The sequence below is a fragment of the Pristis pectinata genome, chromosome 7 (genome assembly GCF_009764475.1).
Source record: "Pristis pectinata isolate sPriPec2 chromosome 7, sPriPec2.1.pri, whole genome shotgun sequence".
Taxonomy (NCBI): domain Eukaryota; kingdom Metazoa; phylum Chordata; class Chondrichthyes; order Rhinopristiformes; family Pristidae; genus Pristis; species Pristis pectinata.
The window spans coordinates 20,409,287-20,925,294 of record NC_067411.1 but is presented as its reverse complement, the minus strand read 5'-3'; the positions used below and the strand labels follow the sequence as shown (position 1 = coordinate 20,925,294).

Below are 516,008 nucleotides of genomic sequence, written 5' to 3'. Positions count from 1 at the left end.
TGTTATCTGCCCGCTGTGTATTTCCAGCGTTTTCTGCAATAAAGCAGCGTCGCTTGACATGCAAATCGTTTTGTTTTCGTTGTAAACAGTATCAAGCTATGGGAATATTATGTTTTCCATTAGAATGTGAAATATTAATTAAGCATTTAAAGCTTTACAAAAATATCAAGAAATTTATTTCAAACAACGTTATGTTAGTTTCTTCCGCTCTCACTTCCGATTATCAGAACCTGTCTTCTCGACAGAAAGATTGGTACAACCCTTCCTTCCTGAATACTTTCCTGCCTGCAAACTACACAGACGCACGGACATTTGTCGCAGACCTACAAACAACTCTGCATGGTCTTAAATCTGTTACTGTTATTGTGGCGGTGGCGACGGAATTCTGACTCATACATCATGTAAATCAAAACTTAGAAGAAGAGATTGCATGAAGACACTGCATTTGTTAGACTTCGTTCTTTGTTATGTGGCTTCATGCTGCAAAACTGAATTCATTGTTGGAACTCTTGTAGATGTTTAAATCATTAAGCCGTGCATTCGACGTGAAGTTAATTTATTCCATGGGTGCGGTACATCAACATCCTGTCATCAACTTCTCAATGACATTTAAGAGAAGCTCTGTTCAAAATAGTTATCATTTGGCTTTTCAAAGGCCAAATGTTACCTGCTATTTGTTGGCCTAAGGGAGATTTTTTTCATTCCCCAGACACCGTCTTCCTGCCTCCCTGGCAACTGCCTGCAGCTGAACCAGACGGTTCACGACTTTAAACCACAAGGGGTGCCACATACACCTATCCTCGGCACCAATTCCACATCTGTAGCAGCAATCAGTTACACCCTGATGTGGGATTGGTGTAGACAAGTACCTGATGGGCAGCACAGAGATGGGAAGCTGAGGGGCCTGATTCCATGCTGTATTACTCTGTGATTCTCTGACTCCTTCTAACCCTCTGCTGCTGAAACATCCATCCTACTCCTTTGTTTACTCCAGACATGATCATTCCTACTGCCGACTTGGTTGCTTTTGCCCTAACTCTTACACCTAGTCCTGGCAGGCCTCAGCCCTGTGCATCTTGGTCAACATTGGCTCTGGTTGATCAGTACTTCAATGTTAAACTTTTCATTATTGTTTTCAAATGCTTCTGTGCTCATGCTCCTCTTTATCTGGAATTTATTCCTGAAGAATGCAAGGAGGTGTATTTTGGGAGGATTAATAAGGCTGGGATAAACACAATGAATGGTAGGACCCAAGGAAGTACTGAAGAACAAAGGGACCTCAGTGTACATATTCAAGTGGCTGCAGATAAGGTGTTTCAGAATGTGTATGGATACTTACCTTCATTAGCTGTGGTGAAGCATATAAGAGCAGAGAGGTTGCAGTACATCTATACAAGGTATTGGTTAGGCCACTGCTGGAGTAATCTGAGTAGTTCTGGTTGCCACTCCAGAGGAGGAATGAGATTCACCAGAGTGTTTCAACTATGAGGACAAACTAGATAGGTTGGTTATTTTCTTTGGAATGGAGAAGGCTGAGGGGTGACCTGACTCTACAAAATTATGAGAGATTTAGATAGTGAGGAACATTTGCCCTTTGCAGAAGTATCATGGGAGGGCATAGGTTTCAGATAAGGGATAGGAGATTTGAAAGATTTCAGGAAGAACTCTTTCACCCAGAGAATGATTGGAATCTGGAATGCTCTCCCTCGGGGGGTGGTGGAAGCAGGTACTCTCGTGACCTTTAATAAGTATTTAGATGAGAACTTGAAATGCCATGGCATGGAAGGCTATAGGCCAAGTACCAGAAAACACAATTAGTACAATATAGATGGCTGGCATAGGCACGGTAAGCCAAAGGGTCTGATTCCATGCTGTATGACTCTGTGACTCTCATGCTCTATCTAACCATCTGAAGTGTCTCTTCTTGCCTGATTCTGGCTTCTCTATCATCCCTGAATTTACTTGCACAAAACCCCAAAACTCTGAAACTCCCTTCCTAAACCTCTTCTCCTCTGTCCATCTCTTTCTGCTTTTATGATTCTCCTTAAAACCTAGCTTTTTGATCAAGCTTTTGGTCACCTGAACTGACATCTTCCTGTGAGGCTTATTTGATAACTTTCCTGTGATGTGTCATGGGATATGTTGCCATATTACAGATGCTATATAAATGTGGGTACTTCTCAGAGGAAGTCTGCTATGATTTTCTGACACTGCATTGATTGGTCTTTGATCACCAAACTATTCTCCTATGTGACAAGTATGATTCTGGCTCAAGAAGGTACTTCCTTCTACCCCCATTGATCTGTTTGCTGAGATGCACTGCATTTTACGAGGAGTAACTCAGCTGGTAGCACTCTATCCTCTGTGCCGAAATGTTGTGGATTCAAATGCCACAGCAGAGACCTGAACAGAAAAATTAACACTCGAACTCTAGAATAATATTGAGGAAGTACTGTATTGTCAAGTACAAGTGTGGACTCCTTCGTGCCTTCATTTGTTATTGAAAGAATGTGAGATATTGGACTTTGTATTAAATAAGACAGTTCTAAATTCACACAATCCATTTCCAGCAGATATACCAAACTTTAAGATGACCTATTTCTATACTAATATCAGGATGTGTGGGCTGTTCAGTTAAATGTAATGCAGAGTCAGTGAAAAAAGGTATGGGCTGAAAATGAGCGTAGAAATCTCACAGTAGGCAGTGTGACACAAGGTGAGTTTTAATTGAGCACTACAAGGCAACAGAATAACCGTAATAGTGCAATCAGCAGTAGAGAGCCAATACTTCTGAATAAGTGGAGTTTGGTTGCAGCTTATTTTACAACTATAGTGGTTGATACAACCACACTGCACTGCACTCTTCTCCCATAATGTGCATAGAAGGTTGGAGTGCAGTTGTGTAATGGCATCCTTCAAATATTGCTAGTTGGTGAATTGCTCCCGCCTGGAATGAATTTTAATTTTTTCATTTGATTACATACAACATCATGCTATTTGGCCCTTTTGATGATAATGCAGAATCCAATATCTCATTTTCTCCCATTCATATCTGATAATGTAAACGATTCCATATAGAATCTCCTGGCACCTTCATTTAACCCTAAAAACATATCTTTATGATCCTTACTCCTTCTTGTGTTCAGGTAGGTGGTGTCAATCCAGAACTCTTGACAATAAGGAACTGCTAAAACTCAGCCAAATGAAAACTTCATAATTAAGATTGATAGAAATTTGTTGGTCAAAGGTATTATTGGTAACATAACTAGTGTGGTAGGTCAAGTTAAGATGATTATTTAGCCAAATGGTAGTACCAACTGGAAGGGCAGAATTGCCTCCTGCTGCTTCTCTTAATGCATCCTTGCTATTAACTTCTACTTCTCTGTTAGTGATACATTCCTCCAGTACTAATTCAGATGAACTATTAAATATACCAACTGTGAAAATAATGTATTGGGTGAGAAAGAATTTGCATTTAAAAGTACTTTTCATGACCTAAGGATGTTCACACCTTCTTCACGATCAACGGATTATTCTGATTTCTCTACACTGAGACCCACAAACTGAAAATAAATCCTGTTAATTTTAGAATTATTAGTTGAGATATAAATATTTGCCTGGCCATCAGGATAATTCCTTTCTCCTTCTTCAGTGATGTCATAGGATTTAAATTATTTAACCTCCTGGTGCACAACATGTGGTTCAAGGTCACATCCAGACCATAAGATGTTTTGCATTTCCCCAGAGCTTCTGAGAAGTCTGTGAGGGCCAGGTAATTGCATGTGCTATGTAGGTATGTATGTTTCATTGTTTAACTCAAGGGAGTAAACCATTTCAGGCCTGGCTTCAATTACATTGGGAACACTCAGCAGGCTAGACAGTGTCTGCGGAAAGAGAAACAGTTAACATTTCAGGTCAAAGACCCTTCATCAGATGTTGCCTATATTTCCAGCATTTTCTGGGTTTTTTTCATATTTCCAGCATCTGCAGTCTTTTATTTTCCATTCCCTTGGGCTTTTTGCCACTCATGGCCAAATCTCCCTAGCTACCATCGTTGGCACTGGATGAGCCTTATGCTTTTCTATGTATCTTATTTAGACTTCCCACCACTGTTCATCTTATGCATATCAGGGTCAGTTGATACATGTACTTACTTAGAGCAGGAAGATTAATAAGAAGTAGTAAAGCATATAATGGTTTGGGAGTGCATCATGATTGAACCATTGCCAGTGGTTATGGTTATTGGTAGCATGGCGTTTTGAGTGTTTCATTGGTGCTGGACGATGGGAGAAGGCTTGACTAAAACCTTCACCTGAAACAGGGGAGTTCTTGGATATTGGTCATAGTATTGGAGTCAAGACAGAAATCAATAGACTTCAGATTTTTAGAGAATCAATCATATGGGGTCAGTGCAAGGAAGAGGCACTGAGCTAAAATATCAGCCATGGTTTATTGAATAGCAGAGCAGGCATGAGGGACTGAATAATCTACTCCTGCTTCCATTTCTAATATTCCTGGGAGAGAATGATACTAATTGCAATACAATTGCAATTTCTACTGTAATATGCAATTTTACAATAAAAATTGCATTGTTTAAATAATTAAAATGTAATAGAATTTTTGTGGTGAATATATTAAAATCTAATTGTTTCCAAAACCTAAACTGTTATTAACTCTCCACAACTGATGAGAGCTGTTAAACTATTTCAAGTAAATTTGAAAGCACATAATTTCCTGCATTTTGAATAAGGAAATTATTACTGGCTTGTTGTTTAATTACAATCTGAACAAAAACTAGACTGTTAATAAACCCAAGTATTTATGTCTTCTTTTATGTGACTAAAAATATCAGTATCAGGTGATGAGTCAGATGAATGTTTCAGATTTGGATCATCAGTCCAGCCCTCCATGCAAAAAAATTGTGCACCACTGATCTGGCCCATGAATAATGTCATGTGTTTTATTATGTTCGTCTGAACAAACTCATGAGGCCCTTGCTTAATATCAAATGATGACACCTTCAACAAAGCAATGATCCTTCTGAACTGCAACAGACGTAAGCCTACATAAAGTGCCACTGGACTAGAGCCTGAATCTGTAACCTTCCGAGCTGGAGTTAAGTGCGCTACAACTTACCACAAAATCACGTAAGATTAATTATTGAAGCCTGGAAAGGTAGCCTCCTGTTTTGATTGCCCTGAATCCAGTGCAAAACAACTTGCACTATTTCCCTACACTATTAATGTACTCACAGCAGGAATATAGTTATCAAAAGACAGTTGTGAAAATTGCACAATTATGTATGTCATCACATATAAGACGATAACTATAAGCCTTTTTACACAGTGAGTCACACTTCGGGGCATGTAGAAGTTTTGCACATTCTCTACAGTAACTACCTACGCTTATTCTCCTGGGTTTCCACAAGTTGTTCACTGAAGCTATCACTGTCAATTAAATGAAGTCTTTGAATATTCAGCACAAGGATCTTATGCAATATATATTCCCAATTCAACAGGTTTTAAGCAAAAGAGATGAAATAATTACTTTCAAAGCCACAATGATGGAAAGAGCTGCATTGCACGTTCATGAGTAATGTGACACACTATCTGCTTTACAAGGATTGAAGCAATGATCAACCTGATTTCTATATAGATCAAGAGTCTATAGGTGGCACTACAGGTAATAAATTTGGCTTTAACATTTTTCCATCATCTTATAAGTATTAGAGATGATCTATGCACATCTAAGATTGTACTTGGGGTGTAAAATGTTTACTAGTCAGGAATAAATCTGATTGAAAATGTGACACGAACACTTCTTTACCTTCAGCAAGGTGATTCTTGATCAACCCTATTCACAAACATAGATATACTGTTGGCATTTAAATACTTGTGATTCAGAGCTCACTACTTGTGGACAGATAATCTATCATTACCCCAGGCTTGCTGATCTTCATTAGCTTCCAGTTAAGATTGCCTCAGTTTTAAAATTATGATTGTCATTTTCATATACTTCCATAGTCTTGCTTATTTCTGTCTTTGTAATCTTCTCAAGCTCCACAATACAGCTTCCAAGATATCAGATAGTCCTTCATTCAGGGATTGATCAACATGAATATGGAATATAAACTAGAATATAAATATTCCACCACTGGCGGTTGTGCTTTCAGGTCCTAATCATTAGAATTCCCCCCTTAACCCTCTCTACACATCTACCTCTCTTTCTTTAAAACATTCCTTGAAACATGCTTCTTTAACCTGGCTTTAATATATTTGCCCTAATATTCCCTCATGAAGTTTATAATCTTGTTTGATATGATTCTGCTTCAGAACATTTTGCATGTTGAAGGCACCATATAAATACTTGTGGATGACCAAACCAAAGACTGTTGGGAAGGAAACAGTGGATTATTTCTGTTTACAGAAGGTGTTACAGCTGCTTTACAAAATCCTTCTGTTATTGATGTACCTCTAAGCCCAAGGTTGGACAAAAATTACAGTTTTCAAAGGAAAGCACTGTGCAAGCTTTATCTAGAACTCAAACATCATACAATGGGTTGCTCTCAATCTATAGAATTCTAGGAGGATATTCTTGATGAGGTCTAGATTATGCAAATGCTAGAAAGACATGAGAGTTGAGTGGGAGTGAAGTTCAACTTTAGCATGGTTCAAAAGGGACAGTAATTGTGCATTACACCCAATTCTCCACATCAAGAAAAATCATCCAGGATGCAGCTAAGATATATTCAGGAGACCATTTCATTCTGAGATGAAGTATTTCTGTTCCCAAAGAGTTGTGAGTTTTTGGAATTTCTTGCTCCAGAAACCTGTGAAGGCTGAATCCTTGAATACATTCAAAACTGATTTTTAATTAGGAAGGGAATCAAGGGTTGTGGGAAGAGGGCAGGGAGTGGTCCTGAGAAAAACTGAATCACCCATGATCTTACAATGTCAGAACAGACTCCTGTTGCTGAATTGCCTACTCCTGCACCTATTCTTTTACTGTATTATGTTTGTTTTGCATGCTTCCAACCTTACCTCTGGGTGACAAAATCTGTGATTGCACATAAATGTTTATGCATTACCAGATTGCTAAATTGGAAAAAATGTTTTTCTGGAGTTTGTTGAATTGCTGTTGCAGTTGACAAAGCAATATTCCTTGGAGCCTCTTATACTTGTGGAATCTCACATACTTTCCTGTACCATGGAAAGCAGGGCCTTCAGCTCCCCAGGCTGAAAGATCTGAAGTTATAGAGTTATAGAAACACAGAAACAGGCCCTCAGGTTCAACTCGTCCATGTCGACCAAGGTGCCTTCCTGTGCTATTCCTGCATTTGGCCCATATCCCTCTGAACCTTTCCTATTTATGTACTTGTCCAAATGTTTTTTAAACATTGTAATTGTACCCACCTCCACCACTTCCTCTGGCAGCTCATTCCATACACCCACCATCCTCTGTGTAACAAGCTTTCTCCTCAGATCACCTTCACCTTATGCCCTCTACTCCTCCACCTGGGAAAAAGACTACAACCCTATCTGTGTCCTATGAAGGATGGGTACCACCATTTCCTCTTTTAAAATGCTCCTTAAAGCTTATAACTTTGATCATGCATTTGCTCACATGTACCTCATTGTTTTGAAGTCAATTTTTATCACTTACTCTCCCGTGAGGGTTTGAGAATGTTTTTGTTACTATGCTGAAGGTGTAATGTAAATATGGGTTGTTGTTCTTGGCCTAGCCAACCTCTAACATTGTCATATTTGTGAACGTATGGTGTAATTGCCACGGCTTCTTGTCTCCACCAACTCCTCACTGTAGATGTGGGGATTAAGAGATGTGGGGATTGTGTGTGCTGCCACACTACCTGCCTGGTCCTCCGATTGTTCCTCCATGAATCAAAGCAGGCATTTCCATAATTGTGGACTTTGGAAACAAATGGCATCAAGATTTGTGATGGGTGAAAATTAAGCAAATTATTCCTACTAATCTTCACATGAAGCTCTTTAAATTTACTCTGAGAACACATGAAACTCATTCAAAATAAATGATTCAAAGCATCAGCACAATATGAATGCTGATAATGGGACACTGCATGCACAACATTGTCATTATGGTCACATTTCCTCACATCTGCTGGCCAACTGACTGTCTAGAGCTTTCTGGGATACTGGAAAATCCTATCCTGAAATTGGTTGTGGTGACACATGTGGAGGATACCTACTCCTTTTCCCAATTAGTTACACCCACTTTTATCTCTGATAACTGATTCCAGCAGCTGAGCTTCCGTACCTCAGTGCCATGCCACATGGTTGATTGGGTGAATGAGCCATTGGGGAGACTTTGTTCTTTTAAACATGGCTTTGAAAATCATCCTCAGCCTAAGGATAAGAAGTACACTGAAACAAAAATCATGCAGCCTTTATCAACAGAGACAGTGATATTGAAGCCAGATACTGTCTTTTGTGTGTTAATATTCAGAGACAAATCCCAGCAATTTGAAATTTTGTCTCACAAATGACAGCTGTTGCTGCAGATTGGCAAAGAGTAACATCTGCAAGTTAATCCAAAACATAGGAAAACAGAAGCTGTTTTATTTCCTTTCCCTTTGTTAAAAGCAGTCTTGTGTTTCTGGACACTATGCAAAGTAAGTTTGACATTATACTCTCTGGTTTATACCTGGTTTATACTCTCTTTGCCTTGATGTATAATATAAATAAACTGCCTTCAATGATTCATCATAAGGCACTTCAAATAGGGTTTCTTTTATAGTTTGATTTGTGTAAAAAAATTCAACAAAAACTATTAAAAATTGGATAAAATATCACCATTCCAGTAGGAAAGGAAAAATTCTGGAACTACAATTCATCACGGCTAAACTTATACTGGTAGCCTCCAGATAATAGTAAAATATTTAAATAGATGTTTGTCCAAATTGTATACATTCTTGAAAATGTCTTCAAAAAGGCAATTCCCCCCCAGAGCCTGGATATCCAGTTCTCTGCCTACCTGAAAATCAATGCAATTGTCTTGATCATAGATGGAAAGGAATTCCCCTGGGGATTTTGAAAACTTGGATTACCTATGAGCACACCATTATAGGTAGTGTCACTTGATATGGAGGAGAAGCAGCTGGATCAGGGTAGGAAATGAATGAATCAATGAAGATAAAGAAAGTAACGAATTATCCAAAAAGTATTGAGCACAGATTGGAAGCTCTATCCTGTAGCTACTTGAAGAGCAGGCTGAGTAGGCTCCATTATCATACAGGTATCCAATATTAGATTCTATCCTAAGTCTGTACTCTCAGAAGATCATGATTCTGTGGCGATACAGGTCGATCATTTTAGTTCAGTACAGTTGTCCTATTTGTATCTCACTCTTATATTGACGTGTCAAGCAGGAAATGAATATCTTGTTTATTAACCTGGACAATTCAGTGAGATGGCTTCAGACTTGAGAATGAGAGGCTTCCCCAGAGTTCCAGAGGCAGTGCACTGCAGCCATATTGGCTTCAGAGCATTTGTTTACAGGAATTAGGAGCATGAATAGACCATGAGTTCATAGCTGAGCTGATGTGAACTTCACATTCCTGTCTACACCTAGTCACCTTTCACCCCTTACTTATCAAGTATCTACCTCTGCCTAGAAATATTCAATGATTTTGCTTCCACTGTTTTTCCAGGAAGGGAATCCCAAACACTCACCAGCTTGAGAGAAAAAATTCACCTCATCTCTGCTTAAATGGGCAACCCGTTATCGGTACACAGTAACCTCTGGTTCCAGATTGTCCCGCAAGAAGAATCAATCTTTGCACATCTACCAGATTAAGACCTCTCAGAATCTTTTATCTTGCAATCAAGTCTTCTAAACTCTACTGGACTCTTCTAAACTCTACTGGATAAAAGCCTGACCTGTCCAGCCTTTTATCATAAGACAATCTTCATGTGAGATAATTACATGCATTTACACTGTTCTCTGCAAGTGGCTAGTATGCAGGACTGGTTTCAAATTTTATTCATTTAGCAAATCTGTGCTCAGTGACCTATTACTGGCTGCTGCTCCAATATCACCTCAATTTTAAAATCCTTATATTTGGTTTCAAGTCTCTTCATGATCTAAACTCTTCACTTTCAGCCCTATAATCCTTCAATCTCTTTGTTCCTCTGATTCTAGCCGATTGCACTCTACTATTTGTTGGCAGTTGTCTTGGTCCTAAGCTCTAGTATTCTTTTTCTCAATCCCTTCTGCTTCTTTTTAAAGATAACCCTTAACACGTGATTTGATCATCAATCATGATCTAGCTCTTTCTTTGGCTCAGTTTTAAATCTTTGTTTCATAATACTCCTACTAAGTGCCTTGGGATATTTTGTTATGTTGGAGATGCTGCATAAATGTGTGTTGTTGTTCACCAATTTCTACAAAATGTAGATCATGTCATTCAAAATAGTGTAAAGCTAATGCCATAAATTGATGAAGGCATCCTAAGTTTTTCTATCAGAAGTCCTCAGGAGAATACGTCTCTTGTGAAACCTTTTCTGGAGTCTTTTTACCTGGGTCGTCCTGATCTTCATTCCTCTTTCCTTGATCTTCTCACTTCTCCCTTGGTTATTCTTCTTCCTTGTCACCATTTACCTGAAGACGAATTCCTCCTTTTTAAGGAAAGTTGTGAAGAATGCAAGACTATTATTGTTCTGGATGTGTGAGCTGGAGTATATGAAAGGAGCACCTCCAGTTTGTCCAGGAACCTGAATCTGGATTTGCCCATTCGGAGAAAGTGTTTAACAATGACCCCATTGGATGTTTGGGACTCTTTGTACCTCAGTGGGAGTTGAAATAATCCTTATTACAGAAGTCATGAACCAGGTTTGTAAAGAGTATTCTTTTCCTCTGAGAAGTGCTGGAAATGAAGTTAGCACTTTCAAGGATAATCTGCACTATGTCACTCGAACAGTTTACAGTACCTCGTTATTGTCTCACTGCTCCTTGTGGACTGCTTACATAGTGTGCTAATTGACAGTTATGTTTTCTAGATTACAACAGTGTCTACAGTTCAAAAATATTTCATTGTTTCTAAAATGCTTTGGGACATCTTGCAGTTGTGAAGGGTTAAATATAAACCCAAGTTCTTCATGGGGTCTTTAATAAACCTTTACTGGACATCTATTGACCCAAGTCAATAAAACCTCTTTATTGACATGAATCTGATTTAAATTTCTCGTGATTTATTTTTTCCTTATTCTCCCCTAATGACCTTGTAATTTGTATTTCCAGTTTCCCACATTTTTAGCAAGCTTTTCATCTTTTGTGTGATTGCAATGTAAACATGCGGCAAAGTGAGAGAACAAGCATCATAATATTGGATGCTCATTTTATGTTTGTATCTCTGAAATAATGAATCTAAACTGTGTACATAGGTGCTGTCACAGAAACCACTTCTATGTATACAATAGTAACAAAGGTGAGACAATAGCCAATTTTGTAATTTTTGTAAATACCCATTTCTATTTTAAGAATCTTATATGCAAGGGTCAGCAAATTCAATTGATAGCCAAATGAAATCAGCTTTGTTTCAGTTCTCTGAGTTTGCTTATATTCTCTGTCATTATTTTCTTCCCACAGTTTTCTCACATTGCATCTGCTGGAATCAGAAACTGAAAGAATCACAGAATGGTTACAATGTGGAAGGAAGCCATTTAGTCCATTCAGTCCATACTGCCTCTAGGTGAGGAATCCAGCTGATTCCACTCGCCTATCATCTTCCCATCGTCCTGCAAATTCTTTCCTTCCAGATACTTAACCAGCTCCTTTCTGAGCAGTATAATTGAATCTGGCAGTGTATTCCAGACTCTAACTACTGCCTTGTGTAAACATATTTTTACTGTTGGACAACCCAGAGGAGTCTACAACTTTAAGAGCAGCTGCAGTACAATTTTTACAAATCTATCAGGCTAATAGGGAAATAAAGCAGCAGCTTAGTGAAATACTCATGGACATGGAAAAATACAGCTGGGAGGTTTCAAAAGACTGGGAAAGACTTGTCTAGTTTCCATTTCAAGATGGCTGACAACTACATTAACCAAGTGCAGGCCATTAATATGACTTCAGCAATAAAAATACCAAAAAATCACGAATCAGAACAAAACTGAAAGAGAATCTACAAAATACACAACTCACTCAAGATAATGTTGGAGGTTAATGAGGTCATTAAGAAGCACTGGAGTTTATTTCTGGTGCAATAGAATTGAAAAGCAGGAAGGTAATGTTAATCATCTATTGAAACTTGATTAGACCATGCTTGGATAAAGTACAATGTTCTCATCAGAATTAACCTTGAACAGAGAAGATAGTACATATGCTGAAAGTAATATGTCAATGAGACATAAGTGACACAGATAGTGAAAAATAATTTTAATATTGCATTAGGTCCTCATAAAGTCTAAGCCATTGAATTCATTCAGAAAGAGCCAGATGCTGTAACTCTGTTTGGGATTAAGTAGGGATTTCCTTTACACCCGAACCTACATCTTACAGAAAGAAACCGACCCAAGTTGCAGACCAGAAAGCAGGAGACAACTGTGTACAAAACTGTGTTCCCCTTTCTAGACTGACAATAGAATACCATTCTATAGGCAAGTTATCATCTCCACTGGTTGATGTAAAATGTAACGATGGCTGTTTGTCTGCACTGCTTTCAAAACATGATTGGTACTAAACTTGCAAGTACATCATAAGAAAAACATTCATGTCCCTATCTAGGATCCATGATACATAATTTTATTAAACATAAAAAAAGGATTTTAAGTAACAAAATTATTTCCTAGGTGTTGAGAGAAGGGAAGTGACCATGCAGGAAATCATTAATCTAAAAGCTGGATCTGGAAAACAGAAAATGCTATTAATTCTGAGCAAGTCCAGCATCATTTGTAGAGAAAGAGAGATACAGGGTTAATATTATAGTTTGATGAAATGAATATGAAAAGTCATTGGCCTATAAAATTAACTGTTTTTCTCTGCACAAATGCCATCTGATCTGCTCAATATGAAATTCCCATTTAACTTATGAAAAATGAATGCCCATCAGGCTGAAACATGAACTCTGTTTCTTTCTCCACAGACACTGCCTGGCCTGCAGAGTATTTCCAGCATTTTTTTGTTTTTATGCACGGAAGAACAGTTAGTACAAGATGTGTGTGAATCACTTGTTTAGTTTATTTTTTTTCTAATCACTTCTTATCCCAATCAGCAGCTCACCCATTGATCTCTCAAGTATGGAACTGCAGAAGTGAACCAGTTTGCTGTCGCTTCACAGTTCAGCAGAATATCGTTGTGTAGCATCAATATCCCAACAAATTGTTTCAGTTGATTCTGTATAGATTGCCTTTAACTGGAGCTGAAAATGAATTGTTAATTTCACTGATATGTGAACAGTTACTTATCTACATAAATCTCCCTAGGCAAGTTTAGACATGAAATGAAAACCAACTTAGTTTTCAATATGTTTTGGCCAGGTTGGCCAGCTAAAATAAATGCACCACTATCAGATGACTCGCATAGAGAAGTTAATAGTTAACCTAAAAAACATCTCCCTCAAGTGGATCAAGGTAGAATGGTATTGTCTACTTCAAAGAATACTTTCATCACTTGATCTAGGTCACAACTGGCATTCACACCATGGCTCTGGGAGTTTTTGGTTGCCAATCTTGTTATAATCATTCACTGAGGAACTTAGTACCATTGTATTTGCCAAAGGAAGTATCCATGATTTTGGTGGATGAATGAAGCTGCTCAGGTGCAGGAAGTATCTCTGGAAGTGTATTTATTGTGGTAGTGATTCAGATTAGTTTATTGTCATACACACCAAGGTGCAATGAAATTCCTTGCTTGAGTGAAGCTCACAGAGTAAACAGAGTACATGGTAATAATAAGACACTTGAATAGAACTCTAATAAGATATACATGAACTCTTGATCTCTCAACCTACCTCATCATGGCCTTTGCACTTTATTTGTCACCTGTACAACACTTTCTCTGTAACTGTAACACTATATTCTGCATTCTGTTGTTGCATTTTCTTTTGTACTACTTCAACGTACTTATGTTCAGAATGATCTGTCTAGATGGCATGCAAAACAAAGCTTTTTGCTGAATCTCAGTACATGTGACAATAATAAACCGATTACAAATTAAATACAACAATAAATACAGTGACGAGCCCAAAACAACAGAATAGTGCAAAGATAGTAGTGCAGTCTCAAGTAGTGCAATCTGAAGTAGTGCAAAAAGAAATGCTAAATTGACAATAATGGAATGACTAAGAGAGATAGAATTAAGAGTCTGAGAATGTGGCAGCACCACTGGGAAGAGGATAGCTATGGAAAAGAACAAGGATAAAAAAGAGTAAAGGTTTCAAACTGGTGTTAGGCTTACTCAGCTGAGAAATGATTGGCTAAAGTGGGCTGGAAACAGCTACATTGTAAATTAGTGTCAGAGCAGTTAGAGATATTGGTATTGGTATTGGTTTATTATTGTCACTTGTACCGAGGTACAGTGAAAAACTTGTCTTGCATACCGTTCGTACAGATCAACTCATTACACAGTGCATTGAGGTAGTACAGGGTAAAAACAATAACAGAATACAGAGTAAAGTGTCAAAGCTACAGGGAAGTGCATTGCAGGTAGACAGTAAGGTGCAAGGTCATAACAAGGTAGAGTGTGAGGTCAAGAGTCCATCTCATTGTATAAGGGAACCTTTCAATAGTCTTATCACAGTGGGATAGAAGCTGTCCTTGAGCATGGTGATATGTGCCCTCAGGCTCCTGTATCTTCTGCCTGATGAGAGAGGGGAGACGAGAGAATGACCCAGGTGGGTGGGGTCTTTGATTATGCTGGCTGCTTCACCAAGGAAACAAGAGGTATAGACGGAGTCTATGTTGGGGAGACTGGTTTCCGTGATGCGCTGGGCTGTGTCTTGCATTCCTAGGCAGAGCAGTTGCCATGATGCATCCAGATAGGATGCTTTCTATGGTGCATCGATAAAAGTTGGTGAGCGCCAAAGGGGACATGCCAAATTTCTTTAGCCTCCTGAGGAAGTAGAGGCGCTGGTGAGCTTTCTTGGCCATGGTGTCCACGTGGTTGGACCAGGACAGGCTATTGGTGATGATCACTCCTAGGAACTTGAAGCTCTCAACCCTCTCGACCTCAGCACCAATGATATAGACAGGTGCATGTACACCACCCCCTTTCCTGAAGTCAATGACCAGCTCTTTTGTTTTGCTGACATTGAGGGAAAGGTTGTTGTCATGACACCATGTCACTAAGCTCTCTTTCTCCATTCTGTACTCTGACTCATCTTTATTTGAGATATGGTGGTATCATCTGCAAACTTGTAGATGGAGTTCGAGCAGAATCTGGCTATGCAGTCATGAGTATATAGGGAGTAGAGCAGAGGGCTTGTGGGGCACCAGTGCTGAGAATAATCATGCTGGATATGTTGCTGCCTATCCTCACTGATTGCGGTCTGTTGGTCAGAAAATCAAGAATCCAGTTGTAGAGGGAGGTCCTGGGAGTCCTGGTCTCATAGTTAGGCTTAAATCAGACACCATGAGCTCAATTTTGAAGAATTTGTGTAAGTGTCAGGATGGGATTAAAAGGGAAATTAGGAAAACAAGGAAAGTGTATGAAGAAATACTGGCAAGTAACATTGAATAAAATCCAAATATGTTTTATGATTACATGAAGAGCAAGAGGATAACAAAGGACCTGTTAGGGGCCCAAAAGGTAATTGTTACATGAAGATGAAAGATGTGGGAAAGTTTTTACTGAATACTTAGCCGCCATCTTCACTGAAAAGGAGTTGAAGATGATGTTGCAATTAAGGAGGAAGTGTATGAAATGTTGGGTGGGAAAAACATAGTAAAACAGGAAACATCAAGGGATTTTTTTTGAAAAACAAATCAGCAAGTCCAGATGAAATATTTCCCAGACTGTTAAAAGAGGCAGGGGACGAAATCACAGAAGCTCTGATCATCATTTTCCAATCTTTTGTGGTTACAGGCGCAGAATAATCAAGGGCAATCATGATGAAATTGTTAAGGGAAGGTTATATCTGAGTAATTTGACTGAGTTTAAAGAAGTCCCAATGAGAGTTGATGAGGAAAGTCCATTTGATGTTGTTACATGGATAACACTAAGGCATAAGAAATAAAAGCAGGAATAGGTCCATTGGTTCCTCACTCCTGATCCAACATTCCACAAGATCATGGCTGATCTTTTAGCACCATTTTCTTGCACTAACCCCATATCCCACATGGCTGGCTGGTCGAAATGGGAAAATCTCATGGGATCTATGGCAAATCGGATCCAAAATTGGTTGAGTGACAGGAATCACAGTGTAATAGTTGACCAGTGTTTTTGCAACCCAAAGGATACTAATTGAGGTCCAAAAGGTCTGTTCCTTTGATGTTTCTAGTTTATATTAATGATTTTGACTTGTGCAGGGGCCAAGATAAAAAAAATGCATTGATGATACAAAGTTGGTCGTGTGGTTGACAGAAAAGCCTTCAACTTCAAAAGGATATAGATAGTCTGATCAATTGGGAAGTGGTAAATGGAATTTATTCCAGAGAAATTTAAGGTACTGCCTTTGGGGAGACAGAACATGGCATGAATATATGCAATTAATCGAAGGATATTGAGAAGTAAGGATGAATGGGGGAACCCCATGTCTACAGATTGTTAAAGGTAGCAGGACAGGTCAATACAGTTATTAAGGCATGGGAGATACTTTATTAGTCAAAAAAAAGATTATAAAATCAGGGAGATCATGCTAAAACTATATGCAATTCCAGTTCGACCGCAACTTCTTTACTGCATTACTGGAAAAATACTGATTGCACTGGAGATGAAGCTGAGGAAAATTGTGAGGATGTTGCCAGGACTGGAAAATCATAGTCAGGAGGAAAGATTTGAGAGCCTGAGGTTGCTTTTGTTGGAACAGAGGATCCTAAAGGGTAATTTATTTAAGGTGTATAAAATTGCAAAGTATCTGTATAAATTAAGAAGGAAGGGCCTACTTGCCAACAGAGGGGTCACATATCAAGGGGTAGAGTGTTAAAGTAATTAGCAGAAAGATTAGAACATAGAACATTGCAGCACAGTACAGGCCCTTCAGCCAACGATGTTGTGCCGACCTTTTAACCTACTCTAAGATCAATCTAACCCTTCCCTCCCACATTGCCTTCCATTCTCATATTATCCATGTGCCTATCTAAGAGTCTCTTAAATGTCCCTAATGTATCTGCCTCTACCAGCACCCCTGGCAGTGCATCCCACTCACCCACCACTCTCTGTGTAAAAATCTTACCTCTGATATCCCCCCTGTACTTTCCTCCAATCACCTTAAAATTATGCCCCCTCATGTTAGCCATTTCCACCCTGGGAAAAAGTCTCTGGCTGTCCACTCGATCTTTGTCTCTTATTATCTCGTACACCTCTATCAGGTCACCACTCATCCTTCTTTGCTCCAAAGAGAAAAGCCCTAGCTCACTCAACCTATCCTCATAAGACATGCTCTCCAATCCAGGAAGCATCCTGGTAAATCTCCTCTGCACCCTTTCTAAAGCTTCCAGATCCTTCCTATAGTGCGGTGACCAGAACTGAACACAATATTCTAAGTGTGGTCAAACCAGGGTTTTATAGAGCTGCAACATTACCTCATGGCTCTCGAACTCAATCTCCCAACTAATGAAGGCCAATACGCCTTCTTAACAACCCCATCAACTTGCGCGGCAACTTTGAGGGATCTATGATTAGGGAGGAAATGAGGCAGGAATTTTTCACCCAGACAGTGGGAGGGATCTTGAATTCACTGTTGGGTAAAGACAGAAATTTATATTGCACTTAATAAGTACTTGAATGTGTACTTTAAGAGCTGTGGCCTTTTGCACCACAGACCAAATCTGGAAGGTTGGATTCATCAGGATAGCTTTTCTTGGCTGTCACAGATACAATGAACTGAATGGCCTCTTGCGTTGTCTTAAATTTTCTGTGATACCTTGCCTCTAACAAGAATAAAGTTGGCAGAGGATTGAGAAGGACCTCTTCTTTAGGTTGCAAATGTATGTATTTTGAGATAGATGGTGAATGTACTTATGGGATAGATGGACAGAATGGGAAAATCTCCAAGGGGAATTAAGCATTTTGAATCCATTCTTCGGCCAGAAAGAATTGCAATGCTGTTAAAGTTTTATTCATATTTTCAAATACATTTGTTCAATTTTTCCTGCAGAAAATAAAAGGTAATGATCATCTATGAGCGAGAATCCCGGATGGTATGTTCCCTCCCAGGTGCCAGGGTCCAGGATGTCTCCCATCAGGTCCACAGCATTCTTGTGCGGGAGGGAAAGCAGCCAGAAGTTGTGGTACATGTTGGTACCAACAACATAGGTAGAAAGAGGGATGAGGTCCTGAAAAGTGAGTTTAGGGAGCTAGGCAGAAGGCTGAAGAACAGGACCTCAAGGGTAACAATCTCAGGATTGCTGCCAGTGCCACGTGATAGTGAAGGTAAGAATGGAAGGAGATGGCAGATGAATGTGTGGCTGAGGAGTTGGTGCAGGGGGCAAGGTTTTAGATTTTTGGATCATTGGGATCTCTTCTGAGGAAGGTGGGACCTGTACAGATTGGATGGGTTACACCTGAACTCGAGGGGGACCAATATCCTTGCAGGCAGGTTTGCTAGTGTGATTTGGGAGGGTTTAAACTAGTTTGCAAGGGGGATAGGAACCGGAGGGATAGGTCAGTGGAAGAAGTGCATGAAGTAAAGTCAGATCTAACATATAGAGAGGATTTGAGGAAGGAGAAGCAGAGTATAGGGTATAAAAGTAGTAAGGTGGATGGGCTAAAGTGCATTTACTTAAATGCAAGAAGTATCAGGAATAAGGGTGATGAACTGAGAGCTTGGATAAGTACATGAAACTATGATATCGTGGCTCTTGCAGAGACTTGGCTGTCACCAGGGCAGGAATGGATACTGAATATTCCCAGATTTCAGTGTTTTAAAAGGGATAGGGAGGGGGGGAGAAGAGGAGGAGGGGTAGCATTACTGGTCAGGGATACTATTACAGCTGCAGAAAGGGTGGATAATGTCGCAGGATCCTCTCTAGAGTCAGTACGGGTGGAAGTTAGGAACAAGAAAGGAGCAGTTACTCTATTGGGAGTTCTCTATAGGCCACCTGGTAGCAGCAAGGATACTGAAGAGCAGATCGGGAGGCAGATTTTGGAAAGGTGCAAAAATAACAGGGTTGTTATCATGGGAGACTTCAACTGCCCAAATATTGATTGGCACCTGCTTAGTACCAAAGGTTTAGATGGGGCAGAGTTTGTTAAATGTGTCCAGGACGGATTCCTGTCACAGTATGTTGACAGGCCAACTGGAGGGAATGCCATATTAGATCTAGTATTAGGTAATGAACCTGGTCAGGTGACAGATCTCTCAGTGGGTGAGCATTTGGGGGACAGTGACCACCACTCCCTAACATTTAACATTGTCATGGACAAAGTTAGGAGCAAAGAGGACAGGAAAATATTTAATTGGGGAAGGGCAAATTATGAGGCTATAAGGCTAGAACTTGAGGGTGTGAATTGGAATAACATTTTTGAAGGGAAATGTACAATGGAGATGTGGTCATTGTTCAGGGATCTCTTGAAGGATGTTAGGGATAAATTTGTCCTGGTGAGGCAGAGAAAGAATGGCAGAGTGAAGGAACCATGGTTGACAAGAGAGGTGGAACATCTAGTTAGGAGGAAGAAGGCAGCATACCTAAGGTTTAGGCAGCAAGGATCAGATAGGTCTCTTGAGGAATATAGGGTGGCAAGGAAGGAACTTAAGAAGGGGCTGAGGAGAGCAAGAAGGGGACATGAAAAGGCCTTGGCGAGTAGGGTTAAGAAACACCCCAAGGTATTTTTCACTTATGTGAAGAGCAGAAGGATGATGGGAGTAAATGTAGGACCAATTAGGGATAAAGGTGGGAAGATGTGCCTGGAAGCTGTGGAAGTGGGTGAGGTCCTCAATGAATACTTCTCTTCAGTATTCACTAAGGAGAGGGGCCTTGATGACGCTGAGGACGGTGTTGGTAAGGTTAATGTTCTAGAGTATGTAGATATCAAGAGAGAGGATGTGTTGGAGCTGTTAGAAAATATTAGGACAGATAAGTCCCCGGGGCCTGACAGAATATTCCCCAGGCTGCTCCGTGAGGCAAGGGAGGAGACTGCTGAGCCTTTGGCATTCAGATTGGAGGGCTGTGACTAGTGGTGTCCCACAAGGATCAGTTCTGGGACCTCTGCTTTTCGTGACTTTTATTAATGACTTGGATGAGGGGGTAGAGGGGTGAGTTAGCAAGTTTGCAGACAACACAAAGGTCGGTGGTATTGTGGATAGTGTAGAGGAATGTCGAAGATTGCAGAGGGACATTGATAGGATGCAGAGCTGGACTGAGAAGTGGCAGATGGAGTTCAATCCGGAGAAGTGTGAGGTGGTACACTTTGGAAGGACGAACTCCAAGGCAGAGTACAAAGTTAATGGCAGGATTCTTGGTAGTGTGGAGGAGCAGAGTGATCTGGGGATCCATATCCACAGATCCTGAAAGTTGCCTCACAGGTGGATAGGGTAGTTAAGAAAGCTTATGGGATGTTAGCTTTCATAAGTCAAGGGATCGAGTTTACGAGCTGCGAGGTAATGATGCAGCTCTATAATACTCTGGTTAGACCACACTTAGAGTACTATGTCTAGTTCTGGTCGCCTCATTATAGGAAGGATGTGGAAGTGTTTGAAAGGGTGCAGAGGAGATTTACCAGGATGCTGCCTGGTTTAGAGAGTATGCATTATGAGGAAAGACTAAGGGAGCTAGGGCTTTACTCTTTGGAGAGGAGGAGGATGAGAGGAGACATGATAGAGATATACAAAATATTAAGAGGAATATATATGGTGGACAGCCAGCACCTCTTTCCCAGGGCACCAATGCTCAATACAAGAGGGCATGGCTTTAAAGTAATGGGTAGGAAGTTCAAGGGAGATATCAGAGGAAGGTTTTATACCCAGAGAGTGGTTGGGGCATGGACTGCGCTGCCTGGGGTGGTGGTGGAGGCAGGTACTTTGGTCAAATTCAAGAGATTACTAGATAAGTATGTGGAGGAATTTAAGATAGAGGGATATGTGGGAGGAAGGGGTTAGATAGTCTTAGGCGAGGTTTAAAGTTCGGCACAACATTATGGGCCAAAGGGCCTGTATTGTGCTGTATTGTTCTATGTTTGTTTGTTCTATCTAATTGGAATTGCAATTCTACATGTTTATAGAAAAAGGGTTTGTTTTTTTAAGTGATGTGTCAAAAGTAATATTGCAGTAAGAAAATATTCTAACCTTAGAAATAAATTGAACCTCAACTATAGGAAGTGACATTTAATGGATTTTGATTTTAGATGTTAAATATTTTACCCACTCAGAATAATAGGATAACACAATTAAGCTTATCCAATTGAACTTAAAAAGATTAAGTTAACTTGCAATGTAATTTAGACATGTTCGTGATCGTCTATAGGAAGGGTATTGATAATAAATCCCCAAACCAGAATTCACTTTTAGGCTTTATCAAATTTTAATTAAGAACCACAATGAAAAAAAGTTACTATTTTGTCTCTATTATGCCACTAATGGACTGTTCCACTGTCTGAGGATTGAATTAATAATATTTTCACCATACACAATTCAACTTATCTCCTTTAGAAAACTACAGTTTGCACTTTTGCTGCACGTTTGTTATTTGGCAAAATTACTATTATTAAATGTCATAACTAGCTCAGCGATGAATAAAACAAATTCCAGTTACTACTCGAAAAGCATTTTCATTTCCCTTCTACCAAGCAGAACAAAGCACAGTCTTCCTATATTTTCTGGAACAGGAGTGTGTTTATCTAATTTTTGGAAAGTGCTTTGAAGGTACTTTTAAAGTTATATTTAACAGATACTTTCAATTTTTGTCATTGATTTCTCTTCCTTGCTAGATACTGAATGCCAGTTTACAGCCAAGTTGATATCTTCCTCCACAATTAAAATACATGAGGTCTATTTGTAACTTACTAGTTTAGGAATTTGTCTCATTCTCTTTTTGTAATGAAATTTTTATACTCCCAGCTCCTGAAGGCAGCAATTTCTGGTGGCCACATGCACCAGCATATCTTTGGTTCCTTGCCAAAGCACCCATTCATGCATGAGAATTGACACTGAGAGATGGCAGGTTATTCAATCATAAGTACCATGATAGGACAACCACACCCAATTCTTTCTGCTGCTGTATTAACACACAGTTTTTAGTAGAATTTGTCCAACCTCTCTTGCCCAGGAACAGGCTCGTACAATGGGACCTTGCTGAAAACAACTCATTACACAGCTCTTCTTAAAACTGACAAAACATCAACACTTGGATTTATGATCAGTGGACTTACTTCCTTTGAAATCATTGCCTAACAATGTAACATTGACCATAAACATTTACTGAAATAGCCATAGACACTATGTGGCTACAAGAGTAATTCAGAGGCTAGGAATCCTGTGGTGAGTAACTCACCTCCTAACCCCCCAAAGCCTGTCCACCATCTACAAGGCTCAAGTCAGGACTGTAATGGAACACTCTCCACTTGCCTGGATGAGTGCAGCGTCAACAACACTCAAGAAGCTTGACACCAGGCAGGACATAGCAGCCTGCTTAATAGGCACCCCTTCCATGACCATTTACTCACTCCACCACTGATGCACAGTAGAAGCAGCTTGTGCCATCTACAGGATGCACTGCAACAACTCACCAAGACTCCTCAGACAGAACCCTCCAAACCCACAATCTCTACCAGCTAGAAGGACAGCAAAAGCATGGGAACACCACCATCTGGAAGTTTCCTTCCAAGCCATACACCATCCTGACTTGGAAATGCATCACCGTTCCATCACCGTCGCTGAGTCAAAATCCTGGAATGCTCGGACTAAAAGCAAGTGGATATATCTACACCTCAAGGACTGCAATGGTCCAAGAAGGCATCTCACCACCACCTTCTCAAGGGCAACTTAGGATGGACAATTATATGCTGGCTCAGCCTGCAAAGCTCAACTCCTTTGAATGAATATATTAAAAAAGTACTTTATGTACTTAGTATTACAGCACAATATAATAGGAAACTTCCTGCCCATCTAACCAATGCTGGCTTTTTGGTTGAGCTTTCTTACTCCCCTCTCCCTACAATGGGCCTGTAAATCTTTTCAGGTATTTAATCATGCCCCCATCATTTAAGGTCACACACTCCTGATCACAGTAATCTACTGTATAGCCCATCTCAACAGTCTATCACAGTGTAATATTTGTTCTATCCATTCTCCCCCACCCTCCATGGAACTTAAAACTAACTTGTTTTTTCACTTTCCCAGTTCTGATGAAGGTTCTTCAACCAGAAATATTAACTCTGTTTCTCTTTCTATAGATGCTGCCTGGCCTGCTGAATGTTTCCAGCACTTTCTGTTTTTATTAAGATTTCTAACATCTGCAGTAAGTTGATTTTCACACTGTAATATTTACCCAAACTCACCCTTTTAAAAATTATATTTCCTCCTAAAGTGTGAAAACTTGTCAGTATCTTCAAAGTTAAACGATGTGTTGCTGCTATCAACTTACCCTAGAAATCAGCAACTTACTACAGGTAGAATGATTACAAATTAAATGATAGACACCAGAGGGTGCTTATCTTCCCAGGTGCTACCTCTTTAATGTGAACAGTCTGCTGATGAGCTCATCAATAGTTCCTGAGAAGACAAATATATATACCAACCATTTTATTGTAATTGCCATAATTAATAACTACCCATTTTATAGGCAGCACAGTGATGCAGCTTGTAGAGCTGCTGCCTCACAGCTCCAGCGAACAGGGTTCAATCCTCACCTTCGCTGCTGTCTGTACAGTGTCTGCATGTTCTCCCTGTCATCCTCTGGTTTCCTCCCACATTCCAAAGATGGGCATGTTGGTAGGTTAATTGGTTACTGTAAACTGTCCCTGGTGGGTAGGTGAATTGCTGCTGGGGAAGCAAACAATGAGGTAGATGTAAATGGGTGCTTGATAGCCAGCATGGACTTGGTGATGAGAAAAGCCTGTTTCTGTGCTTATGATTCAATATTTTCTCTACAACTACATTTCATCTAAGGATTTAAAATTTCACAGATTCAGAAGTTTCATGTTTAACTCTTCCAAACTACCGAGCCTTTTGATGATCTGGGAATTTTGATTCACAGTAGTTGAAGACCCAAATGACTCTACTGTTTTCTAGTCTTTTGTTATATCTATTATGTCCAACTTGCTAAAACAATCTTATTCTACCTTCAGTTTTTCAAAATTAGCTTTCTTCAGTTAAGCCTCTGTTTGATTAATGTTCAAAGTGTTCATTATTTAAAGGAAAACTTACATATTCTTTGATCCATTTAAATCGCAATGCAAATATTATATTAAGAAAACTAGTTTTATTTTAAAGATGAAAACGGTTGTGAGACATATGTAGAAAGGCTCATATTTTTCTCGTCCCTGCTGAAACCACTCAGTGATTGGAAAGCAGACGGCCTCTGTTTCCCTTAAATTATTTCCTTTAAATTATTCGGGAACCTAGGGCCACAGGACTACATATTTGTGCACTCTCACTTCCCAGCTCTCTCACCAAATCCAACTTTGTTGGGTGCCAACTAAAACAAATCATGCACAGAAGTTGTGTTGAACTATTTCTCATTTTGATACAACAAATAACGTCCTCAGTTGATCACTGATTGTGGAGAGATAAATTAAGATGAGTTGAGAATGATTTCCCCTCCGATTTTCATTTGATCATAGATCCAATAATATTTTGATCACTCTGAACCTGTGCTGTCCAAGCCCACTCAAAGTAATTACTAAAGTGTTTCCAACAGAATACAATACCCAGATTAGTCCTTTTGATTATTTCTATTCAATACTCTTTATGGTGAGCCATGTTCCTAATGGGAAGCCATACTGTCATATTTATGTTAACCAGCATCTGCACCAATGACTACTGTTGCCTGTATTAGGCCTCAACTTATCTGAGAGTCCTAACCTATCCTAAGTAAACTGTCTGCCAAATATTGCATTATCTTTGGCTTGGTGAACATTGGAGAGATCAAGTGTAGACTTGGCAATCATTTTGCTGACCACTGTGCTCTGTCTACAACGGCCATCTCGAGCTTCCGGCTGCATGTCATTTTAACTCTCCTTCCCAGTCCCACACCAACCTATCTGCCCTCAGCCTTCTCCATTGCTACGGAGAGGCCAAATACAAATTGAAAGAACAACTTCTCCTATTGGTAATTTACAACCCTATTGTATGAACATTGAATTTTCACTTTCAGGTAACCCACACCTCCACTGCTCTTCTCCCACACATACTCTCTTGTCCACCCTGTTTTTTCTCCCTTTGTTCACATTTCTCACCCTCACCTGGTTCTATCTGTCCACCATTCTCTCCCTATCTGATTCCACCTATCACCTACCAGTTTCTGTCCCACATTTACCCCCAATCCCCACCCCTCCACAATCTTTCCTGTTCCTTCTCAGTCCCGATGCAGGGTCTCAACATGAACACCCACAGATGCTGCTTGACTCACTGAGTTCTTCCAGCGTTCTGTTTTTTTGTTCCAGATTCTAGCATCTGCCATCTCTTTTGTCTTTATTTACGACTAGTTTTATTTACCAAACATTATCCAAGTGGGAAGAACAATTCTTCACTTGTATGTGGAAGTTGTTCTGATCATTATAAACTGGTGATCATAATGATCTTATTACCAAATTTTGGTTTGTGTTTGTAAGCATTTTCTTAATCCAGTTAATGTGATGTGAAAATTATTTTACAGACTCCTAAAGTCATGATCTGGAGACCTGAGTTCAAATAACACCATGTAAGTAAGTAAACCTAAATTCAATTAATTGAAGAATTTTGCAATAAAAAGCTGCATCAGTAACAGTGGCCATGAAACCACAGGATTGATGTCAACCACATCTGCTTCACCTTTAGGAAAGGACTTCTTTAACTCTTCTGACCAATATGAGGGACTCATAACTGCCCTCTGTAATAGCCACACAAAACTATACTGTATAGCGCAATAAGAACAAACATTGACAGACCCCTCCTGCCACCACTGATGTAGGCACCAGATCTGACAAAGACCCAGCCAGCCCATTCATAGAATCATAGTGTCCATGCTAGACCTTTGTCAGAGGTCTCCAATTAATCCCACTTCCTTGCTCCCTCCCTATAGCTTTGCAAATATTTCATTTAAATGCATTATCATTATCAAGTTCCTCACCATCAACATCTTGGGTGGGTTGGGGGGTGGGGAGGGAGTGCAGAGTTCTCTATTGACCAGAAATACAACAGGACCAGCCACATAAATACTGCGGTAGCAAGGATAGGTCAGACATTGGGGTATTCTGTGGCAAGTGACTCACCTCTTGATATAGAAACCTTTCTGTAGTCTGCATCGCACAAGTGAGAAGTCTGTGGGAAAACTCTCCACTTGCTTGGATGAGTGCAACACTCCAGAATCTTGACTCCATCCATGAGAAAGCAGCTCCCTTGTTTGGAAGCCCAGCGTATCCCAGTTCCTTCACCGGAGACACTGCACACGTCCAAAGTGGCTCATAATTACTTTTGCAAGAGCAATCAGGAATGGACAATAAAGTCTGGTATTGCCAGCAATGCTCAGATCATAAAATATGAATAATCAAAACAAAATGTACTGCATCAACTCACCAAGACAACTTAAACAGCAGCATCTCAACCTCAGGTTTGAATGACAGCTTAAGGCAATTAGGGATGAGTGATAAATGCTGGCACAGTTAGAGCAAAATCTAAGCTTCCCTTTCTCCTACCTATTTTATCTACATTACAAAATATAAAATCAATGTATTTATTTTGCCATTGTGGACCTGTGTGCCTTGTCATGACTTTGAATACATTCTCCATTGATTATGTCCTCTGTATTATGTAACCATAAAAACACTGTGGTTTTTAATACAATTTTTCAAATCTTAACTGAACAAAGCTCCAAGGAAAGAGTCCAAGATTTTGTGCAGATTGGCCTTCAGGCTGTGGGTTAAAATGAAGAACTTGAACAAAATAATTAGAGTTACCTTTAATCTTTTTGCGTAAATCGTTTTGGAAAGATCACAACTGCTGTATCTGCGCGTTTTTCTCTACTAATTAAATTGTCATTACAATTTCACTTTGTATGAAACATAAAAGCCAGCTGTGGAAGATGGATTATGAAACGTATCTAGCTTTTAAGATTAAAAAAAGGTTCAGTATTTTCTTTTGCTGGCTGAACATCAGTTACCTATTTTCTTTAACTTGCTCAACCATGACAGACAGGTGATTGGATCTCAGCCCTCAGCTTATTCCATTGGTCAAGTATGGGCTAACACAATATCCTACTTTCTTCTCTCAGAATTTATAATGATGTGGCTGTAGCACTGATTAATTAACATTCACAGCATTAGTACACTAACATGATTTGCCACTTGGCCATCTTCAAGCCAGATAATGTAATTTCTCATTATGATACTGTGCTGTAAAGCCTTTAGATATTCTTTCAGATATTTAGATCAGAAGGTCCTTGGGAGAACGAAAGCTTCTATTGCTTGTGTTTAGATTACCTGTATTGCATATATTCAAGTATTACATCACAAAAGAACAGATTTTTTTTAACGAAAATGTTCTGAAAAAAATGATCAATGTTGCTGCTTTTGTTCATGGATCCTGTGTTTATTTAAATTGGTGAAGTCTGCACTGCTTTAGACCGCAGTAAATTGTTTTCCCACATTTGGCAATCAGAATGATTCTTGGCTGCTATTTTTCAATATGACACTTATAGAAACATTGGTTAAACATGTAATATATTCATGACTTGTGGCCAAAAATCTCAGAGTTTAAAAAGTAGCATGTTTAATTTTGAAAACACTTCAAGTTCAACATTGTAAAAATACTGCAGATGCTGAAAATCTGAAAATATAACAGAAAAAGTTGGAAATACTCAGCAGGTAAGACAGGATCTATGGAGAGAGAAACAGCATTAATGTTGCAGGTTGATGATCATTCATCAGTCAACATTTTCCCCAGCAAAGCCATTACTTTCATATTGCCATTTTCATTTTTTAAAATTATGTAGAATGTGATTGCCATTCTATAGATATATTAAAAGGGTGGCTAGGGAGAGAGTAGGTGCCCTTAAAGATCATCATGACCTTTGTGGTGATGATGTGGAACCAAAGGAAATGGATTCATAATTGGCTCAGTGGTAGGAAGCAGAGGGTGATGGTCGAGGGTTATTTCTCAGACTGGAGGCCTGTGTCTACTGGTGTGCCACAGGGGTCGATGCTGGGACCTTTGTTCTCTGTAATTTATATAAACGATTTGGATATGAATATACAAGGCATAGTTAGTAAGTTTGTGGATGACACTAAAGTAGCTGGTGTTGCAGACAGTGAAAAGATTATGAAATTTACAGGGGTATCTTGATCAGCTACATATGTGGGCTGAGGATTGGTAAAATGGCTTTCAATCCAGATAAATGTGAGGTATTGCATTTTGAGAGATCAAACCGGGGTAGGACTTATACAGTGATTGGTCAGGCCTTGGGGAGTGTTATGGAACAGAGGGACCTAAGAGTGTAAGTGCATAGTTCACTGAAATCAGCATCACAGGTAGATGGGGTGGTGAAGAAGGTGTTTGGCATGCTGGCCTTCATCAGTCAGGGCACTGAGTATAGCAGTTGGGAAGTTATGTTGCAATTATACAAGACGTTGGTGAGGGCTCACTTGGAGTATTATGTACAGTTTTGGTCACCCTGTTATAGGAAAGATGTTATTAAATGAGAAAGAGTGCAGAAAAGACGTACCAGGATGTTGCCTGGTCTTGGGGGACTAAGTTACAAGGAGAGGTTACATAGACTAGGACTTTATTTCCTGGAACATAGGAGATTGAGTGGTGACCTGATAAAGGTATGTAAGATCATGAGACATATCGGCAGGGTGAAGGCACATAGTCTTTTTCTCGGGGAGGAGGTGCTAAAAGCAGAGGGGATAGGTTTGAGATCAGAGGCAAGAGATTTAAAAGGAACATCGGGGCAGATTCTTCATGCAAAGGGTGGTGCGTATTTGGAATAAGCTGCCAGAAATAGTGGTTGAGGCGGGCACATTAGCAACATTTAAAAGCCATCTAGATAAGTACATGGATAGGAGAGATTTAGAGGGCTATGGGCCAAATGCAGGCAGATGGGACTAGCTCACTGGGAAACACAGTCAGCATGGACAAGTTGGGCCAAAGGGCCGGTTTCCACACTGTAAGACTCTATGATACTGGGAAGGCCAACATTTATTGCTGTTCCCTAACTACCCTTCAGAAGGTGATGGTGAGCTGGTTTCCTGAACCACTGTTCTTATGATGAAGGTATTTCTGAAGTATTGATGGGAAGGAAGTGCCAGGATTTGCACCCAAAAATATTCTTATTTGGGTTTATTTTTTTAGATGTAATAATCTTAAGGATTGATTGATGAAATGGATTTGGTGCAGCCTTTATATCATGATGACCTGAACCAGGCAATGCAGAATGAAGGTGATAGCCAAGGAGCCAAATGTGACAGGAGGAAAGAGTTTGTTATGCAGCCAGTAATTCAAGTCTGGAATGCGATATCAGGGGTAGTAGTGGAAGCAGATGTAATTGTTGTGTTCAAGAAGAAACTGGATAAGTATCTGAAAGAATTAGCAGAGCTATGATCAGAAGGCAACCAAGAGCCACTGGAGACATGATGGGATAAATGGATTAGTGAGCGAGGACGCATTTGGAGTATTGTGTTCGGTTCTGGTCACCCTGCTATAGGAAAGATGCCATTAAATGGAAGGAGTGCTGAGGAGATTTACGAGAATGCTGCCAGGACTCGAGGGACTGAGTTATGGAGGGAGGTTGAGCAGGTTGGGACTTCTTCATTGGAGCATAGGAGAATGAGGGGTGACCTTACAGAGGTGTATAAAATCATGAGGGGCATAGATAGGGTGAATGCGCAGTCTGTTTCCCAGGGTTGGGGAATCAACTAGAAGGCATAGGTTTAAGGTGAGAGGGGAAAGATTTAATAAGAACCTGAGGGGCAACTTTTTCCACCTAGAGGGTGGTCAGTACATGGACTAAGCTGCCAGAGGAAGTGGTTGAAGCAGGTACATTAACAACATTTAAAAAGCTACTTGGTCAGGTATGTGGATAGGAAAGGTTTAGAGGGATATGGGCCAAATCTCATTATCACCTTGGGTGATAATGAAATCACAGTTACTGATTACGTTTGACCAAGTATGATGATACAAGATGATGAGAGGCATAATTGAGTGGACAGTCAGAGACTTTTTCCCAGGGCGGCAAAGGCTAACGTGAGGGGACATAATTTTAAGGTGATTGGAGGAAGGTACAAAGGGGATGTCAGGGGTAAGTTTTTTTTTTACATAGATAGTGGTGGGTGCATGGAACGCACTGCCGGCAGAGGTTGTGGGGCCAGATACATTAGGGACACTTAAGAGACTCTTAGACACATGAATGATAGAGAATTTGGGGGGGCTATGTGGGAGGGAAGGGTTAGATAGATCTTAGAGCAAGATAAAATGCCAGCACAACATAGTGGGCCGAAGGGCCTGTACTGTGCTGTAGTGTTCTATGTTCAAATGCGGGTAAATGGGACTAGCTTAGATGGGAATCTTGGTCAGCCTGGACCAATTGGACCGAAGGGCCTGTTTTCATGCTGTGTGACTCGATGACTGCTTCCAAGTTGTAGTAATTGAGAGATTCTCTGTAATAAGCAATTGCACAAGAGACGAAAGCTGACAGATCAAAAAAAAGTTACTAAAGACCAATAAAGAAATAGGGATCCTACAAACTAAAAACTTTGAATATATTTTCATATTTCTACTGAGATCAGGAAAATCAAATTTAATCCTTCATTGGTTCAACAGCAAACATTTCATAATGTATGGTGATTTGCATTATTCAAAACTATGTCTCAGTTTGCAAAGTTTTGCTTCTTTATAGCAGTCTTTTTCCTTTGTCTTCATTTTAGCATGCATAAATTTGTATAAATATATAAACATGAATTTTGTTGACTTGATTCTTGTCAAACCTGCAATACAGTCTTGCACTGCTTACTTTCTTCAATACTTTAAATCATAACAAAATAAAGCAATGGGGAAAATATACAGGATCAGAACCTGTTACCAGTGGCAAGCCACCCAGAATTACTGACAGCCCCTATACGAAGTACAAACTTATCGTTTGGGATTTTACTCAGTGACCTAAATGGAGTGAAGCTGCACAACTTCGTACAACATAATTCCTGACATTTAGAAACATTCAGAAATTTAACAAATTAAAAATACCTTGGAAAAACAAACATTTAAAAACAATAAAAAATATTTACTGGAACTTTATTAATTCATACCCATTCAAGTTGACCCAACAATTACTTAGGTCCATTGAAGTCATTTAAGTGCATACACTCACTGTTCCTGTGTGTGGGTTCAGTGTGATTATTCCCCAATATAAGTAGAGGGAAGTGTCACAGGTGTGCCTTGTTACGCCAGTCTCCACCAGGTGTCCAATGTCAAACAGTAATTAGGAAATCACCAGCTTGCAGCACTAAGTAAGTTCAGGACTTACATGTTTTTAAGGAATTACCAATATTTCCCAGAAATCCCTGGCTAATAAATGGTGAGTCTCCACAGTTTTATTCTAAATTTTACAACTAAATTTAACAATGTCTGTAAAGACACTTCAAAACACTGAACTGTATACCTTCACGTAATAATCACCCTAATGCCGCTCATAATTATTTGAATATATACTACATTGAGTCATTAATGAATACCATGAAACATTTTATTATTATTACTAGTTTGAGAAATGCTTTAAAAATGTATGGGAGAATTTGCGTAAAGTCGGATTTTCAGAAGTCAGGTCATTTGTTACTTGGGAAGCCTCTGTATTGTAAAGTAGAGCAAATATGAACAATGTTCCAGTACAGCTCTTCTCTAATGGAATTCAATAAATCATTCACAATTGCCAGCCAATTATTTCACATGACGATACCAATTTGAATTACATTAATTACCCACGAGTACAAAACCAGTAAAGCACTCAATATTCAACACATCAATATGAACAATGCTAAGCATTCACCTGAAAGTAACTGTAAAATAATCTGGAAAAGTCCTTTTATGGCCATTTCAATATAGTATATCGATGTTTAAAGTGAGCGTAATTCTGAATTAAGGAAACAGAAAGCATTGCTTTTTCTTGTAAAAATGGCACACCGTGAAGGCAGGTTTCTCAGCTCACCACGTGTGTGATTTAAAACTATCAGTTATTAATAGTAGAAAATTTCCTTGCCAAGTACAACTGTTGTCACAGCTAACACAAATCATACTTTGCACATATTACCTGAAATTAAACATTCACGACTAAACATTGTCATTTACTAAAGTGCATTATTCTGAACCTTGAAGGATTTGTGCCTTTTATTCTTCTTGTGATCTAATAATTTGTACAATAAGGAGACATATTTGTGTGAGATTGTTTTACTTTCTTCCTGATATGGAGACCTTTGAGAGTATTGGGAAACATTATTTGGGGAAGAATTGCTGCATATCCCAGATTAGCTTAAGTGCACTTGCAGTAAGAGACTACTTTCAACGCAAACTCACCTGATGAGTTTTTTTTAAATTCATTTTTGGGATCTGAGTGGTGCTGGCTAGCATTTATTGCCCAGTGCTAATTGCCCTTGAGCAGGCAGTGTTGAGACACCTTCTTGATCCACTGCAGTCCTCCTGGTGGAAGTGCTCTGAGTTGGGCAGGGAGTTCCAGGATATGGACCCAGTGATGATGAAGGCCCAATGATGTATTTCCAAGTCAGGATAGTGTGCAGATAGGGTGGGGCACTGCAAATGGTGATGTTCCATGCATCTGCTGCCCTTGTGACTCAACCACCAAGAAAGACACGTTTGGGTGGTGCTGTTGGAGGTGCCTGGGCGAGTGAATTTTGATCATGGCACACACTTCAGCCAGTGACGTTGGTAGTGAAGGGAATGAATGTTTCAGATCGTGGCTAATTTGTTCTGGATGATATTAAGCATCTTGCACCGTTGAATCTGCATTGATGCAGACGAGTGGAGAGTATTCTATCACATTCCTGTCTTGTAGATGATGGAAAGGCTGGGGTATGACGAGATGAGTCACTTGCCGAAGGATACCCAGCCTCTGACCTGCTTATATAGCTGGTTCAATTTAATTTCTGGTCAACAGTGACTCCCAGGATATTGATGACAGGGGATTCAGTGATGATACTGCAACTGAATGAAAAGGCGGGAGGTTCGACTCTATCTCTGTGGTGCATATGTCTGAATGTGGGTAAGTATGGGCCGTTTTATTTATCTATAAATTATGAATGGAAGGCTTCAGCAAGGAATTCTAGAATAACTATTAAATAAATTCTTATGTATTTCAGATTATAGTTGCCTATTTCTTATCTCAAAGGTATGCAAAAAGATGTCAAAACTTGATAACCCAGAAAAGAACATTTCTAAGCAATTAGCATCACTGCCCTGGGTATCCCAAATAATATGTTTCCTCTCATGAGCCACATTTCATACGCCTGCTGAGAAGATAGAGGATCAAAGTCCATCACTGCCTTGTCCAAGCAATATGTGAATAAGACTTACGAAAGCTTTGAAGCCATAAACCTTGCACACACAAGAATATTGTCAGATTTATATTTATCATATTCATATTTCTGCTAATGTAGGAATATTTGTAAAGATAGCCTCTTTTTGAAGTTTGTCTTTCTGAATATCACTGTCATAAAATAAAATATTTATCCATTGTGGATTTGTGAAATACTTGTAGAATATATTAACTAGACTTGTAATCAATTATTAATTGCATAATAAATGTACAGCCATGGAGGCCACAATTATAAACTTGTCCATGTGGAATTTCTCATAATAGATTTCTAAAAAAAATATATATACCTCAGGGCACTTGTTTCAGGTCAAAGAAAGACAGGATAAAGCACTAACATTATTAACATTCAGTTAACATTCTATGGGATTAATTACATGGCTTTAACAAAAGATTTTTTTCAGGTGAAAATTCTAAGCAATTTCCCTTTTGTGATCTCTTGATCCCAATTCCAATGCTTGTTTCTTACTTTATTTTTCCTCCCAATGTGAACAGATATTCCTAGAGTCTTACAACATGGAAACATGTTCTACATTAATTCCATTTTTTAAAAAGTTCTCCCCACGTTGTCATCAACTCCCACCAGCTTCTACCACACAGCTATGTGCTAGGAGCAATTTACAGAGACCAATTAACTTTCCAATCTGCACATCTTTGGGATGTGGGAGGAAACCAGAGTGCCCAGAGGAAAACCATGTAGTCAGAGGTAGCATGTACAAAATTCATGCAACAGCACCCAAGGTCAGGACGGTAGATGCCAAGTTTGGTTCCTGTAAAATCATTGTAAGGTGCATTTTAGAAAACCAGACAAGAACTCAGGAGTTTAAACAAGGTGTAACAGTTTATTCCATACCTTCTTTCAACTTCAAACTGCAGTCAATACAAGTCACTTGACAATGTCATTAAAGATACCATGAACATAATTTCATACACTGCAGTGAAAAATTACATTTAAAGGTAAATTCACACACAAACTAATAGTATCAGTACATTGTGACTCCATTGGTCTGTATGTTTACCTTCATCTTGGTTCAAAAATTTAGTCTTGAACAGGAAAATTCTCTTACTCCTTGACGACCAGTCCTTTGCTCAGAAGGAAAGCCTTTTGGTTGGGTTCACGTCCAAGGAAATTTTTGAGCATGTCCATGCCATCTAGAGTTCCACCTGGTTTGAGAATACAGTTTCTGTACTTTGTACCGACCTATTGAAGGGAAATGGAAAGCCTTATTAATACTCCAGTGTCCTTTTCAAAATGTACTAACAATTAGGAATTATTTAATATTGTCAAGCATACCTTGGGCTACTCTCATTAACTCTTTTGAACAAAGAGGCAGAGTTATGTGGGAACGTCATTCAAAATAAATGCACCCAGAATTATATGATATACCCTCATTTAATAGTACAACACCTGCAGATAGTTTCTGTTAGCAAAAGGATATCTGGTTTTAGTAAGCCAGGAAGTTGCAAAGAAATGTCTGCTGTATTATCACGGTTGAGGGGGATGGTTCTCTTCCTATCCACTGATGACTATTGATTAATTCAACTAGTCATCAAGATATTAGACTCGTGTTGCTAAAGGGTAGGTTACTAGCTAAATATTGCAATCGATGTATCAGAGCCGTAATTCTTTTACATCTGCTTAGATGAATTGTTATTTTTGAATCAAATATTATGGTGCTACCCTGACAGAGATGATTGTAGAAGAACATCATTCATTATAAATGACAAAGTAAAAAAGCTTCAAATGAAATGTAATTCATTAACTCTCCTTACAGACATGGATGAATTGCATCATCATTTTTCAAGAAGTAGATATTCCTTGGTGGAGCTCTGAGTCAGAGAATAAGTTGTTTTGGAAGAAGGGCTATATGTTATGTGAAATGAAATTCAGCAGCTTAGAGTGAAATTATGTGCAACATAATTCTAAATCCAAACTATTGGTGTACCTTTATGTCAATTAAAGAGCGATCGTTTCCCTGTAGCTTAACCATTGCTATTTTTTGTCTCCTCTGCTTCTTGCTTTCCCTCTATTTTTTTTATATATTTTCTTGTGGCTAATTTTACAAGACGTTGACCTGAAATGTCAGACATGAATAAATTGCAAGGATCTCCAATTTTTGCTTTGAGCTAATTCCCAATTGCCCCAAGTCTAATGAATTCACAGGAGGTCATGAAAGAATCACTCAGTGATAATAGTCACCTGAGAATAAAAATGTTTAAGGGCAATCTATTATGACTTTTATCTCAATTGACAGCTTGTGGTCATCAAAGTATTGTATTTGGAAGATCATCAATGATAATAAATTGTTCCTAAATGATAAACCATTTTTGTAGATGAAGCTAACCAAATATGTGTTTCTGGAGAACACCAACACTCAAAGAAACCTTTCAAAGATTTACCACAGGATCCATTATATGATTATTTTTGAAGAGACTGTAGAACATATCCATGGAGAAAACTTCGCTGAAGAGGTATCCATAGTATTGACCATCATAGCCATCGGTCAGATGCTCAAAAATTGCAGGCATATTTGATCCTGGAAAACAAATCAAATAAATGAAGAAAGTTTCTGCTCCTTGTCAAAAGAAGTTTGTAAATATAAATGCTTTGTTGTGTCCTCCTGTTTCTTTAACAATCCAATAGTTATTCTGGGTTAAAACATTAAGGTGAGAAATGGTGTATTGGATCATCATGATTAGTTTTCATTACTACAGCTGTGGACAAAGATATTGGTTGGAAATTCTTTTCAGACTCTATCCTTTAAATTAAACCCAGGCTTAGCCAGGTTAACCATTAGAAAAGTCATTGAGAACTGACCTCTGACATTATTGCATTGAAATGACAGGCAAGGTGAATGCAGTCAGTTGGAACTGAAAAGCAAAAATACAGCAGATAATGGTAATGTGAAAACAAGAAGTGCTGGGTATGCTTAGCAGGTCAGGGGGCCTCTGTGAGGATGGAAACAGTTAAGATTAAAGGTTGTGAAAGGTTCGTCACAACTGGGAAAAGTTAACATTTAAACAAGGACAGGGGGCAGAGAGAACAAAGAGAATGTCTGTGTTAGGAAGACCAAGAGACACTGAATCACACAAGTGGTGGTGGTGCTGGCTGAGGGAGGATATTGAAGGCCAGATAACTGCAGCGGATCTGTCTAGAGGAGATACAGATGGAAGGAGATGAATGCAAATGCAGGGGAAAGCAAAAACCTACTAGAACTGTGAAACACAGAACAGTGCAAAACCCTGAAACCTGAAATAAAACGGAAGATGATGGAAATACTTAGATCAGACAGCATCTGTGGTGAATGTAAGGTTGATAACATTTCATCAACATTGAGTTCTGCTACAAACAGGGAAGTCTGATTATCTTATTTTTTAAAATAAAAAGCATTTAGTTCTTTCAGATTTGGATGTCGCTGGCAAGACCAGTATTTCTTTCTCATCAGTAATTGGCCTTGAGAAGGTACTGGTGAGTCACCTTCTCGAACAGTTGTTGAAGATACTCCACCGTCCTGTTGGGTAGGGATCTCCAGGGCTTAGACCTGTGACCGTGAAGGAACAGCAATACATTTCCAGGTCAGGATGGTGGAGAGGAACATAGAGCTGGTGGTGCTCCCATGCATCTGCTGCCTTTGTCTTTCAGCATGGTGGTGATATTATGGTGAAAAAGGCAAAAGGTCACTCAATTATTTGACTTCTTCCCTGTTTGCAAAAAAGGATTTGTACATGGAATGACCGTGTATGGACCTGGTTTCATTCTTATTCCAGGATATATAAACATCATGAAAAACATATGTATTTTCTGTCTGCACACTGTCTTGTACCTGGTGATGCAGGTATTCCGAGAATGTCTTCACATAGTTGGGCATACTCTTCAGCCGTGTTAGCAGATGACTTTGTATGGAATGACTGGTCAAGCTTACTTAAAACAATCTGACGCAAGTTTATAAGACCTGTTTGGGAGGGGGAAATAGTCTTCTTTAGATGAAAAAGCAATTGTGGAGAAAATGATACAAATGATGTGCTTTATTTAATTGTCAGAATGTCATTTTGATAAATATTCAGAGCAAAATTTTAATTTACACACAAGAAAATAGGAGGAAGAGTAGGCCATCAGACCCCTTCAAGCCTGCCCCAACGTTGAATATGATCTATGCCAGCCTCAACTCCTCTTCTATGCCATTTCTCCATAACCCAATAATCCAACTTCTACCACCCACCAGAGCAGAGAATTCCAGATTCACCAGCCTCCTAGAGAAGAAATTTCTGCATACCTCAGTTTTAAACGACCAGCCTGTTATCTCATAGCTATATCCCACCAGTGAAAACATCCAAATATCAACCTGTCAAGCCCCCTGAGGATCTTATATGTTTTAATGAAGGTCACCACTCATTCTTCTAAACTGCAAGAAATACAGGCCCAAACTGTCTGACCTCTCTATGTAGGACAACCCTGTCATTCCAAGAATTAGCCTGGTGAATCCCATTTGAAATGCCTTTTTTGTTAAGGCAAGGGGACCAAAACTGTACATAACATTCCAGGTGAGGCCTTACCAACACCCTCTACAATTGCAACAAAACCTCTCTATTTTATAAATTCCAACCCCTTCGCAATCAAGGCCTAAGTGCCATTTCCTTAATATACTTGCTGGACCTGCCTGCTAGCTTTTAGTGATTCATGCACTAGAACACCTAGGTCCCGCTGTACTTCACTCACCGATAGTCTCTCTTCATTTAGGTAATAATCTGCCTTTTGATTTCTCTTACCGAAGAGAATGACCTCATACTTCCCCACATTAAACTCCAGTTGCCATTCTTTTGCCCACTCACTCACTCATTCAATCTATTTCTCAGTGTGGAATCACTGTATCCTTATCACAATGTGCCCTTCTATCTATTTTCGTATCAGTGACATATTTGGAAACTTTACACACTATTCCTTCCTCCAGGTCATTAATATATATAGTGGACAATTGCGGGCCAAGAACTATGGTACACCGACTAGTCACCTCCTCCCAGACTGAAAGGGACTCACTTATTCCAACTCTATGAGGCAGCCAGTTTTCAATCCATTCCAGCACACTTTCTCCAATACCATGGACTTTCAACATATGCACCAGCCTCCTACGTGGCACCTTATCAAATGCCTTTTGGAAATCTAAGTAGACTACATCAGCAGTATCCCCTCTATCAGCTCTCCCTGTCACATCCTTAAGGAATTCAAACAAATTTATCAAACATGATTTACCTTTCATAAAACCATGTTGACTAGATTTACTTATGTTCAGCTTCCCTAAATGATTAGTCATTTCCTCTTTGATTTGATTAGTTGACTCCAACACCTTGCCAATAATAACTGTTAAACTAATTAGCCTGTAGGTCCCCACCTTCTACCTTTTTCCTTTTTTGAAGAAGGGAGTCACTTTGGCTGTTTTCCAATCTTCTGGTACCCTCCCAGAGTTTAGCAAATTATGAAAAATTTCAACCAATGTTATCTCTGCAGCCACTCCCTTTAAAACCCTACCAGGTAGTTCATAGGGTCCTGGCGACCTGCTTACCTTTAGTCCAGAGTTTCTCCAATACAAAATTCCCAATTACAAGGGATAAAGTAAGTTCCACCATGTTGCTTGCAATTAGGCTGTCTGAGATCTCAGGGACACTAGAAACATCTTCCACAGTGAAGACTAATGCACAAAAATTATTCAACTTACCTACCATTTCTTTGCTGTTATTTATTCACTTGTCTTCTAGAAGCCCCACCTTTACCTTAGCTACCCTCTTTCTACTTATATATCCATAGAAGCTTTTACTGTTTGTTTTTATACTACATGCAAGTTTTCTCCCAAAATTCATTTTCTCTCTTCTTATGAACTTTTTAGTCTTCCGCTGCTGGATCCCGAAAACTTACCAGTCCTCTGGTCTACCACTAGCCCTTGCCACTTTGTATATGCTAGATTTCAATTTAACATTATCCTTTAGCTCCTTTGCTAACCACGGATTGTGCCTCATTCTCATGGAATCCCTCTTTTTAATTGGGATAAACTCTTACTGAGCATTATAGACCAGTTGTTTGAATATCTGCCAATGTTCCTCTATTGACCCATCTCTTACGTTGTTTACCCAGTCGACCTTAGACAATTCCGCCCTCATACCATTATAATTGCCCTTATTTAAATTGAAAATACGGCCCTATGATGTTTATCCTCAAACTGCAGTTGGAATTGTAACATATTGTGGTCACTAACCACTCCCCCACTCCCCCCCCCCACCCCCAACCAAAGGGAATCTTTAACCACAATATTCTTTTTTAGTCCTTCCTCACTGCATAAGAGCAGATCTAAAATAGCCCATTCCCAGGTAAGTTCTGCAATGTACTTCTCTAAAAAGCATTCCCTGATGCATTCCACAAAGTCTTCTTTCATGATACCCTTACCAGTTTAGTTCATCCAATCAATATGTAAGTTAAAATCTCCCAAGACAATTGCAGTTCCCTTCAAACATGTCCTAGATATTTCCCCATTTATACTCTGACCTATTGAGAAGTCACATTTAGGGGGTCAATAGACTAATCCCTCCCATGTCCTCCTTCCCCTGCTGTTCATGATTTCAACCCAAACCAATTCCACATCACGATCAACTGCCTTTATATCATGACTCAGCGCTGCTCTAGTACCTTCCTTGACTATGATATTCAGGAATAACTTGGGGAGATAAAGTCCTGCTTCTCAGGTAACTGGGGCACCTATCCAGCCAAAACTTTACCAGGCTATTACCTAAGTGGGATTTGCAATGTTGTAGGTTGCAAAGGCAGAAGAAAAGCATTGGACGTAAATTAGACAGTGCACTAAATGCAGAAAGAGAAAAAGATAAGTTAAGGGGAAAGACTAAACAAGGGGAGATGAAACCAAAATGGTAGTTGTTGTATCCCTCACTTTTCAGAAACTTTACTTAGCTTTGAAAAAACAAAAGTTTTTAGGTGTGACCACAGCATGAAAATATGTGATAAGCCTGAATCAAGAGCGATTGTGTAAATTTTATCAATGATAAAAATTAGCCTGAGCAACATTTTAGCCAGGCAAAAGCTGCTCCTGTCAGTTAACCCATCCCCAAATGAAAAATCCCAAGAATAATTATCTTTGTTTTGATCTCATGGGTTTTATTTCCCTCCAGTTCCTAAATTATGGGGAAAAATGCAATTAAAGCTCAGAATCACCCAGACAACCTGCAGTGTCCTAGAGGATTCCCACTGCCCTACTTTCTTCACATAACACTGTATCGTTTTTTTTCCCATTTATTCTTTATCTATTTATACTTCCCTTAAAGGATAATTTCTGCCTCAGCTTATTGCTATGATAAAAATATTCCATGCTACAACATCTCTTTGCAGAAATACATTGCTTCTGTGCTCTTTTTAATTATCAGACTTAAACGTACATTCTCTCAATGCTCTCCAACCCAAGTAAATCTACTTTTCCTTTTTATCCTTCATAATTTTAAGCCCTCTGCTGAATCACATGTAATGTTTATCCTATTATGCACTTATGCCACTTACTATTGCTGAGATTAACACAAGGCAAACAACATGGAATCTCATCCCCCATCTCAGCCTCTCCAAAACTGCGAACCACACAGCTCAACTTAATAGGGATGAACTTTGAGATTCTTCATCAGAACTATTATCTTTATTACTATCAATGAAATTTTCACTAAGCAGTGCATGACTTTTCATCTTGAGCAATATCTTAGCCATTTATGTTTATAGGAAAGAAACTGAGGTCATTGTATCCTCTTTAGCCACAGGTGAGGTTCCAGATTGAGAACAGCCAATGTTGTTTTTTTGTTTAAGGGTAACAGGGACAAATCAGATTATAATAGGCCTGTGAACCTTACATCAGTGGCAGGGAAATTATTGAAATTTTTTAGGGACAGGATTCACTCACATTTATTAGGGAAAGTCAGCATGGCTTTGTGCAGGGGAGATCCTGCCTCACAAATTTGATGGAGTTATTTGAGGATGTGACAAAGATGAATGTTGAGGTAGGGCAGTGAATGTTGTCTACATGAACTTAAGTAAAATATTTGACAAGGTGGGTTGGTCCAGAAGTTTAAGTCACACGGGATCCACAGTGAGTTGGTAAATTAGATACAAAATTGGTTTGGGTCATAGAAGACAGGGGGTAGTGGTTGAGGAATGTTTCTCTGACTGGAGGCCTGTGACTAGTGGGGCTCTGCATGCATCAGCGCTGGGATCTTTGTTGTTTCTGATATATATCTATAAATAATATGGATGAAAATGTAGGTGGTCTGATTAGTAAGTTTGCAGACAACATGAAAATTGGTGAAGTTGTGGATGGTGAAGAAGTTTGTCAAAGGATATAGTAGGATATAGATCAGTTGTAAATTTGGGCGGAGAAATGACCGATGGATTTTAATCTGGATAAATGCGAGGTGCTGCATTTTGGGAAGTCAAATATAAGACTAAAGTAAATGGCAGGTGCCTTAGCAGCATTGATGTACAGAGGGATTTTGGGATGCAAATCCATTGCTCCCTGAAAGTAGCAACACAAGTAGTCAGGGCGGTAAAGGCAGCGTACAGAATGCTAGCCCTCATCGGTTGGGGCATTGAGAATAAAAGTCGGGAATACTGCAGCTGTATAAATCTATAGTTAGGCCACATTTGGAGTATTGTGTGCAGTTGTAGTCGCCGCATTACAGGAAGGATGTGGAGGCTTTGGAGAGGGTGCAGAAGAGGTTCACCAGGATGTTGCTTGGATTAGCGGGTATGTGTTATAAGTAGAGGTTGGACAAACTTGGACTGTTTTCTCTTGAGTATTGGAGGCTGAGGGGTAATCTGATAAAAGTATATAAAATTATGAGAGCCGTGTAAAGAGTAGAGTTTTTCTCACAGAATAGATTTAAGGTAAGAGAGGGAAAGTTTAAAGGAGATTAGTGAGGTAAATTTTTGACACAGCGTCGTAGGTGCATTTAACATGCTGCCAGGGAAGGTGACAGAAATGGATAGAAGTGCATCTTAAACGTTACTAAAGAGGCATTTAGACAGATAGATGAACAGGCAGGGAATAGAGGGATACAGACCATATACAGGCAGATGGAATTAACTAGATAGGCATCATAGTCAGCACAGGGCGTGTTCCTGTGCCGTACTGATCTATTTTCTTAAGGAGATGTCTGTTTAGTCTATTAGGTCAGTGTCTCCTCCTAAGCAGCACAAAACTACCATTGTTGACCTTGTACTGGTCTCTTAAAACACAGAACATAGAACAGTGCAGCACAGGAACAGGCCCTTTGGCCCACGATGTTGTGCCGAACTAATTAAACTAGTAATTAAATACCTAACTAAACTGATTCCTTCTGCCCACACAATGTCAATATCCCTCTATTCTCTGCACATTCATGTGCCTATCTTAGAGCCTCTTAAAACACCTCTATTGTATTTGTCTCCACCACCGCCCCTGGCAATGAATTCTAGGCACCCACTGCTCTCTGTGTGAAAAAAAAACTTGCCTTGCACATCTCCTGTGAACTTAACCCCTCTCACCTTAAACACATACCTTCTAGTATACGACATTTCGACACTGAGGAAAAAGATACCAGCTGTCGACTCTATCTATACCTCTCATAATCTTATAAACTTTTATCAGGTCTTTCCTCAGCCTCCGCCGCTCCAGAGAAAACAACCCAAGTTTGTCCAACCTCTCCTTATAACACATACCCTCTAATCCAGGCAGCATCCTGGTAAACCTCTTCTGCACCCTCTCCAAAGCCTCCACATCCTTCCTGTAATGGGGCGACCAGAATTGAATGCAATACTCCAGATACAGCCTAACCAGCGTTTTATGATATTTTATCACCATCAAGAATCAAATTCAAATTTCTGCCACAGTAGGAATAGTTCTAATATTTTAAATTGCAAACTTTATGTTTTATTTCAACTACTCTTTTGGCAAAAATATCCCAGGTATTGGTAAAAATAGTACAAAGGACCTCTTCATGGAAAAATTTATTTTTGACTAGGCGATTCATTACTTTTCTGTAATGAACTGTAGTCTTTATACTTTAAGAACTATATTTCACATGTTAAAATCTAATAGCCTGAATATAATTTGTAAAACTGCATAACTATTACAACCACTCATACAAAACTGTTGTTTAATGAGTTCATTATTCAACTGTAATAACTCATACTGAAAATATCAAAGGCACCCTGCTGTATGCCTGCACTGAAATTAAAATGCGCAACATTCAGCTCAACCAGACAATCAATATAGAAAGATGCATTCAGTATGCAAGCAATTTAGATCCCACTGCTTCAAAGACTCGATATTTCTAAAGCAATTTTGCTGGAATCTCTGAATTAACTCTGAAAAACAGAACGCCAGGATTTAGATGCTTGTCAATGAAAAGGCTTGTGGCAAGTAAAAGGTACAATTTGAAAAATAATTATTGACTTTATAAATCTAAACACGAGATAGAATCTATGTCTAGTGATTCTTCCTTTCTGCAGGAAAAGCAGCACCTCTGTTCATCCTCCTCGACCTTGCTGAATTAGAACATGGGAACAGGAGTAGTACCTTTTGTCCCTTGAATCCATTCCAACATTCAATAATATCACTGCTGAACTGAGACCTAACACCATAGACTCACCTATTCCCCATATCCCTTAATATCTTATGCCCGCAAAATTTTCAAGTTTAAAGTTAACAACTGAAGTGGAGAGCAGAACAGAACAGAATTTAACCTTTCTACAGCACAAAAAGATAAGTTATGAACAATCACCTTTTTCACAATACAGTCTGAGACACTGAAGCAGTGCTTAACAAGACCAGAGGTGGCAGTGCACAATGGTGGTAGAATATGGCCACATCTCTGTGAGCTGTAATGAATTATATTTAGTATAATCACAAAAATAAATGAAACAGGAAATTAGAATAATAGTCTTTACAGGGAATGTAGGATCCCCTCTCTCAGTGCTGATGAGGCAGATAGTTAATTGAAAATGAGTAACATTGAAGGGTGAGGATAAGAGTGGGATGGAACCAAATGAGACTTCGGCTAAATCAAAATGGACTGAGTGACCTGGAACATTCAATGATTCTGTTCTATGTGATCCAAAGGAAAAGCAAAAGGAACAAAAAAAAAGGCCCAGTTGGTTCAACTCAAGTTAATTATTAAACAGCCTTTTCCATAGTGGTTAAATAAACAACAAACTGGTAGAGGTACATAAAATTTCTCTCCAACTAAAAAAAATGGCAGGACAATCTCTACTTTCAGATAGGTGAAAGGAGAACATCAAGACATAATCTCAAAATAATACTGGTTGGAAGACATCTTCTAAAACTACAGCACACAATGTAGCACTAATTTATAGTTTGCCATATAAAATTATTAATATGAAACTCTTTAGTGAAATGCCATGAATGCATTATTTAGTTCTACCAGTCAATGTGACATACAATTATGTTAACTTAAATAAAATCATTCTCTATAACTTTAAAAATAATGATGACTATTTTTAATCACAGAGATTCAACCTAGCTCTCTTTGCTGGCAACTGGAATTTAACGCACAGCCATTGATATTTCTCCATTTGAAAGTGATTTGTTGAGGATACTGCCGTAGCTCCAATTGAGTTCCTTTCCTCAATCTGTGCATCGATCACAATGCTCAACTGCCTCCCGACAGATGGAAGGGTGCAAGAAGGATGGAGGATGATTAAAGAGAGAAGATCTGATATTCAGTTTATTGTTTAATTTACTGGGTCTTCCCTATAAAATGTCATAAGCACTTGCTTAAATGCACACTCCTCCAAAAGGTGCCAGTTTCAGTTGCCATTTTAGAACATAGAACATTACAGCACAGTATAGACCCTTTGGCCCACAACGTTGTGCTGACATTTTATCCTGCTCTAATATCTATCTAACCCTTCCCTCCCACATAGCCCTCCGTTTTAGGGGATGGTTCTGAATTTCAACAAATTGCTAACAGTTCTTGTGGACATACATATGGTAACAAACTAACCATCTAAGTCAAAGATTGTTAACGATTGTATTTTTCGTGATTTTCTTCCCTGTTCCAATCCTAGGAACAAAGCATGTCTTTCTGGGAAGGTTAGAATTTTGGGGCATATTGTCTACTGACCTGACATCAACCAAGTCAACATACACTTAGAATGGTACCTGGATCAGGCTCAGTCACACCTCATCTCTTCAACAACTTTCACATCACACTGCTTTTTAGATTATATTGTCTGACTATACATTTCCTTATCTACATTTTTAATTTACAGAGAACTTATATAAACCATCTGGCATTGTTGTACACTGCTCTGAAATTGTTAATGCATGTGGGAGCAGAGTATAAGTTGGGTATACACTATACTCTCTTGCACATGGCTCAGATTTACAGTCAATCTTAAATGTTGAAGCTTAACTCAAAAAATAGGCTGGCTGATTGTGGTGGTTGACAGGGAGGTTTTGAACTTCAATGCATCCGTGGCCGAACAACCTTAGAATCTACCTGTAGGTCAGATACTGGTGCATTTCAGTGAGTCCCTGAAGAGGAGATCTGGATACATCCAAATCCAGCTTTGCACTGGAGACAACTGTCATATGAATGATGATCCCATACATTTGAAGCCTCTGGCCTTGTACATAAAGGTAAATGGCAAGTAAGTGCTTCAGTTATTTTTACTTTATGTTTTTAATTTGAGTATTTAATGCCTTTTAATTAAATTTATTTTACTATAAATTTCAAAATTAGTTCTTACTTTTCAAATTATTTAAATCTATTATTTTGTTAAAAAGGTCATTAAATAAAAAGGACATAAAAAAAAACTGTTCAAAATCCTTCGACAGTAATGAACTATGAAGGGACGTTCCAGGGAACGGTCTTTACTATGCCTTGTATGACAACCATCGGGAGTGGAAGGTTAGCTTGCTTGGCTCTTTATCTCCAGCAAAAGTGGGCAGGGACCATAGGCAACAAGCTCTTTGTTGCCTCCACCTATCACCTCCAGCCTCTGTTGCTATTTTCACTCTTCCCTTCTTCATGTGCCTATTACCCCTCCTTACCTGGATCCACCTATCGCTTGCCAACGCTTGCTCCACCCCTTCCCTTCACCTCTTTATACTGCTACATCCTCTCTTTCTTTCAGTATAGATGATGGGTCTCAACCTGAAACGTTAACTGTCCATTTCCCTCCACAGGTGCTGCTTGAGCCACTGAGTTCCTCCAGCAGTTTGTTTCTTGCACCAAGTTTCAAGCCAGGTCCAGTTAGAGAAAAGTGAATTGAGACTCCTGCTCTTTATGTCTTCACCACTGTTCTGGGCTTGCTCCCATCTGCCTCCACCTCAACTAGGCCAGAAAGTAAGATGAGGAAATAAGATCTATCAAAGCTTATCGGAACTGACTTCAGCTTATATTTTCAAGGAAGTGAATAGCCCAGATGACATTAAGTTTTAAAATATCTAGCAGAATTTCCCAAGACCAGAGTAATCTCAAGGGTGAGACTTCAATAATTATGGGGAAGGATGTTCTTGCAAAATCTGGGGAAGAACACTATTGTTCTTTTCATTTATTTTCAGTTTTCACAAAGGGTCACATACTGGCTAATTGATATATTTGTGGCACTCTCTTCCAAATTGACACGTCATGAGAGGAAAGGTTTTCAAAATTCCTTACTGAAGGGTGAATCATGATTTTTTTCCAGTTAAACAACTGTTGCACAATGTTTACGAAAGGTTGACATCAGAACAACTTAGTTATTCCCAATGGCTGTGCATTCCTTAAAGTTACTTAATGGAGCTCTTTATGGATTTATTCAAATCGGTTTCATAATGCTTTACGACTTTGGGAATTATAGACAATTAAACCTGTACCTCAAAAAGAAATTATTTTTAAGAAGTCAAAGTATTGTAACTTTCAGTTAAGTAATAGCTTAATAATACCACCTTTATTTTAAGGTTTGCAGAGGGTTTGGTAATCAGCATTTGGTTCAGGTTTTCTGCAGAGATCTACTTTATTGGGTATTCTTGCTATGAACAGAGGTATTTACAGTATTATCCAGCATTTTTCCAATGTTGGTGCCTATGCCTTGGAGCTGGATGGTGTGGATTCAGCCTGTATTATCAAGGATTGAGTATATAACTTTAATCAATGTCGGTGAAGAAACAGAGGTGAAGTGAACTAATGTGCTTAAATTTAATATTTCACCCAAATATACTACCTTTGTTATTACTTGAAAAACTTTCCCCCTCAAAAAAACTGACAAAAACTGATTAATCATTCATCGCATAATTACTTGTGGGTATTGCTGGTGCAGAGTACCTGATACATTTGCAGTTTTATTGTCATTGCATTTTGTAAACTACATACAAACTAATTTGTCACTATGTGAATAAAATACATTACAACGTTTTGAACTTCCAAATTAATTGCTAAACACTTGCTATCCAGAGGATAGCCTGAATGCAAGAGCCATTTCTCACCTGTTTTTCTTGCCAATTATCTTTCCTACCACCCTTTCCTGATTGGAGTGACTCCTCACTGCAGACATTGATTACTTCCTCCCCCAGCCAGTAATCTGTCTTGATCCTGCTCTGACACTAACCGGTGTTTCCCCAGAAGTTGACATCCAACAGCAAACAACATGGCAGGCATTATAATGTGATGAACAGTAGTGGCAAATTCATTTGTTACGTCATTTCTACTGCATTCTATATATCAACCGACTCAACGCTGATTCAAGATCAAATACTAGACTTTCCTTATTTGTAGCACTCAATAAATAACCTCCTGGGCCTATCAGGATTTGATAATGGAACACAGAACAGAAAAGCACAGGAACATCCCCTTCAGCCCACGATGTCTGTGCTAACCGTGATGCCAATTTAAACTGCACATTTGCATGCACGTGGTCTATATCCCTCAATTCCCTGCCTGTTCATGTGCCTGTCTAAATGCCTCTTAGGTGTTGCTATTGTATCTCCTTCTACCACCTCCCACGGTAGTGCCTTTTAAGAACCTACCACTCTCCGTATAAAAAAATTGCCATGGAAATCTCCTTTAAACTTTCTCCCTCTCACCTTAAAGCTATTCCCATTCTGGGAAAAAGATTCTGACTATCTACCCCATCTATGCCTCTCAGAATTTTATAATAGATAAACAAAAATTCAGAGCTTGTGTTGTTTTCTCATAACCACTTCTCCACAGAGAGAAGAAATTGGTTATTTCAATATTTTACTTCCCTCCCCACCCCTCAGTTGCTAGTTTCCTGTTCTCATGAAGTCATAAATGCCTAATCTCATCCACCTAAGCAGAGGACAATGCAAATCCAACCTTGCCGCCAATCAACATACACAAATTTGTACCTTTCCATCAAAAGGTTGCTTGAAACAATCCTGGTTAGTTTTATCACCCCAGCCCAACTGACCTTTCCCAGTGCTACAATTACCTAACTCACTTCAGCTGAAGTTTGAACTGAGATTCCAAGCTCTGCAAAGCTTGGAACCGTAACACCAGGTGCAAGAACCCATTGAGACAAAAATGTTCTTAGAGAGTGAAATTCATCCATCTTAAAATCCCAAGGTAAAGGCCTGACCAGCTATTTGAGGACATCATTTGCCACAGTACAATTTCACAGATACTTAACCAGTTAATCTTATGCTGTTGTAACACATTACCTAGAGTATAGGAACATTAACCCAGATTATAATTTACAAACCATGAAAAACATTGGTGAAAACTATAAAATAGCCTGTAAAAGCTGTTGGATTTCACAAGTTTCACAAATGCCTCTCATTAATACTTTTCATCCACTCCCATTGGCTGCCTGGCCACTTTGTTTCAGATGTCCAAAGATGTAGATCAGTCCTTGAGTGCAACCTATCATGGAAAATAAATGTACTCTTTTCCATATCCTGAGAAATGATTTTTTAAAAGCTGTCCTTTATCACATTGGAATCAAGTACAGTAACTGCTCTGAAAAGCATTTTAACACTGTTGAGAAATACATTTGAACTTCGTGTGATTTACTTCTTACCAGTATTGGCTAGTCTCGATTGAATAAGTTTTTCAAGTAAATCATCTGGAATAGAACTCCCATTTTTATAATGGTGTGACATTCTCTTCAGTGGTTCCTTTTCCCAAACCCAGTTTTCCAACATCTGGGAAGGAGCCTCCACAAAATCTGTCTCCACATTACTTCCACTGAACATGGCAAAATCAGCCTGCAAAATAAAATGACTCATCACTCTACAAAAATATGTTACCTGCATATACAATATACAATTTATAGAACACCACTTAAATCTGAAGTGATACAAACATAAAAGTTGGCAAATATTCAGCAGGTGAGGCAGCATCTATGGATAGAAAGGTTATCGGCCCAAAATATTAACTCCATTTCTCTCTCTCCACAAATCCCACCAGAACTGCTGAATATCCCCAGCATTTGCTGTTTTATTTCAGATTTTTAGCATCAGTATTTTTTTGCTTCTTGATTCATCTAAAAGGACACTTTTTTAAAAAAACAAACAAAGCCACCAAGCAAGCTTTGGAACAATGAAACCAGAAACCCAACAGATAATCATGCAGTTTATACTTGGGCTGAACTTCTCCATTACACAATGATGATTTTATTGTTCAGTTTATTTTATTGTGGTAGGTAAAATTATAGTTTTGCACTCTCTGCTAATCTACTCAGAGTTCTTCATTTTATATTCTGTTCCCATTTTGAAGGGATATTATTCCTACAGGTTGAAATACTGAAGAGATATTGTTTTAAAACATGTCTTCAATCACAGGATGTGAGCCAGGGTTGGCCGGGTCAGCAGTTACTTCCCATTCCTCATTGCTATTTCAGAGGTTGGTTATGAGTTGACCACATTAGTGAGTCTGGAGTCACATGCAGGACAGGCTGGATAAAAGGTGTAAAGTGTGTACCTGGGCACAGATCTGATGCATTACATGACCAAATTCATGGAAGTAGGTCTCAACTTCCTCATGTCGGAGGAGTGAGGGAGCATCATTGGTTGGTTTGGTAAAATTTGCTACCATTGCTGAAACTGCCATCTGTCTGGTTCCATCAGACAGTAGACATCCGGGCTGGAGATCAATACAAGCCGCATGTCCATACTTCCCATCCCTGCAGTGGAAGGTCAAAACAGCAAATGACTTCTTAATTCTAATCATACAACAACAACAACAAGATCAAATCAGAACAGAGGTAACCGGTTAGCACAAAATGACTAATGTGCACTTCTACATCATTACTGTGAAATAAATATCTAAAAACAACTTGCTACTTAACATTATACAGTGCCTTTTATTATATATACTATCTATGACATTTTACGGAAGTGTAATTGTCTTCATTGTACACAACAATCATATTTAATGTAGAATAAATGATATTGCAATCAAGAGTCATGTCTGGCAAAACTCTTTTGCATTTTTAACTGCAGTAGACACATTGATTATTGGATTTACTATTACAAACTTTCATAAATCACGTAATTAGCATTTTCCTAATTTTACCCCTCTGATTACATCAAGCAGCATTAATCCTAAATGTGATAACAAACATCATTTAACTGAAATCAAAATATTGAACTGATTAACTCTGGAGCAAAGGAAGCATTTTTATAATTTCTACATTGAGCATATAAGATCATTTTGATCATGCTGGTATTGTTGATGTCAATTATTTGAATTTGAAATCTTATTTTAAATTTATAATGAAAGAGAGCAGGCCATTTGGCCCATGAGATCAATGCCAGCTCTTGGGGAGAAATCCCATTAATCCCATCCCCCCTCTCCTATTTCCCTGTAGCCCGTAACTTATTCTCCCTCATATGCAACATTAATTCCCCTTTATTCTTTTTGCCAATTAATCTACCAGTGCAACTTTGGGATGTGGGAGGAAACCCAGATGGTTAAAGAGAGAATGTGCAAACTTCACAGACAGCACCCAAGGTCAGGATCAAAACTGGGTCTCTGGAGTGACAAGGCAGCAGCAGTAACTGCTGTACCACTGTGCTGCCCAATCCAAGTGACATGAGACTCCCAATGTACTGCAGCACAGAAGAGTAATGAGATTCTTAGTCTGTGATGTCCTGCCATAGCCATTCTGAGAGGAAGAGCTACAAGGATAATCCTACGTGCCACCCACAACGAAGCTGCCTCAAATTCTCATGTCAATTCCCACTGTTTGCTTTCTGGCATTGCAACAGGTCCTAAAAATATCTTCCAGATATCTATTTTCAAGAGCAAAATTATCACAGAAAATTTATGACACAGGAGGAGACCATTCTGCCCATCAGGTCCATGTCAATCAAAAGAGCTCTCCTACTTAACCCCATGTTCCACCTCTTGGTCCACAGATGGTAGAAAATTGGAGCAGGAGTGGGCCATTCAGCCCCTCTGACCTGCTCCACCATTCAACATGGTCATAGCTGATAAGCCCATCCACTTGGCCTATCCCTTGATCCATTTTGCATTAAGAAATGCACCTTGAATATATTTAATGACTTGGCCTCCACTGACTTCTGTGGCAGAGAATTCCATAGGTTCACCATCCTCTGGGTGAAGAAATTTCTCCTGATCTTGGTTTGAAATGCTTTGACCCATATCCTAAAGCAGTGACCCCTGGTTCTAGACTCTCTAGGCTTCAGGAACAGCTTCCCTGCATCTAGTCTGTTTGGTTCTTAGAATTTCAAATGCTTCAATGAGATCCCCTCTCATTATTTTATAATGTACCCCAATTGAAACAATCTCATCCTTCATCTTTGCCACAATTTCCCAGTCCCGAAAACATATTTATAGAAAAGATGTTATTAAACTAGAAGGAATGCAGAAAAGATTTACCAGGATGCTGCCTGGACTTGCGACCTGAGTTACAAGGAGCGGTTGCATAGACTAGGACTTTATTCCCTGGAACATAGGAGATTGAGGGGCAACCTGATAGAGGTATATAAGATCACGAGGCGCACAGACAGGGTGAAAGCACATAGTCTTTTTCCTGGGTGGGGGGGGGGGTGCTAAAGACAAGAGGCATAGGTTTAAGATCAGAGGCAAGAGATTTAAAAGGGACATCAGGGCAGCTTCTTTACACAAAGGGTGGTGTGTATTTAGAATGAGCTGCCAGAAAGTGATTGAGGTGGGCATAAGTACATGGATCAGAGGGGTTTAGATGTCTATGGGCCATACATGGGCAAATGGGACTAGCTCACTGGGCAACAGTCAGCATGGACGAGTTGGGCTGAAGGGCCTGTTTCCATGCTGTATGACTCTATGACTCAATATTTATAAATCTCCTCTGCACACTCACACCTTTTGTGTAGTGTTGTGATGAGAACTATATGCTATATTTGATCTGTGGCCTATCTTTTTTTGTATCCAGTTCTAGCCTAAGCTCCAAGCTCTTACATTCTCTGCCTTGGCTAATAAAGGACGGCAGCCAGTATGTACGTTTAACCAACACATTGACCTGTGCTGTTACATTTGAGGATCTGCAGACATACAATCCAAGAATCCTTTGATACTCCACACTATTCATGTATCCTCTCACTTACTGTATAATCCTTGCCTTGATGCACCTCCCCATATGCAATTTTATATACTTTAGTGGACTAACTTCCACTTGCTGATTGCTGAAGCTCCTCTGCAAACTCACCAGTATAATCACATTATTCCCATAGTGTGGTGACCACAAATGCACACAATATTCCAGCTGCGGCCCAGTCAATGTTTTGCAGAGTTGTACCATAACCTCCCTGTTCTTATATTCTTAATGGTCAACATGGACAGAGTGGGCTACAGGACCTACTTCTGTGCTGCATCACATTTGAGGTCCTGTTTCTTAATTTCTTTCCTCACGTGGCAGATGATAAGATTTCAATATGTCAAAAGACTGTTGATTGGCATACCTTGGATAGAGGTCGAGGTAAAACTGCCCCAGGACATTCCCTGTCGCACTATCCTGGACAGAGTACACAGTTACATCATCATGCCAGGTATGAGTGCACTTCAACTGGTTGAAAGACAGTCCCAGCAACTCCTGATAGATATTCATTAATGTTGTGGTCACCACTTCCATAGGGAAGAACTCCTTCAAGTAATTGTGATTAACAGAATATTTGATTTTCTCAATCTGTGTCATATAATAATGCATATCCCATGCATTTATTGTGTTATCGTACGTGAATCCTCGCTCTGCACATTCTTTCTTCTTTAAATCTAAAATGAAACTTCTTTCCTCTTCACCTAAAGGTTTCAATTTCCGGTATAATTGATCTGAAGAGTAAAAGGAAGGTAATGAAATAGAAGTTTGATCTCAGTCCACAATTTATGTTGCACTTTAACCATTTTTCACCAAGAATAAATTTCACAGTTTGACATCATGAGACAGAAGCATTGCATAATGGGAGTATTTATCAGAAATTCTGCGAAGATCAGCGGGCTAAGTTCATGATTGATGCCATTTCCTCCCCTACTAAAATCAATGGATAGAAGTCGTGCACACTGCAAAACAGATGTGTGGATTGCTGTATCTGATTTGCCAGTACATGTTCCTGTTTTGTAAAAATTCTTCAGGGCAAGACAAATGCTGCACATTCCTGTGCCTGAAACACACAGGAATGTACAAAAATAGCCCACTGCAGTCTCAGTGTCTAGGAAATATTATATTCTGCAAAACCTCTTGCACTGCTCAAACTCCCCCCAGCCCCCTCAGGTGCTCACCGAGCTCCTACATTCAGGAACACAATCAGTTTTCAATAAATTCACAGACCACATAGTTAAATCTCACCTTTCTTTTCACACACTTCTCTGAATCTGACAATATGTCCATGCTATGTCAAATTTTGAGCTATGGTGTGCAATACTGACAGTTCACTGAATGCCTCAAATTTCAATCATGCTTAGATCCCTTCACAGTCTCATCCATCCTGGCTGTGCTTTCAGGTTCTCTCCCTTTCAGACTTTTACTGGCATTTATACACATGTTGCTCCACCAGTGCTGCCTGTGCCTTCGGATACCCACGCCCTTTGTGAGAATCTTCCATAAAGCTGTCTGACCCTTGTGCCTTCTTATTCTCCTTGTGCAGTACCCTAGTTAAAATATACCTTGTGACCAAGATTTTGGTGACATTTCCTCTTTTGCTGTGACTATGCCTTTTCAATGTATCATGGGACATTTTCCCACAGTAATGCACTTCAGGAATTTTTCATACAATCACTAAATGTAGTTATTGTTGCTAAAGCATTTATTACCAGTGAGGAAATGCAAGTTATTGGTGCTTAACACTCTTTTCCTGGAGGGTTGTAGAGCCTAGATCGGTTAAAACTCATATAATCCAACATCCGCGGGACATAGGTGGTGCTGGACTGGCAGACAATTGCATCTCACTCCTATTAAAACCCCAGCACACTTTTGATTGACATTTTAGTAGGTGTTATAAAGTAGTAAAGGGAGAGTGGGATTTGGGATCCATCGAGTTTAAAGGGAGCATAGATATTAGCACCCAGTGAGTTTAAAGGGAGCGCGGGAATTGGGACCCAGGGAGTTTAAAGGGAGCAGGGGAATTGGAGCCCCATTGAGTTTATATGGAGTGTGGGAACCAAGACCCAGTGAATTTACAGGGAATGTGGGAACCAGGACCCAGTGTGACCGAAGGGAGCATGGGAATTGCGACCCAGTGAGTTTAATGGGAGGATGGGAATTGGGATCCAGTGATTATAAAGGGATCGTGGAAACCGGGACCCATTGAGTAAAGAAAGAGTGGGAATGTTGCCCCCTTGTGATTAAAGGGAACATGGAAACTGGGGATACAAGAGACAGCAGATGCTGGAATCTGGAGCAACACACAAAAAGCTGGAGGAACTCAACAGGTCAGGCAGCTTCTGTGAAGGGAAATCGACAGTCAACATTTTGGGTCAAGACCCTTCCTCTGGACTGAAAGATAGAGAGGAGATAACCAGTAATAAAAAAGGTGAAGGGCTGGGGCAAGAGCTTGCAGGTGATAGGTGATCCAGATTGGGCGGTGGGGGGAGCTGGGATGATAGGGGATTGGAGAGTGGAAATAGCGCCAGAAGCTGATAGGTAGAAGTGACAAAGGGCTAAAGATGATGGAATCTGATTGGAGAGGAATAGGGAGGGAGTTGGGGAAGACAGAGGGAAGTAGTGGGGAAGGAGAACTAGTGGGAGTAATGTAGGTGACGGGCAGATGGAGCGGGGGGAAGAGAGGGAAGAGCCGGTGCCTGGGGCCGGGTAGATCAGGAGGAGAGAGAAAGGAGACAGAGGGGAAGCAGTTTATCGGAAGTTGGAGAATTCAATTTTCATGCCACTGGGTCGTAGACAACCCAGGTGGAATATAAGGTGCTGTTCCTCTAGTTTGTGTTTAGCCTCACCCTGGCAGTTGAGGCAGCCGAGGACAGACATGCCAGTGTGTGAATGGGGTGGAGAATTAAAATGGCTGGCACCCGGGAGATCCAAATGGCTCTGGCGGACAGAGCGGAGGTGCACGGCAAAGCAGTTGCCCAGTTTGCATCTGGTCTCACTGATGTAGAGGAGGCCACAATGGGAGCATTGGATGCAACAAATAATGCACCTGAAAGACCATCTCACCTGGAAGGGCTGTTTAGGGCTCTGGAAAGTCGTGAGGGAGGAGGTGTAGGGACAGGTGTTACACCTCTTGTGGTGACAAGGGAGAGTGCCTGGGGAGGGAGGGGGTGGATGGGGAGAGATGAATGGACCAGGAAGTCATGGAGAGGGTGATCCCTGTGGAAAGCAGTAAGAGGAGGGGAGGGGAAGATGTGGTTGGTGGTGGGATCACGTTGTGGCTGGCGGAAGTTGCGAAGAATAATGTGCTAGATGCGTAGGCTGGTAGGGCGATAGGTGAGGACCAGGGGAACTCTATCCCTGTTCTGTCTGGGGGGGGGGGGGGGGGGGGGGGTGGTCAAGCACCTAAGGGGTAAGAGTGCACGTGCAGGAAATAGAGGAGATGCAGATACACTGAAAACAGTGGGGAGGAAGCCCTGTTTTCTGCAGGAGGAGGATAACATTTCTGGAAACTGGTTCCTGGTAAGCCAATGGGATAGTGGATTTTCAGAGTTTTGCTGCATTTGAAGAGGAAGTACATACATTTTTGTTCGATCATGGAATTGAGGGCTATGAGGAACTGGTACAGGAGATGAGGCCTGGGACAGATCAACCATGATCACACTACAAGCCAGGACAGAGTTGAGGGGCCGAGTGGCCTCCTCCTGCTCCTATTTTCTTATGTTCTAACTTGCACACATTTTTTGGGAACATTTCAAAATAACCTCTGAGACTTTTCACCAACTTCCGTTACTTCCTGGAAAGACTTGGGTGGTTAATCCCAGCTATTTAGTTAGTTGCCCTTAACCACATCCTTTCTAGTGCCTGGGAGTGTTTATGATAACATTGTAGACAATAATCCAGATGATGCCAGATGAGCACCTGGACATTCTCAGAATCACATCTCGAGAACAGTTCTCTAATATTCTGGCTCTGCAGGCAGCAATCCTATTTGCTTTTTTATCCACTCTTGCTTATTGCCAACCATCAGATCTGAACCTTGGAGCAAACACTGTCACACCAGCGTACACAATGATGGGAAAGGGAAGAACTGTGGTTGTCAAACACATTATTGGCAAGATCATGGGCAGCAGCAATAGTTCAAATTCCACCCAACTGTTTACAAGAGCAGCTCATCACCAATCTTTTACATTTCAATACTCTGTAAAAGTTTAAATGAAAGAACAAACCTAAAAATTTTACAACATTTTCCCCTTTTTTGGCCATGTTCATCTCAAGTACAAAGTCAGCATGTGAGCTAAAGCCCAGTAGTTCTGCTGCTTTTGCTCGAAGTGGGATTAGCTTTTCAAGAATTCTTGTGTTTGCCTGCCAGTAAAAGCAATTAAAATAGAGAATTAATCCATTGACCTAATTTCACACCGTTTAAAACGCAAGTGTAAGTTTTAATATACAGAACAGGAAATAAGGTCTGCTGATGCTTTTATGATTTTTTTTAAGGAATGATTTCTTGGTCCTTTAAAACAATGAAACTTGACTTTATAGTGTCTTTAACCTAGTAAAACCATGGAGCATCAACAAACCAAATCTGGTATTGAGCCACATAAGGGGAGGACAGAAAAGTTTAAGACCAGTCAAAAAATTCGTTTTTAAGGAGGAGAGAGGGGTAAAGGAGGGATTCAGACTGGGAATTCCAGATGTTTGGCAACTGCACTTCAAGCTGCCTTGACTCAAAAAGCAGCAAGTGAAATTGGGAATACTCAGGAGATCAGGATAGGAGAAGTGTGAGGATCTGAGCGGTGTGGAGAAGGTTAATAAGGTAGGAAGTTGGGGAGAGAGAGAGAGAGAGAATTGAGAGAGAGAGAGAGAGAGAGAGAGAGAGAGAGAGAGAGAGAGAGAGAGAGAGAGAGAGAGAGAGAGAGAAACATACGGCATTATCAACTCCATTAAGGCAGAGAATAAATGAGCTTTCAACAGTTGAGTAAATGGCAGGTGTTTGCAACCCTATTCTAGGTTTAAGGCTCAGCTACAGCTGTGCGGTTCATCCAGTGCTCCAGCTGACCTGTCCCAGGGACTTATAATAATTAATAAATAGCCTTTTATTTTAAGAATTGTAAATTTCCCCTACAGACCATTGGGTCAAGTAAAATTACCACACATTAAATTGATCTTACTTACCAGCTGCTAAGCTGGTAACAGTCATAAATAGATTCCGGCTACGTATGAAATCTGTCAGATAAAATTTCATGCTATGATCTGGAAGACTTGTGACATTTGCATGGTATACAGATAGACTGTTAAGGAAAATATTATTAGTTCTATTGGTTATAAACAGCACCAACTTACACCCCTCTGCAAATTTTAAACTTTCAAAAGGGCCTTCAATTTCTGGGGTGAAGAAAATCCTGAATCCTTTACCAATTTAGGTCACCTTCAAGCATTCTACAACCAAAATTATCCTCTTTAAGCATGTGAAGTGTCTGTAAAATAGATGTTTTTGTTTATTTTAAATCCTCATGGGTTGGTGGGGGTGTGATCTGCCAAGAATAAAATAAATACGTTTCTGCAAATTAGTTTCCCGGTGTAATGTTTGTAATATTGTAACCCCTTCTTACCTCTTTACATCTGGAATGAAAAGCTGCTTCCATTTTTTTTCTGGTTTCTGGAATATAACATTCTTTCACTGTTGGCAGGTAATGGGGGTACTTCAATGTTAACTTGTATTTGTTATCATCTGTCTTCTCCAGATCACCAACGAAGTCCTCAGGGAGGCCACCTGAAGTAGGATTTGAGGTAATTTTACTATCGTATGTAATAACTAATAAACATGAGAAATAAACATAATAATGGCACTGAATAAGTAGTTAAATTTAGAACATAACAATGGACTTTTGATATTTAATATGACACCTTAGGTCAAGGGATACCATACTGGCACAGCTAGTAGAGCTGCTAGCTCACAGCTCCAGTGAATAGGGTTCAATCCTGACCTCAGGTGCTGTCAGTGTGGAATTTGCATGTTCTCCCTGTGACTGGAAAGGCTTCCTCTGGGTGTTCCAGTTTCCTTCCACATACCACTGACATGCAGGTTGGCAGATTAATAGGCCACTAAAATTGCCCCTGATCTGTCAGGGTAATAGTATCTGGAGAGGGGAGGGGGAGTTGATGTCTCTTGGGAAGAATAAAAATGATATCAGTTTAGGGTTTGTGCAAACGGTTGCTTGATGGTCAGAATAGACTGGATGGGTTGATGGAACTTTCATGCTCTATGACTCAACAAGATTTAGATTTACATACTTTAAATACATACCAACTTTTAATAACATATATAGATCACAAAAATGACAAAGGCATGCATGCTATGTTCTCCCACCTCCTTGTTGGGTCACCATGAGGCCATTTACTATGTCACACCTCTCCGAAGCAACCACTATGTATAAGCTGTAATGAGTGACAGCAGACTATTCAATCACGAGACAGGTTCCATCAATGATCCTATCCATCCTTGATATCTGTTGTATGTACACCTTGTGTTGGTTTCAAATGCATTTGCAGGAACCTAAATTTGTTGTCTCTTGTGAGGGTGTTTGCACACTTCCCCAACATTGGGCAGGCATGGCAGTGTAGCGATTAGTGTAACGCTATTACAGCGCCAGCGACCCGGGTTCAATTCTGGCTGCTGTCTGTGAAGAGTTTGTATGTTCTCCCCGTGACTGCGTGGGTTTCCTCCGGGTGCTCTGGTTTCCTCCCACATTCCAAAGATGTATGGGTTAGGAAGTTATGGGCATGCTATGTTGGCGCTGGAAGTGTGGCGACACTTGCAGGCTGCCCCCAGCACATTCTACTGCATGTTTCGATGTACACTTGACTAATAAAGATATCTTATCTTACTTTATAGGTAGTGAACAAATTTACACATTCTTTTCATTTGATAATGGGAAGACCCATGGCCCTCTTGCTCCTCCTTGCACTTGCCCTGACTGGGGTCACTTGCCATTCAGAAATGGCAATTTTCTCCTCTCCATAAGCAGGGCACTTAAATGTTCAACCGTTTGTTTAACTGGTTCATCATTTAAAAAAAGTGAAATTCCTTCACATAGTCTCAGCAAAATTAAATTTCTATACTGTATATTACTAAATCTTCCACCATGAAGTATACTGGACAACTTTTTCCCCCACTTTCAACTGTAATTATCTTTTTCTCTGTTTAACATCTATTTACCTCTGCAGTTTTCTCCAAGAAAAGGCTAGCATGAATTATTTGAACAGTAAACTTTATGCAGCAGTTTTAGACTTACTTTTCTTCCTTAAATATTAACTTAAGTTTAAATCCTAAATTGAAGCTTTAAATCTCAGCATACATATACAGTCACACTGCATTAGGTAGGTTAGGTTTGCTGCATCAAATCTAATAAGATTTCCCATCACACAAAATATACATGCACAAAAATTACCCAACCATGACTCATACCCAGCTCATCCCTGGTGAACAGAAGAATGGTAGTGTCCTCATTGAGATTTTTGTTGAATTCAATACAGAGTTCACTGATTTGCTTTTTGATATCTTTGAGTACCTTCACAATAAAAACATATGTTAATCGTATTTTCAAATTTTGAACTTGGTAAAACAACATGGATGCTGAATTAAACTGATATCACACGTCTTCCGAATTTTGAAGCTGCCCATCAATATAAATCTGTACCACGTGACCCGATGAATCTGCTGATCCAATGTTATTTAAATAATTGTAATTCTTCTTGTCTGTAAGCAATGAAGTGGAAGATGATCATCATCTGCACTATTAAACTTACTGATTGGATTTCATTTGGCAAGTGCAATCCATTTCTTTGTCCTAGTTTCAGCAGTCTCTCCATATATCGCTTAGCCTCTGGTTTCAAGGCCTCAGGGCTGATTTTATCCTGCAATTATGTCAGAACCAGGAATTAATTTCCACTTTTGAAAGCAGGGCTAATTCAAATAGAAGTAATGAAAGAACAGCCTGATATGAAGCAACTTGCACTTGCTAAGAAGGCAGTCGGTTCTTTAAATTTCAAAAGAAGCCCAGCAAGGGGCAAAGCTCCCTCAGCACCTCAAACTAGAGGCTGGAGACAAGTGGTGCATGTCAGAGGTGTAACTCTGCACCACTTACTTTGTGGAATTAGAGCCAAACAGAACAGGTGCATTGTAAGTACAAAGAAGATTTGCCTTTGTATTGGACAGTTCACAACCTCAGGCCATCCCAAAGTGTCTTAAAGCCAATGAAGTGCTTTTGGTGTGAACTCATGGTTGCGATGTGAGAAATATAGCAACCAAAGTTTCTCATTCAACAAGAATAATGTTGACTGAGAGGTAAATATTGAGCAGGACATTGGAAAGAACTTCCTTCCTCTGCTTTAAATTGTATCAGATCTTTATTGTCCATCCAATAGAGCAGATAGGGGCTCTGTTTCACACCTCATCCTAAAGACAGCAACTGACTGAAGTGTCAAACTAGGTTTTTGGGCTCAGGATTCTGGATAAGAATTGTACTTCTGAGTTGGAGACAAGAGTACCACCAGTTGAGCCCCAGTGGACAACTAATATGTCACCTGTTGAGGTTACAGAAAGGGATTTTTTTCCTTAATTAATTGTATTAAAAAATTTTTCTTAGTCACAGACATTGTTACTCTGAAGCATTCTAATGCTTGGATGAGTGCAGTTCCAAAAATGCTCAAGCTCAACACCATCCAACCAGCGGGATTTGCCTCCCACGCCCAACTTAACATAAGGTTGTCCTGAAAAGACTGGCTCCAAAAAGTTAGATGTGTGTTCTTTGAAGAATGATGGGTGGTCTCACTGAAACACATAAAATTACAAGTGGGCATGATAAGTGGATGTTGAGAAGTTACCACTCGTGGGAAAGTCTCAAACGAAGGAACATACCTGCAAATTAAGGGGGAGGACATTTAAAACTGAGGTGTGCAGGAATTTCTTATCACAGAATCTCTGTGGCTCACCCTTACCTTCTTGTTTTCCCTCCACCACCAGCACATTGTGCCTTTTGAGTACACATCTATAAACCACAGTAGCATTACTTGGGCTTCTGCAACAGGACCCCACCATCTCGAACAAATTCAATGCTGGGTCAAAATCCTGGAACTCACCACTAACAGCACTGTGGGAACAGACTGATCTGAAGAACAGTTGTTTCAAAAAGGGATCAATTATCTTCTGAAGAATGACTGGAGATGGATAACAAATACTGGCTTTGCTGGGAACATCCACATCATCTCAGTAAAATAAAATTCTGTACATCAATGCAAAAAAAAATCTTTCTGAACTTATTCGACAACACTTTAATAAATAGCACTTCCCACGAAGATTAAAAATTGAATGAATATACTCATATTTAGTTATAAGAGGCATAGATAGGGTAGGCAGTCAGAATCTTTTCCTCAGGGTAGAAATGTCAAACCCCAGAGGTCATGCTTTTAAGGAGTGTGGGGTGGGGGGGGGGGGGGGGGGGGGGGGGGGAGGAATTTAAAGGTGACGTGAAGGGCAGGTTTATTTTATGCAGAGAGTGGTTGGTGCCTCGAATGGGTTACCAGAGGTAGTAGTGGAAGGAGGCAGACTGGTAGAGTTTAAGAGGCTTTTAGATAGACACATGCATATTAAGGGGATGGAGGGATATGGATGATACACAGGAAGAGGACATTTAGTATAAATTGGCATCAAGGTTGGCACATCATGGGCTGAATGGCCTGTCCAGTGCTTTACTGTTCTATGTTCCATATTTATTCTCACTCTCTCGAGATAATTAACTCTTTCCTTATACATGCAATTTGAACATATTTAAGTCATGGTAGATAGATAAAGACTGATCATTGATTCCAGAACTGAGCATGATGTCGATTTCCAATTGGTTATTTCAAGCCTCTGCCTCCAGGCCATAATAGGTCACAGTGTCCTCCACCATGCACATAATTTTTGTTTTACTTTGAGTAACAAACTTAAACCATATCCCCCTTGCTAATAGGAGAATAATTCCCGAAGTCCAGTTAATAATTGTAATGCCGCACCTTTTGGGGGCGGCACAGTAGCATAGCGGTTAGCGCGACGCTATTACGGCACCAGCGATCGGAGTTCAATTCCCGTCACTGTCTGTAAGGAGTTTGTATGTTCTCCCGTGTCTGCGTGGGTTTCCTCCGGGTGCTCCGGTTTCCCCCCCACATTCCAAAGACGTACAGGTAGGTTAATATGGGTTTAAAATGGGCAGCGTGGACTCGTTGGGCCGGAAGGGTCTGTTACCATGTTGTAAATTTTAAAAAAAATTTCACCAAAGTCAAGGTAGAGCCACCTAAACATTAGTGAAAGCATTCACCTGGAGAGCCACAATCCGTTGAAACACATCACCTCTCATGGACAAGTCCACATCAAACTCTGAAAGCTTCTTATCTGCCTCAGTGCTGGCAGCACGCACATCTTTGTGTTGAGAGACATGCCTTAGAAAAGTCAAATTTCTTTGTTCCACTTGAAGACAAAAGAAAGATACAAATGCTTAAAAATAGATTTGAATGTATATTAATAATACAGCAAAAGAAAATAGTTATTAACAAAAATATTTTGTTCCAAACTGGGATTGGAGAATTAGGTGCAGACAAAAGAAAGATTTGCATGTCTAAACTTCCTCACAACCTCACAAAATTGTTTCAAAGCACTTCACACAATACTTTGATGTGTAATGATTGCGTAATGAGCTAGAAAAGGTATCACTTTACCAAGCTTAAAATCAGTCATGTTTATTTCATAGATTAAGTGAAAACGGATACTTGACAACCTTTCTTTTTTTAAGTCAATTCATCAACAGGAAAGATAGTTAGAGCTCAGATTAAGCAATATTAACTCAGATGCATGAAACAAACAAAAAGTATGAGAAGGAAATAAGATGTTTTGAGTTTTAACTTGTAATTCTGTGAACTAAATAATCTTCCATTGCAGCTTTAATAAATGTGCAATTGTTTTTTCTTCCACATTATTCAAATAAAAATTCTTCAAAAGGAACTGTATTTTGCCTCCTGTCGTCATCCCAACTAGCCACAGGAGGTACCATAATTGCAATGACTTTGATGAACAAACAGTTTACAAAGTTACCAGTGGAAACATCAGACAAAAAATCAAGAACTTCCTGGAGAGGTGCAATTTTAAACATGCACTTAGGTTATGGAACCTATAGTTTAACAAAGAATGAAGGAGGAAACTAAGTCCAGGAATCTTCAGAAAGCATGGACAATTGCATAAGTAGGCAGTCTTGAAAAGGAAACTGTTGACAATATTACACAGGGATGGTTTGTTGCTATTATAAGCAATTCATATAATTCTTAGCTGTGGTAAAATGTTGTAATATTTGTTTTACAAGGATTGATAGGGACAATTGTTCTTAAATGTTGGGAGAAGGATATGCATAATCCTGGATAGATTAATCAATTGCTCAATTTATCCAAATTTCATCCAAGGGAACAATAACTTCTGGGAATCAGGTTGTGCTTGAGACAAATTCCATCTCTAAAAATGTGCACAAAGGATAGTCAAAACCCATAAATGGCACCTCATACAAAACAGTGTGGTCACTCGAAAGGCATTCCTCCAAACTTTAATGCTGGAACCAAAGGGTTCCAAGGTCCAAATAGTTGGAAAATTAGTTTTAAAAAGGAACAATACAGAAGGTTATCCTTGAAGATCCTGGAGAAGGATAAAAAATGACAAGTGATTATTTAGGCCATTTATAGGTCAGTTAGACTGACAACAGTAGTAGGGTAAAAGCTGGAAATTATTAATTGGATATTTGGAAAAAGGCACTTAAAAGATCATATAATAATTGGGCAGAATAAATATAGATTCAGAGAAAACATGAAAAAAACCCAGAAAATGTTGGAGTTTCATAAATTTTGCCACTAATTTTCACCCAGCAATTCACTTGGGCTATCTCTGACACCTCTCTCTCCTTCCATGATCCATCCCTCTCCATCTCAGGAGATTCCTTATCCACTGACATCCTCTACAAACCCACTGATGCCCACAGCTACCTCAGTTACAGCTCTTCCCACGTCTCTTGCAAGGACGTGGTGGTGGAGAGAGCTCGCACCTGTACCTCTGCGATTTCCTGCACCTCCACTCTCACCCCCACCCCTCCCAGACCCAACAGGGATAGGGTCTCCCTTGTCCTCACATTTCATCCCACCAGCCTACGTATCCAACAGATCATTCTCCGCGACTTCTGCCATTTCCAATGGGACCCCACCACCAAGCATATCTTCCCCTCCCCACCCCTTTCTGCCTTTCGCAGGGACTGCTCTCTCCGCGACTCCCTTGTTCACTCCTCCAAACCACCCCCCCCCCCCCACCCAGCTCCCACCCCGGGAACTTTCCACTGCCCCCGCCATAGGTGCAACACCTGCCCCTACACCACCTCCATCCAGGGACCCAAAGAGTCCTTTCAGGTGAGACAGAGATTCACCTGCACCTCCCTTGATATCATCTACTGCATTCAGTGCTCCAAGTGTGGCCTCCTCTACATCGGTGAGACCAAACGCAGACTAAGTGACCGTTTCGCAAAACACCTGCATTCTGTCCTTAACTGCGACCTGCATCTTCCCGTTGCCAGTTACTTCAACTCCCCCTCTCACACTATCACTGATATGACAGTCCTCGGCCTCCTCCACTGCCAGGAGAATTCCAAGGGCAAACTGGAAGAACAGCACCTCATTTTCCATCTTGGAACCTTGCAGCCTAACAACGTGAATATTGAATTCTCCCACTTTAGGTAATCCCCACCCCCCTTCCCCACAACCCATCACCATGCTTCTCTTCTTCCCTTTCCTAGCTGTTTTTTTCCTCTCTTACCTTTGACCCATCCCCCAGTGGATCTGCTCTCCCCTCCTCCCTTGCACCTGCCTATCACTATCTCTTACCAGCATCTATCACCACCCTGTGCCCACCCCGCCTCCTCTCTTTTGTCCACCTATCCCTGCTCTGCTTTTCCCTCCTATATATTGGGCTTCCCCTTTTCCTATCTTCAGTCCTGAAGAAGGGTCCTGACCCAAAACATTGACCACCTGCTTTCCTCCACGGATGCTGCCTGGGCTGCTGAGTTCCTCCAGCATCATCGTGTTTTTCATCTAGATTCAGGCATCTGCAGTCCTTTGTTTCTCTATGTTGGAGATACTTATTGAACTCAATGTTGATTTTTCTTTCCTCTCTCCAGTAGCTGCCCCAATGCAGCAAAGACCCATTAGACTGACTTCCAGGGTGAGTGGGAATTGTTCTACAAAGACCATTTTGTGCTTCAAACTCAGATGGATAAGTTCATTAAAAATAAAATTCTTGGCTGCTGGAAGGATATTACCCCACACTAGGGAATCTGGAGTTAGGAGACACAGAATGTGAGATCAGCTCATCAGACCTCAAATGAGGAGACATTTCTTCACTCAGAGGGTTGAGAGCTTTTGGAATTCTCTTCCTTGGAGTGTTATGAATGCTGAGTTGAGTATATTTGAGATAGAGGCTGATGGATTTTTAGGCATGGAGGCAATGAAGGTGAAGTTGAAGATCAGTCATGAGCTTATTGAATAATGGAGCAGGCTCAAAGGGCCAAATGGCTTATTCTTACTCACTTTATACCCTGGCGATGTTTTCTGCTTGCCACAACAAACGACCAAAGTGGTTCTTTTCACCAAATCTCACCTTGGTTTCTCTTTTACATCTCTGATAGCAACTCCTCCTCAAAGCAGTCACCCTGTTCCATGCCTCTAACCTCTCTTTCAAAAATCCTCATTTAGTGTTGCTTCCAATAACACCCACCCTGAGGAGCAGGACATTGGTAGTGTGCCCCACCCCATCTGCTTTTCAGTTAATCTGCAGTGGACCAAGTGAAAGATACTCAGAGCTATGCCCACTTGGAGATAGAATGCACAAGTTGTCCAACCTTATGATGGCATTACACCAGTAAGTTATATATGCTATCTTGAATACAGTAGCTGAGCACACACAGCCTTCTTCATTAATGTGTGCCACAGACTCACAACTCCTTAAGCAAAGAAACTCAAATCAACACTCTGATTTCATTTTCTGGCTGACAACTTACCAACATATTCACTCTCCACGTCTGCTAAGACCTTTAATGTGTTTTCATATGTGACTTCTCCGATTTCTAATGTTCCAACACTGTCATACACTTGCAGGGTTCTATGAATGAGAGCGTCTGTCCGAGTCTTGACTTGATCTGCTGTCAAATCCCATCGCAACTTATTGATGTCCATTAATTTTTTTTGAAATTGTTTCAGAGTCAAGAACAACTTCTGCCCCTGAAGTTAACGTAGAGAAGAACTGCAAATAGACACTTTAAATAAATCAATAAACTTTTCACATTGACAAAGATTTTGTAATAATAATTCACACATTGTGCCATAAAGATTTGAATTGATAGCATAAAATTGTCCATAAAGAACATTATGGACACAGAACATTAATCATAGTGGACTCCTGTTACTTTTTAATTTTAACCTGAGGAGATAGCTTCATATAAAGCAATGCTCTTCAGTGGATAAGTGTACTCCACAATGAGGTCGATTCCTTCAATCTTCAAGGCTAAAATAAAGTTTGGTGCCAATTTCGACAATCATACCAAATTAGCAGCCATTACAATTGGCCATTGTTATCAAACTGCTCAAAAGCAACATCAATTCGAGCAGTTACTCCAGACTGCAGTGTAGTGGCTGCACAGGAGACCAAGTGACCAGATCAATTGTGACAGGTCATGTGATTGTCTTAACTCCTGAACTTAGAGACAGCAAAATAAGTTAAAAGAAACACTAACCTGCTCAGAGAATTCAGCCTAAAGTAGAAAAAGTACTCACAGTCCTCATGCAGGGTTTCAACCCGAAACGTCGACAATTCCCTTCCTTCCACAGATGCTGCTCAACCCGCAGAGTTCCTCCTACAGATTGTTTGTTGCTCACTGTATCTTCCTGATTGTGAGTGCCAGTGCCTGAGGTCACAGGAAAGCAAGTCGAAGATAGGTGCATTTTTTCTTTTATTTTTTTCTGTCTATTCTAATTGGTCAAGTTTTTTAAACTGGGGTACATATGTGTGGACAAGGTTTGGGCATTTAAAGTAGTGAAATCTAACACAAACTAATTAAACTAATAAATACATCTAATTAATTCGAACAGAAGTGATGTGTTGCAGTTGCAATATGTGGGAATTGATGGACTCATTGTGATGAGCAGCGACCATATTTACAGCAAGTGTTGACTGCTCAAGGACCTTTGGTTCAGCACTGATAAACTGGAGTCTGATCTTCAAAAACTGTGACATCAGAGATGGGGACGATTACCTGGACATGGTAATCCAAGAGGCTGTCACGCCCCTTAAATTAACTACCTCTAAATTGATGAATAGTCAGGGACAGAACGGTGTGACTGATAAGGATAGTTCAATGAGCTTCAGCCCTCACCTTGTCCAACATCCTCCCTGTGTGGGGAAGTGAGGGGAAGAAAAGAGAAGTGCTGTAGTCACAGGAGTAGCATAGCTAGTGGGACACTGTTCTCTGCAGCCAAGACAGAAAGGTTTAGAGAGATATGGGCCAAATGCAGGCAAATGGGACGAGCTCAGTTAGGCAGACTGGTCAGCATCGATGAGTTGGGTCAAAGGGCCTGGTTCCATGCTGTATAGCTCTATGACTTGACAGTAGTCAGTCTGGTGCTAGCGTTAAGGACATCTCTTCTGGGCTGGAGAAGAATTTGGAACAGCAGGGGAGGATCCCTTTGTCATGGTCCATGTAGGCAATAACGATATAGGTAGGACAAGGAAGGAGCTCCTGCTTGGGGATTATGAGGAGCTCAGGGCAAAATTAAAAAGCAGAAACATAAAGCTGATAATCTCTGGGTTATTTACTGAGCCACATGCAAATTAGCAAAGGATAAACAGGACTAGAGGAAATATGTGACTCAAAGCTTGGTGTGATAAAAATGGGTTCCAATTCATCTGACACTGACACCAGTATCAAGAAGGAAGAGAGCTGTTCCATCGGGACGGGCTTCACTTAAACCATGTTGGGAGCAGTGTCCTGGTGAATTGTAAAAATAGGGAAGTAGATAAGATTTTATACTAAAGGGAAGAATGGGGGGGGAGAATGGGGGAAGGTGAGGAGAGGAGGGTTGAGGAGGGAGTGGGTGTGATGAGGGAGCGGGGGTGAGGGGGGGGTGAGGGGCTCCAAGAACGGGATGTTTGATGAATCAAGAGGAAATGGGAGCGCAGTGGCACAGGACAATGGGATTGAAATTGACAAGCAAAGTGTGACAGGCTGGGGCAGAAAATGTAAACCAAAGTATGCAGCACAGAGCAAGTCCAGAGTTGGTAAAACTGTAAAAATAAAATCAAAGTTTAATGGTCTTCATTTGAATGCAAGTAGCATTTGTTGATGGCACAGACAGCAACACAGGAGTATGATCTAATAGCTATTACAGAGACGTGGCTGCAGGGTGATCAGGACTAGATGCTTAATATTCCAGGTTATGCAATGTTCCAAAATGGAAAAGAAGCCAGAGTAGCATTGTTAATCGAGGAAGGTATCAGAACAGTGCTGAGTCATGATTTAAAGGCAATGTGGTTTGGGTTGAAATCACGAATAGCAGGGGAAAGAAGACATGGGTGGCCCCCAAAATGTAACCTCTCAACAGGGTGTTGTATAAATGGGGAAATATCTCGGGTATGTTTAAAGGAAACTGCAATTATCAAGGGAGACTTTAACCTACATCAATGATTGGTTGAACAAAACTAGCAAGTGTATCGCAGAAGAAGGATTTATGGAATGCGTCAGGGGTTGCTTCTTACAGCAGCATGTTATGGAACCTGGCCTGGAACAGGCTATTTTAGATTTGGTCATATTCAATGAGGGAAGATTAATAAGAGGTCTTATGATTAAAGATCCCCAAGGAGTTAGTGACCGCAAAATGATAGAATTCCAGATGCAATTTGAGGGGGAACATCACAGGGCCACAACCACAGTTTTCAACTTAAATAAGGGCAATTATAATGGTATGAAGGTGGAGTTCTCCAAGGTGGACCACGAAATAAGCTAAGAGACAGGTCAGTAGATGAACAGTGGCAGATAATCAAATGGTTGATCCATGACACTCAATAGGAATTTATCTCAATTAGAAAGAAGGAATCTATGAGAAAGATTGACAATCTGTGGTTTACAAAGGAAGTGAAGGATAGTGATTTGTAGACCAGAAGCCTGGGAAGATTTTTTTTAGATTCCAGCTTTGAAAGCCTAACAAGAAGGGTGAAAATTGATTTTGAGAGAATGGAATATCAAAATAAATGGTAAAAGTTTCTAAGGATGTATAACAGGAAGGGGCAGCTAAGATACAGGTGGGCCCTCTAGAAAATGAAACTGGAAATTAATAACAGGAAACAAAAATGGTGGATATCATTTTTTTGTATTAGTCTTCACAGTGGAAGACATTACAAATATCCCTGAGATAACAGATGGGCTAATTTTAAATAACAGGGAGGAAACTAGATATCCCAGTCACAAGGGATAAAGCATTAGAGAAACTCACAGGGCTGAAGGAAGACAAGTCACCCGAACCCAATGGCTTGTACACAAGGGTTTATATGAAGCAGTTGCAGGGATAGTGGACTCATTGGTTTCAAAACTCATTAAATTGCGGGAGGGTACCAGAAGACTGGAAAACAGCCAATGTGAGTACCTTGTTTAAAAAGGGAAGACAGAAGGCAGGGAACTGTAGGCCAGTTAGTTTAACGTCTATTTTTGGCAAGATGCTAGAGTCAATAATCAAAGGGGAAATAAGTGCATATAATCAAACTCAGTCAACTTGGTTTTTAAGAAAGATAAATGTTTGACAAATTTACTTGAACTCTTTGAGGATGTGACAGGGTGAGTTAATAGGGCAGGCACGGTAGTGTAGCAGTTAGCGTAACGCTTTACAGCGCCAGCGACCCGGGTTCAAATCTGGCCACTGTCTGTAAGGAGTTTGTACATTCTCCCCGTGTCCGCGGGGGTTTCCTCTAGGTGCTCTGATTTCCTCCCACATTCCAAAGACGTATGCGTTAGGAAGTTGTGAGCATGCTATGTTGGCGCCAGAAGCGTGGCGACACTTGCAGGCTGCCCCTCAAATCACTACGCAAAAGGTTTCTTTCACTGTGTGTTTCGATGTACATGTGACTAATAAAGGTATCTTATCTTATCTTAGAAGGGAACCTGTAGATGTATGGTACCTAGATTTCCAAAAGACATTTGCAAGCCTTGTATGACAATACATAAGAGGCTGGAGGATAAATGAAGAGCCTGAGCTATTGGAGGAAGTGCATTGGTATCGATTGAATACTGGCTATCACACAGAAATAATCATGTAGAAGAAATCAAGCTATAATAAATTAGTCATTTTTCGGCAGGGGTGACACAACTAGTGGAGAACCCCAGGGATTGGTTTTTGGCCCTCAATTATTTACAATTTACATTAATGACCTGGGGAGGGAACGGAATGCAAGGTTTCTAAGTTTGCCAATGACACAAAAATAAGTGGAAGGGCATGTTTGTTAATATTGTGATTCTGTGATGGGATAGAAGTAGATTAAGTGATTGGCAGATGATGTTTAATATGGGGAAGTGTGAGATCATTCAGATCCTTAAGACGTATCAAAAGGAAGATTATTATGGAAATAGAGAGAGACTGCAAATGAGCAGAGACGGATCTTGGGGTTCTATTGCATGAATCACAAAATGTTAGCAAGCAGTCCAACAAGTAGCTAAGAATCCAAATGGAATTTTGACCTTTATTGTGAAGGGGATAGAGTTTTAAAATAGGGGGATTTTGTTCAAATTGAACAGCATATTGGTGAGGTCCTACCTGGAACAGTAAACACAGTTTTAGTCCCCCTACCTAAAGAAGGATATAATAGCATTGGAGGCAGCTCAAAGGAGATTCACCAGGCTAATTCTTAGAATGAGAGGGTTGTCCAATCAAGACAGTCAAAACAGTTTAGGTCTGCAGTCCTTGGAGTTGAGAAGAATGAAGGTGACCTCATTCAAACATACAAGATCCTATGGGGACTTGATAAGAGTAGATGATGTGGTTCTGCCACAAGTAGAAATATCTCAACAAGGCGACATAATTACAAGACAAGGGGCCAGTCATTTAAGACTGAGGTGCATAGAATTTTTTTCTCTCAGAGGATAGAGATTGTCCGGAATTTTCCATCCCAGTGGGTGCTGGAGGCTAAATCATGAGAAGTATTTGAGGTGGAGATACATAAATACTTGGAAAATTAAGGAACTGAGGGCTATGGGGAATTGGCGCAGAAGAGGAATTGAGGCCAGCATAGATTAGCCGTGAATATATTGAATAGTGGGGCAGGCTTGAGGGGCAGGGTGCTCTATTCCTTTTCCTATTTTCTTGTGACCTTATGAATCTCAGGTTTGGGTTTCAAAAAGGTGAGAAAAACTTGTACGAATCACAAACTTTAACAGAGAAAGCTTTTTGAAAGTTATCCCATATTTTTGGCTACAAAAATGAATCTGGAGTGATCCAAGAGAAGTTTGCTAGATGAAAAGCAACAAAGTTGCCAAACCTAAACCTCTGCTCATTACAACAATGCTATTCAATGTACTTTTATGAAACAAATACTCCTTTACACAAAATCAGTTTGGAAACTGTGAATTGGAAATAATGATAATGTTTCGGTGCTTCTGAACACTGTCAAGGGAAATCTTCAAAGAAGGTAGCAACTTCTGCTGATTAAAGGACATGTAAGTAAGTTTTCTGAGAATTCAGAGTTCAGGAGCAAATGTTTAGTTGAAAGAGGCCTTCACAGAGTTAACCAGCAAATGAGGAGCGAGGTATAATTCTTTTCATGTTCTCTCCATTCCAATCATTTATGAAGATGCAAAGCATTCTCAGAGTTTAATCAGTGCTTTGGATAAATGCAGAGGGTTCTAGGAATTTTATATTTAGCAAGCCAGGATACTGAGAGACTCAAAACTGCAGGCACTGGGGTGCACATCTGCCTGCTGCCTTTTGTCCTTCAAGCCAATAGAGGTTGTGGGTTCAGCAGCTGCTGTTGAAGAAAGCTTGGCAAGTTGTTGCAGTACATTTTGCTGATGATGCACACTAAAGGCACCAGTAAACAGGAATGGTTGATGGGGTGCTAGCCAAACTGACTGCCTTGTGGATTATGTTGAGTTATTTGTGGTTGTGACTGTATTCATTCAACCAAGTTGGGAGTTTTCCATCACATTCTTGACAATGGTGGAATGGTTTGGAGCGCAAGAGAGGAGGGGGACATGAATTACTTGTACAGAATACAGAGTCTCTGGTCTGCTCTTACAGCTCTCTTTATGTGGCTGCTCCATTTAGGTTTCTTGTCACTGGTAACCCCAGCATGTTGATGCAGAGTGATTTAATGATAGCACACTACAGGCACCAGTGGTTGGAGTTGATGGATTGGGTGCCAGCCAAACTTACTTCTTTATCTCAAGTTGTGTTGTTTGTGGTTGCATCTGTATTCGTTCACCAATAGAGTGTTTTCCATCATGTGTGTTCTTCATCTAGATTCCAGCATCTGCAATCCTTTGTTTCTCTCGTGTTTTCCATCATGTTTCTCACTTGTGCATTGTAAATGGTGGAAAGGTTTGGGACAGGAAGGGGTCATGAATCACTCGCTACAAAAAACATGGTCTCTGACCTGCTTTCACAGCCATATTTATGTGACTGCTCCATTTCGGTTTCCAGTCAATGGTGACCCCCAGGATGTTGAATGCTGAGTGATTTAATGACAGTACAGTGTGTCTGACAATGGTCTTTAACCTGAAAATTTAACTTTGCTTCTCTTTCATCAGATGTGGTTTGACCTGATGAGTGTTTCCAGCATTTTCTATTGTAGATGGTCACAACTTGGCATTTATAAGCCCATGTTACATGTGGGAATGTTCCACCATCTTATTATTTAAAGATCAATGAATGGAACTGAATTCTGTCCTTAGATCTAAGGATCTTAGGAGTTTGTATGTTCTCTCTGTGACTGCGTGGGTTTCCTCTGGGTGCTCCAGTTTCCTCCCACATTTCAAAGATGTACTGGTTAGGAAGTTGTGGGCGTGCTACGTCGGCACCGAAAGTGTGGCTACACTTGCGGGCTGCCCTCAGAACACTTTACGTAAAAGATGCATTTCACTGTGTGTTTCGATGTAGATGTGACTATTAAAGATATCTTAGATCTTAGAGGGAAAGTCATTAATAAAACAAAAGTAGATGGGGAATTGCCCCATGGATCTCCTGCAGTGATGCTTTGGGACCTTTTTCAACCATGACTTTCTTCTTTCAGTCTTGGTATGACTGCAGTCAATGCTGTGGGAATCCAGGGAAAACAATGACTTCAATTTGACCAGGGCTGCTTGAGACCACGGTTGTTTAAATGATGCCAGTGGCAACCTTTCCCTCCTTCACTCTGGAATTAAACTCCTTTATTCATATTTGGACTAAGATTGCAATGGCATGTTCTGATTCATCTTTTTTTAAATTCTCTCATTGGATGTCTCAACGATAAACAAAATCATGAGGATTTGCAAAATGAAGCACACAGTAAATACCTACTCAAATGACTGGTGAATCACAATGAACTGACCCTTGCCTAGCAGTTATAATGGAAATGGTCCTCTTGCTCATCTTGGTCCATCTGGTATTCTTGCCTCGAGTTACAGAAGCTCCATTGTCTGAAATTGTCTTCCTAACTAGAACCATTCCATTTTGACTCTTCTTCAAGACCCTTAAGACCTCACTCCCTTTCAGATCATTCTCCTTGAGTTTTTTCCGTCATAGATAGATTTTTCCTGGAAACTTGCCTGAATTTGAGGAGTTGGGTACATTTTGTTTACACTGGTTACTTTCAAACAAATTCTAAATTCCTCCCCGTAGATAACAGTCAGAATCTCTATGGCCAAGAAAACAACACTGAATCATTCAGCACCTTTCATGATCTGAGGTCATTGAAATAATTCCGAAGTGTGGTCACTGTTGTCGCACAGGAATACTAACTTTTAATCATTGCTTCGTAAGCCACAAAAAGATAGTAGTTCCTGCTTCTGTGCGGCTGTTCTGGGCTCTGCACCGTAACGTGCACCTTTTAGCAATGGTCACCAATCAATGACAACGTGACACAGGGCAAAAGTTTCAGACCGTTTTGCATTAAGACACTTCCTTCTCCCGAGTCATTAAAACGCTCATGTTATGCAGAAACGTCATGGGCATGCTTACCCCCACCAACAGCCCGGCAATGAAATGAATGCTGCAGCACAAGTTAACGTCCGAGCAGCTACACCGTACTCACCCCCTGGTTCAGAGCAGCGGCTCCCTCCTCCAGCGGGCGGCGGCAGTGTGCTGACGCCACGCAACGGTGACGTCCCCCAAGCTCGAACTATCGCGAGTCGGCAGCCAGCAGCAAGGAAGCACCAACCTCAAGCGGAGAGAGCCACCTGCTGAGCAAAGGGATTCTCGGCAGGCAGCGCTGGGCTTCCTTCTTCAGTCATGGTGCAGGCGGAGGAATGCACTGAGTTGTTTACTGTGCTCAGATAGAAACATTGGAGCCGCAGGGCAATAGCCATATATAATGGTCAATCAAGACACAAGGGGACTGCAGATGCTGGAAGCTGGAGCTACAAACAAGACGCTGGAGGAAAACCCAGCGGCAATAGCCATATATAATGGTCAATCAAGACACAAGGGGACTGCAGATGCTGGAAGCTGGAGCTACAAACAAGACGCTGGAGGAAAACCCAGCGGCAATAGCCATATATAATGGTCAATCAAGACACAAGGGGACTGCAGATGCTGGAAGCTGGAGCAACAAACAAGACGCTGGAGGAAAACCCAGCGGGTCAGGCAGCATCTATGGAGGGAAATGGACAGTCGACGCAGTCCAGATGAAGGGTCTCGACCCGAAACGTCGACTGTCTATTACCCTCCACGGATGCTGCCTGACCTGCTGAGTTTTCATCCAGCATCTTATTTGTTGCCAATGGTTTATCAATACCGACCATGCTCAGAGCAGCGGCAGTAGATGAATATCAATCACTAAGAGTACTGGGAGGCACGAAATGCTGCCTCGGGGGTGGGGTCACTTGAGCATGGACTGTCTGTTGATGAAGGATAGACAGCCCGTGTTATTCCATCTCATCTACGTTATTTACTCTGGGCCTTCAATTGCAACTTTGGCGAGCCTTCTCGCTTTTTAAAGTATTCATGCTCACTCATTTGCCTGATAACTCTCACTCCTCTGACCATTGTCATAGTTCCACCTAGTATTACTCCCTCTTCTAAAACCAGGCAACATATATAGCGAAAAATTGTCCAAATTCTGTCCTCCTAACAGTTGCAATAACCAATGAATGCCAATTAACCTCACCGTTCTTAACACTTATTATGATGCTTGTTTACTTACAGTGGCGTGCAAAAGTTTGGGCACTCCTGGTCAAAATTTCTGTTACTGTGAATAGCTAAGCAAGTAAAAGATGACCTGATTTCCAAAAGGCATAAAGTTAAAGATGACACATTTCTTTAATATTTTAAGCAAGATTACTTTTTTATTTCCATCTTTTACAGTTTCAAAATAACAAAAAAGAAAAAAGGCCTGAAACAAAAGTTTGGACACCCTGCATGGTCAGTACTTAGTAACACCCCCTTTGGCAAGTATCACAGCTTGTAAATGCTTACTGTAGCCAGCTAAGAGTCTTTCAATTCTTGTTTGGGGGATTTTCACCCATTCTTCCTTGCAAAAGGCTTCTAGTCCTGTAAGATTCTTGGGCCGTTTTGCATGCACTGCTCTTTTGAGGTCTATCCACAGGTTTTCGATGATGTTTAGGTCAGGGGACTGAGGGCCATGGAAAAACCTTCAGCTTGTGCCTCTTGAGGTAGTCCATTGTGGATTGAGGTATGTTTAGAATAGTTATCCTGTTGTAGAAGCCAACCTCTTTTCACCTTCAGCTTTTTGACAGATGATGTGATGTTTGCTTCCAGAATTTGCTGGTATTTAATTGAATTCATTCTTCCCTCTACCAGTGAAATGTTCCCTGTGCCACTGGCTGCAACACAAGCCCAAAGCATGATCGATCCATCCCCGTGCTTAACAGTTGGAGAGGTATTCTTTTCATGAAATTCTGCATCCTTTTTTCTCCAAACATACCTTTGCTCATTGTGGCCAAAAAGTTCTATTTTAACTTCATCAGTCCACAGGACTTGTTTCCAAAATACTTCAGGCTTGTTTAGATGTTCCTTTGCAAACTTATGATGCTGAATTTTGGTGAGGATGCAGGAAAAGTTTTCTTCTGATGACTCTTCCATGAAGTTCATACTTGTGCAGGTGTCACTGCACAGTAGAACGGTGCACCACCACTCCAGGGTCTGCTAAATCTTCCTGAAGGTCTTTTGCGGTCAAACGGGGGTTTTGATTTGCCTTTCTAGCAATCCTACGCGCAGTTCTCTCGGAAAGTTTTCCTGGTCTTCCAGACCTCAACTTGACCTCCACCTTTCTTGTTAACTGCCATTTCTTAATTACATTACAAACTGAGGAAACAGCTACCTGAAACCACTTTGCTATCTTCTTATAGCCTTCTCCTGCTTTGTGGGCATCATTTATTTTAATTTTCAGAGTGCTAGGCAGCTGCTTAGAGGAGCCCATGGCTGCTGATTGTTGGGACAAGGTTTGAGGAGTCAGGGTATTTATAAAGCTTTGAAATTTGCATCACCTGGCCTTTCCTAACGATGACTGTGAACAAGCCATAGCCCTAACAAGCTAATGAAGGTCTGAGACCTTGGTAAAAGTTATCTGAGAGCTCAAATCTCTTGGGGTGCCCAAACTTTTGCATGGTGCTCCTTTCCTTTTTTCACTCTAAAATTGTACAAAACAAAAATAATGCACTAATCTTGCTTAAAATGTTGAAAAGAATGTTCCATCTTTAACTTTATGACTTTTGGAGATCATTTCATCTTCTACTCACTTACCTATTCACAGTAACAGAAATTTTGACCAGTGGTGCCCAAACTTTTGCATGCCACTGTAGCTACTAACTACCACACAGAACAAGGCCACTCTGCTCATCCCGTCCATGCTGACCCCCAGCAGGACAATCCCATCAATCGTGTTTTCCTCTTATTTCTCTTAGCCTTGAATGTATTTTCTCTTACATGCCAATCAACTACCCTTTTGCCACTTCTCTTCACTCAGGTAATTTACAAAAGCCAATTAGCTACCAGTGTGCCTTTGGAATGTGGTAGGAAACTGGTGCACCCGGTGGAAACCCATGTGGAGGACATGCAAATTCCCTGAAGACCGCACCACACACACTTCCTGAAGCCATGAAGCAGTGGCACTAACTGCTGTATCACCATGCCTCCCACAGCTTCCATGATTTCCTCTAACCTCCCTTTCTCTAATTCAAAACAATGTCTGCTCAGCAAAAGTGCACCCTTAACTGCTGAACACCCTCATCTCAACAAATTCAAAGCTCCAGATGTTGGAAAGCTCCTATGCCAACCACATCTGCCTCCCTTCCTTCCTTTCAGTTCCCACCACTTTCCCAGTTTCCAACTTTTTTACTTCTTCTGAAACATCTCTCTTTGCTCAGTTGTATCAAGATCCCACATGACCACACTGCTCAGTTGAAAGAGACTTACCTTAGGGCAGATGATCAATAGCTTCATCAAAGAAGTAAACTTCAAGAAATTTCAAAAGAGATGAGAGGAAGAGATGTAGAAAAAATTAGGGTGGGAATTTCAGAGCTTAGGTCTCTAAAGAGACAGCACAGGTGGCTGTCTCTTTAGAGGCCTAAGCTCTGAAATTCCCACCCTAAGTTTTTCTACATCTCTACGTCTCATCTCTTTTGAAATCCCTTGAAGTTTACTTCTTTGATGAAGGAGGTCATGAATATACAAGAGGTCAGAAATGGGGGAACTGTAATGTTCTCAGATGGTTTCAGGTCTAGAGGAAGTTACAGGTGTAGAGAGGGGCAGAATCATGGATGACTTAAACACGAGGGTAAGAATTTTAATTCTGAAGCATTGATAGACTGGGATAAAATGTTAGCAAAATCATTGCTGATGAATGGTTGGACTTGGTGCAAACTGGACCATAGAAATTTGGATGTGTTTATATTTATGGAGGGTGAAAAATGGAAGCTCTATTGAGAACAAAATTACATAATTGGTAGCATGAGTGACATAATGGAGGCATACAGTAATCCTGATGATGGAAATATTGGGACAGAATTTCACCTTGAGGTCAAATAGTTCTCTTAAGGTGTGAGCGGTCTGGTTTAGCAAAAGACAGTAGCATAAAGTAGAATAAAAATGTTGATTCTGGATGGGCTTAAAGCAATGGCTTTGGTGTTGCCCACATTGAATTGGAGGAAATTTTAGCTTGTTCAGAATGGGATGTCAAACAAACATTCACCCGACATAGAGGCTGTGAAGGAATGCAGACAGTGGTGAGTTGGAGTCTGGTATCACTTTCAGAAAAAATCTCCAAGGAGTAGCGTAGAACTGTCACAGTACATTTGGCCTACCTAGTCCATGCTAGGCGAGGTGTAAATGTCGAACGGGAGCAGGGGGAATAAAGATCTTTAGTGACTACAGAGTAACAGTACTTGAGCAGAATAGGTAGCCCTTGCTGGAAATTCTCTGACTTTGCCTGAGTTAATAGGAATAGAGCCAAGCAAGGCCAGTCCTGGTCAGTTGAGTCATGGATAAGAGCATTGGAGGAGGGTCATGTGTTCAAATATCTCAGTGAAACCAGACTCAGAAGTGTATGGATTCAATTTTGTTCATGTAGCTTCAGTTTTCAACATTGATGGCGCTTCTGTCTTCTAAACGCCAATTCAAAATTTGCTGTAAAAGCAGTGGTCTTTTGTATTTTGTGTTGTTTCAGATTTTTAGCAATTTATTTTATATTTACAGAAAGCCAACAGTCAGCACCATCTCAACAGCTGGCCATGGGATCTTTGAATGTAAACATAGCATGTCTCTTTTTGGGAAAAAAGATATCTAATGTCTAAAAAAAATCAAGGCCGCCAAAGTTTCTTTGTCACTGTGTAATCAGTGGACACCATGTATAGCAAATAGCATTTCACATTTGAAACATGATGTTATTTGGAGCCCAAAATGAGCTTTGGATCATATATCCATGTTGACACCAAGATCACTACTTCTGCCTCTGTAATTTAATCTGACTGCTTTGCCTCAGCTCAGCTGCTCTTGAAATCTTCATCAATGCTTTTGTTACTCTGATCTTGTGTATTCCAATACACACCTGACCTGTGCATTCTGGTTTCTACTCTTCATTAATCTGAGTTCTTCCAAAATCTCACCAAGGTCCTAACTTGTTCCAAAACCCATTCACCCTTGTATTCCTGAATGACGATAGATTCCTCTTAAGTAACACTTTGATTTTAAAATTCTCAGACAATTTTGAACCTCTTCAACATGGATATATGATCCAAAGCTCATTTTGGGCTCAAAATAATATCATGTTTCAAATCTGAAATGTTATTAGCTATACATAGTGTCCACTGATTACACAGTGACAAAGAAATTTTGGCAGCCTTGATTTTTTTTTTAGACATTAGATATCTTTTTCCAAGAAGAGACATGCTATGTTTACATCCAAATCCTATCTCTGTAATCTGCTTCGACCTTGCAATCTTCTTGGTTACCAATGGTCTTCCAGTTCTGACCTTGATCATTTCTGCATTTACACTTAGTCTTTGTCCTCTACAGATCAGCTAATTAGCTAATTACCAGCAGCTAATAAAAAGCTAAGGTCAAGCAGAGTGGCCATTTTGGAGTGGCCATTTTGGAGCGGCCATTTTGAGAGTGAATACTAACCTGTGAATACCAGGCTTCAGTGAGGAGGGCGAGCAACACTAAGGTAAGGTGAGGATAAGTTCTTATTCACTTTTTCAGTCTCTTTATTTTCCCTCAAAGCTTTTTAGTCATGCCAGGTGAGCTCAGACCCATGTCATGCTCCTCCTTTGCAATGTGGGAACTCAGGGAGGCTGCCAATGTCCCTGATGACTACGTGTGCAGGAAGTGTGTCCAGCTGCAGCTCCTGACAGACTGCATAATGGCACTGGAGCTGTGCATGGATTCACTTTGGAGCATCCGTGATGCTGAGAGTGTTGTGGATAGTATGTTTAGTGAGTTGGTCACACCGCAGTTTAAAGGCCTAGGGAAAGATAGAGAATGGGTGACTAACAGGCAGAGCAGTAGCAGGAAGGTAGTGCAGGAGTCTTCTGCGGTCATCTCCCTCCAAAACAGATATATCACTTTGGATATTGTTGGGGGAGATGGCTCATCAGGGGAAGGCAGCAGTAGCCAGGTTCACAGCACCATGAGTGGCTCTGCTGCACAGGAGGGCAGGAAAAAGAGCGGCAGAGCTGTAGTGGTAGGGGAGCCCATGGTAAGGGGAACAGACAGGAGCTTCTGTGGCCACAAACGGGACTCCCGGTTGGTGTGTTGCTTCCCAGGTGTAAGGGTCAGGGATGTCTTGGAGTGGCTGTAAGGCATTCTGGAAGGGGAGTGTGAACAGCCAGTTGTCGTGGTTCATGTAGGTACCAACGATATAGGAAAAAACCAGGATGAGGTCCTACATGCCGAATTTAGGGAGCTCGTAGATAGATTAAGGAGTAGAACCTCAAAGGTAATAACCTCAGGATTACTACCTGTGCCGTGTGCTAGTCAGAGTAACAATAGCAGCACAGTTAGGATGAATATGTGGCTTGAGCAGTGGTGCAGCAGGGAGGGTTTCGGATTCCTGGGACATTGGAACCAATTCTGGGGGAGCTGGGACTAGTACAAACTGGATGGTCTATGCCTGGGCAGGACTGGGATCAATGTCCTAGGGGGATTATTTGCTAGTGCTGTTGGGGAGGGTTTAAACTAATATGGCAGGGGGATGGGAATCCATGCAGAAAGACAGAGGGAAGCAAAGCAGAGACCAGAGCAAAAGTTAGAAAAGAGAAAAGTAAGAGTGGAGTACAGAAAAGTCAAATGCAAAGAACACAAAGGTTACCGGATTTTAAAAGGACATTGAATGTAAGGACACTTTATCTGAATGCCTGTAGTATTCGAAACAAGGTCAGTGAACTTGTGGCACAAATCAGTACAAAGGGGTATGATTTAGTGGCCATTATAGAAATGTGCTTGCAGGGTGGAAATGAGTGGGAATTAAATATCCAAGGGTATCAGGTAATGCAGAAGGGTAGGCAGGAAGGTAAGGGAGGTGGGATAGCGCTTTTAATTAAGAATGAGATCAGGGCGATAACGAGAGACAATGTAAGATCTAAGGAGCAGAATGTTGAGTCCATCTGGGTAGAGATTAGGAATAGTAAAGGAAAAAAATCACTGGTGGGACGTCTATAGGCCACCGAATAATAACATTACAGTGGCACAGGCAATAAACCAAAGAATATTTGATTCATGTAAGAATGGAAAGGCAGTTGTCATGGGGGACTTTAACTTCCACATAGACTGGGCGAATCAAGTTGGTTGATGCAGTCTTGAGGAGGACTTCATAGAATGCATCCGTGATAGCTTTCTTGGACAGCATGTTAGTGAACCTACTGGGAAAATGCTATCTTAGATCTGGTCCTGTGCAATGAGACAGGTAAAATTAACAATCTTGTAGTTAGGTATCCGCTTGGAAAGAGTGATCATAGTATGATTGAATTTCTCACACAAATGGAGGGTGCAATAGTTTGATCTAAAACCAGTGTATTATGCCTAAACAAGGGAGACTGCAACAGGATGAGGAAAGACTTGGCTAGCATAGACTGGAAACACAGGTTATATGGTGGGACAGTTGAGGAACAGTGGAAGACTTGCAAAGAGATTTTTCACAGTGCTCAACAAAAGTTTATTACAGTTAAAAGCAAGAACAGCAAGGGTGGGGTAACTTGGATAACTAAGGAAATAAAAGAAGTTATCAAGCTAAAGGCTCATGCATACAAAGTTGCCAAGAGTAATGGGAAACTGGAAGATTGGGAAAACTTTAAAAAGCGAAAAAGAACCACTAAGCAAATAATAAGGAAAAGGAAGATAGATTATGATAGTAAACTAGCACAAAATATAAAAACATATAGTAAAAGTTTTTATAATTAGACAAGTAAAGGTAGACACGTCCCCTGGTCCTGATGGGATGCATCCCAGGGTAATGAAAGAACTGGCAGAGGTTATAGTAGAGGTGTTTGTGATAACTTACCAAAATTCCCTGGACTCTGGGTAGGTCCTGGCGGATTAGAAGACCGTGAATGTCACACCACTGTTTAAAAAAAGATGTAGGTGAAAGGCAGGTAACTGTAGGCCAGTTAGCTTAACGTCTGTAGTAGGGAAAATGCTTGAAGCTCATGCATACAGAGGAATATTTGTAGAATATTAAGGAAGAAATGGCGAGACATCTGGATAGAAGTGGTTCCATCAGGCAGACACAGCATGGATTCAGGAAGGGCAGGTCCTGTTCGACAAACTTACTGGAGTTCTTTGAGGATCTAATGAATGCAGTGGAAAGAGATGAACAGGTGGATGTTGTATACTTTTATTTCCAGAAGGCGTTCGAAAAGGTGCCACATACAAGACTTATCCATAAGATAAGGATGCATGGAGTCGGGGGTAAGGTGTTAGCGTGGATAGAGGATTGGTTAACAAATAGATGGTAGAGAGTTGAGATAAATGGGTGTTTCTCTGGTTGGCAATCAGTGGTGAGCAAGAGGTCCGTGGTGGGCCCGCAATTGTTCATGATATACATTAACGATTTGGAAGAGGGGACCGAGTGTAGAGTATCTAAGTTTGCTGATGACACTAAATTGAGTGGAAAAGCAAATTGTGCAGAGGATGCAGAGAGCCTGCAGAGAGATGTAGATAGGTTAAGTGAGTGGGCAAAGGTCTGGCAGATGGAGTACAATGTTGGTAAATGCGAGGTCATCTACTTTGGAAGGAAAAATAGAAGATCAGATTATTATTTAAATTGTGAAAGATTGCAGCATGCTGTTGTGCAGAGGGACTTGGAAGTGCTTGTGCATGAATCGCAAAAGGTTGGTTTGCAGGTGCAACAGGTTATCAAGAAGGCAAATGGAAGGTTGATCTTCATTGCTAGAAGGATTGAATTTAAGAGCAGGGAGGTCATGCTGCAACTGTACAGGGTACTGGTGAGACAGCACCTGGAGTACTGCGTGCAGTTCTGGTCTGCTTACTTGAGGCAGAATATACTGGTTTTGGAGGCGGTGCACAGGAGGTTCACCAGTTTGATTCCAGAGATGAGGGGGTTAGCTCATGAGGAGAGATTGAGTCGCCTGGGACTATACTTGCTAGAATTCAGAAAAATGAGAGGGGATCTTATAGAAACATATAAAATTATGAAAGGGATAGGTAAGATAGAGGTAGGAAGGTTGTTTCCACTGGTAAGTAAGACTAGACCGTTAATTTTGGAGGCAAAGCAAACCTTGCATTCTTGTGCAAATGTCCCTGACTTCCTCACTGGGAGACCACAATCAGTACAGATTGGGAATGTCACCTCCTCCTCACTGACCATCAACACAGGTGCACTTCAGGGTTATGTGCTTAGCCCCCTGCTCTATTCTCTCTATACATACGACTGCATAGCTAAGCACAGCTCCAATGCCATCTACAAATTTGCTGATTACATCACTGTTCTTGGCTGAATCATGGATGGTGAGGAAGAGGCATACAGGAGTGAGATAGTTCGGCTGGTTAGTGGTGTCATAACAACAACCTTGCACTCAATGTCAGCAAAACCAAGGAACTGATTTTTGGCTTTAGGAAGGGGTAGTCAGGCAAACAAGCATCATCCTCATTGAAGGGTCTGTGGTAGAAAGGGTGAGAAGCTTCAAGTTCCTGGGTGCCAATATCTGAGGATCTATCCTGGGTCCAGCATATAGAGGCAACCATGAAGAAGGCGTGCCAGCATCTCTACTTTCTTAGAAGTTTAAGGAGATTCGGCATGTCACCAAAGACGCTGACGAACTTCTTCAGACGTACAGTGGAAAGCATTCTGACTGGTTGCATTATGGCCTGGTATGGGAACTCCAATGCACAGGAACACGAGGGACTACAGAAAATGGTGGACTTAGCCAGTTCCATCATGGGTACAGCTCTCCCCACCACTGAGGACATCTACAAGAGGCAATATCTAGGAAAGTGACATCCATCATTAAGGACCCCCACCATCCAGGCCGTGTCCTCTTCCCATTGCCGCCATCAGACAGGAGCTATAGGATCCTGAAGACCCACACTTCAAGGTTCAACAACTTCTTCCCCACTGACATCAGGTTCTTGACCCAACTTGAAAAACCCTAATTCTACCCTGGACTGTATTTCCCTCAACCTGCATTAATGCCATTATGTTCATTTTTGTTTATTCTGTTATGTAAGTTATGTATAATTTAAGTTTATGTAATTATGTCATGTTTGTAATGTACTGTGCTACTGCTGCAAAAAACTAATTTTCATGGCATTTATACCCTGGGTATGTATGCCCATGACAATAAACTTGAAACTTGACCAAAATACATTTCCATTGAAGAAAACTGAGTCTTTAGGATAATATCAATTGGATTAGGAGAGTATTCAAGCCCTTTGAGTCTGTCCCACTGTTCCCTTAGATAATGCCTGAACTCAGTTCCGTTTATCTGCTTTTCCTCCACATCCTTTAATAGATTGGGGAAACAATAAATCTATTTGTCAATTAAATCTTTAAAAATTTATATATCCTTAGATGCAAAAAATGCAAGTGATTTTTTTTGAATAAATTAATTAGCAATTATGTGACGTAACGCTTTACAGCACCAGCGACCTGGGTTCAAATCTGGCCACTGTCTGTAAGGAGTTTGTACATTCTCCCTGTGTCTGCGTGGATTTCCCCTGGGTGCTCTGGTTTCCTCCCACATTCCAAAGACGTACAGGTTAGGAAGTTGTGGACATACTATTTTGGCGCTGGAAGCATGGCGACACTTGTGGGCTGCCCCCAGAACACTACGCAAAAAGATGTATTTCACTGTGTGTCTTGATGCACATGTGACTAATAAAGATATCTAATCTAATCTTATTCAAAGAAATGCAACAAATAATTTGTAGGCAGTGACTGAATGGTTAAATGTGTTTATTTAAGTAATGCAGATAAAGCTGGCAAATATATAAAAAAAATCACAGTGCAATTTAAAAAGTTTGCAATGTTTGTTTAAACGATGTTGATAAACCCTGATATCCAAGAAAAAAAGGGTAGTTACTTTTTCTATTGATCATATGAAATTATAGATGCAAATATATGGATCAGTGAAGAGAGACAAAGAGAGTTACATTACAGATTAAGTATCTTTTATCAGAACTAGTCAGTTCTAATACAAACTGGAAATGCTGGTTATCTGAAGCTATTGAATTCATTGTTGTGATTTGTGGGCTGTAACCTGCCTAGTTAGAAGTTGAGATGCCATTGTGGCTCGCTTTGGGTTCTTTGGAACAATGTAAGAGGCCAAAGATAGAGTGGGAGTGGAATGAAGAATTAAAGTGACAGACAGCTGAACGCTCAGGATCACCCGTGTGGACTGCATGGAGGTGTTCTGCGAAGTGGTCACCTAAATTATATTTGGTTTCTCCAATGTAGAGGACACCACATTGTGAATACTGAATGCAGTACTCTGAATTGGAAGGATGGCAGGAAGGGATGAGGTTAAAAAAATGCAGGTCTTGCATCTTCAATAGTTGTATTTGAAATTGCTGAGAGTAGGGAAGTGTGTGTTGTTAGAGAGGGAAGAATAAAACAGTGAGCTGCAGAAATGGGAGAGGAGGGGAGCAGAGGGTATGTCTCTGGTGACATCGCATTGATGGTGGTGGAAATGACCATCACATTAGTCTGATCTTGGCAGTATCCTGTTTATGGTAGTACTCAGACTAGTAAACTTGCAATTGAGAAAATCAACTACACATATTTTAGGGCACAAAACAATGGGATGTCTCTGTGGTTCATGGAGATTGTTTCAAAATCTGTTAAGTACAATTGAAATAAAAATGGAGCACTTTTTATAACAGCTGTCGCTAGTATGACAGATGGGCAATCTACCTTGTTATATTTGCTTCTTCTACAATTATTATGGATTTGGGGGAATTTAATACTTCAAACGTAAGTTCAAAACAGAAATACTAGAACACTAATTATTAGCACACCCTTAATTACAAAGGATATTTTAACAGATATTTATGTAAAGTAAAATGTACCAATGTTTTAGCCAGAACACAACATAGTACAGATGCTTTTAACCCTTTTTAACAGGAACTCTCTCTGACAAGATCACCTCCACATGACATTAAATGGCATTATTATCATCAAATCCCCAGCCATCAACATTTTGGAGATTATCGTCAACTGGAAACTTAACTGGAACAGCCACTGAAATACTGTGTATCCTACAATGAATGATTCCCCCAACTCCGCAAAGCCATTTCCCCCATTTTGAAGGCACAAGTTCAGGATTGTAAATGAAAACTCTCCATTTGGCTAGATGGATGCAACTTCACTTACATTAAAGCAGCTTGACACAATGCAAGATGCTGAAGCTGACTTTATCACCACTGACCCATATTTCACCTTAATCAGTCACTTTCTCCACCACCTATGCACCTCAGCTACATTGTTTGCCATCCACAAAATGCACCGCAGCAACTTGCCAAGGTTCTTTTGAGAGCCTTTCTTGAAACAGCAATTTTTCAATCCAGGTGGCCATGGGGCATTTATGGGAATACCACTGGTCTGTCGGCTCCCTTCCACAACACATACATGGAACTATATCACCGTCCCTTCTTCACCACTGGTCAATGTCCTAGAATTTCCTACCAAACCGCACTGTGAGAGGACCTTCACTGTAGCAGTTCAACAGACATCTTACTCTCGGTTTCTTCGAGGCAATTAGACATGGGCAATAAATCCTGGCCTTGCCTCTTCCTACTTGCCAGAGAAAGAATAAATTAAAATCCCAGAAGTGACTCTTCTTTCTTGGTTTCAGAAGATTCAATCTTGCTGCTTTCATCATATAATGAAAGTTTGACAATTTCTCTTCTCCTCCACATCATTCTAAAAGTCATTCTAAAAGCCATTCTTATGAATCAGATTTGTATGCAATGTCACTGGTAGAAACTAATCATCTGATGGAGATTTCCATGTGTTGAGATGACCAAAGAATATTTTGGTGATTAGCCCCCTGAGTTAATCTCCAATGCATTTGTGCAGCAAAACAAATTTTTGTTCACTGCCACTTTGACAACTGTTTCAGCAGGTTTAATGTAACTGGAAATGAAATTTGATCACTGAAGTTGTAAAGCAAATTTGGAAAAGATTCCCATTTCTTCTGACTTCTGGTATGAACCTTCCCCCAAAACAGGCCATTTAAGTTTTTAACCCACGTTAGACCCATCATTACTTGTTTTATACATTTTTAAAATTACTGTACTCGATTGCTTGAGCCAAGTGCAACCTTAAACTTCTGGTAGAAGGCTGATATTCGGTCATTCTGAGCAGGCCAGTTAAGAATGCAGTGTGATTTAAACATTCCTCTTCGGAGGTAAAGCATCTGGTTCAATTTATAATCAGGGATGTCTTCCAAAAAGATCAAAACAATGGCATCTCTGCTTTGCTGAATCACTTGCTGCATCGCGTGATGGACCTTGAACCTGCAGTTAGTAAAGAGAATCAATTAGATAGAAAGAAACTACATAAAAGTGGTATTTATAAATCTTATTGTATAAGGCTATTTTTCCTATCTGAGCAAAATATGAACACAAATTGATTGATTTTCACATTCAAATTTATGATCAGGGAGCTAATGTTGGTAATTAACACATACTAGGCAATGGCACAACTAACCTTATAGTAAACACTCCCTTGACTCTGTTTCTGTAATGTGCCTTGGCACTAACAGATTTGGATTTATGATTTGTATTGCTCAGACCAACACTCCTATGACTTCACTGAGTGCTACTTCCCACTTTACCCATTAAAGGAGTAAAGGAGTTTTTGGGGTTGGAATGAAGCTCATAGTAAAGTGAGATTATCCAAGTGCATTTCACCCCCGAGTCAATAGTGTGAGAAAAATGTTATTCCATTTATATGGGCTTCATCTATACAAAGCAGTGAAGTGAGTATGCATTACACAGAACATAGAACAGTACAGCAGTGGACAGGCCACTTAGCCCAGGATCTTGATGCCAATTTATACTAAATGTCCTCTTTCTGTGTATCATCCATATCCCTCCATTCCCTTCATATTCATGTGTTAATCTAAAAGCCTCTTAAACTCCACCAAACCGCCTGCTTCCACTACTGCCCCTGGCAACCCATTCCAGACACCTCCCACTCTGCGTAAAATAAACCTGCTTTTCATGTCGCCTTTAAACACAGTGCTTTGTGCATTTCCTAGTATGATCTTATTTTAATAAGGATAAAGAAGCACAGGAGAAAGTCCAACAGACTTACTAGTATTGAATCAGACCCGATAGGTTATGTTCTTGACACTTAGCATATTGGGACTCTCCTCCAGAAAAGGGCAAGACTAATTGATTACCTGATAAATGTCTTCAACATTTTCAAAATGTTTGATAAGGTCAACCTAGAGAAAATCTTTGCGCTAGATCCCACAAATATAAGAGACGGAGTAATAAAATCAACAGGGAATTCCAGTGAAATTTCACTACCCACAGAGTGGTTAGAATGTGGAATACACGACTTGAGGAAGTAGTTGAAGAGGATAACATGGGGGAGAAGACATGATATTGAGGGTGTTAAATGAAGAAGCTTGTATAGACTATGGACCAGTTGGGCTGAATGGCCTGCTTCTGTGCTGTAAAGACTTCATAACATTCTGTAAATTTGTAATTGAAATGAGCATACCTTCTGCACCATGGATCCTTTAAAAGCTCCCCAGTCATGACAAAGATGATTTTCCTACTCCGGCTTATGTTGTCCACAATGGATTGCAGTTCAGAAATTCCAACTTCGGAATCCCTTTCTTCCAAGCAAAATCGGAATTCAAATTGCTCGCATTTCTCCAAAGGCATCAGGTTATCATTGACCCACTCAGTGTCATTTCTGGCATGGATAATGTAAGCATCATACACAAATTGGGTTTCTGAATGATCTATCTCCTTGAATCCAAACATTTGATTGACAGAAACATTCCAATAGAATTCTAGCCTCCAGCCTTGAAAGTGAACCATTAGCACAGTGAATACGAATATAAATATAACACTGCTGCTAATTATGAAAGCACTCTTAAATGGGACAACATCTTTGCAGGGAGATGTATCAAAGGATGCAACACTATTGTTGTGGTAACTCAGGGGAGTGTTGCAAATATATTCACTATTCAAACCAGGGATGCTGCTATTAGTCTTATTGAGCCAAGTAACAAACCAGGAAATACTTTCGCAAGTACAATCAAAAGGATTAAATCCCATGTAGAGAGCTATTAAATTTCTAAACACTTGGCTGAAAACATCTTTTGCAACAGAGGTAATAAGATTTTTCTGCAAATGTAGGAACTTGAGAGACTCTAAATCATCAAACACATGATCTGGAAGATAATTTATGTTGTTCAAACTTAAATCTAGCATATCTAGTTTAAGCAACCCCTGGAAAGCTTCCTCTGGAATCTCATCCAATCCACAGGATTGTAAATCAAGTATCTGAAGCTCCTTCAAACCACAAAGGTAAAGAACTGGACCACCAGGATTAGTACTCTTCCAGAGACGTGCCAAGTTGTTGTGTTGTAACTTTAAAACCTGAAGCTGCAGGAGCTCACTAAAAACATCTTTATCCAAATTAGCTAAATTATTGTTGCTAAGATCAAGGACTGTGAGATTCCGAAGAGGGTGGAATGGTGAAGGTTGAAAGTTCAGTGTCGAAATCTTTGACTTGCTAAGCATTAAGACTTTCATAGAAGGAACATGAACAAAGGACAATGATGTTAAAGTCAGTTTGAGGTTAAATGATAGGTATATCTCCTCTACTGCACTCAGCCCCAGGAATTCCTCTCCAGTGAGGGTCTGAGAAATAGAATTGAGACCTAGGTCCAGTTTCTTCAGCTTATTGAAGCTGGAAAAGGCACCAGCCTGCAGTCGTGAAATCTTTGTTTTTGTCAGGTTTAAATTAATGAGGGGAGAGTTGGCAAGCGACACAAAAGTTTCATTATCTATTGTCTTAAAATCTGTCAAACAGTTATACATGCTAAGATATTTCAAACTTGTTAAACCAGAGAAGGTATGGTCCTTTATACCTAGAGTATTGTCTTCTAAATTGAGATAGATTAAGTTTCTTAATCCTTGAAAGGAATAGTCATCAATGCTGGATTGTACTTCGTCTGAGATGTCCTGTCCTTTGAGGCTTTTCCTAAGGTTCAAACTCTTTAAGTTACCTAATCCGGTAAAAGTTTCATTGGTAATACGTCTGATGTTGTTGTCCTCAAGACAAAGGTTTTCCAAGTGAGGCAACCATTGAAACAAATTACCCTGTAGTGTGGTTAACTTGTTGTTGGACAGGTCAAGAGTTATCAACTTTGTTTTTGCTAATCCAGCGAAAGTATTCTGCTCTAATTTCAGGTATGTGTTCCTCAGAGAAAGTGTGGCAATGTCTGTTCCTGACAATTCTTCACACAGTTGCTTAGTGATATCCTGCTGCAGAGCAACGTTGTTTAAAACCAGACTGCGTAAACTTCCAATTGTGCTGAAACATTTATGTTCAAACTGATAAAGAGAAAAATAAGGTTGTTTAATTCTATCTGTTCTCAGTAATGACAACTCTGATATTTGCATTTACTTGCCACCTCCTCATATTAATAATCTCAGATATGGTTTTCCCTTTGTTGTACAAAGTTCTACATTTCTAAGATAAAATCTCAGCGTAAATATATGCTCTATGTGTAGATATATAATCCTATGAAGTGTCATTATACTGTAATATAAAATGCAAAACACTGAAAAGAAGTTGCTCCATCTCTTTGACACGCACACACACAGACATAGGCACTTAGTTACACGTAATGGCATACAATCCATGGGAAGTGAGCTTGGATGCTATTTCTGTTGAATTCCATCACGCAGCGCCTATTGACGGTATTAGGCACTTAAGAAGCAGCTTGTATTTAAAACAAATATGTGGCCTTCCTACCTGATTAGGTCTGAGGCTAGATCAGTGTCTTGAACTGCTTACAAGCTGGTCCTCTTTTAGTTATGAACTAAGTCCATGCTGCAGATCTCCCTTGGGCCTCCCCAACACCATATTCCAGCCCAATCATGATCCCAAAGTTCCCACCATCAGATGCCCATCACAACCCCAACCCACCTCTCAAATGATTGTTACCCCAACTCCCATCCCCACTCCCAACATCCAATTTGTGATCCATCACTAATCTCCTGACCCCACCACCAAAGTTGGAACCACCCCACCTCTCTTTCTCTCTCCACCACTATTTCCCACAACCCTAATGTGAAAGAGAACAGGAAAACACACAAGTCTAGGCCTGACATGTACAGCTGGCTTCTCAAGCTTTTCCTGGTGCTGGAGGGTTGGGTTTCTACAACACTGGAACGCAAGAAACAGAAGCAGGAGCTGACTATCCAGCTCCTCATGCTTGCTCCGCCATCAACAAGATCATGGCTGATCCATCACCTCAGCCCACTTTCCTGTACTAACCTCATATCCCTTGAATCACTCACTATTAAAAAAAAATCCATTAATCTCTGTCTTGAAATACTCAGTGACCGGCTCTCCACAGTTCCCTTGGGTTGAGAATTTCAAAGGTTCACTATCACTTGAGGGGAGACATTTCCTCACATCTCAGTCCTGTAATGACCCTTGTATTGAGACTGTGATCCATGGTTCTAGACTCTCCAGCCAGAGATGACATCATCTCTGGATCTATCCTGTCAAGCCTTGAAGAATTTTGCATGTTTCAATGCGATCTCTTTCACTGTTCTAGACTCAACAGAGTATAGGCCCAGCCCACTTAACCTCTCCTCACAGGGCAAATAACCTATGCCAGCAAATTATATGATGAATCTTTATTGCATTCGCTCTGTCACAAATATATTGCTCCTCAGCTGGGAGGCCAGAAGTGTGCATAATATTCCAGATGTAATGTCTTAAGAACATATATAACTGGAGTCCTCTTGTACTCAATTTCTCACAGCAAAGGCCCAATACAGCTTGCCTTCTTAGATCACAATGTTTTCTCCCTTCTTAACACGTTTCTGAATCTAAAACACTATATTTTCCTTGCACCATAGCTGACACATCTTATTAAATTTATAAGGTGGATAATGTGGCAATAAATCAATTGCAAGCACAAAATACTCTACCTGAGTTAGCTTGTTGAAGGACAGGTCCAACTGGTATAATGTGGTATTGCTAAGGATGGTAAAATCGTTTGGTTTCAACTGCACAATTTTATTTGCAGACAGCACCAGTCTTTGCAGCTTTGGTAATTGCTGGTGAACTCCTAGACTGGCAGAAACCAGTCCATTGTGAGACAAATCCAGGATTCTCAATTCCTGACAGAGAAACAAAGTTTGGTTAGAAGAACATAAATTTCACTACATTATATTTCAAGCTCTTTTGTACACCAATTACATTCACTTAATAGCCTGGACAAGGATCCTTCTGAGCTTTGCCTGTAGGGAACTGGGCCAGATCCCTCCAAACTTCAGGAAGACAACACAGTGAGCTGAGTTGCTGGCCCTTCTACATTGCTCCAGGGTCCTTAGCTCTTCCCCCGTGGATGGAATCTGGGCTGCATTTGGTGCAGGTCGTCAGAAATTATACCAATGAGCTGGGATAGAGCATCACAAACCTCCACCTCATGTGCTGCTCAGCAACCTCTCAGCCTCAGGGATATTTAGATATACATAGAACCTCCTGTGGACTGATGGTACAGGCTCCATATTTGTCTTCCCTTTTCCCAAACTTTGGAATTGGCCTAATGTTTGTTTTACTTTTGTTCCAAGGGAGCTTGCTATTTTACCAGAGTCCATTGCTTCGGTTTTTGAGCTGATTTGCCTCTCCTTTGTGTTTGTTCTAGAAATGCTATTTACATTCCAGAATGTCCTTATCTTTAATATTTTTCTCTTTTCTTCTCGCGGAACAGCACTCTTCCTTCAGAAGACTGTGCCCTCAAGCCCCTCTCCAGAGACCTGAAGAGGAATACATAAATTGACACTCCAGTAGGTAGTAAGGAAGTGCTGCTCTGTCAGAGATTCTTTCAGATATGATATTAAACTGAAGCCTACCTAGTCTCTCAGACTAACACAAAAGCTCCACTAGAACTATTTTGAGAAAAAAAACATAGGAGAAGTTAGGTATGTTAAACTGTCCTATATTAATCTGTCACATAACGTTGGGTGTTATATATTGTTAGTTGTGAGAGTGTACTCATGCAACTTAACAGTTGCATTTCCTACATTACAGCAGTGGTTACTAGTAGGAACTTGCCAGAAAGCTGTGGCAATAACCATGGGGGATTTCAATTTACATGCAGACAGGAAAAATCAGATGGGCAAAGGTAGCCTAGATGCAGAGTTCACAGAGTGTTTTTGGGATCATTTCTCAGAACAGCACATTCTCGAGCCAACCAAAGAGCAGGCTATGTTAGACCTGGTACTCTGCAATGGGAAGGAATTGATCGATGACCTCATCATGAAGGCACCCATGAGGTAGCAGCAATTATAATGATTGAATTTTACATTACTCCACCAGGCCAAAGACTATTATTTAAAACGTAAATAATTATAATTAAGAAGGCAGAGTAAGCTTAAAAATGATCTGGCAAATTAGGTTAAGGGATCAGTCAACTGTGTTGCAGTGGCAGACATTTAAGGTGTTCTTTAAGAATACACAGAATAGATAAATTTCTAGGAGAAAGAAAAATTTCAGTTGGAGGATGCAGTATCAATGGTTAACTACAAAAGTTAAAGATCAGATCAAACTTAAAGACAAAGCATATAATTGTGCAAAAATGGGTGACAATTCAGAAGATAGAACAAAATATATTAAAAAAAATTAACATGGAAAGAAAGATCAGAGTATGGGATAAAGTTAGTCAGAAATGTAAAAACAGATAGTAAGAGCTTCTACAGATATTTAAAAAAACTGAGTTAATAAACTGACCACTAGTCTAACAGAAAGTGAGTCTGGGGAATTAATAATGTTAAAAAAATGGTAGTTGAATTAAACATGTACTTTGCATCCGTCTTCACTACCGAGGATACAAGTAACAATCCAGAACTGACTCTAAATCAGGAATTAGAAGGGAGGAATTTAGGAACATGATAATCACAGGGAAGTGGTACGGAGAAGACTGTTGGAGCTGGGAGTTGACAAGACTCCAGGTCTGATGGACTTCATCTCAGAGTCGTAGAAGAAGTTGCTGGTGTCAAAATTGACGGGCTGTTTTTAATTTTCCAAAACCCCTGGATTCAGGGAAGATTCCTCTAGATTGGAAAACAGCAAATGTAATTCCTTTATTCAAAAATAGAGGGAGACAGAAAACAGGAAACTCCAGGCCAGTTGGCTGAACATCTGTCCTACAGAAAATGTAGAAGCTTTTGTTATAGATGGCAGGGTACTTAGAAAACTTTTAAGGTCATCAAGCAAAGTCAACAAGGTTTTGTGAAAGGGAAATTGTGTTTGACCAATTAGGTTACGTGAGTGGACAAAGACCTGGGAAATGGAGTATAATTTGGGAAAATGTGAAACTGTCTATTTCAGTCAGAAAAATAATGAAGTACATTATTTAAATGGTAAGAGACTGCAGACCTCTTCAAAGCTGAGAGGTCTGGGTATTCTAGTGTATGATCCTCAATGACTAGAAAATAGGTACAGCAAGCAATTAGGAAACCCAACAGAATGTTGTCACTTAAAAAATATGAGAAGTTAGGCTTCATTTATATAAGGCATTACTGAGACTAGATCTGGAGTACTGTGTGGGGAATGGGTCTCCTTAATTAGGGACGGATGTTAATGCATTCAGAGAAGGTTTATTAGACTAATAGCTGGAATGGGCAGGTTATCTCATGAGGAAAGCTTGGACAGGCCAGGCTTGTATCAGCTGGAGTTTAGAAGAGAGGGACTTGATTGAAACTTCCAAGATCCCAGTAGGTGTTGACAGAGTGGATGTGGAGGGGATGTTTCCTCTCTTGGGACAATCTAGAACTAGAGGTCACTGTTTAAAAAGAATGGGCTGTCCATTTAAGACAGATGAGGCAGAAGTTTTTCTCTTAGACAGTTGAGTCTTTGGAACTTCCTTCCTCAGTGGTGGTGTACGTAGAGTCTTTCAATATTCTTGAGGCAGAGATTGATTGATTCTTGTTAAGCAAGAGAGTGAAAGTTTACCAGAGATAGACAGGAGTGTGGAATTGAGATTACAATCAAATCAGCCATGATATTTATAAATGAAGAAGCAGGCTCGAGATACCAAGTGCTCTCAATTTGCATGTTCTTATTTGCACATGTGACTCTACCTTCAGTACTGTAAATGCTTTGAGAAGTCTTGATAGGTATGTGAAAGATATGATATAAATGCAGGTCTTTCTTTGCTAAGGTTATCGATCAATCCACTGATACTTTCATGCATGTTCATTTCCTCCACCACTCCTTTATTATTGTCCTTGCTTTTTTATTTACAACTCTGGCAGTGACATTAACTGGTTTGCTTTCTTTACTGATCCATAAAATATCTTCCATGGTTTTAGTTCAGATTTCCAGTCTTTCTAGTTTAATTCTCCAATTCTTAATTCATTCTATTATTGATAGATGGTGTTAATATTATTTAAATATAACTGGATTTGTTTTGAATAGGAAACAAATCACATACAGTGAAACCCTGACAACCTGGCACACTCAGGAATTTGGTGGTGCCAAATTGGCACATTTTCCAGACTACTACATATTATTTTATTACCCCAACAACATTTTAATTCACTTTTTTTTAAGATGCTACACCTATTGTAATGATTTTCCCATGGAACTAAAGGGACCCGAAGTCAGTTGAAAGGGAACATTGGAAACAGAGCCTTGGTGCAATGAATGGGAGCATGGGAACCCAGACTCCAGCAAGTTGGGAAGGAGGGCAGGGACCAGGGTCTCAACAAGTCAGATGGGAATGGAGGAACCGGGGTCCCGATGAGTCAGACGGGAGCATGGGAAGCTGGGCCCCGGTGAGTTGGAAGGGAACCTGGTGAGCCAGGTTTCCAACCATCAGCATTTCTGAATGGTCAGATAATGGATTACATCTCCATCTGGTGGCAGCAGCCAGCAACTGCAATAACCTCTCTGCAACTCCCGACTGCAGCCACAAGATGGAACAACTTAAAACAGCATTGGAAAGATGCTCTGACAAACAAAAAAAGGCTGAAATTTCACTTCGCCCATGGTTTCAAAGAAAACCACCATTATTCAGTTTTTTGGACTGCAAACAAAAGTATGGTGTGAAGTACCACTGCACTTTGGGGTTGGTAGGTTAATTGGCTGCTGTAAATTGCACCTAGTGTATAGGTGAGTGGGGGAGAGGGGAGTTGATGGAGATTCAGTTAGAATGAGTTATAGGGAAAATGAGTGGGGGTATAGGATTGTTCTGTGAGCTGGAATGGATTGATGGGCCTAAATGGCCTCCTCCTATATTGTAAGACAATGTGGAAAAATATAACAGCTTAAGTATGGCCTCTTACCTGAAGGCTTCCAAAAACATCGTCTGCGATCTGCTTGACTCTATTGAACTGTAAATACAATTCGGTCAGGTTTCTGCAGTACGAGAAGTAATGTACAGAAAGTGCAGATAACTGATTGTGCTCCAGCGCTAACACATTCAGGAATGGCAGAACTTTGCAGAGGTTGCCATCGATTTTTGGAATGACATTGTATCCAGCATGCAAAATCTGAAGCTGATTGTACCTGGATAGTGCAGAGCTTGGCAAATGCTTCAGCTGGTTATGGGAGAGATTGAGTTCTGTGATATTGACGGGTAGATCTGGAGGGATCTCAAAGAGCTTCATGTGACTGCAATCAGCAACCAGATCCTTTATCTTACATTGTTTTTCAGAGAATGTGGTACCAAAATGTGATAAAGTGACCCCTAACCACAAGGCAAAGGCCTGGAAATCCATTTTCACCTGCAGGACTGGATATCTTCAGCCTACAAAATTGAAATGGACAATTAGTATTCTGTATCTATTCAGATTCAGCGGATGGCTAATAATCTTTATTTGTCTACCTGCACTGCAGCTTCTCTGTAACACTATATTCTGCATTTTTTTTTCCTTTTGTGGTATCTCGATGTACTTATGTGTGGAATGATCTGTCTAGATGGCACACAAACAAAAGCTTTTCACTGTATTTCGGTACATGTGTCAATAATAAACCAATTACCAATTTCAATGTTGCACCACAACGTTTTCTGAAAGAAAACATCTTCAGCCAATGTATGACCTCAGAAATAACACAACCTGGCAGCACGATAGTGTAGCTGGTAGAGCTGCTGCCTCACAGCTCCAGCAACCCAGGTCTGATCTTGACCTTAGGGTCTGTGTGGATTTTGATGGTTCTCCCTGTCATGACATGGGTTTCTTCTGGATGCTCCAGTTTCCCCCCACATAGATGGACGGATTGGTAGGTTAAGGGGCCTCTGTAAAGTACCCTGTGTGTAGGTGAGTGCAGAGTCTGGCACAGGTTGATGAAAATGCAGGGAGAATAAAATAAGTGATTAGTGTTGGTCTGGGGTAAATGGGTGTTTGATGGTGGGCATGTACTCAGTGGGCCAAAGGGCCTGTTGCCATGCTGTATGACTGTACGAAAACTCACATTTATAACACTGGATTTCAAACGAGAAAATGTATTGCCTCTTTTTGCCCAATTAAAAAGTCACTAACAGTAATACAACCAGGACAGAAGCAATGGTGTGAGCATTTTGGATATTAAATAAACAGATAAGTGATATTGGTAAATTGGTTTATTATTGTCACATGTACAGTGAAAAACGTGTCTTGCATACTGTTTATACAGATCAATTCATTACAACAGTGCATTGAGGTAGTACAAGGTAAAACAATAACAGAATGCAGAGAAAGTGTAGGTAGACAATAAGGCACAATGTCATAATGAGGTAGATTGTGAGGTCAAGAGACCATCTTATCGTACTAGGGAACCATTCAATCGTCTTATAACAGCAGGATAGAAGCTGTCCTTGAGACTGGTGGTACGTGCTTTCAGGCTTTTGTATCTTCTGCCCGATGGGACGGTGGGGGGGGAAAGAAGAGAGAATATCGTGGGTGGGTGGGGTCTTTGATTATCCTGGCTGCTTTACCAAGGCAGCAAGACGTATAGACAGAGTCCGTGGAGGGGAGGCTGGTTTCTGTGATGTGCTGAGCTGTGTCCACAACTCTGCAGTTTCTTGCAGTCACGGGCAGAGCAGTAGCCATACCAAGCCGTGATGCATCCGGATAGGATGCTTCCTATGGTGCATTGATAAAAATTGGTGGGGGTCAAGGGGGACATACCAAATTTCTTTAGCCTTCTGAGGAAGTAGAGGCGCTGGTGAGCTTTCTTGGCTGTGGTGTCAACATGGTTGGACCAGGACAGGCTATTAGTGATATTCACTCCTAGGAACTTGAAGCTCTCAACCCTCTCAACCTCAGCACCGTTGATGTAAACAGGAGCATATTCACCGACCCCTTCCTGAAGTCAATGACCAGCTCTTTTGTTTTGCTGACATTGAGGGAAAGGTTGTTGTCATGACACCATGTCATTGGGCTCTCTATTTCCTTTCTGTACTCTGACTCATCGTTATTTGAGATTTGGCCCACTACGGCAGTATCATCTGCAAACTTGTAGATGAAGTTAGAACAAGATCTGGCCATGCAGTCACGAGTGTATAGGGAGTAGAGTACGGGGCCGAGGACGCAGCCTTGTGGGGCACCAGTGTTGAGGATAATCGTGGTGGAGGTGTTGTGCCTATCCTCACTGATTGCAGTCTGTTGGTCAGGAAGTCAAGGATCCAGTTGCAAAGGGAGGTGTTGAGTCCCAGGTTTCGGAGTTTGGTGATATGCTTGCTTTGAATTATTGTTTTGAAGTCAGAGTTGTAGTGAATAAACAATAGTCTTTACTGTCCAGATGCTCCAGAGATGAGTGTAGGGCCAAGGAAATGGTGTCTACCATAAGACCAGTTTCGGCAGTAGAATTGCAGTGGGTCGAGGATTTGTATCTGCACTGGGAAGACTGGAGCTCTGATGCAGGCTTGGTTGCTGGTCCTGCCAAATGACTAAAGCCCGGTTGCAGTCTCGTGCCACTTGCTGCAGAGCAAATCAGCAGCAAATCAGCAGCAGCAGCAAATCAGCAGCAAATCAGCAGCAGCAGCAAATCAGCAGCAAATCAGCAGCAGCAGCAAATCAGCAGCAAATCAGCAGCAGCAGCAAATCAGCAGCAAATCAGAGCAAATCAGCAGCAGCTGCAGCAAATCAGAGCAAATCAGCAGCAGCTGTGCCCGCTGTCAGCAGTGACAAGACTTAAAAAGATTAGCAACAGTTTATCATAATGGATTAGCAAAACAAGACAGCAAGCACTATGCTGGGCACAGCAGAGCAAGATTAAAATAGGAATCACCCAAGCTAATTTCAGTTTTTGAGGATGTGAGACCAGCAGCTATGTGCGGCAGGAAGCAATCCGTGGACCCATCGTTCTCTTGCTCCCCCAGACTTGTGCCAACCCTCACCCTCCTCACCAGTGCCAGCCCCTAACAAATCTGGGGCAGTTCATCGTGGAATTAGTGGAGCCAGTCCACTTGTTTAAATCTATACTATGGCACAAGATTCACCTGAATTTAGCTTTATGTTAACCACAAAAATATGAGCAACTCTTTCCATTTTCCTTTTTTTTGATAAACAGATACATACAAATCAAACGTTTAAATGTAGTGTAGATGCTGAGACACTAAACATAACTTTGTGGACAAGACTCAGCACTTCCAAGTCCTATTTCTGGAATGGGTCCTCAACAGACATCAGGTCCCTCATTTCATATTCAAGAAGACCCTAGATATTTTGAGACATCTGCATGAAACCCCAGGGCTGTATCATCTCACTTCAACTGATACTGAACTTCATCCTCTATCTCTCTGCCTTTTCCCCATTTTATTACTATCTACCTCCAGCTTCCTTTCATTCTCATATCATTTGCTGTGCCTCACAATTTAATATCTTCTGCAAAGTTGTCTCCTGGTCTTTCGAATCATGTGCTGACATAACTTCAGAAGTTGAGGTACAATGGATTGAAGCAGCAGCAGAACACAGTTGCAACCACTCCAACACTCTGAACTTGATGCATTTCCAACTACTTCTAAACTGACCTTAATTTCCACTCCTGGCCTCCTTCCTTTTCACCATTTTTAAATCCAGTTTCTTTTCTTTCCCTCAATTCTTCATCTAACAGTCTTATCCAATAATCCTCTGTGTGCATACGAGAGAATGGGTCTAACTCCAAACATCCATAAGACAACATCAATCCCTGCCGATAAGGATCCATGATGAGGACCCTGGAAAATGTGGATCCCTTCCCATATCCTAGCAGCCACTTCTCAATAAAGGCAGATGACAATATCTACCACCTCCTCTAATGCACCAGCACAGCCTTTGGCTGTTTGAGGAAAACAGTGCTTGAAGATCAAGACCTCAGACTCAGAAGCAGGCTCATGATCTAACAGGCAGCAGTGATCCACACCTGCCTTTATGAGATATGGATGACCTGCAGGCTGACACCTCTGAGTACTGGTGTGGTACCACCAATGGTACCTTGCAAAATCCTCCAAATAATTGAACCAACTCAGGATCCATTCCCTTGCCAACATTCCCAGTACTGAGGCTCTGATCATGCTTGGCCAGCTCCTGTGGTTGGGCCACACTGTGTACAAGCCTTACACCAGACTCCAAACAGGTAATGTACTCTGGGTTCTGTCTTGGTAAGTGATTTCCATGAAGACAGAGAAAACACGATGGATATTCTCAAGGCCTCCTTGAAAAATGATGGAATATCCTATGGGCCAAGTGCTGGAAGATGAGATTAATATGGATGGCAGCCCATTGGTCAGTGTGGATATGATGGGCTGAATGGCCTGTTTCCATGCTGTATGACTTGACAACTCTATGACCTTCACTGACCCATGACAACCTTTGGGCTGTACCCACTGAAAGCGAACAAGGAGCATCCAGGAAGGAACTGAGTACCTTGAGTTTCTTCAATGGGAGAAAGTGGAGGTTATTCAAAAATGGCCTCCACCTCCTCCCAAAACTACTCAGGGACTTCCTTCCCCACCTGTGGCAGAGATTGAGACCATTTCTGCCACCTCAGAATCCACAGAACTGTAGTGGAAGAGGGTCACCCTTGATCCTGAAACCTGGCTGAGGCTGAATAAAATAGACAGAAATAAATATGCTCTCACCTAGATATCCTGCCTCGCAATTGGAAAACATGGACATTTGGAATTAATGTAGGATTAGTAATAATAGGTGTTCGATGTTCAGCTTGGATTTGGTGGGCCAGAGGGAAGGTTATCGAGATGCATGACTCCAAGTGGAAATATAATTGTTTGGACAAGCGATATTCAGATCAGCGATTACACACAAATGTACAGGACATACTCACATGACTAGCGACAGTCAAAAACAGAAAACATTCAGAAGAACACAAGAAAATTGGAACACGAGTAGATCTGCCCCACTATTCATCCAGTCGTAGTCATACAGCATGGAAACAGGTCCTTCACCCCAACTTGTCCATGCTGAACAAGTTGCCTACCTGATTCCATTTGCATGCGTTTGGCCCATATCCCTCTAACCTTTCCTATCCATGTACCTCTCTAAATATCTTTTAAGCATTATAATTGCACCTGCCTCTACCACTTCCTCTGGCAGCTTGTTCCATATATCCACCACCCTCAGGTCCCCTTTAAATCTTGCCTCTCTCACCTACGCTATGTTCTCTAGTTTTAGACTCCCCTACACTGGGGGGGAAAAAAACTGTGACCATTCACCTTATCTATGCCCCTCATGATTTTATAAAGCTCTATAAACTCATCTCTTAGGTTCCGATGCTCCAGGGAAAAAAAATTCCCCAGCCTATCCAGTCTCTTCTTATAACTCAAGGTCCCCAGTCCCAGTAATCTTTTCTGCACCCTTTCCAGCTTATCTTCCTATAGCTAGGCTACCGGATCTACACACAATACTCTGTGCAGTCTCACCTTCGTCTTGTACAGCTGGGAAATGATGTCCCAACTCTTGCAGTCTGTGCCCTGACCAATGAAGGCAAGCATGCCAAATGCTTTCTTCACCACCCTGTCTACCTGTGCGGCCACTTTCAAGGAACTATGTATTTGTACCCCTAGATCTCTGTTCTACGACAGAGCCTCTTGGTTACCTCTTCAAAAAACCCAATCAAATTCGTGAGGCATGATTTCCAATGCTCAAAGCCATACTGATTATCCCTCATCTGTCCTTACCTTTCCAAATGCAGGTAGATCCTATCTCTTAGAATCCCCTCCAGTAACTTTCCCATCACTGATGTTAGACTCACTTGCTTGTAGCCTGTAGTTCCCTGGCTTCTTAAATAAAGGCAACAACATTAGCCACCCTCTAGTATTCTGGTACCTCACCCATGGCTAACAATGGTTCAAATATCTCTGCCAGGGCCCCAGCAATTTCTTCCCTTGCTTCCTATAATGTCCTAGCACACACTTGGTCAGGCCCTGGGAATTTATTCACCATTGTGCACTTGAAGACGACCAGCATTTCCTCTTTTGTAATGTGGATATGTTTCAAGACATCATGTTCTCTTCCCCAAGTTCCAGAGATTACACGAGCTTCTCCACGGTTAATACAGATGAGAAATATTCATTTAAGACCTTGCCCATCTCCTGTGGCTCCATATAGACAACCACATTGATCCTTAAGGAGTGCTATTCTCTCTCTAGTTACCCTTTTGATCTTAATATACTTAGCGAATCTCTTAAGATTCACCTTTATCTACCAAAGGTATCTCATCTCCTCTTTTTGCCCTCCTGATTTCCCTCTTAAGTATACTCCCTTACACTCCTGAAGGGATTCACTTGATCCCAGCTGCCTACCCTGATAATGTGCCTCCTGCTTTTTCCTGACCAGAGCCACATCATCCCTTGTCAGCCAGAGTTCTCTAATCCTGCCAGCCTTGCCCTTCACTCTAACAGGAACTTACTGGTCCTGAACTCTCCTTATCTCACTTTTAAAAGCTTCCCACTTGCCAAATGTCCCTTTGCCGGAAACAGCCTCTCCCAATCAATCCTTGCAAGTTCCTGTCTGATGCCATCAATATTAGCCTTGCCCCAGTTTAGGACTTTAACTTGTGGACCAGTTCTATCTTTTTCCCTCATCAAAAATGCACCCCCCTCCTTCCCTCTTACCTCCACTTCTATCATGCCTGTAGCATCTGTACACTGGAACTTGGAGCTTCCGGTCCTACCAATCCCTCAACCATGTTTCTGTAATAGCTAAGAAATTACCGTCCCATGTACCCATCGATGCCCTGTGGTCATCTGTCTTACCTGTCAGGCTTCTTGCATTAAAATAAATGCAGCCTAGTATGTCAAACCTTCCTCGTTCTCTATCCTGTCCCTGCCTGTCCTGCCTACTTGCCTGTTTTAACTGCTACATTTGCCTCAACTTTCTCACCTGCCACACCACTACTTTGGGAAACAACCCCCCACCCCCTGCCTAAACCTTCACAAGTAACTCTAGCAAATCTCCCCACTAGGATATTCAATATGATCATGACTGAGCTCTGCTGGCCTCAACTTCTCTTTTCTACCAATTCCCCATAGCCATTAATTTCCCAATCTTTCAAATACTTATTTATCTCCACCCTGAATATATCCTCCACCACCCTCTAGGGCAGAGAATTCCAGAGATTCGCTACCCTCTGAGAGAAGGAATTTCTACGCATCTCAGTTTTAAATGACCGGCCCCTTATTTTGTAGCTATGTCCCCTTGTTCGCGATACTTGCATTAGTTAAAACATCACAACCAATCTACTGTGGCGAGCCCCCTTAGCATCTGATATGTTTGAATAAGGTCACCCTTATTCTTCTCAAGTCCGAAGAATACAGACCCTCACTTGATGGGACATCACGGGAATTAGCCCGGTGAATCTCCTTAGGACTGCTTCCAATGCTACTATATCCTATTTTTTAGGTAAGGGGACTAGACTGTGCACAGTATTCCAGGTAAGGCCTCGACAACACCCTATACAACTGTGACGAAACCTCCCTATTCTTAATCTCCAAACCCTTTGTAATAAAGGTCAAAGTGCAATTTTCCTTCTTAATTGGACCTGCCTGCAAACCTTTTGCAATTCATGACCTAGAATCCCGAGATCCCTCTGTAGTACACCCATTTTCTGTCTCTCTCCATATAGATAATAATCCTCCTTCCGACTCCTTTCACTGAAGTACATGACCTCACATCTCCCATCAACTACAGACGCTGCAGATCCACAAGAAATAAAGCAGTACAGATGCTGGAAAACTGAAGCTAAACCAGACAGAAAAAAAAGCTGGAAGCACTCATCAGGTTAGGCGACATCTGGGGAGAGACAGGAGACAAAATCTTTTGTATTTCATTTAGAGGCAGTTATATAAGCTTAACATCGAGGTTCGTGCCACAATGCAAAATGAGTCTTCTGAGTTCTACTAATTAACCTAAAGAAATGAATGAATCATTAATTAATAACCTTGTAACTTTCTCTGCTAATTGCAGTTCCAATCCCCGGCGGTCGAAAGTATCAGCCTGGTTGTTTTGGAAGTCGTGCAACAGTTGGCCAGACCCGTTGCTATTGTGGTCCCGGGGCGCCGGAGTCGTTCAGCTTTCAGCCCGCCTCATCGCATAGTGCGGGATGCCCGGAAAAGGAGCAGCTGAGATGAGAGAGACATTTACTTCCAGGACACTTGGGAGTTGGGTCACGTCGACCCAGTCTAACACCTTTGGGTGTCAAGTAGGCGGGTTCCCTCCTGGAACTTCCACTTCCGAGCAGGCTGGCTCTTGGGAACTTTTCACCCTCTGCCTTGTTGGAGGAGCAGCTCCTGCTGTGCAACGTCTAATGCAGTGAGGGAAAATAGGGGGCGCCGTCAGCCAGAGTCCTCGGCCGGAATAGTAATAATAAACGGCACAAGTTCCTTGGCACTGGCAATTTTATTGGGAAGAGGTCTCCTGGAGAGCTGAAGATATCTACAAGTGTGCCTTGTATGTTTATATGTATGTGTGTGTATGTATGTATGTGTGTGTGTATATATATATATATATATACACACACACACACACACATGTTTGAGTGGATGTGAAACCTTTCTCGGTGCCTTCACAAACAAGTGGTTTATCATGATGTAAAATTCCTCTTGCTAAAACAAGAGAGGTTGAAAGTTCCCGTGAAAGTTATCAACCTGAAACGTTAACTGTTGCTCTTCTCACAGATGTGACTTGACCTGCTGAGTATGTCCAGCATTTTCTGGTTCTGTTTTATATTTCCAGCATACGCATTTTTTAAATTAATTTTTCACTTGCAGGTTAAAAGATGTGACCAAATGTTGGAAATTATGAAGGATTTTGGTGTTGCAGAGGAGAATGGAGTTAGCCATGATTAAACATTTACATCAACTCCTCTTTCCTGCCCTTCACTCCTTTATTCCATCGCCATGAGAACTGTTTGCTTTAATTACTCAGCAGGCTGAGGCGAACACCAGGGGATACAAGAGACTGCAGATGTTCAGCTGAAGGACCTCAACCCGAAACGTCAACTGACAATTTCCCTTTGCAGGTGCTGCCTGATCCGCTCAGTTCCTCCAGAATTTTGTTTTCTTTTTGCGATATTCCTACAATGGGCATTCTTTTTTCATGCTGATAGTTGTTTAAAAACTGGAGTTTTCTACCAGAGAGAATGTTGGCACAGAATCTGTGATTTTTTAAAAAAAGGGAAGTGGATAAATATTTGGAGAAGGAAGACTCAAGAGTTTTAGGAAATGGGACTTGGATGGCTCAAACGGATGAACGATTGGCTACCTCTGCTGTAAATTCAGTGGTTCTTTGAGCATGTGATGTTTGCCACCTCCACATCACTCCAACATCCCCAAGGATTTTTGTTTAAACCTTTTGATGAAGAAGTTTTACTATTATGAGAGAAAGCTGTACTATGTCCTAGGTCAATGTAGTTAATGATGTAAATGTGATTTCAGATTCGGGGGCTTGCATTATGAAAATATAATGGGACTGGCAGAAAAACCAAAGAATTTATTTATATCCTTTCAAAACCACAGAATGTTCTGAAGTTCTTTACACTTCAAAATGAACATTGAGTGTGATCAATATTGTAAGATATCTTTATTAGTCACATGTACATCGAAACCCACAGTGAAATGTATCTTTGCGTAGAGTGTTCTGGGGGCAGCCTGCAAGTGTTGCCACGCTTCTGGCGCCAACGTAGCATGCCCACAACTTCCTAACCCATACGTCTTTGGAATGTGGGAGGAAACCAGAGCATCCAGAGGAAACCCATGCAGACATGGGGAGAAGTACAAACTCCTTACAGACAGCAGCTGGATTTGAATCCGGGTTGCTGGCACTGTAATAACGTTATGCTAACTGCTACGCTACTGTGCCTGCTGGAAAATGAATCGGCTAAGTTATGCACAGCAAGGTCCCAGAGACAATGGTGTGATCATATCTGATAATACATTGTGGTGAAGTCCCTTGAGGGAGGAGGGTCACTCAGTACATAGCTTCACAAATTTTTCCTAGCTATACATTTATCCACTTCCTTCTCGAAGGCCACAATGGAACTTGCCTCCACCACATCAACAGGCAATGCATTCCAAATTCCAACCACACATTGCACAATAAAATGCTTTGTTTCTTCATGTTACTCGTAATTTTACTCCCCTTCATTTTATTACCTGTGACCTCTAGTTCTTGATTTCCCCAACCATAGTGAAAAGCTTCCCGTTATACACTCTGTCCAGCCATTCATGATTTCATATACTTCCCTTGGTCTTGTGTATATATAAAAAAGAAACAGTGCCAGCCTCTTTAATCTATTCTTGTCTCAGAAATCATTCTTGTAAACCTTTTCAGCACCCTCTTGAATGATCTTCCTATAATATGGCGACCAGAATGCTGAACTTAATATAATTAATATATTGCTGTAGAAATTTTAAAAATCATGATTTAAGATATCTAAAAAAATAATAATAGAACAGCTTTGGTTTTACACTTGCCTGATCATTACTTTTTCATCTTTAACTTTTATTGTTTTTGTTTTTTATTTTCTTCATCATCTTAAGGAGAATTTATATATTTGATATTTATATCCAGTATCATTTGTGATATTTCTCTTTATCTTTTCTCATTATATGTCTCCCAACTCTTTTGTTATTAGCCAGTGTTCCATGTTATTGTGGTTCATCTAAGTATCAGTGGAGGGAGGAGGCAGTGTTTTGGACTGATTCTGATTTCTGTGAATGGTTTCTTTTCTTGGATTATTTTATTGAGGCCAGCTCTGTCATACCCCAGCCACTTTCAAATGGTCCACTCTCCCAAATTTGTCATGCTGCTTGTCTGGAATGAGCAGACATTTCTATCAATTAAATATTGGGAAGACCAAGCCCATTGTCTTTGGAAAACAATTTGCACTCCACCACAAGTTCTGTTTCTTAGTCAGTCACCCAATCCCTTTAGCTAATCACTGCTTGAGATGAGCTTCCAACCATGTATAGACTCATTCATCCCTGCTGTTTCCAGCTCTGCAATATCCCCCATCACTAGTGTGGAAAGCCTTGTGAACACCTTTATAACTTTCTGACTGACCAATGCGCAAATGGAAATGAAAAAACTGCAGATGCTGGAAATCTGAAACAAAGTTGTGAAGTGCCAGAAGCATTCAATGGATTCAGCATCATCTGTGGACGGAGAAACTAATTAATCTTTCCAGTCAGTGATTTCCCCCATCCAGTGCTCTGTTGGCAATCCTCCCATCCTGTCAGTGGGGAGAAGAGTGAGTGGAGGATGGTGGATGAGAGGCCAACACAGTCGTGCAGCTAATAGAGTTGTTGACTTGCAGCTGCAGTGACTGGGGTTCAGTCCTTACCTCTGGGAGGAGTTTGCACATTCTGCCTGACAACAGATGGATTTTCTCTGCGTGCTCTGGTTTTTCCCACATCCCAAAAATGTGCTGTTTGTGGGGTGAGAGTCAGAGAGAGTAATGGGGAAGGAGGGGAGAGAGTGTGGTCATGTGGAATTACACCAAGATTGACAGGGAAATGAGGTAGCAAGGGCTGGACTACTGTGAGAGGCATCTTGCGTATTTCACTGAGTGGGGAGAGTCGTGGGGTCGCACAGCACAGAAACATGTCCTATTGCCCACCATGTGATGCAAACCAATGATGTCATGTCAGCTCACTTGGTCTGTAGCCTTTTATACCTACAAGTACTTGTCTATATACTTCAGTGCTCTGTGAGGACTTGCATCCACCACTCCTTTGGGCAGTGCATTTCAGATTCCTACCACCCTCTGGTGAAGAAGTATTTCTTTAGATCTTTGCTAAGCCGTACCCAGAACCTATGCCCTCTAGCATTAGAGATCTCTAGAATGGGAGAAAGTTTCCTACCATCTACCATGAAAGAGTATTTATTTATTTATTATTGATTAATTCTTATCATTTCAAATACTGATATTGATGTGTTTTTATGTGCTTAGGTGTTTTTGACTGAAATTCTAGTGCTCTGGAATGCAACCAAAGTTTTTGCATTGGAACAAATGGGAAACACTTTGATGTACACATTTTCACTTAATGCAAAGTTTTCTCAGAATGTAACTGCTTCACAAATCAAAACCTTTCCCCCTTCCTTTCTGTTTTCCTTCCCACTCCATTTTCTGTCATCTCGTGGCAGGCAATAGAGACGGGAGAGTAATTGAGTCATTTCCTTATGGGCAGCATGTGAATGAATTGGCAGCTGCTTGCTGAGCTTACAGCTGTTGTCTGTGGACACGCAAGTTGGGTTCTACCCCACGCAGACAGGAGAAGAACACAATAGTGATTCCTTAAAGTGAAGTCATATAAATTTTGTGACTCTTTTTGATGAACATTCTATTTGCAGCACTGTTCAATGCACCAAAAATGGGTGATATTTGATTACTTAGCTTGTGTGTTTTAGCCCAGTGCCAGCTTTTATAAAATGACAGACATCTTCCATCCTTCTACTGTGATGCAATGTTTCATCATTGAATGAATTGTGAATATTAATGCAGTTTGCACCTTTTCTTGCATTAACTAAATATTAATTAACCAATAAAAACAGTGATGAAATATGGATTTGTATCAAGTAAAGAGTAATGATGACAATGTGTTAATAAGCCAATGAGATAAATATACATTTCTAACCTGAAAAATGTAATCATAAGCATATTTGGTCTGTTCTCATTTGTGAATTATTAATATTTGGTACTTCTATGTTCTTTGTTCAGCATGAAAATATATATTTCAAGCAACCACAATATACAAAGAAAATTTCATTTTACCAATCATCCTCAAAATCAGAATCAAATCTATTATCACTGACATATGATGTGAAATTTGTTGTTTTGTGGCAGCAGTACAGTGCAAAGACATGAAAATCTGTAAATTACACAAATAAATAGGGCAAAAAAAAAAGGAACGATGAAGTAGTGTTCATGGGTTCATGGATTGTTCAGAAACCTGATGGTGGAGGGGAAGAAGCTGTTCCTGAATCACTGAGTTTCAGTCTTCAGGCTCCTGTACCTCCTCCCTTATGGTAGTAACAAGAAGAGGGTATGTCCCTAAACATAAAAGGACATTTTATTTATATTATGCTTCATTATGTCTCTTAGTAGCAAAGATCATATTGTTGTATTTACATGCTTATTGCAACACCAGTTTTGCACATAACATTATGTTGCAGTTGTATAAGATGTTGGTGAGGCTGCAACTGGAATATTATGTACAGTTTTGGTTGCTCTGTTAGAGAAAGTATGTCATTAAGCTGGAAAGAGTCCAAAGAAGATTTACAAGAATGTTGCCAGGGCTTGAGAGCCTGAGTTTACAGGGAGAGGTTGGGCAGGGTAGGATTTTATTCACTGGAGTGTGGGAGACTGAAGGTGATCTTAGAGGTGTACAAAATCATGAGGGGCATAGATAACGTGAATGCACGATGTCTTTTTCGCAGGGGAAGGGAATCAAAAAAACTAGAGGGTATAGGTTTAAGCTGAGAGGGGAAAGATTAAAAGGGAGCTGAGGGGCAACTTCTTCACACAGAGGGTGGTGCAAATATGGAACGAGCTGCCAGAGGAAGAGGCAGGTACAATAACAACATTTAAAAGACATTTGGACAGGTACATGGACAGAAAAGGTTTTGAGGGATATGGGCCAAATGCGAGCAAACGTGACTAGCTCAAGACACCTTGGTTGGTGTGGACGATTTGGGCCGAAGCGCCTGTTTCCATGCTGTATGACTCTGACTCTAACAGGCTTCCACAAACACCCAAGAAATGAATGCTGACTTTTTGTGTTTTTGGTGTTAGCTGATGGATGAATACTGTAATGGAGCTGTGATACCATTCACAGCTCTAATGTAATGGCATCTTAAACATTCAACTAAATGACTAAGACACATAGTCAGAGCTTCAGGGCAGAATCTGAGGCTCTGCTAACTTCCAGCTGCTACATTCTCATCCTTTGCCATAAGATCATATGTGGCACCATTTGCTTATGATTGCATTGTGTTTAGCTCCAATTGCAATTGTTCTGAGAATGAAGCAGCCCATGATAACCTGCAGCAACTGAACATCTGTCTCTCTTTCACCTGTTTCCCTCTTGTATTTGTCTTCCTTTCTATTTCCCATTCACTTTTGTTTTGTTTTCACTTTAAAAATTTTTTTTTGTTTTTCTTTTTTTCTTTTACAATATTTTTTATTAATTCCACATAGAAAATACAAAGTACATGAATCAAAAGAAAAGACAAAATGTTACAAAATACATTGTATTGAATCATACTTGATCACAATACCTCATATTGATAAACAGAAATGATAACTAATTCATATCTAAACCCACTACCAAGACCGAAGCTGTTTGGTTTTAAAAAAAAAGACAAAAAAAGCCCTGAAGACATAATAGTATTAGCCAATATCTGTACTTTAAGCACCAAATCAATGATTTTCACTTTTTTTGATAGGACTGCTGGAAATTACCTCCCATAATTGTTGGGAGTTTGGACCCTCATGTAAACACAGAAGTCCCGAACACCTGGATCAACTGATATTTCCTGACTGCAGTCCAATGGTAAACTCCTTGTGAGTCCAGTGGTGAGTTCCCCAGCACTTGCATTGGGAAATCTGCCCACTGAACCCTTGCCAGGTTATGTCAGGTGTTGGATACAACATTATCAATATGTTAAAAGTTACATGGATTAGTTGGTAGGAATTCAGTCAGTGTCTGCATTAACCCACTAGACTTGATACAAAATACCAAATTGCTTCAAACAACAAATTCTGGATAGGATGACTGGCCTTAAACAAGTCTTGCCAGGCACATGATCTGGGGATTTAGCCAATGGATGTCTTGACTGATGGGAAAGCAGGAGAAGCAGGGAATGCCTTGTGGGAAGCTATGGGAAGGCCCTAGATCTGTGTTCCCATTGCACCCTGTGTGTTTTATCCTCTTCAGTTTAATGTTCTTGTTGCCTGGCTGTGTTTTCTACAGATGAACCATAGAAAGCATCCTATCTGCATGCATCACAGATGGTATGGCAACTGCTCTGCCCAAGACTGCAATAAAATACAGAGAGTTGTGAAAGCAGTCCAGTCCATCATGCAAGCCAACCTCCCCTCCATTGACTCCATCTACACTTTCCACTGCCTTGGGAAAGCAGTCAACATAAATAAGGACCCCTTCTACCCCAGTCATTCTCTCTTCTTCGCGCCCCTCCCCCAAGTTGGACAGAAGGTACAAAACCTTGAGAACACATACCACAGGTTCAAGGACTGCTTCTATCCCTCTGTTATCAGACTCTTGAATGGACCTCTCATAGGTTAAAAGATGAACTCTTGATCTTCCAATCTACTTCATCATGGCCCTTGCACCTTATTTGTCTACCTGCACTGCACTTTCTCTCTAACTGTAACACCATAGCCTTCATTCTGTTTTCCTTTTGTACTACTGCAATGTTTTGTGTATAGAATGATCTGTCTGGATGGGACACAAAAGCTTTTCACTGTCTCTCAGTACATTTGACAATAATAAATCAATTCCAATTCCAATTCTTATGGCTTGTGCTCTTCCCCTGCCGATGCCCCTCCACCCCTACCCACCCACTAAGTTTTCCTGTCACTTCTTCATTTTCTAATCTGTCTCCTTCTCCCTTGTTTCCTTCATGGTTCCTTCCTTTCTCTTTCAGCTTTTGTCCCTGGGTGTTTCCATACTCTGCTGGGAGTGCAGGACATGAACCCTCAAGCCTGTCCCAAACGTTGCTTTAAAAACAAAAAGCTGTTTTTTGCTTTTATTTCCAATTTCCAGCATCTGCTGTTTTTTTTTGATTTCCAAATTCTGACGGCTCCCCTTTATTCTTGCATCTCGCACTAATAACCTTTCACTTCTCTCTTTTTCTCTGTTGGCTGTGAATGGAAAGATTCCAGGGTGGGATGAAGTAAAGTTCCTGGCCAAATTCCAAACTGTTAAGCTTAGTGATTTCATTCTGAAAGGAGACTTCCCCATAGAGTTGCTATATTTTTGTAAAATAACTGCAAGTGCTCTGATGCCATTGATTATCAGGTTATTTCACTGATTTCCTGGTTGTTTACATTGTTACATTAGGCATTGAGCTAAAATACGCAATCCTGGCATCCCTCCATGGTTGCTAGGAGATCTGTAAGTAACACTCCCTTATCTATCCTCTGATTTACTTGCAAGTGCGGCCTCGGATGGTGGCATGACTGGTGTGATTTTTGAGACATGACCTCACATCCTATTGAGTCATACAAGAGCTTTTGGGCACCAACACTCTCCGCTGCCTCACCTCAGCATTTCCAACCGCAGGAGGAACTGAGTGGATTGGGTTGATAAAGTGCTGCATGTGAGACTTTCAAAGCAAATTTCTGAAATTTGGAGTAAGCCAGGTTTGTGATCCAGTCAGCTGAGAATGAAGAGCAGGATTGGTCAGTGGAGAAGATGCTGTCTGATGGTCAATCTGAAGCTTCCATCCTCAGTCATCATCAATTACAGAAGGGTTACAGCACAAGAGGTCTAGTACTGCCTTGTCTATATTTATTTCTACATATTGCATCAAAAAACTCTCTTGAATGCACTCAACATTAGAGGGCTATGGGTAAGCCTAGTAATTTCTAAGGTAGGGACATGTTCGGCACAGCTTTGTGGGCCGAAGGGCCTGGATTGTGCTGTAGGTTTTCTATGTTTCTATGTTAACAAGTTTCATCCCATCTCATCCCCTTGCATAAAGCAATCCCAGTCAATGTTAGGAAAGTTAAAATCCCCCTCTGCTATAATGCTGACTATTGGGAGGCCTATAACATAGCCCCAGCAAAGTCATTGCCCCTCTCTTATTCCCTCTCTTATTCCTTCAAGCAGATGGTAGTGAATCTGTGGAATGTTCAACCCAAGAGGGCTGTGGAGGCTCTGTCAGTAAGGATGTTCAAGGCAGTGATTGATAACTTCATGTGATTGAGAGTATTAAGGAAAATGTGATTAATGCAGGAAAAAGCACTGAAGTAAATTATCAGCCAAGATCTTATTGATTGGCAGAGGACGCACAAGCAACTGGCCTATTCTTACTTCTACTTCGTATGTTCTTATAGTTTTTATGTGTAGAGCAGGTCAAAACCAGGAGGTGGATAAACAAAAAGAAAATCATTGGCTTAAGAAAAGCTGGGGGCAGATTTTAAAACCAGAAGGGGCTACAATTATAATAGAACCCCGTGATGCCCGGTCCAGTCTTCTTATAATGTGGTGCTCCTCTCTTTCTTTTAGTAGAGAGCAATTGAGTTAAATCTCAACATCACTGGTGTCCACGACCTGAACAGAACATAAATGAGACACAGAAATTGATGCAGAACTGAGGGACTTAATTTCTTCTCATTTCCATTTAAAGAAAAAAATGAGCATGAAGGAAATTGACTAAATCTTGACTAAAGCAAAGAAGAAATTATCACTTCATTTAACGGGGGGAAAAATGGTGCAGGCAGGTGCTTGGAATTTGAAACAAAGCAGCTTCCCTTTACAAATGTAAATGGTAAAACTTACCAAAGTTCTTTAGATCACAGAGATTACTTCTAAATTACTTTTTTACATTTGGCTCTCGTTCCAAGTAACCTTAAGGATACAGACCATTCTTGGGTTATGAATGCCTGACTTATGGACACCTGTACGTGTGAATGAGCTCCCATAATATTATTAAATTCAAAAGTCTAATGGAAGTACATATGCTTATTCCTACAAACAGTGGAACTAGTTTCCTATATCTCTTCAGTTTTAGTAATTGTTCGTTCTTATCTTTTATGCTTCTGATGCCATTCATTACAGCACTGTGGAGGTACGTTTACCATATCAAGTGATTTTTTATGTATTATCTGATTTGCAGACAAAATCGACTTATGGACATCTGCAAAAATGGAACCTGTTTGTTACCCGGGAATGGCCTGTATTTTAGGTTTCTTATTCTAATTGCATATTTTCCAGCTTCTATTTCCTGGTTACATCTGATTCTCTGAAGTGTAGGCAATTTCAGGTGAGGTGGACTCAATGCCTCTCCATCAGTATAAACTCACTTGACATCTCATTGAAAATAAATTGCTTCACTATAGAAATATTATTTCATTCTTTTAGATTAAAATGTGACCTGAAAAGCAGCATCTCATCAGGTGCCTCAGGATACTTTAAAATGGAAACATGCCCTCCCTCCCCACTCATTGTGTGTTTCCCTCTGTTGCATTTTCTATGCAATATTTCTGCATATTTTCATACCAGGCAATATGATATCAGAACTGTGTTGTTGATTTTCCTGTGTTGTACAGGTCATAATAATGATGCACCTGCAGCAAGCTTCGTTATTCCAGAGCAGACAGTCCAGGAAGAAATGTTATTAGTGACTCATTTCTTTCCCTACATTGCGTCAAGGTAATTTGCCTCTGCTCTGCCATTGCACACAGAAGTATCACTAACTTTCAAAATGAACAAAGCAATATTTTAATATGCTTTCATTAATTTACTTGAGGAACATAACTTGTGCATTGTTTTTAAACTGGTTGCATGAGATGAAGTTGCAACGATCTGAGTCCACATGGCATAATAGCACAGTCATAACTGGTCCAGTGCACAGTCATTTATCACTATCAGTTGACAGGATCTGTATGATATTCACACGATGGACAACACTGAGCTGAACTTTAGGAAGTACAATCATGCTGTGTAATTCAGTGATAGTCATAGCTGTCTGTCTTGCTTCTTTTGTTTTAAATACCATTTTACAGTTTATGTGCATACCTTGATCTAAAATTCTTTCCTTCACAAAGATTGCCAATGTAGTGATGAAGTGAGAGGTGGGGAATTTGATTTGGTCACAGTTTTGCATAAAATCCACAAAGAAGGTTAGACTATTGCTCAGACTCAGCAATAAAATTCAGAGAAAATATCGAGGAGTGCTTAGCCACTCAAATATATTAGTGGAGATTAAAGGCTAAACTTCTGTTTATAACTGAAGATAAACTGTTTAACCTCTGTTCAGTGCAGACATTTGCTCAAGAATGATCTGGTATTGTATAACATGGGACATGCACTTAATACTTTGCATATGTTGACAGATCAGCTCTGAGAAGGGCTCAGGTTGCAGGGTTTAGTTCCATCACTGAATAAACCTTTGCGTACCAGGGCTAAATTTTGGTGCTAGACAATAAACGCTATTGCTGGTTAGGTGAGGGAAACCACTTATATCAACCCTGGGTGAACAAGGTATTCACTCCACCTCCTTAACTAAGGTCTGGGATTGCTTTTAGTTTCAACACCATGCCTTAGCAGGATATGAATTGCTTTTGTCTGATTACACCTCTGTGAAACAGTGTTGGGTGCCTTTCTGCATTAAAGCCATCTTATATTTGTTATTCATCTTTCCAGAGGATTGAATTCTGATAGAAGCTATCTTTGCCCAATCTTCTTCCCCCCTGCACTGATTACATTCGAGGTGAAGATGGGCCCAGAAGTTCAGACCCGAGACCTTGTCGCTGTTGGAATCATTTTTACTTGTTATTTAGAGCAGGTAATACCTTTCCTCAACTGGAGAGGGAGCACAAGACTTGTGTGATGAAAGATGGGAAGCTATGCTCATTTATAAGTGACTAAAATGCCACTTGTCCCTCAAAAATGTTGAACATGAATCATACAGATTGGTGTGACCAAAGCATTTAATTAAAATAGCATTTCAAATGTCAGTTGACTGCTGTGGTTCAGCTGGAATTTGACTTTTACTCCATTCTGTATCAGTAACTTCTGCTTCAGGCAATGGAAAACATTGCCACAATAAATAAAATTGCATTCAAAGAAAGCTTCCTTCATTACTTTTATTTCAAGTGATCCATCCAAAAGAAACACTAATTAAATTTGTAAAATAATCAAAAATCCCACGTAAGATGTAGAAGTATGGCTGCTGCTGTTCAATAAAATCATGGCAGATCTTTTACCTTCACACCATGATCCTGCACTAACCCCAAATCACCTGATTGCCTTAATATATAAAAATCTATCAATCTCTGATTTGAACATATTCAGTAACTAAAATTCCAGCTCTCCTGTATATTAAATTCTAAATATTCACTACCCACTAGGTATTTCTGTTTAAATTGATTTCACAGTGTTGTGTGTAAAGGATGTTACCTTCCATGTTTACTATTTCAAATACTAATATGTGAATAAAATGAAACAAAATGCCATGGTTCTCAAATTTTGCAATGTTTTTAATAGTTTCAATATTTATAATATTTGGAGATCAGCTCTGTTTTGTTCCATTGCATTGAGAAGTTTCTTTTTAAGGTTTAACTTCTGATTGGCTGTTTTGTAAATGGAGTACTGAGCACAGCTTTGGCCTTCTTATTAAGGAGGGATATACTTCCATTGGAGACAGTTCAGAGGAGGTTCATTAGGTTGATGAGATGAAGGGGTTGCCTTATGAGAACTGATTGAGCAGATTCAGTCTGTCCCCATTTGAGTTCAGAAGAATGAGAGGATACCTTATTGAAAAATGTATGAATCTGAAGGGACTTGACAGAGTGGTTGTGGAGAGGGAGTTTTTCCACATGGGAAATCTGGACTAGGCGAGCAAGGTTTCAGAATCAGGAGCACAAGAGACTGCAGATGCTGGAATCTTCCTCCTGCAGGTGGTTTGTTGCGTAAGATTCGGGGGCATGCATCTAAGACAGAACGGAGGAGGAGGAGTGAATATTTGGAATTCTGTATCCAGAGAGCATTATGGCTGGAAAAAAATGGGGGAATTGAGGAGTGCAGCTGGAAAAATAGGCTTGAGTCTATGAACCATGTTCTTTTTGAAAGGTGGAGCAGGCTTGAAGGGCTGTTTGGTTGACTCTTGCTCCTATTTTTTAATGTTTATGAAACTAGTATCTTGTTTAAGTTTCCTTTTTGACCAAGCCACATTGTTATAGAACAGTACAGCACAATACAGGCCCTTCAGCCCACAATGTTGTGCTGACCTTTAAACCTCGCCGAAGACTACCTACCCTCTACTTCCCCCATATCCCTCTATTTTAAATTCCTCCATATGCCTATCTAGCAATCTCTTGAATTTGACCAATGTACCTGCCTCCACCAGCACCCCAGGCAGCGCATTCCATGCCCCAACTACTCTCTGGGTAAAAAACCTCTCTCTGATATCTCCCTTGAACTTCCCACCCATTACTTTAAAGCCATGCCCTCTTGTATTGAGCATTGGTGCCCTGGGAAAGAAGTGCTGGCTGTCTACTCTATCTATTCCTCTAAATATTTTGTACACCTCTATCATGTCTCCCCTCATCCTCCTTTTTGAAGAGTAAAGCCCTAGCTCCCTTAGTCTCTCCTCATAATCCATACTCTCCAATCCAGGCAGCATCCTGGTAAATCTGCCCTGCACCCTCTCCAACGCCTCCACATCCTTCCTATAACGAGGCGACCAGAACTGGACACAATACTCTAAGTGTGGTCTATCCAGAGTTTTGTAGAGCTGCTTCATTACCTCGCGGCTCCTAAACTCGATCCCACGACTTATGAAAGCTAACATCCCATATGCTTTCTTAACTACCCTATCCACCTGTGAGGCAACTTTCAGGGATCTGTGGATATGAACCCCCAGATCCCTCTGCTCCTCCACACTACCCAGAATCCTGCCATTAACTTTGTACTCTGCCTTGGAGTTTGTCCTTCCAAAGTGTACCACCTCACACTTCTCCAGATTGAACTCCATCTGCCACTTCTCAGCCCAGCTATTGCATCCTATCAATGTCCCTCTGCAATCTCCTACAGTCCTCCACACTATCCACAACACCACCAACCTTTGTGTCATCTGCAAACTTGCCAACCCACCCTTCTACCCCCTCATCCAAGTTATTAATAAAAATCACGAAAAGCAGAGGTCCCAAAACCGATCCTTGTGGGACACTGCTAGTCACAGCCCTCCAATCTGAGTGCACTCCCTCCACCACAACCCTCTGCTTTCTACAGGCAATCCAATTCTGAATCCACACGGCCAAGCCTCCCTGGATCCCATGCCCTCTGACTTTCTGAAGAAGCCTACCACGTTGAACCTTGTCAAACGCCTTACTAAAATCCATGTAGACCTCATTGACTGCACTACCCTCATCAATCTGCCTGGTCACCTCCTCAAAGAACCCTATCAGGCTTGTGAGACATGATCTGCCCTTCACAAAGCCATGCTGGCTGTCCCGAATCAGTCCATGATTCTCTAAATGCCCATAGATCCTATCTCTAAGAATCCTTTCCAACAGCTTGCCCACCACAGACGTAAGGCTCACTGGTCTATAATTCCCTAGACTATCCCTACTACCTTTTTTGAATAAGGGGATAACATTTGCCACCCTCCAATCCTCCAGTAACCATTCCCGTGGACAACGAGGACTCAAAGATCCTAGCCAACTGTTCAGCAATCTCCTCCCTCGCCTCACGGAGCAGCCTGGGGAATATTCTGTCAGGCCCTGGGGACTTATCTGTCCTAATATTTTCTAACAGCTCCAACACATCCTCTCTCTTGATATCTACATACTCTAGAACATTAACCTTACCAACACTGTCCTCAGCGTCATCAAGGCCCCTCTCCTTGGTGAACACTGAAGAGAAGTATTCATTGAGGACCTCACCCATTTCCACAGCTTACAGGCACATCTTCCCATCTTTTGTCTCTGATCGGTCCTACCTTTACTCTCATCTTCCTTCTGCTCTAAACATAAGTGAAAAATGCCTTGGACTTTTCCTTAACCCTACTCGCCAAGGCCTTTTCATGTCCCTTTCTTGCTCTCCTCAGCCCCTTCTTAAGTTCCTTCTTTGCTACCCTATGTTCCTCATGAGCCCTATCTGATCCTTGCTGCCTACACCTTAGGTATGCTGCCTTCTTCCTCCTAACTAGATGTTCCACCTCTCTTGTCACCCATGGTTCCTTCACCCTGCCATTCCTTCTCTGCCTCACCGGGACAAATTTATCTCTAACATCCTGCAAGGGATCCCTGAACAACGACCACATCTTCATAGCACATTTACCTTCAAAATTGTCATCCCAATTTACACTCAAAAGTTCTAGCCTTATAGCCTCATAATTTGCCCTTCCCCAATTAAATATCTTCCTGTCCTCTTTACTCCTATCCTTGTCCATGACAATGCTAAAGGTTATGGAGCGGTGGTCACTGTTCCCAAAATGCTCACCCACTGATAGATCTGTCACCTGACCCAGTTCATTACCTAATACTAGGTCTAATATAACATTCCCTCTAGTCAGCCTGTCAACATACTGTGACAGAATTCCATCCTGGACACACTTAACAAACTCTGCCCCATCTAAACCTTTGGTACTAAGCAGGTGCCAATCAATATTTCGGAAGTTGAAGTCTCCCATGATAACAACCCTTTTATTTTTGCACCTTTCCAAAATCTGCCTCCCAATCTGTTCCTCAGTATCCTTGCTGCTCCCAATAGAGTAACTGCTCCTTTCCTGTTCCTAATATAGTTTTATGCTCATGTAGTTATGCTACATGAGCATAAAGCTATATTAGAAACTAGCAATCAGAACCAAACAGGATAGTTGCCCATCTTAGCTCATCCTTGTTCTCCTATGCATAATCTTAAAATTCTGGTTCTTCTGGTGGCTGTGTAAACCAGGCAGGAGACACATGATTTTATGTAGATTGGGGTTCTGTTTAGCCAGTTGGTCCCTGATCCTGTTCTAACCTGAGCCAGCTGTTGATAAGGATGAACTGTACTGAAGGTGTGAAATCTTTCCTTTTTGTTTAGCCACATGGGACAGAGGTGCTCCTCTGTATCATGACTTCTTCTGCTCAATTACCTCCTTCCCAGGACTAACTCGTTGACAGTGAGCTGACCTTTGACGCCTCCAGCCACCAAAGCATGCTCCCCATTTGCCCAGTGCCACCTGTTTCAGCTGTGGATGAGGTGCGAGAGTTAATAATCCGCTGGCTCAAAGAACTAAGTGCACCCCCAACTCACCCTCTTAAATCAGGATAAAATGGACTTGCATGTTATTAGGCTTAAAGGCTTAAGTTACACTAGGCGCCAGGCACATCACAAAGGTCAGTGAAGTGGGGAAGTGAAAGTACTTTCCATGCTCAAGAATCATTAAAGTGTCACGTTTTACTTAAACAGGGAAGGTGGAGTCCTGAGTATGACTGCCCCTTTGTATAATATTTGGCTGGGAAATAAAGCAGCTCAATAAATTGTTTGTGAGCTTGTTTTTCAAATAGTTTCTCAGTCTACATTCAAGGAAATGGAAGAAGCACACACGGGGAGGGAGAAGTACCTGATTCAGAGTGTCGGGGATACAAAAGTTCCTGAATTACTCCTTTTTTTCAATATTGAGCTGTGCCTACTACACTTTTACACCACCAGTACTTGTGTTTAAATTAGATGCAGCAAATTCACCTTCTGACCCCGAATACATATCAAACCTTCTGCTTACAGTTGCATTAATCAGGTCAGTGACTGATTCATCTTCTGACCCACACAACCTTTCCACCATCTATAAGTCAGAGATGTGATGGAATACTCTTCTCTTGCTTGGCTGAGTGTAGTCCCAACAGCAATAAAGAAGTCAGCACCAACCAGAGCATAGCTGCCTGCCTAATTGGTTCTACCATTAATCACCCTGTTTCCTGTGTCTTCCACCAATGTTGTGTGTATCTCCTGCAAAATGCATGGATTCTTTGACATTCTCTGCAGAATTTAAAATCTTTGCAACCTGGTGTAGAGGTGCGCGTTACACCATCATCTGAAAGTTCACTGTAATTCATGCATCATCCAGAAATGTAGCTGTTCACTTCCCTTCTTGCTAGATTCAAATCCATAATGCCCTAACTAACAGTACTACAAGAGTACTTGCCTCACAAGCACTGACAGCAGGTCAAGATAATAGTTCTGCTCAGCCGCCTTAAGGGCAATAATGCATGACCATTGAATGCTTGCCTTTCTGCACTGCCCTTGACAATAGAACACAGAACAGTACAGCACTGGAACAGGCCCTTCAGCCCATGATGTTTGTGCTAACTCTGATGCCAATTTAAACTGATCCCATCTGTCTGCACATAGTAAATATCCTTCAAGTGTCTGTCTAAATCCCTCTTAAACGTTGCTATTGTATCAGGTTCCACCACTTCCCCTGGCAGCACGTTCTAGGCATCTACCTCCCCCAGTGTAAAAAAACTTGCCTTATAAATCTCCTTTAAACTTTCCCACTCTCACCTTAAAGTTATGCCCTCTAGTATTTGACATTTCCACCCTGGGAAAAAGACTGATTATCTGCCCTATCTATGCCTCTCAGAATTTTATACACTTCTATCATGTTGCCCCTTAGCTTCTGATGCTCTAGAGAAATCAATCCAAGTTTGTCCAACCCTTCTTTATAGATAATACTCTAAACCAGGCAACATCCTGGTGAACATCTTCTGCACCCTCTCCAAACCTTCCACATCTTTCTTGTAACGTGGCCACAGAACTGCACACAACACTCCATGTGCCCTAATGAAGGTTTTATACAGCTGCAACATGACTTCCTGACTTTTACACAACACCTTGATCAATGAAGGCAAATATGTGGTACACCTTCTTTACCACACCATCTACTTGTGTTGCCGCTTTCAGAGAGCTATGGACTTGCAGCCCAAGATCCCTCTGTACGTCAATGATGTGAAGGGTTCTGCCATTTACTGTATACTTTCCTCTTACGTTTGACCTCCCAAAGTGCAACACCTCACACTTGTCCGGATTAAAAGCCATCTACAGTTTCTCTGCCCATATTTCCAACTGCTCTATATTATGTTGAATCCTTTGACAATCTTCCTCACTATTCACAAATCTGCCAATTTTTGTGTCATCTGCAAATTTACTAATTAGCCCAACTACATTTTCATCCTATTCATTTATATATATCACAACAACAGAGGCCCCAGCACTGATCTTTGCAGAACACCACTGGTCACAGACATTGAGACAGGATAACACCCCTCCACCACTACTCTCTCTCTTCTATGGCCAAGCCAATTTTGAATTCAATCTACCAAGTCTCTATGGATCCCATTTGTCTTATTCTTCTGGATCAGCCTAATATTAGGGATCTTGTCAAAAACTTTAATAAAGTCCATGTAGACAACATCCACTGCCCTGTCCTCATCAATCATTTTCGTCACTTCCTCAAAAAACTCAATCTGTTTGACATGACCTCCCCTATACAAACCCATGCTGACTATCCCTTATAGGTCTCTGCTTTTCCAGATGCGAGTAGATCCTATCCCTAAGAACCTTCTCAAATAATTTTCCTAACTCTGATGTAACACTCACTGACCTATAATTACCTGGATTGTCTCTACTGCCCTTCTTAAACAGAGGGACGACACTGGCTATTCTCCAGTCCTCTGGGACCTTGCCTGTGGCTAAAGAAGATACAAGGATCTCCATCAAGGCCCCAGCAAACCCTCTGTTGTCTCTCTTAATAACCTTGGATAAATCCCATCAGGCCCTGGGGACATCCACCTTAATGTTCTTCAAGAGACCCATCACCTCCTCGTTCTTGATATCAACATACCCTAAAATATCAGCATTAGAACCAGAATCAGGTTTATTATCATCGCCATATGTCGTGATATTTGTTGTTTTGTGGCAGCAGTACAGTGCAAGACATAAAGACATAAAAATTGCTATAAGTTACAAAATAAATAAATTGTGCAAAAGAAGAATAATGAGGTAGTGTTCATGGGTTCATGGACCATTCAGAAGTCTGATAATGGAGGGGAAGAGGCTGTTCCTGAAACATTGAGTGTGGGTCTTTAGGCTCCTGTACCTCCTGCCCAATGGTAGTAATGTGAAGATGGCATGTCCCACGTGCTGAGAGTCCTTAATGATGGATGCCACCTTCTTGAGGCACCGCCTCTTGAAGATGTCCTTGATGGTGGGAAGGGTTGTGCCTGTGATGGAGCTGGCTGAGTCTACAACCCTCTGCAGCCTCTTTCGATCTTGCACATTGGAGTCTCCATACCAGACAGCGCTGCAACCAGTCAGAATGCTCTCCATTCAGCAGAAATTTGCAAGTCTTTGATGACATAACAAATCTCCTCAAACTCCTAATGAAGTAGAGCCGCTGGTGTGCCTTCTTCGTGATTGCATCAATATATTGGGCTCAAGGTAGATCCCTGAGATGCTGCTGCCCAGGAACTTTTCCACTGCTGATCCCTCAATGAGGACTTGTGTGTGTTCTCCCGACCCCTTCCTGAAGTGCACAATCAATTCCTTGGTCTTGCTGCCATTGAGTGTGAGGTCGTTGTTGCGACACCACTCAACCAGCCGGTCCATCTCACTCCTGTACACCTCCTCATCGCCATCTGAGATTCTGCGAACAACAGTGGTGTCATTGGTGAATTTATAGATGGTGTTGGAGCGGTGCCTAGCCACACAGTCATAAGTGTAGAGAGAGTAGAGAGTAGACCAGTGGGCTAAGAGGTGCGCCTGTGTTGATTGTCAATGAGGAGGAGATGTTACTACTGATCTGCACTGACTGCGGTCTCCCGATAAGTCAAGGATCCAGTTGCAGAGAGAGGTACAGAGGCTCAGGTTTTGAAGCTTTTTGGTTAATACTGAGGGGATGAGCATACCCTCCCTGATCTTGCTGTCCTCCGTGTCCTTCTCTTTGGTGAATGCTGATATGAAATAGTCATTTAGTATCTTGCCCACCTTCTCTTGCTCCAGGCATAAATTCCCTCTTTTGTCTTTGAGTGGTCCAAGCCTCTCCCCAGTTATTCTGTTGTTTTTAATGTACATATACAATGCCTTGGGATTCTCTTTAATCTTACACACCAAGGACAGTTCATGACCCCTCATAGCCCTCCTGATTCCCTGTTTAAAATTTTTCCTGCTTCCTTTATAGTCTTCAATTTCAGCTTTTTCTGCTTCCTAAACCTTATATATGCATCCCTGTCCTTTTTGACTAAATTTGTAACACCTCTCATAATCTAATGTTCCCAAACCTTGCTGTTTTGGTCTTCCTTCCTCATGGAAACATGTTGGTCCTGAATTTTGACCAGCTGGCCTTTAAATGACTCCCACATATCAGATGAGAATTGCCCAGAAACAACCACTCCCAATCTACTCTCCCCAGCTCCTGCCCAATACTGTTGTAATTAGCCTTTCCCCAGTTTAGCATTTTCTCCCGAGGGCTGGTCTTATCCTTATCCATAACTATCTGAAAACTTACAGAGTTATGATCACTGTTCTCAAAATGCTCTCCCATTGAAATTCCAATCACCTGGCCAGGTTCATTTCCAATACAAGGTCCAGTATGTCACCTTCCCTGGTTGTCAATACCTTGTCAAAAAGCCCTCTGGATGTACCTAACAAATTTTGCCCCATCTAAACCTTCCAGGATGTCCTCTAAGGGCTGCTGTGACATTCTCCTTGATCAATAGTGCAACTCCTCCACCTCTTTTACATCCCTCTCTATTGCATCTGAAACATCTGAATCCTGGAATGTTGATCTGCCAGCCAGGCCTTTCTCTGAACCAAGTTTCTGTAATGGCTACACCATTGTAGTTCCACGTGCTAATCTTGACCCAAATTCATCTGCCTTATTTGTAAAACTCCTTGCATTGAAATAAATATACTTCCGCCCCACCACGTTCATTAACCTGACCCTGCCTGTCCTTCCTTTCAGACTCATTTGACCCAACCTCTATCTTCCTCTCTACTTGCTGACCGACTGCTCTGGTTCCCACCCCCTTGCCACACCAGTTTGAACCCTCCCGAGTAGCACTTGTTACATTCCAGCAACAATCACGTACAACAGTCACGTACAAGTGTTAAAATCTATTTTATTAATAACTACTTGTACTAATAAGAAAAGTAAAAACATTATATATCAAACATAACCCCCAAAACTAAATTCAGAGTGTGTGTGAGGCAAATTCCCAAACCCCAAGTCTAGGAATAATTCTCAAAGTTCAGTTCAGCAAGTCATCAGGTGAAACGTGAGCAAAGGCTTTTGCAAAACCACCGTTGACTGAAGACAAAATGTAGAGAGTGTGGCGACTCACCGTCTAGTCGGGCGAACCGGCTCGGCAGTCGGGTCGCGTGGCGTCGGAGCGACGAGGCCCAAGATGGCGGCGGGCCTCGTCTTTCCGAGCGACGGGGAGAACCCGCGCGCGGGAAAGTCCTGATGACGTAGGACTTACGTCATTGCCGTTTTTTTTGGGCGGGAGTTTTTCTCCCTTAATGGGCCCGCACAAGGCGGGAAAATAAACCAGTTCTGTTTGGCAATCCTCCGAGTAGAGTCTTGTTTTATTCCGCGGTAGCAACCGCTACATTAAATTATGAAATCCACATGTTCCACGATGGAACCCATATGACACCTCAGTCACTGATGAATCCATTGCTTTGTTCCAAAGTATCTGTCACCCCGAAAGGCATTCAAGATGTGGCTGTCCACAGAAATACCTGTTTCTCTCTACAGGTCAACGACAAAGTGCACCCCACTTGTTTGGTCCAAACATCCATACAGGAGTTGTATGTGACAGACACAGCTATTGTTCTCCATCCATTGTTACGGAGACCAGCAGTCAGTCTCAGTCTCAGTGTCTCTCTCGTTATCTCTCGCTCTCACCTCCCGACTTCCTTCGACTCACTCAGCAAAACAGCCAGCATGTGGTTTTTACCTTGCTGTCTTAATGACACCACACACACTACTACTCTACTGTTCAGGTGCCTTAAAGGGACATTCACCAAATATCAACCTGACCCATAACACACTAATTAACTTCCCTGTGAGGACATTGGAGCCCCTCCACTTCAGGTGCAAGCTGTCCTTCTTGCCCTGGAAGAGAGCCCAATGATCCATGTACCTGAAGCCCTCTCTCCTGCATCAGCTCCTTAGCCACGCATTGAACTGTACTATCTTCTACTTCTTGCCTCACCGGGACGTGGCACAGGGAATAATCCTGAGATTACAACTAGAAGTCCTGTTTTTTTAAACTTTCTCCCTAGCCCCTTAAATTGTCTGTGCAGGATGTCATCTCTCTTTCTGCGTATGTCTTTAGTACCAATATGGACCATGACCATATGCTCTCCCTCCCCTTTCAGAATGTCCTGTGCCTGCTCAGAGACATCCTTGGCCCAGGCACCAAGGAGGCAACGCAGCATCCTGGAGACTTGCTCGCAGTCACAGAAATGCCTGTTTGTGCCCCTGACTAAATATTCCCCTATCACTATTGTTTGCCAGTGATTGATGAACTTTACGAATGGTATGAAAGACAGGTTCTTCCACTGTATCTCAGTACAAGTGACAATAATAAACCAATACCAACTTTACTTAGCACTGCTTCAGTCCTGGCATTGACTTCATTAATAATCTCCACCCTCATATGCTCCAGCATGGACTTGCGCAGCTTCCTGGGACCTGCCCTATTCTAACAAGAATTTTCTAAAGCTTTGCTTCCAAACACTAATAAGAACATAAGAAATAGGAGCAGGAGTAGGCCATCTGGCCCGTCGAGCCTGTTCCACCATTCAAGAAGACCATGGCTGATCTGGCCATGGACTCAGCTCCACCTATCTGCCTTTTCCCCATAACCCTTAATTCCCCATAACCCTTAATTCCCCTACTATGCAAAACTCCATCTAAAACTGTCTTAAGTATATTTAGTGAAGTAGCCTCTACTGCTGCCCTGAATTCCACAGATTCACTACTCTCTGGGAAAGCAGTTTCTCCTTATCTCTATCCTAAATCTATTCCCACAAATCTTGAGGCTATGTCCCCTAGTTCTAATCTCACCTACCAGTGGAAACAACCTTCCTGCCTCTATCTTATCTATCCCTTTCATAATTTTATATGTTTCTATAAAATCCCCTCTCATTCTTCTGAATGATCATTCCAATGTGTATCTTTACTTTAAGAGGTGCTGGTTGGGATACAATAAGCACCAGCTGGTTTCAACTGGTTTCAGTTCGTGGAATTGCAGCCTGTAAGTAAGTGTTAACATGTTAACCTGAATAGTTGATGTTGGCTCTAAATTGGGACAGTGATAATGAGGTGTGAGCGCAGATTTCATAGGTGACCATCACCAAGTTACTCTGATTCAGACTAATCGGGTATCACATTTTCCAACAAACTCTTTCCAAAGCTATCTCAGTTTCTTCCCAAAATGTTTAAATTGGATTTGCAGTTTGTCCTGTAGAAATCCAAGTGTAAAAGCATGGCAAATTAGGAATGGAGTTCTGAAAATGATAGTGACTGTTAGCAGCAGTAGGCTATTGGCAATATCAGCAAGATCATTGGCATTCAGAATAGTATTTAAAAGAGGCAAGCAGCTGAGGTTAAGGAGGTGATTCACTAGCTAATCATTACTGCTGACATGTGAGGGAATCATAAACTACAAGGAAGAGCAGATACCTCATTCAGAATTGGCCCCAGTGCTTCTGTTGATGCCTGAAATAAATAAATAAAACAAATGGCAAAGGGCTGACATATCATTCCTGAAACTCAATTGAGTGAAAATAGCTGGTGAAAGGAAGACTTAATTTGGCAAATGCCATGAAACAGATCAGGTAGCTGAGGAGCAACTGAAAGTTTCAAGTTACCTCTGGAGGGCATAAAGATGAATTATCAGGTTATTCAGAGCTCTGTGGAATTAGTGCTGTATTGGGGGCTCAGGTTTCATTGTGTACATGTTCTTACGAGGTGCAAATTGGGTCACATGATGAAGCAGGCAGGGCCTCATTTGAATCATAAAATGACATGGCACAGAAGGGAGCCAATCAGCTCATGGGATCTGTAAAGAATAAGCTTAATATTGAAGTTCAGGCCGCAAGAGTTTTCTGCATGGACTTAAGTGATTCAAGTGAGGCTCAGAATGTTCATGATAACTGACATCAGAAGAGACCTTAGATCGTACCTTCTGAATGTGGCCTTTGAAAGGATGATAGGGTTTTTTAAAGAGCTTTTCATCATGGTTTCATATTCCCCTCCCTACATTACTTGTTTTTCTGGGTGGTCCTTTATCATTACAATTTTAATTACTCCTCATAATTATTTTCCCACATTATTCTTAATTGTTGGCTTTAATGTTGCACTGTAAATGCCTTGTTGATGTGACCTTTGAGACTCTCAGGTCATGTGCATCATTGCTCCTGGACAATCAGCTGGACTAGTCCAATCTCAAAACGATACACATCCTACTCTGTAGAGTTTGATAACCTGCATGATCTATCATTGACAGCTCTTGCTGTGGAAGTGACAGTGATTGAACACTGGGGAACCATGGATGTGGACTTGGATAAAATTCACTCAGTAGTCATTAAGCTTGCTGATACTTTCCAAATTCAAGCAACAACAGTGAGCAATTATGGGAGAGGAGAGAGGAGGAACAGTTGAGAACATAAAATATAGTTAATTCAGTTTTATAGGAAAACATTTCTCACCATTGAGAATTGTATCATCATCTATTTTTTTACAAACCAACAGACAGTATCTGGGGAGCATACTGTAAGAACAGAAACCATTGCAGAAAATCTGTACTAATGTACCAGCAAACAAGTTACCTATTTATCATAGTCTTAACATGTAACTGCTCAGAAGTGATTATGACTTCCAAATTTTAACTTATAAATATTTTTAATGAATTCAAGTGATTTTAATTGTGTTCAGTTAAATAAACTTTATACAACCCCTTAATCAGGTGATTTTCCTTTGAGCATCTTCTAAGTTTAGTGTTCCTTACTAGTTTTATGCTAGCCTTGAATGTTTCAGTTCCTTTCTAGAGGTCTGTAGTAATAGACCAACTGTAGGTCAAGATTCATTGAGACAAGCAATGGAAACTGGGATTTTTCTTTGGTAGTGCATTCCTCAGATGGAGGCATGGTGAAGGCTGTTCTTTGGGCATTGCATGTATTTTGGTACTGTTCCACCTGGAAGAGAGCAAGTTAGGAGGTGACCTAATGCAGGTTTTCAAGATAATGACAGGTTTTGATGAAGAACTATTATTCCCTTTGGCAAATGGTCCAAGCACTGACAAAGGGGAGATGAAGAGAGATTGGAGGGTTGTTGGGATCTGTAACTCTCTAACTGTAAAGGGGAAAGAGCTGATTTCTTCAACAATCTTATGGGCTGACTTTACTGCGAGGGTATCTGCATTCTGTAGCTGTAAATTTTAACAATTATTCTATGGTACTTAAGTATTTTAGTTTACATGTATATGTTTGTGTTCAGTGTATTATTACGCTTTCAGAGATTTGAAAGGAAATACTCAGACAGATGATAGTGTGAGGAAAGGGAAGGGAAATCTAGGATCAGAGGAAGCCAAGTGTTGAGGTTGTTTAACAAGTAGAATACATAAGTGCAATAAAAATGTTGCTCTACAGGATAAGACACATAAATTGAGAGGTTTCAAAGAAGGAATAATAATAGAATTACAGTTAACCTGTTGAAACGTTTAAGGAACAACTGTGCGGTGAGGTAATTTGTTCTAATTGATAAAAAAAATGAAAGGATGTCAGAATGTTAATCCAAGCAAAGTGGAACAATTTGCTCAAACATTGTTCCATTATTCAAGAAGGGAAACAGGGATAATCCTGGTAACTATAGGCCAGTGAGTCTCATGTCAGCGGTCGGGAAGTTAATGGAGAGGATACTTCGGGAAGGATTTATGAGCATTTGGAAAACCATAGCCTAATTAGGGACAGTTAGCATGGCTTTGTGCAGGGCAAGTCATGTCTTAGTAACTTTGAGTTTTTTGAGGAGGTGATGAGGGTGATTGATGAAGGTAGAGCTGTGGATGTTGTCTACATGGATTTTAGTGAGGCGTTTGACAAGGTCCCTTAGTGAGGCTCATGCAGAATATTAAGATGCATGGGATCCAAGGTGAATTGGCCGTTTAGACTCAGAACTGTGTTGCCCATAGAAAACAAGAGGGTAGAGGTCGATGCGACTTATTCTAGCTGGAGGTCTGTGACTAGCGACATTCCTCAAGGATCCATACTGAGGCCTCTGCTGTTTGTGATGTATATAAATGACCTGGATGAAAATGTACATGGGTGGGTTGTAAATTTGCAGATGATACAAAGCTTAGTGGTGTTGTGGATAGCGTAGAAGACTGGCAAAAGATACAGTGGGATATAGATCAGTTGCAGATATGGGTGGAGAAATGGCAGATGGAGTTCAACCTGGCCAAGTGTGAAGTGTTGCACCTTGGAGATCAAATGTAAAGAGACAGTACACTGTTATGAGCAGAGGGATCTTGGGGTTCAAGTTCATAGCTCCCTGAAAGTGGCTGCACAGGTTGACAGGGTCGTAAAGAAGGCATATGGCATGCTTGCCTTCATTAGTCGAGGCATCGAGCTCAAGAGTCAGGAAGTTATGCTGCAGCTTTATAAAACTTTAGGTTGGCCGCATCTGGAGTATTGCATTCAGTCCTGGTTGCCCCATTTTTGGAAGGATGTGGAGGCTTTGAAGAGGGTGCAGAAGAGATTTACCAAGATGCTGCCTTGGGTTGTTCTCTCTGGAGCGGCAGAGGCTGATGGGAGATCTGATGGAGGTTGATGAGATTATGAGAGGCTTAGACAGAGTAGATGGCCAGTATCTTTTCCCCAGGGTTGAAATGTCTAATACCAGAGGGCATGCATTTAAGGTGAAAGGGGGCAAGTTCAAAGGAGATGTGCAGGGTAAGTTTTTTACACAGAAAGTGGTGGGTGCCTGGAATGCATTGCCAGGGGTGGTGGTGGAGGCAAATACGATAGGGACGTTCAAGAAGCTCTTAGATAGGCACATGAATGTGAGGGAAATGGTAGGATATGGATATTGTGTAGGGATTAGTTTAGTTGGGCATTTTATTACCAATGTAATTGGTTCGGCACAACATTATGGGCCGAAGGGCCTGTTCCTGTGCTGTACTGTTCCATGTTATATGTTCTATGACACTATTTCATTTTGTAATAATGTTTTCATAAAGCTTAGGGACAAAGACATGTTCCAGTTGACACTAGATGCTGACGAGCATGTAACAGTGATAAAGAAGAATCTGGACTTCTACATAACCTGTCACGATCTCAAAACATCTCTAAGTGCTTTGCAGCCAGTTATCCAGGGAACAAATCTGCCACTTGTGTATTGGAAAAGTTCCAGAAAGATCAATAAGAAAAATTACCAGTTGGTCTACTTCAGTGATGCTATTTGAGTGATAAATGTCAGATAGAGAATGAGACAGACCTCTTATACACTTCTTCAAAATCGTGCAGTGGATCTCTTAAATCCTCCTGAAGGGAAGTTGATTAACCTCTCATCCAAAAGACCACATAATCTACTGATTTACACTGACAACCTGAGTAACACTGTTTTGCTTTTCTGTTCCTATATTCATGTTCTCTGTATCTAACCTCCCTCGATAACCTACCAATCAGATAACTTCATCAATTTATCCCCGTGGCAACCCTGGCCTCACCTTATCAGAAATATTCCCTTTGTCCCATTCACTCTTCCCCCACTGTCACTGCAATTTAAATTGAACTTGTTTACTCTCTTTCCCAGTCCAGATGAAGGGTCTTTGTCCTGAATTGTTAACTCTGTTCCTTTATTCACAGATGCTGCCTGACTTGTTGAGTGTTTCCAACATTGTTATGGTCTACCTTAGTAACAGGCTGCTTTGCTCTTTCATTAAGTCCAGCAAATAGAGGAAATGCAGGCAGTGAGGATCACATAGCATTACTAACAAAAGCAGAAAGTACTGGGCAAACTTGGTAGGTCAGGCATCATTTGTAGAGAGTGAAACAGAGCTATTGTTTCAAATCAATGACCTATCTTAATGCCATTAAGATAGCTTACTCAGTTTATGGGTAGATAAAATTCGATGGGAGGATTAAATATGCCCAATGGGGAGATCCGATTTGAAGAGTGCAGGACTTGAAAAAACAAATTATTAGGGGTGTGTGTCATTAAGTCTGGCATCATCAGTGCAGATAAGGGCTAGTCATGTAACCTCCTGCTTACATTTTAAGGCCAGCATGGCATGGCACTGACTGAACTCCATCAAGTGTTCAGCAGAGACTCTAAGAGTTCACCGAGCACTGCACATTGAAACTGTTGCTCTCAGATAGGATGCTGTCAAACAACAAACTGGACATTCCAGTCCATTGTAAAGATTGCAATTTAATCCTGCTCTCCCACCTGGAATACTGTACAATATAATTATAAACAATGTTGTAATGGTAAACAATGAGTACACAAAGCTGCACAAAGAATGAGAACCATGGACAAAGTAGGCTGATGGAGACCATGATATTGAACACTTCCTGAACATCACTCTTAGAGGAAAACGTGACAGAAGAAAATTTAGCACCCAGACTAGGGTGTGAAGTGGGATTACATCGAGTTAGGTTAGTGATCAGTCATGAATTAAACTGGGAAATGTCTGTTCATATATTCCTCTGCAAGAATGTTGCAAATGGATGTATTTAGATTGAACCCACATAGGATGACGTGTTCTGTGAACTGATGGAGTTGCTCAGTTGGATTAATGAACTGATTCAGATTTTGTTCAGATACAGTATTGCCCAGGTGCAGAGAAGAGAATAAACAGTTTCATTTCTCACAGTGCAAAGATCTCCTGGTAAACTGTTAAGTGTGAGTCAGTGTTGACATCTATGGACTTGCAAATGGGGGAGATAATAAGGAGCCATGCTTCAGTGATTATTTAAATCGACTTTGATTTGACAAGCTGTCATTGTGTCCTGTACTCGATAATTTGCTTCTGCGTTGTTCTTTTTGAGGAGAGATTTCACTTCCAGCTGCACAGAAGACCATTGAAACTGGAAGTTACTCTACCTCTCCTTCCCCCAACTTTCTCGATTTATTATGAAACCACGATGAATATTTATTCAGTGATTTAGCAAAAGATCCCAAAGCTCTTCACTGGATGGTAACCAAACCAACTTTAGCACTAAGCCAAATAGGCAAATATTCAGCTAGATGATCAAAGAGAAAACATTTAAGGAGTGATTTTTTAAGAGGGGAGATAAAAAAGCAGAAACGCTTACAGAGAAGATTCCAGAGCTAAGGGTTATAGTAGACCAAGGCATATTAACTAGTGATAGAGAGATTAAAATAGGATGCTGAGGTCCAGAATTACAAGACTACAGGTAGATTTAGTACTTTGATGGGAAAGCAGGAGATATGGTTAGTAAATTTGCAGATGACATGAAATTGATGGCGTAATTGATAGTGAGTTGGAGAGGGCAAGGGCAAGAGCAGATGGAATGGTAATGCTGATAGGTGTGAGGTGATTCATTTTGGGGGAGTCCAATGAGGGTAAGGCATATACCAGGAATGGTAGAAGTATTGTGGAGCAAAGGGACCATAGTGTACAAAGTGCAAAGATCCTTGAAGGTGGAAGCACAGGTAGGTAGGATAGTGAAGAAGGCATACACAATTTTTTTCATATTACTCACAATGTAAATAACATACTAAATAGAAAGAAAGAGAGAGAACTAAAGGACACATATAAGCAATGGAATGCAGGTCAGAACTGTTGCTGAGATCTAAAACCTGAAGTAGAACTTGGCAGGGTTTGGGGAGAGAGTGAAAATGAGTTAATATTCCAGATGCAATACACAAGAAGTGCTGGAGGACTCAGCAGGTCAGGCGGCATCTACGGAGGGAAACAAAGAGTCAATGTTTCAGGCCGAGACCCTTCATCAGTCTCCACAAAGAGACAGTCATGGCTCGGGTTTAACTTGAGGTCCCTTAGCTACACCTTTAATCTGCAGGAAGTGAGTAGATTTGAAGGAGAAGTTGTTCAATGGGAGTTCAACCAGGTGAATGAGTGTGTTAGGGAGGTAACTGGTTGGGCCCCTGTCCAATGAAGATGCGGAGGGCCATCAGACAATCCTGCTGTGGAATGAGGGTGGAGAGGGATTATATGTCCATGCTGGTAGTGAGCAGGTTGAGACTGGGAACTAGAACTTGTCAAAGTGGACGGAAGATCTCCTGAGGAAATACGGTCGGCGAGTGTCTGGGAGACAATGGCCTAATGTTCGGTGGTAGGGTCGTGGTTCAGTGGAGTTGTGAGGACATGTCTGAGAGCTGATGTTTGGGATTAGAGATTCATTCACCAGACCACAACAGCACCAACCTTGTCAGCAGGTTTGATGATGATATTGGGACTGGTCCTCAGTGAGTGGAGCGCTGCAAGTTCTGGGGAGGATTGGTTCGAGTGAGTGAGGAGAATGGAGAAATTGAGATGGTTGATCGCTTGTTGGCAGGTAGTGATGAATGGAACGAGGAAGGGTAAGAGGTCAGAAAGAAGGACCAAGATGGATCGGGAATTCTGAAGACAGAAGAAAGTGTCTGCATCAAAAAACAATCTGCTGGAGGAACTCAGCAGGTCAAGCAGCATCTGTGGGAGGAAAGGAATTGTCGACGTTTCAGTCGAAACCCTGCTGAAACGTCGACAACCCCTTTCCTCCTGCAGATGCTGCTCGACCCACTGAGTTCCTCCAGCAGATTGTTTCTTGGTCCAGATTCCAGCATCTGCAGTCTCTTTTGTCTCAAAAGCATCTGCATTCCTGGCTGAAGATCCATGGCCAACAAAATGGGCATGAAGGCAGAGGCAGCAGAAAAAGAGCTCAAAGTCCTGCTGGGCTCAGACTTCATTAGGATGAGGAAATAGGGGGTTGAAGCTGAGATTCTACCTAAGACTAATCATTTGGGATTAGATAGATATTAGATATTTATTTATTAGTCACATGTACATCGAAACACACAGTGAAATGCATCTTTTTGTGTTACTGAGAATGTGCTGGGGGCAGCCCACAAGTGTCGCCACTCTTCCGGCGCCAACATAGCATGCCCACAGCTCTTAACCCGTACGTCTTTGGAATGTGAGAGGAAACCGGAGCACCCGGAGGAAACCCACGCAGACACGGGGGAGAACATACAAACTCCTTACAGACTGTGGTTGGAATTGAACCCAGGTCGCTGCCACTGTAATAGCGTTACACTGACTGCTACACTACCAGGCAAGATCCAAAGGGAAAGTGAAAAACTGGCAAAGGGTGTGGCTGGGGGGAGAGATGAGGTCGGAGGACAGGTAAGGGGAAGAAGGATTTGGAGGAGTTTTCATATTCAAAGTCTGTTGAAATCTTTGACATCTGAAAGGAATGAATGTAAAATGTATTTTCTGAAGGAAATAGTTTTAAATTCTTGTGGACTGATTCAAACTTTGCTGTTTAACTGACATCCTATGGTGATTTTCACATGCTGGAAATGTCAGGAGGTCACAGGGGTCAATTTATGTAAATGCTGTATATAGGATTATTGTCATTCTGTGGGGTGCTGCTCCCATTATCAGATTGAAAATTTGGTACGCACAAGGCACAGTTTTCTCTATAAATTGTATATTTAGGTGTAAATATAGATTTTTAAAACTTAGGATGTGTCCCAACACAATCATTTTTTTTCCATTTTTACTTCAGATTTCCAGCACTTTGGTAATGTGAAACAATGATGCAGCTTCTCCTATTCATATCCCCTCCAGTCTAATCTTCCATTTCTTTAACTTTCCCACTCACACTCTCTTTTACACCATGTTGCCATTGCTCTGTCACTTAATGTCTCCTGCCATCCATCCCGACTTTTGAAGTCTCCCTTCTCTCCAAAAAACTTGTGCTTTCTCTGCCTTCTAAAACTTGTTTTTCTCTAACTTTACCCAGTTCTGAGAGCTCATAGACCTGAAACATTAATTCCATTTCACTCTATGACCTACTGAGTATTTCAGCGCTTTCTGATTTCATCATCCACAGTGTTTTGTTTTTATAGTTTTCTTTATTATTGACATTATCAATTCCAAAAATCCAATTTCCCTGCATTATCAGTTGACAAGAACATTTGTATGCTGACATATTATTAATTCCTGGCCAACAATTTCATGTAAGTGAATATGTTCTCCATTTTTACCAGAGTTGAAATAAGTACAACTAAATAAGTTCTGTGAAATATTTTAAAGCATTAATAAATAAAATAGACTCCAAAATATTCAATCTTCATGTGATCACTAAATCTGGAGTGGGAGCTCCTAATGATTTAGCTGATTTGTACTCACTTTGAAAATATTACAACTATAGTCCATATTTTGATGCCTGATGTAATGTTTTCAATTGTAAGTTATTGCTTAGCTACAATATTCTGCATAGTGCAATGCAGATTGTTAGATTACATTCAGAGCTATAAAACTATGCATTTAGAATGATGCATTTTCTGACTTCTTTGAAATTTCTCTTGATCCTCCAAATAATTAAATGGAAAATAAATTCTTTCTTCAGCTGATCCCCCATTAGATTATAAATGGTGGTGAATTATAATAAGACAGGCAATAAGGTTTTATTTATTTTGTATGATTATTTTTTGTAACTTTATCACAAGTGATAAATTAGGTTCAAACAGAATCAAAAAAAGCACTAAGAGTACTCCATTATATTTAATCAGCCATGCGTGCTCCACAGAAACTCATCAACATAACTTCTACATCAGCACATTTCAGTCATGTGCCAGCGCAAAGTTTGTCAGTGGTGGTCAGATGTTGCAGCAACTGGAATTTTTTTAAGTACTTACCATAGAACCATAGAACCATAGAACAATATAGCACATACAGGCCTTTTGGCCCACCATGTTGTGCCGACCTTTAAACCACGCCTAAGACTATCTAACCCCTTCCTCCTACATATCCCCCTATTTTAAATTCCTCCATATGCTTATCTAACAATCTCTTGAACTTGATCAACGTATCTGCCTCCACCACTACCACAGGCAGTCCATTCCATGCACGAACCACTCTCTGGGTGAAAAACCTCCCTCTGATATCTCCCTTCAAACTTCCCACCCATTACTTTAAAGCCATGCCCTCTTGTATTGAGTATTGGTGCCCTGGGAAAGAGGCACTGGCTGTCTACTCTATCTATTCCTCTTAATATTTTGTATACCTCTATCATGTCTCCCCTCATCTTCCTTCTCTCCAATGAGTAAAGCCCTAGCTCCCTTAATCTCTCCTCATAATCCACATTCTCCAATCCAGGCAGCATCCTGGTAAATCTCCTCTGCACCCTTTCCAACGCTTCCACATCCTTCCTATAATGAGGCGACCAGAACTGGACACAGTACTCCAAGTGCGGTCTAACCAGAGTTTTGTAGAGCTGCATCATTACCTCGCGGCTCTTAAACTCGATCCCACGACTTATGAAAGCTAACATCCCATAAGCTTTCTTAACTACCCTATCCACCTGTGAGGCAACTTTCAGGGATCTGTGGATATGATCCACCAGATCTCTCTGCTCCTCCACACTACCCAGAATCCTGCCATTAACCTTGTACTCCGCCTTGGAGTTTGTCCTTCCAAAGTGTACCACCTCACACTTCTCCGGATTGAACTCCATCCGCCACTTCTCAGCCCAGCTCTGCATCCTATCAATATCCCTCTGCAATCTTCAACAGTCCTCCACACTATCCACAACACCTCCGACCTTTGTCATCTGCAAACTTGCCAACCCACCCTTCTACCCCCTCATCCAAGTCATTAATAAATATCACGAAAAGTAGAGGTCCCAGAACTGATCCTTGTGGGACACCACTAGTCACAGCCCTCCAATCTGAATGCACTCCCTCCACCACAACCCTCTGCTTTCTACAGGCAAGCCAATTCTGAATCCACACAGCCTTACTTTCTTTCATTAATGAAGACTAATTTCAGAAATAGAGTCAACTGGCTTTTCAATGGATTCTCTCTATTTTCCTGCAGGAATATGAAAGCTGGTGACCTAAGTGGACCAGAATAACAACAGCTGATTTCATTTTGAATGTAACCTATTAGGATAGCAACAATTACATGCTTTTCTTTCACACTTTCAGGATTGGAAAATTCTTAAAGGCCTTCATGGTGGGTGAAAAGAAATAGATGTCAGAAATGTTAGAAGGGACCAACTTCTTGGAAGGCCAAAGACTAAGGAAATAACAAAACACTTAAAGGCTGCAGAAATAAGTTTATGAAAAGGTTGAATTTTGAATTCAAGTAGAACTCCATTCTCAAGAGATGCATGTTACAAGTTGTTGCCAAGCTATGTACAAGATAGTCCATTTCATCTGGCAAAATGATTGATATCCTTGGGACATTGTAGTGACACTCAAGTCTGAAACATAAAGTAAGCCACTGAAGGAAAAACACGTGTTATCTCAACATAATCTTGGTTAATTTGGAATAGACTGATTTAAAAAGAAGTCACGTGAAGAGATAAATCCACTTCTGTTTCAATCTCCTTGATATACAATTTTATGGTGAAAATTGTCCATTCCATCATGATGAGCTTCAACAGGATTTTCCACTTACCTGGGATGTGGGTCTGTCATATGAGGTAAGGTAGGTTTGGCTCCATTCTCTGGACTTCAGAATAATGAGAGGTAAGTTCATTGAGACATAAAAATACTTAGAAGGCTTGATTGGATAGATGGGAGGGAGATGGCTTCTCCTGCTAAGGATTCAAGAGGAAACATGCTCTCCATCTCAACCCTGTCAAGACCCCTTAGGATGCTAAAGATTTCAATCATGTTCCCTTTCACTCTCCTAAACTCCAGAGGATACAAGCCTAGACTATCCAACATTTCTTCAAAAGACAACCTGCCCATTGTAAGTATTAACCAAGTGTACCTTTTCTGAGCTGCTTCCATTGCATTAATATCATTCCTTAAATAAGAAACTAATATTGTACACAGTACTCCAGATGTACTGGGACACCTACATCCTCACCTCAGATCAATGCAATGTCTCACCATATGTTTCTTTATTTTTCCTGCCTTTCAAGTGTTCTCACATTATACTCCATTTGCCAGATCTTTGTCTGCTCACAACCTATCTTTGAGGCTTCTTTATATCCTCTTCACAAATTATTTTTCTATCTTTGTGTTATCAGTAAATTTAGCAACCATACCTTCAATCCCTGGAGAGCTGGATTGGAGGGCTTGAGTTATAAGGAGAGATTGGATAGGATGGGTCTATTTTCCCTAAAGCAAAAGAGGCTGAGAGGTGACATGTTAGAGGTACATAAAATTATCGGAGGCTTAGATGGTGCAGGTAGCCAGGGTCTCTTTCCCATGGTAGGGGTATCTAAAACTCGAAGGCCTTGGAGTAGGTGGGAGGGAAGAGGTTTAAAGGGGATCTGAGGGTTAGATTTTTCATACAAAGAGTAGTGGGTGTCTCGAATGAGCTGCCAGAGGAGTTGGTGGAGGCAGGAACAGTCACAACATTCAAGAGGCATGTGGTCAGGTATTTGAATGAGAATTATAGCAGGCAGGTGAGATCAGAATGATGGTCAATAGAGACACTGAGGGCCAAAAAGCCTGTTTCTGTGCTGTACAACTCTACAATTCTATGACTTTAATCCCTTCATCCATCATTTATATACATTGCAAAAATTGGGGCCTCAGCACTAGTAGTTATGGCACATCACTCATTACATCCGGCCAGCCAGAAAGAGACCCAATTTGCCTGCTGTCTTTCCCGTTAACCTCTCAATCTTCTATCTATGTCAATATGTTACCTCCTTCATCACGATCTTTAACTTTTGAAGCAGCACCTTATCAAATACCTTCTTGAAATAGTACAATTTATCTGCTGGTTTCCTTTAATCCACGGCACATATTAGTTCTTCAACAAACTTCAATAAATTGGTCAAACATGATTTCCCCTTCACAAAGCCATGTTGATTTTGCCTGATGGCTTTGGACTTTTCTAAGTGCCCTGCTATAACATCTTCGATAATAGCTTCTAACATTTTCCTTATGCATGAGAGATGCTAAGCTAACTGGCCAGTATTTTCCTGTTCTTGTCTCCCTTCCTTCTTCAATAAAGAAATTACATTTGCTATTTTCTGATATGATGGAATTTTCCCCAAATGTAGTGAGTATTGGAAAATTAACACCGAAGCGTCAACCATTTCTTTTAAGATCCTAGAAGTCCATCAGGACCTGAAGACCTGTCAATCCACAGCTCCAGTGGTCTGCTCTGTACCACTTCCCTGGTGATTGTAATATTCTTGAGTTCCACCCTCCCTTCCAATTCCCAAGTTTAGCTAGGTAGGGGATGTTACTTGTCTCCTCTAAGAGTGGAGAGTAATGCAAAATACCTACTTAATTCATCTGCCATCTCTTTGTTTTCCATTATTAATTCCCCAGCCTCACTTTGTTTATTCTTTTCTAATTATCTGCAGAAACTCTAAATATCTGTTTGCATATTTCCAGCTAGCCTTATCTTGTACGCTAATTGTTCCTTCCTTATTAACATTTTAGTCATTCTTTGTTTCTTTTTATGTTTTGCCCTACCTTCTGAATTGTCACCATACAATCATATGCTTTTTCTTTAAGTTTGAAATTAACTTTTTTAGTTAAACATAATTTTTCTTTCTCATTGGAAAGTATTTGTTCTGTGCCTTCTGAAAATTCCCTTAAATGTCTGGCAGTGCCTGTTTACTGACAGATCCCTAAAATTAATTTGTTGGTTCACCCTAGCAAGCTTTGTTTTCATGTCTTCATATTTGCCCCTCTTAAAGTTTAAAATATGAGTCTTGGACCCATCCTTCTCTCTCTCAAATGAATAGAGGATGTAATCACTTTTTGACCACTGCTGCTTGGGCATGCCTTCACAATGAGGTCATTAATTACCTCTTATTGCACAGTACTAGCTCTAGTACAACCTAGTCTCTGGTTGGCTCTGGAACATGTTGCTCTAAGAAACAATCCCAAAAGCACTCAATGAACTCTCATCTAGGTTATCTTGCCCATCTGATTTTTTTCAATCTATATGTGGATTAAGATCCCCCATGATTATTGACATATTGTTCTGACAAACTCCCATTATTTCTGCCTTGTTCCGTCCTTTCATGTGGGTAACGTTAGGGAGCATAGACACCATTCCTACAGGTGATTTATCTTTATTATGTCATATCTCCACCCAAAGCATTTTTATATTCTGGTTTTCTGAACTTAGACCATCCCTCCCTATTTTGCTAAGACCATCCTCCACCTTTTTCTTGCCTCCAGTCCTTCTTAAATGTCATGTACCCTTCAATATTCAGGCCCTAATCGATGTCATCTTCCATCCATATCTCTGTAACAAGCTATCAGATAATACGTACTTTTTCTATTTGTGCTCTCAGTTTATCAGTTTTGCATTGAATGCTACGCACATTCAGCTACAGAGCTTTTAGTTTTGTTAATTTATTGCTTCTTTTGTAACCACTAGCTTTTCATTTGCTTTTAGATTTGTATTCTATCTCTTGCCATCACAATGGGCAGCCTCTCTCTACTTCCCCACCGAAACTCATCATGATCTTGTGCACCTCTATCAAATCTCCTCTGAAACTTCTTTGCTCCAAGGAGAACAAGCCCAGATTCTTCAGTGTAACCTTAATCCTCATGCTTGAAACTAGTCTATTAAATCTCTTCTTCACCCTCTGTAGGATCTTCACATCCTCACAGGAGTGCACAATACTGTTGCAGACTAACCAGTACTTTATAGAGCATCGACATCTAGGGGAACAGCAGTTCATATTCTGCCTGAGTAGTCTACAACTCAATGGCATGAACATTGATTTCTCAAATTTCAGGTAAACTGCTTTCCCTCTGTCCCTTTTCTCTCTCCCCCGATCTACGCAGTTCCTCCTGCACCACCCATGTCCCCTATCACCCTGTTTCTTTCTCCTTTTTACCCCTCCTCCATACTCCTCCACCCACTCCATCAGCCCATCACCCACACCCTCCTCCCAATGGGTTCCCTCCCCTTACTGTTCCCATCTGCCCATCCCACCGCACTCATTTGATTCCATTCTCCACCTTTCTTTCTTATCAGATTCCTTCAATTGCAGCCTCTTGTTGCCTCCACCTATCACTTACCAGCCTCTGTTATTATTTCCACTCTCCACTTCTCCATCTGCCTATCGCTCCACCTCACTGGGATCCACCTATCGCTTCAGTCTAGATGAGGTGTCTCGACCTGGAAAGTCGACTGTCCGTTTCCCTCCATAGATGCTGCCTGACCTGCTGAGTTCCTGCAGCGTTTTTTGTGCTGCTCCACCTATCGCTTGCCAGCTCTTGCTCCACTCACCTCTTTCCCCTCACCTCTTTATCCTGGCTATCTTCCCTCTATCTTTCAGTCCAGGTGAAGGGTCCAGAACTGAAACTTCAACTGTCCATTTCCCTCTGCAGATGCTGCTTGACCCGCTGAGTTCCTCCAGCAGTTGTTTGTTGCTCCAGTCTCCTGTGTCTCTCCCTGCCTTTGTACTCTTTGCATCTATTAGGAAGTCAGTGGACCCACTCTATCACTATCTGTTTACCTGATTAGAACCCATCATCACCATGAAGAACTTCATTAGATGAGCACTAACAATATGAGTTCTCAGAGTCTTTGTGTATTTTCCTTCCCCAGTGAATCTCTGGGCATTCTTGCACAAAATTGATACTCATTCATCTCTACATTATTATCCATAGAGAATGAATACAAACTAAAATAATAAAATAAATAATAATTAATTGCAATTATAGATTATATATGCAATATTTATCTATTATCAACATATTAATATATTTACAATTGTGGTGAATGTAATATTAAAATTATGACATTGAAATATAAAATAATCTGCAGTATTAACAGCATAATATTAGTAGAAGGTAGAATGAATTAATTACAAGAAATGTTTTAGTTATATTCAAAAGAAAGAAGGTTGAGGACATTATTGAGTAGAATCTAATGCCGACTGAACATCAAGATGGAAATACATTTCTCATTCTGGAAATATGAGCAATTGCCATTACATTCCTCAATCCCACCTCAAGTCCCAAGGATGGAGTTAATTAAATACTGGACATGGACCTCTACACTGGCTTTAGATCTGTTTGACTGCTTGACTCATGAACTAAATGGGACGTTGAAGCAGCTGCTTCTTGTTCCATGGCCATGTACTAAAAGTAGAGAGTCATCTGCAGGTATCTGATGCTTTTCCCTCTGTGGTTGGCCTATCCGGAAATGATTGCTCGTGAATGTAGTCAGAGGGCCATGTGCACGATGTGCCTCTTCCCACTGATTATAAAGATGACATAACTTGTGGGACATCCTTGTGAAACTTCAGTGGGCATTTCATAGTTGGAAGCTTGGTGAAGCCAAACAGAACTTGCAGGGTTAAATGAGGGCACAAGAGGAAAATACAAAATTTACCTGATTTCCTGAAGCTGGACTGAATAGCCAGAAAAGGAAAGTGTTTTTTTTAACTGGTCATGTGGGGCTTAAGTAGTTTTGCTGGATTAACTGAACTTGTTGTTTAGTTGGTTTGAAGCAACACAGAAAAAGTGCTGGAGGAACTCAGCAGATCAGGCAGCATCTATGGAGGGAAACGAACAGTCAACATTTCAGGCTAAGACCCTTGATCAGAACTGGAAAGAAAGAGGGCAGAAGCCAGAATAAAAGGGCGGGGGAAGGAGCACAAGCTGGCGGGTGACAGGTTTAGTTGCTTTGACTGGGATCATGAAGGCTAGTTGCTGTTTACTGGGAAATGTAGAGGCATGGCAATTTTAACATGGCAAAAGCCCATTCTCTAAAATAGGCTGCTCAGCACAACTTATTATAAATCTCTACTATTCATTGTAACATTCACAAGCATGTTACTGGGAGAAAGAGATTATTATTTTTATGAACGAAAGCTTGAACAAAAACATGACTTATGAGACAAGGGAGGTGAAATGGGAGTGGGAGGGACGGTGGAGGGGAGGAGGTTGGAATCCAGGAGTGATTTTAAAGTAATTAAAGTCATTGAGTGGATAAATAGTGAAGGATCGTTCCACTATTAATAAATGTGGGTACAAACTCACCCGAGTGGAAGGATGTTGAACCTTATCTTCTTTGTTTCTTTATGTTTAATCATTTACAGATATGGGCATTGCTTGTTAGGCCAGCAGTTACTGGCCACCTGTTGGTCTTGAGAAGACCGACTTCTCAAGACCAACTGATGGACTTGGTGACCTGGCTTCTTGAAATGCTGCATTCTGGTGTCAAAAATCACAAATTCCCACCTTCCACCAATGTAAGTATAAGAAACATAGAAACATAAAACAGTACAGCACAGGAACAGGCCCTTCAGCACACAATGTCAGCACTGACCATGATGCCAAATTAAATGAATCCCCTTTGTCTGCACATGGTCCATATCCCTCCATTCCCTGCCTGGTTTATGTGCCTGTCTAAATGCCTCATTACTATCTGATCTGCTTGCACCACCTCCCCTTGCAGCGTGTTCCAGGCATTTACATCCTCTGTGTAAAAAAAAACTTGCCTTGCACACCTCCTAAACTTTCCCCCTCTCACCTTAAACTTATGCCCTCTAGTATTTGACATTTCTACCCCGGGAAAAAGATTTTGACTGTCTCTCTATGCCTCTCATTATTTCTTATACTTCTATCAGTATTGATGGTGTAACATGTAAATTTGTTTCATGTATCCAATATGACCCACTCTGCGGTGCTGTGCCAACACACTGGTTTTTGAGCAGTTTGTTCAAACATCTACTGACATTAATAATATATTCTGGGGCACAACGACATCCAAGAATTGCACCTGTCATTTGTTATATTGTGCTATTGATTTATATATTTCAACATATCCTGTCATGAAAATACTTTTGAAATGGTCTTACAAATAAAGAAATAGTTCAATTTGTCTTTATTCTTACCATCTCAAAATGTCTTTTCATGACATCGGTACATTTGTAGCCTTGAACTTTGTACACGCACTTCAACCCACAAATTACTACATCTTTACTTATCTCTTTTCTTGACCTACCATTTGTATACACATTATGAAATGTTGCTTTGTGATGAATGGGATCCTTGTGAATGTATTTAATGTTTAACAGATCATGGCTGTAGCCAGAGTGGTTAGAGCAAAATGTTGCCGAAAAATGATTGTTTCCCAGGCATTTGAATTTTCCTACAATAACCAGCCTTGATGGGTATTGTGCTTACATCGTATTAAAGTGAAGCTCATTCTGAATATTGGCACTACCTGCAGCTTATCATGCCATGAGAGCAAATAAATGTGTTTACCTCTGATTTGAAAACTCAATGAAAATTTCTTCTGGGACTTGATATATTATTTGACCCCTCCTGGCACATGGCCAAATGAGGTGACAAAGATCTTTTCAACTGGAGATTAGATATAAGGTGACATTTTGCTTCTCTTGCTGATTATCAGACCATTGCCATGGAAACAACATTCCCGAAGGTTGACAATATCTGTTCAGGTATTTCTTTTCATACTGTGGGAATTATTTGGGTGAGCGATAGCAGTACTGATTTGGAAAATATTATCCTTCCCCTGGTACAAAAGCTTAATACTTCTCAATCACTCCCTCAACATTTCCACAATTCGCCTTCATATTCTCTCCATTATTAGCCTTGATTACCGCCTGAGCTGTCCAAAGTTGTTAAGCCTCAGCCGCATATGCACCTTCCCCTTTCTGAGCTTTAGCTGGTTCAATAGTTTGTAATGATTTCAGACATATTGCAGGGGCCCAAGTTCTCCAATACTTCAAATATTTGGACAAAGTGAGGACAGCATGGGACTATATACATTAAAATGCTTTGTCTGCATAGGCATCATTTACCTTCATTTACTTGAAGCAGAAAAGACAAATTCAGAGAAGCAGGAGCCTCAGCTCTTCAAGCAAAGGAAACAGAGTAACTAAAAAAAACTCTGCAATACTAAAACAAAAGGAAACCTAATTAACACAATACCTGCACTGTTGAAGGCTGGTTTCCTTGGAAGGTATGCAAAGGTAAATACTATTCAGGTTTATCTGATTGTTTATTCTGTTACATGACTATGAACCAACCAACAGGGCAACTACAGTCCAAAGATGTTGTTGAGATACTTTGCTGGCTATAGCCGCAAGAGTGGGTTGCCTTCACAAATAAGAATAACAATCAAAAATGACTGCAATAACCTTTGCTATATAAATGGTTCTGTACCTATACTTATAAAAATCCAGAGCATTGCATTCATTGCCAGTCTAGACAATGGTGGTAAATTGTTTTCAATTGCAGCAATCAAAGCCTGGTTTGGGGGCTCATCAGGATGAAAGTAACTTAACTTTCTCATTGGTGTCTAGTCATATCACTGACATTGCTGATTCAATCTGTTTGTACTGATTGTGTTGACCACTTCTTACAGGTACGCATCACTGACTCGTACTGACTTACTTTTACCTCTGGGACTAATATAAAGACCTTGCCCTACATTTAATTTAGAGTTTGTACTCTTCACTATTGTCCAGAAGCAAATTCATCTCTGCAATTAACTACTATTTAGTTTGGTAAATACACTGATATTTAATATCCAGATATATGCTGATTATTGTTGGCGAATTTCTCATATTTTGATCTATCTGAGGATACAGTATGTTCCAATAAGCTTCCAAATTAAAACTGAAGACAAAAGAGACTGCAGGTGCTGGAATCTGGAACAAAAACCAGAATGCTAGAAGAACTCAGCAGGTGAAGCAGCATCTGTGGAGGCAAAAGGTCAGATGCAGGTCTCGACCTGAAACGTCGACTTGCAACTTTTTCCTCCACAGATGCTGATTGACCCATTGAGTTCTTCTGGTGTTCAGGTTTTTGTTCTAAATTAAAATTTCAATATACACAGAACTGAGCTAAATAAAAGGAGCTCAGCAGCCAAATCCATAGCTGTTCATGTACTGGGGCTTGCATAAAGATTAATTGGAAGTCAAAGAACTAATTTAGAAGATGGAAGATACAATGAACATCCCATTAATACTCTAAAAATATGGGGAAGGAATTAAATGCCATCACCATCACTAGGGAATCAGTGTAAAGCAAACTAATGGGTCTAAAAGCTGATAAGTCATCAGTACCTGAGAGTTTGCATCCCAGAACTTTACAAGAAGTAGCTACAGAGATAATGGATGCAGTGTGTGCTGCCTTCCAAAAATCTTTCAATTCTGGAGAAGTACCAAAGGGGTGAAAACTGCTGATGTGATACCCTTACTCAAAAAGTGGGTAAACAGAGGCTAGTTACCCAACATATAGAATTGGGAAAATATTAGAATCAATTAGTTAGGAGGTAATATTGGAACATTTGAAAATTCCTAAACTGAGTCAGTATGGTTGTGTGAGGAGACATTTATTAGAGTTCATTGAGGAAGTATTAGCCAGTGGATAGAGGGGAACCAGCAGATGTAATGAATTTGGCTTTCAAAAGGCATTCAACAAATTTTATGCTCTGCAAGGTAAGAGTTTGTGATATTGGAGGTAATATCTTAGCATGGATTAGCTGAATCAGAAAAAGCAGTGAGTAGGGATCAGGGGGTAGAGTGACGATTGTACTTTTCTGTAACAAGTGGGATGTCACAAAGATCAGCGCTGGGATGCACCTCTTTACTATATATAAATATTTAAGAGGAAAGAAGCTGATGTACTGGGGGCGAAAACATGGCAAGTGGAGTATAATGAGGGAAAATGTAAAGTTTCCACTTTGGAAGGAAGAATAATAAGCAGATAATTATTTAAATGGAATAACACCAGAAAGATGCAGTCTGAAGGTGCTTTAGGAAACCTCATACTTGAAATGAATAATGCCAGCATACAGTTGCAGGAAGGCTAAGAGAATTGCTGGGAGATTGGAGTATAAAGTAGGGAATTCATACAACAATTGAAAAAGGTACCATTAAAAGCACATCTAGAGTACCTGTACAGTTTTGGTCCCCATATTTAAGGAAAGATAAATTATGTCTGGAGGCAGTTCTGAGCAGGTTCGATAAAATGATTCTGGATATTGAGGGATTATCTTATGAGGAAAGATTGAACAGGTTGGACTCATACTTAATGGAGTTTAGAAGAATGAGAGGCAATCTGATTGAAACATAATATTCTTAGGAGGCTTAACAGGGTAATTCCTGGGAAGATGTTTACCCTCTTGGGAGACTCTAGTACTAGAGAGCATAATCTCAAGATAAGGGGGTGCCCATTTAAGATTGATATGGGGAAGAATTTCTTCTCTAAAAAGGTTGTGAGTCATTGGAATTTCTTGCCCCAGGAAGCTGTGGTGGCTGAATCCTTGAATATATTCATAGCTGAGACTGATAGATTTTTAATCACTAAGGGAATCATGGGTTATGGGGAAAGTGAACATGAGGAAACTTGGATTACCCATGATTTTATTGAATGGCAGAGAAGGCTCAAGGGGCTGAAAGACCAAATCCTGTTCCTATTTCTTATGGTCTTATATACAGGGTAAGTTTTTCCCTGTGCTTTCCTTTAGACAGAAAACCTAACCACTTCACATGCACAGTGATCAGCTGACTCTTCAGCTTCATCTTCTGATCCCTGACCCCTTCCCAACATCTTAACAGCCTCTTATTTCCCTGTCCCAACCTCTATCCTCACCAATTCCTTAATCCTTAATTCCCCTGCAATCTCCTACCCGGTCTGAAGTGTCCTATTTCCTCTGCAGTCATTGTCCCATAACCAGTGAAATTATTCCATTCCCAGATATGGTTGTCACCAAGTTAATGTTTCCCTACTTCCTGTGAGCAGTCAGATCCTCTAGCAAATAGGAGGTAAGTTTTTCTTCTGCTGTAGCTTTTCCATTTGTTACATTAACTCAGATTTTCTCTCTCCACTGACACTGCCTTATTTGCTGGGTGTTTCCTACAGCTCAGACCTGGATTGCACAACTTTTACATGTCCCTTTGTTTGTTTTCTCACCCTGCATCACTGTCCTCATGAATCTATCAACCAGATGTCTTCATCAACAGCAGAATCACCTTGGCAACCCTGGCTTCACCCTTTCAAACCTATTCCCTTTGGCCTCTCCATTCCTCCCCCAACCACTCTGCAGCTTCTCCCTCCCACTTCTGAAGAAATGTCTTCAGACTGACGGTGTTAACTCTGTTTTTCTTTCCACAGACGCTGCCTGACCTGCTGAGTGTTTCCAGCATTTTCTGTTTCTGTTTTGGGTTTCTAGCATTGCATTTTTTTTGATTATCATTAATGTTCGTTCCTATCTGAGCCTGAGAATGGCATTGCTTGCACAGAATTTCTCATTCATAGGTATGACGTAACTTCAGCAAAATGTGCTACTTAACAGTGAGTGATCTCATGGATAGACAATAGACAATAGGAGCAGAAGTAGACCATTCGGCCCTTCGAGTCTGCACCGCCATTTTGAGATCATGGCTGATCCTCAACAATCAATATCCTGTTCCTGCCTTGTCCCCATATCCCTTGATTCCCCTATCTATAAGAAACCTATCTAGCTCCTTCTTGAAAGTGCCCAGAGAATTGGCCTCCACTGCCCTCTGAGGCAGTGCATTTCAGAATTGCAATAATTTTCTTTTTTCTGGTGAAAAGAAATGCTTCAACCTGGAAGAAAAAACATTGATTTAGCAAGCAGTAGGAACATCAGTATCAAATTGTGGGTCCATGTTTAAAAAGGTAGTGGATCATTACAATCCAAGTACTAAACAAAAATCAACAAACAAAAGAAAATATGAAATTGGTAGAATCTGAAACTGAAATGGGAAATACAGAGACCATTCAGCAAGTCTGTCTGTCCCTTGCAGTGAACAGGTCAGTTAGTATTTCAGGTATAGATATAGAACATAGTACAGTGCAGCACAGGAACAGGCCCTTCGGCCCACAATTTTGTGCTGAAGTAATTAAGCTAATTATACCTAATTAAACTATTCCCTCCTGCCCGGACATGATCCATATCCCTCCATTCTCTGCATATTCATGTATCTATCTAAGAGCCTCTTAAACTCCTCTATTGTATCTGCCTCTTCTCCTGGTGGTGCATTTCAGGCACCCACCACTCTTTGTGTAAAAATAACTTGCCCCGTACATCTCCTCTGAATTTCCCCCCTCTCACCTTAAATCAATGCCCTCTTGTATTAGACATTTTGACCCTGGGAAAATAAAACAGCTGTCTACTCTATCTATAAAACTATCAAGTCTCCTCTCAGTCTCCACCGTTGCAGAGAAAACAGGAGCAAATGCAGATGAAATTTTAGCGCTTTAAAGGGAATCAAAGCCAAGGAAAACTGGTGAATGCATGCACTGGAGAGAAGAAATCAAAGGCCCTATAAAGTGCACAAATCGAAAACCAGCAGTGGTTAAGTGGTTGAAGGATATTAAAAAGAGACAATTAAAAGTATAATGAGAGAAGTAAAGACATTTAATGTGCAAATAGATGAGAGAGAGGGAAAAGGAAATTGGCAAAGTAAGAACAGGCATCAATAGCATGGGAGAAGTAAGAAGCAGTTTGATAGCATGGGTAGAGTACTCACAATATTTACACAGAAGGTCTCTGGAGCTCAAGAGGTCTCAATGCACAAGTAATTGACTGGTAAATTAAATCTAGCTCTAACTTTGCAGAGAGAGAGAGGGGGTGGGGGGGGGAGAGAGAGAGAGAAAGAGAGAGAGAGAGAGAACGCAGCAGAAGATATACCAATTATCGATTCATATTGGCTGAGCAACTACGCAGAACCAAAGCAATTGAAATGTAATGCTGCTAGCTGCAGCCTAACAATATTGGGTGGGAAATATTGCACCATAATTCTGCAAAGGCAGAATTAGTAGGTGACCTGGGAGTGCTGACACAGTCATCACTTTCAGTGTCTGGGCAGTTAAAATAGTAAATAGAATTTGGGATAAGGAGTCTAAGCAGTACATTATGGGCAGAGTTTTCCACTGCTATACTGTACTGCCTGAAATTGGCTGGGAGAGTGTTGGAAAATAAAAAAAAGCCATGCAGCTTTTACTGCCCATGCCCACCTATATTTCCTGTCCTGTGCCTGTATCACAACTGATACGTTCTTTCCTATCCACCAATCATTAGTGTTCGGAGTGAGTGGGCTGGGACGTGTGGACTTCCCCGCTCTTTGCCTGTTGTATTACTAGGGGTGCCATTTTGAAAGAAGGTGGCACCAATGGCAATGAGATATCCCCATGGACGGAGGGGGCTTAGAGCAGGACTCTTTCCATCCTTAGCACTTGCATAAAGAGAACATGAATGTCGATGATTCAGGCATTTCTGCTCCCTCATGAATAAGTTGTTGGTTGGGGTTGGGACAAATTTACAAGGGCTTTAATAGTATTGCCAGAACTCTGCTTTTGAAAGTGTAGACAATTGGCCTAAAAATCTTATGAGGCAAAGTGCTTATAATAATAAAGCTGTAAAGCAGGGTTTAATTGTAAAATAAGGTTAAATTCTGGATTGTCCGCTTGCAACAGATGTTTTATCCTTTTAACAGCAGGTTCAATATTTTGCTTCTTTCCAGTTTTGTGGTGTTAAATCAGTACCCAGGAGGTCCTTTGGAACAGCAACCAAAATGCTCCCATCTCCAAGTGGTCCTTCACAAATATATCATTAGGCCCATTTAACACCCTTAAATTTATTATATGCTTACATTAAGTTCCTTTCAAATTTCTTTCCTCTTTGAATGAGGACTAAGAACAACAGATTACTTAGAGTTGACTATCATGACTATTGATATCAATTTGAAACATTTCCGACAGAGGAAAGTGAAGCTTCATGTTCTGTGTAATGCAGATTGAGAGTGCTTTATTAACACAGCATAATTATTTTCCACTGAATGCTTTATTAGGGTCAAGTGGCTAATTTCCTGCCTGTAAAGTTGTTAAACTGTGATCACTGTGAATGTACAATAATCAGAAACAGGTCATTTCAACTTATTACTAGAGTTGGTCTTGGCTGATTCCTATTGAAAGCTGCACTGCTTCCACATAGGTGATGAGCATAAGTGACTACCACAGGTCTTAATGACTGAAAATCACAAACTTATCATCATTTATCAATTTTTAAATATAATTAGTGCATTCACCTGTTCAAATTGACAAGCTATTCAAAAACATTTGCAGGAATTAGATTCCTTGATGTCTGTTCCCCCTCTAACAAAGTGGTTGTTAATCAATCAATTCTGCACATGTAACTCAATGATTTGGATTGTTATGAGAGATCATTCTGCCAACCACAGAAACTGTTAAACAGAAGAGATCCTTTGCTAAACCAATAATCAGAATCTGAACACCTGATTCCCCGCAACAATGAATATCTGAATCTTTCTCGAAATTTCTCTTTAATTTCAAATTTATATATATTCAACATTTGGCTAAACATTTTCAAAATTGTTATTGACCTCAGAACATTTCCATTCAAAGTTTAGTATGAGTTTTGTTTTTATTTGTTCTTGCAGACTACTCCATTCGAATCACTGGACTGTATCTCATATGCGAAAGACTGAAGTTACATTTGTTTAATTTTCTATTTGATCTAATGCTCTCAGTGATGATGACCATGGAGCAGGATTCATCCTTATACTGCCTGATCTCTCTTTGACATATGTGATCGTACCTCAGGACTTCCTCAGTGGAGAAGTTATTTCCTATATGAGCATAGCCGGTTTATTTCCAGGAAAGGTTTCACCTTCCAATCTCACATAGACACTTGAGGAATTCAACCTTGGCTGATGTCTTCTTCCTTATCTGCAGGCTAGGCTTTACTGATATCATCTGTGGCCACAGGATCAGCTGCCACATGTAGAAGGGCAAAACCCAGCTTTATCTCCACCACCTTCCATAGGCTGACTCTGCATCATCTGAGCATGTGTGGAACGTCCAGGCTTGAACAAGCTGCCAATCCCTCCAGATAAACACTGACCTAGAAATTTAGGTTTGCAGCAATAATGCAAAGACACCACAATTTTGTCAGTCCTGCCTATCTCCAGAAGGCAGCACATTAAAATGAATGGGGAGCCTGTGTAAACAGGCATGATGTGCCACATGTGGTTCCCAACTTTCTACATGAGGTTCTCCTGGTTTTACAGTGAGTGAAAAATGCTGTTGTAGGTCTCAACGTTTTTATTTAATTTCTGTTGATAAAACAGATGTCCACTCCGTGCACGTTGATGACGTTAAGTTTGAAAAACATAGCAGGGAAATAACAACTGCACTAGGTTGAATCGTGACAGGAAATGCCCAGTCCAATTTCTCGATGGACAGGACTTCAACAGAAAAAGGGAACAAACAACTCAAAGCATGCTCAAAACATTTTTCTTTGGTGTGTGATTTACACATAAAAAAACAAACACAAATAATCCATGTTCTGAAATCCCCAAAGTTTCTATCAGTCTCCTTGGTGTGCTGGTGGTGAATGCTGATTATTCCACTGTTCCACTCGGAGAATCTGAACCCTGTTACTATTGTAACCATTGACTCATTGTTAGCAATGCAAAAGATCAGCTAATACTTTCGCAAATAAATTGAGTTCACTTGAAATAGAAAAGATAAATCTGTTACTTTGAAGAGAGTTCCATGAATATTTTCATTATGATTGCTGAGGTCTGGGGAATATAAGAAACATTGTTTCTAAATTCAAATTGGCATGAATGTGCCTGTCAAAAATAAATTGAAATACTGCAATAGTGTGATTTTCATGTGGCCAGCTGCAGAAAGTACCTAAACCCCATTGTTTGTCTCTTTTAATTGACACATATGGGAAGGATATGTGCACATTTGTATTCACTACTTTCTCATCCAGTTACCATTGGATGACAATTAAGATTAAATCAATTAGAAACGTGCATGTTATAGATCTGCAATCCTCTCAACTCTTTCAAACATTAGTTTTGGATTTTAACAGATTATTTGGATGAAAGTCCCTTTAAAGAAACTTCAATGGAATTTTAAGTCTTTCTGTTATTCCAGGCAAGAATTGTTAAGTGCTGTTGTAGGCAGCTGCTGGAAACGGTTAAAAGGTTCAGCTGTCTGGTGATACAATTAAGTTAAGATGGTTACATACTGCATCACAATATTTTGCAATTTAATCTTTGAACTTAATGTGTTCCGGATTTTAATAATATTCTTAAGCCAATGCATTGCAGTTGCCTTGAGCATGAACTTAGACTGACTGATCTGCTAATTCAACAGTGTGCTGCTTGCAAAACACCAAATGGCAGCTTTAAAATTCGATTTGAAGAATCGATTCATGAAATGGGAATAGAAAATGATGGGAACAAACGGTAAATTTGTCAGCAACTAATAGATGGTTCATGAGGACATTGGGAGCAGAAAACCAACACGATCACTTGGATTTTGCAGTTAGGGACCTTGCTGTTGACTTCAAAAAAAGCTACCCCAGAAAATCTTATTGTGTGCTCTTGCACATTTTCAGTGTTGGTTGCTGACAGGTGTTGGTTTTGGGGACCATCTAGCACCTTGCAGCAGTGATATCATCAAGCATTCACACAGAAGAATTCTTACACATGGCAATTCATTAAGAAAAAGGTACAGCTTCAAGCTAATTGCCTCATCTGCCTGTGCCCCATCTTACCTCGCAAGACAAGTGTGTGAGTGAGTGTTGTGCGATCTGCTTGAACAATGTAGCTGTGTAACTGGTGGTGTGTTCAAGTGTGAGATGCAGGTGTGGTGTATTATATGAATATTAGGTAAAGTCCTGATTGACACAGATTGTTGGTGGGTGAGCGATGATGGTCGGTAAATTCAAAGGATTACAGAAATTTATGGCACAGCAGGCCATAAATCTATCATGTCCACTCCAGACGATAAAGAAATATTCCGCCCAATCGTACTACCAAATTCCTTCTCTGTAATCTTTCTGGTTATGGCACTACAAGTGCATATCTCGGTACTTTTTAAATGTGATGGGAATTTCTGCCGCTACTACCCTATGAGACAGCAATTAAAGAGCCTCACTGTCCACTGGGTGAATAGGTGGGTGGGCTTTTCTGACCCAATGTCAACACTATTGTCAGCAGCTACCTATGTGTTTTTTACAGCGACTCCAGTGTCCAGCAGTGGTATGACCCTGAGCTGGTGGTGGTATCGTCTGCCCTGCCAGGTGCCTCTACGTGGCTCTGGGAGACTCCTCAAGGTGAAGTGGAAACATCCAGAGGTGCCCAGCCCACAGTCTGGAAGACAGCCTATTCAACTTGTGCTGGGTTAAACCTGCCACCAGTATATTAGTCCCCTTCAAATGAGTGAGAGAAATTGGCTACTGGGGGAAAGTAAATGGAACCTTCTTTAAAATTAAATAAATTAATTTAATTCTTTTCAAATGTGTGTGGTTTAAGTACTAAATTTAAAAATTCTTTGCATAATTTTTTTGACAGGTCTCAAGTGCTGTTGAGTATTTTTGAATTCAAAGGCACTTATTAACATTCAGCATCAATGACAGATCTGCATCTAGTGAGGTAGGGGAGGGAGGTGGTGGTTGGACTTCACTGCTTGTCCAAGCTGCTCTGGGAGTGCAGCTGTCTGCACTGAAACAGCCCCAATCCTTTTCTCTGCCAGACCAATGTTCTGGGAGCTGGGCTCTTGTGGAAGACTGCACTTGGAGTCACACTCGAAGGAACAGGGCCAAGCAGACAGCAATCTTAATTCCCCTTTAGTCTCTCTACTGATTGATTTCCATGACCCTCACTTATTGAGTTTACCTGCTGAGGGAATTAGATGTTCCCACTCACCAGTCCATTGATATCTTCCCTCAGGTTACAGTCTTCTTCCTCATTATCAACTGCAGACCAATTTTTGTTCCTCTTTTGAAATCATGTCCTTACACCTAAGTCCACAAAATTCCACAGAAAGCAAGGGACCTTATACCAAACTTTGTCGATCCCACAGCACACAACCTCCCATCACTTAACTTCCTGCAGACCATTACCTGCAACTGCGCCAATTCAGGATCCAAAGTCAGCACTATTGCCAGGAGCTACCTATGTTTCTTTACAGTGACTCCAGTGTCCAACTGACCAGTTTGCCATGTGGCTGTCACAAGCCTTGCTAAAATCAATATGGACTAAATGAACTGTGCTACTCATTAACCTTCCTTGCTACCTCACAAAAAAATACAATCAGATTAGTTCTACCCTCTCCTCCTCCCCTCACACACAGAGAAAGCCAGTCAGAGAGTCGATTAGATTGGGAGTCAATCAGCTTTAGAACCTTTGCTGCAGTGACAAAACATGGCATTTGAAAATACATTCATTGACCTTGACTACTACTGTCAGTTCATTGAAATTTTTGTGCGCTCCATCGAGATCCTCCTGCCACTGATCTTGACAGCTCTCTGTGCTCATTGCAGAGTATGTATGGAAAGTTCCCCAGGCACCCTAGAATGCAGGGCATATCCCTTACTTCCAAATTTCTCCAGAGCCTCTGGTGCACCATCTTGGAGGCCACTCTCTTCCATGTGGTTCTCCACTGACCCATTTCCTACAGGACAAGAATACCCACTCCAGTTGCTAGTCAGTGGACTTTTATTTTGTGCAGGAAAGCTTTAACTGGATAAAGCCACTCAGAATACCAAGCCAATCCAGCCAATCAGCAACAATGGTTAGCGCTGACTGAAATAACACTAGCTGGCAAATTCAAGTTTGTGCTATTTGTATTGCAATTGGTGGGTGAGGTTTAGAACATAGAACAGTACAGCATAGGGACAGGTCCTTTGGCCCATGATGTTGTGCTGAACTAATTAAACTAGTAATTAAACACCTAACGAAATTAATCCCTTCTGCCTACACAATGTCCATATCCCTCCATTCTTTTCACATTCATGTGCCAATCTTAGAGCCTCTTAAACATCTCTATTATATTTGTCTCCACTACCACCCCTGGGTGCGCATTCCAGGCACCCACCACTCTCTATGTAAAAAAAAACTTGCCCCACACATCCCCTTTGAACTTACTCCCTCCCACCTTAAATGCATGCCCTCTAGTATTAGACATTTTGATCCTGGGAAAAAGATGCCAGCTGCCTTGTCTCTCTATGCCACTCATAATCTTATAAACTTCTATCAGGTCTCCCCTCAGCCTCCACTGTTCCAGAGACAACAACCCAAGTTTGTCCAACCTCTCCTTATAGCACATGCCCTCTAATCCAGGCAGCATCCTGGTAAACCTCTTCTGCACCCTCTCCAAAGCCTCCACATCCTTCCTGTAATGGGGTGACCAGAATTGAATGCAATACTCCAGATGTGGCCTATCCTGAGTTTTATCAAGCTGCAATATAATTTCCCAATTCTTGAACTCAGTGCTTCGACTAATGAAGGTAAGCATGCCATACGCCTTCTTTACCACCCCATCAACCTGTGCAGCCACTTTCAGAGAGCTATGGATTTGGACCCCAAGATCCCTCTGTACATTAATCATTGTGATACCTCGATCCATTTTCACGGGCCATTGAATTTAGCCCCATTTGCCTATCACATATTTAAAGCTTGTTTAAGAGATTTTATATGTGAATAGAATAAATATATTCATAGTTTCTTTGTGTGTTAATAATTGAATAGAACATTCATACTTGGCCTTCAAGTTACTACGGCCTAAAATCCTGGAAATTCTTGTTTAAACCTTACCACCTTATAACTTCCCTCTCCTCCCATGGCATTATTGGGGGTAGTGTTCAGTAACCCAGTTATCAGTGACCAGCTTCATGCTGCCCAGCATTTTAGTGGCGGTTGTCATGTCACCTTGATGGGGATGGTTGTTGAGTTTTATTTTATTACGATGATGTAATTCGTAATAATTCGTAAATTGTTATATCCCAAGGTGGAATTGTGGAGTATGTCATTTTCATATTTTGAGTGCATATACTCAACTATTTGATTTTTTTTATTGTAGATGCCTTGCAGGAAAGTACAACTGTTATCTCTTGTGAAGAATATTCTGCCCTACATTTGTGAATGAGCTAACATCTATGACATGCTCATCTCGAGTGCAAAATTAAGAAACCTGTTTGTCATCCAGTCATTTTGAGACATTAGCCTTTTCTGGACCATCTTTGCACAATTTGTCCTTGTATGAAACATTAAACAGTAAGAGAATTAACAATTAGTGGTTTCTACTTGGTCACTTGGCCTCTAACTTGCCCTATGTCTGTGAACAATGGTTAAATATCTATAGGTAAATAAATTCCGAATTAGATATTGGACTGTCAAATCTTGAATAAAATGTCAAATCATAACTTTAATTACAAAGTCCACCCACTGTGAATTAGAGGAATAATAAACTCTATTTAGTTGTAAACCTGCATTTTCTTAGATTAATTGTTGCACTGAGTGCATTGAAGAAAATAACTGTAAAGCTGGTTTAAGAGTGGGCATCTCCAAGAGAACTGGCTTGAATTATGATTGTTATTTAATGTCCTCTGTCACTTCTTAGTTCCAGTACTTCAGAGCCATTGAATCCACATATCTGCAAATAGGCTTAACAGCTGAATGTTGGAATAGATCTTGTTTCCTCAGAGGGTTGTTCAGATGTCAGTTCAATTTAAATCCACAGGATTACAATTACTACTCATGTTTATATGTTCCTTTGTTTTATGTCAGGGAATCAATAAATGTGACATCTAAATCTCAGTGTTGTGTCTGTTCCTGAAGTGGGCCTTTTTAGGTCATATTGGGATGCACTGGTGCAGCTCGAGGTCTTCTGGAATCCTTTGTCAAATTTGTGCTCCTTTGATTTGGTCCTTCTGAGATCTGGATGTACATGATTGTTAACCTGCAGGTTATGGGCAGAAGACAAAAGAGACTGCAGATGCTGGAATCTGGAACAAAAATCAAAATGCTGGAAGAACTAAACACATCAAGCAGCATCCATGGAGGCAAAACCAATAAAATGCTTCTCTGCAAGAGACTCATTTTTTTTTGTACAGGTACAAAATGAACTCAAACTCAGAGATTTTTCTCAGTAACATGAGCATGGCCCAGTTTGATTTATCATTCCTATTATCACCTTCTTTCACATTACACTATCAGCCCAAAACAATTGAAAAAACAGGAGTCAACAGAATGTCGGCAAACTAGCAAGGAACATAGAAACAGACTGAAAGAGTCTCTATAGGTTTGTAAAGAGGAAGAGAGTAAAACATTAGTTCTTCAGAAGCAAGACGTGGAGAATGAGGAAGTGGATGATATGTTAAAAAAATATTTTGCACCTTTCTTCACAGTGGAAGACACTAAAAATAGTAAGAAATAAATTGGACAGAAAAAAGGAAGAGCTCATAGCATTTATCACTGCTAAAGCAGCAGGTAAACTAATGGGATTAAATAATGAAAAATCCCCTTGGATCTGATAGTTTGCATCCCAGGACTCTGAATGCAATTAATGGGTGCATTAACTGTGATCTTTCAGAATTCTCTGGACTTTGGAAGGGTCCCAGTAGATTGGAATATAAATATCATATAAATATAAATAAATATAACACCCCTATTCAAGAAAGAGTGGATACAGAAAACAGGAAGCCATAGAACATTTAGCCCAACATTATGAAGGACATTTCGAAAATTCACAATATGAGTAGTCAGAGTTAAAATGATTTTAAGAAAGGGAAATTGTCGTGAGTAGGTTAGATAAACAGTGTTTGGATTTCCAAAAGGCATTTGATAATATGTCACACAAAAGATCACTGCACATCATCGGGAGTCACGGTACTGAGGGTATTACCATGGATGGAGGATTGGTTAGCAGACAGAAAGTGGAGATGTGACAAACAGGTCATGTTATGTTGGCAAGCTGTAACTAGTTGGTTGCTATAGGTTTCAATGGTGGGGATTCAGCTGTTTACAATTCTTATTAATGATTTAGAGGTACTCTACATTGACCTCGGACTCTACATATACTTCTTTTACTTGGACTCTACATTTAAGTCAGTAATATAAAGATAGGTGGAAAAGATTATATCTACTGAATGGCCTTCTGTGGTTAGTTCTAATGTTCTCATGTTTTGTTTATCAGTTAATCTCACCTATCTTCCCTCTATCATGGGCTGACCATAATATTCTTTCCTTCCCCTTCCTCTTCTCTACATCTTAAAATTCATTCATAACTTATATCGATTCTGATGAAGAGCCACTAACCCGCGAGATTAATCCTATTTCTTTTTCTGCATACATTCCTAAGCTTCTAGCATTTTGAGGCAAGTAGGGTCTCTTAAGAATGAGAACCAAAGGCGTAGCAAATAAAATTCTAGCATTTTCAGTTTGTAAATTACCATGATTTGATTTTCATTCTTACAAGACCCCGCAGATTCAGTGATAGTTTGTGCTAATTGGTACAGATAATAGCTTGCAATTTAGTGTTAGATTTGTGGTTGGGAGTCATATTCTTTCCAAACAAATGGTCTTAATGATGGATAACAGTTATTTTATTGTTATCCATCACATGCACTGCTTTCCAGGGCACATGAAGATTTTCCACAGATACCATCAACAGCATATAGTCATCCAGGATGGATGTAGTCACTTTGGTACATCATGTCTTTGCTGACCATCAAGCACTCATCTACAGTAATCCCTTTTTACCTCTCATATCCCATCACTAACCCCTCCCCCAAATCTCCAGCCACACACCCACACTAGGAGCATTTTACCATAGCCCATTAATTAACATGTCTTGGCATAATTGAGCCTCATAAAATAATTGAAAGAAAGAAGTGCGAAGGTCCGTTCCTACACTCCTTCTCCCTAGGCTCAAGGACAGCTTCTATCCCACTGTTATAAGACTATTGAATGGTTTCCTGGTACAATAACATGTTGACCTCACAATCTACCTTGTTATGGCCTTGCACCTTACTGTCTACCTACACTGTACTTTCTCTGTAACTGCAATGCTTTGTTCTCATTCTGTTATTGTTTTAACTTGTACTACCTCAAGGCACTGTTGTAATGTATTGATCTGTATGGACAGTATGTAAGACAAGTTTTTCACTGTACCTTGGTACAAGTGACAATAATAAACCAATTTACCAATTTCCAATCTGGTCCCTCTCATCCTGCACCCTCAGTGACCTACTTCATCCCCCACCCCAGACTCTCTCTCTCTCTACTGCTGGTCATCCTTTCCCTGTGCTTGTAGCTGCACTGTCTGAGCCCTGCCAACATATGGTGACACCATCAAGGCCTCCTCCAAACGTCCTTTCTAGGACTGCAGCTGAGTATTTTGAAGAGGTAACCAAAAAGGTAGATGAGGATAGGGCAATGGATGTTGTCTTTTGGGCTTTAGCAAGGCCTTCAACAAGGTCCCGCATGTTAGGCTGATCTGAAAGGTTAGGTCCCACTGGAATCCAGGGAGAGCTAATTAGATGGATTCAAAATTGGCTCAGAGGTAGGAAGCAGGGGGTGGTGGTTGAAGGTTGTTTCTCAGAATGGAGGCCAGGGACTAGTGGTGTGCTGCAGGGGTTGGTGTTGGGACCCTTGTTATTCGTTATTTATATAAATGATTTGGATGCGAATGCACAAGGCTTGATCAGTACGCGAAATTAGGGTGTGTTGTTGATAGTGAAGAAGGTTATCGTGGATTACAGGGGGATCTTGATCAGTTAGGGAAGTGGGCCGAGGAGTGGTAAATGGATTTCAATCCAGGTAAGTGTGAGGTGATGCATTTTGGAAATTCAAACCAGCATAGGACTTATACTATGAATGGTAGGGGACTAATGAGTGTAATGGAAAAGAGGGACTTAGGAGTACAAGTGCAGAGTTTGTTGAAAGTGGCATCACAGGTAGATGGGGTGTGAAAAAGGTGTTTGGCACGCTGGCCTTCATCAGTCAGGGCACTGAGTATAGGAGTTGGGACATTATGTTGCAATTATATAAGTCATTGGTGAGGCTGCAACTGGATTACTGTGTACAGTTTTGGTCACCCTGTTATAGGAAAGGCATGGTTAAATTGGAAAGAGTGCAGAAAAGATTTACAAGGATGTTGCCAGGACAAGAGGACCTGAGTTTTAAGGAGAGGTTGGCCAGGCTAGGTCTTTTTTACATGGAACGTAGGAGAATGAGGGGTGACCATATTTATAATTATGAGAGGCACAGATAAGGTGGATGGTAACAGTCTTTTCCCCAGGGTAGGGGAGTCCAAAACTAGGGGGCATAGATTTAGGGTGAGAGAGAAAAGATTTAAAAGAGACCTGAGGAGCAACTTCTTCACACAGAGGGTGGTGAGTATATGGAACAAGCTGCCAGAGGAAGTGGTTGAGGCAGGTACAATAGTATCATTTAAGAAACACTTGAATACTTGAATAGGTACATGGTGGGGCGGGGCTTAGAGGGATAGGGGCCGGAATGCAGGATATTAGGACTAGCTGCGTGGGCACCGTGGTCGGCATTGACCCGTTGGGCCGAACGGCCTGTATCTGTGCTGCAGTGCTCTATGACTCTTTGATGGGAGCACACAGAGGCCTTGGAAAACAGCAGAAGGGGCACACCCACAGCATTCCCCCTCCTGACACAAACCACACCTACCTGCACCTTCCTGCCCTGCCAGTGAAAGAGCCTGAAGATCCTACGTTGGTCTCATCCGCGGCGTCAGAACCCACAGAACTGCCGGGGAAGCAAGTTATCCTCACCTCAAGGGAGAACCTTCAGTAAAGAAACATAGTGATAAGCATTCAAAACAAGGACATCAAGAGAGGCTGAGCAGGCTAGGACTTTCTTCACTGGAGCACAGGAGAATGAGGGGTGACGTTATAGAGGTATATAAAATCATGAGAGGCATAGATAGGGTGAATGCACACAGTCTTTTCCCCAGGGTTGGGCAATCAAGAAGGCGTAGAGGGCGTAGGTTTAAAAGTGGGAGGGGAGAGATTTCAAAGGAAACTGAGAGGCAACTTTTTCACCCAGAGAGTGGTCTGTAGATATAATGAGCTGCCAGAGAAAGTGGCTGAGGCAGGTACATTAGCAATATTTGAAAGGTACTTGGACAGGAACATGGATAGGAAAGGTTTAGTGGACATGGGCCAAACACAGGCAAATGGGACTAGCTTGGACGGGCATCTTGGTTGGCATGGACTGGTTGGGCCGAAGGGCCTATTTCTGTGCTGTATGACTCTGTGACATTTAGATTGATGTCCAACATTCAACTAGTTAGTCCTACCTGATGCTGCTTCTTTTGTGAGTTAACAGTAGCTGAGCTAATGAGGCCTCTGGTGACAATGTCTTCTGTGATAGAGTTGACATTTCTCATACAACAAAAAAATGAATTAGTTAACAATGTAGTTGCATTGCCCAGGACAGTAAATCACTTCCTTAATGCATTATGTCATTCCCATCTGCTTTGTTTTAATGCTGATTACCATGGAATTGGGGCAGCAAGAGAGCAAACCTCATTGGTTAATCACCAGACTAAGCTTATGCTTTTAATAGCATTCTATACTCAGGCCTGAAACAAAGCCTGCTACTGTTTATTTTCCAGGTCTGGACATCTTTAGAATCTTGTTTGGCGGCATGTGCGTAAGAATTGTTCATTAGGGGGATGTGAATTTGCGTCTTTGAATCGTCCAGGCGAGCTAAACCTACGAGTATTTAGTTAAGCGGTAATTTCCTCTTTCCCTCGGGAAAGGAGCTGAAGGTTAAGGGCAGAAAAAATCCATGCATTCGCACTGAGCCATAGGACCAACCAATCAGGAGGTCTGGCAGCCTGTCATGTTTCCAGACACAATGTGGAGGGAGACGAGCACATTACGAAGGCTCAACGCACATGAACACCGCATACAAGCTGTAAATGCTGCGGGCACTCTTGGTATTGCCGTGTCATAGGGAATAGCTGATAGGCCAGCGTTTTTGTCAGTGAGCACCCACACATCGCTCATTACTTCACACAACATCCACTTGCTCATCCGCGGTGTTCAATGCAGAACATCCTCATTTGAAGGTAAATTATTCTGTCACTTTTAATTATGCATGAATTTCTCTGTGCTGAGATGTGTATTCATCAAGAAATTTTGTTCGGTATTGTAGATTTAATTGCTTTATACAGTTGAACAAAAGAACTTTACTGGGGCCATAATGCTGGAACAATGTTGTTAAGGATACATGTTAATATTTAACAGGATAATTTCCTTTTTATAATCAACCTTATTAAAAGCGGCACACTTTGGTCAACTGAAATAATCATAGACTCTTAACAATGGTTAATACGCCTCCGGCAATTGTCCTTTGAAAGTGACTGGTGCTTTTATGTTGGAGAACAAAATTTCGTTGTTTTCATTTGCTGCATAAATTTATCTTTCTGTTGGCCAGTGCTGCCTCGACCAGCAGTTATTTTGTTCGGACCAAGTCACTGGCACATGCGTTGCCATTGCTATGATCTGATAATGATAAAATGCGGTGGTAGTGGAAGTGAAAACAAGTTGAATTAAATGGATTGCGAAGCGGCTCTTTGTGTTCAGTGCAGCGTGTGCCTTTTGGGGCTGGCATCAACACATCCTGCATTTGTTTAAGTGGCATGTACCAGCAGGTGATCGGAAAAAGTCTGACAGCAGCTCGCACTATTGCCAGCTGTTTCTATAGTAACCGCAGCGATGTGACAAACGCGGGAGTTGTCACCTTCAAGACTGCAGAAACCCTGGTGCTCAGAGTAGATAGGTTCGTCCAAGAAGGCAGGAGCCTTGGTCCGTTTTATTATTACCAATTCTCGGTTGCTTTTAATGGGATTGGAATGCTGTCCGCTATTATCGATCTACACAAATCCTGACAGGGTTTTGACAAAGCAACGAATGGTTAAACCAAAGAGAACTTGGAATTCAGAGAAAAAGGATAACATAAATCTGATAAATGTGATTTTTTTTTTGTAACATTACCAGGGGAATTATTTTAATGTCTTGGGAAATGATTATGTTTAATAGAATGACTGCAGTTCGAGTTTTTTGTCTTTAAACTATTTAATCCCTCTTTACTCAGAAACAATATGATGGCAATTCTAAAATATGATGCATATCACGTTTAATGTGGCACTTAACATTTGTATATCTCTTTAACTTGTCCCACTGGCTGAGGTGGGGGAGGGGATGATTAAGTTGATCAACTTTAAGCCTAGTTTTATCCAATGGTCTTTGCTGAGGAATGACTAAACAGTGGACCCCACTTAGCTTGATGCTACAAACTTTCTATAGTAGTCTTATTTTCACTCTATAACTGGTTTTCAGTGAGCTCGGTGTTTTTACGTCTTGTGGTTTCTTTAGTATCAGTAAGCAAGAGACCTTGGCCATCACATTCATCACAATTTGTTACTTTTCAAAGATGGAAGAAGTTGTTTGCTTGATAATCAGGGGAAATAGCAAATTTAAATCCTATTGTATAGTTGTAAGACAGATATATTTATCTACCAGAAGGTCAGAGCTGTGTTCTTATCTTTGATATCAGCTAACAAAGTTTAGGATGATTTGAATGCATTCCTGAGTGCTGTAGTTGCAACAAATGTGTTGGAATATCAGGTTCTACATGTTTGTTGATGATGCTTAGTTCTTCCTTCACTGCCTTTGGTTTGTTATATCGCATGTCCAATCTTCTGTACTGCATGACCTGAAACTTTGTGCAATGAAATTTTGGGAAGACTAATACCATACAAGTATCAATTCATCTTACTTCTGTGCTAAACACATGATGTGTGCATTCAACTTTAGTTTTATTAGCTTTAAGAAGTGAGTTTTACATGGATATTTTACTACATCATGGATAGTATTTGGTATATTCCATGATAAACCTTGCACATGGATAGTAATATATCCATGTGAAAGCACATTGCAACTGCAAAGGAATTTGCACTTTATGGTCTTTGATCCCTGCTACAGTCTCAGTTGGTTTACTTATAACTTTCTTACTTGCTATCTTCTGTGTGAGGCTTACACAGGCTACTCAAACTTGCCATCCTATTTGACTCTGAGCTTAACTTCTGACCCCATATCTCTCCTTCACTAAGACTGTCTACTTCTGCATCTGTAATGTTCCCCACACCTGCTGAAACCATTGCTCATGCTTTTCTTGCCTCCAGTTGATTATTTTTCAATGTTCTTCTGGCCAACTTCACCCCCACTCCACCACTTTTGCATCCTCCATATACATGAGTGCAGCCAAAACTCTACTTTGTATTCTAACTTGCAACCAGCATTGTTAACCTGTCACAACCGCATTCACAGAACTATAGCACCTGGTTACTTGTGTTGGTATATTACCATTTGGCTTGAAATCTATCATTATAGAAGTACTTCAATGGCCTGCTGTTTGAAGGGCTGGATTTAAATGTTTGAATTTGAGGGTTTTTCCAGGTATTTGGGGCATATTCCAAAAATGACAGGATATCTGGAAGTTGCTTTCTTTCTGAGCAACCATTGAGTTTTTGATTTGCTTTTCACTTCTCGTTGGTGCCTCTCAAATAACTGTCAAGACAGACCTTGTCTATACACAGTTTTTAATATTGGGATCTGTCACATTTGGATTCTGGTTTAACTTGCTTCCTCCTGCTATATCAACTGTCAAATGCTGATAGGGTTCAAGGGCATGAAACTTTTTTGATCTTTGGTTGCTAATGCTAAATTTGTGCTGGAGTATTAAATTCTATTGAAGGAGGTGACCATTGGGTGAGGGTGGGTATTGTTTGGGGGAAGTGCAGAATGCTCTTGCATCCACTTAATACTAGAGACTAAAAATGAATTTCTGCTCAAAGATTTTCATCCTTGTCAAAATGCTTATGTTTAGGGCACCTCATAAGCCCAAACTGACTGCTTTTATTTAACCTTTAAGCTAGAGAGCCAAATAAGGAATTGAAAATTATTATTTTTTCTGTTTTTTATATCTAGTTCTTTTGAGTTTTTTGGCTATCAGCATAGTTTGGCAAATTTTTTCTTTTGAGTATTTGTAGAACTTTACACATGCATTAATTTTTGGTTTTTTGAGAAAGAACAACAATAAAACCTACACATGCAAAGGTGACTATTGCTAGCTACATTTTCGATGGTACCAGGCTTCTATCCTCCCACTGCCCAATTACCACAGCCACATCACTGACCAGCATATTGCAATGCAAGTGCACAAACAAAGGTGATTGGTTAGTAGCTTACACAATTTCTGTATTTTGGAAGTTGCATTCTTTGTGCCTAATTCACGGTTGACATTATGCTATGTATTGCTAACTGAGTTTTTATTTTTTTTAAATTAGTATATCTGTGGATTTTAAAATTTGGTTTAAACCTAAAATTGTGCAAGATATGATTTAAAATGTTTTCAGCTTGAGTACAATGAGAATAAAGAATTGGCCTTTTTAAATAACTATTTGTCTTAGAAAACTAGTTTTATTTAATAGACAATGGAAACTACAAAACATATGGCCAAGAAATAATATTTCAGTAATGACGAAAGAGAAATTAGCAGATGCAAATTATATGATGTGTCACATGGGTGCAATTTTCACCAGGCCATATTATCAGGGTATAATATGGTCCAGAGTTGAATGTCAGCATTTCATTAATGCAGGAGCCTTGTGGTGATTTCCTTTTATCATTTAAATTTAAATGTATGGTAATTGGGGGTTGGGAGGGATTGTAATTGTGGCACTTTGAATATAAGATGTGAGTACTGCATAGTAATGGCTTCATTTCTGCAATTTTCAGAGCAAACTACTGAAATCTGACAACTCTGAAAATGCCTGGCAGATAGTTTATGAAAGAGAAATGTGGGACCTTTGTTTTACTGGCCTAAGCGGCTAGTCAGTTTGAGTAGATGACGAGACAGCCCTCAGATAATTGTAAATAACTAAATGCCATGGTGGGTTGACTTTTAAAAAAATTAAGGAAACAAAACAGGTTATTAAAGAAAGCAGTCATGGTGTAAGGATGCCTTGATGCCAATTGCTAGTAGGGAACTTATTTTACACATTTCCCAGTAATTAGGTCAGAGGTGGCATAAACTAAAATTTGGAAGCAAGCATCCATGTTTCCTTGGATAGAAAATACTGTAAGGTTTGCAGGAATTCAAAGCTAAAGCTGCAAAGAAAATATTTTCTAAAATGCATATAGACCTATATGTAACAAGTTAATACCTTGAGCTCCCACAGTAGAAGTAATAGTTTATTGGTCTCGAACTAAATAAGGCAATGTAGATAGTCATAAAGCACAGGAAAGGGGCCTTTGGCCCATCTTGTCGACCATCAAGAATTCATTTACATAAATCCTATACCAATCCCATTTTATTCTCTCCACACTCCCTAGATTAATTCCTGGGATGAGGACGTTATAATGTGAGATGTAAGACTGGCCCCATGTGATTCTGAGAGGAGTTGACAAGGTAGAAACTGAGATTAATTCTTCCAATTGGAGAGTCGAGACCTGGGTGGCATTGTCAACCACTTCACTCATAGATGAGTGGTGGCAAGAGGTTAAATTAGAGGTTTATAAACCTCTAAGCAGACTATAAGGCAGGGAGGTGATGTTGAACCTTCACAAAATACTTCAGCCACAATTGGACAATTATCTAACTCTGCTAGTTAAAGAAATAGAGAAGGGTGTAAAGATTTTGAAGAGTGCCAAAAAGATTTCTTTGAATATCTTCAGAATGGGGTTATGTTCCTATGAGCATAGAAGATTCAGAGTTGATTTGTTCACAAGGTTGTGACGTGTTTAAATAAGGTAAATCAAGGGAAGCTGTTCCCAGAAGCAGATGGCTGAGAACCAGGGGACCAGGATACAACTGTGCTAAAGACACTGAGGAAAAATGTTAGACAGAATATGGTTATCATCTGGAGCTCCCCGCATGCAAGGGTGGTAGAAGCATTTGCAGTCTTTATATAATCTCCGTCACTAAGGATGTAGTGATGAGAAAACTAATGGGCCTAAAGATAGACAAGCCCCCTAGTCCTGATTGTCTGCATCCCAGAGTAATGAAAGAAATGGCGGAAGTTATAGTAGAGGCATTTGTGGTCATTTATTGAAATTCTCTGGACTCTGGGTAGGTTGCGGTAGATTGGAGGACAACAAATATCATGCCACTGTTTCTTTTCTTTTTTAGAAAAGGATGTAGGCAAGAGACAACTTACTGGAGTTCTTTGAGGATATAATGAGTGCAGTGGAAGGAAGAGAACAGGTGTTTGCTAAGGTGCCAAATAAAAGACTAGTCAATAAGATAAGGATGCATGGAGTTAAGGGTAAGGTATTAGCATAGAGGATTGGTTAACCCACAGATAGCAGAGTTGAGACAAATGGGTGTTTCTCTGGTTGGCAATCAGTGGTGAGCAGGGTGCTGCAGGGGTTGGTCCTGGGCCTGCAACTTTTCACAATATACATTAACAGTTTGGAAGAGGGGACTGAGTGTAGCATTGCTAAGTTTGCTGATGACACTAAATTGAGTCTAAAATCAAATTGTGCAGAGAGATGTAGATAGGTTAAGTGAGTGAGCAAGGGTCTGGCAGCTGGAGTACAATGTTAGTAAATGTGAGGTTATCTGCTTTGGAAGGAAAAATAGATCAGATTATTTAAATTGTGAAAGATCACGGCATGCTGTTATGCAGAGGGACTTGGGAGTGCTTGTGCATGAATCACAAATTGGTTTGCAGGTGCAACAGGTTATCAAGAAGGCAAATGGAATGTTGATCTTTGCTAGAAGAATTGAATTTAAGAGCAGGGAGGTTATGCTGCAGCTGTACAGGGTACTGGAGTACTGTGTGCAGTTCTAGTCTCCATTTTTGAAAAAGGATATACTGGCTTTGGAGGTGGTGCAGAGGAGGTTCACCAGGTTGATTCCGGAGATGGTGGGGGGGAGCCTTCTCCCATGAGGAGAGAACCATAGAACAATACAGCACAGAAAACAGGCCATTTGGCCCTTCTAGTCTGTGCCAAAATGGCATTCTGCTAGTCCCATTGACCTGCACCCAGTCCATAACCCTCCAGACCTCTCCTGTCCATGTATCTATCCAATTTATTCTTAAAACTCAAGAGTGAGCCTGCATTTACATCAGATGGCAGCCCGTTCCATATTCCCACCACCCTTTGGGTGAAGAAGTTCCCCCTGAACTTTCCTCTTTTACTCTAAAGCAATGTCCTCTTGTACTGATCTCTCCTAATCTAGGTGGAAAGAGCCTACTCGCATAAACTCTGTCTATACCCCTCATCATTTTGTAAACCTCTATCAAATCTCCCCTCATTCTTCTGCACTCCAAGGAATAAAGTCCTAACTTGTTCAGTCTTTCCCTGTAACTCAACTCCTGAAGACTGGCAATATTCTAGTAAACCTCCTCTGCACTTTCAATCTTAGAAATATCCTATCTATAGTTAGGTGACCAGAACGGCGCACACAATACTCCAAATTTGGCCTCACCAATGTCTTATACAACCTCACCATAACATCCCAACTCCTATACTCAATACTTTGATTTATGAATGCTAGGATACCAAAAGCTGCCTTTACAACCCTGTCTACCTGCAATGCCACTTTCAGGAAATTGTATCTGAATTCCCAGATCTTTGTTTCTCTGTACTCCTCAGTGCCCTACCATTTACTGTGTATGTCCTACCTTGATTTATCCTGCCAAAATGCAACACCTCACGCTTATCTGCATTAAATTCCATCTGCCATTTACTGGCCCATTCTTCCAGTTGGTTCAGATTCCTCTGCAAGCTTTGAAAGCCTTCCTCACTGTCCACTATGCCTCCAATCTTAGTATCATCAGCATACTTACTGATCCAATTTACCACGTTATCATCTAGATCATTGATATAGACAACAAACAACAACAGCCCCAGCACAGTTCCCTGAGAACCACCACTAGTCACAGGCCTCCAGTCTGAGAAACAATCATCCACTACCACTCTGTCTTCTCCCACACAGCCAATTTCGAATCTAGTTTACAACCTTTCCATGGATACCTAGTGTCTGAACCTTCTGAACTAACCTCCCATGTGGGACCTTGTCAAAGGCCTTACTGAAGTCCATGTAGACAACATCCACAGCCTTTCCTTCATCTACTTTCTTGGTAACCTTCTCAAAACTCCAAGATTCGTTAAACACAATCTACCACGCACAAAGCCATGTTGACTATCCTTAATCAGCCCTTGGCTGTCCAAATACTCGTATATCTGATCTCTCAGAACACCTTCCAATAATTTACCCACTACTGATGTCAGGCTCACTGGCCTGTAATTACCTGGTTTACTTTTAGATCCTTTTTTAAACAATGGAACAACATGAGCTACCCTCCAGTCCTCTGGCACTGCACCCGTGGCTAAGGACATCTTAAATATATCTGCCAGGCCCCCTGCAATTTCTACACTAGTCTCTCTCAATGTCCAAGGAAATATCTTATCAGGCCCGGGGGAATTTATCTACCTTAATTTGCTGTAAAGCAGCAAGCACCTCCTCCTCTTTAATCTATATATGCTCCATGACACTATTGCCTGTTTCCCTTCCTCCCACATCCACTATGCCAGTTTCCTGACTAAATACTGATGCAAAAAAATTTAAAATCTCCCCCATCTCCTGAGGCTCCACACATAGACGATCACTCTGATCTTCTAGGGGACCAATTTTGTCCCTTACTATCCTTTTACTCTTAATATACTAGTAGAAACCCTTTGGGTTTACCTTCACATTATCTGCCAAAGCAACCTCATGTCTTTTTGCCTTCCTGATTTCCTCTTTTAGTATTTTCTTACTTTTTCTATATTCTTCAAGTACCTCATTTGTTCCTAGTTGCCTACACCTGCTATACACCTCTTTCTTAACCAGATTGCCAATATCCCTTAAAAACCAAGGTTCCCTATGCTTGTTAACTTTGCCTTTAATCCTGGCAGGAACGTGTAAACTCTGGACTCTCAAAATTTCACCTTTGAAGGCTTTCCACTTACTGAGCACATTCCTTGCCAGGAGACAACATCTGAATCCACTCTTCCTAGGTCCTTTCTCATTTCCACAAAGTTGGCCTTTCTCCAATTTAGAACCTCAACTCGAGGACCAGACCTGTCCTTATCCATAATTAACTTGAAACTAATGATATTATGGTCACTGGACCCAAGATGCTCCCCTACACATACTTCTGTCACCTGACCTGTCTGGTTCCCTAATAGGAGATCAAGTATTGCATTCTCTCTCGTTGGTACCTCTATATATTGATTTAGAAAACTTTCCTGAACACATTTGACAAATTCCAAGCCATCCAGCCCCTTCACAGTGTGGGAGTCCCAGTCAATATGTGGAAAGTTAAAATCCCCTATTACAACTTTCTGTTTCTTACATCAGTCTGCTATCTCACTACAGATTTGTTCCTCCAATTCTCCGACTATTGGGTGGTCTATAATAAACCCTATTAGTGTGGCCACACCTTTCCTGTTCCTCAGCTCCACCCATATGGCCTCAATAGAGGAGCCCTCTGTGCTGTCCTGTATATACACAGCTGTGATATTTTCCCTGACTAGTAATGCCACTCCTTCTCTTCCCCCCCCCCCTCATCCCTCCCCCTCTATCACGTCTGAAACAATGGAACCCTGGAACATTAAGCTGCCAGTCCTGCCCTTCTTGCATCCAAGTCTCACTAATAGTAATAATGTCATATCCCACGTGCCAATCCACACCCTAAGCTCATCTGCTTTACCTACAATACTTCTTGCATTGAAATAGGTGCACCTGAGAATATTTCTATCACATACAAACCTTTGATTTCTGTCGATACCTGCAGTCCTCACATGACCTTTTTCCTCCTCCACATCACTATCTGCTCTAACACTCTGGTTCCCCTCCCCCTGCAAATCTAGTTTTAAACACCCAGGAGCAGCACTAGCAAACCTACCCACAAGAATGTTAGTCCCCCTCCAGTTCAGGTGCAAACCATCCTGTCGGACCAGGTCCCACCTTCCCTGGAACAACACCCAATTGTCTAGAAACATGAAGCCCTCCCTCATGCACCAATTTCTTAGCCACGTATTTAGCTGCATGATCCTCCTACTTCTAGCCTCACTAGCTCATTGGCACAGGTAGCAATCCTGAGATTGCAACCTTGGAGGTCCTGTCCTTCAACTTTGCACCTAACTCTCTAAACTCTCTTTGCAGGACCACCTCCTCTTTCCTATCCACATCATTGGTCCCTACGTGCTGTCCCTATAGTCCCGATTGAGTCATCTGGGACTATACTTGCTGGAATTCAGAAGACTGAGAGGGGATCTTGTGGAAATGCATAAAATTATAAAGGAATATGTAAGATAGAGGCAGGAAAGTTGTTTCCACTGGTAGGTGAGACTAGAACGAGGGGGCATAGCCTCAAGATTCAGGAGAATAGATTTAGGACAAATGAGGAGAAAATGCTTTTCCCAGAGAGCAGTGAATCTGTGGAATTCTCTGCCCAGGGAAGCAGTAGAGGCTACATCATTAAATATATTTAAGACAGATTTTTGTACAGTAGGGGAATTAAGGGTCATGGGGGGGGGGGGGGGGGGGGTGGGTGGTGGGAAAAGGCAGGTAGGTGGATCTGAGTCCACGGCCAGATCAGCCATGATCTTATTGAATGGCAGAGCAGGCTTGATGGGCCAGATGGCCTACTCCTGCTCCTATTTCTTATTTCTAAGCAATGATACAAAGCTTGCAAAAAGGAATGGATGGATACTTTGCAGGTCTAAGGAAGGAAATGAGACAACAAAGCAGGGATGGGCTAAATGGCCTCCTTTGGTGTTGTAATGTTTCATTAATTCTATTGCCTGGACACTGTAGCACACTGTAAACAGTGCTCTAGAGTGGTGTTCATGTGGGGAAGCAGCAACCAATTTGGTTGTTCTCTTACTGCATGGAAAGTCTGTTTTGAAACAGCCAACTCTTTGGCCATAAGAGTGAGCGTCGCACATTTGCATTCAAAAATGTGCTACCATTTCCTCTCTCAAATCTTGGGAGGGATGGAGATGGACTGATGGGGTTGGGGTAGGACTATTTTAATCAGGAAGCTATTATCATGCTGTAGGAATACTTTGGTAGTAATTTTATGCGTGTGAGGGGAAAAAAAACTTCTAGGTAACTGGCCCTATTTTGAACGTGGGCACCAGCAATATTTGGTGGGTGGGGAATTGAAGGCCAGGAGTTTGGCTGAGTTAGGGGAGAGTTACAGATCCTGAGGTGAGGGGCATGTGGGTCTTCTGGAGATGCATTTAATGGCAAAGGCAGGAGTTGGGTAAGTATTCCACTGGCTTCATGCTCAAATTGAAACTAGACTTTGCAGTTGTTTTAAGAATGCCCAACAATGGGTTTCCCCAGGGCAATGCGACCCACGCTATCCAAAGGAAGGTTTCATAGGGAATTATGCACCCTGACGTGACTCAGAGTACCTGGACAAATTTTCCACATGACATTCCAGAAATGATCCTTGCTGTACTTCACACATGGGGAAAATTAATATTCAGTTGTATCAGTTTTGTATTCAAACTTGAATGGTAAGATTATAAGAAATTTCTGTAGACAAAGGTTACAAATATTTTCAACTTTCTTCCCCAGTGGTCTGTGGGTGGTTGGTAAATAAATGCAAGGGTTTGGAACCTTTAAACTAATCAAAGGATACAGGGACCCTGATAGAAAATATAGGATAAACTATGATCATATTTGAACAGTAGATTAGGCTCAAGGGGAAGTATAGCCTACTCCTGCTCCCACTTGTGTAAGTGTAAATTGGTTTACTACTGTCACATGTACTGGGGTGCAGTGGAAAACTTTGTTTTGAATGCCATCCATATAGATCATTTCATCACTTCAGTGCATTGAGGTAGTACAAGGGAAAACAATAACAATGCAGAATAAGGTGTTACAGTTACAAAGTACAGTGCAGGCAGATAATAAGGTGCAAGGTCATAATGAGGTAGATTGAGATCAGGAGTCCATTTTATCATACAACAGGACTGTTCAATAGTATACATGCAGTATTGCAGAAGGTTGGTATTTAGAACCATTATTTTCATTGTCACTTTTAATGAGGTGCTTAGTCATAAGTTAAAAGCTAGCTTTGTATCATCTCAGAAATTGCACCATTATTGAACTCCTGAACCTCCCTGCACTGATACATTCTGATTAATTGGCTTTGGTCTGAATTGATGAGAGGTTACATGAAGCAGTTTAAATGTTGAGTCTTAGTAAATCATGAGTGTTACAGCCAAGAAGTCAATCAGATTCTGAGTTCTCATGGTATGTCAGATAGAATTTTGGCTTGCACTTCACTGCAGAGCAATGTGATCTCATGATCTTGTAACTATTCTCCTCACTTGAGCGGCAACATGTTTATTGCCTGTGATTAAGTGCATTGCTTAACAAACTGCTTGTATATTAAATTTCATTGTGAATATTCATTGTCGCTCCTTTCAAATCCATTAATTAAATAGTGTTGTTGGAACTAAAAAGGTGGGGACAATACTTGACCTGATTTGAGTAATATAGATGCAATAAATGAGCAAAAATTGTTTAGCACATTGTTTTATTTTGGGGTGGGTGGGGGAAGAGGGAGAAGGGAGAGGTAAGTGACCACAATAGCTGAGGGAGACTGAGGTAATCACTTCAAAAAAAAACTGGAAAATGGATCTGAAGAAAGAAATTGTTAATAGCGAAGTGGCACACCTACAAGTTGAAGGCCAACACATGTAATATTATACTGACAATCTCTAGCATGCTGGTGGATGAACTACTGAAAAGCTAGAACATAACATGATTAATATGATAAAAAGAAAAATTAAGCAAGTGAATAAGCTGAAGGAATAAAAAGCACAATGCCCTGAAAATATATACACAAGGTTCTAAACAGGAAGTAGGGCTACAATGAGTGAGCATTTGTCAGAAATCTGACAAGTTAGTATTGTAGCTTTATTTTTCAAAAATATAGGGATATCTGAGCTAATCTTGATGGAGGCCAGTTATCTTGGTGTGTATGATCTGGAAAATTTTAATGTTCTAGAATGAAATCTTGAAAATGTAACCAACTCTCAAAGTATCACAAATGTTTTAAATAAAGTGGTGGAAATAATCAGCAGGTCAAGCAGCAACCACAGAAGAACAGTTAACATTTCAAGTCAATTACTTTGTTAGAACTTGGGATTGAGCCCTGAAGTGACCAGTAATAATGGACTAGTTAGATGGGCATAAGTGGCAAATTGAACTCAATCTGGAGAAGTCCAAGGTAATGCATTTGAGAAGCACAAACAAGGCAAGGGAACACACAATAAACAGCAGGATAACTAAGTGTGGAGCAACAGATCACAGAGTGCATGTCCAAAGCAGAATAGGTGGTTAACGAAGTGTATGGAATACTTGCCTCTATTGCTGGGGGCACAAAAGAGCAGGAAGCTCATGATAGACTTGTATTAAACATTAGGCAACACTGTATAGGAGTACAGTGTGCAGTTCAGGTTACCCCAGTACACTAACATCTCCAGAGGTATCACATACTTAATGAGGATATTTGAAGTCTAGGTGAATATGTTGCAGGTCTGTCCCTAAGCAATCACTTACCAGGTGGCTCCGCTGCAGGACTGACGAGTCGCAGCCACTTACCTCACAAGCACGGTGAGAGGGCTGGGCTGCAGCTGAGGCTGAAACAGTGTGGATACAAGACTCCCCTTCCCAGCATACTACTAGCTAACATCAGGCCATTTGAGAACAAAGTTGATGAACTAAGGGCAGGACTGACTTATCAAAGAGAACTGAGGGACTGCTGTGTGCTATGTCCCAAGGAAACGTGGTTTACACCTGCTTCACCTGACTATGCTATTCAACCTGAGGGCTTCTCAATCCACTGAGTGGACTGTACCGTGTCCTCAGGCAAAGTTAGAGGTGGAGGGGTCTGCTTAATCAATAACTTGTGGTGCTCAGACGTGACAGTCCTAGTGAGCTCCTGTTCACCCAGCCTGGAGTATCTAACGGTGAAGTGTCGACCATACTACCTGCCATGGGAGTTCACTTCAGCCATCCTGATGGTAGTCTACACCCCAGATGGACCTGAAGCCTGAACTCAATGTACTATACTCTGGTCAACAACCTTGAGACAGGATACCCTGAGGCCCTCTTCATCATTGCAGATGACTTCAACCAGACCAACCTCAAGTGTGTTACCAAAGTACTACCAGCACGTGTCCTGTCCCACCAGGGGCCTTAACACCCTAGACTATTGCTATACAACCATCAAAGATGCCTTCCGAGCCACCCCTCACCCTCACTTTGGTAAATCTGACCACCAGGCTGTTCTCCTCCTCCCTGCATACAAACAGGAACTGAAATGGGAGGATCTAGTACAGAGTCATGCAGTGCTGGTCTGAGGAAATAGATGAGCTTCTATGTGACTGCTTTGAGTCAGTGGACTGGTCCATGTTCAAAGACTCAGATGCCAGCCTTGAGTATGTCACCACCATCACAGACTTTATCAGCAAGTGTGAGGACTATGTACTAAAGAGGACAATACGGGTGTTTCCAAACAGGAAACCATGGATGAACTGGGAGATCCACTCCCTACTGAAGTTGAGGACTGCTGCATTCCAATCAGGTGACCCTGACCTTTACAAGAAATCAAGATACGACCTCCAGAAAGCTATCAGGAATCCCAAGACTCAATAGCAATCCAAAATAGAGTCCTGGACCAGCTGTCAGTTGTGGCAGGGCTTGCATGCTATAATAGGCTACAAAACTAAGTTGGGCAGCATAGTTAACAACAGTGCATCCCTTCCTGATGAGCTTAACACATTCTATGTGTGTTTTGAACAGGAGTGGATTGTCACCACCCACCCTGACAGCCTCCAATGCAACTGAACCCGTGGTCACCATCGAGGACATAAGATCAGTCTTCTGGAGAGTGAACCTGAGGAAAGCATCTGGCCTGGATGGTGTCCCTGGCTGAGTGCTCAGATTTTGTGCTGATCAGCCAGTGGGGGTATTTGCAGACATATTTAACCTGTCCTTGCTTCAATCTGAGGTTCCCACCTGTTTTAAGAACACCACTATCATCCCAGTACCTCAGGAAAAAAACAAGGTAACATGCCTTAATGACTACTGTTACGGACTCAGTGAATGTCCCTTTAAGATAGTTAGTTGTGTGTGTGTGTGGCATGCTTACGTCAATAGAAGATAAAGGACGTAATGACGTTGTTGAAGAGGTCAGAAGAAGGGGGAGAGAGAGGAAGGGGAGAGAGACACACTAGCCTGCTAGTTTCTCTATCGATGGATGAGAAACAATAACTGTGTCTACCATTGAAATCCATGCATGGAAATTGGAAGTAATCCAGTGGAGTTCACTTTGTTGCTGACCTGTAGAAGGAAACAGGTATTTGTGTGTGGACGACCACGATTCGGATGCTTTTCGGGGTGAGCAAGTCACTACCGAGTAAACACTGAAGTGTCGTTGGGTTCCATCGTGGAACATTTGGATTTCATAATTACTCTCCCTATGTTCTCTACATCTATGTCTTATCTTCAGTCGACAGTGGCTGTTGAAGTCTTTGCTCATGTTTCACCTTATGGCTTGCAGAACTGAACTTTAAGAACCACTCCTGGACTTGGAGTTTGGGACTTTGCCACACACACATGAAGAGTTTAGTTTTTGGGGTTAACATTCAAGGTTTAACATTTTTGAATTCTAACATTTTTACTTCTATTTTTCACATTATAAGTAGTGATTAATAAAATAGTTTTTAACACTGAATCATGACTCAGTGTGTTTCTTTTGTTGCTGGTTCATAACACTACCGACCTGTGGCTCTGACATCCACCATCATGAACTGCTTTGAGAGGCTGGTCATGGCACACATCAACTCCAGCCTCCCAGACAACCTCAACCCACTGCAATTTGCCTACTGCCAAAACAGGTCTACAGTGGATGCCAGCTCCCTGGTCCTAAACTTATCTCTGGAGCAGCTGGACAGTAAAGACACCTACATTAGACTATTGTTTACTGACTACAGCTCTGCCTTCAATAGTATAATTCCAAGCAAACTCATTACCAAACTCAAAGACCTGGGATTCAACACCTCCCTCTGCAACTGGATCCTTGACTTTCTGACCAACAGACCGCAATCAGTGAGGATGGACAGCAACACCTCCAGCACGATTCTCAATACTGGTGCCCCACAAGGCTGCATCCTCAGCCCTCTACTCTGCTCCCTATATACACATGACTGCGTGGCCAGACTGCTCTAACTTCATCTACAAGTTTGTAGATGATAGTAGGTGGTATCTCAAATAATGAGTCAGAGTACAGGAGGGAGAGAGCTTAGTGACGTGGTGTTATGACAACAATCTTTCCCTCAATGTCAGCAAAACAGAAGAGCTGGTCATTCCTTTCAGGAAAGGGGGTGATGTACATGCACCTGTCTGCATCAATGGTGCTGAGGTTGAGAGCTTCAAGTTCCTCAGAGTGAATATCACCAATAGCCTGTCCTGGTCCAACCACATATACTCTATGGCCAAGAAAACTCACCAGTGCCTCTACTTCCTCAGGAGGCTGAAGAAATTCAGTATGTCCCCTTTGACACTCACCAATTTTTATCGATGCGCCATAGAAAGCATCCTGTCTGGATGCATCACTGCTTGGTATGACAACTACTCTTCCCAGGACTGCAAGAAACTGCAGAGAGTTGTGGACACAGCCCAGTGCATCACAGAAATCAGCCTCCCATCTGTGGACTTTGTCTATACCTCTTGCTGCCTTGGTGAAGCGGCCAGCATAATCAAAGACCCCACCCACCTGGGTCATCCTCTCCTCCCCTCTCTCATCAGGCAGAAGATACAGAAGCTGAGGGCACATAGCACCAGGCTCAAGGACAGCTTCTATCCCACAGTGATAAGACTATTGAACGATTCCCTTATACAATGAGATGGACACTTGACCTCACAATCTACCTTGTACCTTATTGTCCACCTGCAATGCATTTCCCTGTAGGTGTGACACTTTACTCTGTATTCTGTTATTGTTTTTACCCTGTACTACCTCAATGCACTGTGTAATGAATTGATCTGTACGAATGGTATGCAAGACAAGTTTTTCACTCTACCTCAGTACAAGTGACAATAACATACCAAGTTGCCAGGTCTGATGAGACTCTCCTTAGGCTGGGGAACAAAGGACAGATTTGGTTGAGGTGTATAAAAGTAATTTAGATCTATTCTCTTTACAAGTATCACCAATTAATTTAATTACTGAGATTAGAGGAAAGTTGCTAAATGAAACAATTTTTTTTTCCCAAACAATTCCCTACCCGACTGGATGTTAAAGACAAAGTCGCCACATTGTTGGGAGAAAAAGTTGCCTGAATGAGTACTTGAGTCATAGTTCAATGGACTGGACCTACTGTATAACTGGAATGTGGGATTAACCTGGTCCATTTTATTGTTGGTTTGCATTGGACAAGATCTGCTTAATGGCTGCCTCCTGTGGTGTGTCTTTCCATGTTTCTATTTCTGAATAGAAGTTTGTTCAGTTATGAGAAATAATAGAAGTTAAGGATTTGTAGGTTAATGGTCAATATCTGATATCAAGGTTACCAAAACAGGAAGTGGAATCTGTTTTATCGCTAGTGGTAGAAAATGTAAAAATCACAAGGTAATAGTGAGCCTACATAAAATAAGAACTGACCTTGACTATTGTTCGAGGTCCATGTTAAGTAACCATTGGAACATAAAATGATACAGCACAAAGAAGACCATCCAACTCGGCACCTCTGCTGCCTCTTGGAAGTTATCAAACTAATCTGACTTATGTGTTTTTTTTTCTTTCTCCCCTCCCCCTCCCCCCCCCCCCCCCCCCCCTCCCCCCCCCCCCCCCCCAATAGCTCTAATTATTTTCCCTTCAGGTTCTCATCTACTTCACTTGAATCTACCTGCATCACTCTCTCAGGTGGCAAATTCCAGATCAACGCAACTTGTTCATGTGGCCTCTGGTCCTTTCTCCACTCACTAAAATCTGAGTCTTCAACTAGTTGCCTTTCTGCCAGTAGCAACAGTTTCTCTTCATTTCCTCCTAACCATTAATAATCCTGAGCACCTCTGTCAAATCTCCTCAAACTTTTCCACTCTACTCCTCCACCCTCCACAAATAAACAATTCCCTCCTTGCCAGTACTATTCTTGTGAATCTCTCCTGCACCTTCCAAGGCCTTGACATTCTCAGAGTAAACCCAGAATCAGATTTACTATCACTGACTTGTATGACATGAAATTTGTTGTTTTGCAGCAGCAGTACAGTGCGAAGACATACAAATTGCTATAAAGTGCAAAAAAAAAAGGAATAACAAGATAGAGTTCATGGACCATTCAGAAATCTGACTGTGGAGGGGAAGAAGCCATTTCTGAATATTTGAGTGTTGGTCTTCAGGCTTCTGTACTTCCTCCCTGAAGGTAGTAATGAGAAGTAGTCACGTCCTGGATGGTGAGGGTCTTTAGTGATGGATGCCACCTTCTTGAGGCACAGCTTCTTCAAGAATATAGAGTGATATTCCAGGTGAGATGTAGCTAATGTCACATGAGGGTTTGCCACAACTTCTTGTCTTGCAATGTATTCTAATGTTAATAAAGGTGAGACTTTGAATTTTGTTTTTACACAGCTTTCTTGGGATTCTATTGTCTTTAGAGAAGAGTGTATGTGGACTTCTGGTCCCTCTGTTCTTGATGCCCTTCTATAATTGTACCATTTCATTTATATTTGTTTTTTCCACTGTGCATCTTCTCTCTGCCATAGGTTTCATGTCTGTCGGAGTAATACAGCACAGAAATGGGCCCTTTGGCTCAACATGTCTGTGCTGACCATGGCATTCACCAAACTAGCCCCAAACTGACCACCTGAAGTCTGTCTCCTAGTTGGCTTCACTGTTTGCTACATTTCTACATAGCGCCATCTGCAGATTTGGAGACTATGCTGCTTTGATCCATTTCCAGGTCCTGGGCATGCACCAAAAGCTGAAGTGATCTAAAAGCCACATTACATTTCTCTCCACCTTGAAACATAATCATTCACTTTACTTTGTGCTTTTCTGTCCCTTGGCTAATCTCGCACCCATGCTGTTTGTTTTCCAATAACCAAGTGGCTTTATTTCTCAACAAATGCTTAACTGAATCCTCGTTTTCTTTTTGTTTTAACTTTTGATATAGTCATATGTGAATTGAAGCATGGAAACTACTCATTGTTAAGACAGGATATTGTTTAGATTTTGTTTGTTGACAAGATTAAGATTTTTTTTCTTGGACAAGAAGATTAATTTGGGCTCTTGAGTACTGAGTCTGGAGACTCATCAGGTACATAGAGCTATTTACTGGAAATGCTGTGACTATCCCATTTTCCAACTACTTTAAAGGTGATCAGGCAAGTGAGTAGCCACTCAGCAAGCAGTCCCTAACTTGGTGGATTTAGAATTGGTTTATTATTGTCAAATGTACTGAGGTAGAGTAACAGCTTGTCTTGCATACCTTTTTTCATACAGGTCAATTCATTACAACAATGTAAAACAATAACAGAATGCAGAATAAAGTGTAACAGCTAAAAGTACAGGTAGATAATAAAGTGCAAGGTCATAACGTGGTAGATTGAGGTCAACAGTCCATTTTATCGTACCAAGAAACTATTTAATAGTCTTAGAACAGTGGGATAGAAGCTGTCATTGAGCCTGTGGTATGTGCTTTCAGGCTTTTGTACCTTCTGTCCCATGGAAGGGTGGAGAAGAGAGGATGTCTGGCATCTTTGGTTATGCCAACTACTTTACTGAGGCAGGGAGAAGTGTAGACAGTCCATGGGGGTTAGGTTTCCATGATGTGAACACAGCTCAGCACAACTCTCTGCAGTTTCTTGCAGTCGTGGGCAGAGTGGCTGCCATATCACTGTGATGCATCCAGACAGGATGTTTTCTATAGTGCATTGATTTTAAAAATTGGTGAGGATCAACAGCAACATCCCAACTTTCTTTAACCTCCCAAGGAAGTAGAGGCACTGGTGAGCTTTCTTGCCTCTGGTGTCTACATGGTTGGACCATGATAGGCTATTGGTGATATTCACTCCTAGAAACTTGAAGCTCTCAACCTCAGCAATGCTGATGTAGACAGGAGCATGTACACTGCCCCCTTCCTGAAGTCAATGACCAGCTTTTTTGTTTTGGATTCAGCTGGACAAACTTCCTAACAATGATCTTCCTTTCAACTTGTTAACTATTCCCACATCTGGTTCTATACCAAGGTAGAGCTGGAAAATGGCATTCAAAAGTACTAACCCTCAACTGCCCTGTGTACTGTTGCCTGGAAACGCATGTTGTAGATTGGCAATAGAATCTGAGGTGAGCACAGGGCCCATTTAAACTCTGTTACACTTTGCCATGCCAATGTAAGACAATAGACAGGTCTATTAATCTTCAGACTGGGTTTTCAGTTAAGTTTCATGGCAAGCTTCACATCAGAATTACAATCTGTCATGGAATGAAATTTGCTGTGTAAGTTGAGCTCCTGTGAGAAAAGCAACCTGATGATAGTAAAAGATTTTAATGTAGAAAGGCAAAAGATTTTTAAACTAAGCATTTTGAAATAATTGAAAGGTTATCGGACATGTTGAAAGATGTATTGGCAGTAAATGCTGAGATGATATCAGTAGAAAAGTTAAAGATCTTGGGTCATTCCAAATATTGGCCTTGAGATAAAGTACAGACATGAAGCAAATGGATAGTATTGCTAATTGGGTCTTTAATTAGACTGCAGAAATATCAACTTATTTGCAAAAAGCAAAACACTGCAAGTACTGGAGATCCAAAATAAAAACAGTAAATGTTGTTCTTTGAAGGAATCCTCAATTATTTGCAGGTTTGTGATAGTTGACTGGCATCTGCAAACAACACCCTTTCAGACAATGTGCAACGGGCTGAAGGAGGATTAGGAATGAACACAATACCATAATGTCTCTACCTCACTGCTAGCACAGACTGTGGCAGCCACTCCAGTATCAGTTACCACTCCCTCCTTTAAGGAGATTTGCTGGACCTGAGACCTTGCTGTCTGGTGTTCCTCACCAGTTATGCTCGATCTTCTTGTATAAGAGAGAGGGAGTGTTAGTTTCTTGAAATGGTAAAGTCCTGTGCCTGAATAGCTGCCGCGCAGCCTGAGAGATGTGGCTCTGAGTCTTGGAGGAATATGAATTGTACAAGCATGAGATGGAGCACAATCTTGAGTAGGGGTCACGATTATGCATTAAGTGTGGGGAAAATTGAATGGAGCAGTGTGAGATACTTTCTGAAGATTTTGGGAGATGAGGTTCAATGTGTTCACTCATTTAGTGTGAAGTCACTGAACTGTTGGGTACCACATCCATGTCCTTGTGTATCATTTCTGGCATTGATTTCACTTGCTGCCCCATCCCACAGCCACTTCCCTTTTATTCCTGAAGGACTTCCTGGTCCCCTGTGGAATGAGCCCTTCCATTCCTTCTGTCCATCTGGGACTAAAGCCTCCAGTGTATTGTCTGAATATGTGTGCATGCTCTTGCCTGTGATCAGGCATCCATGAGGCTCTGGAATATTGACAGTAGCAGAAATGTTGACCATTACAATCTGTGGTCTTATGGGCTGGCATAGCCCTCCTACCATTACTATCAAGCCAGAGGATCAACCCCAGGTCAATGAGGAGTGCAGAAGCACATGTTGGGAACCACACCAAATCTACTTAAAACTGAAGCTCCAGTTGGTGAAGCTGCAGCTCAGGACTGCGTACACTCTAAGCACCAAAGCACTTCGCAATAGACCAAGCCTGAGTGATTGCACAACCAATACATCTGATCAAAGTTCTTCAGTCCTGCTGCATCTTGTCATGAATGGTGGTGGGTAATTGAACAGCTAATGGGAGGAGGCAGATACAAGGCCAACCGCATTCTCGACAGTGGCACGACCCAGACGAAGCTGCAGCATTCACAACTATTATACCTTTCTACCATCCATGAGGCACAAGTCAGGGAGGTGTCGAATAATCTTCATTTTGCCTGGATAAGTGACTCCAGAAGCTCAATGCCACCCAAAACACAATGGTTACAGCACAGTGGTTGCAGCGTGCACCATCTACTAAGTGCTAATTACTTGTCGGCCACTTGTGCAGCACCTCGAGCTCACCAAGTTTACCACCAAGAAGGACAAGGTTCACAGGAGGATGGAGACCACCTGCAGGTTCCCCCTTGAGTTGTGGTTTATCATCATTGGGTCTAAATTCTGGAACTTCCCCTCTAAAAATACCACAGAAGCAACGCTCAGAACTGCAGCAGTGCAAGGAAGTGCCTCACCTTAATTTTCAAGGACAAATGGGGATGGACAATAAATGCTGAAATCCCCAGCATGCCTCATATCTATGGAATGACCTGGCATTGATTGCAAGGTGGCACAGTGGGACATCAGCTACTGCTGCTGCCTTAGTTCCAGTAACTTGCACTTGATCCTGACTTTGGGTGCCATCTTTGTGGAGTTTGCATGTTGTCCCTGTGACTTCACAGGTTTTTGCAGATGTTCTAGTTTCTCCCACATCTCATAGATATGTTGGTAGGTTAATTGGCTACTGTAAATTCCTCCAATTATAGGAGGGTGGCAGAAATGGGGGTGGGGAGAGTCAATAGTATAGGGGAATAGGAATGAGATGGGAATGGTCTGAAAGCCAGCATAGACTCAATGGCCTGAATGTTGTAAGATGTAAAATTAAGATGTCTGCCATCAACTGGTGCCAGACTCCCTGGTCTCATGGGTGTTGGCCAACTTAATTTTTAAAAAAATCTTGTGGTCAGGATGTGAACTTTGTCTGCATTAGTTTGAATGGGTGTGCTTTAATTTCACATGACATTGAGTGCACGCTTTACAACTCTAATCTAAGTTAGCTCCCAAAAGATCTTAAATTGACGTCTTATCTACTTAAAATCCAGTGCCCTGTTTTGAAGAAGTGAATCTTCCCAGTCTTATTGACAATATTCCTTACACAGCAGATGCAGTACTTTTGGAGTCTGACAATGATTCAGGAAAAGGTCGGATCTATGCCACATAAGCAGATTGAAAGTACTCAAGAACAACAATGGCACCAGGGAGCCAATTGCTTGTTCATGATATTTGATCTCCACAAGTTCTCATGGAGTGAAGGGATGTTGGACATTCACAGCTGGCTGTTCTCTAAGGATAGATGCCCCTCAGCTTCTACCCTAGTACAGAGTTGGTGCATGAACTCTCCTTTCCCTACCATTAAAAATGCCATCCAACCACCCCCGCAAAAGGCCATTTAATTACGACCACCTTCATGTGCAGAATTCTGCTCTAATGAATGGAGTAAATCCAGCAGAGGTCAGACACAAAAAGTTCAACATGTCAGCCTGGTCAGCTCCAATCTAGAGGTTGAAATTAAGGAGTGGTTTGGGTGCTGGCTGATCAGTGTGCCATTGTGCAACTTAACGAGTGTGGAATGAGTACAAGTCATACCATAGCTGCCAAATAATGCAAGTGATGAATGAGTCTAACATTCGATGTGATTTTTTTTTGATTTCTGTCTTGAATTCTTCTCTGTATGCTCTTCAAAAGCTCCCTCAAGGAGCCTCTACTATGAGAGGCTGAAGAATGTGATCAAGATTGCTTGGAGGTGAGAAACATCTTTTAATGTGTAGAATTGAAAGCTACATGAACAGTTGAGAGTGATGTTAGTGAGAAACTATTCCTTGAGCAAGACAAATGCCTCATCTCACTGGTGTGAACAGAATGCAAATTGGTCTTCTGAGACTTCATCAGTTCTTTCCCATTTGTGGATTTTCAAATGTTCAATGGCTTAAACCGAACTTTCACTCGTATGATTTCCACAGTGAATTTCTCATGACTGAGTATGGACTTGAAATATTGGCCCTCCAATGCTGCACTGTAGTCTGAGAGGCAATCTGTTTAATGTATTGAGCTGTTACTCATGGCTGCACTGACTGTAATTTCTTGATGATATCACAATTGCAGAGTGAAACTTCCTTGAGGGAAGGTGCATTTTTGTGCAGAGTGCCATTCTTCAGGAAATACTGATTTATAACTAAGTCTTGTCACAGCATGAACAAGGACCATTTCTTTGTTTTATAAGTGAAGCAGACAGCACTGAAAAGCAGCACACAAGGGAATGTTGGATGCCATCTGTTCTTTTGATTGTTTATTGGTGCACCCTAGTGGTGGTAATGGAATGTGGAAAGGATCTCATTTTTAACCTCCCTGCTCCAATCTGCTTTAAGAAGACCACTATCACCCCAGTACCTAAGGAAAAACAAGGTAACATGCCTTAATGACTACCAACTGGTGGCTCTGACATCCACCTTCATGAAGTGCTTCAAGAAGCTGGTCATGGCACACATTAACTCCAGCCTCCCAGACAACCTCGACCAACTGCAATTCTCCTACTGCCAAAATGGGTCTATGTCGGATGCCATCTCCCTGGTCCTATACTTGTCTTTGGAACATCTGGACAGTAAAGACACCTACATTAGACTATTGTTTGACTACAGCTCTACCTTCAGTACTATAATTTCATAATTATTCTCAACACTGGTGCCCCACAAGGCTGTGTCCTCAGCCCTCTAATATACTCCCTATATATGCGTGACTGCATGGCCAGGTTCTGCTCTAACTCCATCTACAAGTTTGCAGATGATACCACCATTGTAGGCTGTATCTCAAACAGTGAGTCGGAGTACAGGAAGGGGAGAGAGCTTAGTGACATGGTGTCATGACAATAACCTTTCCCTCAATGTCAGCAAAACAATAGAGCTGGTCAATGACTTCAGGAAGGGGGTGGGGGGGGGGGGCCGGGGTTGGTGGAAATGCATGTGTGTCTGTCTACATCAACAGTGCTAGGGTTGAGAGCTTCAAGTTCCTGGGAGTGAACGTCACCAACAGCCTGTCGTAGTCCAACCACATAGACACCATGACCAAGAATGCTCACCAGCACCTCTACTTCCTCAGGAGGCTAAAGAAATTTGGCATGTCCCCTTTGACACTCTCCAACTTTTATTGATGCACCATAGAAAGCATCCTATCCCAATGCATCACAGCTTGGTATGGCAACTGCTCTGCCCAGGACCACAAACTGCAGAGAGTTGTGGACATAACTCAGCACATCATGGAAATCAGCCCCTCCTGCATGGACTGTCTGTACTTGCTGCCTCAGTAAAGCAGCCAGCATAATCAAAGACCCCACCCACCTGGGACAATCTATCTTCTCCCCTTTCCCATCAGGCAGAAGATACAGGAGTCTGAGGGCACATACCACCAGGCTTAAGGACAGCTTCTATCCCACTGTTATAAGACTATTGAACAGTTCCCTAGTATGATAAGACAGACTCCTGACCTCACAATCTACCTTGTTATGACCTTTCATCTTATTGTCTACCTGCCCTGTGCTTTCTCTATAGTTGTGACACCTCTTTCTGTAATTCTTTCTGTACCTGAATGCACTGTGTAATGAATTGATCTGTACGAATGGTATGCAAGACAAGTTTTTCACTGTACCTCAGTACATGTGACATTAATAATCCAATTTCAATTAGCAGGGAGACTCTGATTGTGGGGGTGAACATGAAAATCCCTTGCTTGTGTGGATATTGTCATCAAACTGAATGAAAGAGGGAGACCTGAGTTTCTGATGTTGGAATGTCCCCTCTGAACTGTTGCCATTGTCCATGGGCCTTGGGCACCAGGTTTCTTTTTGCCGTCCCTGAAGTATTGGCTGTTGTTTCCTATTGGTCAAGATGTATGGCATGTGGGAGATTTCAATGATGTTTCCACATTAGTTGGCAATGTCCTATACTATGCCATGGACTGATGAAGTCAGTGGAATTGGTGGCTGGTGTTGTATTGATGCTCAGCTGGAGTGGTGGGAATGCAAACAAGCCTAAAGTGGCAGTTATCCCCCCTAAGATCAGTACTTGGGGCAGTTTTGGCCTCTTTTATATAATCAGGCAGTATAGATTTCCTTTTTGGATGAAACCAAGGGAGCTCCCAGGAAACCTGGAATTGCATATCATATAAATTTCAAGTGATCTGCTAATTATCATTAATGGAGAGTTAAATGTAGCTTTGAGCGCCAATTTATGTTATATGCTTTGAAGCAAGTGTTACACAATACTAAGTATCTTTGGGTGTGTCTGATGCAGGGGAAACATCAGACTTGTTAACATACAGCAAGACCAGAAGTATTTAATTCCAGTTTCTTGAATGGTGTGATTTTTACCTGGTAATGATTGCTTATGTGGCTCATTCTGGGTGAAATCAAGTTACGAATTGTAGCATTATGCATTTCGATTTGCAGGCAATGATATGCTTGAGCAACAGTCAAAGTATTTCACTGGGAACTCATTAGTATACTGGTTTGACTTGTATGAACACAGTTTTAAAAATAGCTTTTACTTACCAGAACTCTGCATGCTAACACTCCTACACAAAAGCACAAAACTACACATAAAGGCTTATATTACCAAGTGGCATTCTGAAGGGAAAGGCATTTATTTTCACGGACAAAGATTTTTCTGAAATACACTTTTGCTCTAGGGTCATGACAGTTCCCATTTCATCCAACATGAGGAACTGCTTGTGCAGCTTTATCAGTTGGTTACTCAGCAGATGGCAGAGAACATTGGAATTTGGTTCAAGTCAGTTTGGTTTGCACATGTTTTGTTTTATTCAATATCAGCACTAATGTGAAAATATGCTGAGTAAATTTGTCATTTAGGTAGTTATAATCAAGAATTACAAATAACACTCAAAAGCAGTGGGGGGGGGGGATGAAGAAAATTATGCTAAACCTTAAGAGCACATGATCCTGAATCATGATTTTTATTTGGACTTTTGGTGGTAACAGGAGAAAAAAAAGTACAGGGAATATTGTGCAAGAATTGCCAAGGGATGGCAGCTCCCATTGCCATGTAACTGAGGACTGGAATGTCATGCGAATAAATTGGAATAGTCTGGAATAAGGAAGCTACTTATCTTGGCAGACCAATTGGCTGTCTGAACTGGGAGCTCAGATCTTTCGGATTAACAACCTAAATGAGAGAGGCAAAGAAATAAACACAGGAGTTTGGTTCTGGAAAATAAAAGGAGTGAGAAGGTGTTCAATTTGTATCAATGTTTGTTAGACTCACATCTAGTGCACTGTAGTTAGGTCTCCATACTAAAGATATTGAAACTCTGGGATTAAAATCTTACAGGATGTTATCAGATTTGGAGATCAGGGAAATTTGAGCAAGTCATGGCCGCCTTTTTTCCTCTTCAGTAAAGGCAAATACCAAAGAACTTCTAGAAATGGGTTTGACAGAGCTTTCTTAAAATTATGTAGATGTTCAGTATGTGATGCATAGATAATGTTTTTATTTGCAGTTGAGGCCTGAATAAGGGGACACTAAATATATGAAGGCTTTTATCAAATGAACATAAAAATGAGCTGGATTATGCCACTTAGGCCCCTTAAATCCTGCTCTCCAATTTAATAACATCACAGCCACTTTGTCAGATTCTGTATGCCTCTGTGACTATCTAAGACTTTGCTTCCACTCCCCCTTTTTGAGGAGAGGGTTCCAAAGACTCCGACTGGTGGTGGGGGGTGGAATTTAGTTTCATTTGTCTTAAATGGGTGATATTTCATTTTTGCATCTTGTATATTCTCCCACAAGAGGAAATCTCCTCCTCTTTATATCTACCCTTTCAAGGCCCATTACGATGAATGTTTCAATGAAGACCCTCTTTTCTAAACTCCAGATGGTACAAACCCAACCTTTCCTCATAATACAATACTGTACACACTACTCCAGATGTGGTCTCTGCACTGCCTTGTATAACTTACAAACAACCTCTTCTTTTGTATTCAGTTTTCTTGATATCAAATGATATTATTCTGTTTGCTGTATTTGCCTATTAGCCTTTTGCAAATCATGGACACTAAAGCACCCAATCTGCTCGGCATCTCAGAGCTCTGCAAGCTCTCATTGCATTACATAGTATGCTTTGCTTTGAAATGGATAAATTCGTATTTCCTCAATTACTCTTCAGATCTTTGCCTACTCACTAATCCTAGCTATATTCCTTTTATCATCTCCTTGAGTCCTCTTTCCAACTTTATTTCCTACCTGTCTTTTGTTTCATCAGCAAATCTAGCAACCATACTTTCCTCCAAGTCATTCAAATAAATTGCAGAGAGTTGAGCACTGATCCCTGTGACACCCCACTCATTACATTTTGTTAACCGGATTCTGGAGGTTTTTGTGCTGAATGATCCTCAGCTAATCTAAAGGATGATGACGGGTCTTTGACCTGGAACATTAACTGTTTCTTTTTCCACAGATGCTGTCTGACCTGTTGTGTTTCCATAATTTTTTAGTTTTTCAAATATCCAACATCTGTGCTTTCTTAATTTTAATTTAATCTATGTATAGGCACCTGTTTAGCACCCAGAATGCATTCTGGGATATTACAAGCTTGTTGGGATCACGCACATCTAAGAACAGAATGGATTATGTAAATTCATGATTGCTTTAAGGCTATTATTAAGTAGACTGTCTTGAGTTCATACACAGGTCACCTTTTATTCTAAATGGGCTGTGAATGTTGTGATTTTTTTTCTCTTTAAATTTCATTGCTTAAAAACTGTACCTGCCTTTAACTATAAGGGGCTTCCCAGTTTACAAATGACTTATGAAAATCCAACTATGTAAATTCACCCATATTTTTTTAAAACATTTTTCCAAGATGGTAATAAGAATGTTTCATGGTATTCATTCATGACAGGATACAATGTATATTCCATTGGTTTAATTATGGGTCAAGTTAGGGTGATTATTCAATGAAATGAAAGAATTATAGCATGTATGTAAAGGATACCATATGGGTTACTGAAAAAAGGACGTTTGACTTGCAGAGAAACTGGTTTATGGACACTTTTCGGGAATAGAACCCTTGCATAACCCTGCCAGCATTTTATTTAAGCATAGTGAAGAAACTTGCATTGGACAGTCCTCTTTGAAGCAAGAGGAGAAACTTGTGGATATGCCTATCAAGAAGTGTAAGGAAATGCCTAGGACACCTGAGCAGAGAAGACTAAGTGAATTGTCAAGTCATGATTTTGACTTCAAGTTTGGGCTTTTAAAGCCCACCAGTTTTGGGAAGATTTTTTAGTCTGTGGGGAAACTGCTTAGCTGACTGAGACTAAAAAATCTGTCAATACATTTTTTCTTTTGTGAAACACAACACAACAGCCTTAAAAACTTTACTCGCATGTTAATTATCTGGTAACAAAGTGTTTTTAAGATGGAGGTTCACCTAGTTCTTGAAATGACAAATTACTTGGCATAGTTAATAGACCCATCAGTATTTTTAGTTTCCTGAATGTATGGCTACTGCTGAGTATTTCAGAAAGTGATGTCTGTCAGGTTGGATGTATTGCACAGTTCCTCTGCTGTAGCCCAGAAGAGGGTTTTTATCGATACATTGCTCTGACTCGGCACACTAATTCAAACCTGCAAGACTTGTGCACTCAAAAGTCTCAAAATATAGGAACATTTATCACCCTGATGGCAAATAATGCTGATTCTCGAAGTTGGGTAATTTAGTGAAATGAAATCCCTCCATTTCATTATATGACTAATGGAGTGTCTATTTTGAGGTAGGATGGATCTAAAGTATACTCGGCTAATTTGTGAATTAGCCATATTCGGGAAATTGGTGGGAATGATTGGGGAAAACTAGACCCACTGGGAAGAATTCAGTTGGCATGGTAAGTCATTGAGTTTTGCGAAGTTAAACTGAAAGCAACCTGACATTTTCACTCATCAGTTTGGCAAAACTTTCCTAACACTCCCTCCTTTTATTCATTGGTTTCTTGTACTCCAAGGTCAATCTAGCTACATTGTGCTCCAATCTGTTCTGTCTGAGCTACAACTCAACCCCTCCTACAAACTGCAGTTGTTCAAAACCTAATCTCAGCCACCTTGTTACCAACTCATTGATTCCATGCCTTTTCTACCCTGCATTTTGTAATCAGACTCCTCCCCTGCCCCCAAGGCTGATTTTTTTTCACCATCAAACCTTCCATGGAACTTAAAGCAAGGGAAAGAAAATGCTGTGTTTATAAAATTAGCGAAGAACCATAATAATACTGTCCTGCAACTCAAATATAGAATGTATCCTAGTTCACTCTATGAAAGGAAAATTAACAGGTGCTTTTGTGACTGGAAGGCTGTTACAAGTGCTATTTCACAAGTCCCAGTAATCAGCCCCTTGCCTTGTAACTCGTGTTGACAATTTAGACTTTAACATAGGGGCATGATAAAGAAATCTGCTGAAGATCTAATTTGGCTATCTGTAAGCAGGGGAAGGAAAGCATTTGATTTGAGGAGATGTAGATAAATTGGCTACTTGAGTAGAAAACTGGCAAATGGAGTTTGAGGCAGAGAAGGGCAAGTTAATGTATTTGTGGAGGAGAAAAAGGCAGTGGAATATACAATAAATGGGAGGATACTGAGATGAGTGGAAGAATGGGGGATGTTGGGTTGTATGTCTGAAGATACATGTAGCGGGATAGGTTAATGGGGTAAATGACATTTGGTAATTGGTTCATTATTGTCATGTACTGAAATACAGTGAAAAGCCTTTGTTTGCATGCTATCCAGACAGATCATTCCATACACAAGTACATTGAGGTGGTACAAAAGGAAAGCAATAACAGAACGCAGGATATGGTGTTACAATAACAAAGTGTAGGTAGGTAATTAAGGTGTAAGGGCCATGATGAGATAGATTGAGAAATCGGGAGTTCATCTTGTTGTATTAGAAATCCATTCAAGAGTCTTATACCAGTGGAATAGAAGCTGTCCTTCAGCCTGGTGATGTGTTCTCAAGCTTTTGTATCTTCCTGATGGGAGGGGGAGAAAAGAGAATGACTGGGATCCTTCTCATTTAATAGCTGAAGCACAGAATATAACTAAAACTTATACTAGATATTAGGCCACAGCTTGAATATTGTGTACACTTCTGGTCACCATAAGATGTGATTGCACTGGAAACTACATGAAGGATATTTACAAGGACGTTACCAGGATTGGAGATTGTTTTCATTGGAATAGAGGAAGTTACTGGGAGAATTAATTGAGTGTATAACATTCAAGGGGCCCAGAGAGAATGAATAGGAAGGACCTATTTCTCTCAGCAAAGGTTCAAACACCAGGGAGCATGAACCTAATGTCATTGGTAGAAGAAAGCTGAGACAAGGGTAAACTGTTTTCACTAAGGATGTTAGAGGTTTGGAATTCACTGTGTGAAAGGGTAATAGAAGACTAAACAATCAACTGCATGCACAAGTGTCTGGGTGTGTGCTTGAACTTTGACCTGCTGGGCTGCAGATCAATGCTTAAAAAAAATGGGATTAGGTTTGTAGCTCTTCTACAACTGGCACAAACCTGATGGGCCAACTGGCCTCCTGTGTTGTAAATTGTCTTTTGATTCTATGAAAATTAACAATTGATTTGGGACAGTGAAGAAGATTTGAAAGATCAACAGCTGTTTGTTGATGTTCCTTCAAGGCAGGGAGAGGAGAGATCAGATTTGGTGAGGGAATTACAGCATATTGAGCAAAGGTTGCTAATAGTTTGTCATTGGCAGTGTGGAAACTTAGAGGCTTGCACACGGCAATTCACAGTATTGAAGAAAATGGCCGTGATGGGCAGGGTCATGTCGTGGGTGGCATTTTTGCTGAAGATTTTGGACGAGGTATAGTCATGGTAGATTGAAGATGGTAGTGTAGAAGGCTGGGCTTTGGAACACTTCACTCTGCAAGTGATATTAGCATATGTATGTATTTATTTATGCAGAAGATGAATTGGTTGTGGCCAGGGGATATTCACAGAAGGTATCATATAAGCTTTGCTAGTAAATAAATACAGAAAAACCTTCAAATTTTAGTCATCTGTTTCCTAAATATGGTGACTTCTGTTTAACCAGTAACATACTTCTTTACATGTAGCACTTTTAACATAGAATTTAATAGGAGTATCAACAAACCAGACAAGACAAATGATTTGTGAAGAGCACTAAGAGTTTGGTTAAACAAGTTGGTTTTGATGTCACTTTGGAAGAGACAGGTATTTGGATTTACTGGGGCAATTGCAGAACAATTGAGGCTTGACATCAAGAAGCCAGAAATGGAGGTGTGAAGAGATGCAAGGAAACTGGAAATTTGAATGAGGGTTAAAATGTGATCATCTTTCAGGATTCAATCTTGGTCAGTAAACATGGGTAATGGGTTAGAAAGTGGGTAACATTTCCCCCAAATATCTGTTCACTTGTGAATAAGGCCTTTCCCATCTAAGACCTTTTTATTGTGGGTGTTTGTTTCAATATCATGGCTTGATGGGAATCTAAATGTTGTGGGATGACACCTTCCTCCTAAATAAAGCTTCTCTGTTTGACCATGCCTTCTGAACACTCCCATGATGGCAGCTTGAGTCTTTTCACCAAGTGATAATGTGGTTTGTTTCCCTGTCTCTGATGCTTGCTCTTCCTTTGATCATACTTTCTCTTGTCTGTCCCCTAATTTAAAATTTCTTCTCTGCCTTTTGTTAAGCACACGATATGAATTCGGGGGGGAAAAGGTTGAAGCATTAACATAACACTTCCATTTTGATGAGTTCATGAAGTCTGCTTCAATGAAACTTTCCAAATGCAGTTTCATTAATTATATAGACTGAATTTATTGCTTTGCTGGCTTTTAAATTTGCAGTAAGGAGATACTGATTTTTGTACTAATGCTGAGTTCCTCACTTGTGGTGATCACTGCAAATATTGCTGAGTAATATTTAATTTGTTACAACAAGCTCCTGTTCTGCTGAAAGAACAATGTGGGGGATCTATGCTCTATTTTTCATTACTTGACTTTCATTAGTTTGCTGAAAGAAGTTGTTTGTGCAATTACCACCGTCTTCAAATGCTGTTCTGTTTGCATATAACCTGAGCCACAAGCAGTGAGATCTCACAGTTCGGAATGTTTTTCAAGTGTAACAGTACCTCTGCTGGGCCCATTATAAAAATGATGCTTTTATTCAGACCGATATTTGTTTCACCAGAAAGCCGGTTGGGGAAGTTGATGCCAATGAGAGCACAAAGCCCTGTCAGCCCTAGCAACTAAAGTAAAACATGCCAAAGCATCTCTTGAAAAGATGGCAGCAAGTCTGTGCTGGGTAGTTGTAAACTCTTCAAACAGTTTATAACACTAAAAAGCAGTTGCATATCCAAAAAAAAAATGAAACTTCAGTATTCTTTTGGCCCTACAATATACAAGATAAACAAAACCAGACCAATTCATTTTTGCTTTGGACGTGCACAATGTGCCAAAGGCATCAAATAACACTAAGCAGGTGTGCTTTGATGTCAAAAGGATTGAATGCTTCTCTTTCTAGTAACTTTGATTTAATTTTAAGAACATAATACAAATACATTAACCTTCTGTGAAACTGAATCTGATGATAGTTTCAGTCACTGCAAACATAGTTGATGTATTAACTGTAATTAAGGAGGGCAATTTGTTAAGACTACCTTGTACATACCAAATGTGGAATTTCGTTTCAGGCTTGAGGACACAATTAGCTGAGTACTAGATAAATGGTAAAATACCATTTGCTTTTTGGTTGAAATAAGCAGTGCAAAAAGAATAGTGCAAGTTAGGGGAAGGGTATGTTGATATTCTGAAACATGCTTGTGTCAGGAAGGAGGAAGTGTTTGAAAGATTAGTGCATATTTAGGTGGATAAAATCCCCAGGGACTGACTGACTATCCTAGGATGCTGAGGGAAGCAAGGGAAGGGATTGCTGGAGCTTTTGCATCTTGGCCACATGTGAGGTACCAGAGGTTTAAAGGATGGCTAGTGTTCCCTGTTCTTAACAAAAGGGCAGGAAAGGTAAACCAGGAAACTACAGGCTGGTGAGCCTTGCTTCAATGGTAACAAAATTATTGGAAAAAATTCTAAAGGACAGGATTTGTGTTCACTTGGAAATGCAGGGACCGATTCAGAAGAGTCAACATGATTTCGTGCAGGGGAAATCCTGTCTTGCAAATCTGAGTTTTTAGGAGATACTTGAGAAAATTGATGAAGGCAGCAAAGTGGACCTGGTTTGCATAGAATTTAGCACTGGCTTTTGAGTTCTGCACGGTAGGCTGGTCTAGAATGTTGGAGAACATGAGATCCAAGGTGTGTTGGTAAAATGGATCCAAAAATTGGCTTGGTGATTGGAGGCAGAAGTTAGCGATGGGAGGTTGTTTATCCTGACTGGTAGTCTGTAGCCAGTGTTGTAACACTGGGATCGGTGCTGGGACCATTGTTTGTCATGTGTATAAATGACTGTATGGGAATGCAGGTGAATTGTTATTATGTTTGCTGATGACACAAAAATTGGTGAAGTAGGACATAGTGATGAGAGTTGAGAGGCAATGAAGGGATATGGATCATTTGGAAAGTTGGTTAGAGCAGTAGCAAATGGAATTTAATCCAGACAAGTGAGGTTATCCATTTTGCGATGTCAAATACTAACAGGATAGGCACAGTAAATGGCAGGGACCTTGAGAATGTTGATATACAGAGCTCGGGATGCAAATTCATAGCTCACTGAAAATGGCAACAGAAGTGGATAGGGTAGTGAAGAAAGCACTTGGTATGCTTTCCTCCTTTGGCCAAGGCATTGAATATGAGAGTTGGAATGTCATGTTTTAGCTGTACAAAACATGGGTCAGGCTGCACTTGGAGTACTGTGTATAGTTCTTCATCACACTACAGGAAGGATGTGGCAGCATTAGAAAGGGTGCAGAAGAGATTCACTAGCATGTTGCTTGGAATAGAGGGCTTTAGTTACACTAAGATTGAATAGGCTGGGTTTATTCTTGCTGGAATAAAGGAGTCTGAAGAGTGTCCTTACTGAGGTTTACAAAATTGAGGGGCATAGATAGGGTAGGTAGTGAGAGTCTTTTTCTGAAAATGGAGTCTAAAACTAGAGGGCATAGGTTTAAATTGAGGGAAGAGAAATTTTAAAGGTATCTGAGGGGCAAGTTTTTTTTCACACAGGCTGGTGGCTATGTGGAACAAGCTGCCAGAGGAAGGTACAATTTAAAAGGTGTTTGGACAGATACTTGGATAGGAAAAGAGTAAATGTTGGCTGAATGCAGACAATGGGATTAGTGTTAATGAGCATTGATTGGCATGAATGAGATGGGCTGAAGGGCCCGCTTCTATGCTGTGTTACTGACTTGATAAATCAAAACTTAATTCATTCCCAGGTTAGTGACTTTAACATGGGACTTATGCCACAGTGGCTCCATATTACATCTGATATCCTAACTACTTCTGATCTAGGTTAGCTAAGTCAGATTCACCCAAAAGGGAGAGTATATATGTGAATAATGATTCATTACCCTCTAATGCAGTATTGTCAGTCAAGGGGCATGCTACTAATCAGCTAATGGACCACAAAGGAAGGAAACTGACAGTTAAGAGGAAGCGAAGTTGATGAGGAATAGACACTTAATTTCATGACACTTTTTTTAGATTTTTATATGGACATGAATGTAAAGTTTAAAAAAAAAATTGATTCAGCTAACCCTGTAGCAGAGATAATATGTACACTTAAAATGGCAGTACAATCTGAGCCTAGTAATGGGATATCCCTTTGTGGCAACACCACCTTTCTCAGATTCAATTCAGAAGCTTGATGGTTTAAGATAGTATGTCTTAGCCATTTGGGTTTAGTGGCTGACAGATCAGGGAATATTGATTTCATTATTCTGATTGCTGAAGCCTTAAAGCAAGATTTTTTTCATGAAGACTATAATATCTAGAAATTGACATCCTATCTCTAAATAGAACTTGAGTTATATGGCAATTCTTCATGACCTAATGCTCTACAGCCAATTCAGTTTTTTGAAGTTTATACACTCTTGTAAGGCAGTCAATATATAAGTAATACTGTCCTATAAACAACAATATAGTAATAGAAATATTGACCAGAAATTTTTGAAGAAATCTTGGAGTTTGCTCTAAGCAATTCACGTGCAAAGAAAATCTCAGCAGCTGGAGGGAAGTATGGGATATGGCATGAGTTGTGAAATGTCACATCGTTAGGTTTGTGGTTCACAGCCACTACCCTCCCAAACATGGAGATGGCATCAATGTCAGATTTGGATTCGGATTAGTTTATTGTTACATACACCACAGTGCAATGATGCTCCTTGCTTGTGTGAAGCTCAGTAAACAGTATACATTGTAATAATACAGTGAGCACAGAAGAACAATGGTGCAAAGATAGTAGGGCAATCTGAAGTAGTGCAAAAATAAATGCTAAAGTGTCCAGAATGGAATAACCAAGAGGGATAGAATTTAGAGCAAGAACATGGCAGCATCACCAGGAAGGGGGATGTGAAAGAAGTGATTGATTCAGAAGTCTGAATGTTCAGAAAATGCTGAATTTGCACCAGACATGGAATAAGTGGCCATCTGAGTTGTACTTCATGTGCTTAAACCTTGTTCATGTTGGGATTTACAGCCTGAAATTAAATTTAATCTTGGAAACCTGGAATATGAACAAAGCTGCATTCCTAGAAATGCACTGAGTCAATGAGGCTGAATTTTGGAGGAAAAGTAACGCATGCTGCTGTTCAGTCTGAGCTGGGATAAATTTCCAGGCACTGGAATTTTATTCCTGCAAGTAGCAAATTATTCAGTTTTGTTTTTCCTTTTCTTTGTTTCCCTTTCCTCTTAAGCTCTTAAAAGTCCTTTTCCCATCCTTTTTATTTCCATTCCTGTATTTAATTTGACTTTAATTTTCCCCATTTTCTGCAAGATTTGTTTTAATGATTTAAAAATATATACCAGACTTGGAATAGGCCCTTTTGGGAGTGCATTGCCAACATTATTATCATGCCTGATTCTCTATTTATTTTAGTGCACAAAGATCTATTAACCTACATCTTGTATTGACTCGATGATTGCCCATTCTCTGCCCCTGTGGTAAAAGACCCTGAAGGTTTGCAACTATCTGCATAACAAATTTTAATTGCAGTCCAAAGTGCCAAACCCCTGAGAATATACCTCCCTAATTCTGGATAGTTTCTGGACTAGTACACAAAGGCCTGGACCACTGAGTAAAATGAGTCTGAATTTCAATGCAGTAGCTGAGAAGTTTGAATTAAAGTCATTCCATAAATCTTTTTTTTTCTTAAAAAGCTAGCTTTGGTAAATGTAAAACTATTGGATCAGTTATTGTCGTCTCCATTTAAAGAAGAACTCTGCTGTCCTTGCCCAGAGTGGCTGATATAATCCCAGGCTCTAATTTAGTTGGTTCTGAATTGCCTCATTGGTTCAAAGGCAAGTACGAAGGGACATTAATGCTGGAGATGCCAGCATCCTATGAATGATATTGAATGCTCTTTTTAGAAATGCTGCATGTATTCAGATAATGAGATAGATGAATTAATGGCACAAATAAACATAAAGTAACATCGACAATGATAGTGTGGATGCTAAATGACCAAGGTTGGGAATTAAATATTCCAACATTTCAAACAGAAAAGGCAAAATGGAAAAGGAGGAGGGGTAGACCTGAAAGGATGGAAAAATAAGGCATAATATAAATTGGGAGACTTGCAGGTACATGTGACAAAGGTCATGTCATATACTCATGGGGAGCTTGACCATTAATTTGGTTTGACTAGTTCTTGTGTAAATAAACAGTGTAGGGGATTTATTCATGCAATATCTTAAAGGTGGTTTTCTAAGTCAGTATGTTGAAGAACTAACAAAGTATCTATCTGGTTCCAAAACAAAAAGCAAATTGCTGGAGGAACTCAGAAGATTGAGCAGCATCTGTGGTGGGAGAGAGAAAAAGGAATTGTTGATCTTTTGGGTAAAGACCTTGCATGAGGGCTGAAAATGGAGAGTGAAGCTGGCCAGTATCAAGGGGAAATGGGTAAGATGGAGGCCAGTAGGTGATAGTTGGATGAGGAGGGGTGAAGGATGAAGGGCAGACAGAGCTAGATAGGGGAGGGGTAAGGTTGGGAGACAGGCAGGTGGGTGATGGGTGCAAACAGACAAGGAAGGGTAGACAGGACTAGGTGAGGGGTAGGGGGAGGGAAGGGTGAAGGTGGAGACAGCTGCTGGAGGGTGATGAGCAGAAATGCAAGGCTACCAGTCCTAGAATCTGAGAAGGAGACACTGCAAAATCTGGAGCAACACAAAGCTGGAGAAACTCAGCAGGTCAGGCAGCATCTAGGAGGAAAATAGACAGTCGATGTTTTGATTGAGACCCTTCATCTAGACCGGAGATGTTGCCTGACCCATCAGAATCTGGTAAGGAAGGTGATAATGGGAACCATTAGAGAGGTGAAGGGCAGATTGAACTGGATGGGAGAGGGGATCTGGTGGGTGAAGTCTGTGGGCAGTAGGTGGATGGAACCAGGAGGGATGAAAATGGGTGATTGGGGGTGGGGGAAATGGATGCCTAGTGAATCTGACTGTTTTGGAAATGTTAAGTGCAATAAAAGTTGGTTGGTAATCTTGCCAATCAGGAGCCTTTGGGGAAGGATAGTAGAATGTTTCTTTAAGGACTGAAAGTGGTTTGTTTCAATCTAAACAAAATTAACTTCTAAGGTATGAGGCATGAATTGATTATAGTTACTTGGAAAACTACACGTGAAGAGCATGAAGACAAAAGACTGCAGATGCTAGAATCTGGGGAGAAAAATAGAATGCTGGAAAAACTGGAGCCAGGCTGCATCTGTGGAGGCAAAAAGTGTATGTTGATGCTTTGGGCATAGATCTTGTGTCAGGATCTGTAATTTAAAAAAAAATCTGACTGTGAACAAGCAATGTCTAAGATTTAAAGAACTGATGCATCATTTCAACAAACATATCCCTTGTTTCGGCACAAAAAAGCCAACAAGAAAATTTGTGGATAACCAGAGAAATTAAGGGTAGTAATACATTAAAGAAAAGCTTTATTTGCACCAAAGAGGATTAAATTGAGGATTAGGAAAATTTTGTAATTTAAGCAAAGGACATTTGACACTTTTAAGATAAGGAAAGTAAAATGAGGAGTAATCTGGCAAAAAACAAAAATCAAATTAAATTTCTATTGATATGCAAATTGGACAGAATGAGCAAAAAGATAATGTGGAACCCCACAGATTGGGAGAAGAGAGATTTACTTTTTGAAATAAAATAGGCAGAGAAATTAAATATCTTGCTGTCTTCACAGAAGAAAACTCAAAACCACCTGCTGAGGAAAAGGTATAGAATGAATGAGAAGGTGAAAGCAATTAGCATGAATAAACAAAAACAGTTGGGAAAATTAATGTTATGGAAAGCTGATTAAATTCCAAAGACCTGAACTGCATCTCAAAGTTTGAGAATCAAAGCACAAAAGTGGTCCCTGTGGTTCACCATGTCCATACCTACTATCAAGTATGCATGCATATCAATTCCATTCACCAGCCCTTGGTCCATGGTCCTCTGTCCTGGTGATTCAAGTGCTAGTATAGATACTTAAACATTGTGAGAATACCTGTCACCACCAACCCCTCAGACAGTGTATTCCAGATCATAATCACCATCCTCAGATCCCCTCTAAACCTCCTTCCCCTTGTCCTTACTCTAGTTTTGCACACCTCTGCTGTGGAGAAAGGTTTCTTGCTCTCTACCCTATCTATGCCCCTTGAATGTTACTGTGGAAATGGGTGGACATACTGGTTGTTGTCTTCCCAGACTCTCGATTCTAGAGCACTGGTTGCAGATCAAAGTTTAAATGTAATGTTATTAGTTAAAGATGGGAGAGGGTTAAAACTGGGAATCACAGATAAGTTAGCCTAATAACAGTAGTAGAATCTTCTAAGGAAGTGGTAGCAGGGCACTTGGAAAATAGATATAGGTCTGAAAAAAGTCAACATAGATTTAGAATGTGGAAACATCTTTTTTGAGGTTGTAACTGGCAGACATGGCTAAGGCAGAACCTTATTTGTGGATGAGGTGTACTTTGATTTTCAGAGGCATTTGATAAAATGCCCAATGGGGTGATGCAAAAAATGAGAATGCTTAGTAATTTACTTGTCTACTAGGGATTTATTAAAATATTTTCAGTTCTTCACAATATACATCAATGATCTGAATGAGGGGACCAAATGTAGTACTGGGTGCCAGTGTGGATTGTCAGCTTGATTCTGAGAAACTTCATGGGAATATTTGCATGAGATTAGGTGAATAAGTGAAGATAAATGTGATGTCATCCACTTTGGCAGAAAAAAGTTTTTTTAATGCTGGTTTTGAATGGTGTTGGTATTAGGAAGGACCTGGGTATCCTTATATTTTTAATCACTAGAAGTGAGGTGCAGCAAATATTTAGGATGGCAAATGACATGTTGGCCTTTACTTTTTCTATCTGATCCTCGACTGCAATAAAGACTTGCTGCTATTATATTGGGCCCTAGTTTGTCTGTACCTTGAATATGGTGTCGTAGTCTAGTCTCCCAACCAGAAGAAGGATATGTGGTTAGAGAGTGAAATTAAGGTTCATCAGATCGATTCCTGAGATGGGCTGTTCTCTGAGGAGTTTTCTTCTCCCTTTTGGCTTTTTTTCTCTGATCACCTCCTCCAGAGGATTGCATAGCTGCGGACCTAGAATCACCCCTTCAGTATTGCTCAACCTGATGAGCTTTCTCTTCAGTGCTGTTAAACATTTAAAAAAAAATTGTTTTAAACATCTAACCTCCAATACCATAAATTTGAGGGTAATCTTGGAGCAAACATTAAGCACTTGAGTAAATGCCCAATTGTAATAGTCCTAGAGATACAGTATGGAAATTGGCCCTTTAGCCATCAAGTCTCTGCCAATCACAAACCACATTTTCTTTTGCACTTATCTTGCCCTGATCCACTTGCCCCACATAACCATCAACTCTCTCCCTCACACTCTACCTCTTACCTACACTCTAGGGGCAAACTACAGTGACTAATTAACCTACAAACCTGCACATATTTTTGGATGTGGGAAGAAACTGGAATACCTGGAGGAAATGCACACAGCAATGGTGAGAATGTGTAAACTCCACACAAAGTACTGCTGGCTGGGATTGAACCCAGGTCCCTGGAGCTGTGAGGAAGTAGCTCTATTAGCTGCATCACTGTACTGCTCCTTAAGAATCCAGGGTTGTTTGTGATTTCCCACACCAAGGAACTATCCTGGAACTTCATTGCAGGTACTTGTGTACACTTCAGACTACCATCAAAACCATTCATTTGCAAACAATGGTCATGGAGCACAATCAGGGTTTTAGAACAGGTGAAAATAAATCTAAAAAGGGGGAAACTTGACAGTTAATTATTATTGGGGATTTTCAAACTGGAGTTGAATCTATCATTGTTTTCCCATCTGCAATGTTCTGGTTTCACTATGTAATGATATTAAGCTTCAGCAAAATGTGTAATGCTTGAGTGTTTTAATCTCTATCTTGTCTGTCTTTAAAAATTATCATCACATTTAATTATTCATCCTCTTAACACTAGATGATGCTGTTGCACTTGCAACTTTCGTCTACTTCAGATGTATGTAAATTTACCAAATTTTGTAATCAAATACTGTGTGTGAATTTTAATGTTTGCATCAGAGGTTTGTGTGCATGTGTGAGATGGACTGTTGGATTTTCCTTTAGTGAGAATGTCTGAACACATTACATTCTGTGTTGAAGACAACACATTCAATCGTTCCCAAAGGCTAGTGTATCTGCAATGTCAACAGTGCACAATGTCAGCATAAGGTGACAGGAAATCAGTATCACTGATGTACCTGTGGCCTTGTCTTGTTTGAAGCTTGTCTTTTCTATATAATGTATCCCTGAGAGGAATCTGAGCAAGACACTTGGCCAGGTCTGGTTTCCCAAGACTGCTCTGCCATCAGTGCATGCATGGCATAGTCATGAATTGGTTTCTGCCAGCTGCAAAAGAATTCATAGGCATGATTTTGTTGACTGAGAATTGTCAGGCATTAAACAACTTGCAACAGAATTGGTGCTAGGAAAGATATCTAATGGAATATCGTGTCCTATTAACTTAATAAAATGACTGGAAGATTCTTAAATTTCTAAAAAAAACTATATTCATTAAAGATTACAATGGATTTTTGTTTTTTGTCCTAATTGTGTTCTTCCTTTTTAAAAAAAAATCATGGTTTTTCTTGTGAGTGTTGCTTATCTGATGCTATGGGCCTGCAATGCTGCTGCAAGCAAGTTTTTTTTCATTGCACCCATGCATTCATGTGCATATGATATGCTAGAGAACAAGAGGGAATTTTTGCCTGTCATACACATTCTGGCTAAATCCATACACATTATAAACAATTTTGTATTTCCTTGGCACTTGGATCCTCAAGTCCAAGTTAAACCTTGCAGGACATATGTTGAGAGAATTGTCAGTGTGTCAGGGGAATCTACCTGTACCTGTAGTAATTAAACACCACACAGTTGTGTGGGGCTGAGATTTTCTCTCATTTAGACTTGAGCATGCTGAGTGCATAATTGGTAAAAGTGTATCTACACCAGATGGCATGAAAAATTCTGTGGAATGGCTCCAACCAGCATGATATCATCAGGCAGAAATAGCTAGATTCTTGATAATCAAGGGGATGAAAGGTTACTGCAGGTGGACAGGAGTATAGAGTTGAGATTGCAATCAGATGTTAAATGGCAGAGCAGGCTTCAGGGCCTAAGCAGTCAATTCCTGCTCCTAGTTCATGTATTGATACACCCTAATTGGATTCTTCTTCTGTACAGAAGAAAACAACCCTACCCGACTGATATTATTTTTTTCCCTTTATAAATGAACTTCTCCAGCCTCTCCACCAAATCTCCTCTTTCACACTTTCACATCCTACTTGGGTTATCTGTTCCACAAGTGAATAGGCCCAGGTTTTTCCTTTAGTGAAATCTCTCTGCCTTCCGTTACTCCAAGATATCAGTCTAATTTAATAAATATTACTGAACTTTTGGTTATTTCATTACAAAAATAAATTAAAAATTCAACATTTAAAGAAAGATCTTGGCTTGTATTGCTTTGGTGGGGTTAATATGGGAAGAAATTATTGTGGAGCTCCCAGGTATTCCTTTGAAATTTGTACATTAATTCTAAAATGTATTATTTGAGATGACACCTAGAATTTCATAAAAGTAAGCACAATGAGAACTAGTTGAGCTACTGCCTCGTAGCTCCAGTGATCCAGGTTCAATCCTGGTCTCCAGTATCGTCTGTATGCAGTTTGCATACACTTCCTGTGACTGCATGGGTTTCCTCTGAGTGCTTCCATTTCCTCCTACATTCCAAAATCGTGGGTTGGTAGGTTAATTGGAGAAGGTAATTTGCCCCTAGTGCATCAGTTAGTAGTAGAATCTGGAGGAGAGTTAATGGAATGTGAAAGAACATATGGTTTAAGATGGGTTTTATGTAAATATGGGTGCTTTGATGATCAGTGCAGACATGGTGGGCCTAAGGGCCTGTTCCCATGCTGTATTTCTTTCTTTTTCCAAAATAAACATTGGATAGTACTGGCTGCTAACACAGAAATTGACTTTCCGATTTGAAATGAAGTGATGGCACACTCGAAACCAAGTGAATCTCATTTAGGTTAAACTTAGCTGTCTATATTTCTCACTGCCTCAGTAAAGCAGCCATCAAAATCAAAGACCACACCCACCCCAGACATTCTCTCCTCGTTTTTTCACCCCTCCCCCTCCCAGTGGGCAGAAGATACAAAAGCCTGAAAGCATGTACCACCAGGCTCAAGGACAGCTATCCTGCTGTTATAAGACTATCGAACAGTTCCTTGGTATGATAAGGTGGACTCCTTGACCTCGCGCTCTACCTTGTTATGACCTTGTACCTTATTGTCTACCTGCACTGCACTTTCTCTGTAACTGTAATACTATTCTGCATTCTGTTATTGTTTTACCTTGGACTACCTCAAGGTACTATGTAATGAATTGATCTGTATGAATGTTATGCAAGACAAGCTTTTCACTGTACTTTGGTACATGTGACAGTATTCCAATTCCAAATAAACATGACCTGACTGGAATCTTGCTTGTGTGTAATACAACAATGAGCTTAATTGTATCATTAACATTTCCTTTCTGGTTTTGGTGAGATTCTGATTCAGTTGTCTCGTAAAACAACCTGCTCTGAAAGTTGTTACCGAGTCTTCGGATTTGTTGAGAGATTTTTGCTTGTGATTTTACTTTTCCTAACTTTTACTTTGATTCTAAATAACACTTAAGAAAATATTTGGTCAGCCACTGTTTTAAAAAAAAACAGTGCTTTTTTTGGTAAGAGAACGGCTCCTGCCAGTTTCTCTCACTACATTCATGATGATTGCTTTTAACAAAGCCATAGGTTTTTCCCAATCAGTTCCTGGAGGAAACTCTGCAATCTCCTACATTTATTAATTGGGGAATTTCAGCCAGCACTCTTGTACTCAAGACATCAGTACACACATAGAAGCCTAATAAATGGCAGTATGTGTCTCTTGATCAAAATAATACTTAAATGTTTGGATTTAATGCTGAAGACAGCCCTCACCCCCACCCCCCCCCCCCCCCCCCCCCCCCATGCCCCAACCAAACAGTAAGCTTTTATTGACATGATTATTTGCTTGCAGGTAACAAAATGGGCAATTTCACTGAAACTTTACATAGTCGATTTTTTCATTTTGAATGATATTTTGTGACCAGAAGGGAACAAAAGCTGGTGTGGTAATCCAGCTTTAAAGCTTAATGTGCCACTGAGCATATTATCTTGCAGAACAAGGCCAGTGATCATCAGAATCATGATTAGAGTGGTTAGCGCGATGCTATTACAGCGCCAGTGATCGGGGTTCAATTCCCGTCACTGTCTGTAAGGAGTTTGTACGTTCTCCTGTGTCTGCGTGGGTTTCCTCCGGGTGCTCCGGTTTTCCCCTCACATTGCAAAGACGTATGGGTAGGTTAATTTGTGATTAAAATGGGCGGCGCGGACTCGTTGGGCCAGAAGGGCCTGTTACCACGCTGTAAATTTTTTTTTAAAAAAAACCTTGTTTGAACAATACTATATTTTCTGCGGGAATTTTCTCCATTAGAATGGAGGTATATTGCAGAAGGGACTGATCAATATAGGAACTTAACATGTTTTTCAAACTGAAAACAGTGCATGTTGTTTTTTTTACCAAACGGTAGTGGTTTACACTAGATCCATCTGAGCTATCTGCATGCGGCAAAGCTGGACAGAATAACCTGCAAAACACAAAGCCTGCAATGTTCTGCAGAATACTGATGCATATAGTGTACTGCAGAATAGTGATCCATATAGTGACTCCTTGTGCTTCACAAGACCAGGAGACAATGACCACTAGCTGAAATCCAATTTTTGTCCAATGCATCTGCGTTATAATATAGACAGACTCTCCCTTGTTTATCTATTGTCCTGAATTCTCATGCTTGCAACAAAGGCAAAAACATGCAATATTTCGGCTTGTAAATTTGGAAATCTTAATAATCACTTTAGCAGAAATGGTGTAATATGGTTCATGTTAGTGTAGCGCATTCATAGACACCTAGACAGCAATTTGAAGACAAGTTCAATTTATTTAGTTCATCTCATTCTCATGGTGGCACAAGGTACTTTGTTGCCGATAATTTATTTTCATAACATTTACCAACAGAACAATATGGTACTTGGTTGCCCTTTTCCCCAAGAAATTCCAGCATAATAAATGCCCACTTTATGATTTGGATGAATGTAGGCAAAAATGTCTCCCCTGTTCTTCAGATGTTACTGTCTTGGCTCTTGTTTATCGTTATCTGAAAGACTGTATTTTAGACAATGCAGTGTTCATTCAGTGGTGCACTTGGAAATGTTAAATATTGCATTAGCCTTTGAATCACAGCTTGGAGGCAAATGCTACTATTGTGCCAAGACACCAGCACGTTACTAAACCATGAGGAACTGAAGGCCCCATGTTTGACATCTGGTGTAACTGGTCAAATGCCAGGGCAACAAATACCATGTTATAGTTGGCCTCTTCACCCTGCCCCTAGGAGAGAGGGGGAAAAGATACCCACTCTAATACCTCTCCCCTCCCACCTTTCAACCATTGTACCAGACAAATGTTTATAGGCATTGACATTCAGTTAAGAGTACAGGTTTTTCAAATAAAACCAACTACAGCTTCATTATTTTTTCGAAATTACTGAAATGCAGAAAATAGGAAAGTGTTATCACAGAGTTATGATTTTGTTTGAAGTCCTGATTTATTCAATGTTTTTAGACAGACATGTTGAATTTGTGTTTCTCTGATGGGGTGAAGAGCTTTGTTCATCAGTACTAGTCATTTGATAAATATCTAAATGTATGTGGTTTCAAGGCAGTGCATATGTGGTATGAGATCAATAACGGCATCATGCAAATTAAACTTTGATGTTATGAATGCTTCTACATTTCCTTCTGAAACATCTGGCGAGCAAACTAATATTGTTTTGTGATTATATTACATTTTTGAATATCTGCCCTGTGACTATATGGAAATTATATTCCTTTTAAATAAAAATTAAACTAAAATGCAGTGGTATAAATTACTTGGAAGTCTTGGCTATTGTTCACTAAGCCTGTCTTATTTTGCATGTAAGCATGACCATTTAATGGTCAAAGAGTGCTTCAACCAGATTTCAGTACTGAGTAACTCTGAAAATACCTTTTTTATAAGCAGGTATGATTTACTGACTTTTTTTCATGCACCTAAATGGGCATAACCAGAATAATTATGACACTTCACAGATCCTGGAAAAAGCAGTTTATGAATCTTCATACCATTGTACACTGTTGTACCTTTTATTGCCAGTATGCATGGTCTGCATTGTGACCAACAGGATCCACAGTACACAGTGGTTAAATTACCAGACTGGTAACCCAGATGCTTGTCCATGAAAACATTGCTAGGAATAACTAACATCTGTTCCTGGTGGAGACAAAGCCCCCTCTTCAAATTGCAGGCACTCTTCATCTTGTGTGGCAATACAATCATGCAAGATAGGCTTCTGTGAAATGCCGTTGACCATCAGTAGTTGTGGTAGAAATGTCGTCCACCACAATCTGTAACTTCATGTTCAGGCATATTGTTCAGTCTGTTGCTACAATCAAGCTGGGGGAATCAAGACTGGTTTACTGAGGAGAGCAGAAGACCATACTTGTAGCAGCATAAGCTGGAGTTAAAAGTGAGCTGCCTGGTGAAGCTGCACCACAAGATTATATGTATGCTAAACATCCTGCAATAGGCAAAGCTATAACCAATGATCTGATCCAAGTTCTGTAGTCCTACCAATTTGGTCATGAGTGGCGGCAGAAAATCAATCCCCAACAGGAGGAGGATCCAAGAACATCTAATGGGAGGGTCAAGCACAGGAGTCCAAACTAAAAGGCTGAGGCATCAGTAGCTGTGTAATTGGTTTATTATCGTTCCATTTACTGAGATACAGTGGAAAAACTGTTTTGCATGCTGTCCATTTAGATCACTTCAAAACACAAGTACATCAAGGTAGTACAAGGGGAAAGGCAATATCAGAATGTAGTGTTACAGTTACAGAGAAAGTGTAGGTAGATAATAAGGTGCTAGGGCCGTAATAATAAGGTAGATTGTGAGGTCAAGTGTTTATCTTTATCATACACAAAGTCCATTCAACAGTCTTAACAGCAGGATAGAAGATAGCCTTGGGACCCTGCACCCTAAAAAAAAATTTTTTAAAAGATGGTCAGAAACCAAATATTGACTGTTTCTCTTTCCATAGATTCTACCTGATCTGCTCAGTTTTTACAGCATTTTCTGTTTTTGTCTCAAATGAGTTGTTTAAACTCGTTTCAAAGGAAAGTTTATCCAGTGGATACAAACTCAGCAGTTGTGAAGAAGGCTTTCTGTTCTCTTGAATGACATTTTCATTTTGGGTTTCCTACTACCTTTTTGCTTCACCAACCATGTCACATTTAACTGTTCTGGTGGCAGTTGTTTGAAATGGCAACTTGTGCACTTGAACAAACAATCTGTTTCTACTTAACTGATATCTTGATTCCAGTATCTGATATGAAGCTTAGAGCTAATGGTGTGATATTTGAAATCATGGTTATTTGCATAGGATTGGAAATGGGACACCCAAAGTTGATCCAAGATTCACACTTCCAATCCCTTGGCTTTTCTAATGTGAGCTAACACTCCTATTCTGGTAACAGACAAGTGTATAGTATATAATCTCTTTGGGTTGATTTGGCATGTCAAAGGTTAAATGTGCAGGTGTGATGTGTCACCTTGTTAATTTGACAAATCAGTGATGTTGTTAGGCCACTCAGTGGAACAATGATGGTTTCCATGATTTAGGCTATTGTATGCGCTGAGGATTTGCCTTAAAATCTAATTAAAATTTACTTTTCACTAAGTTCTACAAAGAAATTTTAATAGCCACCAAGGCTACAATATATTGACTGGAAAATGTGGCAAGTTTTACAGAAGCTACATAGAAGAATATGCAATGCATTGAATTTTCAAACCACCTTTGGAAGCACCTACCAAAGAGAAGTTGAACTTTTCACGAGGATAAAGACAGCAAGAGTACGGAACACCAATGCCAGCCACAAGTTCCCTATCATGCACAAGAATCATGGAACCTGATGATGCGAAAGGAGATTATTTTGTCCTATGTTCTATTACTTGTCAGGAAAAAAAACAAAAATCATTGGTCTGATTACTTGATTTAATTTGAATTATTCATTGTATGCGAGTGTTGCAGGCCAAGTCAGAATATGCTTGTTCTTTTGAGAAACTGCTGCAAATTGCCTCCTTAAATCATTGCTGCACCTGTGGTGAAGATGCTAAAGGAGTTCAGGGGAAGTTGTAGAACTTCAACAGATATTGAAGAAATACTAGGATCATGGCTCTTATTTTTGATCTGCCATTTTAAAATTGTCAATTTTGTAATTTAATCCTTCTATTTTCTTTCGTTTGACTTCATCCGCAGAGAGTCATAAGGAATGTTCCACTGGAAATGGAGAGCAGAATCCATGGTTGTGAAAAGTAAATGGAATGCTATTTGTAAAATGAATATAAATTCAAATTCATCAGCGAAGGGCAGGGGAACTTGTTAAGAGAGTTAACAAAGGCATGATAGCCCAGATTTCCTACTAGGCTGTTAAATTCTACAACTAAGTTTTTTTGAAGTTTTCCCCCCACTCAGTAGTTCTCAGATTAGTGGATTTGTTTTGTACCTGATAAGTGGGGAACTCTGGAGCATTTAAACTGAGAATTTATTTGTCGAGACTGAGAAAATTTCATGGGGTTTGCATCAATGAATTTCAAGGCTGATTTTCAGCAAAAGGAAAATAAAATGGGTACTTTATTCAGATTGTTAGTAATGTCCATGTGCTTTAGTCACCAAACAGAAAATTTGGCCTTTGTCGTCATGAAACGTGGAATGATGCTTCATTGAAAATAGGTAGCGTCATACACCAGTTAATGATATTGTGAGTGGGTCTAGTTGTTATTATTTTACCCAATTGTTAGAGAATAATTGTGTCTGACAGCAAGTAACCTGCTATGAATATTAATCCACTCCTAATGAGTAATTAGCTAAATGAGTATTCAGTCTACCAGAATAAAGTTGTTAAATGTGTTCAAATTACAAGGGAATTTATGAACTAATTCTGGGTAGTTTGAACACACAAACTCTCACTTCCTGCACACCCCGAATTGGACATTAAAACTCAGTGACAGACAAAGAGACAAAAGTGGTGAATCTAGGATAACACAAAATTCCTCATGGTGCACCTTTTTTGTTTCTGAATCTTTATACATGAACAGACCCCAAGCAGCTCAAAGCTAACTTTTTGAATGGGGCCATGTTTGAAAACATTTTGAGATTATTTGATTTACTTTTTTGGGGCTGGATTTTTCCCCAAGATGGACAGATACAATATTTTTCCTGCTGAATTATTCCTCACAGCCCTTTGAGCATGTTCTAGGTTTCTGGTACACCACCTTGTGCCCACTGTGCCTCCCCTGTTTTGCCCACCTATCACTGCTGTTTTTTTTCCCCTCCCTATGTATTGGGCTTCCCCTTTTCCTATCTTCAGTCCTGAAGAAGGGTCCTGACCCAAAACACGGACCATCTGCTTTTATCCACGGATGCTGCCTGACCTGCTGAGTTCCTCCAGCATCTTGTTTCTTAATCTAGATTCTAGCATCTGCAGTCCTTTTGTTTGTTTTTCTGGGTTTCTGTTATGCTGCACTTGTTCGCCTTTTGTTCCACAATTCTTAGTACCCATGATTGAAAAAAATCTATCAGCCTCTGCTTTGAAATTTGAAAGAGATTTTGGGATGACAGAAATTTGGGTGGCTTTAGAATGAGATGAGGCATAATTTGAGGTTGTTCAAATACAATAATTCCTCCCTTAGCATTTGATGCATTTCCATTGCCTGAAAGAGCAAGAGGACAAGTAGCGACAGAAATGAGCAGTTTTGTGCAAATGATTTTAAGAATAGAATTTGATCCAGAATGTGTTTTGTGTCTCAAGGACCATGTGCTGCACTGAAAGTGGTCAAATTGTTAACCATGTAGTAAGTGAACTGTAATTGCTGTGTGATGGTGAAAGATCTGTCAAAGAAAAGTAAGTACATGAATTGAGATTTAAATGGTGCTGAGGGTGGATTAACATTCCAGAGATTAACTGCAGAGGAAAAGATGGCATAAAATAATGAATGTGTCGGATTGCATTGTAAGTGTATGGAAGCGCTTCTTAAATTTGTCACTTGTACACATTGAAAAGCAAACAGTTCATTAAGTGTAGATTGGAATTATAATAGTGAACTAAAATATTCCATCTGATATCCAATACAAATTCATATCCTTGCTAAAATTGAATAGCTTCAATTCCATATCAAATTAACTTAAAATTAATTATGGCATCTGGGATGTCACAGTGGCTGACTAGCAGATTGCCAACAACGACCCTGAAACTGTCTTAAACGAACATGAAATGAGTTAAGAAACTAATCTAGATTCTAACCTCTAGGAAGAAGACACGTAATACATAATAAATTGTCATGCCAAGTATTTGAATTTGTAAGAATTATCTCCAGGTAACAGCAAGTTTGGGAACTTGTGGAACACAGTACAGCTCACCATTACCTTTACAAGGGTGACTAGTAAAGAAGTAAATGTCCTGTCCTGTGAATGAATATTTTAAATTACAGCAGGATTGAGGGAAAACAAGATGGAAACAAGTATGCTTATCATGTTGTGTAAAATCATTTGTTTGTCTTGTGCACTGTATTAATTTTCTAGGTCTACCTTCCATTTTGGATTTTCTTTTTCTGAGTGGATAGTTATTACCACCGTTCCAAGGTTAAAAATATCACTCCATAGGTTGCAGTACTATTTATAAAATAAAAAGCCTTTGGAGATAATTAAACTATTGTCTCTAGGAGTCCACTTGTATTCTCAGTGGTGCCCTGATTGGTTGAGCTAAAGCAGAAGGAGATGGCACGATAATGTTTGAGACACTGTCATATAAAGAGCCAATCGTGCCTTAAATTATGAAGTTTTCAAAGTACTAAGTTCAAAATACTTTGGCGTTACCATCCAAATATAATTGGACAGAATCTTTTGCATTCTGTTCGTCACATTCTGCATTTTGGGTTCTTTGACTTGCCATTTAGATTTTGCTTGAGGTATTTGACGATGGTGTAACGTCCATCTTGTATGTGTTCCTTGGTTCTAACCCAGACAATGCAGAGTATAATGAGTCATGCAGAGAGCTGCTAGAACTAGTTTATTCAATCAATTAACTACACTGTATGTCATATGTACATATTCACATGATTTAATTGTGTTCACCATATAATGTTCATAAGAATTTCATTTTGGTTCTTAAATCATCATTGCAGAACTCTGGAATTAGTCATTAAAAATGTCTGATAACATTTTGTTTTGTAATTCTCTCAGCCAAATATGCTACCAATTGACTTTTAATCAACATTTGTGTACAGTACATATCAGAAATATTCAATGGAGATGCACTATTAAGAGTCCCTAAAATTAATTACAGCCACAACTAAAGTTGGAATTTCACTAGTGTCAACATGTACAAACAAGCAAAAGTTTATTTACTAAACCTAACTGATGATTAAGTGGAAGGAATGTATATAGAGTTTTAAAAACAGATGCAATTGATTCATTGAGTTATCTATTGGTGTGCCAATATTTTATACACATGGTGACTGATCCATCAATTGGATTGGTTTGTTTTGTGCTCTTGTTCCCTTGTTCGCAGAATTTGGATTTGTTTGGCTACAGTCTGGACAAATGAAAGCACAGTTCAAACCTATCCTGCTTCTCAATCTCCTACTGATGTTGGGCTCACTGGCCTATAAGTTCTCTGACTTATCTTTGAAGCCCTTCTTAAAGGCACAACATTAGCCACCCTCCAGTTACAGGTACCTCACCAGTGGCTAACGATGATGCAAGTATCTCTGCCAGGATCCCAGCACTTTTCCCCAAGCTTCCCACAATGTCCTAGGATACACTTGGTCAGGCCCTGAGGAATTATCCACCTTTATGCACTTTAAATGTTTCTTCATTCATAAACAGTTAAGATGAATTTTTAAAATTCTAAGTAGTCACTTAATGCTTAGAAAGCACTTAATTTAAATGTATTTCATTGTTTTTAATTTAAATAAATTGTTAATTACTTTTTTCCCTCACAGCTGTTCATCTAAATGCCTTAGTTGCATCATGTGTAACATCAAGTAGGCTTGAAGGGGAGGTTTCCCAAGGTAAGAGCTGGTAAACTACAGATGATCACATTCCACCTCTGAACTGTTAGAGAAAGGCAGTGTTTTGGTGAATGTGGAAAATTTCTGGCAAATAGTCTTGTGGAATGTTGGGATTGTCATTTTTCTGCTGAACTTCTGCCTATTCACAATTCTGCAGTTCCATTGCTGGTGTTTCTACAGAAGATTTGACCATTACAATACCTGGGAAAGTGAGCATTGTGGTCACTGGCATGAAGTCAGTGATACAATGTTTTATAATTGTATCAGCAGGCATCGTGAAATGTGAAGGAAGTGCAATGCAGTTTTGTCCTATAAACCCCTTGTCAATTTCATAAAAATTAGCCATGTCTAATGAGGGTTGGTTATGTTTTAAACAGCAACATGTTTGTCTCTGGGTCAAAATGTCCTGTATTTGTTTCTTTCCAGAGATTTAAGCATAACAAATCTTGCTGAATGCCCAGTTATAGTACAGAGAGTGCTCAACCATCTGGGTAAAGTCTTTGAAGCATTAAACTGAAACATCATCATTGCAAAGATCCCATGTCACCTCGTCCAACTTTTTACAAAAATACACATCCAAGTACTGTTTAAATATGCTGAGTGTTTCTGCTTTCATCACTCTATCAAGTACTGAGTTCCAGCTTCATACTATCTTCTGGGTAAAAACATTTTCCCTCCTCCCTCCCTACTTCTACCAATTACTTTAAATTTATGCACCCTAGTTTTTTACCTGTTTTCTGAGGAAAATGAATCCTTCCTATTTACTGGATCTACATGCCTTGTAATCTTGTACTCAATGAAGTCTCTCTTCTACCTCCTCTGTTCCAAAGGGAGCAATCCAGCCTAGTCAATCCTTCACAGCTAACATTCCCTGGCAACATCCTCAAGTCTCCTTTGTACCTTCTCCTGCACATTATTCCTGTAATATGATGATGAACCAGAATTTTGTGTGGTACTCAAGCTGTGGCTTAACCAGTGGTATAATATTTTAGCATTAACCCCCTGCTCTTGCATTCTTTGCCTTGCCCAGATAAGGAAAGCATTTTGTCTGCCGCCTTGACTACATGTTAACCTGTCCAACTACTTTGTTCAATGGTGATGCATTCTGTCCCTCCACACTTTAACTACATGAAAATATGCCCTTTGACCCACTGTATCCATGTCAACCATCAAGTACCTACTTATATTTTTTTTATATAGCACTCGACCCATAGCCTTCTATGCCAAGGCATTTCAAGTCCTCATCTAAACACTTGAATGCTGTGAGAGTACCTGTCTCCTCCACCCCCTCAGGCAGCCTGTTCCAGATTCCAGCCATCTTCTGGTTAGAAAACATTCTTCCCCAAATTCTCTCCTAATCCCAACCTTAAACTTGTGCCCGCTGGTTATAGACACTCCCTGCTAAGCTTTTGATATCTTCTCACTTATTTTTGTATTCCCTGCCTTTTTTCGCCTATCCGAATACATTATGTCACACTTCTCTGAAATGAATCCCATTTGCTATTTATTTGCCTGAATGCTCGCTCTCTCTGTGGATTGCACATTGTCATTTATGGGATCTTGGTCTGCGTAAATTGGTTGCTGTTTTCAACAGTGACTGCAGTTCAAATGTACTTCATTGGTTGTAAAGTCTCAAGACCAAGAAGGCACTACATAAATGCACATCTTTCATTCTTTTTGTAAATGAATCATATAGGTTCACTAGTTAAATAATTGATGAGCAGTATATGCCATTCACACCCAAATGACTGCATTAACTTCAGTGGCTTTGTTTGAGGCTGTAAAATTGACAGTGACAATTGATTTTTTTGCATTTCAGTTTGGGCAGATCATAAGACATGGTGGTCATGTAGGTACAGCACAGGCCATTAACTGTTGCAGTTGTCCAGAAGGCTGACTGCTAATAGATTTAGCCATAATGTCTAGACAACTGCCAAATCCATGTCAATGCACTGTGCCCTGGATGTGACTTAGTGTAGAGATGGCTCCATCCTGAATTCTGCAATAACTAGTTTGCTGCTACTTTATTATTATTGGGATAGTTCAATCAAGAGACTTTTTTTTCGCCTTCTCTCCCACAGCCCGAATATGCCCAAAGCCAATCCCAGGACTACTGTGACCTTTGAGGCATCTTAGATGCTGCAACCTGTTTGGCTTCACAGGTAAATTAACAGTAGAATCACTGGTCACCAATCTCAGGTGAAGTAAACCATACCTAGCATTTAATGGCAGGCTTCCCATTAATACTGATCAGGCCCAAGTCTGTTTGGCTTCTGGATGTGATCTGGCAATTCCACATGGGTACCTGTAGGCCAATATTTAATGGCAGCCTTGAAATCCTTGTCAGCTTTTAATGAGTTTTTAGATGAAAAAGCACAGCTCACAGAAAGCCATTGCACTAATGGATAGCCAATAATAAGAAAGGGCTATGAATTAACTATTAAAATACTTGGTACATTTAGTGACACCTCAGGAAATAAAATTACCCATTCAAGTCCCACTTCACAAAATAAATTTTAATGATCTCATTGTTATTATGATCAATAAAAGATATTGGCCCAGATTTTCCAGGGAAGTGTCAAGAGTTCAACTATTGGATTCTGCATGAAGTTGAGTGGCAGTAAAGTAAGGTACGGCAATTCTTCAGCACTTTAGCTGAAAAATCCACCCACAAAACACTGTTCCAGGCCACTGTTTTAATGGAGAGGAATAGTTGAGGAATGGAGGTAAGTGATAGGAAATTTACGTTATTTTAATATTTTTTTAATGGTTCAAAAGGGTCCTTAAATGAATTTTGATCATTTTAAAAATTGTATTACTTAAGTCTTTGAATATTTGAATGTCACTTGTTCTGAAAACATGGATATTTTTAGCTGCTTCATGGATGGGCCATGTTCCATCTGTCTCTCCTCTCCTCACCGTAACAGATTTTAATCACTTAAGGTCCTGCCACCCAGAATGGCCTTGCTTCAAAATGGTACATTTGACAGACCAACTACAGAGCCACACTGCTAGTTTGGTTGTCTCATCAGTGGCAGGGAATTTCGAGATGCTAGTTATATTGCCTGCAGCAATTTGAAGAACAGCATTTATTTTTGAGAATTTTTTATTATTTGGAAAGTATTTGCATTTTCTAAATTGCCTCTTTTTTTTTTCCCAATTTGGTGCGGTGGTTTTAATGCCGGTTTGGAAAATAACACCCATCTGCACAGTCACCATGATTATGAAGGCAAGATGAAGCTACTCTGCAAGGTCCTGCAACTTAATTTTGAGGTAGTTAATCTGTTCATTGTTGATTGAGGGATGATTATTAACAGAGCGGCACAATGGTGCAGTAAGTGCTGCTGCCTTGGAGCTTCAGGAATCTGGGTTCAGTTTCGACCTCCTATGCTATCTGTACAAAGTTTACACATTCTCTCTGTGATCGTGTGGGTTTCCTCTGGGTACTTCTGTTTCCTCCCATAACACAAATGTGCTGTTGGGTTAATTGCTGCTGTAAATTACCATCTTGGTGTCAGTTACTGGTAAAAAGAATCAAGTGCATTTGATGGGCACGTATGAGAGAGTTAGTTGCATAGATACAGGAAAATAGAGTCGGCATATTGGGGCTAATGAGACCGTTCCCTTGGGAGCTTACATTGACCTTGTGGCCAAAAGGCCTCCTGAGCATTGCATCTATAAGGTAAGACCAAGAAGAACTTGGATACATGCATGTAAATGGGTCATCATTTCAACATTTGAAAAGCTGATTGAAGTACGTATTTCTGCAGGAGATCTGAAACCTCTTTAGCTTCAGTACCAAAGGGTTTGATCTGGTCCTTCACTGAGAGTCTCAGCCCAGAAGGAAGTGCTTGTTGCAGTTTATTCTTGAATTCAATTGAATCGTTTTCCATAGTCCAGTTTAAAGGCTGCCCCTAATTAAACTAATACAACTTTTCATCTTCCTTGTCACTTTCTTCAATTAAAATAGACTTCCAGAAATTAAGATGGTAATGAATCCATCCAAGACAAACAGAGGGCAGGCAGCATGATTGGTTTGTGCAGCAGTTCCATTTCTGCAATTGATTGAGAATGGGTTCAATATTTGAACCCATTGATTAAAAAAATGTTTTAGCACTCTAATTAAATAGTTGTTTGTTGTTGGAGATTAAGACAAGATGCATGACCATTTTGCATGCTATTTATGGGAAAGGTGAGTTCAGTTTGTTATCGGGTGTAGTGCTGGTCATGATCCAATATGGGACTCGTGTGAACCTGGGCATATCCACACAGGCCCACACTTTTGCATAAACCCTGAAATCACAAGGCAGGTTTGTATGGTGCACAGGGATAATGTCTGAAAATGGAAAGTGCTGACTCTCATCAGTAGATCTTGCTGTGTTTAAAGAGATTGAATTATATGACCTGTATGCAACAGGAGTGCTAAACTACTTTTTGTCACTTTGTTAATCACAAATAACAGAACTAAAAAAAAACATTAAGATGTGGTTTGTTGTGTAGTGCTAGTTCACTTGCACACTCACTGTCTTGGTTACATTAGCACAGGACTGCAGGCTCTATGCCCTTTCTATGCAAACTTGAGTAGTTGGAAAGGCTGTTCTTGTACATACTGCCCACTGACCTGCCCCGTCAGCCACCACCTGTGGAAGAGACTGAGGTTCCCATATTGTCCTCATCAGCCACTTCCGAACACAAAGCTGGAGTGGAAGTAAGTCGTCCTCTGTCTTAGAATCAGATTTGCTATCACTGACATAAGATATGAAATTTGTTGTTTTGTGGCAGCAGTGCAGTGCAAAGACATGAAAATCTATAAGCTACAAAAATTAGTGCAAAAATAAAGAAATGAGGCAGTGTTCATGGATTGTTCAGAAATCTGGTGGAGGGGAAGAAGCTGTTCTTGAATTGTTGTGTGGGTCTTCAGGCTCCCGTACCTCCTCCCTGATTGTAGTAATGAGAAGAGGATATGTTCCAGACAGTGAGGGGCTGCCTAAGAAGTTCTTGTTCCTCTTAATGGAAACCAACCACAGAGAATGTTGGTAGCCTGGTGATAGGCCCCAGTTCCTGTCCAAAAAGATTTGTATCTCATCAGCAACAAAAGACTGAATACTTTCGGGGGGGGGGGTGTGGGGGGGGAAGAACAGGGAGTAAGATTGTGGTCCTCTGGCAATTAATATTCAACATTCTCAACCTTAAGAGCTCTCCTTGTTTTCGTGCTTCCTGTTTCAGTTGCAAGTCTCCCAAACCCTTAGTTTATTTAACTCCAGCATTGATTTTTCTGGCTGACCCACCACTGGCAGATTTGCCTTCAGCTTCTGAGAGTCCCCACTCTGAAATGCTCCTTATCAATCTATATCCTACTCCTGTTTGGTAACCCTTCTCAAACTACCTACTTCTATTTCATTTTAAAAAGTATAGGCATTTGTTCCAATAGATTCAATCTCTCAAACTAAAGGTGCTACTAACTAAGTTCACAATTACTATCATTTTCTTGGTAATGAGGTGAATATTCTATTTATGTGGCTTCCCATTTGTTTTCCAAATTTAAAGTAACTGCAGAAGAATCTGATGTCATGTCAAGCAATTCTGTAAATGCAATGTTTTCCTGTTCAGACATCAATGAGTGTAATAAACTACCAGCTGTAGACTGCTACCTAGAAATATGATCTGTCACACTTAATTAAATCACACACGCCAATTCCCATGTGGTTTCAGAATGTTACAGCCATATTTCAACAGTGTACCTTGATCAATGCAAATAATTGATGTTGTTAAACCCAGTCGACATAGTACCAGAATGTTGGTATACCTATGACTGTTCCATTTTAAATTTTTTTTCAGTTAGATATATTTGAAATACCCCATTTGTTTAATGTGTGGAAAATAGGATCTGAAACATCAAACACTTTTACAATAAACATCTTTCACTTCTCTTTAATGATTAACAATGAAAGTAGGTTCATGTTGTGTGCTAGCTGAAATATTGACTGCCATGACCTTGCATTCCTTGTCCTTCTGAGACAAATATGTAGCTGTTATTCTCAGCTATTTAGATGAGTACAATAGCTAGATGTGAACATATCAACTATATTGAAGCATCTGTCATCCAAAATGTTATGCAAACTCCAGAGGGAGCACGAAGTGCATAATGTTTGTCACAGTGCTAGTTCAAGACATTTGCTACTTCACAGTCAATTTATTAGACAGCATTTGCCTTCAGCTGAACTGATTTTGAAATGTACAAACTCCATCTGAACTAATGGTTCATCTTCTGTTGAACAGTTGTAAGCCAAAAGTATTTACTGAAGGATTTTGGAGTATATTAATAGTTTTGTGTAGTAAATGGTTTCCTTTTTTTTAGATAAAGTAGCCTGACAGATCAATTGAAGGACAATATGACTAAGGGATAAATTTTGTAAAATAAAAAATCTTAGTATTGGTCATGTGGCCAGTGGAATTAAATGAAATTAATAGGACTGGATTAAATGATACTTGTATATGCAGCAAACGTTGGTACTTCTGAAATATTTATGGATTTAACTGTACTGAATACATGAACATTGTCTGGTGTTGTTTTACCAAAACACAAACTTGCAGTTTGAATTTTCAATAAATTACATCTGAGTTGCCATCTCCTCTTGTGTTACTAATTAAGTTTTCATTACGCATAATCAGCAAATTAATTTCACCTGAAATAACTCTAAGCTCAGTGTTAGACTGAAACAACTCTGGTCTAGATATAAATTGTCGGTTAACAATGATTAGAAATGCAGCAGACGTGACAGGTAGGGATTTCGAATTGCTGGAGCCTTTGAACAGCACAGTAGCATAGCAGTTAGCGTAACGCTATTATAGCACCAGTGACCTAGGTTCAATTCCGGCTGCAATCTGTAAAGAGTTTGTATATTCTCCCCATGTCTGCATGGGTTTCCTCCAGGTGCTCTGGTTGCCTCCCACATTACAAAGACATACAGGTTGGGAGTTGTAGGCATACTATGTTGGCACCAGAAGAGTGGCAACACTCGTGGGCTGCCCCCAGCACATTCTTAGTAACACAAGAAGACATTTCACTGTGTTTTGATGTGACTAATAGATAAGTATCTTAAGACTTTAAAATCCTCAAGAACTATCTTGATTTTGAGTCACCTTTGGCTTGGAGTCTTGGAATGCTATTGCAAAGGTGGGGAGGGGAATTCCTAACTTGTTCCAAAGTGCTGTAGCCCCTTGAAAGCATGGGTGCAAGAAGCAGGTAGAGAGTGACAATTAGTCAGCAGCATAAAGGAAGTCTTGCAGACACTAGTCCAACCAATAGATTCAAGCTCATCTCCCGAGGGTAAAGCAGAACATCAGAGAATAATCAGAACACTCGCTAGTGAACGGAAGGAGAAACAACTGAAAGAAAATGGGGAAAACTGAAGGTGCAAAATTAGATGTTCATTAAAGAATGACCCATAAAGAACAGGCCAGCAACTAAATATATATTCTTATATCATTTCTAGAGAGATGGAATTAAAAATGGGTTATACTAAATCTATCATTTCTTGGATGGACCACACTAGTTATTGTCCACCGTTCTGGTCTCTTTTCAGAAAAAAGATCTGTAGGCATTGGGGAAATGTAAAATAGATTAACCAAGCTAATGACATAGCCTTGAGGATATGCTCATCATACAAGGCTGAACAGAGTGGAGTTCTTTTTCCTAATAAGGGGTAAATATGAGGGATAAATTAACAAAAGCTCTTAAGGAAATGTAATACTTTGAAAGATAGCTGTGGAGAATATGTATCCACTCTTGGAGGAAACCAAAACTAAGGACCATAAATATAAGATAATCACTAAAAAAAAAATCTCTCATTGAATTCAAGAAAACCATCGTTATCCTGTTTCTTAGGATGATGCATTTTGCAGTGAGTCTAGCAAAGTTATTGGGAAACTTTTCACCTAACCTTTCTGGAGATGGATGTCATTGCCCAGAAATTAGGGCCCATTTGCACCTGATTGTTTTGTGTAAACTGTGCATAAAGAGCAAAAACTTTCTTCCAGCATCATCAAAAGTTAACCATGAGACAAAAATTGTTTGGATTGTTGCAGAGGAGAGGTACAGAAATTGGGCTATGGGAACCCTGTTCTATTGAAAGGAATAGAATTGGTTTGTGCAAGTACTTAAATATTGTTTTAAAACTACTCACTTGTTTGAATTCTCCACATCGTTGCATTGTATGGTTCAAAACAGATGGAGAGTGCTGCTTGGTTAAATGTTGGGACAATGTGATTGAATAAGGTAAAAATTCATTTTAAAAGGAGAGGGTATTTATGGTGTTCCAAACAAATCATGCAGGCATTGCGTGGAAGATAATTTCTCATTCGCATTGATAGCATAGCAAAGGATCAAGGGATAAAGACTGTAATCAGAAACCTCCTTCAGTTGGTTTGCAGTGTCACATGGCAATTACAAGGGATAGATTTACTGTGAATGTTTCTAACCATACAGTGTGAAATGGTTTTGCTTCACTCTAAAGCTGAGAGGTTAAAATGTCAGCCCAGAGCTTTGGATTAACCATGTATCAGGGCAAGGAGCAATGAGATGTTCTCCTCTCGCAAAACCACTGCAACAATGGCACTAACTCGGGAGGAGGGGAAGTAGCCCAGAATTGATCAAATAATCTATGTTCATGACTAGGACAAATAATTAATTGGCTGCTAAGTTAAACTTTTTGCTGCCATAGCTGATTATTTTCAAAAATGAAATCAATGGATTCTTGATTAACTCTAAATTATTCTCTTAAGGCAAACATTCATTGGAAAACAAAAACTAGTCTGAGTGACCTAAGTTAACAAGACTACACCGTGGAGAGAAGCAATAATGTCTTCCTTGATATAGTTAATCATTTACATGTTGAGATACTAATTAGATTTCTCTTCAGCACTGGATGGCATTACTTAATACATTTTCACAAAAGAGTTGATGCTTAATAATTTAGTGAACTACAATATCTTTGACTAAGTTCTAGATTGTTGTAAACAAATCAGTGGTAGAAGTAAGATATAATCTGTGCTCCCGACACAACGCAAATTCTGTAATACTTGAAATCCCCAAATAAAAACAATCCTAAGGACACTTGGCAGGGTGGACAGCATCAGTGGAGAGAGAAAATGAACTAGTGTCTCAGCCCATGGCTTACTAATGAAATGCTTTCTTATACCCATGTCAATTTGTTGAACGAGCTATGCGATAGGTGCCATGTCCCTAATAAAAGTGGCCCAGCAAAGGCAGCAATTAGCAATCTTCTGTTGTACAGTTTCTTGCATTGTATCAAGTGTGCAAGTTAAGATAAAACAAGATTGGCTCCTTGTTGATTCTATACACCCTTCAATACAATTGCTTTCTTCAAGAAAATAAAACACCACCCTGCTCTCTTTGTTCCAGAGCAGAAACTAGATAAAAATGAGCAGTGGGGAGGAACTACTCAAATCATTAAGTCCAGAAATACTGTAAAAATGTTGGTCCTGAATTTCTGTAGGTATTTTTCAGAATTATTACCATATTTCAGTAAGAGATCAATGGCAAATCGTCATAGCTCTGGGCATGCTGTCCATCTCCCAATGAAGTCAGAGCAGTAGGCTGGAACATTTCCTGCAGGCATTCATTTGTATTTAAACATTGCATCACGTAGCAACCAGGTCAATTCCTCCCAATTATCTCACTATTGTCTGCTGAAACTGTGTTGTGTAACATTCTGTGGTAGTTGCACAGACGAGAGTGCACGGGCAGCGTGATTGGTGACACACATTCAATATGTCAGCCTGCTCCAAACTGACACCAACACAAAATAGCATTTTAAACATTTTTCTGCTGAAGAAAGAATAATTATATTGGTACTGTTGCTGAAACAAATCTGTAAATGGTGGATATCTGAAATAAAACCAAAGCATGCCGAAAATGCTCAGCAGGTCAAGCAGCATCAGTTAATGTTTCAGCTTGATGAGCTTCTATTGGAACCAGGTCATCAACCTTAAGTGTTAACTCTGTCTCCTTCCACAGGTGCTTCCTGACCTCCTGAGTGTTTCCAGTGTTTTCTGTTTTTATTTCTGAACTAATGCCAATGGGTAAGTTGAAAACTTGCAATTGAGCTACCTAATTTATCAGGATAACAATGTAAAAGTAGTCTGTTTATTGTGATGAAAATATGTGTTGGAGAGTAATAGTAAGATAAAAGACAGAAATCATTTGTCTCACTGTGCCTTTATTAGTTCCTCAGAGCTACACTATTAGTGTCATTTCCCTGCTCTACCTTGCAAATTTCGCTACTTTCAATTGTATATTCATCTTTTGAAAATTATAATGGATCAGTTTATAATACACTCCAAATTCTGGTTCATAGTAATATGCAGTATATATACTTAAGTTATTTTAAGCTACTGGATTTCTTTCTTAATTATCTTAGATTTATGAGTTTGATTTTTGATCAATCTGCTGCTAGCAGTTTCACTATATCCATTCAATCAAAATCCCCAATGGTAATTTTGAACTTTCATAAATCTCTGCTTTAAACCTGTCTGCTCTCAGATCAATCCTGGCTTTTCCAGTCCTTCAACATAACTGAAGTCTCATTCTGATAAATCTCCTTTTACATCCTTCCAAAGCAGAGAGATCCCTCCTAAAATGTGGTTCAGTGTTGGACATGTTACTCTTGTTAATCCTTCTGAATTGGCTTGAGAGTTAACTTGGTTTTGCTCTTTGCTTCCGGTTTATAAAGAACAGCAGGGTGGTGCAGCAGTTGGCACTGTTGCCTCAACTCCAGTGACCCGAGTTCAATCCTGATCTAGGGTGCTATTTATGTGGATCATCCTATTTGGCATACCTGCATAAAAAGCAGTGCTCGCTCATACGAGGAAGCAAAGAGGAAAAGAGACTCCAGAAAACCAAAAACCACTGATACTACAGCATTTCTACACCTCTGTCATCTGCGTGAAAGACGATTTTGAGCCCAGATTAGTCTAATCAGCCATCTCTGTACATATCACAACATTACAGACAAGATGTCATGGTCTTGCTCAAGAATGAGTGATGGACAACAACGTGTTCTCCCTCTGACTGCATGGGTTTCCCTGGGTGCTCCGGTTTCTTTCCACATCCCTGAGGTTTGCCGTCTGGAAGGTTAATTGGATCCTGTAAATTACCACCAGTGCAGACAAGTGACAGGAGAACTAGGGGAAGTGATGGGCACGTGAAAGAATAAGTTACAGGGAAATATGTGGGGGGAATAGGGCTGATGGAGTTGCAGTAAGAACTGGCATAGTCTTGGCTGAATGGCCTTCTATTGTGTCATTAGAAAATATAAAATAAGGTTCTGAATATAATTTGCTTTTTCATCAGTCCTGCTACCCTCAAAAGTTTGAGTGAATTTGCAGTCGTCTGAGTTTACATTCATAGAGTTGCAGAGAAATACAGCACGGAAACATGCCCTTCAGCCCACTCAATCTGCACTGACCATCAACAACCCATTTACACCAACCACACACTTATCCCACTTGTTTAATTCTCCCCTCATTCTCATCAACTCCCCCCAGATTCTATGATTTACCCACACACCAAGGTCAATTTACATTGGCCAATTAATGTATCAACATGTGTTTGGGATGTGGGAAGAAACTGGGGCACCTGGAGGAAACCCAGGTGGTCATAGGGAGAATATGGATACTATGCACAGACAGTACCTGAGGTCAGGATTGAACCTGGATATCTGGCAAAATGAGGCAGCGACTCTCAGTTGCACCACAGTGCCTCATCTTTAGTTCATGTTGGGTCTTTGCAATTTCCTTTCCATTTTGAACTTCTCTATATCAAACTTCATCTCTCTACCTTCTGCCTATTTTACTGAACAAGGTCTTCTGAAGTCTGCTCATCTTCTTTGAGGAGGTGACCAGGAAGATTGAAGTTCTTTGAGGAGGTGACCAGGAAGATTGATGAGGGCAGTGCGGTGGATGTGGTTTACATGGATTTTAGTAAGGTGTTTGATAAGGTTCCTCATGGTAGGCTTCAGAAAGTCAGAGGCCAAGGGATCCAAGGAAGCTTGGCTGTGTGGATTAGGAATTGGCTTGCATATAGAAAGCAGAGGGTTGTGGTGGAAGGAGTGCCCTCGGATTGGAAGGCAGTGACTAGTGGTGTCCCGCAGGGATCGGTTCTGGGACCTCTACTTTTTGTGATATTTATAAATGACTTCGATGAGGGGGTGGAGGGCTGGGTTAGTAAGTTTGCGGATGTTGTGGATAGGCGGTGTTGTGGATAGTGTGGAGGGCTGTCGGAGCTTACAGAGGGATATTGATAGGATGTAGAGCTGGGCTGACAAGTGGCAGATGGAGTTCAATCCGGAGAAGTGTGAGGTGGTACACTTTGGAAGGACAAACTCCAGGGCAGAGTACTGGGTGAATGGCAAGGTACTTTGCAGTGTGGAGGAGCAGAGGGATCTGGGGGTTCATATTCACAGTTCATTGAAAGTTGCCTCACAGGTGGTAAAAGCAGTTAAGAAGGCCAATGGGATGTTGGCTTTCATAAATCGTGGGATTGAGTTTAAGAGCCGCGAGGTGATGATGCAGCTTTACAAAACTCTAGTTAGGCCACACTTAGAGTACTGTGTTCGGTTCTGGTCGCCTCATTATAGGAAGGATGTGGAGGCGTTGGAGAGGGTGCAGGGGAGATTTACCAGGATGCTGCTTGGATTAGAGAGTATTGAATATGAGGAGAGGCTTAAGGTGCTAGGGCTTTATTCACTGGAAAGGAGGAGGATGAGAGGAGACATGATAGAGGTAAATAAAATACTGAGGAATAGATAGAGTAGACAGTCAGTGCCTCCTTTCCAGGGCACCAATGCTCAAGATAAGAGGGCATGGCTTTAAGGTTATGGGTGGGAGGTTCAGGGGAGATGTCAGAGGGAGGTTTTTCACCCAGAGAGTGGTTGGTGCATGGAATGCACTACCTGGGGTGGTGGTGGAGGCAGATACATTGAACAGGTTCAAGAGCTTGTTGGATAGGCATATGGAGGAGTGTGGGATGGGGGGATATGAGGGAGGAAGGGGTTAAGTAGTGTGAGGGTGGTTTGATGGACAGCACAACATGGTGGGCCGAAGGGCCTGTTTTGTGCTGTATGGTTCTATGGTTCTTACTAATTATCATATCCGTTACCATTACCTTGTATCCAAAATTTGAATCATCACACCAGAAGTTGTTCTCCTGAACAGCAACATCAGAAGATGAGATAAGAAAATACAAATCAGATCAGTGCAACATAATCTTCTGATCAGAGATTGCAAAAATGTGGACAACCTAGATTCTGAAGATATGGGTCTTTCCTTTGTTCTTGGATGGAAAGAGAAAAATGATTGCAGCTGCCTCTCAGCTCCAGGGGACCCAGGTTTGATGCTGATTTTTCGACGATGTTATCTTCCCATGACAGTGTAAGCTTTCCCCAGGTGCTCTGGTTTCTTTCCACATCTCCAGTGATGTGCTGGCAGGTTAATTGGGTACTGTAAGTTACTTGATAATTGTAACCAGTTCACCACTACCATACCAGCAGTAGATTTCCATTTAATTGTAGGAAGTGTGAATTTGAAGCGGTTTCCTCCGTAGGCGGATGTAAAAATTCTGAGTTGGAGTGAATCTGACCATAGTTATCTTGGGGGCTACTGACCTGTATTAATAGTCTTGTGGGGGAGTGCGACCATTGGTGACAGGGCAGCATTTAGTGCTCGGGCATAGTGTGATGGTCCAGGAGGAGCAGAGAGATGGTTGGTCTGGTAAGCATTTACCTCTGTGATTCAACCCTTCTCGCCACTTCCTTTTAACTACCAGCTGGAGGGTGTCAGCCTCATTATAACAATGAAATAACCAACTTGTTTCTCACAAGTAGACTGGCTAGCTGTCCCTTTTCCTGCCTCCATTAAAGCCAGAAGTATCCACATTTGAATCAAGTTTGGTTCCAGTACCAGATTTTATACAACTAACCTATGCACTCATCACACCTTTATTTCAAGTTAAGATTCAGCTGGATAATTTTGTTGGGATTTTAAATCTAGCTACCTGGCATTGTTGTTATTCTGGTGTGAGCAAGCCAATAATGCATTATGTTTGAGGGTGACATATTTTGACAGATGCAGCAGTTGGAAAATGTACCTAATTGCTTTAACTCAGAGGGCTTTTATTATGTTGAATAGATGGCAAAGCATAACACAGAGCTGAACAGGAATTATTTGCCTGCTTTACTAGTTGTATGTCAGAGTTGCTGGTACAATAGCCAAGTTGCCTGGAGCATGACAGCAGGGTTGCAGTTTGGAGGCACTGGCATTACTTGGCTGATTCCTAGCTAGACTCTCGTAGTGAGGTGTGGCAGCTGCAGGGAGCATCATTTGTGAGACTGCAGGCTCACCTGAGCTTCCTTCCATTCATTTAAATGTTGCTACTTGTCTGTAATTTCCCTACCAGTGCTCCCTACGTGACTGCCAGTTCTTGTTGAGATGCCATCTGATCATTTAATATTTTTGCAGTTATTAGAAACTCGGAATATTATAATTTGCCTGCATAATCCATGAAGTAACTGAGTTGTTCAGCACATTGCAGTATGGAAGGGATCAGGACACATCTCGTGTGGTATCAGCTCTTCAGCATTGAAAGTGAATATGAAACCTTGTGTTGAAAGTTATTGCACCAAACAAAGTAAAGATTTGAATGAGAGCTGGAAGATAATATCTTCAGTGTAATTGCTTGAGGAACCAGGAACAGCATGTTTGGACTGACGTCAATTTCTGTTTGAATTCAGTAATGGGATTAGAAAAGGATAATTGTCCCAGATCAAGAAGATCAAAAGTGAGGAAACCATAAAGTTCTCTTGTTCTGTCAAGGAAGCTAATACTTAATTAAAGCTGATTTCTATCAAGTTTAAATGGTTCATTAATTTAATCATTTAAGTCAACTAAGAGTCTGCTAGTTACTTGATAGATGAATTGTTTGAGCACTTTGCAATTTAATTTGCAGAAGGACAGGTAGAGCACAACCTATTGATGATGTTCTAAAATTGTACAGTGTTGTCTGATTTGAAAGCAAAACATTGTTCACTTAAGTCACGGGACAAGAGATGTTTCATGAGCTGTTATTAGTTCTCTGCTTGTTGCCCATACATCTGTAGGAAGAATATGTAATGAATTGATCTGTACAAATAGTATGCAAGGCAAGTTTTTCCACTGTACCTTGGTACAAGTGACAATAATAAACCAGTACCAATGTTTGTGGGGCATTGTCCCTGTAAAATGGGGTGATCTTTTTAAACAAAAGTCAAGTAATGGCATTTTACTTCAATTTCCTGCAACAAATTCAGTCAAACAAGCTGAACTTATTTGTATGCTGTTTTTTTAAAACTGAAATGTTAGTGTAGGCAACAAAATGCAATGGAATTAGCATTTATGGGCAGAATGAAAAAAAAATAGAATTTCTTGGATGCAGCAGTTAAATAGAAGGGTCTATTGATAAAGGCAAATTTTCAGATTTCAATCTGCAGAAGTTTGTGCACTGTACTGTTAATTGAGCACCAAAATGGATGGCGACGGGCATCTGATGTCTGCATTATTTCGTCTTTACTGAATTGGCAGCAAATTACTCTGGTTGCATTCTAGTAACAACAAATCATATTTTTACATTTTTATCAATGGTTTCCTTTGAGCTTTGAGTTGACTGCTTTTTTTAAATTTATTTTACAGCATGGTAACAGGCCCTTCTGGGCCAACGAGTCCGCGCTGCCCTTTTTTTTTTAAACCCATGTTAACCTACCCGTACGTCTTTAGAATGTGGAAAGAAACGAGTGCCCGGAGGAAACTCACGCAGACACGGGAGAACGTACAAACTCCTTACAGACAGCAACGGGAATCGAACCCCGACCGCTGGCACTGTAATAGTGTCGTGCTAACCGCTATGCTACCGTGCCGCCCTAGTTGGACCTCCTGATTAAAGTTTATGGCCCAATTAAGTATTACTGGAAGAACATTAACCCTAAGAACAGTTTTTTTTTACAGAGAGAAGTGCCTAAGGTCAAAAGATCATTCATGAAGTAGTTTTTGAAATTACTTGGCATGTATTCATATTTGCACTGGATGCCTAACAAAGTCTGGGGGGGGGGGAATAATAAATGCACAAGCAGTTGACTTTCCCTGCATTCCTCATTTGCCTTGTTTCATAACCACAAAATTAATAATAATGATCTTGTGCATATAGTCATGGCTACAGGGTGGATGCACAAAGTGCAAGGAAAAGAGGGCATGCTTAAAATTAAATGAAAAGCCCTAATCTATTTAGATAAATCTGAAGCACAAAATGTCTGTTTCCAAATGCAATAGTTGGGCCTTGTGATTTAAAATTTATGGCCCAATTAAGCATTACTGGAAGAACATTAACCCTAAGAACAGTTTTTTTTTACAGACAGAAGTGCCTAAGGTCAAAAGGTCATTCATGAAGTCATTCTGTTTAATGTGGGTCCATCATCCTTTATCAATTAAATACAAGCACTGGAAGCTGTTACCAGCACAAAGAAATGCTGGTCCAATGTGTCATAGTAGTGATGTAATAGGTACCATTGCCTCTGTTTCCTTTTTGAAGGAGCTGTTGAATTGGTTCTGCTGCTCCTCAGCTCTTTTCCTTGGCTTCACCAGCCATTATAATCTTGAATGGAAATGTTTCTTAGCTCTGCCAGTAATGCTGTAGTGCTGGTGGCAGCCTCTTTGTAACTCTGCAATCATTTCATATGGGCTATCCAGCTGACTGGCCTGTTCTTGGCTAGTATGGGTGTCTTTATCAGAAGAATCACAAATGGAAAAGCCCCATGTACCAAAGCCAATAGTTGTGCTGCCTCTTAATTTTTTTTAAAGAGAAAAAAAAAGTGATATCAGGAAGTTTGTACTGCACCAGAGAGACTGTGTATTTTGTCATAACACTCCTCATTGGGTCTAGAGTCAGAGGTTCTCCAACTTGCCAATGGCTTTGCAGAATCAGTGTGTCCTGTTTGGTGGTAGTGGGGGAGGGGGGGGATGGTGGTGGTGGTGGGTGGGAATCCATGTATCGTAAACATTCATGATGCCTGGAGATATGAGATCATTGAATGCAACATCTATAATTTAACAAGTTGTCTAGCTCCAGTGTATAAAGTGGTGCAGGGTTCTACTGTTCACTGCTAGGACACCTGTAGTGACCAGAATCAGTAGCCCAACAATGTGACACCTAGCTTAGAGTGCCGACAAATACTTCGATACATATCCAGGCATGTCAATTTCCCTTTCACAACACAAGCTGAGACTATGGTAAATGAAATTATGCAGCATAGAGCAAATCCAGAGTTGTTTTAAAAAAAAACTTCATTTTAAAAAAAACAAATCAAAGCTTAATGGTCTTTATTTGAAAGCACATAGCATTTGCATAAAATGAATTGACAGTAACGTATGAATATGATCTTGTATGATCATACTTTGTGCAGAATAACTATTAAGGAGACATGGTTGCAGAGTGACCAGGACTGAGTGCTCAGTATTCCAAGTTATATGATGTTCCTAAAGAACAGACCCAAGGGGAAATGTTAATAATGAAGGTATTGGGGTGGAGTTGAGTCATCATATAGAGGCGGTGGATTAGTCATGTAGAATTAGTTTTGATTGAAATCATGAAGAGCAGGTGAAAGGAGACATAGGTGGGAGTAGTCTGTAGACCCCCAAAATGTGACCTCTTGACAGGGTGGAGCATAAATGGGGAAATATCTAGGGCATGTTTGAAGGGACCTGCAATATATGTAGGGAGATTTTTAATCTACATATAAACTGGATGAACCAAGCTGGCAAGGGTATTATGGAAGAATTTATGGAGTATGCCAGAGATTGTTTCTTTGAGCAATATATTATGGAATGACCTGGGAACAGGTTATTTTACATTTAGTAATGAGGAAGGATTACTAATAAATCTTGCGGTTAAAGGTCCTCTAGGAGGTAGTGACCAGAATATGATAGAATTCCAGATACAGTTTGAGGATGAATACCATAGGACCAAAACCACCATCTTCAACTTAAATAAGGACTATTATAATGGTATAAAGGTGGAGTTCTGAGATGGGCCAGGAAATGAGCTAAGAGACAGGTCAGTAGATTAAATGTGGCAGATATTCAAGCAGCTGGTCCATGACACTCAGCAGGAATCTCTCTAAATGAGAGGAATTCCATGAGAAAGAAGCACAACCTCTGGTTAACAAATGATCAAGGATGATGATAAATTGAGAAGCTGGCATACAACGTGGCGAGGGATAGTGATAGGTCAAAGACAAAAAAAGTGCATAAGGAGGGGGAAAATTGATCTTTGGCAGAAAATTTGCATGCAATGTCAAAACAAACAGAATTTCTATGGACCTTTTAGAGAATGATCCTGGTCAATTAATAACAGGAGAACACTACAAGTATCCCTAAAATAACATGGGCTAATCTCAAAAAATGAGGAGGGAACTTGTTTTAAAAAAAAATCCCAATCACAAGGGATAAAGTATTATAGAAACTTGTAGTGTTAAAGGCAGACAAATCACTGAGACTCCATGACCTGCACCCGTGGGTTATGAAGGAATGGCTGCAGAGACAGTAGACCCATTGGTTGAAAATGTTCAAAACTTGCAAAATTCAAGGAGAGCACCAGATAGTTGGAAAACTGCCAATGTGACTCCCTTGTTCAAAATGTGAGGAAGCCAAAGCTTGGGGAACTATATAGGTGAGTTAGTTTATCTTTTTCCAAGAAATTTGAGTATAATTTCTTGTTGCTGTAGAACTATATGGTATGTGTTACCTCCCAAATTATTTTATTTTATTTGAATGCATTTTTGGTGGGCAAATGCTAGGCAAGGTGCAGCACTGGATGTGTTTGCACTTTCACAATAATTAAGCTTTCTGGCAGTTTAAGTGTAGTGTGAAATGAATGACATTGCCATGTTGTATATTGTTAACAGTTAGAAATATTGCGACAGACTTAAAGGGTCATATTTCCTCCTCTTATAAGACTGATATTCTTTGATTTATCAGCAGGTAGATGCTGACAGGAATATTAAATGCAACCAATTCAGTGGAAGCTGCTAAGGTCAATATTGAATGATGATGTGCATACGTAAAGGCTTGACGAGAGTAATCAGAGTTGTACATTTAATTTTAGCACGCATATCAGTTTGTAACTGCATTTTGAATTGGATCTGGTGTCCTTTAAAGGCTATTAATGTGATTAAGACAGGAAAGTGAATGATATCACAGTATGTGAAATGCCATAAAATCCGTTGCATAGTTTAGCAGTGAGATACTATTGGACCAGGCATCCAAACAAGTAATCATGCCATAACAGGAAAAAAATCGTAAACAAGATTATGCCTGGTAGTAGAGTTTAGCGCTGTCGGAGCAATAGCCATTAACAGCTACTGAGTGCTGTAGTCAGAAAACATTCTCAGTTTCATTTGTCCCATGGGTTGAATTTCAAAAGTAGAAAATAAATCTGTTTCGTATTTGACATCTTTTTGCTTTCGCACAAAAAGAACATTTCACACGAATTGAGCTGAGTATTTTAACAAGTATGAAAAGATCTGGTGATAATGAGCCATTTGACAGAATGTGTTGGTCCAAATTTTGTGGTTTAAAAATAATGGGAGTTATCAATGCTCATCATTATTAAAGTGTAATGTTAAACTTGCACGACAACTCTGAGTCCATACAAAAATTGCCCTGCTACATTTTTTTTGGAAAAGCTGCTTTTTGGCATCTTCCTTATTCAGCTTTGAAACATTTGCCACAATGCAATGTTGTCACACTTGATGGATATTTACACACTTATTCAGGCTTCTTCATTCAGCGTGAATAGATTTTTAATAGCTTAATTACTGACAAATAACCTCTCTGCCCCTGAAAATTGACTTTTATAGGTGTGAAGTCTTATTCCTTCTGATCTTAATTACTTCTAGGTTTTCAAAATAAAACCAAATTAAATTTGCCATCCCTTTTCAGTCTGTTTTTTTTTCTTTATCAGTCTGTTTCCCATTTGGTTTTTCTCCAGAGATTTGAGCATAAAACTTGAAATATTAAAGGAGTTGTGCATTGTTAGAGGTGCCACCTTTGAACGAGAGGTTGAAGTCTGCCTCATTTGTTCTCTCAGGTGCCCATCAGTTTCCCAACAACTTGGCAGGGGTGAGAAAGGGGCTGTCCCTGGCGTACCATCAAATTTTATCCCTCAGTTGGTATCACAAATAAAAATATGATTTGTTTGTATTCCTTTCTGTGAGAAGGTGTTGCGGGAAAATTATGGTCTGCTTCCCACATTTACAATAGTGAAAATATTTCAACAATATCTTGGCTGTAAAGGTAGCAAAAAACAAGCTGCAGGAGGGACTCAATGGGTCAGGCAGCATCTGTGGAGACAAAGCCATAGTAAAACACGAGAGACTGCAGATGCTGGAAATCTGGAACAACAGAGAAAATGCTGGAGGAACTCGGCAGGTCAGGCAGCATCTATCGAGGGAAATGAACAGTTAACGTTTCAGGCCGAGACCCTTCAGCAGGACTAGAAAGAAAAAGGGCAGCAGCTAGAATAAAAGGGTGGGGGGGAGGGGGAGGAGTACAAGCTGGTGGGTGACAGGTGAATCCAGGTGAGGGGGAATGTAGGTGGGGAGGGGGGGGGACATGGGAATGATGCGAGAAGCTGGGAGGTGATAGGTGGAAGAGGCAAAGGGCTGAAGAAGATAGAATCTAAAAGGAGAGGACAGAAGACCACAGAATAAAGGAAAGGAGGTACAGAACCAGAGGGAGGAAGGTGTGGGTGATGGGCAGGTTGTGAGTGGGGGGGGAGGGGGAAGGGGAAAGAGAAGGGATAAAGGGGCCAGAGGGATAAGAGAAAACCCAAGGGTGGGGGGAGAAAATAGGGGTTATGGTTACTGGAAGTTAGAGAAATTGATGTTGATGCCTCTAGGTTGGAGACTACCAACACTGAATATGAGGTGTTGTTCCTCTAATCTGCGTTTAGCCTCAACTTGGTAGTGGAGGAGGCCGTGGACAGACATGTCAGCGTTGGAATGGGAAGTGGAATTAAAATGACTGGCCACCAGAAGATCCTGGCTGTTGCGGCAGACTGAGCAAAGGTGCTTGAAGCAATCCCCCCGCACCCCCCCCCCCCCCCCCCCCCAAATCTGTGTCAGGTCTCGCTGATGTAATGAAGGCCACACCGGGAGCCTGATGACCCTGATGGATTTGCATGTTAAGTGCTGCCTCACCTAGAAGGACTGTTTAGGGCTCTAAATAGTGGTGAGGGAGGAGGTGTAGGGGCAAGTGTGACACTTAACACACTTGCAGGGATGACTGCCTGGAGGGGGATTGGCAGGGAGGGGCGAGCGGACAAGGGAGTCGTGGAGAGAGCGATCCCTGCGAAAAGAGGGGAGGGGAAGATGTGCCTGGTGGTGGGATCCCATTGGAAATGGCAGAAGTTGCAGAGAATGATATGTTGTATACAGAGGCTTGTGGGGTGGTAGGTGAGGACAAGGGGAGCCCTATCCCTGTTGTATCTGGGGGCAATGGGGTGAGAGCAGGTGTGTGGGAAATGGAGGGGATTTGGATGAGGACTGCATTGATAGCAGTGGAGGGGAAAGAAACCCTGTTTTCTGAAAAAAGAGGACATGTTGAATGTCCTGGAATGGAGAGCCTCATGAGAGCAGATGCGGTGGAGACAGAGGAACTGAGAGAATGCAATGTTTCAAGTCGAAACTCTGCATCAGGACTTTTGCAGGGTCTCGACCCAAAACATTGACTATCCCTTGGTCTCCACAAATGCTGCCTGACCTGCTGCGTCCCTTCAGCAGTGAGTTTTTCTGCTCCAGATCCCAGTATCTGCAGTCTCTTGTTTCCATTTGGCTGTAGTCAAATTGTCCCTGGGGTTATGAAAGATGCAATATAGTTCCTTCCGCTCTTTTTGTCATTTTCATACATGATTTTCCATTTATTTAAATATTCTAACTTGCATTTCTCGGTTCACACTCTATATGCCTCATTAATAATTCTTTAATTTGATTGGCTAGGGAGATGCACAGTTGCTGTCCCTGATGTACAGTTTTCCAAAGTATAAATTTTATTCATAAGGATATACAAACAGTACATGTCTTTACATTCACCGTTGTCCACTCTGTATATTTGTGGTGTCATCAAGTTCATGCATGTGCAGAACACCAATGCCACTCGTGTTAACTTTGGGCAAAAAACCTTTCAAGAGTTTGTGGGGCTGTTACACGGGACCCATACCCTCCATGTCTAATGGTGGCAAGACCTTAGATTGAAATTCTTCCCCACAGAGCCTCAGGTTGCAGCCTTTCCCCACTGCCCTAAAGTTCAGTGTTTCCCTCGGCATCTACTCCCACAGCCTGGAATGTGCCAGGCAGCAACATTCACTTGTGGACACCTTGTATCGGCAGACCAAAGTGCATCTTTCACTGAGTTGATGATCTTCCAGCACCACCTGATGTTTCTCAGTTTGTACAGCTCCAAGCCTGCTGTGGAGGTTGCCGCACTATACAGGTTCTCCCCACGTTATAAACGCCCTTCTGATGGTCAGCCTGCAGTTACGAGCAAGTGTTAAGGAGACCAGGGGATAGATGGATTTGCTAGCTGCTGCAGAAGTCTTCTCCCTCTGCTGGGTGGGAACAAGACATTTCTGCATGCCTCTTCTTTCACCACCCCCACCCTGACACCCCAGCAGCAACTATCGGGAGCTGAGCAGAGCTGGGAGTGCTGAGCAGATTCACTTTGCTCACTCACTCATGATAGTTCAGGTTATGAACAGTTTTCAGGAATGAAACCCTGCCATAACCTGGGGATAGGGACATGAGACTAGAGGCTGGAATCTGGAGCAACACACGAGATACTATAAGAACTCAACAGGTCAGGCAGCATCTGTGGAGGGAAATGGACAGTTGATTTCAGGTTGAGACCCTTCATCTGGACTGAAAGTGTTGAGGGGAGGTGGCCAGTATAAAGAGGTGAGGGGGAAGGGGTGGAGCAATTGCTGGCAAGTGATAGAAGGAGCCAGGTGAGGAGGGGTGATGGCTAGATGGAGGAGGGAAGAATAGAAATCGCAACAGAAGCTCAGGTGATGGGTGGAGGCAACGAAGGGCTGGAGATGATGGAATCTGATCGAAAGTGTGGAACCAAATAAGGGAGGTGGGGTGGCAATTGTGAACAGTAGGGGGCGTGGACACGGTGGATGGAGTGGGTGGAGGAGGGGAAAGGAACAGGGGGCTGGGGTGCATGTAGGAGGAACTCAGTAGATCAGGAGGAGAGACCATAAAGTATCGGAGCAGAATTAGACCATTTGGCCCATTTGAGTCTGCGCCGCCATTCAATCATGGCTGTTTTTTTTTCAACCTCATTCTTCTGCCTTCTCCCTGTAACCCTTAACCCACTTACCAATCAAGAACCTATCAATCTCTGCCTTAGATACACCCAGTGACTTGGGCTCCACAATCCTGTGGCAATGAAATCCAAAGATTCATCACCCTGTGGCTGAAGAAATTCCTCCTCATCTCAGTTTTAAAGGGATGTTCCTTTTATTTTGAGGCTGTACCTTCAAATCCTAGACTCTCCTACTAATGGAAACATCCCCTCCTCCTCCACTCTATCCAAAGAGAGAACAGGAACAGGGGGGGAGCAGTTTACCTGAAATTGGAGAATTCAATATTCATGCTATCAGGTTGCTTACGACCCAGGTGGAATATGAGGTGCTGTTCCTTTAGTTTGCATTTAGCCTCACCCTGGCACTGAAGGAGCCTGAGGGCAGACAGATCAGTGTGGAAATGGGGAGGGGAATTAAAATGGCTAGCACCCGGGAGCTCCAGAAGGCCATGGCGGACACAGCACAGGTGCTTGGCAAAGCGATGGCCTGATCTGTGCTTGGTCTTGCCGATGTTGAGGAGGCCTGGGGACTGCCTGTAATGGTTTTGCAGAAATTGACCCTAATTAGTGTTGCTGAATACATCACATCATAGTGACAGTGCTTTGTACTCTGAAGTCAATTGGATTGAATTTTGCAGGTTGAGGAGAAAGTGCTGTTGCGTCTAGACAGTGTGTTTTGTGCTACCAATAGACGATCGCTTTTCAGGGCAAAAAACACTGAAGGTTTCTGAGGAAATCTGTTTACCAGATGGTTGGTGCCTTTCCTTCACCATTGCCAGAAAATCAGGAATACTTTTTTTGAAAGGTAAGAGTTGTGGGCTGAATTTTAACCTTCAAAAGTGAATGGGTTAGGATTCTCTGAGGTTAAAAATTTGTAAAAAAAAAACCTAAAGCTAGACACTTGGTAAGTTGCTAACTTGGTTTATTATTGTCACCTGTACCAAGGTACAGCGGGAAAAACTTTGCTTTGCATGCCATCCATACTGATCATTTCATCACATCAGTGCATTGAGGTAGTACAAGGGAAAACAATAATAGAATGCAGAATAAAGTGTTACAGTTATAGAGAGTGCAGCACATGCAGACAGTAAGGTGCAAGGCCATAATGAGGCAGATTGTGAGGTCAAGAGTCCATTTTGTCAAACAAGAGAACTGTTCAATAGTCCTATAACAGCAGGATAAAAGCTATCCTTGAGCCTGGTGGTATGTGCTTTCAGGCTTTGTATCTTCTGCCTGATGGGAGGGGGAGAAGACAAAATGTCCAGGGTGGTTGTGCTCTTTGAATATGTTGGCTGCTTTACCAAGGCAGTGAAAAGTATAGACAGAGTCCATGGAGGGGAGGCTGGTTTTCATGATGTGCTGAGCTGTGTCCACAGCTCTGCAGTTTCTTGCGATCCTGGACACAGCAGTTGACATACCAAATGGTGATGTGTCCAGAGAGGATGCTTTCTATGGTGCATCTATAAAAATTGGTGAGGGTCAACGGGGACATGCTTTGCCTCCCTGAGGAAGTAGAGGCACTGGTGAGCTTTCTTGGCCATGGTATCTACGTAGTTGGACCAGGATAGGCTGTTGGTGATGTTCACTCCTAGGAACTTGAAGCTCTCAACCCTCTTGACCTCAGCACTGTTGATATAAACAGGAGCATGTGCACTACTTCCCTTGCTAAAGTCAATGACCAGCTCTTTTGTTTTGTTGACATTGAGGGAAAGGTTGGTGTCATGACACCATGTCACTCTGCGCTCTCTCTCTCCTTCCTGTACTCCGATTCAGTTATTTGAGATTCGGCCCACTAGGGTGGTATCATCTGCAAACTTGTAGACGAAGTTAGAGCAGAACCTGGCCACGCAGTCATGAGTGTTTAGGAAGAAAAGTAGGGGGCTGAGGACACAGCCTTGTGTGGCACCAGTGTTGATGATAAACTTGGCCTCTTCAAACCAAACCACCACCTGGTCTTAATGAAACCAAAATGAGAAGCAGTTGACTAATCTGCTAAATGAGGCTGCCTGCCTTTACTTTGATTCTATTTTTAACCATAGACCTCTGGAAACTTGGCAGGTGAAAGAAGCCAAGAAACCACTGAGGTGAGTGCACTTTCAGCATGGATTGTGTCCCTGAAAGGTGCAGGAGACCCAATAGTGATCCAGAATGGTCTGACTGATTCCCGAGACCATCCATTTGAAGTCCTCCGCAACTGTCAGATAGCCTGACTGCATCCAACCACTATCGGATACAAAATAAACCTCCTGTTTTCTCCCCCCTCTACCATTAGTGTGATCAGAAACTTGCCCAAAATCTCCATGATCAGTTTACCCTTGCCCTCCATGATCTTTTCCAATCGCACACTGCATCTACCTGAACACAAAACCAGCTCAGCTGCAATTTTGCACAGTAGGATGTCATGTCCAATAGACCTCCTGCTTGTCAATTACACTGTTTGTGGGCCAGATTTGTTTGGGGGGTGGGGGGGGGGGGTAGATTTGAGAGGGCCTCAACAGTTAGAGAACTAAAGAACATCTGGGCAACCTATTCTAGCTTTTAATAACTCACTGCAGACAAAAAATAAATTCTCCCTTTATTAGATTTTTACGAGATTTACCTCTAATCAGTGTTACAGTTCCTCTTCCAATGGAAACAATTTCCCCTTACCCACTACATCAAAACCATTGTACCTTCAATACTGAAAATCCCACCATTATGCTTATACATGTGATTAAGTATAACAGGTTATACAAAGCATGACTAATCTGTTCACAAGAGAGGGCAGCAGAGAATGGACAATAAGTCCTTAGTTTGAAATCACTGAATCACAACAGGCAATGAATCAAGACGTATTTATTCCATTTGGCCTTGTTATGCAAGTTCTTCTTCCTTAACAAAAGCTCCACTATTACAATATTTTTATAACACATTGATATGACTGTCAAAGCTCTATGGTATTATAGTTCCTGTGTTTTTAATGAAAAATGTAGATGTGTTTTCAAAATGTTATGTGGTGGTTTAGGTTTGATGTACTGAAAAGTAAATGCATTGCTTGATAGTTCACTGAAGGGAAGTGTGATGGATCTTGCTTTTAATTTGGAGATTAATTGCCATATTCTAATTGGCTTCTCAGCAGCTAATTTGAGCAAATGACAGGCTCATTATTTATGCTATTTACCTCGGTGGGCTGATGATTCTTAATTTCAAGCTTTGAAGGAAGTAACCTGACCAGCAAAATTTCCACGATTTTGCACAATCCATTTCCATCCCCAAAACGATGCTCCATTGATAGACAGTCAATGGAGCCACACTAATCAGAAGTGGAGTTGGCAAAATACACAAGCATTTAAGATACCAGTTTTGATCCATTCTGCTACCTGTGTTTACAATTAGGAGAATATTGCAGGCATGGCTCATTTTAAATCAGCTTTATTAAATGCACTTTACTGCTTTGACCCATTTTCACGTAGCTGCATTTCATAATGCTTTGACAACCATTTGTAACATATCACATTTTTGACCACATTAACCAACATTATCTCACTATATTAGCACCAAATATTTGGGACCGCACTGGGAGTTGGTGCTTTGTGTCACTTTAGATAGAGTGAACAAGAGGAGCCCAGTCACACGGATATCCAAAAATGCCGTAAACATGCATCATTAAAAAGTAAGAGGAATGAGATTACAGTTGAGACTCATCATCAGAAATATTGTGATAAAGATAAATTCTTTACCAGAAGAAAGGACCATCTTCCCTAAACCTCTCCCCCTCCGTATCTCCCTTTCCTCCACAAAATGCTCTTTATATCCTCTTTGTATCCCCTTTTTGATCATCAGTGCTAATGACTTCATTTGTGCCTCAGTCAAAATTTTGCAATCCTCCCATTACACAGCTGCTTTCCAAAATTAAACCAAAATGCTATGTAAATTTGATGTTGCCACCATTGTTCACTGTAATTGAGTCACACAGCATGGAAACAGGCCCTTTGACCCAAATGGTCCATGCTGACCAAGATGCCCATCTAAGCTAGTCCCATTTGCTTGTGTTTGGCCCATATCCCTTTAAACAGTTCCTCTCCATGTACCTGTCCAAGTGTCTTTTAAATGTTGTTAATGTACCTCCCTCAACCCCTTCCTCTGGCAGATCATTCAAAATAGATACCACCCTTTGTCAAAAAAAAGTTGCCACACAAGTTCCTATTAAATCTTTCCCCTCTTGCCTCAAACCCAGGCCCTCTAGTTCTTCATTCCCCAACCTTGGGGGGGGGGGGGGGGGCAGAAAGACTGCATGTGCATTCACCCTATCTATGCCCCTCATGATTTTGTACAACTCTATAAGATCACCCCTCATTCTCCTACTCTCCAATGAAGTCCTAGCCTGTTTGCTCTCTCGCGCTGTCTCATCCTGGGAACATTTTAAACATTGGGAATGCTGTATGGATTGTGTGCTGGCCTATAGGATTCCCACTCAGTGCTGTTACTGAAGCAAAATTAGTGAAGCAAAATATTTCATGTAAAAGGCTCCACTTTAATGATTTGTTATTAACTAAATGGACTCATCCTTTTACAATGTGCAATAATGAGATTTTAACCACGTTTCTTCAAATATGTATGAAGCTTATTAGAAACAATTTACATCGATTATAGATTCTCTGGTGATGGTGGCAAAATGATATATTCAATCAACGGCCTTCATATACTATTATTTAAGTAGATTTTATGCAACAGCCTGCTGCTTCTGCAAAGTAGGCATCATTCTGATAAACTTGTGGGATTATTTTAGACAAAGCAAAATATCAACTGGTGATGAAGCTGTGTTAATGATATTGGGAGGCGTACACTGATGGGGCCTGATACTGCAAATTGGGATCAGTACATGGGTTTCCACATTTGGAATTAAATTCTTTATGAGAATAAAGCCATTTACTGTTAATTAAATAAGGAATGTTTACGTGTGTCTATTGCAACAAAAACAAGTTGCGTAAATGAAGTTTAGAGGACTGAGGTTAAAGATAACATGCAACATGACACCTAACCTTTGGTTGTACTTTAGTTTAGACAATACAGAGAATCTTAATTTAATCCCAAACAATTCTGGATCATTTTCCATAAATTCGTCTATTATTCCAGAAATTGCATAATTTCAATTAAAATAATAGTTTAAACCTAATGGTTATACTTTTGTCTTGCAACCAGAATATTAGGCACTGCCTGAGCAGTCGACAGAGAAGACTACACTCTCTGATAAATAACCCTTGCCCTTCCATAGACAGAGACCATGGAATTAGGCCCTTCAGCCCACTGAGCCTGTGCTGACCAGTTAGACTAATTCTACATTAATTCAATTTGTTTTGTTTTAAACTCAGAACCTGCAAACTCCATACACTCAGCACCTAAGGTCAGGAGTGAACCCAGGTTTCTGGGGCTGTATGGTTCTCCTGGTCTTGTTGCTCATCTCCCTGGCCATGCTCAGTTCCCCATTACCAAAGGCAAAAATTAATCTCAGTCACTCTATGGCAGTAGTGAATGCACTGTGGTAAAACAATACATTCCAGCCAGCTTCCAGAGAGGGAATTTTGCCCCTCTTCCTATTTTGTAGAAACATTTCTGAAGGGCTGACTCTGAAATGCCTGTGTAGTCTCATGACATTTGGTCTACACCTGTCATATAGACCTTGAGGTCTAAAAGACCAAGTTCAAGTGCATAGGCAGATCTCTGTGAGGAGGGGTGGGTAGGAATGGAATGGAGAGAGCAAGCGAGTGTGGGTTGCAAGCCTGATGGTTTACAGATATCTGAAGTTCTCAGTTCCCTGAGCAATAAAATTTTTCTGAAATTACTGGAGACTCTAGGTTGTATCAATGGAGTTCCCAGGTATGCTTGATGCCTGGCTAACACTGAACCAAGTGGAAGTTAAAAATCAAACATCGTCATTTGCTACTCCATTCCAAGCCCCTGCAACTTGTACTGGTGGCTGAGAAGCCCACCAGAATCGGGCAGGAGCTACTGCAGGTCTCGTGTCAGATTGAGGATCCTAATAGCATTTCGAATGGTGTACCTGCTATTTATTCAAACCTAACAGAGAAAGGAGAGGCTCTAATTTGTATGTTTTCAGCTTGGTTTTGTTGTCCCAGAGGAGTGGGGATGATTTAACCTTGCTCAGCTGTACTCAGCAGCATTTTTTCATTACCTCTAAGCTCCTTTGATAGCAAATGCATAGAATAAATTTGTGTATATATTGATGAGATCATGCAGTGGAAAGTCAGTTGTAGTACAAAGAGATGGATTTTTTTTTAAAAAAAAAGAAGCTATAAACATTGTACTGCACTTTGGGTTAGGTTAGAGTCCATTTGTTTCCCTTGGTGAGAGAAGGGCTGACAGAGGAGAGAAGAAAAGCTGTTCATATCCGATCTCCTCCAAGTTACCAAAGAGATTTGATCCAACATCTGAACATATCTCACCCCCAGCCCAAACACTATTCTAGACTCTTCTTCCTCCACACTCTCTTCTTGCCATCCCTTTCCCCCTCCTATGATGCAGAGTGGTTAATCCTCAGTGAGTTCCAGGCTTGCATGAGGTTGAGCTCTTCTTCCACCATCTCCACCTCCATGCCTATTTCTTTGGGAAGGAACCTTCATCCCCCACTGATTACCCCTTGATATGAGTCCAACGCTCCCTCTTCTGGCCTTTTTACTCCCTCTTGATCTTTTTGTTTCCAATTGCCAACATGACATTGTCCACCTTGACTCTTCAACTCCCCTCACCCACTGCAACCCAACCCCCTCCAACTGTGCAGCACTCTGCTCACTTCAGACCAAACCTGACCTCATCATCAAACCTGCAGATAAGGGAGGTGCTGTGATAGACTGGGGCACTGATCTCTACCTTGTAGAGGCCAGAACCCAGCTTTCTGACACCTCCTTGACCCTTCCTCTGGACTATAACACCACTAATGAACAGTAAGCCACTGTCTTCCAGACTGTTACAGATCTCATCACTTCAGGAGATCTCCCCTGCACAACCTTCAACCTCGCAGTGCCCCAGCCCCACACTGCCCACTTCAATCTCTTACCGAAGATCCATAAACAGGACTGCCCTGGTTGGCCCATTATTTCTGCCTGCTCTTACCCCACTGGACTCATTTCTTCACACCTGGACTCCATCCTTGCTCCCCTTGTCCAGTCCATTCCCACTTACAACTGGGACACCTCTCATGCCCTCCAGTATTTTGATACTTTCCAATTCCTTAGTCCCAATAGGCTCATCTTTCCCATGGATGTCCAGTCTTTATACACTTCCATCCTCCATCAGGAAGGCCTCAGGGCTCTCCATTTCTTTCTTGAACAAAGTCCCAAGTAATTCCCTTCCACTAACACCCTCATCTGCTTGGCAGAACTTGTCAACATCAACAACTTCTCTGATTGCCACTCCCTTTCTGCAGAACCAAGGGAAAGCCATGGGCACTCACATCAGCCCCAGCTAGGCCTGTCTTTTTGTTAACTGGCACACAAACCCTCTCCCCAACTGTTTCTGTTACATCGACAGCTGCATTGGTGCTGTGTCCTGCACTCATGCAGAACTTGTCAATTTTATCACCTTTACCACTAAGTTCCACCCTGCCCTCAAATTCAAGTAGGACTCCACACCTTCCTCTGTAACTGGATCCCTGACTTTCTAACAAACAGACCGCAATCAGTGAGGATAGGCAGCAATACCTCCGGCACGATTATTCTCAACACTGGTGCCCCACAAGGCTGTGTCCTCAGCCCTCTACTCTACTCCCTATACACTCATGACTGTATGGCCAGATTCTGCTCTAACACCATCTACAAGTTTGCAGATGATACAACCGTTGTAGGCCGTATCTCAAACAGCGATGAGTCGGAGTACAGGAAAGAGATAGAGAGCTTAGTGGACTGGTGTCATGACAACAACAACCTTTCCCTCAATGTCAACAAAACTAAAGAGCTGGTCATTGACTTCAGGGGTCAGTGTACATGCACCTGTCTACATCAATGGTGCTGAGGTCGAGAAGGTTAAGAGCTCCAAGTTCCTGGGACTGAACATCACCAACAGCCTGTCCGGGTCAAATCACGTAGATGCCACGGCCAAGAAAGCTCACCAGTGCCTCTACTTCCTCAGGGGGCTAAAGAAATTTGGTTTGTCCACTTTGACACTCACCAACTTTTACTGATGCACCATAGAAAGCATCCTATCTGGATGTATCACGGCTTGGTACGGCAACTGCTCTGCCCAGGACCGCAAGAAATTGCAGAGAGTTGTGGACACAGCCTAGTGCATCACGGATACCGGCCTCCCTTCCTTGGACTCTGTCTTTACCTCTCATCTTGGTGAAGCAGCCAGCATAATCAAAGACCCCACCCACCCAGGATATTCTCTCTTCTCTCCTCTTCCGTCGGGTAGAAGATACAGGAGCCTGAGGGCACGTACCATCAGACTTAAGGACAGCTTCTACCCCACTGTGATAAGACTATTGAACGGTTCCCTTATACGATGAGATGGACTCTGACCTCACGATCTACTTTGTTGTGACCTTGCACCTTATTGCACTGCACTTTCTCTGTAGCTGTGACACTTTACTCTGTACTGTTATTGCTTATAACCTGTACTACATCAATGTGCTCTGTACTAACTCAATGTAACGGCACTGTGTAATGAATTGACCTGTACGATCGGTATGCAAGACAAGCTTTTCACTGTACCTCGGTACAAGTGACAATAATACCAATACCAAACTGGATTATCTCTGACACTTTTCTCTCTTCCTTTTCTGGCTTCCTGGTCTTCACCTGAGGAGACCAGACTTCCAACTGATGGCTTCTATAAGCCCACTGATTCCTGCAGCTATGCTGACATTACCTCCCCCCACCCTGTCTTCTTTAAGGATTTTTTCAATTTCTCCATCTCCACTGCATCTGTTCTCAACCTGAGACCTTTTACTCAAGGCTTCTGAAATGTTCTTCTCCTTCCAGAAACATGGGTTCCCCTCGGCCATAGTGAATGGAGTCCTCGCAGGTATTTCCTGCATGTCTGCTCTTGCCCCCCCTCCCCAGACAGAACAGCAATCCCTTATTCTTGTCTTTCACTCCATCAGCCTTTGCATCCAACGGATCATCCTCTGCCATTTCTGCCAGCTCCAACATAATCCCACCACAGTTGCATCTCCCACTCTTCTCCCAATCAGACCACCCCCAACCTTTTATTGCCCTCCCTACTTTCTGTAGGGACCACTATCTTTGTGATTCCCTAGTCCACTCATCCATCCTCGCCCACCCCTTCCTGTCCCCTGGCACTTCCCCTGCAACAATAGGAGATGTAACACTTTTCCCTTCACCTCCTCCCTCCCCACTGTACAGTGATTTAAACGGCCCTTCTAGGTGAGGCAGAGGTTCACCTGCACCTCTTCCAAGCTGGCCCACCGCATGGGGTGCTCACGATGTGGCCCCTCTACTTTGGGGAAACCAAGCATCGACTAATTTTTGCGAAGCCCCTGCACTCTGTTTGCAGTGACCATCTCGGGCCTCAGGTTGCTTGTCAGTTTAACTCTCCTTCCCACTCCCACATCAACCTGACTGTCCTCAGCCTTTTCCATTGCTGCAGTGAGGCCAAATGCAAATTGGAACAACAGCATCTCGTATTCTGCTTGGGGAGCTTTTAACCCAATGGTATGAACACTGAATTTTCCTATTTCAGATAATCTACACCCCCTGTGTTCTTCTCCTACACACACACTCAGCTGTCCATTTAGTTTTCTTCTCCCTTTGTTCACCTTTTCCATTTCCCCCCTTCCCCCAACTCATTCTGTTTGCCCTTCATCCCCTCCCCACCTGGTTCCCCAAGTACCTTCCAGCCTCTTTACTACCACCCCTCCCCCCAAAAAAAAACACCTCATCCTGCTATATACTGGCAACCCTTCCTTCTCAGTCCTGACGCAGGGTTTCAATCCGAATTGTTGACCTATGCCTTCTGTCTCCACAGATGCTGATTGACTTGCTGAGTTTTTCCAGCATTGTTTTTGTTTGTTGCAGATTCCAGCATGCTGTCTTTTGTCCAGATTGAACATCTGCTGCATGTCCATGCTGGTTAAAGCCTTCCCTTAGCTGGGAAACTATTCAGTTCTCTCAGTTTTTATCTGTCATATTTTCAGGCAATCCAGGGATGGGAGATGAATGTAGGCCTCATGAGCAGCTCTCAGGCTCCAATAATGAATTTAAATGTTTTATTTGATCTCCATACATGTCTCTTAATCTTATTTGGTGCACTAAGGAAAACTCTTTCAAGGGAACTTTGCATTCATTTAAAAGTGACAGCTGTAACATAGTCGGCCAATATAGTTATTGGCAGTTAACATTCTGACTTGTAATCTATGTGAAGTTTCCAATGGCTCAGATTATTGAAATCAACTAAAAGTGCTCAAATACACTAAATAGTTTTCCAGGAATAGAAGTTTGTTATCATGCAGTCCTAAAGGAAATTGATAAACTGGCTTATGAGGCACTGGCTGTAATCATCAGAGAGGCACTGAGTAGGGGTGGTGTCAGTAGAAGGCAAAGAGTACTGTGCATGTTATGAATGATGCAGACAGAATGAGGCCATTTGACCTATTCTATGCTCCAATTATTTTTGTGCACTTATCTGAATCCATTTGTAAGTTCCCATTGAAGTTGCAATTGAGTTTGTTTCATGTGCAGTACACACCAAACACAACTTACTGTGTCATGGTTCCAATCCAAGAAATCTTTTCTGCACTTTCTCCAAGGTCTTGGCAATCTTCCTCAAGTCCAGAATTGAACACCCCAACTGGGGCCTAACCGGTATTTTGTTAATGTTTAGCATAGTGTCCCTGCTTATGTTCACTGTAGACATTAAAAAAAAAGTGAGAGATCCTCTACTATTTCTTCACAGGCTTCTCAATTTTCTCTGCCACCTTCCATATGTCCATAGAAACATCATAGCATTCCTCTATTACTCCATGTCTTTTTAAGGTAGTGTGATTGATTTGATATTGCTTCACTCCTCCAACCAAGTTACCACCTTATTTTTAAGCATTAAATTTCATCTGCCATTTCACCAGTCTGTGGTCTTTAAGAATAGCATAATCATCCTTAACAGATATTTCATTTCCTTGTCATTATTGTCAGAGATTTTGAACTTGTCCTATATATTTGAGTCTAGCTCATTAGACATGTATGCAAAAGTGCTAGATCCTGATACCCTTCTCTGAGGAACGTTACTGGATACATTCCAGCACTTTGCTCTGGTCTCTGTCTCTGCCAATTTTGTAACTATCCTTGGGCTTTAATTTTGGTGCAAGATATGAAAAACGGAAACAGGGAAAAAAAAGGGCACATCATCAGATTTCAATTTTGTGTAAAAGATCTGGTGCAAAGTTGATTCTAGCCCAGAGATGATTGGATCAGCCATTTTAATGCGGTTGCCTTGGCCATGGACCCCTGTGTGAAGGGGACATTGAATTATACCTTTTGATTCTCAATTCCTCATTGTTTGTTCCTCATTGCTTCAAACCAATGACTGCCAGTAACATCCAAATCCTATGGGGGGGGGGGGGGGGTAGAAAGATAAGTAAATGTTGGACATGAACTATCAGCACTTGTGCCATTGTAAGGATTTTTGAGCTCTAACCATGTATGGGAAGCCAGAAAGGGTCATGTTGATGCATAGATTGAGGCAAATGGTGAAAGGGACTTCACTGTAGAGAATATAAAGGGCACTTAGAAATCTAGAAAAGCTGCTTTTTTTGTTGTTTTATACAAAATGTATTTCTATTTTGATGAGATGAAGCTTGGGACAGATCAGCCATTAACACACTGAACAGTGTGGCAGGCTAGAGGGGCTGAGTGGCCTACTTCTGCTTCTATTTTCTTCTGTTCTTGTGTTCTTATTTTGAAACTATAATTCTGCAACTTTCCTGTTACTGTACGCTAGAATTCTCAGCCTTTGGTCATTGTGAGATGCTATGAAATAATTGTACCATATTTTCCTGTTTGGGAAGATCCCAGAAGGTTAAATGACAAGAAGGAAACATGGCAAGGTGGGCCTATTATATCCCAGCATTTTTAATGTGCAAGGTGTATGTAAGTCTCTTATTTACAGTTAAATCTCTTTGGCCAAAGTTAAAATCCACCATGTAGAAGACAAGTGCTCTATTTTGCCCTACAATGGGGTTTAATCCAAACCTCGGAGGAACATTCTTATGCGCTGGCATGTCATTTTGTTTCCAGCATGAACTATCCTGGTGGTTTTTATGTGAATGTGATAATTAGAGGCTAAAAATGAACAGGCTGAGGCCCTGGACATGTCCCACTGGGAATCAAATCAGCAGTATTCAGACAGTTCTATAATGTTTCCTATTATCAGGAAAAGATTTTCCTCATGTCAGTCAGTGTACAGCTCTAGGCCTCTAAACTGGTGGGATTGTTTCAGTGTTTTAGAATCCACAGCCCTATCATGTTCCATGGTAAATAACCTGAAAGCTCTAACAAAAAGCAACCCCAAAGCTCCTGGAAGTGTTCAATTACCTCAGAAAATAAATGCAGTAGTGGATAGTGAGGGCACAACAGTCATATTATTTTTTTGATTTCTTTATTTATAAGCAGAGTAAATATTTATTTGCTGAAAAGCATAATATTTTCCAAAAAAATCAAGATGGATAACTTTAGAGCATTGTTATTTTTAATTTCGCAGCATTTTAAGCATGTTTCTGAGGGGGATAAAAACATTTTAATTGTGGTTTGGATAATTATTCACTGCACTAGGCTGAAGAACCACTGATTAACAGAGTATGACAGGTCATTTTTAAATTGGTGCTGAGGGAAGGATTGCATTTTAATATGCCTTTTATTGTTTGATGCTAACATATCAGAAATTATTAAATTCTCAGTGATGTAATTGCATTGGCCACACTGAATGCTGCTCAACATTTTAAATGAGGTTTTTAAAAACTGCAAAAAAAAACTCCTGCTGTGGAACTGATGACAGCTCGTCAGCACTGAGATTACGTGCCACTTTTGAAGATCAAAGGTCTAAATATTGATAGTATGGATGTATTTTGAGAGACAGTTGTGAAAACATCTGCTGCATGGTATATGTGACTGAACATATTCCAATGACCCCAACTTTGGTGAAGAATTCAGTGGATAAGCAGCAAATGGTCTAATTCACCATTATCGCAGTATTAAAGGATATAGGCACAGCATAATTCTTTAGTTCTGAGATAGGTATTATTTTTGGTTATCTAAGAACAATTCATCTCACTAGCCAGCATCCAGCAATGATGAGGCTTTTCTCACTGAGCTTTCACAGAAGCAAAAGCTATGAATTTAATCTTGAGTGGATGCTATGTGTGGAGCCTGTGGAGCTAGAGGTGGCTTCATCCTGACTCTCAAAAGAGTTATCTATTTTGACTATCTCTCTTCAATATCTGTAAACTGACTGTGTGGCCAAATCTGGCAGTTGTAATCTTGGAGACTGGGAGCCTGGCACAGGGCATTAGAAGGCACAGTCCCAACCATCTGCTTGGTAGAATGAGCCAGCAGCAGGGGTGTAATAGGGAAGATGAGGAAGCCTAGGTCAGGGTAGGCTCAAGTTCCCCATGTGGAGCTGGCAGGAGTGCTTCCTGGCACCTGGGTAAAGCTGGCAAAGAATGTAAAAAGCACGATTCTGTTTTAACATCTAGCTGGGGTTTGGCTGATTTCATCAGATCCCAACTTCTGAACAATTGAGCTCACCAAGGAGCAAAATCTTCTAATGACATTGTCCTGTGTACCCCTTGATGGGGAAATTGCATCAGGGATTTATGATTATAGTGAACTAAATTATAAAAACAATGTGAGCTGAATTGAGGTAGTTCAGGTTTATTCATGCAGGCTGGTAGTTTATGTGCAGAGATGTGTATCGCTCCAGAACCAGTGGATAGGACAGGCAAAGGCAGTGGGACAAATGTCTTTCTGAATTCATGCACTGGTAGTTTGTGCATTCAGCTATAAATTTATGGTGGGTGTCAAGCTAATAGCTACTGCTTCAGTCTACAGCGTTACAATGCTCTTTTATGTTATTTAAGGAAGTAAAATGTGATTTTTTTTTTGTTTTTTAAAAAAAAATGTGGAATGGGGGGAGGAGTGAGCAGTAATGCTATTAAACGGTCGTCATACATTTGTTTTTGGGTGTGGATGAGGGGGTTGGGTGTGCTGTATTGTTACGGTGACAGCACAGCCATTCTGGCTGAATCCATTTGTGCTCGGTGAAAATGAACTATTCTCTCAATCTACACAAGAAGTCAGGAGATGCAACTCTTGACTGGCAGACAATAACCTTCAAGTGCATGCAGTCAACCTCTTAGAAAACACCAGCAATGAATTGCTTGAAATATATCCTGCTTGTTTAACTCCTGACTGTATGTTGTTTAAGAGGGACATTGAGGACTATGAGTATAAGTCAAAACTGATGATTTCCTGGGAGAAAGGAAGCCACGTTCAGGGTCAATGACTTGTACCCTACTCTAAATCAGATGATTTGTGGCTTCACGTCCATTCCAGAGATGTGGACAGGTGATGTTGTGTTGAGTTTCACCAGTTCAGTGCTTAGAAAAGCTCCACCATCAGGAATACAGCCATTTGGATGGAAATGTCAACCTCCTGAAATACCCTAAAGGTCAAATGTTGACTTGTCCTTGAGTCCAGCTGAGTAAAATATAGGGCTATTGGTAAGCCTAGTAATTTCTAGGGTAGGGACATGTTTGGCACAGCTTTGTGGGCCGAAGGGCCTGAATTGTGCTGTAATTGTTCTATGTTAAGACCTGACATGCTGGAGAGAGGGGCTGGTGCACTTCATTTGAACAGGTCACTGAACCTGTGGAAAAAGCTAAGTGTTCGAGTTATTTTATAGAGTTATAGAGTAATATGACATGGTAACAGGCCTTTCAGCCCACCTAGTCTGTGCTGGCCATCAAGCACCATCCACACTAATCCCATTCTTTTTCTGCTCCATTTTCATCAACTATCCCCAGATTTGACTACCCACCTACACACTAGGGACAATTTACTGTAGCCAATTAAACAACCCACACACCTTTTTGGGATGTGGGAGGAAACTGGAGGACCTGGAAGAGCCCACGAAGTCGCAGGGAGAAGGTATAAATTCCACACAGAAGCATCAGAGGTCAGGATTAAACCTGGGTCATTGGCGCTATGAGGCAGCAGCTCTACTATTGTGTCATTTTACCCTATTTTTAATGTTTTACTTCAATTTATTTTAATATTCAAAGAATTATAAGGTATCTTTATTAGTCACATGTACATCGAAACACACAGTGAATTTTTTTTTTTGCGTAGTGTTCTCGGGGGGCAGCCCACAAGTGTCGCCACACTTCCGGTGCCGACATGGCATGCCCACAACTCCTAACCTGTACGTCTTTGGAATGTGGGGAGGAAACCGGAGCACCCGGAGGAAACCCATGCAGACATGGGGAGAACGTACAAACTCCCTACAGACAATGGCTGGATTTGAACCCGGGTCGATGGCGCTGCAAAGCGTTACCCTAACTGCTACACTATCGAACTAATTAAAACATTGAAAATTATTTAAATTTATATTTTCACGGTTCTGACATGGCCAATGTTTTAAAATGTTCAAAGGTCTTTGACAGCTGGGTGGGATTGCTCGGAGCCTACAACTGACCTGGGGAGTGGAGATGGGGACATGTTCCCCTGGTTGACTGCATCACATAAAAGAAAGGACGTGCAGATATGAGGTTTGCAGCAAGCAAGTCCAGGCAGTGGGTGGGTTCTGATCCATCTAGCCCATTGTACCTTGCGTTTAGCAATCACATTAAGGTCACCGATTTTTCAAAACTAAAGAAAGACATAAGCCAATGTGTTTTGTTGTGGTTCATGTATTCTACTAGTAGAGTTTCTCTCGGCATGAAAGAAAGGGATTCAAAAAACGAACCATTCAAATAATTTACAGTCACATACAGGACAAAAGCAGAATGCTAGAACTCTGAAATTAAAAGGTGCTGGAAGGTAAAAATAGGAAGTGCTGGGAATTTACACCAGGTCGTGCAGCTTCTGCAGAGAGAGAGCAATAGAGGTAATGTTTTATACCAACAACCTCCCATCCAGGTTAGGTAAGGAGGATGTATTTCCTTCATTGGAGGACAATAATGAGCCAGATGCGTTTTATGACAATCTAATGGTTATGTAGTCACCTTACCTGAGATTAGCCTCAGTTTTAATTCCAGATTGATTTCATTACTTGAATTAGATTTCGTAGCTGCAATTTGAAGTCCAAATGTTGGACAATGCTCTCAAACTTCAGTTCCAAGTCCAGTAACTTAATGACTGTGCCCCATCTTTGACAACTCAAATTTTAAATGTGGCTGTTGTTTGTTTTAAAACCCTTACATTAATTATGTTTGTATCATGCTGTGAAAATATCAGTAATAGCCATAGAGTACATTAAATTATTCACTTTTTGTATTGTATGAGATGAGTTTCTATACAACCTGAGGTTAAAAAAAGCAGAGAGAGGCTCCAACCAACTAAATGCTACCCCCAAACATCTGCCCGGATGTTGAAATACTCTTGAGTCAAAGGTTGGAGATGGCCAAGGACCTTCTCAGTTGATCATGTCTGTCGGGCCAATTTTACTCTGAATGTCTCACTTCTCAATTTTGGCAGCATTTCAGCAGAAATACTGTTGATGCATCAGTTTTTTTTGTAATTGCACAGTGGAACGGAAGCAGCCCGAAGGCAGTTCACCTTCAATGCTCCTGTTCCGGAATAAAAATACCATTAGGTGATTAATACATGTTATAGAGTTGTACAGCATAGAAACAGGCCCTTCAGCCTATTGTGTCCATGACAGCCATGTCTATCTGTACTGATCTCACTTGCCTGCATTAATTCTGCACCCCTCTATGCCCTGCTCATTCAAGTACCTGTCCAGATGCCTCTTAAATGTTGTTACTGGTCCTGGCTCCACCACCTCCTCAGCCAGCTCATTCCAGAAACCAGCTAATATTTGTGTGAAAATATTACCCTTAGAACCCCCTTAAACCTGCTCCGTCTCACTTTAAACTATGCCCTCTAGCTTCAGACACCCCTACCATGGGGACCAGGCTATCTCCCATATCTATGCTTCTCATAATTTTACATACCTCCACCACATCACTCTCAACCTCCTTTGCAACAGGGAAAACAGACCCAGCCTATTCAATCCTTCTTTATAACTCAAGCACTCCAATCAAGGCAACATTCTTGTGAATAGTTTCTGCACACTCCCTAGCTTTCTTCCGACAGAGTGGTGAATATAACTGCACACAATACTCCAAGTGTGGCCTAACCAGAAGGTTTAATAACTGCAACATGACCTCCCAAGGTCTATCTGTTGAGCAATATGCCCTAGGGCCCTGCCATTCACTGTGTATGTCCTGCCTCGGTTCAACTTTCCAAAATGCATCATTTCGTACTTGTCTGAGTTATTGCCTTGTCATTCCCTTGCCCACTTTCTCAGTTTATCTATATCCTGTTGTAACCTTTGACAACCTTCTTCACTGCTCACTATACCACTAACTTTGATCTCATCTGGAAACTTACTAATGTTCCGCCCAGATTTTGCCAGACTTCTGACGTTCTGAGCCTGTGTTCTGAAAGGCCCATAATTGGCATATGTAATGAATCCAGTGCTTCTTTGTGCCTAGGTCTTGGATCCCTAAGAGTTCTCAACTGCTAATTTAGTACCTTGCACATTTTTGGGGAGAAATATTTCCAGAAAGTTGGGAGTGGCAGGAACTAAATACTTCCCTGCACTGTTTTCTTCTCTTTCAGCTGTTTAATTCCTATTTGACAAACATGTAAATTGTAATCACCCCTGGCTGCAAATTGTAGGAATTAATTCATGGAGAAGTCATAAATAATTCATGAGTTCACAGCATTTTCAGAGAGTGATATTCTCTTTGTTCAATCATTGGAATGATCTGGAATTACTGAGTAACATAAATCTAGCCGATCATTTAAAAAAAACTCTCCCTTAGGTTAATTATAACTTTTTTTATCAGGGTGCAAAAATATCAGCAACAGCTGCAGTGTGCATATATATCATTCAATTTAGTTTTAGGAAGGATGGGTTTTCTGGACAGAATGAAGAAAAATCTAAAACAATAGCCTTGAAATTATTATGTGTATTAAGTGACATTGTGCAAGGTGAGAGGGGGTTTATGCCAGTTTTGTTCGAGGCTCTATAGCTCATGTCATACCGCACACACAGTTCAAGTTGTCCTGCACTATACAGAAATGTGCACAAAATCTTTTCTTTAGGAATCTCCAGCCACTGTGGAGAATAGAGATTCTTGAGGATCTAGAGGATAGAAATGTGAGGGACACTGAGGTGGGATGGGGCAGGAGAGGGGTGTTACCATTGATGTTACAGGTCCATTGTACACTGTTTGATTTCATTGTGCTTGCCTATCCTACATGCAAAGGACTTGACTCAAAATAAAATCATGAGCCTTTAGGCTGCCAACTTATTATGGCAGTAATCGTGTTAATGCAGTAAGGAGCATTATTTATGGTGATGCTTTCAAAATGGTGGAATTGGAAACCTGACAGTATTGGGTATTGAAATTGGAGAACTGAGTATACAAAGTGCTGCGACTTGAGACCAAGATAGATCTTGGAAAAATAATTGAATTAGTAAAGCCATTTATCATCAATGAGTGAAGAGCATTGGAACATGAAGAATTTATATAAAAGGATCTAATTTACAATAAACTAACCTCATAATTGTATAAGAACAAAATAAGTAAACAAAAATCAAGACAAATTAATCTGAAACCAAGAAAAACAGTAATTCACTATATATATAAAAAACAGATCTTTGGCATTAGAACATAGAATATTACAGCACAGTACATGTCCTTTGGCCCACAATATTGTGCCAACATTTTATCCTGCTCTAAGATCTATCAAACCCTTCCCTCCCACATAGCCCTCTACTTTTCTATCATTCATGTGCCTATCTAAGAGTCTTTTAAATGTCCCTAATTTATCTGCCTCCACCACCTCTGCCGGCAGTGTGTTCCACACACCCACCACTCTCTGTAAAAGAAAACACACAAACAACTTACCTCTGACATCCTCCCCCCCCCCCCGCCAATACCTTCCTCCAATCATCTTAAAATTACGCCCCCTTGTGTTAGCTATTTTCACCCTAGGAAAATGGCTCTCTGACTGTCCACTTGATCTATGCTTCTTATCATCTTGTACACCTCTTTCAAGTCACCTGTCATTCTCCTTCGTTCCAAAGAGAAAAGCCCTAGTTCACTCAACCTATCCTCATAAGACCTGCTCTCCAATCCAGGCAGCATCCTGGTAAATCTCCTCTGCACCCTCTCTAAAGTTTCCACATTCTTCCTATAATGAGGTGACCAGAACTGAACACAATACTCCAAGTGTGGTCTAACCAGAGTTTTCTAGAGCTGCAAGATTACCTCACAGTTCTTGAACTCCATCCCCTAACTAATGAAGGCTAACGCACCTTCTTAACAACCCTATCAACCTGCACGGCAACCTTGGGGGATCTATGGACGTGGACCCCAAGATCCCTCTGTTCCTCCACACTGCTAAGAGCCCTGCTATTCACCTTATATTCTGCCTTCAAATTCAATCTTCCAAAGTGTATCACTTCACACTTTTCCGGGTTGAATTCCATCTGCCACTTCTTAGCCCAGCTCTGCATCCTATAAATGTCCTGTTGTAACCTACAGCAACCTTCTACACTATCCACAATTTCCTGGGTTGATATTGCTAGTGACAAATAAATTGCTGGTTATCGTTGGAAGTGTTATCAGGGAGTTTAGTGAAAAGCAAGATTTTCCTAAGTTGTTACAAAATATTAATGTTACTTCAGTCTTTAAAAAAAAGTTGGAGAGAAGAACTAGTAATCACTAGTCTATCAGCAGTTCCAGAGAATGTTTAGAATCTGTTAGGGACAGGGTGCCTGATTACTTGCATGAATCTGAGCTGGTCAGCGAGCACTGCCATGGATAAGTAAACTGTAAGTCACATTTAAGGAGCCTGGCAAGTGACACTCAGACCATATTTCCAGCATCTGTAATGATAGTCTGTCAGTGACACTCGAATTATCTAAAGGGACAATTCCTTTGTGAAGGGAGAGTTTGTAGGAACAAAAGGCAATTTAAATTTGTATATGTAACATGTGAATTCTTGTCTTCATCTGTACAATGGCTCAGATTATTAATGGTTTATAAAAGGGATGTTGCTCTAGACGAAAAGGAGGTAGCATTGTAAAGCTACTTAACAATTCTGATGTTTCAAGATAAGCCACGGCAGAGTAGGAACACACTAACCAGTTCCTGACAACTTTGGGATAATACAAGAAGCTTGTGCCCCATTCTCCATCAGGTAAAGATGGTGCTTCAGGTGATGGGGAAATGAGGAAGGGAATTTTGAAGGACAGGCATGCAAAAGCAGTCAAATATATTTAGCAGCGTTGGTAGGCAGATGAAGTTATTGCAAATGAAATTGGAACAGGATTAGGTGATACATTTGGACTATTCTGACTGAATGAATTCACATTGATCATGGCATTCACAAAGATATTTTAGACTTTTTCCAGTCTTGGGGAAATTGGTAACATGTATAACAGTGTCAGTATACTTTTAAGTAACGTATGCCAGATAATCCAGTAAGATGAGCAGCAGTACAAATTCCAAGTCACCAGCACACCCACTAAATTATTCAAGCCCTCACCACTGAACAGAATTTCAGCTAAAGCTCCCACTTCTCTCTGGGTTGTTTTAAGTTTTTATTAAAAGGAAGTGGAAAATGAAAATGTATCCTGTTTAAAATATCATTTGCGCAAAAGGAAGTTATGACAAAAATATGAAACTAACCTTTTAGATGTTACTAATTTATTACTTTGTGTCCTGGCCATTATTTATCCCTCAACTAATACAAAAAACAAATATATCTGGTCATTTTCAGACATTTAATTCTTGGAGCCCGATGTGTCTGATTGACTGCAGTATTTCCCACACCTCAAATGTATCTACAGTTCAAATCAACTTCACTGACACTAAAACATTTGGGAAATCCCAGGACCAGGAAAGACTCTCTAGAAAACCCAGAGTTTCATTCTTTTTCTTTTAATCATTCAGAGGAAAATGATTTAAAACTATAAGTATAAAGAATGCAAAAACAAAAATTGAAGCTAATGATGCTTCTGAGGAGATGTAGGCTGAAGCCAGGACTTCTTGACCTGAGGAGTCTGCACCAAAAGCAGTAGGCTTACTGATAGTAATTCACTGTAGCACTAGGATGGGTAAAAGCACACAGTAGACTAAGAGGATGCATAAGGATGATTAGTTTACTTCTGTATGTAATATGACAAGACTTGATATATTTTTGCTGTGTGTTACGTTGTCTTTAATCTTTGCAAGGTATTGGAATGGTTGGTCAGGATTGTACAATTTATAGCAAACTATCGGGATTCTTGAAACCCTCTCTGCTGGGTAGTACAGGACGCTTGCAAATCTGAAAAGACAATGTGCTAATGACCTGCTAATTCAGATTTGGCATACTAGCTTAGTTCACATGGTAGGGCTTGTGCGCTGTTAAAGTGGAGTCATTAGCCATGTTGTAAGCCTTTGTTGCCCAGTAGCCACTCTTTGCTTTGTCATTAAAAAAAATGGAAAATGCTGGAAACATTCAGTGGGCCAGGCAGCATCTGTGGAAATAGAAACAGTTAATATTTCTGCTCAGAGACTCTCCTTCCCAGTTCTGATGAAGGCCCACTGCATGTTTCCAGCATTTTCTGTTTTTATGGCAAAACAAAGGGTGGCCACTGGGCAACAAATGCTTACTAAAAAAAAACAACTTAGTTTAAGGTAGCAGAGAAGGTGGAAGGAGATTGTGGAACTTGAATGGGTGAAATTGTAATGTGGCAATTAAGGTGCAAAGCTCCTTTTGTCTGTTTTTATCATGGTGTCTTGAATGCAACCGGTACAATGGACTGCAGAAGGGCCTGCATGAGTTATTGTCTCTGCTTGTGTGTCATCTAGATATTATGCAAGTAGGTCCCCTTAGGAAAATCCCACCAAGTTGGCAGTAATAGACATTTCTTTTACTTGTATCAATTTCCTGAAATTGGGCATAGAGAATCAAAGGGAGATGTGGTAATGGGGAGAAGACTTCTGACCCCCACCTATTTCAGCACAGTAGCAATCCTCCTGCTCCCCCGCCCAAACATCCCCACTAAACTCCTCCCAGATCAGCTGCTCCTGTCTAAATGACAACCAGTCAGCTCCAGCTGGATTCCCCAACCCATCCCTGTCAGTGAGCCGACCCCCTGCACTCGCATAGTGCTGGTGGTTCATCATGCAACCATGAAACTGATGCAAGTTCCTCGTGAGAACTTTCAGGCAAGTAGTATCACTGTGTCAAATAGATATGCACTTTACAGTTTAAGATGAGAAGAGAGAAGTTTAAAGGAGATCCGCGGGGTAAGTGGGAGAGGGAGGTGAATATCTTGAACGAGCTGCCAAAGGAGGTAATGGAGGCAGATACAATTACAACGTTTAAAAGGTGTTTGGACAGATATTTAGATCAGAAAGGCATAGAGGGAAACAGACCTAATGTTGGCAAATGGGATTAGTGTGGATAGACATGGATGAGGTGGGTTGAAAGGGCCCATTTCTGTGCTGTACATTTGTATGATTCTATGATTGTATCTGTAAATTGTTCAGTTTGTCTCCTTAGTGCTTTGCTTGTTTTTTTTATTTATATATGTATTCATTCATGGCTTGTGGGGAATGCAAACAAGCCAAGGAAAAAATGTCCTTCATTAATCGCCCTTGAAAGTGTGGTGCTGTCCTTGTGGTGATTATATTTTGATGAAGTGGTTTGTACGATTGAGTGACCTGTTGTGCTATTTCAGAGTCAGGTAAGAGTCAATCATAATGTTTGGGGGTCTAAAGCTACATTTCACCCAGGTTAGGAAGACAGATTTCCTTTTCCAAGGATACTTATGAACTAAATACTAAATGGTTTTTACACTTTTAGTTTCATGGTCACTATTACTGAGGCTAGCTTGTTGGCCATTTCCAAATAGGGGAGATCCTTACCTAGCCATTTTCTATCCATATGTGTTAATTTTCAGTAGGGAGTTGCTGAATACAAATCGTGACTGGTATTCTAGTCATAAAGCCACAAAACTGTGGTGTTTGAGTGTTGGTGCAATCTGAAGTAATCTCACAGTCCACTTTCCTCAGCCACATATTTCCTTCAAAGTTCACATGCATTTCTATCATAAGGAAGCTATGAAGGCTTTGGAGAGTATGCAGAAGAGATTTGCCAAAATAATTTCAGGAATGTTTGATTTTAGATATGTGGATGGACTGGAGAAATTTGGAGTTACTCTCCTTGGAACAGAGGAGGTTGTGAGGAGATTTGATAGACATTTGAAATCATGACTGGTGCAGAATGACATCCACTTATCTGTAAGTCACCCTCTGCGACTAGCAAAGGGGTCAAGAATTAAGGGATGTAGAATGAGAGTGATTGGCAAAACCCACAAAAGTAACATGAGGAGAAAGGTTCTTCTTACATATACTGGAGATATAAGATACTGCAGATGGCGGAATCTGGAGCAAAAAACAAACTGCTGAAAAAAACTCGGCAGGTAAAGTAGCTTCTGTTGCGGCAAAGGGCTGGTCAACATTTTGGATTGAAACCAGGAATCAGGACTGAGATTGAAGAGGGAACTCTTTTCCTCTGCAAACTTAGTTCATGTAGTTCTAGTTTAAGTGTGCAATTTTTTGTGACAGCCACCTTGGTGCTCAATAGAGCATAGAACAGCAGAAGAACAGGCCCTTCACCTATGATGTCTGTGCCAACCATGATGCCAATTTAAACTGCACATCAGCCTGCACATGGTCTATATCCCTCCATTTCCTGCTGTTCATGTGCCTGTCTAAATGCCTCTCAAACATTGCTATCTTATCTGCTTCCACCACTTGCCCCACCCTGCTACTCTGTCAGTTGGGGCAGGGGGATACTTGCCTTGTAAATCTCCTCCCCCCCCCCCCCCAATTTAAAGCTGTGCCATCTCGTATTTGGCATTTCCATCCTGGCAAAAAGACTCTGACAATCTCCCCTATCCATGCCTCTCATAATTTCATATACTTCCATCAGGTCGCCCCTCAGCCTCTGAGACAAACAAAACTCTAGTGAACATCTACTGCACAGTCTCTGATGCCTCCATATCCCTCCTGTAATGTGGCGACCAGAACTGCAAACAATACTCCAAATGTGGCCTAACCAAAGTTTTATACAGCTGCAACATTACTTCCCAACTTTTATGCTCAATTCCCTGACCAATGAAAGCATATATGCCTTTACCACCCTATCTACTTGTGTTGCCGCTTTCAGAAAGCTATGGACTTGCACCCTAAGATCCCTCTGTACACCAATGCTCCTAATGGTCCTGTCATTTACTGTATACTTTCCTCTTACGTTTGACCTCCCAAAGTACAACACTTCACATTTGTCTGGATAAAATTCCATCTGCCACTTCTCTGCCCATATGTCCAACTGAATCAGAATCCAGTTTATTATCACTGACATCTGTTGAGAACATTGAGTGTAGGTCTTCAGGCTCCTGTACCACCTCCCTGATGGTAGTAACATGAAGAGGGTGTGCCCCGTGTGGTGAGGGTCCTTAATGATGGATGCCACCTTCTTGAGGCACTGCCTCTTAAGATGTTCACGATGGTGGGGAGGGTTGTGCCTGTGATGGAGCTGGCTGAGTCTTCAACCCTCTACAGCCTCTTTCGATTCTGCACATTGGAGCCTCCATACCAGGCAGTGATGCAACCAGTCAGAATGTTCTCCACCGTACATCTGTAGAAATTTGCAGTAGTCTTTGGTGACGTACAAAATCTCCTCAAACTCTTAATTAACTGGTGTACCTTCTTCGTGATTGCATCAATGTGTTGGGCCCAAGATAGATCCTCAGTAATGTTGATGCCCAGGAACTTGAAGTTGCTCACCCTTTCCACCGCCAACCCCTCAGTGAAGACTGGTGTGTGTTCTCCGGACCTCCGCTTCCTGAAGTCCATAATCATGTCTATATCTTGCTGAATCCCTTGACAACCTTCCTTACTTTCCACAACTCCACCACTTCTTGTGTCATCTGTAAACTTACTAATCAGCCCACCTACATTTTCATCCAATTCATTTATATACATCACAAACAACATAGCTTCCAGCACTGAACCCTGCGGAACACCAATGGTCACAGACCTCCAGTTGCAGAAATACCCCTCCACTACTAACCTCTGTCTTTTATGGACAAACCAATTTTGAATCCAATCTACCAAGTCTCCATGGATCCCCTGTGCATTAATCTTCTAAATAATGCCACATAGGTGGCACAGCAAGTAGCGATTCTGGTTTAATCGCACCTTTGCGTACAGACTGTGTGGAGCTCAAGTTCTCCCTTTGAATGTGTGGGTTTCCCCCAGATGCACTGGTTTCCTCCCACAATCCAAAGGTGTGCTGCCATTGTAAAATTACCCCTAGACTAGGTGAGTGGCAAAAATGTATCAAAGTGGAACAGATGGACATGTGAGATCGTATGGATTATAGGGAAATGAGGGGAAAATGGGATTGTTTGCTGGGAGCTGGCATAGACCTGATGGGCTGAATGGTGTCCTCCTGTGCCAGAAAATGCAAGTTGGATAATTGTTCCAAAATGTTCCAGAAACATAATTTTAAATTTATTCAATTGTTTAAGTCCATCAAACCAATCATTGGAGGGGAAATGATGGTGAGACTTGGAGGAATTTATTTTTGAGTCAATGAAGTTGTTTAGGTCTAGAAAGTTAATTATAACAAGAGATGCAGGGCATCAGATGATTAGCTCTCACAGGAAATTCATTTCCTCTTTTGTGATGCCAATGCCAGATGGATCTCCTTCCGCAACTTCCTCAAGGAAGCCAGAAGCAAGAATTTCCCAGATTCCCAAAGCATTGACTCAGTACAGACAGAAATAGCAAACTGTCCTAGAATTCATGCTTAAGATTCCAAGCAACTTCAGAAGCATTCTGGAGCACAGAGGTTCGAGACTTAGTATACCATCTGAAATTGCCAAGAAGTAGTCCCATAACCACAGGGAACTAAAACTCCAGCATACTGAATAGATGTCATGCCAGGTCAGATTATACCTGGAGTATAGTAAGAAACTAGCTAACCTTTATTTACATTTCGCTAATCAAATATGACATTCTGCATAAAGAAACTATTCATAACGTCTTTTTGCTGAAAGACATTGGACTGCTTTTTTTCTGTCTTTATTGGACTATATTCATTTTGCAGACACAGAGGCTGAAAAAAATCCATAGTTTGTAGCTTTTATTCTATGAAGATGGACTTTAAAAAAAATCAAAGCAAATACCTGAGCAGCATTCAAGAGCAACTACTTCCTATTTCCATTAATCTGACACACATTAATGTGTGTCTCTATTTGTTAAATCTAATGTGAATAATTTTGACATATTACTACTGTCCATATAAAGCTGTTAAATAGTGCAATTGTTCCCCTGATATTTATGAACTTGCAGAGTTAAATGTTAAAGCCATACAAATCAATAAGAACTATTTTGTAGAAGGAAGCAGGGTCCTCATTCTTCCATTCAATTCATACTCTTGTGTTACAAACCAAAATTCAACAACTATACTTGGCATTGTATACAGTCCTCCATGGCCTTTCTGTTTTCAATGTCTCTGTCTCAGTCCATTGCTCAACTTTAATCCTTTCAACCCTCACATAGTTGTCTGGTCAAGAAACATGTCTAGTTTTCCATTTGTAATAACCTAGATTTTATTTTACGCATGACAGAGCCAGACAGCTCTGAGTGGCAGACTTGACATCCTTTCAGTGACTGGCCCTTCCATTGTTCCAGAGGCATTTCAACTCTGTCCTTCTTAGGGCATAGAATTTGTAGGGGCCAAATTCTGATCCCAACTGGGGAGGTTGTGACCCTGGCAGGAAGGCTGATTTCCATAGACATTCAGGCTCTTCTCATCTTTCTTGAGCTTGATAAATCCCTGAAAAATTGTACTTCTATCTGCGTATTAAAATATCAGTAGCTAATGCATGTTCATGATGGCACTGGGTACCAAATCTAATTGAAATCGCACTGGTGTAGTGCAGATAATGCTTCTGAAGCCACCACCTCCTTCGGGTGCTTCTGTGATTGATCTTGAATTATACTGTTGGCTCTTCTTCATTCTCTGGTCAGTTAAACACACCACTAGGTATGGATTTTTTACATGCCTGTGCAGATAATAAATCGCCAACAGCTGAATGATACTTGCATTCTTAATCCTAACAAATGGCTCTTAACTAAGAGTAAAAAGGTGAAAATGAAAGTACAAAACATTTCCAAGTGGCTTAAAGTTCATATTGAATTTGGTTTCAATTCAATTAATATAATTCCAGTGTCAGGTACAGCTTTGATTAAATTGAACCCAGGTTGAATTAATTTAGGTTAGAGTGGAGAGGCTGCATAGATTTAATGTTAAATCATTGAAATGTGTGCAGTATGAACATTCAAGAAAATATATTTCAGCCTGCATCTTAATGGCAAGATTACCTCCTCCAAGATTTATTACAGTTGATGGTTAAAAAAGGAGAAATTCAGCTGGGGCTTTTCATTTATCTTTTCCTGTGGTACATCCCGTTAGGACTCCCTCAGAAGCAAATGGGTCTGAGACAATCAATGCTTCACCAGGATGGCAGTTTTGCCATCAGTTTTTATAGCATTAAATCTAAAATCAACCACAATCCTAAACAATTTAGAAATGCAGCTGTACAGCAGGCAGTGTGTGCTACTCTGTGCCGCTTTCCTTTAATACTGCTGACATCACACAACAGCATGTAATAATGGTTGTTCGTTGAGTGTGAATCTTTTTTAAGTGAAGTGCAATTTCAGCGTTGCAAACTGTAAGTGTGGCAGCTTCAGCCGAAGTAGAAAACGTGTGAAAACAGCTTATAATTTTACATTTAATCTATTCTTCACAGTGTAATTTGCGGACATACTGATAAGAATTTGCAGAATTAGTGTGAAAGAGTAGGGGCAGAGTACTAATTTTTGGCCTTACAATTGGCTGTATGATTCAAAATGGAGAAAGGGATTTTGGGATGGTGTAGAGAACCTTGAGTCTTTGCAATGGGAGCACACAGAAGTCCTGTGTAAGTAGCAGAAGGAGCACACCACTTCACAAACTCCCCAAGTTAATCACGTTAAGTTGGAATGACAGGTTCCCAAAAGACAAGAGAAAATTTTCAGACTATTATGGCATGATTCTCTATGATTAACCTAGGCCTCTGAGCAGGCAGGGTGTTTTGCCACCGAACTTACATCGTGACAAAAAATAATAAGAGATTGCAATAACATAGCTACTTCTAAAGTTTATGTCTAAACTTTGGGATATTATCCACCCTTTGAATTTTATTGGATTGTTTTCTCTGAAGCATCAGAGACTGAGGGGAAACCTGATAGAAGTCTAAAAAATTATGAGAGGCATAGATAGGGTAGATAGTCAGAGTCTGTATCCCAGGGTGGAAATGTCAAATATTAGAGGGCATAGCTTTAAGGTGAGAGGGAGAAAGTTTAAAGGAGATTTGTGAGGTAAGATTTCCACACAGGGAGTGGTAGGTGCCTGGAATGTGCTGCCAGGGTTAGTGGTAGAAGCTGTTGTGATGGTGATGTTTAAGAAGCACTTGGATGGGCACATGAACATGTATGGAATGGAAGGATATGGATCATGTGCATGCGGTTGGGATTAGTTGATTTTGGCATCATGGTCGGCACAGACGTCGATAGCCTGTTCCTGTGCTATATTCTTCACTCTTGTGTACTCAGCAGATTGTCTGTTGCTCCAGATTCCAGCATCTGCATTCTCTTGTATGTTGTATGTTCTTCTATGTTCTTCCATCAACTGGAGACAGTCACATAATGTTTATATTTATAAAATTATCTGCGTATATCCGTGCATAATTCTTTGAAAGTGTCAGGAGATGTTGAGAGAATGGTTAATAAAGCATATTCCATGTAGAGATTGTATTTTGAACCTTTATAGAACACTGATAAGGCCACAACTCAGGTATTGCATCCACTTTTGATCACCACACTTTATGAAAGTTGAGAAGGTCTAGAAGAGGGTACTGCTAAGATAAAATAGATTGGTTCCTTGAATGAGGGATTTCAGCTTCAAAGTTACACTGGAGAAACTGGGTTGCTATGCTTGAGGCAAAGAAAGTTGAAAAGTGACCTGACAGAGGTACAAGATAATGCTCAGTTAGATGGAGTAAATAAAGAGATGTTCCCATTAGTGACTGGCCAAATGACCTGGGGGACATGAATTTAAAGTGAAGAGCAAAAGATAGAGAGCAGATGGGTGAAAAATCTTAGCCAGCAATTTGTGATGACTAGGAAGTTTCTTCCTGCAAGAAAAATGGAAATAGTCAATGAGGGATTTCCGTCTTGGAACCTTGCAGCCTAACTGCATGAATATTAAATTCTCCCACTTTAGGTAACTGCCCCCCCCCCCCCCCAACATGCTTCTTCCCTTTCCTAGCCTTTTTTTCCCTCTCTCTTCTTACTTTTGACCCATCCCCCGGTGGATCTGCTCTCCCCTCCTCCCCCTCACCTGCCTATCACTATCTCTTACCTGCATCTACCTATCACCACCTTGTGCCCACCCTGCTTCCCCTCTTTTGTCCACGTATTACTGCTCTGGTTTTCCCTCCTATATATTGGGCTTCCCCTTTTCCTATCTTTAGTCCTGAAGAAGGGTCCTGATCCGAAACATTGACCGCCTGCTTTTCTCCACGGATGCTGCCTGGCCTGCTGAGTTCCTCCAGCGTCATTGTGTTTTTTCTCGAGGGATTTCAACAGAGTTCATGAGGGGAATATATTTACAGGAGTCCAGGGAAATAGCACTGAATAGAATGCTCTATACAGCCTGAAATGACTTGATGTGGTACAACAATTCAATGATTCAATTACTTAACAAATACGATCCTTGCATATGGCAGTTGCTGACCAACAATTGCACCAAGAGTGTTCCATCTAAATGTGTACAATGTCCATACGTGTGCCTGCCCACCAGGGAACTAACAAGATCAAAAACTAGATTAGCTACTCTGAATTTGTCAATCTTGAGGATGATATTTTGGAACCCTTGAGAATTGTGAGCTCTCTCTCAATGTTGTTGGTCAGGAAGGTAGCTCGCTGTCTCTACTTGAGATGGCCACTAAATTCAGGTCTTGCTGGTAAAACATACATGTTGTACGTGAGTATTGAAAGCCCAGAAAAAGTAGGAGTGGAACCCAGCTTCCAATGGATTTTATGTTCCAATCTACACAAGGCAGAATATTTGTGCAATATTTAGTTGACTCTGTTAGTAAAACTTGAATTTAAATATCCTTGGCTTTTGGTAGAAAATTTGCAGAGATTTCCTTTGGTAAATATGTTGTAATTGTGATGTTGCGGAGCATGTCAGTAGAGTGACTGTACATTCTTATTCCCATTCATTTTATTGTGCCATATAGGGCATTCTATAACCATCTAAACTGGAATCTAGCTTTTAGTTGTGTTTTGATGTGAATAAATATTTAATACTTATTAGTCCGTTAAAGAGGCTGTTTTCAAATTGAGCAATAATTACTTATAAGTTGCACAAAGTTGGGCCTTGATCCAAACAGCAGTGGAGACCAATTGACTAATTTCTGGGTTGAAAATTGGATATTTTATTTATGTCGATTAATTAAACATGGTTGTGTAACCCTGTTTTAATGTGGTGCAGAGCAAGGCATGTAAACAGCATGGGAGGAGGCCATATGCAGTTTTACAATAACAATCCATTGGCATTGCTGTGAAAATTCTTTTAAGAGGCAGGCGTGTGCATCTATTGTTTGAATACTAATTCCTGAGTGAACTCATAGTGTAGGGAGGAAGCCTTTGTTTAGCGAAAGACTCCTTCCTTCTAATCAACCAATCTACCTTGTTGTCGATGAGAGGGTGTAAAGGGTCCTGCAGTGATTGCATAAACAATTAAAATAGTTCTATGAAACCATAGTTCAGACACATGCATGAGAAAATCTTGAACAACTGGCTGAAATATTTGAGTAAATTATAACCAGTCCAACAATAGTTATTTTGACTGTTTCAAAACATTCCTTGAAACAGTACTTTTAACGTAAAATATTAGCACATTTTCCTCAACCATACCATCCATATCATATAATAACAAACTACAATGCAACATCACCAGTAATGCACGATTGCTTTAAAAGCCGTGTGTATAACATCAGTGGCAGCAAAGTATTTCAGTCTGTCTGAGGGCTGAAGGATTTCAGAACTGTCACATATTAAAAGCTTCCTGATGTGGTGGATTATTTAGCTTGGTTTTAAACCGTGAATAAACCTCACTTAAAGTTTTTTTTTCGCGCATAAAAGAGACAGAGGAGCTACTATTCTATTCTTCCTTTTGACCGGCACATGATCTGCCATGCCTGCAGCGCAAATCTCTGTTGCTTGTTGTCATGGTTACAGAAAAGCCAATGGTAAACCAATGGGATCTCTGCAGCTTTGCTGAAAAGGACCAGCCATTTTGGTTATGGGAGTGCACTGGAATAGTGTTCTGATTCTCCTGCAATAAAATCATCTATTGAGGAGGGGAGCCGAGAAGTCCTGCATTCTTGTGGCACACAGTGCCAGCGAATGCTTAAAAATCAGGCTGTTGATTGGTGCTTCTGAACTAAATTTGGGGGAAAGAAGGACATAATCTGGAATGCAAAGGAACAATTCTCCTACCAGGGAACACAGGCTGTGTTTTGTGTGGTAGAAGAGCGTTGGGCTGTAATGTTACCTTAACAGTGTGACTGTTGTCTGCAAGTGCTGACCAAGTAGGAGGGTGTAGCCCTTGCTCTGACACTGTTTATGTACATTGCTGCTTTATTTGGACAGACTCCACTGGAGAAGCAGGTGTGTGATTTATCTGGGCTCCACACAGACTGCAGCCTCTGGTTCACATGCTGCACACACTCGGGCTGCTGCACTTGGGACATCAGCTGTGGAGATCCTCGAATTAAACCTGGTCCGGCTGGTGGTCAGTTGCTTCCTCTCCATCAAGGTAAGGTGAAATCACAATGAGTCTTTCTTCTCGGTGGTGAAAATGACGGGTGGGTGTGGGGGAAGAGAAATTCGACACAATTAATTAAGCTCAGAAGCATCCGGATCGTGGAAACGTTTCTGTCCTCGCAATAATACATCTATTATAACAGAACTGCCATCCTTTATACTTTGGTATTTATCGTTGATCCGCGATGCTTTAATATAATGGATATCTGCAGTTCAAAAGCCTTTTCGGGGGTCTCGAACATCGATCTATGCAGAAACTACAACATAACCGCGGAATGCTTCTAGGCATTAAAAGAGTTCAAAGAGCAGTTTTTAATGGGCACGTTATAGAAATATATGTACCTTACCGACCGGCCAATCAAACAATCGAAGCTCTCAGACAGTCAACTGTACATTGATAACCTTGCCCCGAGAAAGGTGAAACCTCATCAAAAATTTAAAACAAAAAGGGAAAAAGAAACATACGACCGTGTTTTATGAGCTTGGACTGATTTCTCGGTTCTATGATCTTATTTTGTTTTATCTGTCTGGAGAAGACGACATTCCCAACTGATAAATTATAGACGCTGCAGTATTTGTTCCAGTATCTGTTTATAATAGCCGAACGTGAACCTGTGGTGTATGTAGGGACAACCGTATTAGTTCCATCCAGCATTAAGCCACTAAAAAGGCTTTGACAGTTTTATTCGCCAGATTTAAAGGTCAGCTAAAACTCAAATCTGTTTTCTTTCCCACTGCAAGCTTAACTAAATGGCTAAAGTCCATTTAAAAATATGCAATTTCTGACTACCGGAAAGTAATCAATTCCTCAGCTAACCTTTCTGTTAAAATCACTCCCAGATATGCTCAGTCTGAGTCGTTGCTTGAAGCAGGCAACGTATGGTGACAAAGGAAAATTGTCACTAATGCTGCTGCTGTTTGTTACCCGAGGTGTGGCAACTTGGAGTGAGATGTGTGAAGATGTATTTGCTTTCTTACTCTAGAATAAATAATCAGTTAACATTTTCAAAGAAACAATTGCAGTTTTGACTAAGTTACAGCTGTTAAATCTGCTTGTTGGTCCAGATTCTCATCAAGAATAAATGAATTCAATTTAAACATCACCATTAGTATAAAAGGCCACAGTTGTATTGATAGACCATTATCCTGAAACTATTTTAGAGGCTTTATTATGTATTGAGAAAGCTGTTCTTGCCATTCATGTTATTTTTGATTTTTTTTTCAATGCCAATTCAAATCATCCTCTCATTAATTTGTATCTGAGGTAAGGTAGTAAGTGCTTAGCTTACTGGTTTGTGGTTAAATTCCCAAAGGTATACCAGGATAGCGAGTACTGGTCCTTAGAAATATTGTTCGATTTTCACAGCAAAGAGGGTAGTGTCCATCAGTAAACTTTTGGCTGTGGTTTCATTGTTACTAAAGAATCTTCTTCTCACTATGGAAATATGCTTTGCACATTGGCAAATGTATTATATTTCTATATAAGAAATGGTTCTTAACTTTTCAATTTTGCTGTGGCCTTGTGTCTTATGAACAATGTGACATAGTCCTCAAAGAGCCAGTTTTTTTTTGGTGGGGGGGGGGGGAAACAATAAATTTAACTTTGCTGAGATTGTGTTCATTTTTATAGATGAGTAGCTAAATCAAGTAGAGTGATAGAAGTAGAAAAGCTCCTTCCTCTCAGTTCAGTGATCTGGGTTCAATCCTGCCTACCAGTGCTGTCTGTGCGGAGTTTGCATGTTCTGCCTGTGACCACACAAGTTTCCTCCTGATGCTCTGGCTCGGTCCCACATTCCAAAGACATGAGAGTTGGTAGGTTAATTGGCCTGTGTATATAGGTGCATGGTGTAGGAGGAATTGATGGGAATATGGGAAGAATAAAGTGGGATTCGTATAAATGGGTGTTTAGGGTTTGCATGGACTTAGTGGACCAAGGGTCCTGTTTCCGTTCTGTATGTCTCTGTGATTGCGAGGTTTCTGTTGTCTTTTTTTTTGCTTTACATTGAACTCTGTCAGACTCTTCCATCACCTTTTTGTTAGTTGTGACCAGATTTACTGCAATTTCAGTTTCCACAGATACTATGAACCCAAATATTTACTGTAGCATAGCATCTGTGGAAATGGAACCTGAATTAACCTTTCAGGCTGATGACCTTTCATCAGAATGTGTTATTCTGAATGGCCAAGTGATCAAATCTCTTATTCTAATTCAAAATTTTAATTATCAGACTGCGAATTCCTGAAAGTCAACCAGTTGTTTCCTACTAAAACTGTTTTATCGTTAAGAGACTCTCACTCCATTGTTTTATCTTGTATTCTCGTATACAAATCTTCTTTCCATTGTTGAGAGGAAAATTCTACTGGTTTGCACTTTGTATTAAAATTGTGGCTCTAAGTTTACATTTTCATCGGAGAGAAAATAATAATTCCTGTCTTAACCCACTCTCATTTGGGAGAGGTGGGGTATCTTGCTACTGAGCCAACCGGGGGGGGGAAGGACGGTATTCATTTTCTCTAACACAAGTCATACTTTTCATTCCTAATCATCATAACAACAAGAGCAAATTGCTTTAGCCTTTCAAAGGCATAGTACATTAATTCAAAGATATGCAGGTCTAATTATGTTCCTTGTTACCAAGATGAAGTTCCAGAAAGGAGAGCATTTTCTGACCATCCCTACAGGACCTTACTCATCTCCTTCTTGTCTGCCAGCTACATATCAACAAATTAACATAAAAATTAGGAGCAGGAGTAGACCACTCATTTCCTCAAGCCTGCTCTGCCATTTAATAAAACTTATGGCTAATCTGATGGTAACCTAAACTTTGCTGCATTCCTGTCTACCTCAGTAAATCTTCACACCTTTGCTTACTAATTATCTACCTACCTCTGTCTTGGGATCAGCTATTGTGAAATTTGCAGGACTGAGCTGCGCTCCTGGCTTTGAGCACATAATATAATTTAGCATTTTGCAAGTATTGGTTTTGTGTCTTGAACGAGATGGTATCAAATTGAGGACCTGTTCTCATGAGCCAGGGAATTGTCAGGGATCTAATGACAGTTTTGTTTTGAAGAAGGTGAGAGGGAGATTTCTTTCAATGTGTCACAAAACATTTTTTTCTCAAAACTACCACCAGTAAACATTAGTCATTTATTCTGCTTACTATTCAGTTGGACTTTATATGGATGGCTGGCATTCCTGCCTGCATTGCAACAGTGTCTGTATTCGCAGAAGAATAAATGTTGCCAAAGCCTCTGGGGCATCCTAAGACCATGATGAGACTCTTTTGTAGCAAAGCTCATTGAAAGAGAAGAAACGCTGTAAAATGAGTGAGGGATGTTCATGCTTGAGGACTCTTACTTCTACCAGAAAATTATTTATTAGCCAGCTATCGTTAAGGATAAATGGCCAGAATAACTGAAATCGGTCTCAATAATTTGACTGGGGAAAACCAAATGTCATGTTTCCAAGTTTACTGACAATACTAAATGAGGTTGTGTGCATGGAGGAGGATGTAAAGAGATTTTAAGAGAATATGGACACACTGATCGAGTAGGTGAAACAGTGAGAGGTGGAATATATTGTGAAAAGGTGCAAGATCATTTATTTTGGTGTACATAACAGAAAAACAGGATTTGTTAAATGGTTAGTGATTGGTTAGTGTTCCTGCACAAAAGGACCTGAGTGTGTCTGTACTTAAAGCCAATGTGCAGGTGCATTAAATGATTAGGAAGGCAAATAGTATTTTGCCCTTTACCAGAGGATTTGACTACAACAGTAAGGACCTTTTGCAGCAATTATACAGGGCTTGGCAAGACAGCACCCAGGGGTAGTGTGTACGTTTGTGGTCTCCTTACTTCAGAAATCATGTAATTGCCATAGAGAATGCAGAAAAGATTCACTGGATTTTTCCACTGATGCGGATTTGCCAAGTGAGGAGAGACTTGAGTGAGTAGATTAGGTCTGTATTCTTGAGGGTTTAGAAAAATGAGAGAAGATTTGATTGAAATTTACAGAATTCTTACAGGACTTGACAGGCTGGATGCTGGAAGGATGTTTCCTTTGGCTGAGGACTCTAGGGCCAGGGAACGCATTTTGAGAATAAAGGGCTGTTTAGGACTGGGATGAGGAGAAATAACTTCATTCGTGTGATGGTGAATCTTTGGAATTCTTCACCCTGAAACATACTCTGGAAGCTTGCTCATTGAGTTAATTCAAACAGAAGCTGATTGATAGATGTCATGATATTAAGGGGATATGGGCATAGTGCAGGAAGATGAGAGAGAAGATCAGTCAAGATGAATGGTGGAGCAGACTCAAAGTATGGGATGGCTGTCTTCTGTTCCTCTTACTTATATTTATGAAATTTGCAGATTCATGGTAGACTCCACTTCACAAAATGTTAACTCCTAAGTTATCATTTTGGAGAAGCTTTGTGGTCTGGCAACTCCCATGGCTTGGCATGTTTTGAATCTGTGGAACAGATTTGTATTAATTAACCAATCTAATTAAGATCAAACTAAGATCTAAAATTAACTAAGATCTGTACTAGACTGTGGCTAATTAACCTACTGGCACAACTTTTGTATTATCAGCTGACAGTGTTTCCGACTTATAGAAATTTTGGGTTACAGACAGTATCCGGACCCTTGTGTAATTTGGGGAGTGTCTATACTTAAAAAGAGCAGTTCTCCTGCTCGGAGGAAGATGACTGGGGCAATTTCTGTGGTCCGGCAGTAGTTAAGTCCCAAGGTTGCTGGACTAGAGAGTTTCAACCTGTAGTGTCTTCTGATGATCCAGAATACACTACCACAAGTGCTCCCCATAAACATTAACCTAAGAGTGAATGTTTTGAGGAATGGAGTAAAGCTTAAATCTGTATCATAACTTGCAAAGACCACAGTTAATGAGCAGAACTAAAAGCAGTACTCCATATTATGCAATCATTATAGGAGCACTAGAGATTGTGCACAGAAAATTTACTAGATTGCTACAGTATGCAAGGGTGTATATATTAGGCAATGGTGAACAGGCTTGATCTCTTTTCCATCGCAAGGAATGCCAAGGGGGTTATCTTTAAAATTATGGAGGGTTTTATGGAGTGATTCCTAGAGAATATTCCCACATGTGGGGAAGAGCATAACTAAAGGCCATCAATACAAGATGTTACCTTGATCGACTTAGATGATGAAAGGTGGGAAGAGACTCGAGTGGAGCCTAAATGATGGCTTGGACTGAATGGCTTCTTCCTGTGCCGTGCATCCAAAATTACTGTTGCGGTAGTCAACTCTTGATAACTTCAAAGGCTCTAAGTTTCAATCTATCTGAATCTAAATTTCAAAGTCAAATTGAGACACTTCAGACAATTACTGACTTGTGCCCCTGTTCTGTTGGACCTTCAGTCAGCCAGTAGGATAGCTGCCATACTGGACTGTCAGAAACCAGAGCACAATTTTTCAAACCTGCCACCCCTTCCCAAATTACAAGTCTCTTATTTGTCCTCATTGTCACCACCCAGTTATAATAGTGCTGACCCTACATATGAGTGGAGGTGTGTACCTTTTTCTCCAAGGAAGGATAAGTCCTGCTCTTCCACACTTCCCTGGTGCCCCACACAAGACATTTACCATTATTTTCTTCTGTTTCATGCATCAGTCTACTGCATTCTTGAATGTGTACCAACATTTTTTCTTAAATTGAACTTCAGTCAAGGGTATAACAAAGCTGATACAAATGAGAATTATACCTGTGCACATCATTTTTTTTTGCCAAAGTCAACAGTTACTGTTAATTATTGCTACGCTGCTGTGAACATTGTGCTTTCAATGTGGTTATAGTTACATGAGGCAAATAAGAATACAAAAAGCTCTTTTAGCCTTTGTTAGCATTTGATGAGAATACATGGTATGTCACTCAGAAGTTATTAAAGAATTATTACTTTAGAAACAAAAATGGATTTCGCATGTATTAGCCTCTTACAGTTGACCAGATGATAAAATGAACCCGAAAAATCAGAGCACCTGAAAGTTGCAGCTTAATTGCAATGAGTCAGTTTTATAGTAATTGACTTGGCATCATGTTCCAGTTGTAATGCTTCTGGGCACATGCGTTAACTGTTTATTTCATTCAGATGGTTGAGGTGCCTGCCAGACATGCCCAGGTGCGTAATGAATATATGCAAATAGGCATCCTAATTGTAATTGCGTTCCAGACCCAATTTTTCAGTATAACCTCTTGGGATTGGCGTTGGTTACTGATTCACTCGAAACCCCTTCAGATTGAGGGGTCAGATGCTGTCAGGATCCACAAAGATTGTTCAGCTTGGAATTTGCTTCTGTTTTTGTCTTATTTATCTCCTTCAAACCCTTGGCTTACTACAGGTGCTACTATCTGCTGCTCATCCCGATCGGAAAGACTGCAATTGAAAGGGGAGTTCTCGGGAGGAGAGTGTGTGAGGAAGGGGTTGGGTGGTTGCCTGTGGACTTTTCCCCTAGCTTACAGATCCTGTACACAAAGTGTGACTTTCCCAGCTAGAACTCAGCACTGTGCTTCACGGTGCTGGCTCTTGTTAATCTTAGCAGCCTCCTACAAGTGGCCATAGTCTGTCAAAGTTGGCATCTTTTATTTTTATGACTCCAGCTGCTTCAAGGCTACTATCATCCCTCGTCCACAGTGCACAAGTGAGATACCAGGCTGACAAAGGGAAAGGTGATGTGTTCATCAGCCTAGCATCTTGCTTACTCCAGGTTGATCGCTGGAGCTCTGAAGTTTCTGGCTTGCCTGGTGTTAAAAGCATTACTGACTGCACTTGTGTAGCCATCTAGGCCTCTGAAGGTGAATTAGAAGGGCTCATGGGAAAGGCTGTCACTCCAGTCCTTGGAAGCCCCTGCCAGTGTTAAAGGCAGCTATCCCAATGGCATCATCCTGCAGCACTCTTGATACTCCCGTGGGAAGTCTTGAACTGACCACAACTATTTGGAAGGTATTCTAAGGGACAGGATATATAAGTATTTGGATAGACAGGGCCCAATTAGGGATAGTCAACATGGCTTTGTGCATGGTAGGTCACGTCTAACCAATCTTAGCGAGTTCTTCAAGGAGGTTAGCAAGAAGGTTGATGAGGGAAAGGCAGTGGACATTGTCTGCATGGATTTTAGCAAGGCCTTTGACAAAGTCCCACATGGGAAGTTGCTCCAGAGGGTTAAGTCACTTGGCATTCAGGATGAAGTAGTCAATTGGATTCAACATTGGCTTAGTGGGAGAAGCCAGAGAGTGGTAGTAGGTGGTTATTTCTCTGACTGGAGGCCTGTGACTAGTGGTGGGCCGTGGGGATTGGTGCTGAGTCCGTTAATGATTTAGATGATAACGTGGCAAACTGCATCAGCAAATTTGAAGATGACACCAAGATTGGGGGCGTAGTGGACAGCAAGGAAGGCTTATCAAAGCTTACAGCGTGATCTTGACCAGCTAGGAGAATGGGTTGAAAAACAGCAGATGGAATTTAATGCAGACAAGTGTGAGGTGTTGCAGTTTGGGAGGACAAACCAGGGTAAGATTTGCAGAGTGAATGGTAGGGCTCTGATGTGTGTGGTAGAACAAGGGATCTGGGAATACTGATCCGTTGTTCCTTGAAAGAGGCACAGGTAGATAGGGTTGTAAAGAGAGCATTTGCCTCTTTGGCCTTCATAAATCAGGGTATTGAGTACAGGAGTTGGGATGTTATATTGAAGTTGTATAAGATGTTGGTGAGGCCAAATTTAGAGTATTGTGTGCAATTCTGGTCACCTACCTACGGGAACAATATCAATAAGCTTGAAAGAGTGCAGGGAAAATTTATAAGGATGTTGTCGGGATTTGAGGACCTGAATTATTGGGAAAGGTTGAATAGGTTAGGACTTTATTCCCTGGAGTGCAGGAGAATGAGGGGAGATCTTAGAGGTGTACAAAATTAAGGGGCATAGATAGGGTGAATGTATGCAGGCTTTTTCTCCTCAGGTTGGGTGAGACTAAAACATAGGTTTAGGGTGAAAGGTGAAATATTTAAGGGGAATCTGAGGGGAAATTTCTTCACTCAGAGGGTGGTGCAAGTGTGGAACGAGCTGCCAGCGGAAGTGGTGGATGCAGGTTCAATTGTAACATTTAAGAGAAGTTTGGATAGATACATAGATAGGAGTTTGGAGGGATATGATCCAGGTGCAGGTAGATGGGACTAGGCAGAAGATCAGGCTGGCATGGACTAGATGGGCTGAATGGTCTGTTCCTGTACTGTAGTACTCTGACTCTATAAATATATTCAATGATTCCACTTCCACGACTCCTGGGGTAGAGAATTCCAAAGATTCGCAGCTTCTCGAGAAGAAAGTTTCCCCCTTTGTCTTTGGCTGAAATGGGTGACACCCCTCCTCCCTCCCACCCACCCGCCCATTCTGAAACAAAGCTGTCTAGTTCTAGATACCCTCACCAGGGAAAACTCCTGTAATCTACAGCCTGCCATCCCCCCATTGTATGTTCCAATTAGATCTCCTTTCATTCTTCTACGTTCCAATGAGTATAGGCTCAACCTGTCTTCACACTTCAATCCTTTCATCCCAGGAATCAATCGAGGGAACCTTCTCTGAAATGCCTGCATTATTAGTACTTCCTTCCTTAAATATGGGGACCAACACTGTATGCAGTACTCCAGGTTTAGTCTCGCCATTGCCCTGTAAAGTTGCATGAAAACTTCTCTATCTTTGTACTCCTTACTTCTTGCAATGAAGGCCAACATTCCATTTGCCTTTGTAATTGCTTGCCCAATCCTTTTGCATTTCATGCACTATTGCTTCCAGACCCCTTTGTACTACAACATTTTATAATCTCACTATATTTAAATATTAATTTGCTTTTTCATTCTTCCTTCTAAAGTGGGTAACCTCACATTTTTGCACATTGTATTTTAGATGCTATCTCCTTGCCCATTCACTTAACTCATCTATATCCCTTATTCAGATTCTGTGTCATCAAATTTTCTTAGCCACTTATCTCTGCGTGAGTTTGTCTATAATATACTCAGTTTCTAGATTCAAGCCATTAATATAGATTATAAATAGTTGAGGTCCCAGCAGTGATCCTTGTGGCACCCCAGTAGTTAATGATTACACTTGTCCTGGCTCTCTGCTTTCTGTGAGTTAACCATTCCCTATTTGTGCCAATATACAGGTCCTCCCCAGCTTACAAACCCCCGACTTGTGTACAACCTGTATATAAGAATGAGTGTTGGGGAGATTGGCGGGGTGGATTTGCCGGCTGCTGCAGGGCTGCAGGCATCTTCTGCTGTGTGGGAACTTGGTTCACGGCCACATTTCTGACTTGTGGACTGTTTAGTTAAAGAAGAGTTAACAAGAACAGAACCCTGCTGTAACCTGGGGATGACCTGTATTACCCCCAATCAGGTACATTCTCATTTTGCGCAGTAATCCTTTATATGGCACCTGAACAAATACCTTCTGGAAATATCCACTAGACTCCTCTGAGAACTTGAGCAAATTTGTCAAATACTATTTTAAAATTATGTTGACTCTCCTCGATTATCTTGTGATTTTCTAAATGTCCTGCTGACATCCTAACAGATGTGAGCATTTTCCCAATGGCAGACGTTAGGCCAGCTGGCCTATGTCTCCTGTTTCATTTTCATACTTTCTTGAAAAGTGGCACTACATTTATGTTTTTTCAGTCCTCTAGGTCCTCTGTAATCCACCAAAATTCCCTGGATTCTAATCTGCAGCCACTTCCTTCTAAGGCCCTAAAATGCAGGCCAACAGGTCCAAGGGATTTGTTGGCCTTTAGACCTGTGAGTTTGTCTAATATGGGTCCTCCCCAGATAATGGCAGGGTTCCCGTCCTGTGAACTGTTCATAACCTGGACAGTTCGCAAGTTGGAAATACTGCAGCGAATGGAGTTTCCAGGCGATTGAAGATGGCTGCAGCCTTGCAGCAGCTGGCAAATCCGTCCCATAGGTCTCCCAAACAGTCGTTCATATGTATGGGCTGTATATTAAGTCAAGTGTTTGTAACCTGGAGAGGACCTGTACTTTTTCTCTCCTTATTGTCCCTATTATCTTAGTGGGATGTAGGTTCTACCTTGCTGAGATGCAGTTCAGAGAGTGCAAGGCACATTCTGAAAGGTCATTTATGGCAATTATTCACACAGTCCTTGATTGCAAGTGTCAGAAGACCTCACCAGTATGAAAGAATTCTTAGTGAGCCAGATCTTGTGCTCAATACTTTTCATGGTCTTCAAGAAAGGTTTGTGGAATATTGAGCAAAGTGTAGAAGCAGTGACCAATTCATTTTTCCTTTTTTTTATATTTGGAAGTACTGCGGTCAGTTGGAACACTTTCCTCCCACCCTTCTTCCCCCCTCAGACTCCCAACCACCTGGGTTAAGATCACACAAAATGGCTTGGAAGTGAGGAAATAAATAAGGGAATTTAATTTAACTCCATTGATTTGCTGTGAACTGACTTTACCTACTGTGCAATTGGTGGAAGTCTCATGGTTATTAATTGGAAACTGTCAGAGAGGACCAGTTGTTACCATTCATATTGCACAAGGTCATGGAGCAGTTAGGTCCTGCATTAATATTCATTTAAATCCTTATTTATTGGAACTGTGGTACAGCAACATTTAATTAATTCAGAAACATCTAAAATGCAATCAGTCAGCAATCGTGATTGCTGTGAATAGTGCATGAACTGCTGAGTATAATAGTGGGATAATCATTCTCAAGGAAAACAGAAAATGAGAGTAAACTGGCAATAAACATAAAAATGGACTAAGAGCCATAGAAATGCAAAAATGAAAAGATTAACATGAGCAAATGTGCTTCCCTTATAGACAGAGATGAAAGACTTTGAGATAATGAGGAATTAGGAAACAGCAGAGAGGTTAAACACTTATCTGTCTTTATCGAAGAAGGCACAAAAAAACTTGCTTGAAATCAGAAATGAGGATCAAGTAGTAAGGAGGAACTGAAGGAAAGTATTATTAGTTAAAAGGCTTTGGAGAAGTTAGAAAGCTGATTATCAATGTCACAGGGTTTTGAAAGAAGTGGTTATGGAGATTGTGAATGCAATGATTTTTGTTCCAAGTTCTACAGATTCTGGAATGATTCCTGCAGACTGGATGGTGGCAAATGTGACCCCTTTATTTAAGAAAGGAGGAGTGGAGAAAATAGGGAACTACCCACCTAGTAGCCTAGCATTAGTGGTTGGGGAGACTGCTGGAACTTGTAATGAAGAATATAATGATGGATCAATCTGAAAAGAATAATAGGATTGAGCCAAGTCGGCATGGACTTGTGTAAAGGGAATTGTGCTTGACTGATCTGCTGGAGTTCTTTGAACTTGTGATTCAAGAATAGATAACGTACAATCAGTGGATCTGTAGTTAGATTTTCAGGAGTCTTTTGAAAGAAGCAAGTGAGGAGATTGCTGGGGCTTTGACAAAGATTATTGTGTCCTCACTAGCAACAGGCAAGGTCCTGGAGCACTGGAGAGCAGCAAATGTTGTGCAAATATGTACAATCCAGGTTAGTATAGGCCAGTGAGCCTCACTTCAGTGGTAGGGAAGCTATTGGAGAGGATACTGAGGGATAGGATTTGTGTGCATTTGGAAAGGCACGGCCTGTTTAGGGACAGTCAGTATGGCTTTGTGTGGGGCAGGTCAGGCCTTAGAAACTTGATTAAGTTATTCAAGGAGGTGACAAAGGAGCTTGATGAGGGTAAAGCAGTGGACATTACAAGGCATTTGATAAGGACTCTCATGGTAGGTTGATTCAGAAGATAAGGATGCATGGGATCCAGGGTGAATTGCAAGTTTGGATTTAGAACTGGCTTGCCTATAGAAGACAGAATAGGAGTTGAAGGCTGTTATTCTGGCTGGAGGTCTGTGACCAGTGGTGTTCTGCAAGGAATAGTGCTGGGACCTCTGTTGTTTGTGATATGTGTCAATGATTTGGAAGAAAATGTAGATGGGTTGATTAGCAAGCTTGTGGATGACAGAGATTGGTGGAGTTGTGGACAGTGTAAAGAACTATCAAAGAATACGGTGGGTTATAGATCAGTTACAGATATGGGCAGAGAAGTGGCAGATGGAGTTTAATCCAGGCAAGTGTGAGGTGTTGCACTTTAGGAGGTCAAATGTAAGGAGGAAGTATACAGTTAATTGTAGGCCCTTAATAACACTGAGGTATAGAGGGATCTTGAGATCCAGGTCCATAGTTCACTGAAAGTGGCTATGCAAGTGGATAAAATGGTAAAGAAGGCATATGGCACTCTTGCCTTCATTGGTGGGGGTGTTGAGTATGAGAGTAAGGAAGTCATGCTGCAGCTATGTAAAATTTTAGTCAGATCGCCCTTGGAGTATTGCGTGCAGTTGTGGTCTCCCCATTATAGCAAGGATTTGGAGACTGTGGAAAGGGTGCAGAAGAAGTTTACCAGGATACTGCCTGGATTATAGGGTATGAGCTATAAGGAAAGATTGGACAAACTTGCGTTGTTCTCCCTAGGGTGTCGGAGGCTGAGGGGATACCCGATAGAGGTTTTTAAAATTATGAGAGGCATAGATCGGGTAGATAGTATCTTTTCCCCCAGGTAGAAATATCAAACACCAGAGGAGGTACTAAGGTTAGAGGGGGGAAGTTTTCTTTACACAGAGAGTGGTAGGTGCCTGGAATGGATAACGGGGGGTAGTAGTGGAAGCAGGCGGTTTGGTGGAGTTTAAGAGGCTTTTAGATGGACACATGAATATGAAAGGAATGGAGGGATATGGATGATACACAGGAAGAGGACATTTAGCATAAATTGGCATCAAGATTGGTACAACAGCATGGGTTGAATGGCTTGTCCAGTGCTGTAATGTTCTATGTTTTGATAAGGTCCCACACAGGTGGTTGGTCAACAAGAATAGAGTACGTGGAATTGGAGGTAATATACTCCCAACAAAGGGAAAGGAGGGTGAACGTGTGCCAGTCTACATTGGTGGATTGGTGGTAGAGAGGGTCAGCAGCTTTGAATTTCTGGGCACTAACATATTGGATGACTTGTGATAAATGTGATCACAGAGAAGGCACACCGGTGTCTCTACTTTCTTAGAAGGCTAAAGAGGTTCAGCATGTCACCGAACACTCAAACTTCCACAGATGTACTGCTGAAAGTATCCTGACTGGTTGCATCATGGTCTGGTACAACAATTTGAATGTGCAGGAACATAAGAAGCTGCAGAAAGAAGTGGACTCTGCCCAATACATCATGGGTACCATCAGTTGTATCTATGAGAGGCGCTGCTTCAAAAAGTCACCATCTATTATTAAAGATCCCCAGCATCCAGGTCATGCCATCTTGCAGCTACCATCAGGCAGGAGGTACAGAAGCCTGGAGTCCCACGTCACCAGGTTCAGGAACAGCTACTTCCCTTCAACCATTTGCTTCTTGAACCAACTTGCACAACCCTAATCACTACGTCACGATAGCAACACTGTGACCACTTTGCACTACAATGGACTTTGTTTTCCTTTTGTTCTAATTGTGTTCTTTCTTGCATAATTTTTTATAATTTATGTTTTTTGTTTGAATGTTGTACCTCTCATGCTATGTACCTGTGATGCTGCTGCAGGTAAGTTTTTCATTGCACCTGTGCATACATGTACTTGTGCATCTGACAATAAAATCGACTTTGACATGACTTAGTTAACTGACAGAAAGCAAAATGGGAATAAATAAAATTTGTATGAGCAGGCTTTGTGTGGGGTACTACAGGGACAGGGACCCAATTAGTCACAATGATTTGGCTGAGGAGACCAAATATTGTATTTCAAAGTTTGCTGATGGTACAAAACTTGGTGGGATTGTGAGGAGGGGAGGATGAAAAAAGGCTTCAAGGGCATTTAGACAAGCTAAGTGGGTGAAAACATAGCAGATAGATTATAATATGGAAATGTGAGGTTATCTACTGCGGTGTACAGAACAGGATTTTTTAAAAAAATGCTAACAGATTAGAAACTGTTGATGTTCAAAGGGTCATGTATGCCTGTACATAAGTCCCTTAAAGCCAACATGCAGGTGCAGCAAGCAATTATGAAGGCAGACGGCCTTCATCACGAGAGGATTTGAGTAAAATAGTGCAGATATTTTACTGCAATGTAGGTCCTTGGTGAGATTGCACCTGGAACATCGTGTACTGTTTAACATGGAGCAAGTGCTGTGAAGTTCCACCAGACTGATTTAGTGGGTCTGCTGTATGAGTAGAGATTGAGTGGACTAGGCCTGTGCTCTCTAGAGTTTGTGTAAATAAGAAATGCTCTCACTGAAAGTTAAGTTCTTACATAGGCTGGTTGCAGGGAAGATGTTTCCACTGGCTGTACAGCCTAGAATAAGGGGGTAATAGTCTCAGAAGGCCACTTAGGATAGATGAGAAATTTTTTCACTTGGAGGACAGTGAATCTGTAGAAATCTCTTACCTGGATGACTCTCAGAGCACTGGGTTCCTTCAAGTTAGGGGAAATGAAGAAAACAGTGCAGGAAAGTAGCATTGAGGTGGAAGATTGCCCACGATTGATCACCTCAGCACTTGAAGTGATGGACTGCCTATTCCAATTCCTATTTCTTATTTTGTTATATTCTCTCTTCATGGCAGTTTTCACATTTACATCAATACATCACCTCTTTCACAGTGAACACCATCTTAAAAAGTTTATAGCCTGGTATGATTACAAAGGGGTGAATGTGGTCTCGTGTACAGAGGCACATTATTACTTTAATGCCTGGATAATATCTTTAAAGCTGGCATAGGCATGATGGACAGAACAGCTGAACTTGACTAATTTTCTTTCATTGAAGCGGAAATCTGTAAATATAATGTGCTATTGCATCGGTCAGCAGTTGAACCTGATTTGCAGCCTTGTGGGGAATATTCTATGTTGTGGTCTCTGCAATAATATTTGAAGGTTAGTACTTGAAATGCTTATCAAAGCACTACACAGAGTAATATTAAGGCCCTCAAATAGATCCTAGGTACAGTATCAGCTAAGATTTCAGCCAGGGCAGGGGGTAGTGTGTATATGGTTCGTGTCTGTGCAGCAATATGTCATCCCCAAATGCTTTGGAATCACAGAATTAGACTGGAAGCAAAATGTGGCTGAGAAGAACCCACACAGACAGCAAGAATCATACTGCAGTTACTCCAAGCAAACAGTACTCATGGTGGTGGACAGCCTGATAACTGTTGGCCAACTGGAATGTTGGTGATCGTTCCTTGTTTTTGTATTAGACACAAATGCATCTTAATTATACTTGAGAGGAATATTTGATCTGGATTACGATTAGTTTGTGACAACTATTGACAGCACAACTCTTCGGTTATGGTTCTGGCACTTAATGACCATTGCTTCTATGATCTCTCGTTTAGCTTTTCCAAATCTAGTTTTCTATACTTTTTTTTATTTACTAGTGTGCCGTCATTTGCAGCTTCATTCTCCCAACTTGTTCCCTTCTAACTTGTTCATGTCGTGAATACCTCTGATTCTTTTCAGCCTACGTACCTATATATAAGCAGATATAGAGATATTCAAACTTAGCCCTGTCATTGCAGACCTTTTAAATAACTTTGCTATATCTGTCAATCAGGTTTAAATAAGAAGTGATGTAATGTCAGACGGTTATGTTGACAGCTTCACAACTTTGACGATTCATCTGCGAAATCTCTTGTCTTCCCACATTGTCAATCAAACCTAGATTCCTTATCCCATCTCCTTCTATTCTCCTCGTGTTCTTGGGCCTGTTCAACTTTGTCAGAGCATCTCAAAATTATTTAAAATTATTCTAGGAATTACAATGCAGAGGTAAGCTATTTGGCCCTACCAATGTATGTTGATATTTCGTAGTTAATCATTAAATAATGTTGCAGGCATGGTATTGTAGCGGTTAGCGTAACACTATTACAATGCCAGCGACCCGGGTTCAATTCCTGCTGCTGTCTGTGAGGAGTTTGTACGTTCTCCCCGTGTGTCTGCGTGGGTTTCCTCCGGGTGCTCCTGTTTCCTCCCACATTCCAAAGATGTACGGGTTAGGAAGTTGTGGGCATGCTATGTTGGCGCCAGAAGCGTGGCGACACTTGCGGGCTTCTCCCAGAACACTCTGCGCAAAAAAGATACATTTCACTGTGTGTTTTGATGTACGTGTGACTAATAAGGATACCTTTATCTTATCTTAGCAATGTTGTTTCTGCAAAAAATAAAAATAGAAAATGTTGGAAGCACTCATTGTTCAGGCAACACCTGTGGAAGGAGAAATGGCATTAACATTTCAGTTTAAGGACTCTGTCAGAACTGGGAAGGAGAGAAACCAAGTTATTTTTAAGTTGGAGAGACTGTGGGGATGGCAAGATGGGACAAAGGGAATATCTCTGATGTGTGAGGCCTGGGGAAGGCTGCCCCCCAAAATCACTACGCAAAAGATATATTTCACTGTGTGTTTCGATGTACATGTGACTAATAAAGATCTTATCTTCTTAGTCGGTGGGTTATTGGGGGCAATTAGAGAGGGAAAACATGAAACAAATATAAAAGCTATGAAGTGAAGGCAGTTAGTGTGAGAACACAGAGGAGGGTAAAAAGTTGTGAAGTGCAGAGCCTTCGGTTGCGCTGAGCAGGTCAGGTTCAACTAATGGAGAGAGGAAAACTGAACCAATATCAGAGATGGATGACCTGACCCATTCTAAGACCTTTGAGAATTTGATATTGAGCATGGAAGGCTGCAACATGCCCAGGTGAAATGTGAGCTGCTGTTCTTCAAGTTTTGTTGGGCTTCATTATAACAATATACAGGAGGACAAATCCAGTCAGAGCAGGAGTGGAAGGGAGTACTCGTATGGCGGGCAACAGGAAGCTCAGGATCACCACTGCTGACTGAGCCCAGGTGTCCACAAAGCTGTCGCCCAACCTGCAGTTGGTTTATCCATTATAGAGGATACTGCATTATGAGCACTGAATGCAGGTCACTAGACTGGGAAAAGTGCAAGTGAATTGCTGCTTCACCTGGGAGGACTTTTCAGATCTTGAATGGTGGGAAGAGGTGAGAAGACAAGTGTTGCACCTCCTGTGTTTACATGGGAAAATGTCGTAAGAAGGGGAATGGTTGGTGGGGGCAGAAACGTGGACCAGGGATTTGCAAAGGGAATGTTGAGAAAGGAGGAGATGATGATGTCTGGTGTTGGAATCCTGTTGCCTCGCTACAGGTTTCCAGAAGTTTTTTTTTTATATCTATCTATACCCTTGATTTTCAATTTCCGTTTAAGCACCTGCCTAAACTGGAGTTGTTGTAAGTTCAAAGTGGTTTACGGTGGGCAGCTCACTTCTGAGTTAACTTCCCAGCTGGCGGAGGGAGCAGGGCTTCAACGCTGATTTTTATTTTTGGGCATAAGCTGCCAGATTACATTAAAATGTCATGGTCCCCTTTCTGCTTGGAATTGACATGAAGATGACATGGAGCAGATGATTTCTTGGGTTGTGGCTTCCAGGAAAGTGGGTGTGAGGAACTTCTCGTAGGGATGGTGGCCAGAAGTTGGGATAATCGGAGAGAGTGAGTTTTCTTCTGCTGGACAAATCCTCCTTGTCCCAGTGCCACAAAAGAGAAACAGCGGAAATGTCAGTTGGACCTCTTCTCTTTTCAGATTGCTTTTGGAACTGTTTACTCTTTGAGAGTGAAAGCTCACAGGGGCATCTGCTCTAGCCTCAGTTAACATCTCTCCCAGATCCAATTAGTGTCATAATACCTGGATTTATATTTCAGGTTTGTGCTGCCTAGGTCAGTGCTTTGATGCATTGCAAAACCCTAAAATTAACAACCATTGGAAATGATCAGGACCTGAGCAAGTAGGTAATCTAATTGTATTCATGCAGTGACTATGCTACTGAAATAATTGGCTACACTGCAGTGCTCCAGAGAGGCACCATGTGAATGAAGCCTTTCGTTCTTTGATTGTTCAACTACCCACTTACCTGATCTTTGCTGGATGGGTAAAGATTCAAATCCAGGATATTCCTTGTTTCTTAACAAAAACAACATACATTTTGCATCAGTCAGAAAGTCTGTTGGTGTTTTGCATTTGCCTCTCAGCCCTTTTGAACTTAATTAAAAAAAAATAAAGCTGATTCTCCTCACTCCTTAAATCTTCTGCATTTAATAGATCTTGCCATTCCAGGAGCCTGAACTGCATGCCTGTGGTAACCCTTGCCCATCTCGTCGTAATTTTAAAAGCCACATTCAAATTGCCCATTAATCTCCCTTATTCTGAAGAAAACAGCCCCAGCTTTCAAATCATTTATTGTATAATACTAACAATCACTGTTTTTGTGTGGCTAACCATTGAGGTAAATCTTTTTATTTTAACCTCTGTGCCACAACTTTTTGTTAAAATGTGCATATTTGAATAAGGGTTTGAAATGGATCCATTACATAAATGGCCTGCCTTCATTCATGGCCTTTTGTAGAGAGGATCCTAATAATAAAAGCAAAGCCTGCCTGTAAAGTTCTGCTGCTCCTGGTGTTATCTTGAGCTAAAACAAGCTTCCTTCTGTGTAAGCACCTGTTCCATGTTCTTGGCTGCTAATACTTGGATTGCTGCATGTTTGGAGGCCTGGTGAGAACAGGATATTAAACTACTTTGTCTCCATGACAGGATGCTACAATTCGCATTAATCTGGGGCTTGAGAAGAAATGGCGAAGAGTTAAAATGGGTAAAAGCAAGTGAAGGATATGTTGTTGTAGCTGCTAGTTTGTAGGAGATGACAAATCATAAGATTTTCTAAACTTTATGTTGAGGAGGACAAATTTTTGTCTTGTCTAATGTAAAAGTCAGCCAATAATTATCAGCAATGGGAAAAAAATATTGATTTGGCTATTCCAATAAAATAAGAGAAACAATTGTAAACTCACTATGAAATAAACTGACAACTACATAAATTCAGGTCAATAGTGATTCCTTAGTTGTTCTTGTCTTCTCCTAGGTTTTATTTGTAAAAGCTGGTTGAATTGTTCCATGGATTTGTTTTGATTATTATTCCTATTATAATTCTAGCTGGACACAGGTGCAATCTGTATGCAACAATTGATGAGCAACTTTCAATTTTTATTTAGATTCTCCACCACCCAACAAATGTGTGATGTCATTTCCATTCTTTTTTTAGATATCTTGTACCCAATCCCATCAATCAATCACTTAGCAAATTTGTTTGGAATTACTGATCATAATTCTTTAATATAACCATTATTTTAAATGGGCTTCCGCTGGGCTCCAGATTGATAGAACATCCTAGCACCATAGATGATCCTGTTGCTTTTCCCTGCTCTTCTGCAGCTATTTTTGTTGTACTGCTCTTTAGCGATGGAAGAGAATAAGTCAAAGTCTCCTCTGCAGAAACTCGTCAAAAATTATTGACACCACATTATTCATAACCACTGCCTGTATTTTCTTCTTGACAGTACAGAATGAATAAGTTTTACTTTTTTGTATTCAGTCATTCGTTTAAAAATCTGAGGGACCCTGTATGCATGTTGTCATTAGCTATTATTTTCTCCCTTTTTCATTTGTTTCCTTGTTTAAAGTAAGCAGCTTTATATTATTTTTATACATTAGCTTTAATCGTAAGGGGCACTATTCTAGGATAAAATCACTGTCTTAAGAACCAGCAAGTGGAAGGTTCAATTTCAAAGGTATTGCAAGCAGTTTGAAAGGTAAATAATATGTTGGCAGAAGGAGGCTACAAGGGTATATTGATAGGTTAAGTGAGTGGGAGAATGTCTGTGGGGGAAATGTCAAATCGTCCATTTTGGTAGGAAAAAAATTGTATGTGCGTATGTAAATATAAAAAAATATCTGTGTATCTATCTAGCTGACGAGGCATTGGAGAGCTTGGAGATCTGGGTGTCCTCGTGCATGATTTGCAGGAAGCTACTATCAGGTGCAGCAAGCAATAGAAAAGCTAATGGGATGTTGCTGTTTACTGCAAGAGTAATTAAATACAAACATAGGAAGGTTATGCTTCAGTTGTATAAGGCATTGGTGAGACCACATCAGTATTACTGTGTACAGTATTATTCTCCTTAAAGATTCAAATGTGTTGGAAGCAACTCAGAGGTTTACTAGACTAGGCTGGAATTGGCAGGTTGTCTAATGAGGAAAGGTCGGATAGGCTAGCTTGTACGTGCTAGAGTTTAGTAGGGACTCTGATGTAGCCCATTGAAGATTGTAAGGTTTTTTTGGAAGGTAGAAGACAGAATAAACCAATTTCTTATTTGTATCAAAAAAAACCCAAACTGCTGGGAAAACTGTGCAGGTCAGGCGGCATCAAGATGGAGGGATAGTTGACGTTTTGGGTGGAGAGCCTGCATCAGGACTGAGAGAGTAGAGTGGAGATAGCAGGAGGGGTGAGGCAGGAGCTGGCAGATAATCAGCTGAGGCCAAGGATGATGGGCAGATGGAGCCAGGTAGCAGGAGGAGAGGGTGGAAATAGAATCAGAGGCTGGAAGGTGATAAGCAGAGACAATAAATGACTGAACATTCTGCATTCTGATAAGTAAGGAAGGTGATGTGGAACCATATATGGGAGGGATGATGAGCAGATAGAACCATGGTGGGAGGGGAAATAAATTGGGTAATGGTGGGGGGCACAGCTGGGGGTGTTGGTTGGAAAGAGGGGTGGGGGTTGAGAGAACCTGGGTGGATCAGAAGGAGATAGAAATGAACACACTGAGGGTGGGTTGCCTGAAGTTGGAAAATTCACTGTTCATTGTTGGGTTGCAGACAACTCGAGTGGAAGATGAGGTGTTGTTCTTCTAGTTTACTTTTCCCCTCTTCCCTGGCAGAGGACAAGGTAGAAGGCAGACAGACAGGTCGGTATGGGACAGGGTAGGGGGGGTTTCTTTCCCTTCCCCCACCTGGTTCTGTCTGCCCATCACCCACACACTTAACCCACAGGGCCTCCTGTACCCTCCCTCATGTGGTTCTACTTATCACCTTGCTTGCTTACCAGATTCCAGAACTTGGTTGCCGTTTGTTGTCTCCACTTATCACCTTCCAGCCTCTAACTCTACATCCACCCTCCCCTCCTGCTCCGTAACTCCATCTGCCCATCATCCCCATCCTTGCCTGGTCCCACCTATCATCTGCTAGATCCTACCTCCCCCCCTCCTCCCCCCTCACCTCTTTATACTAGCTATCGACACCGTCTCGACCCGAAAGCTGACGATCCCTATTTCTCCGCAAATGCTGCTTGACCCACTCAGTTCCTCCAGCAGATTCTTGCTCCAGATTCCAATGTCTGCATCTCTTATTTCTCTCTGATTTGAATGGTGAAGAAGGCCTATCACTAGGGGAAAGTGAACTTCTGTTAGCACTAATTCATCAGGTACAAGGTGCATAGGAAGTGTTTAAGATGGTATCATTCTACAAATAAACCATTGAAGCTGTAATCAATTTTTATTTGAAAATGTGCAGCAGAGAAGATCAATACAGAAAATATATTGAATTAAGAGACTGTTTTAGCAGTAGTCCAAGATCAATTTGTCAGGAGATTGAATCTGAAAAAACTGTTTTGTATTTTGTTCATCCAATGTTTGTAGGATTCATATGTGTGTAAATATATTTCCTAATTAACATTGTAAAAAGAGCTGTGGGAATCTGTGGAAAATGATGATGTTCTGCTAGAATTTGGATTAAGGCCATGGAATATTTTTGTAGCTTAAAACATGTATCCGTGCAATCCAGTGTTTTCATGGTGGATCACATTCAAGTGTGTTATCACACACAGCTTGAGCTGTTGCCGTTTCCCCTCTTTCTCCCCCCCCAAGCGCGCTCTTTCCTTGCTTGCAGTACCAACTGGAGTAATGTTTGCCTTTGTTGTCCTGTGATTATTCTTTATCTGTCAGATTTGACCATAAATATCCATATGCTATTTAACTGTAGAAACCATCATCGTCGAGCCCAGTGCTGACCTTGCGTGAGCTTGCTTGCACTTCTCAACAGGGGTCTTTGGAAAGTGATCAGCAGTGAAATAATGGAAAGTTTTTCTCTTGCCTACTCCCAATTTGGATGTATTAAGCTCACTGTATGTCTCCTCTCTCAACAACAACCCCTTGCCCACTGCCAAGAAGGCCCACACCTACTAGTTAGCAACTCTGCTGATCTTGGGGCTACAGTGTCTTTGGAGCCAGCAAAAAAAAAAACGTACTATTTTAGTTTTCAAAAGCAATTTCTGGAACATTTGAAAACAATTATTGGGATTCATACAAGCAAGTACGTTCTGACTGACCTGCTCAATGCCATTAACGTGCAGACAAAAGACTTTCTATTGTCAAGGTGAAGATTGGATTTTCAGAAGTAATTCATTTACAAAGGTTTAATGAACTAAAATCAGATTCTCATGGTTGCAACATTTGTAGCTTTGAACTGTGCTCAAAACGAGCTCATTAAAGTTCAGTCCTGGCCACTGGTACTATCAGACCATTTCAGGCTTGACCATATTGAATTCCTGCCTCTCTCAAGGCTGCAGGACTAGAAACCTGGACTGAAAATAGATCATTGACTTTTAAAACCAATAGGCAGATTCTCTCACAGTTAGAAATTCAATAAAGGTGGGATGATGAGTAAGTTTGCAGTCAACATAAAAATCAGTGGAGTTGTGGATAGTGAGGAAGGTTGTCACAGGATTCAGCAGGATATTCCGAAATTATCACCTAATGAATGTTTAATATTAGATGCACCCATTTCGGAGGAAGAAATAAAGCAATTTCTTCAATGAATTCAGGTAAAACACCTGGTCCCGATGGGTATATAGTTGAATTTTTTAAATCCTTTTCTGATCTTCTCTCTCCCAGGTTAGGTAAAGTTTTTAAAGATGCCCTATCAGTAGGTAAATTACCACAATCCTTTAATGAAGCAACTATCTCTTTAATTCTTAAAAAGGATAAAGATCCCACTGAATGTGCATCTTACAGACCTATTTCTTTATTGAATGTGGATTTCAAAATTTTTGACTTTCCAAAATATTGACTTCCACAAATTATTTCTGAGGACCAGACAGGATTTATTAAGAATCGTTATTTGCATTTTAATATTAGGAGGTTAATGAATATTGTATATACCCCTTCATCTACAACTCCAGAATGTGTTATCTCGCTAGATGCTGAGAAGGCATTTGATAGAGTCGAATGGGAATATTTATTCAACACGCTTGAGAAATTTTATATCCGCGATTAAATTGATATACCATATACCTTTGGCTTCAATTCTTACTAATAATCAGAGAACCCCCTTTTTCAGGCTTTTTGAGGCACTAGACAGGGCTGTCCTTTATTATTTGATATTGCCTTGGAACCCTTGGCAGTTGCCTTTCGGGACTCTTCTAACATATTAGGTATTACTCGTGGAAAGGGGACCCATAAGGTATCACTATATGCAGATGACCTGTTACTCTATATCTCTAACCTGGAGAAATCTATCCCTGCAGCATTATCACTGCTCGCTCAGTTTAGTGTTTTCTCTGGTTATAGATTAAATCTTAATAAGAGTGAACTTTTCTCATTAAATATGTAAGTCCCAATTTATAGGCAATTACCATTTAGATTAGTGACTGATTATTTTACATATCTGGGTGTTAAAATTACCAAGAAGCACAAGGACTTATTCAGAGTTAACTTCTTACCTTTAGTCGAGCATGTTAAACAATTGTTTACTAAATGGTCCCCATTGTCTCTATCATTGATTGGTGGAATTAATGCGGTTAAGATGAATATTTTACCAAAACTTTTGTATTTATTTCAGGCGGTTCCAACTTTCATCTCAATCCTTTTTCAATACTATTGATTCTAAAATTTTTTCATATATGTGGCAGAATAAAAACCCAAGGCTAAGTAAGAAATATTTACAAAAATTAAAAAAGGATGGCAGTATGGCTTTGCCTAACTTTAGATTTTACTATTGGGCAATTAATATGAGCTATTTAATTTTCTGGGCACATGATTTAGATGTAATTCATTGTCCTCGATGGGTGTATCTTGAGTATGAGTCCGTGCAAGGATTTTCATTAGCTTCTATTTTAGGAGCCTCACTCCCTTTTGCACATACTAAATTAAGTAAACAAATGATTAACCCAATAGTTAAACATACAATACGAACATGGTTTCAATTTCGTAAATTTTTTGGATTGAATAAATTCATTTTATCAAGTCCTATCCAATCCAATTTTTTTCTTTCAACCATCCAGAATTAATTTAGCTTTTTCTTTATGGAAAATGAAGGGAATAACACGCTTTCGTGATATATTTATTGATAACTGTTTTTTGTCTTTTGAACAGCTGTCTAATAAATACAATTTGCCTAGATCACATTTTTTTTTGATATTTACAGATTAGAAATTTTTTTAAGTTATTTTACCTAAATTTCTGATGCCATATAAAATTGAAATAACAGGAAAAATGTTAGGTTTTATTCCTTATCAGAAGGGCTTGATAGCAATAATTTATGATCTGATTATGAAAATATGTCTAGAGACACTTGATAAAATTAAGAATGAATGGGAAAGAGAACTCCAGTTACTTTTACCTATAGAGACGTGGAAGAAAATTCTCCAATTAGTTAATACATCTTCAATGTGTGCTAGGCACTTTGATACAATTTAAGGTGGTTCACAGGACCCATATGTCGAAGGACAAGTTAGCCCATTTTTATCACCATATAAATCCTATATGTGACAGATGTAATTCGGAGGTGGCCTCCTTGACACATGCTTTGGTCCTGTCCTCTTTTGGAAAAATATTGGAAAGACATCTTTAATATTGTTTCAACTGTATTGAATATTGATTTACAACCCCATCCTATTACTGCAATTTTTGGGTTACCAATGATGGATTCTGGCCATTTATCCGCTTCTGCTTGTCGTATGATTGCTTTTGTTACATCAATGGCCGAGAGATCCATTCTATTTAAATAGAAGGATCCTATACCTCCTACTACATTTCAATGGTTTTCTCAAACTATAACATGTTTAAACTTAGAAAAAATTAGGAGTGCTACTGTTGACCCTTTGCTTAAATTTGAGGAAGTCTGGAGTCCATTTATACAGTATTTCCATATGATATAAGCAGACCTTTTTTGAATCCCTTTCAATAACCTTTGAATATAGAGGAGCGGAGCTAATGACACAATAATGTTTATTTTTAACCGAAGAAATATCAGTCCAGTTTTTATTAAGTTTTTGGTTTGCTTTTATTATTTTTATTTGATTTGGGGGTTCTCTTTTCATATAATTAAATTTCCTTTCAAATTTTTTTTGTATCATGTTCACTTAGTAAGAGATTGGGAGGTCCAGATTATATATTTTACTCCCCGTGAGGGTATATATTAACTGTTATTATTGTTATTCGGATTTCTTCGCACCGTGTGTATAATCACTAATGTTATGTATATTAATTTGAAATTCAATAAAAAGATTGAAAAAGAAAGGATATAGAGTAGCTGCGAATGTGGGTGGAGAAATGGCTGATGGGGTTTAATCTGTACAAATGTCAGGTGTTGCACTTTGGGAGGTCAAATGCATGAGGAAGATATACCGTAAATGGCAAGACCTTTTATGAGCTTTAATGTACGAAGGGATCTTGGGGAGCAAGTCCATGACTGCCTGAAAGTGGCAACACAAATAGATAGGCTGGTAAAGAAGGTGTATCTTCATCTATCAGGGTGTCAAGTATAAAAGTTGGGAAGTCGTGTTGCAGCTATATAAAACTTCGATTAGGCCGCATTTGGATTATTGCATGCAGTTCTGGTCACTGCATTACAGGAATGGGTTGGAGACTCTGGAGAGGGTGAAGAAGTAGTTTACCAGGATGTTGCGTGTATTAGAGAGTGTTAGCAATAAGGAGAATTTGGGTAGACTTGGATTGTTTTCTCTGGAGTGTTAGAGGCTGAGGGGCGACCTGATAGCAATATATAAAATTATGGGAGGCATAGATAGTGAGAGTCTTTTTCCCAGGGTAGGAATGTCAAATACTAGAGGGCATCGCTTTAAGCTGAGAGAGGTAACTTTTGAAGGAGATTTGTGAGGCAAGTTTTTTTTTACCCAGAGTGGTAGGTGCCTGGAACATGCTGTCAGGGAAAGTGTGGGAGGCAGATATGATAGCAATGTTTAAGTGGCTTCTAGACAAGCACACGAACAAGCAGGGAATGTAGGGATATGGACCATGTGCAGGCTGTTGGAATTAGTTTATGTTGACATCATGGTTGGCACAGACATCACGGGTTGAAGGGCCTGTTCTTTTGTTGTACTATGTTCTATGAATTTTCTTCTCATTGGTTCACACCTTTTGAAAGTCTGAAATCGGGGTATCCTAATTTTACCATTCTTCTTGATATGCAGTTGACTTACTTTGATATTTTACAATTGGAGACGTGTAGAAATTGGAAATATTTTGGAGTTCCACTCTTTGTTCACTGTGAATGATGCAGGAGATGAGAATAACCATTCTCAGAGTTTCTGAGGTGCCTTGACAGGGTTAGAATGTTTGCTGTCTGTTAACAATGGCATCAGGTGTGTAGAGCAACAAACCAATCTACTGGAGGAACTTGGCCGCTCGATCTGCTGAGCTCCTCCAACAGGTTGTTTGTTGCTCCAGATTGCAGCATCTGCAGTCTCTTGTGTCTTGGGTATGTAGAGCCAAGGAGGGCAATCCTTAGCCAAGTGTGTCAGTTAAGGTTCTATAACTGGGAAACTCGGAGTCCAATGAAGCCTGGTGGCTCCCAAGTAGACAACTGTTGGTCGTTTCCAGGAGGAACAAGGATTTATGCTGGTCTTAGTTTGGCAGTTGTCTCCCCTCACCCACCCCAAGTGCCATTTGTGAAGTGGTAGAAGCACAGCATTTATGCAGACCCCTTCCCCAGAGGTTGCTACGTGAGTTCAGCCTTGTTTTAGATCCATTTGCCAAATTAAGAAGAGTTACATTGTAGAGCACTGGACACTTTTTTGATCCAGAGGAATAAGTTCAAGTTCTACTTGGGCAGATGGAGCATTTAAGTTCAAGTTGTTGGTAAATCTGAGCTAAAAAGAGATTCCTTAATGGTGACCGTGGTCTTAAAACCCATGTGATTCACCAATGATCTTCCAAGAAGTGAATCTGCTATCATTGTCGATTTGGGCCTGTACATAACTTCAGACCCATCCATATGCTTGACTGTTGAGTTCTGGGAAAATTAGAAATAGGTAATATATTCAGACATTGTCAGAAGTGAAGTGGGAGAGAATAGGGCCCCTCAAAGTCCAAGACGGAAATATATGTGTGGAGCTGCTGGAGATGGGCAGAGTTCTCGATGATTATTTCTCCTTTGTTTTTACCATGGAGAAAGATGCGAAGACTTGGGAACCTGGTAAAGTTAATAAAGTTGTTTCAGGAGCAGTCCATATTACAATAGAAGAGGTGTTGCATGTGTTAAGATCTATGAAGGTAGACACATCTCCAGGTCCAGATGAAGTATATCCAAGAACACTATGGGAACACTATCCTCTGGTGAGGTGCCAGAAGACTGGAGAATAACAAATGTTGTTCCTTTATTTAAGAAAGGCTGTAAGGATAGGCCTGTTAGCCTGACACCTGTGGTAGGTAAGTTGCTGGAAAGCATTCTGAGGGATAAGATGTGCTTGTATTTGGAAAAGCAGGGTTTGATTAGGGGTAGCCAGCATGGTTTCATGTGTGGGAGGTCTTGTCTGATGAATTTGACTGAGTCTTTTGATGAAGTGATGAGGAAGGTTGATGAGGGAAGGGTAGTAGATGTAGTATATATGGATTTTAGTAAGGCTTTAGATAAGGTTCTGCATGGTAGGCTGCTCTGGAAGGTTAAATTACATGGCATCCAAGGGGAGCTAACAAACTGGATACAAAATTGGCTGGATAGTAGGAAACACAATGTGATGGTGGAAGGATGTTTCTCAGACTGGAGGTCTGTGTCTAGTGGTGTGCGCTGGTGGTTGGTGCTGGGCCCATTGTTATTTGTCATTTATATTAATGATTTGGATGAGAATATAGAAGGAATAGTTGGTAAATTTACAGATCACTCTAAAATATGTGGTGCTGTAGACAGTGAAGAGGAGAATCAAGAATTGCAGTGGGATCTTGATTGGCTGGGTAGGTGGGCTGAGGAATGGCAAATGGAATTTATTTCAGATAGGTGCAAATTATTATAATTTGAAAGGACATTTCAAGGTAGGACTTTTACATTGAAAGGAAGGGCCCTGGGTACTGTTGTAGAACAGAGGGACCTTGGAGTACAGGTGGACAGGGCAGTGAAGAAGGCCTTTGGCATGCTGACCTTCAGTCAGGACATTGAATATAGAAGTTGGGAGGTTAAGTTGCGATTGTACAAGACATTAGTGAGGCCACACTTGGAGTACTATGTTCAGTTTTGGTCACCCTATTATAGGAAGGACGTGATTAATCTGGAAAGAGTGAAAAAAAGATTTACAAGGATGTTACCAGGACTCAAGAGACTGAGTTATTGGGAGAGGTTAGGCAGGCTGGGCCTTTACTCCTTGGAGTGTAGGAGACTGAGAAGTGACCACACAGAGGTATATAAAATCATGAGGGGGCAGAGACAGGATGAGCAGTCTTTTTTCCAGGGTTAGGGAATCGAAAACTAGAGGGCATAGTTTTAATGTTAGAGGTGAAAGGTTTAATAAGCACCTGAGGGGCAACCATTTAAGAAGTAAGTGGACAGGTCTATGGATGACGAGAGTTTAGAGGGATATGGGCCAAGTGCTGGGAAATGGGATCAGTTTGAATATACATCTTGGCTGGCATGGACACAAGGGTTGAAGGACCTTTTTCCATGTTGTATAACTCTTTAAGTGTTCCAGTCTTGTGAATGAATAAAGAAACTAGGTGACAGAGATGACTAAGTGAGTGTCTGGCAACTTTCCCACTGACCTTTTCAAAAGTCTGATAGAATCAATGCCTGAAGAAGTTTTCAACCTAATCCCAACACATCCCTTGAGGACATTTGGCATCTTTATATCTTCCAAAATGTTATTTTTTATTATTTTGATTAACCACATTGATAGTTGGAAGAGATAATTTAAATAAATGCACTTGTCAAATAACAAAGCAAGGTTTTAAAAAAAACTAATATATTGAATAGCACTTTAATATGAGTGTCTGTCTTTAATTGCCTTTAATAACTTGCACTTTAACTCACAAAAGAAGCTGTTTTTAAAGTTAATTACATCAATCAGTTTTTCTTTAATACATTTTTAAATAAAGTACTGATCAGTAACTGTAGTTCTTGTCCAGTGATATAAGAACTGAGACTAGTAGCCTATAGGTACCTAGTCTAACTGACCAACTGCTCAGTTAAAGCACAAAGCCACTGAAGAGCCCCTTCTGAGTTCCAGCTTTAAGCCTGAAGGAAGAAAGAAGGGCCTAGTTGCCAGTATGTAGTAGATATCATAGTATGGACATTCACTGCTGTAGAACCCTTCTTCCCAACAGCCATCCACAATTCTATTACTGTGCTTGTCAAAGTTTTTGCACAAGGAGAAGAAGCTACTGTTTTCAAACTGTTTGGTACAAATAATAGAATTATTAGAATAAATAGGACACCATGGAGAGCTGTTTTTCCAAAATCCCATGCATATGCTGCCTTGTACTTCTCACAGTTTCACTGCAAATTCATCCATTCAATTTCTTCTTGAATTTGCTTTCATTGCCCCTGCCCCAGAGCCATGCATGGTTCCATATATTCACTGCCTGATTTATAATGTGATGCAATGGTTTCAGTAAGATTCATCTCACTGTGACACCTATTTAGTAATGAAATACTTTTGGCATAATGTACTACTATAAAGGCAGTATTGCTGTCAGGCTAACCGCTGTCAGGCTAACCGCTGTCATGTGCTAAATATGGGTTCCACAGAGCAGTGATGATTAAATAGATCAGTGATAGTTAAGAGACCAAAAATTGTTAGTGATGTCTCGTCGCTCTTGAATAGATTTGACCAAGATTACTATTTCTACATTTATTTTGGATACATTTATTTCAGTTTATTTTGGAACTTGTTGGTTAAACAGATATTCCATACATTTTTAAAAAAAATAATGTATGGTATGGAAAGATGTTAAAATGATTCTGTTTCAAATATTTTGTGCATGACTGTTTTAAATGCAATACCTATGGACAAGAGGAGTAACCCAATGTGTCAATATACTGTAACACAATCATCTGGTCATGCTACAAATCGTCACCCCTACTGTCATCTAGTCACATCCTTAGATCTTGAAAGCAATGATATGGCAACACAAATAGTAGGCAAGCTTGACACCAAGTACTTGGTGTACTGCCACAAGCCTCCTTTTAGCCACAAAGATGTATTTCTATAGTCCTTATTGAAAATTGTGCCCTACTAGCTATTGGGGCTAGTGCACAACAAATTCCAACTTCATTAGCCCTTGTCAAGTGCCTCATGGTTTTTGTGTGACCAAAGCAAATCCCTCAGTTCGTGGTACATAACAGCAGGGTGATGTATTTCCTGATATCACAAATCGAGTTTTTAGACCACGAATTCTTTCCAGCCAGAGATCTTGTCTTGTGTGCAAATGTATGCATGTACAGTACTGATTAGTTGAATATATTAGTGCAATTGACTTAATCATTCAGTTTTTGATTATTATCCACTGTTTCCTATTTGTGCTTTAACCATGCTGAGGAAATCGTGTGGACAAAATGATATGATTTGTTAAATATCCTGCTGTGTTGCACTGACCTAATTTACTATGAATTTTATTTTACTGTGCATTATCTTGAATTGCTGCTTTGGGCGATCCCTTACACAAATGGTGGTTTAATCAGCTAACATATCTGAGGCCTGCTTAGATGTCCAACTACCAAAGTAATGCAGCAACATTAGAACCTCCTATTTTATGAGCTAGTTTTGATTACATGCCCTCAAGTGGCCCCACTGGTCTTCCAAAAATACTGAATTCATGTTTAATTGGCAGATCGTTAGTAATCAAATGGGAAGTGAGTTAGGGGAAAATAACAGTGACTACAAACTTACTATAGACCCTGAGAGTCAGGCGGCTCGGAAACAGGCCCTTCGGCCCAACTGTCTATGCCAACCAAGATGCCCATCCAAGCGAGTTCCATTTGGCCCATATCCTTCTAAACTATTTTCTAACCATGTACTTGTCTAAATAGCTTTTAAATGTTGTTATTGTACCTGTCTCAACCCCTTCCTCTGGCAGCTCATTTGCTCATTCAATATATTTACCACCTTTTGTATGTGTGGGTGAGGAAGAAAAACCCTTAAGTTCCAATTAAATCTATCCCCTCTCACCTTAAACCTAAGCCTTCAAGTTCTCAATTGCCCAACCCTGGGAAAAAGACTGAGTGCATTCACCCTCTCTATGTCCCTCATGATTTTATACACTTCTATAAGATCACCTCTGTCTCCTATGCTCCAATGAAAAAGTCCTGTCCTGTCCAACCTCTCCCTATAACTCAGTCCCTCGAGTCCTAGCAATAATCTTATAAATCTTTTCTGCACTCTTCCCAATTGAATAACATTCTTCCTACAGTAGGGTGATCAGCTCTGAACACAATACTCCAAGTCCGGCCTCACCAATGGCTTGTACAACTGCAACATAACTCAGTGCCCTGACTGATGAAGGCCAGTGTGCCAAAAGCCTTATTCACCAGCCTGTCTACCTGTGACTCCACTTTTAGGGAACCATGTACCTGAATTCCAAGGTCCCTCTGTTCTCCAACATTCCCCAGGGCCCTACCATTTACTGTGAATCAAAGTCCTACCTTGATTTGACTTTCCAAAATGCAACATCTTGCACTTACCTGAATTAAACTCCATTTGCCATTCCTTGGCCCACTTACCCAGCTGATCAAGATCTCCCTGTGATTTTTGACAACCTTCTTCACTGTTGATGATACCACCTATTTTAGTGAGGTACTTCAGTGTAGGTACTTTAATGTAATAAAGCATCATAAGGCACTTTGTAAGGAAGTCCTCAGTTGAAACTTAACCCTGACCCACAAAGAGGTAATCTGACAAATAACTGATCAAAGGAGCAGGTTTTAACAAGGGAAGAAGGACTGGGGTGATTAGGAGTGGGAATTCCATAAGCTAGGGTCCCAGCGGATGAAGGGATGACCAAGGCAGACTGAGGGAAATGGGAAATGCACAAGAACAGAATGAATTAGTACCATAGTGATAATAAACCTGATGTGCTTGCTGTACTGGAATTTCATGTTAATAACAATTCTACATTGTTAATTTCATTTTGTCCATTTAAGTGTGTTATAATATGGATTCCTCCCTTTGGAGCCTTCAGATAGGTGGCTTAATTTGAACTAAATTTTCAAAGGAAGACTTTCCATCAAAAGAAATGGATGCAAATCTGCTTAAATGTTATAAATCTGATGTGATCCATGTGTTTTGAAAACATGATAGATTTATAACTAGAAAAGATGTATGTATTTTGTGCAGTTTCTAGTGTGCAACCAAACTGCATAAAGATGTTGATCCAGAGTCATGCTTCTCCCTTTCACTGCTTCTACTGGAAGCTCCAGTTCTGAATTGGTGCACCTTGGCCCTAGTGTGTACTATCCAGATGAACTGCAAAGGATGAGCAATCACTACTGGTCAGGACAGTAAGCCGCACCCCCCCCCCCCCCCCCCCCCCCACCACTTAAAATGAATCTTTTAAGAAAAGATGTGGAATCCAGCCAATGTTTATTACACATGAAGGAAAGTGAAAATTTGAAGCTAGTTATATAGAAAATAGGAGCAGGAATAAATCATTTGGCCCCCTGTGTTTTCTCTGCCAGTCAATAATCCCAAGGCTGATCCTTTCATGGTCTCAACCACACTTTCCTGTTCTCTATCCCATGACTCCCTTTAGTTTTTGATTGTCTATCAATCTACGCTTTGACTATGTTCAGTGACTGCCTCCACCGCTCTGTGAATTTCAGAATCGCAGCACCTTGAGAGAAGGAACTCCTCCTCGTCTCCATTTGAAATGGACAAGCTCTTAATCTGCAACTATGATCCCTGGTTATAGGTACCCCCGACTAAGGAAGCATCCTTTCAGTGTCCATAATATGAATCCACTTCAGAATTTGTTTCAATAAAGTCGAGTCACTCTTCTAAAATCCACTGAATATAGGCCCGACCTGCTGAACCTTTCCTCACGTCAACCCCTTCATCTCGGGCATTGACCTAGTGTCTTTCTCTGCACTGTCCCCAATACAAGAACTTCCATCCTTGAATAAGGAGACCAAAACTGTATGCAGTTCCTCCAAAGGGCTGTGGATGCAGGGTTAATTGAAATTTAAGTCTGAGATCCATCAACATTTCTTTTGGTAAGGGTATGAAAGGAAATTAAACCAAGATAGACACATGTAGCTGAGGTTAATGATCTGCCATGAACCAGTAGACTGACAGAACTTTTAAGGGCTTCTGATTGCTATGTTCTCAATCAACAAATATTAAGCTAGGTTTCTTTTTGGCGTGAGACAAAACATAAGCATTGGAGTGTCATTTTGGCAGACAACAAATTCTGAGAACCCTTATGCTAAGAATTTTAATAAAACTGTGGCTAATAATGTAGGCTGCTAAGCTATTTTCAGCTCCTTAATAAATGCAACTATAATAATTTTTCTTTTGACTGGTCTGAGTGCTTGAAGTGAGTATTTGCTTATCCTAGCTGAACAGTCTTCCTTGTATTTGAAATGTTACTCATCTGCATTTATTAAAAGAGATTTATTTGTGCAGTCCTAGAGGGAAGAGGCATTAGATAACCCAATGATGAAGATTATTCAAGGATGCTGTCAAATACTGCATTTTCATGAAGATATTAGAACACATTCAAATTGAATTACCTTCCGTTTAATATAACATATACAAGTGTGCACTTAAATCTTTTCAATAAGGCCTGTGGTTGAATTTCTAGTCAGTGGGGACACCTAGAATGGCAACTGGGGAGGACTCAGTAATAGCGCTGCTGCTGAATGGTGAGCATCTCTTATTACAGATCGTCATTACCTGACACTTCCGTGGCATGAATGTTGCTTGCTATTTACCAGCCCAGGTCTGGATGTTGGCAACAAGAGGGTACAGCCTACTTCGTTCTCTGGGGAATTGTGGATGGAATTGTACAAGTGAGTGAACATCCAGAATTATGACTATGTAATGAGAGACGGTGATGAAGTAGTGATGGAAGTGGCGTGGCCTGGGACAATGTCCTGAAGAGCTCTCCTTGCTGGGGCTAAAGTATTTGGCCTAAGTAACAAATTACTTAATTTTCTGTTGGGGATGAATCCAGCTATTGCAAGTTTTCCATCTGATCCCAGTCACATTTACAGTTTTTTTTCTTGATGCCAAATAATATTCTAATGTTTGGGGCAATTTTTCTTGTCTCGCCTTCTGGAATTCTGTTCTTGTGGCTATGTTTGAACCAAGGCTGTAAAAGGCTCTAAAACTTGGTCATGGCATCATTGTCTTTTCAACTTCTTCCATAGCTACACGCTACCTTTTACCTCTGCAACCTCTTCCAGCCCTGTAGCCTACTTGTGCACCTCTAACCTCTTGAACTTCACTGATTTTAATGGAAAATTGTGCCCTCTCCTACCTACATTCTCGGTTCTCTGCAATTTTCTCCCAGGTCCCTCCTGTCTACCTCTACCTCTCTACCTCTCTCTTTTCCACTGAGCCATCCAATTCTTGCTTGAGTGAGTGTGAGTTTTTATTCATTGTGAGATGTGGGTATCATCACTTGCCTTTGCAGTTGAACTTGGTCTTAAAGCAAATGCTGTGGTGGGATATGTACAAGATAAGTAAACTGCTCACCTAAATCTTTGTGCTTACCTCTACTTGATCTCCAGTTTTCATGTTTTCTTCCACTCTATGCCCTTCTAAACTACTACTCCTCAAACAGCCAGGCTGTCTCTCCCCACCCCCACCCCCAAAACACCTAGAGCTCTCAATTATATGTCTTCCCAGGTAATGCCTCCTGAGCCCAACAGCACATTTTTGCCCATGAAGGTGCCAGGCCTTAGTCTCAGGACAGAAATAAAGTCTGAGCTGAGCCAAAGACCTAAACAGTCACCAGATCTGTGCCATTCTAGCACACACTAATGTGTTCACAAGGATATCTAGGGACATTTGATGGAAGGAAGATCATTTAGAAAGCAGCTGAGGATGGTTCGGCCTTGGTCACTGCCCTGAGGAAACTCCCAGGGCACAGAAGATTGACCTCCAAAAACTACAACTATCTTCCATTTATCCTGCGAGTCCCATTGACTTCAGGTTTACTAGGGTTCCTTGACTAATGCTGCTTTGTTTTCAAGGGCAACCACTTCCGCCTGAACTCTGGAATTTGGCTGTTTGGGGGCAGGCACGATAGCATAGCGGTTAGCGCAACGCTCTACAATGCCAGTGACCTGGGTTCAATTCCGGCCGCTGTCTGTAAGGAGTTTGTACATTTTCCCTGTGTCTGCGTGGGTTTCCTCCGGGTGCTCTGGTTTCCTCCCACATTCCAAAGACGTACGGGTTAGGAAGTTGTGGGCATGCTATGTTGGTGCCGGAAGCGTGGCGACACTTGGGGGCTGCCCCCAGAACATTCTACGCAAAAGATACATTTCACTGTGTGTTTCAATGAACATGTGAACAATAAAGATATCTTATGTTTGGGCCAAGGTTGTACTGTGGGGTGGTCTTGTGGAAACGTGTTCATCTGGACACAGAACCATGTCCAGCTTGAAGATCTGACAAGCAGTGAAACCTAGTATAAGAAAAATCTTATGGATATGTTTGAAAACCCTATTTCACAAAACATTTCAATGACAGCAAATGGAAAAATACAAAACTCATTAGTAGCTACCAGCCCTTTCAGTGCAGTGGAAAAATTATCAACATTAAGAGAAAAACAAATACTGAGCAGTAACTGGCTTGTTTCGGTCAAGGACATTCCACTGAAACGGGAATACATGCTCAGATTTTGATCTCACTTTGTGGTAAGGGCCATTTTAAAATTCGGGATATATCATAAGGAGTTTTGTTCCTCTCTGAAGACCGAGGGATTTATAAGGTTAGTTTTTTTAATATAATTTTTGGGGCTATGAACCCAGACTGACAGTAGTGTTTTTTATTCAGCTTTAGTAAGTGGTGTTCAGCAGAGGGATCTGGTAACTTTTATATATTTGCATTTAAAGGAGTCCTCACACCCTTGTAAAAACTGTCCAACTCTTGTTTTTCCCTGGGTAATTAATGATCAGACATGGCTGATAGTCGCTGCACAAAATATGTAACTTGTTTAACTACAAATTGATGAATCAGTAATGCCAGAAGATTTAAGCTGCGTACTAAATAAGAGTTGTTACTGAATTGAAATATTGTACACAAAGTCAAATTAGCAGCCACGGTAAAGCTGAATGGAGCCTTTGCTGTTAGCAAGTAGTCACAGACAGCTGGAATCTGAACTATTCACTGATGTCACTTGTTAAAATCTACAACAGAAAATTATTAGTGTGTTGGAAGAAAGTGTGATGGATTAAGATGTTGTGGGTGTAGTTGCTTGTGAAGCAGCAGAGTGAAGAGACACATTTAGGCTGGACTTAAAGCCCATTGAGAACTGTCTGCTTAATGAGTCAAGCCGTAACATCTCTGCTGCACTGCATGCTATCTTGTATGCTGCTGAAAATAACTGCAAAAGCTCTACGATGAGCAACAGCTGTGCTTGTTCTGTTATATTTTGCTTTGAAACTTGGAATGTTGGTCAAATCTAAGCTCAGACAGCAGATCTCCAAAGGTAGGGAAAATTGTTTGAAAACTTTTCATATTGGATGCAATGTTAGGTTTCGCACTGATAATTAGCATCTTTCTCATATGACTAATGTAAATGCTGGTGGCTTTGGCATTGTGTTGCACTTGCAATTACATTTCTCCTAGCATTTCGTACATCCCAGAGAGTATTTGCAGAACTTCACCTACTTTACACAGCCAAATTCTTTCAGTTTAAAGAATTTTAGAGGCAGAATCAAACAGCATGGAAACCAAGTCCACGTCAACCCATTTACACTTATTCTATACAAATCCCATTTTTATCATTTGACCATTTGTTGAGTTGATATCATATTGGTTTCATCAATTTCAACTTTTGGAAGTTTGCCATGGATAAAGTATTATTGTAGCGTGGAAATTGGATTTAATTCATTTTTGGTTGATTAAATGGGTTTGACATTTTCCCTAAATGGTAAATCAACGGTCATAAACACAATGGCTAAATTGGGATATCCTCGCTTTAAGAGCTTGCAGTTGCCCTGTTATTTGCACACTGCCCACTGGGCAATGAGTCTGTGCTATTAACGTGAATTTTCCATGGCAGCCCCACAGGAGGGAAAGTGTGGGAAAATTTAAGGGGGGAGAGAGACAATCGAGAGGGAAAGGTGGGGTGGGGAAGGAGGGTGAAATGGATGGGGAGGGAAGCTTCAACAGAACAGTAGTGGATAATGGGTCCCCCACACTATGGAGAAGATTGATTGGGCCACTGCGCCAGTGGTCATCAGGGCTTAAAGGTCATGGCATTTAGAATACAGATGCTGCTACCTTTTTGTTTATGCTGATTGACTCCAAAAAAGACAGCGTGTACATTCCAAAGACGTATGGGTTAGGAAGTTGTGGGCGTGCTATGTTGGCGCCGGAGGTGTGGCGACACTTGCGGGCTGCCCCCAGAACACTCCACGCAAAAGATGTATTTTACTGTGTGTTTTGATGTACATGTGACTAATAAAGAAATCTTATCTATGTGGTGGAATCAGGAAGAAGCAAAAAAAAAATGGTGTCCTAGCAAGGACCTTTCAATTTGTGTATAGTTCCTGGTTTTCTGTAAGATGTACTGCTTGTTTCACTGTGGGTGAATGAAGGAGATGTTTTATTTCCCTGCTACAATTAAAGTTTGAACACCTCATAGGTACTTTAATGCAATGCTGTAGAAGTATAGCATTCTTTTGCATAAGATGTTAAGATGAGGTGCAATCCAATCGTGTGTTTCCACTATAAGTACTCACACAACAATATGACTGATCAATTATCTGATGTGGTCTTTGGGGTTTTTGTTGTCTGTAATTTTGTTGCAACAGGAAACTAATGGTACTGCAGGTGCTCACATCAAACATAACACTACTGAAAAATTTTAGCACCAGACCTGACTCGAACAGAGTATCCAGAGGATTTAAGAGGCAGCACCTGCCCCTTGTGCACCCCATACCCCACCCACTTCCCCACTGCTACTTGCAAAATCTAAAGGAAAGGAAGGACTTCATTTAAGTTTGAGGATCTATAGCTTGAGTCAGGCCTGATGTGATTCTTGCATCTCGTGTGACTCACCCCAGTGCTGGCTCACCAAAGGAGTGCTGTCTGCATCCAGCTTCCTGCAAAGTTTACTTTGTTCTGAGTTATTAGAAGCTTTCTTTACTGGGCAGCATGGGCACGTGTGCTCTTCTAGGTTCCATGAGGCAGCCAGGGCTGTCGTGTGCCAGGCTTCTCCACTTTACTGTTTCTGGTTGTGTCTGGACATCCGACAGCAGGCCTCAACCTGACTGTGCAAGGCCATTCACTGGGCCTTCTGCTCTCTGAAGTTTAGCTCTTGCTCACTCACTGAGCACCGATTGATTTTTGTTTGTGTTTCATCTCAATTGGCTAGAAAATGCTCCTAAGAGACTGGGACAAAGTCTTGAGTTAAAATAGTCCAGACCTCAATCCGGTGCAGCCAGATTAGTGTGATTCCATTCCCATACCAGAGTTTGGATCAGGACTTCCAACTGATTCTGGTATATATCTTTCATATTGGATGGGACAATAACGAAAGAAATGGGAAACCATAAAGAGTGGACAGTCTTGATATTGATGTTGACCATGAATAAGTTTGTTGCCTCTGTACTGAAGTAGAAAAAATCTATTACAACTAAGAAATTGGAAGAAAGTACAATGGAATAAAATACTTACCATCTAAAACTGTTGCAAAAATCGTGCATGGTAGCCAAGAACAAAGTCCTTCCTGTCAATGAGTCTTCCAAGTGAAGTTGTGAATAGGACTTTTTGTTGTGTGATTATATCTTAATGGGAAAAGTCTCATTTAAGAAAAAAGGTAGACACAGCTTTTTTATATTTTCACCTAATCGTACTGAAAGAAAGAAGTCCCAAAGGAGTTGAAGAATTCAACACTGCCCTCAAATGTAGCTGTGTTCCCAAAGAACAAACAGTAGTGGTATGTACAGCTCCAGCCAAGGTAACAGTGTGCCTTTGTTGTTGCTTTGAATGTGGTGTCAGATTTTGGTCCACAAAAAAAAATAAACTTGCCAATCTTTGTTTATTTAATGAGATTCCAAGAACCAAGTGAGAAGTCTGTAGCTTATTTTTCCACAGGCAAAAGGCATAAAGTGGAAATTGTTTTACTAAAATGTTATTGGCAGAATAGAAGGTGGTGATATTGTGCAAAACATTACAACAGTAACCACACTTCGTTGGCTCCAAAGTACTTTGGAATGTGCTGAAAGTGATGTGAAAGGCACCACATAAATACAAGTCATTTTAACAGTGAACAGAATGTATTTCTAAACAAGCCTGAAGTGATCAAATTCTTTGCAACTGAATACCTTCTTGTAGAAAAGACAAATACAACCCTGTAATGGGTCCTACTTGATAACCTGTCTTTAATGCAGTAATTGACAGCAGTTAGATGTAAGTGATGAAGCAGTAACAAAACTGGGTCCTGTCCATGGGATTTGCTCGTGCTTCCTCTCTGTAATATTAAAACAAAAATCTCTTCTCCCTTTACATTAATATTTTGCTGATTTTTTTTATTCCCACTTCTGTTTCTTTTCTCTTTTCTGCTCAATGGTTTCAATTATTATTGCTGATAATATATCATGGTCTATAGGGCCCCAGTATGGTAGTGTTCTGGAGCATGAGTTAGACCAGAACACTGGTAGAGGATGGTGTTCTGTTTGCAAGATTTTCAAATTGCTTGCCGTGGTGGGATTTGAACTACTACTGGCATTTTGGGGTGTCTATTATAACAGTGTGTCCAGGATTGTCATGATACAGCCAGTGTGGGTTTGTCACTGATAAAGGATGATAATCTGATTCTCCTGTCCAGAACACTTCCTGGGTACTTTTTAAACCTCATTTGACATTGTGCTGTGGTAATGCACCATATACTGCCAGTCCAAGCAGTGGGAGAGTATATGCTTGAGGATGTCTTGCCTTATGTTAGGATGGCTTTTATGTCAGTGCCTGATGTGTGGATCTAACACAACTTTAGCTGTGCTTTGAAGTGGAAATTATCTTGAGGCAATCATATTGTGGTGTAAATAACATTTAAAAAAAAATTGAAGCAGGGAAAGGCATTGACCCCTCATGCCTGCTCCACTGTTCACTAACGTTATGGCTGATCTTTTGCTTGTCACTTTCCTGCACAAATTCCCTTAAAATCTGAAAATCTATTGATTTCTTCCTTGAATATACTGACCAACTGAATGTCCACAGCTGCCTTGGGTAGAGAATTCCAAAGTTTCACCAAACTAAATAGCTAACCCTTTATTTTGAGACTGATCCTTGGCTGGAATGCCTATAACAAAGGGAAATATCAACTCATCTACCCTGTCAGCATTTTGTATGCTTCAATTGGATCACTTCTTGCTCTTCTAAACTCCAGTCCACGCCAATAATTTCTGATCAATTTTTCCTCAAGTAACAATCCTACCATCAGAGGAATCAATCTGGTAAAGTATCGATCATCATTAAATACAAAACCAGACTGTTTCAGAGATGTGAAATCTGAAATAAGAACACATCTTTCCAATTTGTGATTGATGATGGACATTCATTGCCAATCCCAAGTTGCGCTGAGAAATTAGTGAACCTGGCCTTCCAGCAAGTTCAGTTGATTTACTGGTGTAGTTCTGAGGGTTTCAGCCAGACTAGGTGGGCTGGCTTCTACCATCCATTAAGGTGAATTAAGGAACCAGGTTGACTTGCTTTTGATATAATATTTCACCTTTTTTGAGTTACCGGATTTGTTAATAAACTTGCACTCTTTGACTTTTTAGTAGTCAGCTCAACAGGCAAGTGCAATTCCCACATTCCAAAAATGATTTTCTTTATTATTTTAAAAAAAAGGGCAGGTGATTGTACAGCTTTGTGAAATTCTCAGGAAAGCTCCCATAAATTATTTGACCTTTGTAAAAGAACAGTTATAAAGTAGGCAAATGGAATTTTGTGAACAAGGACACAAGGTCCAAATATTTACAGTTTGCAAATCCAGGATCCAGGGAAAGCTGGAGACACAAGAGACTGCAGATGCTGGAATCTGGAGCAACCCACAAAGCGCAGGAGGAACTCAGCAGGTCAGGCAGCCTCTATGAATGGAAATGGACGGTCAACATTTTGGGTCAGGACCCTTCATCTGGACTGCCAGTCAGATAAAGGGTCTTGACCCAAAACAGTGACTGTCCTTTTCCCTCCATACATGCTGCCTGACCTGCTGAGTTCCTCCTGCGCTTTGTAAGTTGCTCCAGGGGAAGCTGCCTCCCCTGCTGCATCCTGCTATGAGAGTCCTAGGCCTATGGAGCACTTTGCAAAGCACTCCTCATTTTATGGGATCTCCCTCAATTTGCATCAGAATTTGGCTTTTAATAAACAGTTGATTTAATTTAACTAAGACATGAATCCATTATCAACTACAATAATAATTAGAAGTGCAGAATGTGAAAGCTGAGCAGTCTAGTATTTGGCAGCAGACAGCTACTCTTGGCAAATGTTGGACAGACTGCCTTAGTTTGCTTTTCGGAGAAGTATTTGCTTATCAGTTAATATTGTAGTAAAAATAGGAAAAGAATCATCTTGCTAAGATGAACGTTAAAACACTTATATACTTTGCGTAGCATCAGGACAGGTAATGAGGGCAAGTTTTATTTGTTTCCAAATCCCAATGAGGTAAATGTTACTAATCTGGGGTCTGGAGCAGCCAGTACTTAGACACGGTCCATTTATACAAAACCTAATCTATATAATACACATCCTAATCTTTATTTGGCACATACCAGCATTCCATTTATAGATAATAGTGCTGCCTGAAATGCTGGTGACTGATAAAGATGATGAAGTGACTCTCAAGTGCCCGAATGCCTTCAGTCCTTGTATGTTCCAGACGTACTCAGGGCTGTGGTGCAGTACAGAGAGATTAGTGAACAATATGAATTTGTTTCAGCACCTCTGGAGTAGGATGGATGGAAATGCACCGTGCACTGAGGAGAGATTGATTCAATCTAAGTATAATGGACACTTGCTAATTGATCATGACATTGCTCACAAATAATCAAGAGGCAGAGGTAAGACAGGGACACAGAGTCAGGAAGAACAAAAAAATATAGTCTTGCACTAGTTTGAAACAGTCGTTACCTTATCAGAATCTCAGGTTCTGTTAATGCAACAAAAATGTACCAGAGGCAGAGTGTTGCCACTGGAATCACACCACTTTGATAGTGATTTGGTCTTCCATGTTTAAATACACACCATAATGGCAGATGCTGTAAATGTGAAATAAAAACCGAATGCTGGAAGCATTGACTGGGTCAAGCTGCTTCTGAGGAGAGGAAAAATAGACGGGTTGTTTTATGTCAATGACCTCTCTTCAGAATGGAGTAAAGTTAGGAATCCAAACATGTTTTGAGATGCAGAAAAGGGGACATGTGGAAAAAATTGAGGAAATATCTGTTGGGCTGGAGACCAAATGAGACTGAATGATGCAAATGGTGGTACCAGCTGAGAAAGGGTGGTGAAGGGCTGGTAATTGCAGCTGATCTATTTGGAGGAGATGTTAATAGAAGGAAATGAATGAAAAAGGTGATTGTTAAAGCATTTTTTATCCATCCTATTGTTATGCAAAATATGATAGAAAACTCAATGAGGTAGATGTTACTAATCTTTGGTCTGGTGCAGCTACCACTTGGAGACTGTCACGTTCACCTTCCATTCCCACCGGTCTCCATATTCAGCCAATCATCCTCAGTAATTTCCCCCAACTTCAACATAATGTCACAACCAGACACATTCTTCCCCCCCCTCCTGTTTTTTGCATTCTGAAAAAAAAATTTCCTCCACAACACCTTGGTTCATACTTCCATGTCCACCAACACTCATTCTCCTTCTCGCACTCCTTCCCATGCAATCGCCACATGCAACACCTACCTTTTTAACTTTTTCTTTCTCACCATCCAGGCACCCAAATACTTTTCCAGGTAAAGGAACAGTTCACTTTTCCAATTCAGTGTGTACATTCAATGCTCACAATATGTTCTCTCCCTTTGCTGGACCTACCAAACATTGATTGGGTAACCACTTCGTAGAACACCTCAGTTCAGTTCCCAAGAATACCCAGAGCTTCAGCTGCCTGTCACTATAATTCTCCCTCCCATTCCCGCTCTGTCTTCAGCCTCTAATGCCATTCCAATAAAATTCAATGCAAATTTGAAGAATAGCATTCTCTTCTGTCAACAGGGCACTTTATAGCCCTTGGGACATAAGACTAAATTCAACAATTTCAGATCACCAGCCTTTCTCATTTGATTCAGAATTGAAATAGAAGCAGAAAATGCTGGAAACATTCAGCAGGTCAGGTAGCATCTACAGAAAGAGAAATTAGTTAATGTTTTGGATTGAAGCTCTTCCATCAGAATGGGCCGGTTCTGGTGAAAGATCATCAACCTGTAGTATGAACTCCATTTTTCCCTTCTTCCATGGATGCTGCCTGATCTGCTGAGTATTTGCAGCATTCTCTGTTATTGGTAATGCTGTGAATTCTGAGGATAATCCTCAGTAGCTGGGGAAAAGAGTTGAGCTGGAGAAGCAGATAAGCTATCTGTTTTCATGCTCTGAAAGAAGTGTAAGAAGCTTAACAGATAGGGGAGGTTAAACCAGAAATAATACTTTACCTGGTCTTACAGGATGTGACTCTAGACCAAGAGCAATTTGATTGATCTTAACTGCCCTCTGAAAAGCCCAGCAAGCTACTGTATTGTAGCGCAGTTAGGAATCGGAAATCAATAGTGGTCTAGTCAATGGCATGAAAAACACCAGAGCTGCAAGATGAGGAGCCCAAGGTCAGAGGCAAATTTAGGACAGACGTCACAAAATGTTTCTTTCCACAGAGCATGATGACCAAATGTAGTGGGGGACAGAGAGGGTGTTTGGTTTTTTAGTTGAGACATAGCAATCAGAATCAGATTTATTATTACTGACTTAGATGATGTGAAATTTGTTGTTTTTTGGCAGCAGTATAGTGTAAGACATAAAATTCCTATAAATTATGAAAATAAATAGTGCAAAAAGAAGGAATAACAAAGTAGTGTTCATGGACTTTTCAGAAATCTGATGGCAGAGGGGAAGAAGCTGTTTCTGAATTGTTGAGTGTGGGTCTTCAGGCTCCTGTACCACCACCTCAATAGTAGTAACGAGAAGAGGGCATGTCCTGGGTGGTGAGGGTCCTTAGTGATGGATGCCACCTTCTTGAGGCACAGCCTCTTGAAGATGTCCTTGAAGGTGGGGAGGGTTGTGCCTGTGATGGAGCTGGCTGAGTCCGCAACCCTCTGCAGCCTCTTGTGATCCTGTGCATTGGAGCCACCATACCAGGCAGAGATGCAGCCAGTCAGAATGCTCTCCACCGTACATTGATACCATACATCTCTCACATAAATGTTTGGATGCATAGAGATTGGTGTATTGGAAGAATGTCAAATGCTTTAAAAGGCCTTTCTTACCCAAGCCATCCTATATTGTGCTCTTAAAATGGATGCTGCCATTTTTAAAAAAAATTACAACACATGTATATCACATTCTCATGTTCACAAAGATTCTTTCTCTTTCATAGAGCATAGAACAGTACAGCACAATACAGGCCCTTTGGCCCATATTTCTTTTTCTTTCTCCCTCTCTCTACCCCATCATTCCCCTCCCCCCCCACCCAAATAAATTCCATGAGGGAAGTTGCCATTCATTGGTTTACATCCTGCATTATGTTAAAGAAACATTCAATTTTCTTCCTGTTATATTTTGTTACTTATTGGGAGTTAGTTTTATAGCCAAACTCTTTTAAATAGAAAAAAAAATGGTGAGAGGAAGTTATTCGTCAAGGTAAGTTGCTAAGGTTTGTTTGTCTAAGTTTTCTTTGATGATATTTTTGAATCAAGGGCAGAACGGGGGTGGGGGGGAATGTGTTCTCTGTGAAGGAGAAGTAGTTGTTTGGTGTCTTCACTGTGCGTTCTTTAAGTTCATATTAAATCACTTTAATGCATGTATCATTTTACACTTCAAGACTCAGTAGCACCTGTAAAGTTCTGTTTTTTGCATTGTACTATGCAAACTTTCCAAAAAGCATGGCCAGTTTTGAGATTCTTAAGTATAAAACTGAATCTGAGCTCACTTTCAGATGAGGTGAAGGTGGAATTTCGAGGTCTTTCATTGGTACTTCAACCCCATTTTACAGACTTGCTAGTATTTGTACGACTGCTAGTTCTTTAGTCCTTTCAGCGAGGCCAAGTCTCATTTCAACTCTGGGGCCCACCTGCATGCTCTCGATGTATTCTGTGCGCAGTGTTCTTGTACTTGACTTCAAACATTGCTGGCACCTTTTGGCTTTAATACAAGAACACTACAAAATGCTCTTTTAACATGACAAGTACTCAAGGGATGGTCAACCATGACCTTGTAGGCAAAGCATGAATATGAATGGCTCAAGTATTTTTAGATCCTTGTGTTGTTGATAATCTCTTGGTTCAATTACATGACCCTGATACCTAAAGAGCTATGAAGTCCTGACTTTTTACCTTTCTGTAGGTAACAGCAGATGTGTCTGTAGACCAGGGCAGCAGATCAAGAATGGAAGAATGTCTTTGCTAAGTTTATTGTGGATGAACAATCCATAATGCATGCAACATCTTATTCCATTCACAGGTCAAAGGAGTATTTAATTTTGTAACTCCCTGTTGATATGCAAGTACAAACACAAAACAATGTAGATCCAGAGTGTGTGTGTCTCTCTCTCTCTCTCTCTCTCTCTCTCTCTCTCTCTTCCCCCCCCCCCCCCCCCCCCCACCCACTCTCTGGAAGAGAATACACAGTAATGGAATTTAATTCAGCACTGTGAGGTTGGTCTTGCTCTGTGATCCAAGAGCTCAGGTTCCTGAGCTCTTGGATCACAGAGCAAGACTTGCTTCCTGAGGATTAATGAGCTGCTGGAATTTGAATGCAGGGAGCACTAACCAGTGAGGGATGTAGAATTTAGTGTAGTTTATGGAGTTAAAATTTCATTCATGGTTAAAGGGGCAGATGTGATTGTCAATACACTGCTGTCTAAATAGTATCCTTTGAGAATAACCAATGCTATTCATTTACAGGTTAAATCAGTACAAAAATTAGCTTGACTTTAAAAATCATTAAAGTAAATTGAGTCTTCATCCGCACAAAGTCTCTATTGTTGAATGTCTGCATTCTGCAATATCATTTGCATGAGTCAATTTATTGTTTGACATGAAGGTTATCTGGAGAAAATATGCTGTTGCTTTTAAGATGCTGTATTGGCAAATCCAGAGGGAAAGAACTGACAGAAAAAGGGCAAGTAAGAATTGTTGTGTAACTACAAACTAGAGGCAAGGACTGAAGTTCAAAGCACAAGGGTGCATTTTTACAGTGTATGGTCACTGAAAACAGATTGATCTTGAGTTTGCTGTGAGCTTGGAATGCTGATTCAGACCGACTTTTCATGTCGAGTTTATTGTCATGAGCGCAAGTACGGTGAGGTGCAGGTACAATGAAAACCTTGCTTGCAGCAGCATCACAGGCATTTAGATTCAGACAACAATACACAGAACACATAAATTACAGAAAACAGTGGGGGAAAAAACTGTGCAAATCAGAACATTAATCCCAAAAAAAACACAAACACAGACAAGTTCATGGTAGTGCAAGAGGTGGTCCACAGTGTTCACATTTAGAAGCTTTCAGTGATGGGGAGGAATGTGCCTGTGATGGACCAGGCTGTGTCCACCACTCTCTGGAGCCTCTTGCATTCCTGTGTGTTGGAATTACCAAACCAGGACATGATGCAACCACTCAGGAAACTTTCAACAGTGCATCTGTAGAAGTTTGTCAGGGTATTTTGGTGACGTGCTGAATCTTCTTAACCTTCTAAGAAAGTAGCAGTGCTGGCACACCACCTTTGTGATTGCATCTATGTGCTGGGCCCAGGACATAACCCATTCCAACCTATGCTCATGTTATTTCTGTGGCAGTTTCTCAAGCCCTTAAATATGAGGGAAGTGAATGGGAACTGAAGATGGTGTACAGGATGATGAGAGGAAGGGAATGCCCGGATTTCCATGGGTACTGCATTTCTGTGAAGGAGGAGGTGAGGGATAGAGAATGGATCAGAACTGTGAAAGGTGCTTGCTTGCTTTGAACTTCTTGATTACAGATAAAGATTATAGACTTAATTTCATACATATCCGTAATTGCTTTTATGGGTGGTGTATTCGACCCGATGTCTGATCGCCCCATTACAGGAAGGATGCAGAGGCTATGTAAAGGGTTCAGAAGAGATTTACCAGGATTCTGCCTGGATTAAAGGGCATGTGCTACAAGGAGAAGTTGGACAAACTAGCGTTGTTTTCTCTGGACCAGCGGAGGCTGAGGGGGGATCTGGCAGAAGCTTATCTTCTGAGAGGCATAGATAAGCAGTATCTTTTTCCCAGGGTTGAAATGTCTAATACCAGAGGGGATGTATTTAAGGTGTGAGGGGAAAATTGAAAGGAGATGTGCGGGGTAAGTTTTATTATAAACAGAGCAGTGGGTGCCTGTAATGCGCTGCTGGGGTGGTAGTGGAGGCAGGCATGATAGTGGCATTTGAGGCTTTTAGGTAGGTATTTGAATATGCAGAGAATGGGGGGTGGGGTTCATGGACTGTGTGCAGGCAGACGGGTTAAGGTGCTGTTTGTTTAATTAGTTCGACACAACATTGTGGGCTGAAGGGCCTGTTTCTTTGTTGTACTGTTCTATGTTGTACCATTGCTTTATATCAGAAAGAGATTGGAATACATTTCTGCTTAGCTGATGTGTAGAAGGACAAGGACAACAATGCAGTCTAGTTAAGGTTGATTATAATTAACTCTGCATTTGGATTATCCATTAGTAGTTTTTTTGGTCAATTTATTTCCAATGTCACTCTTGAGCCAGTGCTTCCTCCTTGGAGCAGCAAAGGCCAAGTGAGCCGTGAGCCTTGAGCCTTGAGCCTCTGCCCGTAGCCTCTCCCACGCTGGGCCCCGTGTCTGAGCCTCTGCCCGCAGCCTCTCCCACACTGGGCCCCGTCTCTGAGTTTCACGCCACCAGGTTCAAGAACAGCTACTTCCCTTCAACCATTCAGTTCTTGAACCAACCAGCACAACCCTAATGACTACAGTTTAGCAACACTAAAACGACTTTGCACTAAAATGGACTTTTTTTGTTCTAATTGTGTTCTCTCATGTAAAAATTGTGTATAGTTCATCTTGTGAATGCTGCTTATATGATGCTATGTGCCTTTGATGCTGCTGCAAGTAAATTTTTCATTGCACCTGTGCGTATACGTACTTGTGCATATGGCAATAAACTCTACTGGGGGACAGCCTCCCCTCAGAGCATGTCTGGTGCACACTGAAAGTGCTGGCATACTCCTTACACCAGGTGACTGACCAGCTTGGGTGACTTCAATGTTTATTGGATATTTTATGTCTTGTTTTGGGCCGCAAGCAATGATGTTCTGAATTTTCCTGCACAGACATTGAACTGTAGCACTATTTTCTAAGGACACCTAAGAATCTTCATGTTGATGCCGTTTAAATCACAACACTGCATGCTGGAAGCAAGTTTGTCAGGTATGGAAAAGTGAAATGACTGGTTTGAATTTGAAGAAGCACAAAATAGTTACAGCACATTCAGCCTCTTGACTCTGTATGAGCTCTATGCAAGAGCAGTAAAGCTTGGCCTAGTCTCCTGCCCTCTCCCTGGATGCCACAAATATTTGTGCAGTTCTCTTTTGAATGCTATAATTGAATCTGCCTCTGCTGCTACTCCTGGCAGTGCATTCCAGATCATTGGGTAAGAGAAATCTTAAGTCCTTTTTGGTTCTTGTGCTAAGTGCCTTCACTCTTGTAGGAAGATGGGGTAAAAATTGTTGGGGGCCTGTCAGAGATATTTGTATCGCTGTTAGCCACAGTGGTACAGGAAGACTGGAGGGTGGCTAATGTGCCTTTATTTAAGAAGGGCTGCAAGGACAAGCCAGGAAACTATAGGCCGGTGAGCCTAAAATCAGTGGTGGGAAAGTTACTGGAGGGGATTCTGAGAGAGAGAACTACCTGGATTTGGAAAGGTAAGGCCTGATTAGAGATAGTCGGCATGACTTTGTGTGTGGGAAATAGTGTCTCACAAATTTAACTGAGTTTTTTGAGGAGGTGACCAAGAGGATTGACAAAGGATGATGGTAGACATTGTCTTTTTACACATTAACAAGGCCTTTGAGGTCCCTGTGGTAGGCTGGTCCAGAAGGATCCAGGGTGACGTAGCCAACTGAATACAAAATTGGCTTGGGAGTCAGAGTCAGAAGGTGGTTCTGGACATTCGTCATTCCTGGAATCATTTTGGTAAATCCCTTCTGTATCCTTTCCAAATCTTTCATTTTCTTTTCTGAAGTGTGCTGTCCAATACTGGCCATTTTATTTGTGTCTGAATCATCAGTGTTTTGTAAAGTTTCGGTCTAAATGCCTTGCTCCAATTACCTTTCTGCTGCATACCTCCAAGACTTCAGATTTTTTTCTTTGTCAAAGTACATAAAACAATATCAAAATCAAACTTTCAGCCTTGTTCACTCAAATGAAAATCAGAAGTGTATGTATAGAGTCTTAGAATCTTACAGCATGGAAACAGGCCAGAGACAGGAAGCTGTGGATGCTGGAATCTGCCGCTACAAACAACCTGCTGGAAGAACTCAGTGGGTCGAGCAGCATCTGTGGGAGGGGAAAGGAAATGTTGACGTTTCAGGTTGAAACACTGCATCGGGACTGAGAGTGGAGAGGAGCCAGTATAAAGAGGAGAGGGGGAGTGGTGAAAACAGGCTGCTTGTCCACACTGACCAGTGGGCGCACTTCTGTATTAATCCCATATCCCAGCACTTGGTCCATAGCTCTCTGTGCCTGGGCAATTCAAGTTTTAAAAAAAAATTTTTAAATTTTATTTACAGCGTGGTAACAGGCCCTTCCGGCCCAACGAGTCCGCGCCGCCCATTTTAAACCCAAATTAACCTGCCCGTACGTCTTTGGAATGTGGGAAGAAACCGGGGCACCTGGAGGAAACCCACGCAGACATGGGAGAACGTACAAACTCCTTACAGACAGCGACGGGAATCGAACCCTGATCGCTGGCGCTGTAATAGCGTTGCGCTAACCGCTATGCTACAGTGCCAAGGCACTTCTTAAGTGCTGTCAGTGACCCAGCTTCAACCATGCTGTCAGGCAGTGCATTTCCAGGTACTTGCCACTTTCTGGCTGAAGTAGGTCCCACTCGTTTCCCCTTTAAATCTCTTCTCCCTTACTCTAAATCTATGTCCTCTAGTTTTATCTACCTCTGACATAGGGTAGACTGCAGGAAAGTTTTCCCCATCTATACCCCTCATAATTTTATGTACTTCTTAGTCTCCTCTTCAGGGAGAACAGAACTAGCTTCTCCAGTCTCTTCTTATAACTGAACTGCTCCATCCCAGATGCAGTTGCTGTGTGTTTGATATACAGCAAGATTATTCTTTCATTTATTATTCATTGTTACTTTTTCATAAGCTGACATGAAAATTCTTCATTAGAAAACACTGCATACCAATGCTGACCTCTTTGCTGTTTGCAAACATTATCTGCTTCCATCTCTGACGCAGCACGAAAAACAACTTGCTGTAAAATCATTACTTCCAATTAGGCTTGAGTATTTCTTAGCTTGTAGCTGACTGGAATGCAGGCTCATGTGAGACGGATTGTTTTTTGGTAACACACTGGTACTGCAAATATGAAGCACGTATGCATGGTTGATTAATCCTGTACACCAATTCTAAGACTGTGGAATGTCTTTTTCTTGCTCACACCACGAATCTGGTCCTCTTTTCTCCATTATACTCCTGCATTGAATAGGATTCATTTGTAGTCAATGCAGCATTCGGGTAAACAAACAAAAATACTTGCACTATATTGAACTCCTTTAATTATTTTATTAGTGCACATTTTTGATTCTAAGCATAATTTCTTTGGACTATTATTAATTATAAAATATAGAAAGTGAATCTTGTGATAGGAAGCTGAGTGATCAGTTATTCTATTTTTGTCTCAAAATATTTATCTGTAACAAAGTAAACTTGTTTGCAACCTCATGTTTAACTTGCATTTATAAATGCCTCATCCTTGACTAACATTCTTCCATTTTACATATGTTTTTTCTCTTTGTATGGAGCCTTTATTTATTCTGTGTTCTTGTCAAGTACACTGCAGGCTCTTTATTCGTGACTGATCAACTAAAGATTTATAATGAATGCAAATTGGAGTGAAGCAGACACTGCAACCAGTACAAATGTGTTCATTGTATTTTCCCTTCACAAGTGTATGAGGTTAAGTCAAAAGAAATTTATTTGGCAATCAAGTGATAAGTAACACTAGGTGGAAATACAGAGATACATAAGCATTAAATAATGCAAACTTTAGAACCTTGTACCTGAACATAGAAGAAGCATTGTGTAAAATGTGTAGTAAAGTTTTTCTTCCTTTTGTCTGTTTATGGAGGGTGATAACCTTCCTGTTATTAATTAACTGGATTTTCTGGGAAGTGGCCACTATACTGGTTCTGTTCTGAAGTACTTATAAAAAGCAGGGTTTTATTTTAAGTCCTTGCTCAGGTTCTCATTCCTTTGCTAAGTCAGTTTTAAAATCTCTTCAACAGCCCTTGTAAACAATCCTGTTGGTGATCATATTGGTTTCCTGTACTAGTGAGATACAACCCACCATTGACTTGTATGGGGTCCCTCCTGCCCCATTGTCCCAGGAATCAAAAGCCTTCCATCTTGTGGCATTTCTTCAGCCATACCTGGTCTTCCTCATCCATGTGGCACTCATCTATTCTCATCTTTGTTGTTACTTGCACACAACACTGGGAGTTACCAGGAGATGATTATCTTCTGTGATTCTCATTTATTTTTTCTTTCCAGTTCTCCAAAATCTGTCTGCAGGACCAGCTCTCACCTTTCACACAGGTCAGTGTATTGTCATGTTTGTTCACCTTGCCCAATACCCTCTCCCTTCCATAATATGCTGTAGCTGCTCAGAGAAACATTTGACCCTGGCACCAAGGTACCACTATCCCATTCTGGCATTGTGTCTGCTGTCTGAGATAGCCATGTCAGTATTCAATCTCCAACCTGAGTTGAATACTGATTCGAGAGCAAGAGGAGCTGGGGGAACTCCATGTCACATACCTGGTCTTCCCTATTCTTCAGCTATTCTTCTTCATCTCTCTGATCACAGCTTTTGATGTCTTATCATATTTTTGGTTGTAGGAGTACAGTATATTCACTCTACACCTTGCTTCCTGCTCATGCTATGTGCCTGTGATGCTGCCGCACGTAAGTTTTCATTGCACTTGTGCAAACATGTACTTGCGCACCTGACAATAAACTCAACTTCGACTTTATTTAATTTTTTTTTAACTAGGCAGGCAAATTAGGCATCTATTTTAGGCCACATTTCCCCCTGCCACTCCCCCTCTTTCTCCCCCCCCCCCCAAAATATCATATTTAGCTTCAGCTGCAGACTGTAAAGGGAAAGAGGACATGAACCGTGTACATGTGACTTGACATTTATGCCAGAGTGCTGCACCTATGGCTTCAGTATCCCAAGGCAAAGAGCAAACAACTTCACTGTTGTTCTAACTGCGTTCCTGCAACTCCACTCCATCCAAGTTGTAACAAGTGCAAGGTGGGACCAGTACACTTGTCCTTTTAGTTCTAATTCCTCAACCAGGGTGGGAAGAAGGAGGCTGGAGGTTTAGAATTCTTATGCTCTGCAAATTCTAGATCGGGTGCCAGACAGTTTCATTATTATATTACTTAAAAACAAAATCTCCAAGCCAGCAGTATTTTTGCAGTATTTTGTTGAGCATCCCAATTTATTGTGCCATTAAATATTGGAGCCATGATGAGGTGGCAATGTTACAATGCTACACACTGGGAGGCAAAAAAGAAAGCATGGTACTCGTTCGCCGTTGTTCTCCTGGAAGTTTATTCAACAACAGCATTGATCGCAGATCCACAAGAGGTGGATAGCCCTTATTCCAGAGTTGATTTTAAAACCCCTTTGCTTCATAATTTTTCTTTATTTTTCCCCTGAAAAGTTAGTTTCTAAGTAAGGTTATAACAGAGCTTGATCCTTGTTTGAAGCTGTCTTAGCATTGTTACATTATTTGGCAGCTGTTGTTTCCAATAGGATTTTAATTTTGAATGAAAACCTAACAAAATGGGATACTGTAGGAACAAGTTGTTCTGCCTATGACCAAAGAAATGCATTCACCAGCTTGATGCCCAAGTGGGGAAATCTATTACTCCTGATGCCTGATAATTAACAGCATAGTTGAAGATGATTCGACCAGTTAGCGTCATGACTTTTTTGTTTGGTGGAGGTTCAATGGACCAATTGCCTATAGTAAAGAAAAGGAAAGATGGACAGCCCTTTGACTAGAAGTAGGCATTGACTGATAGACTGATGTGCTGCTTGAAGCCGCATTGCTTTTACTCATTAGTGAGATTCTTAATTCATGCCCAACAAAATTAGAGTTCAAGTGTACATTATCTAGGCAGGCAAAACAAAGTTGGTCTTGGTCTTGAAATGTGTTGTTAGAGCTGACAATAAATATTATTTTGATGTTTAGTAGTGAAAAATCAGGATAAAATGACAAACGCTCTTTATGATTGAAGTGACCTGGCTTAAGCGGTAGAGCTGCTTCCCATTCAAGTGACAATCGGAGATTAATTGTTTCATTAATTTAAAATGGTTTAATCACACTATAGTATCCTAATTATTTTGTAAAACATCTTGCAGCAGTGGACGCTCATCAACTCGCGATAGAAATCTGTCACAATCCTCCTCCTGTCACCCATTAACACTGGCCTACCCTCACATTTGTCAGTCTGTAGAGATGGATGAGTGTCTCGACTTGAGAGGCCAGATGCACAGGAGGCACTGAAATTGTAGGATGAGAAATGCCATGTGCTGTTGCAGTTGGGACGTTGGGGTCAAAGTACTTTTGTTAGGTACCTCAGCCTTGCACTACATTTGACCTGTACAGTAAATGACCTATAAGTGTTTTTGTGGTGTGATCATAAAGTACCATTTGAACAATGTTCCATTCACCAAGCTCTTTCACTCTTTCTTTGGGTGCATATAGCCCAATTAGGTCTGCATCCAACAAAGAAATTGTGAAATCAGTCAAAATACACCGACAGCACCAAGGTGGTTTACATCCAGATTTCAGATCAGATTAGTTTCAGGTTAGTTTACTGTCATACACACCAGGGTGCAATGAAATTCCTTGCTCGTGTGAAGCTCGCAGAGTAAACAGTATAGATGGTATTAATATACAACAATAAATACACTGAGTGCAAACTATAGAATGATGAAAAGATTTTGGTGCAGTCTGAAGTAGTGCAAAAGGACAATAATGCTACAGTGACATTAATGGAATAACTGAGAGAGGTAGAGTTAGGAGTCCAAGAACATAGCAGCACCACGGGGAAGGAGATATGAAAGATTTGTCCTAAAATGACTCTTGCGGTGGGACCACACTCAGTTTGGCACCATTTCTTCCTCTGGGGCCACCAGAAGAGCCTGTCAGAGGTGGTTCCAGCTGTCTCCTCCAGGTGTGATGATTCCCATTCAGTCAAGCAATGCAGAAGTAAATCTACTGTCCTCAAGGAATCTATTAGAGTTGGCTGCCCACCACTGAAAGCCATTGCAGATCAGGGAGTCATCCATAGATGTCTTGGGATCAGTGCAGGTGGTGCTGCTAAAGTGGATGATTATTGTATATCATCTGGTCTCCCTTGTCTGATAATTGGTGAACTTGGATAATATTAAGAATTGGATGCAGAGAAATTGGATCCATTTAACAGTTTTGTTTTGTGTACATCCCACATAAAAGGGATTTTACCAAAGGTTAGATCATGTTAGCCATCATTTCTGAGTAAGGTTACACCCACGGGGAAAGGAGACCAGACACTTCGGTGCATAATTCAACATTAGTGTACCCAAGGTGTTTTGGGCATCGGTTGTGCACCCTAATAACATGCCTTGCTACACACATTGTGTTTCCTCTCCTACTGCCATTAATTGGAGTTTTCCTTAAAACCCCAAGCATTCACAGGACAGGTAGGAGTATATTGTGCTACCTTGTTGCATCTTTGTCTATTTGAAGGACAGTCTGCAGAGGATGCTACAATGAACAGAGAGTGCCAGCAGCAAAATGCTGGAGGAAACGATGGATATCTCAGTGGTGACACTGTTGGCAGTATGCTATTACTGGGGGCACCCTTGCAGCAATATCTGGACCTGTGGACAGGTTCAGGGACCTGTGAGGAGGAGGTAAAATTCTGCCCATTTGTGAAGAAACAGCATATACGGAACCTTAGGAGCCTGCAAATACACAGCTCCTGATGAGCTGTGTATTTGCAGGCTCTGGTTTTCCTGGGCTGTCATCAGAAAGGTACATGAAATGCAGCAGAAAGTCCTGCAGCCAAGCTCTTGTGCCTGGACTGCTCTCACTTGGGAGGTGAAAGTCACCTTGACGCTCAACTTCCTTGCCACAAGATCTTTCTTTGTGGCTGCAGCAGATGTCTGTAATATCTCAATCTGTTGCTTATTTTCAGCTCCAGAGAGGTCACCCAGAGATGAATTTGTCTTCTTGGACTCCAGTGAGGAGTGTCATCACAGGCTACAGGGATTGACCAGTATTATTGCCTTTCTATTAGTGCAGGCAGCCATTGACTTCACTCTTGTCCATAGGGCACCACATAATAAGCCAGTTCTCTTCTTCCAGTGAACATGCAGATGGTTGTGGATCATTTTATTGAAGGGTTTCCTCATGGTGAATGCCATCTTTTCAGGAAGCGCATATGATGAGATGAAGTTGCCAGACATGCCAGTAGCTAGCACTGCCCAGCAGACTGAATGCTAAAGAACAAGGGCTCGTTTCTTTATCCCTGGCTCCTGACTCCAATTCACTATCCTACCACAGATGCTGAGTACTGCTACAATGAACCAAGGGAGTATAAGAACTATTATGTAAAACCAATTTGTCTTCTGAACATGATATGCCAAAGCTTGCATCGTTCTGGTGTCCTGCAGTATATGCCCAGCTGGTGCATGAACTTGTTTGTACAGTGTGCAGCCCACAGTTTATAGCTTATATTATAGCTTATAGCTTATATACCCACAGTTTATATTGTGAAGGTTGTAGTTGGTGTCTGAGTTAGGGCAGCATAAAGACCTGGAGACGAAGTGATATGTAGCACAGATTGCAGAATAGTCAGAGGAGAATGGGTTAAATTTGTGGGTGAATTCCAGCAAAACATGAGCCCCATGTTCCAGCAGAGTCGAGAAAGGGAGGCATTAACTACATGGGCAATAAGGGATTTCTTGATATATACAGAGCCCATAAAGTCATTATGAGAGGCATAGAGAGGCTAGATAGTTAGTAATTTTTCCCAGGGTGGAAAAGTCAAATATTAGAGGGCATAGATTTAAGGGGAGAGGGGAAAAGTTTAAAGGAGATGTATGAGGCAATTTATTTTTACGCAGGGAGTGGTCGGTGCTTGGAATGACTGCCAGAGAGAGTGGTGGAAGCAGATAAAATAGGAATGTTTAAGAGGCATTTAGACAGGCACGTGAACAGGTAGGGAATGGAGGGATATAGACCATGTGCAGGCAGATGGGAGTAGTTTAACTTGGCATCATGGTTGGCACAGACATGGTGGGCTGAAGGGCCTGTTCCTATGCTGTATTGTCCTATGTTGTACCATATACAATGTAGACAGCTAATACAACACTTTTTTTTTGGGGGGGGGTGGAAATTTGACATGTGTTTATTGTTTTTTTCTGGAGAATGCTGCTATTTGTATGCAAGATTGTCTCCATGTCTACATTTGTTCTGTATTTGTAGAGATTTTAGCAAAGCTCTCAGCTGCATTAAACCAATAGCCTAGAAGCAAAAAACAGAATTGCAGTTCTTTCATGACTTTTGTACTTCAATCACCATTTGCCATGTTGCTTTTGAAGTAGTTATTGTTAACAGTTGCTAAGTTATGTTCTAATAAAGATGCCTGTAATTCTGTTACTATTCCACCGATGTTGCTCAGTGGCAATAGGACACTAGTTACATTTCAGTGCATTAAATCTGATTTTGAATTAAATTGTGTTGAGGTTATCAGCTTAAATCATTACACTTCCATCTGGTAGAATGCGTGTGAACCACAGAAGGAATAACATCAGTTTTGAATAGTTGTACACCCTACGGGAATGGCCATGAAATCCCCAGAGTACAAGTCTGTGTATGGCCATGGTGACAACACTTTGAAGAGCACTGCAACCAATTTTATTAGGTCCTAAGAATTCTAGCTAATGGATTAGGAACATTTGTAATTAGTCCAGATTGTATTCATGAATGGGCCATTTTATTGTTAAGTAATACAATAGTCAAAGTGGTCAACCCTATCACAGGATGCAGATTGTATCCTTTCTTTCATGAATACATTAATGTATATTTTTCAATTTCTTTTTCAGAGATTTATCTTATTCCAATTAATGAAGCCTGTATTTTTGTGCTAATTATCGCAGGCAGCTGTAGTGAACCGCTTTTCCTGGTTCCTAACACAAACTCCCACTCATTACATGACATATCTGACTTGGTTCAGAAATTGGAGAAATGCAGGGATTAAATTTTATCATTTTGGTTTTGCTATCATCAGAAATGCTTAATTGTTTTAACTTGCTTTTTGCATGTTTTTTTTACAAAAATGTGTTGGCTGCGGAGGATTATTGCAGCATTTTAGTTATCATAAAGCAAGTGGTTTAAAGATAAATGCCCTCCAGATTTGTTGGAAATGTCAATTCAGCTTTGTTCAGGAAGGTTTATAGATTAAAGGCTAAACCAAGTTTCCTTTCATTTCAGTTAAACCTTAGTAATGATTTATTGCCATTCAGTGTGTACCAGTTGTGAAGTGCTGTCACTATACATCTATTTGAAACTATATTTTTATTGTCAGGCAAAGCTCTTCTAATTTGCACTTTATAACAATAGATGTTACATTTCTTCTGTGCTGCTTAACATGTCCTATTGTAATTGCTTCACGGCTGATTTCTGCAATTAGTGACAAATAGTAAAGGAGAATAGATTCAAGCACACTTAAAACAGTAATAGTTACTTCCATGAATTTAAAATGTTGCCTTTGATCAGTGTATGAAGTACAACTGACTCACATTAGCCAGATGCTTAGCTAGTTTAGCATCTACTCGGTTGTGCTCACCAGTGCCAGAAGTGAATAGATGCAGATGTGAGTAGAATAGGTAACTGATTAACTCTCCTGTGGGTCTAGTGCAAGCTACCAAAGATTGACTTCTGTCCCATAAGTGCCTAATATAGAACCAAGTCTTTATTGATGGTGGGTTGCAGGAGAATTTGGTTTTGTTTGATTAAACCGTTCCTGAAATTCTAAAGTGTGTTAATTGGAAAACCAAATAAATACAAAATATAATTGATTGTCAGCAGGCAGGAGACTACATTGCTAACAACTACGTAGAATGTTTACAGCTATATTATTGTCCAGAGCTCTTATTCAGTATGTGCATGTAGGAAAGGAGACCAAATTTGAAAGATATAATGGACCAGAATTTTCACTCAGCAGCTCAAGTGACAAGTCTTCCTGCTGACTGGGGGGAGAAAGATCCCCACAAAGATATGGTTGCCTGTGTGGCAACATGGTAACAAGGTCAGTAGAACTGCTGCCTCACAGCATCAGAGACCCTGACCTCCAGTGCTGTCTCTGTGGTGTTTGTATGTTCTCCCTGTGACCGCATGGGTTTCCTCTGGGTGCTCTTGTTATTTTTCTACATCCCAAATATGTGTGGGTTGGTAGGTTAATTGGCCATTGTAAATTACCACTAATGTGTAGGTGAGTGGTAGGATCTCGGGGGAGTTAATGGGGATGTGAGGAGAATAATGAAAAAAATTGGATTAATGTAAGCTCAGTGTAAAGGAGTGGTTGATGGTCGTTATGGACTTGCTGAGTTGTAGAGCCTGTTTCTGTGCTGTATGATCCCAGTGTTCTGTTTCCTGATGCCTGTTGCCATCAGTGTCTATTCCTGAGTCCTGAAGAAGGGTCCCGACCTGAAACATCAACTGTCCATTTTCCTCCATAGATGCTGCTTGACCCGCTGAGTTCCTCCAGCATTTTGTATGTTACTCCAGATTTCTAGCATCTGCACTCTTTCTTGTGTCAGGTTCTATTCCATGGGATCCTAATGCCTGCTGCTGTGATATCATCCGGCTGATTGCCCAGTCAAACATGTTAATAAAGAAACAAACAGCTGGAGGAACTTAGTGGGTCAAGCAGCATCTGTGGAGGCAAAGGGATGATCGATGTTTCTGGTTGAGACCCTGCAGCAGGAGGGTTCATGCTGCTTGGCCCACTGAGTTCCTCCAGCTGTTTGTGTTTTTGCTCCAGATTCTAGTATCTGTAGTCTCTTGTGTCTCTGAACATGTTCGTAAATTCCCACAGGAAACCTGGAAGCTTTTCTCTAAATTATCTTTATACAGGGCCCAAATAAAGATCAAAACATGCTTATATGACAAAGCTGAGCACTGAAATATCATAAAATTTTACATTTATATTTTAAAGCTTTACATGTTATGTTTTGTTCGATGTTAGGGTCAGATAGTTTGTCTGAATAATTGAAGCAATTGAGGCTTGGTATGTAATTTGGAAACTCGCTTAGATGTTGTATTACAAAATCAACAGGATATTTTACAGTGGGATTGGTTGGTAAAACGTTTAAGTTAACATCACTTTAAATGATCTTAGCCTTACCATGTCACAGTTTCAGTGTAATGAGACTGAATGCCAGTAGATTTGGCATCTTTACCACTATAAAGCTAGATTCTGAAGTACATCTGCATTCTTTTTCTTCCTTGTAACTCCCCTTTACAGTAATTGCAATGATTTGGGTTTGATTTTTTTTTTACTGGAATTTTCCTTTAACCTTTTAGTTGGATAATTATATGGTTCAAACATTGACCAATGAAGTCCTTCACAATTGCACTGAGGGTGATTATTGTGCGAGATGTTTATTTGGCTATTTAAAAAATCTCCTCTCTTATGCATGACATCCCTGATAATTAATAAAAGCAAAACTCCCTAAATCTTCATTAATCAGGAAAAAATGCATAGTGCCAAACATGATATTTATTATTATCAGCGCATTATATGCTGCTCCACTGGAAAGAATTTCAGAGACCAAGTTCAATGTGCCAATACTGCTATATAGTTTGGTTAGTGATGTTGATTGGGAATAAATTTCTGGGCACACATTTTAGCACTTGGTAGGTAAAGCCACTTGAATGAAATAAATGATCTTTATTGCAGTTTAGCGAACATTCCTCAAGGCTTTTCACAGTTGAACCCTGCTAGCAATGTGTAATAATCTGAAGTGTTGTTAATATGTTGCCTTATTAATTGATGCTCAATAGTCTCATCTTGTGCTTGAAATGGATAAGTGTAAGTAATGTAGTTATCAAACAATTGTAGAAAACTTTTGACTAATAGATAAAAGCCATATCTAATACAATTCAACCAGCTGAAATGCCAGGTCACATAAGCATATACCAATGAAATCTGTCCCTTAACTTTAAAGGTTAAAGAAATCTGTGCCTTTTTGCTTTACTTTCCTAAATGATTACTTTATTGATCCTTGCTTCTCAACAGATCAATTCAGTCCTCGATTCATCAGATTACTGTTCTAAAATAAAGCAACCAATCTGCATACAGAGTCAATTGGAAGCTGTGTCAACCTGCTGCTAGTAACTGGGGTTCAGATGAATCATGTTGTCAAATGTATGATTGAATGAAAATTGTACATTTGACAACATGCAAATCTGATGTCACAGTGAATGAATGCTGTGTGTCGCTTCGAGCACTTGTGCTATCAGTATACCAACCAAGCTAGGTCTTGGATTCTTTGTAGAGTGAAGCATATAGTATGCATGCTGTAGAGCAGTTTGGCCTCGAGTGCTGGGCAGTACCAATCAGCTGCTGTGTCGCCTTGCGTCTGGTGCCTTGCAACATGATATTATAATCTGCCTTTCATTACAAACATAATTTATGAAAACACATTTAGCGTAACTTAGTAGTTCAGCTTGTGTGACAGATTTATGAGGAGTTTAATTGCTGGGGTTATTTACAACGTGTATTTTAGCATGGTAGCATCTGATTTTTTTAAAAAAACTGAAAGCTTACAGGGGAACTATGAACTTGACTTCTCTTAACTAACAACACGTAAACTAGTTGGCACATAAAATGCACAGAAAACTTTCAATTTAGATCACCTTACAGGAGGATTTGTGAAATTAAAACTCTGGAACTGATTTCACTGCAGTATTCATTTATCTAATAATCTGAAAACCATGTGCAGAAGGTCGGGTTAATCATAGAACAGTTCAGCACAATACAGGCCCTTCAGCCCACAATGTTGTGCCGACCTTTAAACCTCGCCTAAGACTATCTAACCCCTTCCTCCCACGTATCCCTCTATTTTAAATTCCTCCATATGCTTATCTAGCAATCTCTTGAATTTGACCAATGTACCTGCCTCCACCACCACCCCAGGCAGCACATTCCATGCCCCAACCACTCTCTGGGTAAAAAACCTCCTTCTGATATCTCCCTTGAACTTCCTACCCATTACTTTAAAGCCATGCCCTCTTGTATTGACCATTGGTGCCCTGGGAAAGAGGTGCTAGCTGTCTACTCTATCTGTTCCTCTTAATATTTTGTATACCTCTATCATGTCTCCCCTCATCCTCCTTCTCTCCAAAGAGTAAAGCCCTAGCTCCCTTGTTCTCTCCTCATAATCCATACTCTCCAAACCAGACAGCATCCTGGTAAATCTCCTTTGCACCCTTTCCAACACTTTCACATCCTTCTTATAATGAGGCGACCAGAACTGGACACAGTACTCTAAGTGTGGTCTATCCAGAGTTTTGCAGAGCTGCATCATTACCTCGTGGCTCCTAAACTTGATCCCGCGACTTATGAATACTAACATCCCATACGCTTTCTTAACTACCCTATCCACCTGTGAGGAAACTTTCAGGGATCTGTGGATATGAACCATTCTTGTGTGGATATAAATGCAAAAGTAATTTCTGTATTTTCCATAGAGTCAGAGCCACTTACCAGTTCCATATGTACCAATGTAAAGATATCTCATTGTGTCTTTTGTGCACACAATTAACCGTTCCTTATCCAAGTCACACTGCTGGACAGACAAAACGCTTTTCGACCAAGGTGAGGCTAAAAGATGAGACACCTTTCCCATGAGTCCTGGTATAAATCAAAGGCAATATTTTCAGAAGCCTTGATGGAAACTGTGGCCATGTTTTCTAGCCATGGAAAAAATCTAGGATCGAGCTTAAAAGAAAGTGAAAATAAATACTTTTCGATAGATGGAGGATAATCAATCAATGAAGCAACAAGAATTCTTGATCAGGGCTGCTGCTGCTGTGAATGGTGCAGTTGTGGAATAGTGTAGTGACAGTGCAAAGGTTATTGGAATAGGAGCCCAAGGGCTTTAATTACCAATTCAAAGACGTGAGTTCAAATCCCACCAGGAATGGAATTTCAGTTAGTAATTTGGAATGAGGTGAGTCAAGTACACCAAATTTCGATAGATAACGTTTAGTAGATAGTAATCATAACATCATTGTGTGTGTGTGTGTGTCTATATATATATATCTATATCTATATATATAATAAAATACACACACACACAATTCTATTCCACTATATTTATTCTATTTTATATAATATTCCTTTTCCATTACGTATATAATAGAAAAGGAGCAATTAAAAGCAAAAAAATTAATTGGAGAAAAGCCGGTTTTAATGGGTTAATAATGGATCTGGCCTGGAAAAATTGGAAACAAAAGGTGACACCCAATCATTACTGTGCTCATTGGAGAACAATGCTCCACCTTTAAGGAAGAGGTGTACAGGTCCTGATGCAGGGTCTTGACCCAAAATGACTGATCATCCCTTTGCCTCCACAGGTGCTGCTTGACCCGCTGAGTTTTTCCTGCAGTTTGCTTATTGCTATAGATTCTAGCATCTGCAGTGTCTTGTTTCTCCACATTCAGGTTTGGTTGAGGCACATTCAAACAAAGAGCAAAGGAAGAACAAACAAATTCAGAACTCCTTTGAATACAAAGGAGATACAAAGGAAGATAAAGTAAGAAAAGGCTGATTATGACCAGTGACAGGTTGTAAAAATAAGCAAGAACAAGGTTGGTTACAAAAGAATTCGAGGGGAAGTGAAGACTGAAATAAAATGGCATATCTGAAAAGACTAGACACCAACACAAGTTAGAATGCAAAAGTGTTCCAGAGACGCACATAATACGAGTTGTACGTGGACGTTTGGGGTTTATTAGGGAAAAAGTAGGAACTTGCTGTTAGAGAACTAAATGAGTATTCTTCATTTATCTTCAAAGGAAAGAGTACTTCCAAAATAATAGTGAAGGAGGAGGAGGTTGAGACATCAGATGTGTTGAAAATTGATGGCATGGAGGTGCTTGAAAAGTTGTCTGAACTTAAAGTAAGTAAATTAATCAGGGCAGATGGGATTCCCCCTTTGATTCTGAGAGAAAGATGGGAGGAGATTGTGAAGGTACTGAGCATAATCTTTCAATGCTCTTTGGATACTGAAGTGGTGCTAGAGGACTGCAAAGTGATGAATGTTACTCCTTGGGAGTAAAGATAAGCCTAGCAGTTGCAGAGCAGTCAGTTTAACCTTAGTGGTGGGAAAGCTTTTAGGTACATTGGTCCAAGACAGGATTAATCATCACCTGAAGGGAAATGGATTAATTAAGGCAGGCCAGAGTAGATTTGTTAAGGGCAAATTATGCTTAACCAATTTAGTAAAATTTGAGGTAACTGAGAGTTTGAGGGGTAAGTAGTCAATGTAGTGTAAGTGGACTTTCAGGAGACTTTTGATAAGGTGCCACACAACAGATTTATCAGCAGTGTTGAAGCACATGGCATAAAGGGACATCAAAAGTGTGGATAAGAGGTTGGCAACAGAGAGTCTTGGTGAATAGTTGTCTTTTGGACTGGAGACAGGTGAATAGTGGCACTCCTTGGGGATAGATGTTGGACTAATGCATTTCTTTACCTTTTATTAATAAGTGAGACTTGAGGGTGCCATACACTAGTTCTAAATTTATGGATGACACAAAACTTGGCAGATTTCTTAAAAGTGTAGAGGAGAGCGATAAATTGCAGCAAGATCTCAACAGGATGGTAGAATGGACTGATGCGCCATAGACAAAAATGAATGTAGAAAAATGCAAGGTCTTGCATCTTGGTAGGAAGATTAGGGAGAGGAGGTTTAGAAAACATTGGGGAAAGCATATTTATGATTGGTTTCTATAACCCAGAAGTTGTCTTGTAAGGGGCCATATAATTGCAATAAAATGTGCTATCTCTTTACATGCACATAATGAACTTGAACAAATGGCCTCATACCCATATGTCGCAATTAATCATATTGTATGCATCTAAATACTTAGAAAATTTGTGATTTTCTGAAGATGTGGAAAAGAATTTGCATTGCAGGGTTATGACCTGAGCTGCTTCTGAAACTATCATGGTGGTCTTTATAGTTTGGACTGTTCTATGGCTGAATTGAGAATTCGACCCTGTGTCAATCTCCTTCGTTAAAATAGCAACTCCTTAATAGATTGCCAGCTGGTTTAAAAGTGAAAACTATTCCTCACCTTCATTTCACCCTGACTGAACTGCAGATGAACTTAATCTCCAGTGCAAGGACTAGCTTCCGAATTTGAAATCTTGCCAATGTTTGCTGCTGTACTATCTGAATTTCTTCACTGCCCTTGTAATCTCTTAGTCGATCACTGTAGTACTTTCCTTATTGGCCTCCTAGACTCTAATATCTATAAAATGTCAACAGGTCCAAAAGCCTACTGAAGTTGCTCACCTGATATCTGGTCTAAGATGAGCTGAAATTTTCTCAGGCCCAAGGAAGACCAAGCCACTTTGTGATTTCTCCAGATAACACCTGTGTCTGGCCCCTCCCACAGACTCCATCACCATAATATCCTCCTCCTCTCTGGCTGCTGTCTGAAATTGAATGGGCCTGTTGGAAAGTTCAGTGAGCTTCCAATTCTTATCGTCCACTGCACTTGCATGTTCCTTCGACCCACAGGAATAGGCAGAATGGGCAGATGCATTTATCTCAAATGAACTCCTTTCCCTGCATTCTCCCTGGCAACTTTTTACCAGGAGCACCTGGCTGTTGTCTGCTTGTCTTAAGAGCAAGCCTCCTGGGGCCACTGTTCTTCACCATCCTGTCCCAGGACTCCCTGACCTTCTGGAAGTATCCTCCCATCTCACTCCTATTCATTGACTACACCGCAGTAGCTGGAAAATTGTTGCTAATTTTCTGGAATCTACCTTTTATGAGCTGGCTTCAAAGATCACACCTACTGGCCTTTAATGTTGTACTGCAAGAACTTTAAATACATTAATGTGGAAGGCCAAACTGAAACCAATAACATCAATTTAATGCAAAGCCACACAGACAAAGCAGTGTTTTTCTGTGATCTTTTTTAATTGATGTTCTCTGTTGTAGTAGAGCAGTTAGTGTAATGCTATTACAGCGCCAGCAACCTGGGTTCAATTCCGGCCACTGTCTGAATGGAGTTTTTATGTTCTCCCCGTGTCTACGTGGGTTTCCTCCGGGTGCTCCGGTTTCCTCCCACATTTCAAAGATGTACGAATTAGGAAGTTGTGGGCATGCTATTTTGCCACCGGAAGCGTGGTGACACTTGTGGGCCGTCCCCAGAACACTCTACGCAAAAGATGTATTTCACTGTGTGTTTCCATGTACATGTGACTAATAAAGATATCTTATTATTATCTTTTACAAATGACATTTGTGTGATCCACAGTGTTGTTTTAATATTAATAAAAGGAAGTTATTGAAATTTTTACCTTGCAATTTCTACCATGTCTGCCTTTCTGTTTCACCACCTGTCGTTAACGTGCACCTAATTGCTTTCACTTAGTCACTACCATGCTCATTAATAAATTGGGAGCCCAAAAAGGTCAACACTTCCATAGTAAAATTCCCATCATTCTGCTGAAATCCAGTCATGGCCTTGGTCTTCTTTAACCTCCAGCTCCACAGGACATCTGGACCTCAAAGGTTTGTACATTCCTGGCTTTCAAAAAGAAATTGGGTCACTAATCAAAAGATTACGAAATTGCAAGGCTGCAGAGAAAAGATTGGAAAGTGGGACTACTGGTTAAAGTGCTCATGTAGAGAGCTGGCATGCTCCCAAAGGGCTGGAAAGATATCACCAACATTGTCTCTGAAAAATCCTCCCAATTCACTGGAAGGATAAATGAGCTAAGATCAATGTTTTCTCTTAGGCCAACATCCCAAGTCCTGAGGCCCTTATCACACTCGGGCACCTCCATTGGGCAGACTCCTGGATCGGACCTCCATTGCAAGCTCTGTCACAGGAAGAGATCAGCAGTTGGACAGAGGAATAGGTTCAAATATGTGCTCAAAGCTCCTTGAAAAGTTGCAACATCCACATTGACTCTTGGCAGTTCCTGGTCCTGACTGTGATGAAGGAGCATTGGGGATGACGTTGACAACCTTGAGTCCATGCATCAGAAGCACTTGGAGACCTTGCGTCGACAGCAGCAGGAGTGCACCATTCCATAAACCACCCACCTGCCCACCCCATCAGTTAACTTCATCCCCTTCTGTGGAAGAGTTTGTGGTTCCCTCCATTGGCCACTCCAGTCACCTCAGAACCCACAAGACTGAAAACAAGTCATCCTCAAACCTGAGGTAGTGCCTAAGAAAACTGTATATGTGTATGTGGGTGTGTATGTGTCTACGTGTGTGCAACAGCTGTTCCCATCATTCATAAGGACATAAGAATTAGAAGCAGGTTGTTGGCCAGCTGGTTTTTTGAGTCTGCTTAAAATTCATCAAGATCACAGCTGATCTTCCAGCCTGGCTCCCTTTTCCTGCACAATCGTCATTATCTCCTGATTGCCTTAATGTCCAGACATCTATCAACCTCTATTATGAATGCTCAATGATTGAGTCTCCACAGCCCTCCAGGGTAAAGAATTCCACAGATTTGCCACCCTCCATGTGAAGAAATTTCTTTCCGGCTCTGTCCTAATTGCTCCCTGCACTCTTGAGTTTAATTTCTTTTGTTACTCCTCAGGTTGTGGAAGGTATTTGGGTGGAATTGTGTTGCTTATGTTCCCCTTTCAGATAAAATGTATTGTATATCCAAATTAGTTAGCTGATGGTTGCTGAAAGCTGTGCTAGGATGCTTGTTGCCTTTACTTGTGCAGCACTACGGTGTCTCCCAAACTGAGTACTTTTCGTTGATCTCAACAATCATATTCTTCCACTTGTCCCTGCTATGTTCTCCCCTTGAACAAGCAGGTCCATTTTGGCATTCATTCGAATATAGAACAATACAGCACAGGAACCAGTCCTTTGGCCCAACATGTCTTCGCTGACTATGATACCAATCTAAATTAATCCCATCTGCCTGCACATTATGTTAACCCAGTACAATCCAGTTACCTAGAACACTTTACAAGTTCAGACTGAATTGCATGTTCTTCTTGCGAGCAAGTATTTGACTTTTCATTTGGCAAGCATTCCAATTGCAATGGATGTATTTTATACTGAATGATGCGTGTGTCATTTGCTACCCTCCACATAGCTCTGCTACTCTTAACACTAATGCCTCTGGAGAGTTTCGCTCCCAGACCTCATTCAGATTAGTGAAGGTCCTAACCCTGCCTGATGTGATTCTGCTCTATGCCCCAGTTTCTCAGTTCCAGCCTGACCTTTATTTCCATGCGGGTTAAAATATATTATTTAGATGAAACATTTTGTGGCAAGCTCCATGTTCCCTGAAATGTTGCTGCCTAGATAACTTCCTCAGCAGGAAGTAATAGTCACTGCTGTGAATGGAATATTAATCATATCCTAATAGAAAAAATATCCTGCAGGACTGCATCATGTTTGGCAGGACAGTGGTGTTGCAGGTTGTGCAGCTGCCTCGTGGTTCCATTAACCTGGGTTCATTTCTAACCTCTGCTGTCTGTGTGGAGTTTGCATGTTCTCCTGTAACTAGATATAGGTGTCCCCCAAGTTCTCTGGCTCCCCTACATCCCAAAGATGTACAAGTTGTTGAGTTATTTGGCTTCTATAAGTTACCACTAAAGCAAGTAGCTGGTGGGAGTATCAAGGGCATATGGAATTGGTGGAATTGCTCTGAGAAGCAGCGTAGACATTCAGGGGACATGTTTGTATAGAGATGAAAAGCTGAATTTAGTGAAGGTTATTGTTCTTGAGGCTGTGGAAAGTGTTTATTATTATTGTAATGAACACTAGAATGTTTGTACTGTAAACATCAGCCTAGCTTCGTCAGTAATTAAACCATTTTATGTGGTGAGAGTTGAGAATATTTACTACATAAGCCTTATTTTTTGTAATTAGCTTTTTAAAACTATTCTGTCAATCGGATGGTCAATCTCTTGGCAAAAGAGAATTTGCATCATGGAAACTGCAAAATATGTTGCATTAAGTACAGATCAAATTGGCTGATTGTTCAAAAGTAAAAAAAAACTGTAGATGCTGGAAATCTGAGATAAAAACAAAAATCCTGGAAACACTTGGGTCAAGCAGCGTCTATGGAGGGAGAACTGGTTGAGGTTTCAAGTTCACAGATGCTGCCTGACCTCCTGCGTAATTTCCAGCATTTTTTCTGCTTTTATTTTGGGGCTGATTGTTGATTGATTTCTAAAATAGGCAGATTTGTAATTTTTGTGACATTTGTCTGTTTATAATGCTTCTTCATTTTTCACTGTGGAGTTTTCCAAATTATTCCAAGAATATTTTCTACAATTATTGAATTATCCAGAAATATTGAATTCTTGCTGCAATATCCACTTCTCAAAGGTCACAGATTTAATTAAAATATACTGCTTGCTTTATTAACTAGTGGACACAATACATAGCAGTTAACGCATCACAGGTAACCAGCTGTAAATCACAAATCATTCAACAGCCTTTTGGAATAGTACATTTCCTGAACTTTTTATTATTTCTTTGTAAAATCAACACATGGCAAAGTCAACAGAATCAAATTTCAATAAAGGAATACAATGTGCAGTCAAATGTTGTGTGATTAAGCCAAGCAATTGAGGATAAATTTCTACCTCTACAATTCTGTAATTAATGCTCTGCTGACAAGTTTCTAGGCATGCCACTTAGTGATGATAAAACCGGTGAGGTTTCCTCGAGGATGTATGAGGAACAAGGAACTAGCCAGTGAGAATAATCTGAAACACAGAAACTAAAGTGGATGAATAATAAATGCAGAAACATTGCAAAATATACTTTAAAAATGAAATGATGGACACTATATAGTTCTTTACTCAGGGGAAATCTTTTTCAGTTGGATCTCACAAGTTGTGTATCACTGGCAAGGTCAGCATTTATTATCCATTACTAATTTCTCTCAAGAAGATGAAATTAAGCTGCTGCCTTGAACTGTTGCAGTCTATGTGGTGAAAGTATTTCTACAATACTGCTTAGGATTTTGACCTAGTGACAAAGAAGTTTTTAAGTTAAAATGGTGCATTACTCAGAGAGGTCATTGTGTTGCCATGTGCTTGCTATCCTTGACTTCATAGCTGTTCTCAAGAGGTCTGTTAAACTTGGAGAACAGCTCCCATTCAATTTGTAGATGGTGGATGCTGTGTCAACCAAGTGGGTTACTTTATCCTGGACTTGCAGAACTTCTTCAATGGCTTAAAGCTGTGTCAACCTGTTAAATGGAGGGCATTCCATCATTCTCCTGATTCGTGTCTCGTCAGTGGTGGTAAAGCTGTTGAGACTTGGGAGGTGAGTCATTCACTTCAGAAAATCCAGTGTTCATAGAAATGTAATTAAAATGGCAACCAGACCATAGGTGGAGAAATTAGGAAAGCTGATTGAAATGGTGGTCAATGAGGTGGTTTTGAAAACTTAAAGGAAGCAGAGAGAGGCAGCCAAGTATAGTGTACCAGTTTGACTGGATGGCTGAATGAACAGTGTGATTACAGGGTTGGAAAAGTAATGATTCAGTTTATCAGGAGTAATTTGTTAGCATCAAGACTCCCAAACATAGTTGTAAAATAAATGGCGGATCATGGGAAAGTGTGTACAGGTATGTCTCGAGTTCAACTTAAGTGTGCAGCGAGAAGAACTCCTATGTAGGATAGGAGGATTTATTTATAGATTTGGTCAGAAGTTGTGGTCAGAAATGGAATAGTATTGAAGCCCATGAGAACATTAGAATTAGGATCAGGAATGGGCTATCTGCTCCATTTGACTCTGTTCTCCCATTTAAGATCACAGTTGATCTACCTCAACACCATTGTCAGTTTCTTAGCTCTACCCAAAGAGATTCTCCTTCTGTAGGATTTTTTTTCTGCACCAGGTTTTGAGCAACCTTTATTTATAGTATTTGCTAATTGAAGCACAAAGCTAGATATTGAAATCCTCTCATAATTAAGGAACAACTAATTGGTTTAATATTGTCATGTGTACCAAGATACAGTGAAAAGCTTTATCTGCATGCCATCCAGACAGATCATTTCATACATAAATATATTGGGGTAGCACAAAAGGAAAAACAACAGGAAAAACTATTATTAAAATTATTAGCACATCTTATGTCAACATATAATAATTAACAGTGAAGATTATCTGTTCATAAGATCTGTTTTCTGCCTAAAATTAATAAAAAAGCTGAAGTAATCCATGTTGTGCCTATTCCATTTTATATTCTTTTTGTAAGCATAGTGGTTTTATCATTTATCTGGATATAATTCATGATGCATTGAGGCTGCAATGCAAAATATATTAAACAATGTGATCTGCACCCAGGGTTTCCCTGCATGTTTTGAAGAGCAAGCTTAGTCTATACTCTGGGTGAATCATATGAAAATAATCAGTTTATTTCTGAGCTGTGATATTTACTCTAAAAGTTGTCTAAGTTATGTAACCATATGGTGAATTTCTGAGCTTGATATGTGAATCGATTTTAAAACAAAAATATAAAGCCATAACCCTGGAGGTTTTCTTCATAGGATTCTGCAATCCCTACACCTAATCAATGAGTGGAATATCTTTCCCAGAGTGATGCTGGGATTGGCAGAATAAAGAGGATCACTCTACACCAGTATGATGAAGCTGACTTTAACAATGCTGTTTGACCAATCAGATATTTTCTAAACTAACATTGATGGGTCAGATAGCTGGCTTGTGGGTAACATTGTTCTGCGGTAGATCTTGAGATTGTTCGGGTATTTTCCTGGTCTCCCATTTGATGGGTGAATGGAACCTTTGGGAGAACCATTAAATGGGCGGAGTTGCAGTAGGAAACCAGGAGAATTTATCCCAATTTTCAGAGTCTTCATATAATTAGTTATCAAACCTAAATGTGATTTAATCCAAATTATTTTTGGCTTTTACGTATTGAATTAATTAAGAATGACCTAATTAGATAACCAAAGTTTGTTTTTATATTTCATCCTTGAGATAAAATCTGAGCATTTATGCATTCGTCTTCTGCACAATAATGAAATAAAGAGCCAGCTTCACTGCTAACTATGAAATGCCCTATATTCTGTACGTGTCTAAGAGAGTGCAGCACCATGAGACTGATGACCTACATGTAATTGTAAGTACAAGTTGAAGACACTAATGCTAATACAACTACTACACAATCCATCAGAGTTTTGTTTTGGAAAAACAGATCTTCAGATGCCAAGTCTGCCAGGGCAGGAGCATGTTCTGTTTGACAAAGATAGGAAGTCATTTTGCATTTAAGAACTTCCAGAACCTGTAACTTCTCTAATAGTGCTGAGAAATTAGTGACCAGTCAAAGTCTGCCTATAATGTTGAATTTACAAAGCTGCTCAAGCAGTTAAAGAGATTATGAATTGTTATAAATAAAACATTCAGTATTACAGTTGGGATAGCAGTCACTGATGACAAATGTGACAAACTACTCAGATCACCATAATGCATTTTGTTCAGAAGTGGATTGCAGTCTGCTTTGTTATGCACTTCAGAACTTACCTTTAAGACCTATATTACCATGACATCAGTTTGCATTTATATAGTGCCTCTTAAAGTATCAAACATCCATTGCCAAATATTAGGGATGTTTATCAATTAAAACCTGGCAGTGTGTGGTGTGAAGTGCAGGTGAGCAAAAGCTTGTTCAGAAAGGTACATTTTAAGGTGTACTTTTAATGAGGGAAAAGTAGTTTAGCCAGAAGTCAGGAGGAGGATCGCAGAAGTGACGTGAGACAGACAAAGGCTCAGCCTCTATGAAGAATATTAGGGATGTGCAAGTGGGCAGGACTGCACAGTTGTGGGGGTGGAGAAGGTTCCTGAGATAGGGGAGAAGGAAGAATTGGCAACAGGATGCGAAATGGAGTAGAAGTGGGCTGTAGTAGAAAGAATAGGAATCTGGAATATTTATTCTAATGGTACAAGGCTATTAAACTGTATGTTAGTGTTCAGGAAGTTCTGCGTGTTCCCATACAAGAAACACAGAGTTGGTGTCCAGGGGTACCAAATGATCAGGAAAGCAAATAGAATGTTGTCTTGAATTGCAAAGAAGCCTTGCTACAAATGCCCAGGACTGCCGAATCCACAGCTGGTGTACTGCATTGGGTTTTGGTCTTTTAATGGAGATTGGGCAAGAGAGCAGAGCGATGGCTTATAAGCAAAGGAGGTTTGAGCGGCTGTGTGGTTCTTGTAAACTTCGACAGGGTGTAGAAGAGAAATTGCGCCAGAGATGAGGGACTTGTTACATGGAGACTGGAAAAGCAGGTGAAGAGGAGATTTAACAGAGGTGTGCAACACCTTGAAAGGATTCAATAAAATGAAGAAAGTGAAAATATTCCCAATAGTTGTCTCCGTGATACAGTATTTCATGATTATTATTATGTCATCTCTGGCAACTATACTAATGAGGAAGATGAAAGCAATCAAAGAACCCAGAAAAGGTAGGACTGCGGTCCTGCCGAGGTTAAAGTCTAGTTTTATTTCCCATACAACAGCCAACTAGACAGACAGCCTAAAGAGGCGAGAGGGACCGCTAATGCCAGAGTACTGGGACTCTTGGGCAGATCCTGCCAGAGGGGATCAGAAGCTAGGTATAATTCGTGCTTGGAAGAGACAATGGCATTGGACTGAAATCTGTGTTGGATGATGCTGAGTTAGTGGTGATAGGCGGGGAGGTGAAGGGATTGAAAAGTGGCATCATATAGAGAACTGCCAGGGTATAAAATTAAAATTTGAACTAAACCCAAGACACACAGTCGGGTTTTGTCGGCCTCTGGTTTGTGGAGTATGATATAAAGATGTTGCATTTGTTTAGAAAGAGCCGGTTTGCCCCAAGCCAACCTAATAATAGATATACCCAACTTGAACTAAACCCAAAACACATAGTCAGGTCCCATTGAGCTTGGATAGGGGAGTGGGGCTGTGATGCAGTGGGAGGGCAGAAGAAGGGTGGGTTGCTGGGAGAGGGATGGTAGGGGAGAGGGCTCGTGAGAGGAGCCATGTGGGTTTTCCCCAGGTCCTCCGCTTTCCTCCCACGTCCTAAAAACATGCAGCTTAGTATGTTGGTTAGCATCTGTAGATCGCCACTAGTGTAGGTGGCTGGGAGAATTAGTGTTCTGGACGTGCCTAAGAGAATAGATTACAGGGCAATAAGTTGGGGTATGGGATTGCTCTGAAACCTGTCATTGGCTCAATGGGCTGAATGGCCTTCTCCTTTGTCATAAAGAATATGAGAAGATGCCAAAGCTGCAATGTTAGCTAGCAGACTGGATGGCCTTTTTGTCCTCCTCCATTCTCTGAGCCAAAGAAACAACACCTACACCGATATATTGTCAGTATTAGCCCATCAACTGCAGATATCTGCTTCTGTCTGATTCCCTCTTCAAATACATATCTAATTCTGCTGTAAATTTTTCTTGGCATCTCCTTAAGCACTTATTTATTCAAAACATTCCAATAATTTATGTAGAACTTGTAAACCTCCCCCTTCATTCTTCTCATGTTAATCCTGAGGTTGTGTTGGCAACTTGAATATCTGATTGAATTGTGGGATGAACATTTCCACCCTCATCAAGAGAGCTGTGTTACTTGGCTTTCATCTGAATCATCGTTTTAAAAAGAAGGGCTCCAAAGTGAGACAAATCTCTTGAAACAGAAGCCAAAGGACATTCATCAGAAGTAATGCTCTTCCTGTAATAACATTGACTAATAGGCAAGCGTGACTATAATTGTGATTTAGCAGTCTTTGGTAAGCAAATAGACTTTGTAGACATGGGTTATGTTTGATGCCGACATCATAAAATCACAGTGGCTTTCGTTATCATGCTGACTGAAATATAAGCCATCTTCAGTTTTCAGGTAAGATCTACACTGTGCAGTCATCTCTTCAACACAAGTTGAAAATTAACCCTGAAACCTTTAAAAGAAATATGTTGGAACAAACTATAGAACAACTAGTTTGTTGTAAGCTAATTGAAGTGATGACCCCACTGGTGTGCCAATCTACTGAAAATTATGATGTTCCTATTTTATTTGGAGTGTATTTCTTATCATCCCGTCTGATTCATTAAAGATACTTGAGCTGTTTCATGGCCTTCCATAAGGAACCTTCCATAAACCCTGCTCACTAACTTCTGAATATGAGCAGTTCAGATGAGTCTGCAAACAGTAGCAAAGCCCTGTTAGGGGGGAGGAAATTGCCTGCCTTCCTGGTGAACTGGTGAATGTGAAAAGGAAGTTAACAAAGATTGGAGGTGTGCTGTTGCAAGTAAAAAGAATAGCACCAGAAGTTATGAATATTGGATCTTTTATGCATGAGTTAATGATTACAAGTAAAATTGTATGGGCACAAGAAAGTGTCCCACGTTGATATAAGAACATGTGAACATTAGAAGCACGAGTTGGCCATTCAGTCCCCTTGCACCTATTTTCCATGTCTTTCCCCTAGGTGAATATAAATGAGGAATATTTATTCAGGTCATCATCCACAACACCAGGCTTCACTCATAGATTACCATTGTAGATCCCCTTCGGGACCATTTTCCCCTGACACCGTCCTGCTCCTGATTATAGAAGGTCTTGGGGTTCTCCTTAATCTTGCCAAAGATATTTCATGGCCCCTTTTTGGCCTCCTCCTTTCTTTCTCCTCCCCTACACACTCTATATTCCTCAAGAGACTTCCTTGATTCCAGTCGCCAATACCTGCCAAATGTGTTAGTTTTCTTCCTGATTAAACTTTACAAATGTTTTGTCATCCAAAGTTCCTTAATCTTGCCATCTTTGCCTTTCACCCCAACAGGAACATGCTGGCCCTGAACTCTCACTGACTCTCTTTTAAAAGACTCCCACTTGTCAACCGTCATTTTGCCTGCAAAACCGTCATAATTGGAGAAGTAAATCAACTTCTATGAATGTCCCTGTGACAGCAGAACTGGAGTATTATACTTGCTAAATACCAATCAGCATACAAGTTTTATTTTGGTTGGATAGGATCAAAGTAAAACTTTGCATCAGCGAGAACAAGGACCAGTGCAACTACTGCTGTGTAAGAGTAATGAACTTCCTTTTTTGTCTCATGAGGTAGATGCATCAAAAAAGAATCTAATCAGTCTGCCCTTCAGTCTGTGAGGCTTCCTTCTGTGTCATAATAAGGAATATGAGAATGTTATACATAGTCCACGCTATCTCATCCTTGAAGCTGAATGGTTCTCGGAGTCAAATAATCCTTCCTTCGAACTCGCTGTGTCCTTCCAGTTATCCATAGTCTAAACTACAGTCTGCCCTTCCATTTGTTGCCTAGAGAACCCTGACTTCCAGCAAAATGAAGAAGTATGGTTGGAGAAGGTCCAAGGTGGGCAAGGTGAATGGGAATGCATGGTCCAAAAACAAATTACTGGAAATGGGATGTAAAACAGAAAATTCTGAAAATACTCAGCTGGTTGAGCTGTGTGTGTAAAGAGTGTTAAATTTTCACGTCGGTTACCTTCCATTATGATTAGATGTGCACTCATCAAGAATAATTGTGCTTTTAGATTCCTAGCATTGAATTAACTGGAGTCCTCCTCTTATTGATCAGCAATTTATTGTGATGGTTTGGTGCCCTATGGAAAAACCTTAATTTTCAGGCTATGACTTTAGAACTTCACACCCTTCCCCAGCCCAGAGGTATCTCTAGAGTAACCTCCAGACTAGGGAGAACTGGGCTGTAATTGGGCAGTGCGGGCTCATTGGGCCAGAAGGGCCTGTTACCGTGCTGTATAAATAATTTTTTATTTGAAAACTGTGCAGGCAAACAAAGAGGGGGAGACAGTAGCTTCCACCATATCCAACAGGAGATGTTTAGTGAGACCACAGGATCTGGGTGATCTGTCCACACATTCACTGGCAATGGCCTGCACTCACTGTGCCAGCCAGGGTGCAGCACTGTAAGCCATATCTCGGTGTTGAATAGATTCACTGCTTGCCCCAGTCCCTACAACACCAGCCCTCACTAGCAGCCTCTCCACACTGAGTCACGGGAGATTCATTACTGGATTTGTTCCAGGCACCCACTTGGCATCTCAAGGTGAAGGAGTGGATGTGTTTGTACCAGCAGGGGGAAAGGCAGGAATTTGTGCTGGCTTCCTGGCATGACATTATAGTGACCCCTTCTATCACTGATTCCAATAGTATTCTCGCACTTGGGAGCGCATCCTCTATATTAAGCAGGTCACCAGTACAATGAGTGAGTGCAGAATTAGTGCTTGTTCCCATTTTTGGATGAGATGTTAATCTATACCAGAAGATAAAAGGAACACACAGCAGGTTGGGCAACACCTCTCCAGAGAGGAACTGTTGACCTTGCATCAGGTCTGGCAAAAACTAAGGATTGGTTTTAAGCAACATTGTAGACAACAAAGAACAAGGAGGTGGAAGGCAGCACACCTTAAATATCAGAAGGGATGATAGTGGTATGAGTGAAGAAGTGTAAATAGGAATAGCAGAATCTTTACTTGTGCTTCAAAATGGAAAACATGGAAGCCATGTTTCAGCAGTGCATGGAAGGTGATGAACTTGGTGCAAGATCCAGATGGCTGTAAAATGCTAAATGGAAAGATGAAGTACTGTTCCTTAAGCTTCTATTGAAACAACATAGTAATGGTAGAGGTGTTTACTCTGAGAGGGTTACAAAGTTTAAAATAGCAATTAAGGGTCATGCTTACAGACTGAATACAGGCTTGTCCTCTTGTTCTGTTCAGTTAGAACACAGAACAGTACAGTACAGCACAGCAACAGGCCCTTCAGCCCACGATGTCTGTGATGACCATGATGCCAATCCAAACTAACCCCATCTGCCTGTGCAAGGTCCATATCCCTCTATCCCTTGTGTTTGCCTGAATGCTGCTTAAACATTGCTACCATATCTGCTTCTACCACTTCTCCTGGCAGCACATTCTAGACACTTATCGCCCTCTGTGGAAAAAAAACTACCATACAAATAAAAAAACTTTCCTTGTAAATCTCCTTTATACTTTCTCCCTCTCACCTTAAACCTATGCTCTCTAGTATTTAACACTTCCATCCTAGGAAAAAGATTCTGACCTTCTACTCTACCTATGCCTCTCATAATTTTATTTTCAGCTATCAAGTCGCTCCTCAGCCTCCAATACGCGAGAGAAAACAATCCAAGTTTGCCTAACCTCTCATAGCTAATACTCCCCAGTCTACCTAACATCCTGGTGAACCGCTTCTGGACCTTCTCAAAAGCCTCCACATCCTTCCTGTAATGCGGTGACCAGAACTGCACACAATACTCAAAATGTGGCCAAAGTTTTATACAGCTGCAACATGACTTGACAACTTTTATACTAAACACCCTGCTGTACCCTTTCTTTTCCACCTTATCCACTTGTGTTGCCACTTTCAGGGCACTATGAACTTGCACCCTAAGATCCCTCTCTGCATCAATGCTCTTAAAGGTCCTGCTATTTACTGTAAATTTTCCTCTTGCATTTGACCTCCTAAAACAGTTGTCCAGATTAAACTTCATCTGCCATTTCTTAGCCCAAAATTCAAGCTGATCTCTATCCTTCTGCATCCTTTGACAACCTTCCTTATTATCTGCCATATATATTACAAACAACAGAGCTTCCAACACTAATGCTTGTGGAACACCACTGGTCACAGACCTCCAGTCAGATTAACATCCCTCCACGAGTGCCCTCGGTCTTCTCTTGACAATTTTGAATCTGACGTACTATGTCACTGTGGATATTAAAATTCTGTTTCACTGTAGAGATTTGTTAACCTCCTTTGCTCTATAACTATTATAGCATCATCATAATGCATTTGGCACGCTGGCCTTCATCAGTCAGGGCATTGAGTATAGGAGTTGGGAAGTTATGTTGCAGTTATACAAGATATTGGTGAGGCCTGTACAATAGAGTATTGTGTACAATTTTGATCATTCCAGTTATCGGAAAGATGTTATTAAACTAGAAAGGGTGCAGAAAAGACTTACCAGGATGTTGGCTGGACTTGGGGGCCTGAGTTACTAGGAGAGGTTGCATAGACTAGGACTTTCTCCTCTGGAATGTAGGAGATTGAGGGGTGACCTGATAAGATCATGAAGGGCATAGACAGGGTGAAAGCACATAGTCTTTTTCCCAGGGAGGAGGTGCCAAAAACAAGAGGGCATATGTTTTAGATCAGAGATTTCTAAGGGACATCAGAGGCAGCTTCTTCATGCAAAGGGTGGTGCGTATTTGGAATGAGCTGCCAGAAATGGTGGTTGATGCAGGCACATTAGCAATGTTTAAAAGCCATCTAGATAAGTACATGTATAGGAGAGGTTTAGAAGGCTATGGGCCAAACGCAGGCAGATGGGACTAGCTCACTGGGCAACACAGTCGGCATGGACGAGTTGGGCCGAAGGGCCCGTTTCCATGCTGTAAGACTCTGACTCTATAACTGTCTTGGTGATGTTATCAAAATCACCAGGAGAGTTATTCATTTTTGCTTTAGAACCTTCAACCATGTAAATTGCTTATTAATAACCACGGCTCACTGTGTAATTATTAAATTATGCATGAGTAAAGGGGATACTATTTCTACTACTTTTGGCAGTTGATATATTAAAACATTTACAGATCATAATTGGTAAACATATCAGTAATATTTTATAAACTCGGTCAGACTGTCGAGTCCTAGAGAATCAAAGAGTTGTATAGCATGGAAACATGCCCCTTGGCCCAAAATGTCTATGCCAATCAAGGTGCCTACCTGAGCTTGTCCCATTTGCCTGTGTGTGATCCATATCCCTCCAAACCTTTCTTACCCGTGTTCTTGTACTTGTCTAAATATCTTTTAAATACTGTTATTGTATCTGCCTCAACCACTTCCTCTGACAAATCATTCCATGTACCCTCTGTGAGGAAAAAACGTGCCCCTCAGGTCCCCTTTAAATCTTTCCTCTTTCACATTAAATCTATGTCCTCTGTTTTTAGATTTCCCTACCCTGGGAAAGAAACTGTGGCTACTCACTTTATCTATGACCTTTATGATTTTATTTATAAGGTCACCCCTTGGCCTCCAATGTTCCATGGAATACAGCCTCCAGCCTATCCAGTTTCTCCTCGCAATTCAAGTTATCCAGTCCTGGCAACAGCCTTGTGAATCTTTTCTGCACCCTTTCCAGCTTAAGGACATTCTTCCTGTAGTGTGGCACCAAGTATGGTCTCACCAATGTCTTGTATGGTTGTAACATGACGTCTCAACTCTTGTACTCAATACCCTGACCGATGAAGGCGAGCATGCCAAAGGCTGCCTTCGCCACCCTGTCTACCTGTGTCACCGCTTTCAGGAAACTATGTATTTGTACCCTTAGGTCTCTTCTACAACACTCTCCAGGGCCCTGCCATTTACTCTAAAGTCCTGCCCTGGTTTAACTTCCCAAAATGCATCATTTCACACTTGTCTGAGTTAAGTTCCATCTACCATTCCGTGGTCCACTTTCCCAGTTGACCTAGATCCTGTGTAATCCTCGATAACCTTCACTGTCCACTATACCACCAATTTTGCATTAACATCATAGAAAAATATTTCATATAATTTCTGCAGTTAACTGGAGCCTTTTTATAATACCAATTGTATTGTAACATATACACAGACACACAACAACTTACCCTTAACCTTACAAGCAGCAAAGTACTTTGAAGCACATTAAATTCCATAGGGAACTACAAAGAGAAAATGCTTGAAACACTCAGCAGGTCAGGCAGCATCTGTTGAAACAAAAAGAGAGTTAAAGTTTCGCGCTGATTGACCCTGCATCAATTCTAATGCAGAGTCTTCAACCTGAAAAGGTACATCTGTTTCTCTTTACCTCAGATGCTGTCTGCCCTGCTGAGTGTTTCCAGCATTTTCTGTTTTTACTTTGCCTTTTATTTTCAAATTCTATTGAGAGGTTTGAGTGGAGACAATACAACCACTTAAAATAAAATGCTGAGAGAGACATTCACAGAAGTGAACTGGATGGATGAATTGCCTCTTTCTGTTCCAACATTTTATGTTGTGCAGATACTAATCTTTAAATAAGACACATTTTGTTCAATCCATTTAGTGTGAATCATGTGAAAGCTCTTGTATGGATTTTTCTTATGGATGACTATAATAAACAGATCTGAAATACAATATTTTGCAGAAAATACCACAATCCGTAACATGTCTTATTGACACAGTCAAAATTTCTTAACAAAACCCATTATTGGAGCATCATCTAATTAATATCTTATTAAAGTGTCATCTAACCTCGGTACTCCTTTTCTGGGAGGAATTCCTTTTCGCAACTAATGAATCTTTTGGCTCATCTGTCTATTTATAAAAATAAAAGGCTTTCAGATCAGGACATTCCTATTCTTATAAACATTCTGCGCAGTTATCTCAGCCTTTTCATGTTCACACGATCCAACCTGACATTTACTTGGAGTGCGGCAGAATTTCTCTCTGACCTCATGATTGGCAGTGCTTTGTCTTATCGAGGTATCCGCAGAGCAAATTCTATTGCTATTTTAAGTACTCAGAATAATCTGATCTGCCCCATGCAATGAAAGGTTCCAATTAAAAACTTACTAATAGTGTTAAGATGTTTAGATTTTTTTGAAATTTGGGCAGCTTGGAAGCATTGTTTTAAAACAATAAGTCTCTGAAATGAAGCTGGCAATTCCTGGTCCCTGAGAAATCTAAAATGCTGAATAAATTGAGATCTCATTTGTACAGTCACATCCTGGTGCTGCAATGTTCCTTAATGTATTTGGAGCAATGACTTTATCTCCTTCTACTTGAGTACTTTTGCCTCCCATCTTAAAATCTGTTTCCTTTCCCTTCCCCAGATGTCTAAGCTCTTTGCACCCCCCCCCCCACCCCCGTGCTGATCTCTCTTCCTCCTCTATTCTCTGAAAGTGTTGACACCTCCCAAGTCCATCCCTATCTTTTTGGTAACTCCACGTTTCAGTCTTGCCAATTAAGTTTGTGATCTATTGCAGCAGTGACTTGGTCCTAATCAAAGCCATGTGATGTTCTCTGTGCTTATGACTGTGGTGTTGTTTCCCATTTTGTTTCAGTTTGTCCACCTTTTCCATGGCTGACTACCCCTTCCCTTTTGTGTATCTGAGATGGACTGATCTTGCTTTATCTCATTCTTACCAACCACACACTGAAAATCAGCTTCTCTTCTCCTATACCACAATATTTTGGCTCCTCCAAGTCTCTTATCTTTGTCCTGAATTGTTTTTCATTGTTGTGTTGTGCTGGGTTATATCATTCCGATACACAAGGTCAGATTATACCGACATAGTTCTATCTCACCAACATCTCTCAACCACCAACCCCACCTCCCCCCCCCCCCCCCCCCCCCCCCGCCCCCCTCCATTACTTCTCAAATTGTCAGACTGCTTATCCAATGTCCAGTGCAGGATGGGCAGAAATCAGTTTGTGGTTTCCTGCACTGTTATAACAAGGCACAACACAGTCCTGAGGAATAGCACTTCATCTTCCACCTGAGCATGTTGCAGCTTTCAACTTCTTCAACATCACAATGCCACCCACCTTCATATCAACAGCAAATTTGAATATATTACATTTGGTTCCTCATCTAAATTGTGAACAGCGAGGGCAGCAGTACTAATCCCCAGTCACAATCTCTCAACTCAGAATTAACTCATTTATTCCTACTGTTTTCTATGTATTAACTAATCTTCATTTATGTAGATTGTTTACCCCCCCCCCCCACCCCTGCAATCCCATGTGCTCTAATTTTGTTTAAAGGGGGTGAAGAATGTGAGAAAATAAAACCCATTTATTTTCAGATTAGTATTGGTGAAAACTATGGAACCATCCAATCTTCCATTAAATACCTATTCTAAATACAGTAAAAATCTAATCATCAGGCATCTGATTGCTTGGAAATGCTGATAGTCTGGCATCTGGCTCACTTGTTAGTCTGGGATGGAAGCCGGCAGTCCAGAGTGCAAGTGGAGCTGGGGTCTAGAATGATGGGGCAGATGTGCAGCTGGAGCCCAGGTTGAGATCAGAGCACTAGATCTGGCAGTCAGAGCTGGAGTATGGAGTGCTTAAACTTACCAGATTCACCAGTGGATTTATTGTAGTACTATGTAACATGTTTTAAAAAAAACTAATGGTCCAGAATGCCTACTTGTCCAGCACCACTGAAGTCCCAAGGGTGCTTTATTATCAGAGTTTTACTGTGGAGGAAGAGTGACTAGATATCTTTAGTCACTCTGTTTGTTATGGGATAGATTATTTTCATTCCAGTGTTCCTTTCGGTGAAAGCCACTATACTGCTGCCTCCCTTTTTAAACTACAACTCTTGTTTAAGAATATTCAATTCTTTTCGCATACATTTATAACAGACACCAGCTGTCTTTGTACTATGGTTTGCTGAGAACAGGTAGTGAATATTTAGTAAACTCTTCGCACAACAGGTTGTTCTTTAATATCAATTTACAGGTCTGTGTTTGGTTTCAGCTTTTGATTTGAATGACATTTTGTTATAAGAACACTTGTATTACATAAAGAAGGCCACTGACCGAATAAGCCAAGACTATGTAACCAGTCGCCTAATTTAGTGTAAACCATATCAGTTTACCAAGGCTAGGGGCAAGATAGAATTACACTAACTTCTGATGAATTGCTTCATTTTTGTTTTCAAGGCTTTAACCTAGGTTGAAATGCATCATGCATTGTGTAAGTGCTGCTTAATATTCCAGGAAAATTGTAACACCCTGGAAAATTTGATACGTGAATATGCTTTGTTGATTATCTTATCTGACACTAGTGAAAGTATTTTGTCTGTGATTTTTGAATGAGGTAAATAGAGCAGAGTGGCACTGAAAATTTAGCATTGGCTGGAGATAGAACAGACAGAACTTGCATACGGATTAATTTGGGATGTCAAAAATCTTAAGTAGGATTTCTTTTCCAGTAAGTTCACATAATTTTATTAATTTATTTATTTCTTGATTAGTCACTTATACAAAAGAAACTATTTTCTATGTTTTTATTTACTTGAACATGGGATGTAGATTTCACTGTCTATGGATATTTATTGTCTTAATTGAACCTGAACTAATGAGGATGTTAAAAGTCAACCATGTCAGTGGGTCTGGAGTCACCTAACATCCTTACAGGGTAAGGATAGCTAAGTTCTTTTCTCTGAAGGACATCAGTGAACAAGATGAGTTTGTACAACAATCAGTAGTTTCATGGTTACAATTATTGAGACTAGCTTTGTTAAATTCCACATTTTATCTGATTACTTGAATTTTAATTCCCCAGCTGCCGTGGTAGGATTCATGCTCACGTTACCTGATCAGTGGTCCAGATCTCTGAATTTTAGTCCAGTCACCCAACCACTGTAAGACTGTACTCTTTAGGTGTTGTTTTAACCAAGTTTGTAGTTGAATCAAAGTGGTTTCAATATTTGATCTGTACTGAGTTAATAATGGCAATTAGGTTAGTGATCGTTAGATCAGATTTGGTCCCAATGGATGGATTTTCCATTGCCCCAAAATCATTGGCTATCTGCCTCTGGCTTGCACTATTCCTTCCAGCATGGCCCAAAGTGCAGTTTTCTGCTGGAAGTAACCAGGACTTCTGTGTGGCAAAGTACAGTGTGGGGTCTGGCAGTCTCAGTACAGGCAGCTGGCTGCACTCACAGAAAGGCTTTGACAGTCAGCGAGTTGGCTGTCAGAGTTGTTATTGAAGGTTTGTGAATATCTATTGGAATAAAACAATAGGAAGTCAGGTTTATTGCCAAACTAATTCTTTAAATATATATCCAGAAGGAGATACAAAAAAGGAAAGACTTGTATTTATGTAAGCGATTTCATAACTTCTGGATATCAGAAAGAGTCTTGCAGCCAATTAAATACTTCTGAAATGCAGTTACTGTTGTAACATCCTGAATGTACAATTTGGGTGCATAGGGCAGATGTTGTCCAGTTCTTCTACATTACTGCAGAATTGTACCTAGAATCTTTTACATCCATTTGTCAGCCCTGCATAAGTGTAACTGTCAATGTTAACCACATTTAGCAAATTCTCTTCAAAAGAATTGGACATCACAATATTTTATTTTATTTGTATCCCTCATTTGTATGAGAGAAAAAGTTTCCAGTCTCAAGCATGATTTTTTTTTATCCTTGGCGACAGAAGTAAATAGTCTACTTCAAGTTATTCATACCATCTACAATTTTAAAGCCTAGTAGTTCATGCCCCTTGCCTTCCATTCTGCTTTTATAAACTCGTAACTTAATAATGTTAGTCCCAGGGTCGCATCTGTCAACTTTCCTTGAATTGCCTGCAGCATTTCATTATTTTATTTGAAAAAGTTGTTTGAAAAAATATCTTGCAATGCATTACAAATTTTAGAGAGAAAATGAACTACCTTGAAATATAATTAATGTCCTTGAGTACTTGCTTGGCCTTTCTGATAACAATTTCACGTTGACTGCTTACAACTACAAGCAAAACGCTACTCGTTCAAAGGCTACCCATTAATAAAGTGTAGAATTTATTGCTTCCACTAATGAGCTATAACTTGCTTTTAAATACTGCCAATCATTTCTTTGTTCCTCCATTTAAAATGTCTAAAGTTCTCCAAATGCAGTCACTCCTCTCTACGTTAATCACTGAGCCATAGAACTTAGTCTCAGCAACTAATTTTGTATTACTGCTAGAAATGCCCTACATAATATTTTAGAGGAGTGCAAGTAAAAGGTTGAAGTAAAACAGACTCCTTTTGCCTACTGAGTCAGTTTTAATTAGTTATCTCATCAATTTGCCACTAATTCTAACTGGATTTATTTCAAAGAATGACGGGTGCAAAACTTCGATTCCAAAGACTTTCTGAAAACTTGTGTAAATTCAGTTCATTTGCTGACCACTATTCAATTTGATTCGGTTATCTCCCCAAAACACTCCAATTGAGAAGCAAGTTATGACCTATTGATTTTAATAGTATGCTCATGACTCGTTATAAGTTCAATTTGATAAATAATGGCTTTGTAAAATATTCCCAATTATTGTCCAATGGCCAGTTAGCCTCTTAAGATTCTAAAAATTGATAATGAGAGCTTTGCCACATTTACTTGCCTGTTTGCCTTTGGGTTGAAGTGCTCTATCTATACTCCATGCTTAGCATTTTGTGATCCTTCATGGTTTCCTTTTTTGGAAGTGCAGACCGAGTCTCCTCTTTCCAAGATGCTACTCATTTTGGCAAAAGTAGTTCTGCTCCCTGTGCATTGTCTGTGCCAACTTCCATGGGAACAACAGTACTTGCCAGATCGCAATAGCAACATTGCATTAACAAATGGCAGGGATTAGATGGAAGTGTGGACAATGGGTAAGGTGGAGGAAGAAGGACAGGACTGGCCATGATAGGAAAGTTGAAGAAGTAGTTAGAAATTAAGTGCAAGGTGAAGGGGGAAGTAATGTGTTCCACCATTAATTGACTGAGGGATGGAAGAGTGATGGAGTGCCAGGCATCACTTGAGGAGGAAAAACGCATGTCCCAGCATGATCTGAGGGGACTAGATGGGTGCTTCCATTACTGAGTAGAGCCAGAGCCTCAAACATCTCCACCTCCTTGGATAAATGGCAGACTCTTTTAAAGCCTTATTGGACAGGTGAGGGGGAAGTCTGAAGCCCAACTTCTGTTGAGCCCAGGAATAGTTACTTCTGATGTTATCCGAGGAAGGCAGCTAACCTGCCCTCAAAGGCTGGCTCAATGATTTAAACAGTCAAGAGCTCTGCAGAGGTCAGAATGTTTAGATTTAACATTCAGGGCTGGGTTTCCAGGTCTTGGGAAAACCTGGCATCTAAAGGGAGAGGAGAAACACTGGATAACAGGGGGCAAAGCCTCCCAGCATTACTCATGGGCCAGGAGGAGAAAGTGTATTTCCCCCTGTCCTCCATCCTGCTATTTCCTCCAAAGTTAACAATTTCTCTTTCCTTTCCAAGCTGTGATCTCTTTTACCCTACTCAATCCACCTGCCCTTTGCAGAAATGAAGAGGTTGAGAGAGGGCAAAAGGCCAGAAGGGGTGGAAATGAAATGGTTGAGAGAGGGCCCTCTCAACCCGAAACGTCAACTGTCCATTTCCCTCCATAAATGCTGCCTGAGTCATTGAGTTCCTCCCACATCTTGTGCGTTGCCCTTTGGACACTCTTTCTCTGTCACCACAAAGCCCGCACGCACCCTGTCCCCATGTCTTCCTGAACAGTCTTGAAACATACTATGCCCACCTGAACTCTCTATTGCCCCTGGTGGCTTCTAGGCTACCACTCTTAGCCATTGGTCTGTCCCCTCAACCACCTCAATCGCTCCTCAATCTGTCCCCTCAATCACTCGGTTGGCCAGAAACTGAGACTCAAAATTTTATTGGGATCTTCCTATTTAATCCGTTGAGACCTCCTTGTTTACTGCCATGCCATTTTAGCTATTGACATTCATGTTGGAAGAACATGCTTTATCTACACTCAGAAAACGGAAATGTATTTCACTTGGATTTTTAATTAACAAACCATGTCATAGCAAGGAATCAAGCAGCTGACAACCAATCACAAAAAAAAACTTGTTCATCTTTTCATCTTACCATTTTATCATTAAATACACTAGAAGGTCAGTCTGTAACCAGCAAGCAACCTGAGCATTGAGATACATTTTTGCCTATCTGGAATGAGATCAGTCAAATTTTCCAATTGAGTGTCTAGTGATTAATGTATCAAATGACACACATTCTCCATCTTGAGGCAAAGGCTACTATGTGAACTAAGAATTTGCATGAAGGACTCCATAGTGGTTAAAGAAGGCAATTGACCACTAGCCTCTCCAGGGCAATTATAGAGACGCAGTAAAAGTTGGTCTTGCCAGCACCACCCAAAAACAAATTTAACTCTGCCCTGTCGTGGTGGTTAGCTCCTTTAGAAGGAAACCGGAAGGCATTTATTCTGAAGGAGAATTTTGGTATCATCTGTCCCTTTCCAGATACAATGCATTGTTTGTTATAATTTGAACAGTAACTGCACTTCAAAGTATTGCACTGGATGTGAAGCACTTTGGGGGGGAATGTGAGAGGCAAGCAAGTGCATCTTCCTTCCTAAAAACAGAAATAAAATGGGGAAGGAAGTCAGCTGTTTCCTTGTTTTACAGTGAACTAGGAAGGTTAACAACATGAGGATTGGATCCAAACATCTGGTAATCCAAATGAGCTTCTACATAACAAGTAACTCTTTAAACCTTTATATCTAGCATATGCCCAGTTGCCTTGTAGGGCAGGCTAGGTGAATCAGGATGTGGGCATTGGTGAGCTTCAGCATTTATTATCTGTCCCCCATTCCCTTGAACTGTGTGACTTGCTGGATGATTACAGAGGGTGATTCAAAGTCAACCATATCCCTATGCGTGTGAATCACATATAGTTCAGATTGGGTATGGATGGCAGGTTTCCTTCCTTGAGGGTCATTAGATGAAATGAGTTGGATGCATTAAGGATCAGTGCTGTACCACCAGCTTTTTGCTGTCTATGTTTATGACTTGGATACTTTGTGCTTTATTTAAGTTTGCTTATTATATAAACCTACATGGGACATCAAGTTGTAAGGAAAACACAAGTGGCTGCAAAGTGATATAGAAAGCTGTGATTGGGTAAAAAGAAGGAAGATTGAGTATAAAATGGAGAAATGTGAGTTTATCCACTTTGGTAGAAAATCATACAGGAGCAGAATATTAATTGCATGATGTGAGACTTTTAAATGTTTGTGTTCTACTTGTCTTTATCCAAGAAAATTAGCTTGTTGGCACAGCAAATAATTAGGAAAGCAAATCATTGGAGGAATGAAAGGTATAAGAAGGAAAATCTTGCTGTAATTGTAGAGTTTTGGTGAGAACACACTTGTAGCAAACCATTTTGGTATTCCTATTTAAGGAAGGATAGTTACAGTATATATCAATGTTGCACTCAAGCTTATACAGGTGAAGCTAATGGTGCAGCTATAAAGCTCGTATTTCAGTATTTCAGCACTCATTGAAATTGCAAATTGGAAGGGAAATTTAACAAGAGTAAAGTTATGGCATGAATTCAATGCAACTATTTTGGGTCAACTGAAGTCATTTCAGGAAATTCAACCTAGCATTTCCTTGTACAAGTCTTGCGTTATATATCCGACAATACTTCTGTGCACAACATACGTTAAGTGCTATTGTGTTCTCTGAGTGTTATCAGATTACATTGTCACAACAGTGACCACCATTGGGGCAACAGTCTGTTCAAGGTGCAGTGCCAGACTGGGGAAAAATTGATCCATATAGAGATCTGGAATACAGTGAAAACCCGACAATTTTTTTTTACCAAACTGGTGACATTATCTTTGAGCCATTTGGGAACATTATTCAATATTTGGCTTGTCTTGATGAATTGTGATTTACATCTGCAAGAATCTGCTGCAGATATTTTTTTTGGAGATTTTCGATGTAGTTGCTAGAACCCTTAATAACAAGAATTATTTAAGATCAGCAGTTTGTAATGATGGCATCTTCATGTGGAGCTATCTGGTTGAATCATCAGCAAATAGTATTCATGAAACTTATTTTTCTGATATTGTTTCAACAGTGAGGACTAAATATTATAGGTCACTTCACCAGTTGCATATTGTAGATTATCAAGGTAACATTGGAAAATTGAACCTCACTGACAAAGATGTTGCTGACTTTGTAATGAAAATAAAGAATTTCTTTGCCAATGGAAATATATCACAAAATATATTTTCTATAGGATAATAAACAATGGTGGATATGGAGACTGGGACATTGATGCAACGATGTCTCTGCAACTTTAAAACACAGCAGATAACAAAGGAGAATTACAAAAATTAAGGAAATGTGAAGGGAAGTGCTTTCAAAAATAATTTGGGAACAACAAACATGGGAATCATTGTTTGGATTTGAAATGAAGTGAAAGGGAACAGAACATTTTGTTCCAGTAATGATTATCACAGTCAACTAACTTCGCCACCAATGATGACAAAGAGAACCACGCTTTGAAATCTAAGTTTGGGCAAACTTCTAAAGTCATCTGTAACATAACAATTTCAGAAGAATGGCTGTCAAGAAGAGACCCAAGCAAAGAAGAAGCAGATGAAAGTGGTGATGAATGAAAGGAAGACTAGAATTTGTATAATGCAGTCTAAAAATATATTGCAGGATATGAAATAGTGTTAAATTTTAATCTCTATTGCAATGATGGGAATGCAGCACAGCAAGCTCCCACAAATAGAGAGTGGTACAATTTGTTGAGCCACTGCCACACACCACCTGATAACCCAGGCTCTGTCCTGACTGTGGGTTCTGTCTGCGTGGAGTTTGCATATGCTCTCTGTGACCATTAGGATTCCTCCCTAGTGCTCCGGTTTCCTTCTGCTTCCCAAAGGTGTGTAGGTCGGTAGGTTAATTGGCCTGGTGGGTGGTGAAATTTGGGGGGAGTTTGTGGGAATGTGGGGAGAATTTTTAAAAAAATGGGATCAACGTAGCATCAGTGTAAATGGATGGTTGGTTGTTGGTGCAGATGTGATGGGCTGAGGGTCCTGCTTCCATGCTGTATCTCTCTGACAATGAATGGGTGATGACAACAAGACAATCTATCTTTTTGAGGTTGTCTGAGGGATGAGTATTGGCCAAGAATCTGTGGATAACCCCAACTCTTCAAAATGCTGCTGGGGAATTGTTATGCTTCTAAATGAGAGAGCCAATTGGTCCTTTGGTCAGGGTAGGTGACAGAGAGGGCCCTGGATAGGAGGAAGTGCGAGAGAGACCCCCAGGCAGCGGGTGGCATGGGTGCAGCAGAGTCTGTGGTCAGGATGTGGGAGTGATGAGCCAAAGAGACTCGAGTTGGAGTAGGGTGGGTGAAGAGAGGTCTCTCGTCATGGGGTGGAAGGGGGCAGAGAGGAGTCTGGTTGGTGTGGTTGGGGGAGGGGTGCAGAGAGGTCTCTGGTTGGTGGAAGGGTCTGGGCAGGGACTCATCTGGAAGATACCACCTCTGACAGTACAGCACTTCTTGAATGTCAGCCTCGATATTTGCTTCTGGAGTGAGTTTGAATCCATGAACCTCTGATTCAAGTGCTAGTGTAATCAGTTACATTGTCTTGGTCAACAGTATTCCTTTCTCTGTGCTCGTTTGGGCACTAGTGAGCTCTTGTCTGACTAGTGTCTCACTGACAGCAATGATTTCCTTATAATTATGATTTTGGTTAATTGGCAGAAAACAATAGACATTTTTAGATTAAATGTACCTTAAGTTCAAGTCAATATTGTTCAGCTGGTTTCACGATTATGTTCATGTAGTCCTAACATTGGTTCAAGTCCAAGACAGGAAAATAGTTTTCAAACCAGCTCTTCTCCTTTTGGCAGAGTAAAATATTTGAAGAATCTGGCACACTGCATTTTTAAATACTAAATCTTAGTTATTTTCTCCAATCTCTGAAAACATCAAGAATTACAAAGTTGAAAGCCTGTGAGTTGCAGTTATTTCTAAACCATGGAGAACGTGTATCTATTTAAGTACAGTGTTAGCAGTAAGTAGAATACTGGAGCATTTGCTGTTTCTTGTCCTCCTTTCAAAAAAAATGCCATTTTTTTTGGGAAAAGAAAGCAAATTCATCTTTCAATAAAGTTCTTGCACACACATATAAATTGTTTTGCATTGGTTTAACTTGATTATTATGATAGGAGGAGGCCATTCTGCCCATTGAGTCCATGCCAGCTCCTGGCAGAGTGATCCTATCAGTACCATTTCCTCTCCATATTATCTTCTACCCCTTTCTTTCTCACTTGTACATCAACTTCCCTTTGATGCTTCTACTTCCAGCTTTAATGTAAGAAAATTTATAATACATTCCTGTTATTAATGCTATATTTCCTAAAGCTTTCTAACTTCAGGATTTGCTCACATACTTTTGGCTTGTCTACAAAAATGCTTGAAGTTCATGAAAGAACCTGATGATGGAGATTAGCAGTTGGAAGAATTATACTTGCCTTATATTAATGCAATAGCATCAATGTATTCCAGCTAAGTATTATTTCACTGTAATATCTTCAGATGAAGGATAACATCATTGCAATCTGATCTTTTCAGATTGCCAATTCTGTAGCTGCCAGTCAGCAGCATTGTTTGCCGTTTCAGCAGCACTATTTTGTTACCAATAGCTTTAAAAAGATGAAGTTGACCAATTCTGGCGAAAGTTGATTGTACGTGATTCCGCATGCTAACGCCAGCCATTTGTGCCATGGATTTAATCTTTTTGCTCTTAATGATACAAATTCCTCTTGTAGTTGGGTGATTTAAGTTTCTGACAAACAAGAACCAGACTCGCAAAATTACTTGCATACAATCTGTAATTATTATAGAAGGAATCAAGTGGGTAAAGATCATGGGGGAAAATAAACTAAATTGCTGTGTATATTAGCTGCTGTTCTCTTAAAGAATAATGAATCTGAAAGATAAATTTTGAAAGAAAGTACCTTTTGGAATATATTCTTCATCAACCCTGATGAAAGAAACATTGAAAACTGCAGAATGGAGTCTGTTCATGCTATAATTGTGGCCAATCTGCCATGCCCACCCACCATTCCACTGTCACCCCAAGCGTCAATCTCTCGCCCTCTTTTCCCCTCCTGATTTGCCTATTCCCCCAAAGATCCAATCTCTGACATTGTACCCCTCCCATTTTAGTTGTTTACCAGGAGGAAAATGCAAAACCAAAAGGATCAGGACAAGATCCAGTATTTGCAACCTTGCTGTATGCCCTGGAAAGTTCTTCCTTCCCTTGTACCCTGTCCACATTTAATGGAGTCATTGTGTCTCCTACCATGGAATGATCTTTCCTAAATGCTTCCGCATATATATTAGAAGATGAGGTGCACAGATTGAATCTCTGTCAGTTACTTGTAGAAAGTGGAGGTAAGCTGTATTGCAGTTAAGAAGTGCATTGGAGCACAGTTAGGGTTATTTTTCAATTATCAGATAAAATAATGCACAATTATTCTGGACATGTTTGTGTGCATTCCTCTCTGGAATGTTGCCATCAAATAGCTTACATTCTGGGCTTTGTCGATTAAGTAAGGCTCAAATCCATTTCCTTCAAGTAGGAGGGTGTTTGGAATGAATAATCACTGAAGGGTCCTTGTATTGTTTTACATTGCCATGTTTGGTGAAAGCTTGATTTCAACTCCAGTAAAGCAGCCACATTCTATTTATTTTTTTCAGAATAAACTGAATTTTCCAATATAAAGCAGCAGCTCCACTTGTCGTCATGAATACAGGTATGTTCTGAGCTCTCAAAGCTAAGATTAAATGTATTGCTTGCATTAACCAAGGCATAAGATGTTATGTGATCCAAAGGAAATTTTTTGAAAACAAAATCAAGGCAAGATGATTCATATGTCATAATTTGGTACATTCTGTGTATAAAACATGAATTTGTAAATTAAGATCAAAGACACAAGTTTTAAATTATTTACCTTATTTAACTCTTGAGTAGCAGTTTCCAGTAAGCAGTTTGCTACATTCAATCATTTTTAGTCTAAACTTCATCTTTCTAGCAAAAGTTCAAAGCAAATTCAAGGTTTAAAGAAGCCTGGAAAGAAACAACTTCAACTGAATTTCTGCTAAAGAATGTTTCCTTTCAAAAAGAAACTGCTTGAGGAATTCAGAGGGTTGAGTAGCCTCTGTGGGGAGGAAAAGAATTGTCGACATCTCCTTCCCCCCCTCCACCCCCAATAGATGCTGCTCGATCTGCTGAGTTCTTCCAGCAGTTTGTTTTTTTGCTCCAGATTCCAGCATCTGCAGACTCTTGTGGTCTCTGTTTCCATTGAAATGTTTCCACTTCATTTTGTCCCCCACCGATGTCCCCCACCATAATTTTAACTTCCACTCTCCTGTCATTTTGCTGAGCTATAGTTCCACAGTGTCATGGCATTAGCAGGTTTTTCATCTGTGAGGAAATATCACAGCTCAGTCCACTGGTTCATTCCCTCTTTGGGCACGTGTGCATTTCCAACAGTGGTCACGGCTAGTCCCATTGGCAGAAAGAGACCTGAATTTCTTTCATTCAGTAAACTGGGAACACTCTGCTGCACAGCATGTTCATAAACTTGCTGGCTTGTCATCTTCTACTTCCTCTACTTCCTCAGAAGGCTCAGGAAATTTGGTGTGTCCCCAATGACTCTTACCAATTTTTATAGATGCTCCTATCCAGATGTATCACAGTTTGGTATGGCAACAGCTCTGCCTGAGACAGCAAGAAATTGCAGAGAGTTGTGAACGCAGTCCAGTCTCTCACGCAAACCAACCTCCCCTCCATTGACTCTGTCCACACTTCCTGCTGCCTCAGGAAAGCCACTGACATAATCAAAGACTCCTCCCCCTCCAGTCATTCTCTCTTCTCCTCTCTGCTGTCGGGCAGAAGATACAAAAGCTTGGGAGCATGTACCACACTCAAGGACAGCTGCTATCCCGCAGTCATCAGACTCTAGAATGGACCACTCATACATTAAAAGATGAACTCTTGAACTTTTGATCTCTCAATATACCTCATTGTGGCTCTTGCACTTTATTTTTCCACCTGAACTGCACTTTGTCTGTAACTGCAACACAATGTTCTGCATTCTGATTTTCCTTTTACTATCTCAATGTACTTGTGTATGGAATGATCTGTGTGGATGGCACACAAAACAGAAGCTTTTCACTGTACCTTGGTACATGTGACAATAGTAAACCAATCCAATCTTTTATTTCAATGACATGCCTACCAATTTTATTTTAAACCAGTATTTGCTGACTGCTTCAATATTGTATTGACTGGAGGCTTGTCTGACACCCAATCAGAGACTTGTGATTTCGCCCCCCCCCCACCCCCCACCCTGACTGGAGGCTAATCTGCCCCCTCCCTCCCACCCTGACTGGACACTCATTTCTCCCCTGCCCCCCCTCGCCTTGCTGACCTGAGGCTTATGTGGGCCTCCCACCACGCTTGCACTGCTTTGCAACGTCTTCCCATTCAGTTGTCTTGAAGGCACTAGTGTGGGTGGCAAATTATGGACTTAAAAGTAGGAAAAAGGTAGTAAGTGATGAAAATTTAAAGAGTCAAAAATATATGATGAAATGACCCAAATGAGACAAAAATGGGATGTGAGAGATTGGAAAGACTAAGCTGAAGGATGGAGGAGAGAGGGGAAATCGAATTTGTGAGAGGACTTTGAGGAGCAGTAGTGAGGGGGGAGAAAAACATTATTTGGCCAACTTAACCAATAATTGTTGTGGGAAGATGGTGAGATTTCAAAATACCCACTTGGGCAAAGTTTTAGGGTTTCCAAAATGGAAATTTAGCTCAATGTGTAATGAAGGACTGATTTGAACAAAACTTTGAGTACAGGTTTAAAGGCAGTAAATGCAAAATCTTGTGACATTCCTCCCATTATTTTGCCAGTGCTAGTGCTCATGAACATACAGAACTTCAGGTTTTAAGTAGTTTCCCAAGTCATTTAGTTTAATCAAGCAATGGACTGATCACAGTAATTGCTCTTAAATAATTTTGCCTCCCCCCCCCCCACCCCCCACCCCCACCCTAGAGTATTTGAGTCATAGATAGAGACTATGTGTATGATCTTTAGCACACCAATAGCATGCTAGTGCAGGATTATATTCTCAGACAATTGCTGATAAACCTATTTCAGTCACAGACTATTATCAAGACAGCAGGAGACTCAGCAGATCCATAAAACAAAATGAAAATGGAGTGCACTTTCCCTGTAGGATGTATTTCCCTATAGGATGTTATTAACATTCAGAATCTTTGCATATCATTTATTGATAGGTTTAAACAGTATTCGTCTTGTGTTACCTGCTCAAGTTGTTATTTTTTTTAAAGTATTTTAATGATTCAGCTTCAGAGCACACAAAAATGGCTAAACCAGTGAGATCCATTCTGCATTAGTTCTGTGACTTAAAGTGCATCATAATTGTCATGCAGGGATTATATTTAAACTGATACTAAATACAAGTTAATTGATTGCTAAAACCTTTTTGTATATTTATGTGTTTTTAGGATTTTTTTTAATCCCTCAATCAACACAGTGGGAAATTCTAAGGAAACTGTTCTAAATTTTGCATCCTGTGTAAGTTTAAGAGAATGATATTGCTTATCTGAAAGATTACGTGATAGTGCTAACTTTTAATTCGTAGTGAGCTGCCTTCCTCATTATCAGTGTCGAAAACATGGGCATGATATGTAATCTGATTTCTATTTGTGAATCTGTACCTGAGAACATAAAGTTTGATAGAGACCTGTTTTCTACAACAGAAACATTCGGGAAAAGAAACTCCTTCAGTGACCTTTCCAATAAATATTTTCATAAAATTAATTAAATGCAGTTTTCCATCCAAGATCTCCCTCTACTTGAATTACCATTTGCAGAGCTCTGAAAACTTCCCTTTAGTGGCAAAGCCACTGATATATTCCACTGACCACTAGTGCCCAATCTCAGCTCTCTTTCTGCAAAGTTGCTTTAGCCTCTCTTCTGCCCCATAGTGAATGAGATACCAATATCACATATTAGACATCTTTATTTGTAAACAGCAAATGCATATAGTTAATATAAAATAGAAATGAATGCAGAATCTAATGGTGCTATCACAATACAACACATTTGTAGTGGCAATGCAACCTGAAACAGATTTGAGAGTGAACCTCCTGGGAGAAGAGTAGTGTACTCCATTGGCTTTGAGTTCATTATATGTTTTACAACTACTTACATTATTGAAGTTTAGCATCAATACAAAGATAAAATCTCCCATGTTGATACCAAATCTCTAAGAGATTCATATATTAAAATATAATTTCTTTCAATTGTATCCAATATAGTGCGCATCAAGCATCAGCACAATACTTTCTTTGTGATGCATTAGACAAGTTCACAGTCAACGAAATGCTTTGGAGATTCTTCAGCATGATGCTGGATTTCTAAGTTTATCAGACACCTTGTCCCAGAAAACTGAACTGGTTACTGCTTAGCCTCAAAAGTAACGGTAGCTGGGGAAAATCTGAAAGAAAAATTGAAAATCCTGGAAATTCACAGTAGCTGTCTGCTCTTAATAATAATCCACCTGATCGAATATTCTAGTTGGTAAATAAAAACTGCATTTTTCTTGCATAATTTGGGCATTAGATAATCACATTTTAATTTTATTTGGAGCACAGCAGGTTTTGAACACTTTGAAATTCAATCCAACATTGAACTGAAATCTTTCAAAGCCTTCTTTGGAGATGGCTACCTTTTTGTAAAACGAATTATAGCACTGGTTTTATGATTCTGAGGGTATTCTTGTCCATAATTGTTCTTAAAATATCCCACATATCGTATTTGTGACTATTAAATTGGATTTTAAGTGGAGCTGAAGGAATTTATCTGGAAGGAGTACAAAATGTCCTATCTTATGCATTCAGCATGGATGTTTAAACCTTGGGGCATGTCTACAGGTTAGACAGTTTCTGTTTCCATCTCCATCCCAGCAGAAGAGCCTTTTCAAATGCATTTTTAAATAACTTGGGGAAAATGCGATAAGGTGAACCCAGAAGCCAACTCTGCTGCTTTCTTTCCATTCCATTCTTGCCGTAGTCTATATTATTGAAGCTTACTGGTTGTGAACCAGAGGTTCCTGAGAATCATACATGCTTAATATCATCCCACCAAAAATGTTGTATTCTGTCAAAGTATCAAAGTCCAAACTACATGCCTCTAGGTCATCCCCTTCCAACTTCCCATACATTTGATGAATAGTTAATAAGCAGTATTTAAATATCTTTGTTAATGGCATGTAAGGCATATTCAGAATTTTATTCTTTATTTTTCAGACTCGATAGTGAGGGTACAGACAGGTGATTGTGTAGCTGTAAAAGAGACACCAGGATGGTGTGTTGCCTCCCGGGTGCCAAGGTCAAGGATGTCTCTGAGTGGCTGCAGAAAATCATTGAGGGCGAAGGTGAACAGCCAGCAGTTGTTGTTCACGTCGATACAAACGACATGGGTAGAACAAGGGATGAGGTCCTGCAGAGTGAGTAAAGGGAGTCAGGGAGGAAGTTGAGAAGCAGGACCTCAAGGGTAGTGATCTCTGGATTACTCTGGGTGCCAAGTGCTAGTGAGGTCAGAAATGGAAAGAAAGGCCAGATGAATTGGTGGCTGAGGAGCTGGGGCAGGGATTCAGGTTCTTGGACCATTGGGATCTCTTCTGGGGTAGAGGGAACCTGTACAAGCAGGACAGGTTGTACTTGAACCAGAAAGGGACCAGTATCCTTGCAGGGAAATTTGCTCACAGGAGGGTTTAAACTAGATTGGCAGAGGAGTGGGACTCTGAGCAGGTGCAAGTCATGGGATAAAGCAGTAGCCAGTGAGAGAAAGTTTAATAATCAGGAAAGCCAGGGGCACAGTAAAGGCAGGGAAAGGAATACTCAGTTAAATTGCATTTATTTCAAAGCATCAGGTTTAACAGGTAAGGCGGATGAACTCAGAGCGTGGATTGGCTCTGAGGACTGGGATGTTACAGCCATAACAGAAACATGGCTGAGAGAAGTACAGGACTGGCAGCTCAATGTTCCAGGATACATATCCTACAGGCGTGACAGAGGAACAGGTAAGTGAGGAGGGGGTGTTGCCTTTTTGATAAGGGAGGATGTAACAGCAGTGCTTAGAGATGTCATTCTTAGGGGATTGTTCAGTGAAGCCGTATGAGTAGAACTTAGAAATAAGAAGGGGAGGGTCACTCCAGTGGGGCTGTATTATAGACCCCCCAGTAGTCAGTGGGAACTTGAGCAGGTGTGTAGAGAAATTGTTCATACTTATAAGAGTAATAGGGTTGTATTAGTGGGAGATGTTAATTTCCCCGGTATTGACTGGGCCACTCAGAGTGTTAAGGGCCTAGATGGGGTGGAATTTTTGAAATGTATCCAGGAAAGTTTCCTGAATGAATATATAGAGGGCCCTACTTGGGAGGATGCAATACTGGACCTTCTCTTGGGGAACAAGGCAGGGCAAGTAACTGAAGTGGCAGTCAGGGAGAACTTTGGCTCTAGTGACCATAATTCTATTAGTTTTAAGACAGTGATGGAAAAGGATAGGACAGGTCCACAGGTTGGGGTCCTAAACTGGAGCAGGGGTAATCTTGGGGGAAACTAGGCAGGATCTAGCAGAGGTTGATTGGGTGAGCCTGTTTGAAGGGAAAGGATGGAATGGCAAGTGGGAGGCTTTTAAGAGTGTGATATCAAGAGTCCAGGAGCAGCATGTTAGGGTGAAGGGTAAACCTGACAAGTTTAGGGAACCTTGGCTGATGAGAGATATTGAGGCTCTGGTCAAGAAAAAAGAGGAAGCATGCATTGGGTTTAGGAGGTTGGGGACGTGGGAATCCCTTGATGACTATAAAAAGGTTAAGAATACTCTTAAGAGGGAAATCAGGAGGGCAAAGAGAGGGTATGAAATGGATCTAGCAGGTAAGGTTAAGCAAAATCTCAGAAGGTTTTCTAGCTAGAATAAAGACTAAAAGAGTGGTCCAGGAGAGAGTAGGTTCCCTGAGAGATCAGCAAGGCTGTCTCTGTCTCGAGCCACAGGAGATGGGTGGGATTTTTAACGAATATTTCTCCTTGGTATTTATGGAGGAGAAAATCATGGTTGCCCAAGAGACAAGTGGAGATGTTTTGGAGGACATTGATATTACCAGGGAGGAGGTATTTGCAGCCTTAGGGCATTAAGGTAGATGAATCCCCAGGGCCTGACTGAGTGCATCCTCTGACTTTGTGGAAGGCTAGAGAAGAAATTATGGTGGCCCTTGTGGAGATAATTGCTTCATCATTACCCACTGGTGAAGTTCCTGAAGACTGGAAAGTGCCTAATGTCTGGTAGCAAGGACAAGCCAGGGAACTACAGACCGGTCAGCCTGACATCAGTAGTGGGGAAGTTACTGGAGGGAATTCTGAGGGACACAGGGTCTAGTAGTATTTGGATAGGCAGAGTCTGATTAGGATGAGTCAGCATGGCTTGATGAACCTTTTAGAGTTTTTTTTTGAAGAGGTAACCAAACAGGTAGATGAGGGTAGGGCAGTGAATGTTGTCTATTTGGACCTTAGCAAGGCCTTCGACAAGGTCTCACATGGTAGGCTGGTCTGGAAGGTTAGGCCCCATGGAATCCAGGGAGAGCTAGTTAGGTGGATTCAAAATTGTCTCAGAGGTAGGAAGCAGAGGGTGATGGTTGAAGGTTGTTTCTTGGAATGGAGGCCGGTGACTGGTGGTGTTCCACAGGGGTTGGTGTTGGGACCCTTGTTATTTTTTATTTATATAAATGATTTGGATGTGCACAAGGTTTGATCAGTGTAAGTTTGCGGATGACATGAAATTAGGAGGTGTTGTTGATAGTGAAGAAGATTATCGTAGGTTACAGGGTGATCTCGATCAATTAGGGAAGTGGACTGAGGAGTGGCAAATGGATTTCAATACAGACAAGTGTGAGGTGATGCATTCTGAAAGGTCAAACCCACATAGGACTTGTACTATGAATGGTAGGGCACTAGGGAGTGTAATGGGACCTAGGAGTACAAGTGCATAGTTTATTTAAAGCAGTGGCACAGGTAGACAGAGTGGTGTAAAAGGGGTTTATCATGCTGGGCTTCATCAGTCAGTGCACTGAGTATAAGAGTTGGGACATTATGTTGCAGGTGTACAAGTTGTTGGTGAGGCCACAATTGGTGCACTGTGTACAGTTTTGGTCACCCTGTTATAGGAAAGATGTGGCTAAACAGAGTGCAGAAAAAAATTACAAGGATGTTGAATCATAGGGAGAGATTGGCCAGGCTAGGTCTTTATTCCTTGGAACATAAGAGAATGAGGGGCAACTTTATAGAAATGTTTAAGATTATGAGAGGCATAGATAAGGTGGATGGTAACATTCTTTTCCCCAGGGTAGGGGAGTCCAAAACTAGGGGGCATAGATTTAGGGTGAGAGAGAGAAAAGATTTAAAAGGGACCTGAGGGACAACTTTTTCATGCAGAGGGTGGTGAGTGTATGGAATGAACTGCCAGAGGAAGTGGTTGAGGCAGTACAATAGTGTCATTTAAGAAGCTCTTGGCTCGGTACGTAGGGGGGCGGAGCTTAGAGGGATATGAACCGAATGCAGGAAATTGGGACTAGCTGGGTAGGCACCATGGTCGGCATGGACTTGTTGGGCCGAAGGGCCTGTATCTGTGCTGTATTGCTCAATGACTTTATGATTATTAGTCTTTGAGCAATCTAAAGATGTATAATAAAATAGAATATTTTTACGTCCCACACATAACTCTGTAATAAAAGAATCTAGAAATTTGAAATTTAGCATGCAAGTTAGGTTTAGTATTAGGATGTGCACTGCACTCTTCGCTTTTCTAAAAAAAAAGACCTCAAGAGTCCTCAATAGCCCAAATTTCAATCTTCCATTTTGAGAACTAATGAGATTTTTCTCAGATCTCTTTTTGAGGTACTAAATAGTTTAACTGAATCACAAAAAGGAACTGAAAAGTTGTGCACTGAGTTTCCCTCTATGAGTTAAGAGTCAGACGAATATATCGGAGAGAAAGAACCAAGTTTAGAGAGATACCAAGAAATGCCTTGTGAGATACTTTTACGGAGGCTGTTTACAATAACCAAGGAATAATTTTTATTTGGTTATTTCTGATGGAATGGGAAAAACTTTTCATTATTTAATCTACTTTTGGCTCAAATTCAGAGGCAAATCATGATTGCCCTGGTTGTGGCTTCAATACTTTTGATGGGGAAAACTGCACATTCAACTTTTAAGCTCCCTTTAAATTCGGTAAATGTGGAGACCCGTAACATTAGACCATAAGATAAAGGAGCAGAATTAGGCTATTTGGCTAATAAATTATGGCTGAATTTTTAAAACCCCATTCTCCTGGCTTCTTTCCGTAACCCCTAACCCCCTTACCAATCAAGAATCCATCAATCTCTGCCTTAAATACACCCAATGACTTGGCCTCCACAGCCCTCTGTGGCAACGAATTCCACAGATTCACCACCCTCTGGCTGAAGAAATTCCTCCTCATCTCAGTTTTAAAGGGACATCCCTTTATTCTGAGGCTGTGCCGTTGGATCCTAACCTCTCCTACTAATGGAAACATCCTCTCCACGTCCACTCTATCCAAGCTTTCAGCATCTGATAGGTTTCAATGAGACTCCCTCCGCGTCCTTCTGAACTCCATCGAGTACAGGCCCAGAGCCAACAAACACTCCTTGTATGTTAAGCCTTTCATTCCTGGGATCATTCTTGTTAACCTCTTCAGGGCCCTCTCCATTGGTTGGGGAACTGCAAAGGGAAAAAAAATTAAAGATTGTAAACCTATTGTTTGGAATGAATGTACAATGGCTCACAAAGCATCCATTGAAGCACTAGATCGGACGATGCAAGATCTTGGACACAATAATAGATTAACAGAAAGCTAGCTGGAGATTTTCATCAAATGCTACCAGTAATTCCATGAGGTACTAATGCAGATGAATTGAAAGGCTGAATTAAAGCATCATATATTTGAGAAAATGTTAAATGATTGCAACGGAAAACCAATTGGGAGATACAAATTTACTCAAATTATTAAGACTCAACAGGAATGATTTCAGTGAAAGGCTTGGGCAGAATTGTTACATCATTTACATCATGTTACATCTGATGTAAGCTGTTTTCTCAGATGTCACTCAACCCTATTTGAATTACCAATGGTTGCATGAAAGAGCAATTTTAGCATCCAAAAATGATGCAATTCACGCCATAAATAAATATCTTCTTTTGGAGCCTCCCGGACAACCTGTACAATATAAATCTATTGACAGTGTGACAGACGTCGAGGCTGTACTTTTTTTTTCTGTTGAATTTTTAAACATTCTGTCACCAGCTGGTATGCCATCACATAATCTTGAAATGAAAGAAGGAGCTCCAATCATGCTACTTGGAATTTGGATCCACCTCCACCAATATTACACAAAGACACAAACTCATCAATTCATAACTTACTACCACATGTAATTGAGGCTACAATAATGACTGGTAATGCTGTTGGGGAAAATGTCTTCATCCCTTGGATACCAATGATCCCATCTGATCTACCTTTTTAAATTTGAGCAACTTCAGTTCCCTGTTCAAGTTAGTTTTGCTTCAAGCATCATCAAGGTGCAAGAACAATCACTAAAAGTCATTGGCCTTGCTCTGGAAACTCGTTTTTCCCATTGTCAGCTATATGTTGGTTGCTCCAGAGATGGAGATAAAATTAATCCAGACATTTTTGAACCAGATTCAAAAGAAATAAATATAATGTATTCTGAAATACTTTAACATTGAAATCAAGTAAATTTACGCATTGTGCATGAGTGTGTGCCTACTTAGAGAACTATATTAAATGCAATTTTGTATACATATTTATTTTTTAGTGAGTATGTTTTATTGGTAGCTCTAGTTAAACAACATAACTTTAGTCCCCTAATTATATTATTCATGGAATAATTATATACTTGTTAGATTTTATTTCATTTACAAAGAGTGTTATCAAACCCAACTGCATGGAAATAAATTCAAACATCATGATTGCCAGCATAATACAATGCCAGGTATAGCAGTTAGTTGGTAATAAATCCAAAGTGAACTGTTTGGCTGAAAAATTCTGTTTGTTAATATTTTTATTATATTTGTTAATATTTTCTAATGCTAGGCCAGACTTCAACATCAGCACAGAATATATAAAGAAAGTGACATATTCAAAGCTAAATTGACTGTTGTTTTGTTTTTCCTGTATAACTGAAGACTATTTACAGAGCTGAATTTGAATATGTCACTTTCCTTTTTTTATGTGCTGCTGATGATGGAGTTGGGCCTAGCATTAGAAAATGTTTAAAAAAAATCATGGAGACTGCACTGAGCAAATTGACTCCCATTTCACTCTAGTTTCACCCTCTTTTTATCAATAATCTTGCCTGTAGCATTCTGGAAACTACTTTTGGTCAGAAATAAGAAATAGCATTGGGTATATAAAAATAAATAACGAGTGTAGTGATTAATGCAAAATAGTCATTTTTAAGCGATTTAAAGTAAATCTGAATCTAACCCAAAGATTTTTGATTTTATTCCTGGTTTTCCCCTTAAACATAATTGTCTAGAAGTGGATCTCTGTTTGGTTGCACTATATGAATGGAACGAATTTCAAAGACATGGTACAATGCATTGATGCTTTTATGTAGCCACTTTAAGACTACTGGCTAGGACTGGATTTCTGAGCAATTGTGTATGATTCATTAACCCTTTCATCTGTGAATAAAAAGTTAGTCAGAAACTTTTCTCTGGATATTTTATGTAGAAAATTACAGTTATTCACAATTAAATAACAATAATACAACTGAAACATGTGTAATGACACTAAGTTCACTATCACCAAAATAATTCCCTGATTCTGTTTTAATAGTTTATGTGGAGTCAAAGTTTCACCACCTTAACTTGCTAACACCTTTATTGATATTTCTGTGGATGTGTGATCTGTTACAATTGACTGTAGACATTTAAATCAAACTCTATGGGAGCTACAAGATATTTTGTCATTATAAATCAGTTGCTTGAAGTTTGTCCAAAAATACCAGGGTAAATAATCGAAAGAAAAGATTGAATACCTTATAGGGGTCAATGGCTATCAAGACCTTTTCAAAAGATTAAAGCTCAAGATGCTATAAAGGTTAAAACAATGCTAGAAATGTCAACACAGATGTTGGCACATGGCTCATTGCGTTTTGTGCCAGGTCCACATCAGAGCTATTCACTCTACTGCCATTTCTCTAGTCTCGTTAATATTCTGCAATAAAGATGAACAATGCTGGAAACACTCAGCAGGGCAGGCAGTGTTTGTGCAAAGAAGCAAGGTTAATGTTTTAGGTCGAAGACCTTCTGTCAGAACTGGGAAAGAGTGAATAGCAAGTTAGTTTTGCAGGGAAGATGGGGAGGCGCGTGATGGGAGGGGGAAGCAGGAAGGGCTGGAAAGGACATAGGGTGAGACCAGGGTTACTGTGGGGATAAGTTGTAAAGGTCCTCTAGTGAAATGAGTTAATGATATTGGCTCAGTTTTTCTCTTCCCATTAGTACAGTCTGATCTACTGGGCATGTCACACAGCCCTGCTATGTGCAACGCCTCACACTTGTCTGATTATCATCCTCTAACTGCCAACATTAACCCATTTGACTGATGGACCTTTGCAACCCACCCTCAGGATAACACTGACCCTTTTCTATCACAGATATTCCCTTGTATATCCCCACTTGTATTCCTCCTCTGCCTTCTCTGTAACATGAAACTAACTGACCTGCTGAGTGTTTCCAGTATTTTCTGTTTTTTATTTCAGATTTCCAGCATCTGTAGTTCTTTAAAAAAAATTTCTTCAATAGTCTCCAGATGCAGCCTAACTAGAGTGTTATACAGCTGCAACATAACTTCCTGACTCTTGAACTCAATTACTCGACTAATAAAGCCAAGCACACCCTATGCCCTCTTTACCACCCTATCAACCTGTGTCACCACTTTCAGGGATCTATGAACTTGGATCTCAAGATCCCTCTGCTCAGCAACACTGTTAAGGGTCTTGCTCTTACTGTTCCTTTACATTTGATCTCCCAAAGTACAACACTTCACATTTGGCTAGGTTAAATTCCATCTGCCATTTCTCTGCCCATATCTGCAACTGCTCTATATATCCTTTGCCAGTCTTCTATGTTATCCACAACACCACCAATCTTTGTATCGTCTGCAAACTTACTAACCCACCCATCTACGTTTTCATCTAAGTTATATATATATTTTTGCAGACTATCTCACAAACAGCAGAGATCCCAGTACGGATCCCTGTGGAACACCACTAGTCACGGACCTCCAGCCAGAATAAGTCCCATTAACCACTACCCTCTGTCTTCTATAGGCAAGCCAATGCTGAATCCAAACGGCCAAGTCACCTTGGATCCCATGCATCTTAATCTTCTGCATGAGCCTCCTATGAGGGACCTTGTCAAATGCCTTACTAAAATCCATGCAGACAACATCCACAGCTCTACATTCATCACCTTCATCACCTCCTCAAAACTCAAGTTACTAAGACACGACTTGCCCCACACAAAGCCATGCTGACTGTCCCTAATTAGGCCATGCTTTTCCAAATGCTCATAAATCCTATCCCTAAGAATCCTCTCCAGTAACTTCCCTACCACTGACATGAGACTCACTATTCTATAGTTACCAGGATTATCCCTATTTCTCTTCTTGAATAACAGAACAACATTAGCTACTCGCCAGTCCTCTGGGACCTCACCCATGGCTAGGGAGGACACAAAGATCTTGGTCAAGGCCCCAGAAATCTCACCTCTTGCCTCCCTCAATAACCTGGGTATATCACATGAGGCCTTGGAGACTTAACCACCTTAATGTTCTTTAAGAAACCCAACACTAACTCCTTTATCTCAAAATGCCCTAGCATTTTAGCATGCTGCACACTGATCTCCCTATACTCCACATCCTTCTTGGTAAATACTGATGCAAAGTACTCATTTAGGACCTCTCCCACATTTGCCACCTCCAAGCACATGTTCCCTCCTTTATCCTTGAGTTGTCCTACCCACTCTCTAGTTATCCTCTTGCTCTTGATGTATGTATAGAATGCCTTGGGATTCTCTTTAATCCTACTTGCCAGGGACTTCTTACGGCCCTTCTTGGCTCTCCTAATTGCCTTCTTGAGTTCTTTTCTGGCTTCTTTATAATCCTCAAGGGCTCTGTTTGATTTTAATTTCCTAAACCTCTCATACGCTTCTTGACTAAATTCACCACTTCTCTTGTCATCCAAGGTTCCCTTACTTTGCCATCCTTGTCCTTCCTTCTTACTGGAGCATACTTGTCCTGTACTCTGTGCAGTTGGTCTTTAAACACCTTTTCACATGTCAGATGTGGACTTGCCCAAAAGCAGCTGTTCCCAATAACTGTCCCTAATTCCTGCCTAATACTCTTGTAATTTGCCCTGCTCCAACTTAATACTCTCCTGCAAGGTTCATACAGTACTTATCCTACCTATAGCCATCTTAAAACCTAAGGAGTTGTGGTCACTGTTCCTTAACTGTTCTCCCACTGAAAGGTTGGTCACCTGGCCAGGCTCATTACCCAACACCAGGTCCAGTACGGCCCCTCCACTTGTTGGACTATCTACATATTGATTTAAGAAACCCTCCTGGATGCATCTAACAAATTCTGCCCCCTCTAAACCTCTTGCACTAAGGAGGTCCCAGTCTATGTTAGGGAAGTTGAAGTCCCCCACTACAACATCCACGTTTTTACACCTTTCCCTAATCTGCCTGCATACTGTATCGATTCCTCAATGTCCTGGTGGCCACTGGGAGAGTCTGTAGTATAATCCCATAAGAGTGATTGTACCTTTCTTATTTTTGAGTTCTACCCATATAAACTCAGTGAATGAGCCCTCCATTATGTCTCCTCTGAGTGCAGCTGAGAGGATTATGGAAATAACATCCTATACTTAATTGTCAAAAAAAACTTTTCACTTCCTGTCTACTCCTTCACTGCCCACTGGTTATAGTACAGCACCGATTTAATGTCTGCACCTCCATCCCTCACCTCCCACAATTGATCAACCCTTCCAAAATGAATGCAAAGGTAGAAGAAGACCTTAATTTGAATTAATGTATAAAAGTGATTCCCCTCACCAGAATATCCAGAGATCCTCTTGGGAGACTTTAAGATGCTTAGCTGAGGGGTTTGAGAAATGATTGCCAACATATTGAGATAAGGTAGCCCGTGCATTTTGTAGATGGTACTGTGTTCTGATTTTATTGAGCTGACTCTCTTGGTCTGAACAAGAAAATGTTACTGCCACTTTTCTATTGAGACATGGCACATTACGCTTTCCCTCTAGTCTCTCCGTCAGTGTTTAAAGCAAAGAATCTTGTGGATCCAGTGGTTTGATGTTCTGTTGTCCGGGCAGGTTTTGGTTTCACTGCCACCAATTCCCCCCATTCATGGTTATTTATTTGCATCAGCTACAAATTCTCAGAATTGTAATTAGCGGCAATGCTGTACAACTTTCTGTGCGAGTGTGCATAATTTAAAACTCTTGGAATGCAATTATCAATCAGTGCAATTTGGTAAGTACTACACACTAGTGCGTGGCAGAATTGTTCAAAGTTAACTTAAAAATTATACTGAAAAAAATATACAAAAAGGGAGTTTTTGGAAAGGTCATCCAGCTCTCCTTTTATCATCTGGTAATCTAGTGACATATTGATAATAGAGCTGTTGACTAATAATGCAGTGTATCTCCTGCAATTAGTCAATGACAGATAAGATAGGGAAAAACTTCCATTGATGGAAAACGTTGGAAATTGTAATTCCAAAGGCTTCCCAAGTTTGCTATGTGTCATGGTTACTGGGTCAAATATATTCGACAAGCAAAATGACTTGAGCCATCCCACCACCATGCTCCAGGGTGTGACTCTTGCTGAAGATTATAAAAACAATTATCATGGCAATACTTTAAGTGCAGTGTAAAATACGAGGTGTCCAGAGGTGAGGGGAGTACTGGAAAGGAATTTTACTGATTTCTTATTAGATTTGTTTTCTCCTTTTACCTCAACTAGGTAGGTAAAGCATGTCCAATCACAATGCTTCTGACATCACTACTACATGGAATTGGCTTTCTGTACTGATTGTCTTTTCCTATCCATTATTTTTGTTTGTTAATATTTGTTTGCAGCTGCCATTGTTTTCACCATTATCTTGTTTATTTTTCCCCTGTTTTTATTTTAATCCCTTACTCAAATCTCCTCATCCCTTTCTAGATCCTCCAGCCTCTTTTCAGTCTTCTACCACCAGTACCCAAGCCGCTGGCAGTTCCTCCTCCCATTTCCCATGGCCATCTTAAGGAAGCATTTGAGTCTCCCTTGGCATCTCCTTGAGTCAGCACAGCTGAACTCAACACTCAACTGAAGCATTAAACTCTACTTAGTAGTTTGCTTCTATGTGCTATTATTGGTATGGTATCTTCTCCTACTAAACTAGTAATCCAGTGGATTGGACAAATGATCTAGAGAGACTGTTTCAAATCCCACCTGACATAAGGAAAATTTAATTTCAGCTCATTAAATAAATATGGATAAAATGATAGCAATCATGACATTCACTGTGAAGCTACCAGGTTCTTTAAGCAACGGCAGATTTTCTTCTCTAATCTGGCGTGCGTGTGATGCCAGATGCACAGCAATGTGCTCGGTTCATAGCTTAACTGCCCTCAAATATAGCCCAGCAAACCACTCGAACCATGGCGAATTAGGGATGGGCATCTAGTATCATCCACATCCCACGTAGTAAAATTCTGGTGCTGCCCTACCCCAACGAATATTTCCTCTCTCAACCACCTAACCCACACGAGTTGCATTGCACCTTGGTTTTACTGTTATTTGATGGGATGAAGGCATTGGCATGTTTAAAATTAACAGTTAGTCAAAATGTGTCTCTTTGGTATTAAGAGAATCAAGGGATATAGGGCTGGTGCAGGGAGATAACACTGAGGTAACACTGAGATTAGCCAAGAGCATGTTGAATAATAGACCAGGCACAAGGGGCCGAATGGCCTATTGCTACTCTTTGTTCTCACAGATATGCATTGCTATTGATTTGACTGAATGATTTGTTATATTAACCTGAGCAGCTTGCCTGCATGTAAATAATGTGCTTGGATTTGATTTACTTAGAATATCCTGCCACTAAATAAATTGCACTGGCTTGCTCACCTTATGCTCTGCCTGATATGTATGCTGTGCATTTCTGTGGTTCTGTTTTCAGACAGCGGTGGCTGTGCTCGTAAACGTGCTGCTACATCAGTTAAATTAGCCTCTGTGAAGAGAGTGCAGAGTTCGCCCAACTTGCTGCTGGTTGCAGGTACTAACACTGACACTTACTTGCCTAAGATACTCGCATGCTCCTGCTTGGTCTGTGTATATGTGAAATATGTGATATTTTGCAAAACTGTCAACTCTAGGAATTAAAACTTTTTTGTTATTCCAGTATTTCCAAAGTACCATATTGTTCAAATTTGGTCATTTTCATTTGAAATAAAAGGTAGACTTTAGAAGAATACCCATATTTTTCTAAAATTGTGGAGGCCTTGCATCCAGTTGGCTTGGTGCACGGACAAAAGTGCGGCATGTTGTAAATCTTGACTGCCTCTCGTTTGTTCCAAACTGCAGGGATGGGATCACAAGTATATTGGAGTAGGCCTCTTGCATCTATAAAGATGGAGCACGAGAAAGCCATGAATGCACCCTGAGGTCTACTCGTAAGTCATAAAACAGTCTGGTTCCAAAACTGTTTGGCCATTTTTCAAATACTTGCATTCTGGGAGCTTTGAAAGGCATATTGAAAAGGCTGTGCCTCCGCTCCCATTATTTAGGTTCAGACTGGATGAAACTAGAGAGGGAAGCATGGCAATTTCCCAGCCACACCCTCTGACGTACAGGTTTGGCTGTTTAGGTACGTTAGATCCAGTATTGGGTTTGAAGGAACATGCACTCATAGCCCCTCCCGCTGGGCCTAATAGGTTTAACAGCAGCCCAAATGCCTGAGGTTATTGGGCAAAGGCCATCTCACTGCTAAGTTGGCAAGCATTCTACAAGTTGTATATCCAGTCATCCAGGAGCCCAGGTGATGATCTGCAGCTCAAATCCCAGCCCAGCAGCTGAGGAATTTTGATTTAATTAATTGGATAACTCTTACAGGGTTGACAGGGTACATGTAGGGATAAAGTTTCCACTCACTGTCTACCTTGAACCAGGGGTTCAAGATGAGGATAGATAGATGTCTATCTTGAACCAGGGGTTCAATATGAGGAGAAATTTCTTCACCCAGAGGACAATGAATCTTTGGAATTCTGTACCCAAGAGGGCTGTGGAGGTTTGGTTGCTGTTATATTTAAGATGGAAGCCAAATATGATCCAAGGGATGTAGGGTTAGTGCCTAAGACTCTGATTAGGCTGCATCTGGAGCATTGCATTCAGTTCTGGTCACCTCAACACAGGAAGGATGTGGAGGCTTTGGAGAGGGTGCAGAAGAGGTTTACCAGGATGCTGCCTGGATTAGAGTTCTATTAGGCGAGGTTGGACAAACTTAGGTTTGTTTTCTCTGGAACAGCCGAGGCTGAAGGGAGACTTGATGAAGTTTGTAAGGTTATGAGAGGCAGGGATAGAGTAGACAGCTGGTATCTTTTTCCCAGGGTAGAAATGTTGAATACCAAGGGCATAAATTTTAAGGTGAGAGAGGGAAAGTTTAAAAGGGATGTGCTAGGCATGTTTCTTTACACATAGAGTGGTGGGTGCCTGGAATGCGCTGCCAGGGGTGGTAGTGGAGGCAAATATGATCGAGGTGTTTAAGAAGGTCTTAGATAGGCACATGAATATGCAAAGAATGGAGGGATATGGACATTGTGTAGGCAGAAGGGATTATTTTAGTTAGACATTTAATTACTGGTGTAATTAATTCAGCACAACATTGTGGTCCGATGGGCCTGTTCCTGTGCTGTACTGTTCTATGTTCTAAAAGCTAAGCTATACAGTCTTGAATGACAGAACAGGCCTGAGGAACAGAATGGCCTACTTCTACTAATTGTGTTCTTCTGAATAAAAAGCTTGTATCAAGATTCTGACTGTGAAACTGCTGGACTGTTCTTAAAAATCCACCTAGTTCACTGATGTCCTCCTAGGGAAGGAAAATCTGCTGTCATCGCATTATTGACCTGCATTTGAATCCAGACCCACATCATTAGCTGCCTCCTGCGGTGAGCTGGCAACCTGCTCAGTTCAAGGGCAGTTAGCAACAAATGCCAGCCTTGACAACAAGGTTCATACTTCACAAACACTGCATACTGGTTTCTATCCCTGTATGTTTTTAATTTCTTTGTATGTTTTTATTGGTTGTATGCAAAAACATTGGTTGTTTCACTGGATGAGATAGTTGGAGATGTGAAGTCATTTAATAAAAGTGCCAAGAAATCACCTGACCAGATTTGGTGTGCAAAAGTATATATTTAGAAAATGACATTCTGTCTCTTTCCAGCTTGCCTTTTTTTAAAATGAGAGAAGTATTTCAATGAAACCAGAAGCTGCTCTCCTCACAAAGGCCAATCCTGGAGCTAATTAACTTCTTCCCTATCAAAAACTAATAAAAGTCAAAATTTAACAGAAACTCTCAGGATAATTGTATCAGTCAAGCAAGTAGCTGATTATTGCCACAATCTGTTGGCATTAAGAGTGAGTGCAGCTCATCCCTAAGAAGCCCACATCTATCTGCCAACTCATTGAATATCTGCATCAGAATTTTTTGTAGAAAGGTTATGAAATGATTTTAAATATAATATTTTACATCTGTCTATCTAATGAATTTAATGAGACATAGAAACCTGCAAACTCATTACAGAATTGCCTCATCAGTGTTGTGCATCTTAAATAAGTTGTTCCTCCACAGTGCAAAATGCAGTTGCGATCATTTCTGAATCAGAGACTGTGCCTCCCTGTAAACTTGCCTCACTACTTTCTGTCTCAGATCATCTCTGCACCAGTACTGTGATCTCTGCAACAGGATGCACAATTACATCGTTCCCTACACCCCAGAAATTAGGTCATTTTGATCCAAAGAGCAACTGTTGTTGCCCACTTGTGGAATGACTTTTCATGGTGTCGTTTCCTCCGTAGCAGAGCTATTTAAAGGGGACCTCTAGAAGAGTTCCCATTCCAGAGGTGTCTCCTTTGTCTTGACTACTGCCCTCAGCAGGAAAGTTAACCCAGACTGTGCTGACTTGCTGCACAAATCCAGACATCCATTGGACTGCCAATCTCCTTCACCCCACCAATCTGACCAAAGGGCAGACCCACTACCAAAGCGGTAGTCCTTTATCATGTCTTTAGTGGCACTGAAGAACTTCTAGGCTGTTTATGTTTATGAAGAATAGTCTGTGAGCAAGGGTTGCCTGCCATGGTCCTTACTCAATATAGTGTGCAAAACAGTGAAAACTCATGTGAGAAAGGGCTGGTGCTTGAATCCTGTTTCTACTGCTGGATCAGGAATTCTATGTAATGGTGTGAATCAAGCATGTGTTTAACTTTGGGTATCTGTTCTTTATGTAGTTTGGCAAAGAAACATTGTTTACTTCCAATTGATGGGACTCAATTTTAGCAAAACTGTGTAACTGCATCAAGACTGCAGCTTGCACCTGAAGCATTAAAAAATTTCAGTATGTAGCTGGAATCTTGCCAAGTGAGGTTTCTTTACTGCAGCATTAGTTTATGCAGTGTATAGCAAAGAAATGCCCAGAAAGGTGTGGGATTACTATTACATTACCTTTGCTAGTCATGTGTTTTTCTTCCTTATTCATTTAAGCAAGTGTTACAGCAGACTGATCCATGTGTGCTTATTTTGTGGGTTTCACTCCCACCCGACCTGACCCCTTCATGCTTTATGGAATGTGATTTTGTTTTCCAAGTTTGTCTGGAGAAAATAAGGTCAGATTTGAAAACCTGCCCAATAGATATTGATCTAATTCCTAATTAAAGATGCAATAGAGTTTAAGCCAGCCACATTCTTCAACCATTTGCTCCATTTTTTTAATGGGGTAGGGAGAATTCCTGATCTTTAGCCTGGATATCCAAGCTCGCCTTATCAACCTCCCGTCACTGCCAAATGAATCTATTCCAACATCACAAGAGCAGCCACCAAAGTAAGGATTGAAGACCATCCCTTCTGATGACTGCTATCCCTTCAAGTCACTGCTGATGAAGATTTTAAACCTAATAAATTATTCATATGTTTTTGCCAAGGGCTGACAACATCACATCACCTCAGGATATCCAGCATATGAACAGTTTGCTACCAATGGTTGCATCAAGGAGACCACTGATGCATTATTCACATATAATGAGCAACAATGGCAACAAATCCAATAGATTTCCAGATATAGTGAGAATCCATAATGACACTAGTTGCAACTATTTTATAACCAAGCCCTTCTAAACATTGTATGAAAAGAAGGAACTTTTATTTCATTTGCCAGTGTAAAATAATTCAGATAAATGCATGGTCCCAAGTCCTCATCACTCTCAATTGAAGAGGAATGATGATTTCTGAGAGAAGGATACGCTGTCTGTACATTTATGGTAGAATTTACTGGAAGGCATCTCTGTGTGAAGAGATGCCTTCCAGTAAATTCTACCGTAAAGCTGCAGACAGCAGCTGAATGTTTCATAAGTGCACCCTGCCCCAGATTTACCTTGGGCGTTGATGAATAGGAATCAAAATCATGAAAGAGCAAGATTCAGTGAGGAAATGGATATAGAATTACAAAAATATCAAGGAAACTGAGTACACAGAACCTAACAATAGCTTCCAAAGAGGCCAAAACCATTACACTTATTGGCCATTTGCACATTCACCTTTCCCAGAACATTATCTTGCATTTTCTCTTTTCCCCTTGCCAAATACCAGATTACCTGCACCCTTCCTTTTTTTCACTGAAGCAACAAACTTGATGTTGAAGTCAATTTATGTGTTGTATAATTATAGGACATTCTCAGAGTATGCATCCTCTGGTTTTGTCGATTAAATAACCTTTATTATACTTAAGAAGTACTCTGTTTGCTGATTGGTGAGAGCGTATGTTGATGCAGCTCTCTGAAATTATGAATCCCTGCTGCCAAATGATGGCAAAGTTGCGGTGTCAGGAACCCGTACTGCTCCAGCCTTTCACAGCTCCTGCCTTTAAATCACCCTGTCCTGCAAGCAGCATACTTGTACTGAGATGCATTAAACACTGAAAGCATTGTACAGTTTGATAGAGATGCTGTATGATACAAACTGAACAATCACAGCAACAGAAAAACTGAGAGACAAAGACCAATATCCATCTAGTTAACCCTGTACAATGTTAACTAGATGCGATGATAATGGGAGTTGTCGACTGATCATTTCATCACCCCACTAGGTTGCTTTGCAAGGATTCATTGTGTGAACTGCTGTAAAGAAATGCTGCAAGAGGAGGTTTGAATATTCACTTGCTCACTATTTTATCTGGGCAAAAACGCTATCAGTCAGGCTTTGCATCATTCAATGATGCAAATTGCTATCATTCAATGCCTTTGTTCTTCCATGCCCATATTGCAATGATAAATCTCCTATTGATTACGGCAAATCAGCAGAATAGATGCTTCTTATTACCAGGCCTGCGACAATCTTTTCCTCACTGCGGCAAGTTTCCTTCGATTTGGCATCCTCCTATTTTCACCTGGAGTACATGTTTTGCCTTCAACCCCTCCTACTGAATCCATGTGCCCCTGCACCCACTCACCTTCATCAGTGCCGTTGCACCAGGAAAGAAGTGGCTGGGCTTGGCTACCGTTGCTTGGTGTTCAAATTGCTTTCTCTTGTAGCCTCTGCTGCACACGGAAATTGCAAAGTAAGTAGCTGCTTGGTACCATTAAGAGACTCTGGCACTCGTCACAGAGAGTGCTGCTCCTTTGAAGAGGCTGCTATAGTGGACTGTCCTAAAATTTCCATCCTGTCTTACAGCATGAAGGAGGCCATTTAGTCTATGCCAGTTCACTCAGCAATTCCATTCCCCACTAATTTTCCCTGTAACCCATCTTTCCTACTTGCCCATCGACTTCCCCTAGATTCCACCATCCACCTGCACAAGAGACCAATTAATCTACCTACCTACATGTCTTTGGGATTCAGGAAGAAACGGGAGCACTTGGAGGAAACCCACATGGTCACAGGAATCATGCCCAAACTCCGGACAGACAGCACTGGAGGTCAGGATTAAACCCAGGTCACTGGAGCTTTGAGGCAGCAGCCCTACTTGCAGCACCACTGTGCTGCCAGCAAATTGTCAATTTCTTGACTTGGCTTTGGGCACATTGTAATAGCCCCAAGAAAATATGCATTCTATTCATGTCTTTTCAGCTGTTCCTTCTCCTTCAGTGGATATGTATGCAGAGTGCTTTTTCGACTGATGGGTGCCCTTCTGATTCATGGTTTTCGTTTTCAGTTGCTTCCACCCATCTGCTTGATCAGCATCTATTCTGAGTAGGTCTCAGAAATGACAAAGGAGAATTGTGCCAAATAACTGCGCTTTGCAGACTTATTTTCCACCCCACTTACTGGCCCATTAGCTGTACAGCCAGGTAGTCGAGTTCAATTAAGCCACATCCAACAGTGCGTGCAGTGTGAGTACTGAGCTCCTAATTTCTTTCAGCTCTGCATGGGAAAAATCAAAGAAAATATTTCGTAAATTCTGGAGTCATGAGCAGTCCTTCTGCTTTTTGCTGCTTTCTGTGTTCAAAAGCCAGCATTGGCACCAGGCTGCAGTTTTTTTTTAAAGTTTTTCCCATCAAATGCACAATTTCAAGCAAGCTGAGTAAAGCTAAATTACCATCCATCCCCAATATGTGTTTCCCATAATTGAGTTCTTGTATTAGTCTCATACTTCTGCATCCAACATCCACAAATGTACATCACTGATCAGAAATTAGTGCCTTGGCTGAAAACTCTTCCACATCCTACATCTGAAAGATGCTGTGATCAATTCCAACAGTCCAACCCTGCCCTGACTGAGATCATATTAAACAGGTGCTGACAAGACAATGAGCCACAGATGACAGATCCCTTCATTCTTTTCATCTGGTAAAGACTGGTGGAAAAGCCACATCATTTGTATCAATAGTAAGAAAGATAATTCTGGGAAATTTCTCTAGGGAACAGGTTGATCACAAGAATGACTTGGTTCCAGCGAAGCATTGATATTTTTGAGAAGAGAGCACATAACAAAAAGTACTGGAAACACTCAGCAGGTCAGATGGCATTTGAGAACAGAGAAACAATCGCGTTTCAGGTCACGTATCTCTGATCGGAGAAAACTGAGAAGAAAATACCTAGGAATGTTAAGTCTGTTTCTCTTTCCACAGATCCTGCCTGATCTACTATGTGTTTCCAGTATTTTCTGTTTATAGGTTCTGTTCTTGAGAACTGTTCGTAAGTCGGAAATGACCAGAAACTGCTGTGGTGGGAGAATGAACAGGCGCAGGAAGAGTGGCTGTCAGCTGGACTGATTGAGTGAGCAAGTCTGCCCAGTGCTCCCAGCTCCGCTCAGCTCAACCCAGTCTTCAATTCCTGCGGCTTGGTGAGAGTGGTGGGGGGAGAAGGTGCATGGAACTGTCCCGTTTTCACCCAGCAGAAGAGGCCTGTAGCCCTGCTGCAGCCGGCAAGTCCATCCCCATCCCTCCCTCACATCTTGCAAACACTTGTTCACATGAACGGTCTGTTCATAAGTTGGGCTTTTGTAACCTGGGGAGGACCTGTATACTTCAGATCTCCAACATCTGCAATTTTTTCTTTACTTTCAAGGCGTATACTATCATGGTTTCTATTCACAGATTCTGTTTCTGTTGTGAAATGTCAGTGAAAGACATTAAAGTGATGAAAGCCTTTCAGATTTCTTTTTCCTGACCGTTCTTTCAGTCAGGACCCTGGCTGATTTCTCAGTCCCCAGATGTGAAATATCCCATCTGGTGATGAGAAGGGGACTTCTCCCAGTGTTCTGGCCGGCAATTCCCTCTAAATCAATACCAGATTATCTGGATGTGTATCTCACTAATTGGGATACATTGCTTAAATTCCTGCCATCCGTTCCCATCTCTCCTAAGGAACTGGCCATGGTTAGGGCAGACCACCCACTTTAGTGCTTCCAGTTATGTCCATAAGCGAAGGCATTTGTAGGTTATCAATCGGATTTAACTTGCATTTGCTTTTTGTTGAAGCATGCACCTGAAGTATAGTCGTTTATGTAATGGATTTGGTGGAGCGGGGTTGGGAGTGGGAATATGCTCTCTAGAGTGGTGCAAATGTGCACATTTCTGGAAGGGAAATGGGAGAAGAATGAGAAGAATAAAGCTAAATATTTAAATAAAATGTAAAAGCAAATACAAATTCAGCAAATAGAAGACAATGTCGTGCAATCTATATGACAAAGTGTTATTCATTAAGAATTGTATTACTAGATTTCCAAATTATATTTATTGGGCTGCAATTAATATGAATTGGCATTAAAAGCTGCACAAATCTGACAAAGAATGTGATGGAGTTAAATGCCAAATGATATTCCCATCCCCTTTATTACTTTATGCAGTAAAATCCAACTGGTTGGAAGGTTGGTTGTCTGTTGTACATTGCTGCTAATGTTGGTGGGTGGCAGGAGACTTGTGGAAGTTTTTGGTCATGTGAGAGGATAGATGAGGGAGAAATAATGGGGGAGTAGGACTGAAGGGAGCTGGCGTAGACACAATGGGGTGAATAGCCTCTGAAATTATGGGGGGGGGAGCAAGAAGTATAAAAACACGAGAAACTGCATAAAATTAACATTACTTGCATGCAGATTATCATTGGTTCCTAATTTGTCGAATGCACTTGTGGAATAGAGACAAAGGGAAGGTCAGAAGCAGATCATACTGGACATTCTGTGCCTTAATAAAACTCTGACAGTGGATGAACCTGATTATCTCCATAGTTGACGCAGGAAGAGCCAAACACAGATGAAAATGTATATGGAAACAGAAACCTGAAACTGTTCATTTTACTATACAGCTGTGCTTCACTTTATGATATTGACACCAATGTCCATTGTCCATTGATTTCAATATCAAATGTTAGTTGGTTTAAAAACTCCCCAAAGTATATCTTTGCCGTAGACTGGTACAGTAATTTGGTGCAAGCAGTTGATTGATGAAGCTGCTGTGTCAAGTGATGTAATTGACTTTGTCAATATCAATAAATATTTCATTAGCTTTCATTGGTGGCCTATAGTGGCCTGGTAGTTTCAACCTACTAGTGAAGTAATTTGCGGTCATTCTTGGAGCACACCTTGTACATTATTGACCTAAACAATAACTGTTTTATGGCCACTTTCAGGCTGTATTTGGACTTGAATAATAATCAAATCTGGTGTTTATAAAAAGTCATTGTATGGTATATAATGTACAGTAAATTTAATTTGCTCAAGAAAAGCTTTTCAATTCATAGTTTTGACATCAAAATGAAATGAGGCAATTGTTAAGAATCTTGTTGGAATACAGAGTAGGATTTTGGAATGCTCCTAAGGAAAATTATCAGTTGGACTTTTAACCTATTAGAATTTTATCTTCATAGTTGGAACAATGATGTCTTCACTCATTAAAAAAAAAGTTCTAACCTCCAAAATAATCATTAAATTTAATGGGTTACATTTTGCACTAAATTCACAAATGTTTCTTTTTTTTATTTTTGACATGAAGGCCCACATGAGATTTACTTAAGTCTTCAAATGGAAATATGAAACCTTTAAGCTGCTGATATGTTTCAGTAGCAGCTACATCGCAACTTTGTATTTGACTGTGTGTCTATTGCACTCAGCTGCATTTGAATTCATTATTTAATTGTATTTTCCAAGTCTTCTGATGAAATTCACAGCATTTCATGTAATGGGATACTGCCAATGACAGGTTCTACTCATTTTGCTGCAAATCCAGTCCATTCCATTAGTTGGTGTTATTTAAATTTGAATAGCTGCAATCAAAATAATTTATTGATGTACCAGTGTGTTACGGGCAGCTCTTTGTTGCTTGAAACAGAATAGTCCTGTCATTGCTGTGAATGACTAAACACCGAAGCCCTTTTAGCACCTTAGTGGCACTTGCATAGTAATCCATCTGATAATTTTTGTTTGCAAACTCAGCTGGCGTGAATTTCCACAAACAGCAAATAATCAGTTGATGGGCTGCATCTTGTCAAGTATTACCTGCAATTCTGATTGGAACAGCTGATGTTCAGCCATTGAAATTGAAGCCCTGACTAAAGTGCATGAGCTGTATTGATAGATTTGCAAGGCTAAATCTGTCAGCTTGTTCTGAAGCTGAAGTTACCAGGGAAATGGATGGTGAAGCCTGGACTTCCCAACCTTGTACTGGACAAGATGTCTCAGATCCCACACTGGGGCTGGATCTAGCACAGGGATCTAAACTACATGATTTCAATGTTTGGCAAAGTATTAGGAGGCAAAGAAGAAGGGAAGATAACATTTAGTTAGTTACTTCACTTTACCTTGGTTTATGTTTTAGTATATTTTAGTTTTTAATTCAATTCTCATAGTTTCCATTTAAAAGTATTAAAAATGAAATGCAACTTTTACAACCAGCAAAGCTCCAATCTCGGCTTTGGGGCTGTCAGGAGCAGGGGTGCATTCTGGGGGCAGGGCCTCCTCACTACACCACACTAAGCCTTGCCACTGCTTAGACCATAGCACTGGACTCCAGATGCAGAGGCAGGTGAGATAGATCTTCCGTATCTGGTCAAAGGAGGTGCAGTGCCTGGGTGGGAGGGGTGGTGTATCATCGATGCATATTACAAATCACAGAAGTCCCAGCACTGATCCTTCTGTAACCCCCACTGACCATAGACCTCCTGTCTGAAAAACAACCCTCCTCCACTACTCTCTGTCTTCCATAACCAAGCCAAATTTGTATCCTACTTACCAACTCGCCATTGATCCCACATGAATTAATCTTCTGGACCAGTCTACCATTAGAGACTTTGTCAAATGCTTTACTAAAGTCCATGTAGACAACATCCACTGCCCTACCCTCATCATCAATCATCTTCATCACCTCAAAAAAAACTCCATCAGATTTGTGAGGCAGCTTGATTCAGTTACTTCCTCGAGGTCAACTTGCTTAAAATAATTGTAACAGAATAGTTTGTCAATTGAACTGCCATTGATCTTTCAATTGGAATCCAACCCCAGCTACAGGCCTAGTTATTTATGATACCTGTCCTGACCCTGATAGGAATTGTCAGGTCCCAATGGGCTGTCAGGTAGCCAGGTTCCAAGGTGAACTGCACTCTCCCAACTATATCCCAACAATCAGGTCTACTACATGTCACGGTACTCAGCCTTTGTGCAGTTGTTTATAAAAAGCTAGCTCTACCTAATCCCACCCAGATGAGCCAAAGGACCTATATTTTTTGATCCCCTACCTGAAGCTGACCCACAGGATCCGGAGGTTGGGGTAGCAGGTTCTCCTGGTGTTCTGACCAACATTCATAGAACATAGAACAGTACAGCACAGGAACAGGCCCTTTGGCCCACCATGTTGTGCCGAGCTAATTAAATTAGTAATTAAATGCCCAACTAAACTGATCCCTTCTGCCTACACAGTCCATGTCCCTCCATTCTCTGCACATTCATGTGCCTATTTAAGAGCCTCTTAACCGCCTCTATCGTATTTGCCTCCACTGCTACCCCTGGCAACACATTCCAGACACTCACCACTCTCTGTGTGGGGGGGAAAAAAAACTTGCCCCGCACTTCTCCTCTAAACTTACCCCTCTTACCTTAAATGTATGCCCTCTAATATTAGACATTTCAACTCTAGGGAAAAAGATACCAGCTGTCTTTGCCTCTCATAATCTTATAAACTTCTGTCAGATCTCCCCTCAGCCTCTGTCACTCCAGAGAAAACAACCCAAGTTTGTCCAACCTCTCCTGATAGCACAAGCCCTCTAATGTACCATTGTTTTATGGGCAGGTCTTTGTTTCATGAAACAGAGTAGTCCTGGCATCTTTTTGTGAATGTTAATGTATTTTGCAAGCTATGCAGTTTGGACAATGTACTAACAACTTACTCATCGTGCTGTTTATTTTTCCTTTAAGGTAATGAAGCACAGGCAGCAGATTCAGGTAAAGATTTCTCTAGGGTGGGTTGGGGGTCAGAGGTGGTGGGATGTGTAGTGTTTGGTAGGGAGGGAAACACTTGGAATGTATGAGTTGCTCTCAGCTCACTTTTTTTTTGGTTAAAAACAATTATTTATCATTTACCACTGTTGAAGGACAATTTTATTGAAGATATTCCTGTCTGAAATGATATTTCTTTTATAAATCTGCTTCCATGTTTCTGGAAATGGTGCAACATTTGCAAAAAATAAAGTCGTAACCCAATATTTTGCTCATTGGAATCAGGTTTTGGAGTGCACCGTTTGGCATATTGGTTTATGATGAAAACTCAGGCTGGAGGAGAGGTTGCCCTTCTCCTTCACACTAAAGGGAAGATAAGGGTTGCTCTCACCTCTTGTGAAGCTGTGCCAGTCAGTCTTGCAAGTCATATAATGGCCAGTGATGGAGATGCCATTCTCTAGTTTGTAACCCTAAGTGCCAAAGGGAAGCTTTACATTCATCTGCTTGAGTCAGGTATCTCTTATCCCTGCTCTCTGCATCGCTAGGTGAAGGTGGGATGAGCCACAACACATGAGATCCAATGGGTTACACCTGCATTGGTTCACTTGTCACACACTTCACCTGTGGCTGAGGAAACACTAGGGAATTTAACCTTTTTTGAATAGAATTGTTGTCTTCTGCAGATGTTTGGCGAACTTATAACATTAATGATGGCTTCAGAGGCACAGTGAATGGTGAAACATACAGCTCATCGCTGGCAGCAAAAGGTTTCCGCAGCGTCAGGCCGAACCTTTCATTTCCCGAGAGGAAGACACCTCCACATCAGGTGAATGAAACCCGCCATGTGAGTGCAACAGAAGACGCTGTGGGGTAGAGAGGCTGCTTACTGACTGCTAGCTGCCAGCACTCTCCCTAGGGGCAGGTCTCTGCTGTGTGATATGAGTCTAATCTCAGTTTCAGTCAGTGCCTCGGATTTGAGTCATGCCTAGGAGAGTGCAGGCATTGGAGCATCTCAGTTTATTTCACCAAATACAAATACTCATTGCCTTGATGTTGGGGTTAAATCCTTACTGTAAAAGATCTTTTGGAAAATAGTAATACTTATTAAGTACTGGATGAAGACCCAATAATCTGGAAGTGAATTCCTGAAATTGATCATATAAGGTCAATTCCCTGATTATTCTTGCTGGTAGTTGAGATGTTCACCTTAACTGCTGTGGTTCAGGAGCAGATGCTTCAATCAGATGCTGATTTACTACATGGTGACCATTACAGGGAGTTTGTGTGCGAGACAGAGGAATAGTTGAAGGCAGGATTAGGTTCAGCTTTGATGTTAACCAGTCCCCACTGTGGTTGAATATCCTTCTGGAACTCCAAGCCAAAATTCTGTAAGAATAACAGGCAGTTGGATGTTGTACCCAGAGCTGCATTCCAGCAGATGTTCAGGAATAAAGGGAAAGAATACAATTAACAAAGGAAGGAGACATCATTTGGACTGGTGACTACATTCATTATTGGGGATATGGGCATTGCTGGTAGGGCCAGTATTTATTGCCCATCAATGATTGCCCTTGAAGTTGGCTATGAGCCACTTTCTTAAACTGCTGCAGCCCTTCTACTGAAGGTACTGCCAGAGTACAGTTGAGGAGGAACTTCCTGGATTTAGGCAAAGCAATGATGAAGGACCAGCGATATAATTCAAAGTGAAGATGGTTTGAGACTTGGAGGGGAAACTGCAGATGGTAATGTTTGCATACACTTGATGCCCTTTTCCTGGTCATTGAGGGTATGGGTTTGGAAGAGTCCTGTTGGACTGGGCTAAGTAGATAAGTGCAGTGTATTTTGTAGATGGAACACATTGCAACTCTGGTGCACCATTGGAAGGAATGAATGTTTAGGGTGCTAAACAAGTGGTCTACTTTGTCCAAGATAGTGTTGAACCACTTGCAAGTCGTTGGAGCTACAACCAAGCAGAAAATATTCCATCACACTCTTGACTTGTGCCTCGTCAATGGTGGAAAGGCTTTAGGGCATCAGGAGGTGAATCATTCACCACAGGATATCCAACCCCTGATCTTTTGTAGCTATAGTATTTTTACAATTGAATCCAGTTGAGTTTTTGGTCAATGGTGACCTCCAGAATGTTGACAGTGGTGAACTCAACAATAGTGATGCCATTGGATATCAAAGGTAGGAGGTAAGAATCTTGTTGAAAATGGATCTTGTCTGGCAGTTGTGTGGCACAAATGCCACTTATCAGCACATGGAATGCTTCATTTGCTGAGGACTAGCAAATGAAAATGAACACTGTGTGAGCGTCAGAGAACATTCCCACTTCTGACCTTCTCAAGGTTATTGCTGAAGTAGCTGAAGAAAATTGGGTCCAGAACACTGTGCTGTGATGTCCTCTGGCTGGGATTATTGACCTCCAACCACAAAACATTTTCCCTTGTGTAAGGTCCTTTTCCCTTGGTCCCCATCGACTTCAGTTTGAGCAGGGCTCCTTGATGGCATACTCAGTCAAATGCTGTCTCAATGTTGAGGGCAGGCATTGTCACCTCACTTCTGGAATTCAGCTCTTCAATCCATATTAAGACCAAGGCTGTGCAGAAGGGGAGAGCCATGTGATCTTGACAAAACCCAAATTATTGGTGAACAGGTTTCTGACAAGGAAGTGTCACATAACAGCACTGTCGACAATGGCTTCCTCCACATGGCGGATGATTGAGAGTACATTGATTTGGCGGTCATTGGCTCATTTGAATTTGTCCTGCATTTTGTAGGCAGGGCATGAACAATGGATAGATGCCAGTATTGTAATTGTACTGAAACAACTTGGATAGAGATCTGGCTAGTTCTGAAGTACAAGTGTATTACACTACATTTAGAATGTTGCCTTTGCTGAAACCAGTGCTCTCAGTTGTTTCTTGATATCATATGGAGGGAATTGAATTGGGTGAAGACTGGTTTCTTTGGTGATGGGAACCTTGAGAGGAAGTAGAGTTGGAGACTGATTCAGTGGCAAATTCTGTTTTAATAAACATTTGTCTTCTGTTCAGCTAAGCGAATGAAAAGAAACTGTTCCCTTTGGTAACAGATTTAAGAACTCAGGTATATAATTTTAAGGGGAATGCAGGTTATTGCAAAAGAGCTGGGGAAAGGGACTGACTGGATTGGTCATGTGGAAAGCCAGCAAGGCTCTTTTCCTACTATAATGATTCTACTAATAGTCCTCGAGTATTTTAAACAGGAGCTAGAAAAAATACCTACCTACCATACTGATAAATGTTATTAAAATTAAGCAAATTAAAATTTCCCTACCTTGTTGATGAATGACAACCTTTTTTATCCATTTAAATAAGCTGGTGGACAATATTTCAGGTAAGGCTATGTTTAAGAATTATAACTGTGGCCCATTACTATGGAAAATAATTGTTGAAGTGTTTCATACAGATAAGCAGGATGATGGTCAGGAACAAGCTAAGGACACTTTATTTGTCATGTGTGTATGTAAGATTATGAGAAACATTTGCACTTGATATAAATTCCTCACACACTTTATATAAATCCCTCACATAACTGTTTTTGAATGAATGGGCGGATAATATTTTCTGACCATTTGCACTTTAACTTGTTGGACCCAGATTATCTGGGATGGTTTATAAAAGTTTAGTGAATATAATAAAGTAGTTACTGATTGTGTAAGCATTGAAAAGACAGTTTACAAGTGAATCACTTTAAATGTGCTCTTAAGATGTTAGTCTGGAGATGCTTACTGTTATATCAGAAGTAAATTCTACCTGCTCATGTGTCCCGTTTTTGTTTTTTCCCTTTTCGTCTGGTTTCTGTCCTTCCTGCTGTGTGGTTATCTTTGAAAGGTTCCTTCTCCACCACCCCGAAAGGGAAGTTTTTACTGGTATCAACTAACAAGTCCTGACAATCACCATCTACAACCTCGTTCAACACAGGATCTTATAAGTGGCAATCATCCATCCCCCCCAACACCTAGCCTGCAAATAACCTCCAGTGTTGCCCATTTGACTAATAAGGAAGAGTACACACAAAGTTCATCATGTGTGTCTCAGCACTCTAATGCAATTTCCCCTTTTGCACATCAGTCACCCTCTCCCCAAACCTTAACTGGCAAAGTAGCTGATAGCTCCCCTGCTGACACCTCACTGCAGGCAAGCCAAGAACACTCCCTGGACCGTAAAGTCACTGCCATCAAGCTAACCTTGTCAGAGGATCAGGTTGCTAATTCCCACAGTGCAGCACAGTCACCCAAGGCTAACACTGATGAAAAAACCTCACCGCATTCACTTCCACTTGGAGATAGGACAGAGTCTGAGAGACACACAGCCTCTCTTTCCATTCAGATTGTTCCAGCAAGTGCGCATACAACAGAACCTGGACTCCCAACTGTATCTGCTGCAATCAGTGCAAGGAATCAGTGCAAGGACATGTTACAAGAGTTTAATGCGTCATCTTGTACACGCTCCTCAGGGCATCATCTGGTACATAATATTTTTGTTTCATTAGCGACGGTTTTCGATGTAGTTAACATTTTTCCCACTTGCAGCGGTGTTAAAAATTAATCCGTTCTCTCATTTATTTATAGCTTACCTGTGAAAATAGCTTTAATTATTATCTTAAGGAACATTATTGTAATTTCAGCTTGAATTGGTTCATTTATCCTTTGTACGCTGCTATGTTTGAATCCTGTGTAATATTCTCATCATTACAAACCTTTGCATTCTGGATCGTTTCTACACTAATTCCTATTCACCTATCATTCCAAATCCTGCCAATCTCCATTACCTTTCGCTAACAGGTTTATAATTGTCCCTGTGATCACAGTGCACTATAATTATGTATTGTGCTACACTGGTATTTTCCTGTATGTTCCTGCTGATCTTTAAGTTGTCATTTACAGTAAACCTTGTTGCTAACCTAACTTTGCAAGGTAGAATTATCCTGTCCTGGAATATCTTTCCCATCTTCGAGATTAATCTAACCTTTCTCTATGGTTGCCATCCCAACTTCTTTCTTAACACCCCACTGACACTAAATCTACAGCCCTTTCTCTCCTGAATCATTTTTACCCTTCTCTATGTTCCTGGTGAAGCAACTTGAGTTGACTTTCTAAGTTTAAAGGTCCACATAAATTCTGTCCGCCTTGTTCTGTACCCTATCTGCCTTCAGAGGGCTAAGGGAGAGAATTTGACACTAATTTTATGAATTTTCCCATTTAGACTTAACCAATTTTAAAATGAAATCTTAATTTTTAAGGAAGCTTGCTGTAATGGCAAACTACACTTGGGTTGTGGTTACTAAAGAAAATTTTTGTAATAATTGATGCTAGGCTGAAAAATGTTAGAAGATATTGTTTGAAATTAGCCAGATAATTATTTCAATGCCAAATGTTTTAATTGTAGAAACTTGGATAGTTAAATCTTTATCTAGTAATTTGTTTAAATTTTATTTAACTTTGACAAGATAAGCGTGACATATTTACTTGGAGAGGTTTTACACCAGTTGCAACGATGAATACTTTTTTTGGTAAAATTGTTAGAAGATTGTTCCTTATGTACCCTGGGACTTTGTAACGATGTGCTCTGTGAAGGCAACTTTCTTTCAATTGAACTTGTTTACTTTGGCATTTCCTCACCAAATGTTATATTTTAACAAATGGAAAAATATATTAGTGTGTTTTTTGAATTTATGTTGTTATTCCTATCTGTATTGAATAGTGCAGTTAGCATGGGGTGCACAAGTCAAAGGAGCTGAATACTGATCAGAACCAGGTTTTTAGATGTTGTTGGAGGTAGATAGGTCCAGAGTTCTCTTGTTTTAGATGTTTGAAATAGCTTGGAATTGGATGATAAAATTTACATGCAAATTCTGTAATAATCATTGATAATATAACAAACACAAGGAGAAAAGCAATGATGTTATTTTGATAATGTGTAACCAATGAAAATTGGAGGTTAATTGAAGAGGTTGTTTGGAAGACTGTCAGATAATTTGTCTCCAACTTAATAACTTGTTCTTGTGTTTACGTCCATAATATTTTCCCTCCTTCAGTCCGAAAGTCCAAAAATCAGTACAGTGACTCAATCAGAAGAGAAAATGGCATTCAAGATTAATACACCACAGGCATGCAGGCAGATGTCACCAGAAGCTGCTTCACCTCTTCCTCTGCTACTTACTAACAGGATCTTCCTTTCACCTTGCTGTGGCGTGGAGCAAGAGCCAACTATCTTATCAAGCTTCAATGACTTCATCCCCTCCCATCTCCAGAAAGTCTGTTTCCCCACCCTGGCTTCTTACAATTTTCCTTCCCTGACCTCCTACCTTAATGTACATCTGAATGAAGCATCTCCATTTGTTACTGACTCTGCTCTGAGTGAATATTCATCTTGTGACCTAAGTGAGTCCTCCACAGCCATTCTAGGTGAGCTGCAAGTGTGTGGCTGCAATACCATGGATCTTCCTGACACTCCATCCCCAACCACGATGTCCACAATAACCGATGATACAGCTGCCACTGCTACTGGTCTTGCTCATGTAATCACCCTTCCTATTAAACCACCTTGCTAAACCAGGTGGCATCATTTCACTAGGCAATAACATAACCGGAAACATTCAAGGTGTCTGCATGTTTTGTATGATGTGTGGTGTTCTTATGTAATTGACAGTTATTCCCACCTATACCAATTGTACTCAGTGGTACCTACTAACAGTTTGTAGTAAAGAATGTCCTTTAACTGGCCCAGTTCATTCACATAGCTCTGGTGCATTTTATTTTGTTATGCACCATTATTCTAATAGATTTTGAAATAGGAATGAAATGAGAAATTGAAATGTTTGTCAGCAATAGATCTGCAAAGTTTTTGTGAAGTTATGATGTGTACTTTCTGTGCATCTGTTCTTTTGTGATTAATGCAACGTAAGAAGTTATTTAACAAATCCTTCTTTTGCAGATCTTAAAATACCAGTTCAAATTGAGTGACCTGAAAGGGATATATTTCATATACACAATGCACATTTTCAGTGTCAGCTTACCTACCATCTTAAATAAACATTTGTTTATGCCGGGTAAATACAATCAATTTTAACAGGATTATTTATATACTGCAAAATTGGAGTGAATTGCTGCAATTCGTTAAAATAAATAAAAAAAATTTGTACTATTTGCCTGATATATAATTTTTTTCTTTGATAATGGTTTAGAACTGCTTTAAATATAATATAAAATGTAGAAAGAGACCACCAGGTCAAATCAGGCCATGCTGGTATCCATCTCAGGTTCTGAAATCTCCAATTTTGCTACCCTTTCAAAATATCAAAAATTATACTTGATTTGGCTTCCTTTTCTCGTATGCATTTATTGATTTTTATCTGCGTGCACAATGAAATTTGGCAATTTCTGGAAAGTATACATCCAACATGAAATACTTTTTATATCCAGCTTGCCACAAAGAGCATTCATTACTTAATGATGTTTCTTAATCCTGAAGTATTTCTGGGCCTGTGTCCAGTTCCTAAGGCCAGCAAGGTCTCTGGGAATAAAATAGTGTTTTTCAGCAAGACGATCTTTCAGCTTCACTGCAGTTTGAATTGGACTTGAGGTCTCGGCTTAAGAAATTGTTTTGTAAGTTCATGTTGTCAAAACAGAAGCAGCAAAGGTTTAAGTTAGAGTCAGATTCACGTGTGTTTCGTTCACTGGTTGAATGGACTAGCTGTGCATAATCTATCACAGAAATTGTAAAGCCTTCATTTCACAGCATTGTAAAATCCTCTCCTGAGGCATTAATCTTGAAGTTATTCCTTTCTCTGTTCTCTTTGTTAAATCACTCATGGTTAAACTGACTTATTTATTATTTTAAATCTATGCCATTTCCCTTCCAACAAATAAAGGAAATCAAAATTACAAGGAAATGGAATGACATAATGGCTTAATATATGGTGGGATTTTGGTAGGTTCTTGCAGTTCAAAGTAGAACTTTGAGACAGTTTTAAGTAAATATGCATTTATGGGACATGTTCATTAACACTTCATGCCAAAATGGGTGTGACCCCAGAATTATTGACAGAGTGAATAAAAGCATGTGCAGAGGAGATTCACCAGGATGTTGCCTGGTTTGGAGGACTTCAATTATGGGGAAAGATTGGATAGGCTGGGCTTGTCTTCCCTGGAGTGAAGGAGGCTGAGGGATGACCTGCTAGAGGCATATAAGGTTATGAGAAGCATAAATAGGGTAGATAGTCAAAATCGTGTTCCTATGGTAAGAGTATCAAAAACAAGAAGATACAAGTTTAAAGTGAGAGGAAAAAGTTTTGAAGGGGAAATGCTGTAACTTTATTACCCAGAGAATGGTTGATATCTGGAATGCACTGCAGTGGAATCAGATACAATTACTATGTTAAAGAGGCATTTAGACAGACACATAAATGGGCAGGGCATAGAAGAATATGGCCCTAATGCAGACAAATGGGATTCGTACAGATGGGCAAAAAGGTTGGCATGGACATAGTGGGCTGAAGAATCCATTACTCTGCCCTATGACACTATGACTCTTTGGCATTTGTTATTCATTAAGAATGACATTCATTAAAGAAATTAGGAGGGCAAAACTGGGCCATGAAATATTCTTGGCGAGTAAGTTCACAGATAATCCCAAGATGTTCTATAAATATATCAGAGGCAAGGGGGTAGCTAAGGAAAGAGTGATTCCCTTAGGAACCAAAGGGGTAATCTATGTGTGGATGCGAATGAGGTCCTAAATAGATACTTCTCATCTGTATTTATCTGGAGAAGGATGTGGAAGTTGGTAAGTTTAAGGAGGGGTGTGTGGATAATCTGGACCAGGTCAATATTGAGAGAGAAAGGGTGTTAGATACTATGGGATGCATAAGGTTTAAATCCACAGGGCTGTATGAGATCTATCCCAGTTGCCATGGGAAGGAAGAGATAGCTGGGGCCCTAATGGAGATTTTCCATCTTCATTAGCCACAGGTGAGGTACCAGTAGACTGGAGGATAGCTGATGTTGTTGCTTTATTGAAGAAGGGCAGCACAAATAAACCAAGTAACTACCTTGTTAACTGCCTTGTTAATTTGATGTGAGCTTTTTGAGGAAGTAACTAAGAAGAGTGAAGGGAGGACTGTACACATTACTTATATGGACTTTAGTAAGGCATTTGACACGGCAGGCTTATCCAGAAGGTTAAGGCACATGGGATCCAAGGTGAACTGGCTAATTGGCTTGGTGATAGGAGGCAGGGGGTAGTGGTAGAAGGATGCTTTTCTGATTAGAAGATTGTGACCAGTGGTGTACTAAAGGGATTGGTGCTGGGACCCTTGTTGTTCATTATATATATTAATGACTTGGATATGAATAGAGGAGGTGGATGACACAAAAATTGGTGGTGTTGTGGATAATGAGGAAGATTGTCTAAGGCTATACAAGACTATAGATCAGATGAAAAGTTAGTGGAGCATTGGCACTTAGATAAGCAAGACAAAGAAGGATACAGAACTAATGCAGTCAAATGTGATTGGCATGGATGTGGTGGGCTGAAGGGCCTAGTTCTGTGCTGTACAACTGCATGACTATATTACCAGTTAAACCAGACACCCAGGAAAATATCAAGAGGCTGTTTTACCAAATGTCATTGTTTATTCTGTTCCAACCCAGGTTTCTTTCAGTAGATGTGAAAGGACTGACTGCATGAAATGACAGAAAAAAAGCTTAGTTTTATTTTCAATGTAACTAACCTTCTTTCGTTTGGGGATAACTGTTGTCAGCATTGTCAGAATCGGAAATGCAATTGAAATGAAACTAACTTGAGGGAGGTGGGAGCAGTGGAATTGTGTGACAGAAATGCTATCACTGTATGGAAAATTGTAATACCGTGTGAAAGCATCTCTGTGGAACTTGGAATGCTTGTGGGTGGAGTAAAAGTCTTCTTAATATATTTACATGAGCAATTTTAATGATCGGATGACACTCAGTACTCACTTTGGAGACCTGTGTATTTTTCTGTGCATACTAATTACACCACTACTGTTGTCTTTTCTGGAATACAAAGTCTTACCCTCTTTGATTACAAAGGTGTATTAATGTATTACTAGCTGTTAACAACAGTCTGGTTTGTTTTCACTGAACACAGATGACAGTGAATGGGAATTCTGCTGCTGATAGAAGCAGTCCAATGAGTTATTTGCAAAGACCTTTCTCCCCGTCATCAGCCTACACCTCACTATCTTCAGTAAATCCAAACATTGGTATAATGCAGCACAGCAGAACAATGGGTAAGCTTTTTCTCTGCAATGTTTACATGGTGAAATTATTAATAATCTTTAGGGCATGGGCATTACTTTAATTGGAACAATAACCTGCATTGTTCTTCTGTTTTGAATGCAAAAATGTGGCTGTAGTCAGTACTATGGCACACTTTAAAATCTCAACAGCAAAAAATGTTTAGTGTATAAAACTCTATGGTAATGTAATAAAGAAATAACTGGACTAGTTGAATTTACTTCAGATTTGTATTTCTATAAAATTAGATGTTAAAAAGTATTCTGTTAAATATTTATTAAATGTAATCCATCTACACACCACTGTCCATGGGATTAAGGCACTATTAGAGTAGCAGATGCTGCTGGAAGGTAGCTGCAATAACCTCAACATTTATTGATGTTGGGACTGGGGTTTTGTGGCTCCATTTCTTTGCACAGGCAGGTGGCACAGTAGTGCTGTAGGTAGTGCAGTTGTCAAACAGCTCCAGCGACTCAGGTTCAGTCTTGACCTCCAGTGTTGCCTATGTGCAGTTTGTACGTTCTCCCTGTGACAGCATGGGTCTCCATCTGGGGCTCCAGTTCCCTCCCACATCCCAAAGACACGTTTGAGAATGACGTTGATGACAGAGGTGCTGTCTTTCTGATTACACATTAAACTGAGGTCTGTCTGATCTTCCTGGGTGAATGTAAAGGTCCTAAGTAACTACTTTGAACACCAAGGGAGTTTGTCTCCAGTTAATGTTAATCATTGAGTCAGGTTGTAGGCTTATTTACACGTCTTGATGGCGGGTGTGGACATGGAGGGTCAGTGGGCCTTCCGTGCCACAGGACTCTGATTCAATGGCATTTTGGTTGTCATGTGAATTACCTACTATAAATTGCCTCTAGTTTAGGTGGGTAGTAGGAGAATCCTTGGGGTGGGGATGGTATGATGATCAATGGATATGCATGAGAGAGTATATTACAGGGAACTAAGTGGGGGTATAGGATTGATGGGATTCCCCTCAGAGCCAACATGGATTCGATGAGTTAAATGACCTTCTCCAATGTCATAAGGAAATAAACTGAATTTTACGTTATTTTACATTGATTCCATATTTCCTTATGACATTGGAGAAGAACATTCAACACATAAAGTATGCTGGCTATTAGAATTAATGATATTTCATTCTGGCCTTAGAATGAAATATCATTAATTCTATTCTCCCACTTAATTTTAAAGTAGTCGTGTTCAAATGTTTTTTTTATATTTTTATGACCCATGTGTCTTTTGTTCTTCAGTTAAATATTTGTTAGAATGAAGTACTTGTTATAATTTTAAACGTCACATTTAGTACATCAGTCAATCCATAAGTGATCCAGAAATAAGATTGGCTAAGATTAGACACCTAAAATCACGGCAACCGATGGTGGGGCAAAGAGAGGCTGGAGTCAGAGCAATGGAATTTTGGTGTTGTACACGATCTCAAAAATGCAGAAGAATAAAGTTATAAAGCATTTGAAGGGCATGTTTTCATGTTGTGCTGGGTTAGGTATCTATTTCATCTGTAATCTCTTGTACAAGGGATTCAGTTTGGGGGTTCAGGCTACTTGGTGGGTTCCCTTCTGTTACTCCCTAGTTTCACATAGTTTGTTCCCCGCTCCCCCAAGACAGAGGACATGTTTAGCAGGCATTAGTAGTCTTTGTTGTTTCCTAGCCAGTATTTCTTTCTTCTCCCCCTCGTCAATCAGTCTGTTCTCACAGCTGCACATTGTCACGAGGATTGACTGCAGTATCCAATCTAGTTGTTGAAACATCACCATTGGTAGGCTATATTTCATTTATTAATTCTCTTAAAGCACGCGCTATTAGAGCTTATAATACAAAATAGAAACCATTGTTTGAAGGTGTTCTAATAAGTTAGTTAGCTCTCAATGTATCCCAAATAGTATAAGCTGCAGATTCCATTTATTTGGCTTTGGCTCCTCCTGGAGCCCAATGGGGCCGCACAGTCTTCTGCAGGCCTCCCCAGCTGGAAACTCTGCCCCACTGAGCCTGTGCTGGGTTATACCTCATGTCAGCTCAGCAATCCCATTCAAATAAATGGCAGGCATCTGCTCCTGGAAGAAAGGTGGTTCTATTTTTATTATTTATTTTAGTTAGTTTCAATCATTTTCATTGATTTATAATGTGTGGATATATTTTTAAAATGAAAATATTTTAGTTATTTTATCATTTACTTGTTCCAAGTGTTACTGAATATTTGTGAATGCCAAAGAAGTTTGTGAACATTCAATGTATCCAACCATGCTGACCCTTTGACAGCCCAAAGAGCTGGGGCCCACAAGCTTGCCAAGTGCCAAAGCTGTTCTGTGAGTGCAGCCAGCACCGAAGCATCCTCAGGCCAATGCTGGACCACACTCAAGTGTAGGGAGCAATGAAACAGGAGCAGACTCCCATTTATTCTGGGACAATGGAAGATCTTCCAAGTTATTTTCTCAATATCCTTTTGAGGCTTTAGAGTCACACAGCACAAAAGAGGCCCTTTGTCCCACCATATTCATGCCAACCATTGACTGTTCATTCAACAAGGGAGCAAACGTACATAAAAACTTCCACATGCATCACAATCTTTTTATGTGCATATATAGTGCATGATTATCCAGAAAGACTGACTGGATAAGTAAAGTTTCCTTGGATCCATACTTAAGTAGTTATAGGAATTGGACTCACGAGGATTAAAATCCAGACAGCCTAACAGAGTACAAAATCTGAAAAGGTTAAACATCTGTCAATTAAGTGAAATATAATAACCCCCCATTTCAGCACTTAAGATTAAAATAAATATATTTAGTTTATTTTAACATGCTGGAAAAATGCTAGAAAGGATGAAGCAATAGCAGTTTAAGTGAATAGATTCTTCTGAAGAGTTTCATCTTGAATCCCAAGATGGAATTGAATTTTAAGCAGTTTTGCTGCAATAATTATGAAATGGACATTACATTCAATTTCAAATTATATAACAAATAAGAATTTTCTTCGTAATTTTAAGCTGATGAAATTGAAGTATTCAAAAAAGGACAAGCATCCCCTGGTGTACTGTACAACAGAAAAAACTTGCAGCTGGAATCAACTGAATCATTGAAGAATGCATTTAATTGAGAGTGTAAAGGATTTGTTTCTTACATGACTTCATTTTTCTTTCCCCACAGAAAACTTAAGTATTTCACAGCAAAGCAAGTCTCCTGGTGCAGATATAATGAGCATAGAGCCAGTTTATAGAACATCAGAAGAGGAAAAGAAAGTCACAGTAATTAAGGCACCACATTATGCAGGAATTGGCCCAGTTGATGAATCTGGAATACCTATAGCCATAAGAACGGTAGGAACAGAATTATCTCTTGCCCTCTCTCCTTTTGCTCTGTCAGTCCTTTCCAATTATCTCTTTAAATTTCTTCCACAGGTATATCCCAATCAAGTTGTAGTCACAAGGAATAATGAATGAATATGGTTTGCATTAAAATACAACTTTCTATTAAATAGTAAAAATTGGAAAACAAGACTCCTTACTGGAGACCATCTTATTGTTATGACTTCCAGTTTCTAGTTCCAAATGTGTAAATGGTTGGTTGCACTAAACATGGAATATCATAAAAATTTGGTTCTATTTACATCAAAGGAACCAAATTTCAGAAGCATGCAGCTTCTATTGGAGGATTAGTTTTGACATTCATCCTATCAAGCCCTTTGTTAAGAAAATATGAATTAAGACAAGCAGTAGGTCATGACATCTCTTGAGTCTGCTGTTCCTTTCAGTAAGATGATTTAATGATCTCACCTCAGCCTCAGTTCCACTTTCCTGTCTGTTCTCCATAACCTTGGACTCCATCAATAGACCAATGACTGCCCATTTGGTATTGGTATTAGTTTATTATTGTCACTTGTACCGAGGTACAGTGAAAAACTTGTCTTGCATACTGACCATACAGGTCAATTCATTACACAGTGCAGTCACATATATTCAGTGATTCTTGGGTAGGGATTTTCAATGTTTCACAGTCCTCTGAGTGAAGTATCTCCTCACCTCTCAAATGGCCAACCACTTATTCTTCAAATATGTCACCTAGTTCTAGATTCCTCAAGAAGAGGAAATATCTTCTCAGTAGGTACCTGCCAAAACACTCAAGCTTATATTTCACAGATTACCTCTCATTTTTCAAGAAGTATACAGCTAATCCACACAGTCTTGTAAGACAATCCCTTTGGCCCAAAAACAACCGAATGAACTCTTAACTACCTTTTTTTCTTAACTTTCTTAAGTAGTATATCCTTCCTCAAATAAACACACCAAAACTGTATGCAGATATGCAGGTGTGGTCTTTCAGTGCCCTATACAGTTGCAGCATTTCTCAACTATTACATTCCATCTCCTTTGCAATAAAACAAATCATTCAATTATCTTTCCTAATTATTTGTAATACCTTCATCCCATCTATATTTCATCTTCTTTTTCAGAGTTTGTGTGGTCTCTTTCCATTTAAGCACTAGTCTGCTTTTCCATTCCTTTTGCTTAGATGGATAACCTCGCATTTCCCTTTAATCTCCATCTGTCAAATTTGTGCCCATTCACTTTGCAGACTCTTTACATACTCTCAATTTGCTTCCTCACCTATCTGTGTGTCTTCAGTAAATGGAGCTTGAATAACCTCAGTCCCTTCATTTAAATCATGGATATAGATTGTAAATACTTGAGGCCCCACCTCAAATTTCTGCATTTTCTCAGTAGGTTACACTTTGCCCATCTGTAGTGACCCATTTAATCTGCTGTTTTCTGTTAATCAATCCCGTATCTTTAAACCTCTTCCACGTCACCCTTCAATCTTCTCATTTCTAGTTTAAAAGTCCTCCAGTCATTTCACCCTTTCCTGTTAAGCATATCCTTTAAGTTCTATTATCATCCTTGTGAATCTTTTTTGCATTTTTTCTGTTTATAGCTGTTTTCTTTATCATATAGAGTTTATTACTGCTAACAGAACAAATATAGTATAACTGAGGATTAATAGAAGGTTAATGTGGTTTCTGTGCTTCTCAATTTTATCATTCTAGGAATCAATCTCAGTGCTTGGTTTCCTTTTTTTTTTAAATGGCCCAATTAACCTGCATTGTTACTTCATGATTTGTGTTTAATACCTACATCCCTTGGGCTCCTTTACACCATTACTGAGTCTTACTATCCAAGCATCAATTCTCTTCATTCTTCATTGCCAAATCCACTACATCACATTTTATCTATCTTGAAATTATTTTCCATTACACATCTATCTACAAGACATTAATGTCTTCTAGTACTTTGTCAAATTCTGTTAGTATTCATAACCCAAATTTGTTGTCATCTGCAGATTTGAAAATTGTGCTTGCAATTCCAGGGTCTAAATCGTTGGTGCAAATTATAACCAACAGTGCTTTTAGTGCCAGTGAATGTGGTCTGAGCTACTAGCTTTAGCCTTTTTATTTTGTGTTTTATAATCGGCTTGCTACCACTCTGCTACCTCTCCTCTGACTCCACACGCTCTGACCTTAAGACTCTAGATGGTAACTATTGCCATTTTTGGGATGTGTTATATTAAAGTAGGCCATGATTGCAGCATCTCTTATTGAAGTAAAACATATACAATGTAAGTGTTTTCTTTAGTGATTAAATTTGTAATAAATTAACACATTTAATAGGTCCATCAGTGAATCCTCCTGTAATTTCTAATTAGTAGATTTACTATTATCTCTGACCTTTGTCTAATTGCAATAAATGTTCCAACTCTTTCTCCATTACCTAACAAAAAGTCACCTGAATATCAAAGCGCCTGCCTCAGACAGAATGATGACTGATAGAAGATTTGTTTTTCTGCCAGCTGCAACATGTCAGAAATTTGTAATATATAACAATCTAAAAATCTGACCATTAGAGTCATGTATTTAATACACAGACCAAGAACTGAAGTTTAAATGGCAGAAATCAGTTTCTTTTGAGATGGGCATTCTTTATTGTCCTACCCCTTCATTTCCCCCCCCCCCCCCCAAAAGTAAAGCTGACTTCTGTAAGCCGTGGATTGCTGACCACAGTGACAAAATTCCCACGTCATATTCACTTTGCTCTATGTTGGCATCAAATATCTATTCCTATTGTTATCAGTACCTCTGATATCAGTAGTAACAGTTCCTTTGAAAGCATAATGAAACTATCAGATGCCAAGTGTCTTGTCAATGAGTAAAATTAGGAACATACTTGAGAGTTTAATTCTAGATTGAGAAGCTTCCTTGGCCACGGGGAAGAAAGGTTCTGCTTACTCTGAAACAAAGTTCTATGGTCTGTTTATGTGAAGTTGGCACAAGCTGTATTAATTTCTCCCTTCTTTCCCACTTTTAACTTTTAAATTAGCTTTGATTCAATACAGATAAAAATACAAAATACAAGCTTGAAGAGAAACATTTTCTTTTCTGTGGTTAAAAGGATTTTAGGCATTAACAGTTTTCCAAAAATTGGAGCTGAAATCGTCAGAGGTCTGTATAAAAACAATCTCCCACTGACACCACCCGGGAATATGCAGATTGGACCTTTGGTGTCCTATCCAAACACTCTTCAGCACCTTTCAGAGTCCAGTCAGATCTGGGTGTGGGTAAACACACTGGAATTAAGGTAAATGCTTTATCTGGAGCACTTGAGCATTCTGAGTCAAGTACCCACGGGAGACTGCATAAGCCTCTAGGCTTTTTGTGACTTGAAAGGCGATAGCTTGTTCCTTCTTGTCTATTGAAAGATCCATCCTTCAGGAAGATGAGGATTTGCTGTTAAGCAAGATGTAGGAGATTTTCTTCTTCCTTCATAAACATTTCTACACAAAGACCTGTGTGTTTAAAGGAACATTGTTCACATGGAATGCTATATAGAACAAATAAAAATGTCTCTACCCATGGTAACCTTTCATCTGCTTGCTTATCAATGTGTTATCTTTGCTGTAAGAATATTCTTAAAGATTCTGCTTTCACCAACCTTTGAGGTAGAATTTTCCAAAGACTTGACCATCAAAAAAAACTTTATCATCTGTCTTAAATAGGTGACCCCTTACGTGCACCCTGTCAAGACCCCTTGGGATTTTTTATATTTCATTCTCACTCTTCTAACCTGTAATGGGTACAAGCCTAGCCTGTCCAACCTTTCCTTGTAAATTGACCTGCATATTCCAGGAGTTAGCCTAAGGAAAGTTTAGAATTCCTATTCCAATGCAATAACATACTTCCTTAAATAAGGTGATCAATATTTACACAGTACTCCAGATATCATCTCACCAATACACCATATAAGTATAACCTCCCTATCTTTGTACTCGGGTCCCTTCAGAATAAATATTAGCATTGTTAGTTTTCCCAATTATTTCTTGGACCAGCATGCTAGCAGTTTGTAAGTCATGCATGAGGAAACCTAGATTCCTCTGCATCTTAGAGCTCTGCCATCTCTTACCAGTTAGATAACATTTTTCTTACCTTTCCTGCCAAAATGGCAAGTTCACACTTTCCCTCATTACACTTCATTTGCCAGATCTTTGTCTACTCACTTAATCTATCTATATCCCCTTGTAGCCACCTCCTGTCCTCTTCAAAACTCTTTAAAAAAAAAAGGTTTATGTGTAATTGACTTAGTTGAGAGTAAGATTTCCCGAGGTTGTCTGAATGAAATTCAGATTCCTACCCTTGACTTAGTTCTGCTTATACCAGTGGGTAAACATTAGAGCATGGAAGTATTTTCATCCAGGCAACCAGTGTCAATATTGCCCATTGATATTAAATCCCAGGCAATTTTGTGTTAGTGGCTCATGTTCATCAGGAACTGGACTGTGATTGTCCAGATTGCTATCAGAGCATACTTAAATCCAGCAGACTGAGGAAGTGTTCATCCCACAGCCATGGTCATAATGCATACAACAATTTTTCTATTACTGCACTCCAACTTTGACAACTATTGTTAGTTTGATGTTCCATTTGAATGTGTGAAACAGTATCCCTGTGTTTAACAAAGCAGTATCTATTGCAGAGTTGAACAGCTGTTTCTAGATTAAAGCATGCAGTTCACCCAGAGTTCACCCTAGTTATTAATTGGTGGTTAACACAGGCTGTCATCATAACCTATCTTATCACTTATTATTTCAGATTGGCCATTTATGAAAAAATATTTCAATAGACTTAAAATGTAAATGCAGACTATTCTCTCAAAAATCATCCCCAGTCAGTTGAACTTAACATGGCATGGAGTAGCATCATTGCTGAGGTCAGGACTTTGCTATTCAGTGGATGTTGTAGGCAGTGCCCACCCACATCACCCAATTACATTTTGGCTAGTCAGGTCTGTTTTACAAATCTGGAGCAGGTAAATTGAGATGAGAGCAGTGAGTCAGATATTAGGCTACTCAATATAATCTGCAGTAATATAGGAGATAAGATAAGAAGATTTGAATTGCAATATAAAGCTTTGGGAATCAGCTTTTACATACATAAATAATGAATGAAATGCAATGTTTTACAAGGACTGAAGGGTTACAACACCAAAGAGATCTGAGAAATTATTTGTATTCAATGCAGCCAGCAAGGTTAAAGAGTAATTTACTTCAGTTCTTAAAGGTTATAAAGATTCTACTGGTCAATGATCAAGTATGGAATAGAAAAAAAATAATTAACTAACCACAAACAAAAGTCAGGTTTTGAAAATGAAGCTTATTGCAAAGTGTAAACATCTCTATCGCAACCTACAAGAGGAATATTAGAGAGGGGAAGTACAAATATGAGAATGACGTTAGACAGGTCTAGTTACTGAGGTTTGATAGAACAAATAGGATGTTTCTGTCCACATAATTCTGTGATACTTAGAAACTAGAGCAATCTGGTTCCTGCTCTACAGAATAAATGTAATAAATAACAGTATTTGCTGAAGCAGGATGAATGGAATGTTAGAGGTAAAATTGAAAGATACCTTTAATTTGAGGAAATTAAAACTGAAGGAAATAGATTGATGTTTTTGGATAACTTGATTTATTTTTAATGCAGTCCTTTTATTTTCATTGTACTTAACTGGACAGCATAATCTAACTAAACTCAAAAATATTTTTGTTATATTTTATAATTTTGTGAACTAACCATTCATCTTTGAGCCTCAACACGAGCTCCTACAGGCTATTTGATCATAGAATACATCACAGTCTGATTATGGAGTCATAATGCACAGTTTTGCACACAGCAGCCGTAGCTGATGAGTTAATTCCCATTCCTTAGCCCAGGGGTGTTGAGGTCATCTTGTACTGCCTGAAATATCAGCTGTCAAAAAATTAGGCACAGACCAGGAATTAAACACCTGTTTTTCTGAAATTGCATCAGTCTAATCACTTGGATCTTTGGGGACAGGAGCTATACCTAATCCATTACTGCTTTCATTTTTGCATCCTGGATAAACCTTAACATCTGATTGTTCTAGTGAATGGGGCAATGAAGATGCTTACACTTGAGTGGGAGATAGTTCATAGTGACCAGCTCTGGTGCAGCTCAGAACTTTTAATACTCATGATATAATGCATTATCACAGCCTGCCCACTCACTGAGCTTTAGCAATCACTATATACAGTGATTATCAACATTTCATCAAGTGTGTTCAATGCATGTTATACACCAGAATAGCCATTATAGGACCAGAAGATTGGAAAAAGAAATCCTTACCTTTCATTTTTGTGGGAAAGCAACATGCCCACTGAATTTTGCAAGCAGAATAAAGAATGACAATGGGTATATTCTTTCCTGTTTGGCAACTAATTGAAGTTTGTATTTGTAATTTAGACAGTGGATCGACCCAAAGACTGGTACAAGACAATGTTCAAGCAAATACATATGGTGCACAAGCCAGGTACGTTGGAATGAAATCGATTTAATTCATCTACTCTTCTAAATCAGCCAGTGAACCTCAGAGTTCTAAGTTATATGGCACATTATTAAACAATAATTTGTATTTCTTTATTAACCCCTTGCTTCAATATATGCTCCAGGGTGTTTCACAGAGAAGTAGGCTAAAAATGGATGGCGAGCCCAAGAAGTAGAAATGAGGTGGGCTGATGAGAAGCTTGTTCTTGGAGACTGAGCTTAAAGGAGAAAAGTGGGAGGATCAGGGAGAAAATTCCAAAACTAAGGTCCTGCAAGTCTAATAGGAAGGCTGGGCATCCCCAGGAGACCAAGGCAGAATGGTGGCAAATTTTGGGGAGATGGAGGAGGTGGCATTGGAGAAGGTTGGAGAGATGAATGAGAGGCTACAAAGGGATTTAAAATTAAGGATTGCAAACTTTAAGGTTGGGGGAATCAGCAGCTAGTGAGGGCAAGAATGAGGAACAAACAGAATTCGGTGCAGAATCAGATACTGGCACTCGAGTTTTTATGCCTTTAGTTTTGCTAAAGATGGAAAATAGATGGCTGGGGATTGAAATAGTTGAGTCTGGAGGTGACATGCTTGAATGAATGCTGGCAACAACCGGAGAGACCGAGTTAGTAATGTTGCATTGATGGAAGTCAGTCCTTTACATATTTCCAGTGTATGAATTGGCCCGCCAAGTAGCTGTCATCCAGTTTTGGTCTGATGATAAATCAAAATTGCTGAAGTAATTTCTAAATGCTATTGCCAAATTTAAATATCAGTCAGCAGTAGAATGAAAGCACTTTTTTTAATGACAAGTCAATTTTTGATGTATGGAGCTAACCATCTCATATTTATGAGCTTCCAGAAAATTTCAGTGAGGTATCCCTGCAGTTAGTCTTACTGCTTTGTTGTTATGTAGTGCTTTCCACCCAAGGGGTCATTCTATTTCACCCTGTGTCAGAAAATTTAGCAGACAATTTTTAGGGCTATCAAGTGTTCAGAATAAATTGAATGGCTACAGCTGCCACATTGAGTTTCTACAAACTAAACAATGGACACCAGCTGTCAGTGAACGACCCTGTGTTGAATAACCTTGCTGTTATTAAAAGTACAATGCTGGATACTAAGCAAGGTTGGAATCAACTTCTTAATGAAGCTCTTTGGGAAAGAGATGTTCTTCTGAGAAATCGGTCTTCTGCTGCAATGAACTTAGCAGAAATTATCCTTTCCTTCAAAGCTTTACCACAAGCCCATTTTAAAACTTGACCCAGGCCTTTAGTTTGTGAGGAGCAATCTCTCTCTGGCGGTTCTTGGAGCTCTAAATGATGTGGCACATGTCTGCCACAGCCATCAAAAACTTAGCATCAGCAAGAACATAACCCATCTTGAGTCCTGTCCTCTTTTGCTTCCCATAATAGTTTATGAGATGATTGGCTGGGTAATGTGTGGATTGTGCAATGGCTTTGAAACAACCAAGTTCCTTATTATAGAACTGCTTAGATCTTCTTTTCATCTGTGCTTCAGGGAGACGTAGTGTTATCATGCAGTCTGCACCTATCTGTTTCAAATGTTCCTTTCATTTTATTGCATTGTCATTTTACATGCTTGTTATAGCTTATAGCCTGCTATGTTCCATGCCTGATTGAACCATGCAAAAGTATGCATTTGTTTTTTGTAAAGCAAGAACTTGAGAACATGAAGGAGAAGGAGTAGGCCATTCTGCTCCACCATTAAATAAGATCATGGCTGATCTTAGTCAGTGTTACTTCCCTGCACTATTCCCAAGTCTAAAATTTAATCTATTAATCGGTCTTGAAAATATTCAGCAAATGAACCTCCGTTGCCCTTTTGAGTATAAAATTCCAAAGATTCGCTGCTCTCTGGGTGAATATATTTATTCTTATTACAGTCCTGAATTGTCAACCCTTACTTTGAGACTGTGACCTCTGTTTCTAGACAATACTGCCAAGGAAAGCAATTACTCCACATCTATCATGTCAGGCCCCATTAGAATCTTGTACATTTCAATGAGATCACCTCTCATTCTCCTAATCACTAAATGGTGTAGTCCCAGTCTGTTTAGTCCCTCCTCATAGCACCTGTTGATTCCTGCAACCAATTTATTCCGACTCTGTTTTCTGTATGTTAATCAATCCACAGTCCACGTGAATATGTTACTCCCAATACTACGTGCTCTTATTTTGTTTAATAACCTTCTGTATGGCAACTTTTCAAAGACCTTCCAAATGTCCAAGTACGTCATCTCTACTATATCCCCCTATTTATTCTGCTAATTATATTTTATAAGAAAACAAATTTGTTGAGCATAATTATACTTCCCTAAATTTGGAAGACAGTGGTTAGCACTGCTGCCTCAACTCCAGTGACCTGGGTTCAATCCTGACCTCGTGTGGAGTTTGCAAGTTCTTCCTTACAACATAAGTTTCCCCTGTATGCTCTGGTTTCCTTCCACATGCCAAAGACATGCTGGTTGGTAGGTTTATTGGCTACTGTTAATTACCCCTAGTGTAGGTGGATGGTAGGACAATCGGTGGGGAGTTCGTGGGCTGTGCGAAGAAAAATGGGATTAGTATAGATAGGTGCTTGATGGTCTGTGCAGATACAGTGAGCTCAAGGCTCTGTTGCTATGCCTCATGACTCTGGCTCTGTGACTCCGTGATGATTCTGCCCTGTCCTTACTGGATGCTCAAGGTACCATGCTGGCAAACAGAGTCATCGTGGAGTCACAGAGCCAGAGTCATGAGGCACGGCAACAAAGCCTTGAGCTCACTGTACCTGCACAGACTATCAAACACCCAGCTACACTAATCCCATTTTTCTTCGCACAGCCCCATCAACTCCCCACTGATTGTCCTACCATCCACCTACACTAGGGGCAATTGACAGTAGCCAATAAACCTACCAACCAGCATGTCTTTGGCATGTGGAAGGAAACATGTCTAAACAGGAGGTATTGATGCAATATATGTAAATTCAGAAAGGATGGATTTGCTTTTTGATGATAATACATTGAGTAGGACAGCATCACGCAAGGGTAGGATCTCCTACCCATAAGTGCAGGCAGCATAAGGAAGGTGCAAGAGTATGAAACATATGCAAGACATGGTCAATCTCATAAGAATGAAAGTCAAGCTGTTGGTCCAGTTCCTCTGGTGCTGATGGCTGGCAGTAAATCACATTCAACATTCCTTTTTATTTTTTAACAGATGATGATACAGATGCATTCAATTCCACATATGCATATGTTTATCCTGGTAAGAATTTTATGTTATGCTTTTAGGTCTCAAATTGAACTCACAATCTGCTGTTCCAATTGGACAACACTATCCTATTCAACAAATATGTAAATGTGATATGTCTAATACTCTTTGTCCAACAGACTCTCACTGCTTATCTGCACTTCATTGATTACGCACAAAACATGCTTTTATGGTACATGCCTCAATCTGAGGACCAGAAGCACTGAAATTAATCAAGCCCAACACCACAAATACCGAACATGATCCTCTCTACCAATCCCTCCACACAACGACATTGCTCATTAATAATTGCTGTTCCAGAGTTAATAAATCTCATTAACTATTGGTCTCAGCATTAAAAGATCAACTGATTACAAATTGCTTAATAACAAATAGAAATCGAGAATACCTTTAGTTCAATTTATATTAATACTGTGTTAACTAGAATTATCACTGAAAATAATCTGGATGCTATGAAAGTTCATTAGTTCTTTCTGCTAACTGGATGAGTTTTCCGCATAACAACTTTATTTTTGTGGTCTTTGCTTTTCCATCACCAAATGTACAATTTTACTGAAAAGAACACATTAGCAACAAAATCTGAGAGGATATAAAAGTAAAAATCTGCAAATGCTTGTCATCAGATTTAAAACAGAAATTGCTCCAAGCACACAACAAGGTCAATCAGATTCTGTCAAGAGAAATGTCGCGTTATGGGGGTGAGCACTGGAATCAGGATGATTTGCCCCACAGCTGGCACCCTGGAGCCAAGAAAGATATAATTGTGTATTTTACCTTCACTGTTGCCCAAACAGTGTTGAGTCACACATTGTTACTGGAAAAGTTGTATCAGGGCATGTGACTGTGTGCTGCTTTTTACAGGGACTTACGGCAACATTCCCAACAAATGCTTTATCCAAATTCATACACAGAAGGATGCAATGTCTCAATTGAGAATCCAGTTGTGCAACACATCATGTTGATTATGACAAATAATCATGAAAGCCTGCATTACCAGAGTGTAGTATAAATGAGCTTAGGAGAGATGGAGGAGAATTATAAAGACTTGTTTTGGCTTGGGTAGAAACATGCCCTGCCCAATATGCCAACACCTTTTCAAGAATTACCTTCATTATTCATCAGAGCAGGAAAAGCTATTTAACAAAAAAAAAACAAAGATCTTTCAGCTCTGTGCCTTGCTCATTGTATAAAATGTCCTTCAAGTTTGAATTCTTTCATGCTCTAATCACACAATATTGGCAATCCAGTGAGATCAGATGGCTCAGTAACTTTGCACACTGGTCCTTTCACCACTGGTACTGCTTTTGAATCCAGTGCAGATGGATGGGATGAGAGGATCTTTGTGATGGCTAGAAGACGCTAATGTGAAATACATTTGAGCACTCCTAGTTGATTCTCTCATGGGTGTGGACAAGCAACACAAGGCATCAACCACTGGAATTCTGTCTCACTTTGATCCCACAAGCAATGGAAGAATGAAACTGATGCAGTAAAGAGATTTTGAAATTATGGACTAAAGTGAGTTTCTGTGATACAGTAGAAGAGGACTTAAACTGCAATAAACTTGCACTACAACTGCTCTCCCTACAGTTTGGCAGTTGAAAACATAGCACAGAGTGGTACTAAACCATAGTTTTGGTGCCTTTTTTTTCCCTGCTGTGATGGTTTTTGCCCTGAAATTCATTTCTTTTCCCTTTACTGTCTTGCTCTCGTGACTTGGTAAGGTTCCACAGAGACTTGTAATTCTCTTGTACTTCAACCAAGCATCCACTCTTCATGTGACCATGAGCAGCAAGAATCCCTGATTCACTTGATGATAGAATGATGGCCAAGTACAATTTTCCTTGATGTGAAGTGCACTTCCCAGTAGCAGCTAGAAGCAAGTCCCTGCTCCCTAATCTACTTCATCCATAGACATATGCAGATCTTTTCTTTTCACCACTTCTCCAGCTGAGAACAGCAATCAAAAGTGGTCCTTCCCTGGCTCTGTTGCTGCATACATTACACACTTCACATGACCAGTGCATTAGGGGTTAATTTAAGTAGCAATGATGGAACACACTGTGTAATGTGTTTTGAACTAATGTTTGTTTTCTTTTCCCCATTAATCAATGTGAAAATAGTCAGGCAAAGGAGACCATTGCATTCATTTTGAAGATGTTCTGATGCAATAATGGAAATGCTGACAGTGAATGGATGATTATAATGGAAGAAAATTTGAGAAAATCAACCAATTGTTAAAGGAAAGATAAGGGGGTGGAGAAATTCATTCTGTGTTGTGGGAAGTTGATGAAACTGAATTTTAGAGGCAGAGTTAAATGTGCATACATTATTGCACTGTGGCTTTACCACATATAGCCGAGGGCTGATTTCTACCCACTGGTTGTTACATAGCTGTAAAATGTATGGGCCAGGAATTTCCCTCATCATCCATCTCTTCCACAGCAATGGAAGGAACCCCCAGTTAAAGATATTATTCCCATTGCTATGGTAAATTCAGACTAGGGAGCAACCAGAAATTTAATGGCCAATATCTTTTGAGGTGTATCTGAATAAAAGTTTGTGTGCGCCTATTTGTAGATTGTTTACAAAACTTATTCCGGATAGATATATTATCTGCTGAAGATGAAAATAAGCTTCTTTCATTGTTTTGTGCCAGATCATTACAGCTCATTCACCTCTGTTCAGGCGCATCCGCCTCCCAAGACACATACTTACAGACCTTTAACAAAAAGCATCTCAGACAATGGTGTTGAATTCTACAAGGAGTCTGCTCCATTACCGCCACCGCCACCTGTTCCCCCACCTTCACAACCAAGATTACGAGAAGCAGGTCTCACAGAAAAGTAAGTATTAAAACGCTGTCATGCATTCTCAATTATTTGAGGAATGATAGATAAATTATGCAAGGGATCATTGACTTTGAAAGTTAATTGAGAATGTTATTTGCTGCAATGGTTTTCTGATGTCATTTACCTGCATCAAATTTCCAATATTAAAGTTACCTTAATCCAGTTGAAAGTTACAATGAGTTCATTCAATGCAGCAGAGTGGAATAGAGATTCATGATGGAACAAATCTGTGACAAGAATGTGAGCATTTTCTCCTGATTTTTCTCTTACCACGGCACAGTAGTGTAGCAGTTAGCGTAACACTATTACAGCACCAGCGACCCGAGTTCAATTCCAGCTACTGTCTGCGAGGAGTTTGTATGTTCTCCCCGTGTCTGCGTGGGTTTCCTCCACGTGCTCCGGTTTCCTCCCACATTCCAAAGACACATGGGTTAGGAAGTTGTGGGTATGCTATGTTGGCGCTGGAGCGACACTTGCAGGCTGTCCCCAGAACACTATGCAAAAGATGTATTTCACTGTGTGTTTCATTGTACATGTGACTAATAAAGATATCTTATCTTTGTTTTTAACTGAGGCAGGAGTGAGTGCAGTAGAAACTGTGCACATGCACCAAGAGAGCCCCGGGCTCGCGAGCACAAACATTGGAGCCCCTTTGGGTGGTGGGTGGAAACCAGTTTCTAGAAGCACAAGAAGTCCCCAGCTGTCAGGAATGAGGAACCTCCGTGGCATGTGTATGTTGACAGCTGGTGGATGGATAGTGTGGGGGAGTGAAGGAGAGAATGGGAGTGCAAATTCCTAACTGAATAACAGGAGACTGCTGTCACTTCCAGTTGATTGGAGCAGGGAAGCCCAAGGACTGGAATGGATTATGGAAAACACTCTTGCTCTTTCTAACCCAGAGACAGTGGGTTAGAGAGTTCAGCCCCCCACCCCCCTGTTCATGATTAAGGTATCAACTCTCAACAAAGCTGTGTTTACACCTTTAGTTTGCTTCCTGCCTTTTGCAGTGAAGTTGTTGCTGGCATAGATCACTGCTTCTCATCTTGTAGCTGCCAGGAATGTGGTGGGTGGAGATATGATTCCATGTTTAACCTCTTGATGCCCCTTAAAGAGGAGTAGCTAAATCCAAGGCTTGACACTCATCTTGTGGCCTCGGTGCAAGAATGTTTTACTGGCAGTCTCCTGTATTGGTACCACAGCAAAGTTGTAACAAATTTACATTGCTCTATCTGACCAGTTTGTGATTGATGGTGACAGTGGAAAGTGCCATATTCCCAGATCCCTCTCCTGTGAAGGCAAATATTCAAATAATAAGATCTCAATCTCTCTCTCAGATCAGCAGCATTTCTGGGGGCAGAAATTGTAAGTCAACATTTCAGGTCAAGACCCTGCATCAGGACTGAGAGTGAAGAGGAAAGATAGCCATGATATAGCAGTACTTGATGGGTGGGTCAGAGGCTGGTAGGTTATAGGTGGAACCCCATAGGGAAGGGGGAGGAGGATGGGGAAAGGTAAGTAAAGGGAAAAGTGAGTGATTATGTGAGAAGAACACAGGTGGTGTGGGTTACCTGAAACTGGAAAATTCAATGTTCATTATCATTGGGTTGTAAGCTACCCAAATGGAATATCAGATGTTGTTGTTCCAATTTGCACTTGACCTCTGCATAGCAATGGAGAAGGCAGAGGACAGACAAGTTAGTATGGGAGTGGGAAGGAGAGTTAAAATGACATGCAACTAGGACGTCAAATTGGCTGTTGTGGACAGAGTACAGGTGCTCCGCAGAGTGACTGCCTAGTCTACGCTTTGTTTCACCAACGTGGAGGAAGCCACATCGTGAGCCATTGGAAGAGGTGCAGGTGAACCTTTGCTTCACTTAAAAGGGCTGTTTAGATCCCTGGATGATGAGGGAGGAGGTGAAGGGACAAGTGTTATACCTCCTATGATTGCAGGGGACAGGGAGAAGTGGATGGGGAGGGATGAGTGGACCAGGGAGTCCAGAAGAGAGTGGTCCCTGCAGAAAGGGGAGAGGTGGGAGAAGGGAAGATATGACTTATGGTGGGATCATTTTGGAGCCGGTGGAAATGAAGGATGATATGTTAGGTCCAGAGGCTGGTGGGGTGAAAGGTGTGGACAAAGGGAAAGGCGAGACTCTGTTCTGTCCGGGGAGAGGGAATGAGAGCAGGCGTGCACAGGAAATGGAGGAAATGCATGTGAGGGCTCACGTAGGGTCAGCTAATTGACAACTAATGATGAGCCAGCTAGGAACCAATGTTGATGGAGCCCTCACACAGATTTCCTCCATTTCCCACATGTCTGCTCTCCCCCCACCCCCTCTCTCCAGACATCTCCAATGTGATCCCACCATGTCACATCTTCCCCTCACTAAACCTTTCTGCAGGAACCTGACGGGGAGGGGGCAATGGGCAGATGGAACCAGTTAAGGGAGGCAACAGGGTTTAAGGGATGAGTGTGTGTGGCAGAAGAACAATTGGGGGGGGGGGGGGGGCAGGGGTGTCGTCACTCCCTGGTCCACCCATCCCTCCCTGTTCCCTGCAGTCATAGGGGATGTAACAGTTGTTCCTTTACCTCCTCCCTCCCCACCATCCAGGGACCTATATAGCCCTTCCAAGTGAAGCCAAGGTTCACTTGCCCCTCTTCTAACCTGGTCTACTGTATTCAGTGCTCACACTGGCCGCCTCTACACTGGAGAAACCAAGCAACCAAGCATTACCTAGGGGACTGTTTTGCTGAGCACTTGTGCTCTGCCCACAATGCCCATCTTGAGCTTCTGGTTGCATGTCATTTTACTTCTCCTTCCCACTCCCACACCGACCTGTCTGCCCTCAGCATGCTCCACCACTACAGGGAGACCAAATGCATCTCATTTTCTACCTGGGTAGCTTATAACTCAACAGTATGAACATTGAATTTTCCAATTTCAGGTGACCAATACACCCATGTTCTTCTCCCAGACACACTCACTGGTCCAACTCATTTTCTTCTCCCTTTGTTCACCCTTCCTGACCCCTCCGCTGGTCCATCTGTCTATTATCCCCTCCCCATCTGGTTCCACATATCACCTACCAGCTTCTGTCCTTCCCCTCCCTCCTGCTTACACACAAGCTGATTTCCTCTTCCCTCAGTCCTAATGCACTCACACTAAGATGTTGACTTATACCTTGTGCCTCTACTGATGCTGCTTGACCTGCTGAGTTCTTTCAGCATTCTGTTTTTTGTTCATCTGTAGTCTCTTTTGTTCCCCTCCCTCTCCCACACACAGACACACCCGCACCCTATCAATCAATGAATACTCTGAGACTCAATACTGCCTTTGGAGCTGATTTCTTTTTTCATTTTAACCCCATTTAGGGATATTGCTGCAGCCCTTGGCCAATCTGAATCTAGCCATGACATCACACCAGCATTATGATGCTGTCAAGGTGTCAGCAGAATAATTTTACTTTTCAAATTACTCTGAAGTCATTTTACTTGATTGCAGGTTACGATGTACTTCCTCCATAATTATCACTGATTAATTTATCATATCATGTTATTTAATGAAATGTCTCTCTTTCCCCACCATGATTTGGTTAGGTTATGTAGAATATTAACTTAACACCGGAGTCTTTTGTATCTGTCACTGGGATATTGGCATTTGTGGACTTAATCACAGCCAGAAAGTGTTCTAACTAGATAACCAATAAGTTATTCGTACCTAAAGTCAACCATGTGAGTACCTTGCATGTCTGTGAGAAATTTACTTAGTGAATTGGGCATATGTTAAGGTCTGGAAGGCTCAGATCCTTTCCCATGCAGGTTAGTTGTGACTTGTTGCCAGTGACAAAGTGCATGTAAAATAAGATTTCCCCTGCATTTGTAGGAATGACTGGGATCCTCCTGATAGAAAAGTTGATACACGCAGATACCGTGCTGAACCTAGAAGCATATTCGAATATGAACCTGGAAAATCATCGATCTTAGAGCATGAGCGACCGGTAAGAACCTTGTTTCAAAACAATTTTCTGTTGTTCCATAGTAAATGTATTTTTGCTGAGGTAAAACAAGTTATTGAATGGCCATCTGTTTGGAGGTTTATTTTTAAATACAAAGATCATATAGCACAAGACTGGGGAGGTGGAGAGGAAGGAAGACCCTCCCTCAAAATTCAAGCCACTGTTAGATCGTGGGGTATTACTGAATTGAGAAGAGGCTTCCCTGATACCAGGCACATTCTATTCTCATCTCCTTTTGAACTCCACCCCACCTTAAACCTATGCCCTTTTATATTTGACATTTCCACCCTGGGAAAAAAAGACACTATCTACCTCTCGTAATTTTTAAGCTTTTATCAAGTCAACCCTCAGCCTCTAATATGCCAGAGAAAACAATCCAAGTTTATCTAACCTCTCCTTACAGCTAATACTTTCTCATCCAGACAACATCCTGGTGAACCTCTTCTTCGCCTTCTCAAAGGCCACCACATCCTTCCTTGACCAGAACTGCATACAATACTACAAATGTGGAGTAACCAAAATTTTATACAGCTGTAACACGACTCCCCAACTTTTATACTCAATGCCAAATCAATGAAGACAAGCATGCCATATAACCCTATGCACATGTTGCCACTTTCAGGGAGTTATGGACTTGCACCCAAGATCCCTCAGTATATCAATGCTCCTAAGAGTCCTGCCATTTACTGTGTACCTTCCACTTGCATTGGACCTCCCAGAATGAAGTACCTCACAATTGTCTGGATAAAACTCCATCTGCCACTTCTCTGCCTAAATTTCCAACTGATCTACATCCTGCTGTATCCTTTGACAACCTCCCTCACTATCCACAATTCCACCAACTTTCATGTCATAAACTTACTAATCAGTCCACCTACATTTTCATCCAAATCACTACAAACAACAGAGGAGTTTGTGAAATAGGGATATACTTTGGTAGAGTAAGAAGTGTGACAAATTTAGTCCAGGAACCTATCTACTGAGGCAAAGATTATTCAACTTTTCCAATTGTTTTCTGTGCTTGATTGGCCTTTAAAAGAAAGTTTAGAGTTTGTTGTAAATGAACCTTGTGCTCAGATTCAGAATGATTGACTGATATGAAAAGTTACTGTGAATGCTTGTAATTTGAGAAGAGAAGAAAAACTGCTGTACATCTATTGTGAGGAAAGGTTCTTTGGGATCTCAAAGGTAGAGGACTCTGGACACAGTCTTTGGAATTTTTAAAAGATGATTTAATCCCAAAGCCAAACACGGGAACAGAATGAATGGGAATGAATGCACACTTGCACATGGGTGATCACAAAACATGGGAGAAATCACAACAGGGGTGAGATGTGCGCACACACACACTACAAACAAGGAAGAAACAATACAACACCTGCCACTCTCCTTGACACAGTGCAAGTATCAGCTCTTAGGTCCTAGGGATCCTTAACTAATTACCTTTGCAGTGCACAACTTACCTCAACATCCCTCAGAGAAGACAAAGAGGTAGAACCAAGCATGTGGCACTTTTTATACTGCTGGAGGGCTGGGTGGTCCAGCCCAGGTCATTCAAAAGGGCCAATGGCTCGGTGCCAGCAAGGACAAAGGTGATTAAATGCTCAATTGTTCATGTGTGCACTTGAGGGGTGGGGTGGAGCCAAACCTTGATTGACAGTGGTGTGTCTTCCAACCCGATGAGCAATGCTGTCATCCGACCAGTGGGGTCAGTGTTGTCACTGTCACATGATAGCCATGACCTTTAACACTACAACATCTCAGCAGATCTGACAGCATCTGTGGAAAAGGAGCATTAACTTTTTGGGTTAAGGACCTTTTGTCAGAACTGGGTGAATATGGAGGTAAAATCAGTTTTTAACATGAGAAAAAGTGAGAGAGAATGAAAGGGGGTGGGGTCTGGTGATGAGGTGGAAGGTAGGAGCAATGACTTGATAAAGGGTAAGATATAAGGTGAAAGAAGCGGTGACTGCATTTTAGAGCCACTTATTTTTCTCTTGATAACTTCAGCAGTTAGATTGGTTCTCGTGGTAACTTGATCACATAGAGTCGTGCAATATATAGATGTTGACAAAAGTTATTAGACACTTTATTGAATGGATTAATAACTGTAGGATTTAATTTAACAGCATTATCCCCAAATAACACAAATTTGCAATGTAAAACAAGCCATAACGTGACTCAAAGCTGTGTGGTCGGTGGTCCGTGTATAAGTGATACCTGCAGTAACAACATCAGGATTAGGATTCAATGAATTCTATCACAATTCAGAGAAGACCAAGGGTGGGTTGAAAGTAGCAACACTATGTCATAATAGTGGTAGTGGCACTATCTTTCAATAAACTTCCTTCAAGGGAGATCCTTGAAGCTACAACCAAATGTAAAATTTGCTTTTGTTTTAAACTTTCACTATAAGTGGTTTTATCCATCATTCAGGGTATCTACAACATGATATCCAGCTGTTAAATTTCTTGCCTATGCTTGTCTAACTGCAAAGGTACCCAATGTACCTCATGGATATGTTTGTCAGTTATATTGTAAATATGTGGACTGTTGTAGGAGTTCTTAAAAGCGTTTAGGGCCTTGATCCCATTCTGGAAGATTGTTAGTATTGAGCAGAGGAAAAAGTGAGGTTTCATATTCTAGTGTATGTGTTCAAACATGGAACATTGGGACATCCATGAGTATTCCAGCAGTTCAATGAAACCTGCAGGATGTTTGATGTTGTGCTTCCATCGACCTGTGCGGCTGTGTCTAACCAACACCATCATCAAGAGCTGCAGCAACAACGGGGATGTGTTTTTGTCTTCGCAGAGGATAAGACACAAACACATCTCCAATAATGAGGTAATAGTGATCATTGTTGAAATGTATCAGGGTAATGGTCATTTGATAAAATGGAGTGGGTGGGAGGATGGTAGTTACTTAATGAAGAAAGATCCCTTGCCTCTTCATGTACTTTGTAACTAGCACTATAAAAATACCACTGCATCATCAATGATATCTGCTGGTAACATTGTTGTATGCTAAATCTGATTTACAACAAGACTTAACAATATTGCTGTGGTGCTTTCCACTGGAGCTACACTACTGAGTTCTCCAGATCCCTGGGGGAAGATTCCTTCTACCACTAACTGTATAAAAAGAGCATGTTTCTGATATAGCTGCAGGTGGAGGAGGAATTCTACATGATAGTTGTATGGTAGAGTTTCAGAACACACCATTTGATCCAGAAAACACCCATGTTCTGAAAGCTCCACAAGGCCAAACTGTGCGGGTTTAAATGGATGTTATAAGCATCAATTATCGGAGCGGTGGTGCAGTTGTACAAGGATAAATTTCATTATTTAAGTAATCCAGTTCATTATTATGACATTCTCTTATTCAGCTGGATATGGAGCGACACAGTGAAAGACAACTCACTGTTAACGGTCTGATTGGTTTGCTTTGTCCTGTAACTAAAGTATTGTTGCTCTCGGTTCTGTCAGTAAAAGCTGAAATTTGGGATTAATGAATAAACTTGAATTTTTTATGCATTTTTTTTTGTATTCATTTTCCAACATATTAACTTTCTTCCCAACCTGGCGAGGTGTTTTTATTTAATTAAATCTTATAGTGATTTGATGTCTCATTTTTCAGTTTACTGGAGAAAATTTTCTTCAGTTTGTTACTTCAGGATCATCAGAATAACATTCTGCAATGAAAAAGGCTCTGAAATTGGAATAAAACTGAATTAGAGGGACTTCAGAGGCCTTTATTATTCCTCACAGTGCCAGTGTGTATCTTAACAATTCTGAACTTCTCCCCCATCTGTTCAGGATTTAACTGAATATGATAGATTTTGTTCCATCTCTTCACAAATATAGGCTCACTAAATCTACTAGCGTGAAAATCAAGCTTCTGCCTTTTCCCATTATGAACATGCTGATTTTTCTCTGAATCATGGCCATTCTATGATTCTACATCTATGCAGCTCATATACCTGAGCATATGTTTGGGCCCTGAAGATGGCCAAATGTATATAATGAGAGCATTAATCTGCCTTTGTTTTATAACTGTCCTGCTGTGCATTTCCAGCAGTTACAGGTTTAAGCTTTTCATTACACAGCCATGTTTTTCATATGTGGTGATTTCCTTTGGTAACATTTCACCATGGAGCAAAGCACAGAAATACAGTCTTTTGGAGTAGCGTAGTGGCTCGGCTAATAGACCTGCAGCCTTGCAACACCAGTGACCCAGGTTCAATCCTGACCTCCAGTGCTGTCTGTGTGGAGTTTGCACATTCTCACTTTGATGACAGAGGTTTCCTCCCACATCTCAAAGACATGTGGGTTGGTAGGTTAATTGGCTGCTGTAAATTGCCCCTAGTGTGTTGGTGAGTGATACATTTGAGGAAGAGTTGATGGGAAATGTGCTGAGTAGAGTCATAGCGCTTTTCAGCACAGAAAACAGGCCCCACTCATCCATTACAACCAAGTTGCCTAACTGAGCTAGTCCCATTTGTCTGTCTTTAGCTGATATCCCTCAAAACCTTTCCTATCCATGTACCTGTCCAAATGACTTTTAGATGTTGTAATTGTATCCACCTCTACCTCTTCCTCTGGCAACTCGTTCCATATATGCACCACCCTCTGTGTGGAAAAAGTTGCCCCTCAGGTCATTTTTAAATCTTTCCCCTCTCACTTTCAGCCTGTGCCCTCTAGTTTTGGACTCCCCTACTCCGGGGAAAGGACTATGACAATTCACCTTATCTATGTCCCTCATGATTTTGTATACCTCTACAAGGTCACTCCTCAGCCTCCTACACTCCAGAGAAAAAAGTCCAAGTCTATATAACCTCTCCTTACAACTCAAAGCCTCTCGCCTCGGTAACATCCTTGTAAGACCATTTTTGCATCCTTTCTAGTTTAGTGACATTCTTTCTATAGCAGGGTGACCAGAACTGTACACAGTACTCCAAATGTGGCCTTACCACCATCTTGTACAGCTGTAACATAGCATCTCAACTCCCATACTCAATGTCCTGACTGATGAAGGCAAGTGTGCCAGCTGGGTATAGACAACTTATTGCTGCAATAGAGTGCGCTTTATTCTATTTATTATATTTTACCACTATGAAATATCAGAAATCAATTTCTTATTATTTTCAAAGTTGAGTGCTACAGGGCCACAAGTGTTTGGAGGCAGGAGGTTCAATAAGGCTCGGTGCGAGGTTTTTAATGAACAAATATCTGAGAGAAAGAAGACAGCAGCAAGTAAAGTGTCCTCAGCCCAAAGCATTCGAGAATCTGGTCTCAAATACCAAGACAAAGTGGAGGAGCAAAACTGGGTTGTAAGTGGCATGCATAAGGGTGCAGCACTAATCTAGCATGTTGAGCAAGTGTTTGCAGAGTAACACACTTTAGGGGTGTGAAAGATCCAAAAGCATCTTGGTCCAGTATTTTTACACAATATTAACCTATGGTATGATGAGCCAGTGGTAATTGATGTAGTCAATCCACCAAAACCAATTTATTAAAGATTCCTATATATATAAAAAAAATACATACCAAGTGAAGTGAACGATACACAGTGGTACTGAGTCATTGTTCTGGGGCAAAAGCTACCCTTTGTTTGCTTTTCCACCCTAAATGTTTTCCACATTTCCTTGGCAGAATTAAATTTAAAACTAGTTCTGAAAGATGTTTGGAAAAGAAATTGTTGAAATTAGTATGTGCATAATCATCATTCTCCTCCTTCATAGATTAGTGCAGAAAATAAAGTTTTAAAATGGCCTCCAAAAATTAAATAACATTTGAGAAAACGAGCTTATTCTTGCTTTTAAAATACTGACTTGAGAAGGCTTTATCAGCATGGTTCATACTTCTGTTTCAAAGTGTTAATGTCCTCCAGAACAGAATTGCTGGGTTGTTGTACAGCTCTGTGTGTGTGTGCGCGTGTGCGTGTCTCTGTTTGTGGTGTGTCATCCATAAAGCATGAAATACTGTCTATCTTTTAGAATTCTGTACATGTCAGATATATCATCAACAAAGAATAAGTGTTGAAGTCCTATTCAATATGTAATGTGAATGAAAATGAGTGGTATTAAGTTAATTAGCTAGCAACAAACAGTCTGTTGGAGGAACTCAGTGGGTCAAACAGCCTCTTTGGGGGGTGGGGTGAGGGAGAAGGAATTGTTGACATTTTGGGCCAAAACCCTGCCTTACCACTGTCCTGATGCAGGGTTTTGACCCGAAACATTGACAATTTCTCTCCTCCCACAGATGCAGCTCGACCCGCGGACTTCCTGCAGCAGATTGTTCATTGCTCCAGATTCCAGTATCTGCAGTCTCTTGTGTCTCCGTGATTAATTTGCTAGATGCACCATCCATATCAATCACAGCACAGAACTATTTATAGTAGGGCTCCAGTATGATTGAGAATGTCATTTTTTAATAACCATCACACTATGAAGTTATCATGTTTGTTTGCCAGATATGGTATTTATCTGGCACTGATGTACATGTCTGTGAACAGCAGCAGGAGGGTGCTGCAGTGCATATTGTACTCGCTGCTTGATCTTCTGATATTATTGGAAGTACACTGAAGAAATGTTACGAGTGCATTTTCTGCACTTTCTTCCTCAAAGGGAATAAGGAATTAAAATTGACTTAAAACAAGCACCAATACGTCTGCGTGCAACCTCAAAGCTGTGCAAAAACAGCATCTAACATTTTTGAAACATCCAAGGGGTGAAAAGAAAAGAAGGCAATGAGAAAACCTGAGGCAGAATACTGCAGCACAGAAGGAGGTCTTTTTTTCCCAGTGAGCCTGTGTTGCTGTTGCTGAGAAGCAGTCCATTTAATCCCACTGCCATCTTCATATCCCTGATTTTATTTTTCTCCTTCAGTGTTTATCAAATTACTATTTGAAAGTTACTAGTCACTAGAAACTAGATTAAGACTATCCAAACACATGGAAAAGTCCCAAACTGCACAATTTTTCCCATCAGTTTATTTACATTTGAACCTTAGAAATTGAAGGAAAAGAGCACTTTTGAGACAGAGAAATGCGGTGCCCCTGGACATTCTTGTACTAAAGACCATAACTTCTGCTATGACACAATGTTACACATTCTGCCTAACACTTTCTCCTTTGTTTCTCATATTTCAATCAGATCATCTCTCATTCCCCTAAACTCTAATGAATTGGAGTCATAACCTGTTTAAACTTTCCTTGTAGGACAATCCTTCCATACCCTGGATCATTCTATTGAACCTCCTCAGAACTATTTCCAATAAACTAATATATTTCCTTGAATAGGTGGGCCAAAATTGTTAACAGTATTCTAGATGTGGTCTCAGTGGTATCTTTCACAAATGTAGAGAAACTTCCCTACTTTTATACACCTACTCCTCTGAAATAAGGATCAATATTCCATTGGTATTCTTGTCACCTATTCCATGTGTTCATGCTTTCCGTGTTTCATGTGCAAATACTTCTTAATTCCAGACTCTCAAATTCCTTTTATTGCAGCTTTCTACAATTTCTTTACATTTTGTACAATAATTCTGCACTTCCAAAATGATCAGTTTCTAAAGTCAAGAAATAAAATGGTGGTCAAAAAACTATGATGACCTGAATCAACACTAAGTAAGTTTACAACTTTGTTGCTTTCTCAGAAAAAAACATCCCATATATTATGCTAGGATTTCCAAGTTGCTTTATTTATTAGTGGTGGTCACTTCAAGCAACCAATCTATTACCCAAGTTAAGCTATTAGGTCTTCAGCTTTCTACTCTTGACATTGCCTATTTTAAATATTGATACCATGTGAGACTCCTTTCAGTCCATGGGAAGAATGTAAGATGACAGCCGGCTATTAAGTACATGAGCAAATGGCTCTCAGAACACAGCTCACATTTCTTTGAACACTGTAGCTGAATGCCTTCAGGGCAAGCAGTCTGATCCATTATCTGCATCTGCTTTGACACATTCAATGATAACAGCAAAACAGAGTTGTATTATTGGTAATCTAGCATCACTTCAATAGGGAGGACTGGTGAAAAGTAGCTAGATAAAATTTCTTCCACATCTTGAGACGCCTATGTAAAACCTTGAATGTGTACCTCCAATGGCTCAAAATAGAGCTTTAACTCCTAATGTTTGTAGTTGACCTTCCCAACACTGTTGCATCAGTCTGCTGTATCCTGCATTGGTGCCCTTTTTGTCTCATTTGTTGCCAGTTTTTTTTCTACCCTGAGTTGCATTTGATATCTTGAGCTGAAAGTTACTTGCCTTAAATTTTTGGCCTGGTTCCATTTGGACAGGACCAGTTAGTCCATTTGCTTTGGTGTTGCCATGTAGTTTTCAGTTAATTCTAAGCAAACATTTGCATCAAGATTGTTTTAAAATCAATCCAGCATTGTAATATCGAGTGCCAATGGATCACGTTTGCGTCATCTGTCATTTTTTGCAGATTTATTCTTCTTAAAAATCTGCTAGCAAATGTCTTAGTGTATCTAATTGAGGTAAATCAATTATGTTGAACAATAAATCTTCACCAAAAAATGGAAAAAAAGGCATAATTTAGAAATGGAAAGTGGAGCTGGAAATTGGCAGGTTAAAGGTAAGTTTATTGTCATATGTACATGGACATGTATGCACAGGTGCAATGAAAAACTTATTGCAACAGCATCACAGGCACATACCATTAGAGACACAGCACTCACGAGAAAAACATAAATTAAACAAAATTACACAAGAAAGAACACAATTAGAACAAAAGAAACCAAAGTCCATTGCAGTGCAAAGTGGTCATAATGTTGCTATACTGAGGTAGTGATTAGGCTTGTGCAGGTCAATTGAAGAACCGAATGTTGAAAGCCTTTGACTACATGTGTATCAATTCAAATCATCCACTGAAAACTGACAGTAAACAATTAATACATGCCTTTAACTGTATAGTTACAATGATTGTTGATCTTGAGGAAGATCACTAAACAACCATTTCAACAAAATAAGGAGACATAAAGTTAAGCAAGTAATTTAGATGCATAAGTAGGCAAGGCATAGAAGGATATGGTCCTAATGCAGGGAAATGAAATTAGAGTAGATGTATTTAAAAAGTTTGTTGATTCATCCATGGTTTCCATTTAGTTTCCAAGGTTGCATCTACCTTGAAAGATGCAACAACTTTGGTTATTTTTTTAATCACTGAAGAACCCATCTCAGTCTCAGCAGAGGATCTACAAGCCATTCCCTAAAAACAATATGCATCTGTACTTCAGAGAAAACTAAGATACTGTGGATATTGCTCAGGATTCATTTATTTCTCTGGGAAAATTAGCAATGAAGTCATCAATGATTTCTGCTAATGCAGGCGAAAAACATTATCACACCTACATCAACCTCCTTAAAAATTATCTAGTCTTTGACAACTGCAAAGAATTGCTTCTAAATGCACTCCTGAAAAAATGCAGCAATTCTTTGGTGAACAGAATATTGTGGGGTAGTTATTTGTATCTAAAATATTCCCTGTGCACTTGGTCTTTAAGAGCAGTAATTGTTTTAATCAACTCTTTGGTGATCAATGAGTTTGGGATGATAACATTATTGCAGCTCAGAACAAAGTTGGTGCACCAGTTGATGAGCTTTCTACAAGTGGCAATTACTTGACTGATGGGCTGATGTTCCTTATTCTTGTTTTTTTTAAAAAACACTTGGTTATGCATGTACTGCACCCACATAAGTTATGATTAATACCTTTCGAATGCTGATGCAGAGATGAAGATGTTTGCAAACGGCTGCTTTTCTTTCTTTTCCATTCTGCAAAGAAATGGAAAATCTGTGTCACTCCAGTAACTATCAGTGACGAGGGAATTCAATAAAAAAATGGAAGAGTACATTTGTACAATGGATCCGTAAAATAAACTTTTTAACCTACTCCAAGATGAGATGAAACAATTGTCAAAGACAATATCGTATAATCTCTGAATGAAGGGCTGAATGCTTATACTTTAGAGCTGGATGTTCTCATCTATACATCATTGGAATAATAAGAATTACCTGGATGGTTTGTTCCAAGATTATTTCTGTAAATAGAAGACAATGTTCAAATTCTGAAATCCTTGATAAGCAGGTCTGTAGCTGTATCTGGCAGTGTTGGCCAGCCCTTGGGATTGCTAAGGATTGCATGGTAATCTAAACCTCTCTCATTTGGAAACCTGAAAATGGTCAAATTAAGGAGAAATTTGTTGGTATTCTCCACAGATATGCTGATGTATTGTACTCTCTGTTGAATATCCCATTGATGGATTGATATTCTTCATTCCAAGTCTGAGTGCCAATTTCATTTTCTGACTTGAATTTTGAGCACTCCTTAATGTATTGTTTCTTGATGTTTAAAATTTGGAATTATTGTGCCCAATTTTACCAATAAATCATCTATTAAGATGCTAAGTAGCATGGGATTCAGTCAGTTTATGGGGCAAAGATAAAATAATTAATGCAGCTATTGTAGGCAATTTGACTGCATATACACAGATAAGTATATGTATATGTAAAAACAAAAGTTGCCCAATGTCAAAACTTTCACTTCCTAACAGATAATCACAATTCTACATTAATCAGTAAAGGTAATCGTTGTACAAAGAATATGGGCCGACTATATTCCATTTCTCTGGATAACAGATTTGATTATACAAGTCATTGTTAAACACAATGGAAGTAATTCTTATCTCAAGGTCATCAGTGCGACTCTAGTTTGGATTTCAATGCCAATCGGTATGTTGTTAAGGTACTATTATAATTTTAATTGTTTATTGATATCTTGCCATTTTGCAATGCTCCTCAGACTATTGCCTCTCTCTACACCTACCATTTTGTGGGAAATCTCCAAGGATTGCACATGGTTCAGATTAGAATTTCTATTTCTTTTTGAGATGCCACCTTGTAATGATTGATTCTGTAACATAAGTAGGTATTAGTGATTCTCTGCTGACAGATTTTCTTATCCTTCAGCAAACACAGAAGAAAACACAAGCAAAAGGTTCTGCACGGTAATGAGGAAATAAACCGTTGTGCACAGAGCTGTTATTAAATTCAAAGACTTTGATTCTCATTTTGACATTCTATTGGAGGCCCATTTTTTTTCATTTATGTGCATTAACAGGTACCTGCGCTCTCTCCCAGGATATGTGTTAAGATTTAAAATTCATTGTTTTATTTTCAATTTGGCTTAAGCTAACTCAGGAGATTTGTTCATGACTACATCACCCCCTATGAATAAACTTTTATTGGTTATATATACAACAGATTTATTAAGTAAGTTGCAATCAGTGCAAAGAAGCAATATTAACAAAGACGTTAGTCAGAGTGTGCTCCTTGAAATCCCTCTGTGTGGCTGCAGTGGAGTCTCTCTTCCTCCCACCATGTCCTGTTGACTGCAGGTTCCCTTCCTTCTGGTTGTGCTTGAACTTTCTCTAACCCCCATACTTCATACACTTTTTCTTTTTGATCTTACATTCTATTACCAATTTCCTGAGCTACATTACCTCTTGTCCTTGGGAAATATATTTTATGTTTTATTCATTACTAGCGCTGTTTCTTCTTTTGCAGATTAAGCTATTCTTTATCATTGTTGTTAATTTTTTTTGCAGTGTGAGGTACTCCTTGAATGGGTCCCTCATACTAATTGTCTAGAATTCTGTCACAAATGTCACTGCTTCAGTGATGCGGCCTTTTGAATATTTCACCTACCTCTTCTTTCTCTCTATCTCCTAATGAGCGTTTTGCCCTTCTTGTTTCAAGTACCATGCTTCGTCAGCATATTCCTCATAGATTTAATATATTTGTTCTGTCCCTGGCAATTTGTGCACTTCCAACATAATACCATGATCCCACAGTCTAAATTAGTGCCCTAACTTTTCATACTCTGCAAGTTTTAAATTGAATTCTGTTTCAGCATGTCCTTTGCAGTTAGTATTATCCTTAACCTAATTGACCATCATGCTTCTTAACCTAAAGTTATTTTGATACCTTTGCTTTACAATCTTTATCTTAATGTTAATGATCTATACTGTCTTGTAGCAACTATACTAAGACACATCAGGAGCATGTTAAAATATATTAAAGCATTTTACTATTTGTTTAAGCTACTTCTTGCACATGTTATAAGCTGGCAATATGTTTGGCTGGGAATAGCTGTTTCACCTAAATGATTGAGATCAATTTTCCCTGTAAATTTTGAGTGCATTGATTTGTTTTGATGCTATCTAAACTTTATAAGACAGCTGTTTCTGCCAATATAGTTAAATGAGACATTCTGCAAAAGCAAACACTGTTTCATTCTATTAGAACAATTAATGTAGCATTAAGAATGCATATTTGTGGTGCATTAGGGACAGTCAACATGGCTTTGTGTGCAGCAGGTCATGTATTACTAACTTGATTGAGTTTTTCAAGGAGGTGATGAAGGTAGAGCTGCAGATGTTGTCTCCATGGATTTTAGTAAGGTGTTTGACAAGGTGCCCCTCATCGTAGGCTCATCCAGAAGACTAAGATGCATGGGATCCATGGTGACTTGGCTGTTTGGATTCAGAACTGGCTTGTCCATAGAAGACAGAGGGTAGTGGTCGACGGAATTTATTCTGGCTGGAGGTCCGTGACTAGTGGTGTTCCACAGGAATCTGTACTGGGACCCCTGCTGTTTGGTGTGTGTGTGTGTGTGTGTGTGTGTGTGTGTGTGTGTGTGTGTGTGTGTGTGTGTGTGTGTGTGTGTGTGTGTGTGTGTGTGTGTGTGTGTGTGTGTGTTTTCTAATTTATAAATGTGACTATGCTTTCAAAATACTTCTTTGGCTCTGTGGATATCTATGAACAGAGCTAGAGACAATTTTTTCAAAGAACAAATTGATAAGTGCATGCAGAGCATTCCATTTAGCTCGTGCACTGCCGTGTAGCCAAATCTGCAGACAGAAGGGGATCTGTCCCCAAGATAACCCAATTTGTCAACACAAGAGACTGCAGATGCTGGAATCTGAAGCAACAAATAATCTGCTGGAGGAACTCAGTGGGTTGAGCAGCATCTGTGGGGAGAAAGGAATTGTCGACGGGTTTTGTGTTTCAACTCAAAGTCAGCAATTCCTTTCCCCCTACAGATGCTGCCTGACCTGCTGAGTTCCTCCAGCAGATTGTTTGCTAGCCCAATTTGTGTCACATATACCAACACAACATCCCTCTCCTCCTTTTCCTCTTGGGAAGTCAGTGGTAGATGAGAGAGGGTAAAGGATAGAAAGTACATCCTGTCCAAGTCACTATGTATGAATATCTGTCTGGGAGAATGAAAGACTGTCAGTAACGACAAGAGAAGTCTGCTACCACAAAACAAACTTTCTGAAATTGGGCCTCTTTGACCCTAAGGTTGACTGTATAACTGTGATCAACCAGGGTCACTCCCTGGTGCTTCTAAATCAATTAATTGTTGGGCAGAATAATAAATCTAACAACTGTCACTCCAAGTGTATTAAGCCATGGTAGGCAAGGAATGGATGTATTTGATTCATATACTAGCTTATCACAAATCTTCCAACGCACTTCATATATAATAATTTTGTTTGAAAAGTGGGAATATTTGTGTGGACAGCCTTAAAAATACCTGTCAGTGTAAAATTTCCTCATCTTATTGCTAAAAATAACTGAATTGTTTGCCTGTTCAGTTGGAATCTTCCTGAGATGTGCAATTTCCACTGAACCTTGGAACATCCTGAGAACAAATTTTTTGTAGTGGATTTAACAGGAAAATGTCTCTTGAAAGCATAATACTGGACTGGACCTTAATTGGAGGGCTTTTTGTTTGATATATATTTTGGGTTAAGTTCCATTTAAAACAATGGAGTTGGTAACTCAAAATACCTTCAAGGAATAGGGTGCAAATTGCGAATATATACCATAGCTTCCACTGTTGCCCATTCATTCCCCACCAACCCACCGAATGTGCATTGACAATCTGTTGGTTGCATATTTCAACAGAATTCATCAGTTATTCCTCTGGTGCTTCTGTGCTTTTCACAACTAAGTGCTTTTCACATCATCTGCTTGAACGTGAGTTAGTCTGTCCTTAGTGTTTGCTGCCATCTGCTGCCTGCTCATGAACAATCCAGGAGATTCCTACTACATTTCTGGGTACGAGCCATGCTCCATTTTGTTGGGCACTCAGTATCCACTATTTAGATGAAGAGAAACAGAATTTCAGTTTTAATATAAACTGAAAGCATTGAATGATGCCTGTACAAAGTGAGAAAAGTGATTGTGCAAAAAAATCTTTTTACTGTTAAAAAAATTCATGACAAAATAGCATAATTTAACCCCTTATTATTTTAACCCTAATTGGTTTTGATTCGTATTTTGTTTTTGTATGCAGAGTTTTATGTTGTTGTGATTTGACATTCCCATTTTGTTTAGTTTTCCTATTCCTTTCCTCTTTTTTTTCCCTTTCACCTTCTGCTTCAGAGTGGGCGAATAAACCCAGATGAAATAGATTTAGAAAACGAGCCCTGGTATAAATTCTTTTCAGAACTGGAGTTTGGATGCCCGGTAAGTGAGGCTAGCATGATGTGACCAGCATTTCTTAAATAGTTACTTAAAATTCAAATTCATTGCAAAGGGGCAGATTGTATGCACTGTTAAAAGAATGATTGTTCTGTTAATGTGAATCCCTATTGTATAATTAATTCCTATATGAAGTAGGTTCACTCTTTACTGTTCTATAGTCATAATGTTATAAACTGGGAGATTCTGAAGCTCCCACTGGTTACTCTCTCGTCTGGGTCTGGCCATTTCAATTGATTTTGTTTAGATCTACTCGATGATTGCCAACTAATAGGGGTTGTCATGGGAAGAGTTTATAAATAATTAAATTGCAGCACCATCTAGGGCTGCAATACAACACCCAACATTGAATTTACTAATAATCTCAAATACCCTGAGACTCTTCTTTCATTATTCATGTTCACATGATCTGGTAAAGCTTGGCATTACTTAATGCAATTTCCTAACCAATTACTTCAACCACAGTCTCACTTACCTACATTGTTTACATCAGTTGACCAGTGAATAATCCCTATTTATAAAATTTCATCTGCCAGCTTTATTATGTCCTTGTAGTATTGCAAAGAATAATCATCACTTCCACTCTTTCATTTTCATTCTGTTGGCATTTCTGTGTTTATAATCTGTCAAGTTCACCCGAGCTGTCTAACCATGTCACCTTTTCCATATGTTGTGCCCCCCTGATGCCATTTGACTTTGCTCCACACCTCTTCACCTCTGCCTGTGTTGTCATCAGCCTCCTAAAAAGCTCTTGGATTATCTGCCAGAAAGTTCTCCCCATATTTCGCCTGAAAACATGAAGGTAACTACTGATTCTTTATCCTCAACGCACAATACTATGCTGTTAGATTTTTAGCATCTTTATTGTAATGACTAATACCATGACCAGCAGGACATATGATTCTTAGTTAATTAACATCTTTGCATTCTCACAGTGGTTGAGGGTTTTGTGTCATTTTGTTACTGCTGCAAATTACAATTGCTCATACTGGCAGTCGAATACTTAAGGCATGTGCAAAGGTTTTGTTTATCATTTTAATGAAACCAAGATATTGGCTTGCTGCTTTAAAATAATATAGGTATGTAAATCAAAAAATGTAACCATCTTTTTTCCATAAATATACTTTATTCAGTGGAAATATGGAATGCTCTACATTCACATATGGCTGTTCAGAGTACGAGGCATATCATTCCGAGATTTATATCATATCAACATGATATAAATTTTCCTTCATGTATGTTCCAAGAGCAATAAGTTGGAGAGGTTTTTCAACAGTGTACAGGCCCTCCATGTGCAGCGGCAGAAGGGTTTTGAACTATGGTCTTTCCCCGTAGAGCTTTTGCAGTGACCATAGCAGACTCTGGTGTGTCCCTCAGCATGTAGTCTGCACCTTGGAATGTGCTTATCTATAACATTAGGTTATGGATAGCTCCTTGCACTGGAAGACTGGCGCAAGTTTCATGCACACTGAAATGCGTCTTTCACCAACTTGATGATCTTCCAGAAACAGTTGAGTTTATCTCAGTGTTTGCGCCTGGGAACAGCTGATAGGCACAGAGTCCTGTGTTACACAACCATTTGGGATGAACCTTTACAAAATCCACTACATCCCTTTATAGACTTCTTCAACAAATGCACATTCCTGAAGCAGATGGATAATGCCTCAATGGCAGTGGGCGGTGACACTGAGACTCCACTGAGCATGAAGGATCTGACAGCAAGGGCCCTTCTCACCATGATCCAAGGTTGTTTTCAAGTTCTGCAGATGAGGCATTCTGCCAAGTGATTTTAACAGTATGCTGAGGGAACCACCGAACAGGATCCACCACCTACTCTTGGTGTGTGGAGACCATGCCTGATTGACTTCTGGTCAAGAGTGTCATTTTGCACACGATCTTCAAGGAACAGTATGATATGGACCAACTGACTTGACTGTTCCACCAGATGGCCATCCCCATCTCTGCAACAGTGGGGACAGAGAGAATCGCAGCTCATAACAGAGCTTGCTATTTGCATACCCAGGGTCTAAGCACAGCTTGATGTAGCCGCATTATGAAGATAGCCATCGGAATGAGGGCCATTTTGGGTACATTTCTGCCCCTTTCTCTGGAGATTGTGTCTTTGTGGATTATAGCTCGCGTGATTATAGAAGTGCAGGAGTAGGGTATGGGCTACACCTGCACCACGCATAGCACCTTGGACCTGATGACCAGGTTCTTTCCCCTGATTGAGAGGGTGCACCATTCCCATAATCCCAGTTTCTGATTCACCTTAGCTGTATACTCTATCCAGGTTCCTCTGATTCCCCATATTCCTCACAATGAAGGGTACAAAGGGTCAGTCAGACCAATTAACAAAGAACATGGGTTTTGCTGAGGTTCACTCTGGTCCCTGAGACCAATACATAAGAACATAATGAATAGGCCCAGGATAGGTCATCCACACTTTGAGTCTGATCTGTCTTCACCACTGCTAACGCTCTAACAAATGCAAGCAGTAGTCAGCTATTAAACCTGGTGTACCTGCTTTGTTGTTCAATAAAATCATGGCTGGTTCTTCACCCCAGTTCTGTTTTCCTACATGATCACCATAACCCTTGATTCCTTTAATATCTAGAAATCTATCAATCTCTGTTTTGAATGAACTCAATGGATGAGCCTCGAAAGAAAATTCCAAATTCACCACCCTCTGATCAAAGAAATTTTTTCTCGATTCAATCCTAATTGGCCTACCACTTATTTGCAAACTGTGCATCCTGGTAATCGAGTTCTTAGTCAGGGGAAACACTTTCCCTGCATCTAGCCTGTCAAGCCTTTGAGCAATTTTATCAGTTTTGGTGGTATCTTCACTCATTCTTCTGAACTCTTGAATATTCAGTCCCAATCCACTCAGTCTCCTCTTGTACAGCAAACTCACCATCCCAGAAACTAGTGTAATGAATCTTCATGGCACTGCCTCTGTAGCAAGTACATCCTTTCTTAGGTAAGGAGACCATAACTGTAGACAAGACTGCAGCTGCTGGCTCATCAAAGCCCTATACAATTGCAATAAGACTTCCTTACACCTATAATCAAATCCTCCCTTAATAAAGGCTGATATACCATTTGCCCTCCTCATTGCTAACTGCACGTGTGTGTTTGCTTGTACAAAGGCACCCAGATCTCTGACTTGATCTCTCACTAGTTAACAAATGCTCTGCTTTACTCTTCACCTGTATTGTTGATCTCACGTTATATTATATCAATCTCTGTTTTGAATGAACTCAATGGATGAGCCTCGAAAGAAAATTCCAAATTCACCATCCTCTGATCAAAGAAATTTTTCCTCGATTCAATCCTAATTGGCCTACCACTTATTTGCAAACTGTGCATCCTGGTAATCAAGGATCCAGTATCAGCCAGTAGCTCAGTACAAAGTGACCAACCTGGTAAGGCCAGGGATATGGGGATCCTGCCAATATTATTGGAGAGAGCACATTATATTCCATCTGTCATATTTATGTCCACTCTTTAGCTTATCCATATTACACTGAAGCCTTTTTACAGTTGCACCCAGGTGGTATCATCAGCAAACTTGGAAATGTAGCATTTAGTTCCTTCAGCCATATCTTTGATAAATCTTTGTGACTAGCTGGGCCCAAGCACTGATCCTACAGTATCCCAGTCATCACAGCATGGGAAGGGTCTGTTTATTCTCGCCCTTTGCTTTCTGTCCAATGTCCACTTCTCTATCCATGTCAGTATATTATCACTGATTTCATGTGTCTTGTTAGTGGAGCAGCCTCCTGTGTGGGACTTAATGAAAGCTTCCTTAAAATCCAAATACAGAACATCTAGTGGTTCCCACCTTATCTATTCTACGAATCACAGTAGTCTACTAGTTTCATCTGGTCACAGGTACTCATAAATCTGTGAACTGATACTGGATCCTAGCTGAATGTGCTGACATTGTTTAGTTGTCACCAACATTCATACCAACTTGTTTAACACTAACACCTCTTGAAAGTGAAGGAGTCAAGCCTCACTTCAGTTTTAACCAGGACAGTGATCCAGAGTTTGTGCTGATAATCTAAATGTCCAGCCTTAATTTTCACATATCAGCCAGTAGCTCAGTACAAAGTGACCAACCTGGTAAGGCCAGGGATATGGGGATCCTGCCAATATTATTGGAGAGAGCTCATTTAGATATCAAGTGTTCTGTCTGACAACCAGACAGATTGATCTGCTTGGAAAACCTATCTAGTATTTGAGGGGGGTGGGGGGAATGGGTGGTGGGGAAGCTGCCTGCAAGGAGTCAGGGACTCAGAAGGTGATCTGTCACATACTTAGATGATGGTGTGGGGGTAGCCAGGTTCGCTGTAGGAGGAGCCAGTGCTGTTTCCCCTGCCTGGGACTGGGTTTGCAATGGCAGGTCAGGCTCTATTAATCTCAGTAGACCTGATCTACATTTTTAAAAATAGAATCTGCTTCCTTCCTGCAGGTTCTTTTAACCTTGGGACAACAGCAGGAATGCAGTGGGATTGGAAGGGTTAAGTGGTTCCATTATTTTAACTAACTTGCTCCAAGTTTGTGTGTATAAAATCAGACCCATAAAATCTAATCCTTCCTCAGAGATTAAATTGGAGTTGCCTGGTGTGGACTCTGACATATAATTACTGTGACTATCTTTTGAACCAAGGAATTGCTAATAAACAAATGTTGAATCCTCCTTTCTGAGGGTAAATTAGGGATATGTTCACATCCTGCAAATATTTTAAGGTACAGGAGTGTGACCCATTTTGCAATGCTTGCTGCATTGGATGAGAAGGATTATTTAAAGAATGAAACTTCATTAACGTTTTGACCAGTCTACTCCCTCAGTGAAATCATTTTATTTGTTGTTTGCTTATGTGCTGCATAAATTGGCTGCCACTTCTGCCTGCAGAACACTTAATGTCCAGAAGCATGACTTTGGCTAAGAAACTGCATTCTCCTGAGGTTGTGAGGAGGCACAATTCAACATAACTCAATTCTTTAGGTCAGCCTTAGCCATTGATGGTCTTTTAATTTTCTTTTTACTTATGTCAAAAACTTTGCTCACTGCCACTCTGGGGAAGGAGTCATATGGTGAGTTTGATTTGCTGCCTTTTCAGCTTTGAATTACACACAGAAGTACAATTTTGAATCTAATCCATAGTCACCTGGCAACCTACACAGAACATGTCACTCAGGAGGGAGGGAAGAGCTGCCAAGCTTGTCATCACCCTGGCAATCAAGCACCTGCCAGGGTCAATGCACCCCAAGGAGAAGTCTATAGTCCAGATCATTGCCAATTAAAGGAATGGTTGGAATTATAAACAAACGGCAATAAATAGACTTCTGGAAAATAAATTGTCAAAGAAATCAGTCAAGTTATTCCTTCCATCAGAAGACTGAATGGTGCTTTTCCCAATGTTATGGTCTGTTATTTGCTTCCCTGTCACCTTAGTGAAGCAATTGTAGACAAGGAATGGTTGCCATGTGATCTTCTGCTTCCGTTGGTCAGGCTGCAGAGTGTTGGTCGGTCAGGGTGTTGGTCGTCAGTCAGGCTGCGGAGTGTTGGTCGGTCAGGCTGCGGGTTGTTGGTCAGTCAAGCTGCGGAGTGTTGGTCGGTCAGGGTGCGGAGTGTTGGTCGGTCAGGGTGCGGAGTGTTGGTCAGGGTGCGGAGTGTTGGTCGGTCAGAGTGGTCGGTCAGGGTGTGGAGTGTTGGTTGGTCAGGGTGTCGGTTGTTGGTCAGGGTGCGAAGTGTTGGTTCGTCAGGGTGCGGAGTGTTGGTCAGTCAGAGAGTTGGTCTGTCAGGGTGCGGAGTGTTGGTTGGTCAGTCAGGGTGTTGGTTGGTCAGGGTGCGGAGTGTTGGTCGGTCAGGGTGCTGGTTGTTGGTCAGGGTGCGAAGTGTTGGTTCGTCAGGATGTGGAGTGTTGGTTGGTCAGGGTGAAAACCCCCTTACTCCAGTTCCTGTTCTTTCTTTCTGATTCTCTTTTGTGTCCATTTTGCATTGTTATTTTATAATAGCAATTATTGCAAATCCCTTACAGTTCCAGTAAGAGAATTGTTTGAAATTGGGAACCAAAGGCTACTTGAATCTCTACTGATGGTAGTGTCTGGCTGGACCAGGAGCAGAGTAAAAGGAGGCATAATTTTTCTTCCTTTTGCCCCGACACTTTAGAGGAAAGTCTCAAGTGCTTGCACATTAGAACAAGAGGTAAGATAAGCAGAGTGGGTATCAAGCATACATTCCCTTCCTTCACCTGCCACCCATTCCCTTTCCCCTTCCCTGTCCCCTCCACCTCCCAAACCATCCTGTCCTTTTCAAACTAAATCTTTCCCACCTCCAGGAAGTTTACTCCTGCAAGAACAACTACTACTTACATTGCAACAAGTTGGTTATCCATGAACCCAACTATAAAACATTTTGGCATGGATAATAGGATGAATTTGTTGGACTTCATGAACTTTTCCAGTTTCTGCCAAGTCCTGTTCTTTCTCTGCCTCATTCCAGGGTGTGTTGTGATATGTCAATCACCTGAATCCATTGGTCAGCTGGCACACTGTAATACATGAGAAACCTTTTGGCATATTCTCTCAGTACCGCAGATGCTGCCAGAATTAAATTAGAATCCCGAACCCAGTGTCAGAAATTTATTTACAATGATAGAATAGTAATACAGTTCTCAGGTTTGGGTTAATTGACTCATCATTATAAATTGAAATTTAATTAAGTTTCATACTATAGAGCAAACCATGCCAACCTTGAAGAAGAGCAATGTTCTAATTATGCAAAAGTACAAAATGTGCCATTAGTACTTTGTTACAGCCAGATAATGGCGAGTATTGAGCAAATAGGTTCAAACATCCGTGGTATTATCAGTTGAAGTCTTCTAAGTAAAAAAGCAAACTGTCACAAATAAAAGCAGAAAATACAGACAATATCTGTGGAGAGAAAGAAACAGAGATGATGTTTTGGGTCAATGTTTCTTCCATTGTTTCTGGGTTCTGTGTTATTTTGTCGTTTCTGGATGTGAGGTGGTGTAGTAGGGGTGGAGCTCCTGAAAACTAAGTGTTGGGTTAGATAGGAAACCAGTCTTTTTCTGATGTTTCCTTTGTGACTCTGACCCCAAAATTGCAATCCTTTTGGCAGGGTTCTATGTATAACTTTGCCATTGCTAATTCCCCATGGTTTTTGGTTGGGGATTACTGCTCAAGAGTGAGATCAGAAACTGGTTTACAAACTTTTGTTTGAGCCTGAAAATTGTCTACTGAAACTCCCCTCCAGAGACTTGAATACTTCTTTAATGCTGACATTTCAATGTAGTGTTAAAGGTGTGTTATCTTGTCAGAGGTCCTACCAAGCAAAAATCTCTGCCTCTCCCAAAGCAGACCTGAAGAAGGGTCCTGACCCGAAACGTTAACCACCTGCTTTTCTCCACGGATGCTGCCTGGCCTGCTGAGTTTCTCCAGCATCAGAGTGTTTTTCATCTAGATTCCGGCATTTGCAGTCCTTTGTTTCTCAAAGGAAATAGCTTGTTGCTGTTTAAAAGCAGCTAATTGGCTGTAAGACCTTAAGATTCCCCCGAGGGCACAAGAAGCTCCAACTAAGTGAAAGTTTGTTTGTTCCCACTTCCTTGCTTGAAAATAGTTAGATGTTTGGGAATAAAGACAAAAGGATAACTATTGATTTACATTTTCTCTGAGCTACTGGCAAAAAATTCAGAGGTCTTAACCATGTGGGCGTGAACATACAAGTCCCAGAATTCCAGAAAGGTTCTTCAACTTTTCATTCCGATTGTTCTCTGAAGTTGTAGCAGTGTACTAACTCCTTACAGTTTCCCAGCAGTTCTGCTGCAAAAGCTGCCTGCTGAACTTGTCAGGTTAGACCTGCTGCAACTGCAGCGACTAAATTCAGTTGAATGGAGAGAATGGCTGCGAGGGGCAGAGGTGAATTTCAGGTCATGTACTGTTAAGTTCAATCACTTAAAAACAAGCAAATATGTTTTGTGGTATAATTTTTTAAAACTATTGAAGTAGTATGATTAATCTTAAATGTTTTTTGTTGTTTATGAATGTTTAGGCCTTGGGGTTGGCTAAGCCAGGTGTAAAAGCTGTGCAATGCATCAGGTTTTCCATTTAAAGTCAGAAGTCCTTGCACTGCTCAGGTCAAATATGGCTTTAAGGACCAAGCTACCACTGGAAGACCTAGCAGGTTGGGGAGCAGTGAGCATGGGCACGGATGCAGTGGAGCAGCTGGTGGGGATTCTTGGCTCCCAAGAAGTTCTGGACCTAATAAAGCTCAATATTTCACTGTTCCTATCCTGGAAGCTAAATGTGTCTCAACATTCTCAGATGTGAAACGTGAACTTTTCTCACTTCCAGATCGATTGGCAAGCACTAGACTGATTTGTTACAATCTATGAATTTGATGGCTTGTTCTTCTCTAGCCCTATTTTATATCTAGGTATTCCTTTTCTTAAGTTTGTTCACCAGTGGGAATTGAAGTTATAGAACTAGGTTTGATACACTAGCAATCAACCATTTTACATGTGATATCTAATAGGATTTATTGCTCCATTTTTTTCATTTAAAACTTGAATACAGTTGGTATATTCTGTCACAGATATAGACGTGTTCATGGATTCATTTTTCATGATCTGGGTGTCTTTGGCAAAGCTTGCACTTACTGTTCATCTCCAATTCTCTGAGTAGGTGGTGGTGTACTGCCTTCCTGAGCTGCTTCAGTCATTCTGCTGAAAGTACTTCCACACTGCACTTGGGGAGGTAGTTCCTGGATATACACTGAACAAGATATAATGATGATATATTTCCTGATCATGACATTCTGCAACTTGAAGTAGAATCTCTTGGTGACAGAATTTCTTTGGTGACAGAGGTCACAGGTTTGGGAGCTGCTATTGTAGTAGCCTCAGCTGGCAACTTAATACACTGTGCAACCACTCTGCAACAATAGTGGAGAGAATGAATGTTTAGGATGGTTGATAGGGTACTAATCAAGCCAACTACTCTGTTCTTTATAATGTGTTGAGCTTGTTGAGTGCTAGAGATGGATCTAGGTAAAAGGCTCCTGATTTAATGATGGTGGAAAGGATTTGGGTGTCAGGGAATGTCTCATTCATCATAGGATGGATACATAGCCTCAGACCTACTCTTGTTGCTGCAGTATTTATGTGGTTCATCTACCCCAAGGTGTTGATTATAGGGGAAGGAGTGAGGATAATACCATTGGATGTCAAGGGTAGGTGGTTAGATTCTCTTTTGTTTGAGATAATCTTGCCTGGCACTTACCTGAATGTTGTCAAGATCTTTGTGCAGGTAGGCATGGACTGCTATGTTTGATGAGGAGCTGAGAAAGTAATTGAGATTGTGAAGTATATTAAGAGCAAAAGGGTAACTAGGGAGAAAATAGATTCAAAGATCAGTGTGGTTGTCTATGTGTGGAGCCATGGGAGATGGATGAGGTCTTAAATGATTACTTCTCATCTGTATTCACCATGGAGAAGCTCATGGAAGCTAGAGAATTCAGGGAAGAAAATCCTCATGTCCTGAAACATTGATATTATGAAAGATGAGGTGTTGGCTGTCTAGAGATGCCCAAAGGTGGATAAATCCCCAGGGCCAAGTGTATCCTGGGACGTCGTGGGAAGCAAGGAAAGAAATTGCTGGAGCCCTGGCAGAGATATCTATGTCTTCCTTAGCCACCGGTAAGGTACCAGAAGATTGGAGGATGACTAATGTTGTGCCTCTATTTAAGAAGGGCAGCAAGGTCAAGCCAGAGAACAACAGGCCACTGAGCCTCAATCATGGGTAAATCACTGGAGGGGATTCTGAGAGACAGGATCAATCTGCATTTGGAAAGGCAGGATTGATTAGGGATAATCAGTATTGCTTTGTGCTTGGGAAATTATGTCTCACAAATTTAATTGAGTTTTTTGAAGAGGTGACCAAGAGGATTGACGAGGGCAGGGCGATAGTCTGCATGGACTTTAGCAAGGCTCTTAACAAGGTCCTGCATGGTAGACTGGTCCGGAAGGTGGATTCACATGGGATTCATTGTGAGTTAGCCAATTCGATACAAAATTGGCTTAGTGGAAGCAGTCAGAATGTGATAGTGGAGGGTTGTTTTTCAGGCTGGAGGCCTGTGACCAGTGGTGTGCCGCAGGGAACGGTGCTGGTTCTCCTGGTGTTTGTCATATAAATTAACAATTTGGATGAGAACGTAGGTGGCATGATTAGTAAGTTTGCAGATGACACCAAAATTCATGGTGTGGTGGACAGTAAAGAAGGTTACAACAGGATCTAGATCAACTGGGAAATTGGGCAAAAGAACGGCAGATGGAATTTAACTTAGACGTGCAAAGTGATGCATTTTGAGACCTAGGGATGCAAGTGCAAAGTTCCCTGAAAGTGGCAATACAGTTAGACGGGGTGGTGAAGAAGGCATATGACATTGCTTGCCTTCGTCAGGCAGGACATTGAGTAAAAGGGTTGGGACATGGTGTTACAGCTGTATAGGATGTTGGTGAGAACACCCTGGAATATTGTGTGTAGTTCTGGTGTGTAGGAAGGATGTGACTAAGCTAGAGAGGGTGCAGAAAAGATTCACAACAATGTTGCTGGGACTGGAGGGCTTGAGTTATAAGGAGAGATTGGATAGGCTGGACTACTTTCCCTGGAGTGAAGGAGGCTGAGGGTTGACCTTAGAGGTTTATAAAATATTGAGGGGCATAGGTACGTTGGATGGTCACAGTCTTATTCCCAGAATAGTGGAATCTAAAACTAGAGGGCACAGGTTTAAGGTGAGAGAGGGAAAGATTTAAAGGGGACCTGGGGGGCAAGTTTTCCACACAGAGGGTGGTAAGTATATGGAATGAACTCCCAGCGGAAGTGGTAGAAGCAAGTAAAATTATGTTTTAAGGGCATTTGGACAGGTTCATGGATCGGAAAGTTTTAGAGGAATATGAGCCAAATGCAGGCAAATGGGACTAGCTCAGGAAGGCACCTTGTTTGGCATGGATGAGTTGGATCAAAGGGCCTGTTTCTTTGCTCTATAACTGTATGACTCTACAACCTTCACTGCAGAAGTGTAGCAATTTTTCAACTAATAGTATGAGTTGGTATCTTGTCCTATAAACTAGAATAAGGTCTCTTATGAAAGGCCTATTTTGAGTTCAGATAGGCCGTGTTTACCAATTCCCTTATTCACTACCTTTGTGAGTTCTTTAAAAAAGAATTCTTTAACCAAATTTGTCGCGCTTGCTCTATATGGCTTTTAAAGCCCTGGTGTTAGTTTATAGGTTATAATTGTGATACGTTGTCAACACTGGATTATTTATTCCCTCCACAAACGTTCAAAGTTTAACAGTCCATTACTAGTTAGTTAGAAATTGTTAAGACAATGGATAGATATATTTATAGTGACATTACAATTTGCTATTCAGCATCATGATCCCTTCAAATGTTACTAGCAATGTGTCAATCAAGAATAGTTGTTGACAACAGGATGCGAATAAGTTCGCGAACCAGAAACATAGACACATTTTTCACTTGTATTAATAATGATGACAAGTAGTGGGACGATATTAAAATTATTGGGCAGCTTACCTGAACAGTTTAAGGTAAAGTAGATTTTATGCCATGACAGCCATTTGTTCTTTGTGCTTTGAGTGACAGGCATTACAGGCGCTTGCATTAATCTAGCGTTGCATCTGCCTTCTAAGCCACTGGGAATGACAGATGCATTAGAAATTGGTTGATATCAGGGTGGCATTGCCGTGTATTCTGTTCTTTTGACAGTGATTCTAATCTTCTCTTTACAATTGTCTTTCTTGCAGACTTCTTTTTACAATCTAGCAATAGAAAGGACGTTGGAGCGACCATCCAGGTAAGCCTCAGAAGATAATGCTATTTAGTAATTCTCAGGATGGTGGCACGATAGGTAAATCACTGTAATAGTATCCAGTGGCAATTAATGCGTAAATTTGAGTTCAAGTCAAGCTACTGCAGGTGGGGAGTTTCAATTCAATTAATAATAAAATAAAAGTTTGTAACAATCTAGTTAATTCACTAAATATCCTCATCTAACCCTGTCTTGTGACTGTCAATGTCCCACCAATGTGACTTTCAATAGTCTTCTGAAATGGCCTTGCTAGTGACTTCTACAATTTCTGAGTACCTACAAACTGTTTTTGAATAATTGTAAAGCATCATTCAAGCACATAATTGCCATTTTGTGGCTATAAATGAGACCACATAACACATCGAATAGCAATCATATTTTAGATACTTCATGAAAGATAAAGGAGAATCTTTTTTTTCATTTATTTATCCTCTAGGATTTCGATGTCACTGGCAAGGCCAGCATTTAGTGCCCATGCCTTTTAATGAAAGTGTTAATTTGTTTGTAGAGAGTTGATCTAGTAGATTGTTACATGGCACAATGTGTTGTCAGACTATTTTCTAATTATCGAAAAAAACGGAGGAACAGGACTAATCTGAAACTGAAGAGGCAGGGGTTTGATCAGGATAGCGTGGTTTTGTTAAAGGGAGATCAAGCTCTCATATGGGAAACTGGTCCAAGAGGTGAGATCCCATGGGATCCAGGGCAACTTGGCAAATTGGATCTAAGATTTGCTTGGTAATAGGAGACAGAGGGTCTTGGTCAAGGAATGTTTTTGTGATTGGAATCCTGGGACCAGTGGTATACCACATGACTCCTATTTGTTATATACATTAACAACTTTGATGTGAATGTCAGAGGTAAGTTCACAGATGACAGGAAGACTAGTGGTGTTGTTGATAGTGAGGAGAACAATATTAACAAGTTGATAAAATGGATGTAGAGATGGCAGATAGAATTGAATCCTCAATGTGAGGTGACAGATTTTGGAAGATCTAATAAGGCTAGGACACAGTGAATGGTAGAACTCTAGGAAATACTGAGGAACAGATGAAATTTGGTGTAGAGGTCCATAGGTCCCTGAAGTCAGCAGCACAGGTGGATGAAGTAGATAAAAAGACATGTGGCGTACTTGCCTTCGTTAAATGAGGCATAGAATGTAACAGCAAGGAGCTATGACTATTTAAACCATTAGTTAGGCCACACTGGGGTACTGTGTACAGTTCTGATTGTAACATATCGAAAGGATGTGATTGCACTGGAAGAGGGGAATTTAGAGTAATTGAGTCATACGGCATGGCAACGGACCCTTTGGCCCTTCAGATCTGCCCTGACTATCAAACACCCATTTATACTAATCCTATAACTCATCCCATTTTATTCTTCTCACATTCTCATCAACTACCCTGAGATTCTACCACCAACATACACACAAGGGCAATTTACAGTGGCCAATTAACCTACTGACATGCATGTATTTGGGGTGTGGGAAGAAACACACACAGTCACAGGTAAAGTAAGCAAACTTCTCATTGAAAGCACTGGATATCAGGATCGAACCGGGTTTGTTGGAAGTTGTGAGGGACTTGCAGTACTAGCTGTGCTCTGTTCCCTCTCTTGTTCAAAGCAAATTCACCAGGATGTTGCTTGGGATGGAGCATTTCAGCTATGAGTAGGGACTGGATAGTTGGGTTTGTTATCTTTGGAGTGACAAAGGCTGAAGAGGGACCTGATTGAGGCATACAAAATCATGAGGGACATAGATACAGTAGATACTAAAAACACTCTTCCCCATAATGGTGATGTCTAAAACTAGAGGGCATGTGGTTAGGGTAAGGGGTAAAATTGTTTCACCAAGAGGGGGGTTGAAATTGGAACTCACTGCCTGAGGGGTTGATGGAAACAAGTGCTCCCACAAGGTTTAAATCTATAGATGATCACTTAACACCACGGCATAGAAAGCAATGGTAGAGAAACAAAAGACTGCAGATGGTAGACTCTAGATCTAGGAACTCAGCAAGCCAGGCAGCATCCATGGAGAAAAGCAGGTGGTCAATGTTTTTCCTCTCTCTTCTTACCTTTGACCGATCCCCAGGTGGATCTGCTTCCCCTGCCCAGCATCTGGCTATCACTATCTCTTACCTGCATCTACCTATCACTGCTCTGCTTTTCCCTCCTATATATTGGGCTTCCCCTTTTCCTACCTTCAGTCCTGAAGAAGGGCCCTGACCCAAAACATTGACCATCTGCTTTTCTCCACGGATGCTGCCTGGCCTACCGAGTTCTTCCAGCATCATAGAAAGTAATGCTGGAAAATAGGATTAGTCTAGGTGCATACTTGATGGGCAGCACAGACACAGTGAAACAAAGGGTCTGTTTCCTCGCTGTATGATTCTATGGCCATATGTTAGGTTTTTAGACATGGGCATCCTCAGTAATTCAAAAGTATATTATTATTTATATTTAAGAAAACAATGTTGAAGGTGGATCAATTTAACAGAATCCAAGTATTAAAAATAAAACCTGTTTTATTTCTTAAATAAAGTTGATAGGGGCAGGGGGTTATAGTTTTTCTTTCAGCGTATGCATATATACCCAGTTTTATAATTTGATTTACTCACATAATTTTGGATCTGTTTTCCTTTGTCTATTGACTATAGAATATAAAAGCTGGGAATAAAAACAGAAAATGCTGGAAAAGCTCAGTACCTCAAGCACATCTGTGGAAAGAGAAACAGTCATCATTTCAGGTCGAAGACCCTTCACTAGAACTGAGAAAGAGATAAAATAAGTTAGGCTGGATAGCAGAGAAGGTGGGGGGAGGACAATGGGTGGAATAGGGGTAAAATAGTGTAAAGGGGCAGTGAAGCTGCTTGATCTGTGTAATGTGCTGCTACTGCTCCTCAATGACTACATTATTTCACCCTGTTTCCACTTGTTCACACATTGCCCTCTCCCATATTCTCTGCTACCTCAATTAACTTAATTTATCTCTTTCTCAGTTCTGCTGAAGGGTCTTCGACCTGAAACATTAACTGTTTCTCTTTCCATGGATGCAGAGCTGCTGAGCTGCAGAGTTTTTCCAGCACTTTCTGTTCTTATTTCAGATTTTCAGCATCTGCAGTTTTTTTTTTGATTTTGTAAGTGCAGGGACATCTTGACACAACTTTTAAAAAATCATTGGTTAAGCCACAGCTGGAATATTGAGAGAGTTCTGGTTGCCATAATAAGAAGGGAGAGGATGCAGAAGAGATTCACTGGAATTTTTCCTGGGAATGAACTTTTCAATTATGTGGAGAGAGTGTGCAGGTTGAATTTGTTTCTATCATCATTGGGATCATCATTATACAATGTAGCATTAATTTAGGCAATTGTCCTCTAATCTCATTTATGAACATCATGACAAGAGCATCCAATAGATAATAGTTATTAATGTTCTTTTAATTGATTTGAAAATGAATTAATGAGGCACAGAAATAACAGGTGATCGTAAACCTTTTAATTTACCTCCAGCAGTTTATTTATGTTCACTTATTATTTCAACTGAAATGAGTGATTGTAATCATCTAAAATTTATCACTATAAAAATTGTGTGGAATGTTGCTCATGTGATTTGTTTACTGTAGCAGCATTTGGGTATTCTGTGCATTTCTGAATCATCAGATTGATGTCCCACATGTAAATTAATCCTTGCCATTCTTTGAGAATGAATCATTATTTAGATAGTTATTGCACCTTTTAAGGAATCGTTTAAAAATTCTTTATTTTTTAATGTTTTGTGACATAACTGTGTAAAGCTATTAGCACAGCTGCCACTGGAATAATCACAAATTACATTTGCCATATTGCCTTCCATTTTCAATGGAAGCAGGAGTAAGCTATTCGTGTGCCTCCTCCACCATTCAATATGATCTTGGCTAGACCATTAACTTGATACCACTTTCCTGCACTAACCCCATAACAGTCAATTCCTGTAATCTCTAAAATTCTATTAACCTCTGTCTTGAATACACTCAATAACTAAGCCTCCACAGCCCTCTTTGGTGGCTTCTCATCTGCATTCTGAATGACCTACCCTTTAATTTGAGATTGTGACCCCTGTTTCTGGACACCCTAGCCAGAAAATACTGCAAACAGGTCGGGCAACATCGGTAGAAAGAGAAACAGTTAACATTTCAGGTCAGGGACCCTTCATCATCAAATGTTCTTCTTTCCATAGAAGCTGCCTGGCCTTTCCAACATTTTCTTTTTTTATTTCAGTACAGTAAAATTCTGATAATCTGCTATCCAAATGTTTGAAAATTCCAATGGCTTGGCGTTTGGCACACAGAGTGCTGTTTGCTTCGCTCTCCTCTCTCACCAGGGGCCTGGTTCCCACATTCACTTCTAACTCATTGAGGTCCCAGTTCCCATGCTTGCTTTAAATGATCAGAGTCCTATTTCCTGCCCTCTCTTTAAACTTACCAGGGTCGCTGGGAAGTTTATTGTAATGGAGTGGAATATCTTAAAAAAAAGGTGAATTACAAATGTAAAACAAATAAGACTGCAGAATCTGGAATTTGAAACAAAAACAGAAATGCTGCAAGAAACCAGTTAATGTTTTGAGTCAGGGACCCTTCCTCAGAACCCTGATGAGTTCTGAAGAAGGGTTGATGGACTGAAACATTGACTAGTGTCTCTTTCCACAGAAACTGCTTGACTGGCTGAGTTATTCCAGCATTTCTGCTTTTGAATTAAAAATGTGTTAGTGCATAGTCCAGACACTACCAAAGTCCTGAGCATGCTGTATTTTCAGAGTTTTACTGTATTGTGGTAACTTGCTGTGCACCTTAATTTCTATGTCCCCAACCCTATGACTTTGAACTGTATGGACCCTGAACTGTATGGACCCTGAGCCCTATAATTCCTCCTTAAATCAGTCTACCATGTCAAGGTGCTCCTTAAAAATTAACTCTTTGACTAAGCTTTTGATCACTGTCCAACTATGTCCTGACATGGCTCAATGTCCAAATATTATTTGATAACACTCTTCCTAAATGCAGAAAGATAGTTACTATGTTCACTGCATGATATAAATGCAAGTTGCTGCTGCATTAATTTATTCATTTGAGCCACATGGGGTCTATGTTCAGCCATGCCTTACATTTTAGTCTATACCTCTATTGTATGTTTTCTTCTCAACATGCATTGCATCATACTTCCCTGAATCTACATTGCGTTTATGCATTGTGTTAGCCTGTCTGTTTCCTCCTGAAATCCAGAGGCCCCGGCTTCCACTTCCCAAACGTTGTGAATGGCCCTCAACTGCATCCACAGAGGCCCCATGTTCCTTAAATTGGAGATGCTAAATGATTCAAAGCCTGATTGTGTCTGTAATCCTCAAGCCACGAAGCCCATTAGGATCTGTTGTAGGAGTCACCTAATTTCTCCTTTTGAATTCTCAGGAGGCTTTTCATGTCATATGAAAGAAATCCCACCCTTTTTTCCTCCCTTCCCTTTCATTTTTTGTCTCTCTTGACATCTCGAAAACAGATTAACTGACTCATTATTACATTGCTGTTTGTGGGAGCTTGTTAGTTATTGCATTTCCTGAAAGGATTTTTAACAATGCAGGTTTTTGTTTCTGCAAATATGCTTTTGCATCATTCTTAATTTTTGATTCCATCCGCAGAAATCCAAAAACCCACGTGAATGGAAAGCAAAAGTGAACCTAGCATGGCTCCTTTTGGTTCATTATTTTTAACTTTCTCCATTGCAAAATATACCTTAAATTCAATTCTTTGCTTCCTATTGTTTGCCCAGTTTCTGTTTTTACTGCACATTCCTCTAGCGCTGTCAGACAATACACCATATGCCTGAATTACTATAGCAAGCTTTCTGTGAAATATCTTTTTTGAATATCTTCTAAAATTTAAATCTCTATACAATCATTTTCATTTAAAATAAATTACGTTTGAAATAAAATGTGACAGATCTACACTCCCTACTCTTGACCAACCATATATTTTTAAACGCTCTCTGAATTTTATCTTGAATTATGAATTCTAAGGCTTTTCCCACACCACTAATTGATGTATAATTGCTCATTTTTTTTTAATCCTACATGTTCCCTTGAATAAAGTTTTCGGATTGGCGACTCACAAATTAGCCTCATCTGCTTTTTGAGTAACAGTAAATTGGATAATGATGATTGATATTATTCTTTTAATTGATTTGAAAATGAATCAGACTAACAATCACAATAAATACATAGATAATAAGGACTTCTGCAGCTTCTAATTCATCTTTCCATTGACTAAGGGCCCTAGTGTAATGTGGCATTCATTAGGAGGGCTGAAAAAGAAGGATCGTAGTCTTGGTTACCCATTCCCTGCTTTTCTCCAACAGCCTAAGGATTATGCCATCTGAGCCCCAGTTACTTTTCTTTGCACCGAGGATATTTGGTTTGTTCTTGTGTTCCATTCTAATCTAGCCTTAAATAATGCACTAAATGTATCAGAGGTTGCTATTCTGTTATCTCCAGCAGTGGTTTGAAGCCCTCCTACAGCACACTGACATTATCACTATTTATGAAAAGTGACACAAAATATTTAACGAATATCTTGATGCCTTCAGCCTACTTAATTAGATCCACTCCTTCATCCCTTTACTGTCTTCTGCTTTTCTTCATAGAAGTCTTTACCAGCATGTTCTTATATTATTTTAATGATGCACAGTCTGGGTCCTTTGGATATTTACATGTTTTCAACACATAAATTTATAAAGGTGAAAACTGAAAATGATTCAAGGGAAAACTTGAAAGATTTGTGTTTTCAAAAGAATGATGGGCAAAATGCACAAGAAACCATAGCAAATATTTTATAGATTTTCTTTGTTTGAAGAATATATAAATGACTCTGAGGCATTCTTTCACATGAGGAATGCTAAAGTAATGTATCACTTTTACTGTTTAAAGAAAAGCTCACAGGAAGACTGCACTGTTCTGTGATCGGGGAAGAATAGAGCAAGTTGTTTTCTGCAGCTGGTTGGGAGTGCTTGTTGATACTCAGTTACTGCAGTGGGAATAATAAATGTCCCAGTGTTAACATGCCTTACTTTAATGCATAAAAGAAAACTGAACAGTTATGTATTCAGATGTGTGTCTTCTTTGACAGCAGCTGTCATTAAAATTATTTAGCTTGTATATGCATTCCTTTGTAACCCAGCTCACGGACATCAGGCAACAACTCAGCAAACGAGGCACTGCATGAATTGAAGATACTGGGTTTAGGGTACCAGTTGGCTGATGTCCATTGATTAAATGTCTTACATTGCCAGATTATATTATACTTTAAATGACCATGTTCATGAATTGAACTCAAATCACTGTTAAACCTGTGAGTTTGTGATGCAAATGGCAGCCAAAGGCAAGTTGCCCTATTGAACTTGACGCCTTTTGAAAATATTTTGTTGCTAAAAACTATTTGAAAAGGTGAGTTGCATCTTATTCTGCTGCAGTAAGGCTGAAAGAAAAGTGAAATTATGTAGACATTGTGAGAGCAGAAAGATAAGTTTGACAGTGATCCAATCAATCTGGTTCAATCTGTTGTTCAGTGGCACAAATTCAGCAAGTGACTACAGAAAGAGGCGGAAGTCTGAGCCTTCAGTGAACCATCAAAGAGCACAGAGTGATCACACTATGCAGAAGAGCAGCGTTGATCTCCATGGAATACCCAGGAGGTCTTTAATCAACTCTTCACCATCTTCGCCATCAAGAGTTAAAGGTAAGGAATAAGACTGCTGTCTGAAGAAAACTGCAGATGCATGTGGCTCAGGTTGGTAATAACAAAATGCTAGTAGAGATATTTAGCCTTTTGCTGAATGAAATGTTTCTTTTTATCTAAAACGAAAATGATGTAAATGTAACAGGGAATTGACTGAGCTTTGTTTTCCTGTCCCTTGCTGAGTTAAGTATGCTTGTCCCTGACTGTTTGCCTGCCATTAGTAAGAATGACACCATGCACTTCATAGAATTGTGACAGGAAGGCCATTTGGCCCCTTGGGTCCATGCCAGCTCTCAGCAAGTAATCCTGTCAATCTCACTCCTTGCTCTTTCCCAATAACTCTGCAATTTATTTTCAAGTAGGTCTCTAATTCTCTTTTGAAAGCTGTGAGCGTTTCTGTTTACACCACCCTTGCAGGCAGTGAGTTCCAAAAGCAAGATGGCTTGTAGCAAAACTGTTTTCATGTCCAAACAAATACATTCTCAACTTTGTTACAACCCTTTTTCCCCCCTCTGTGCTTGAAATACCAAGGTAAGATGTAGCAAACTGAGTTCTGAGAAGTTAGGGTTTCACTGCTGCAGCAAGAATTAATAAAGTTGAATTCTCATTAACAAACTGCTTGTGGGTTATATAATTTTCTGATAGTTAATAATCATCTATATCTGATTAATGAAGCTGAGAGGTTTACGTGGCTGCATTTACTTTTGTTTTGAGAGATATCTCTCCCTTGTATCTTGTACAGAATAAGGGTCAGGAATTTGAATACAGCCAAAACAATCTCTCTTCTGCCACCTTGGGGAAACATTGGGAGCCTCTGACATATTTTGCAACCTGTCTTCCAATCTGGTTGTGGTTCAGACATCCCAAGGGAATAATAATTTAACTCACTAGTTTGATTTTGCTAGAATTATTGCCAATGTTTGGCAATGAAAATCCTGATAATTGGTTATATTTATCAAATGATGCACTTCGTGAACTTAGACTTTGGATATTGGTGGAGCTTCCATCCAGCGTGATTGCCTGAGGTCAACAATTTTCCATGTTGCTGCAGTAGGTCCCTTAGGATTTGTGAAAAACTATATAATTCATCGATCTTTAGATCTATTATGTTATCCAATTAGAATTGCAATAAATCAAAATATTTAAACAAAATATTAAAGAATTCTGCAAGATTAGGGATTATGGGCTTTTCTTACAAAGGTTATACGTGTGTAGAATTGTTTATTTTCTGTCAGAACTCTAGATTCTTGTTGATATGCTTTTCAGCCACCTTCATTAAACTTTCAATAGTCTGTTCTGTTTGTATGTAAATAGCAAAATAGTGTGACTGTTTGATTACAATATAATGTCCATGCATCAGAACCTGAAATAGTAATGAGATAAAACTAGTTGTTTTCAAAGAGCTAACATCATACAGAAAACAAATCTTAAGTTACCTTCGGTAAAAATGTTAGTAATGTTACAGCTATGTCAGTAAATTTTATCAGAATAATTACTATTCTAATAAACGTATGCCTTCTGAACTGCTGTTCACCATGGTAGTTTTCAAACTGAGCCATTTAATGAGCTGCCAAGTAATGGATATTCTAATAGGAAATGAAACAGCCACTGGAGGGCATAACATACTCATCTCATCACCAGTGTACACACCAGGCAAATTTTAAATATTAGTATAATCATTTGTGTCATCTCTTTACACAGATTGGCGACATGAAATTTTTGTAACAATTGAGTAAACATGGAACAGTTGTAATTTGATTAAACCAAACAAAAGTGAGCTCATTGCTACCAAGTGTAAATATTTAGCCAATGTTACACATAAACTATCCCATTCTGATTTTAGGGTCTTTAGGTTGGATCGGTGGGGGAGGGAACTCCCAATATTCAGCACCTTTCTCTCTTTATTATTTTTCCAATTTTTATACATAAAAGGGAAAATGTAAAGCTGAAGGTCAATATCCCTAGAAAAGAAGAAATAAACTTAATATGTGTACTGCTTGTGAAATGTTATCATTTTAAGTTGTATAGGAGAGGCTTTAAGTCAATGAAAATGGATATTACAGTATCTTACTGCCTGTATTTCACAGACATGGCTATGTACATTATGTAGTAATTATGTTCATGCTCTCTTTTCTTGCTTCTTTGCTTTTCTTACTGATTTTCTGCTACTGAAACACTGCCATGTATGTCTAGTTAATTCTGGAATTGTCTCTCTTTCATCATGCTGCTCTCTGGATCTGAAAGGTGGGGATATTAGCAGACAATGCCCACTTAGCTATGTACTGCAAAACCAGAATTCCTCTCCTGAGTTAGGTTATAGTAGCCGCCATAGCCAGCCCTTGGTTGTAATTACACCTAGCCCAAAAAGGTCCGTACTGTTCAAGAATGGCTGGCATCTGAATCGACAAAATGCAGAAACTTGGAGCAGCACAGACGAAGGGACCTCACCAAAACTGAAGTCTCGCAGCTATGATGATCTGCTGCAGAGTGACTATGATGAGGTTCTTCAGGAGGGGCAGACAAAGTCTGAGAGCATGGTGTCGTTACTTTGCGAAGAGCAGGCCAAGGGCGAATATTCCAGAGGTTGGCTGTCGCCGCATGGGATGGCGAGCGCAAAGCCCCATAGACCGCGGATTCGCTGCAAGTCAGCTCGTGGTGGCAAAGGCTTCCTGAAGCTCTACAAGAAAATGCACCACATAAATCGCAAGGAGTTGATAAATCCAGATGTCATCTGCACTGTGAAGTCCAGGGTGTTACAATACGAACAAGAGCAGCACAGGGGCATCTTTTCGGAATGGAAGGAATTTTCCACTGAGGTACCAAGGGACATGGTGCCGACCAGAATCTCTGAATTTGAGAAACTTATTAAGTCAAAATCTATGCCCAATCTGGACAAAGCAATTTTATCGGAAGCATCCTATACAGCTTCTAATAAGAGAGTCTTCCCAAGGCGGCGGTTATCCATTGAATCTTTACTGGATGAGGAAAATCAAGGCAGGAAACTGTCTACAATGCAGCAACATTATTGCATGTCCAAAGCTATGATGCCAATTCATATCAAAATAACAAATGAAAATCAGTCAAGACTGGCTTCGCGGTTTGAAAGCGCTGAGATGGACAGTGACCACGAGGCCGTGGTGTCTGACCTCAGTGATTACATGCCGATTGAAGGCTCCTCTTTTTGCAGTGAGAGTGATTTTGATCATTACTCCTTCACATCTTCAGAAAGCATTTATGGCTCCGGTCACCACCTCCACCACCATAAGCACCTTCTCAGCTCCTGCAAGGGCAGATGTCCAGCCTCGTACACCAGGTTCACTACCATGCTGAAACACGAAAGGGCAAATCAAGACAAGAAACCGACTTCAAGGAAACCCGAAGCTGACTCCAACCTTTCAAAGCTCGCCTTCCTGGTCAGCCCAGTGCCTTTCAGGAGGAAAAAGGTCCTGCCAGCCCAAAGAAAACCTGAAAAGCCAAAATCTAAATCAGTGTTTGAAGCCCTGGACTCTGCCTTGAAAGATATCTATGATCACATCAAAGCAGAGAAAAGGCGTGGAAGTTTACCTGATAACAGCATATTGCACAGACTTATAACTGAACTGCTTCCAGATATCCCTGAACGGAATTCGTCCCTCAAAGTCCTAAGGAAGAAAGTTAGTCCACAGCCTTCTCTGCAGCAAGAAGGGGAGGTTATTGTTCCTTTGTACCAGTGTGACTATGAAAAAAATCAATTTAGTGCCTCTTATCAGGACATGGACACCAACAACAACCCAGAGAGTGATTGTACCTACTACCAAGGTGGCAAGCAAATCATAATCTTCAGTGTGTGTCTGGGAATTGTGTGATCATCACCATACATTCTTCATCCATTTCTCATCTATAGCATAAATTTAATGACATAAAATATTGTTAGGGGATTATAGAGTAAGGAGGCATTCAACCTAATTTTAACACAAACTTTGGTCTGTAAAAGCACAGAAAATCCATATGGTAATACAATTAAGTATTATTGGGGGGGGGGGGGGGGTGAAATTAAACTGAACTGAAAGGTTGAAACCTGTTGGGTGCAGGTATACCATTTCATCCCCATGGCTGTTTTTCATTTCCTGACCTTGACTATTCTAAATGTGTAAATGCTGTCAAATTTTAAAGTAAATTAATTAAATGAGGACAGTAGATGAATTCTACAAGTTATCCAGCTGTAAGCAAATTATTACTTTTAGTGAGTAGAGTTAATGAGGTTTGCAAGATTTGAATAAAGTTTGATGCTTAGTCCAATTTCTTATTGTTGATGCCTGGGTTGCCTTATAAATTTCTATTCACCTAACTAGGTTCATTTAAAAATCTTTTTTTAGTGCAGTCATTTGTACTGCAACCTGAAAAATCTACTGTCTTAGTGAGGGGGAAGTAAAAGGTTTACTCCACGTAAAAATCATCAAACATTTAATGTCTCAGTTCTTGTGTTTTTAAAATGAAAACAAATTTGACATAATGTTTCCTTGGGTTGATTAGTTAAAAGTGGGTAAAGAGTTTTCTAATGGATCAGCAGTTTTAGTGCTAATGAGCATTTTTCTCACTGTTAAATCCATTATGCCTGCCCCAGAAAGAGCTTTCCCATGAATTTTTACTTTAATCCCATCTTTTTTTTCACCATACACGTTCAATATGTCTTGTTTGTAAATGTTGTTCTAAACTCTCCCATGTGTTGACGGTCTGGGTCTCCTTTCACTTCACCCTCTGCTTGAATGATCCATATACTATGTGTACTGGCGATAAGCACAGACAACTTAGTATCTGCTCTGAAAGCAGCTGTATGTAATAGCTGCTCATTTCTTTGCCAGCATGCACACGAATCAGGTTTTGATCTTTAAAGTGATACAGAGTGCATCAATTTTAACTTTCTTTTTCATTTGCTCCTGCTGCTATCTACTTCCTTCCTGAAGTCTCCTGAAATATTTTTGTTAAACAAATGGAACAAATTGATTTTGAAAGAATGCTCTGTTCAAAGAGGTGGGCCTAGAAATTTGTGTGCACCATTTATTGGCATTTGTTGTTGCACACCTCTTTAATGCTGCTTTAAAAAGTTTCAAAAAGAATGTGATATTTGACAGTTGCAATTACTGGAAACAGCGGCAATTATTGGAAAGTCCTGTCGATTTTGTTTTGCAATTGCCAGCACTTAGCTACACAACTCAGAACATTTCAGCCAGTCCTAAGCCACACACACACTAGCGCTCTCTCTCTCTCGCTCTCTTACTGGAGGGTGTTGTCTACTTGCATGTTTCCAGGTTTGCTGAGAGGAACCTTAAGAGGGTAGTGGACCACATAACTGGCAGAAGAGGGGTCCTCTGATCAAGAGGGTCATGGAGACCTCTCATGTCTACAGCAGGGAACTCTTGATGGGAGGTTGCCAGGGAGGGCATGAGTGCAGTTCATGAATACCTGACCCTTTGGGGAAGGCTGCAGCAGTAGCAAATGCACATATCCCATCTGCCTGCTCCTGTGGGCTGACAGAAGCATGTGGAGTCTGGTCTAGAGGAGTAGGGAGCATCAATGATCTCCCTAATGCAGCGCTGAGCCACAGACTGTGATATGTGATGTGTAGCAGCTGCTACAGGCTGGGAACTTGCTGAAGTTTGGAAGGAGAGAGCAAGGATGACTTTGAGAGCAGTGTAGGCTTGTGTGTGTGAATTTGTACCAGAGGCTTTGAGGTCAGAGGTTGAGTGAAGAGTATCTTACGGGAGCAGAGCCTGTGTGGACATTGCTCGTCTAAGAGTAGTGACTTGGAGAGTGGCCCTGTGCAGCCTGGGTGGATCAGGTGCTGGATGCTGAGCTCTTGCTTGCCTCCTGCACTGTGATCACCATGGGTGCCTGTAGTGCTGGGAGATGTTGCTTGTGCACCCAAGTCATCCACAAAGAGAAATATTCAGACTAGACAAATGGGCATTGGAAGGCAGCTTTGGATGCAGCAAAGTCATTGACGATGCAAGGGAGGGTGAGAGTTCATTGTGTAGAGTGTACACAGCGGTCTGACCATCAATGCAGGTTCAGTGTGATTGACGCTGTCAGTAATGTTGTTTCTGAGCCTTCAGCTTTAGTAAAAAGCTGCAGCCTCGGTGAGTAAACAGCAGCCCTTGTTTTTCAGACCAATGTAGTTGAAGAATTGAAATAAAAGTAGAAAATGCTGGAAAACACTCAGTAGGTCAAGCAGCATCTGTGAAAGAGAAACTGTTAACATTTCAGGTCCATTACCCAGTTTGAAAACCTCACACTATCGTTGACATCATTTGGGCAAGTCTGACATTGAGGAAACAACATTAGCAAATATGAAAATCTTACTCAAAAATAAACACACAATGGTACTGACTAACTCCAAGACTCCCAGAAAATGTGCACAAAATGCAATTTTCAGCTTCACGATCTTGCTTCTTTAATGTCAAACAGACAAATTTCTAGGCCGTGATCTAAGTTTTATGCCATAACTATCATTTCATATTGTTACAGTTATTCACTTTTGAACGTTGAACTGTTAAGGCCAAAATATATAGCATTTGAATTGCATTAAATTGAGGGAAAACATATTAGTCCAAATAAAGTTCTATGTAAGATCAGAGGGAGAAATGAATTTGGCCTCGTCTCAATATTTACTATTCTTCTGTCATTTTTGTGTTTCTCATTTGAATTCATGAATGAACATCCTTATTTAAGCTATGTGTAGATTGCTAACAACAGATTTTTTTTTTGGTTCTGCTTGGTCTTAATACACGTGTCTCTGCATGCCATTTCTGATCTGTGTAAGCTGTGTTATGAAATATGTGCAGTTTGGAATCCAAAAAGTGATTTTATAGTGCTATCTCAGAGAGGAGCAGTGCAGAAGGTAAGTTAGAGTAATTTGCTTATCCAAAAATCAGTAAATATCGCGACCATCCCCTTTCTCAATAATCACATGGGTTGTGCCATTTCTGAGCACAGAGATCTGCCTCTGCAGCAGCGCTATTTAAAGTGAGCTTTCTGGAGCAGCTCACAGTCCAGTGCTGAGAACTTGACCCAGGTAGGTCCTCTTTAATTTTATTGCCCACCACCTCCTCTCCCCACAAAACCTTCACCCAGCTTGCTCCCTCACCTCCTACCTTCCATCCTTGCCCACTTATCCAGCAGATTCATCCTATATGGTGCTGTTTTTAACATTACAAATTAATTTCCATGCCAACAAGTCAACCAGCCCTCATTCGCGACTGTCTCTCAGCAAAATACATTGCTAAATGGAGAACTTCTGTTTGCAGAGATGTGATTATTAAGCTAGATCTGGATGTCGATGTGACTTGTTAGTTAATTAAGAAGTGTTGACCAAAGGCCTGGTAAGTGGTGGATATTAAACAGCTATAATTACATTTCCATAACACAGTTACCAATGAAGCCAGTAGTGGTTGCACATCTTATTTGAAAGGTTAATAAAAATAGCATTGCTGAAGGAATATATTGTTACATATTGCTATTTGTTTTCAACTTCTAGATCACAATATAATAATTTGTTGCTGGGTGACAGGGAAGTATACAATACACCATGGAACCCATCTCTTCAATACGTGCCAAGTGATCATGAGAGCTATTTATTACTGCTAGTGTTCTGTTTTTGGTGACCGTTGGAGACACCATTCCCAGAAATAAAATTATGGACCATGTGTGAACAGGAATTTAGCAAGGCATTTCCCTCTACAAATACAGCAGTCAGAATGGATTTTTCAAAGTAAGGCAGAGCAAGGCCAACAGCTAGAATTCAACTCTATCCATATTGAAAGTCAGCTACAGGAGTGGATTTTTTGTGTACAAGGTTTCATGGAGTATTGAAACTATTCTGTTGCATTTTTTTGATTGAGGAAAGTGCTTGGCTGTTGTTCCACAGTCTGCTCCACAGAGACTGTAACTGGTCACCGTCAGCATTCCACTGCTCCCCATCCTCTCTGTGGAACTTGATGCTTTTAACCTCCTGCCCCTTCATCAGCAGAAACCTATATGAGGTTTATTCTTAACTACTCACTGGACTTCAACATGCATTGAATTTAGCCATGGAAAATCCCAGAAAGACTGAAGCAACAGTAGATTTGCTGTGCTCAGAAATGGCAATTATGTTTCTTATTCTGAAACTGGAATTTTCCTAGAATTAATATGTAAACTCTTAGACATCTATTGGAAAACCCTCACAATGTGGCAATATTTTAATGCTATTTAATCTAAATATGGATCTATCTTTTGACCAAGCAGCCAGGAAAAAAAATCACCTGGACTATGGAGAGGGTGACATTTTTGAGGCTGTAATTTATTTCATTACATTTTATTTTGAATAGATCAGGAATCTCATAGGACTGTCTCTGAAATGGGCCGAGCAGCGCTAAAAGATCGCAGGGGACCGATGCTTGAATCCCGTAGGAAACCAGAAGAAAAAGAGGTAACTGAAAAGAGGGAGCACCCACCACAGTAAATAGTGGTATATAGAGGATGTTTTAGAACATGTTTTTCTTGAGTCTCCTGCCAAACTATTTTGAAAATGAATGGTACAAAGGTTAAACTGTATTTAACGTAGGCCAGAATATCTTTCTCAATTTCAGCATGTCTTACTCCCTTCATATTGTTGTATTTGATTAGCATTTTGGCAGCTCTACTCTCTACACTTTACAAAGAACTAAATACATTGCACTTTCAATCACACTTACTTTACAGATAGATCGAGGGAGAAAGGAGGTTAGAGCCTTAACAGAGTTGCTCTTTTTAAGAAAAATAGAGTGTGAGAGAAATCATTTAATCTGTCTCCCTCACTCTGCCTATTGCAGTCCTTTGTCCTTGCTTGTGCTCTGTTACTCTATCACTCTCACTTCTGCTCGTCACTCTCACTCTATTGCTCTTGTTCTGCCACTATTTCTCTGTCACTGTCTCTCGGCCTTTTGTTCTTCTCTTTCTCTCTTTCCACTTTTCTCTCTTTTGCTCTCTCACCTTTCTTCAGTTATCCTCCCGCTCTCTCTCTCTTTCACTCCACCTTCACTTTCTCTCTCACTCTCACCCTCACCCCCTCTCTTTCACTCACCCTCCCTCTCCCCCCTCCCTCTCCCCCCTCCCCCTTCCCCCTTCCCTTCTTCCCCTTCCCTTCTTCCCCTTCCCTTCTTCCCCTTCCCTTCTTCCCCTTCCCTTCTTCCCCTCTCTTCCCCCCCTCTCTTCCCCCAACCCTCCTTCTCGCTCCCCCCCCTTCACGTGGAAGTTATGTTAAACCAATCAATACCTGGTGCAAGTTCTGATCTCTATGTTATTAAAATGATAGGGAAGCATTGAGATGCAAAAATAATTTGCCAGAACTGAGAGCTTGAACTTAATCGGGAAACACTAATCAGACTAGGGCTCTTCTCTGTACAAAAAGAAAACGGGGGAATGACCTGATAGGTCTTCAAGATCATGCAATATATTTCATTTCAGGATGTGAGACAAGAAGAACAAGGTGCCATAGATTTAAGTTGGGAATGCAGGGAATGCAGGAAAAACTTACTTACCCAGAAAATTGTTTGAATGTGGAGCTTGCCAGCAGGTGGGGTGGTATATGAGTGGAATAGCAAGGATGCAGTCAAGGGGAATCTAATTAGAACATGATGGGAGAAGGATTAGGAGGGGGGTGGGAAACAAACTGCTGGAGGAACTCAGCAGGTCAAGCAGCATCTGTGGAGACAAAAGGCTGGTTGACGTTTTGGGTTGTGACTGTGCATCCATCCCGTTGCAGGGTCGTGACCCGAAAAGACAATTATCCCTCTCCTCCCCCCACACCCACAAATGCAGCCTGACCCGCTAAGTTCCTCCAGCAGTTTGTTTTTTCCTCTAGGTTCGAGCGTCTGTAGTCTCTTGTGTCTCCAGAATAGGAGGAGTGGTGTGTTGACCAGTTAACTCATTCCTACTTCTGGTTTGCAAATATTTTATACAGATTGTTGACAATAATTACGTTAAAAATGGTTGTAAGCCACAATATTGGCTTAATCTATTTATTTATTTATTTTGACATACTAGAAAGAGGGATTTACAATCAGCTTTGAAATTAGATTGAATTAGTTCTGAAGATCCTAGTTTGTACTTGTACATAAATATTTGAATGAAATAGACTGATAGCATGTGTCATCTAGCCAGTCCTTAGGATCAGAGCAAACCAAAATTTTTGGAAAAAAAGCCAATGGGGATCCAACCATGTACAAAACCGGTACTTTAGCTTTATGTTGGAGTTCTAATTGCATTCCTCAAATCCTTTTTTAATTTTGCAAATCTCTCAGTGCCATCACATTGGTGACATAGGTCTTACACGTGGCCATTTGTATATCTCCCCAGTAAGAATCTTTACACTGAAACTTATTTTCTCTTTTCAGCGACAGCCTGCTAAAGCAATTTATGATTTTAAGGCTCAAACAGCAAAGTAAGTGTTGTTGATGTTTTTACTACTATGTTTGTTTTTCTATAAATCTGAGGCTTGCAAATTTGGGTCCATCATCGGGAGGTTTGTGAGTGGTTCCCTCAGGAATCCATAATGTCATCAAATTTCCCAGAGCTGCATGGTGTCGTGGGAAAGCTGCATTCCATATTTTGATCTGTCTGTTAAACTACAAGCATTTCTATTGCTGTTCATTAATAAAACTCTTGAACAGCAATGATAACATTGGTCTTCCTTATGTAATTGGCAGGTTTTTTGCATAGTTTAGAGAGGGTAATACATATGTCAATATTTATAAGGGTTTCTGAGAATGTGTCCAAGGAAGAGTTTACAGGTCCTTCCCAGCTTACAAACACCCGATGCATGCAGCCCCTCCATGTGATCAAGCATTTAGGAGACCAGCAGGATGGATTTGCCAGTTGCTGCAGGGCTGCAGGCATCTTCTGCTGCCTGGGAACTCAGTTTGCGGTCACATTTCCGACTTGGGTTATGAACAGTTCACAGAAGGGGAACCCTGCCATAACCTAGGGACGACCTGTATAGTTGTTAGACTGTGAATTTTCACCCAAAAGAATTGGGAAACCATTACCCTAAATACAAGTGACTGAAAAGTATAAAAATACCATGAGACACATAATGGTTTGTACTCTACAGGCCTAAGGCATTGATGGAAATTACCAATACACAAATTTAGTCTCTTGGCTTATTTCTGTACTGAACAATGACACTGGGTGCTGGCTCAGTAGTAACACACGTAGCTCTGAGTCAGAAGATGGTGGGTTCACATCCACCATCTTCTTCACATTCCAGCATCTACAGAATTTCTTGTGTCTCGGGTTCACATCAGTGCAGTGTTACTGCAACATCAGAGGTGCTGCATTTCTGATAGGATGTAAAGAATCCAAAGGCTCATGATACTATTTCACAGAGCACTACAATTAATATATGCCTAGTACTAGTTGACTGGTACATTATTCATTTATTTAGGAGGCTCTGTGCCATACTGTTATAGTCTGATTTGTGATCAGAATGATATATTTAAAACGTATTTACCTACAGGGAATTACCATTCAAGAAAGGGAGCATTGTCTACATTATTAGACAAATAGATCAAAATTGGTTCGAAGGCGAACAGCATGGAACAGTTGGCATATTTCCCATTTCATACGTTGAGGTCTGTAACTTTCTACCTGTTGCTGTACAAGTTGTTTTAATCCAATATCATAAACTGTTCATATTGCCCCTTTTTGTAACCCTCTTGTTGATTGGTGATGACTTTACCTCTTGCAGAAACTGCCTCCGACAGAAAAGGCACAGCCAGTAAGACCCCCGCCACCAACAGAGGCCAGGGAATTTGGGGAAGCAATTGCAAAATATAATTTTAATGCAGATACTAATGTGGAACTGTCACTAAAAAAGGTAATTTTGGAATTTGAGTTCTTGATTAATTATCTCTTGGCTCCTCAAAACACATTGCTCCTTTAAGAACCAACGACAGGCTGGAGCAATACTCCATTCTCCACTGCCCATGCCCCCAATTTTCTTGTGTGAGTTGCAGTTCTTCTCCTTGGATTTGATTTTTATAACCCTGTTTTTCTAGTCTCCTGCCATTAATAAGAGCATCAATGATGGCAAGCGCTATTGTTACCATTGCTAACTTGAATGTGTTCAACAGGCTATCAAAGATGCCAGTTAATTCAGATTTGAAGGTACTTTTTCCTGGCGAACGGTATTGATTTTCTCCGTGGCATCTTTGTTGCCACTTTGGAGAAGACACTTCAGGAAATTAACAGGAGTAAACATTTTCAGGAGGAAGAAATCTTTCTGTTAGACCTGGGAGCCCTGAAGGAACAGGTTTCAACTCTTGTGGGAACCAGTGGAGATGATCTCTTGCCTTGTTGATTACTTTTGTCAGCTTTGCATTACTACCGATCACACCATGCATACGCAACTTCCAAATTGCCCATCAGTATTCTTTGGGATGTTTAGCTTGCATTCCATCTTGTCCAAATATCCACTGGACAAAACATATCATTGAGGTTATGAAGATAAACATTCTCATTCTGCTTGGGTAGCTTACAGCTCAATGGTATGAACATTGAATTTTCTAATTTCAGGTAACCCACACCCCGGTGTTCTTCTCCCATGCACACTCACCTGTCTACCTAGTTTAGTTCTCCTTTTGTTCACCTTTCCCATCCACCCACCCCCTCCCCCTTCCCTACCTGGCTCCATCTGCCCATCATCCCCTCCCCATCTGGTTCCACCTATCACCTACCAACATCTGAACCACCCATCCCTCGCACTGCTGTACATTGGCTTTCATTCGCCTTCCCTCTCAGCCCTGTGCACCATCTTAACCCAAAACGTTGGTTTACATCTTTTGTCTCCATGGATGCTGCTTGACCCATTGAGTTCTTCTAACATTCTGGTTAGATAATTAGGTAATTGTTTTATTATTGTCACATTTACGGAGATACAGTGAAAAACTTTGTTTTGCATGCCAGCCATACAGATCACTTCAAGACATAAGTAGATCGAGGTAGTACAGGTAATAATAGAATGCAGGATATAGTGTTACAATTACAGTTACAGAGAAAGTGCACGTAGACGAGTTAGACTGTGAGATCAAGAGTTCGTCTTTATCGTACAAGAGGTCCATTCAAGAGTCTTATAACAGCAGGATAGAAGCTGTCCTTGAGCCTGGTAGTGTGTGTTTTCAAGCTTTTGTATCTTCTGCCCAATGGGAGGGGGGGAAGGGAGAATGTCCCGGGTGGGTGGAGTCTTTGGTTTTGTTGGCTGCTTTCCCAAGGCAGCGGGAAGTGTAGACAGGGTCCATGGATGGGAGGCTGGTTTGCCTGATCACTGAGTGGTGTTCACAACTCTCTACAATTTCTTGCAGTTCTTTTGTATGATTAAGGTTGTTCAACTAAAATGTAATGGATAGAAATTCAATGGCATATCCTGACCTCTTTGTATGCCAGTAAACTGAAAAGGGCAACAGATCTTGTAATCCTCAACTTTCCATCCTCTGTGAATTTGAATCAATAGCACTTGAAGGTTTTTACACATGCTCAGTGGTATTCAGCATTGTGCAACACATTCTTGAGGCTACATCCATGATTTTTATCGACTCATGGATAGCATAGGCAGCTCAAGCAAGGATCATGCCTTCACGGCACATGTGAGGTCTGGTTTGGTGCGACTTAAAGGGAAGCTGCCTGACCAGGGTCCTTGGTGCTGAGAGTAACACTGGTAGCCCAGTGAAGACAGATCCCCTTGATTTTCTCCTCAGGGCTGCTCAACCACATGCCCCCACCTTATCATGAACTTGACCCTTGCCCACCAACCCCACAGCAACCAACTGCACCCAACCCATCCAGTGTAGCAGCCAAACCCTCAAGATCTTGATTATCTGTACCCAGCTCAACTGATACTCTTGTTTCTTTTCCCCCTTTTCATCTTCACAGGACCACTGAAGAGGAAAAGTTGAACACATATAAATGCGCAAGGCCTTGTGCCTCCTGCCTCATAGAATTTTGCAAGAGCAGAACAGGTCTCCAAAAAGTATTAATAAAAGCAGAAAAAGCTGGAAACACTCAGCAAATCAGGCAGCATCTGTGGAAAGAGAAACAGTCTTTGGCCTGAAATGTTAACTCTTTCTCTTTCCACAGATGCTGCCTGACCTGCTGAGCATTTCCAGTATTTTATAGTTTTATTATAGATTTGCAGTTTTTTGATCTCCAAACATTCATTGGTCTGCTCTTCACTGTTCATGTGATGCACATAGTGCGCAATACTGCAGTAGAACAATATATGTTACTGCGTATACATCTGAACTATCTGATCTTTCTTAGGGTGAAAGAGTCATCCTTGTCAGACGGGTAGATCAGAACTGGTATGAAGGAAAGATCCCTGGAACAAACCGGCAAGGTATCTTCCCAGTTACTTACGTGGATGTACTCAAAAAGGCTCCAGCTAAGAATACTGCAGAATACCCCAGCCATTCTCTGCCTCTGAGCTTTCCCAGTGATAAGACCCACCTCTTGGGATCTACAAAGGTAGGCAGGTCTTTGTTATTGAGTATTTTATATTGTAAGCAAAGATTATGTAAAAAAAGAATCATTGCTTTTATCTAAACTGGCCTGCTAAAATCAGACACAAAGAATGGAGTGAAAATGCAGGATCCAGCAACAATAGAGTAGAAGGAAACTGGAATCCTGAATCTTTAATCCATTTTTTTAAATTTTAAACATAGATATTTTTATATGAAGAAATCTTCCAGATGACAGTGACTTATACCTATTTTTTCTACACCATGCTATTTGATTATAATCTGTCCTTTGATTAGTAGTTTAAGAAAATTGAAATTCTTCTGTGGAATTTTAGAAATGTACTGATGTTTAAAGTAGCACTGGATGTTACAAGTTTGTTTTCCTTAGTTTTTAAGGTAAATCAATTCTCTCGGGGAAACTCTCTTGTCGAGTTGTTTTTATTTTGCATTTTCAGGCTTTACTCATAAAACTTGACCCATTAGATTTGAACTCTGTTGTATCACCAGGAGTTACTTATAATCCAATTTAGTGCAATGGGATGAAATGTCTCCACACAGCATCCACAAAATCCTAAGTGGGAGATAAAGCAGCTTTCACTTTGACATCAATTGAATAACCTCAGTCAGACAGAACTTGAGTTTTACCTTTTAGTTATCTGCAGCATCATCATTATATACAAGAGGGCTGAATTATTGCTGAGGTTGAAATTATGGTGTGAAAAGTAGACGTGAGATTTTTCTTCTGATTTGTACCAGACCTGACTTATGATCCTGAAGAAGGGTCCTGACCCGAAACATTGACCTCCTGCTTTTCTCCACGGATGCTGCCTGGCCTGCTGAGTTCCTCCAGCATCATCGTGTTTTTCATTCATTATGATCTTTAAATGGTGACAACCAGTCAGAAAGATGAGAAATGATCAGTTCCCTAAACTTAACCTATTTTGTAACACAAGAATTGGAGCAATATTTTACAGTTGTATTTTGCTTCTAACATCGTAACAAATCAGACTCAACCATCAAGTTATGGCAGTCGTTCACTATGCTGTGAAAATTCTTTGGCATTCTGTTCTCTGGCTTCTCTCCTTATCTATATCTTGTTGGATACTTCCACACTGGGTTTTATGACTTTAAGAGGAAAAAAAGTTACATGTTTATTAAATTCTCTCTGAGTTATTCCATTAACACTAGCAAATCTCACAGAGAGCCTTGAGTTGGGATGGACTCTGGAACTGTCATAGTGTCATACAGCACAGAAACAAACCCTTGGTCCACTGAGTTTGTGCCGACTATTAAATACCCATTTACACACATTGTATACTAATCCCATTTCATTCTCCCCTAATCCTTATCAATACCTCCCCCAACCCCTCCAGACTCTACCACTCACCTACACACTAGTGATAATTTACAGTGGTCAATTAACCTACCAACCCACACATTTTTAGGATGTGGGAGTACCAGAGGAATCCCATGCGGTCACAGAGAGAACATGCAAACTCCAGACAGACAGTATCAGAGGTCGGAATTGAACCCGGGTTACTGAGGTTGTGAGGCGTGTGACCGTGCTGCTCCTTCTTCAGAATAGAAGAAAGAAGTTTGCTGGTTGTCCTGTCTGGGTGCTCCACTCTCAGTATTTGGGACAGTGGCCCTAGGAGAGGTGTCCAGATAAACCCAGTCCTTATGCACATGTCTGAACCACTTCTACCCCCATTCCCCTTATGCTGGAGAGGAAAAGCCTGGTCCAGCCCTATAGGAGGAGTCTAATTAGCACTCAGAGGTCTCCTCCTCCTTACACACCTCACTGGCTAGATCACTGCCCCTCACCTTTCATCCCCCATGGACATTAGGTGAATGTTTGCTTAGCTAAACAGGAAAATAGTTATGACTTCATGTACAATTGTGTAAACAGAGTACTTATGCTTTATAACTATGTAGAAACATGTCTATTAGGAGAATGTTGGCAGCCTTCCATGTATAACAACAACAACCTTCATATAGATACCATCGTTAAGACAGTGAAGCTTCACAAAGCTGATCATCAAACAAAATTTGATAGGGTTGCAGTGCAGGTGCCTCACAGTCCCAGCAGCCCAGGTTCAATTCTGACTTCTGATGCTGTCTGTGTGGAGTTTACACATTCTCCACGAGACCGCATGGATTTTTTCCTAGTGTCCCAGGGTCAGCACAGTGCCACAGCTAGTAGAGCCACTACCTTACAGTGCCAGAGACTCGGGTTCAATCCTGACCTCGGGTGCTGTGTGTGTGGAGATCGCACATTCTCCCTGTAACTGTGTGGGTTTCTCTGGGTGCTCCAGTTTGCTCCCACATCCCAAAGATGTGCTGGTTGTTAGGTTAACTGGCCACTGTAAGTTGCCCCTAGTGTGTAGTGGTAGAACCTGGGGACAGTAGATGAGATTGTGGGCAGAATAAAAACAAAATGGGATTCATGTAGGATTGGTGTAAATGAATGGCGGTCAGCAAGGACTCGGTGGGCCAAAGGGCCTGTTTCCATGTTGTATCTCTCTGACTCCAGTTTCCTCCCACATCCAAAAGACTTTCGCTGGTTGTTAGTTTTATTGGCTACTATAAATTACCCCTAGGATAGGTAGGTGGTAGGATAATAAAGTGGTTGTTAATGGCATGAATGAAATAAGAGTTTACAGGGAAATAAGTGGGGGATAAGATTAAGGGGAATGTCACTATAGACTTGATGGGCCAAATGGCCTTGTCTATGCCATAAGGAAACATAATTATGATCCACATAAAATATTAGCTTGGTTCAAGGGAGAGGTTTAAGGAATGTCCTAATGATGAAGGAGGCAGGAGAGAGCGCCTGAGAGGTTTAGCACGGGAATTCCAGAGCTTTGGCCCTGGGCAATTGCAACCCCTGCAAGTGGTGGAATAAATATTTTCACCACAAGAATCCCTAATTGGAAAAGTGCAGAGATCACAGACTGTTGTGAGGGAGGGATGAAGTCTTGAAACTCATTCCCAGTCAGTAGTTCCAAAAGCATTATTGCTTGGCTCTGAATTTCAATCCATTAAATTCATTTTAAGAGTAGAACAAGATAAGTAAGTGCCAGCATTCGAGTGTATTTATTATGTTTAAGTATATTATCAGTTGAAATAACAGGAGTAAGATAAGCAGATCTCTAAACTATAATGTTTTCCATTTGAGGGTAATATAAGAAATTTAGAAAAATGTAGGTGATTGTATTACAGTTTTCTAAACCTCTCAATTCAAAAATTGTCCCTTTGGTTTGCAAATTTCATTCTATTGTTTAAGAAAGAATTGAGGGGGAAACCAGGTCATTTCAGATCTGCCATGAGGAACTTACTGAACTATAGAAGTAAATGTTAGGCTGAAGTACAACTTTTATTGCAATAATGCAATTTTAAGCAAGAATATCCAAATGCCTTCAAATCCCAAAACAACTCCTTGTTCCTTGGTTAAAACAAAAACTCCTAAGGTTGTTTGATTCACGACCATAGAATGTGCATTGGTAATGTGAAATATTTTTTTAATGAGTTGTTATCATTTCTGTAATTCTAGTTATAGTTTTAGAGATGCCAACAGATTTCTAACTGGAAGGGAGTTCCTGTAAAATCAGAAATAAGTGTGGAAGTGATGACGAGCATATTAAGGAATTGAATTTAAATAATTTTCAGCTTTTGTCTCTTTCAAATGCAGTCTTGTATACAAATTTGTTTTTCCTATATCTTGTTTTTTTTCTTCTTTCCATAACGAGTTTAGGCTTTACAGTTGTAATTCATATTGGATGCAAGTTTCTAATTTTTGGCACACTGGAGACTGCATTGTACTTACCATGCTATCAAAAGTACATGTAATGCAGCAGTATATATATTTGCATCGTATCACAGGTATCATAGATCTTTTCTCCAGGTGAGATGCTTGAAGGAGGTGAGGTTTTCCCCATTGAAATGAGTATTGTTTTACATGCCTCAGAAAATTGTTGTGTCTATGACATGAATCTGGTCAGCTCAACATATTGTTGCATTTAAGATGAAACTTTTATTGAGCAATGTTAATGTTGTGAGCATCCAGCTATTTTCAATCAAAGGTTCAGTAAACCATTAACGTATACATCACGTTGTGAAAATGCTACTTGTTGGGCACTTTTGCCCATTATACTATAATGCACCACTGGCAAGTTGTGAAACCTGGGTCTTACGGGAGGGTGTTTTGTGCATAATCTGCAGTATAAGAGAGAGAAATGAATTGCTGCAATGTCCTGCTAGACAACTTCAGTGTATGTTTTGTTAGTAAAAGTGAAAACTTTTTTTGTAGCATTATTCTCTAAACTTCTCCTCTTTCCCCTCTAAGTTGTCTTGTCGAAAGCTCAATACAGCATCCCCTGTTTCTGGATATCATCGCTCACCTTGTCCAAATAAATCTCCAGCACAGGCTATTACCAATGAATGGATATCATTGACTGTTGGGGTCTCCCCTCTCAGCTCCCCAGCCCCTGCACCACCTCCTTTTCCTAACAGCCTGCTGGTGGATTTAGATGTTCTTACTACTTTGGCAGTTACCTCCTCTGAGTCTGATCCAATCCCACCTACATATACTACTTCCTGTGAAAAGTGGAGTCATGTCATTCCAGTCACTTCATCAAAGAACCTGCCCAGCTCATCGGAAAGTCTGCATTCTCCATTGTGCCCAACCTTGTCCAATGCTGTCTCCCAGTCGCCTGTTTTCTTGTTTCACATTCCACCACATCATTATGACAGTAATAAAATGCAGGTAACAGACAGACCTCAGGAAGCCCCTGAGAAAGCTGAAGCTACTTTCCCAATCAATGGCAAGAATATGGATGATATGAGGGTTTCTTTAGTCATTACGGAACCATTTGAATTTGAAAGCTGTACTCCAAAGAAGTCCGTGCAAAGCAGAGATGAACAGCAAAAGATGCTCCATGAAGAATTGCAGTCAATCAACCAAGGAAGCCAGTCAAAGCATGAAAGAACAAAGCAAACGCATTTCCACAGACATAGTCCTGATGTAACCAAAGAGCCCCTAGAACTCTTCATAAAGGAAGATCCTAGTGATGTCTACATGACACTTGAGGCAAATAAACTGAAACCTGTTAAGTCTGATGAAGTGCAGAAGGCAGCAGTTATTAATACTGAGGTACACATGGAGTGCCGCAGATCTAGTTCTTTAAAAGCAGGTTTTGTTTTTGCTTACTAAACTTTGATCAATAATGCGCCTTTGAACAAAATGTGTTTTAACTCTCTTCGCAGTGTTATTAACTTTGATGCAAAGATGGATTTAAAGTATTTTTGAAAATTGACTTTGGCTCACTCATAGCATGCAAAAGGGATGGAGATAAAAGGACCTTTATACAAAGGTTGAACGGTGTGCAGTTATAACCAGTGTTGAGAAAATATTTTAACACCTCTTATCGATCTAGGATTGCATGGTTTTAATGTTCCTGTGGAAATGAAATTTCTGAAATATGATCATTAATTGGATGCATGTATAAGCAAAGTACAGCAGAAAGCTATTTTAGTTACAGTAAAAGTAACTAACAATAGTGCATTATTTTCAGCTTGCCACAATTAGTCCCTTTTATTTTTCTCTTTCAACTCTTTTTTTGTATATACAGACTGTAACATCTGGAACTGAGCAAACTGTTGCTTCTCCTCCCTTACATTTGCCTGCAGCATTTTCATCCCCACTGCCAACGAGCTCCCTTTCTATAGTTTCACCTCCACAATTCCCTCAAAGACCCACATTCTGCACCACATCATCTTCCAGCCAGGAAACTAGCTCTCCAAAGTTGAAGGTAACTTGGATAACATCAGAAGCATAGGAACAAAATGGTGGAAGAGAATGGGGTAAACATCAGAATGTTGTGGTTACTCAGTTTTTACCTAGAGTTGAGTTGGTAACCTCCTTCTGAAGGTATAATCATCAAAATGGGTGGGGGTTGGGAGGAGATATGCTGACTGGGGAGGACTAACGGTGCGGAGAAGAAGACTTGCATTTTATTTCATTGTCCTGCACAGTTTGCCAGCTCAGAACTGGCTACTTTCAAGAGAAAGAAAGGTAAATTGGATAGGTGTCTCCACCAAGCTCTTTTGGACAGTGCGAGAATACTCAAAATGGAGATACAATAGCTTCAACCAATGCTGCACCCCACAGGTTTTGAATTTATTGACTGTAAAGTATCACAGAAATCATGCAGTATCAAAATCCAGCTACTTTTGATTATTCTGAAAATGCAGCAAAAAAATCTAATCATGGGAAATGATTATTGTCATGAATGGAAACCAGTATCAAAGGAAATAATTGAATAATATCTCCCATTTTAAGATCCACCTAACCAGATGGCCACCTTAGAAAAATTGTTACCTTTGTCCAAATAATACATTTTTGATAAACTGTCCCTTTAATCCAGTGACGTAGCTAAACCATATCAATCCTAGTCAGCCCCTGTTCCTTGCTAAATTAGCTGCTAACAGTCAGAGCAAAATTATTACAATTGATGGTTAATTCTCAGCATTAGGGTCAAATCAACCAAAGTCTCACTTCCTACTCATTACCCCTTAACCACCATTGGACAAGCTTAAAGGTGGGAATATTAGATGAAGACAAAATGTTCTTCTCAGACAAGTGCTTAGATTAATTATCTGTTTGCACATAAACAGTAGCCACTAGGCTGAGATTACTAGAGTATGACTAGTGTCCATGAATTTGCATCCCAGCAAAGGGGTCAGTTTCTTGAGTAGTAGAGGATAGATGAAAAAGGCCATCCAAAATTAATGATGAAAGTTAATTAAATATACATTTTAAAAAAACATTAAAACATAGTGATATAGTATGTGATGCACTTGGGATGCAAATACTCTACAGCTAAATTTGGTGCAAGGTGACTTTGATTCCAGCCAGAGCTATGGTTACAGTATGACTGGAGCCTCAGTGCAAATTCAGCCCTAACCTGACACCAGACTAAAAGGGAATGAGACTTGCTAGAGGACATGGTTGCTAGAGGACTCTCAATCATTTTTGGATTTGACATTTTATCTGCACTTCATAAATGTACTGTCAATCAGAAGCCAAAACCATTTATAGCATTATATGGTTTTGAAATTCCAACCAGACTTTGCTTTTCCATCGTTGACAAAACAGAATATTTACATTTTGATATTCCGACATTCTCCGTCAATGGTCTTTGATCTTTTAAAAATAACTTGAACTTTGGTCAGTCTGATTGCACTCTTGTGGCTCTTACAGACTGGACTGAGGACTGATGGAGCTATAGTCGGTAAGCCTCCTCGCAGCCCTGTGATGTCTAAGCGATCCTATGAATCATCTGTCAGGAGTAGCTTTTCATCGTCTCGTAGGGTAGGGGAATCGGGAAAGCATACTGGATGACATGTGCCAAATGTTTGCTGTTTGCTGAATGGTATTTGTGTGAATTGAATTAATATTTCTGTCTTTTATCTAATTTCTGAGGCATTCTTTAGCTTTTTGCCACTTGTTTATATTTTAGGAAACTTGATTTGAATCCTCTCTCGTGTTCTTCACTATATCATTCCATTCTTCCATTTTTCCGTATCACATAGAATGAGGCTATCTTGTCGATGCCAGGTTATAAAGTAATCCCATTCCCCACGAATTTTCCTTGTAACCTATTCTCTCCACATCCCACAATGTTGTGGTGTGCTCTGATAATGTGTTGAGCTAGTGGTTACAGGAGAATTATTCAACACTATATACTAAAATAGACGATTGCTGAAATCTTGTGCCATTTGTGTAAAAAGAATAAGAACTCTACCCATAAGTTGAACCACGAAGCACTCACTTCTTGGGCTTGCTGTGATCTAATTTTGACTGAACCTAGAGCTGATCGCTCTGGAGTTCATTTCCAGGTGAAATCATGCCAGATGCAAAATTGGGCAGGCACGACTGCATTAGCATATCTGAGGTTTTCCCAGCATCAGGCACACACCCAACAATGTCATTTATTCACCCATTTCTGTTTGTATTGGCATAAATTGGAGCTCCAAACCCCATTCTACAGCCCTAATGGAACAGACTCAGTAGAACCAGAAGCCCATCACTCCAATTCAATTCATTTGAAGGAACACTCTGCTAGTGGTGGGAGACCTGAACAGGCACTTCCAGAAATGACTGTAGTTTATTCAAACGCCACCCAAAGTCGACAGACTGTGCTGCACTAGCAATGGTTTTAGTGGCTGAAGTGCTTCTTCGTTGAATCTCAAAGTAATAATACCACTGACAGCAAAGTGTAGTTCGCGGGTAGTTCACTTCCAGAAAAGAAACACTGCCTGTGGCATTATTACTTTGACACCCAATGAAGAAGTTCTTCAGCTGCTAAGATGCTGGAGGAAACAAAACCATTGAATAGCTGGCCATTCAGGATGGGTTGAGACCTTGGAGCAGAAGGCAAAGACAGGCTTGTCAGTGACAAGCCAACTCCCAGAGAGTCTCCACATCTTATCTGAACCTTTCCCAATAGCAATGTATCCATAGGCGCAGGTTTTCTAAGACTGTCATCACTGAGATGTGTGTAATGCTGCAGGAAGGTCTCAGGCCACACCTTCATGCCTGAACTTAGGATGAGGGTCTGATCTCCTTGGAGGTCAAGTTCAGATTGATTCTCAACTTCTTCACTACAGGATCTCTCTAAGCAGCTATCACCAATCTCTGTCATTACACCCCTCCCCTCCCACCAGTTTATGTTCACTGCTTCATCAGGGAAGTCACTCAGGTACTGGATCTGCAAAGAGTGATTTCATCTACTTTCATTTAAGTGAAGATAGATGGCTTCTCAGGCACTAGGATCCACCAGATAGTTGGCGTCCTATGTGTCTAGGCAGCCATTGAAGACTCTCCCTGATAACCCAGACCTTTTAATGAATAAGAAAGTCTGCCTCTTAGTGGACAGGTTGTTGTGGATCACGAGAAGAAATTCCTCAGGGTAAGGGCTGTGCTTCTGGGAAGAACAGGTTCCTCGCATTCAGGAGGTCCATGCTGTTGGACTTTTGGCAGCCAGCACAGCCCAAAAGGATGGATGCTGATGAACAAGAGCACCACTTCTCCGGCTGCTCTCACAAGCTGAATGCAAATACAAGAGCCACCCCAGCACCAGGATCATTGGTGAAAACACCATCGGCCTATTGAAGATGAGATTTCATTACCTCCATGACACAATACACACCAAGCAGATGTGAAGGCTTTGTTGTCATTTGCATCTTCAACCTTGCAATTGAAGACTACAGAGGAAGAGGAGCAGGGAAGCTGAGAGCCTGAGAGCATGAGATGGAGCCTGGAGAGCAATAGGAGCCAGGGGAACAGAAGGAGGAAGCATCTACCAGAGGACTGTTCTTGGTCACCCTCTGCAGCCTGAGCAGAGGAGGCAGGCACTGGGATATAAGGCACTCCTTAACAGAGAGGTGATTTCCATAAGGAGTATGCAAGATAAATTCCCCAGTGCAGACCTGACCCTGTCCACAGCACCATCTCTAACACTTACATGGTACATCTATAATTAGCTGGGTAGACCCGATGAAGCACGAAATGCCCTCACATAGAGTATTACAGCAAAGAAACAGGCCCTTCAGCCCAACTGGTCCATTCCAACCAAGATTCCCATCGAACCCCATCCCATTTCCCCGTGTTTGCCCCATATCCCTCGAAACCTTTCTCATCCATGTACCTGCCCACATCCTGTTTTGTAGGCCACTTACACTCTTCCAATTATTTTAATGGTTTGATACAACTTCTCTGTATTTCCTGATAAGTGGCACCTTGCTTAAAGAACTTAGACCTCCAGATTAGACACATTTTCTGTGAGGATCTCAGCCCTGCAAGTGAGGTGCAGATCATCTTGATGCATTTTGTGATATCATGAAATTTCTTTCAGCATTGCCCCATTGTGTGGGCTCTGTCACTCTCGGATGAGACAATTATAACCACCTCCTACCAGTTCGTATTATGGTTAGCATCCTCCCCAATATCTAGGTCCACCTAGCATATAGGATCTTCCTCCTGGCATGTATCTTATTGATAAGGATTGCATGTCTCTTTGAATGAACCTGGTAGGTTTCTCTGTCACCCCTGCAGCTTCAGCCTCCTCAAGGTAGTTAAATGGGGCAGTGCTGAAATAAACTTCATGATATCATAAGATGATCTGCACATCTCTTGCAAAGCTGAGGTACTCACAGAAAATGTGTGTTTTATTTGTGTTATTGCTGTGTGGATGCTTGGAGAGTGTGCCTTTAAGAGCTGATGCCTTTTTCTATTGCTGTGCAGCAAAGTGCTTGGAGAGTTGGATCAGATCCCTTCAGGAACTGTGCATAGCCTATTTTGGGTGTAAACCATCCCAGCACTGTTTCAAACTGGATTTTGGCCAATTTCATTGTTTTTATATGGGGGGCACAACTGGATGTTGACATCGAATGGAGCATGTTTCAGCACATCAAAAAATGGATGTAATTGAATTTCTAGGCAACAGTTTTGAAATATCAAAGTGAAATTTATTACTTTGTCATCTAACTTTTGCCTGTTAATTGCTATCCATATCAAATTAATGTCAAAATATTTTCTCCATATTATTTTGACTTGCAAACCTTTTAAGATTTCTTTTTCTTTTAAGCTACAGTCATCTGTGCAACACTATGTTTATATTGATCATGTTTAAAGTTGGATAGCTTTCTTAAAAGCGTAAATTGTGATTAAAATCTTTCATTTCATATGTTAAAGCTCAGGCTTCCACTTAAGATATCTCTTCTGGGAAGTTCTTAACTCTCCAGTTGTGAACAGTGTTTATCCTTAAGAATATAGATAAGACTGTGGTAGCAGAGTGCAGATTATATGGTGCAGCTGAAGACGGGAGTGATTAGCATACCATAAGATTGAACTTCTGTTGAAGCTGGGATGGATGGAAGAAAAATACCACAGTAAATGAAATTGTGTGTGTAATTGCCTGCAGAATATTCAGTAAATAGCAATCTCATAGAAGGAGAAGTAGCCTTTAATTGGGCCTGTAAATCAGAGAAGTGGGCTCGCAACCATGGGGCAGACAGTTTGGGAATGAACTGGGGCTTGGGGTGGCTGCAAAGTGGAAGAGATAGGAAGAGTAAGGAGGAGTGATGTTTGGAGTCAAGTACCAGCTTTGGGATTTGTGGTCTTGCTTTCTAGAGATGGTTTGATAGTGCAAGTGCACACTCACATTGTGGTGCAGTTTGGCTTTGTGGCAGATGACGGGAGTTGTATTGTCCAGCTCAGACCCACTTGTGTAGCTAAGCTGCAGAGATTTTGGCAGAACAAGGATTTCTGGATTGCATACTCTCCTAGCTCCAATGCTGCCTTAAACTCAGGGAATGGAGGTCATTTGAATCAACATTGCTACTTGCAGGGTGACTGGAATCCGAGAATGGCACTTCGCCTCTCTTTTTGCAGGTTACATGGCTACTTCGGAAGAAGTAAACTGGCCTGTTTTTGCTGAGCATTTGCTGTTTTGCTAACAACATCCAATGTCTCCTAGGTTGTTGCCATTTGCAATGTAGTATCATGGGCCCGATTTCTGCTGTGGAACAATGGCATCACAAAAGACGAATCATTACCTCATTATTATATTGTATGTTTTATATATATGTGTATATATAAAAAAATTTTTTTTGGTCATATATATAAATGATCTGGATGAAAACATGGTAGGGTAGGTAAGTTTGCAGATGACACAAAGATTGGTGGTGTTGTAGATTGCACAGAAGATTGCCAAAGGATACAGTGGGATATAGATCAGTTGCAGAGATGTGGCAGGTGGAGTTTAATCCTGGCAAGTGTGAGGTGCTGCAATTTGGGAGATCCAACATAAGGGGTGAGTGCACAGTTAATGGCAGGATCCTTAACAGCGTTGATGAACAGAGGGATCTTGGGTTCCAGGTACATATGGCTCCCTAAAAGTGGCCGCACAAGTTGATGATGTAGTAAAGAAGGAGTATGCATGCTTACCTTCATTAGTCAAGGCACTAAGAGCCAGGAAGTTATGTTACAGCTTTATAAAACTCTGCTTAGGCTACATTTAGAGTATTGCATTCCATTCTGGCCACCTCATTATAGGAAGGATGTGGAGGCTTTAGAAGAGGGTGCAGAGGAGGTTTACCAGGATGCTGCCTGGTTTGGAGGACATGTGCTTTTTGGTTGGACAAGCTGGGGCTGTTTTCTCTGGAGCAGCAGAGGCTGAGGGGAAATTTGATAGAAGTTTATAAAATAATGTGAGGCATAGATAGAGAAGACAGCCAGTATCTTTTTCCCAGTACTAGAGGGCATGTATTTAAGGTGAGAGGGGGAAGTTCTTATGCACAAAGAGTGGTGAAGGCCTGGAATGCACTGCCAGAGGCAGATGGCATTGGACAGTTAAGAGACTCTTGGGTAGGCACTTGAATATGTAGAGAAGGGAGGGACATGGTCAATGTGCGGAGAAGAGGGATTAGATAAATTAGGAGTCATTGGTTTAATTTGTTTGGCACAACATTGTGGGCCGAAGGGCCTGTCCTATGCTGTACTGTTCCCTGTTCCATGTTCTACATGGGTTTTGTGCAGCTGCTGTATTCCCCAAATTGACTGTAAACTTTCACCCTATGAATGGCAACAAATGTTAAGGATGGGGATATTCTTGAATTTCAGAAAGTGGATCAAGGCACATATTAGTGATTGCAAATTCAGAAAACTAAATGTGTAAATTGATTTATTTGTGTATAATACTGAAAATTATAGTTTATAATTAAAGAGATGGCTGGGGGAGAGATTTTCCTGCTGGAGAGAACTGGTAAAGACAGCTTCATACGGTGATGAGTCAGTAATGAAGAAATAAACATGGGAGACCTGATGAGTTAAGGCCTAGATCAATGAATGCATCTGTAGGATTAAGCAGGTGCATCTGCAAGCATCTGAACCCAACATACAAAACTCTCAACTTCACTCACTGTGTTCAGAATTCCAATGCTTCAATAAAGAAGAGGGGGAGAAGGGAAGCTCCTTTAGAAAGGTATCTTTTGCTTTGCAGGAAGCAGGGAGCATTTTGTTGGCAGACCTCTATTGTAAAACATTGTGTTTACTTATTTCATTCAGAGGTTCACTCTATATTAAGTATTTCTTCAAGTTTAAAATAAAGTAGGAGAGGAAGAGCACACCACTGCATCAAACCAACATTTTCTTGATTTCTCTCAAAAATCTAAGTGGATATTCAAAAACTTAAAAATGTAATGACACCGTAAATGGTTTCCTGTAAGTAGCTTCTCTATTTTATTAGGTAATAATGAATTGGATGTGTTGTCTTATTTTGTGTGCCTGGATGTTGGTGATTATCTCAGCACCAGGGCATGAATCACAGGATTATTAGAACAGACAAAAAGACCTTTCTGTCTATTCCACTGGTGTAGCTTTTACAGGAGCAATCCAGTTAACCTTTCCTGATTTCACTGCATTTTTCTTTCCTTCTAGTATTGACCTACTTCCTCTTTTGTGGCCAAGTTGAATCATCTTCACAACCCTCTCAGACAGTGAATTCCAGGACATAACAACTCGCTGTTTGTTCCAAAAATTGTTTGTCGTTGGGACTTCTCTGTTTCTTCCCCCCAGTCACCTTAAACCTATGACTTCTGCTTCTTAATCTTCGGCTGATGAAAACAGCTTCTCATTATTCACTCTGCCAAAACCCTTGTTGATCTTGAGCACTTCTACCAGATTACCTTTTGATCTTCCCTGCTCTTAAGTTCTCCAGTCTATCTGGTAACTGATACCCCTTGCCCCTGGAACCATTTGAATATATCTTTTCTGCACCTCTCTAAAGTCTCTAAAATTCTTCCTAAAATTCAATACCTGGAATTGGATCCCAGTTGCTGTGGAGCCAGTGTTTTATACAGATTCAGTATCTAAGATAATTCCCCAAAAAAAATGCTGGAGGAACTCAGCAGGTCAGGCGGTATCAATGGAGGGAAGTGAACAGTCAACATTTCAGACCGAGACCCTTCATCAGGACTGGAACGACTTCCAGTAACCACACCCCTCTGTCCATTCCCCCCCCCTTGTCTTCCCTTATCCTTCTGGCCCCTTTACCCCTTCCCCCTCCCCCGCCCTCACGAACTGCCCGTCACCCACACCTTCCTCCCTCTGGTTCCCCACCTCCTTCCTTTTATTCTGTGGTCCACTGTCCTCTCCTATCGGATTCCATTTTGTTCAGCCCTTTGCTTATTCCACCTATCACCTCCCAGCTTCTCACATCATTCCCACGAGCCCCTCCCTCCCCCACCTACCTACATTCCGCCCTTACCTGGATTCACCTATCATCTGCCAGCTTGTACTTCTGCCCCTCCCTCCACCCTTTTATTCTGGCTTCTGCCCTCTTTCTTTCCAGTCCTGATGAAGGGTCTTGCCCTGAAATGTTGACTGTTCATTTCCCTCCATAGATGCTGCCTGACCTGCTGAGTTTCTCCAGCAATTTTTTTTGTGTGTGCCTCCAGATTTCCAGCATCTGCAGTCTTTCTTGTGTCTCTAAGATAACTCCCTTGCATTTGTATTCTCTGCCTCTATAAGTCCAAGGCCCCATATTCCACTTTAACTATCTTCTCACCTCGTTCTACCATATTCAAGGATTTGTACCAGTATATCCCCAGCTCACTCTGTTTCTGCATTCCTGCTGTAAATTTCTTTGAATCTTTGTTCCATGCACCAACTACCGATGAGCACCTCTAAATATTTTCTTCCACTCCCTAAGTCATTTTCACACCCATGCTACCCCATTCTCCCCATGTGTTCAGTTTTGCTGATACCTATTACCCAACACTTTCTCGATTGCATTCTGAAAGTCCACATACACAGCATCAACTGTATTGCCTCATCACCCTCTCTATAACCTCAACAAAAAAAATTCAATTTAATTAGGTATTGTTTTAACAATTCCACGCTGGTTATTCCATATTAATTTTCATGTTTCAAATTGTTAATTTTCTCTAATCCTTCCCGTCATCCAGAGGCAAACTGACGAGGGTCTATCCTTGAATCCTCATTTGAATAAACAGATAAGATTTGGAATTCTCCAATCCTCTGGGAATCTCCAACAACTCCTCCATATTAAAGAAAGATTGAAAGATTGTAGCCTGTGTCTGCCTTCCCCAGCAACCGCTCATCCTGTCAGATCTGTTGACTTGTTACTAATAGTGTTGATATTATCCAAGCCCTAAAGCTGTGATTGATATTATACTGTGGGTACAAGGGAACATTGTCCACATTTAATAATCTTCTGTACATTGACAACTGTATTGATGCACCTACCTGCAATGACACAGAACCTGGAAATTTCAATATTTTTGCTGCCAATTTCCACCCTGCTCTCACTGTCACTTGGTCCATCTCTGACTCTTCTTTCCCCTTTCTGGCTTTCGGAACAGTACCTCATATTCTGCCTGGGTAGCCCATGGCCTGGCGGTATGAACGCAGAATTCTCCAATTTCCAGTAACTGCTCCCCCTCGGCCCTTTTCTATTTTCTCTCTCCTGATCCACCTGGTCCCTATCACTGTGTCTCTTTCCCCTCTCCCACCCTCTCCATCTGCCCATCCCCCACACACTCCTCCCAATGGTTCCCCACCTGCACTACTTCTCTCTGCCTTCCCCACCTCCCTCCCTTTATTCCATGTTCCACCTTGCTCTCCTATTAGATTCCATCATCTTCAGCCCTTTGTCACTTCCACCTATCACCCAGCTTCTCACAGTATTCCCACTCTCCCCTCCCCCATCTGCCTATCTCCCCCCTCACCTAGATCCACCTATTGCCTGCCGGCTCTTGCTCCAGCCCTTCCCTCCACCTTTTTCTACTGGCTATTTCCCCTCTATCTTTCGGTCCAGGTCAAGGGTCTTGACCTGAACCGTTGACTGTCCATTTCCTGCCATAGATGCTGCCTGACAGCTGAGTTCCTCCAGCATTTTTTATGATGTACCACAGGGTGATGGTTTGGAACGGAATGGGAACTGATATGAAGCTATCTCTTCCCAAAAATCAAAATGCTGTTTTGGAATCAGAATCAGGTTTATTATCACTGACTTGTATGTCATGAAATTTGTTGCTTTGCGGCAGCAGTACAGTGTAAGGCATGAAAATTACTATAAATTACAAAATAAATAGTGCAAGAAAAGGAATAACGAGGTAGTGTTCATAGGTTCGTGGACCATTCAGAAATCTAGTGGCGGAAGGGAAGTTTATCTCAGAGTTAACCACAGAATTAGCCAGATATTCCTACACATTAGTGGGGCATGGCATTTTGGTTCTGTGGCATGGCAGTTCTGAGCTCCTTTCTTGAGGAAAGATAGACTGGCTTTGAACGTGATGCAGAGGAGGTTCACCAGGTTGATTCTGGAGATGAGAGGGTTAACCTATGAGGAGAGATTGAGTCGCTTGGGACTATACTCGCTGGAATTCAGAAGAATGAGAGGGGATCTTATAGAAGCATATAAAATTATGAAAAGGATAGATAAGATAGAGGCAGGAAGGTTGTTTCTACTGGTAGCTGAGACTAGAACTAGGGGTCATAGCCTCAAGATTCGGGGGAATAGATTTAGGGCGGAGATAAGGAGAAACTGCTTTTCCCAGAGAGCAGTGAATCTGTGAAATTCTCTGCCCAGGGAAGCAGTAGAGGCTACCTCATTAAATATATTTAAGACACAGTTAGATAGATTTTTGCATAGCAGGGAAATTAAAGGTTATGGGGAAAAGGCAGATAGCCATGATCTTATTGAATGGTGGAGCAGGCTCGATGGGCCAGATGGCCTACTCCTGCTCCTATTGCTTACGTTCTTAAAGTTTTGCTTTAGGCCTCTGTTTGCATAGTTATAAAAAATCTTGTTCTTGGAAGTGATCATCAATAAACACTTTAGGAGCATAAATTAACAATTCATTCATTTATCATATTTTCAATTCCTACCATCTAAGTCTTGCTATGTTGTGAGAATATACAATTAAGGCAGTTTACTCAATTCAGAAATTATCAGATGCAACAAGTATTGTGGAAGTAATTAGTTTCATTGTTCTTGACTAGTTGCAAAGAGCTTAATTTCCTTTAGCATTTTAATTAATTTCAGATCGGTATGCTGCTTTTCAATTCTTTCAACTTAAAAAGCATGTAAACCTCCATTTTAGTGTTTATGCAAAATGATCTAGCCTGTGGTTTAACTTTGCAATTTTGCATTCAGTATGAAGTTGAGCATGTGTAACGCATGAGGTTGGGTGTTCTGAGGACTCTCTGCTACAGGCTTGTTTTGCATTGCTGCCTTACGACAGTTGTTTCTGTAGTGCTTCATTTTAATGAGAAGTGTTGCTTTTGTTTCCAGTCATGAGTGGGACTAATAACAACAAGTTAATTGAATATTTTTGTTTGTCCCACAGCCTCAACAACCATCCCTTTCTCATGCAGATTCACAGATTGGAGAACCGTGAGTACTGTTTTTGTTGCTGAATAGCATGTTGATTTACAGAGTGCGCTGAAAGTTTCAGACAGGATCAGAGGAGGAACTTTTTCACCTAGAGGGTGGTTGGAATCTGGAATGTACTGCCTAAGAGGTAGCAGAGGCAGAGATTCACACAACATTTAACAAGTATCTAGATGAGTATTTCTGAATCATTGAGTGTGGGTCTTCAGGCTCCTTTACCTCCTCCCCGATGATAGTAACAAGAAGAGGGCATGTCCCGGATGGTCAGGGTCCTTAGTGGTGGATGCCGCCTTCTTGAGGCACCACCTCTTAAAGATGTCCTTGATGGTGGGGAAGGTCATGCCCGTGATGGAGGTGGCTGATTTCATGATTTTTCTTTACAGCTGTACGCTAAAATTAGGGTTTCCCCCAGAACAGCTCATACTCCTTGGGTTGTCTATGCTATGGGAAGACAAGCTGCCAAACTCATTTGCATTCTTACTTGTCCATTTTCTATTAAACAGAGGGTTAAAAGGAATAGTATTTTTGCCTTCTACCCAAGAATAGGATGATAAAATTTAACAAAAATGCCATTAATGTCACTTAGGCTTTTCTACTCTATGGCCCAGAGCTACAGCATGAACATGAGTCATCCATTGTCTCAGATGTTGAGGAAAAATGGAATCTTTAGGGAAGCCTATTTAAATTTTTTTTTAAATTTTATTTACAGCGTGGTAACAGGCCCTTCCGGCCCAATGAGTCGGTGCCGCTCATTTTAAACCCAAATTAACCTACCCGTACGTCTTTAGAATGTGGGAGGAAACCGGAGCACCTGGAGAAAACCCACGCAGACACGGGAGAACATACAAACTCCTTACAGACAGCAACGGGAATCGAACCCCGATCGCTGGCGCTGTAATAGCGTCGCGCTAACCGCTACGCTACCATGCTGCTATTCTGCCTAATAAACTCAATGTTGGCTTTCAGGCTTTCAATGTGGAGCAGGCTAAACCTGATTTCCCTGTATTTTTTTATTATCTGCCTTTTCAGATATGTATCCATTTCTCTTTTAATCAATGTTAAACTTTCTGCCAGATGACCTCTATAATAATTAATCTCCTGTTCTAGCAACCTCTGTCTGAAGTGTCTTCACTGATAATCCTGAAACTATGTTCCCTTTTATTATTTTGTCAATGAAAATGAACAATGTTTTTTCACTCTCATCTCGACATTGCTCATAATTTTGTAAGCCTCTATTAATATATCCTTTTCACCCTCTGTTCCTCTGATTAAAATATTTTTTTCAAGCACTTCAACGTAAAAGTGAATGTTTGCTTTACCTTCTCTGCCTTTATTAAGTTTTCCACAATAGAGTGTTTGGATCACACAACATTTGGCTTAAGCAATCTTCCTTGCAAATTTATTCCAGTTCCTTGCTTTTGTATTGGCTAACTCAGAGCATAAGAACAAGAATCCCATTTGCCTTTGTGGAGGTTGTGGACAAATGTGGAACACATGTGGAAATGTGCAACAAATGTGGAGGTTGTCTAGAGATCACTTGCAGGGAGTTCTGGAAAGGTTTGTCCCATTGAGGCAGGAAAAGGATGGTAGGGTGAAGGAACCGTGGTTGACAAGAGATGTGGAATATCTAGTGAAGCGGAAGACAGAAGCTTACTTAAGATTTAGGAAGCAAGGATCAAACAGGGCTCTTGAGAGTTACAAGGTAGCTAGGAAGGAGCTTAAGAATGGACTTAGGAGACCTAGAAGGGGGCATGAGAAGGAAAACCCCATGGTGTTCTACGTATATGTGAAGAACAGGAGGATGACTAGCGTGATGGTAGGACCGATTAGGAGTAGAGGAGGAAACATGTGCCTGGAGTCAGAGGAGGTAGCGAAGGTCCTTAATGAATACTTTGCTTCAGTATTTACCTGTGAGAGAAACCTTGATGTTTGTGAGGACAGTGTAAAACAGGCTGATAAGTCGGAACGTGTTGATGTTAAGAAAGAGGATGTGCTGGATACTACGAGAAGCGAGGGAAGAGATTTCTGAGCCCTTGGCGATGATCTTTGTGTCCTCACTGGCCACAGGAGTAGTACCAGATGATTGGAGGGTGGGAAATGTGAGTCTTTTGTTCAAAAAAGGGAGTAGGGATAATCCAGGGAATTATAGACCAGTGAGTCTAACTTCAGTGGTGAGAAAATTATTGGAAAAGATTCTTAGGGACAGGATTTATGAGCATTTGGAGAAGCATAGTCTGATCAGGGATTGTCAGCATGGCTTTGTGAGGGGCAGGTCATGCCTCGCAAGCCTGATGGAATTCTTTGAGGATGTGACAAAACACATTGATGAGGGTAGAGTGGTGGATGTGGTGTATATGGACTTTAGTAAGGCATTTGATAAGGTTCCCCATGATAGACTCATTCAGAAAGTCAGGAGGCATGAAATCCAGGGAAACTTAGCTGTGTGGATTCAGAATTGGCTTGCCCGTAGAAGACAGAGGGTAGTTGCAGATGGAGCATATTCTGCCTGGAGGTCAATGACCAGCAGTGTTCCACAGGGATCTGTTCTGTGACCCCTGCTCTTTGTGATTTTTATGAATGACTTGGACGGGGAAGTGGAAGGGTGGGTTAGTAAGTTTGCAGATGACACAAAGGTTGGTGGTGTTGTGGATAGTGTAGAAGGTTGTCGAGGGATACAACGGGACATTGATAGGATGCAAAGTTGGGTTGAGAAGTGACAGATGGAGTTCAACCCAGAAAAGTGTGAAGTGATTCACTTCGGGAGGTCGAATTTGAAGGCAGAATACAGGTTTAGTGGCAGGATTCTTAGCAGTGTGGAGGAACAGAGGGATCTTGGGGTCCAAGTTCATGGATCCTTCAAAGTTGCCGTGCAAGTTGATGGGGTTGTTAAGAAGGCATATGGCATGTTGACCTTCGGTAGTCGGGTGTTTGAGTTTCAAGAGCCGCAAGGTAATGTTGCAGCTCTGTTAAACCCTGGTTAGACCACACTTAGAATATTGTGTTCAGCTCTGGTCGCCTCACCATAGGAAGGATGTGGATGCTTTAGAAAGGGTACAGAGGAGATTTAACAGGATGCTACCTGGATTGGAGAGCATGTCTTATGAGGATAGGTTGAGCGAGCTAGGGCTTTTCTCTCTGGAGTGAAGAAGGATGAGAAGTGACCTGATAGAGGTGTGCAAGATGATTAGAGGCATGGATCGAGTGGACAGCCAGAGACTTTTTCCCAGGGTGTAAATGGCTAACATGAGGGGGCATAATTTTAAGGTGATTGGAGGATAGTACAGGGGGGATATCAGAGGTTTTTTACACAGAGAGTGGTGGGTGCGTGGAACGTGCTGCCAGTGGTGCTGATAGAGGCAGATACACTGGGGACATTTAAGAGACTCTTAGATAGGCACATGGATGACAGAAAAATGGAGAGGTACGTGGAGCGAATGGTTAGGTTGACCTTAGAATAGGTTAAGAGGTCGGCAAAACATTGTGGGCCGAAGGGCCTGTACTGTGCTGTAATGTTCTATGTTTCCTTTAAACCAGATTATACAATTACTTTGAAACTGGTACTGACATAATTAATGTTTACATTCAATTTTTAGATATTGTGACAAGTATGAGCTCGCTAAACTTAAGCCTTTTCTCATAGATACCAAGCAATGTACAGCTACAACCCTAGAAATGAAGATGAGCTGGAGCTTAAGGAAGGAGATATTGTTGATGTAATGGAGAAGTGTGATGATGGATGGTTTGTTGGTATGTGCATTTTATTGTCTTCCCGTGATATTTATCAAGGTACAGAGGAGCTAACAGATTAATATTAATATTTGATTCGGAAACCTGTAACAATAAAAAATAGTTAATTAGGGTGAGAAAACATCCTTCAACTGTTAAGATGGATTAATTTCCTGTATTTTTGTCCAAACATGAGGGAGCCCTGGCAGAAATGGCGACCTTAAGTACAGTCCTTTGGGATAAGGGGAGAAACTGTTGGCAAACCCATTTGAAAAATGTACCAAATTTGTCAGTCCTGCAGCCCCAGTAGAGGGAGATATTTAACAGAAACATAGGGTCAAGATGGGGCTACTGCACTTTGGCAACAGTTCTCCAACATCTTTTCAGCATAGGTTCTTATTGAGAACGTGGGATCAATTAACCTATGCAATAGGAATAGAATTTTGCTTTCTATAGTGATATTCCAAACTGATTACCTTTCCCAGAGTGTGAAAGCTGTAAATTGATGTTAGGACAAGTGAATCAAAGTGTAGATGAGCATGTTCCTGAGAGTTGTTCCTTGCCAGTTACTAACAGCAGAAGTCCATGAGTTACATGTGGTGTCCAATAGTGCAGCGTGATTGAACATCTAAAATCCCTGTTCTCCCTCGACCCAGGACTTATGGGTACTCTATCACTAGAGCATGGAGATACCTAGTGACAGCCTTATTTCAGCAGTTTAATTACAATACTCAAAGTGAAAATAAAAAAACTGAAGATGCAGGAAAACTGAAATAGAAATTAAAAGTGCTGGAAACAGTAGGTCAGGCGATATCTATAGAAAGAGAAACAGAAATAGCGATTCTGTTCAAAGATGCTTCATCAGAACTAGGAAGGTGGAAACAAAAGTTTGTTTTAAAGTGCAGAGAAAGTGGAGGAAGAATGGATAGGACAAAGGGGATGGGTTGAGGCTAAAGCAACCCTGGACTCGCCCCATCAGAGATATTCCCTTTGTCCTCTCCATTCCCCACCTTCTCTGCAACTTAAAACCAGCGTGTTTTCTCTCCTCTCCCAGTTCTCAGAAAGGGTCTTTGACCTGAAGCATTGAATCTGCTTCTCTTTCCACAGATGCTGCCTAACTTGCTGTCAATCTGCAATACCCTGTGGAAATTGTAATATTCCTATTAAAAGCATATTATGAATTCATTCCTAATGACCAGTGATGAGATTTGATGTTCCAGGGCTAATCCTGTTTATGCCCTTGGAAGTTTTGTAATGGGCCATCTGCCCACAGAGTAAGCATCAGTGATCAGTCATGATTTCTCACATACTCTCTAAATGTTATGTTTGATAAATCTGCAGTAAGTTTTAGATAACCAACTCCAGATTACTTTATTCTAGAGATTTATGTGCACTGGGATTTGGATTGAAACTGCCAAAAAAGATTGCTTTTTAGAAAAAGAAAGCATTCATTTAACCTATCAGATTTGGATGCTAATACAGAAGGGAAAGTGCAATCTAACACTGTACCAACCAGGAAAGTGTGAATTGAATATTAACTAAACTTGGTGTTGATGGGGGTGATAAACTGACCTGTGGACATTTAAGGTCCTTTAAGAAATTATCCTATCAGTAACATATCAGCTAAATTGAGATATATCTGCTTTGTTAAGACACCCAAATCAAAACTAGTTCATAACCTTCAGAGCCACTGTCCCAATGAATCCCTCGATTGCTTCATATTATATCCAAATCTTGCAAAATTAAACTTTACTAATAAATATGCAAATGGAGTCCAGCAGCCACATTTGTCCAAGACTGAGGTTTTATTACTGTCAAACATTTTGCAAAATATCAAGACACTTTCCTAGGAACAACTACATTGCTACCAACTCCAGAAGGAAGGACATGCGTATGGAGAGTAATGGCACATAAAAAAGCAGGACATAATGTCCGAGCTTTGTTCTACTACACATAACTATTGGCAACGATTCAGCAACCAGAAATGACTTGTGGGGGAAACAAACTGAACTCGGCATTCAGAGATCAAAAGAATGTGACCTTGGAATATAGCGCCACGGACAAGTCCACTAGGACAGGAGGAATGGACTGCAAAAAACAAACATCGTTTGTGCCTGAAACCAAAACATCATCTACCCTGGAGTCCTGTTTTAACTGGTAAGCTTACCTTATCATCTCTCCTTCCATGCAGTTTCCCACTAAAGTAAAAATAATGGACAAACATAAGTTTAACATATGCAGAATGCCACAAATGTTTTAACATCCCCATTATGCATGTAAGTGGTCCTGTGTACAGTGGTCCATTGTTGCACTTAACCTGCTTTTGTAAGTTTCTTCCAAATGGCATCCGCACCTGTCTGACTGCAGTTTTCCAGCATGTGTACAAATAATAAAGGATTTGTATCTTGTCCTTATTTTGTCTCCCCAGATTGTCAGTTACCTTCCCTGGCAAATCAATCCATTGAAAAGAGCACAGGACAGGCACCGAGTTCACAGAAATTCATTGACAAAGAGTTGCCACCCTCTGCAATTAATACAGCAAATCTGTTGATTGAAGAGAATACACAGCCTATTGTTAAACCCCTTGAAACCCAATCACCTGTATCTGTATCCTCTGAAGGAATGAGCTGGACATATCTAAAACCTTTAGGAGCTACTGAGCCAGAAAGTGAAGTGACGAGTCAATCAGGAGGGGAAGATAATATTCTTGTGACACCCGCAACATCCCAGAATCTTAGTTCAGACAAGAGTCTTTCTCCAATTCCCCTGGGAATACAGGATCAATGTGCACCTTCCTTAGGATCTGAGAGCCTTGATGGATGTAACTCAACATCCCTAGGTTGCATAAAGGAGTCTGGTCTACCAGAGCAGGTTGACAGCAGTAAACCAGCAGAAAAGACAGCATGTGAGCTGCAAGTAGAAATTGCCAGCTTCCTCACCCCATCGGCTGAGTTCCTAGAGCAGATTATGGACAGTGTTCCTACCAATGTCCAGCCTGCAACAGCAACTGAGAAAACCTGCCAACAACAAGAGCCAGATTCCAGCCTCCTTGCCATCTCCGCTACCTTTGGAATGCTTGTGGATGAAGGTATGCACCTACTCAAGAAGACCATGGATAATGTCCATTCCAGTGTGCAGTCCGGCAATAAGCAGATGCACATGGACATGGTTCACCTTCACAATGTCATACGGGTGGGCTGGGTGCAACTGGCCGAACAGATGAGTTCTCTAATTAATGTGCTCACCACCCTCGTACAGAACCAACAAACCTCTTCTACATTGTTACGTAATGTAGCCCTTCAAAGTACCATAGCAATATCTGAAAGGCATGTCCCAGACTATCTCGGGTGCACATCCACTTCAAAAGTGACTGAAGAGACACTGCCTCAAGGGTGCTATCTCACAGAGGAAGATTTGAGTAATGCTTCTTCTGAAAACCCAGCAGCCAGTCATCCTAATTCTGAAAGATATTAATGAAATGCCATATGTTAGCATTTTTTCTCAAATACACGTATTCTGCACAGTGATATGGTGATGGTACTGTTTCTGAATAGTACATATGCATTTTATGGTTTTGCACAAGAATAGAAGATAAAAGCATCTTTGCACTGACATATCTTAACTACATCACATTTTCCTTTGAACTATTTCAATCATAAGGGAATACCCAATCATACATCTTTTTCTACAGAGTAACATTATTCTTTATATCTATAATACTCTTGTTGTCGTAGTAAAAAATCTTTATTCTTATTTGGGTCTCCACTATTGTCTTTCCTCCACATCAATGCTTTGAATGTACAATAAACCTGTCAGCATGATGGCTGTCCATTTTCCTGGTAGGTGTGTAACTGCTCTGTAATAATTTTGCCTCCTGGGACAGAAACACAGCATAGAGGCTCAGACATTTCCAAACACCAGGCCTAGTTAGTGTGCTACTCCTTGACTACCTGCTCAAAATGCTTGGGGAAATTGGTAGGAAGGGGCTCCCCAGTCACTAGAATCTTGCACCCTTGTTGCCAGCTTGCAGCACTAGGTAAGTTCTTTGAGGGTGATGGGGGGTGGGGGGGGGGGTGCAGGGGGGAGGAATTTGCAATTGGTGCAGGAACGATAGCCCAGGAGTTTTGCTAAGTGGGGAAATTAAACCTTTTCCACTGAGGCTAGTTGGTTCACTTTCCAAATAAAAACTTTGACATACCTTTGTTGAACTATTGCACAAATATTCTTTCAGTAAATATGCATTCAGATTTATGTGTTCCTGCAGTATAAAGCAATATGGAATCTTACTACTTAAAGCTATGATCAATAAATGTATCAGTACTCTATCTTTTTTATATGTTTCACTGCCAAGAGCAATTGATCTCATCATAAACATTTAACAAAACTCAGATCTCCAAAAGCAAAACACTGCGGATGCTGAAAATCTGAAATGTGAACAGAAAATGCTCAGCAGGGTGAACAGTATTTGTGGAGAAGAAAGCAGTTTGGATTTGATGTTTGCATTTGATGCCACTATCAGAATGTTTCAAATCAGAAGTTTAATTCCCATGGCATTGCTTGGTGTTAAGTACAAGAACTGGTTAGAGGGAGACTTGAGGAAGTCTTGAGTGTTTGAAATTGTTTGGATTATGCTTCTTATTCCCTCCCCTCCACCGCCCCCCCCCCCCCCCCGAACACACTCCCACACACTGCCCAAATTCGTACTAATAACACTTCACTGTGCTGTTGAACCTGTGCCATGGCTAGTGATTAATTGGACTTTTATGTCTTGACAAACATCATCCATGTTACTGACAGGTGGATTATCACCCCCTTCACATATGCAAGTTTGTTGTAATTTTGATTCAAAATCTGATTGATGAGCAGAATGATAACCTCAGGAAAATTTGAACCTTGCTTATTGTAAGTGTTAATCAAAACGTTAAGTGATAAATAAAATGAGACACTAGGGCAGTGAAAGGATAAAGACCAAGAGACCCAAATATAATGAAGTTTGCTTTTTCTTTTTAATCACAGGAACTTCCCGGCGATCCAAGTTCTTTGGTACCTTTCCAGGCAACTATGTGAAGCGACTATAAAATTTTACACATATTTGTATCCACTGCTTTGAGTTTAGCACAGTAACCTCTGCAGCTTTCATTAAAGGAAGTTCCAGTCTGTAGACAGTCAAAGACATCCTTTGTGGCAGTTGTGTGATTGACTACAGCTAACCTCAGAAGCTTTGCACCAGTTGGCACCATCTTCTGCCAAGTAACAAGGACATTATTTTAAAAAAAAGTTCTGATCATGTTGCCTGGAGGCCACTCTGCGTTCCCTTTAGGGTGTCTCGAGAGCAATTGTTTTAATTTTTGTTATTATTATAGTGCACTTATTTTTCCCCCATGTATGCAAATATAGTGAATGCTTATTTATTCTTCTTGGAACAGGAGCACACAGTGGTCTATCACTAACACTTATTACTGATGATTTTGTCACAGAGTAGATTAAATGCATAATACATTCAGCATGTATTTGACCAGTAACTCGTACAGCTATGATGATTTGTCACTTCGAAACCAGAGGCGAAAATATGTAGTTTACTCTTTCCTCACTAGTTCACGACTTGTTTTGCTGCTAAATAATGGAATCTGTAGCACCAAGTATTGTACAGGTTGTTTGGAAATCTATGTGTTTTTTTCACTTCCACACCCATTCTATTTTTAAATGGTGGTTTAGAATATAGTATAAATAAGGTTTGCAAAATAGAATATTGAGATGGTTCAGCAATGTTGCTACTCTTTAAGGCAAGTCATATTCAGGCCACTAAGCTTGAATTTGTGATATTTGATATTGTAGAATGGAAATGTTTAATTTTTATATGACTGCAGTTTGGATGTTGTTGTTGGCTTAAAGCCACAGAGGTGAGAGGTGAGGTGTTTTGTCAGTATATATTCCAACCATCTTTGAGAGATTTTCAAAAAGAGCAAGTGCACAAATTTAAATCCACTTCTTTGAAATCCATAAAGTATTATTCACAGTTGCATTGAACAAAACTCATTTATTGATAGGAGACATCTCTGCCTTGCTTTCTTATGTTTTCAAAGTTCCTGGAAGAATTTCAAATGTTTGAATAATAGTGTAGCCTCCTGATAAATATGTATTTTCTGGATAACACATTTAGAATGTGTAATCTAAGCTGCTCTATTTGACTAAATTGAAAAGGATTTTAATGAAGAATTTGAGCATTGTGTTCCCTAAAATAAAATGACAAACTGACTGTCATGGTTGGGCAAGAACATACACGAGATGAAGGAATTATTAGCGCTGCAGCACCTTAGTTCAATACAAGTGTGAGAGTTTTAATTTCTTTCATAAATGCTTGAGTTTACTACAGTGTTTGTAGTCCATAGCATTTTGTGTATATGTATATACAAGTCTACTTTATCTTGTACAGATGTTTTAGTTGTTGAGTTTTAAAACAAAACAACAAAATCACTACTTTTCAGAAACTTTTATAAGTCTCTGTCTTTTCTCCTACCCTTTTTACTAACAGTCTCTCCCATGCCAATTGCAAGCACATTTAGATGGTGCAAGTGTGTACGATAGTATTTTGCAGAATTTTGCAAACTGTATTTCAAACATAGTGTTACCAGCAAAAAAAACTAACTGTACATATATCTTTATAGAGATTAATGGGAGATGAAAACAAATGTCTGGATTGATTTAACAATACTCTTTTATTACACCTAAATTGAAGGCAGAAGAGCTGTAATTCTGAAGTTTCAAATTTTGAACCTGGTCAACCGCATGCAGCACTGCTGTGAAATGAACATCTTTCCTCTTTTATGATGAAAATGACCATACTCGTTGCCTGTATAATGAAAACTGTTTCTATTCTCTGTAATTGATTTTAGAAGATTTCTTTCGTAAGTGAACACCAATTGATTCATTTTGATGCAGTGGGATTCTTTACGGAGGAAGTAATTTTCCTTATTGTGCTTTTTGTGAATTCCAATCCCTAATAAATTTTTGCCTGAACTGAAGTTCTCCATTTTTTTTTGGTTTGGTTTGGTTTGAAGATTAAAGGTCAATGAAAAAAAGATTAGATTAAATTAGTTTATTGTCAAATACACCAGGGTGCAATGAAATTCCTTGTTTGAATGAAGCTCAGAGTAAACAGTATACATGGTAATAATAAATACAACAATAAATACAATGACGAGCACAAAACAGCAGAAATGTGCAATATTGGCATGAGTTAAATGCATGAAACTCTGCAGGACTGGTGAAGTTTCACACATTCTCTGGAGAATTCAAAATATTTGAAGAGACAGAAAATAACATGGAATTCTTGTATCCAAGTAAAGCACAATAAGCACTTCAGGATTATCATTGGTTGAAGTGTCACTGGTTCAAGTTTCACTAAACTTGGATCATATAACATCCCAAAGAGTGTAACAGTCAATGTGTTAATGGAGGGAAAATAGCACCTAATAGGACAAAGCAAGCTTTCACCAACTCCAGTGAACCAAGTTCAAGTTCTTAATCTATTCTTAACAGTTGTTACAGAATAAGTATTGACAAATAAATAGTGCTATGGGATCTTTGACATTCAATGGAGAGGGCAGGTGAGACTTGATTCTCTTCTAAAACAGCAGTTTCCGCAATGCATCATGCCCAGGAATTGCCAGTCTAGATGTTTGTGTCTCTGGATTGGGACTCAAAACCACTACCATGTATCTCAGTGGGGTAAATACACTACCAAATGAGTCGCAGTTGACATTGTAGGTAGTTAGGCTGAAGTTTTTACTTGGTTATCTATGGGTTAACAAAAGATTTATAATGTTATAAATTATCTGGTTATTCTCATAATAAGAACAAATCCTTATATCACAACTTTTGGCCATTGTGCATTCTTTACTAAAACAAAGAATGATACACAGCACCTTCTGCTTTGCAGATCCTTTTCCAGGACAGTTCCAGAATCCCCTCCAGAAAGTCAAAAAAAAGAAATGGTTACCATTATTTTAATTCTGTTTTCTTCTATTTCAATTTTCAAGCATTTTTTTTTACCACCATATGTAATCCTTGAGTTTTTTTAATCCAATTTATATTGTGTTTGGGGTGGGGGGGGGGGAACTTGATAAATAATTAATGCTTTAGTTTAAAGATTGGTAGTCTGCAGGTTTACAATTTCATAAAATTAACTATTTTTCTTTGATCATAAAATTAAAATGATTTTCCATAGGTTCTGCCCAAATGTTGCAATGAGTACATCTTTGTGCGTGTTATGCCATATGTAGAAGTGAAAGCATATTTGGTATTGGTTTATTATTGTCACTTCTACCGAGGTACAGTGAAAAGCTTGTCTTACAAACCAATCGTACAGGTCAATTCATTACACAGTGCAGTCACATTGAGTTAGTACAAAGTGCATTGATGTAGTACAGGTAAAAACAGTAACAGCACAATGTAAAGTGTCACAGCTACAGAGAAAGTGCAGTGCAATAAGGTGCAAGGTCACAAAGAGGTAGATCGTGAGGTCATAGTCCATCTCATTGTATAAAGGAACTGTTCAATAGTCTTATCACAGTGGGGTGGAAGCTGTCCTTAAGTCTGATGGTACGTGCCCTCAGGCACCTGTATCTTCTACCTGATGGAAGAGGAGAGAAGAGAGAATGTCCCAGGTGGGTGGGGTCTTTGATTATGCTGGCTGCTTCACCAGGACAATGAGAGGCAAAGACAGAGTCCAAGGAGGGGAGGCTGGTGTCCGTGATGCGCTGGGCTGTGTCCACAACTCTCTGCAGTTTCTTGCAGTCCTGGGCAGAGCAGTTGCCATACCAGGCCATGATATATCCAGATAGGATGCTTTCCGTGGTGCATCGGTAAAAGTTGGTGAGAGTCAAAGGGGGCAAACCAAATTTCTTTAGCCTCCTGAGGAAGTAGAGGTGCTGGTGAGCTTTCCTGGCTGTGACATCTATGTGATTTGACCGGGACAGGCTGTTGGTGATGTTCACACCCAGGAACTTGAAGCTCTCAACCCTCTCGACCTCAGCACCATTGATGTAGACAGGTGCATGCACACTGCCCCCTTTCCTGAAGTCAATGACCAGCTCTTTTGTTGACATTGAAGTCAAGGTTGTTGTCATGACACCATTCCACTAAGCTCTCTATCTCCTTCCTGTACTCCGACTCATCGCTGTTTGAGATACGGCCTACAAAGGTGGTATCATCTGCAAACTTGTAGATGGATTTAGAGCAGAATCTGGCCACACAGTCATGAGTGTATAGGGAGTAGAGTAGAGGGCTGAGGACGCAGCCTTGTGGGGCACCAGTGTTGAGAATAATCATGCCGGAGGTATTGCTGCCTATCCTCACTGATTGCGGTCTGTTTGTTAGAAAGTCAAGGATCCAGTTACAGAGGGAGGTGTTGAGTCCTAGGTCTCGGAGTTTGGTGATGAGCTTGCTTGGGATTATTGTATTGAAGGCAGAGCTGTAGTCAATAAACAATAGTCTAACGTCGGTGTCTGTACTGTCCAGATGCTCCAGAGCTGAGTGTAGGGCATATTGCAGAATGCTGTGTTTTGTTATGTTCTGGAATTCTGAAACTAGTTCTGGGATATGTCTATATCAAGAGGACAACCACTAATTGGGTCTAGCTGTCTTTGATTTCCAAATGTTCTGAACTCGTGCAAGATCTTGCTTAATACATTTTTATGTTTCATTTATATTCCATACAATATAGGAGGAGGTCACTTGGCCTATCGAGTTAATGCAGGCACTTTCAGAGCAATCTCATTCATTCCATTCCCTCATCTACTTCCCTGTAACCTAATCTCCCATATTTGCCCATTAACATCCCACTGATTCTCCACCAGCTGCCTACACTGGGGGTAATTTATAGTAGCCACCTTGCCTAACAACTACCTTGGAAGTTCCCGGGGAAAAACTGCAAAATAACAAGGAGAACATGCAAACTCCACTGAAGGTCAGGAACATGGAACTGAGCGTTAGTTGCACTGCCTGTAGTGCCTCTGTGGGTAAATGTGAAGTGCATTTGGTCCCCCTCTTCAGACCATCCATACCCAGCCACTGGGTTCAACGGTGAGTACAGTGGCAGAGCCGAGGGACAGATGTGCTGGCCTCTGACATCCAAGTTGCCTTGGACTTCCACATTTCAATGTGAACGTGCAGAGGTCTGAGAAGAATTGGCTGAAGATTCTAGAGGGAACCATTAGCAGCAGTTAACCATTGCTTGTCCCATTGGGTCCCAGATGCAATGTTTCCCTCTCTGTGGTGCTTCCAGCTCACACTTTGAGTAACACTGTGTGCAAATTATTGTAAACCTGTACAGACCTAACTGGGCATGGCAAGAGATGTCCCGTTCCATTGGTGTACTTCTGTGAAATCTCCTCGTTCCTTTCTGTCTAGTTTTGGTTTAGAAAAAATGTCATTATGCAGCATGGCCTATATTTTTAAAAAAGGGGACATGAAACAATTTTTCTTGATGTTCATTTTGGGATCTGGCCAGCAATTTTATTGCCCATCCCCAATTGCATTTGAAAGTGGTGTTAGTTGCTTTCTGGGACCACTGGTGTCATTCTGGTGAAGGTGATCCCATGGTGCTGTTGAGTAGGGAGTTCCAGAATTTAGACCTACTGATGTTTCCCCCTCATCAGCTGTCTTTGCCTACCTTGATAGTAGAGGTCACGGTTTTGGGATGTGCTGATGAAGTATACTGAGCAAATAAGTGCAGCGTATTTTGGAGACGGTAAACATTGTGTGCCACCGGTGGAGAGAGTGAATGTTTAGGATTGTTCAGGGGTGCCAATGAAACAGACTTTTTTCATTGATGGTGTTAAGCTTCTTGCAACCATCCAGGTAAGTGGAAAGTATTCCGTCATGCTCCTGATGTGCCTTGCAGATGGCAAAAAGGTTTTGGGGTGTCAGGAGGTGAGTCGCTCATTGAGGATACCCAGCCTGTGACCTTCTCTTGTATCCGTGGTATTTCTGTGGATGGTCCAGATGTTTTTCTGGCGAATGGTGATCTCCAAAATATTGGTGATAGAGGACTTGGTGGTGGTAATACTACTGAATGTCAAGGGTAGGTGGTTCAACCATGTTGTACGAGATGGTTTGACCTGGCACTTTTATGGTGCAAATGTTATTTATCATTTAATAGCCTATGGCTGGTTTAACAGGGCACCTTAGTGCACATTGGGCTAAATGCTTCATGTCGAGAGCAGTAACTCTCACCCCATCTCTGGAATGCAGTTCATTGGTCAGGCTGTGATGAGTTCTGGAGTCGAGTGGTCCTGACGTAACCCAAACTGGTGGATCACTGAGCAGGGTGGTTAGTTGCCTGTTGAGACCATTGTCATGGCAGCTTCCACTACTTTGCTGAAGATTAAGAGGAGACTGATCAGGTGCTAATGGATTTATTGTAGAGTTATAAAGCACAGAAACGGGCCCATCAGCCCAACTAGTTCATGCTAACCTGGGCTAGTCTCATTTGCTTGCATTTGGCCCATGTCCCTCTAAACCCTTCCTATCCATGTACCTGTTCAAATGTCTTTTCAGTGCTGTAATTGTACCCACCTCTATCGCTTCCTCTAGCAGCTCATTCTATATAGCCAACACCCTCTGTATGGAAAAACTTGCTCCTCGGGTCTCCTTTAAGATATTAATCATATGTGCGTTGAAACACAGTGAAATGCATCTTTTGCGTAGAGTGTTCTGGGGGCAGCCCGCAAGTGTCGCCACGCTTCCGGCACCGACATAGCATGCCCACAACTTCCTAACCCGTACGTTTTTGGAATGTGGGAGGAAACCAGGCACCCGGAGGAAACCCACGCAGACACGGGGAGAACATACAAACTCCTATAGACAGCAGCAGGAATTGAACCCAGGTCGCTGGTGCTGTAATAGCTTAACGCTAACCGCTGCACTACCGTGCCTGCCTCTCAATTTAACTCTCAACCTTTCCCTCTCAACTTAAACCTATGCCCTCTAGTTTTAGACTCCCTTATCCTAGGAAAAAGACTGACCATCCACCTTATCTATGCCCCTCATGATTTCATAAATCTCATTTAGGTCACTCCTCGGCTAATAGGTGATGGTGCTTGGACTAGGGACACATGGAATGTGGGAGGAAACTAGAGCTCCTGGGGGTGACCTGTGTCCCTATCTATGGGGAGAACATGCAAACTCCACATAGATAGCATCCAAGGTCAGGATCAAACTGGAGATGCTGGATCTGTGAGGCAGCCACGTTACTGCTACTCCACTCTGCTGTTCTAAATGTTTTAATATTTTCTTTGTTAAATGATCCTGCCACTTTCAAATATTTGTATATAAATACCCCAGGTCTTTCCTTGTGCCTACTTAAAAACTATACCATTTAGTATGGATGGTCTCTCCTCTTTATTCCAACTAAAACCTCACATTATCTGTCATACATCTGTCATATGCTCACTCCTTCCAACAGCCTAGATTTGTTTTTCAGTCTAATATCACCTTCCTTGCTGTTTACACTACTTTGGGAAATATCTGTCCTGTAACCCGAAATTCAAGTCATTGAATCTGAGGATTTGATTCACGGTGTCATAGTAAACAAATAATTTATATAATACAGTTGTAATAATATATTGGAAATTGACTTGAATGGCAGGCATGACGATATATTTTACTGTCACAGTTCCTGGTTATGATCTCGCATAGTTCAATTTTGCTTGAGCCTACATATGCATTTAATTGTTTCCTTCTTGTCTCCTGGGCTGGACTGTGCTCAACCTGAAGGTTTGTTTCAAATTTCCAGCACCTGCAGTGATATTGGATGATGAGAGAGGTTGTGAATTTAGTCAAAAAGGAAAAGGAAGTATATGTAAGGTTTAGGAAGCTAAAATCAGATGAGGCCTTTGAGGAATATAAAGAAAGCAGGAAGGAATTCAAGCAGGGATCAGGAGGGCCAAAAGGGGTCACAAAATGACCTTGGCAAGTTGGATTAAAGAGTATCCCAAAGGCATTTTGTACTTACATTAAAAGCACGAGGATAACTAGTGAGAGGGTAGGACCACTCAAGAATAAAGGAAGGAATTTATGCTTGGAGTCAGCAGATGTGAGTGAGGTACTAAATGAGTACTTTGCATCAGTATTCAACAAGGAGAAGGACATGGAGGATAGTGAGAGCAGGGTGGGGCATGCTAACGTGCTATGGCATTGTAAGATCAAGAAGGAGATGATGTTGGGTCTCTTGAAGAGCATTAAGGTGGATAAATCCCCAGGACCTGATTGGATCTATCCTAGGTTATTGAGAGAGGCAAACGAGGAGATTGCTGGGGTCTTGACAAAGATCTCTGTATCTACACTAGCAACAGGAGAGGACTGGAGAGCAGCCAATGTTGTTCCTTTGTTCAAAAAGGGAAATAGTGATAATCCAGGAAATTACAGGCTGGTGAGCCTCACATCAGTGGTACATAAACTATTGGAGAGGATTCTTGAGGATAGGATTTATGCGCATTTGGATAGGCATGGCCTGATTAGGGATAGTCAGCATGGATTTGTGTGGGGCAGGTCATATCTTACAAACTTGATTGAATTTTTTGAGGAAGTTATGGAGGTGATTGATGAGGGTAGGGCAGTGGATGTTGTGTACGTGGACATCACTAAGGCATCTGAAGGTCCCTGATGGTACACTGATTCAAAAGATTAAGATGCATAGGATTCACAGTGACTTTGTAGTTTGGATTCAGAATCGGCTTGCCCATAGGTGACAGAGGGTAGTGGTGGAAGGGTGTTATTCTGGCTGGTGGTCCGTGACCAGTGGTGTTCCGCAGGGATTAGTGCAGGGACCTCTGCTGTTTGTGACATATATATATAAATGACTTGGCTAAAAAAAGTAGATGGGTGGGTTGGTACGTTTGCAGATGACACAAAGATTGGTGGAGTTGTAAACAGTGAAGAAGGTTGTCGAAGGATATAGCAGGACATAGATCAGTTACACATATGGGCTGAGAAATGGCAGACGGATTTTAATCCAGGCAAGTGTGAGGTGTTGCACTTTGGGAGGTCAAGTGTAAGGGAAAGGGCAAGACCCGAACAGCATTGATTTACAGAGGATCTTGGGGTCCAAGTCCATAGCTCCCTGAAAGTGACCATGCAAGTAGGTCGGGTGGTAAAAAAGACGTATGGCATGTTTGCCTTCATTGATCGGGACACTGAGTCAGAAAGTCATGTTGCAGCTATGTAAAACTTTGTTTAGGCTACACTTGGAGTATTGTGTGCAGTTCTGGTCGCCCCATTACAGGATGAATGGTGAGGCTTCGGAAAGGGTACAGAAGAGGTTTACCAGGATGCTGACTGGATGAGAGGGTATGAGCTATAAGGATAGGTTGGGCAAACTTGGTTGTTTTCTCTAGAGCGTCACGGGCTGAAGGGAGCCTGATAGAAGTTTGTAAAATTATAAGAGGCATAGATATAGACGGTCAGAATCTTTCTCCCAGGGTAGAAATGTCAAATACTAGAAGACATCCATTTAAGGTGAGAGGGGGAAAGTTTAAAGGAGATGTGTGGGGCAAATGTTTTTTACACAGGGAGTGATAGGTGCCTAGAATGGGCTGCCAAGTGGAATGGTGGGAGCAGATACACCAGTGCAGTCCAAGAGGCTTTTAGATAGGCACATGAAAATGCAGGTAATGGAGGGATATGGATCATGTCCGGACAGAAGGGATTAGTTTTAATTTGGCACAGACATCAAGGGCCAAAGGGCTTGTTCCTGTGCTGTATTGTTCCATGTTCTCTGTTCTTATGTCCCATATACTTTTGGATAATGTAGATGTATTCTCGTGAACTTTACATTTATATTTTCAAGTTGTTTCCAACAAATCCTGGGGCTACTATCTATGATTTTTTCCCCTTGTGAGGCAGCTATTGGGGCTTCATTCAGAGCCACACTCCTTGAAGCCCACCTTTTTAAGCTGCCTCAGTGTCTTGTTACATGGGCCGGATTCAATTTTTGTTCGATAATCCTTCTCTGGAGCACCTTGCTACCTTTTACCACAATTAAGGTGCCACATAAATGTAAGTTGTTGTTGTAAACTGAACACCTCATTCCCTGCAGGGAACATGTTGCCATTAGTGGACTTGGATGAGAAGTACTGAAATCAAAATAACTAGCTCTGCCAAAGAACTTAAACCTCTGAGCAGCTGTTTGTAAAGCTGCTCTAGGTCCTGCACTGCTATCTCCATCCATCACTCTGAATTATCATGAAAAATCAGTGGAAAGAATTTACAATATTTTCTGCCCAGTGGTATTAATGGCGATTAATCGTAGAATCAAGTTACGTAACAAAATAGGATTTAGTGATGGAGGGAAACAAATTAACCTTCAAGTACATAAAATTCCTCTGTGCTCCTACTTTGATTTTTGTAATGATTTTGGGAAGTGTTGCCATGACAACATTTGCTAAGTTAAGAACATTGACATATATGGGCAAAAATGCAATTGTTTATAATCTGCATTGTGAAAGTTCAGGAAGGAATGAAAAGGTGAAATTGCAGAGAAGAGAAGTGAGGACAATTCAAAGAGTACAGGAAAAAATATATTTTAAAAAGTTAAGCTTCCATACTGATCGGTTTGCACTAAACATGGACACATTCAATGTCAAGAAACCACTACAAATTGCATGTAAAACTAACAGGTGCTATTTTACTGCAATATTTGGCTCATTCTTGAGCTATGTTACTTGTGCTGTTAGGAATGGAGTATAATTACTCACAAGATGGCTAAGTCATGTCTCATCATACCAGCTATAACGGTCTATTCAGGATTGAAAACATGTTGACTGAATTTTTGTTGACTCCTCTTACGTTGTTTGATCGCCTAATATGACAAGCAAATGAGTTCATTGAACACAAGTAACTTCTGTAAATATCCATATTGTTTAAAGACAACTTTTAATGAAAAGCAAGCTACAAAAAAATTTGTTACCTAATGCTCATGCAATATTTTGGAATGAGCATGCGAAGTGAGTCGATTTGTAGGTGATAGTGAGAGTTGAACAACAATTACTATCATTGTACAAATACTTATAATGCTTGCACTTAAAGTTTTTGTTTTTTTGAGCATTAATCATTTATCTTAAACATATAACACCTTAATAAGTGTGGAGCAATTTGATTTAAGTATGTTTATGATTCACAAGCTAATAGGCCAGGCTTCAGCAGGGAGATGTCACCGATTTTACAGGGGGACTGCCAGTGCTCCTCTGCATTAAGTGCTACTAAGTTAGAGGCCTCTGCATAAACATGAATGTTCTGGAACCTGGCCACTCATTGCTGGCAATGTTCCTCCTGTGCTCCAAGGTTGGACTCTTTCTAGACTCCAGCACTAGAACACAAAGTTAAAAGTATTCCCCAGCACCTACTCTGGGAACCTACCTGTTGAACCTACCACAGGAACAGGAAATCCATTCAACTGAAAAGAGCAGAGCGGCTGTGAGGGAGAAGATTATTTATATTTACATTTTTATATTTCCTTGAAATGATTGTTTTTTTTTACTTTTAAAATGTTTCAAGTGCTTTAGTTTTTGTTTTTAAACTTTTCATAATTTATAAAAAGTGTTTTTAAACACATTGTTGGCTTCTCCCTGACAATGTAGAAAATTGCTCAGGATATCCTGTTCACAAAAAACTGGATACAAAATAGCTAGATGGCTGGAGTAAGAAGGTGGTAATGAAGGTTGCTTATCAGAGTGGAGGCCTGAGATCAGTGGCATGCCCCAGGGACTGGTGCTGGTTCCCTGTTGTTTGTCAGGAGTATTAACAATTTGGATGAGACTGTAGGTGGCACGATTAGTAAGGTTGCGGATGACACCAACTTTGGTGGTGTAGTGGACAGTGAAGAAGGTTGTCTGAGATTACAACAGAATCTAGATCAACTGGGAAGTTGGGCAAAAGAATGGCAGATGGAATTTAACTCAGACAAGTGTGAAGTGGGAAGTTAAACCAGGGCAGGACTTGCACAGTAAATGGCAGTAGAACAGTGAGATTGAGGGGTATAAGTATATAGTTCCCTGACAGTGGTGACAAAGTTAGGGTGAAGAAGGCAAATGGTACACTTGCTTTCATCAAAAGTTGGCACATCCTGTTACAGTTGTACTAGATGGTGAAACTGCACCTGGAATATTCTTTGCATATTGATTATCATACTTTGGAAAAGATGTGAGTAAGCTAGAAAGGGTGCAGAAAAGGTTCACAAGGATCTCTCTGGGACTGTAAGGCTCGAGTTAGGAGAGACCAGAGAGGCAGGGACTGTTTTCTACAACTGCAGAAGGGTCTCTCTGCTGTCTGCCATTGAAAAATTGCCACCAGGTTCCTCCTCACTTGACCCTGTCAAGTGGCTGCAAGAGCTGCTTCCCAAATCAGAGTGTGGAGTCTATCCATATAGAGGTACAGTTCGCATAACCTTTGTGACGACTCCAAGAAAAAGCACAAGGAACAGTGCCAACCACAATACCTCATCATTTCCAACCTCACTAAAGCTTTTGATCCCTTTCCACGAGCAAGACTGTGAAACACCCTCCTCAAATTCAGCTGCACACAAAATGTTATGACCACTTTATGTTTGCCGTATGACAGCATGCAAAACAGCATCCAACCAGACAAGTTTATAACGGAGTCAATCTCAGTGAAGTTTGGCATCAGACAAGCCTGTGCCATTTCCCCAATACGTTTTGTAATCTTTTTCGACACACTTCAACAAACTTCCCACAGGAGTGGAGATAATCTTCAGAACCAATGGAAAATTTTGCAACAGTCCAGAACCACACCAGCATTGTTGCCTTGTTCACTGAAGCATATGAGAGGATGGGCCTAACACTCAACATCTGCAAGACGAAGGTCTCTGCCAACTTTCCCCTAGTGTACAACACCATCTTCCATCAATAAAAATTCATGGTGAGACTCTGGAAAACTTGCACCACTTCACATTTCTCAGGAACTACTTCTTGGCAAAGGCAGGCATCTATGGTGAACTTGGCCACTGCATTCGCTGCACTGGAAAGCCTTTGGCTGACTTAGGAAAAAGGTATTTGATCGTCATGAGTGGCACAAAACTCATGATCTCTAAGACTGCAGTGATCCTTGCCCTCCCATGTGCTTCTGCAACCTGGACTACCCACCAAAGGCACTTGAAAGATGCCATCAACTTCATGTCCGTGAAGTCCTCCATATTCACTGGAAGGGCAAATGTTGGTGTCCTCTCCCCGGCCACATGCCCCACACTGGGGCCCCAGTTACACTCTATCAGCTCCATTGGGCTGGTCGCATTGTTTGCATGCCTGATGACAGACTCCTGAAACAGACTTTCTATTCGAGCTCTATTACAGGAAATTACAAGGGGGACAGAGGGAACGATTCAAGGATGTGCTCCAAGCTTTCTTGTAAATATGCATCGTCCTCACTGACTCTTGTGAATCCCTGACCCATTGCTGTTTAAAGTGGAGAAGGTGCACTTGAAAATGACACTGAGAACCTAGAGTCCATGCATCAACACAAAATCTCAGTCTATACAGCAGAAGGAGCCCTCCATCTCACAAACTAGTCACTGCCTGTCCCGTCAGTTGCCTCCTGCCCCATCTGTGGAAAAGTTCCACACCACCAGGTTCAGGAACAGCTACTTGCCAACAGCCATCAGGTTCTTGAACCTACCTGCATTAACCCTAAGCTTACCTCAGCAACGGAACACTACGGACCACCTCTTGCACTTCCATGGATCTGTTTTCAATTGTGTCTTTGTTATTTTGCCCTAGGGTCTTGTTTTTGGACAGCTTTTTCTCGCTGTACAGTATAATTTTATGTATAATTTATATTCTGTGTGTTGTCTGTAGCTATGTGCCTGTGAGGCTGCTGCAAGCAAATTTTTCATTGTACCTGTACCTCACCGTACATGCACATTGACAATAAACTTGAGTTGGTGGTTCCCACATTATTAACCTTAGAACCCACAAAACCAGAGTAGAAACAAGTCATCCTCAATCCCAAGGGACCAGCTAAGAAGAGATGATGCACGCAGCAGCTCCAGTGCACCAGTAGTGAAGAGAAATACTGTTCAGTGCAGAAAATGGAGTGCTGAGCAACATGGTTGTTCTGTTCTGGGTGATGGTGAGCCTTTTAAGTTGTTGGAACTCATTCTTAATTGGAACTCTCTCTGCAGACTGGCATGCAGCAGCAAAGGAAGGTTGAAAGTCCTTCTGAGAGGGAAGCAGGCAATTATTAGGATTAGTGTGATATGTCCTTCAGACCATTTTATTGCAAGCTTCTCAATTTCAAGTTTGAGTCTCATTTCAAGTGCCCTGTTTGTGGCTCAGGACATGTAAGTTTGCAACTTCTGATAAATGTTCCATTTGGCTGAGTTTATGTGTGAATCCTTTGAGTAAAATAAAGAAACAAGACACCTTGAAAATGGCTTGAGGAGAAGAATGTTAAAACCTTTTAAAGAATGTTAATGAAGACCATCCCATTCTCACAGTACAAATGGCACATGGGCAGCAACAGCTACAAATAACAAGGTATGCAGTTAATAGTGAACCCAGAAAGAAAAAAAATCTTTCAACCAG

The 516,008-nt window shown here is 40.6% G+C and overlaps 3 protein-coding genes across 22 annotated transcripts; 1 reads left to right on the top strand and 2 right to left on the bottom strand.

The window, feature by feature from the left end:
* Nucleotides 1-34,682: 34,682 nt before the first annotated feature.
* On the bottom strand, nt 34,683-75,867 carry LOC127572370 (neurolysin, mitochondrial-like). Of its 5 annotated transcripts, none has more exons than XM_052019550.1 (14): nt 75,748-75,835; nt 68,326-68,456; nt 67,554-67,773; nt 63,795-63,943; nt 61,246-61,353; nt 60,905-61,007; nt 59,049-59,209; nt 57,666-57,801; nt 53,804-54,170; nt 50,820-51,021; nt 49,918-50,104; nt 37,682-37,810; nt 36,258-36,394; nt 34,683-35,058 (listed from the first exon to the last, which is right to left on the bottom strand). In XM_052019550.1, the coding sequence occupies exons 2-14, from the start codon at nt 68,332-68,334 to the stop codon at nt 34,921-34,923; spliced, it is 2,046 nt and encodes a 681-aa protein (XP_051875510.1). In that variant the 5' UTR covers nt 68,335-68,456; nt 75,748-75,835; the 3' UTR covers nt 34,683-34,920. The 5 variants fall into 5 exon arrangements, with proteins under 5 accessions (XP_051875510.1, XP_051875507.1, XP_051875511.1 ...); XM_052019547.1 differs by having other exon boundaries at nt 34,704-35,058; nt 75,821-75,867; XM_052019551.1 differs by having other exon boundaries at nt 34,704-35,058; nt 67,554-67,795; nt 75,748-75,832.
* A 10,770-nt stretch (nt 75,868-86,637) lies between these two features.
* Nucleotides 86,638-106,468, bottom strand: tlr3 (toll-like receptor 3). The gene is made up of 5 exons (XM_052020093.1): nt 106,331-106,468; nt 98,257-98,720; nt 93,895-94,086; nt 90,431-92,280; nt 86,638-89,214 (listed from the first exon to the last, which is right to left on the bottom strand). The coding sequence occupies exons 2-5, from the start codon at nt 98,689-98,691 to the stop codon at nt 88,986-88,988; spliced, it is 2,706 nt and encodes a 901-aa protein (XP_051876053.1). The 5' UTR covers nt 98,692-98,720; nt 106,331-106,468; the 3' UTR covers nt 86,638-88,985.
* Nucleotides 106,469-165,876: 59,408 nt separating this feature from the next.
* Nucleotides 165,877-503,432, top strand: LOC127572413 (sorbin and SH3 domain-containing protein 2-like). Of its 16 annotated transcripts, XM_052019627.1 has the most exons (27): nt 220,289-220,330; nt 221,381-221,441; nt 228,208-228,272; nt 273,712-273,877; nt 367,410-367,465; nt 384,098-384,193; nt 396,036-396,062; nt 396,740-396,882; nt 406,232-406,373; nt 409,554-409,723; nt 416,212-416,278; nt 419,506-419,553; nt 422,219-422,405; nt 426,293-426,407; nt 440,913-440,996; nt 441,748-441,813; nt 452,873-452,922; nt 460,531-460,700; nt 462,945-464,498; nt 469,046-469,146; nt 471,092-471,138; nt 472,213-472,327; nt 472,444-472,572; nt 475,011-475,214; nt 492,644-492,690; nt 496,328-496,434; nt 498,842-500,020. In XM_052019627.1, exons 5-27 carry the CDS (start codon nt 367,456-367,458, stop codon nt 499,885-499,887), a joined length of 4,725 nt encoding a protein of 1,574 aa, XP_051875587.1. In that variant the 5' UTR covers nt 220,289-220,330; nt 221,381-221,441; nt 228,208-228,272; nt 273,712-273,877; nt 367,410-367,455; the 3' UTR covers nt 499,888-500,020. The 16 variants fall into 16 exon arrangements, with proteins under 16 accessions (XP_051875593.1, XP_051875589.1, XP_051875591.1 ...); XM_052019629.1 differs by lacking the exons at nt 221,381-221,441; nt 228,208-228,272; nt 273,712-273,877 and adding exons at nt 165,878-166,206; nt 218,100-218,168 and having other exon boundaries at nt 220,250-220,330; XM_052019628.1 differs by lacking the exons at nt 220,289-220,330; nt 221,381-221,441; nt 228,208-228,272 and adding an exon at nt 165,879-166,206.
* Nucleotides 503,433-516,008: the final 12,576 nt, after the last annotated feature.

Excerpts from the sequence above, each read along its gene's own strand:
- LOC127572370 (XM_052019547.1), bottom strand. Across the intron at positions 51,022-53,803 it reads TACCTCGACCTCTATCCAAG|GGATGGGAAGTATGGACATG; the intron begins GTATGCCAATCA and ends CTTCCACTGCAG. Across the intron at positions 36,395-37,681 it reads CGGAATACCTGCATCACCAG|GATCAAATATGCCTGCAATT; the intron begins GTACAAGACAGT and ends TTTGTTTTCCAG.
- tlr3 (XM_052020093.1), bottom strand. The coding sequence starts at position 98,691 with ATGGATTTCCAGGCCTTTGCCTTGTGGTTAGGGGTCACTTTATCACAT. Across the intron at positions 94,087-98,256 it reads ATGTTTTTGGAAGCCTTCAG|GAATTGAGAATCCTGGATTT; the intron begins GTAAGAGGCCAT and ends TTTCTCTGTCAG. Across the intron at positions 89,215-90,430 it reads AAGGATCCATGGTGCAGAAG|GTTCAAGGTCCATCACGCGA; the intron begins GTATGCTCATTT and ends TACTAACTGCAG.
- LOC127572413 (XM_052019631.1), top strand. Across the intron at positions 426,408-440,912 it reads TCTTAGAGCATGAGCGACCG|AGTGGGCGAATAAACCCAGA; the intron begins GTAAGAACCTTG and ends CTTCTGCTTCAG. Across the intron at positions 492,691-496,327 it reads GATTCACAGATTGGAGAACC|ATACCAAGCAATGTACAGCT; the intron begins GTGAGTACTGTT and ends CTTTTCTCATAG.